Genomic DNA, 429,179 nt, shown 5'->3' with positions numbered 1-429,179 from the left:
GTATTTAAGAGGCTGCCATGCTGTGTCTGTGCTGGAGGCTCCCCCAAAAGAGCTGGGTGCTGTGATGGGATGAACAGGGTCCCCCAGAAGATCTGTCTAGATACTAACTATGCCTACGTTACACCTGGGAATGGGTCCTTATTTGGAAATATAATCAAGTTACGGATTGGGGTGGCCCTAAATCCAGTGACAAAGGGTCCTTTTAAGAGAAACTAGAGGAAGGATGAGAGCTGGTGAGTAGACCAGGGAGGACAGAGATGGAGACAGTGAGGTGGCCAAAAGGAAGGACCCTGGGGTGGTCACAACATCAGAAACTAGGAGGCAGGCAGACCCCTGGGAGGGAACATCCCCACCAAGACCTGGATTTTAGATTCCTTTCTCCAGGGTAGTGACAGAATAAGATTCTGCTCCCAGTTTGTGGCACATAGTTGTGGCAGCCCAGGAAACGAACACAGGTGCAGGAATGTGAGGAAATCAGGAATACTCATGTGGGATTTAAACCAAGGATTGGTGTAAAGAGGCCATGTTCATAGTCGCAACTGGATTTCCAGTTAAATGAGGCCAGAAGTCTGGTGGGAGGCAGAGGGCAGCAGTGCAGAGCTGAGGGACTCCATGGGAAATCTCAGAAGGGGTGACCCTAAGTGTGCTTCTTCAGGGGTCCAGGCTCCCATCCCATGGAACAATTGGCACTTCTCCATTCCAGAATGCAGGGACCTGGCAGAGAAAAGCAGAGGGGCAGGAGGGACATGTTGGTGAGAGATTTTAACAATCTTGGAGAACAGAGGGAGGTAGAGGAGGCATTTGGCAAATCCCTGCATGCCCAGGAGAGCCTCTCAGAACCTGAAAAAGTACCCAGAAAAAAAGGCAAGCACACAGCCAGGATTGAGGCAAGAGGCAGAAGCAGGTGGAGTCTTAAGTCCTGAGGGTATGTTCACTGAGAACGTGGTGCTTCATGCAGCCAGCCCAGGAGCTGTGGGCTGTGCTTCTGAATGAGGCTCTATCCACTCAGGAAGCCTGAGGGAAAGAGGGACAGTGGCTATCCTGGCTAGGTAGGGAGGCGCCATGGCACAGGATTTCTCTTGGAGGCTGATGAAGTATTCAGAAACTAGCTAGTGGTGATGGTCATATTTGTGAACGGATGAAACCCAGCAGAGTGTCCCTGGACAAGAGTGAATTTCATGGTGACTCACCTATAGAGGCTGAGTAGTTGGGTGGAAGGGGCTCCCTGCAAAAATCTTTTCCTCACTTCTGTATCTTTGACAAAACATCGGGGGTGTGGGGACTGAGTAAGGAACACGGGTTCAGCCAGTTATCTGTAGGTCTAGACACCTATTTTGTTTCCAGGCCCTTGAGGTTCCCCGCTGGGGTTGCCTGCTCTGTGGTACCAGGCTGGGCTCAGGCAAAACCGACTGGCTGTCTGAGCATCAAGGAATCTAAGAACAGAAATTGGGTTTGTTAAAACATCATTGAAAACTCAGAATGGGCTGGAAGCAGAACCCCCAGGAACCACACCAAAACCATACTGCCCAGCCAGCTTGGGGAGGGGCTGCCACCAGTCAGGGTATGAGCAAGTGCACGTGCATATGTGTGTGTAAGAAAGTGTGTGTAGCATGTGTATGAATGTGTGTGCATGTGTATGTGAGTTGCAGCTGGAACAGATCTTCCTGCTCAGCCATGCCTTGGCCGTGTAGCCACAAGCCACCTCCTCCCACCAGGGGTTCCAAAGGACAGCAACCACACCCACTTGCCAGCAGCCACATCGAAGTACCATGCCTCAGTCAACCCTCAAACTTCATGGCTTGGTGGACCCTAATTCTTTGAAGACCTACATGTAGAGGAGCCTGGAAAGCAAGATTTTTACCCTTCTCCTGTTCAGGTCAAAGAGCATCCCTGGCTGGCTGATCCAAAGCTATCACAAGAAACTGTTGAATACCTGTCTCTTTTTTGGGTTTTTTTTGGCGGGGGCGGGGGGGGGGTTGGTACTGGGGATCGAACTCCGGTCCTTGGGCTTGCGCAGCAGGCGGCGAAACCACTGAGGTAACTCCCCGGCCCACCTGTCTCTTTATATATTCTGGACACTACATTGTATCCTCCCATCTGCAGTTTATCCCCCACAGAGTCTTCATCATTTAGTTTTAGATTTAAGTGTGGTCAAAACATCAATCCTTATTGTATACTGTAGGAAACAGGGAAAGGGGACGTTACTAGAACCTCTGCAGTTAAGTCCTATTCTCCTGCGAGCCACGGCAGCACAAGGAGAATTACAGGAAAGGTAGAAAAATGAGACTTTGAGAAGAAGCTGAGCTTTGGGACTGGTCAGTACTGCTCTGAGCAGCAAAGATGAAAGCCCCCAGTTTACCTTACATCGGGAGAAACAAATGTAACAAATGACTTGCAGGGAGTTCAGTACATCCGCGTAAACAAGATGTAGCAATCCAAGAACACTGAGGAACTGAGTAGATGTTTGTTCCTCCCAGGATGTTTTCAGCTGGTGTAATCTTGTCCTGGAGAATCACAGCATCACCGGATCATTGAGGTCTCAGTTGTGACCGGAGGCCAAAAGGGAATTATGTCTCAGAATTCCATAGGGGGGCTGTAGTCAGGAGAACTAAGCTAACCAAATGATTTTTCCCTAAAATAATGTAGCATTGCTCCCGACAGTATACCTAAAATGTACCAGTAAAATTAATCAATTTTTTAAAAACACCAGTCTTTTCCTTTATCACTTTTGGAGTTTACGTACTTAAGAATACAATCTTGGACTGGGAGTACAACTCAGTGGTAGAGTGCTTATCTAGCATACATGAGGCCCTGGTTCTATTCACAGACCAGAAAAAAAATCTTGCCTACTTTAGGACTTGGAGGTGTTTCATAATTTTCTCCTATAACTGTGGCCAAGTTTTTCTTTCTCATGGTAATGTAGCTAGAATATAGACAGAATTTATGGATTTGTGAGGTTTGTGATCCATTATTGCTTTTTCATTCAGCTACCCACCCATCCAGATCTCTCCTATTTATAACGTCCACTCAGAGATGGAACACATTTTCATGCAGACCTGCAATTGCCCCCGAGGCCCCTCCTAAGACATTGGGGTATTTTCCAGTCCCTGAACTAAGAACACAATGACCCACACTTCTGAAGGGCGAGGCTCCCTTCCTGGGTATTTTTCCTCCAGATAATCTTACTGGCCCTTTGCCCTCAGAGAACATGATACTTTGCACTGTGTTTTTCACTTAAATCAGACAGAATTGCTACTTCCATTCCACAACTGGCATGAAAGAGAAAGCAGGCCAGTGACTCCAGGGAGAGATGATTTCCCTGCTGCAGAGGTTGGAACACTCCATCCCTGAGGAGAAAAGGTTAATTTTCATAAATCAGAGAATAAATTTCATTTCTGATGACAAATATTGTTTATATCTCTGAGTGAACAAAAGTAATTTTCTTTGACAAATATTGGAACAAACACAGTTTTGGGCAGCATTTTAATAAGATTCACATAGACCTGCGATTAGACCTGATAACCTCTGTAGTTAGAATGTACAGGCCAGATGACCCCTGCTCTCAGTTCCTAACACAAAAGAAGACTTATTTTTATAAGCAACTGTGCACATATAAACTTTGAAAGAATTTTATTCTTTAGCTCATGACCAAAACATCTTTTTGTCTATAAAGCACCCCCAGTTTTTTTTCATCTGAAAGTCAAGGGCTACAAAGAAAGCACTTTGAGAGCCAAGCATGGTGGCACACACACCTGTAATCCCAGCTATTTGGGAGGCTGAGGTAGGAGAATCACAAGTTCAAGCCCAGCCTGGACAACTTAGTGACTTCACACATCCCTGTCTCAAAATAAAAAATAAGGCTAGGCGAGGTGACACAATCCTGTAATCCCAGCAATTGGGAGGCTGAGACAGGAGGATCACTGTGAGGTCAAGGCCAACCTGGGCTACCTAATGAGCTCAAGGCCAGGCTGAACTACAGTACATAGCAAGACCCTATCTCAAAATAAATAAATAAATAAATAAATAAGTAAATAGGGCTGGGGAAGTAGCTCAGTGGTGGAACACTTGCCTAGTGTGTGTAAGGCCCCAGTTCAATCCCAATTGGAAAAAAAAGAAGAAAACATGTTGAGAATAAACAAAAACAAGCAAAAAGAAATACTGAACAGGAGCAGTCTAGCACTTTGAATTCACAAAGTTTTGGGCCAACAAACTATATTTTCTCCAGGGGTTTTCTTGTCAAATACCACTGTATCTTGTAACATAGGATTTACTCTCTTTTGATCCATAGTTTAATGGTAACTTTCCATCTCCACAAATGTATGGTAAAAACCTAAACACTACGTTGTGCTTCAAGAAAACTCTTGCCAGTATTCAGCTGAGGTTGCTGTGCACCTGTGCAAGAATCTCGTCTCTCCTTTCTAACTCTCATGCTCTTTATTTTCCACCTGGTCTGCTGTCAGGGTGGCCTGCTCTAAGTGGGCAGAGAGTGGTGGTCCCACCAGTCCCTCATTCCAGTGGGTTTCCAGGCTCCAGCGTTCTGCTAATTAAATGTTAAGCAGGACACTTGCTGTGGCTTTTGGTGAGATTCCCCCACATTTCCCAAGAGTTTTGTCATGACTGGTGGTTAAATTTATCAACCAAAAGAATCAGGTTATTTTTCTTATCTATTGAGATCATCCTGTGGTTGTTTGCCTCTACTCTGTTGACATAGTAAATTATACTACAATTTTCCCAGTATTACACCTCCTGGTTTAGACTCTAGTAGATGTTATTGTAATTTATAAAAAATAAACAGAGTCAATGTACTATGTTTTCAAATTTTGTTCCCCCTCCCCCCACCCAGTGCTTGGGATTAAACTTGTGCTAGGCAAGAGCTCTCCCACTGAACTAAATCCCAGCTTTTTTTTTTTTTTACTTTGAGACAGGGTCTTGCTAAATTGCCCCAGCTGACCTTGAATTTGCAGTCTTCCTGCCTCGGCCTCCCAAGTAACTGGGATTATGGGTAGGTATGCACCCTGTTTACGGGACACCCAGCTCTTTTTCCATCTTGAGACTTCTTGATTTTGTGAGTTCTACTTTCCGAAAAATTGCCCATTTCAGCCAGGTGTGGTAGCACACACCTGGAATCCCAACAGTTGAGAGGCTGAGCCAGGAGGATTCTGAATTTGAAGCCTGCCTGGACTACACAGTGAAAATTTATCTCAAAAGAAAAAGTCCATTTCATCCGATGGCAGATTTGTTGAAGACGATTGTTTATAGTGATCAGCACCATTCTTAAGTCTATTCTTCTGCCCCCTCTTTGGCTGCTGACATGATTTGTGCACCTCATCCCCTGCTTGATCTGTGGAGCTTTCCTGAGATTAGTAGAGTCAAGGACCAGCATTTGTCTGGTGACCTTTTCGATACTTTTGTTTTATTCCTTTTCTGTCTTAGGGTTTCTTCTGGTGTTATTTTCTCATTTCTGGACTTGAACTTTGAGTTCATTAATTCCTGTCATCCTCTATTTTTAAGAAACCCTCTAAGGCCTGGCTCTTTCCCTGAGGAAAGGCACTTGTTAGTTCTAAACATCTTTTATTTCTCTCCTATTTCTTTGATCTAAGAATTTTTTAGAAGTCTGGTGTGTGTGTGTGTGTGTGTTACTAGGCATTTAACCCTGGCTGGCCTTCACACTGAGCTACATCCCCAGCCCTTTAAAAAAATTTTTTTTCAGTACCAGGAGTCGCACTCAGGACCTTGCCCTTGCCAGGCAAGCCCAGCACCACTGAACTAAATCCCCGGTCCTTAATTTTTTATTTTGACCAGTCTCTCATTAATTCGCTAAATTGCCCAGGCTATACTGGAACTTGCAATCCTCCTGCCTCAGCCTCTCAGAGTGCTAAGATTACAAGTGTGCACCACTGTGCCAACAGAATTGTATGTTTTAATTGTCAAATAAAGGAAGGCTTGTACCTAAATTTAAAGTGTGAGTCAATTAAAAATAAGTTTCACCTGTCCTTTTATTATTATTTACACATATTAATTGTTCGAATTAATCCGCTTCATTTTGATTTTTCATGTATGTGTATTTCGTGTGGTGATAATATGTCCATCCATGCTCCTTTTACTCTCCCCTACTCAGCCCTCTTCCCAGTCCCTAATAGTTCCTCTTCTACTTTCAAGTAATTTTTTTTAGTTTCCACATGTGAAAACATTCCTACTTTTCTTTCTGTGTCTGGTTTATTTTGCTTAACATGATGCCTTCCAGGTCCACCCATTTTTCCGTAAATGACAAGATTTCATTCTTCTATATGGCTGAATATTTCTGTACTCCATTGTGATTGTGGGCTGTGTTTTCTTTATCCACTCATCCATTGACAGACACCTGGGCTGGTTCCGTATCCTGGCCATTATGGTGAACAGTAAACATGGGCATCCAGGTGTCTCTTTTGTGTGCTGACTTCATTTCCCCTGGTTGCACACCCTGGAGTGGCATGGTTGAATGGTTGTTCTAGACTATTTTTGTTTTTTACTATAAGCAACTAGAAATGAACTCAGATGGCAGAAGACCAGGCTCAATATCTGCTGGGGGAGGGGCTGGGGGTTTTTGTTTTGTTTTTTGTGGAACTGGGGATTGAACCCTGGTCCTTGCTCTTGCAAGACAGGCGGCAGAACCACTGAGCTAATCCCCAGCCTAGGGGCTGTTAATGGAGGTGGTAAAATCAAATACTTCATAGCTGCAACTACAAATGTATTCACAGGACCCTCATTGTAAATTTAAACAATTTGGTGAAAATTTTGCATATTGTATGATATTTAGTTGTGATTGGCCCCATTCATGTATGTTACATGTGATATTTATTTCATCTTTATTGCCTATGTTGGGATTGGTTCATTCCATGCAACTGAATGACTACATGCATGCATGTGTGCACATAGCACATAGACATGCATGCACACACATGCATGTTCATCCTCACACTCTTTTGCACTCATGTACACAGGCACACTGCACAGATATATGCACATGTATATACACAGGCACATGTGCACAGCTGTAGAAGGGGACACATACTCATGCAAACTTGCACAGATGCACATATGTGCGTGCTCAGGCTGTATAGGTGGACACACGTGTGCATCCAGAGGACAGCACTTGGAGGCTGCCTGTGCATATTCATGCACACACACATGCATACACACATACACAAGCATGGCTGTGTAAAGGCACACATACACACACGTGCACACCCATGCACACTCAGACTGTATAGATACACACACATACACATGCACCCAGAAGACAGCACTCAGAGGCTGCTCTACAGGGAGGCCTGGAACTAGAAATAGAACTGAGATGTACATCTGTGGGGGGCCACCCCCTTCTCATCCTTGTCCCTGGAGTTTGATGAAGGTACCTGAGAGTCTAATGAAATAAGGCCCAGAATGTAATCACAGTGGAAATGTGGATTAGGCAGGTCCCTAAGGGACCCAGCAGATCCCTGAGCAGAACATAGTGGCCATGCCAGAACCCTTGCCTGCTGTGGTGGAGTAAGGCTCTACCCGGGAGCAGGCTAGAGGTCACTTCGGAAGAGGGGTGTGTGTGTGAGTGTGGTGTGTGTGTGTGTGTGTTTCTGAGGATTGAACCCAGGACCTTCACACTGAGCTACAGCCCCTGCCCTTTTTAATTTTTTATTTTGAGACAGGTCTTACTATGTTCCCCAGGCTGGGTTTAAAATTGCAATCTTTGCACTTTAGGGAGCCCGCGCCCAGCGAAGAGCAGAGCGGCTCCGGAATCTCCCCTGCGCGTCAGTGGCCCTCGGCTCCCGGGGCAGTTGATGGGATGCAGCGCCGCCAGGCGGGAGGCGACGATCTTCGGGGCACGCGTGCGGCTCCGCAGCCCGCAGCTGGGCTCAGCCATGGCAGGCCGCAGGACCTGAGACTGTCCACGCGGAGTGGCCAGAGACCGGCCATGGGGACGGACCGAGCCAGGCAGTCGCCGCGCCCAGTCCTGAGCGCCGCCTCGGTCTCTCCGAAGCTCCGGGCCGCTGGAGAACACGGCCCTGAAGCGGCTGGGCGCGGTTCTCAAAGTTTTGTTAATAACGGTACTTGTCGTGGAAGAGATTGCTGTGACCCAAAAGACTTAAAATGGACAAAATATTGGAACCGAGCACGTTCCTGCAACTCAGTGTGGCATTTGGGCTTGAACCGGCAATGGATGTCATTTTGCTTCACCAAATTGTCCTGATTCATATCCACCAAACAAAATATGTGTCTACATTTTGGAAGCTGCTCCACCTCAAAGAATAGAATTGCCTTTTGATGAACATTATTATATGGAACCATCATTTGAATGTCCATTTGATCACTTGGAAGTTTGAGATGGGCCATTTGGTTTTTCTCCTCTTATAGATCGCTACTGTGGCCTGAAAAGCCCTCCGTTAAGTAGGCCAACAGGGAGATTCATGTGGATTAAGTTTAGTTCTGTTGAAGAACTCAAAGGACTGGAATTTTTGCAAAAAATATTCCAGGTAAAGAATAAGTTATCTTTTCAGTGGTTGAGCATCTCACTCTGATTTTAGAATCTTAAGGATAAATTAGAGAAAATTTGGCAAAGTTAATCAACTCAAGACATTAAAGAAGCTGGGCATGCTGGTGCATGCCTGCAATACCACCACTCAGGAGGCAGGAGGATTTCCATGAGTTCGAGGACAGCCTGAACTACATAGCAAGACCCTGTCTCAAAAAAAAAAAAGATCTCAAATTATCAAGATCAAAAAGAAATCAGTGTATGAACAAATAAAAAATAAAAATTGGAAATAGAACTATATCACTTAAATTTTGAGCACATTCTATGATACCATGTTTTCTCAGTTTAAAAAAATGTTTAACAGCACATACTTAAGGCCAACAACATCAAAATAAATTTTTTTTTTGGTACCGGGGATCGAACTTGGGACCTTGCACTTGCAAGGCAGGCAATGGAACCACTGAGCTAAATCCCTGGGGTTTTTATTTTTTAAATTGCAATTTTCCTACCTCCACCTCCTGAGTGCTGGGATTACAGGTCTGTGCCCCATGCCCAGCTTTTGGGGTATGTTCTAATGTGTGCAGGAGGGGGCAAAGCAAGTAATATTTCTGTCTGACTGTCCTATGGTTCTCTGTGTCCCTGCAGCTTGTTCAAATGTGGGAATGACCAAGGTGCAACCAGTGACACGGACAAAGGCCTCCATGAGGTGTCTTTGGCTCTGGCCTAGAACCTCTGTTGTGCCCCCCACCCCCATTCCTTCTGTTTCGATGAACTGGCCCTCAGAGGGCCGGCAGACCAAGGAAGAGAGCAGCACTCAGAGAACTGAAGGGAAAGGCAGGTTTATCTGATAGCTAGAGGGCCCAGCAGAAGTCACTTTCCAGAGTCTGAGCCCCATTTCTCCGTTTGTTCTCATATTTATCTGTTCTTTAGCCAGGGTAGGAGAGCAAGCAGAATTTTACAGAAGCAGAATTTAGCAAAAAGTAGGGAGGTGGAGGTAAATGTTGCTTTTGCAGTTTGTCTTTAGTATATAGGGAGGTAGGGCCAGGGATTTAGCTCAGTGGTTGTGCCACCTGCCTGGAAAGCACAAGGACCCGAGTGGGATCCCCTGTACCAAAAAAAAAAAAAAATATATATATATATATATATATATATATATATGGAGGTAGGCAGCTGTGTTTCAGCAGTTCATCTTCCAGGAACAGTGACCTTGTTTAGCAGGAGGGGCAAGCCTTGAGACAGGAGAGGCAAGCCTTGAGACCTATCAGCCTTGAGACTGTCAGTCTCTGTCAAGTTTTGAGACTGTTAGCCTCTGCTTTGTCCTTTATTCTTTTCCATTTCAGTGACACATGGGGACCCTGAGGACACTCTCAAGCTTCTGACCACCAAGGTATCTCCACCCAGCACCCACCTGGGTCCAGCCTCAGCTACAATGTTGCAAGACATCTTTAGGTACCTGTCCCTATGCTGTCACCACCCTGTGTCACAGATTCAAGAATCCTCCTTGGCCCTCTCCCAGTGGGAGTCCGGACTCCCTCAGCCCAGCCTAGGCTGAGTGCACCCTGATCCTTGGCCCCTTCCCATCTCTACTCCTATGGCTCTGGTACACAGGCCCCTGACTCTATATGATTCTAGGCATCCAGGATTCTCTCTGGATGTGGGCAAGAGAAGCCCCTGCATCACTCCAGGGTGAGAAGTGACGTGGGACCTGACCCTAAAGCTCACTCCAGATGGGTACTGGTGGCCACTCTGACAGCTCAGCTCAGGTGACACAGCCATGCGACTTGGCCAAAAAAGTTGGGAGAGGCAGCAGCAGATGGAATACATACCCTGACCCTGTGTATGGCCCCTAGAAGCCTCCCTTCCACCCAGGCCTGGAGCTGGGAAGTTGCCTAGAACTTCAGAACTACTTGAAGGTGTGTGTGTGGGGGGGTGATGAAGAGGACTGGTCTGGAAGCCCTTTTACCCCTGGGGGCCAGTGGGACAGCTGTGGCATGAGTGGGGCAGCCATCCAGGGGCAGAAACAGTTGAAGCTGAGAGGTTCTGGGGTTTCACCTCATCTCTGCTCAGCTCTGGAAGGGGAGACAGACCGTGTAACGGTGGCATGAGCCCCCACAGCCAGGCAAGAGGAGGAGTATCTACAGCCCCATGTCCCAAGCTGGACTTGTGCAGCATAGAACCCAGGTCTCCTGCCCAACCCAAGACACTGTCCTTCTGCACAGCTGCTTCTGCTTGCTCCTCACCTTCACACTTCCCACCAGGGGGTACCCAGCACCCACAGGGTAGACACAAGGTCCCAAGTTTGTGTTCCCTCTGGTCATGTTCTTTGTTGAAGGCCCTTAGAGCAACCTGCCAGGGTCCCCATTCTAAGTTAGAAAGCCCCACCTGCCAAGACACCAAAGAGGGGGGAGTCCTAAGCCCAACCTAAGTGCTCCCTCCAAGTGATCCTGCTGCAGACCCTGCCTCCAATGGCAGGACCCTATGAAAATCCCATGGGCAGCCATGCTCAGGGGGTACCTAGGAGGCCCAGGCTATGTGTATACAGATGGCTGGGAAACTTCTTTAAGAACTTATGTCTGGGCTGGGGATTTAGCTCAGTGGTTCTGCCGCCTGCCTTGAAAGCGCAAGGTCCAAGTTTGATCCCGGTACCAAAAAAAAAAAAAGAACTTTTTTCTGGTTTTGCAGCTTCAAAAGACTCAAGGAAATGAAAGCTGTGAGCTTTTTTTTTTCAAGTTTATTTGTTTGTAGTTTTTTTTTTACCAGCTTTATTGAGATGTGATTCATATACTAGACAGTTCCCCAACTTGGAGTATAATTCAGTGATTCCAGCACATTGACAGGGTTGTGCAGACCTCGGTTGTGCACCGAGGTCAATTACATGTCATTTTCCTCATCCTGAAGAGACACCTGTGCCTTCAGCCTGCATTAGCTCCCCTCATCCCCTCCCAGCCCCAGCAACCACCAGCCTGCTTTCTGTCTCTGTGGATTTCCTGTTCTGGGGACCTCACACCATGTGACCCTTCCTAACTACCTTCACTTTCCTACTTGATGGGGAACTATGAGCTCCTTCCTCCATGTCCCCTCCCCATCCCGGGCAGTGTCACCCCAACTTGAGTATCTACCTGAGGATACTTGCCCTGGAGGGAGGGTTGCTCGGCACCTGTTGGGGGTGGTAGTGCAGTCACCTGGGGCTGCTCCAACCTAGTCCCTGGACTTGGTGGCTTACAAACACCAGAAGCCTGTTTCCAAAGGTCTGGAGGCTGGAAGCTGGGTCAAGGTGCCCATGGCCAGATTCTGGTGCAGGCCCCTTCCTGGTCTACAATCAGCACCTTCTCCCTGTATCCTCAAGGGCTGGGTAGACAAGCAAGCTCTCTGGGGTCCCTGTGATAAGAGCACTAATCCCCTAATTATGTCATAATGCTGGCACAGTGGGGCTTAGAGCTTCAAAATTGATATGAATTTGGACGGACTCAGCCTCCAATAACAGGAAGAAGGAGGTTCTCCCAGATTCCGGGAACTGCATCTGTGGGTCCCTCAAGGACTAGCCTCCTCCCACTGCATCCAGCAGGGGTGGGAATGGGGAAGATTAGTGGCAGGGAGGACACCCTAGGCTGATTCTGGGAAGATTTCAATTATCATGAGGCAGAAATTAACACTGGAGCCTAAGAATTGAATGGCCACGTGGGCTCAGAAATGATCATCTTGGCACCATTGAGTGGGGACAGAAATACTGTGATGAGACCCCCTAAAGCTGAGCTCTGCTTGGGACCTGAACAGGCCAGTGGGGTCAGCCACAGAAAATCCATGCTGTGTGTCTGATCCTTTTTGATGGCCACAATGTAGAGTGATAGATGTTCGTAAAGCACTGACCAGGGATGCCCCTACTCCTCCAGCCCAACCTCCCAGACACTTTTGAGCTCTGAGTTCAAACAGAGATCAATTAGACAATCCACCGTTTAAAAGGAAACATATCGCATGCCTGCCCCACTCCCAGAGACACTGCCTCACGGCCCTTCCTCCTAGAGTTCAGAGAGGCCCAGGGAACTCGGGGTAGGAGGGTAAGGGCACCCACTGCATTGGAGGATGAGGAGGTTGGGGGGATGAGGCTGGAATCGGGAGGAACAGAGTGTGCCAAAAAGAAGACTGGGGGTCTCCTCCTCCACCAGGCAGATCCCATCCCTGCCCTATCTAGGGCCCAGGGAACTGGGGAACGTAGTGATGGATCCAGGACACATAGCTCATCACACGGGCATACACCCCAGGGAAGTCACGATGTTCACAGTCATTACCCCAGCTCACCACACCTACCTGCACCCAGGTGCAGTTCCATGTGCAGACCAGGGGACCCCCAGAGTCTCCCTAAGGAGAAACAAGACTCGGTGTTCCTTCCAGTGCCCTCCCCACACACACACTTGAGCCCATGGGGCTTTGCTGGGAGGGACAGCAGGGCTCACCTGGCAGGCATCATGGCCCTTTCACATAGCACACAGCGTATCATCCTTGATGACCCTGCCAGCACTGTCCAAGAAGTTCTGGTACCGCTGGTCACAGGCCTCGTTCTCCACAATAGGAACTGCCACGGCCTGTAGGTGGTAGGGTGGGGGCAGCGACTCTGTGGGGAGGGGCCAAGTGAGAATTGTGAGCTGGGGGGTCCCACTTGTTCCCAACAGTGAACACAGAATGGCCATGAAGTCTCCTCAATACCCACCAAACTCCCAGATGTTACCCCAGCCAGTCACCCAGCAGGTCTTTCCCTGGGAGACCCTCAAGGAGGCCTCTGGGAGGAAGACAGGGTGGATGCGCTCTGACAGTGCTACAGGGGCCTCCAGTCTCAGCAGGTCGATGTCTTCTCCCCCTTGGGCAGACAGGCTCTCATTGTACTTGGGATGGTGGATGATCTGAGCCACCTTCACCAGCCGGTCATCCTCATAGAGCCTCAGCTGCCCAACCTGGACCCTGAAGGTGCAGGCCTCCAGCTCCTGCCTGTGGGGGGGACACCAGGATCTCCTCAGGGAGGCCTGCAGGCCAGGAAGGTTGAGCTCAGCGCAGTTGCAGGGATTGGGTCAGACACTTGGGCCAAGGCTGCCCCTGTAGCCTGAGGAGGACCCAGAAATTCTGCCTCCCTCCTGATGGCCCTGCACCCACCCAAAGGCATAGATGTCCCCACTCACGGCTCAACACAGTGGGCAGCGGTCAGCACCCACTGTGGGTGGATGAGCAAGCCCCCGCAGATGTGCTCCCACCAGTGGCTGCTCATGCTGTAGAACTGCAGGCTGACCTGCCATAGGAACCTCCAGGCTGAGACAGCGCAGCCCCCGATGATGCCTGCCAGCTCCCGTCCTGGGCGGGGATCTGAGGAAGTGGGATAGGGGGATTCAGAGGATGGATGGAGGTGCTCAGGACTCAGAGTCAGAGAGGCCTCTGGCAGGTGGACAGCCCCAGGACTGGTCCTGTGAGCCCTGGGGGCAGGGATGGGTTCAGGGAAGCTAGGGCATGGGGTCAGGACTCACCAGGGGTCATGGGGATGGAGCCCCCCAGGCAGGGCAAGGTCAAGAGCAGCAACCACAGCATCTGTGGACAAGGGCAGGGCCTGGCTGAGGGTCCAGAGGCTGGACCTTAGGGTCTAGGCAGAGGCTCTGAGTGCCTCTCACCTCTGGTCCCTCTGCCCTCTCCTCCTGGCAGCTCCTGGCAGCTCTGTGAGCCCCCTTATCTCTCAGATAGAGGAAGTGGGTGGTTAGGGAGCAACCTACCTCCTGGGGTCTTCTGCAAGAGAGCTTCTGGATGGAGACCAGTGGGGTGAATGTTAGCAGAGGGACCCAAGGTATTGGGGTCCTGGTGGGACCAAGCCTTGGCCTAGAAACCCAGTAAGTGAGCCCAGGGCCTATGCAGCAGCACAGGGGACTGAGGGTGAAGAGGAATTTTAAGAACTATGACATAGTGAGGAGCCCAGGAGGGACCGCTGGGAGAATGTGGTTAAAAAGTCCCTTTCTGGTTCCCAGGCCAGGCCTCCTCCCATCTTCATCCACTGTGTTATACTTGAAACTGATGGGTTCGATTCATGGACCCCAGAGCATGCGTCTCCTCTTTGACCCAACCCCTCCACTGCTCAAAAAATAACCCAGTGTGTCCTCAATCTGTGAGGGACTAAGGCTAGGAACAAGGCCAGGAGACAGGCTGTCAGCAACCGGGGGACAGTGGGAGACAAACTCAGGGAGAGGTGGGCAGCAGAAGGCACCATGTCCCCTCTCCGGGACCTTTCCCTGGGAGCTGGGGTGCAGACAATAAAAATTATTCAGCCTGAACTTGTCAGCAGCTCCCAGCAAAGAGGGCTCCAAGTCCAAGATCATGTTTCAAGGTAGTGTATGTGCTCACCACAAGGGACGATCCGGGGTGCCCAGTGGCCCTTCTCCTTGCACAGGGTCCCCAAAGTGTCCCAATGCCACTGTAGGTGATGTCATCATGGAGACCTACGCTCAGTAGCCATCAGCCCATCCTATTCCCTCCTTGGCCCTGCTGGACACAGTGTTGCAAACAGATTAGACAGCAGGCCACCACGGCATTATTCAACCTGAGTCCCAGCCCCAGGCCCCCAGCCCAGCCCGTATCACAAAACAGCAGGGCGAGGAGCCCACAGCCCGAGGGAGGTACTAGGGGGCCCAGGTAGCCTGAGATAGGGCCAGGTTAAGATGAAGAATTTGAGGTCAGTTAGAGACCAGATTCTGGAATCTGCAATCTGGAACCTGGAACCTGGAACCCTCCTGACCCCCTCTCTAACCCCAACACAACCACCTCAGCCAGCCGGCTGGCCTAGCCCTCTGGGTTCCAGAACCACAGTGATGTCCTCAAGGCCCATCAACCATGAATGATCAGCAAGACATGTTCTTCTGTTCAATGACCACGACCCAAGTAATGTTTTGTTTTGTTTTGGGGGGGGGCGCTATTTTTTGGTTCTTTTTGGTACCAGGGATCAAACTCGGGACCTTGCGCTTGCAAGGCAGGCGGTGGAACCACTGAGCTAAATCCCCTGCCCTCAAGTAATGTTTTTTAAAGATGGGATCTTGCTATATAACCCAGGCTAGCCTGAAATTCATGATCCTCCTGCCTCAGCTTCCCAAGTGCTGGGATTACAGGTGTCACTATGCCTAGCTTCCAGGTGAATTAATTTTCTACCTGGAATCTTTCTTCCTCTAGAGCCCCAGGTCAGTGCTGCTCAGAACACTTGGTTGGATGTCCCCATTAAAAGCCTAGGGACAGCTTTCCTGTTTGAATTTGCAAATGAGAAAGACGCACCTCCAAGAGGTGGGGCAGAGGGCAGGGAGCCAGTGAGCACCCTGGGCTCCCCACAGCCTGGTATGGGGTTAGGCAAGCCCTTCTCTGACCCTCAGGCACATATAAAGTGTCAAGAGAGTGGTGGGTGCTGGGGAGCTAACACTCACAACCTCCCACATCCACACACATAGTGGGCTCAGCTCACAGAAACCAATAGTTCATTTTCAGGAACTTTTTTTTTTTTTTTGAGACAAGATCTCACTATGTAGTTCAGGCTGACCTTGAACTCACAATATAGCCCAGGCTGGCCTCAAACTCACAGAGATCCTCCTGCCTCTGTCTCCTAAGTGCTGGGATTACAGGTGTGCACCACCATGCCCAGCTCATTTTCAGGAACTTATAACTGAATCATTAAAGATAGCTATTAATAAAAATTAAGCCATATCAATTTATAATTTAAAACAATGGGTTTAAAAAGATGAAAGACGGGAGTGGTGGTGCCTGCCTTTAATCCTCGCACTTGGGAGGGTGAGGCAGGATTGCAAATTGAAGCCCAGTTTGGGCAATTTAGTGACTTAGCAAGGCCCTGTCTCAAAATAAAAAGGCTAGGGCCAGGGATTTAGTTCAGTGGTTCTGCTGCCTGCCTCGCAAGCACAAGGACCCAAGTTCGATCCCTGGTAGAAAAAAACCCCAAAAAACAGCTCAAAATAAAAAGGGCTGAGGATATAGCTCAATGCAAAGGCCCTGGTTTCAACCCCTAGCACCAAAAAGAAAAAAGAATGAAAATACAAAAGCTGATGTTTTGAAGTCCTGGAATAGACTTAACAATAGAATGAATTTGGCAAAGGAGAGATCAGCACAAAGGAAGACAGGTCAATAGGGAGTGTCCAATCTGAGGAAATACAGAAAAATGAACAGGTCCTCCTGCTCTTTTTTGTATTCTTTATTTCTCTGGAGACAGAGGCTGCAAGTAGGAAAGGCTCTCTCCCTGGGAAAACACAGGAAACTAAATCTACAGCCCTGTGTGGCCACCATAGAGACCCAGCGGAGCCCTGTCAGGTCCCTCCACCGTCCAGCCTACTCTCGCTGGGAGACCTGGTGTCATGGTCTGTTCTGGTTACACAAATAGCCCAGGCCAGGTGGCTGCCTTTGTCCATGGCCTCACAATGATAGGGGACATCAAGAGACATATGAAAGCAGTCTCCCCTCATAATCAATGTCATTGTCCCTGCTAGGATGGCAGCCTTCTTCCTACCTACTAGTCTGTGGCACGGGACACTGAAAGTGCCTGGGATCCACCATCTGTCCCTTTGAAGAAGCAGTGCCTCCAACACCAGAGAGTCCAGATTTGTGGGAACAGGAAGCCCATATAACATAATACTTTCCCAGGACTGGGACGTGGATCTTTCTTCGGGGAGCCACCATTCTCCCCATGACAGTGGGGTAGGTACAGCCATCTGGAAGTAAATGAAACCACACTTGGTGAAATTAGGTGCACCTCTGCCCAGTCCCTGATGCTTCCCCTCCTGGGAGGGTGGCACAGGGACAATCCTCACAGAGAATGAGGATGAGCTCACAGTAAGCAGGCAGGAGAGTAACCTGGGTAGGCATCCATGTGTTCCATGTTCCCAGGGCAGCATGGCCAGATCCCAAGGAACCTGTGCACTGAGAGGAGCCATTTCCTGGTCCAGAATCCTCACCTGCAGCTCCGAGTCAAGGGACTTGACAAGGACCCAGGGCTCACACGTGGGGAACAGTGTCACCTGAACCAGAGTCCCCCAGGAACATGGCGGGTGGCTGATGTGGGTAGACTTAGGCCATCTGGGAATGTGAGCTAAAAGTGCTAACCCTCAGCGCAGGGTGCAGGCCCCTTGTACTTTTCGTCTGGGTCCAGGGCAGGGGGATTTACAGATATGAGACTCACCCTCTCCTCCGGTGGTTCTTCTGTGTGTCCCTGCCCCTCTCCCACAGTACAGCAGCTGCCATGGCTCCTGCTTCCTGCCGCCCGGTCAGCCCCCCTCCTGTCTCCTGGGAGAGGGTGACAGATATCGGACTGCTGGAGGCCAAGTGCACAGATGTGACTGGTGGCATGTGTCACTACTCAATTGTCTACAAGGACCATGGATGCAAAGATGGAGCGTCATCTTCTAACTGAAACCACTCTTCCTCTCAAGCTCCACATTGGACTGACTTCACCAGCTCAGTCTACATCGGCTCCGTCACTGCTCAGTGGGACCCTGTTCACTCATTCACTCCACAGGTAACTCCTGAGACCCTGCCACATGTCCTAGGAGTGTGCAAATCTCACTGTTCGCTGGCCATAGTGGCACACGCCTATCATCTCAACACTGTGAAGCTGAGGCAGGAGGATCCCAAGTTCAAGCCAAGCCCGGGCAACTTAGAGACAGCAACACTGTTTCAAAATAGAAAAACTTTAAAAGTGCTGGGATGTAGCTCAGTGTAAAGGCCTTGGATTCAAGTCCCAGTAATACACACACACACACACACACACACACACACACACACACGTAGGCCACTTCTGCAGACCCTAAAGCCGCTTCGGTTTAGGCGGCCTGGTGGTCGGTAGCTCCTGCCAATCAGGGGCCCAGTGCTACCTGCGCCACAGTTAGGTGCGGGCACCTGGTTAGAGCTGTACCCCCGCCCCTCCCCCAGAATGTGGGCCGGAGCCCTCTTGTGGCCAAGCCGAGTGCCTGCAGGTCGTGGGCGCTTACCGGACATCTGCACAAATCGGCACCCCGCTCGTCCTCTGCGTAACAACGACTCAGCCCCCTGAAAGAGCGCTCTGGGCTCAGGCCCTGGTGTCCGTGAAGGGGGTCCCCACTAGCTTGGCACCGAGGCCAGCTCCGCCCGGCCTTCCCCTGCGGCCCCGCCCTGGTCGTTTTTTCCCCAAAGCACCAGTATCCCCGGTACTGCCACGAGGGGGCAGCAGGGGGCCCAAACCGCTCCCCGTGTGCAGACTCAGCGTCCTACGATGCCCCACTGTACGTCACCTGTTCATAGCTTGGCGTCCCAGAAGCCCTCGCCCCGCTGGCCTCTTAGTTCTACTGGACACTGCCTGGGGTGGCTCCCTGGGTTAAAGTTAGGGTTAGTGTCCACTCCTTTGAAGGGTCCTCGCACTGTCCCTAAGTCCTGTGCCCTTTCTCCCTGGCTGGCCTCCCACATCAGGGACATCTGCAAAGTGAGGACGCCCAGGTCTGTGCTCCAGGCAGTGTCCACGAAACCACCATGCCCCAACCGAATTCCTCCCCGTCCTCCAGTGGAGTCACCAGCTGCCTGCCACCCAGGTGCTGGGACTTAGAGGAAGTGGCAGGAGCTACCAGGCTGCCTTGAGTGGGGGGCATTCATGCGAAGGAGATCATTGCTCAGGAGGAGGAAGAAGACAAGTGTGTAGAAAACTTGGGGCTGGGTGCCAGCCAAGGCTTAAATGGAGCCCAGGGCTCTGGGGGTGAGATGAGCATCTGCCTAACAAGGTGGCACCACAGCCTTCTCAATCTGTGCAGTTCTCTCCTGCTCTCTTGAAGGGGCCCATAGCACCAAATGTGCTCTCCTAAAATAAACACAAACCCGTGGTTGGAAGGAGCTCAATACACAAGAGTGTATTGTCCCCCAGGTGGGGAAAGATGGAAGGTCACAACCCATGAATCCTGGTCTGTGAGCTCTTCTGCCCATCTGGGAGCTTAGGGCCAAAGGCTGCCAGCCTGCTGTATGCCAGACTCTCAATTAGTGCCCTGGCCCTTTCTGCAGGGAGTGGGGGACGTCAACTCCACCAAGCAGTCTCTTGTTCTCTGCAGCCCCTGTGCTGGTCAGCTGCTTCTGCTTCCAATCTTCCAGCTCTCTACTGGCCAGAGCAGAGCTGGAGACTCAGTCCTCATAGTCCTTACATCCTGGCAGTGTGGTGGAGACACAAAGCTGCAGGTACATTCCTGGTCTTTCTCTTTGATGACAGTGGGAATTTGGTGGTTGGCAGTGGTCACCCTTGGGGGCCACAGAAAAGCAAAGTCCAAGTCAGTGTGCAAATAGAGACAGTTCTGGACTTTGTGCCTGATCCCAGACCATCACCTGGACCCAGCCCAGCAAGCCTAGTACCTGCTTGACCAAGTCACTTGCCTCCACATGGAGGGAAAGGGCCATTACACCTTCAGGCTCACAGGTGGGATGGGCACTTGGGCTGCTAGAAAGCAAGACAGGATGTATTAGGCCCGAACAGAAGCAGAGGCCCCAGATCAGGTATTGGAGATGCTGGCCCTCAGGGGTTAGAGGACTCCCTCCAAGAGCCTGGCAGGGGAGGAGGCCCCAGGAGGACCAGGCCCCAGCCACTTAGTGTGTCTCCTGAAGTTCCCACTGGGCTAGGCAGGGCTGTTGTCCAGGGGAGGCCCTCAGGGTCAGGGGTGTGGCCTCCAGGGAATGAGAGACAGAGGGTTCTGAACCTGAGGTCAGACAGTGGAGGCTTTTGTTGAGTTATAGGAATTCTTTATATCTTCTGGGTATTAATACCTTATCAGATATAAGCAAATTTGCAAATGCTTTCTCCTGTTCTGTGAGTTGCCTTTCCATTATTTCAACGTCTTTGATGTACGATTCCAATTTATCTAATTTTGCTCGTCTATACTTTTTGTATCATGTCCAAGAAATCACTGACAAATCCAGTGTTTTGAGCTAGTTTTTTGGGTTTTTTTGTGTGTTTTTTTTTTTTTTTTTCTTTTGGTTCCAGGGATCGAACTCTGGTCCTTGTGCTTTCGAAGCAGGTGGTGAAACCACTGAGCTAAATCCCCGGCCGTGAGCTAGTTTTTATACACGGAGTGATGTAAGGATCCAACTTCATTCTCTGGCATGTGGATCTTCTTCCTTTATAGAAATCCACCCAGGAGCAGTGGTGCTTGCTTGCAACGCTGTGTGTGGAGTCTGGCCCCCAGCAGGCCAGGAATAGACACGGAGCAGGGGTTGACCCACGCTCCCAACAGGGTGGGGCCAAGGGCAGACACATCAGCCAGAATCATCCCCCGGATTTTATATTGATTGATTCTGCACCAACTCCTCACCTTTATAACCTTAGTTGTCCCCCTGCCCCCACCCCGGACCCAGGGAAATGGCTCCAGTCAAGTCTCCTGTCCTCCAAAAATGTGTGCTGGGATGCAAGCTGCTCAGAGATGGCTTCTAGGCTGAAGACCCCAGATCTGAATTGGCCTCCTGGCCCATCCTCTGGCCTCCTCCTTCCCACTAGGCCCCACATCCCTCAAACATGAAGGCTTTGACCTTTGTACCACTGTCCATCAGGATGGAAGTTCTCTATGCTGGGTGGAACTTAGCAACCCAGCTACAGGCAGTGTCTCTTCATCATCCCCTCAACATGGTGCACAGGCGTTTGTCTTGTTTCTCTTCCTCCACAGTCTTTACTTTCTCCCAGAAAACTCCACAGCCATGAGCTCAGGCTTAGCTGTAGCACTTATCAGAAATGCAGATTCCCAGGACTGCTCAGAGCTGAGGGCCCAGTGAACAAGTGCTGCTAATGATCACAGCTCAAGGGTACAGTCCCAGGCCAAGCCCAAGCTGGGTCACTGTGTAGGGGCCTAGGAGTGATAGCCCCTTGGAGTTCAGTCTGGAAGAGACTTATAGAATGCTCACTTTCCCTTCTGTTTCAGAGACCAGGCCCTCTAGGGCCCTGTTGTTGTGTCTACTTCCACTTTGCTCACCAAATCAAAGGAGACCATTTATGTGCAAAGAACTTGAGCCTATGGACCGAAGTGACCAGTCACAGTAGCACTAGAGCCAAGCCTCTTCCTGGCCCCTGCTGACAAGGACCCTTTCTAGCCCAGCAGACACTCAGATCTTGGCAGGATTTGCACCCTTCTGATTTTACCCCTCCTGCTAACAGGGCAGTTGGGCGAACGGGGAATCTACACACTGCACACCCACTGAGCACAGGACCAGATGTAGACTAGGGGCTGAGGGACCCGTGGTTCTTGCCTGGAGGAACCAGCAGCCTCAGACAGGAAAGCTGAAGAACCCAGAGAAGGAAGAAGAAAGAGGGACCGGTGGGGGTAAAAGAAAAGAAGGAAGAGAAGAAGAAGGAAAAGAGAGAAAGGAAAAAGGGAAAGAGAGAATGAGTGGATGCATGGATGGATGACAGCAGGTCACCTCGCTATCCCCCCAGCACACTTCCTTGGCAGACAACCCCCCCTCCCTCATCGTCCAGTCCTCCAGGACCAAGGTACCCTAGAGCTGTCCCCAGCAGGGCTCGGATATCGGTCCGCCCGACCGGTAGGTGCCCGGGGACCGCTGACCGTCCGGGCTGTGAACGGGAAGCGGCTCCCCAGAGCCAGGGACGGACGGGGCACCATGGGTCCCCGGAGCGCCCCTCCCCCATCAGCCCATACACTTCCCCAGTGGACCTCCCCTCCCCCTACGGCGCTGGTCTCACTCCCCTCCCCCACCCAGAGCCAACCCGTGGGTTAGGGAGCATCCACACATTCCTACCCGTCTGTGTGCGCTCGTCTGGCCCTTTGTATAGGCTCAGCTCATTGGACGGATTCGAGGGAAACCCCGCCCAGAGCCCCGAACTGGCCAATGGCAGAGGGTGTCACAAGGCTTTGTGGTCCGGGGATCGTCACCGTCCTGCGACGATTCGGGGACCCTTAGGCCTCAGTGGTGGTTGCCCCCTGGACCCAGACCCTGACCGCAAGGAGACCTCCGGGTCCTGTGCCGGAGGAGGTGCCCGCCGGCCATCCAAGGAGCCCTTGAGGGTCTTGGCCTCCTTACCCCCGCACAGCTCGCCGCCTTGTCCTCGAGTTGGGGCGCACAACCCGAAGGGGAGTTTGCAGACGCTCCCTCGCTCCGGGGACGCGGCTCCTTTAAGGGTGCGGGCATCCGAAGCACCGCCTGCCTGGAGAGGCGCCCCGAGCCCAAGCTTCCCGGGAAGACCTGAGCGGCAAGTGCGCGGCGGCGGGGCGCAGGGAGCGAGGCGAGCGCGGCGACGCGGACGATACGGGGCGCGGGGTGGCGGCGGCGGCTAGGGGGTCAGGCGCACGGCGGACAGTCCGGCTCAGGCCCCGCCCCGCCCGCTGGGGTCCTGCGCTCGGGGCTGCGCGCGGCGGGCGCGGAGGGAAGTCCCGAGACAAAGGGAGTGCCGTTGCCTCTGCCGCCGCGACGCGTCGGGCCGCGGCCGTCAGGTGAGCCGTCGCTGCCTGGGCCCGCGCTCCACTCCCTGCCCCGCCCTCAGGTAGGGCCCCCGGGGCCGCCCGGGTGTGTCTGGGCCCAGGCTCTCGGCCTCCCGCCTCCCTCCCGCAGCCGCCTCCCGCCCGCCCGAGGGCTCCGCTGCCTTCCTGCCCGCGGCCCTCGCCTGTTGCCGCCTCCGTAACGGCCTCTTCACTCCCTGCCCACAGCCTTCTGCTCTCCCGCCTGCAGCCCTCGGAGCGACCTAGCCCCAGTCATGGTTCTTTGGCCAGGCCAGGTGCGGAGCTGGGTCTCGGCCCGCCTCCGATGGCTCGGCATCAGATGAGTTTCCCCACGCACCGGGAGGCGCCGCCGCAGGTGCTGCTTCGCCTCGCGGTATTGCTGGACGGTGATGGGTGCTGGCGGCCGGGAGGCCGGTGAGGCCGCCGTGTCGCGGTCAGCGGAGATGCTCTCCCTGACTTTGGGTTTTGCCGGTCTCCCTGCATGGACTCTGGTCTGCCAGTTTCTTACTCTTAAGGAAATGTTGGCCTCGTGGGTAGGTGCTCTACCTACGGTTTAGAAAATGGATGTGGAGCCGAAGTTTGTACTCGTTTGCTTACAGAAAGGTCCTCTCCTTGGGCTTTTGGAATGGTTGCTGTTGGGCCCACGTCTTCAGGCTTTGAGCTTTGGGATCTTGCTTCAGAAACGTCTAGGGAGCCAGAGACAGCCTGTGCTGCCGGGTCTTCGGAGTTAGGGGTGCTTGGGGTATGTAGAAGAACATCTGGGTGGAGAGGTGTTACTAAGGGTTTTTGCAGGTGTGTCATAAAGTCAAGGTTGGGGGAAATAAGTACTTGCAGCTGCTTAAGTAGCATTGAAGTCTTTACTACTATCTGTGTCAAGTGCAGCCCACTGTTCCAGCCGAAGAGAGAGGTGAGGTCCATACTTGGGTTTCTTCCCTGCATAGTGTTTGTTCCTTGCCTGTCTCTGATAGTTTAATTTTTGTCTTTCCTGTGCTGAGGCATCCAGTAACGCATTAAAAGTGGCTCTCTGTTAACTTGGAAAGTCAGATTTGATTTTATAGGGATTTGGAGTGAGCGATTCTGTATTGTGACCAGTTGCCTGCTTCTGGACAACAGGAGCTGGAGCACCTGTCTTGGGGTGCAGGTGCGCTCTGGGGGCTCTTTCCCTGTTGGTGTGGGTCTCCAGTGGGCCGACTCTAATTTGGGATGCTGTGAGACAGAAGGCATATCAGGAGCAATCAGGCCTTGGGAAGAAGCATTGGCAGACATGGTCTTTTAGAACCACTCCCTCAGTGTTGTTCACACCTGAGGTGGCTACAGTTGTCCCTAGGACAGGGACCTCTGTAGACAGCTGTGCCCTGTCCTTGAGTGAGAGAGGTAGCCTGTGTTTCTCCCTAGGTTTGTCAGGTACCCATGGCTTCTCAGTGTCCACAGTGCTGGCCTGGAGATTCCGGAAGTTTGGATGCCTGGTCCTGCCCAGACTTGTTAGGGACCTCCTGCTACTCAAGTGGCCCGTCTAACCTGAATGTGACAGCCTGCTTGGCCACTTGCTTCTACTGGCTGCTCTTGCTGGAAGGAAATAGGGTCACTGTAGTGACCACTCTGTTTGACCAGTGCTCAGGAAGCCCAACCTCAATTGGAGAGCTACAAGATACCTTCAAGATGGAGGAATTTCTGAGGGCCTTCAGGATGGAGTTGGGCCAGTCCTTTGAGAAGAACAGGCTGAATGAAAGATTTGAGAAACTAGTTTGTGAGAATGAAGCTGTGGCATCTGCTCTCTGCTCCAATCCCTGAGACCCTCAGGCCCTCGTGCCCTCTGACTGGGCAGCTCTGCACTGGCTCTTCCCTGCCTAGAGCACTTCTCTGCATCTTTTTCATGGCTTTGTTTAGTGTTCCCTGATCTACTCCATAGGATGCACCTGAATTGAGGGTAGGCTCCCTAAGCACAGATCACAGAGTGGCCGCTATAAAGGCCGCGTTCCCTACCAGTGACAGCAGCCAGCAAAAACAGCCAGCCAAGCCAGGCATGGTGATGCACACCTATAATCCCAGCACTCGGAAGGCTGAGGCAAGGAGGATAGCCACAAGTTCAAGGCTAGTCTGAACTACAAAGCAAGACCCTGTCTCAAAAAAAATAAATAAATAAAAGCAGACTGTCATCCTATGTTTGGTGGCGTCTGGTTCTTCCTCAACTGTAAGCCACCAGGGGCAGTGACCTGTATCTTCCCCTATGCTTGGAAGAATTCTGCCCTGGTCCTAGCTTCCAGAAAGGGTAAGTATTCTAGGCAAGTGTCTTGGTGGGGCCTTAGCGGCCATACTTGTCCTGGGTCAGTGATGGCGAACCTTTTATAGAGCTTTCAGTGATAACAAATACCCTGCTGTGGCACTCATACCAAACTAAAGATTTTCCACCACTGTCCTACCTAGTACAGACTACCTAGGTAGTCTTGTCTCACTATTTAGGGAGGTGTAGGCACACCAGGGTTCTGGACTCCTGTGGTGGTGAAGAACAGTTCTGCTTTAGGTCTAAAGCCAATGTGTCTATTTGGGGCTTATTCTTGAAGCTAGGTAAGGTAGTGGCCATCAACCCCTGCGCTCCAGGCTCAGGTGCTGGAGCTAGCACCCTGTGTGTGCTCTTTTGTCACGATCTTGTCCTGACAGCCCATGCTGTTGACTAGAGGACTTACCTTCTCTTTCTTACTGGGACTTGAATACACATTACTGCTGAAAAAGCCTGTGGCCGTGTGGTAGTTTATAGTGGCCTCTGATGCCAATCCCATCTCCCCCTTCCACTTTGGTTACTTGGTCAAAGATTTGTCAAAAGCCACCTGAGACCCCGGTGTAGGGCTCCACCCAAGTTCTTGATGTAGTGGGATGGAGTTCCACCTTGTGGAGCACCCTGAAAGCAGCTGTGCTCCAGGATAAAGAGGAGCACCTGGCTTGTACTAAGACTGGGGAGTGAAGTTTATGGATGGTACTTTTTGATTGCAGAGGTAGGAAAGTCAGTGGGGTTTGTGAACGGCGTGGTTTGGTCGATAAGGCAGTTATGATCACAGGAGGGGAAGGGGGCCAGCAGACCAGTCAAATTGGGGCCAGCCCAGAGGCTTCAGCAAGAACAGCCATCCCTTCCAGAGTCAGAGAGCTGGATTTTAGTTGAGACTCTGCCTCAGGGTGAGGACTCTTAACCTTTCTTGCCTGGGAGTGCACCATCCCAAGGAAGAAGGAAGATTCTAGGGCAGGGCCCCATGCCTGTGTTGAAGCTGGACCAGTGGTCAGGACACAGCTTTGAGCTGGAGAGCAAGGTTGGGCTGGAGCTGGTCTTGGTGAAAGACTGCTGCCAGACTCAGCACAGCCCCCATGTGTACATCGATGAGCACATTAGGTTCGGGTCCAGTGTGGGACCTTTCCTGGTGAGAGACATGTCACCTACAACCCTCAACGTGAGCCACCTCAGAGAAATGCCCCTTTTTTTTTTTTTTCTTTTTTCTTTTGGTACCAGGGATTGAACTCGGGACCTTGCGCTTGTGAGGCAGGCGGCGGAACCACTGAACTAAATCCCCGGCCCCAGAAATGCCCCTCTTAATGTGAGAGGCTAGCTTGATGTTTAGGTACTTGTCTGGGATGTCTCCAGGGCCTCTAGACTATTCCAATAAGCTTCGTGGCCTGAGTACTGTTTCACATGGTGAAGGAAGTAACTGGCAGCCAGTGGGTTACAGACAGGGTAGCATCGAGCTCTAGGCCCTGCCCACCAGGTCTTCCACAATGCTGGCACCATGGCCCTGAGAAGAAGTCCTTCTTTACCCATGGTAACACAGGTCTTGAGGATCTCATCCAGATTCTGCTGAGATGGTCCTGACCAGAAGTTTGAGCCACCTACAGGGTTACAGGGCAGACTTGGACCAGAGCTGGCAGACTCATGGTGGGCTGATGGCAAGAAAGGCTGGCCTGTTGGGGTGGCTTATCCACTATGAGCTTTACCCATTCTCTGCTTTTTTCTTTATTGTCCTCAAGAATAATTGTCTTCCTGGCTAGGCACAAATCTAAATTCTGAGCCCAGATTCTGAGGGGTGAAGGAAGAGTGCTGCTGCCTATACGCATACATACCAGGTGCACCAGGAAAGGCATAACCCATCCTTGTACCCCAGGTCTCAGGCTAGGCCCTGGACATCACTGCCACCCCATCTTTCCTGAGAATCTGAGGGTAGAATGGCGTCCCTGTCACTCTGCCCCACTACATTTCTCAGCAGCTTAGCCTGGCTTCCACAGTCTGTCTCCTTACTGTGGAATGCAGGGCACAGTCTACTGGATTGACTGAACCTGGCTTACCTGCTTTTTGGAAATGCCTGCATGCCCTAGCCATCATGTGCAGGGCAGCACAACAGAACAGAGCTTTGCCTTTTTTAACCTGCACTCTGCTCCTCTCTGTTCCAGGGACTTTGAATATGTCGGGGATCGCCCTCAGCAGACTCGCCCAGGAGAGAAAAGCTTGGAGGAAAGACCACCCATTTGTAAGGAGAGATCTGTTTCTTTGCCACTGAGGGGTTGACTCTCAACCGGGCCCATGGTCCCTGTTGTGTTGGCCTGTGGCCACTGGCCAGAGGTTTGCAGACCTATTTTCTGAGCTTCTGAACAGGCCCACAGCACTGATATGCTTCTGTGGCTGTTTTCTCTCAGGGCTTTGTGGCTGTCCCTACCAAGAACCCCGACGGCACAATGAACCTGATGAACTGGGAGTGCGCCATCCCAGGGAAGAAGGGGGTAAGCCTGCTGTACTGCACCTGTGAGGCACTCCAACAGGAAGAGGCTCAGGTTTAGATGTCTGTGGGGTCTGTAATCACACCATCAGGCTTACAGTTCTGCCAGGTCACATCCCAAGCTCAGATCAGAAGGGAGTGGCAGCAGCTAGACTAGGACTGAGCTGTGGCAGGTGGCAAAGGCTGCATTCTCGTGGGTTTTGGGCATCGGGTGGGAGAATAGGACTGCGGTCCTAGCAAGGAGTTTCTGGTGTTCTCACTGGGTGCTGGGGCTCTGGCCTGTACTTCTGGGTGTGGTAAGGTGTGGGTACCCCAGTAACACAGTGAGCCAGCTGCAGTGCTTCTGGAAAGCCAGGGCCATGTGTGAAGCCTCAGTACTTCCATTCTAGCCCACCTGAGTCCTGAGCCAGTTGTGTGCCCTTATTGCCCAACACACAGGGACCATCCAAGTGAGGGGCCCCAGAGATTCTGAGGTGTCTGGACTGTGCCTGGACACTGTGCTTTGTTGCCTCCATTTCCTCCCACCTTCAGGGTAATGAGCTCAGCCTAGGTGGTTCTTCTCTTCTCTCATCATCTTAATAGGCCTTGACCTTGGCTGGGCAGATGGGAGGTTGGGTTTGTGTGTATGGGGCTCTGTTGAGGACAGGATGGATTCCCCAACCCTTACTGAGACCATCCCTTGCGCCTTACTTTAGCTGGGACAGGTGCCCTCTGAGGGGTAGGGTGGGATGGGTAGGTGTCAGGGCATGTAATAGCAGCACCAGTCCCTGTCCAGGTGGGCTCTGAGGCAGGGTAGAGTTAAACAGTATTCTGTATCTGAGCCACAGGCCATGGATCCTGACCTTTGGGAGCCTGGGGGCCCCACATGTTTTCTCCAAAGCCCAGCTCCTGCCTCTGCTCCTTTCCAAGGAGTGCTCTTTCCAACTCCCCCATGGATACAACAGAACACATGGTGTTAGTACAGGTTTGAGGGCAACATCTTCATGGTGTCAGTACAGGTTTGAGGGCAGTTTTGGAGCCTATATCTGTTGAGTCTCTGGCCCCAGGGGCTGGCTCGTACTCCTGGGTATTATGGGGACCAGCAAGCCACACCTAACCACAGTTCACCTCCCTGCAGACTCCGTGGGAAGGAGGCTTGTTCAAGCTGCGGATGCTTTTCAAAGATGATTATCCATCCTCACCACCAAAATGTAAGTTCCTACAGGGACCCGCAGTATTCTTCAAAGAGTTCCAGAGCCCTGGCTGGGACAGTGGTATTGGTGTGGTTGCTCTGGTTGAATGTGGCTTTGATCTGTGTGCAAGCTGTAGATAGGAGTCTGTTTCCACCCCTGGGTTTGGGAAGGGAGTATATTGGCTTAGACTCTGGTCCTAGTTAATGCTGGGAAGCTCTTGGGCCCAGAGCACCTAAACCTTTCGTGACTAACTTTGAGGACCTACATCTGGTGCTTATGAGTGTCCCAGCCCTAGTGGGGACAGGCTTACAGAAGAACCAGACTCATATTCTCTTCCTGAAGGTTGTGTATGGCTTCATGGTAGAGCAAGTAGAGGTTCAATCCCAAAAAAGAAAGAAAAGAATCTCACTGTGATCCAGCCTGCAGCTACGCACTTGTTGTCTCTTATAGTTCAAACCCAGCTGTGGCTGTGCCTGCAGCTGGAGGGATGGACATTTAACCTACAGCTCAGGGAAAGATTGAGCCATGTTTAAAAATGGGCTATGGCAAAATTATCTCAGTGCAGTGTAGCGAAACTCAGGAGCAGAGGGTCCCTCAGTTACCTCACCCCATGGCTGGAAACCAACACAGTGTTCTCAATCAGTCACAAGATCATGTCCACCATACTGAGAAGAGCGTTACACAGTGGGTGGTAAATTCTGGGTATGAACTTTCACTGTGTTGATCTGTAATTCAAATAGTATTTTCCATTTTAATGGTTCCATCAGAACTTAAAATTAAGTATTAACAGGAACCCCAAGCAGAGACTTGTTCCGTTGTGAGTTGTTGGGCTGTCTGAAACCTTTTTGAGGTGCCAGTTAGTCCTTAGTGATCTCTCTCTCTATATTTTTTTTAAGAGAAATATCTTAAGAACAAACTAGACATAACTTTTAATCACTTCTGTTTAGCATTGTGACAGAATGCCAGGCAGATCCAGTCATGCAGGAAAAAGAAGTCACCTAGGTAGCCAGACATGGTTGCACACACCTGTAATCCCAGCACTCTGGGAAGCTGAGGCAGGAGGATTGCACATTTGAGCCTAGCCTGGGCAACTTAGCAAAACTCTGTCTCAGAATAAAAAATAGAAAGAGCTGGGGAATGTAACTATATGAAGGCTCTGGGTTCAGTCTCCAGTACCGCAAAAAAGAAAGAGGAAGAAGAAAAGAAAAAGAAGTCATGTAAGACTAAAAGGAGGACCAAAACCTCTGACTGCTTGTAAAGGTCACTGTAGGAAAGGTTAATGTGCAGAGTATGTTTCCATAGAATGCAACAAATGAAGCTTTAAAATTAAACCGTTTACTTATTTGGATTTGTTTTTTGTGTGGGTTTGTTTGGGTGTTTTGTTTTGTTTTTTGAGACAAGGTCTTGCTATGTAGTCTAGGCTGGCCTTGAAATCAGCAGTGATCCTCCTGCTTCAGCCCTCCAAGTGCTAGGATTACAGGCCTGAGCCTCCATGTCTGACTTTTGGGATTTTTACTGTATTTTTTTATCTATTTGTACCGGTGATCAAACTCAGGACCTTGCACTTGGGAGGCTGGTGCGGCACCACTAAGCTAAATACCCGGCCTCTGGGATTTTAAGACAAGGTCTTGCTGTATATTTGAGATTGGCCTTGAACTCACTATGTAGCTAAGGCTGGCCTTGAACTGGTAGGATTCCTCTTGCCACAGCCTGGGTGGTGGGATTATAGGCTTGTGCTACAATGCCTGGCTTTAATTAAACCATTTAAACCAGTATCAGATACATGGAAATGAGCCCCACAAAAGATAGGGCAGGACCTCTACACTGGGAGCTAGCATTTGTTTCTGAGGGAGACCAGGACAACACACACAGTTGGCAGACCAGAGGGCATCGTGTGGGGAAGAAGTCCATCCTCTTTAAAGTGCTCTGTACCTGTCATTGGCTCCCAGTCAGAGTCCACCAGACTCTAAAATGCATGTAGATAGGCAAAGGGCAAAAATATTTGGCACTCTTGGAGCTCTTGAGGGTTTTAACACAGGCTGAGGCTCAATGCAAGGAATGCCCAAGTCCATTGGTAGTGTGGCTCAGTGTCACATATAAGATATCAAGACCTAGGGCCAGGGATTTAGCTCAGTGGTTCCGCCGCTTGCCCTGCAAGCGCAAGGTCCCGAGTTCAATCCCTGGTACCAAAAAAAAAAAGATATCAAGACCTGTCCTGGGGCACAGAGGCTGAGATGCTATGGGATTGGCATGGAGATGGTAGAGTAGACCCACAGAGCAGATTGGACAGCCCAGAAAGATCACATGCACATGAGCTTGGTGTGTGGCAGGGCTGGCCCAGAGGGATGGCCAGTGGAAGGAGGGGTTGCTGCGCTTCACCATGGACAAGCCTACAGGTGCACATGAAGCCCATTGGGAGGAGAGATGTAGGGCCACTAGAGAAAGGGCCTAGAGGCTATCTTCTTGACTTGGAGTAAACACGGACCTTGCCAGGGAAGCAGAGGAAGTACTGACCATGTAGGAACTGTCCACTGGATCCCTTGAAATTAAGGCTGTCCTTATTAGAAGACACCATTGCAGATGGAGTGAGCCATGGAGACAAGAGGAGTATATACCTCTTGCCACTTGTAATACATCAAGAGCTCCTCTGTGTCACAAAGAAACAAGCAAACAACCATGTGATTGAGTAGACTCTCACAAAAGGGGCTGTCCTTTCACTAGCCCACATCAGGAAGGACGCCTGGCTTTATCACGAATAGAGGATGCACCTCTATGGGGTGGATGCCAGTGTCCTCAGCAGGGCAGATGTGGCCCAAGTGCCAGACAACAGGAGTGCTGAGCCACACATTGGAGAGAGTGTAAGTCTTGGACACTTGCCTTTGGAAGACTGCCCTGACTAAGGAAGCTCAGCTGCCACTGTTCCACTCTAGAAAACATCCAGATGAAGTGTGCATATGCATGTGTTTACAAAGGTGGGGACAAGAAAACAATGGCAGGCCCATTTGTAATGCCCAAAAACTGGAGGTGGTACAGATATGCATTAATAATAGTACAGGGGGGCTGGGGATTTAGCTCAGTGGTTCGAGCACCTGCCTCGCAAGCTCAAGGTCCCGAGTTCAATCCCCAGTACCAAAAAAAATAAAATAATAGTACAGGGTAAGGCTGCAGTGATTACAAAGGATCTGCAAGGATAGCACACGAGTGAATCTCCCATGTGTGACCCTGAGAGCACAGGCCACAGGAGGATACAGATGCCCTTTGTGGTGTTCTTGTGCAGTTTAGCAACAGGTTGTACTGAGGAGTGAGGTCAGAGGTCAGGCAGCAACTGTTGCATTTAAAGGGAAGCCAGCAAATCACCCAAAGCAGGTTGGCATCTGTGGTGTGCATTTTTTTATGTGCAAACTATTCTTACTGGCTAAAGAAACAAGGTTGGTGGATCAGATTAAAGCTAAGTACTTGTATTCAGCAAAAGGTACTAAAAAGCAACCCCAGGGTGGGAGAAGATGTATGCCAGATATAACTAAGAAGGACTTCTAGCCAGAAGATATGAAGAGCTCTTACTAGTCACAAAAGATGTGAACAGGAATGAATGGCAGTGGAGGAAGGGACTGTCCACCTTGGTGATCCCCAGAGATGCAAATGAGGACCCAAGAAACCTGGTTCAGTGGAGTGTGGGGCACCATGAGGAGCACAGCCACATCTTCTGGGACTTATGTGATGCCCTCAGCCCATCATGTGCACGCACATGAGTTCATATCTAGGAGCCCTTACTGCCGCCCTGCCTAGAATTATGCCAGGGACCTCATGCAGAACAAGCTCTGTTGCAGACCATCCCAGAAGTCAGCTCTGAGTGTCAGAGGTTAGGATGGTGGGCCGTGTCAGGAGGGGGTTTTCTCTGAAGCTGTTGACACTAATGGTGTGTTCACTTCCTGATACTGTATCAAGCTGTGCTACACTTGCACTTTTCCAAGAATTTCAGTAACATTTAGAGATAAAGAGGGCTGGGGATTTAGCTCAGTGGTGCCACCTTCCTCGAAGGGGGGGGGGGGGGGATACGGAGATAAAGAGAAGAAGTTGCTCAGGTAAAAGATGAGACATACCGTAAAGTACCATCTGGGGAAATACCTGAGTGGGACTGTTATTCCAGATTTGGGGCGGGGGGGTTACCAGGGATCAAACTCAGGACCTTGCACTTTCGAGGCAGGTGGCGGCACCACTGAACTAAATCCCCAGCCTTCTTTGCTCTTTTATAAAGAAGGAACATGGGTCTCTGGAAGCCCTTGTTTTTACGAAACAGAAAAATCAGGCAGTGAAAACCTCAGGTTGTGAAGACCTTCAAGACAGACCCTGGTCTGTTCCTTTGGGCTGTCCTACTGCACTGTGGCTCCTCCCTTGCATCTTCCTTGAGTCCAGCCAGCTAGGGAAGGCCATAGGCTAAGTTGACCTAGCCCCACCCTGTGGTCTATCTTGGCCACCCAGAGGCTCCACCTGGGCACTATCCTGGGAAAGATACTGTTTTGTCCCTGGTCTGCTGTGTCCCTTGGAAGGAGAGGTGTGTGCCTGCTCTCCTCCTGTTCCCTCCTGGGCATAGTTGCTTTTCCTGAAGACACCTTGCTATGAGGAGGAGGCAGAGTAGTACTGGGAAATGGGACACAGTGGCCTCCGAGTGCATCCTTCCTTTCTGGTCCTCCAGGTAAATTTGAGCCGCCACTCTTCCACCCGAATGTGTACCCCTCAGGCACAGTGTGCCTGTCCATCCTGGAGGAGGACAAAGACTGGAGGCCAGCCATCACGATCAAACAGGTAGGAGGGGCTGGCCCCTGCCCGTGGCCTATGCCCTACCCTGGCCTCTCCACAGGGCTGAGGCTGTGCAGCTAGCCACTGAGCCCCACATGTGTTGTGCTGTGTTTCTGTTTTTTTGTGCAGATCTTATTAGGAATACAGGAACTTCTAAATGAACCAAATATCCAAGACCCAGCGCAAGCAGAGGCTTACACGATCTACTGGTTAGTACTGACTCTGGCCTGCTGGTCACAGTCCTTTCCCTAGAAGTGCAGATAAGCACCTCTCAGTGGGTACCTGGGGTACAGTAACCTAGGAGGGAGGCCGTAAGTCAAACAGCAGGAGAAGATCTGGGGAAGCCCATGTGAGGTGGCTGGAGAGGCATGGAGGACAGCATCATGTCTGGGGCAGACCCTGTGGGCAGCAGAGCTGTATGCAAAGGACCTGTGGTGAGCAAGAATGGGTGGCAGGAGATGGAGATCAATTGACCTGGCTCTCCTGGCCTACTTTCCCCATCCCAGATGCTGCCAAGGGTGGCCTCACTCAGCCGGTTCAGTCACACGACCCCTCGAGTGTGGCTTCCATTCACTTTGCTGTCATGTGGCTGCAGGAGCTCAGCCTGACCCAGCATCTCATGCAGTATGCTAGGGTGTTTTCACCAAGTTGCCACGCCTGTGGCTTGCACAGTGAGGGCAGAGCTACCGTGCCGCACAGGCTGAGTAGCCTTGAGGCAGATGTGCCTCATGCAGCCTTTGGGCCTTGTCACCATGTGGATGCAGAATATTTGTTCAGGGCCAGGGATTTAGCTCAGTGGTTCTGCTGCCTGCCTTGCAAGCGCAAGGACCCGAATTCGATCCCCGGTACCCCAAAAAACAAAAACAAAAACAAAAAGGTATTTGTTCACTGTGTCAAGCTCATGTGATAGGTTTGGTCCACCAAAGCCTGTGGTTCTCGGCCCAGACTTGGCATTCCCACATCGCCTGGGCTGCCACTGCCTTGCTTAACTTTTGTTTGCTCTTTGGGGTTTTTTGTGGGGTGTGTTTTTTTGATTGGTTTGGGTTTTTTGTTTGGGGGAGGGGTTGTTTTTGCCAGTAGTAATTGAACTCAGTGCCTTTACACTGAGCTACATTCCCGGCATCGTCGTCCCCCCCCACCCCCCATTTTTTAGGCAGGGTCTCACTGAGTTGCCCAGGTTAGGCTCAAATTTGCAGTCCTCCTGCCTGAGACACCCAGAGTGCAGGGATTACAGCCATACACCACCACACCTGACTTGTGCACATTTTTTTCCCTGAGCAGTCATTGTTTCTCTGACAAACATCCATTTCAGAAACACCTTTTGTGAAGTATGTTTGGAAGTCTCGGGTCCCTTTCTCATGAATTTCAGGCGTGTCCTGGTCCTGGCAGGTTCCTTGTCCTGAGGACCCTCACTTGGTAAACGGGGGAGGGTCCGGTGAGCTGGATAGGGCCTGGGTTGATACTGCCCATGCATATCAGCACATTCAGCCTTGGGTGCTATGCACTAGGCCCTGCCAACTTGGCCTTGACAGCAGAGCCATCATCTGCATAGTGGCCCCTTTTTTCCCCAGCCCTGGGAGCTTCTGCAAACCCCAGGGCCTGAGCAGCCTGTGGTCTGGTGAGCAAGCACAGAGAACAGGGCTTGGAGAGCCTGTCTCTCAGCGCAGTGCAAGCTCACAGACAAACTACAGCTGGCACGGCACAGCATCAGCTTGCCTAGAAGATCTCTAGGACCTCTGCCCCAAGGAGTACAGTCTGTAAACATCATCGTATTCCCATAGTCCTCCAGGCTATGCTGCCCCCTGGTGACAGTCTGTTGTTCCCAGATGCAGCATTGGCTGGCCATTGTCACCTGAGTCTGACCAGTGCAGGCTGAGTTCTCAGGCCCAGCTTCCTGGCTCCCCCCCACCCAGGTCCCACCAGAAGTTCATGTGTTTGTGGAAATGGGGAGCAAAAACTAATGCCGAAGTTGGGCACGGTGGTAGACAGCTATAACCCCAGCACTTGAGAGACTGAGGCAGGAAGACTGCAGGTAACCCAGGATGAGTTGGGCCGGGGATTTACCTTAGTGGTTTCGCTGCCTGCTGCGCAAGCACAAGGACCTGCGTTCGATCCCTGGTACCAAAAAAACAAAAAACAAAAAACCCCAGGATGAGCAATATAGCAACACGCAATCAAAAAATTAAAATTGCAGAGAGCGAACTGCTTGGCACTTGGTTTTTCTTGGTTTTGAGGGGGTGGGGATAATATTTGTTTGAGGTTTGAGACAAGGTCCTGCTATACAGCCCAGACTGGCATCAAAATTGGAGTCTTCCTGCCTCAGCCTCAAGGTATGAGGAGTATAGGTTTCTGCACAACTTTTAACACTGCCCGAATCTTTGTTTAAGCCTGGACCCACTGGATTGTCCCAGCACTCAGGAGGCCAAGGCAGGGGGATTACTTGAGCCTAGGAGTTCAAGGCTATGCCAGTCCAGCATCTGTATTAAGCTGGAGCTGGGGACCATCACACTGCACGTGTGGTCAGTAGTGGGATCACTCCTGTGAATAGCCACTGCAGTTCAGCCTGGGCAGCAAGCTAGATCCCATTTCCTTCATGAAGAAAAAGACTAAAAATGGACTCTGCATTGATGACTGCTTTGGGCAGCCTGGGCCCACCCCAGTTCCAGCCCTACTCATTGCCTATAGAGCTACTCTGTGTCATGCACAAGTTGTTAGGGTGGCCATAAAACCTCTCCTCTCCTGTCCCAACGCCCAGCCTGGGCTTCCAGCACATGCCTTCCTGCCTTTGGCCTTCTGGCTCCGCCTGTAGGAAGGCTGTGCCCTGCACCTGCCTGGACCTCCCACCTCTCTCCCCCAGGTGGCTCTCTGGGCACAGGCCTCTCCAGGCAGCCACCACAGATCCCCACAGACCTTTCTAACCTCTTTTTTTCTTTTGACCTCCTCAGCCAAAACAGAGTGGAATATGAGAAAAGGGTTCGAGCACAAGCCAAGAAGTTTGCGCCCTCGTAAGCAGTGGCCCTGTGTCTCTGCAGAAAGGAAGGGATTGGTTTGGCAAGAACTCGTTTACACCTTTTGCAAATCTAGTCGCTCGTATGGTCACTAGTCGCCTGGGAGGGCTGGGCGGGTGCCATCTCCATTCCCGCCACTGGCATACAGTTTTCATCCGCTGAATCACCCCGTTTTCATACAGGGTCTCTTCCTTCAGTCTTTTGTATTTTTGATTGTTATGTAAAACTTGCTTTTATTTTAATATTGATGTCAGTATTTCAACTGCTGTAAAATTATAAACTTTTATACTTGGGTAAGTCCCCTAGGAGCTAGTCCTCTGCTCTCAGAGGCAGGCATGATTCCCACCGCTCAGAGCTGCCCGTAGCCTCTAGCTGGCTGTACGAGAAGAAAATCACTTGCCCCTCCCACCCCTCATCTGGTCTCCTCAGAACCTGGGCTGTGTTGCTTATGAGCCTCAGATCCAAAGTCAGCTAGTGTCTCGATTCTGCATCACTTCCTTTGTGTTTATATGGCGTTTTGTCTGTGTTGCTGTTTAGAGTAAATAAACTGTTTATATAAAGGTTTTTGTTGCATTATCATCATTAAAGTGTGAGGAGAGGTGCCTCAGTGAGCCCAGCTTTTCTGCTGGGCCACAGCCCAGGGTCCAGGACCAGTGGCTCTGAGCTCTTCTCGAAGCCTCTGCTCTGGGATGCACACTGGTCCCATGTGGCCCTAGCTTGTGCTGGTTCTTTGTAAATAGGACTGTGTACAGAAGTGTGTGTTCAGGGTGTTGCTCTCCTACCCCTGGATCCCTGGGATGTAGGGGACTAGGCAGACTGCAAACCTGAGTCACAGTGAGACTGCAGACCATAAAGCATGCAGGTCAGAAGCCACAGCCTGAGACCCACTGCCACCAGAGAGAACACAGCAACTTAAGTCCTGACCAGGGCTGAGGCCAAGGGAGATCCGCAGACACAGCAGCTGGTGTCTCACCTCCTTCCAGGTGACTGCACTATGGACTCTACAGAACTTCCAGTGGCTTGCCAGGGATTGACTTCAGCCCTCTGCGTGCCCCACCTGTGCACCAAGCCTTGCTGCCACCCTGGCAAAAGGCAGGTGCCTCCAGCTGCCAAACTGCATGGCAGCTGTTGGACAGGCCCAGACAACTTGAGGGCCTCTTGACCTGGGTGGTGGTGTGACACAGATGCCTTGAGGCACCACTGTCCATGCACTTCTTACCACCCTGTGTTGCTGGGCCTTTCCACTTAGCAGCCTTGCCATGAGCCTATGGAGGCCAGCTAGGTGGCCATCCCCTCTGGGCTTGCCAGGGTGTAAGAGGGTACACTGGGCTGAGTGTTCCCTGTCCCCCATCCCTGTGAGCATAGTCTCCACCAGTCTTATTCCTGAGACCCAGTTCCTGCTGTGGGAATTGGTCATTTGTGGCTCTAGTGCTCAGACCCAGGAGTGAGAGCTGGTGCAGCAGGGGACCCAGAGGAGGGTCAGAGGATTCTCCTCTGGCAGGTTGGGGCCATACACCTAGTGGCAGCAATGGGGAGAGCTTTGTTCACACTTAACTCTTCATCCTGGCAGGGGCTGGACTTTTGTATGCACAGTTACAGTTTGTTTATCCACAGAGGGGCCTTCCCTGAGGAATTCAGCCAGGTGGTATATTTGTAGCCTGCTCCCAGAATGTCTTATTTTGTAATGATTGACTACATTTAGTAATAGTTACACATGTATATGGTTACTATATGGAAATTCAATATATTTTATAGTTAAAATATTCTAAAGTAATTGATGTTTCTAGCAAATTGTAGTGGCTACTCATCAGCTATGAACTCTTCGTTTTGTACCACAGTCCTGGGCTTAACAAAGATGTGAACCTTGTAACCTGAGACATGAAATGTGATCATCTTGTGTTTAACCTGAGGGAGGAGGGTGCTCCCAGCATGAGGCCTCATACTAGTAAGGAATTGTGGGCAACAGATTAACCACTGTATCTAAGAATCCTCAAATTAAAACATTTCCACAAATGGCGGCCCTTGGATTGTGTCCTTTCCTGCCCTATCCCCTCCCTTTTTCCCGTGCTATAGAGTAGGGAGCCCTTTCACTCAATACCAAGGATCTCTCACCCTCTGGCCTACCCTACGGCTCTGTTCTGAACCTATTGCTCTTGCCCAAGGGATCCCCCACAGCACCTAGCTTCAAGCATGAGACCCTTAGTGGCCAGTGGGGATGTCTCTGCCAGCCGAAGGGGGATCCCCAGTCTCCAGGCCCTAGCACCCAGGATTTGGGACTGCACTCACTACTGCCTGGGGCAGCAGGGTACACAAGAGGTACTCAGTTCAAATCCTGATGGGGCCAAGGGCTGATTGTGCCTGGCTGCCCACAGGCCATCATGTAGTGCCAAGAGCCAGCCTGGGAGAATCTGATTAAGGGCAGTATGGAAGTGGGCCTGTGCTTGGGCCTTGGTGGCCAACCTGGTTTTCCATCTCCCTGGCCACCTGGGTCTTGGGGTTAACCAGACCATGGAAAGCAAGGAGACAGCCACACCACAGGGCTGTTGCCTGAGGCCTGGCTGTTGAGCCCTCTGTTGGTCCCCCTCACCTTCCTGGACTAAGCAAAGGCCTTGCTCATTTCCCTTGTCAGTCCCCTACAGAGACCAACCCAGGCTACCTGAGCACCCTCGTCAGCCTCCTCACAGCTAGATCTGCTAATAGTCTCTGGGCATGAGGTTGCCATGGTGATGAGTTGCTGGATTGGAGGGCTCTCCACTGACTTGGACGTGCTAGAGCCAGTCTGAGCCAGTTCCAGCAGGGGGCCCAATGAGTGCTGGGTTTGGGGACAGCTCCCCTAATACCAACCCTACTGACCCGATAATAAATTAGGCCTGGGGGCTTTCCGCTTTGCCAGTGCATGAGATTCCTGGAGGCCTCAGACATTTCCCACCTCTCCAGGGAAACCACAGGTTCCTGGCTTGGGCCAGTGGGGTATAACCATCCATCCTGCCTGTTCCCTGGCCTGGCGCAAAGACTCCCAGATTTGTCCTGAGGCCACCATGTCTGAGCTAAGGTGGGCAGTGAGGGAAGGGGATAAGCAAACAGCACAAGAAAAACTTGGGGTACACAGGGCTGGGCTTGTCTTCACTGGGCCTCAGCAGTTTCAAGCCAGACCTGGGTCCTTCCTCCAGGTCATTTCCTCCAAAAGAAGACAAATTCCCACTGCAAGGGAATCCTGCCACTGAGGAAGGAGTCAGGCCCCAGATCCAGGACAAGGGCACCTCCATCCCCAGGATCTGCACAGAATGGTGGGCACAGAGGAGCTGGGTACATAAGCCATGTCCAGCTCTGTCTCCCGCTGGAGCCCTTGTCCTCTTACCCCACTGACCCCTGACAAAGAGGTGAGCAGAGGAGTGGGCCTTTCCAGGAAGCGAGCCTGGCACAACCACTTAGCAAAGCTGATGGAAAGGCTGGAGGCCAGGGATCTGTGCACTCACAGGGGTCCTCTGCTTCCCCAAACACCTAGATGGGCTTTGTCCCACCAGTGGCCTCTCTTTTGTCCTTCACAGGGCCCTCTCCTGGGTCTCCTATGCCCACCCATACCTAAGCCTCCTCAGAAACCAACAACAGACTAACAGTGGCACCAAGATTGAGCTGATTCACCCATCAGTGTGTGGCGAGAGGCTACCTAAGCTGCAGGTGGGGACTCAGGTGACCACAACCCAAGAGGCAGTGTTTCAAGCAGGAAGACAGTCCTGGGACAGATCCTCTTGAAACCACCTCCTGCTAGCAGAGGTACAGGTTCTTGTAATCCTCAAGGTCCTCTAGCCTCGGAACAGGTAGGCTCCTGGCCAGAGTCCTCACTGGCAGCAGAGAGGAGCTTGCCCCTGGAGGCAGTCACCAGAGGGCATGGTACTTTGCACTGTCAACTGCCATGGAGCTTGGCATCCAGAGCCTGATGCTTCTAGGCCCTAAGGAGGAAGAGTCACTCTCCACACCTGCCAGACCCTTTCCAGCTTGGAGTCCTGAGTATGCACACAGCTGGGCCTGAAAAGTGTGGCTTTTCTTCACTTGCACAATCGGTCCTGGTCTTCCTGTGGTCCCTGTGTGCTGACTCCATCCAAGAAGGTTGCCCAGATGCCTGCTACAGATCCCTGCTGAGAGATGTCCTGCCCCTGTGCTGGCCTTGACAGCAGCTGTCCACTGGTTCAGGGCAGTAGAGTCAATGACTTCCTCAGAGCAAGGTCTGGGACCCAGGCACCAGGAGGGAGTAGCCTGCCTTTTCTGCCCACTGCCAGGGTCACAAACAAGGATAGACTTCCACCCCTACCCATACATACAGCAGGGAACTAAGTCTTGGAGAGACCAGCAGTCCACCCCACTGATGGGGAGGATTCTAGTGGACACTGACTTGCTACAAACTGAGACTGGCCCACTGAGGCACCCCAATAGCCCCAGGGATGCAGCTATTATCCTCCCTTTACAGACAAGGGGAAAGGAGGCATCAGGCACCCGACATGATATGCAGGGCAGGGATGAACGGGGCTAGGCTCTGACCCAGGTCAGTCTGACTTCAGTCTCAGAAAAGGTGGGCAGAGAATGTAGGAAGGGGTCAGCAACCTCCCCCCGCCAAACATCTGTTAGGGGAAGACCCCTGTGAATTATCCTATCCTAGGGAAACCGAGGCACAAAGCTGGCTTTGTGTTCTAGCCTGTTGTGTGGCCTCGACAAATCAACTCTCAAGTTGGATCGATTTACCTACCTGTTAAAGAGCAGTGAGTCTCCAAGAGCCTAACCAGCCTGGAAGTCTAAAGGTTAGCCTTATGGGCTGGAGCCCCTCCTGAGAGACTGGCAGCTGCCCCGCCCCCAGCTTCCTGTTTACAAGCAGCTGCAGACTCATCCCTTCACCCCAAAGCCAATATGATCACCATGGCAACCAGACCGTGTTTGTTTCAACAGGTTGTCAGAACCGGAGGTAAGACTGCTAGGTCGGAGGCTCAGCTCACATCCTGGGAGGGAGGTCAGCTGCCCACGTCCCAACTCCCATTGTCTTCAGAGGGACAGCTGGGAACCCACGGTCCAGCCCCATTCTCCTGCTTACTTGGACATCCCTGTCCCAAGCAGGATACATTTCCTGAGCTCTCCCTCCAACACTCCATTTTCCTGGCTAGATTGGATCAGGATGGAGATGGGAAAGGAGGACACATCCCATGGTCCTGTCTCCCTCACCCTGCCATCCTGTGCTGTCTCCTATCCCCTGCAGACAGGTGTGGGGCTGGGGATAGATGTGAGGTAGAATCTAGAACTCTAGACAGGGGGCAATGTCACTCAGTCCCAGGGCAAGGGGAAAAGCCACCTGGAAAAGTGTCCTGAGCTGGGGAACAGTGCCCAGGCTGTAACCTTCTGAGCTCCCTCTCCAGTGCCCAGTAATGAGGACAGGGGGACAGCTAGGACAAGGAGTATTGTACACAGTGATCTGCAGACAGGCCTCTGCCAGACCTCTGTTTTGGAAGTTGGTGCCAGCCTTTTCAGCTGTGCTGAGAAGGTGCCTGGCCTGCCTCTGCCTGTTTGCTCTTCACAGGGCTGAGGTCGCACTGCTAAGGACCCACCCTCTGGAGAAAAACTTTCCCCACATCTTAAATTGCAGTACCCAGCAGAGGCAGAGCTGGGCCTAGGGGGTTACTGTGCCTCTCCAACAACCCCAGGTGCCCCGGCAGCCCCAGGACAGCCTGTAGCTCTCCAGGCCCATGGGGGGCAGCTTGTTAGAGACTAGCAGACCAACAGGTGTGTTTAACAAGCCTTCAAAATTGCCCAAGATGGTGGCAAACACCTATATGTAATCCCAGCACTTGGGAGGCTGAGGCAGGAGGATCGCAAAAATTGAGCCCCAGCTTGAGCAATTTAGCCAGACCTTGTCTCACAAAAAGCCCTGGGGATTAGCTCAGTGGTTAGTTCAATCCCCGGTACCAAAAAAAAAAAAGGGGGCCTGGGAATGTAGTTCAGTGTGAAGGCCCTGAGTTCAACCCCAGCACCGCAAAAACAAAAACAAAAAAAGCCTTCCAGGCGACCGTGGTGGGGCTGATTTGAGCAGCTGGGATGGAGGCTGGAGGGGATGGGGATGGGGAGGGGGAGCCGGGGTCCAACTGGCTATGACCTGGCAAGGGACAGTGGCCAATTTGGGCCTCCCACTGGGCTGTCTTGGGGCGCCCCGATTTGGTTCTGCGAGCCCCGCTCTCTCCGCGGCGGAGACCCCCTCCGACAGCCCCCCAGCCCCGCCCACCCCGGGACCTCTCCCTCCGCCCCGCGTTGGTCCGGTCCCGAGCCGCGAAGAGGCCCCGCCCCTTCCCCAAGTTCGTCCGCCCACCGCCCGAACGCGGGGCTGTCTCCAGCGAGCACTGCTGAGAGCGGTCGCGGGGCCTCGCAGTCCCCAGCCCCAGCGACAGCCGCGCCCGCAGGAGCCCCCTGGTCCCAGCGCCCTCGGTGAGTGCCGCAGGCTTCAACCCTGTGCCGTCGGGGCCCGGCCTGGCGCCCACCCGGACGGACCGACGGACGGACAAACGTAGACCCAGGTTCGAACACTGGCGTCTGCGCTCTGCTCGCTGCGGGCCGGGGGTGGCGGACAGGTCGCAAAGACGCGCCCGCGACCCTGGGGAAACTGAGGCTGGCGTGCTCGGAGAGGCGGGGCCGCGGTCGTGATTTCTCCTGTTTTTGCTCGCCTCCCCTCGGAGCGCGCAGTTCGCAGTTCGGGCGCGGCGGCAGGGTCTGCACTGCAGGGCGCGGGGGAGGGGAGCAGAGCCGCACCTGCGAGCCTGGATTGGGGACCAAAGGGACCACCGGCCCCCGACCCCTCCAGAGGGAGCTGCAAATAGAGGAGGAGCAAGGACACCGGAGACGCTCCGCGGGGCTTCCCTGCGACCTTCTGGCGGGACCCCCTTAACCTTTGGCCGATGAGCCCGCCCCACCCCCACCCCGCGCTCCCCGGGAAATTTCCCTCCCCTAGCTGGGGGTGAAACAGTGCACGCCAGACCAGTCCCAAATACCCGTGGACCTACCCCTTCCAGGGGGAGCAAGACCCTGGGGAACTGAGGGCCAGGGGAGGGAGGGGCATCTCGGCAGAGCCAGGTGAGAAAGGTAAGAGGGGCCTCTGTGGAAGCACCCCGAGCCTCATCCTGCGGGTGGTCCTGAGAGGCCCAGGTCCACCTGTGAGCAGCACCCCCCCCCACACACACCGTAAACTGGACCTCCCTTCAGCAAAGCCAGGTAAGATGCACTTGGGCACTGCCCTGCCTCTGCAGGGGACACTGAGGCCAGGGGGACACCTGGAAATCCAGACCCCGTGAGAGCAGGCGGGAAAAGGGAGAAACACACCACAAAAAAAAGACCATGGGTAGGGAGTTCGGGAGAGCCAGTGGGGCAGGCAGACATCCTGTCCCACCAGGGCGCACCCTTGTCCAGTCTCAGGAATCCAAATGCACGAAGAAGGGAGCCCCCCAACCTCAGGGCTCTGGAGATGTTTATAATGGACTGGGAATCAAGAAGGCCTTCCAGGCTCTCCTCAGCTGCCCCCAAATCCACCTGCATCGGTGCCCCATCCGTCAAATGGCCTAACGGGACAGCTTGGCTTGCCAGCCCTAGGTTCAAATCTTGGCTCTGGAGAAGGTGCCCAGACTGGGTTGTGACATGAACCAGGGGTACGGTACCACTTTTTGCCCAGTGGCCAAGGGTGGGCCATTAGGTTTGGCTCAGCCTCAGAGTTGGATGGCAAAACCTATCTGGTCAGCCCTTACCTCACTCATTGGACAAAAGCAGTGGATTTTGGCCCTGGTACCAGTAGTCACACGCACGGATGTGAGCATGTTCTGCTCTGTGCTGCTGTGTGGAGATTCTGAGGGTGATATGGGGGACAGAGTCACATCTAAGCCCACAAACAGATGGGATCCCCTATGCTTGACTACTGGGAACAAGGTCTCTGCCTGGGGCACAGTCAGAGCATCCTTGACAGGTAGCTCCCAGGACCCTGCTTGTTGGGTCAACAAGGTTAACTGCTGCTCAGGCAGCCCCAGGGTTTCCTGAGGGCCAGGCACAGCATGGCAGTTTTGGGTACCAGGATGAGCCATCTCTTGTGGACACTAGTGCTGAGATGCTGCTGTTGGCTCCATCCTAGAAATGGGCTGAGGGGTGGGGAGCAGCTGGATTTAATCCTCAGGCTGTCCCAGTTTAATGCTGGGACACCGGAACCTCAGTCCCAGGCTGCCATCTGCTGGCTGTGTGGCCTAGGGCAGGTTCATCTGAACACCCCGGGGGGGGCGGGGGGGTCCATCTGAGCAGCATTCCTATCTCAGATTGGCCACAGGTGTTAACAGGTGAGATGCTGAGTAAAAAATGCAGATGGGGCATCTGGCTCCCTTTTGCCTAGATAATTTGTTCTCATTGAGACACCTAGCCCAGCAGCTCAGGCTGCTGAGCTCCTGCGTCATATTTGTCTCTGGTATCCAGAGCTCCCGTGGCCCTTCACACTCAGATGTGCTGGTGGTTGCCCTGGCAACAGCTCACACAGAGGCTGCTCTGCAGGCTTAGGGGACAGGGGGTACAGCCTCTCTGCTGTCAGTTCAGCTACGGAGAAGAGGGGCCTATGACTCCCAGCCCCCAGGCACCTCAGGACTGGTTATGGGGCAACAGCTTTGTGTGTGTGTGTGTGTGTGTGTGTGTGTGTGTGTGTGTGTGTGTGTGTGTGTGTGATAGGGTTTGTTTTTGTTTTGTTTGTTTTTTGATACTGGGGATTGAACACAGGGCCTTCACCATACAGCCCTTATTATTTTGTATCGCCAGTCATTATTTTGTTGTTATGTGGGGTTTTTTTGGTACCGGGATAGCAGAACCACTGAGCTAAATCCCCAGCTTTTTTTTTTTTTTGGTGCTGGGGATCAAACTTGGGACCTTGAGCTTTTGAGGCAGTCGAGGGAACCACTGAGCTAAATCCCTGGTGAGGCAACAGTTTTTAAAACACTACGCCCATGGGCCAGGGATTTAGCTCAGTGGTTCTGTTGCTTGCCTTGCAAGTGCAAGGAACCAAGTTCGATCCCTGGTACCAAAAAAACCCCCACTATGCCCAGCCCATTGCCCACCCCCCCAGGTTTGGGAGGAGGATGGTGGAGAGCACATAGAGGTTTAAAGGCAGCAAGGGCCGGGGATTTAGCTCAGTGGTTCTGGCACCTGCTTCGCAAGTGCAAGGTCCTGAGTCCCATCCCCAGTACCCAAAAAAAAAGCAGCAAGGCTTTATTTTTGGCCCCTGAGTGCTGCCCCCTCAAGGGTGAAGATCTGCCTAACCAGCTTCTTCCTTGTTCTCTACTCTTGAGACTGGCCAGACAACAGCCTTGAGTCAAGTACCTTGCTGGGCTCACCAGGACCCTGGCTAGAGTGTAGGGAACAGTATGAGGTGTTGCAGAGGGGTGCTGAGTTAGTGCGGGGCACAGACTGGGGTAGGGACCCTCCCCGCATGCCAGCTGCAGCAGGCAGCTTGCTCAGCATCTGTCTGCAGCCACCAGCTGCCAGATGTGCCCAGCTGGGATGTTTTGGCTGATCTCATTGCTAAGGTGGAGACAGCAGTAGGTGGTGAACAGGGCCAGCCTGGCTTGGGCCTCAGAGCCATCTAGCATGGCTCTCCCTCTCTTAACTGCTCCTGAGCTCTTGGGCAAGGAGCGGAATCTGCTGAGTTTATTTGCTTTTGTAAAACGGAAGTAACTGTCCCCCTTTACAAGGGCTGATGTGCGTGGGTAGATGAGTAAGCATCAGTGAGGGAGGGACACCCAGACAAAAGTTCAAAGGCCTTGTGGCATGGGTGGTGGTCTGGGGGTAGAGTGCATCCTATAGACCAGAGGATGGTGAGGTGGGGCAGGGAAGCCAAGGGGTGGGCCCGTGTGACAGAGGTGGCCAGCGCTGTGTGGGCACAGGGCCAGAGGGTTTTGCACGGCCCAGGGCAGAGGTAGGTGTCTGGGGGGAGTGGTGTCGTAGAAGATGGGGACTCAGGAGGTCCCGGTCCCCGGCTGTCATCCTTCCCTTCAACTTGGGGCCTTCAGGGGAAACTCAGGTTCCACTGAAGAGGGGACATTGAGTTGAGCTTCCCTCCAGGATACGGGTGGGCTAGGCTTGAGGGCCCAGAAAGAAATGTGAGCGGCAGGACTTCTCGGGGGATCCTGGGCCTGCCACCTGGAAAGGGAAAGTGTCATCTTCGGCATTCATGGCCAAGACTGCTGCTTTGTCCCATGCTGTCTCAGCCCCCACCACCCAGACCTGCTCATTCTGAGCCCTGTTTCTGCCCAGGTTCATAGCAGAGTGACAGGGAGTAGGCTGAACAGGCTCCACTCCAGGCAAAGGACTGCTCTCTGTCCCAGCAGCTGTGACATAGGGGTAGCTCCTGCTGCTACAAGTGGGATGTACCAGGCTGGCTCAGTTCCCACTGCAACAGGAGAGTAATTGACAGGATGGACTGGGGGAGAAGGGCTGGCCTTTCTCAGCTGGGTCACACACTTGGGTTTCATTGGCACCAACTATGGAGAGCAAGCTCTGCTTTAGGGGGTGGTGCCCTCCTAGTTTTTCTTTTCTTTTTTGAACCAGGGTCTTGCTATATAGTTCAGGCTGACCTTGAACTCACTATGTAGCCCAGGCTGGCCTCAAAATTGCAGCAATCCTCCTGCCTCAGCCAGAGCTGAGGATTACATGCTTGCAGTACCATTTGTGGCTCCACTCCATCCCCAACCATTTTTTCTGACCAGCCCCTGGGGCAAGGAGGTTTGCTTACTGGGTGAAGATCCCGAAAAGCCTCCTCCTAAGCATCCTGGCCATGTGAGTGGCTGCTCATTGGCCCAGGACATGGTTCCCCATGTGGTGGTTTGGCCTCCTGCAGAAAGGGCCCAAGTGGTTGTGGGGCCGTGGGAGTTGGGCACTGCTCCCCAGTATCCTGGCCCTCTTGGTGAGGTCTCAGAGGCACAGATGTTTCCTGTCATGCTGTCATAGGTACCATGGGCACTTTTGGAGCCCCAGTCCTGAACTAGGGGTGACAGAACAGTCCCTACCTGGTAAGATCTCAGCAGCTCCACATGGAACTCTGCCCCCGAGATGGAAACCGCCACCATTTTGATGGCATTTGCCACCACATCCCCAATCCCATTCTGCAGGAGGAATGGAGGGCCAATAGATCACCTGGCAGGTGTGGTGGCTGGAGTCCTTGAAGCCCCCAGGGGGACCCAGCACACTGTCTTTCCTCTTGGTCTCCAGCCTGCTACCCCCCTACTGTGGGCTTAGTGATGCCTGGCCCAAAGTCATGGGCACACTCTGCTGCAGGTTCCCACCATGTCCACTTTGCTGGAGATCAAGAGCAGCGTGCTCCGGCAGGTGCAAGTGTGCCCATCCTTCCGCCGCAAGACAGAGCCAGAGCCCGGGAGCACCAGTGCTGACCTGCCAGAACCTGCCACCGGTGCCTGGTGGGTACTTGCTCTGGGTGGAAGTGGGGCTGTGAGGGTCTGTGCTCAAGGCCATGAGCATGCTGGGCATCACATCACACTGCTCCTGTCCTGTGCGTGACCTCCTGCATCCTGTGGCTCAAGTGCTGACTGGCCTCTTTCCAGGAAACCTGGGGATGGCATGGAGTTCTTTGCCCACATGCGCCTCATCCTGAAGAAGGAGGAAGGCAGACAAGGCCTGCCCTGTCCAGAGGTGAGACCACCCCTACAGGGTCTGGGGCTGCAACCCACCACCTGGATCATCCACTTCAACCTCTACCCACCTTCCTTTCCTTTCTCCGTGGAGCAGCCCTGTCTGTATAACCATAGAGTTGCAGCGGGGCAGCTACAGGACAAACCCCCCCCCCCCGCAAGACCCTCACCGCAGCACCTCTCACAGGTCCTCTTACGGAGCAGCTCTCCAGCCCCTGCTGAACCTGTGGACTCCAACCGTGGCCTGAGAGCCCTGACCCAGGAGGAAGTAAGGGTTGGGGAGGGCCTATGGCCTGACCTCTGTTCCTGAGATTGTGGGACCTGGGGTCCGGTGACAGGTGGACAGCAAAGGTGGGCATGGTGGTTGAGTGGAGATAGCAGCTGTGGAGGCACTGGGAAGGGACTTTGCTCCACTAGGGAGGCACTGCTTGGGGCTGGGCATGCAGCCTGTGGCCAGCAGGGGCCTGAGACCCACCCCGCTGCAGCTGGCCAGGGACTCAGAACCTGGCCCCCACAGGTGGAGATGCTCTATGAGGAGGCCTTGTATACAGTCCTCCACCGGGCTGGCACCATGGGCCCCGACCAGGTGGATGATGAGGAGATCCTTCTGGGCTACATCCAGCAGGTGAGCTGGCAGCCTCACCCACCCCACCCCACTCTGGTGAGGACTGAAACTCCTTTACACTGGTGTCACTGTCACCTCAGCAACACAACACACAATGTGTGCATAGACAAACACCTGCACAGACACGTATGTGCACAGATGGACACACAGGCTGACACATCTGGAAGGATGGAGAGATGGTTAGATATGTGGACATACATGCAGAGGACATGAGGCAGATGGACACAGAAAAGGTTGTAGAGGACAGGCAGATGCCCAGAGGGGGTGGACAGACACTTTCCACCCTATATGTGTGCTTTAAACTCCTGGTCCTGGCCAGCACTCCACAACTGTTTTTGCATGTGCCCTCGCCTGCTGACACCGCACCTGGCATCGCAAGTGTATGTCCATGCCTTGCCTGCACCCTGCTCCAAACCTTCCTAGGACAGATAGAGGGTGGGCCCCACTCCCTTACGTTGCCGTCTTCTAAGGCAACATACTTGGTCATTCCCTTCCCGCCTAGAGTGCCCAGGGTCCCCAGAAAGCGACCAGCTTCTCTCTGGGGCTCACCTGGGCCCTGGATACCACCCATCTCCACAGGTGTTTGGCACCAGCCCTGAGGAACACATTGAGGCCATCGAGCGTGTAAAGAAAGCCAAAGTAAGGTCACTGCCTGTGCAGCTGGGGACTAGGGGAGGGCAAGGGATGGGTGGCCATGCTCACGCAGACACCACACAGTGCCGCAAGTTCACTGGTGCTCCTCCGTCTACAGGCCCCCACTTATACCCTGAAAGTCTCCGTTATGCGTGCCAAGAACCTTCTGGCCAAAGACCCCAATGGTGAGTGGGGCCCCAGAAGACCCTGGTTGTGCCCAGGCCTGGCAGCTGTGGAGGACAGAGGGCAAGGGTCAGGCTGAGGCACCTGCCCTGTCTCAGGCTTCAGCGACCCGTACTGCATGCTGGGCATCCTGCCAGGCTCAGGCACCCCTCGGGAGCAGAGTGGGCAAAAAGAAAAGCGCTTCAGTTTCCGCAAGGGCAGCAAGCACAGCAGTCCGCTGCCGGCCAAGTGCATCCAGGTCACAGAGGTCAAGAGCAGCACCCTGAACCCTGTTTGGAAGGAGCACTTCCTATTGTAAGGCCCCCCAACCCCACTGGTGGCTGAGTGTCTCAAGGGTGATGCTCACAGGTTCCCAGTCTCTGCTGCCCCAGGAACTCTGAGGGGGGATGGTCATATGCCTAGTTAGGAAACTGAGGCCCAGAAAATGTCTTGCCCCTGAGGCCATACAATTGGCAATAGGTGGCAGAGCCAGGATTTGGAACTTTAAGCCTGTCTGGATATCTGGAATTTATGCCCACTCCCTGCTCCCCCTACCCTAGCCCCTGCCCCAGGCAGAGGCTTGCCCAGGCCCCTCATGGCATCTCTGTGTTCCTTATAGTGAGATCGAAGATGTCAGCACAGACCAGCTGCACCTGGACATCTGGTACAGGACCCTGAGCCCTGCAGGGCAGGGGAGTGGGTACCTTTGATCTGGGAAGTGAGGGGGGAATCTAAGCTGGTAGGAGCTACAGACAAGCCGCCTCCTTTCCAGGGATCATGATGATGATGTGTCCCTGGCAGAAGCATGCAGGAAGTTGAATGAGGTCATCGGCCTCAAGGGGATGAGCAGGTATAGCGAGTAGGATCCTTGTGGCCCACCCTTCTGGCCCAAGCCTTCTGCTTGACCACAGGTACTCGGGGGGGGGGGGGGGCTCCCCAGTGACCCCCAGCATGATGCCACCCTGCTGTGCCCAGGTACTTCAAACAGATTGTCAAGTCAGCTCGTGCAAATGGAACACCAGGGCCCACAGAGGACCATACTGATGACTTCCTGGGGTGTCTCAATATCCCTGTCCGGGTATGTGAGCGCAAGATGGGGTAGTTACATTCTGGGAGCAGTGGTTGTGTCCTGGGTTCCCCCAAGCCTCCTACCTTCCCTGAGCTGCAGGGAAAGGGGCCACCCTCAGCCACCTCTTGCACTTGGGCCCCATGAATGTTCCCTACATCTTTCCCAAGGCCCCCTGGAGTCTCTGTGGGAGGGGAGGTAGGGAGTCCCCTAGGTCAGACTTTTCTCCACTTGCCTCTCTCAGGAGGTGCCAGTGGCCGGTACTGACCGTTGGTTCAAGCTGGAACCACGCTCTAGCGCCTCACGTGTTCAGGGAGACTGCCACCTAGTCCTCAAGCTTATCACCACACAGGTGGGGAGTCATGGGGAGCCTGCCCTGAGTCCTGAGCCCCAGGCCCCAGGCAGAGCAGTGACCACAGGCCCTATATTCCAGAGGGACACCGTCATGAGCCAGCGTGGCCGCTCTGGCTTCCTCTCCTACCTGCTCCTCCTGAGCCGAATAATGCAGTTTGAGCACCGAGCAGAGGAGGTAGCAGGCACCCTGGGAAGTGGGACAGCTGGGTAGAAGCTTGAGGGCAGATGGAGGGATCTCCCATCTCTATCCACCCTGGCCTCCTCTCCTAGTCAAATTCAAGCAGCTGGCATGGCGAATTCAGCGCGCCTGGGTCCACAGTCCTCTGCCTGCATGGAGCCCAGAGTAACCTGTCACCCTTGCAGCTGGCCGTGCTGTGAGTAGGCAGGATGATGATATGGACTGGGTTCCATGGTATGGCAGGACCAGGTGCTGCCTGACCTTGGGCTGGGCCCCTACAGGCACTGGCAGGTCAGCAGCCGCCACCATCAGACCTGTACGCTGGACTATGGCTACCTGCTGGGGCTGCTGGAAGACATGCAGGCACATTGGGAAGAGGCAGCCTCACTGCCCCAGGAGCAGGTGGGTGCTTGCACTGTCATGGGCTTGCCTGCTATTGGTGAAGAGTGTGCTGGGGTCACCCCTGCTCTGTGTGGGCAGGAGGGGCAGAATCCTGCTCTCAGGTTGAAAACAAACAATCGGAGAGAGCACACGTGCCATGCTGTAAGGAGAGGGGTCTGTGTTGGAGTAACCTGGGGAAGGAGGCCATGGATATCAGCACTGAGGTGGTGAGGGTCTGAGCAGTAGGAGGGAGTAGATGATGGGAGGATGGGCAGGAGAACAGTAGGTGCAAAGTCCCTGAGGGAGGACTTGGTGAGGGCAGGGCAGGGGGAGTCTTGGAAGTCAAGATGGAATCACATTAACAGGGGGGCCACCCGGGAGGGATCAGTGGAGGGGCTTTAGCAGAACAGAGCCAGGCAGGCCTGGGATGGCCATGTGGTGGGGTGGGGACTGCTGCAGGAGGGGCAGAGGTGTTTCTCAGCATCTGTGAGCAGGGCTGGCAGGTAGCTCCTGCATCTTTAGCTCTGAAGGGCCCTGTCCCTACCCCTAGGAGGAGATTCTGGCTGACAGCTTCTCTGCCTTCTCTGAGTATGGGCTGAAGTTGCTCCGCCAGCTCAGAGATTACTTCCCTGCCACCAACAGCACAGCCGTCTACCGTCTGGAGCTGCTGCTAAAGTGGGTGTTGCATGACTGTGGGGTGGTGAGAGGGTTGGCCAGAGCAGATCCTGGAGGAGGACCTTCAGGGGGCCTGAACCATGACCGTACACCTGACCTCCAGGTGCCTGGACAAGCTGCAGTTCTTCCAGCCCTCCTTTGAGATGTGTCCCTTTGAGACGGAGCTGAATATGGACATTGCTGCTGCCCTGAAGGTGTGTTTGGATCCCTCTGGCCCTGCCCAACCTATGTTCTGTGACTCCTCCCCTGTCTGTCCCTCTTCCCTGTCTCTCTACCCTACCATGCTGCCTGGTGGCTTCCTCTGCAGAGAGGCAACCGTGAGTGGTACGACAGGCTTCTGAACACTAAGAGTCCCCGAGAGCAGGTGCGGGTTAGCAGGGCTTGGCCACGGTGGGTGCAGGGGCCTGAGCAGTGAATACAAGCCAAGCCTCCTTACAGCCAGGGCCCCAGCGCCTCACCGGGCTTGTGGAGCTAGCGGACATCATCTATGAGGACCTACAAGCTTGCTATGGCATCTACGCCAGCCTCTTTCATGGGTAGGTCCTGCTGCTCAGCACCCATATGGAGCAGGTGGGGCTGACAGGGCCAGCAGGGCGGTAGGTGGCTGAGGCATGTCCTTTGCAGTATCCTCAAGGTGGACTTCTTCACCCTTACCTTCTGGCAACTAGAGCATCTGGTGAGGAGGGTCCCGACTGGGGGTGCCTGCTGGGCATGGGGGAGCAAGGAGAGCCCTCCAGCTAAGAGGGGCCTTGGTTCTTTTGGTGGTGGTCTGACACTCCTCCCAAATCTGGGCAGTTGGCTGAGGAGGCATGGGTGCTAACTGAGGAACTGAGCCCCAAGATGACTCTCCAGGTGGCCTCAGGGCTCATTGAGCTGTATCTGACCCTGGCTGATACCCAACGCTTTTGGAGTTGCATCCCTGGCCGGTAGGCAGCTCCTGATCCCCTGCTTCTCCAGATAAGCTCTGGGATTGAAGCCCCAGGGCCCTGTGCTGGAGGCTGCCCTGGGTGTCTGAGGAGGGACATGCTCTGACCACGTTCCCACGACAGGGATGGCCGCTCCCTGGCCCTGGCTGGCATCCATACCCCATTCCTGCCTGCTGTGAAGATCTGGCTACAAGTGCTGAGAGATCAAGTCAAATGGCGCCTCCAGGGAGCAGTAGATGTGGACACGGTGAGTCAGCATTTGGGTGTAAGGACACTGGGGCTTGTCCTGTGCCATCTATGATGCAGACTGCCGCCTACCTTCCAGCTGGAACCTGTGGATACCTCCTCCAAGCACAGCAGCTCTGCAGCCACTGCCAGCCTCTGCTTCAGCCACATCCAGGAGCTCTGGGTCCGCCTTGCATGGCCTGACCCTGCCCAGGCTCAGGAGCTTGGGACTCAGCTCAGCCAGGTGTGGCATCTGGGGGATGGGGAAGCAGGTTGGGAGGACTGTGAGGCCTAGGAGGAGCCCCAGGTCCCACCCTCCACCCCCAACTCACCCCAGGACATGTGTGAGGCAGCCCTCTTCTACTCGGAGCTGCTGCGGAAGAAAGTGGACACCCAGCCTGGGGCTGTTGGCGAGGCAGTGAGCGAGCCGGTGGGTGGCTGGCTGGGCAGGTGAGGCTGCAGGTGGCTGGGTGGGGCTGCCCCTGACTGCACCCACCTACCTCTGCCCCCCCTCCCCAGCTTTGCGTGGTGCTCAACAACGTGGAGCTGGTGCGCAGGGCTTCAGGGCAGGCACTGCGGGGTCTGGCCTGGCCTGAGGGTGCTGGGGGAGTGGAGGCTATGCTTCCCCGCACCCTGCTCAGCTGCACACAGGCCCTGGAAGAGGACCTGCAGCGGGAGGCCCACACTGTGACTGCACATCTGACCTCCAAGGTGGGCAGTGGGCCACAGCCTGGTGTGGGGGCTGTCCCTGGTGTCCCCCACCTAGTGCTGAGGATCATCCCTGCAGATGGTAGCTGACATCAGGAAGTATGTGCAGCATATCAGCCTCTCTCCTGACTCCATTCAGAATGATGAGGTGTGTGGGGGGGGGGCGGGCGGTGAGCAGAAGTGTGGATGTGTGTATATACCAGGGGCAGCTGGGTTCTAGGTTCTGGCTAGCCCTGAGGATGCCTGCCCACAGGCTGTAGCTCCACTCATGAAGTACCTGGATGAGAAGCTGGCCCTGCTGAATGCCTCCTTGGTAAAGGAGAACCTGGGCAGGTATGGGTTAGGCAGGTATGGGCTGTGCAGGTGGGGAGTGTGTGGGCTGGTGGTCACCCATGCTGTGTCCTTGCAGGGTGCTAGAGGCCCTCTGGGAGCTGCTCCTCCGGGCTATTTTGCGGGCGCTGGGTGCAAACAGTGACGTCTCTGCAGACTTCTACGGGCGCTTCCACTTCACACTGGAGGTAAGCCACGTAGAGCTCAAGGGACCTCCCCTGTCCCCTGCCAGGATATCCAGCCTCTGCCAGCTCCTCCAGGGCTCAACAGGCAGCACTTCTTCCCCATAGCCCAGCTGCACCTGGGCCACCTGGGATGACAGCTTTGGGGCCTCAGGGGCTGTCACCTTCTCAGGCTTCCTGGGACCTGATGCATCCAGGTGTGAGAAATGGTTTGCTGTAATTCCCTAGACCCACAGCTGCTCAGCTTCCTGACATCTCCTTTTTTTCCCTGAACCAGGCTCTAGTTAGTTTTTTCCATGCTGAGGGCCAGGGACTGCCCCTAGAGAGCCTCAAGGATGGAAGCTACAAGGTAAGGCCTGGCCCTTTAGGGGCCCAGCTGCACCAGCTGCCTTGCAGCAGACCAGGCAGCCTAGGCAGGGTAGATGCTACCTCACAGACAACCTGGCTGCCTGTGGCCAGTGCTGACTACTTATCATTGGGTCCCTTTCCCTGCAGAGGCTGGAGGAGGAGCTCCGGCTGCACAAATGCTCCACACGTGAGTGCATTGAGCAGTTTTACCTGGATAAGCTCAAGCAGGTAAGATGGGCACTGTCTGCTGTCCATGCCAGCTGTACCCCAGAGCCCCAGCTCTGCTCACTCAGGTTTCCCACAGAGGGCCCTGGAGCAGAACCGGTTTGGTCGCCTGAGCATCCGCTGCTATTATGAGGCAGCTGAGCAGAGGCTGACAGTGGAGGTGCTGCATGCTGCAGACCTGCTCCCCCTGGACACCAATGGTAGGGCATGGTGGTGGCAGGTTGGGGGGCCTGGTGGGAATGACTTGCTCATGGCCACATACTCCCTAGGCTTGAGTGACCCTTTTGTGATTGTGGAGCTGGGCCCCCCACATCTCTTCCCACTGGTCCGAAGCCAGAGGACCCAGGTCAAGTCCCGGACGCTGCACCCTGTATATGACGAGCTCTTCCACTTGTGAGTGCCCCTACCTACCTTAACCTATCCCACAAGGCTATAGGTGGTTCCTGACTGTCCCCTAACTGCCCTATAAGCAGCTCTGTGTCCGCCGAGGCATGCCGCCGCCGTGGGGCCTGCGTGTTATTCACTGTCATGGACCATGACTGGCTATCCACCAATGACTTTGCTGGGGAGGCAGCCCTCGGACTAAGTGGGGTCAGCGGCATCTCAAGGCCCCAAGTAGGTGGGGGAATGAGGGCAGGGCAGCCCATCACCCTGCATCTTCGCCGGCCCAGAGCCCAGGGTAAGTGAGTGTGAGGAGGTGGTGAGGTCAAGGGAGGGGAGGCACGACCCCACACACCTGCCCATCTGCCTGCAGTGAGGTCAACACTGAGGATGCTGGAGGGCCGCACCAACAAAGAAGCACAGGAATTTGTCAAGAAGCTCAAGGAGCTGGAGAAGTCCATGGAGGCGGATCCCTGAGTGCGTGCATGTGCACACACGCACACACATATACACACCCACCCTGCCAGCTGCCCAGTTTTGTGCTGCCTTTATCTGCTCCTCTATCTGAACCCTGTGGCACCATTACCCTCGCTGTGTCCCTTTGGTGTGTGCTATGGACCTCTTGCACCTCAGCATGCCCCACCCCAAGTAGGGGGGGCAGCTTGGAAGGAGCTGGCCAACAGTGGCCCCTGGACACAGCAGGACAGAATGGACCTAGTCAGGTGATGCCCTTCCTTTGGGCTCACAGACAGTGGAACAATGGGCAGATGGTTTTAGTGGTCTCTTGTTCCCTAGGGGCCATTAGGCAATGTCTGGAGACTGTGGTCACACTGGATGTGAAGGTGTACTAATTCCAGAGGGTGGTGGCCAGAGCTGCAGCTCAGTGTCCTGCATTGCTTCAGTCAGCCCCCAAAGAATGGTCCATCCCCACTATGAGCAGTGCCTCCGTGGAAAGCCCCTCTTGGAGAAAACCATGCAGTCTCCTTGGTTAGAAAAAGGCCCCCAGTAGTAGTCAAGAGGTAGGAAGAAGGCTGGGGGTCAGGTGTGGAGGACCCAAGAACTGGAGGGAAGCAATGACCAGAGCCCCAGGTGGAGGGCATGGACAAGAAAGTCCGCTGTGCTCACTATCCTTCTCCTGGGTCTGGACCCCACCCATAGTGGGCTGAACAGGGGAGGCTTGCTGAGGATCACAGCTCCCAGCTAGGTTCCTGGGCCTGGGAGAGGTTCCCTGAGGGTCACAGGTGGGGGACGTCACCCACAGCTCTGCCAGCCATCCATCCTTTCACGCACATGTGTAACCCCACAGCCCAACCCCCAACCCCCAGGCCAAGTGCACACACAGACTGGGGGCTCCTCAGTCCATGGCTTCATTGAGAGAGCATCAAAGCAGGACCCTGACACAGTAAGCCTATGCTTGTATTGCAACAAGCCCCACTCCGTCCACAACTGCCAGAGCTACTACTGCCAGTCCACTCCTGTGTCTCATTGCTGTCTCGAGTCCTTATTACCCCACTTCAACAATGTGTCTACACCCTTCAAACTGCCGTTTCTTGATTCCTTTCTAAATCTCAGTTGAGGCCCTGGCCTCATCCCCTTGTGCCAGAGTCTGCTCCTGGGAGCAGCTGTTTTCTTCTCCATCCTTGTCTTCAGGCCTTTGTTCTTCAGACTCGTCACTATCTGTGTCCATTGGCAGCCTGGAGGGAGAAGGATATGTTCCTTCATGGTGTCATACCTGGTCAGTCCAAGGCAGACCCCCTATGTCCTCACCCACAAGGACCCCAAGCCAAAGACCCCTCTCTGCCTGCTTAACCAAACCCTCACTGGTGCATGCGTCCTTTACATGCTCCAGTCACACCACTCCAGTGTCACTTAGGACACTCCTATGTGCAGGAAGAGCTAAGGCCAGGGGGTGAAGGGAAGCCAAGACTTACCGGATAGTAGCCACAGGCCTGTTGAGATTTGCAAACTCTCGCCCTGAATCCACGTCAAATGGGTCTGAAGAAAGGAAAGTGAGCTCTGTAAGTGAGCCCAAGGCAGATTAAACCCTACCCCAGCCTTTTCAGGAGGTGCACCCCTGGAGATGTTCCCATTCATACAGGCCTCACCAATTTCCTCCTCCTCATGGCTCTCCTTAGCACTGGCCAGGAACTCCTGCTCTGCTTGTAGCACCTCCTCAGGTCCACTGCAGGCTGCATACTTGTCCAGGAGCTGGCGGTTCAGGTGCATGAAACCTTTGCCCCACTTAAATTTCCGCAGCAGAATGACAGCAAGATCTGAAAAGCCTAATGGCACAGAAAACCTGAAGATCTCAATCTCTCTAGAGTAGTAGTGGGAAGCCTATGGTGTGTGTGCTGCAGTGGGCTATTTGTATCATGGCTCTAGAGAGTGTGTCCTTGTAACCCTGACTGCTGGGCAGTGTTACTGTGTCAGAGGGCTGAGGGCCCTCACCAGGCAACTTAAAAGAGTCGTAACAGACCATGCCTGCCCTCCAGCTTCTGCCTCTCTTGCTACAACCCCCATCTCTGCCATCCCTCTTTTAGTGAGAAACACAAGAGTCCCACCAAGCCTGTCTTCACATTTCATGGGCCTCCATTTAGGCCTTAAATTCCACAGATTCTCAGGGCAGTGCTGCCTTGACGAGAGACCCCCCCTGCCCACCTGGCAGGCAGCTGTCTCAGCCTCCACTCCCAAGTCTACAAAGCCAAGGCTCTAAGTAGGAGTTGGGATTGAAGGGCTGTCCTGATATCTGGGGTCTGCTGAGAAACCAATCCCAGGAGCACAGTCAGACCACCAGACCAGAACGCCAGGTTGGGCTAATGGCAGGCCTGAAACTCACCCACAATGCAGAAAGCAGCAGCAAACGCTTCCACACAGGAAAGTCTGCAAGGCCGGCCATAGTTTACAGGGTTCGCAGCCACCAGGTAGGGTAACAGTCTCAAGTGGTTCCCTCGAATCTTCCCAAAGGGCGTCTCATCCAGTCTGGCCCAGGAGCAATCTATGACAGCAACCCCAGCCTGAGCCACGAGCTGTCTGCCAAAGACAGCAAAACATAAGTTCTGGGGGCCAGCAGCACTTAGATGATGGCCTGAAGTGACATAGGCTCTGGAGACACTTCACTAGGGATACAGGACATTTCCTTATTCCTAAATACCTACAAAAGGCACTTGTAGGTAAACTCTTTGCTCTTTTTGTTTTTGGTACCGGGGATCGAACTCAGGTCCTTGCGCTTGCGAGGCAGGCGGCAAAACCACTGAGCTAAATCTCCGGCCCGTAGGTAAACTTTTGAAGCAGTTGCTGGTGGCACCTGAAGAATGCTTATTCACTCACTAAACGTTTATCCTAGGTCCTCCTACATACTAGGCAAGGAGGCAAATTAAGACATTCCCCTGCTTATGTAGAAGGTATGCATGAATAGGACACAATAAATATGTGAACCCTAAAGGGGACGACGTGCTGGAGACAGGGTGCTTTACAAAGACCGGAGAATCGGGGCAGGTACTCTCTCCCCCAATAACCCAGCCCTCACCCCCCGTCCTCGTACCTGTCTGCCGGGGACACATACTGGGAGCCCATGGGGCTGAGCACCAGCCCGCCGAACCTGTGGCCGAGGCGCAGGCAGCGCACCAGGCCCAGGCGGGCCAGCTTGCGGCCCGTGCAGCGCCGAGGGTCGCAGTGGCCCAGATCCCACATGGCCAGCACGTAGGGCAGCGTCGCTGGGCCCGAGCCACCCTCGTCCTCGGCGGTCTCTGACTCCATGGACGCTGTACCGGGAGAGAGAAGAGTCCCCGCCTCAGCGCGGGATCCTAGGCACGACCCCGATCCGCCCTCCTAATCACTCTCCACTCACCGCGCAACGCGGTGCCCACCTCTCCGGCGAAAGTCTCCAGGGAGCGGCCCTGACGGCGAGCGCGGTTGCCCTCTGCCCCTGGCCCGCGCGCCGCCCGCCGGCGGCCCATCGTGGGAAGCACAGATCCCCAGGGCCCAGAACACTCTTCAGCCACTGATTGGCCGCCTGGGTACCAAGACGCCACTTCTGGTTCGCGTCGCTCGGGTGACGCCACTTCCGGCTCTCACGTGACCCAGTTGGTACTCACGTGACCGCGCGACGGCGCGATGGCTGCGCATCCGGTGGTGTTCCTGCTACAGCTCTGGTTTGCCTTGTGTGGTTAGTGTCACCAACACCGCCCCCTGGTCCAATTCCCCCACTCCCCGCCCTCCCGTCCCCGAGCTTCCCAGCGCGCCTCCTCACCGCCTACCTACCTGTAGGGCCCGCTCCGACAGGTGCTGCGAAGATGAAGGTCGTGGAGGAGCCCAACGCGTTTGGGTGAGCGCCTCACGGGTTGGCGTTTCCGGCCAGGGGGCCTCCGAGGCAGTCTCCTGACTTGTGTTCCCTAGGCTGAACAACCCGTTCCTGCCTCAGACTAGTCGCCTGCAGCCCAAAAGAGATCCTTCGCCCTTGACAGGTGAGTCTGGAGCCCATCCGCCAGCGAGCGGGCAGCTGGCTTGGATGCCGACCGAAGTAGACCGGGTCTCCCATCTCCAGCAGGGAGAGCCCTCTGTCGGGAGGGAAGGGTGGCCTTTGATGAAAGACCCCGAGTTACTGCCTGGAGGCTCATGTGTTCGTTTATTAACCTTTGAATGTTTAAGTGTGGGAGAATATATTAGAAAGTTCTTGTACCGAGTTAGGTTGGCCCCAGACCTAGTCCTTAATTCGGTCTTCTAGTTAGGCGCCCTTAAGTTTGGTGTTTCTTCCGGAGGGGTTTCTGTGCTTCGGTGTGCATAAGTGTGTAAACAGAAAACGTTGTAATTTTTTTTTCCTTTTTTGAGACAGGGTTTTGCTATGTAGTTCAGGCTGGCCTTTTAACTATGTAGCCCAGGATGGCCTCAAGCTTGCTTTGATTCTCCCACCTCAGCCTCCTGAGTACTGGAATTATAGGCATGCACTACTGTCCCCGGTGCTTTTTTTTTTCTTTTCCCAGATCAGTGGTACTATGTAGGTTACTAGCTAATTTGTCTTTGTAATTACTCTGTCATTTATCACTCACTGTATGTCTAGGAGCTCTTCATGGTCCTGTATATAGGTCATCATTCTTTATGCTTCGTATTCTGCAGGACGACTTTATATTCCTTTTTTAGCTAGTATTTAGGTGGTTTACATTTTTGGGCTATTAGAAATAAATGCCATGGGCCAGGGATTTAGCTCAGTGGTTTCACTACCTGCTGCGCAAGCACAAGGACCCGAGCTCGATCCCAGGTACAAAAACAAAAAGGAAGAAAGAAAGAATGCCATGAAGAACAGCCTTGTAGATGACTGTCTACCCTTGTGCAAGTGGCTTTCTAATGCGGAGTCCCAGAGGTGGAAGCCTGGGTCATAGAATGTGCATTTTGTTTTGTTTGTTGGTGTTTTGGGGTTTTGTTTTGTTTTTTTTCCAGTACTGAGGATCAAACTGCAAGGCAGGCAAAGCACCACTGAGCTAAATCCCCAGCCCTGGTTTGGTTTTTTGAAACCGAGTCTTGCTATGCAGTCCAGGCTGGCCTCAAACTTGTGATCTTCCTGCCTCAGCTTCCCTAGTGCTGAGATTTCAGATATGTGGCTACATGCCTGGCTGAGTGTATGCATTTTAAACATTAAGTGTAAGACACAGAAATCCGAAAGTTTTCTTATTGAATACCTTTATGTGTTAGCTCTATGCTGGATTTGAAGAAGTAAAACATCCTGGGACAGAGGTCACAGGCAGTGCTGGATCAGACTATTTCCACTCACAGAGGAGGATCTTTTAAGTTTGGTATACTGCCTATTTCTCCAACACCATGGCATTTTATGCCCCAGAACTGTGGGTCTCCTTAGCAGCATGTGTGGGTCCCTGTCACCAGAAGCAGCAGCTGTGCTCTACTCTGCCCTTCCTTCATGGGCTAGTAGCTTCAGGGGTCTTCCTCACCTTTGTTCCTTCAGCTTTTGCTTTTTTTTTTTTTTTGGTACCAGGGATCAAACTCAGGTCCTTGCGCTTTCGAGGCAGGTGGCAGAACCACTAAGCTAAATCCCCAGCCCTACAAATTTTGCAATGATTTTTTTTTTTCCTTTGGTACCAGGAATTAAACTTGGGACCTTCCACTTGTGTGGCACCACTGAGCTAAACCCCAGGCCCTTTTTGTTACATTTAATCCCAGCACTAGAGAAGCTGAGACAGGAGAATCGCTGTGAGTTTGAGGCCAGCCTGAACTACACAGTGAGATCCTATCTCACAACCCCCTCCTCAAAAAAACAAAAACAAAAATACGGGCCAGGGATTTAGCTCAGTGGTTCCAGAGCCTGCTCACAAGCACAAGGTCCTGAGTTCGATCCTCAGTACTAAAAAGCACCAAAAATAAATCCTAGGGCTGGAGGTGTGGCTCAGTGCAGAGCATTTGTCTAGCCTGCAAGAGGCCCTGGTTCCATCCCCAGCATCAGAAAAACAAAAATCTAAAAGATCCAATTTGCCATTTAACCACCTTAAAGTGTGCAGTTCTGTGGCACAAGTTTTCACCATCCCAGGCTAAAACTCTGCCCCATTAAACAGTTCCTAGCTTATCTCCCCAGCCGTAACTCCCACAGTCCTACTTTGACTACTCTGTGAATCTTAAAGTGAATTAGAGGGGGCTTTGCACAGTGGCAGTATCATAGCCAATGAAGTTTATCCAAGGCACGATTATTGCTAATTGAAAAGTGAATTAGAGGGGGGAAAAAAAGTGAATTAGAGGGGCTGGGGATTTAGCTCAGCAACACAGCACCTGCCTGGCAAGCTTGAGGTCCTGAATTCGATCCCTGGTACCCAAAAAAAAGTGAATTAGAGGATATTTGTCCTTAAGTGTGTAGTGTATTTTGGTCAGCATATTGTGTCTTCAAAGTCTGTCCACACTGTTGCAGGTATCAGAGCATCACATTTTTTTTGGTACCGGGGATTGAACTCAAGACCTTGGGCTTGTGAGGCAGGTGTGGTGCCACTGAGCTAAATCCCCAGCGCAATTGAGTATCACTCTTTTCATGGCTAAGTAACATCCCACTAAGTGACCAGAGCACATGGTATATCCATTTGTCTGCTGTTTCCACCTCTTGTCTGCTGTGACTAATCACAGCTGTGAATGTGGTGTTCCACTATGTGTTCCAATCCCTACTTCCAGTTCCCAGGAGTAAGATGGGCTCAATCATGTGTTAACTGAGTGTCCTAGATACTTTCCTCATGGCTATGAAACAATACCCGACACCCATGACTTGAAAGAAGAGAGGTTTATTTTGGCTCACCATTACAGTCCAAGGTCATCTGGCTCCAAAGTAGAATGGCATGGCAGAGGAGCATTAACAGAGAAAGAGCTGCTCACATGGTGTCCAAGGAGATACCATACCTTCCTGGTTATACCCCCACAGTGACCTCTTCTGACCAGGCCCCACCTAACAGCAAGACAGCTACAATGCCCCTATATTCCAATCACATTTCAAAGATCTTGCCTATAGGGACATGAGGCTTTAGGGGGACATCTAGATATAAACCATAACACTGAGGAACTGCCAGACTGCAACTATACCATTTTATGTACCTACCAGCAGTGCATAAGGGTTGTCTTTTATTTTTTTTTGGTACTGGGTATCGAACTCAGGACCTTGCACTTGCAAGGCAGGGGGCGGCACCACTGAGCTAAACCCCTGGCAAGGGTTGTCTTTTGATGCACAAAAATTTTCATTTTGGTAGCCTGTAAGCTCAGCAGTTGGGAGGCTGAAGTAGAAGTGTTATCATGAGTTTGAGGCCAGTCTGGGCAACATAGTGAGTTCAAGGGCAGCCTGAACTATATAGCGAGACCTTGTCTCAAAAAAAAAAAAAAGAGTTTTGCTCTATTGCCCTGGCTAGCCTCAAACTCCTGGGCACGTGATCCTCTTGCCTTAGCCTCCTGAGTAGCTGAGATGAAGGGAGCCACCATCATGCCGAGCTAGTTTGCTGGTGTTTTGTTGAGGACTTTAGCATCAGTGATCAGGATGTTGGGCTGCAGTTTCCCTATGGTGTCTCTTTCTGGCCTTGGTATCAGAGTAATGTTGGCCACATAGAATGAGTAAATGTTCTTCTCAATTGTCTGAGAGATTGAGGATTGTTGTTCGTTCTTTAAAATATGTGGTAGTGGACCCGGGGATTTAGCTCAGTGGTTTCGCTACCTGCTGTCCAAGTGCAGGGACCCAAGTTCAATCCGTGGTACCAAAAAAAAATTAAAAAAAAATAAAATGTGGTAGAAATTACTGGTGAGCTATCTGCTCAGGCTCTTCTTTATCTGGGATAATTTCTGCGTATTTGGAAATTCCCATGTATTGATTTCTAGTTGCATTACTTTGTGATCAGAAAAAATGTTCTGCATGATCTCAGTCTTTTAAAGTTCAGTAACTAGTTTTGTGAGGTAACATGGTTTGTCCTTGAAAAATGTGTATTCTGCTGTTGGATGGAGTGTTTGTACATGGCTGTTAGGTCCAGTTGCTTTATAGTGTTGCTCACATCCTTATTTTCCTCCTGAACTTCCCTGTGGTGGTTCTGTATTATTAAAGGTGGAATGTTGATGTCTCCAAGTGTTACAGAAGAACTATTTTCTCTCTTAATCTATCACTATTTGCTTCATATATTCTGGAGCTCTTCTGTACATACAGTTGTTGTACCTTGGTGAACTGACCCTTTTATCAATACAATGTTCTTTATTTCCCTCTTTTTTTCATTTTTTGTTTTGAGACAGGGTCTTGCTATGTAGTTCAAGCTGGCCTTTGAACTGTGTAACCCAGACTGAGGTGATCCTCCTGCCTCAGTCTCCTGAGTGCTGGGATTACAGGCACGCACCACCATGCCTGGCTAACAGTGTTCTTTCTTGACTCTTGTAACAGTTTATTGCAGTGTATTTTGTCTGAGGTTAGTACGCCCATTTCTGCTCTGTTGTGACTGCATGGCCTTGTCTTTTCGGTCTTGAAGTGAAGTGATTCTCTTAGGGGCAGCATCTAGGTGAGTCTTTTATTCTTATTTTTTAAACTTTTGACAGTCTGAGCCTTTTGAATGCAGAGTTTAATCCACTTAAGGATTTAGAGAAAGTGGGCCAGGGATTTAGCTCAGTGGTGCCATCCTTGCCTGGCAAGCACACACAAAAGAAGAACTTAGAGAAAGCAAATAATAAGATGTCTTACAGTAGTGTTTTGTTTTGAGACAAGGTCTCAGTAGATAGTTCAGGCTGGCCTTGAACTCACTGTGTAACCCAGGGTGGTCTTGAACTTGTGGTGCTCCTGCTGCCTCAGACTGCCACGTGCTGGTGGTTACAGGTCTGCACCACTGTTGGTTTTTTTAGTGGCTTTTTTTCCCCTTTTCCCAGACAGGGTCTGGCTCACTGTGTTGCCCAGCCTGGCCTCTAATCCCTGGGGTCAGGTGATCTCTGGCTCAGCCTCCAGCTGCATACCTGTGACCACAGGCACTCACCTCGGTGCCTGGCTTATAGTGGCATATTTGATTACTTTTCATACATATTTTATCATTTTCTTTGTTGCTACCATGGGAATTACATATAACATTTAAAAATTACAGAACTCTAGAGACGGGGATTTAGCTCAGTGGTTCTGCTGCCTGCCTCGAAAGCACAAGGTCCAGAGTTTGATCCCTGGTACCAGAAAAAAAAAAAAATTATAGAACTCTAAATTTACACCAACTTCAATTGCATGCAAAAATTACTTATATAGCTTCATCTGCCCTATTTTTGTAATTTATGTCACAAGTCTCAGTATGTGACTGTTAAGATTTATAATTAGTTTTTCTGCATTAGTTTAATCAGATGTATAAACCAGAAATGACAGTCTGGGTTTTCTCATTTGCCCACATGTCTGTCTACAATGGAGAGCTTGCCGTCTTCACCCAGTTGTTTCTGCTTGTCTTTCCCCATCCAGGCTCCATCTGGCATTTCTGCTAAGGCAGCTCTACCTATAATCAGATAAGCCAATTTCTCAAGTTTTGTTGCCTAGGAACATTCCTGCCCTTTTTTTTTAGGGAGGGGCTTGGTGGGGATTGAACCTAGAACCCTGAGCATTTATTTTGGAGCTTTGATGTCCTTTTTTTTTGCTTTTTTAAGATAGAATCTGCTCTAGTTCAGGTTGGCCTTGAACTCATTATGTAGCCCACACTGGTCTCCAACTCACAGAGCTCCTCCTGCTGAGGGCTGACCTTAGCCATCATGCCCAGCTATCTCTGATGTCTTATAGCTGCTCTTAAGAGACTCACTTGAGGGCCAGGGATTTGGCTCAGTGGCACGTCTGCTTCCCAAGCGCAAGGTCCTGAGTTCAATTTCAGTTCCAAAGATAAACAGGTTGAAAATAAAGGGATGGAAAAAACATGCTAAAACAAGTGGGGTAGCTGTACTAATATCAAAGTAAGGTCGGCGTGGTGGCACACGTGTAATCCCTGCATGTGGGAGGATGAGCCAGGAGGATTGCCATGAGTTTGAGGCCAGTCTGGGCTACATAGTGAGTTCAAGGCCAGTCTAAACTACACAGAAAGACCCTGCCTCAAAAACAAAAAAACCCAAAATACACAAGTCAGAAACCACCTATAAGAGTCAAAAAAGGACACTAAGTTTGTAACATTCAGTTCAGCACAATGTAACAAATACATGTACAGAACTCCAAAATACCTAAGCATGCTGTCCACTGAGCTACATAGCCCCTCATTCTTGGAGAACATTTTCCTGGATACAGAATAAGTTTCCATTGGATTGCCATTTTTTTCTCCTTTGAACAAACACTTTTTTAATGTGTTCTTATGGTTTTGTTGAAAACTGGTCTTGCAAAAACAACTCTGTCAATCTCTGCATGCTGGGTACACGCTCCAAGGTTGCCATGAGCCCATCTGAGCCCACTCTTGCACATGGTGGCCTTTGTCTTAATGTCCCAGCCTTACTCCACATCTGGGGTTCACTGTCTGCTGTGCCCCTGCAAAGAGCTAAGTCAGGCAAGGCCTGTGCTTGAGGTGGCCCCAGACAGACTGCGACAACAGAGGGCTTGTGTGCCTTCGCAGGGATGGGTACAGAGCACAGGACTGGTCCTTCCAGCTTAAAGGCAGAGTGGTACTTCAGTTCACCAACTTAATTTGTTCTACAATTTTGGAAAAGCTACGTTTGTGCTTATGTGGGAAAGATGGCCATGGTCATGTCTGTCACCTGATGCAGTTTCCAAATAAAAACAAAACTTTGCCAAATGCTTCTGCTTGTGAAACAAACTGCAAACAAAAGCATTCATGAACCGAGGTACCACTGTAGCTCTTTTGTTGACTGGAAACTTTGGCCTGTGTCTTAGCTCCCTAAGGTTAGTTCCACTAGTGTCTGGTGGTTCCTTGAGTCCTGGGGAAATGAGCTTCGCACTGCCTGGTCAGGCTTTCCCGCCCACCTTGGCTTCTCTGTAACCAGCCCTTGGGTTTATAGGGCCTGGGGTTTCTGCTGGCATAGCCCCACTGTGCAGGGGACTAACCTGGGCACTTTGCTGTCCTCTTCCAGGGCCAGCACATCTCTTCAGACTCTCTGGCAAGTGCTTCAGCCTGGTGGAGTCCACGTGAGTGTGGGTGGGGTGGGCAGCAGGTGGGGTCTGGGGCCCACCTGACAGCCCTGTACCCCCAGGTACAAGTATGAGTTCTGCCCATTCCACAATGTGACCCAGCATGAGCAGACCTTTCGCTGGAATGCCTACAGTGGGGTCCTTGGGTGAGTGTGGGCAGGCCCTTGGGTGACAGGGTGGCCCATTCTCCAGTCCAGCTTTATATGTTGGTGCCTCTCCAGCATCTGGCATGAGTGGGAGATCACCAACAACACCTTCATGGGCATGTGGATGAGGGATGGCGACTCCTGCCGTGCCCGAAGCCGGCAGAGCAAGGTGAGGCCTGGGCCTGGGGCTAGAGGCAGGCCTAGGCTTTACCCATCACCCACCATGCTGCCCTTCCCAGGTGGAGCTTACCTGTGGGAAGAACAACCGACTGGCCCACGTGTCTGAGCCAAGCACCTGTGTCTATGCACTGACATTCGAGACCCCCCTTGTCTGCCACCCCCACTCTTTGTTAGGTAGGACTGAGGGTTGGGGACTCTGTTGCCAAGGGCTCTGCTGAGTCTGGCTCCCTGTGGATTCTTAGTGTACCCAACCCTGCCGGAGGCCCTGCAGCAGCGGTGGGACCAAATGGAGCAGGAGCTAGCCGATGAGCTCATCACCCCCCAGGTGAGTACTGGGAGGGCTACACATCTAGCCTATGCCCCCTCCATTAACCCCCTGGTATCCTCTTGACTTCCTCTACCCTCAGGGTTATGAGAAGCTGCTGAGGGAGCTTTTTGAAGACGCTGGCTATTTAAAGGCCCCAGGAGAAAATGAACCTACCCAGCAGGAAGGAGCAACTAGGGGTCTGGGTACTGAGACTTTGGAAAATTGCAACAAGGTAAGTGCAGGGGGTCCCTGGTCATGAACTCTCCACTCCCTCCAGTGGCCTGACCTGTCATCTGCACTCTTGCTGTGTAGGCACGTTCAGAGCTGTCAGAGGAGATACAGAGGCTCACCAGTCTGCTGAACCAGCATGGCATCCCATATGGGAGGCCCACAGGTGGGTTGGCCAGGCCTGGGTGGAACCTGCTACCCCAGAGACCAGGACCTGACCTGCTGCCTGGTGTCTCAGCAGAAACCTCCCACTCTGAGCACTTAGCCCAACAGTCCCCCATAGATGTGACTTCAGAGCAGCTTCGAGGGGATCCAGGACTGCGTGGGACCATCTTGTGACTGGAGGTAGACATAAGAGGTGAAGAACATCTGTCCAGACCCACATGCATTTGGTGGCAGGAGGGCAGCAAGCAGCTAAGACACCCTGGGGCTGAGAACACTACTTCTGCTGGACGTGCAGAGCCAGCGGGGGGACTCTGGCCTGACTTTATTGTACTCAGAGACACAGAGAAAATAAAGATTCAAAGTTTTAATTAATTCCCATACTGATAAAAATAATTCCATGAATTTTGTAAACCATTGCATAAATGCTATAGTGTAAAAAAATTTAAACAAGTGTTAACAATTTTAAACAATTCACTACAAATAAATGATTATGCATTATAAATATGACCTTCTGGGTTAAGAAAATTCCATTCACATAACATTCTGATCTAAATGCTCAAAATAAAAACACATGGGGCTTCCATAAATTAATCCACATGAAGTGTCCATACTGGGTGCATGAACGTGGCAACACTATCATTTACTAATATTTCACACAAGTCAAAAGACAACAGGCAGTAAGAACAGCATTGCTGGTTACCCCACAATTTCAGCTCCCACACTGAGTCCCCACCTCCATCAACTACATCTGAGGTGGGAGCCTGCCCATCCCCAGCTGGGGTCCTGGGTCATGCAGGATGACTTCCAGAGGCCACAGGCAGGGTGGGGAAGGACCCACAGTGAGCAGCCCCCCATGGTCTTGCCACACTATTGGCTCACTCCTGGGTAGTTCTTTGGTCTCCCTGCATACCTGTCCTCAGGCTGTCGTGATCCGAGGAGAGTGGGTGCTCAGGGCCAGGCACCTCACTATGGGACGCAGTTGGCAGTTCCCAGCCATTGCTCCCACCCTAGAACATTGGGCCTGGAGGGGAGCTCCAGAGCACTGGCCATATTCCACAGGAAAAACTGACCAGAGTAGCTCATAGATAGATCTAAAGCTTAATGGTTCTTATTTGTTTACAATTTGAAAATGTCTAGGCTACATACCAATAATAAATGTCCCGTTATCCCAAAGACCAAAGGCCTGAAATGGGAAACAAGTGCATAAATATTAATAAAAATAAACAATCTTAAACAGTGATAACAGTAGCACAAAATATACGTAATTTCTAGGTACTGAGCTAATAAATCATCACTATAATTAGAAAGAAATTCACTAAAACCAAGTCAACAGTTAACCATTAGTGTACTAGCTGCGGAATGTCATGGATCCACTGCCTTTAAAATGACAGAACCTTTATCAGTTTGTCTTATATTAAAAAATGCTTTTTAAATCTCCTGTATTAAATACATTCTAATTTGGTCACTGATAAAAATGTTTACCTAGTCACTCTGCACTTTAAAAAAATGCTATTAAAAGTCTTTGGCAAAGCCACAGGGGAGGAGAGACAAGATGGCCCTTCCAGCCAGGGGCAAAGCCCACCCCCTCCAGCTGCTTGCCAGCTGAGGGGCAAGATCTCTGTGGACAACACAGCTCTTCTCCCCAGATTTCTGAGGACAGGCCCAGTCCTGACCAGAGAGGACTCCTATCATCACGCTGGGTACATTCTCAGCAACATTCCTGTCACAAGTCTGAGGCTAGCCATGAGGGACCTGCAGTCACCCAGGAGCTGATGGGCAGAGGAGGATGCTGCACAACCAGGGTCCCAGGCCATGGAGGCACCTCACTTGTCACAAGGATGAACTCCGATTAGGGATGCACAGGTCAAGTGAAGGTGTGGCTAACGCTGTCACCCAGGGCTCCACATGGCTGCTGTGGCATCTCTTGAGGCAGAAGTTGCAGGCAGCGACAGATGCGGGAGAGGGAAAGCTCCTAATTCACAGCCCACACACTCAGCAAAGCCAGGCTGCCCCAAACATCTCAGGTTTCAAAGCACCATTGCCCATGACAGATCTAAGTTGCCAGAACACGGCTTCTTCCAAAGTGAACTTCAAAATCCATTAGTACCTGGTCCCTTAGGTCGCATTTCTCATTAGCATCAAATTCTCTTTTACAGTTTCAAGTGAAAAAACAAAACAAAACGGACCATTTCCTTCACTTTGGCAAGGCATAGGCACTTAGAAAAAGTGGCCATGGATCACTTAAGTACAGGGTAGAGCTCTCGGTATCATCTCACAATGCTGGAATAGAAAACTCCAATGACATGTGCACGTTCACATGTTTAGGAAAATTAGTTCCTCATAAAATTCAAAACAACTAAATGTATCTTTTAATAATCACCCTCCTTATAAATACTATTTGTTTGCACTTGATTTGAAAATGTAAAAATGCTAGGTATTCCTCACTAGATAAACACTCATTTCTTAAGTAGTTTCAGAATACGAAATCTATCTGCTAGACTATGCATTAACAGTAAACGAATAGGAAACTTCAAGTTCACAGCACACGTATAAAGCTTCATGTTATCGGATATTAAAAAACACAGACCTAGAAAGCAGCTTATACAATTCATAACATCTAAATCCCTTGGTTGACAAAGTGCTTTGATGAGACACCCCCCACCCCACCCCCACCCCCATGGCCTGGCCACCGCAGCATCAGGACCCTGGCCCCTACCACACTCCACCTGTCCAGCCCCTGGAGGCATAGAGCCCCTTGGGGATGGGCAAGTGGGTTCTTGGTGTTGTTAAGGTTTTTAAGAATACCTTGAAACCACTGGAGGACCACAGTAGGTAAGAAAAATACAAAAGGCTGTCGGGTGAATAGGGCGTGAACTCACATCCTGACATAGTGGCACCAGGAATGATGACACTGCTGTGGAAGGTGAGGGCTGGCTCTGGTCACCACGGGAGGGGCTGGCCCTTGCAGTAGGGGCACTCAGGTGCACTGGCTGCACATGGCTCACACAGGACACGGTGCTGGCAGGGCTGCAGGGTGGTGTCACAGGCCTGCTCCCGGCAGGCCACACATTGCTTGGCATGGAGCTGGAAGATCACCTGTGGAGAAGATGCTATTGATGGAGCCAGCAGGCACCTAGGCCTTCCCAGCAGCCAGAGGACAGCATTCTAGGATGATGGGCCACCACACAAGGGAGAGTGGCTGAGTGTGGGGGGACACTTGCCCTTTGAAGCCTCAGGGGCAGAGAGCTATCTCCTAGGGCCAGAGCCACCTCAGCCTTAAGAAGAGAGGCCATCGAGACAAGACAAGAACCATGGGAGCTGGATACCTAGGACATGAGGCAGGTGGGATCCTCCAGGAGACTGCACCTTGGAGGTGAACCCAGGGAGGTGCACACAGCAGCTGCCCTGGTCACAGGACCTTCCAGGGCTCAGAATGGAAAGTGTCCAGCCACCAGCACAGTAGGTTTTGTGCTACACCAAACTCAGGATTCTGAGAGGCACCAGTGATCCCAGTGGCCAACTCTAAATAAAGTGCCCCAAACTCAGGAAGAGTAGTGCCAGCGCCGGGGATTTAGCTCAGTAGTTTCGCTGACTGCTGTGCAAGCACAAGGACCCGAGTTCAATCCCAGGTACCAAAAAACAAACAAACAAACTAAAAAACAACCACTTAAGAGTAGGGCCATTCTGCATGGAAGGCACAGCTACATGCTCATTAGAAAGGGCAGGACAAGAGGAGGTGCTCAGTGGGCAGAGCCTGTGGCCATACTGTAGGCTGGTATGGGGAAGAGAAGGTCATACAGAGCAGTCTCAACCCTCTCCTGCCCTAAAGGGGCAGACCCCAAGCCACCACTGCATACCAGGACATACCTCATCAACAGCCTCGAGGTCCAGGCGCAGCTGGCTTTGTAGAGAGTGCAGCTTGGGGAGTGGGATAGAGCCGATGTCACCGCAGCTCCGTAGCCCAGGCAATGAGGACAACAAGCCCAGGCCCTCGAGCTCCTCCTGCAACTGCTTTACCTGAGCCTCAACCTCCTCCTTTCTCTGCAGGGCCAGCTGCCGGTCACTGTCTGCCATTCGGGCCCGCTCCTTGGCCTCCTGAGCCTCTCGCTGCCATGCATCACAGGCCTGAAACCCAGGAGATAATGCAGGAGCAGCCAGAGCCAGCCTCCTCCTACACCACCTGTCCTACCCATCCCATCCCACCCATGCATCCAGGGCCCTCCCCACATGCTCACCTGCTTCACCTGCTGCCAAGACTCTTCCCACTGCCTAATCTTCCTCTTGGCCTCATCCAGCTGCCGCCTGACCCGGGCCAGCTCAGCACCATTTGGACTTGACACTGGGGGGCCAGTGTTTAGGATGGGAGAAGGGCTGGGAGAGAAGCTGCCAGAAACAAAGTCCCAAATGCTCCCAGGGACACCATTCAAACCTAGTGTGAGGAGTAGATAAGATGGAGATGACAGGGGCCACACTGTGCCCACAGCCTGCCCCTCCTGGCCACCTCTCCCAATGGACCTGTGATTCCCTTGCCCATGATCACAGGAGCCCTAACTCTTGGTCAGCTCCCACAGGCGAGGCCACGAGATGCCAGCACAGGCTGACAGCGATGCCACTCAGATCTTTCTAACACACCTCTCTCCCAACCACTTGGGGAATTTAAGCTAAAAAGGAAATTGAATCCAAAGTCCCTATGGCTGCACATGGAGAACAGGGCTTCTCAGGCTTTAAGTACAGATCCTAGAGGCCTCAAGCTTCTGCTTCCCTGGGTTATGCCTGCTGCCATGCATGCAGCATTAGAGATCAGCACAAGCATTCTTTAAAAATGTAATGGATCACGTAAGATTAAAAAAAAGAACAACTTTCGATCCCCGGTACCAAAAAAAAAAAAAGAACAACAACAACAGGAGGCACTAGTGCTATTTCTGGTCACTATCATTTACACTCCTGCATGGGAGCTTCGGACCAACAGCCTGTACCTCTGCACAGCACCATGAAGCCACCTGGGCTATGAGAGCATGGCAGTCCTACAATAGGATGGCAAGGAAGGAACGAGTGCCATGATGGCAGGGGTTCCCATGCTGTTGGGGACCAGCCATGATATGCATAGATTAGTAAGGGGCCAGATTACAGGCACCACAGGCCCAGGTCAGAGTTAACGTGCCTCTGCAACAGAAAAGTATGACTCCCTGGCTGTGTGGAAAGCCATAAACATAGCACTCCTGAGACAAGATAACTCCTACTGAGGGCAACAGATTATGCAGACATGTGGGGAAAGACCCTAACTTCTCCCTTTAAGATGCTAAACTCGGTCCCTATCTTGCTATTCTAATCTTACTACACTTGGTGTTCCTGGGATCTTACACTACACCCTCCGCCTGCATTTCTTGGTGAATAGTAAAAGCGGGGCCACCGTGGAATTGAGTTCATAGAAGCCTATCCACTAGAGACAGTTTCCTCCCTCCTGGTCCCCCATTGTAAATTGAATACTGTGTCTGCGTCCCTTTCTTTTATTTCCCATCATTTTCCCTCCAGGTATGTGGGGGTCTGAAGAGCTGCCGATACCACTTTGGTGACCACCAGCAACACAGCCCTAGCAGGCCAGTGCTCTGGACCTGTTGACTAGGCTATGCAACAGGGGTCTAGCGGCAGGGTCCCCTCAGCCAGGGCCAAGGAGGTGAGTGCTTGTGCAAGGCCAAGCCAGGACTCACCTAAGGAGCTGTAGGATGAGGCTGTGGAGCCTAGGGCGGCAGGCTCTGACCTGAGGGGTGGCGGCTGCTGGGGGGGCGTCATGGCTGAGGCGGTGAGTGGCCCCGACAGGGACTGGGACAGCGAGCTGAGCGGGGACGTGGACAGAGAGGAGGACGAGTGCAGGGACGGTGAGCGGGGCAAGGAGCCCGGGATGGCGACAGGGGCCGAGCCTGCCAGCGACCGGGGGCCTGGACGGAGGAGGAACTGAGTGAGTAAGGTGGCCACAGGGACACCTGGCCATAAGCACATGGGAGTCTGCAGCTGAAGCAGGTGGATGCTGGGGACAAAGGACAGGGGACCAGAAGCCAAAGGGGACTTGAGCAAGAGGGCATCTCAGCAAGGGTCCCCAGCCTAGGCCAGACACCCACCAGCATGGTGTGTCCAGGACTTGCAGGGCCCCTAAGACGGTTTCTTTTAAAATTGGCAGACAATACACTTTCAAAATGAAAAACATGACTTATTATATAACACTAACACTTTCACCTTTACAGGCCGCAGTGGTTAAGATGTAATTTTTCCTGTTTCCTGAGGAAGGGCTCTACCTGCCCCTGCAGGGGCCACTTGGCTAAGATGGAAGTAAACTGAGGAAGCAGCAGGAAACTAACCCACACAGGTGGCAGAGGTGGGAAGGAGATGTGGAGACTGGGGTGCAACCAGGGCCTCCCACCCATGAAGGCCAGTTCAGCACATGGTACTCAAGGACTAGCTGACTCAGCACTCACCTGTCAGCCCGAGGTCACGGGCATCACTGTCTTCCAGGTCTTTATCCAGGGATGCGATGTTTATGTCACTGAGACGAAGGTCCAAGGCAGAACCTGTGAGATCAAACCTCAGCTTACCTACAGGGCCTCTGCTGAGGGAATCCTGAACCCTAATACCTTGCCCAGTTAGAAGTGAGACCTACAGCCCAAGGACATCTGGCTGCTAGGGTCTGAGAACAAGCATCCCTGTCACCCTGGCTGGGTCCTGAGGTGCCTATGCAGCTAGCCAGGTTCCTGTCTCTTGTAAAGCAAGGGTATTTTCTCCCTGCAGCCTTCTTGCAGGCCCAGCAACATAACCCCATTCTACAGAGGGTTCTGCTGCTTCTTTAGCTTCCAGTTATTTGTTAAAACACGGGCTGGGAGGGCTGGGGATTTAGCTCAGTGGCATTGCTCGCGCCTGCTTTGCAAGGGCAAGGTCCTGAGTTCAATCCCCAGTACAAAAAGGGGGGTGGTGGTGTAGGTCAAAGGTATAGTGGTTACCTAGTATGCACAAGGGCTGAGTTCAATCCCTAGTGCCGTCTACACCAAACTAAAACTACTTCACCAAGTAAACATGTCCAGCTAGTAAAAACTTCTCAGGCATGGGATTTCCATTAGCAAGTGGCTGCAAAGTCTGACACTGCTGGCTGGACAGGACCTAGGACCTCCTTGCACAGCAAACGTGGAGCCAACTCCACCAAAGGGTAGAGACATATCTTGTCCTCTTTCAGGAGCCCCCAAACAAGGATGCTACCACACCGTGGGGGAATCCCTGGTGCTTATAAGCCCACCTGTTAAATGGACAGAGGCACTGAATGATGCCAGACCCCCTCCAGGATCTGGAGGGGCCTCTCATTTCCCAAAGTTGTTATGGATCCTGCCCTCAGAACACAAGTGGCTGCCTTCCAGCAGGGTTGCTGACCCAAGGTGTCCTCACCTGACATCCTCTTTGAGAACCCTGACCCTCCAAAGCTACCTGCCCTGCACCAGAGCACAGGCTCTGCCCTCCCAGCAGCAAGCAAGGACTCTGAGGCCTCCTCCTGGGATCAAGAAGCTCCCAGGAGGCTGAGAACAGCTAGCTGTTGGTGCTCTTCTGAAACACCCACAGCCACAGCATGATATGCAGCTCAGGGAAGGTACAACCAGAAGCAGTGGGCCTCAAGTGTGAAAAGGCACACTACCACATGAGGAGGACCACAGACAGGACCAGTCACCTTCCCAGCACTTCTGGCCAAATCTGTGGGCACCTTCCCTGGCCCACCCCAGGGTCCTAGTTTCTCACTGTGTGTCCCATGTGGTCCCTGTCATCTCCTGTTGGCTGGGTCCCCTCCGTCCCCACCAATGCTGAATCTCACACCAAGAAGCCACAAGCTCCCTTGCCTATCCCCCAACTGTGCTTCCTCTCACCCTTGCCTAGGAAAGATGTGGTCCATGGCACAGTGATGAACCCCAGAGACCCTGGTCACCTAGCTGTGCAAGTCAACACATGGCTCCTGTCCACCTTTCCTGCTGCCTAGCAGTGTCAAGTCTTTGGGCCAGTGTAACAGTGATAACACATGCCAAAGCTCTGACATTCAAAGTAAGCTCACTCAGAGGAGGGAAGGAGGCAGCCACTGCCACCCACCCCTATGAGTCTCACCCTGGCCCAGTGTACAGCAAGACAAATCCAAAATGTGGCTAAGGCTCCCCATGAAGCATATCCACCCATGAAGACCCAGCGGCACATCAGGTGATGCCTCTTCATGGCACAGGGTCATGCCAAGTGACAGTATAAAGGTGAGGATTTAGCAGTGGACTGTGGACTGGATCAGTCAGGCCTGGGACCATCACAAAGGCTGGAGTCAACATGGCCAGGTAGAGGGCCAGGTGTGGTGGCACACACCTGTAATCCCAGCACTCAGGAGGCTGAGGCAGGAGGATCACTGCAAGTTCGAGGCTTCAGCTACATAGTGAGTTCAAGGTCAGCCTGAACTGCATAGCAAGAACCTGTCTCAAAAAAAAAAAAAAAAAATACAGCCAGGTAGAGCCAGATGCAATGGCCCCCACCTGTAATGCCAGCTCCTCAGGAAGCTAAGGTGGGAAGACAGGGCTGTCTCTCCCCTATATCACCACATGGCTTAGAATCAGAGCTATGCCTGCTGCAAAGGCCTCTTGCCTCTGGAAATCCCAGGTCAGTGGGCACAGAGACAGTGCAGGAAAGCCTGCCTCCCCATGAGAAAGGCATGGTAGCTACCCAACCCATGATCCCACCAGTCCCAGCCTCCATCTTGCTGCCTTAAGGGCAGACAGCCAGGATAGGATTGCTGTGTCTGGACAATGGCCACCATGATCACCAAAGCTTTGTGGATGGAGGCTGGGTAAGAAACACAGAGTGGCCCTGGCCACAGACCCACACTGTTCTTGGGCCCTCTCTGCTCACTCAATGTAGGGTGGGGAACATAAAAGGAGATATCAAGGAAGGATAGTGGTGTCCCAAGTATAGTCTCAGCTGCCCTCAAGGACCTGCTACCGTAATCCACCTGATGTCCTTGTGCCACAGCAAAGGACAGGTAACAACATGACAGCTGTCAGAAGAAATAGGTATGGTGAAAGGAGACAGAGCCACCTCCCTTGGGGAGACCCAGACACTGGGCACCAAATGTAGAGGACATGGCTGCCACGTACCGCTGACTGAAGGCCGCTCCAGGTGATCAAAATCCTGCTGACATAGCTCATGCCCCTAGGTGTCTCCCTATGGTGGGCAGTCCTCTCCACTGTGTTCCTGGGTTTTCCCCACAACAAATGCTTCCTGCTCTTTAGCTGCCTCATCACAGGGCTACAGTGTTCCAAACCTACAGCTAAGAACACTGCACACTGGGTGGCTTCAGACCATAGAAACTTAGCCTCCTGCACGCTGAAGACCTCAAGTACAACACTAAGGTGTATGCAAGGGAGTGCTACCTCCAGAATCTCCAGGAGAGGGTCCTGGAGCTCCCGGACTTGGCCAGATCACTCTAGTCTCTGCTTCCATTGTCACAGTCCTGTCCTATGTCTATGTTCACTTTTTTTTTGTTGTTTTTTTAAAAATACAGTACTAGGGAATGAACCCAGGGCCTTTGCACTGAGCCACATCCCCAGAACTTTTGTTTTTGGTACTGGGGATCGAACTCAGGACCTTATACTTTTGAGGCAGGCGGCGGAACCACTGAGCTAAATCCCTGGCCCTTCCCCAGCACTTTTTTTTTTAATTCTTTTTAAAAATTTATATATTAATTGGTACATTTTAGGTACACAATACATTTACATTTATCATTGGGTGTTTGCACCCGAACATGATGTATCTTAGTTCTTATTTTTTTCCCCATTACCTATGTGCCCTTCACCCCCACCACCCTTCCCTATTTACATATTTTGTTTCCATTTTTTTTTCTTTCTCATAATTTTTCCTTTCCTTTCTTCCCTTTCCCCTTCCCCTCCCACCACCCCTCCAACTTTGGACCTTTTCCTATTTCAAATTATCAATTATTCATTTTAATCATTTTCATCCTTATTTACACTTTCAGTTTCTCACACTAGAGATACTATTCGGTATTTACACATGTGTGTCCTATTTATTTCACTTAAGAGTATGGCCTTCCCCAGCACTTTTTGAGACACATCTCACCAAGTTGCTAAACTGCCCAGGCTGTGTTTAAACTTGAAATCCTCCTGCCCCAGTCTCCCAAAGTGCTGGGATTACAGGTGTGTGCCACCATGTCCAGCTACATTTCTCCTTATCACTGACTCCAGGCTCACTCTACTGACCTCATCATAATTTAATGGCATTCACAAAGCCCCTATTTCCAAATAAGGCCTTGTTCACAGGGACTGGGACTCAGATGTATCTTTTAGGGGACTGTAATTCAACCCCTCTACATGGGGTCCACCTGGAGACACTCCTCCACATCCTTTTCCACAGACTGTAGGGCTCAGGCCTCACAGGCTTCTCTCCACCTACAATCTGTCCTTCTGTGAGCCAGTGCCAGGACTGATCCCCCTATACCCCAATTCCCTTACTGCCCCTCCTCAGCTGGACCCCCATCTTCTCTTAAGCATCTCTGCCCCTCATTTCTGCCCAGCCTTCCACTCCCATCCTTGCAGCTGCAGCTTCTTCTCTGGCCTACTCTGGTATCATCTTTTTGTTGTCGCTGTTTTGTTTTTTTTGAGACCGGCTCTCATTATACAGCCCAAGCTGGTCTCAAACTCATGATTCTCCTGCCTCAACCTTCTCATTGCTGGGATTATAGGCCTGACACTGTGGCTGGCTTGGGCTCATTCTCTACACTTCTACCTAGGCTTTCCCACCAATCCTGCCTCTGGGCCCTCTCTGTATGCCTACCCTGCCCTCCTCAGAGCCTGGCAGCTTCTCCTGAGACTCAATCCATGCCTGATACAGTGGCTTCTACAGCCCTGGATGATGCTGTGGAAGTCCCCCAGCAGGAGCCACATCCCTCCCTCCTATTAGGGAGAGGCTGAAGTATAGTGCTGGCACGACCTAAGCAACTCTTCCCTTAACCCACATAGCTAAGGCCCAAGCCAGCCTTTGTAGCATCTGATCATCCTTTGGCCAGCTGTGCAGCTACCCCGGACCCTACAGCTGGCAGGAGTGACTTTTCTGTGACGACAACAACCAGTTACATTCAGAGTCCCCACTTCACAGAAAAACAGGGTTATGATGCTGGTCAGGTCAGGCTACCTGGTGGCCGCCCTCCTCTGCTCCAGACACCTTCCACCCAGCACTGCTGAGGGAAGCATCTCACACAGCTCCCTCTCCCCAAGACTGTCTCATAATCCTTGGCCTGTTCAGCTTCCTAGACCCTGTGGGTCAGCCTATAGGATACAAGTGTACCTGGACAGTGCCAGCTAAAGTGGGCTGGCTGAGGCTAAGCCCCGACATATTTCCTGTACCTTAGGTCTGGCCTTGAGCATCTGAGTTCCCATTCTGGCCATGCTGCTCTGCCAGACTTTCACCCTGGACTTAGCCTGCCACACCCATTGCTCATGGTGCCCTAACCCTGGTGAAGGCCCAGAAACACCTTCTGAAGAACTGAAGCACAAAGGAATGAACAGGGGTAAGCTTTCTTCTGGCAAGTGCTTTAATCCGGCCAGGCTCTGACTCAGCAGAGTTGCTGCTCACAGGTGCAAAGGGCCCCGCCCCGTCCCCAGCACATTCAGCTGGCAACAGACCAGCCAGACCTGGTCCAGCCACAGTGCAACCAGCTTCACCTGTAGCAGAACTTGGAATGAGTCATCCCACTCCCAGCCTGACCTCGGAGCCTCAAGCATGGGAAAGGCAAGAAGGTGAACTAGGGACTTCATGGGGTACCTTCCCCATACCAGTTCTGGCCTGGCCCTGCTCTTCTCTTCCCATCCACAGTCTCCTCTCCTCCCACCTTACACCACTGCTCCCAAGATCAAATCCAGATCTTCTGAAATGTGCTTGGAGTAAGAAGCCACTGTTTGGGCTGGGGATTTAGCTCAGTGTTTTCACCACCTGCTGTGCAAGCTCAGGGACCCGAGTTCGATCCCTGGTACGAAAAAAAAGAAAGAAAAGAAAGAAGCCACTGCTAACAAGAAGCTGGAAATCTAGGTTAATGTCCTTAGGTAAACTGTATGTGATGCTGTATCAATCTCCCTGACCCAGAACCTGGCTACACTACCAGGAGCAGCCTAGATGTCACAGAACAGGCCTGGCCCAGCCAGCTCCAGGAGTGACACAGCACATTCACAAGGCACTGCACCCTGGGGTCAGAGAGACACAGGGACAAGCTGCATGAATTCTCTGGATTTAGCCCTTATACACAGGACAGGGAACCTCTCAGGGGCCAGGCTGCTCTCCCTGGTTAAGAGAAGGTGGCATTTTTCCTTGGCCACAGGAGGAGGAACACTCAGCACCCACTTACCAGCTCAGCTTCGCAGTGGAGCCAGGAGCAGGACAAGTGCACAGGGGAGAGATGAGGCTGGGCAGGGCCACCGTGAGGATTCAGGGCCCTGCAGAACTATCCCTTACTGGCGCACCCCAATAGAGTCAGGTTCTTAGAAGAGGATCCACGAAGTCACCTCATTCTGCAGACCAGGAGAAACCTGGTACTGACCTCTGCTCACACCTGGCTCAGGGACATGGACTCTAAGAGGTACATCTAGGGGCAGATGTACCTAAGAAGCCAGAGCACTGGGAGAGTGGCGGCTCCAAAGCATGGAATAACAACGGTGCTGGTTCAGGGTTTAGGAGGCCCAGGGCGTCACCAACGCTGACTTGGTGCTGACTCACGGTGAAGGTTGCAGTCGCAGTTGCAGCCGCTGCCTCAGCCAATTCAAAGCAGGCCACGGCCCCACACACTGGGCCAGACCCCGCCTACCCCGTGACACAGCCGCCAGCCCCGCCCCGGGGAGCCTGAAAAGCAGAAGCACGCAGGCCTCTCAGGACGATTTCCTCAGAGACCCGCCCCACCCCTGTTAGGGGCGGAGCCCCCTTTCTGAGGGACGTTCACACCGCTACGACGTATGGGCAGGCCTCTGTCCACTTGCTCCTGCTCAGTGGAGGCAAAAGGGATAAGCCAAATCGGTCAAATGGCTGAAAGAGGTCTGCTGACCACTGAAATACTGAACCAGTGTGAACAGCCTGTTGCTCCAAAATTGGCTCATCTTTCATCATGTAGCCAATCACTGTGCACAAGAAAATACATAACAAGCCCACACTGCCTTAGCCCCAAACCCTCTGAAACAGCTAATAAAACGTGAACAGCCAAGCATGGTGGTACAGCCTGTAATTCCAGCACACAGGGAGGCTGAGACAGGATAACTGTCTCAAAACTTAAAAAAACAAACAAAAAACTGAGGATGTGGCTCAGTACAAAGGCCTTGGGTTCAATCCACTATGCAGAAAAACAAAACAAAACAAAAATTGAGCACAGTAATCAGAGTCACAGGGAAGGTCTGGGGTGGAGGCACAAGGGTTGTGGGCAGCAACCACCAAAACACTGCCTGCAAGCAAAGGCAATGCTGACCCTGAAAAAGCAACCTGCATCTCCTTACCTATAGGTAGCTGGTTCAGGAAATACTTTTGCCAATGGAAGAATGCACTACAAAACAGCTGGGGCCAGGTGTGGTGGTACATGCTTATAATCCCAGCACTAAAAACTAAAATAAATAAATAAATATATATCTCATTACATGAAACTAGAACTGCAGCCAGGCCTGTTTAGAGTAATTTCAGGTCCTACCACCTGCTATATGGTGCCTCAGGGTTGTGAAGGGCCACCTTTGTCACTGGACCCCACAACAGGAAGGTGGTGGTCACCTTAGAGACATATACTGCCCCATGGCCTTGTGAGGCTGAGAGGAGCCCCGAATTATAAAGGATTCTCTAGTAGATGGGACAGAACAACAGTGGAGACCACATAAGAAGACCAGGGCTGAGGAGGAGACTTGAAGCCACAGGAGGGCCTGGTGATTTGGAAAAGTGACCTTTGCAAGGGTGGGAAGGATGAGAACCTACCCAAATAAATACAGGGCAGAAGCTGGACATATAGCTCAGAGCTCAAGTGCTTACCCGGCATGGGTGAGGTCCTGGATTCAATTCTCAATACCACAAAAATAAATGAATAAACTTTTTAAAAATGTAGGGCATGGGGTCGGGGATTTAGCTCAGTGGTTCTGCTACCTGCCTCCACAAGCACAAGGTCCTGAGTTTGATCCCCAGCACCAAAAAAAAAAAATGTAGGGCAGAAGACCCAGCCACATCAAGCTTGCCAAAGGCTATAGCTATTCCAAGAGACAGCGAGACAACAGTAATGTGTGCAGAGCCATGAGGACCTGAGGACTTCGAGGCTATTGGAGCCTCAGCAGTACACCTTGCCAGCTCCTGACTTCCCTCATGTGCATGACAGGAAACTCTTATGTCCTTCTGAGTACAAAGCTTGTGTACTTGAGTGGTACTTGGGAAGACTAAGGGCAGCACATCTAACTTGCATCCCAGTGGGGCTGTTGAGAGGCCTGTGAGGCCTGTGAGGCTGTATTTACAGTAATCTTGTAAGACAGTAAATGTTACACCTGTTCCCTCACAGGGCTGGCCACTTGACTGGTTCATGCATCCACATGGGTCACTGACACCAGCACACACACCCTGTACTCATTTTGCTCCCAAATGGCATATGCTACACTATGCTCCAGGCCCCATATCCCCAGCCCCACACTGAGTCACTCTCTGAACCTGCAGGACTGGATGTGAGAAGGGAAGGGTATGTTCCAGGACCCAACAGGCCAGGACCATGCCAGAGCTGACCAACAACAAAGGACTCTGGAGGTCACCACAATACCAGCCTTTTCTGTGTCCCTCCTTGTCAGAGCAAAGAATATGCTGGAGTCAGCTGGGTGCTGATCACCATGAATATAGGATCTCAAAGTGTCCTCACCTATCACTCATGAAAGCCTTCCTTGTGGTCTTGTGATCCCAGCTACTCAGAAGGCTAAAGCAGGATGACTGCAAGTTCAAGGCCAGTTTAGGCAACTTAGTGTGACTTTGTCAGAAAATTTAAAAAGTGCTGGGGGTGTAGCCTAGCTTGTGCAAGCCCCGGGATTCCAATCTCAGTGCTGCAAAGAAAAAGAAAAGGCCTCCCCAGGTGGGCCATTTGTCTATCCACCCATACCTGGCTTCTGCACACCCACTCTGCCACCTGACTTTCACAAGGCTCCTGCACAGCCCAGCTCCCATCATGTCTCACCCATCACCCCCTCCCCACCCCCAAAATCCTTAGTGACTCTGGGCAGCCAAAGAACACTGAAGCCAACAGCCAAGGGTGCTGACAGTTGTGTCTGATGGCTCCAGGGCTCACCCTGCCCCCACTCCCTTTGATTTTCATTCTCATTAGCTCCCCCATTCTGCAATGGCTACTGGGCAGAAAAGTACCACCCTCTGTGATTCTAGGGTAGCCAAGGCAGCTGAGATCCTTGTTCCCCTGTGCCCATCATACCTAAGGCCATAGGATGACACAATCAGAGTAACAAGAGGGCCACCAAAACCACACATCTGGCTTTTCAACAGAAACAAGCATTCCCTAACACTCCCACATAGGTGCAGGTTCAGAGGTGGCCAGCAGGAGAGAAGAGAAAGGCGGGACTTACCTAGGACAGCCTCCACGGTGTTGCCAGCTGGGTCCAGCATGGGGCCACGGGTGGGGAGGGCAGGCAGAGCAGTGGGGGAGGAGCTACCTGAGCCAGCACTGGACGCCAGGCTGGACGCCACACTGGAGCTTACGCTGGGGGCCAGTGGATGAACCACTGTGAACACAGCGAGATGGTTCTGTTCAAAAACATACAAACAACATGAGCAAGTGCTCTGCTCTGAGGACAGCAGCATCACATTAGCACAGCCTTCTGGAACTGCAAGGCGACATGAACTGTGCACTGAAGCATGCTGACCATGATGGACCGTCCTCGCCACCTTGCTTCAGGCAAGAGAATGGCATCTGGACAATGTCTACTGAGTTTCTCTGCAGGAAATGAGCCTCAAATCAACCTGGCAGGGGCAGAAATGGGTCAGGCTGAATACCAGCTATCCTTCTGAGCCTGTCCAGGTTTCCTGGGGGCATAAGCGGAAGGCCATGAGGAAGGCACGTCCTACGCTTCCTTTTTTATTTTTATTTATTTATGGTACCAGGGATCAAATTCGGGACCTCGCACTTGCGAGGCAGGTGGCAGAACCACTGAGCGAAATCCCCAGCCTATTTTGTTTCTTTGAGACAGGATCTCGTTATGGAGATCAGGCTGGCCTCCAACTCTTGGCGATCCTCCTGCCTCAACCTCCCGAGTGCTGGAATTACGGGCATGTGCCACCACCCCTGACCCATCCTATGCTTCCTTACCCATCAAAGAAAGTGGAAAATGGACCGATTCTTATCATCTCTATTTCATATATAACAAACAAAAATCAGCGATACAATACTAAGTACTAGTAACGTGGAAGTCACAGTGCAAGAGAAAAAGAACAGAAATGAACCACAAAGTGGTGGAAAGCCACATTCCCCATGGCAGCTGAGCTAGGAAAGGCCAACTGCAAGGGCCCATCAAATCTCGAGTCAAAGCCATGTTAGAGTGAGTTTCACATGGACATCTTTGCAGTTGCAATGGTCTGATGTTCAACTTTGCTTCAAAATGTAGAAAGTACCCTCAGGCAGTAGGTGGAGGTATGCAACAAAGTGGATCACAAAGTGGGTGGCTTCACTAGTTTGAGTTTAAAAATAACTGTCCGTAATATAAAAAACTCAACATATATTTAACAAGGGACAGAGTCTAGCACAGAGTAACTTCCCTCAGATATTTCCTTGGGTGAAGGCTTCCAACCCAGAGCACAGAACCGTGGAGATGGGTGCTGAGAGCAATCAGCTCAAACTGCACACCTGGGGTTGAGGGGTGCCACTGGGCACTCCCAGAAAGATTTGGGATGGGGCCTAGCTACTCCACCACTTGCTGCTAAGCCAGGGAACCACTTTCTTCCCAAGGCCCTGGGTGAAGCCATCACAAAATGTCTTGTTCTTCCCCTACCCCCAAGCAGAACCTCCCCAGAAGCTGGTTCACCGACGCCAAGGAATCCTGCATTGGCCTCAGGGGCATCTGGGGATGCTCAGCTGAGCACTATAGACACCCATATCACACCTATGATCTCAGCCTGGTGAGGGGCTGCTAGAAATCTCATGTTCTACAGAAAGAAAAACAATGTGGGCCCCACCAGGCCCCTATCAGGGACTCCTCGGGGCAGGATGCAGGCTGCCCTCCTACGGGAATGGCCCCACAAAGGTCCCCGTGATCCCACAGCACAAGGAACACAGACACCTGGATCAGAGAGCAAACAGACATTTTCTTCTTTTTTTTTTGTACCAGGGATTGAACTCGGGACCTTGTACTTTTGAGGCAGGCGCCGGAACCACTGAGCTAAATCCCCGGCCTGTAAACAGACGTTTTCTTCCAGCAGCAACCACAGTAACAGACTGGATCACAGCATCATGGGCTGGGATGCCCCCGGTGTCTGGTCTCCTCTCAGACCTCTCCTTGAAAGTGAACCCCGCCAAGTTCCACAGGTCACAGAAATGAACCAAACGCACTCATGTGGGCTCAAATCCACCCAGGAAAGCTAGAACCTCACGTCCTACCAACTGAGAGGCTACCATCCTGGGTTATGATCACGTTCGAGGATGCTCTGCACCCCTCAACCTGCCACTTGAAATCTCAGCCTTCTCCTGAATCCAATTCTGGAGCCTCCCTAGGGGCCTGGGCCCTTCTTCCCAAATGAGAGAGAAAGTGTCTCCCTCAAAGGGCTGGACAGTTTACTCAGCAGAAGTTGTTAGTCCCTATTCTCAGCTAAAAGCATGGCTGCTGCCTGTGATTGAAGAGGGAGCCTGTGCGCTGTCATCTCGTGACTTCAGACCATAATCCAAGAGCACAGAGGGTATGGAAATCAGGGTGTGATGCTCCTGCCAGCCAAGTCCAGCCCCAAAGCAGCTCTAGTGGGAAGACCACTGGGGCACAGGCTGAGTCAGGTGCCGCTCACAGACGGTAAGCTCAGGTCTCATGAGGTACATACAGCAGCCTGAGAAGCTGTGGTGCCAAGTAGGCCCCAGTGTCCTGGGGCATGCCCCCACTCCCACCTGGAGACACTAAGGGCTCCCCTTAAACAACTGAAGCCCACTCCTCAGGATTCTGTGGCCCCAATACACTGTAGCCCTACCTCGACAGAGTGTGCAGGGGGATGCTCCATGCTAAGCCCTCCCTATCAGCCACTTGGGACTACAACCTAAGAGGACCCAGGAGGGAGGCTCAGCCCTGACCGATCCCCAAACCCCAAGGTGACCCTGCCTCAGAACAGGAGGGAGGAGGCACACAGTGACTTCTCTGCTCAAAAAAAATCACACCAGGGGAGGACGCCTCCAAGGAGATCAAGCTACTTTACTCTCAAAATCACTAACAATATCTACATTGGCCCTTTTCCCCCAGGCCACAAGGACCACAGATGTGCTGCTACAATGAGTCCAGAGTAAGAGTTCCTATCAATGGGAGATTCAGACACACTGGGCTGGGGCCAGAGAGTAGCCATGGAGGGCACCATGCCTCCACCCAACACCAGCTGTCTGCCTGTCTGTTTTCACTTGTTGTTTCCATGGTTAAATATATATAGGATAAAATTTACCTTAACTACTTTTTTTTTTTTTTGGTACTGGAGATCAAACTCAGGACCTTGTGCTTGCGAGGCAGGCTGTGGCACCACTGAGCTAAATCCCTGGCCCCCATCTTAACTACTTTTAAATGTGCACTTCAGCTCCAGAATTCTTCCCATCTTCCCCAATAAAACTTTGTGCCCATTAAACATTATCTCCTCATTCTCTTTTGTCTCTATGAGTGTGACTACACTAGGCACCTCATATAAGTGGGTAGAACTCTGAAGTATTTGTCTTTTTGTGACTGGCTTATATCACTTGACATGACATCTGTGTCTCGGACTGAACTGTTTCCCCTCTCTAGATTCATATATTGAAGTCCTACCCTTAAGGGGAGATAAGCCTGTGGGAGGGAATTGAGGTGAACCAAAGTCATGAGGGTGGGCACATGACAGTCACCCTCATGAAAAGAGGAAGAGACCAGAAACGTGTGTACCAAGGGATGGCCTATGAGGAGCTAGGCATGGTGGTGCACACCTGTGATCCCAGCACCTAGGAGGGTGAGGCAGGAAGATCGCCCCAAGTTCGAGACCAGCATGGGCTACATAGCAAGACCCTGTCTCAAAAAACAAAATCCTGCCCTGATCATCCCCAAGGCTCACAGCATGCAGGGCCTATGCCAGGTTGTCTCTCATGAAGCCATCGCCAGCACCATAACCATCACCACAGCACAGAGAGTGAGGCTGTGCACACTCTGCTGGGAGTGCAGGTGGGCGGGTCAATGGCCTGATTCTCCACCTCAGAACTTCAGTCTCCGATGCGCTCAGGAGTCACAGACAACAGGGCCAGGGGAGGCTAGAGTCAGAGACTGCAAGGCTGAGGGTCAGGAAGCCCAACAGGAGGCCAGACACACACAGAGGACTAGGGGATGGCACTTGTGATTCCTAGATTTCTAGTGCTGTCCCAGCTTGCCATCTTGAAGCCACCAGCCCAGCTGGCAGGGTATCTACCCCTGCCCATGTCTGCTCCAGCTGGCTCACTGCCACAGGATGCCCATCAGACCACCACATCCCTCGTGGGGGGGGCAGTACCAAGTACACCCTGAGCCTGGCACGACCCTCCCCACAAGACAGCCCAGCAGCTCAGCCGATCCCTATGATGTGGACCTGGGGAGACGGGGCCATTATCTGGGGCTGGCTTCACAGCAACACTTGCCACCCAACAGGCCTGAGACTGTGCTCAGAGAGCAGCTGGCACTGTGCATGGTAATACACATGGGATCCCAGCAGTCTAGGAGCCTGAGGCAGGAGGATCATAGGTTTTCGGATAGTCTGAGCTATTCAGTGACTTAGTATGGTTCTGTCTGAAAACAAAACATTTTTAAAAGGGAGAAAACACCAAACAACACAAACAAAAAAACCAAAAAAACAAAAAAGATGACCTGTTGAGGGAATGGGGAAAGATGCCATCTGTGAGTCCATATGAAGTTCAGAAGAAGCAAGCCTGCTGAAATCCTCAGCTGGGGCTTCAGTCTCCAGAATCATAAGGAAATGCATATCTAGGCTGGGGATTTAGCTCAGTGGTTCCAGCGCCTGCCTCGAAAGTGCAAGGTCCCGAGTTCGATCCCCAGTACCAAAAACAAACAAACAAACAACAACAACAACAACAACAAAAACTGAAGGAAATGCACATGTGTTGTTTAGGCTGCCTAGTCTGTGGTATTAAAAGACAGCCCAAGCTGACTAGTACACATACCCTAGCAAGTGTCAGAATGTCCTTCATTTTGAAAGCTAAGTAACAGTCCACTGTCTGGTTGGACCACATTTTCTTTATCCATTTATCTACCAATGGACACTAGAGTTGTTTGCACATTTTAGTTGTAATGAATAGCGCTGCTGTGAATGAGTCCTCACTTTCAATTCTTCACTATGTTTTTTTTTTTCCCCCGGTACCAGGGATCAAACTCAAGACCTTGCACTTGCAAGGCAGATGTAGTGCCACTGAACTAAATCCCCGGCCCTCTCACTTTCAATTCTTTTGGGGACAGACCCTTAAGTAAAATTTCTGGCTCATACAGTGATCCTCTCTGTAACTATGAGGAACCTCCAGAGTATTGTCAAAGGGCTGCAGCATCTTACACTACTCCCACCAACAGTGCACACAAGTTCCAGTCTTTCCACATCTTCACCAGCATTTGTCAATATGTCTTGAACTCACTGCTATGTAGCTAAGGCTGGCCTTGAACTTGTGGCCATCCTCCAGTCTCAGCCTCCTAAGTGCTGGGGATTGCAGGTGTGTACCACCATGCCTGGCTGTGTTTTTGTTTTTTTGAGACAAGGTTTCATTATATAGTCCAGGCTGGCACTGAACTCTCAATTGTCCCTGCCTCAGCCTACCAAATACTGAGATTTGATTTCAGGTATATGTCACCACACTAGGCTTTCTGCCGCTAATCATTAAAAGGTGCTTCAGGGCCAGGGATTTAGCTCAGTGGTTTGGCCGCCTGCTGTGCAAGTGCAAGGACCTGAGTTGGATCCCCAGTACAAAAAAAAAAAAAAAAAAAGGTGCTTCAGAAGCTCTTAGTACTAAGTAAACACAGGAGACCTCGGAGACACTCAGGACTTGATTCCAGAATACCACACACTAAAGTGGATATCACAATATAAAGTGAGTAACATCAATTTTTGTTTTCCCAATGGACATAAATGTTGTATTTACACTGTTATCATCTAGTAAGTGTACAATAACTTAAAAAACAAAGTACCTTCATTAAAAAATACTTGACTACTAAAAACTGTGAAGGGTCACCTGAACTGTTGGAAAATGGCAGAAGATGGCAAGAGGCAGGGTGCTGGGGAGTTTAAGTATGGGAAAGCAGAGGCTGCAGGGGCAGCAAGGCACCTGAGCTCACTTCGCACTATGGCTGCTCTGGAGGAGCTCCTTAGCAAGATGCCCTTGGGTGAGGCCGCAAGAACATGAAGAAGAGGCGGGAAAACAGTTAAACGCAAAGATCTCAGGCAGGAGAGGAAGTGACAGTGTATGTCTCCACCTCAATGCTAGGCCAAGCCTGCCCTGGGATCTCCAGAAGCCTTCCAAGCACTCACTACTCTTTCAGAGGAAAAACAAAACGAAACAAAACACCTTCCCTTGAGTGCTCTGGGCAATGTTGTCAAGAAAAAACCTGTTTCTCAAAACAGGCAACTAGAGGGCTGGGGATTTAGCTCAGTGGTTCTGCCGCCTGCCTTGCAAGCACAAGAACCCGAGTTGAATCCCCAGTACCAAAAAAAACCAGAACAAAACAAAAAAACAGGCAACTTGATTTGTACCGACACATGGAAGTTAGTGGGGAGAAGCCTCAGGCTGAGGGTGTGCAAAGCCTGTGCTGCACACCTGAGGAGGGGAAATGGAACCTCAAGGCACAACAAACAACAGGCACCACAGATAGAAAACTCCTGGGGGAGGGACACATCCAGCTGGGAGACCAAGCCAGACTCATGAGGGCAGAAGACAAGGGTGAATGGTGTCCTAGCCTCCAGGATCTAAGAGTATGACCTTATCTGTCAACAGTCTTTACAGACATAATTAGGGGGGATTCTAATTCAATCAGGCTTGTGTCCCTAAGAGGTTAGGGCTGGGCATGATGGTGCATGCCTGTAATTTCAGCACTGAGGCTGTGGGAAGGAAGGCTGGGCCAAGAAGATCGCTTAAACCAGCCTGGGGCTACATAGTGAATTCAAGCCCAGCCTGGGCTAAAATAGTGAGTTCAAGGCCAGCCCAGATGACATAGTGAGAACATGTTTCAAACAAAACAAAAATAATAATAATAAATTTAAAAATAAAGAAGAGGTCAGGACACACACACACACAGACAAGACACACACACACACAACCATGTGAAGATACAGCAAGAAGACAGTGTCTGTGAGCCCAGGAGAGAGGTGCCAGGAGAAACCAGCCCTCATCTCACCTTGATCTCAGACTTCCAACCCCCAGAACTGTGAGAAATGGTCCATTATTTGAGCCATCCTCTCAGTGGGGCTTTGTTATAGCAGCTGTAGCTGACTAATACATCAGGCTTAGAAGAGCATCCTACATTTCCTCACACAGTGTTGTGTATTTTCCAAGTTATGACACAAATATGTTTTTAAAATATGCCACCTGCCTCACAAGTGCAAGGACCGGAGTTCGATCCCCAGTACCAAAAAACAAAACAAAATAAAACAAAGTATTGTAGACAGCTAAGTTAATTAGATATATTACAGGCAGTCAGGCAAGGCCAGGCCCTTGAGAAAGTTAGCACAGAAGACAATTGTGGCCAGAGGCACATTCACTGAAGGCCAGGCTTCAAGAAAAAGAGGAACAATTACACCCACATACTTCTCCTAGGGATGAACAGCAGTGATTGATATTCTATATAGGCATTGATGCGGGACCAAAACCTCCCTAGCCCATTCCTGCTTGGAAAATCCTTGCTGGGTCCATCCTGACTTGCTTCCTCATTTGATCCCCATAAGTATTACCTGAGTGACTATTCTTGTGTAATCTTATTGTTTGACCATAGTTTTGTCCCACCTCATATCCACCTTGCGATTCTCCTTTGGATCAATATTACCTAAACCACTAGTAATCTTATCAGTTAACTATAGTTTTGTCCCACCTTGTACCTGCCTTACCTTGTAGTTTTGGTCCATAAAAATCCCGAGGGGCCGGGGATTTAGCTCAGTGGTTTTGCCACTGCTGCACAAGCAAAAGGACCCGAGTTCGATCTCCGGTACCAAAAAAAAAAAAAAATCCCCTGAGAAGTGGGGTCCCCAGCCACCCATTCAGGACCCCTTTTGTCTCTCTTAGACAGAAGCTATCTTTCTCTCAATAAATTCTCCCTACTCTGAACCTCTGTTGTTCCTAGAATTCATTCTTCAATTTTAGAGAACACAAACTTGGCATGTCAGACATCTAGCAAGTTGGGAGTAATAGTTCCCTTATCTCATACGTCCTATATCAAAAGGACACATGAAAAAAAAAGGACACATGGAAACAAAAGATAATTATCCAATAGACATCATCCACGTGCGTCAAGAGTGAGTAGGAGCAACTACATAGTAAAGTCCTTACCAGGGGCCAGGCATATAGCCAGGAAGGTTCCCAGAAGCCCATCCTTAGGACCTTACCTGTTTGCCCTCAGGGTCACTGGCTTTCTGGCTGCCATCTGCAGGTGAGTCTCTTCGCTTTGCCTGAAACAGAAAATCCACTCATGCTGGGAAAAGCAGGGAGGAAATACCAACTGAAAACAGACATGGACCTAAGCTTTGCTCATAATTTAGAAAATGCAAATTCTTCAAGGCTTACGAAGCAGAAGAGGCATTTAAGTCGCATCCTCTCTGCCAGTTCTTGAGATCCCATCTCATGCCTGGGCATGGGTCTCTGACCACTAGGCACATGATCCACACGCCCTGAATGCCCATGTTGGCCCACCCCAAGTGAGGCTATGTCCATGGTGAAGGCTAAGGCTGAAACTGTTAAGGAGCACAGGCTGCAGGTCAGAGCACACTACCCTCAGTGCAGCAGGCTGCATGGGGATTTCTGTGAGTCAAGGCAGTGGTGAACAGCAGAGGCAGGGAAAGCTCCAGCTCTCCCCTGCTGCCCTGAGGCAGTATGCACCATCCTTTTGCGAAGGTGACCCCCTTCCAACCCTGGGGGAAAAGGGACTCAACACTAGATACTGACACTGAGTCTGCATAACAAACCTTATTAAAATGATCCTTCTCTTCCAGTTTTCCAGTTTGTTGTTCTAGACACCCAAACTCTTTTTCCTAGGTCTCCTCTGCTTGTTTTGTTTTGTTGTTTTTTGAGATTGGGTCTTGGCTATGCAGTGCAGCCTGGCCTTAAATTCACTATGGACCCGAGGCTGGCCTCAAACTCATGACAATCCTTCTCCTCAGCCTCCCAAGTGCTGGGAATACAGCCATGCACCACCATGCCCGGTAATTCTTCCTACTCTTAACCTTCCTTGTTCCTAGAATTCATTCCTTCATTTTAGAGAACACGAACTTGGAAGTTCTAGTCCCCCTACATCACTGGAAGTACAGGTATGTGCCACCATGCCCAGCTTGTCTCCTTAGCTTCTCTCCTCCGCTTTTCTATAACTTACTGTTCTTTGTTAAAATGGTCTAAGCCCCAGGTCGTTAGGCTTTCACATTCTTTCTATGAAGGTCCAATAGAAATATAATTGTATCGGCCGGAGATTTAGCTCAGTGGTTTCGTCACCTGCTGCGCAAGCACAAGGACCCGAGATCGATCCCCAGTACCAAAAAAACCAACAACAAAAAAAAACAAAAAAAGAAATATAATTGTATAACAAGCTTTTCCTCCTTATATTCCTTTCGTGTTTTCTTTTTGGTATTACTAAAGATTGAACTGAGGGCCTCATGCATACTAGCCAAGCGCTCTACCCCCGTGCTACATTCCCAGCCCCATTTATTTTTTTTACTTTGAGACAGGGTCTTCCTAAAGCTGGCCTTAAACTTGCAATTCTCCTGCCTGAGCCTCAAGTAGCTGGGATTACAGGCATGTGCTACCATGCCTGGCTCCAACAAAGGTTGTGGTCAGAGCTCAAGCCCCTCAAACCAAAACTTAAACATAGGAACTGCCTCAGGCCTGAGGAGTCTTTGATTTTTCTGTTTTATGACAGGTGAATTTGCAACAGTGGCTCAGGCCACCCTATCCTTCCTTTCTTCCGTGGTTTGTAGTAGGGCCAGAGGGATCACCAAGGCACCCTGTCAGGAAAGCACAGATGTCCATGCTGACACTAATCAGACAAGGCAAGGCCTGATGGCTCATCCTGTGCTTCTTCCCACCTGATACAGGCTGCAGAAAGACATCTGCCCCAGCCCTGGGTCCTTCCTGCTTCCCCCATGGGATTTGGGTAGAGGCCTCCAAGTTATCAGAATACCTAGCTAGCACTAGGCAGGGTACATCCTGGCCCTCCCTGCTGTCCCCCATTGTACCCCGCGAGGATGGGCGGCCATGGGCTGTTGGCTTTCACCAACAGTGTCTCCATCCTCACTTCCCTCCCACCCCCTACCTAGAACTTCTGGGGTGCCGCTGGGCCCAAGGCACAGGTACCATGTTCTCTATTACATACAGGTCTGGAGTCAGAGGTGGAGACTCAAACAGAGCACAGGCAGTGGCCCTCAGTGCCATTCCCTTGCCTCCATTTTCAATGGAAACTTCTAGTTTCAGACAGAGAGAGCTATACTGAGATCTTTGTGTTATAGGGTCTGACGTTTTCTAAAGATTTTATAGGATCAAAATCCAATCCCAACAACCCCAGCAGTCCTGCTAGTGCAGCTCAGCTTCCTGCTCTTTTGGTTCTGTCTCAGGGAGGTTAGCCCAGCCCTACTGCTGCTCCAGCAGAGGAGCCAAGAGTGAAGTGGGAGCCACTGAACTGCTCATTTTATTTGACTGGTTGACTGACTGACAGGCTCTTGCTATGTAGTTCAGCCTGGGTTTGAACTCACTACATAGCCTAGGCTGGTTTTAAACTTGCAGTGATCCTCCTGCTTCAGCCTTTTAAATTCTGGGATTACAGGTGTGTGCTACCACGGCCAGCTGACTCACTCATTTTAAAAGGGTGAAGTCTGGGTTGAAAACTGTGGATCCCTGAGGTGGCCAAACTCAAGGGCAGCTCGGCCTATGTCACTTGAGCTGGAGCTCAAGAACCCTCCGTGCTTGCCTGGTCCAAATGGGACACGGACACAGACTCTGTACCCAACTGTCACAGAAGGCAATGTCACAGAGAGTGACTCTCAGGCAGTGGAGAAAGCAGCAGTGTATGAGAAGCCCATCTGTGCAACAGAGACTTGGGACCTGGACCCCAGGGATGGGTGGAGAGACTTCCAGAGACTCAGGGATCTGTTCACCAGCCCCAGAGTTCCTCCAACACAACTGGACTCAACTGTCCTCAGCTGAGAGCATCACATCTACAAGTGCACAGGCCAAGAGTTCAGGAGTATTTGGACATCACTGGTACAGGCCTTAAAGCAAGTATCAGGGCTGGGGATGTGGTCAGTGAAGGTACTGGGTTTAATCCCCATACCCAACACACATACACACACAGCCAGGTGTGGTGGAGTGTGTTTCTATAACCCAAGCACTCTGGGAGGCTGAGGAAGGACTAGCGTGAGTTCAAGCCCAGGCTGGACAACTGAGCAAGACCTTGTCTCAAAAATAGGGTGGGGCCGGGGATTTAGCTCAGTGGTTCCGGCGCCTGCCTCGAAAGCGCAAGGTGCCGAGTCCAATCCCCAGTATAAAAAAAAAAAAAGAAAAAAAAAGTGGGGTGGGGGTACTTGCAACAGATATAGCTCAGTGTAGAGACCTTAGGTTCAATCCCAAGTACAAAAAATTTTTAAAAAGCAAATATTAGTTTCTGCTGTTTTTACAAACTGGCTGAAGTCCTATGCTGTGGCTAGTCACCACTGCAGAGCCCATTGCAGCACAGCATGTGAAGACCTTCTAAGTAGCACAGTAAAAACCAGCCTTGTCTGTCATCCTTTGTAATGCCCATTGGATAGATAATCCTTATTCCAAAATTTGACATGTTGGGATGACAAGGGCTGGGGACTCCATACCAGATTATACTGTTTGCTAATCACCTCCACCATTCCAGAGCCCTGAAAGCACCCATAGGGGGCTCTGCAAAGATGAGCACAGAGAGAGCATCTGCATTTGCCAAGGAAGGTCCAACGGCCAGCATACCAGCAGCTTGCCCTGCTCCAGCCTAGGCAAGAATATGCCCAGGATATTTCTAGCTCCTTCTACAAGGAACTGCCACCTCCAGCTGCAAAGTGCCTTCAACTACATCATCCAGACACTACACCCAACTCTGTCCCCAGCAGTGACATCCACCCTCCTCCCCGTGCTGTCCACTTACATTTCCAGGCTGGCTACAATGGGCCGCAGTGCTGCTGGCAGAGCTGAGATCGTGGCAGCCCCAGTCACTTGCTGTCCCAAGGGTCTCTGCCAAGAAAGGTGGGCAGCAGGCACTGAGGGGCCGCTGGTGAAATAACATATGCCTGGGGCCTTCAAAACCTCTGGAGCTAGGGACTGACAGCATGCACAGTCTCCTAACAACAACCCTTCTCCAGGGCTAGCAGAGGACAGCTAAGACTGAGGATCAGGGCGCCATGGGAGCCTATGCAGTCTGTAGAATCAAGTCTTGGTGTCTAAACTGTGAATGAGAATAGCAGCCTTTCCCACTAAAACAGAAAGTAAACTTTAAGTTTCCAACTATATTCACAAAACCTGGATGGCAAACTCAGAAGCTGGGAGGAACCCTTGGGATGTGGGCCAAGAGGGTCCCTGCAAGGGCTCCTGTGGGTCTCCCTCCTTCTCAAGAGGCTGTTGGGACCATAGGCCCAAGGAGAACACAGGTTCTGAGGCTGGCAACTGCACCTATTCAAGAATCTCTGGTGTCCCTTGTCTCCACATGGACAGTGCCGTTTAGTCTCCAACGGGATGGCAGGCCTGGCAGGTTTGGGTAAGCAGGTCCACCGCAGAAGCCAGATCCCCAGGAGGGGAGGAGATGATCCAGCCAGACATGTTGGAGCTAGGCCCTGGGGTCAGGGCCCCAGAAGGCCTGGAGGCAGGGGTCCCTCTGAATTCTGTATGCCCAGGCCTGAGGTAGGAGCAGAAGGCAGGGGGCTCTAACCTAGTGAGCCCAGCCTAATATGGCACTGACCCCTCTCACCCTGGAAGCCTAAATGGGCACTTCAGATCTCTCATCCTTGGGACCTTCATGTGAGCTCCCACTCACTTTCTCCCTTCCACTCCAGATAACCTGAAACTCTAGCCAGAATCTGTAATCACTGAAGGCAATAGTCCCGAGAGCAGCCATACAGGGTCTACTCACTTTCAACGTGTGCGAAGGCGCAGAAAGGACCCCGAGGGCAGTAGCCAGTTTGGCGCATGTCATTGCATTTTGTAGATTTGTAGATCTAGGAAGTAAAAATAAAGTATCAAGCCTTTCTATGAGAAGACCAAAGCTGGCTTTATCATATTGCTGAGAAGAAAGCTCCAAATCGTGAGCTGGACATGTTGCTGCAAGCCTTTAATCCCAGTACTTGGGAGGCTGAGGCAGGAGGACTGACATGAGTTCAAGGTCAGCCTGGGCTACATAGTTGAGTTCAAGGCTAGCCCTGAAACTACCTAAGGGAAACCCTATCTCCGAACAAACAAATCATAAGCCACCTGAAAAGAGAGTGTAGACAGCGTATACTACTGTGAGCATCTGTGATGCTCCCCAAAGGCCCATGTGCAGGGCCCTGGTACATAGCTAGGTGCTACAGGGAGGTGGTGCAACCTTTCAGGGGTTGGGCCAGTAGGACGTCCTAGGTCACTGAGGGCATGTCCTCAGAGGGAACTGTAGGAACCTGGTCCCTCCTCTTCCTCCCTTTCCTTCCTGGCATAAGGTAAGAGATTCTGCCCTGCCACAGATCCAGTCACAGTGTGCTGCCTTGCCACAACCTGAAAGAAATAGGGTCAACTGACTAGATTGGAACCTCCAAAACTGGGCTAAATAAATCTTTTCTTTTTAGTTAAGGGAAGTTGACCAACACACTGCTCCTCCACTGTGTGTGTCACCAGTCCTGAAATCTCTCTTCTCTATAGAACTTGTTGACCAGCTAGGGAGCAAACAGGGGTGATGGGGCTGTCCCCATGATAATGTCAAATGACAGGCAAAGTCACTCCCCCATTTTACACCTTCTAAAAGGGGCAACTAAATCAGTGTCAGGTATACAGCAGGTGCTCAAGAAATGTCTGTTAAATGTACACATGCATCCATTCCATGACCAGCTGCACTGCCATGACACTTACGGTGACAGGTATTCATCTCCCAGGGTGCCCCTCCCCATCTCTTTCTGCAGTCTTGGAGCCTTGCAGGGAGCCCCACACTTCCACATTTCAACAGCAAAGAACTCAGCAAGCAGGCCAGAAGTACTTTCCTAAGGACACACAAACAGCTCCTGCCTACCTCCTGGGAAGCTTCCAAGCCCAGAACATTCTGCCCAGAAATGATCTCTGGGATGGGGGCTAGGAGTGGCCAGACAGCTCATCTTGCCATAGTAACTGGTAAGGCTATGGGCCACAAGATGTTGCTGGACCTCTATATAGTTTCACCTTTTTTTTTTTTTTTTCTTTTTGGTACCAGGGATCGAACTCAGGATCTTGCACTTGCAAGGCAGGCACCAGAACCACTGAGCTAAATAAATCCCCAGCCCTTGGACCTGTGTAGATACTGGAGATAGCCACTGGGTAGTCAGCCAGCCTGGGAGACCACACCCAATAAAAGCCCTGGACGCCAAGGCTGAGAGAACATTCCTGCTGGTAACATGCTCTGTGCTCTGGTATATCACTTGGGAGAAGGAGATGCTTTTCTCCACTCCAGCAGGAGGGCCACCCATGCCTCCTACCTGGCCAACTCTGACCTGCTTTCAGTGTGAATTAAGGACCTGAGTCCCAGGACCCCTTCCAGCGAGTTAGTGAGTTGAGGGTGGCCTTGGGGACCTCAGACACCGCAAAGAATTGTCACCTGGCCAGCCCTGCCCAGTGCTTACCTCAGGATGGAACTGCTGCTCCGTGCGGGAATGGCAGTACTGGCAGCTGTCCCCACTGTCACACCTTGAAGGTTCACCCCACTCGTCACCATGCTTCACGCTGGGGCAGGGGGTGGATCTGGGGACAAGGAGAGTCACCAGGGGATGCTCAAGGACATATCCCTCTGCGTACCCTGGGCTTTCCACATGTGGCCATTGCACTGAAGGCAAAGCACCTCTGACATGACCATTTCCCTCCTGAGGGGGACAGAAGAGAGCAGAGGGTACACCCAACTGGAGCAAGGATGGAAGTAGAAGTCTAGTGTCCCTTATTCACAGAGCTTCACAGACCTGAGTCAGAGCCACCCAAAGTGACACTGAAAGCACCAAGGGCTGGGTGGGCACCAGGGGGTTTGTTCTGGATGCTCTTGTGAAGTACAGAATCTGAGACTTGACCCCACAATTCAAACATCTTACCCAAATCTTCTGAGTTACCCGTATCTTTACTCATCATGTACTTTCTAACAGCTTCATTGTTACTTTAGATTTACAGAAAATCTTCTTGCCTATGAGACCTTTTTTAAAAACACAATTTTCCATTCCTTCCCCAAGTGGGTTCCTCAGAAAGACTGGCAATGGCTAGGGCCAAATCTCCCCACCTCTGCCTCCAAGTGCAGTAAACCAAAAGGGAGCTAGGCAAGCAAAAAAGAGAAGAGCAGCTGGACAGAGAAGAAACTGGCTTTGGAAAAGAACAGACCACATGGTGCACAAGTCCAAGTTGGGTATAAACCCAGATCAGGCCTCAGCCTCAAGAACCCAGCACCCTGGCCACCGGCCATCCTAGGAAAACCCAGAGGTACCCTAACTGTGGGCGCAAGAGAGATGGCCAAACAGTCTTTCAGCTTGTTATCATCGGATTGTTATCGTGACCAGGGGTACCAGTAGAAGCACACAGGGGACCACAACAGTCTTGGGGGGCCCCCAACGCTTTACAGAGGGCTCCCGATTAGAGGACATGTGGGAGCCACTGTGTAGAGGGTGGAGGGTAGCAGGCCTGGGCCTCACCACTGATCCCCATCTGTCCCTGGGACAGATGTTTGGGTCTTCATCTTGCCTCCAAAAAGCTCTGTCCTTTAGAACAGGGCGACAGTGTCAACAGGGAGTCCTCACTACAAGAAACCCAGGAGTGGGTAGCACTAGGACAACAGGCTTAGAATGGCACCCTACCCCTCAACACATGTGCATAGGTCATAGGAGGGATTTGGAGGCAAACCCATACACCCCAAATCTGACCAAAGCAGAGGCAGGCACTGGCCTGGAAGCAGCAAGACCACAGACTATAATACACACTCAGTGAACACGAACCAAGGGGAACTGTCCCACAGCCCAGGTTCCAGCTCACCTGTATGGGAATTTCCTGGGGTCCCGCCGGCGGTCCCTGCCATTGTGGTAGTGTGGGCATGCATAGCCCTGGCGGCACAGACGTGGAGGCTTTGGGCATGGTTCTGTCTTGTAGCTGCCCAGCACAAAGTTGGTGTCTGAAAAGCAGGTTCACAGGCACTGATGACAAAGTGCACAATAGCCAGAGGTCAAAAGCCTTCTTGTTGACCCATAGATGAGTATGTAAACCAAAATGGTCCACCAAAATGGTCGCCCCACAGGTGTGGGTCAGGGGTGACACCTGCTACCACGTGGATGCACCCCAAGAACACCAACATGCAGTGGAAGAGGCCAATCCATAAGGAGACACATGTGACTCCATGCATATGGACACACAGAACAGAGAAACTCAGAGACAGAAAAATGGAGCAGAGGTACCAGGGGCCAAAGGACAGGATCTCCTTTTAGAATGACAAAAATATTGAAGGTAGACAGAAATTATCACTGAACAACTCTGCAAATATAGTAAAACCCACTGAATAGCTGGATGCATCCCTGCACACCTATAATCTCAGCAATGAGGGAGTCTGAGGCAGGAGGATCAAAAATTCAAGTCCTTGCCTGCTGTGCAAGCACAAGAACCGGAATTCAATCCCCAGTACCAAAAAAAAAAATTCAAATCCTAGGGCCAGGGATTTAGCTCAGTGGTGCCACCACTTGCCTCAAAAGTGCAAGGTCCCGAGCTCGAGCCCCAGTACCAAAAAAAAAAAAAATTCAAGTCCTACCTGGGCAACTTAATGAAACCCTATCTCAAAATAAAAAGAGCTAGGGATGTAGCTCAGTGGTAAAGCGCCCTGGGTTCAATTTCCATTGCCACAAAATAAATACCCACTAAAGTGTATATTTTTAAATGGCTGTTTTTAACTCTAACATAAAATAATGACAGGCCATGCCGATACCCTGACTGTAGTAATGTCTCATTCTGTGGCAGGATGCCAACGATGCAGAGGCTGGGCAGAGCACATAGGTCTTCTGCAGAGTTTTGCTGTAACCTAAAACTGCTCTAAAAAACTAGTATTTCTTTCTTTTTCTTTCCTTCTCATTTTTTTTTGGGGGGGGTTCTGGGGACTAAATCCAGGAACTTAACAGTTGTCTGCATCCCTGGCCTTTTAATTCCTTTTATTTTTTTGTGGGCTTTTTTGGTGCTGGGGATCAAACTCAGGTCCTTGTGCTTTCGAGGCAGGTGGTGGAACCACTGAGCTAAATCCCCAACTCCTAATTTCTTTTATTTTGAGACAAGGTCTTGCCAAGTTGCCTAGGTTGGCCTCCAATTTGCAATCCTCCTGCCTCAGCTTCCTGAGTAGCTGGAATTAGTCATGTACTACTGCCCCCAGAATAATACCTACTTAAAAAAAAAGGCAGGGCTGGGGATTTAGCTCAGTGGCACCGTGCCTGCCTCGAAAGCACAAGGTCCTGAGTTCAATCCCTGGTACCAAAAAAAAAAAAAAGCAGGGACCATTTCAAAGCAGTCATGGGTAGGCGAAGATTCCTAAAAGCCTCATCCTTTCTTTCCTTCCTCCTGCTCAGTTGATCTCTCCCAGTGGCACTGAGCCCTCAAAACAATGGCATGAGGACTGCCCCCTCCCCTGGCACTAGACCGGGCACTTGTCTGGAGGCGGAGGCTGACACTAGAACACAAGAATGTTGAAGCCAGCAGCACTGAGTGTGGGTGGCACAAAGTTGCCATCCCACAGCCTGTCCCAAGAGCTCAGTCCTTGTCCACCTCACTGGCCAGGGGACAGGCCTGTGTAGGTTCCCATTTGGGATGGGGGGGGGGTCCCTGGCAGGTAGTGCCCATGCCCCTTGCCCAAAACCTACAGTGTGACCAGAGGCCACAACTTGCCAGCACTGCCTGGTGCTGGGGCTGGGAAGAGGGTTGGCCTGAGTCTCAAAGGGGGGGGGCGGTCTTGAGTACCAGCCCAGGGTAGTAAAAGGTGGGACACAGCCAGGAAGGAGGTGGAGGTGGGAGAGGAATGAGGAAAAACTCTGTCATGTTTATTAACCCATCCTTGGACCACAGACTTCAGACCCTTCACTCTGGTGAGGGAGGAAAACACACACAGGAAGAGAACCCACTGCCACAAGACACCTACGGTTTAAAGCACTGTTTACCTGCGGGAAAGCCCTCAGCAGAGAAAGCTGGAGGAGACACAGCATGACTTAGTTTTTCTTAAAACTTTGCTGCCCACATTATGTGTGGGACAGGCAAATGCGCAGACAGGCGCAGGCAGGAGGTGCAGGGCTGGGGGTGCGGGACATCAACCATTCATGGTATGAGTTTTCCATCTGGGTAATGAGAACATTCTGGAACTAGACTGAGGTGGCAGTTCCACAACACTGTGAATGCATTAAATGCCTCTGAATGGCTTTTTGTTTTTTGGGGGTTTTTTGGGTACTGGGGATTGAGCTTGGGACCTTGCGCTTGTGAGACAGGCACCAGAACCACTGAGCTAAATCCCTGGCCCTGAATGGCTCACTTTAAAGTGGTAAATTTTGTGTTATTTTACCACCATTAAAAAAGAAAAGGGGGGGCGGCGGGGCGCGGGGATTTAGCTCAATGGCACCACGCCTGCCTCGAAAGCGCTAGGTCCTGAGTTTGATGCCTGGTACCAAAAAAAAAAAAAAAAAAACCCGAGGGACAGGGATTTAGCTCAGTGGTACCACGCCTGCCTCCAGAACCTCCTGACATGAGGGGCCAGGTACATATAGTGAACACCAGCAACCACTGAACAGGATGCCTGCAGCTGCTATAGGCCGGATCTGCACCCGCAGCCCAGAAGGCAGTCAAAACTGACCTCAATGAGACACTTGGGCAAACTGGTATAAGACACGAGCTTGCTGGGTGTGGTGGCACACACCTGTAATCCCAGCACTTGGAAGGCTGAGGCAGAAAGACCACAACAAATTCAAGCCAGTCTGGACTACATAGTGAGACCCTGTCTCATAAAAAAAAAAAAAAAAAAAGAACACCTGGGCTCAAATCCTGCTTGGCTACCTGCTATCCAAGGGGCCAGGTTTAGTATTGGGCTGAGGAGCCTCGATTTCCCCATCCGATCTGGGTCATGTTTAGGACAGAAATGACTCAAGCAGTTCTCATGTGAAAGGCTACAACTCTGTCACGTACCATGACTCCCTCCAGCCTCAGGGAAAGCAGAGGGCTTACCTTGCCACCTGGGGTCCTCACCCAGGATCTTCTCGATCATGGCCTGGCTGGCCAAGACCCCAGGCTGTAGATCGGGCACACCATCCCCACCACCAAGCTGGCCATTCTGCAAGGCTTCCTGGGCCTGCAGCTCCCTGAGACCAAGAGCACAGCATTAGGGTCCCAAGGGTCCCACAGGGTCCCAAGCCTTCTGGAGGTGAGAAGTCAGTGGGATCCAGGGTCCAGAACCACTTGGTTTGGTCAGTTAACAGTACACTGGCTGGTGGGTTCAAGGTGGGGTCTCCACAGCAATGGGCACAGCCCTGGTCTGGAATGATAATCCCAACCCAAGTCCCAGCAATGTAAGAGCTAAGTTTTGATTAGGAAGGATTCACATTCCTACATCACTGGGCCGATACTGGGTTCATCGGCCTTTAAGGGATCACTCCATTACCTCACTGTGAGTGGCCACAGAATAGGACACAGGAAGGAAACACTCAATTAGGACAGATGAGAAGTTTCCTTGTTAGAAATAAAGTTGGGGCTCAAAGAGAGGCTTTGGACCAGTGAAAGCATTAGGGAGGTGAGCTGGTCCCTGTGCAGACACCCTCCTCACCTAATGTCACAAACAGGCGGCCGCAGGTCCAGGGGGCCATGTGCAAAGGCACAGTGTAGCCCATTCTTTACACAGTGGCCCCGAGCGTCTGTCTCGTGGATGCACGTGCCTGTCTTGTAGTAGCGCAGATGATACTTGCGCTCTGTGTCTCCAGTCGTTCGGTGCAGGTAGGGACACCTGGGGAGCAGAGGAACAAACACGCTCCACCTGATTCTTGAGTACCTGCAGTTCATCCCAAGCTTCACCTGTGCACCCTTGAGCACCTGGGGAGCAGATGATTCTACTTCACACTGACTCAGTCTGACTAGAAGGATGAACATTAATAAAGGAGCACCCATCTCCTAATTTGGGACCCTCCCCAAAGAACAGAGACCACAGTGCACCACTCAGTTACACAAAGCAGAAAAGCACACATCTCCATGAAAATCATCCTTCCTGGTTTGTTGAATAAAATTTTTAAACTTGTCTCTGTTCCCTGCATGCAGCCTGTGTTGTTTTCCTGACAAGACATTACCAGAGAAGGGGTAGGTGGCCTCTCCATCCAGCATCCTGGTGTTTTCTGTGTGTGTGGAGAAATAGGCTTGGACATACTAGGGGAGGAGCATGGAAAAGCAGGACCAGAAGGCAGGTGGCACAGATGGGGCACCATCACAGCACATAGCAGTACCAGGGCTTTGTGCTCCCAGGGTGAGAGCTGCAGTAGAGATGATGTGGAAGGTTCCACCATTCCTGGGGCATGGAGACTGAGGTGCTTCTGGGTGGCATCAAAAACCCAGAAGGGGGGAGGGTATATGCAAAAGACTCCAGGCTGGTGACAATCACCTTGAGAGGCCTAAGGGACAAGGCAGAGAAAGGGGGAGGGGTCCTCAAATTCTCAAATCTAAAGACATGGAGTTATTACCATTTCAGCTATGCCTTCCGACCCCCCTGCCATGGGCAGGGGCTGGGGCCCTGTTTGTAAGCACTTGGTAGGGATGGCCAGGCTCACAAAAAATTCACCAATCACTTAGTCTCGACCCCCATCCTGTAAGGTGTAGAGACAGAGACCTGAGTTCAGAGAACAGTGCAGTACTCTGAACTACTAACAAGTGTATCTTCTTGACCATTAACAACCCAACTCTCTCTTTTTATTTTTTAGGTACCAAGGATCGAACTCAGGTCCTTGGGCTTGCGCAGCAGGCGGTGAAACCAATGAGCTAAATCCCCGGCCCCAACTCTCTCTTTTTAAAAATTGTTTTATTTTGGTTTTTGAGACAGGGTCGCTCTATGTAGTTCCCACTGCTCTCACTACATAGTCTAAGCTGGCCTTGAACTGCCAGTTATCCTCCTCCCAAGTGCTGGAAATACAGGTGTGTGCCACCATGCCTGGCCCTCTTTTTTGTTTTTTTTTTTTTTGAGACAGGGTCTAAGTCACTATGTTGCTCAGATTGGGTTCAGACTTGAGACACACTTGCCTCACTCACTTCCAGAGTAGACCCCCAAAAAAACCTTTTTTTTTGGCACCAGGGATTGAACTCGGGACCTTGTGCTTGGCAAGGCAGGCATTGGAACCACTGAGCTAAATCCCCGGGCCAAAAAAAACTTTTTTTAAGGTAGGGTCTTACTAAGTCATTAAGTTGCCCAGGCTAGGCTCAAACTTGTGATCCTCTCGTGTCTGTCTACCAGTGGACAGGCCCTCTTAAATGTCACTCCAATGGTGGGGCTTCACCTGGCTCCCCCTGACCTTGGCTTACACAGCCACAGAGTTGTCACCCTGCAGGGGCCAGAGTGCTTACCCCATCTTAGTTCCTGCATCTATTCACATTAAGTGTTGGAAAAGGTCTCTTCGAGGAGATAACAGATGCCAGACTTGTATGATGGAGTCACAACCACAAGGTGTCCTTAGAAATGAGAACCCAGCAGGGAAGCCCAGTTTCTCAGAGCCACAGCCCACCTGACAAGGGGCTGCACAGTGCCCGAGCAGGGAACTGCCCGGGCTCCACAGGGCAAGCAGGAAGAGGAGGTGTGCCCTTCAACACGAGGAACCCTAAAAAAAGCAAGGAAAACCTACGTGACAGCTGGTAAAATTACACTGCATTAGGGGAGTGAGCCCATTTTTTATTGTAAACAAGAAAGCAAGGGTGGTCTGGAGGGCCACACCCCTAGGGGGCAGCGCCTTCGACAGGAGGGTTAAAGCGAGGATGGTTACTTTGTGTACTGCAGAGATGTGGCTATTAGATTTTTCCCAAGAAAACCCAGAAACCTCTGCAAAGGGGTGAATTTTTCCTTCAAGTCCGAGAAACAGCACGCAGGCAGGCGAAACACCGACCACTGGCAGCCAGGAACTAACACCAGTTGGGCTAGCGCCTAGGGGCCAGTTCCCACTAAGAGTGGGGGGTGGGGGTTTCAGGCACATGTGACTCGGGCAGGCCAACCGTGGCCCAAGCTGAGTAAGGGGCATGTCCACCAGAACAAAAGCATTTCACTACAGAGGAAGAGAGGAGGCAGAGGGGAGCGATGGCACAAGCAAGAGGATGACTGGCCATTCAGAAAAGGGGGTAACAGTGGGGTGCCCATGGGGGTTGTGGAGGGTTGATGGGCTACCCATGAGGGGCAAGTGGGACACTGGGGATACCATACGAGAGATAAAAGCTAGGGGGTGGAAGAGGGTGACCACTGAAGAAAGGGAGTGCCTACAGGGGTCCCCACAGGAGGCGGATGACAGCAAGGGGGCAACTGAGAAGTGGCAGCAGGGGTACCCATCAAGAGGTGACAGCCCTGATGTCAACCTTCCCTGGGTCCCCACCGGGACCAAGAACAAGGCTGGATCCTTACTTTGCAACACTGGTTGAAAGAGTCTTTGCTCTTTGATACATACTCATAAAGTAACAGGGCAGAGCCAGGCCAGGTGGCATACGTCTATAAACCCAGGACTCAGGGAGGCTGAGGCAGAGGAACTGCAAGTTCAAATCCTGCCTGAACAACCTGCCAACACCCTGTCTCAAAATGGGGGATGTAGCTACAGTACACCAATAATAGTAATAATGACAATAATAGGTTGGTAGTGGATATCCCCAAATTAGAAGTTTCAAGAACTAGGGAACTGATAGTATCGTATTTACAATTTCCATGGCAACCAGGCATGAACCAGAGTATGTAACTTGGTAGGGCACACTCTGGATACTCCATGTTTGCACGGATGGGAAAGTCCCTCTTCTAGGAAAGGTGCAGAAATAGCCAAGAAGAGATTCCTGGGGAGGCAGTGTGTCAAATATTTCATGAAGAGCTGAATCAAGCCCTTTCATGCGCTCAATAAACATTACAAACAAAATCTTTAAAGAGGGCCAGGGATTTAGCTCAGTGGTTCCAGTGACTGCCTCGCAAGTGCAAGGTCCCGAGTTCAATTCCCAGTACCAAAAAACAACCAAAAAAACTTTAAAGAGACATATGTAATTTTTCACTAGGTATAGATGTACATAGGATGCATTCAAATAAAAAACATCAAACAAGCATCCTAGTCCTGCTTGTTTCTCAGTGATAAGCTGTAAGCCATGTAGGCTGCATGTTAACATGTCTGTAATAACTACACATTATCTAATTACTTCTTGAGCATAGCTAAAGAGGACTATCTACAGGTAGGTGTTCACTGCCACACTGTCCACTGAAGTAAGATCTGGAAACCACCTAATGCACAGCAATGGGCTGAATCAATACCATGACATCCAAGCTCTGGAATCTAAAACACCTTTTGAAAGAGCTGGGATGCTGATGCACACCTGTAGTCCCAGCTATCAGGGAGGCTGAAGTGGGAGGATGATTTAAAAGCCTAGAAGTTCAAGACCTGCCTGGGCAACATAGTGAGACCTTGTCTCAAGAAATACAGAAAAAGAGAAAAAAAAAAGAAAGAAAAGAAAGCTTCTAGGCATGCTGGCACACACCCGTAATCTCATTACTTAAGAGAGGCTGAGGGAGGAGAATCATGAGTTTGAGGCCAACCAGCCTGGGGCTACATAGTGAATTCAAGGTCAGCCTGAACTACATAGTGAGAGCCTATCTCAAAAAAAAAAAAAAAAAGAAAGAAAGAAACCCAAAAACAAACAAACAAGCAAAACATAAAAACAGGCAAGGTGATGCCTGTCTGTAACCCCAGCATTTTGGGAAGCTGAAGATCAATCACAAGTTCAAGTCCAACCTGGGCAATTTAGCAACTTAGCAAGACTGTGTCTCAAATTTTTTTAAAAAGGGATGTCTGGGGATGTAGCTCAGTGTGAAGGCCCTGAATTCAATCCTTAGTACCAAACAAAAACAAAAATAAAAAAAGGAAGAGGAACAGAAAACAAAAAAAACAAAGAAGAGCCAGGCATAGTGTCACATGCCTGTAATCCCAGCACTTGGGAGGCTGAGGCAGGAGGATCACAGAAAGCTCCAGACCAGCCTGGGCTACACAGTGAATTCAAGGTCAGTCTTAACTATACATAGCTAGACACTGTCTAAAAGCAAAAAATAAAGAACAAAAAAAGAGAGAAACTTTCTGTATTAAAAGTATCACCAGAGGGACCAGGGATTTAGCTCAGTGGTTCTGCCACCTGCTTTGCAAGCGCAAGGACCAGAGTTCTATCTCTGGCACCGAAAAAAAAAAAGTATCACCAGAGAATACTGCCAAAGAGTCCTCATGCTCAACTTGGATGGGGTCAGATAAGCAAGGTACTGGTCTTCCCATTCCCATGAATCCCTATTCCAGGCTTAGGCAGCAGCAGTCTCAAGATGACCAAGACACAACAGGAAATTGGGGACTGTGATCAGGCCTCAGCTAGACAGTCACTTGTCTTTAAAGAAGTGTTTTCAGAAAGCAGTAGTTCAACCCAAGTATGGTGGCACATGCCTATAATCCCAGCACTCAGAAGGATAAGGTAGGATTGCCATGAGTTCAAGGCTAGCTTGGGCTACATAGTGAATTCAAGGCCACCCTGCACTACATAATGAGACCCTATTCCGGGCCAGGGATTTAGCTCAGTGGTTTCGCTGCCTGCCTTACAAGTGCAAGGACCTGAGTTCAATCCCCCGTACCAAAAAAAAAGGACCCTATCCCAAAAACAAACACACACACACAACCAAAAAAGGAGACAGTAGCTCAAAAAGCAATTTAAAAGCACAGTTTTAACAGAATACCATCTTAACCAAAATGGAGCTAGCTACTTTTTTTGTAGCATTGGGGATTAAACCCAGGTCTTCACACCGAGGTACATCGCCAATCCTCTTTTTTTAAATTTAAAAATAGAGTCTTGCTGGGCTGGGGATGTAGCTCAGTGGTGCTGCGCCTGACTGGCAAGCACAAGTTCCTAAGTTCGATCCCTGGTCGTCCCCCCCGCCCCCCAAATAGGGTCTTGCTAAATCATTAAATTGCCCAGGGGAGACCTGAACTCTTGATCCTCCTGCCTTCCAGAGTACTGGATTACAAGTGCGCACCACCATGCCTGGCTTGGCTACATTATTTTTGAGTTTAGGCCTCAAGGTGTGCTAACAGCAACTATATAACCATTGGTGTCCACTAAAAACCTTGCCAGGGAGTGTAGAGTTTTTAAGATGACTACCATCTGACCATCAAAAATTTACTCCCTGGTCTAAGTTGTTGTTTTTGTTGTTTTAAATAACAGAAAAAAGACTGTACACTGGGTTTTCACGTGCAGCAGGATGACAAATGTCTTCAAAAGGGAGAACACTGGAGCCACGCATGGTGGCACACACCTGTACTCTCAGCTATACAGGAGGCTGAGACAGAAGCAAGTGCAAGTTCAAAGCCAGTCTGGGCAACTTAGTTGCCTTAAAATGAAAAAATGAAATAGGCTGGTATTGTAGCTCAGTGGTCTAATCACTAGTGCTGTTAAAAAAACAACAACAACAAAAAAAACCGGGAGAGCACTAGAAAATCAGATTCTTTCTAGGAGTGACTACCACCTCACTTCTACGCAGGATTGAGCCACCTGTCCCCTTCTCAAATAGCCCACAGGAAGAAGATAAAACCTCCTGATAGCATGTTCTACCATTCTGTGAACACAGTCTGACTTGGATTTTCCCTTTGTTTGTATTTCAAAATAAAGACATCTGTTGATAACACCATTAGGAAACTTGTTAAAAAAAATTGATTTTTTAAACTCTGAAAGTGTTATGTAAATGAGTCTACAAATAAGATAACTTTCCTACCAATTTTCTTAAAAATTAAAATACAAAAACAGCAAGAAAGGAAACACTAAAGACCACTTCTATAGTATGAGCACATGCTCTGACCACTGCAAACCAATCCTAGACCTCAGAGCTGCATCTCCTAAGGGGTGATTCTAAGGAAGGAAATGTGGAGGACTGAGTGGAAATCGAGAGTGGGAAATGAAGTCAAATCGGCTTTAACCATACAAGAATTATCCCTACAACACACAAGACCCTCCCAAACTGGTCTATGCTAGGTGTAGTGGCACATGCCTGTAATCCTAGCATTCAAGAGGCTGAGGGAGGAAAACTGCTGGGAGTTAAGAGATCAGTCTGGGCTACATACAGTAGTGAGTGCAAGGCCACCCTGAACTACATACTGAGGCCCCGTCTCAAAAAACTAAAAACAAAACAAAATATAAAACCCAAACTGGCCTAAAAATGGGTAACTGACTCCCCCCATCACTGGAGAAGGAATTGTAAATACATTCCTTCCAGAGCTGCCAGATAAGCCCCTGGCTCTGAGGGTCAAGACCCCATCCAGCGAGAGGCACCCTCTGGTGGCCCATAAGAGCCCCACTTACTCATCGCCGCCGGGACACAGGCCGGTGGCCTCGTCGTACTTGGAGCAGTACACGTCGGGGCTGTAGTTGAAGGTGCCATCGCGCCTACGGAGCGGTCTGCGGCGGCGCTGGTTTAGGAAATGCCAATGGAAACAGGTAAATGGCCTGTGCTGGCTGCACTTGTGCTGCACAAACAGGGGGCACTGCTCTGTCCTAAACTCCTTTAGATACCTAAAACGACAAACAGCGTTGCGGGTCGCCTCCGCCGTCGGGCGGCCCCGAGACTCGTGGGCTGGGCAGGGTCCCCAGGCGCGACACCACCCTTTCGGAGCCCAGCCATAACAGCCATAACCACCCCCAGCCCGACTCGTTCCCCGGAAGGCAGACACGGTCTCCTACCCCAGGCGCGACCCCCGAAACCCCAGACACGATCCCCTAATCCGGGGAGCGACCTCTCAGACCCCAGACACGACCCCCCCCACCCCACCCCAGACACGACCTCCCGGACCCCAGACACCATCCTCCTACTCCAGGCGCAATTTCCCAGACCCAGACGCGGTTCCCGGATCACAGATGCAGCCCTCTATCCAGACACAACGCGCCCCACTCAAAGCTCAGATGACTCCAGAGGCCGACCCCACTGGGACGAGTTCCCCAGATCCTGGGCACTGTTCCCGCGCCCCATGTGCTACATTCCAGATTCCAGGCGAGGTTCCTCGACCCCAGGCGCGAACCCCCACTCCCATTCCAGAAGGACCCCAGCCGCAGCTCCCTTCCCCACAGCAGGCGCGACCCTCAATGTCAGGCGCGGCCCCGCGACCCAGGGGCGAAAACGCCAGCCCCGAGCCTCGGGTCCCCAGCCCCGAAGCCACCCCAAACTCTGGGCTCTGCCTCCTGGTTTCAAGCGGCGGCAGCCTTAGTCACAGGATCGCATGCCTATCCCAAGACCAGGTGCTACCCATATCCCTAAACCCAGGGCCCGTTTCCTCATCCCAGCCAGAAGCGCGCCGACTCTTGCGCCTAGGCGCGCCCCCAGCTCCCGAGCCCGGGTCCATCTCGCAAGCCGGGCCCGGCCTCTCGCGTCCCAACGGCGTGGCCCACCGAGGCCGAGACCCGGAACCCGGCCAGACGGGGGCCGAGGTCGGGAGGGGCGCACCTTCTGCCTCAACACCCTAGGCCCGGTCCGGGCGCGCGCGGGCCGCTCCCCGGCTACTGGGCGGCGTGGGCGGCAGGCCGGGCACTGACCTGTAGTGGGTCGGCTTCTCGGTCTGCGGGGGGGACCCGCTCAGCGCCGCCGCGGCTTTCGAAACCGACGGCATTTTCAGTCAAAACAATGCAGCGCGCATGCGCAGCGCTGGCGCCGCCCCCCCCCCGCCTCCGGATCCCCCCCCGCCTCCGGATCCCCCCCCGCCTCCGGATCCCCCCCCCGTCGCCGCCGCCGCGCGCTGAGCCCCCCCCCCCGTGCGCGCCCCAGCCGCGCCAGCCACTCCCCGTTCCGCCACGCCCCCGCCGGCGCCGCTGGGACCCTACAGCGCGCGGCGCGCACCTGATGCAGGCGTGGGCGTGGACACGCCAGTTGGTGCGGGTTCCCAGCTCTGGAATGGGTACGAGTGGGACTGCTCCCTGACAACTTTGCTGTTAGCACGAAAAGGCCTAAAACCTGATGGTAGGGATGGCCACTTAAACATTTTTAAATTGTGTGCTTTAAGTAGATGAATTCTATTTCAACAGAGCTGCTTTTTATAACAGCGAAGTGGGCGGGGATGCACAGCGTCCCGACTCAGCCGGGGTGTGTCCAGGAGGGAGAACCCAGGGCTAGAGTGTGTTAATTCGTAAATATGTGGCATGAAACATTTTAGATGCAAAATCTACGCCATACCCACAGAATTCGCAGGTGTTTTGAGGGTTTCCTCTCCTGAGCTGCAACCTGTAATACCTGCCAGAGATGTCCTGAAAGAAGTATGGCTGGAGGACAAGGTCCTGACTTTTATGGAAAATAATTTGTTCCGTTGCTAGGAACACCGACCTGAAGAATATCAGACTCAATGATTTATGTTCAAAGATCATTCGGTCCAAGCATGTGTTGTTTTAAATACAGTAAAATAAAAAATTACCACTTGCTGGTAGGATGAGTATGGTCACATTTTCTCAATGGATTATCACCTCTACAAACATTACATTTAAATATTGAAAATAAAATGATAAAAAATCAAGAACATGGTATTTTCAAAGTAAATCAAGCAGGAAAATGAAACACAGAAGGGCCAGTGAGTCCTTCAGAGGATATCTCAAAAAGCATGGTCTAGGTGCAGGGAATGAAAAAAAATCTGGAACAGAGGAACATGGTGGTATAATTCCAGCTATAATTATAATATAATATATTCCGTCTATAATTCCAGCTACTACGGTTTGTAATAATTAAATCTTGGAAACAGCCCCATGCCCATCAACTGACAAGTGGATAAAGATGTGTTGTTTTTTTTTAATACAATTAAGTAGTACTCTGCCATAGAGGATGAACTTCAGACATTTATAGCTAAATGGGTTGGACCTTGAGACCATACTTTTTTTTTTTTTTTGTACCGGGGATTGAACTCGAGTCCTTCCACTTGCAAGGCAGGTGCTGGAACCATTGAGCTAAATCCTCGGCCCGAGACCATAATCTTAAGTGAACTAAATCAGACACACGTTTAAATACCTCTTTGTTTCTCTGGTGAGAAATTGAAAGTGAAAATACGGACTGAAATGTATAATGGATATTGGGAAATGGGAAGTGTTCAAATGGGAACAAGGGAGAAAGGAAAGGATAAGAAAAATGAAAACAGAAGAAAAAAATGGAAACAAAGCTTTTGTACATATGGAGGGGAAGGGGCTTGAGGGGGGGGGGATGGAATAAAATAAAATTTATTGTAATTCCAGCTACTGAAGAGGAACACAACCCAGCCAGGGCAATTTAGCCAGATCAGGTCTCAAAGGGGGTGGGGGGTGATATTAGTTCAGTGGTAGAGCACTCCTTGGTTCAATCCCCAAGTTATGTGTGTGTGCAGGCACAAGGCCCTGGATTCAATACACAGCACCACAAAAAATTTTCTAAATTTAAAAAAATTCCCCCATGTTCTTGAAAAATGGTATATACATGAAAACAATTTGGAAAGGTAAATGACATGGTATTCACAGTGGTTACCCCGGGGTGGTGAGATTATTGGTGTTTCTAATCCTCTTCTTAGTGTCTTAACTTTTCCAGAAAACAAACAGATATGTTGTTTTTGTCATAAGAAAATTACTTTTAGCACTGAAGGTTCAGTGGTAAAGTGCTTACTTAGCATCCACAAGTCTCTGGGTTCAATCCCCAGCACCACAAAAGAGAAAAGAAAAAGATTGTTTTCAATTAACAGTTCTCTTAGTTCTGACTTTTCCCCCACACCCCTTCCACGCAAGACCTACTAAGAATAAAAAGTAGAAGTCTGGGTTTCAGTAACTTCAAACAAAATAGTTCACAACCAAACAGGTCACAACCATACCAGACCAAAAAGGAAACATCTTAGTTCTTTGTTCCCACTGGGACCACGTGACCTGAGCTAAGGTTAATCTTTCAAAATCTGTCTCACCTTTTAAAAAATTGAACATGCCTGGTTTGCTTCTTGTGGGGCAATATGGCTAGTGGCTCCCACTCAGCCAGCCTGAGGGTCTTGGTCTTCATAGGGACCCGTTTCAGCCTTCCCAGTGTGGCCAAGTGTTGTTTACACTGCTGTGATCCATTACCACCTAAAGATGCATCATGATTTATCCCCACACTTGTGGAAGAATGCAACATCTTGATTAACTTAAGGAATGTCACAAAAATCTAAGAGTTCAGGTCGGGCACGGTACCACATGCCTGTGATCCCTGCACTTGGGAGGCTGAGGCAGGAGGATCACCATGAGTTCTAGGCCAGTCTGGGCTACACAGCGCGACCTTGTCTCAAAAAAAACCCCAAAAACAAAACTAAGAGTCCAGAAAAATAACCATGAAGCACAAATAAATGAAACTGAGGTACTCACTGATGTTTGTATTCAACCTAGTTATCTCATAACTTACAAAGGTGCCAATCCATTAGAGCACTTTGTGTGGAGTCTCTTGTGAAAGGATAGTGAGTAGACAAAATCCTTTTCTTCAAATATCTCCATCAGAGAAATTCATTACCTTCAGCACCACAAACACATTAAAAAAAAGAACTTCCCCTAGAACCTTAATAAAGGTTTCCTTTCATACATTTTACATTTAATTCAGAATTAGATGCAAGGTTTTTTCATTAATGCTTGAGAAAAGACATTACTTAGGCTAACCCCAAATAGTGCCTTTAGGAGAGGGGTGCTGGAGATTCAACCCAGGAACTGCAACCACTCTGGGTTTTTTTAAAGACAGTCTCTGAAGTTGCATAGGCTGGTAGCCTCAAACTTGCCATCCCTCTTGCCTTCTTCCAGAGTAGCTGGGATTACAGGTGTGCATCATCACACCTCACACCTGGCTCCAAACTAGTGCCCTGAAAAATACCTATCAGTATATTTTACTTAGCAAATTGTTGCCTTGCTAAGGCTTTGCAGAAAGCTGAGTAAGTTCCTTCTTTCTGGTACCATTTGATTGTGTACCACAATTTACATTTAGGTTTCCTAAATTCTCATTTGGGAGGAGGGAGAGGGAGGAAAACAGAGTTGAGGCTGCTAGCCTACTACAATACTTTTTTTTGGTACCACGGATTGAACTTGGGACCTTGCCCTTTCAAGACAAGTGGCGGCACCACTTTTTTAAAGTTTTTTAACAAAATGGAAAAAGAAAATAATCACCCTAGTTCAACCTTATCAAAATATATTTTCAGTTAGTGTGCAACACTAACATCAATTGTTATTTATACTCAACACAGTACATTATAAAGTTTAACACTTCTGCCAGTTATTCCATCTCGAAAACATCAACTGTTATTTATCCCGAACGTGGTAATTATAAAGTTTAACACTTCTACCAGTTATTGTCTTGGAAAGCAAATGATCTGCAAATTAACACTGGATTACAAGTGTCACCAGAACTGCGTTGGAAACATGATTAGGCTGTACAAAGACATCAGAAATTCAGTAACATCCAGTGCAACCAAAGTCACTTATGTGGCTCTGAAAAGTCTTTTGGACACTGGTGTCAGACAAGGGGCAGATTACAAATTGCTGACATTCTGCTCTGCCTTCACGCTTGTCAGCGCTAAGGGCACGAACTGAGTCCTTTTGGGCCGAAGACACACGCAGAGCCAGGACAGAAACCGTCAAAAGCAACATCAAATAATTTCAAAGGGCGGCTGGTTGTTTCCTTCTTGCTAGCCCCAGCACGCACCCTATTAAGTTCTCGCCCCGTAGACAGCCGGAGTTTCAGGCGCCTCAGGACGATCACTGGGCTCCGGTTCTTCTTCCAACACTTGTCTCAACCACCGGTCCGCTTCGCTCTCCTCTCTGAGATAGCACCAGACGATCAGAGCCATAATGGAGAAGCTGAGGGGCAGCACTTTCCACCAAGGCCGCTGCTGCCCCTTTCCAAAGGAGTCCTTCACCGTCCAGCGAGACGGGTTGGCTTTGCTTGAGGAAAACTGAATGGGACGGCTGGGGTCTTCTTCCTGCTCGGCGGGAGGCTGGCCCCGAGCCGGGTCACTGGGAGGTAGATGTAAATTTCGCAAAGCCCAGCCCACAAGCCTCAGCGCCCGGGAAGACCTAAAAGAGGGAATGTAGGGACAGTTCCTCCCGCCTGCTTTCTCCCACCCGCATTTTGCCGCCTGCTGTCTCCCACCCTTGGCCAGCCCAGATCTCACGTGGCTCACCCGGCAACCGAAACACACAACACACGACTCATCTCGCCCTCTGCTCTTAGCTCGACGTGCCGTAACACGTCACTTCCGTCCCACGGAACCGGAAGTCGGACGCCATACTAGAGCTCGGCTCACGACTACAGAACGTGAGCTCAGTCGCGCAACGGAAATTACGAAGGCTCTTCCGTCGTAGGCCCCGCCCCGGCGCCAACAAGAGCATGCCGGAAAGTGTAGTTTTCCGTCCCGCCTTGGCGAATCGAGCCGCGCGGCTAACAGTGGCAGGTAAGGTGTATTCCGGTTCTCGGACTAGGTCGGCCCGGAGCGGCCCGCACAGGCCTAAGGGACTCCAGGATGAGGATTTGACGCCTGCCCTCTCGTGACCTTGCAAATACATGGCCTTCTGGGTACTCTTCCCAGAACCGTCGGCCTCTGCGGGACCTCGTCGGGGTCCCCAAGGAGCGTGACTCTTCCACTTAACCGACGCTCGGTCTCCGCACGTGGCCTCCTGCCTAGCCCGTGTTTTAGTAATCCCAACTGCCCCACAGGTCGAGCCAGGCGTCGCCGAGCCTTCGAACCGTCCATTCTAGGCCAAGGCCGCTGCTAGCTAAAAGGATTTCGCGTCCACGTGCGCTGTCTCGGGTCCCCAGAAGCGGTATGCACTTGGGGCGGATAGGCGGGCACTGATCACAGACCGCTTGGGGTGTTCAGATATGTGACAGCCTCCGGGAGGTGCACCACCGAGGTGTGTGGGCTTGGCGGTTCTGTTCTGAAGGGCAGCTGTGATTTGGGGACATTTCTTTTTTTTTTTTTTTTTGGTACGAGGGATCGAACTCGGGTCCTTACGCTTACACAGCAGGCGGCGAAACCACTGAGCTAAATCCCCGGCCCCAGGGACTTTTCATCTTTAGAATCAGCCGTACTGAGTATGATCTTATTGTAGTGGCCACCTATCGGCAATGAAATGGATTAAAACCCTTAATGGCTGAACTGCAGTTAAAACCCTTAACAAAGGAATTCCAGTTAAAGAACTTAGGCTGTCAGTAGGCAGTCATAAAACAGCAACAGACCTTTTGATATAGGACCCATTCATTCCTCCCAGAGTCCCAACCCATCTTCTTTAAAAGATAGGTTCAGGGCCAGGGATTTAGCTCAGTGGCACCGCGCCTGCCTTGCAAGCGAAAGGTCCTGAGTTTGATGCCCAGTACAAAAAAAAAAAAAAAGATAGGTATAGCCGAGCTTGATGGCACACACTTGTAATCCTAGCGCTCAGGAGGCTGAGGCAGGAGGATTGCCAAGAGTTGGAGGCCAGCCTGAACTATATAGTGAGACCCTGTCTCAAAAAACAAAACAAAACAGAAAAGATAAGTATAGACCTCCTCATCAGCTTATCTAAAGCAAAGGCATAAGGAAACAGTCTTGTCAAAATTACAACTGTGAACAACTCAATAATGTGCGTCAGTAAGCATGCTCCCTGAAGATTTGTAAGGTGCTAAATGACCCAGGAGAAGGCATTCTTTAGATAATCACACTTGCTGTCTAGACCCTTTTAAAAAATATATATATATTCTTGGGCCGGGGATTTAGCTCAGTGGTTTCGCCGCCTCCTACGCAAGCGCAAGGACCCAAGTTCGATCCCCGGTAGCAAAAAACAAAATAAAACAAGAGATGAACTGTGTAATCAGGGTGAGAGATTAGGGTTTGAGGATATATTTTTACTTCTATTTTTTTAAATTTTTTTTTTGGTACCAGGGATCTAACTTGGGACTTTGCGCTTGCGAGGCAGGTGACATCACCACTGAGCTAAATCCCCGGCCCCAGTTCATCTCTTGAAAAATTGAAACTCCTCCTCATCTCCCTTGGTAGCATGCCTTGATCTAAATAAACTTTCCTCTTTTCTACATGCCTTGTCTATTGGTAAATTATTTTACAAGCTGTTCCTCTGAATGCCATCTCACATGGCACTTATGTGTACCTATACCACATAAAAACTACAGTTGATCAGGGCCGGGGGTTTAGCTCAGTGGTTCCGGCCCCTCCCTCACAAGTGCAATGTCCCCAGTTCGATCCCCAGCACAAAAAACCCCCCAAAAAACTACAGTTCATCATGTCATACACAAACCAGGCACACCTGGACTTACCACAGACAGTGCTTTAGACCAATTACAAAAAGTAAAAATGCCTCTATTACCAGGGTTCTGGAATGCTATGGACTCTTAGAGATGCTTTCTAGGTTCTTATCATCCTGAATAAGAATTGGCTGGTTAAGACAACTGCAAAAAGTACTGAAGTGAGGTTTTACATTTATTAAATGTATTAAAGATAGGAAAAGAAGTACATTCTGCAGGGTGAGAGTTCACCACTGGAGAAGTGAGAGAACAGTGGCCCAGAGCTTAAAGGCCACCTCTCTTGTATCCCCTACTCCACACGGCTGCCCACAGATTTAGGCCGCCTATCAGAAACCTGCTTGATTTCTGGGAGAATAATTCAAGATAGCACTCTCTGGTCCCATGGGCAGGTCTTGGAACTATTTTTCTGCCTAAGTCCTGAATCTCAGTGATTGATGGGTAACACCCACTTTCTCAGCCAGTTTGCCACACCCAAATATTCCTCACCCCTTCTCCGTCACATGGGGCAGTCAGCTATAGAACCCAGAAACCTCGGACTCCTTTGTCCCCAAATGAAATCCGGTGCTTTTCTTTGTTTTCTAAAAAGTAAGGAATGGTGCCTAAGAGCCCCAGAGAATGGGAAAAGTCTAGACTACAAGGTGACCCTGTGGGGGTAACTGGTGGCGATGTACGTATTTCTGCTCACAGCAGAGACCCTGCCTCACACAGAACCCCAATGGGGCAATCTGGGGTGTGCCAGAACACTCAGAGCTAGGTGTGCTGTCACCAAGCCACAGAATGGGACACAGCCCCTCACACTGCAACAACAGATCCCCTAAAGACATGGAGCTCACGTTCACTAACACAGGCATTTGGTGGCCTCTAGGGGAGCCAGAAAGCCCTCTGCAGCAAAATGGAACTTGAATTTTTCCATATGCTGGGAAATAGGAACTTGTGGAAAATTTAAATTGATTTAGAAAATAAAATGTAATTTTTTTCAACAAATTTCTATTTTTATTGGTACATTTTAGATATACATAATGATAACATTCATTATAGGGAATTTGTACTTGCATGTGATATATCTTGCTTCTTTTTTCCCCATTCCCCTCCTCTCCGTCCAACCTTTCTTCCCCTCCTTATTTATAAAAGCTTTGTTTCCATTTTTTCCTTCTATTCCTTTTTTCTTGTCCCTTCTTTCCTTTTCCCCTTCCCCCTCCCTTGTTCCCCTTCTCATTTAAACATTTTCTCCCTGTTTCTCAATATCTATTATACATTTTGGTCCCTATTTCCACTTTTGGTTTCTCACACCAGAGAAACAATGAGGTATTTAAACATGTGGGTTTGATTTATCTCACTGAAGAGTATGGTCTCAATGTGCATCCATTTAGCTAGAAATGTCCCAAGCTTATCCTTCTTTTTTTTTGGTACAGGGGATCAAACTTGGGACCTTGCGCTTGCGAGGCAGGCACTGGCACCACTGAGCTAAATCCCCGGCCCCTATCTTTCCATTTTCTGATATTGTCTTCGATCTCCTTTTTTCAGAGTACTATAGTATTCAATGTAAAGGTCTTTTACTCCCTTCATTAGATTGAATCCTAGGTATTTCATTTTTTTGGATGTTATTGTGAAAAGTGTTTTTTCCCTAATTTCTCTCAATGAGTTTGTTATTTGTGTACAGGAATGCTATTGATTGGTTGAGTACTGACTTTGTACCCCGCTATGCTACTGAATTTGGTTATTAAAATTCGAAGTCTTTTGGTGGAGTTTTTGGAGTCTTCTATGTAGAGTATCATGTCATCTGCAAATAATTATAATTTAACTTTTTCCCTTCCTATCCTTATTGCTTTTTTTTCTTTTTCTAATTGCTCTGGCTAATATTTCCAGAATTATATTGAATAAGAGTGGCTATAGTGCACATCCTTGTCTTGTTCCTGATTTTAGAGTGAAAGCTTTCAGTTTTTGTCCATTTAGTATGATGTTGGCTGTTGCTTTGTCATAGATGGCTTTTATCAGGATTGAGATAAAGACCATCTATTCCAATTTTCTGTGGGGTTTTTAAAAGTCATGAATGGGTATTGGACTTTGTCAAATGCTTTTTCTGGATCTATTGAGATGCATCTATTGAGATGATCATATGGTTTTTGTCCTTGGCTTTGTTAATATGATGTATTACCTTTATTGATTTGTGTATGTTGAATCATCATCCCTGCATCCCTGGGATGACTCCTACTTGGTCATGGTATATCTTCTTCTTTTTTTTTTTTGGTACCAGGGATCGAATTCAGGTCCTTGTGCTTGCGCAGCAGGCGACAAAACCACTGAGCTAAATCCCCGGCCCCGATGGTATATCTTCTTGATGATTTGCTGCCTTCTGTTTGCCAGTACCTTATTGAGGATTTTCATCATAGGGAGATTGGGCTATGGCTCTCTTTTTTGGTTGGATCCTTCTCTGGTTTGGGTATCAGGGTTATGCTTGCTTCTGGGAGTAAATTTGGGAGTATTTCTTCCCTTTTAATTTCATTAAAGAGTTTGAGAAGTAGCAGCATTAGGTCTTCTCTAAATATCCTATAGAAGTCAGCAGTGAATTCATCAGAGCCTGGGCTTTTCTTTGTTGGTAGGTTTTTAATTACATCTTCAATTTCATTGTCTGATATTGGCTTATTTAGAATTTTTATATCTTCTTGATTCAGCTTTGGTAATTCATATGTATCTAGGAATCTGTCATTTCTTCTGTGTTTTCCATCTTATTAGAATACAGGTTCTCAAAGTAGGTATTGATGGTCTTATAGATTTCCACAGGATCTATTGTGATTTTGCCCTTTTCATTCCTAATTGCATGGATTTGAGTTTTTCCTTTTTTTTTCTTTTTAGTACCAGAGATCAAACTCAGGACCTGCACCTGCCTTGCAGGCACAGTGTCACTGAGCCAAATCCCTGGCCCCAAAGTCTTTCCTTTTTTTGATAAGGTTGACTAAAGGTTTGTCAGTTTATTGATTGATTGATAAACCAAATTAATTTAAACCAAATCACATGCATTTTTATTACAATTACTTTCTGGGAATGTTGAGGGATTTGGTTCCTTACTCAAGATTGGAAGTATCATTTTTTTTTTTTTATACCAGGGATCTAACTCAGGACCTTGCACTTGTGAGGCAGGCGCCGGAACCACTGAGCTGAATTGAATCCCTGGGAAATATCATCTTTAATACTAGTGTCTTTCCTTGTCAATTTTATTTAATCTTTCAAAGAACCAACTCATTGATTCATTGATTCTTTTTATTGTTTTCTTAGTCTCCACTGCATTAATTTCTGCTCTGATCTTTATAGTTTCCTCCTTTGTACAAGCTTTGGGATTGACTTGCTCTTCATTTTCTAGCTTGCTCTGTTTTGCTGATATGGGAATTCGCCCCTATAAATTTCCCTCGTTGGACTGCTTTCATTGTGTCCCATAAGTTCTGGCGTATTGTAGTGGCATTATTGTTTAATTGTAGAAACTATCTAATTTCTTATTTAATTTCATCCATGACCTATTGGTTGTTCAGAAGGGTGTTATTTTTATGAAGCTTTTGTGGTTTCTTTTGGCACTGATTTCTAATTTCATTGCACTATGGTCTGATAATATGCATGGGATAATATAAATTCCTTTGCATTTACTGACGCATTTTCTATGAGCTAGTATGTGATCTATTTTGGAGAATGTCTCATATGCAGCTGAGAAGAATGTGTATTCTAATGTGGGGTGGAATACTCTGTAGACATCTACTAAGTCCATTTGTTGGAAAGTTTGGTTCAATTCTGCTATTTCTTTGTTGATTTTTTTGTCTAGTGATCTATTTGTGACAGTGCGGTATTGAGTCCCCCATTACAACTGTATTAGTGCTTATTTGATTTTTCATGTCTGTTAATATTTGTTTTATATAGTTGGGTGTGCTGGCATTTGGTGCATATATATTTATGATTGTTATCTCTTCCTTTTGGAGTGTTCCCTTTACAAGGATGCAGTGACCTTCTTTGTCTCTCTTAATCAGACTTGGCTTGAAATCCACTTTGTCTATAAATAGAATAACTGGGCTGGGGATTTAGCTCAGTGGTTCAGGCACCTGCCTTGTGAGTGCAAGGTCCTGAGTTCGATCCCCGGTACCAAAAACAAAATAATAATAATAATATAAATAGAATAGCTACCCCTGCTTTTTTCCTGGTTCCTGACTAGCATGGAGTATTGTGTTCCATCCTTTGGCTTTCAGTCTATGAATTTTTTTTAATTAAATATGTTTCTTGTATGCAGGATATTGTTGGATCTTGCTTCTTGATGCATTCTGTCAGTCTGTTTCTTTTGATTGGTGAATTGAGACCATTTATGTTGATGGCTATAACTGATATGTATTGACTTATCCTTGTCATGTTATTTTTCTGTTGTTGATTCCCTTTTTTCCCCTCCTCTGTTTAATTGCTTGCTTTGCCTGGTGGATTCATTCTGTTGGTATTCATGGAGTTGTAGTCTTGGTTATCTCTTTCTAGAATGTCTTTCAGAACATTTTGGAGTGTTGGTTTCATGGTCATGAATTTCTTCAGGTGTTCTTTGTCATGGAAATATCTTATTTCTCCATCAATTTTGAAAGATAGTTTTGTGGGGTACATCAGTCTGGGCTAGAAGTTTTTTTCTTTTAGGGCTTGAAATACTTCACTTCAAGCTCTCCTTTACGTGAGGGTTTGTGTTGAGAAGTCTACTGTGATTCTGATGCGCTTTCCTTTATAGGTGATTTGTTTCTTTTCTCTTACAAGCTTTCAATATTTTGTTCTTGTGTTGAATTTCTGGAATCTTGACTATTATATGCTTTGATGTTGATTTTTTTAAACTCATAGCTAATTAGAGTTCTATATGTCTCACTTATCTGTATGTCAAGTTTTTTCCATTCTTGGGCAGTTTTCTGCCATTCTGTGAACAGGTTCTTTATGTTGTTTGTGCTATCTCTTGCTTTTTCATTGACTCTGATCAATCTTTTTTTTTTTTTTTGGTACTGAGGATCAAACTCGAGTCCTTGTGCTTGCTCAACAGGCGGTGAAACCACTGAGTTAAATCCCCAGCCTGCTGTGATCAACCTTATGTTATTCTTCTTTGCATCACCTAGAACCTTCTGCATTGATATTTTGTGGTCCCTTGCTATATTTAAGAAACCTATTTTTTCTGATCACTAACCACAATACTGTGTTCTCGATGTGATGATATTCTGTTCTCACATTGGCTCATTCTGCTGCATTTATTTTCAATGGAATTTTTAATCTCTTAGATATCTGTTTGAATCTGTTTCATGGATTCCATTTCTTTCCTATGTTGGCCATTCATGGTTTCCATTATTTTTCTAAGCTTCTCTTTTTTTTTTTTTTTAACCTGTATCTGCACTAGAGTCACTAATCATATCTTTCATTATGTTCATCATTGTAATTTCTTTGTTGTTTGTTTGTTTGTTTGAGAACAAGTGAATTCAATCCCTAGTACCAAAAAACAAAACAAAACAAAAAATCACAACCCACCTGTGACCTGAAGCCTGTTCTCATCTGTGCCCACTTCCTGGTAGGAAAAGCCCCAGACTCATCATGATCCTCACCCCCAGTCACTTTCAGGGCACCAGGCAGAACAGCATAAACTGGAGGTGTCTGAGTTCAGGATACTTCGGAGTCTGGAAGCCCAGCCCTGGAGGACATTCATAGCTGCTGTATCAACAAAAGCATTTGTTTGCCCAGGTCCTTCTCTCCAGGCCCCAGCCCAACTGTTCTACCATAGAACACATCATTGCCACACCAACCTCCCCTGCAGGGACATGGGATCCCCATTGTGCCTGGGAGGAGGGGACTCAAGTGGGGGTGGTGTACATCCCAGAAGGCTTTCCTAGAGGAGATGGTTGAGGCCCTGTGACCAACCTGTAGGGGCTGCTGACTGATGCTGGGACAGCTGCCTGGTTGGATGCTTTAGGATAGCTAAGCACAATCTGCCTGGGAAAGCCATATAGGTCCAGAGTGAGGAGGTGGAGCAGAGGCTGGAGCTTCACCCTGGAGCAGGTCTGTGTGGCCATCTCAGTCTCCATTAATGTTCTGGATCAAGTACAGAAATAGACACCTCAGAGAGTGATTTGACCCCTCAAGCTTCAGCTTCCTCAGATAAGGTGGGCATCATAGTCTGCTCAGACTGCTATGAGGCCTGGAAGATGCTGGACTGTGGTGAGCAGTGTTTGCAACCCCAAAACAAACATGACCTTATTTGGAAACAGGGTCTTTGCAGATGTCCTTAGTTAAGCTGAGGTCACCCTGGATTAGGGTTGGCTGTAAGTCCAATCCCAGGAGAAACAAGGACACACAGAAGAGAGTCACCTGACAACAGAAGCTGGAGTGATACCTCTGCCAGCCAAGAAACATGGGAACTGCAGTTGAGAAACGGTTAAGGAGGTCTGTGGCCATCTCAGCCAGCACCTTGACTTTGGACTTCTGGCCCCGAGAACCAGGAGGCAATATGTCCATTTTAAGTATCTCACTTTGTGATGCTTGGTTTTGGCAGCCTCAGGAGGGTAAACCCAGTGCCTCACCATGGCAATGCCTGGTTCCTGACAGCAGCCAGTCCAGACAAGATCCTGCTTCCTTGGGCCCCTCAGCACAGAATGATGCCAAGTTCTGTAGTCCTTCCTGACACCCTTCCACTGATGTCCCCTGCTCCTATATCTGTTTTCAGGTGCCTGGCTGAGAAGCTGTATGCTGAGCCAGCCATGTCACCTCCCTGCCCAACCTTGGGATATACACAGACACCTCAGGCTTCATTATCTCAAAGCACACAGAGAAATTTCATGGGAGGCCTAATGTCTCACTAATGGGAGTTGGAAGCTGCAACCCTGTGTGCTTAATGGTAAGGTAATTTATTGTAGCGCCACTTGAGAGCTGACATATTGGAGCTATTGATTTTCCTAGAAAGATCAATATGGGGTTCCTGGGGACAGGGAGGGCTACGCTTCTGGAAGGACAGAGCCTTCTTCCAGGACCTGAGGCCTGAAGATTCATGCTGATGGGGGCAGAAGCTAGGCAGCTCTGTTGAGCCCAACACTGCCCACAGACAGTGGGACATATGCTTGGGCCCCAGTCCCCTAAAGATTCCAAATGGGCAGCATGGGGCACGCCTTCCTCAGGAAGGAAGCAGTCCCAGGGAAATGGCTGTCTCTTGCCCTCACCCCACAGGAGCCTCATCAATGGCCTCACACATTGTCTGTCTCTCCAGCTCTTCACTGACAGGCAAGCAGAGGGTCAGATATTCAAGGCCTCACCTGGGATGTGGGCTCAGGTTCTCCCCGTGGCAGGGGAAAATATCCTAATTTCACAGCCAGCTACTCTGTCCCCTTCTGAGTTTCCTGCTGTGGTTTCCTGTGCTGAAACTAATGGCTACATTGAGTGGTTTAAATTGATATTCAGTGCTGTGAAAGTCAGGGGGTCCCAAGTGGGTTTCACTGGCCTAAAATTGAGGTGTCAGTAGATTACACTCCACTGGAGTGGAGATTTCTGCTTCCTTGTGTTTTCTAGCTCCTGGAAGCTCCCTCCACCTTCAAAGCCAGCAGCCATCCTCCAGTCTTTCTCTGACTCTGACCTCCTTCCTGCTTTGCCTTGGAACAACTTTGGCCACTTGGAAACCCCAGAGTTTCCAACTCCATGGCATCATCTGGGGTCCTTTCAGATTCTTCCCCTCTGTAGGAACACACTGCCTTCTTGGAGCTGGCTTCCACACTGAGTCCCCAAAGTCCCTCCTCTGGTCACACAGGCAGGATCTCCTTGGGGGCAGGACTATGTTTCATTTCCTAACCCTCCAGTGCCCAGCCCAGGGTTGCATAGACCAGGGCTGGATGGAGTAAGCTGGTGGCTGTGGGTGCCCACCGCATGTCACATCTTTCCTCTCTGATCCTTCAGTTTGGGATCCTATGGCCATGGCCCACATTCCCTGCTGGGTCCTCCACTTGGTTCCCAAGGCACCCAGCTGTTCCCCTCCATGTCTGCCCAATAGATGGAGGCAGGCAGCATGCAGACCCAGGCACATGGCCAGAGTTACGCTGGACTTCTTTCTAGTCCCTTCCCTGGGCTGGCCTTCCTTCCCATGTCCAGCAGCAGAGGGCGATATGGCTTTGGCCAAGAGAGCTTGTGGCCCCACCCGTCTTGGGTCCAGCTCTAGGGTCTTGGGCAGATCAAGATGGGAGCAGCTAGGGGCCCAAGCTTGAATTCCCTTGAGCTGGCAGAAGGGTGGGGTAGCACATGGCCAGAGAGGGGATATAGTGCTCCAGCAGCCTAAGCAGCTGCCAAGAATACCAACTCTGGGCCCCTAGAGGTCTGAGCTAACAGTTGGGCTGGGCTGTGCCAGAGGGGAGATCACTAAGGCTGAGCCAGGGCTACCCCATAGCCAGTGCTGCACAAGTGTCTTTGGATGCTAGAGCCTTGGACTTGGTCAAGCCTATGCTGAGTCTGTGGGGTCGAGGTCTCCAGGCAGACAAGAGAGTCAGAACTGAGCCTGGCCAGATGCACCTTATCCCAGGACAATGGCTCACCTAGGGCACAGGGTCACCTGGGATGTGGCCTCACCTGGGGCACAGCCTGGGCTTCCCGCCTGGGAAGAGGTAGTAACAAGGTCTAGGTGATGGACCATGACAATGCTGTCACCTTCCCCCTGCCCTGCAGCCTTCCCCAGAGACCTGAAGTTGACCTGCCCTTCCCACCACTCCCCAGGGTCAAGCACCAAGCACACGACCTCATACTGAGATGTGGGCAACCGATCAGACGTGGTATTTGGAGGTTCTCATCCTTGGGGCCAGGCCCCTGACCAGCTCCCACATACTGAGTGGCTGCGGGGTCCCTAAAAACTGCCTTCCAGGTGCCAGGAAATGACTGCAGCCATCAGCAAGGGCCAGACCTCACTGCATTGGAATGTTACAGGGTAGGAGGTGGCTGTCGCCCACCTGAAGGGGATGGCACTGGAGACAAGGGGCAAGGACCCAAGAAGGGGTGGGGTGGTGCCCACAACCCTTCCAGCCCCCTGGACAGGTGAAGATCCAGGAGCTGGAAATGGGACAGCAAGGGTCATGAGGCTCTTGGGCATAAGTCAAGCTGGGAAGGAGCTTCTATCCTTGGAATGAAGCCCAGCAGCAATGGGGGTTACAGCAGGCAGTGTCTGAGTCTGAGTCCTCCTGGCCAATGGCAGTAGGGTTGCTGCAGGGAGCAAAGTGCCCTGTGGGACCACATGTGATGAATGATGGGGTAGGAGCCATGACCCATATGGAAGGTAGCTGTACTGAAAATGCATGTCTACTTGGAAACCTCTGAAAGTGACCTTTTTTCGAAACAGGGTCTTTGCAAATGTTATCAGTTAAGCTGAAGTCATGGTGAGTTAATGTGGGCCCTATACCCAATGATGGGAATACTTAGAAAAGGAGACAAAACACACATGAACAGGCTGTGTAAAGATAAGGGCAGAAACTGGAGTAAAGTGGCCACCATCGGGAACACCGAGGTTGCCAGGAACCCCAGGAGTAGAGAGGCCCAGACAGGTTCCCCCTGGAACCTCTGGAAGGAACCATCCTTGGTGACACCTTGATTTGGGCTCTGGTGTCCAGAATTATGTCCTAGACCACTTTGAGACCATTGATTACAGTGGCCCTAGAAGCTAACACCCCACATGGCAGAAAGCCTGAGAGGCCCCAGAGGATTTGAGGGAGTCAGCAAGAGCTGGAGTCCCCCAGCTTCACCCTGGGAGGCAATAGCCAGAGGAAAGGTTGGGATTAGGGAAGGGAGGTTCCACCTCCACCCAGTCCCTGGGAAGCCTAGAGGAGCAGTAGGTTCAATCAGGTAGACTGAAAACTCCCCTGCAGCCGTCAAGCAGGGTCTCCATCACAGTCCTGTATGGGCTGGTTGAGACTGACCACAGCTTCCCAGAAGGGCCTCCTGTGGCTGGACGGGCTCCAGGGTCCACCTGCATCAGTCCATCCTCAGGCCCCTGTTAGAGATCCCATGGCTTCTGTCCCTTCCCTTTCTTCAGGGTATGGTTGCTGGTGGAAGCCGGTATACATAGTACACATGGAGGCAGGATGTCCTCTAGAGAGGCCTACTCCAGAACTCAAAATAGCATGAAATTTAATTTTCCGCCTATTTGACAAGGCTTGGATCAGGCCCCAATCAGCAGCAGAGATAAGGGTCCTCCGGTTCAGGGTGTGGGCCAGCTGGGCCCGAGGCAAACACTCCACGGTCCCCCAGCAGACTGTGTGCAGGTGAGGCTGGTGTGCGGCACTCCCCCTGCAAGGCCCTGGTTGCTGGGTGCTAAAGCAAACGGGCTGTGTTTGCCCAGTCTGTGATGACAATGCCGTCGCCAAATATTTGCCAGCCTGGGGTGGCTGCAGAGCCCAGATATAAATGCTTGAGCCCAGGTGGAAGTCACCCTGCCGAACGAAGAGCTACACTCTGGCCAGGTAGGAGCAGGGCCTGGGGTGGGCTGGGAGCACCACACACTGGGAGTTGGGGGGTGACAGGTCTTTGCCCAGAGGGTCTCCTCCTCCTGTGTCCCCATTGGACACTTCCTATGGCAGGACTCCCAGCTCAGCATGGGAGGTCAGATCAGAATGGTCAGCCATGTGGGGAGGCTCCAAGTGGCTCCCCTCCTCATCACCACTTAGCAACCTCAGGAAAGAGGAATGGCAGGTGCCTGAATCTCCTGACCCTGAGGTCTGTCCCAAGGTCTCACCCACTCATTCCCAGGCCCCCTTCATGAGCTTAGCACCTTTATTCCCTTATACTAGGGGCTATCCATCTGCTTCTGTGTTGTGGAGGGGCCTGGTGGCATCTGTCCTTGGGGTGAAGCTCCAGGATCCAGAACCTACGTCACCTAAATGGTAGGAGAGCCATATCTGCCCCCTCAGTCACCTCCCAGCCCCCCACCTACTTTCCTTGGGTCCACTCCTTCCCCCATGAAGATGCCTTGATGCCTTCTCAAATTGTGTTAAATTAAAACCTAAGTGCCTTGCAAGCACAAGGTCCCAAGTTCAATCCCCAGTACCAAAAAAAAAAAAAAAATTAAAACCTAGGGTCATGCCTGGGGCTAGATGAGATGGGCTGAGTCAGGAAAGCTTCATAGTCTCCAATGCTCCCAACAGCAGCCACAAGGGCTCTAGGCAAGGTCAAGGTGGTTGGCAGGCTGGTGCTTTTGACATCACAGCAACCTCAGGCTAGGAGGAGCCCAGCCCCCTTCTGCTTCTCTGGGCAGCCCTGCCTGGGGAAAGCCAGGCCCCCGCAGTGTCTCTCTCCCCTTTACTATGTCTGGACTGAGTGACCATAATTTTAATGATTCTAGTGGCAAAATCCCTTCCCACCCTACAAGACAGGGTCTGGCTGCCCCTGTAAGAGACCAGACGCATTCCTGAAACCCACACCTGTGCCTTGCATGCCCCCTCAAATGCACACACTATTGGCCACTTGCCTACCCTCAGCATCTGCCTACCTCTCCTCCCTGAACTCAGCAGCATCCTCAGGAGAGTGGAGGAAGCCTTCTTGAGTTCACTGAAGTGCTGCCAGCCCTAACTGCTAACCTGCTCCTCTACCTCCCTCAGCTTGTGTTTGCTACCCCAGAGTCCCCAGGAGTTCAGGGGCGCCAAGGAGATGGCCACTGGAGTGATCCAGCCACTCTGTGACTTCCGGCTGCCCCTGCAGTCCCATCAGCCCTTCCTCCCCTCTGAACCAGAGCCCCCAGAAACTTCGGAGGAGGAGGAGGAGGAGGAGGAAGAAGAAGAGGAGGAGTTAGAGCAGGAGCTGGAGGCTGAAGGGCCAAGCAGTTGCATCCCAGCTCTGCAGAGCCCAGAAGTCCCCCCTGAAGGCCCTGACATCCCTGAGACCCCCCTGCAGCTGCTCCGCTTTTCACAGCTCATCAGTGGTGACATCCAGCGGTACTTTGGCCCTAAGGACAAGGGGCAGGACCCAGACTCCTGTGATATCTATGCTGACAGCTGCCCAGCCAGCTTCTCTGCCCGGGAGCTATACTATGCTGACCTGCTGCGCCTGGCCCAGGGTGGGCCTTCGGAGGACAAGGAGGCCACTGAGACTGGGGTCTGCTCATCTTGGGGGTTAGATGGGCCAGCATGCAGGCCTGCAGATGGGGTGCCACCGCTGGGACCCCTGGCTGAGCTCTTTGACTATGGGCTACGGCAGTTCCCAGGGCCTAGTACATCTGCCGGACTCAGGCTGAGACTAGAACGGAAATATGGCCACATCACACCTATGACCCAAAGGAAGCTACCCCCATCCTTCTGGAGGGAGCCAGCACCCAGTGCCCTGGGCTTGCTCCACCCAGGTACACCAGACTTCAGCGACCTGCTAGCCAGCTGGTCAGCTGAGGTTGGCCCTGAGCTGCAAGGTGGAGGCACCCAGCCCCTGGAGGGGCCACAGCTGGCTGAGGCCTAGCAAATGGGCAAGGGTCAGGAGAGCACTGGGAGCTTCAAGGGTTGCCAAGACTCTCCTTCCTGTTCCCTAAGACCCTCTCCCTCCAGGCAGCCTCAGAGATGGCTTCCCAGCTCAAGCGAGGCCTCTCTAGGCCCAGGGGCAGGGCCTGGGCTTTTGCTGCGGTCAGGAGCTGCAACCACCAGGGCCCAGCAAGAAGCCAGGAACAGTGGGGTCATCCAGACCCAGGCCTCAGCCCTTGGCCCCAGATCCTCCCACTGTACAAGGTCCTGAGTTGTGCCCACAGGAACAGGGGACACAGGCAGAAAGTGAAGCTCCCTGAGGCCATGGGCCTACATACTTGTACCCCCTTTCAAAGAGGCTTATACCCTGCCAGGCCAGTCCACCCTAAGATTTACATCACTGGCAAGGGGCTACCAGGAAGGGGCCCGTACCAGGCCAGTCTTCGCCATTGCCCCACACACCATGGGGCCCAAGCCCGAGGTCCCTGGGCAAGTGGCAGGGCCACAGACTGTGGGATAAACTAGGCTTTCCTGGAGAGGCAGGAAGAGGAGGCATTGCCTGATTATGTGAGTAAACATAGCTGTTTACCCCCCAGGTTAGTGCCAAGAAGCGGCTTCTACTGGCACTGCATCAGGTGATGGCTGCTAGGCTGGGGACCAACCTAAGGGGCCCTGGCCTCAGGCATGCACCTTCTAGGTGTCCTTCCTCCCCATATCCCTGCCAGTGGCTTAGGTGCATCCTGGCAGGGGCAGGCCCAGGTCTTCTGTGACAAGTCAGATGAAGCCCCTTCTTCCTGGGGCAATGGGGCACCCAGACCACCATGGAAAGTGATGGGGCCAGGTGCTGGGCTACAAAGGACAGGAAGGAGCCTGGACTATGAGGGACTAAGCCTTTTGGCCTTGTTCCCTCCCACTGCTCCTTCCCAGTCAGTCCCACAGGCTCCTGGAGAGGATATCATCAGCAGGCACCAGGGGACTATGGCTCCCACAGATACAAGAACTATCACATTTATTTCTGGGGAAGGCACACAGGTGTGAGCTGAGCTAGAGGATCCCCATGGAAGGTCTCTGACACTGCTTCTGGCCTCTGCTGAGCCATGCGATTCAAGAGGATGGCCTTCCACTGAAGCCACATGCCAGAGACACCACTCAGGGCTAAGGCCCCCTTCCACCAACCTCCCTGTGGCTGGCCACTGCCCTCCGGAAACCCCTCTCCTGGGAAGAGGCTGTCAAGTTCTTGCCACCCACTTCACAGCTTGATAGACGCCCCAACATTTCATGGGAACTTGCTCGCCAGGGGCCACATCCTTGATGAAAAACTGCTGCCTCACCAGGGACATGAACACCCGCTTGCTGCCCAGTGTTAGTGGCCATGGGCCCTCCTCACTCCACAGGTGCAGCACGCTCTCCCGCAGGGTGGCTATCTCCTCCGAACGCTGCAGGATGTACACAGGGGTGCCAGGCGGAGATGGGACGGCTGCTGGAACGTGGGAGTTGACCACAGGGCAGGGTGGGGGAGAGAAGATGGCAAACAGGGGCTTATCTCATCCTTATCTTCAGGGAACAGCCAGACACAGACAATCAGCTTGTAGGCTCCTCTGGACTCCCTGGGAAACTGTAGAGCTGGAGACTTAGCTAGGCTGGGGCAGGATAGGGTCAGGGCTGTGGGTTCCATCTCACCAGCTTGGTCTCTGTATTAAACTTCAGGTTCTGGATGGTCTTGTTGGCCTGGATGTTGTTTTCTAACTTTATCATTTGCTTCTGAAACTAAATATAGTCCCATTTACAACATAGATTGGGGCTGCCTGCTAGTTTCCAGCTGCCTTGAGGAGTCCCCAACCCAGTATCACTGAGCAACTCAGAACTCAGGGAGGTGGTAGGCACAGCAGTTTCCCTGGGCCCAAGGGTACCGTGGCCAGCTTTCCCTGGATCTCTGCAATCTTCCGCCCGGGGTTGTCCTGCTTGAGCAGTTGCACAGATGACAGCACAGTGGCCAGCTCCTGCTGCACAGCTCTGACCTCTAATTCTCTGTGGGCATGGAAAGTTGGCAATGGTACTGGGCAAGGCCAACAGGGAGGAGGCTCGGGCCACAGTGAGGTCCTCAGTGAGTGGCAGAAGGGGAGTTTGAGGGACCATGCAGGCTGCACCACAGGGAGCCCAGAGTGGGGCTGATGACCTAGGGAGGGGATGGAGCTGCCACAGCACCCAGGGACTTGGGGAGCACTGTAGGGACCAGTGCAGCCCAGGGATAGTCAGTGGAGCTCCTGACTTTCTCTCAGGAGCTCTGGGGGCCAGCTGATACCCTTACCTGGCCTTGCCCTCTGCCAAGATCTTCAGGTCTGCATCATTCTTGTGAAGGACGCACTTATCTTAGACACCTTCCATCTGAAATGTGGAGTACAGCCAGCTGGCAGAGCTCCAGGCCAGTTCAGGGCCAGCAAAGGCAGCACTGGGAGAGAAGAGAGGGAAGATCTCTATCTTTGAGGTTAGTTGCACCCACCCAAAGCCCCTGCCTCCAGCCTTCACCCACCTGCTGGGGGAGGCAGTCTACCTTGTCTCGCACCTCCTGCAAGTGGGCTGCAATCTCCTTCTGACATCGGGCCAAGTCCTCGAAGGACTTCCGCTCTACACCTTCCCACTCAGTCTTTGCCTGGGATTTAGACATCCGGTGAAGTAGGAGCCCAGAAGAGGAGGATAGACAGACAGATGGATGAGGCTAACTAGAGCCCAGCCACAAGAAGGCAATGAGAGGTGGGGTGGTGTGTTACCTGAGGGCAGTACTCCATGTCCACCTCTGATTTTGAGCACATTGGTGCACAGACCCACACAGCCCAGGATGGCCTGGTCAGGGATCTTGGGGAATAGACACATCAGACAGGGGCAAGACAGCCTTGGATTCTCCCACACAGGGCCACCAGGCTGAGCATAGCCACACCCCAAGAAGGCCAGCTGTTGCCAACCAAGAGCTGACAGGGACAGGGACAGAAGGAGGGCTGCAGAAGAAGCACAGAGACTAGGGTCAAGGGCCCCACTGGAAGGTGTTCTGATCACACTTATGCTCTGAAGGGCGGCAGGGGTGGCCAGGGATCCAGTCTCCAGACCAAAGGGTGACACTTGATCATGACAGCACTAGTCACAATAGCTAAAAAAGAGAAACAGCCTCTCTGTCTATCAACAAACAAGTGGGTAACAAAATGTGGCCTATCCATATGAGGGAATGTTGTACAGCCATCAAGGAAATGAGACAGGGTTCCATGCTGTAGCAGGGGGACCATATGGACATCATGCCCTGTGAGAGAGGCCAAAAACCAAAGGTCATACATGGCATTACTGCATTGATGTGATATGTCCCAGAACAGGGAACACAAAGAGACACAAAGTGGGTTAGGGGTCAACGGGCTAGCTGCACTGTGCATGACTATACTAAAACCACTGAGCCTCTCCCTTGGGGGTAAGCTGCCAGGGTTGATCTGCCTGCAGTGTGAATTGCATCTCAATAAAGCTGTGCCAAAAGACAAGGGAAGGGCCAGGGATTTAGTTCAGTGGTTCCGGCACCTGCCTTGCAAGCACAAGGTTCCGAGTTCAATACCCGGTACCAAAAAAAAAAAGACAAGGGAAACAGTGCCTGGGCAGAGGCTACTTCACTGTCCCCTGCATGCCCCCCACCTCCAGGGTTATCTGAAGGCCACGGGCAGTGGCTGTAGGCTCTCAGAGGCCTCTGCAGCTGGAGCTGGGTAGAGGCATGGCAGGAGCCACCCTTGTTAGAATAGGAGGCCCCAGACTGGGGCCATCTGGGCCTGAAGACAGTCACTGAGGTGAAAGCCCAGGACTGGCTGGGGTCACTTGGCCTGGGGACAGCAGCCCAGTGGCCCAGGACTGGCTGGGCCTCCACCTCAGGCCATCCTTCCAGAGTGCTCGCCCGTCCAGGCTGTCCCAGCGCTCACCTCAGAAAGCCTCAAGCCCAGTGTCTGCTCCTGCGGGTCTAGCCTCCAGCTCAGGGCCAGGCACTGGTTACCCAGGTCCTTCAACTGCTGGGCCAGTTTGGCCACTGATCTTTCCAGGACCTGGCTCTTTTCTTGGAGCTGCAGGGGGACCAAAAAGGAGTCAGGGAGGCCCTGGCTGGGTGTCTGTGCCCCATGCATGGGGGTCCCTATGACCTCCGCCCTGCCTAGCCCCCTTACCAGCTCCATTGCACCCTGTGTCTCCTGCTGGGCCAGCTTTCTTGCCAGCTGCACGGCCTCCAGGTTCTCCTGCATGTAGGAGGCCAACTCCCCAGCCTGACTCTCTTCCAAGCCCACCTTGAAGACCCTGGGGTTGGTGTCACAGAGACTTTCTCAGCAGAGGCTGGTCAATCCCTCAGTGCTGGGCCCTGGAAGGGGAGCCCAGGTATTAGCTTTAGAACCTTCCAGAAAGTCCACAAATCAGAGGACATTGGTATTGTCACTGGTGCCACTGAGAGAGCTAGAGGGACAGGAGTCCCCTGCCAGAGGGGGCACAACTCTGCCTTGATGTGTCCAGCCTAGCACTCTACTTGGGGCTGCTGGGGCTGGGGGGAGGAAGGATCATTCACTGCTGAGGGGGGCCCCTGTGGTCAGTACCTAGATGAGAGATTGCATATTCCACCCAGCCCATAGCTCCCTAAGGCCTTAGGATACATACCGGGCCTTTTGCTCCATCAGCAGGATATAGGTCAGTGACATCTGGTTCTGCCGCACAAACTTGGTGAGCCGAACCATAGCCGCATCCAGACCCCAGCACTGTTCCCGCAGGCAGCCCTCTTCCTCTTGCTGCTGGGAGCCAGCCTTGAGCCTCCCTGCCCACCCTGGCTCCACCTTCCCACCCAGCACCCACGGCCTACCTCACGCTGTGCCCACAGGGCCCACACACGCTCCTCAGTCAGCTCCTGCAGCCTCTGCCAATGGTCCTCCAGCTCCTCCCGCAGGCTGCTCTCTGTCTCCAGCCGTGTGCCTTCCAAGGCCTTCATTCTCTGTGGGGACATGGCCATTGGTTTTGAGTCTGCACTCTGCCCAGCTGTACCAGTGCCACAAACAGCAAGATTGAGCATGCTATGGGCCCCACCTGCTCCAGGGCCAGGAAGCTCTTCTGTAGGAAGCTGCATAACTTGGCCTCCCTCTTCAGGAAGCGGAGGCTCATCTCCTCCCCAAGCTTGATCAGCTGGGCCTGGTGAAGGGTCACACAGTCACTGCCAGCCTGCCCATTAGAAACCTTGCCTGCCCCTCTTGGTGTCCTTGAGGTTGAGTCATGTCTCCTCTATGGTCTCTTAGCTCAGCTAAGTTGGGCTCACCTCACTCTGGGCAGGAAGGTAGGCAGAGTGGACTGGAGCTGCTGTCCCCCGAAGGACCAGACTCATGGGTCATGAAGGGTCTGAAGGCCAAGCTTACATGGGTCCAGACATGCTCAGTACCATCAAGACCCTGAGGTGCAGCCAGGGGGCTGCAGTGACCACCACATCCAACCCAGGTTGGAGACTCAGGCAGGGAAGTGGATGTGAATTTGTTTACACCCTCACTTACATGAATAAGAACACCCCTGTGCACATGCCCTATTGTGGGCAGCCCTGGTTCCTCCCATGCGTGTTCTCTTGCTACTCTATAAGTCTGAAGGTGCTAAGAGAGGAACCAGAGGGGACAGCCAGCTCTCAGTCTATCTGTTTCACAGGGCCTAGGTGTCTGACACCTAGCACAGGGCTCTTCTCCCATCAGCCCCAATTACACAGGCCCTAGCTGGGGCTGGCAGACCTGCCACAGCCTACAGCAGATGGCCATGGACAGTCCTCACTCTGCTCAAGAGCAGGCAAAGTGCTCACATGGTGCAGCTTCCCCAGTACCCAGGATGTTGGGAACCTTCAGCCCAATGACTCTGCCCTCCCCACAGAGCCAATTCATTAACTTTCCACCTGGCAGTGAAAGAGGAGCTGGTCAACTCCAAGCTGCAGAACAATGGGGGCAGCTGGGCCCCCACCACCCTGCACCTTGCCCTGTGAGGAGCCTGGATGTGCAACAGAATGTCAGACTGTTTACAGAGCTGAGGAGCTGAGTCATGGGGATATATGGTGGTTCTGTCTCCCACCCCACTCCATAGAAAGGTCACTGTTGAAGGAAAACTAGGCCCTGGGAATTTGCAATTCTCACTTCCTGCAGATGGAAACATTGAGGCTGAGAATGGCCACGGGAAGAGGTCTAGTGCTCTACCACTCTCTCTCCTGAACTTGTACCCAGGAGAGAAAGAGCCAGCAGCCTGGCCACAGCCTTCTGTGATGAAGAACCGCTTCCAAAAACCATGTGGCCACCAGCCATGTTGCTGCTGAGCACTGAAATGTGGATAATGTAGCCAAGAGTTATAAATTATCTAAAATTGTAGGTAATGTCAATGGGCAGTGCCACTATGGTGAGAGGCCACCACACTGAATAGGGAAAGACCAAGATCCTCCCCATTTCCCACCCATAGGCAAATCCAGCTGCAGAGACCAGCACTTATGGCAAAGGCACGGGCCGGAGACATGGGGGTCTCCTCACATACTCTGTTGGTGACCCCTGCCTGAGTTGGCCCTGTCTGTCAAGTGGTACCTGTATCTTGGCCATCTCATGGTCCACCTTCTGGCTGGTGTCCTCCTGGCTCTTCTGCAAGGTGCTGCAGGCTGCCTCCTGGGTCTGTTCTTCCTGCCTCAACCACCCGGTCAGCTTCGCCAGCCTAAGGGCAGCGGTGGGGTGACACCAGCTCAGCTGCCTGGAAACCGAAGCTAGGTAGCCACAGGGAGACTGGCCAGGCCATGGGACACAGTCCTCTTCAGGGTAAACTACTGCCCAGGAGGAGCAGAGACAGACCATGGAGTCAAGAGGGACTGTAGCAGGTCTGAGGCCCCCCAGCAGCCAGCAGCTCAACACTGAGGGTAGGGAATACCCTGTTCGTATTGCTGCAGCACAGGGTTGTGACCCCTGGGAACCTGCAGGTGGGTGCAGAGCCAACCCACCTGAGGTTGGCCTCTTGCTCAGAGCCTTTCCGCTCTGTATCCTGCAGTGCCTGTCTCCTCCTGATCTGAGCCAAGGCTTCTCGAACCTCCACCAGCCTGGTACACAAAAACTGCTGTTCTAGCTAGGGCAGGATAGGTGGCCTCTGGGGCTGTGTGTGGGGGCCTACAGCCTTGCAGCCAGTCCTCTGCCACCTCCCAGAGTCAGACTCAGCCTTCTGCAATTGGACCAGAAACCAGAGACCAGTGTCTAGGCAACAGCATGGTCCCACTCCCTTTCCTTTCTCTGAAGTCTATGCCCATGGTGTGTGGGGAGGTGCCTTTTGTCCAGGATCTGCATCAGGTTCTGGTTCTGGGCTCCAGGTAACTGTAAGGAGGAGGGTGTGGGGCTGGGCAGGCTGCATCTGCCACCTACCCCGCATCTCTCCAGCACAGACAGGGGCATGGGAGGCAGGATGAGGGTCCAGAAGGCAGTGGCCCCAACTCCCAGGGAAGGAAGTCTGTTCTGTGGGTTGAGGGCTCACCACCTTCACTTCCTTCTCAGGGACCTGAGCCACATGCTGCATCTCTTGCCCCAGCTGCCAGAGCTCTGAGGACTGTAGCTGCATGTGCCCACGAACCTGTAGCAGCTCCTTCAGCAGGCTCAGAGAAGCCTGCTCACAGTGTACCTTGTGTCCCCGCAGGGACGCCACCTCAGCCTGCAACTTGGCCATCCTGGTCAGGACCAGAGTAAGCCATTCAGGCTGGGCCCACTCAAGAGGGGATGTGGCCTCCACAGCCCTCCTGCTCTGTACCCTTCAGGCTTACCACTCCTTCAAGTGCTTGGAATTATCCTGCTGGGGGGCAGGGGAGCTGGATGCCAAAGGGCTGGACTCATTCCTCTCTGAGTTCTCTTCCTGACTCGAGGGCTTAGGGCTGGCCAAACCTTCTACCAGGAGCAGTTCTAGGTCCTCCAGGGTGACAGTGCTGGGTTGTGAAGGAGGCGACATCCCTGACAAGGGGCTGTCAGCCAGCTCTGGAAGAATGCCTTGGGAGCTCAGCCCTCAAGGCAGTGGCTCCAGCTGAGGCTTGTAATAAGGACCCAAATCATGGCAGTGACACTTGTCAACCACCCTGAGTCATAAACCATTGTCCTGGTAGGGTCTTGGATCAGAGAGGTCCAGGGCCCTGCCTGAGGACATACAGCACTGGGCAGCAGAAAACAGGACAGTACTTTCATCTAGCTAGCTTCAGCAGGGGCTTATGGGGGTCAATTAGCATTTGTCTCCTGTGGCTCTCCCCTGTAGCTCCAGCCCCGTGGGCTTCTAGCTCACCTGACATGGCTTCACCAGCAGCCCTCATCTGTGGCTTTAGCCTGGTCCCAGTGCCCCAGTAGCCAAAGCTGAACACCAGGCCAGGGCAACTGGGGGTCGTGCTGGAAAGTGGTGAGGAAATTGGGTTGGAAGGCTGTGGGGTCTGGGAGTGTGAGTGAGGTGATGAGTTCCTGCTCTCACATCGTTTCTTTCCCTGGGAGGTAGGCACAGTTGAGCAGTACGGCTATTCTGGAACCTTCCTTTCCTCACCAGAACCTTGTGACTTCACAGCCCAACTGCCAGTGAAACCTGAGCCCTCACCTACCCTGAACAACTTCCCCAACTGCCATTCCTGGAAGGTTCTGTGGTACAGAGCAATGCCTCCTGCAAAGATCTTCCTTCAGGGGAGGGGACTGGCTCAGGTAAGCACAGGAGGACAAGAGCCTGAGACAGAACAACCACACCTGGCCCTGCACCCCAGAGCAGGCCCCAGGGGGCTAAGGGCAGCAGCCATCTGAAAACAGATGCTGCAAGAGGACTCCCCATTCTAGGCAGCCATCCATACTCACAGAGTCAGAGGGATGGGAAGTGAATTCTGATTGTTTTATTTAGTCTAATAGATCCAAAATATCCTTTCAATATGTAATCAATACAAAACAACTGTGAAACAGGGATTGTACATGCTTTTTTGGTACTGTGTCTTTGAGGTCTGGTAGTTTTTCATGCCCTTTGGTCCAACCTGACACAAGCCTGCCCCACCAGAGCACCTAGGAAAACAGCAGTAAGATAATCGAGATCTGGTCATATACAAGGGGAACCTGCACTTAACCAGGGCTGCTCCAAGCGGACACAGGCTTCACCCATCCCTCATCCCAGCACACCCCATGAATACCAGGTCAGGCTGTGAGGAACCATCAGTCCCGACAACTGACTGCACCAGCAGGAGAGCAGCCTCTCCTCAGGATGTTATCTGTTAACAACCAATCTGTTGGGGGTGGTCAGTGGAGACTAGAAAATAGAAAACTAGAAAGAGGGGCCAGGTGGAAGAGCAGAGCCATGATGGGCAGTGACAGGGAAGGGAAGCCAGACAGGTGGGTGAGTCAGGTATGAGATGGGGTCATGCAGAGCCTGGACAGACAAAGCCCGGCATCTTGGGATGCCTAGGCTTGGGGACATGTGATCTAGAGACCAGAGGCAGCAGACACTGGGAAGCAGTGAAGCTATGGAGAGAGGGATTGGGATGGGGACAGGGTTGGGGGTCAGGTGAGGGTATCAGACCTGCCCTGAACTTCCCTCCTGCAGGGCCTGTGGATGGCATGGCTGTTTGGGGGTACTGCCACCAAGAGCAGCAACTGTTCACAGAAGGCCCAATCCTATACAGCCACTACCATCCAATCAGCCCCCAAGTCTCAGACCCGCATCCAAGGCTGGGTGGAACCAGGAGACTGCACTGGTTGGCTGTGCTCAAGTCCTTTATTTCTTATACCCAGGATCCAGTGCACTCAGGCCTACATCCCCATGGCAGCAGAGCAGGGGCAGTGTCCTAGGAGGTGGGATTGTTGGTCACATCTGCCAGCCTCCACAGGAGGTCCTGTGTGGCTGTGTGACAGCAGTGTCCCACAATGAGTCCCATAAGAAGGGGCCTGTGGTGACCAAGGTACACCAGATCTAGCCTGGCCCAGCCAGGAGGAGCTCTGACAAGCTGTGTGGTGGGCAGGTGGGGATTCCTGGGTCCCGTGCTCACTAGGCTGTCCAGAGCTACCCAGATCTGGACCCAGGCATCCTGTGAGGCCAACAGAGAGAGTACCTCCAGTGAAGTTTGCATTTTGTGGTTACTATAGTCAGAAGGGAAGTCACAGCTTCTCAGGTATGGAGAACCCCACTTTCCCAACTGCTGTTCATAGGAATAGTGAGCCCAGCTCCAGAAGGCCCAAGGTGTGGCAGAATCGGATGTTAGGTACTCAGGTGATCCTCAGCTCTTGAGACCTTGGCAGAGAGCACATTTCACATATCCTCTGGGCACAGTCTTGCCCATGTGGGGCTCCATGGAGTCAGCTGCAGGCCCTGACTGCTGGGGTCCAGCTGAAGCCATAGCTCAGGCCCAGGAAGCTCAGGCTGTTGATGCCCAGAGGAAGATGAGACAGGGCCTGTGGCTGAGAAGGAACAGCTAGTGGTGCAGGCAAGTGTGGCCTAGAAGGGCAGGTACCTATGGGAAACCACACAGAAGTAGGCACAGCTCACCTGTCACATACACTGGGCCCTCTTGCTCTGAAGTAATGAGCATCAGAGGGTGGGGGTTGTGTCTGCACACATATTTGATCAAATCCCTAAAGGGGAGTGGTGAGGCCTTAGGGCCAGAGGGGAGTACAGAGGATGCAAACCAACTGTCCATGATGAGAGTCAAGTCCACGCCACCAGGCCCACTCTGGAGGACATTTGTTCCAGCCACCACGCTGTCCAGGGAGCAAGCCTTTGGCTGAGACCAGGAAGCCCAGGGGGAGGCGCAAAGGGACCAGGGGTGCCACTGCCCACCAAGGAAAGGGCTGCACCTCACGTCTGGGCCAGTGAGAGCTCCTCCAGGCCTCCTTTCCCCAGGCGGTACCTGGCCAGGTCCTTCCTGGTCACCAGCCCCACCACCTGCAGGACAACATTGTGTCAGAGCCTCCACAGGGTCAGTGTCCCATCTGCCTATGGGAGCGCCTCACCCCCACCTTGCTGGGGAAAAGGGGGCCCTTAGGAGGTCTGGTACAGGGTTCCCCATGAATGACACAGATTACTGGCCTCACCTGATTGCAGTTGTCCACTACCATCAGATGCCGCAGGCCCAGAGCCCGGAACAGTTTGAACACTCGAGGGAGGGAGGCCTCCTGCAAAGTGGGCACACCCTCAGCCACTACCCAGGGACCAGACACCAGACTCTGGCACATTTCCTGGCTTCAGGATATTAGTACGTATCCTGAGCTGTCCCTTCCCCTCCATGCCTATCCACCCCTGCCTGACTGGGCCCCAGTGTGCTGTTGCAGAGCTTCAATGGCTGTCAATACCTAGCCCATTGGATAGCCCCCTCCCAGGCTACCCACTCACTTTCTGACCACATGGCCCTGCCCACACACCTGGGGCACAGTGTAGGGGGAGGGGTTCATAAACTCGGAGAGGTCCATGGTGCACTCGCGCTCATCCTGTGACACATGGATGGACTGGATTGGGGGGAAGCGTGGGTAGGCATCACGAAAGTCCTTTAGCCGCAGCCGCCGTTGCACCAGGCCCATGTTGGATCTCTCCACAAACACCTGCAGGGGACAGGCCGGGGATTTAACTCAGTGGTTCTGACGCCTGCCTCGAAAGTGCAAGGACCTGAGTTCGATCCCCAGTACCCAAAAAAAAAAAAAACAAACCAAACAAACACCTGCAGGGGCCAATGGTTAGGCTCCATGGAGCTCCCCCTGCTCTCCCCTGTTTCTCCACCCCCTGCCAGTTGGCTGTGTACCTTGTGCTTCAAGAGCACGATGATCTGGGAGCGCAGAATCAAACCCTGGAGCCGGGCTGGCTGTAAGAGAAGTAGGGGTCAGAGCCAGCCTTTGGGCAGCAGCCCCAGACCATGGCTGCCCTTCTGGCTACATCCAGCCCCAGCCATGGTCACCTTCGAGTGCTGACCTTGCTATGGATACCTGAAGTGCATAACTCATTAACCTCTGGAGGACCTGAGCAGGGACAGCGTGGTGCCAAGATGGGGCACCTGCTGGTGATAAGACACAGCCCTGGGTATAGCCCCCAAATCAACCCAAACCACCGGTGATAACATCTAATGGTCCCAGCAGGATGGGACCCAGGTGAGGGGACACAGTGGTAGCTGGGCTTATGTTCTACCAGCATCTGCTGATAGAGGTCACAGCCACAAAGGAGACAGCTGCTGATTATGAGCCTGATTATGAGTACAGGATGTATATAGTGCATGGCAGCTCTGCCATGGCCAGTATGGAGGCACAGCTGTGGGCACAGCTGTTTCACTAGTGGGATTTCACTCTGCACCTAAATGTGGGGCTGCCACATTCACACAAACTGCACAACATGCTTCCCAACCACAGACCACAGAGGAAGGGACCTCAGGTCTGCAGGGAGGGCCACTGGTACCTGGGTGTCATCTGAGTCCTCCACCACAGGGAAGCCATTGTGGTTGGATGCTGTGTTGCTGAGGACATCCACAATGACACCAACCTTCTCTCTTCTCCTTAGGCATGTCACCGGAGTGCTCATCACCTCCCTGAGGAGATACCAGTACACAGTCACCAACACAGACAGTTGTTCACCAGGCACAGCAAGGCTCTTCCTCAATACCCCATTCCTGTACCACATTGACATTCAACAGGCACAAAGCTGCTGGACTAGGAAACTGGGAACTAAGGACCCTCTATACCAGTAGCCAGCTGTGGATTGGCCATGGGAGCCTGACAGCCTGGCAGTAAACCCCTCCCTATATCTTACCACTTACCCCCCACCCAGTGGGGCAGGAGGCAGGGTGGCCATACCTGGCAGTGAGCGAGTGTGAGGTGACGGGGGCCTCCCAGTGCAGGAAGGGCACACTCTGTAGCTGGATGTGCATGTCATACAGACCCTGGGGGGAGGCACCAAGAGGCACAGTGCCACCCAGGGTTCCCCCTAGGGATCCGTAAGGGACAGCCCAAGATACACTGTACCTGCCCCACCCAAGGAGGTCATTTAGTGTTGACTTTGCAGGGACTCCCTCCCCTCTGCAGCTGCTGCAGGCCCCACAACCCAGTGTCAGGATCCAAGGCCAGGACGTGGGGTGGGGTGGGGAGGGTAAGCAGGCCTCCCACTCTGTGTACCTCAATGAAGGCATCGCCCACGATCTTGGCAGTCATCAGCACCAGCATGATGGGGAAGCCATAGGTCACATTGCTTGTGGCTTCCATCATGATGACTGTCAGGCTCAGGGTCATCCTCACAATGCCACCTGTGGGAGTGGTCGTGAGCCCTGTCCCTTCCATGTAGTGTGTCCACATTCTCTATGCAGCACCATGGCTGCCTACTTGCCCCTTCAGGCACCAGCTGTGGGGACAGTGACTCCCTGTCCTGACTGATGTCATGTGGCCATTCCATCGGGGATGAGGACCATATCTATCTTAGGCCCACTGTCTGTGCAGCACTGGGAATTGAACCCTGGGCCTTGGCACTGACCTATGTCCTTAGTTCTTTTTTTTCCAATTTTGAGACAAGGTCTTGCTAAGTTGCTAAGTTCCCCGGGATAGGCTCAAACTTGGAATATTCCCTGCCTCAGCCTCCCAGAGTGCTGGATCAGAGGAGTACACCACTATGCTTGGTTCCATGTTGCTCATTTAAATGAACTGACTCTCCCATTCAAGGCCGGCCTTGGCTGCGTCCACCACTGGGGTGACAAGATAGTTCTCTTCCTGACTTGCAAAGCCCACTCACCACCAAGGCCAGAGCTAGGACTCACCGAGCTGGGCAGCAGCTCCCATCAGGGCATATTTGCCAGGGTCTGCCCAGATCTGCAGGGGGCAACATGGGGAACGTCAGTAAGGTGGCAGACCCCTGCCAAACCCACCAAGATACACCAGGTAGGACGGTCAGGTCCAGGCCAAGCAATCCCACACACAGGCCTGAATCCCCTGACTTATGTACAAAAGATCCTAAATTTTACCATGTGCTACAACCAAGGTATGGAAACAATGTAGGTGTGCCTTACTTGGAGAGTAAATGAACCATGCCCCACTGTATACACCAAAGAACTCAGAATACGAGGCTGTGCTCTCTGCATCAAGGAGGTACTGTGAAAAGTGCATGCTGTGAGGAAAGCTAAGCACAAGTGTACACAGAGCACACTATCTGTGTGGACACACTCAGACCGCCGACTGTGAGGAGATTCCAACACATGCCAGGACAGGGATAAGCCTTGCAAACAGTCTTGGGAAAATCTAGAGAGAACATGCAGACCAGCAGAGGGCAAAACAAAATGGGGAGGAGGGCAATGGGGAGACTGCTAATGGGTACATGGGTCCTTTCTGGATCAATACTGTGTCTGGGGCCGGGGATTTAGCTCAATGGTTCTGCTGCCTGCTTTGAAAGCCCAAGGACCTGAGTTCGAGCCCGGGTACCAAAAAAAAAAAAAAACTGTGTCTGGACACACACCACGCAGGGCGCGGTGGGGTGGGGGTGCTTCCTGATATGCCTCTTTTCCTGGTTTTGCTAGGGATGAACCTAGGGCCTCAGGCACACCAGGTGAGTACTCTTCCACTGAGCCACATCCCTAGCCCCTGTGCTCCTTTCATAATTTTTCAGTCCTGTTTGATGACAGAAGTGAAAAAAGGAAAATAGACAAAATAAAAACAAGTCCTCACAGAGGCCAGAGAGAGGAGGGAAGGCTGGAGAAGCTGCCATCCTGGGTAGGCCTGGTGTTGTGGGCAGCCCTCATGCTGGTAGTATAGGTGTCAAGGCAGGAGTGGTCCAGGCCCAACGCCAGGGCATGGGCCCCTGGACAGCAGGTCCTGGCCAAGTCTAAATGGCCCAAAGTGCTTCTCACATTTTTAAAAATTATATTATCTTACTAATAACACCAGTGCCCACCCCCCATGTCTTTGACACCCTGCTCCCATGAGCATGGCCACTGGATGGGGGATCATGGTGACCGGTCAAACCATGGGGCTCCAGCCTCCTCCCTCCAGCTCCCCACTTACTGCTGCTCCTGTGAGGTAGGACAGGGAGATGCCAAAAAGCCGGCCCCAGGCGGCCCCGATGAGTAGGGATGGGATGAAAACACCAGCAGACACAGTGAGCCCGTAGGTCCAACAGGCCAGGAAGAAGTAAACCAGGGTGAATAGGCCCAGGGTCATGGGGTTGTAGGAGCCTAGGGGAAAGCAAAGCTACTGGTGTGCCTGCTAGACTCATGCCCATGCAGGGCTGTCCCATTTGGCCTCAGAGGTCACATCTTAGGAATCAGGTCACCTGAGCCCTGATCTACCAATGGCTCCATAGCCTCAGCCTCCTCAGGGAAAGGAAGGGGAAGCTGTGCAGAGGGCAGCCTCATGCTGGCAGTGCAGGTGTCAAGGGTGGGGGTGGTCTAGGGCCAATGCTAGTGACACATCTAAACTCATTAGAAGGTCCCTGTTCACCTTAACTGTCAACTTGACTGGATTGAGACTCCTGGAGAGGTGACTGGATTATTGGGTCACCATACTCCTCAGTGGAGCTATTAGAAGATGGGGAGCAACTGGAAGAGGTGGGTCACTGGGGTATCTAACACTTTTCCACTCTCCTCTGCTTCCCACCACCATGGATTGCACAGCTTTGCTCCCCTACACCATGCCACCATGGTGTTCTGCCTCACCTCTGACTCACAAAAATGAAACCAGGGCAAAGGATGTAGCTCAGTGGTGCTGCGCCTGCCTGGCAAGCGCAAGGTCCTGAATTTGAACCCCAGTTCCAAAAAAAAAGAAATGAAAACAGCTAACCATGGGCTGAAACCTCTAAAACCACGAGCCAAATGAATTTTTTCCTCCTTTAAATTGTTTATATCAGGCATTTCATTCCAGCAGTTGGACAGCTGTTCAATTCAGGTACCACTACCTTAGAGCCTTGCCTGGAATTCCACCTGGGAATTGGGGTGCATACCCCTGGAGGCAGGAGCCAAGCTCTTAGCTCTGTAGGACTTGATAGCCCAGCCTCAGGTCAACCAATTGAATGGGGATAGGCCTTCCCTCAAGCTGGAGCTTCCCAGGTTGGTTCCCATGGTCCGAGGTGGTTAGTAACCCATGGAAAATGCCCTCTTGTGGAGGTGGGCAACTGAGACTTGTCCGGTTGGGCTGAGGTCGCAGGACATGGAGAGGACACATCTGGGAAAGGTGCAGGACCCAGGAGACCTGCTCCTGGCCACCATGAGTTCTCCAGCCAAGCTCCAAGACCTGGGGGTTTGTTCTTCCCAGACCTCTGCTGAGAGGTTGGATTGTGAACTGAGGCCATGTGGAGAGTGGAAGTCCATGGTGGCCAGAGTGTGGAAGCCGGCAACAGGTATTGGTTTGTGTACTGAGATCACCATGGCATAGATTTCAGGGTCAGGAAGGGGAGAAGTCACATACAGAAGGCCACCCACTCATCACATGCTAAGTGACTGCAGCCAGGAGACATGTCCAGAGGTAGAAGCTGCCTACACATGCAGGGTACTGGGGCCTGCCAAGCATCAGTCACTTCAGACAGGATTCAGGCCACCTCACCTCACCCTTAAAATGGTTTCAGTTAAATCTCATGAACCAACCCCTCTCACAGACATAGAGCTAAGGACATGGAAGTCCTTAACACCCTCATGACAGGAAACAAATACAATAGTCAAGGTGGGTTTGGTGACTGGAAGGCCAAAGCGGGAGGATCACAAGTTTGAGCCCAGCCTGGGCAACTTAGTGAGACCCTGTCTCAAAATAAAAAATAAAGAGAAGGGGATGGAGCATAGCGGTGTGCATGCCTGTAATCCCAGCCTTCAGTAGGCTGAGGCAAGAGGATCACTGTGAGTTTGAGGCCAGCCTGAGTTCCATAGTGAATTCAAGGCCAGCCAGAACTATAATAGTGAGACCCTATCTCAAAAAAAAAAAAAAAACAAAAAACAGAGAAAGAAAGAAAAAAGGGGGGCCAGGAATTTAGCTCGATGGCGCTACACCTGCCTGGCAAGTGCAAGGTTCTGAGTTTGATTCCCAGTACAAAAAAAAAAAAAAAGAAAGAAAAAGAAAAAAAAATAAAGGGAAAGGAAAGAGAAGCGTAGAGAAGAAAAAAGAAAGTCCCCAGGTGAACAAGAGCTCCAGAGCCAATCTGACTGCATGGAATGAGGGCTGGGGGCTTTATAGTCAGCCACATACCCTTTTTATGTCAAAGGTATGGTTGGAAGAGGCTGTAGCATTGAGTCATCAGGCTGGGTTTTCTGACAATGTAACCTCCACTGGAAGGTGAGATGGAGGCAGCCCCAGAAAGGAAGGCGGCGGTGGTAGTATGGGGAACCTGGCCAGCTTTGCTCTAGGCACGTGGTCCCCATTTGCATGCAGGACCATAGCATTCCTGCAGTGCCCCTCAGCCGACACTGGGACAGCTGGCCTCTTGTGTTCCAGGGATACCCCTCCAGCCTGGGGCAGCAACCTCTGGACCAAGAAGCTTCCCCAGCATCACCACATGGGCCAGCAGTGATGCCCCGTACACACCTGGTGGGTCATGGAAGAGGCTCACTACACTCTTCTCTGGGGTATTGAAAAATGCTGCAGCCATAGAGTTGTACTCGCCATCTGCACAGAAGAGCTGCAAGGTTGGGAAAAAGGACATATTAGAGAGAAGATGGCCCACGGGTTATGAACATAGACCTGGTGTTGCCATCAAGGAGAGCTAACACTATCATCTAGGCCAGGAAAGCACCAGGCCAGAGGATACATGCCAGGACGTGGGGGAGGGGAGGGAAGGGACACAAAGCCCAGGCCCAGGTCCAGACAGGGGTGCAGAGGTATGTCCATCCCTGCTGGGGGCAGGCCAATAGGACCCTGGGCTAGACAACCCACCTGTCCTTGCTGTCTGGAACAAACAGCTATTTCATGAGCAAACCCCTAGAACCAATGTCAGATGCCAATCCCTGTGAGCCAGTAGGTCCAGCCCTCTTGGACATAGGCAGTGTTGGGGCCTCAGCAGGGCTGGACCAGAGCAAAGCTGGCCTCATCAACCACAGCCCTACTAGCCAATCCCCGGTACTGATGAGCCCTAACAATCTGTTCATACCTGTCCCTATCAGCCCTCACTCCCTACTTTGCACTCCCAGTTCTGGCCACTACTCATTGCTTCCTGTCTCCACAGATGCCTGCTCTGGACATCCCACCACTGGAATCATGGATAACACCATCCTTTGTGACTGGTTTCTCTCACTGGGTGTCATGCTTCTAAGGCCCACTCATGATTTGCTAAGGTCACTGCTTCTGTCCTTACTATGACTGAATGCCATCCTCTACATGAGTGCAGCCAAGGGCAGTTCCCAGATTGGGCAACTATCATTGACCTGCGACAAATACCAAGTAAGGTTTTGTGTGGGCACAAGTCTGTGCTTCAGAAGTCCATACCCATGAGCACCCTTCTGGGAAGACGGTAATCCCTGCCCTCCTGAGCCCCAGGCCTACCTGAAGAGGGTAAGACATGGAGTTCCCCTGCAGGGGCTGGCAGTCTCGAGAGGAGTAAATCAACACAAAGGCAACAGTGGCTGTCACAGCGGCCACCAGCATGGCCTCGATCACCTGCAGGCAGGGCCGGTGGATGTACCTAGAGCCAAAGCAAGGACAGACCTTGCTATAGGGATGGAAGAGCAGACTCCCTGGCTGCTCCTGAGGCAGTTGCCATAACAACCTGAATCACAGGATACTGTGTGGAATGACACAGCACATGTTTAATGATCAACCCGCCCAGACTACAGGATGTGCTGGGGTTATCTTCCCTGGGTGAAAAAGATTTCCCAGCAGCAAACATCTCCCTGGCTATTCTGCTATGAGACAAGATTCCTGCTGCATCCTACGCTACCTGCCCATAGTAACCCACACAGTGGTGCAAGATCAAGAAGTACTTCTGCAACCCAGGATCCTTGCCCAGGTCCAGGACACTTCAGAAGATGGGTCTAACAAAGAAAAAGCCCCGTAAAAGTAGACAATGGTGCTTCCTGGTAGCTCCTAGTAGAGGCTAAGCCAGGCCAATCCTGTACCCACCCAGTCCCTGGCTCTCCTGCCCAGGGCACTGTCCCTCAGGTGTGGAGTCCTCACATTCTCTCTGAAGGGTCCTCCAGCCTAGGGATTGCCTGTCCTCCTTCCCAGGTGCCGCAGGCCCTGCCTCCTCTGCTCTGAGTAGCTCAGTCAGATATACAGATATAAACCATCAGGGAAGGACCAGTCAACACAAAGCCTCCTCCTCTGGCCAGGGTGTGGAACATGAAGCACAGCATCCATTTCAGAGGTCCTGTGTGGTCACACTTGTCAACATGGAACACTAAACAGAGGCCTTTCTTCACCTGATTCGAAACATCGTCAGCCAGTAATTCAAGGCGTTAAACACAGCTCCAAGAATGCCACCTATGACCATGAAGCAAACTCGTATCAGTTACACGGGAGAGGCAGAAGCCCCAACTCTGCAGGCTTCCCAGAAGCAAGTAGTCTCAGCACAGGGCCCTGCTGAAACACTTCTTCTGCCTCTCTCACTCTGGTGGCACCGTCTTCCTTTTAGGGAAAAGGGTTTTTACAGAGTAACACAGATTGTGCATTCCTAACCAGACAATACAAAACCTGAACCTCTGAGTACCAACAGAACCCACAAGTGGAAAATTTTACACCTGACCTCATGGTGACAGGTCAAAGTGCAATAATCTCATTTCGGGCTGGGGATTTAGCTCAGTGGTTCCTCCACCTGCCTTGAAAGTGCAAGGTTGTGAGTTTGATCCCTGGTACCAAAAAAAAAAAAAAAAAGAGCAAAATGCAAGTGCACTAAAAACATCATACAAAATTATGGTCAGGCGTGGTGGTATGTGCCGGTAATTCTAGCTGGAGGCTGAAGCAGAAGGATCATAAGTTTGAACCTAGTCAGGGTAATTAAGAAGATCCTGCTTCTGCCAGGGGTGGTGGTGCACTGAGGAGGCTGAGGCAGGAGAATTGCTGCGAGTTTGAGGCCAGCCTAGGCTACATAGTGAGTTCAAGGCCAGCCTGAACTACATAGTGAGACCCTGTTTCAAAAAAACGAACCAACCAAACAAATCAAAAAACAAAAACAAAAAACCAAGACCTTGCCTCAAAGACCAAAAACTTTCAGGCTAGATGTAAATGATACGTATGAATTTTGTGGCTAGATGTCCCCCAAATATTTAACTATGTACATGCAATTATTCCAAAATATAGAAAAATCCAAAACACTGAACCACTTCTAACCCTGAGCATTTCAGATCAGGGACCCTTACCCGATAGAAGCTGTGGCCTGCTCTACCTCCCAGGAACCCACCTATCTGCACCCCAGGTTCTGCCAGAGGAGAAGTAATGACACAGCACAAAGCCTGTGGCAGTGGAAGAGCTCTAAGGGGTAGTGTGCATGTCCTCCCCAACCCAGGTTTGCAATCCAGTCCATCCTGAAGAGAGGGCCCTTACCCACCACACCCATGGCGATGAAGACGGGAATCTCATGGATGGTGTAGGCCATTTTCTGTGTAGAGGGGAGAAAGTGAAGGCTGTAAGTGACTGTGTCCACGGGTCCCCATGACCTGATTTGTCCACAAAGAGCCCTCCAGCACTTTCACCCAGGGCTGTAGAGGTCCCAAGGGTAGGGAAAATGGGCATCTTGAGCAGCCCTCAGCCTACTCTCAGCATGGTTGGTTTCAGAAACAGCTCACATAGCTCAGATGGCACTCAGCCTGTGGCCATGCTTGCACAACAACTATGGGTCACCCTGGCCCCAAGAGGCAGGTCCCTATGTATTCCTGGAGTACTACAGGGGCCTGGAGCTTATAAGCAAGAGCTAGATTCCACAGCCAAGAGCTGGAATTTTCCCAAGACCAAGTTCAAGTCTGACTTAAGTAGAAAAGGGTCCTGTCCTGGCACCAGAAGGGGCAAGGTGGGACAGGAGGGCTGGTTACCTCTGAGTCAAATCTTCCAAAGTTGATGAGGCCTGGACTGGACAAGTCCCACATATTTCCATGGTAAATGCTCAGAACAAAATTCAGAGTGAAAGTAGAAATCATGGAAGCAAAGAACTGCAGCAGAGAGAGAGAGAGACAGAGAGAGAGAGAGAGAGAGAGATAGAGAGAGAGAGAGAGAGAGAGATATTGGTCAGTATCTCAGATAGAAGCTATGTGTGAGGCCACCCAGGAGCTGTAATGGAGCCTGCCCACCTACTGGTCCAAATCCAGGCCTGGAGCTGCTGTCACTGAGGAAGCTAAGTCTAGACACCTCACCCAAGGAGGGAGGGGGCTGGAGCAAAGCAGACTGGGCCCCTGCATGGCTAGGGAAAGATGGCGTCATGGCCCTATGGATAGCTATGGGTCTGGGGTCCCCAAAAGCTACCCAAAGCTGACAAGGACACTCAAGACAGAGTGAAGAGCTAAGGGGCCCATGAGGGACATGGCTCTACAACACGAACAGGTGGGCTGAATTCAAGGTGTCCACTGTGACTAGGAGATGGCTGTCAGTGCTGCCTGATCTCAGGGATGGGGATGTAGGAGCCCTGGCTGGGGGGTGTAGGCAGGCACTTACGATCCTCCACGTCAGGAACTGGTTCCAGAAGGAGGCACCCTCCTCCAGGCTGAAAAGCACTCCACCTGGAAGGTATCGGGAGGCCTGGAGTGCCAATCCAGCCACAGGGCATCTGCACCTACTGCCCCCTCCTACCCTAGACCCCAGAGACCAAGACTGTGGCTCAAGGAGCCACTGGGATGGGACCTAGCCACAAGGAGAAAGGCCTCTCGGGAGTTTGAGGGCCAGGCCCAGGTATGCTAACCAATCCTGCTGGCCCACCCGGACAGGCACTTAGTCTGCAAACTGCAAGTCTCCCTGGCATGAAGCTCTCAAAGGCAAAGCCCAGCCCAGGTGAGTTGGCCCCTCCTTACCCACAGGGGCTCCAAATGCAGCAGACACTCCAGCTGCAGCTCCTGCTGAGACAAAGTCCCGCTTCTCTGTGTCCCTGCGGAAGTACTCAAAGATCTGAAACAGGATGAAACAGAGACTATTTGGAGGCGCTCCTCACAGGAAAAGATGTCAAAGACATGGCCAGGGATTTAGCTCAGTGGCACCATGCCTGCCTCGAAAGCGCAAGGTCCTGAGTTTGATCCACAGTACCAAAAAACAAAAACAAACAAAAAAAGAGAAGTCAAAGGCAGGCCAGCCAAGGAACAGAAGGGCTAGGGATGTGCTCCCTTTGCCAAAACATATACTAAAATAGGAGGGCTCTTCTCTATGATTACATCATTGGCTATAGATGTGTGGAACTTGTCCAGTCCAGGTCTCATGAAGAGGATCCTACAGGTGGCTACAGCAGGTCATAGGCTGAGAACATGAGTGCCCATGGCCAAGAAAATAATCAGAAGATTTTATTCACCAGAGCCACTCAACTTCACAGGTCACAGAGACCTGAAGAAAACCAAGTAACTAAAAAATCTACATTTGTTCTTTTTTTCTTTTTCTTTTCTGTTTTTTTTTTTCAACACAGGGTCTGGCTCTGCAGTTCAGACTGGCCTGGAACTCATGATGATTCCTCCTGCCTCAGCCTTCCGAGTGCTCGGATTATAGGCATGCAACACACCCAGCTTTCTATACTTGCTCTTGATTTTGAAAAAGTACTGTCTACTGTAGAAGTGTTAATCACCTCCAAATTCAAGCAAAAATTCATCAAAACACTGGTGACTTTGTGAAGAAACAAGATAAAAGTATCTCAAGTGTATCTGGAAAATCAGTGTCAGTGTCCACCCACAGTTCCAACCTTCTTCGGGTGAATGTCCTCTGAGGAGCTGGTCAGAGCCACAGACCCTCTGACAGATAACACATATGACACCAGAATCAAGGGACAGGCCATGGAGAGGCCATGTCATGTTGAAGCAAAGGACCCACGCCCATGGGTCAGGGGGCAGGCTAGGCTGCCGCTGGGTACAGAAGGTGATGGGCTCACCCTGGCCTAGCCTAGAGGTGTGGAGTGAGGCCCACGGGTCCTGCTGAGGGTTGTGCACGGGGCAGGAACCCAGATCCAGGGGATGCTCATGTCCACAGACGACTAGTCCACCTCTACCTGGGGAAGACTCACCTTGAAATCTCGCTTCAGTGATGTTGATCTTCCCTGGGAGATCCCAGCAGCAATCACTGATCCGGAGTGGATCATTGGTCCTTCCTGAAAGCATAGAGTGACCAGCACTAAGAGACCATGGATGGGGACTCAGACTGGGACAGCGTCACAGGCATTTTGTTACCTTTCCAACTGCCAGTCCTCCTACCACAGACAGAATCACACCAGATACCTTGATCACTAGCGTCTAGAACAGAAAGGAAAAGGTGAATGAAGACCAGATGTTCTCTGTGCATTCAAGTGACTAAACCATATACAGTGACATGACTCAAGGCCACATGAACCAGAGCTTGAAGGCCAGTGCCACACTGGTATCCTTGGCAGAGGCTTCCAGCTGGCTCTCTCCCATACCCTAACATCAAGACAGCAGCCATAGCACCCACACACACTCAGGGCATGTCCTTGGTGGGCCCTGGTGAGTGCAGATCTCCTTCCCCACAGAAGGATGAGCTGTGCCCTGTCCCACAGCCTGTGTCTCTGCCTTTTTCCCCCAGCTGAGACTGGTACATGGGCCCCACTCCCTCAGCAAAAGGAGTGCTACCACCTGGGGTCCTGCCCTATACATCCCATGGGTACACTGCCCTGCTACATCCTCTCTGTGTCCCCATCTGAGCATGTATGTTCAGCATCAGCACCCCTGCACCAGGCCGGTAGCTGAAAAGGTGAGGGCTGGGGGACTGCAACTTCCCTCACCTGCTGGGGGCTCATGACACTTGTAGGCAGAAAGCTGACTCTGTCACTGGGCCTAGCAAGGGTGGGAAACCCATGCAACACACATCCCCCACCTCCCCTCCCGTGGAGCACACAAACCCTGAACAATCAAGGGTGGCACTGGGAAACAGAACTTCATGCTCAATTAAGACACTAAGGGAAGCCTTCCAAACCCAGCCAGCCAAGCAGTCACCAAAAAGTACTTAGCAAAACTTTCTAGAATGTGCTAGCTTGCCTACATGGTATGTAGGTAACAGGTCAGATGTCATTCCCAGCAGCACTAACTAGGTCAACCCTATTCAAACGTAGGGCCAAAGCACAGGCTCTGCTCCATGTCGTCATACACACTTGTAATCCCAGCATTCTGGTAGGCTAAGGCAGGCAGATGGAAAGTTGAGCCCAACTTCAACTTAGTGAGATTCTATCTCAAAATAAATTTTTTAAAAAGCTGGAGATGCCAGGGATTTAGTTCAGTGGTGCCACCGCCTGCCTCGCAAGCGTAAGGTCCCGAGTTGGATCCCCAGTGTCAAAAAAAAAAAAAAAAAAAAAAGCTGGAGATGTAGCTCAGTGTAAAGGCCTTGGGTTCAATCCCCTGTACCACACCCCCACCAACCACCAAAAAGAGCAAGCACAGGGTTCTCTAGCTGCCCAGAGTATGACCAACTGCTCCTTCTTGGCCATGGAACATTGGGCCTAGAAACACCCAGGGGACAAAGCAGAGCACCAAGCCTGGGAGCATTCAGGAGGCTGCAGCCTACCCATCCTCTGAGATAGGGAGAAGCAGCAGCTTCTGCCACTCTGGTTCAGAAGACAGAAATGGCTGTGAGCAGACTATGTCACAATTTCCCAGTCCCCATGAAATTAAGGTGCCACCAATGACATTAAGTATAATGAGTATTAAAGAAAATTTTGAAAATAGGGCAAAGCAGGACATGGTAGCACATCCCTGTAATCAATCTCAGCACTCTGGGAGGCTGAGGCAGGACGATTCCAAGTTCAAGCCCAGCCTGGGTAAATGAGATTTTGTTTCAAAATAAAAAAGGGCTGGGGAGATAGTTCAATGCAAAGGCCCTGGGCTCCAGGCAAAAAAAAAAAGTTTACTCCTATATAAAAGTTTGCACCACTGCCAGCATACCAGGGACTGAGGACAGAAGTGGAGGAGCCAATGGGCAAAAGATGTGCCCTAGAAACAGCAGATACCCAGAAGAGCACCACGTGTCCCATCTAGGGTTGCTCTGCACCTCACCTTGAGCCGCACCACATGAGGGATCTTCACCCCGTTGAGGAAGCACTTGATCTGGGGGATCCCACTGCCGGCAGCAACTGGCTAGAAGGACAGGGAGGGCCACTGAGCAGACAGACCCCCCACATCCCTAGAAAGACCTGGAGAGTCTGGCCTGGGTATGAGGGCTTGGTGTCTGGGAGACATTCTCATGTCCCCCACCCAAGATACAGAACCCCCTCTGAGGGTTAATCGTGAGGGATGTGGTCAAGGCATATGACATATGACAAGGTAAAGACATATGCCCCCTAGGCAACTGGGGGGATATTCCAGGATGGGATAGGGCACTCATCATATACCAGCAAGAAGAACCAGAACTTCCTGTGCATGGAGCCCTGCTCTATACTCAACAGAAGGTTCTGAATTCTGCCTCTCCTTTCTTCTATCTTCCCATGACAAGGGCAGAGAACAAAGAGAGGCCTATGGAAGGGGTGACTCCTGGGAAAAACTCCAGGATGCAAAGTGCCCTACAGCGTCAGCCCCCCTCTCCCGTGGGGGTACAGGATCCCACTGCGGAAGCGGTAGTCCTGATCCTCTGCTTGAGTGAGTCAGCCCCACTCCTGGAACCCCGCAGACAGTGTCAGTGTCTAGGGTATATACTGCTACATGTGAGCATAAAAGCAGGCAGTGTGCCTGTTTGACATGGGGGGAAGGGTAGGGGTGGGCACAGGCTTGTATGGCTGGATGGGAGTGGCACATGAGAGGTCTGGAGGAAAGAGGCCCTAGTATGTTTGTGATTCTCATGGTCACCAGCCCAGGACACTTGTGGAGATGAGCTGGAAGAGTCCCCATCTATTTGCTGAGACCCCTGCTGTACCTCTATAAAGGCCACAATCATGGAGCCAAGGAGCACGAAGGCAGAGTTCAGCGTGGCCCACAAGAGGAGGGAAAAGGACAGTCCACCCTTCTCTGTAAACTTGTCGATATCTGCAGGCTTGTCAAGGACAGGCATGGTACCACCTGGGCCCAGGCCCTCACCACCCCACCGCACCTCTGCAGCAGCTGACCCAGCACAGACCAGTATTGACCCAGCTGCCCAACACAGCACAGCATTACCTGATAGCTCAGAAACATCTCAACCACTTATGACAGAGACACAGCCCTCCACTGGATTACTACTGTGCCAGGCTCAGGGAGCAGGACATCTCACAGCAGGACTGGGCCTGCACACAATGGCAGACACTTGGGATCTCCTGCAGGCCCCCATTTCCCAACCACCAGGCTGGGAAGCTGTAAAGGACACTGTCCTTGATGAGCCCGTACTTCAGGCCGGCCAAGTTCTCTACCACAATGTCAATGAAGCAGGCCACAAGACCTGTGAGGATCCCGATGAGAGCACATATGACCCAGCGTTTAATCTCCACTGTTCGGAAGGCCTGTGGGAAGAGGCATAATTAGCAAATGCCCTGCTGTAGGCCACTGTGGGACCAGCCTGAGTGGCTCCTGGGATTCCCAAGACTGCCACCACATATAGTGCTCTCCAGTAGGGACCCAAGTCCTGCCAGTTGCAGCCAATGGCCAGCATCTCAGACCCCAGCCAATGTCTCAAGGACCATGGAGCACCTTGGGGCCCAGTGGGCAATTCAGAGTGAGGTGGATGACTTTCCCAACAAATTCACAATCAGTTGTTGGTATTTTGGATATGCCTGACATCTGCAAGAATAGTCTTTAACCACAATGTCCGTGATCATGACAGAATCTCCCAATGTTTCTGGTATCTGGGGCCAATGTCACATGCTTAGGGCCCCACAGACAACCTGAGGAACCAAAAGTACCTCTAGAAGCCAGAGGTTTGGGGACAGGTAAGGAGAGAGATGGAGAGAACAGGACAAAGGCCCAGGCCACTAAGCCCCCAAGGGCCCAGCTCACCGTGTGGTTGATCCGTCGTTCTTCCTCTAAGAATAGCTGGTTTTCACTGTTGTCATAATCCAAGCTCTGTGGACAAGGAAGGCAGAGACCACAATTAGTGGTGCTGGGGGCGGGGGGGTGGAGGAAAGGGCAGGGCCTGGATCCAGGGGCAGGAAGATGGTGGCCTACCTCATACTTGAGGGACAGGAGCTTCTCGTTGTGAGGGATCTCCTTGGGGAAGGGATGGGGAGGGCCCACTTCCTGTGGAAGGAAAAGACAGAGCCCACACTTTACAAATGAGGTACAAGGGGGAGAGGAAGGGGCCACTTCCCACCTCATCCTAGAGGCCAGCATTATCCTGATACCAAAGGTAGACCAGGATGTCACAAGAAAGCTGCAGAATAACGCCTCCCATGAATATAGACATAAAAATCCACCACAAGAGCTGAGCAAAGGGGATACAACAATATCACAACCAAGGTGGACTCTAGGAATGCTAGGTTAGTTTATACTCCAAACTCAACTGGCTTAACATATCACACCAACAAAATAAAGGACAAAACACACAGGATTGTTCAGGCAGACACACATCAAGATGTGACAAAATCCAACATCTCTTTATAATAAAAACACTCAACACAATAGAACAGAAAAGAGTTTCCTCCCTGGGCACAATGGTGCTTCCCTGTAATCTCAGCTACTAAGGAGGCTGAAGTGAGAGGATTGCAAATTTGAGCCCAGCCTGGACAACTTAGAGACCCTGTCTTAAAATAAAAAATAAAAAGGGCTGGGGTAAAGCATTTGCCTACCATGCCTGGCCCTGAGTTCCATCCTTAGTACCAATACATGGATACATGGATGGATGGATGAAGAAGACAGCTTCCTCAATGTGACAGAGGCACCTATGAAAACCCACAGGAAACATCATGCTCAACAGCAAGCAACTAGAAGCTTTCCCCATAAGATCAGGACGAGGATGCTCACTTCTGGCTAAGATCAGGATGAGGACACTCACTTCCGCCATTTGTACTCAACATTATTCCAAAAGATCCAGCCAGGGCAATGAGGAAGGAGTAGGGAAAGAAAGGCATTCAGGATGGAAAGGAGGAAGTGAGACTATCTCTACATGCAGATGTCATGATCTTGTGCACAGAAAACCTTAACAAACACACCAAAAAACTACTAGAATAAACACACTTAGGAAGACTACAGGATACAAAAACCAACTGTAAGGGGCCAGGGATTTAGCTCAGTGGTTTCGCTGCCGGCCTTGCAAGTGCAAGGTCCCAAGTTCAATCCCCAGTTCCAAAAAAAAAAAACAAACCAAAAACCAACTGTACTTCTATGAACTTGCAACGAGCAAACTGAAAATAAAAATAAGAAAAATTATATTTATAATAGCGTAAAAATAAAATATAAGCAGAGTGCAATGGTCCATACCGCTAAACTCAAGCAGGAGGACCACAAGTTCAAGGCGAATCTGGGCACTTAGCAAGACCCTGTCTCAAAAATTAAAAAAAAAAAAAAAAAGAGGACATAGCGGTACATACCTGTAATCCCAGCACTCTGGGAGGTTGAGACAGGTTCACTACAAATTCAAACCCAGCCTGGGAAACTCAGCAACTTAGACACTGTCTCAAAATTTTAAAAAACAAATAAAACGGGATTGCTGAAATATTCCTCAGGGCAAAGGCTGTGGGTTCAATCCCCAGTAATAAAATATATACAATAAAATTTATTCCCAAAATAAATTTAACAAAAAAGTGTAATTCTTGTACAATGAAAACTACTGAACACTGTTGAAAAAAGTTGAAGACCTAAATAAACGAGATGTCCTGTGTCCAATGACCAGAAGAATTACCACTGGTAAGATTTAAAGCCGGGCATGGTGATGCAGCCTGTAATCCCACCACTCTGCAGGCTGAGGCAGGAGGATTGGTACAAGTTCAAGGCCAGCCTAGGGTATATGGTGAGTTCAGGGCCAGCCTGAACTACAAAGCAAGATGAACCTGCCTCAAAAAAAAAAAAAGAAGGATTCAATACAATCTCTATCTAAATTTTCACTGGCTTTTTGGGAAGAAACTAACAAGCTGATCCTAAAATTTATTGAAACAGAAGAAACCTTAAACAGCCAAACAGTCTTGAAAAAGAACAACAAGTGGGCTGGGGATTGAGCTCAGTGGTTCCGGCGCCTGCCTTGTAAGCACAAGGTCCCAAGTTCAATCCCTGGTACCAAAAAGAAAAAAGGAAAAAACAAAGTTGGAAGACTCATATTTCCCAGTTTCAAAATTCACTACATAGGTAAGTAACCAAGAGAGTAAGGTGCCAGAACAAAGAGGGACTTTTGGATGAATGGAATAACTGAGTTCAGAAATAAATCCCAAATAATTATGGGTAATTGATTTTTTTTTTCTTTTTGCTTGTGAGGCAGGTGCAGCACCACTAAGCTAAATCCCTGGCCCAGTGGGTAATTGCTTTTTTTTATATACCGGGGATCGAACTCGGGTCCTTGTGCTTGCAAGGCACGTGGCAGAACCACTGAGCTAAATCCCTGGCCCAGTAATTGATTTTTGACAATAGTATCTGGACAATTAAATAAGGAAAACGTCTTCCCAACAAATGGTGTCAGTAGAATGACATCTACATGGAAGGGAACGAACTTGGACTCTTACCTCACACTATATGAAAAAATTAATATGAAATGGATCAAAGATCTAAAACTACTGAACTCTTAGAAAAAAAATGGGTAAATTATGATGAGCCTGGATTAGGCAGTAGCTTCTTAATTATGATACCAAAAGTGAAAGCAAAACAACAAAAGTAAAATAGGACTTAACGAAATAAAAAATGTTTCCAGGTGTGGTGGTGGACACCTGTAATTCCAGCACTTGGAAGGCTGAGACAGGAAGATCACAAATTTGAGGACAGCCTGGGCTACCTAGTGAGTTTAAATGCAGCCTGAACTATATAGCAAGACCCTGTTTTAAAAAACAAAACAAAAGGTGTACATCAAAGGAGAATACCACTAAAAAGCAAAAAGAAAATCCACTGAGTAGGAGAAAAGTTTTTGTAAATCATGTATCTGACAAAGTACTGGTGTAAAGAATATATAAAGGGGCCGGGGATTTAGCTCAGTGGTTCTGGCGCCTGCTGCACAAGTGCAAGGTCCTGAGTTCAATCCCCGGTACCAAAAACAAAAAAACAAAGAATATATGAAGAATTCCTGCAACTCACGTACTATAAAACAATCTGGTGGTACATGTGGTAAATCTCTGTAATCACAGCATTCTAGGAGGTTGAGGCAAGAGGATCGAAATATCCAGCCCAGTCTTAGCAACTTTGAGACTTAGTGAGACCCTGCCTCAAAGTAAAAAATAAAAATGGGCTAGGGATGTAGCCCAGTGGTGGAACACTTGCCTAGAATGTGCTAGGCTCTCGGTTTAATCCCTAGCTCTGCAAAAAAAGGGGAGGGGAATGCAAGGACCTGAACAGGCAGTTCTCCAAAGACAATGTATGAATGGCCAACAGCACAGGACACTGTCTCACTGCCATTAGGAATAAATCAGAATCAAACCAGATGCCACTAAGGAGGAACAAAATGCTGTTTGGGGGCCGGGGATTCAGCTCAGTGGTTTCGCTGCCTGCTGTGCAAGCGCAAGGACCCAAGTTCAATCCCCGGTACCAAAAATAAATAAATAAATAAATAAACCAAAATGCTGTTTGGGGAAAGGGCCCAGAAAATGTTCCCACAGCAACTGCTGGACAGAGGGCCCACTCACCATAGGGACTAAAAGAGTCATCTTCTGGGAGACACCAGAGTCCATCCTGGGGCCAGAAGACATGGCCACCCTTCATACTCTCTGAGGATTCCTCACTTGGCAGATCCCACCCTCATCTGCCCCAGACCCTCCCCCAGGCCCCTCATATCACACTTACTCCTGTTTGTGGCCTCTGTGCTACAGTTCTCCACCCAACAGAACTTCTGTTCATCTCTGCTCATCTGGGTGCTGCTCACCTACCTAGCCTTAGGGGCCATGACCCCTTGGAGCAGGTTCCTTGTGTTTTCAGTCTCTGGGGTCCTGCTGTCTACTGGCCATACCAACTGGACCACCTGGCCTGCACTTCCCATTCCTACTGTCCTCTGGCTCGGTGTTCACTATCTAAACTCTTTGAGGACACAGCTCCATGGGAGCAGGCACAGGAGCAGGGGATACACTGCCACTCACCAGGTCCAGGAGCTCCTCATCCACCTCCACACCACTCATCTGACCGATTTGGGAAGATTCGGAATGAGGTGACTAAAAGCAGAAGAGAGGTCATGATGGCACCTAGATGTAGGAATGGAGTGTGCTGCCCATTCTCATTTCCCCACCCCATGCTGGCCTTCCTGAATGCCAGAACCCAGGCCTGACCTTGGGCCCCCACAACCATCATTGATCAACCATCACTGACAGAAGGCCCAGGCTTTCTATCCTCCTGTTCAAATACCACATACAAGAAAAAGAGCTGGAGAATGCCCAAACTAGCCAGGGTTCCCTGACACTGAGCTCAGCCTGTCCCCATCCACCACTGGTTCTCTACAAGGTAATATCCAGTGCAGCCCTTCTGTGCCTCCCCTGGCTTCAAGTGTGCTGACCCAGCCTTCCCAATAGGACAGTCAGCCCCAGGGTACACAACAGCTAGCACTCACACCCTTTGCTGTGATACTCCTCTGACTTTGTGAGCCCCCACCCCACTCAGGAGCCCCTCCTAACTAGACTCACACCTGTAAGGAGAGGAGCAACGCAAGGGGATGGGGACTTCTGTGCAGAGTGTTCTCTTATGCAAAGAGATCATCTTATTAGTTCTACTCCAACTATAACTACTTTGAGTCTTTGCAAAAATGCTGTCTGGGGCAGGGCAGAGAAGGGCCAGCTTCTGCAGGCAACTTGTGGTCTGTGTTAGAAACCAAGCAGTTCCCATGAGGGAAACAAAGCACCCAGAAATGAGCACTCAGTGGCCATGCCCAGCAGTCAGCAGATCATCCCCACAGCCATCTCCCCCACCCCATCCTGGCCACTGACATTTCCACTGTCTAGTCTCCCATATCCTTACTGCTCCCAGGACTAGCCTTCCCTTACAAAGGTTCATCCAGGGTCCTCCATGCTTCTTGGTGACACAAAACCCAGCAGACACACCAGGGTCAGAAGGCTGCGATGGGGAAAGAGAGAAGACCAAGGTCTCCCAGCAGTCCAGAGCACAAATTGTTTTCAACCCTCCCGTGGGTAGTGATCTTGACACAGCCAACAGGTAAGGGAACCAGGGCGGCAGGAGAGACTTCTGAACCTGAGGTCTCTTCAAGGCCTGGGGGAGCAGGATGTTTCCTGCCTCCTCTGGAGAGTTTGCCCCTTAAACTACATCCCAATGAGCTTGAGACCTTGACCTTCCCAGCCCACTGCCCTCCAGGGGCTACACTTGCCCTACCAAACTCCATGGGCTTCCAACCCCTGGCCCCCAGGACCCACACAGGCACAATGACTGGTATTGTACACAGGTGGTTGACTTCCACAGCTGCTATCTCCAGACCATGGTGAGACAGTACTGGGGACTGTCCATCTGCACATGAACAGAAGGCAGGGTGAGAGCTTCCAGGTGCCTTTTCAGCCTCCACAGCCTCATGCACATGGGTGCCAAATGCCACATGCCAGGACTCCTTCCAGTGCCCTGTCTGACTGCGTTTATCCTATAGTTAATAGTAAGGGGTAAGGAGACATGAGAGCCAGGGCACGGTGCTCAGGGTGCTCAGCCAGCTGCCCTTCCTCTTCTTGTGCACACGTGTGCAGGTTCACACTCATGTAAATGTCTAGTGCACAGAGGAAGTATCGCCAACTTCACCAGAACATAGGTTTGTGGACTGGGCTGTAGCTTCTACCCCAAGTCCCAGGTTAAGGACAACCAATAAAGGCAGCAGAACCAATGTAAGCCATTTCACAGGGGAGGAGGGTCACCTGGCCAGGCACACCCTAGCCTTCCCATACATTCCTCCACTCTGGACTTTCTGCCACAGAGCCATTGTAAGGCCTCTGGGCGGGCCAGACTGTTCCCTGCCAGACTGTCTTTTGTTTCATCTCCAGGATCCATTCGCCCACACAAAGCCTTGAACTTACAAGGTTCAGCTGCTAGTCTAGGCAGGCAGGATCATCTGAGAGTACTCATGCTCAGGTGGACAAATCCTAAGCCCCAGGCCTGGGAGGACACAAGGTGTGCAATAGTCCCCACCTGTGAACTCTGTCTGGGAGCAGTGGGGAGACTCAGAAATATACCATCAGGCAAAAGCTGATGGGTGTGTAATAGTATGACAACCCAAGAGGCCACACCTACCCCAACTGCTGCCACTTTCTCAGCAGACTCAGGGGTGTAGGTGTTCTCCCTCCTTAGCAATGGGCTACAGTGGGCTTAGGATCACAAGGGTCATCTCCAGGGGGACAGACCTGTTAAGGAGGGCTTACAGGGAGCTGCAAGCCCAGTACCACACGACTGGCAAGCTCCTGGATCAGCATTGAGCTGCAATTATGCAAAATGCAACTGCTGGAGGAAACTGGGTGAGGGGTATACAGGCCTGCTCTGTACTAGCTTTGCAACTTCCTGCAATCCGTAATTATTTGAAAGTTACATCAAACAAAAACTCCTGTACATCAAAGGAAATATTAATTTCTGAAACAGAAGATACTTGCAAATCACAGTATCTGATGAAGGACTAACAGAATATATAAAGAACTCCTGACTCAATCAAAAACCAAACCTCCTGATTAAAACAAGAGCAAAGGACTGAAACAGGTTTGTATCAAAAAAGGACATACAGGGCTGGGGATTTAGCTCAGTGGTTCCGCCACCTGTCTCCCAAGCAGAAGGACCTGAGTTCGATCCCTGGTACCAAAAAAAAAAAAAAAAAAAAAAAGGACATAAATGGGTGGGGGTTTAGGTCAGTGAAGCTGTGCCTGCCTGGCAATTGCAAAGTCCTGAGTTTGATTCCTAGTACCAAAATTTAAAAAAATTTTTTTTTAAGAAGGACACACAAATGACCAATACACACAAAAAGAGACCCTTAAGACCACCTCACTTTCATTGGAATGGGTACAAGAAAAAAAAAGTTCTGGTGAGGAAGCAAAAAAACTAGAACACTGAATACTGCTGGTGAGAATTAAAAATGGTACAGCTACTATGGAAAACAGTCTGGTGGTTCTTCTAAAACATTAAATACAGAATTTAGCTCAGTGGTTCTGCCGCCTGCCTTGCAAGCACAAGGACCCGAGTTTGATCCCCAGTACCAAAAAAAAAAAAAAGAGATCAAGCAGTTCCACATCTGGGTACATATCCAAAAGAATTGAAAGCAAAATCTGAAAAGGATGTTCATACCCATGTTCACACCAACATTATTTATAATGCCTAAAATGTGGAAGAAAGCAGGGTATCCAACCATGGATGGATAAACAAAATGTGGTTTGGGCCAGGGATTTAGCTCAGTGATGCCACCGCCTGCCTCGCAAGCACAAGGTCCCAAGTTCGATCCCTGGTACCAAAAACAAAACAAAACAAAAACAAACAAACAAAAACCAAAATGTGGTTTATCAACACAACAGATTTTATTCATATTTTATTTATGAAGCACCAACACTTGCTACAACATGGATAGACATGTAAACATTTCACTAAGTGAAATAAGGCTCCCACAAAAAGACAAGTACTTCATAATGGTTTCTCTTGTTTGAGAAACATACACACACATGTAAATAAAAAGCAAAACAGAAAATAGCTAAATAGCAAGTAGGGAGATCTTTTTCAAATGAATGGTAGAATAAGAGATGGAGGGAGAAGAAAGTGAGGGAAGGGAAAGAGGTTGGAAAAAAAAGAATTGTAGGGAAAAAATAATGAAAATTGGAAGGAGTAGGGAGGGAGGAAAGGAGTAGGGGGAAAAAAGAATTAGGATGTGTTATGTACATGTACCAATTCCCCATGATAAATGTAATCATTATGTACTGCAAACATGGACTAATAAAGAAATTAAAAACAAAAATAAAAAGACAAATACTGTAGCTGGGAATTTAGCTCAGTGGCACCATACCTGCCTCGCAAGCACAAGGTCCTGAGTTGAATCCCCGGGGGCGGGGGGGGGGGGGAAGCAAATACTGAATGCTTCCACTTACATGAGATAGGTAGTATAGACCTATAAAGACAGAAAATAGAGTGGCAGTTGCCAGGGACTTGGGGATAGAGAAGTGAGGAGTTATTTAGTAGGTACAGAGTTTCAGTTTTGCAAGATGAAAAAGTTCTGGAGATTGCACAATAATAATATATTTATTTTTTTCACACTGAGAATTGGACCATGAGCCTTATCACTGAGCTGTATCTCCAGCCTCCTCCTCCTTCTATTTTGAGATAGGGTCCAGGTTGGGCTTGAATTTATGATACTCCTGCCTCAGTCTCCCAAGTATTTGGGATTAAAAGCATATACTACCACACACAGCTCAATAAGAATATACTTCACATTACTGAAGTATGCACATAAAAACGGTTAAGATGGTAATGTTTGTATTATGTGATTTTTTGACACTTTGGTTTTTTTTGATGCAGTACTGAGGATTGAACTCAGAGGTGCTCTACTACTGAGCTACATCTTCAGACCTTTTTATTTTTTTATTTTTTTTGGTACCGGGGATCGAATTCGGGTCCTTGAGCTTGCACAGCAGGCAGCGAAACCACTGAGCTAAATCCCTGGCCCAGACCTTTTTATTTTTTGAGACAGGGTCTCACTAAATTGCCCAGGTGGGAGTAAAACTCTCAATCTCCCTGCCTTAACCTCCCTCAGTCCTGGGATTACAGACATGGATCACCACTCCTGGCTCTTATGATTTTTAAAATGCTTTTTGAAAACTGTAAAGACTGTCGCTGTTTCATGCTACCTGCTCTGCATTCCAACATTCACAGAGCAACTGCCAATATAAGAGGTTCCACACTAAGCACTGAGGAAGAACAGGCTGCCCCACTAGGGGTTTATAGTCAAAGGAAACAAGGTCACATACAAAAAGTAAGCACAGACTCTGACAAAGGCAACAGAGAACAAAAGGGAGTGGCCACAGCATTTGGGCCAAGAAGGGGTGAGATCCTGCAATGAGCAGAGTAGCCGAGAGTGGGGCCGGGGGCAGTGGAACGGGAGAGGGGGGCGGGGGTAGGTGGCAGTGGAGCAGTCCTGGGTATGGAACAGACAGTGCATGTCACCTAATTCTGTGCGCTATGGCCCCTGCTGAGGAGACCTCCCAGGATCTTCTGACCAGATCTAGCCCCAGCTGTTTCCCTCAGCATTCTGTACCCTGTTGGGAGGAAGGACACAGCTGTATCTTTGGCTGGCCCTATCTCATGCTTTGGGCGAAGGGATGCTGACCGTGGCGGTTGGGGACTAGAAGAACACTTCCTGGAAGAAAGCAGGATTCAAGGACCTCTGGGGATGACTAGAGGTCCCTCCCTGCAGCTTCACTGCACCCTCAGGTCTTCACACTCAATAACACCCTCAAGCTGTGGTCAGTGACTACAAGTTACCCAGGGAAGGACACAGTCAGACATCAACCTGAGATCCCTCCTCTGCTGGAAGCATACGATGGTGCTTCCCAAAGTGAGCACAGCAATGTTCTGTACTTAAGAGTATTGCAAATATACACTGCCCACTACCCCACCCAGCCATCTGTTCCTAGCACTGACAGATTTCTCTTGGAAATTCTTGAAAGGCTCTACACTGCCTGAACACATGAACATGACTTGTCAGCTGAGTTCACCTTTTCCCTGTCTCATTGTCACCCCACGCTTGGCCCAGGGACCTGAGAATAGGAATGAGATCCACAGGGGGCTCTAAAGAGCCTGAGCTATGAACAGGTTACTGCCCAATCTGGTGCTACCACAAGGTGCTCAGCCAGCTCTGTCCTTGCTGAAGTGGCCCTAATGCTGCTGTTCAAGCCTGGAAATTCTGCAACAACCCCCAAAGGGTCAGGAGGCAGCCAGAACAAGCTGTCACACTCAGTTAACCAGAATGCTCCCACAGTGACTGTGGGTTAGTGTTTTAATTCAAATGGGCTCTGATCCCAGAGCAGCTTACAAAAGCACTGTCTACTGCAGCACGAGGAAGCCCTGAACCCAACTGAGCTGGCCTGCCACCAGAGGAGACCCTCCCCCAAGAAAAGCAGAACCAAGAAATTTAGTCAGCTTCTAAAGGAGTCATGCATAAATATAAATGGAAAGACATCACCAGGCATGGTGGCACACACTTGTAATCCCAGCACTTCGGAAGCTGAGACAGAAGAATAACCACAAATTCGATGCCAGCCTGGGCTACATAGTGAGTCCAAGGCCAACATGAACTACAAAGCCCTGTTTCAAGGGAAAAAAAACCCCATATATATATATATATACACACACACACACATATATATAAAGATATATGCACAAACATAAGTCATTTATGGGTTATCGGGAACACTAATATTTGACAGCCTTTTTTTGACAGGCCCCATGCTCAGGGCTCTTCAGGCATTAATTCTTCTGCAGAGAAACTGAGGCACATGCAGGCTGTAGATCTTGCCCAAGACCCTTAGCTGATCCAGAGCTTCTGTGCAAAGACCTCTAAAGATCCTCATTTTCAGACTGTCCTGTCCAATCTGCTGATGCAGGCTTAGGCTCTCTTAGTACTGGAGTCCCCACTTCTATTGGGCTAGCCCAGAGCTGGGCCAAACTCAAAGCCAGCTCATATGTTCGCACTCCAGACTGCCTTCCAAACTATTGAAGAATCCCAAACACACACACACACACACACACACACACACACACACACTCCTAGTGTCTTCTGCTGTCACTCCACCTGCTTGAGGATCCTGCACTTTCCAAACTGCATATCAATGTGACTTCTCATGCCCTTGGGGCCCCTCACACAGTCCTCAAAGGGTGCTGTTTCTGTTTCTAATGGGAAAAAGGCTGCTATGTACATCTCAGAGTCCTGGGAAAACTACATGGAGCTAACCACAGGGCAGTTACACAAGTAATTATTTTGATTTTTTGGTTTTTTTTTTTTTGAGAAAGGGTCTTGTTGGGTAGTTCAGGCTGGCCTTGAACTCATGACCATCATTCTGCCTCTCAAGCACTGGGATCACAGGCCAGTGCCACCACACCCAGCCTCAATCATTTTTTAAAAGAAGCTAACCAATTATTAACTGGAAACAAACAAATAAGGCTGTAACACTATTTAAAGGAATAAATCAACACACTCTTGGGTTGGGGATTTAGCTCAGTGGCTCTGGCGCCTGCCTTCCAAGTGCAAGGTCCCAAGTTCGATCCTTGGTACCAAAAACAAAACAAAACAAAACAAATAAATCAACACATTCTTAAAAAAAAAAAAGCCAGCTTCTGTATCTATTTCCAAAGGAAAGTAGGAAACTCCATGCCCATTTTCCTCCTGAGATAAACTCAATCTGTCAAAATTTGCAGTCTCTTTGTCAGCTCTTAAAACCAATTTTCTTCTGTCTTATGAACTTTAGATTTCTTTTAGAACAGGGGGAAAAAACCCCAGAAACATTCCAAGAAGAAAAGATCTAACCACACAGACCCACCACTCTAAATTACCCACTTCAGACCACTTCTGCAGATCATGAGATGCAAGCAGATGTCACTTCAGAAGGAGCTGAGCTGCTTCCTACCAGCAAAGAGCAGACATTCTCAAATGCATCTTTTAGGGAATGGAAAAATCTTAAATTATAAAAAAAAGAAAAGAAAAATCTTAAATTATAAAGTTCTACAGACATAGTCTGATGGAGGCGGGTACTGGGGATAGAACCTAGGGCCTTTGCATTGAGCAACATCCTAACTCTTTTTTAAAATTTGAGACAGGGACTTACTAAATTGCTAAACTGCCAAGGTTGGGCTGGAACTTCTGCTCCTCCTGCTTCAGCCTCCCAGAGTACTGATATTACAGGCATGTACCAGCACACCCAGCTAGAAAACAGCCTCATTTTTATGTCCTTCCTAACCTTTAAACACTGTAGGGCTTAATACACAAGTATAAAACAGAAAGAGAAAACTTAAAGGATAGTACAAGGTAAATCAACACCAATCAACCTGAATAATTCACTGATTCAAAATCAAGAGTATGGCCAGGTGTGGTGGTGCACGCCTGTAATCCCAGCACTCAGGAAACTGAGGCAGGAGAATTGCCTCGAGTTCGTGGCCAGCCTGGGCTCCATAGTGAGTTCAAGGACAGCCTGGACTGCTTAGCAAGACCCTGTCTCAAAAAATAAAAGTATAGGGGGAAAGAAATCAAACTGTAATTTCTTCTCTGAATCTTAATGCATTTAAAGACCCAAACTGCATTTTTTTTTGGCACCAGGAATCGAACTCGGGTCCTTCTGCATGCGAGGCAGGTGGTGGCACAACTGAGCTAAATCCCCGGCCCCCAAACTGCATATTGTCAGCTGAGCACGTTCCAACATGTCTTCTTTTTTTCAGTACCGGAAATCGAACTCAGGACCTTGTGCTTGTCAGGCAGGCGCACCACACGTTCCAATCTATCTGATTTGTTAATAGTGTTGGCTGCACATTTCAAATTCAAGTAAGTGCTAAAAGAAACGTAATACCGACACTTGTCATTGCTACCATTGCTCTCAGTGTCAGACTGATCCCCACAGAGGAAGGTGATGCATGGACATCTTCAGTGACCTCACTGAAAGAGCAACGGAAAGAGTAACTCTGCAAACAAAACTATAATTTAAAACATTCCAGGATTCAAAACACAAAAACAGTTGTTGGTGCGTTTATTACAATTTAAAAAGAGCTTCAGAAGATCATTGGCTTCCACTTTGAAGTCATTCTTGAGAATACCGCAAGGAAATATACTGGGGTCAAGGCTGTCCAAGGCAGGGCTCGGCTCACGCCCTCCTCAGACCCTGAGGGCCTCCTAGCCTCAGCGGCCTAGCCAACTGCCCTCCAAAAGCCCGGGTTCTCAGCATGTCTGGACGGTCCCAAGCCCCTCAGTAGCCTCACCTGGGGCCCGGTGGGCCCGGCCCCGTTCAGCACCGGCGTCCCGTCTCCCGGCTGCACTGTCCTCCACAGCAGCGGAGCCGCTTCCTCGTCATCGTGGTCGCGGCCGGACCACGACACTTTCTTGGAGACGTTCGCCATGACCCGCAGCGGTCGCGGAAACCGACCACCGCCCCCCCCCGGCCCCCACCAGTGCGTTTCCGAGAACCGCGCCCGTGATCACATGACGTGGCACCAGGCGGGCACGTGACTAGAGATGGCACTCACGTGACGGGCGACTGTGGCCGCCGAGGGCCATACACGTGGGGCCTCCTGGGAGTTGTGGTTCGGGCAGCTAAGTCTGGGCAAGTGGGGCAGACGTGGCCAAGGGCCAGGTTCTTACACGATTGCGGAGTCGACCTCGGCCTCTGGGTCAGGTAAGGACGAGCAGAGACTAACCTGATAGGAATAGTTGACAGGGCTGCATGCACCCCAACCCCTGAAGTCCCCAGAAGGACTTCTCATGATGAAGAGGAAACTTGTGAGAAATCTGGTGGACTCCACCTGAACCACAGGACGAGCTGACCTCATGTCCCTCCCTCCTGGTGCACGAGCTAAGAAGGTCCCAACATCACTCTGCCATCCCACAAATATACTTAGTTGAGTCCCACCCTAAGGGTAAAGTCAGATAAGCTCAAATCCAAGCGGTCCTCTTTCCTAAGGCCAGTGTCCTCAAGGACAAAGAAAGGCTCAATTAAAGGAGAAAGACAGCTAGCCTATAACCCAGACACTTAGGGAGGTTGAAGTAAGAGGATGGCAAGTTCAACCTCAGCCTGGGCCATTTAGTGAGACCCTGTCTCAAAATAAAAAATATTTTTAAAGGCTGGGGATGAACCAGGTGTGGTGCCACACATCTGTAATCCCCAGCACTGGGGAGACTATAGCTATGGCAGGAGGATTGCTTTGAGTTTGAGGCCAGCTTGGGGCTACGTGGTGAGTCCAAGAGAAACCTGAACTACAGTAAGACTCTGGCTCAAAAAAGTGGGGATGTGGGCCAGGAGTTTAGCTCAGTGGTGCCACCACCTGGCTCCAAAGCACAAGGTCCTAAATTCCATCTCTGGTACAAAAAAAAAAGTGGGGGGGTGGATGTAGCATAGTGCAAAGGTCCTGGGTTCAGTCTCTGGAACCATATGGGACTGATAGATATAGATATAGATTTAACATTTGATTACTCTAGGATATACATACATACATATATCCAACTATTTGTCCAACTTATGTCTTACAACCTTTTTTAGGTTTCAAATTTTTCTAAATCAAAAGATTTTAGAAGTTCTTCTGAGGGCCTAAGGCTGAGGCAGGGCTTGCTGGATGAACAGGGTTTGGGAGAAATTGCTTGGTGGGCAGAAGAGCTAAGTAGTATAGGTGGCATGGGACATAGCAGGGCATGTGGGAAGGAACATGAAAAGAGTCCTTGGAGTGAAGTGTTGTGCTTGGATCCATGGATGATCTCTGTGGCCAAACAGGGTTTAGAAACATTTCCCAAAGGCAATCCCTGACACAATAGGGAATTCAACTAACTTGTCCTCTTTTTTGTGCGCAGTCCTGGGAATGGACCCAAGGACCTTACACATGTTAGCCAAGTGCCACTGAGCTACCTCTCCAATTGTATGTTATGTATGTATTCTTAAATTTTGAGACAGGGACTCACTAAGTTCCTAAAGTTGCCCGAGTTAGACTCAAACTTGCAATTTTCCTGCCCCACCCTCTGAGTCCTGAGGATTATAGGCATGTGCTACTGCACCTGGCTTCAACTTGTCCTTTTAAGGAACAGTGTCTGTGTCTAAAGATGAGTGGGCTGGGGTGGATAGTTGCAGAAAGAGAAACCAGCCTATGGCTCCTTGCCAGGACTCTTTCCCTTGAGGGTCAGAGTTATTGTGTTTTCCTTAACCAGGGAATATAGGAGACTTGAGTTAAAGGAAGAATTTGGTGGCATTAGAGGGGCATATGGTTCATGCTTCAAATTGGACACGTGACTTTGTTGCTGACTGCAGTGGGAATGTTGATTCATGTCTGATACACGTTTAGACTGGCTGGCTCCAAAACTAGACAAGCTTCCCATGTCTGCCTGTCCCAAATCCCCACTGCTCCCTGGGCTCCTCTCATACCATCTGGGCACTGCCCCTTGATACTGCTAATTTACCACAACTCTAAACCCTTGCTCTAGTGTCTGCTTATGTGGATACCCTCCCCTCAACCCATGAAACTTCCTGAATGCAGCTGCCCACAGGAATGCCTGCCTCTACCAAGATCCTAAAGCTTTTTAGTATGGGGACACTAGGGCAAATACTGGTGTAACTACCATGATATCATAGCCCCTGGGCTTTATAAGCACCCTAAAGCTGGGAGAGCTGGAAACAACTTCTTGTGGTCTTTTCCCAGCCATGTGGAGGGTAGAAGGGCCCAACTGTCACCTTTATCTCAAAGCTGAGTCTGAGAGCAAGAGTTTTGAATTTTTTAAAAAAGTTTTTTGAACTGTCAGTTGTCTATCTCATGCCTGCTCAAGACAACTGTGCCGGGGGCCTAGCTGTCCCTCTGGGAGTATTTACTAAGCAGGTCACCAGTCTTTCCAAAAAAAGATGCCAGATGGCTCCTTCCTCAAATGCAAAATGAGGATGGGCATGGTGGCGCATGCCTGTAATCCCAGCACTTTGGAGGCTGGGAAGGCTGAGGCAAGAGGACCACTGGAAGTTCAAGGCCAGCCTGTGGTACATAATGAGTTAAAGGCCAGTTTGAACTACATAGTGAGACCCTGTCTCCAAAAAAAAGCCAAATGAAATGGAGCACGAGAGTTCTAGAAAACATCAGACAGAGAAGATGAGAAAGGCTCTGAGCCAGGTGCAGTGAGACAGACTTGTGGTCCAAGGGTCTTAGGAGGCTGAGGCAGGTGCATCACTTAAGTCCAGAAGTTTCAGGGCAGCCTCAGCCAGAGGAAGGAACCATCTCAAAAGAGAGTGAAAAAAAAGCTGGATGTGGTGTGTACACCTGTAATCTAGGCACTTTGGAAGACTGAGGCAGGAGGATAGCAAGTTTGCGTCCAACCTGTGCAACCCAGTGAGACCTTGTCTCAAAAAATAAAAAAGGGCTGGAGATATAGCTCAGTGCAAAGGCACATGGTTCAATACACAGTGCCTTGAAAAAAATGTGGAAGAGGGCCCTCTAACAAGTTAGACGGTTCTGGGGAAGCAGAAGCCAGTGATTCAAGTATGCTTCACATGGTGCTCACAGGGCTTTCCAGTTCTAAAATTCATTCCCAACCTTGACTCATCAACTAAGGGACTTTCCTCCCCACTAAATTGCAAAAACGTTGCAAACTCCCAGGCTGCTTCTTACCTTTTGTGCGCGTGGTCCCAGCAACGAAGTGTTGTTGCGGTTGAGACTGTGGAGCAGTTGGCCGCTCCAAGAGGTACGCTCCCCCGTTTTTGAAAAAGAAGTATCCCACACTCCCTGACAGCTCTGGTGGGCAGTTCCCTGGGCTAGCTTTGTCCCTCAGCCCTGCAAACCGCGCCCCCCACTGGGGGGGGCAGGAACTTGCCCCTGGGGCTCATCTCCTGGACCCCTCACCACGCCTGGCAAGAACCCTGGGTGAGTGCATCCCTCTTAGCCACCTTTGCTCCTGGATCCGCTTCTAGACGTCCCACAGCATTCTGGGCTTCACATCAGCTTTGGGGAAAGAGGATTCCGAACAAGTCCTGTTCCTGGCAGACCCTTGTCTGCCTCAACCAGCAGGCTGTCTTCAGAGAAAGCTAGTGCTCTCTGCAGGCGGTTTTCAGATACCCTGTAGCTCATCCCCCAGTACGGAGGAGCAGACCGGCTCTTTGGCTCATGGAGCAACAGGCTCAGCCCAGGAGGGGCATCTATGGTCCTGGGAAGCTACCATCTGCATTCAGGCCCATTGAAGGCCAGCAAGGTGTTATTCCTTTTGCTCCAAGGCCTGGGCCTCTATCTAGCAACCTCTGCAGGCAGCCCTCCAGAGATAAACCTGACCCTTGCTCCCAGCCCTTCTGTGTGAGCCCATTGATTTGGCAAAATGCCATCAGCAGCTCCTACAGCTCCACTGGAGGGTAACCAGGACTGCAAAGGAGGGCTCCAGCCACAATTCACACTAGGCCACTTCTGGGGCCCTCCAAAGATCCGAGGGAGAATGGCTTCCAGTATTCATGTTCAGGCCCAGAAGCTCCCCTGAACACTGGAAACAAAGTGGCAGACCTGACATTGAACCAGGCAGAAACAGGGAGGAATTGTGTGGCCACAGTGGAGGGTTCTGGGTGAGGAAAACACAAGACTCCCCTTCTGAGGCCTAGGCAAGGGGTCCCTCTGACCCTGTCACCACCTCCCAAACTAAGCTATGAGGTAACCCCTGAAGACATAGCTCAGGAGAAGGAGGCCGCATGGAGGCTCACAAACAAAATTCTGATGGGGGAATCGCAGGCCAAGGTCAGCAAGACCACACAGCCTTCCAGCCCTCCTCCCTTGCCTGCCCCAGGGACTGCTCCACCTTCTGTCCCTGCAGTGCCCAACAGGAATGGAGGGGAGAATAAGAATAGAAAGAAGCAGGACTCAAGGTGTCAGGGGGCCCCCTGGCACCTGCTGCTGTGGCCACCTCAGTGCAGCCGGGGTCTAGGAGGAACCACACTTCAGCTGCTCCCCTCTTGAGCTCACAGCCCCTTCCAGTCCCCTCCTCACATGCCACAGACGCTGCCCCTAGCTCCTCAGTACCTGTCCCATCTCCTGCTGCTGGCAAGGACAGCATAAGGAGAGGCAAGACTCCTGCTTTACCTGGGCCTTCAGTAGGGGAGCGCTTTCCTCACAGGAAGGAAAAGAGGAAACTCACCCAGGGGCCCACTGAGAATGGGGAGGACCCGGGCCCTTTGAATCCAAGGGTCGCTAAGAGCACAGCAGCCGGTGCCACATCTCTCACAGCACCTCCTGGGGCCCTGCTCTCGTCCTCCTAAGCCCAAGGCTCTGCTCCCCAGTTAGGGGTCACCCCTATGGGTACATCCGGGCCTGATGACGGGGTCACCCCTATGGATACCACACCCGCACCCTGAGCCTCTCCTCCTGGGGCCTCCCACTGGCTCCAGTGGGAACTCCTTCCCCTCTGCACAGGCTATTGTGACTTGCCCAGTGGCAGCACAGCCACAGCCTCCACCCTGCCCACACCGAACCCCAGCCATACAAGGGAACCATTAAACCAGGCCACACAAGGGAAACATCGCATTAACTCTGCCTCTAGCAAGCCACCCACACCGGGGGCCATTGATAGGCACAGGCAGCAGCATGGAGCAGCCACCTAGCCTAGTGGCCTCCATTTTAAAGCCCTGGCAGCTCCAGCTCCAGGACTGGCCCCAGCCTCTACTCCAGCCTCGAGCAGCACAACACAGCCAGCCCTCGGGGGTTCCTTATTCACAAAGAGGGGCCCAGGGAACCATGACAGCTCCCAGGTGGTCTCTAATGTCACCCAGGCTCTTTTCCCTCCTGGGACTTCCATTGCCGCTGCCTCTGCCACAGCCACATACCCACATACCCAGGGCTATGACTCAAATCCAGCACAACGGACAGCACTTCTCAAAGGTGCCTGACCAAAGCTCAGGCTCAGCGATGTTGGCAGCTTGAGCTACACCAGAGGGCTGTGGGAGGAAACAGATGCCCCACGTTGTAACTGCCTTTGAGGCACTGAGCAGATCTTTAATGGGAAGAGGGAGCCCCAAGCACCACAGCGCACGCTGGGGGATCCGGGATCATGACAAGCGAGGTTGCCTCAAACCACACGCGCAAGCTGGCCTCTAACCCTGGCCTCCTTGCCTCTCATGAGGCCAGAGTTAGGGAGAAGCTGGCCTTTTAGGGTCACCTCATCCTCTGTCTAGGCTTCTCACACACAGCTGCTAAATGAGCCACCAAATCATCCTCCAGCAGCTCAGGACCTGCTCCTGTGGAGTTTAAGAGGCCAAAGCTGCCCTAAGAGAATAGCCACTTCCTCCTAGAGGCTACCTGTGAGCCTTGTATACATGTCAACCACAAATCCTGTGCTGACCTCAGTGATCCTGGGGCACACTGGAGGTTCAGAAGAGCATCATCTGCCTCATTCCAGCTGTCTTCCCGGCTCCTTTGCCCTCAAAGCTGGCTGGGATTGCAGGTGTGTCCTACCATTCCACCACCATCTCCTCCTCCTCCTCCCTCCCTCCCCCCTCCCCCCCCTCCCCTCCTCCTCCTCCCCTCTGCCTCCTCCCCTCCTCCTCCCTCCCTCCTCCCTCCCCCTCCCCTCCTCCTCCTCCCCTCTGCCTCCTCCCCTCCTCCTCCTCTCCTCCTCCTGCATTTTGCTAGCACGAGTCTGTGACAGGAGCCTGACTCGCCACCCACCCATCCAGCCAGAGTCTAGTGGGTGGAAGGAGACGCCCCTGCTATAGCTTCACTCCAGGACAGGGGCCAGGCCCTGGAGCCCAGAGCCTGGAGCCTCAAACGGGTGGGGGATTGCTTGTCAGCGGAAAAAGTGACTTTCTGAAGTAGGGCCTCTTCCCTCCTCCCTATGTAGAAGGGGGCAGCTGTTTACGTTCTTTTTTTAGAAAAAAAAAATTCCTCCTGCTCTTCCCGCTTTCACATGCTAACTTGTTTCTGTTGGCTGCGGTGGGAGCTGCAGAAGGTGGCGGGTGAGCGGCGCCCTGCTTGAGTTTCTTTCTAGGGGCTGCCCAGGCGCCCATTTTATGGTGAACTCGGAGCCGCGTAGCCCCAATATTTCCTCCACCCTGGTGCGCCCGAGAGCCCTATGGGGATGTGTGGAGGCCCAGCTGAGAATCACTTCTGGTGGGCCTGCGGGGGTGTGTGTACTCACAGGGGGCTGCAGGCTCGTGAGTAGGAGGAGGAGCAAGAGGGCCAGCGATGTCTGGTGGAGGAGGAGGAGGCGGAGGCGGAGGAGGCGGAGGAGGAGGAGGAGAAGTTACTTTATATGACTTCTGGCTTTCACAATTTTCTGAGCCTGAGCCTAACCTGTGGGTCTGACTGAGAGAATGTTTTATATAAAATTGAGGAAAATCCATATTTTTTGGCTCCTGAGTGGTGCACATTAGATATCTCTGAGGTCTAATTGCTTTAGAGTTTTATTCCAGTTCTTTATTTTCTTATTGCTCTTCTTTCTGGTTAAAATATTCATTCTGAATTTTCAGTATAGAATTCTCCTACTATAATTGTTTAATTGTGTCTTCTTCAATAATGTCAAGTTTTTCTTCATGTAATTAGAAGCTCTATGGTTGGATGCAGATTTGCTTATGATCGTTATATCTCTTGATGAGTTCTCCCTACACACATGCACTTTATCTGTGGTATTGGGACTGAAGTCACGGCCTTTGGACTGCTAGGTAAGTGCTGTATTCTATTGTTATAACTTAGGATCCTCCTGCCTTCACCCCCTAAAGTGGCTGGTATTGCAGGTGTGTACTACCATGCCTGGCAGATAGCCCCCCTTTTAAATATGATATCCTTTTTTGTCTCTTGTAGCAGTTTTTGGCTTAAAATTCTTGCTATCTATCTCTGGGTACTGGTTGTGTGGAGTATGCCTTCCGTTCTTTCACTTTCAACTTATTTGTGTTTAAGGCTCTAAACAGCATGCCCTGCTGACAGTATAGAGTCAGATCATGTTACTATTCTCCAATCCAGCCTTTGAATTGGAAATTTTATTCCATTGATATTTATTTACACTGACCTTTGTCTCTCACGTTTTATGTCTTTATTGTTTTTCCTCATTTCTTCCGTTATTGTTTCGTGTTTTTTATTTTGCTTTGGTATATCAGTTTGGTTCCCTCCTCAATTCCTTTTCTGAATATTTTTAGAAATGTGTATTGGTTAACATATTAGCTTTCTTCTAATATAGCAAATGTGTAAGATGATCGTGTTATAAAGAGAAATGACATACATCAGTTCATAGTTTACAAGGTTCCAGTCCAGGGTTGATTACCCCACGTTGTCCTTACTGCTTTGTGCCTTTGGCAAGTGGCACATCATGGTGAGTGTATGTGGCAGAGAAAAACCACTTGCCTCATGGAGACAAGTCAAAGTGGAAGAGAAAGGGGAAGTGGCAGCACACTCCAGGTCCGGTTCCGGTTGGGGGGTTCGCCTGTGTGACCAAAGTACCCCTCACTAGGCCACACCTCTTAAAGGTTCCAGCCCCTCCCAGGGGCACCACTCTGGGGGTGGCCTTTAGCACATGAGCCTTTGTGGGGCCTCCAACATGCAAACTTTAGCACCTAATCTGGAGGTGCCCATTAAATCTGAACTATGCAACAATTTAGTTTAAATTAATACAAAATAACACCTGATCCTTGGCATAGGAAATTTGAATCTGAGTGTTTTGTTTTGGTTGCCAGCTTGGGGCGGGGGTGAGCTATGGCCTACTTCTGTGATGCATCTTTGCAACATGTGAGCAAGAAATGCCCAAGCACAGGAAATGAAACGAGCAGGCTCAGGTACATAGCAGAAGCATTGGCTTCTGGTGAGTGGCTTGGGCATTATTTGCCCTGTGGCCGTGTCACCGCTGCTTCTGGCTTCTTGTGGTCTTTTCCTCTGTGTTGCACCACCTGTAACCTCTTCTAAGCATCTTTACTGCTGGGTTTGGGGCTCACTTGGGTGACCCTGGATCTCATCGTGAGATTAACTGAATTATACCAGCAAAGACCCTTTTTCCAAATCAGTTATATTCACGAGCTCTGGCAGTTAGGATATGGACATAATATGTGGGGCATCACTGAACTCACCATTGGGAGTCAGAGAGAATGAATTCTGTAGCTTTCACCAAGTGGATACACTTGGCCTTAGAAGTTCAGGAGTACTACCGGAACCTACAGAATCTGTAGGACATTCCAGATACACCTGCCTGGAGTGAGATTTTCCCTTTTGTGTCATTATAGCACTTTAAATCTAGAAAGAACCTCAGAGAGGAGCATCATATACTACTTAAGATGTAATGGTAGTCATAGTAACCACAGCAGGAGGAGCCAGCATGTACTTAGCACTGATTGGACACCTGGCCATGTTCATATATATTTCATATATATTCACTCATGAAGTCCACCCAGCAATGCCAACAGGTGGGTGTTATCGTTACCATATTTTATAGAAAAGAAAATGGGCACAGAAAGGTTGGATGACTTGTTCAAGGTTGCACAGCAAGGCTGCACAGCAAGGTTGCACAGCAAGGCTGGGATCAGAACCTCATCCATCTAGCTCCAGAATCTGTGCTCTAACAGCTGCACAGGCAGCAGAAAGGAGACTTCTGGGTTTTCCCAGAATACATCTCAGCACAGCCCCTTTCCCCAGGCACAGAAGTGAGACTCCCTTCATCCTGAGCATGTGGACTGGCCAGACTAGAGGGATTCCCCCAAACCTTCTCCACTCTAGGGTTACTGATTTTCATGGCAGGGAGGAAAGGCAGGAGCTTGTCTTCCAAATTCATAAAGGACCTTGAAGATAGCAGGACCAGGGTGGAAGCATCTGATTGGCCCATGTTGGGCCAGTCATGCTGAGATGAATCAGCATTGACTTTGTGCCTAGTTCTGTGCTGGACAGAAGGTGGGAAAGGAGAGGCGGTGAGGATACTGTCCCCCTTGAGAGTTTGCCATCTTGGGAGAGATGAGATTTCTGAACTTGAAATTATCAGCTGTTTGTGTTCACTAGTGGCAGTTGAGGCTATACTGCTATATAGCACAGTGCAGGCAGGCATGGAAATTCCAATGCGGCCTGGACATTTTAGCTTGGGGATTTGTGAAAGGAAGCAACCCCATTTAACAGATGGGAATACTGAGGCCAGAAGGCCTAGGTGCCTGAACTGCAGGGTGTGGGCTCCCAGATCTGGGTTCAAACCAAACTTCGCTGAGCTTCTGTGTCCTTTTCCTGTGGGTTACAAGGAGGGAGTGATGTGAGCACTGAGTGAAATAAAGACAAGGAAGGTGATTATTTCGGCTGGGCTCCCCAGAAGCAGGCTCCAGATGAAAACCTGGGGATGTGTACTTTATTTGGGAGAGGCCCTCAGTGGGCCTGGGAAGAGGTTGGGGAGCCAGGCGGGATGCCTGGGACCTGCTTTCCAGTGTCCATGCTCACCCTTGCAGCCTCTTTGCAAGTCCGCACAGCAGAGACAATGGGAGCCCCCTGGCCTGGCAGTCTGTCACCAGAGAAGGAAAGGAACGCGGGGTAATTCCTTTCTCTCCCGGGACGAGGTTGGGGGGCATCCCCTCTGATGTGGGCTCAGGACTTGCCTTATCTTGTGTCCTTGTCCTACAAGCCTATGATGATAAAAGGGAAAGTCACATTTATGAATATTTTATTAACACATGATTATGGCAATAATTTCTACCCCTTCCCCCTCCTAAGTTATTTTAAGAAGAGCAGCTGTTGGTCTGCCTGGAGGCCCTGCCCAATGATCTATCCACTATATATTCTGCTTTGGAAGGTTTCGTGATAGGTTGTTCCAAAGTCAGCTATTAAGAATTTCACAGTCATGGCCGGGGACTTAGCTCAGTGGTTTCGCCACCTGCTGTGCAAGCACAAAGACCCAAGTTCGATCCCCGGTACCAAAAAAATAAAAAATAAAAATAAAATAAAAAACAAGAATTTCACAGTCATGTATAAATCTCTTTGCTTTCTGTCCTAATGGATCATTTTGAATTATATTAAGAATCATCTTCATTAATCCAGACTTTTTTTTTTCATTAAGATAATATCTCTTCGCAGTGTGCCTGGGTTCCTTAACTGAGTTTGAAAGCCCTGGTCCTATTCTACAAAACCGTTATCATCCCTGTGGGGAGATGTGGGGCCATATAATCACACTCAGGTTATATGGTTTTTGAACCCATAAAGGAATAACAGCCACTGCTAGTGTGGGTTTAGTGTTTGATGGTTTCAGAAGACTTACACCTCAGTGATGTCTGTGATCCAGTCAGACTAAGGCAATAATCCAGTGAGAAAAACTGCCTCCCACTAGCTGGGGGCAGGTCTGAGCCTGTTTCCTCCTCTGCACAATGGGGCTCCTGCTAGTGTGATGGCCAACCCGACTCCATCTTGTGCCTCAATGCCATTTTGTACCTGTGCTTGAACAAAGTGATTGCATGTGAACAAAGCACCCAAACCCCCCACATCCTGCTTGGCAGTAAACTTCCTACAGTTGCAGGATGTTTTGTAGCTCACCTAGTGTGTGTGAAACTTCCTTGAACCCCCCACTAACCTGGCACAATTCTGCTTCTCTAAGATTCTGCTTGCTCTCCCCTGAGCCCTCCCCAACTGAAAGCATGATTTAAAAGGTGAAATCAAACTGCTTCCCATTGCCAAGGAAACTTTCTGGGCGCTACCCCCTGCAGCCGCTGGCTATAATGAATGGGTTTGAATCTGGCACAGTGTGTGTGTGTGTGTGCGTGTGTGTGTGCAGGTCAAATGACTGCATAGTCATGCACAAAACATCACTAAGAAAAAAGACACAGATTACAAAACATCAAGGTCCTTTCTACTTTTTGGCTATTATAAATATTACTGCTATGGACATTCACATGCAAGATTCTGTGAGGACACAGATCTTCGAGTCTTGTAGAAATGATGTGTCCTATGGTAACCCTAGGTGTAATTGTCTGAGAAATCTCCAGACTGTTTTCCAAGGAGTGGGCCATTTTACATCCCCATCAGCTGTGTATGAGGTTACCAATTTCTCTACATCCTCACTAACACTTGATATTGTCTCTTTTTACTTATTTATTTGTGGTACTGGGATTGAACTCAGAGAGTACTGAGCTACATCCCCAGCCTAAGTCACCCAGGCTGGCCTTGAACTTGAAATCTTCCTCACCAATACCTATTCCCTCCAACCTGGGATTACAGGGGTGAACTGCTATTTTTAAAGAGCATTTTCAAGATCATCACAGGTCATATTCTACTCACCACAGTACCCCTAGTGCCGAGGAACCAAAACACTTGGCATCAATAGATTTTCAAAGAAAATGTACTGAATAAATGAATGAAAAGCAGAATGCGTAAGAATGTGTAAAAGAAAATTCTGTTACGGTTCATATTTCAGTGATATGGCACCTCATTTGTTGCAACTACATTGTAAGTTAATCAACAGGGTCACTTACGTGATTCAGAAAACACTGCACAATTATCTCATGGCCAGCAGCAGCAGCTTCCATCAAAGGAGTAAATCCATATACAGGCTCCCTGCAAGACAGGCCGGTCAGGTGATTGGCAGAGACAAGTCCTGTCATGTGACAGCTCCCCTGCTGAAGACAAACCACACCAAGACCCCTAAGCGTAGAGTGTAGTGTATGCTCACTCTCCCTCTGGGCCCATCCCCAGTGCTGGCCTCCTGTCCTAAAGACGGAGAGGGCCTCCTCCCCTCCTTCAAGGCTGTTTGCACCTGCTTCTCCTAAATCCCCACTTTAATCATGCTCAAAAGCAGCTACTACTCTTCATTTCTCACAGAAAGCTAATGTGTCCTACTTCTCTACACAAATTCCATCTTTTGAGTTTGACATTCTTGTGGAGAGTGTTTGGCAAAATTTTGCTTTTCTTTGCAAACTCTACATCAGGTGACAAACACAAATGTGGCCAACTTTTCCAAAATTGTGGAACAAATTAAGTTCATGAGGTACCACTGTAATTCTCTTTTTTCTTTTTGTAGTACTGAGGATTGAAGCCAGGGTCTTCACACCAGCCTCTTTAAAAAATTATTTTAAGACAGGGTCTCACTTTGTTGCTAAGTTGTCCACGTTGGGCTCGAATTTGTGATCCTCCTGCCTTAGCCTCCGAGAGAGCTGGGACTACAGGTGTGCGCCACCACACCTGGCTGTAACATGTGATTCTTCCAACAACACTCTGACACAGGACTTGCTATCCCATTTTCAGATAAAGAAAATGAAGCTCAGAGCCCTAGGAAGATGCAGTGGATGTCCTGACAGGAAGGCAGACAGTTCACACCTGGGTGGGCCCGTCCATTCCACCCCTTCATCTTCACCTCTCATACCAAGGTGGGGTGGTGCTGACCTCTGGCTAGTGGCTTCTATAGCCATCCTCCCTAGGTCAGACAAGACCTAGCCCACTCCCGTGGCAATCACCTCACACTGGCATTCGCCCCACTGTCCAGAAGGAATTTGACCATCTGCTGGTGCCCGGCACTGGTGCAGTGGAAGAGTGCAGTCTAGCCTTGAATGTCTTTCATCTCAAGCTCCGCACCTTGCTTCAAGAAAACAAAGAGCACAGGTTAAAGCCCAACTCTCTGATATGAGCAGATGGGCAGGCAGCGCCCTCCAGGCCCTCAGCTGAAAGAATTGGAAGTGATGATGTGCTCACGCACACACCCTGGCCTGCAGCGCCTCATGTCCTGTCAGGGCAGCCAGGGAGCCCCTTGGGTTGCTGGGCCTTTGCCCCCTCATAGCTCACCTGGAGGAGAAAGTAGGCGATGCTCTCATTGCCACAGCTGGAGGCCAGCATTAGTGGAGTCTGCCCTTCCGGGGTTGGCACATTCACACTCACCCCTGCCTCGAGCAGCAGGTGCACGATGGTATCGTGTCCAATGTAGGAGGCATACATCAGCGGGGTCCAGCCACCACCATTCTTCTTATTCAAATCTAACTCTCTCCTAAACAAATGCAAGATACACTAGACGCGCCCCACTGTCTCTTGTGGGGTTCACCAGAGCTGTCGGCAAGGCCAGGCCAGGCCAGGCTGGAGGAGCTGCCATTCCAAATGTCCCCAGGGTCGTGGTAAGGCAGGTAGGGAAATGTTTCCACTTGCTTAGACACCCACCTTTAAAAAGTCCTTGTCTCCCTTCTCTAATGTCATATTCTCGGCTGCCCCTCCTCCTAGCCTGGACCATTGATTCCTTTCTTTCGTACTATCAGTGAGATACATGTTGCTCAACCAGGGGACATTCAGCAAGGTTTGGGGTCATTTTTGGTTATCATGACTGGGCAAGGAGCCACTGGCATGATGCAGGTGGAGGGGAAAGGATGTGAACATGCAGTATACAAGATGCACCTTGGCAAAGACTGAGCTGGCCTGGTTTGTCAGCAGAGCAGAGGCTGAGACACCCTGACCACCTACCACTGGATAAGTGTCTGGTGTGTTAATGCAGAGCTGGCTGTAGAGGGTCAACAATGAAGGAGAAAGGGACATCAAGGGTGGAGAAAGGGACTCAGACCTCGCACAAGAACCACTGCCACTGACTTTGTTACCACACTATAGAAACATTCTTGAAAAATCTGTGACCAGAGAATCCTATTTTTTCTCACTGATTTCCATTACAATTCTGGAAATGCATTTTCCAACAGGAAAAAAATGCAGGTTTCCTGGCTCAGACTTTGAAACTGGGGTATGGGAGTCATAGTTTAAGATAACACCCACTCCCAGGAGCAGTTGCACGGTGAAGGCCCCGCCAACCTTTCCCCTTCCACAATTTGGGCTTCCAGTGGCAGGAACAACAATCTGTCCACATGTCTTGTGCCTCTCTTAGGATCCACATGCTAAGCTACACCGGGCAATTACTCGCCATTCACTAGCATCTTGCACACCCTGGGATGCACACCCAGGCAGCCATCCTGAAAGGTCCTGATCACAGGAATACAGTGGCAGCCCTGCCAAGAGCATACAGAGGGGGCTCTGCAGATGGCTTCAATGACCCCATTCATCATCCTTGCACTTCTATCCTTTATGAGCAGCAATTCCACAAGGACAGGGAGGAGCCTGCACCTGGGCAAAACACTTATGTTTGTCAAGCCTCGTTTCCGCCCAGAGAAGCCTCCTTCTCAGCTAATGTTGAATCCCAGGCAGAGCACAAACCCCGCTCCTCTTCTCTGTGGAGCCATTCTGGGCTACATTTTTCACAGGCCACTCGAAGACCTCAGAGCCTGAGATTTCCAGAAGAGAATTATACTGGGGGTCTTGGTGACCCTTCAAGGAGACATGGGACTGCATACCAAGCTGGCTATCCCTAAGCCTCCTGGTAAAGGAGTACTACAGACTGCCCTGGACCAGACACTGGTACTGCCTTGGCTAGGGATTTATGAGTGATGGCAACAACTTGGGAACTGGAGACCTGGTGCTTCAACGAGGCTTTGCTCTGGCTCACCAGGAACTAGAGAAGGCATCAGAGATGTAGACAAACATCATGTCACCAAGTTACCAAATGAGAAATGGCAAGCAGTATGAGTGTAAAGTATGGTGAAACACACAAGGGGCTGGACACAAATTCTTCTCCCCAAGTTACTGTAAGAATTATACTATACTATGAGTAAAACATAGCCCTGGGCCCTGCCATGGCTTTTTATGGTACTGGGACTAAATACTGCTATGTAGACTAGTAACACTGGCAGGTGGACCATGAGGGCAGGAGGCCACTCTCTAAGGAGAGCCAAAAACCTAGCCTCTCTTTTCTGCATAGAAGGTAAGAGAGGAGAGGAGGCCCCCAGGGGATAAAAATGAACTCTCTGGGCAAAGAAGGCCAATGGGTACTGCTTTCTATCTTCATTTTTGTTTTCTTCTTTTTTTGGGGGGGGGGTTGCAGTCAGTGAATCCCTAAAGCTATACTAGTAAAAGTATAGATTAATGTTTATAAGCCTATGATCAAAGAGAGTCTATGATAAAGTTTAAATTATCTTGGGTCTGAAGATGTAACTCAGTGGTACACTTCTGGTCTACCATGTGTGAGGCCCTGGGTACCATTCCCGGAACTGAGGAGGAAAAGGTTAAGCCATCTTTTTCTGTCTTGGAATCAAAGTTTCTCTCTCTCTCTCTTTCTTTTTTTTTTTGACCATAGATTGTACTCAGGACTTTTCACATGCTAGGCAAGTGCTGTAATTGAGTGACATCCCCAGCCTTTTTACTGTTGACATGAGGTCTCACCATGTAGCTCATGTGGGCTGGAACCTGTGATCCTCCTGCCTCAGTCTCCAGAGTAGCTGGGATTACACACATGCACCACCACACCCAGCAAAACTGTCTTCTTTGTTACTGCCAACATAAGTCATCACTGATAATGGGCCCAACCAGCAGGGCTTGCCCATCCATGGGTATCAGATGTCTACAACTATATGCAAGGTCCATCTCATGGGCTCTGAAGCCACTGAGATGTTATTAAAATTGTGAGGCAAAGGGATGCTCCCCAGGACCTCTTACCACTGCACACATTCCTTCACCACCTCATACTGGCCAATGGAAGCCGCTGTGTGAAGATCCAGGGGCACATCCAGCTCCTCCCGGCTGACCTGAGTCCCCAGCCTGTGCCACATGGACAAACTGCTGTTCAGGAGCTCTGGCTCACTGGCTTCATCGCTGAGCTCAGACATGGCTGCAGAGGAAGGCCCAGGGGTTAGGTCTTTCTTCCTGGCTGTTCCAGGGAATGAAACAGCTGATCCTACTCCTACGGATCTCAGATCTATTATGCTAAATGAAAGAAGCCTCTCCTGCCTGTTGTATAATTCATTTAGAGGACATTCTGGGAAAGACAAAACTGAAGGTAGAGGCCACATCAGTAGTGGCAGGAGGTCCCAAAGCAGGAGCAAGAGAGAATATGAGGGGCAGTGGATCTATTCTGTACCTTAACTATATGACTTTATGTTTTTGTCTTTTTTTTTTGTATCGGGGATCGAACTCGGGACCTTGTGCTTTTGAGGCAGATGGCGGAACCACTGAGCTAAATCCCTGGCTTGTATTTGTCAAAACTCATAGTCCTGGGCCTGGGATTTGGCTCAGTGGTTCCAGTGCCTGCCAGGAAAGCGCAAGGTCCCGAGTTTGATCCCCGCTACCAAAAAAAAAATAACCAAAACTGACAGACTTGAACCCCAAAATGAATTTAACTGTTCAGTAAATATTAAATATAAATTATTTTTCTTGCCAGGGATGTATCTCAGGGGGCCCATGCCTCCCTGGCAAGCACAAGGTCCTGAGTTCAATTCTCTGTACCAGAAAAAAAAATTTTTTTCTAAAAAAATGGAAGGAAAGCTCCTAGCACAGACACTAGGATGCAATCTGTAATGCTCAGAAAATATTAATTAAGCAAGAATCTACCTATGCATCCCCTGAAAGTGAAAGAGATGTAAGGGGAAATGTGACAGGCTGGTACACTGGTGGGTAGAAAGGATCCTCAAGATGTGACACCAGTAAGGACACACCCAGATGATAAGTCTGTGATTCTAAGTGCTTTTTCCTGGGACTTACACCTGACCCAAGGCCAGCTCATTAGCTTCTTAGTAGAATCTTGAGTTTGGGAGTGACAGGAAACAAGTGTCAAAGAGGGAGAAAAGAAGAAAGATCCATATCATGTTCAGATGGCCTGAACAAACAATGACAGTTCTTGGAGCCCCCTTGGACCTCAGTTTCTACTACAGAATACTTCCAAGTGCTGGTGACAGCCAAGATGGCCAAACAAACCAGCCACCAACCTGAGACTTTGCAGCTGTTTGTGAGATAGGGCAGGTGTGACAAGGCAGTAAGTAACAAGCCCTGGAACCACCTGTTAGTGCTTCCTGCTGGTTCTCTTCATACCTGCCAGTCTGAGATCAAGCAGCACCCTCACTTTGCAGGTGAGAATCACTACCCTGAACAGTCCTGGGCAACAGAGCCCAGATAAGAATCCAGATAAGCTTCCAACAGCTCCTCCAGTCTTCTTCTAAGTATTTTTTTCCACTTCAAACGCCTTCTCTCTCCATTTATTGAACATTCACATCTGACAACCCTAAAGTATTGAACACTGACTGACAATCAGAAGCAGAACCAGCCTCCAGAAAACTATAAGGAGAGAATCCACATGCCACGAAACCACAAATCTACTACAATTTATCTCCGTGGCATATGACGAACGTTCCCCAGCAATACAGAAAACATTCGTGCGCTTATTTGTACACGCCCAGAAAGTGTCATTTGCACCTCTTCCAGAACTTCAGGAAGTAGCACTAGAGAATGGGACCTTTTAATTTTTTCCCCCGGTGCTGAGAATGGAATCCAGGGCCCCGCGCACGCTAGGCAAACGCTCTGTCACTAAGCCATATCCCCAGCCCGGGATGTTTTAATTTTCACTCTCCCTTTCAGTCCTGTGCATTTCATAAAAATGCTAAGCATCTGTTACTTTTAAAGTAGAAACGTGTAACTGAACAAAAATAATAGCCGGGGATTTAGCTCAGTGGTGCCGCCGCCTGCCTCGCAAGTGGAAGGTCCCGAGTTCGATCCCCGGTACCAAATAATAATAATAATGATGATGATGATGATAATGATGATGATGACGACGACGATGGTGGCGGCGGTCGCGTCCACGAGTGGAGCGCCGGCAAGTCCAGGGCTGCCCCTGCAACTTCCCGGGTAGCACCCTAGAGCAGCCTGCAGTCCTGCGCCTCACAGTCCCCACCCCGCCAGGGCTGCACCGCAGAGGCAGCAGGTGCCGACACTAGGCAGGGCCTGCACGCCTCGGGCCTACCTGCTCTGGCCTCAGCCTTGGGCCGCCCTCCAGCTGCCGCTGTCGCCGCCCACCACCTTTGCAGACCTCGGCCCTCCCCGGAAGTAAGCTGCAGGAGCGCGCGGAGCACACCGGGATGCTACGAACGCGATGGAACTGGACCGTCGGGAGCCCGAGTCTTCCAGTCAGTTCGCCCAGCTGGCGGCTGACACCTACGGGAACCAATGAGCGGGCAGCTCGCCCAGATACGCCCTCCATGGGCGGGGAAGCCAATCCTGATGCAGATAGGCGCCCACGCCCATCTCGGAAGACGCTGGGGAGAGCGTTGAAGGATGGGTCCCAGGGAGTAAAGAGACCGCGGGACTCTTTGGAGTCTGTCAACCGGGTCAAGACCCAGGGAGGGAAGGTGGAGGCGGACGGTGACCCAGGCGAGTGGCGGTGGGCCTGCACGACCGCGGAGATGGACTTGAGGAGCAGGAACGGGTCTAGGGATAACATTCCTCTTTTCTCGCGTTGGAATTCAAAGGCTGGACCGGAAGTCCGGCGGCGTCCAGTTGCCTTGGCAACCGGCGGTGTGGGCGGGGTTAACGGGCTACGGGATAGAGGGTGCCTGGGTGGGACTCAGAGGGGAAGCGGAGCGTGTGCTTCTGCCAGATATGAACAGTTTCCGCAGTTTCCTCGAACATTTTGGGCATTACCCACTCCTGAGCTACAGCGCATGCTCGTTTTGCCGGTTATGTCTTTCCCTCCCCTCAGTCTCTGGCGCCCCCCCCAACCTCGGTGATTTAGTTGCCCCGAGATATACAATGCTGTGCCCTGAATTTGCAAAGCAGAGCCCCCGGCTCCAATACACTCCCTGAGTCGTGTACCAGAAGTGTCCCCACCCTGCTGCTCCCCTTTCGGGACGCACTAAGCAACAGCTCAAGCTCAAAGAAGCATAGAAGAGGCAAGAAAGCCCCGCTCATGTCACCTGCCGCGGCCCCGATGAGGGCACGGACTGCCATCCTTCTCGGACACAGTGACCTCTTAGCCACAGGGTTCTCCAGACCTCTGCCCCACAATCCTAAAGCCCTCTTGCTCTGTCTCCCAGGGCCCAGCGTTCTTTTTAGACTGTGGGTTACAAGAGGTTGGGGACTGATCTGAGTGGCAACTCCATACAAAATCTCTTGGAGACCCCAAAATTGCTTTAGTCTATCGCTTGCTGTGAGGCTTGGGATGGGAGTATAGCCCAGCGGTAGATGAGTGAGGCCCTGGGTTCCACCTCAAGTACCATTAAAAAAAAAAAAAAAAGTAATAGGGCTTCAAATTCCCAGTTTGATTCAAATTCTTTTCATCGTTTATAAGCCTCTCCAAGTCTGTAAAATGGACATAATAGTGATACAGGGTGTATGATATAGGACCTCCAAATAATCCAAATTATGTAAGGGAAATATAACTCCCAACCTTCTAGGTGTCCAAAACACCGAGTTCATGTTCTCTGAAATCGAAGAACTCTAGGAAAACAGAGGTTAAAAGTAGGAAGAATTTATTGAGGGGAAGACAGCTCCTGCCTGAGAGACAGGAGGGGGCACCCAGAAAGTGGATTGCCTAGGACCAGCGTTTTAAGAGTTTTTTATGGAGCAAAGCCTGAGGTGAGGCGGGTACAAAGTGGGACAAAACTATAGTCAACTAATAAGATCCAATGGAAAATCAGAAGGTGGGTATGAGGTAGGACAAAACTATGATCAACCAGTAAGATTACAAGTACAGTTGCTTAGGAAATATTGATTAAATGGGGATCAAATAGGGAAACAAGTCACATAGCAAGCATGTATGGAAGGAACAAGAATTTCCAGAAAGGGAGGGGTAAGGTCTTGGGCCCCCAGCCGGGTGAGCAATACCTATTCAGAATGTCAGTTACCGCTGTTCAGCCCTAGGGGAAGTATGTAGATGCAGTTGTTCCTCTTGGATCCTGGTCTTGAGTAAATGGGCCTGGATTTTCTTCTGTATTGACTCCCTCAAGGGCCTGGCCCTGTGTGACTGCCTACAACATATGTAATTAACTTAGTTCTCTATAATAATAGTATCTATGTTATATAGGACACATGATATATACCTACATGCCATTATATATCACATATATCAATTGTGTATCACACATATATCAATCTGCATATCAAGCACATATATCTATACAACATGTGCATATTCTGTATTTTCATACACAGATGATGTTTCTTCAGGCTCAACACTAGTACACATAGGTGCACAAACACGCATGTGCACATCTCACACACACACACACACACACACACACACACACACACACAGTCCTGGCACCAGTAACAGCAGCTTGCAGAACCTGAAGGAAACAGGTGGGAGGTGGTGGTCTTTGAGTCAGTTTTCGTATCCTACAGTGGTTGAGGCTTTGGAAGGGCAGCCCCCGATCTGTTGATTTTGGCTGCCTGGCCCTTCTACCTCACTCTGTGTGCTCTGCAGGGCTCCTCAGATGATTGTGCACAAAGAGAGCATCCCATGAGCCTGGGCTCCCATGGCATCCAAAGACAAAGACATAGTGCCCTCACTGGGCTCTCCCTGGGACGCCATCCTCCCGGCTGCCAAAGACCAGCTCCCATCCCTGGACTCCGACTCCTCCTTGGTGAGCAAGAGCTTTCTCCTAAGCATCATGTGACCTTCCCATGATGTGCATGACACCGGCCAAGGACAGCTTTGGAGCACTTCTCTCTGAAGACCTCCCTCCACTCTATGGGATTTGTTTTCCTTTTCCTTTCACTCTTCTGGCCTTAAAGGTGTTTTCTAGTACCCACTTCCTTCTTTATCTTTCCTTCTGCATTTGTCAGTATCTCTGAATACATGTATTGGTCCTCAGCATCCACCATTTCAGTGGTGGTTCTGGGCTCCACCTGTAAGCCAGGTGAGCTCTGCTGCTAAGTTCTTGAATTTTTGTGTGTGTCTGTCTACCACAGAACTACACCCCTAGCCTTGCTGTGCTGTTCTTGACAAGACAAGGCCAGCCCCACCACTTGGAGTGGTGACCATACCAGTGCATTGTGATAAGCCCCTGGAGGGTTTCTGCAGTTGTGGTTTGGGTCACCTGAGGTGGCCCTTGAGGATCCTTGACACCAGTAACCATATGTTCACATGTCTATGGGCAGTGATACCTCACCTTATGTGACAGTGCACTGGCAGGGGTTCTCAGCACACAGGCTGGCACTGGGCATTTACAGCAAAGGCAAGGGTTTTAGAAGAGGCCAGGTTGGTGTTATACCTGGGCAAATATGAATGTGCCAAGAGCTTCTGGGTGCTCAGGGCTTAACTAGGCACAGTGAGATCAAGCAATGGGTAAGGCAATCCCAGTGCCTCAGTGTACAGAGCACTTCATGTCTTATGATGTCCCTGTAAGATGGAGGGCACATATAAGGCTCCCTTCTTTAGCAATAGCACACCAAGGCTTTATATCATATCACATCATTAGGTGGTGGCTCAAGGTAGGGAGGCAGCTAGGCTGTGCTCTTAGCCACCACCCCCTGCTACTCCCTCAACAGCACCCCCACTCCTAAATGCTGTTATTCAGCACCAGGCATTAATGCAGCACTTGCTGTATGTGAGGTCTGGGGGGTGGCGGGCACTTATAGAACAGAGAACCGTGGATCTCACCCCCACAAGGTGGAATTGCCAAGCTCTTGTCTGGATCAGTGGCAGGAAGCAGCAGAAGGCAGGGATCTCTCTTGATGCCCCTGGGTAGCAGGGGTGGGGGGCACAGGTGCTGCCATGTCACCCAAAGCCCCCTTGTCTGCCCACAGTCAGACTTTGATGAAGAGGAACCATTCATCTTCCAGCGAAACCAACCTGTCCTGATTCCAGACCTGGCTGAGGAGCTGGCTGAAGACCCTGCTGGTAGAGACAAATCTGGGACCTGGGTCCCTGGAGCTAAAAAACCTCCACCTGAGGTCTGTGGGACGCAGGCTAAGGGAACCCATGATGTCTGGCACCTTGCTGGCAGAAGGGAGTATGTGTCTGTCCACAGCTCTCGGGACTCTAAACATCAGTATGGGTCCACAGTGCCTAAAACTGCTGGTCTAGCATGTGGTACACTCAGTCCTTCCACCTTCAGGGACAAACCAAAGTATTCAGGGGCCCAACTGCTAAGCATGTGCATCTCTTTGCCCTAAGACGCCCAGCACACTTCTCTGTCTGATTTTGCCCTCTGCTCTCCCTCTAGTCCCCTCCTTTCCTGTTTTCTCCCAAGACACACCACACTGTCTGTCCATTGTCACAGCTGCCTGTCATAAATGTCTCTCTATAACCTGCCTGGCTCCACAGCTACCTGGCACGGAGCCTGGCAAGTAAGCAGAAGCTTCCTAAACATTTGTTTAACTGTGAAAGGCTCCAGAGGGCAGAAGGTCCTCCATTAATCCCTCAGCAGACATGCAAGCTGCTACTCAGGACACAATTAGGGAAGGCCATAGCACCCTCTCAAGCCTCTTAGTCACAGTAATTGCCAACATCAGATCCAGTGTCTATCTCTGTCTCCCCACGTCCCAGGACCCCAGGTAAGACCAAGAACTCTATCTAAACTTAATGACTTGGTGCTGAAAATGAACTGTTTCCTTTATAAATAGAACCCATCCAACAGCTATCATCCCTGGGCAGCCCCAGTCAGTCAGCTATGATGTGGTTGTGGTTAAATGTCCTGTTTCCAATGAAAACACTGTAAATGCCCTTGCTTCCATAATGAGGCGGGGCAGGGGAATGAGGGTGGGAAGCTTCAGGAGCACCAGGCTCTGGGTTGACCCTCAGCTCAGTTCTGCCCAGCATCATTAACCAGGTGAATGGGGTGCACGATAGCTTAACCAAATCAAATGACAGCCATGCCTAGGACCAGGTCTGAAATAACCCCAAGCGAGACATTTCCAGGGCTGCTAGGACCCTGGGTTAGTTCAGGTGACAGTTTTCATGTTTTGAGTCTTTTTCATTTCTAGAGTTACTTTGGCAACTCTTCTGGGCATTTTTTTTTTTAATTTGGGCAGAAGGAGTACTGCTGATGGATACAGGGTTTCTGTTTGGGGAAACGGAAGAGTTTTGGAAATAGTAGGAACAGCCATGAAACTATATTTAAAGTGGTTAAAATGGGAAGTTGTATGTTGTATACATATTTTGCCATGAAAGAACAATTCCTTGAGTATTTTTTTTTTCTGGTACAGGGGTTGAACTCAGGACCTTGCACTTGCAAGGCAGGTGTAGTACCTCTGAGCTAAATCTGCAGCCCTGAGGTGTGTTTTTCTAGATGCTAGCAGAGGACATATGTTTTCTCAGCAGCCAGTTGCGGTGCCTCTGGGACTCAGTGGAGAACCCGGGAGTGAACAGAATGAAAGGATGAAGGATTGGGCCCCTTGGGAAGGAAGGAACCCTGGCCAGCCGATCAGGAGCTGTGCTGAGAGCCACACTCTTCCTGGGATAGCCAAGGAGACCCCTGCATGGCGGGAAGGTGACCTTGGGACCCTGTCCTTCAACACCAAAGGATTCCAGAATCTTCCCTGGGGTCTGCAGGGAGAAGCTGCTTTTGCCCCGAGGGACAGCCGAAGACAGAGCCCCCGGGCTCTGCCTGGCAAGACTGTGCCAACCGCAGAGCCCTCCACCAGGAGAGGAGAAGGATGATAGAGAAGGATGTGCTCCAGAAAGTAACCTGGGGTGCCTGGGACCCAGCCTGTGGTGACCAAGCCCAGGCTGCGGAGTCAGGTCCCAGGCTAGCGACACACTTGAAGGGGCCTTGGGAAGACCGGCTGGTACTCTCGCTCCAGGTGGGTGTCTCCACTGCCCAGCCCTCCCTCAGACCTATCCCCCCCAGCATAGCCTCCCTCCCAGCCTACTGAGGCTAGAACCAGCTGGCTCACCTCAGGGCGGCTTGAGAGTCCTGAGTCCACCAACCGAGGGCAGCCTGCTCATCTCAGAGAGTGGGTGATCTGGGCCAGGAGCAAGCAGACTCCAGCCTTCTTTAGAGAGAAAACAAAAAGTATGCTGATCCCAAGTGTATATTTTTAAATGCCTACAGCCACACGTAAAGAGCCAGATGCTATCAAAGCGAAATTCTCCAGATGGGGAAGCCCTCATTCTCATGCAGCAGAAGCACTTGTTCAAGTTGGAGTCAGCAGGCAAATGAGGGAACCAGCAAGGTGACAAAGTCAGTTTAGAGGAATTAGGAAACTAGATGTGGTGGTGCATACGTGTAATCCCAGCACTCTGGGAGGCTGAGGTGAGATTGTAAATTAGAGGCCACCTGAGGCAGTTTACCTTTAGTGAGACCTTGTCTCAAAATTTAAAAAGAGGCTGGAAATGTAGTTCAGTGGAAGGGCCCTAGGTTCAATCTGCAGTACCAAAAAGGGGAGGCAGGCTAGGAGAGATGGATTTTGTGAAATAAAACAAAAAGGAAATGCAAAGAGATGATTGCTGCACCCTGTGCAGAGTAGGGGGCCACAGGGTTATAAACTAGGTACAAACCGGTTCACCTTCCTTGCACAGGTGGGCCTGCAGGAAGAGGCTCCAACATGGCATGCGTCCATTAGAGCATTTTGCTTTTCCTATTAGTTTTAATTTTTTACTTTGATTTTTTTTCTTTTATTTTCTTTTTCCAGTACCAGGGATTGAACTCAGGACCTTGTGCTTTTGAGGCAGGTGCAGTGCCACTGAGCTAAATCCCCAGCCCTAATTTTTCACTTTGAGACAGGGCCTTGCTTAGTTGGCCAGGGTGGGTTTGAACTTGTATTCCTCCTGCCTCAGCCTCCCAGAGTGCTGGGATTACAGGCGTGACTCAGATAATTTTTCTTAACATAGAGAAAACTAGTACCAGGGATTACATTCTTTTCATTACTATTTACGTAAGCCATCCTTTCCTTTCTGTTCACCCCCGACAACTTTTATTTTTCCTCATCTATAGAGCTGCAAGAAGTAAGGTCCTGTATAATAAACTTTCATTTTGGCTACATGTATAGCTCATTGGTAGAACGCTTGCCTAGTATACATGAGGCCCTGGGTCTCATTCCCAGTACCCCAAAAGAAGAATCATTCTCAGCTTTCTCCCTCCTTTTATAGCATTCTGTCTTCAAAGCCCTCCTGGCCCAGTTCTCCACTTGGATATGTTTCTTAAAAGAGCCAAACTTGTTAAAGCTCCAGACATCCCATACTTGTATGAACCTGAACAGTTATAAAACAACACAGGGTTTCTTCCAGTTCAAACAACATCTTTGTGCCCCAAAACAAAAAGCAGTGACGTAAAACAGGCATGAGAAGGAAGCCTCAAGACATGCAGGTTCTGCCTTGCAGGAGGGGTTTGGCTGCAATCATCACAAGGAAGGATGTGTGCATTTGTGGGATGCATTTGATCCCCAATTTCTACCCTACAACACCCATGACACGCGCCCCTGGTTGCAGCAGCTATAAAAGCAGATGCCCCTGCCTCTGGGACCCTGGGGCAGCCTCATAATCACCAGCTTCATTGTTACAGCAACTTGAAGAGTGGGATTTGGATTACATCCTTCAGAGTCTGCCAGAGCGAGAAGACAACCAGGGAAATTGTGCACCCAGAACCGCGTGGTGGGCGGCTGACTCCTGCCGAGGCGAAGGTCTGACTCTGAACACCGCAGCCCAAGTGAACCCAAGCAGCTCCTTCTAAGGGCTCAGTGACGGAGGGCTGTGGTCTAGACACGATCAGCCCCGTGGTCATGTTTTCTTTCTGCTTGCTCAGCCCCTTGCTGCCCTAAGCCTTGTGTTGCCTGTCCTTGCAAGACTCCATGCATTCACTCAACATACATATGGTTTCCTGCCATGTGCCAGGTGTGTCCTGGCCTCAGGACCTTTTCCTCCCCTCCCCTCCTAGAGCTTCCTCCCTTTCTTCCTGGGGAAGGTTACTCAGAGGAAGGCCACTCCTAGCGCTTTCAGTCCTTCGGCCAGCTCTTTTGCACAGTCCTGCTCCCCTGGCTCACAGGAGGGCTAAGGATGGCCTCTCTGTCACAACACTTGTGGTCTGGCTCTGGGCAGTTGTTCGGACAACGTGAAATCCCCCCACCCCTCCCCACTCACTGGGGCCCACAACAGCAGGCCAGGGCTGTGGCCAAGGAGCAAGGCAGGTGCCAGGGTTCCAGCTCCAGTTCCACAGCAAAATCCCACAGCGCCTGGGATGTTTTCTGCATAGTTTTGTAGGTAATTCACACCCCTCTTGCAGGATGTAGAGAGATAGATCCTCCTCTATGGTGGGCAGATGTAGGTATAATAGGCACACTCTTTCTGAAGAATGGTGTGGCAGAGTCTCGTTCCTTATTTATTTATTTACTTATTTATTTGAAGCATGGTCTCACTATGTAGTTCAGGCTGGCCTTAGATTCACTATATAGCCCAAGCTGGGCTTGAACTTGCAGCAATCTTTCTGCCTCAGTCTCTTGAGTGCTAGAATTACACATGTGTGCCACCATGTTCGGCACTAGTCCCTACTTTAAAGGCATGTAACCCTTTAATTAAGCTGTTTTATTTTGTATCATGTTCTGTTTGTTTGGTTTTGGTTTTTTTTGAGACAATACAGCTCAGCCTGGTCATAAACTCATTATGTAGCCCAGGTTGGCTTTGAACTTACAATCTTTCTGCCTCAGTTTCCTGAATGCTAGGACTACAGGTGTGTGTCACACCCAGGTCATGCTATTCCATTTTGAAACATCTCTCCTAAACATATACCCTAGTGGGTAAGGGTGTGTATTCAAGGATGCTGGTTGCAGTGTTCTTTAAAATTAAGAAAACTGGGGCCGGGGATTTAGCTCAGTAGTTCCGGCGCCTGCCTCTAAAGCGCAAGGTGCTGAGTTTGATCCCCTGTACCAAAAAAAAAAAAAAAATTAAGAAAACCAGGAAGCTGGGCATGGTGGTGAAACATAGCGAGACTCTGTTTCAAAACAAAACAGTAAGGCATCCCTACTTCACGGAGCTCAATCCCTACTCGTAGACACTGCTCCCCTTGGGCAGAGGAGCCTTGTAAAAGGCTGGGGTGGGACAGATATGGTTAAGCCTGAGATACATGCACTGCAGGAGGAGATTCGGCTCCTGAGGCTCAAGCTGCTATAAATCAAGATGGGCTGAGTCCCTACTAAGCAGCCTCCTCTCCTCTGCAACCCCAGACCACACTGTGCCACGATCCCAGGACAGACTTCTGGAGCAGCTGGTCCTTCTGTGTCCCACGCAGCACAGAGCCTCCACCTCTGCCCAGAAGGTGCCTGCCCAGATGCCCAAAGACACCAAGGAAAAGGAGGCCGGAAGCAGGTGAGACTTGGTGCCAGCCATGGCCTGTTGTCTGAAGACTGGTCCACATCAGGCAGCACTGATTGGGCCTACTATGTGTGAGGCACTTAATGTGCCACTTTCTCATTTAATCTCAAGAATTGGATCAAGGGCCAGGGATTTAGCTCAGTGGTTCCATCGCCTGACTCACAAGTCCAAGGTCCCGAGTTCAATCCCCAGTACCAAACTCCCCCCTTGGAAAAAAAAGAATTGGATCAGGCACGCAGCCCTAAATCTGAGGCCAAGAGAAGTTGCCTTTCTTAGGCTATAAATGGCATAGCTGAGAATTGCTTCCCCAAAGCACCTGCCCCAAACCTATAGGAACCTCCTTCCACTGTCCATCCATTTGGTCTCCTGGGAAGCAGCACCTTCCCCTCACACCACACCAATGGGTCCGGCCCTGGGGATGTGTCCCCAGCCAGGTCAGTCAGAGCTTTCCCTGGGATTTGATGACCTGTGTGTCCCTGTGAAGGGCTAAAGGGCTGTTGGCAGCCACCTGAGGTTCCACATGGAGAAAGGCAGGCTGCAGTGATGGAGTGGAGATGGGGGAAGCAGAAGTAGAGAAAGAGCCCTGGGGTCTCTGGAGACCTAGGTGTACTTCTCCCATCCTACACTTTGGTTGTTCCACCCCTTTGGGAACCTCAGAGCCAATGCATCCATCTCCTCTCCTGACCCAGTGGTTTTGCCTTTGATGTGCCCAATGAGCAAAAGTATCTAACAGACATAGCCGCATGTGTCCCATCCAATATGGTAGCCACCCTATCTCAAGAAATGGGGTTGGAGCTGAGCATGGTGGCACACGCCTGTAATCCCAGTACTTGGGAGGCTGAGGCAGGAGGATCACCATGAGTTTGAGGCCAGCCCGGGCTACATAGCAAGTTCAAGACTAGTCTAAACTATGTAGCAAGACCTCATTTTAAAATACCAAAACCAGGGCTGGGGATTTAGCTCAGTGCCACTGCGCCTGCCTTGCAAGCACAAGGTCCTGAGTTCAATTCCCAATACATAAAAAACAAACCCAGGTGGGTTTGAAGTGCCTACCAATACATGGTGGGTAACCATTCAGGGCCACCATGAGCACTGTGGTTGGTCAAGCCCAGCAGGTCCTTGTCACAGAGGAAGTAATGGCCCACCCTGCTTTTTTCATCTCAGATGTGCTTCTATAAAGCTGGGCTTTCAGGCTGCACAGGGCCAGAAGCTTGCTGGGGGCGTGAGGCCGAAGACAGAGCCTCCTACCATCTTCATTGACCTGCGGCGGACAGAGCCACTGGAGCCACAAGACCAGTCCCCAGAAAGGTACAGAGCAGAGTCCGCCTGCAGCTCTCTGCTTGATAGAGGTCACCCACTGGCCCCACGAGGCCTTGGCAGTTCCAACAGGGAGCAGCAGGAACTTGGAAAGAGTTGGAATATCACTTATTTGACAAGCGCATTAAGCTAGGAACTGAGCAAGGCCAGTCCCACTTGGTCCCCTGCAGAGGGAAGGAGAGGGGAAGAGGGCAAACCTCATCTCGGCTGGAGTCCACCTATACCCTCCCTCCATCACTCAGCAGGAAGTCCAGTGGCCCAGTGGTTTTGGCTGTTGCACTTTAGCTGGCTGCCTGACCCCCCAGGCCTTAGATCCCCCTTGGTGCACTGGGATACATGCAAAGAACCCATTTCCTCTCCTCCCCAGCTCCAGCCACAGCTCCTCTGACAGTGGAGAGGAGGAGGATGAAGATGAATATGAGGAAGAGGACACAGCAGCTCTAGGAGACCATCAGGGCCCAGCACAGCAGGCATCTCTTTCCTCCTGGGGCCTAAGGTAACCACAGGCCCGCCACCTGCCTCTGCTGCCCTGGCATCCTGGCCCTCTGGGCTCTTAACCCTGTCCTGCACCCTAAGGACCTGCCTGTGAGGGTGGGTGGGGCCTGGGACCTGTGGGAGCCCCATTGGGCCTAGCTCTGTCCCAACCTGGCCTGCTGGGCCTTGGGCATCATTGAGGACACCCCAGCACCTCTTGAGGATGGCTTAGTACATTCTCTTTCCAAAAACCAGCTCCCCATGTGCTCTTGCTCCCTGTCCCAGTGGCAGTGGAAGCGAAGAGGAAGTGTGGCAATGGAATGAAGTGGTGGTTGTTAGCCAAGAATGAAAGGCTTGGGTGAATTAAAGTGTCAGGTTCAGGGAAGTGAGGAGGCTCCACTGTGACCTAGAGGTGAATGAAAATCACTGACTGTGGCAGTGACTAGCACTGGAATGTCCGGCCTCATGTGGCCTTACCCCCATGCACTGTGCGATTGATTAGGCATCGCAGAAAAAAAAAAGCAGGAAGAAAACAGGTGCAGCAGTAAACAGGTCCCCTGCCAGAAGCCGGTGACATAATCAATATGCAGCAAAACCACAGGGCAGGAGCTGCAGCCTCCCGCTGTGCATGCTGAGACCCAAGGACACACTTGGAGCTCACCCTCGCTTTTCCTGGAGGTATCTCTCCTCCCCTCGCCAGTGGCCCTGCACAAGGCCATGCTTCCTCGGCAAGGGTCAGTGTCTGGGCAAAGGTCTGCATGCTCCTGCTGGTCTCACTGCACAGCCCCTGAACTGAGCATCTCCTTCCTGGTCTGCAGTTCTGAGTCAGGTGATCCACGCCTATGCCCAGGCTGCTTCTTCAGCAAATGGCTTCACATCACCAAACCTCCTGGTCTTCATCCGGGACTGGGAGAAGGTTTTCATTCCCACTTGAAGGATTCCGGAGTCGGCACCTAGAAAGTACTGTTAGTCCCTGTGATCTTGTTGGCCCAGGCTTGAGACATCAAGTGTTTCCTCCAGCGCTGACTGGGGAAGGAGCCCTGCTCCCCTGGAAGCTCTTCCCATAAGAATGCCCATGGTCTGCATGTTCTTTCTAGACTTACCTCTCAGTTGGGTTTAACCAGCTAAAACCTAAACTTGGAGATGGAACTCAGGGCAGATGGTAACGTTTTTCTAATTGGGAGGCCCTTGTGGCCAGGAGAGAAACACCCCACCTCTGTGTGGCAAAGTCTTGCTGCACCCTCCCTGGAGGAGATGCCACAGCACCTGTCATCCCACTGCTGCCAGACTGGATCCCTGCAGTTGTCAGAGATCATTGAAGCCCTGCCTGGTTCCACTGCCGAGTTGGGAGGCTGGGCCTCTGTGGGGTTTGGACTGAGGTTGGTTTCACTGCATTTCAGGGGCTGCACTGGGAAGAGTCAGCTTCTCCAGCAGCTGAGGGCATTTCGGAAGGGAACAGCTCTGCCCCAGCCTCCTGCCAGTGAGGGCAGCTGTGGCCAGAGAGCGCCGGTCACTGAGGATGCGGCCAGATCCAGAAGTGAGAGCAAGGAAGATGTGAAACTCTGCACAGAAGGGCCGAATGCCCAGCCCAGACTCTCAGAGGGGCATTCCAGGCCCCTGGAGCCAAGGTCAGCCAGGGAGGCCCTGGTGCCTCCTCTGGGCCTGCTGTAGGGTCCTCAGGTAAGGAGATCTGACAGCAAGCTAGAGCGGCCTCACTTTCCATCCACACAGGCCTTGGTTTGGTCCTCAAACCCCAGCTCCTAGGAAGATCACAAGATTAAGCACAGGCTGAGTAATTTAGTGGGGTCTCAAAATAAAAAACAGTAAAGGGCTGGGGATGTAGCTCAGTGCAAAGACCCTATGTTCAATCCCCAGTACCACAAAAGAAAGAAAGAATTTGGTCACCTCATTTTCATTCACCCATAGCAAAGAGCAAACACAAATTTGTACATAAAACATGCCAATAAGCTAGGCATGGTGGTGTACACCTATATTCCCAGGACTCGAAGGCTGAGGCAGGAGGATTGCAAGTTCAAGCCCAGCTTTGGCAACTCAGCGAATTAATGAGACCTTGTCTCCAAAAACAAAAGCAAACAAAATACCATGATAACAACTCTGGGAAACAGAGTGGCCCCAGTCCTCTGAAGAGGCTGGATGGAAGCATGGGGACACAGTGTCATTCGTTTTCACAGTGGGACAATGAGACACCTTCATCTTTTTCCATTTCTACATATTTTTTTCTTTAATAAATATTGTTTCCATTATACCAGGTATTTTTAAAAACTAGTGGTGTGCAGGGCCAGGGATTTAGCTCAGTGGTTCTGCTGCCTACCTCGCAAGCATAAGGTCCCAAGTTCGATCCCTGGTACCAAAAAAGAAAACAAAACTAGTGGGGTGTGTGTGTGTGTGTGTGTGTGTGTGTGCGTTTATGACTCCAGATTGAACCTAGGGACTTTGCACTGATCTACATCCTTAGCCCACTTTAAATTTTTTATTTTGAGACAAGGTCTTGCTACATTGCCCAGGCTAGACTCAAACTTGCGATCCTTCTGCCTCAGCCTCTCAGAGTGCTGGGATTACAGGTCTGTGCCACCACATCCAGCCAAATTTCAAGACTGAAGGAGACTTCAGCCTGATTTTCTAGGTCCCTGGGTATTTGCTATTTTGTGCATTAAATTAACATATGTACATACATCCCCACACACATGCACTTTTGAAAAGGGGCTATCAACTGAAATTTGCTTTTTCCTTTTTTTCTTTACCTAAAATATAAAGGTGCACACAGTTTCTGGGGGGCTTCTAGACTGAAGGAGGTGTTGGCGTTTGCAGATTAGCCGCTCTAACACTGAAAACTGTCCCATACAAGATGAAGGCGCCCACCCTCAGGCACCAGTGAGACCAGCCCTGCCTGGACAGGAGATGCCTGTCCCCCTCCACCCTGTTACCAAAAGCCTTACCCCTCACCCCCACCTTAACAGAGTCCTTCTGTCCCTGCCTTGTCAGTCCTGATCAGTGGCACTTTTGATCTCTTGCTAACTGGTCTCCAGGATGCTGCCCCAGTCTGCCTCATGGAATAGCAGAAAAATCACTGTCATCTGGATGCCTCCATGCCACAGGCTCAGGGGGCACTGCAGGTTTTAGCTGCCACAATGCTGAGGGTACCCAGGGATTCCTCGGTAGCAAGTGTTAAGCCGACAAAAGGCACTCTGCCCAACTGTGCCCAGCCTGAGCCAGTAGCAATATCTCATAAACACCAGCCACAGGCAGCCAAAATCAGGGCCTCAGACTCCAGCTCTGCAGACCCCACCACCAGCCCTACTCCCAGCCACAAGTGGCGTCTCCATTGGCTTCCACAAAGGCCTGCAGGAAGCTGCTTCGCAGGCCTGGGCCAGGCCGGCTCTCCTTGCCCCCCACCCTACTGCAGCTGTTTAACTGTCATTTTCTCCCATCTCCACACCTCTTCCTGGAAGTAAGTTCATTTAGAATGTTTCACAGTAATAAAAAAAACTTTGTTCCACATTCAGCTCTGACTGTGAACTACTGTCAAGGGAAGTTGGAGGAAAGAGGCAGTGGGAGTTCAGACCTGGGTTCAAAGCCAGCTGGGCAAGGTGTTTACTGCTCTCCATGCCACGGCTTCCCCTCCCACAAAAGGAGTCATGGAAACCCTGTCTCATAGCACGGGTGTCCAGAACTCGAACCCTTTCATTTGGATCATCAGAGGGTGACACTGGTCAGAGAGTAAGCAGCAGCAGCCAAGTCCGGAACAGCAGAAGGGGGAGCCCCTGCAGTGGATGGACAGGAGGCCTCTGAGATGGGCAATGGCTCTGTGGCCAGCCTCCTGCAGCACCACCCAGACACGAGAAAAATGAGCCCAGGCCCTGGTGAGACAGGAGAGGACTGCCTGATGCTTTCTAAATACCTTGCAGCCAGCCCAGCTGCATCAGGGAGGTTTTTGTTTTTTGCAAGATTGAGAATTCAACCCAGGGCCTTTCAACTAAACTATTTCCCCACCCCAGCTCCCTCCCTTTTTTTTTTTTTTTTTTTTTTTTTGAGATAAGGTCATGCTAAGTTGCCCAGCTGGGCTCAAACTTACAGTCTTCCTCCCTCAGCCTCCCAGGGTCCTGGGACTACAGATGTGCACCACCACGGCCAGCTTCTGGGGAGATATTTGCTTTGGCTGTATCAGACTTCAGTTGCAGACTTATCACAGATGATTGTTGTTTTGGGGTTTTTTTGTATCAGGGATCAAACTCAGGACCTTGTGCTTGTGAGGCAGGCAGCAGCACCACTAAGCTAAATCCCTGGTTCTATCACAGATTATTTTACCTCTGTACAGCCCTCTTTGAGTAGGTCTGCAAGGGGCCCTCTCCTACCCTATGACCAAACAGTCTGAGACTACACATGTACAAGCTCAGCTTTTCTCCTTTTTAAATACCCTCTCCATACCGTTAGGGGTTCAGCCCATGCACTGTTCCCCCTTACGCTGTAGCCTAAGTCTAATAAAACTTCTGGATGGTGATTTCTGTCTCAAGAAGGGGATGTTGTGGGCCTAACACTGCAAACAGCTAACAGCAGAGAGTAACACGGCAACAAAGAAGTGCTGGAACCACTTGGTAGCAGGAAGGATTCTCCAGGCCTGCTGGGAGCTGCTTGCTGAGCAGCAAGGGGGCCACTAACTCTAAGAGTTGGTAGCTGCTGGCATTCAAGCCCACAGCTTTTAACACTAGGAGTTACACTTTGCCAATTTGTGGTTTCTACACGAATTAAGCAAGACCTCCAGGTGACTGGTAACATCTTTTTTTTTTTTTTTTCAAGCAATTCATTTTATTTTATTTTTTTGGTACCGGGGATCTAACTTGGGTCCTTGCGCTTGCACCGCAGGCAGCAAAACCACTGAGCTAAATCCCTGGCCCTGGTAACATCTTGGAAGCTGATTTAGGGACTCTGCTTTTCAGAAGGCAAACAACAGTGATGGTTATCACAGGCTGGAGAACTGGTCCACATCTCATCTCCATCTTTTGAGTGGCTAAGAACTCATGTTGGCCTGGTGACAGGAGAAAGGCAGACTGAACAGGGAAGTGGGAGAGCAGCCATGCTGGGTTCTGCGAGCTTGTGGGAGGGAGATGGCTGCTTCTGGCTTGTTCCATGTGTCCTCTGATATCACCAATGCTGGTCTAGAAGGAGAGAACCATCCTGAAAACAGGCAGCTACATTGTGCAGAGGGCACACGGGCAGCGCACACAGGGGTTGAGACAAGACAGAGGTGATTTATTAAAGGAATGAAGAAAGAGCAGGTTATGATCCCAGGAACCTGAGTCATGTTGAAAGGCAAAAATGTAGCCAGGTAGAGTGGCACACACCTGGAATCCCAGCACTTGGGGGGCTGAGGCAGGATGATTGCTTCAAGTTCAAGGCCAACCTGGGCTACATAGTGAGTTTAAGACCAAACTGAATTATATAGCAACAAACAAACACAGAGCAAAAGTGTGAAAATATACCTAACAAATGGCAGCAGAACAGAATGGAGCGTCACAGGCTGGTAGGAAGGCTAAGGCCACCTAGCTCCAAGGAATGGCCACATGGCCTGAATGAAACATTCCAGAACCAGCAGTTTCAATAGCTGCCCCACAACTTCCATGATGACTGAACCCACCAAGGACTCTACTGCTGCCGTTGGTCACTCATCAACATGCGTGTGGATGGATGCAAGAGGGTCACTTGCCTCATGGGCTCTTAAGTCTGAAGGCCGAGGTTTCCTGCTTTAGAAGGATGAAGCAGGACCACAAGGCAGCTATGTCCTGGGAAAGACGCATGGGGCTGGGAACAGAGGCAACCCTGGGCCCGCCCTGGGGACAGGTGCCAGGCCAAATACCAGCAGGTCAGGAAGATGGCATCTCAGAAAAGTGTTCTACCAGGCATTTTCATCCCACACAGCAGACATGAATCTGCAAAGGTGACCTCAAACTCACCCGAGTTCCCCACTGAAATCCTGGACAGGTACACAAGGTGCTGGGAAGTCTTGCAGGATGGAGGGAAGGCTGGAGAGCAGCCCGGAAAGGCTGAGCCAGGCACCACAGTGAACACTTGCAGTCATGTGGCTGCCCCAGGTAGGCTGAGAACATCACCCATGTTCCTGCCCACCCAGAGCCTCAGCCTGAGACCTTATTAGAAAGAAGTCTTTGCAGCTGTAATCAGTTAAAATGAGGCCACAGTGGAGGGAGGGTAGTCCAAAGGCTGGGGTCCTATAAAAAGAGGAGAGGTCACAGAGAGGAACACAATTACAGAGGTGCAGAAGGGAGAAGGCAGTGTGATGACAGAAGCCTCATCCAAGGAGCACTGGCAGACTCCTGCAGCTGGATTCTCTGCCAGACCCTTCAGAGGGAGCCACCTCTACTGATACTCTGACTTGTGGCTCTTGAACATGAGAGACAGTTTCTGTTGCAGAGGCTGCCAGGCTCACATTGCCTGCTCTGGCCCCCGGGACACACATGCAGCTCAGCACCTGCTCCCCTCCATGCCCAGTGCCCGACTTCCTCCCTCCGTCTGGGCACCCCAAGGGTCCTGCCACCATGTCTTCATGTTGGCCATGGGCAGAATTGGCCTGAAGATCCCTTCAGATCAAGATGGCTGCTTCAGGAGCAGAACCACCTCTAGCAGTGTCATGGGTCCTGGGACAGGGAACTTCTGAAGAGGTTCCTGGCAGAACAGAGCTCCATGTGCAGGGCTCGGGATCTCAAACTCATGCCTCATAGCCCTGCTGCTGTCTGGTGGGGAGCTGTAGCTCGGGTGGATGGAGGTCAGTGCATCCTGCAGTGGGTAAGAGGCTGGAGCTCTGGCGGAAGTGCCTCCTGCACCCAGAACATGGGTAGGGTACCCCTGCACATCCTGTGGGGAGCACTAAGGCTGGAGCAGTGGCTGAGCCCTTCCCACAGGCTGGACACATGTAGGGCACTCGAGGTCGTGCGGACACCAGTGACTGGACAGGTGGGGCGCTATACTGAAGCCCTTGCACAGGTGGGGTATGTGTGCAGCTTGCCAGCCTTATGGCCCCCTTTTTTCTTTCAGAGCCACTCAGGCCCAGCCAAGGCTGTTGAGGACCAGCCCCCAGCAATGTGGAGCACCAGGTACCACTTGGTCCTCAGCAGTGCATCTCCCCTGCTATGGCCATCACTCTCTGGCTAGATCTCAAGACCTGGGACACAGAAAGCAGCCCTGACGGACTGCAGGAAGAGAGAGCATGGTCTGCTGGAAAGTAGCAAGGGCTACTCGGCTCCTTGGACACCTTTTACAACACTGAGTAGGGACATGTTAAAACAGAACTGGCACAAGACATCAGAATCTGGATCGGTCCTTTCTGAACACACAGGAACTCGTTCACTACCTCCAGCGTCCCTGGTACTGGTGCTGCTCGCTCCTCACACTACAGAGCCGGGGGAGGTTAAGGAACTTAACCTGGAGTCTTCGGGCTGCAAGGTGCAGGGCCTGCTGTGGCTCTGAATCAGCTACAACCAGTGGACCAGGGGTTCCCACCCAGGGCAACCCAGGGAGACACTTCTGCCAGTACTGGGACGGGCTGGCATGGCCTCCAGTGGGTACAGGCCAGGCGCAGAGGGAAACTTCTTCTGGTGCACAAAATGCCCACGACTGAGGATGGCTCATTCCCAAATGGCAACAGGGCCAGGAGAGGGGAGAAACCCTGATCTAGGCTTTGCTGGGGGTGGGGGCAGGACAGGAGGCTTGGGGTCCCAGCTGTCAGCCCTTCTTCCTATATACTCAGGAGCACCCTTGAGGAGTCTTTGCAGATCCAAGTTCAAAAGCTCTGTGACATGAACAGGGTGAAAGGACCCGACTGACACAGCTCTGTCCCTTTCAGGCTCTGTGACTCTGGCCAAATGACTTGTCTGCTTGTCTGTACACTAGGCTAACCGTGCCTGAGGACCTTGTGCCCCAAAGCACACTGGGGCACCTGGTGCCTGGGAGAGCAAATGCCACCAAGGCAGGACCTCTGAGTAGCTCTGTGCACACAGCCGGCACACCCTGACTGCTGGGGCGGGGCAGAGCCTTCCACTGCCCCGGAAATGTCCACATTACAGCCCTGTCCAGCCCCTGCCTCCCCTCCTGTTCCCAACCCACCCTTCCGAAAGCCAATGAGTGTGGCACTGACTGAGCCTCAATCCCTGGGTCATAAAATGGGGAAAAGGATGAAACATGGGCCTGTTGCTAAAATTCTGTAAAACTGGGAGGGAGGGGAGAGGAAGGGGATTAAAAAAAAAGAATTGAGATGTGTTATGCACATGTACCAACTCTTCATGAAGAATGTGATCATTGTGTACTGCAGACATGTACTAATAAAAATTTTTTAATTAAAAAAACTTTAAAAAATAAAATAAACTTTAAAATTCTGTAAAAAGGAATCAAATTTAGTAATTCCTCAGAAACTAAGAGTATTATGACCCAGCAATGCCGCTCACAGGTATGTAGCTGGCCCTTGGAAGATGTAGTGTGCCGGCCACTCACACAATCTAAAACCCACGTATAACTTCCTTTTCCCCTCTTATTACTGGGAATGGAGCCCAGGGCCTCAGGTGTGCTGAGCAAGTACTCCATCACTGAGCTACATCCCCAGCCCTTTTCTATTTTGAGACAGGCTCTTGCTCAGTTGTCCAGGCTGGGCTGGAATTTGCAATCTTTCTGGTTAGCCCCCACGGTGCTGGGAGTACAGATGTGTGCTCCACACCCAGCTTATTTTTTTATTTTGAGACAGAGTCTCACTGAATGGCTAGCCAGGCTGGCCTCAAACTCACAATCCTCCTGCCTCAGCCTCCTGAGTAGCTGGGATCAGAGGAGAGTGCCACCACGCCTGCCTGTTAACATTTCTGTTGACTGAGAACAATGACATGTATGGTCTTTAAGTATTTATATGTATATGTTTTGATAAAGTCTAACTTTTCATAATTCATTTGTGTAGTTAAATAATAAAATACATGACTATCTGCATATATTTTATGCATTCATGACATAGCTGACTTTTTTTTTAGTTTTTCCAATATTTCGAGACTGCAGTTTGCTAATTTTTTCAAAATGTCGTAAATCTAAAAAAATGAAAAACAAAAACTCTCCACATTAAGTGCTACCTCTAGACAAACCCTGGGTTTTATTTTGGTGATGGAGGTTACAGGAGGTTTAGAACTGGGGTCTGTTTAGTTGTCAGCAGCAAGACCCAGCAAACTAGGAGTCAGGTGGCCTTGGATTTGGAAAGGTTGGCCCTGTTTCCAGAGGTATGGGGACAATACAACTGTTTGTTCCTTTGGCTCAGGGGAGGAAAGGTCTTTTGTATTCATTTAATTTTTGGTACTGGAGATCGAACTCTGGACCTTGTGCTTGCGAGGCAGGCGGCGGAACCACTGAGCTAAATCCCCAGCCCTGGATGGCTACATTTTAATTAAGGCTGGCTGCCAGTAGACCTCCAAGTGGCCTTGAATAGCATCCTTATCTTAGCCCGAGCAGCAAGCAGCACCAAGCAAGTTAACCTGGTAATTGTAGTCTGAGATTCATCTCAAAGCCAATTCATTTATAAAAAATATTTTAGACACATTAATCAGACAAAAATATCAACTCGAACCACAGAATTTGAAATAAACTTAATCAGTTAAGATGTTTTTAAATGGCCCCTCATTATCTTTTATGGATATTCAGGAAGGCTGTTTTGTCTTTTGGCATTCTGAGATAGGAGTCAATCTTAGCTTATTATGTGCCAGGTCTCAGCGTAGGCTGTGTGTAACCCAAGAGCCATTTTTTTAAACCTGATATTTGGCCTGTACTTTGACTTATTTTTTATACCAACGAGTTTGAACTCAGTCTGGAGGTTTAGACTCTTTTAAAAATCTTTATCTTGGGGCTGGGGATTTAGCTCAGTGGTTCTGCCATCTGCCTCCCAAGCACAAGGACCCAAGTTCGATTCCCGGTACCAAAAAAAAAATCTTTACTTTAGCAGTGGAGGGAGTCCTATCTGACAGTCCCCCATATCTAAGGTTGATTATTATAAACACAGATTAACAGGCAGACAAAGGAGACACGATACATAAAATAAGATTTATTAAAGAAAACAAAACAAAAATAAGATACATAAAACAATTATTTCCCTTAGGCATCACAGTACTTTTTAAGTGAATCATAAGAGATCACTTATAATATTTTTGTTGTTTTAACAGTATAGAGTTACACGAACAAGAGTTAGAAGGCAGAAAGAGCATCAAATTATGGAGGATTTTTAGGTTTTTTTAAGGAGACAGACAGGGTGGGCATGGTGACACACAGCACATCTATAATCCTAGCACTCAGGAGGTTGAGGCAGGAGGATCACTGTGAGTTTGAGGCCAGCCTGGGCTACATAGCTCAAGGCCAGCCCAAACTACACAGTGAGACCCGGTCTCAACAAAAAAAAAAAAAAAAAGGAAATAGACAAAGGCAAGGCAAGTCGGAGGGCCAGACTGGAACTATCCATAGTGGAGTGGGTGAGGTCTGTCTGTAGGCAAACAAGAGAACAGGGGTCACCAGCATGAGACCAGTGTTTTCTGAGGGCCCAGGTCACAGGGACAGTTCCCAAAGCTGGGGAGATCGACCAAGACCAAGGATGAGTAAGAGAATGGCGGCCACTAGCAGGAGACTAGTGCTCCTGAGGGACCATGTCCAGGGGACAGTTCCCCAGGCCAGGAAGGATCACGAATGGTCTGAAGGAGATCTAGAAGCTTACCTGACTTTTGGGAGATGACCGTCTGGACCAGAACGGATGGCGGGTGTGTGGAAGGACAGCAATGGCAAAGGCACCCCGTGCCTTGTTATGGCTTGTGTCTAGATGTCCTCCCAAAGCCTCATTCAGTCATAGGTAGGGGGGCTTTTCAGAGGTGGCTGGAGGGTCGGGGATTTAGCTCAGTGGTTCCGGCGCCTGCCTTGCAAGCGCAAGGTCTCAAGTTCGATCCCTGGTACCAAAAACAAAAAAAAAAGCAGAGGTGGCTGGATCTAGAGTGTGTGATGCTGGGATTAAGGGTGTGTGATTACTAAATCAGTCCACTGATTGCTTTGGCATAGTTCTGTGTGTGGATAGTGGGAAGGCCCAGCCTCGGTGTGAGTGCTACCCGCCCTAAGGGTGTGTAGCCTGGATACAAGGGACAGAAAGAGGGCTGCTGTGGCCACTTGCTTCTTCCTTCCTTACTACTTCCTCGCTGCTTTGCTCCCTTCCTGCCTTCTGTCCACGATGAACCATTTCTCCTCTGCAATGCCCTTCTGCCACGCCACCTTACGTCGGAGCCAGCCAACTATGAACTGAAACCTGTACAAACTGAGCTATATAAGCCTTTCCTCCCTTAACTTATGAGTGTTGGGTATTTTGTCTCAGCAACAAGAAAAGTAACTAAGACATGCCTCGCTTGTCATCTGTGCTGCTGCCCTCCATGTCCTTTCTCCTTTTTCTGGTAACAGGGTGTTAGTGAAAATGGTCTAGTGAGAAGAGGTGGTATGTAGGCCAGGATGAACAGAGAGGGACAGGAACAAAGTATAAAAAGGAACATAAGGAACCTTTTTCATTTTCCAGAGCAGTGAAGGAGGTTATTGAGGTGGGTTAGGCACTCCTGAGGGGTCCGGTTTCAGGGAGGACAGAGGAGAGCCCAAGTCTGGGAGAAGATGGGGGAAGCACCTTCCGCTTCTGTGGCTGTACCACTCGGCTCTTCTCCAGGAGCATGGTCTGTGGGGTGGATGGCACTGTCTGCTGCCAGCCCTCAGCCCTGCACCCCACCCCAGCCCACAAGCCGAGGACTCAGGTGAGACTCAGACTCAACCCACCTGCCACCCAGGAAGTCTGTTAATACCACAGACTGGTCCCAACTTGGGTACCATAGGACAACAGTGATCAGACAGGGCCACCCTCTCACATGTCCTGTGATGAAAGCTCTTTGAACCTCCACCCAAGTGGTGCTTCCCAGCAGGCTGCCAGGCCAGGACAGCAAAGGGACTGAGCGGCCCCCAGAGAGTTTTCCAGGAGCCTGGCTGCCACCCCAGCTCTACCCACAAACATGCGCCTCACACCCTGTCCTACTGTCTGTTCTAACAGAATGTGTGCAAGGAGGGGAGGGCTGCGGTGAGTTTGGGATGGGGTCAGCGGGCCATGTGTTCGTCACGTGGGGAAACTGCAGAGGGCTGCTGAGTATCTATTTATTTTCAGCTTGTGCTTGTAAGACCTGGCTAATGAACAGCTAAATGATGTTCTCTGCAACAGGCCATGGCACAGACAAGCAGGGCTGGTGGCGCAGGGACAGGAGACTGCAGGGACCAAGTGAGTGGTGTGTGGAGCAAGGGCTAGGGGAGTGATGACCATCTGAGACACATCCCAGGTCCCAGTTGGAAGTGTGGGGGAGAAGCAGCCCCGAGGGCCCTGTGCATCCTCCAGAGTCTCACCTGGAGTTGCACAGCCATCACTTGGCTGGTGGCGTTGAGGTCCAGTGACACCACCATGGCCAGCCGCGTGCCACTGCGGCTGTGGCCCATGCACAGGAAGCCAGAGTCCCAGAGGATGGGGAAGGTGGCCTGGGTCTTCTCCACTGGGGGAACGGGGTGGGTGTCACTCATAGATCACACGGGACCTCCTTCCCCTCTAGCCCCAGTTCTGGCCCGGCCCAGCCTGTCCTCTGCTCCACTTGGGCTCCCTGTCTCTAACTCTGCTCTAAACCACAGCCACTTTGCTGAGCACCAGTTGCTGGTTTCACCCTGCACCACAACCAGGGCACTGGTCTTGGTGCAGCAAGACTTGGTCCAGCAAGACTTGGTCCAGAAGGAGAAAGCCCCAACACCGGTGCAGGTGGCCCAGTGACAGGGCTGCCCTAGGAGCCTAGGAGGGTGAATGCTAACACCGCAGAGCTGCCTTCAGGACCCCAGGCCTAGCAGCAGGCCAGAATAACCCCATAGCCTCTCCTCAGGATTCACTGGGTGCCCACTGTACACCACACACGGTACTGGGGCTCTAGATACAGCCCACCCTGACTCCCACCTTCAAACACACTGCAGAAGCAAGTTCTGGGAGGGCAGAGACTGGCACCTCTCCCACTGTATCCCAGCTCCTAACTTGGGCCAGGCTCAGAGCAGGGGCTCGGGAAAGCACTAGAAGAACCCAGCAGGGAGGCAGAGTATGCAGCGTCTAGGAGAGATTCAGTGCAGGTTCTGCCCTTCACTAGTCACCTCATTTGGGGACCATTCATTAATCTTCCTGTGCTTCGGGTGGCCCAGTGCTAACAGGAGGACGATGAAAGTACCTCCCTCGCCTGGCTGTCATGAGCACGAAATGATTCAATAATGTAAAGCGCTTAGAAAGTGCTCCGAAGGTATAGTGCATTCATTAGGATCAGAAATGCAATCCTGCAGGAGGAGAGGTTGTTTTCAGTGGGTGGCACTGCGGCCATACAGGGCAATGCCAGTTCTTGGAGACATTAAAAATGATAGTTTTTAATGCGCAGAGCACAGAGAGATATATATACACACTACACACGCGGATCTGTGGTTTATCTACGGTATTAATATCTCATGGTGGGGGGGATGATTGGGGGAAAATCTCAACAAAGGTTCCTTAGGGGGCAACCATAAAGAAACAGGTGAGACCAGTGGCCCAGTAGTTACGCTCGAGAGCCAGACTGCCTGGGTGTAAAATCTCAGATCTTGGGTGGATTTGCTGTGTGATCTTGAGCAAGTTAATCTCTCTGTTCTCAATGCCCTCATCTGTAAAACTCAAGTAATAATATCTACCTTTTAGGCCTCTTTGAAATAATAAATAAGTTCATATGCTAGGAATGGGGCCAGGCCCATAAGTCTTCTGCAAGTATTTACTCTCATGGTTATTAATATTGTAATTATTATTACCATTATTAATTGGTGCTCTTTCACTAATTCAAATCGTAGCTCCTGCTGGGGATGTAGCTCAGTGGTGCAGCAGCTGCCTTCGCAAGCACGAGGCCCTGAGTTTGATTCCTGGTAGCAAAAAGAGAAAAAAGAAAAACTAAATCATAGCTCCTGCATGCCTCCTGGGCCTCCTCTCTAACCAGCTGTGCCACCACTTGTTTGTTTGTTTAGACAGGGTCTCACTAGGTAGTTCGGACTGGCCTCGAACTCACTAGGTAGGCCTGGCTGGCCTTGAACCCATGGAGATGCTCCTGCCTCAGCCTCCTGAGAGCTGGGATTACAGATGTGCACTACCATGCCCAGCTCATGTGCCAGCACTTTCTGAAGAACATTTGACTATGTACATATGTATAGCTTACTCTCCCCTCTGCTGGGCTGGCTGTGTGTCATTATGTGCTGGGTCCCCTGTACAGTTCAGCAGGCTGTGCACTGCACATAGACACCAAATCCAACAGGTGCACTTGGTCACATCATAGTGTCACAGAATTGGACACTTTTTAGGGCGGTTCCCCAGCAGGTGGCAGTCAAGCATCTGGTCCTGAAAATGCCAGCAAAATGGATAAAGGAAACCTCTGCCAACCACAAGGAGATACCCTCCTACATCTATAACAATGGCTTAAAAACTGCCAGTCGCTCTCAGGTCCTGGAGAGGATGTGGAGCAACAGGAATTCACAGACGATGCTGGCGGGCCTGCAAGACTCTCCACGCAGCCTGGCAGCTTCTTACTCAACCCCCAGAACCGCTCCAGGGACTTAACCAAGAGAAATCGAAATCTGGGCTCTGTTATAAAATCTGGTTATAAAGAGTAAATAAATATACAAAACCAAATGTACAAAACTGGAAACAACCTGAATGTCCTTCAACTGGTGAACCAAGGAAACCAACCATCTGCGTTCTGCACTGCAAGTGCCAGGCCTCAGAGACCATCTCAATCCTGGGCAAAGCGGGACAACTGTCACCCTACGAACAAACACACAAACAAGGGCACCCTATAGGAAAATAAAGGAAGAAACTGCCCAAAAATGCAACGAGATGTACAAATCTTCAGATGCACAGTAGTGAACAGGACAGGTGGATTCAAAAGGTTACATACACTACAATTGCATTCATGTGACTTTTTAGAAGAGACAAAACTGCAGGGACACCAAACAGATGAGTGGCTGGCAGGTGTGGGACTTGGGGTTGGGGCTGACCACAGAGGGGCCCAGACACCTTTCAGAGCTGCTAGCAACTGTCCTGTAATTGATTATGGAGGTGGTGACACAGCTGGACACTTTTGTCAAAAACTCACCGAACTGAGTGCTAAAAAGGTGAACTAAACTCTATACAAATTATTCTTCAATAAACCTGACTTTAAAAAGGCCCTGTCTCTGAGCAGCTTGCTTTTTGGTGGGAAGAGAAAGATGATAAATGATTCAATGTTATCTAAGCGTGGTCATTTGAAAGCCTTGAGCCTGGGTGAGTACCGGTCTTTTTTTTTTTGGTACCAGGAATTGAACTCAGGGTCTCGCACTTGCCAGGCAGGTGCTGTGCCACTGAGCTACACCCCCACCCCAAGCCTGGGTGAGATACCAAGGCAGTGGGTGGGCAAACAGGAGCAAGGAATGTGGGGCCTGGGGCACCTGAGCACTAAGAAGTCAGAGAGACCCCCATGGAGGCAGAGGGAGATTCAGGAGGAAAACCGGTAGAGCAGAGTCCCAGAGCGGGGGAAGGGAAGGAGCACTTGCAGGACAGGGAGGGGCCTCACTCCTCAGCACACTGAGCCTCAAGCAAGAGAAGACTGGAAGGTGAAACTGGCATTGACAGCAGAGAGCTCAGCAGTGACCCTGACGAGCATCTGCTTAGCTGGCTTCAGGGAGAAGTGAAGAGGAGGCTGTGAAGTCAGGGAGAGCAGGGAAGAGAGCAGGGACGGCCCCTGCTGGAGGAGGATGTGCAGAGCCCAGGATGATAAGAGGTGACCACAGGGCCAAGGGAGGCCCCATCTACCTCAATCCAGGCAAAGCCCAGAACGGTGGCCCTCCCCCTGGCTGGGCCTCAACCCCCTGCTGGCTTTTCCTGCTCCCAGACCCCACAAAGAGCAACAAGTCCCCATCCTACTTTAAAGCACACAACTCAGCAGGATCCTGCAGCAGGCAAAGGTGGGACAAGCCCCACACAGCCTGGGCACAGCCTCAGGGCACAGGGCAGATGCAGGTCCTGGGATCCGAGCCCTGGGGCCACCTCTACCCTGGAAAACCCCAAGTTCTAGGAACGAGCTGTGCTGTTGATTGTCCTCTCAGGTCCGCTGCCTGCAGAAGAGCAGGGACTCTCGCAGACCCAAGCCCCTGTGAGAACACACAGGTGTGCATGTGCACAAGCCTTGCACCTGCACACAAGTACACACATGTACAGGTGTGTACAGGGGGGCTCGTAGGCACAGCACCCAGCGGCTGCACTCAGAGAAGTGCTCACCTGCACCCTCCAGTCACACACCTGTTCACACCCATGAAGACTCCAATACCCTTGGTTCCTAGCTGAAAACTGCACAGAAACTGGGTACACTCTAACATGGCTAAGATCAGAGAGGGGGATCTGGGCCCACTGTTACACTCCCAACCTCCCTGAACCCCACTCAGCTGTGATGAACACAGCTAGCCTTCCCAAAGATTCCCTAGTTCTAGCCCTGCCATTTTTCCCAGACATGAAACAGCTGTCCATCAATCAGCTCATGTCAGCTACTGCCTCAATGAATCACCTCCATGACAGTGGCTGCTGTCCTGGAGCACCACACAAGCTTGGACCAATCAGAGGTCTATACTTGGTCCAATCAGCAGGCCTGAATTTGAACTAATTATAGACCTGAAATTGAACCAATCACAGGCCTGCAGCTGCTGTATAAGTAGCATTCCCCTCACAATTCTTGGGCTAGTCGAAAAGGGTTCCCTCCAGTGTAATGATTCCTTTTTCTTCTTCACTGGTTTTCAAACCTAGGGCCTGTGCATGCTAGGCACACGATCTACCACTGAAGTAGGCCTGACTGCCTCTTCCTGCTTCTTTCTGATAATAATGGCCATCAATTCTTGGGCAACAGAAAATATGTATTTGTACTTTGTTTGTTCCCAATTTAGGGTTTTTGTTGTTGTTTGTATTGGGAATTGAACTCAGGACCTTGCACTTTCCAGGCAGGCGCAGTGCCACTAAGCTAAATCCCCAGCCCTGTTCCCAATTTAGTAGTAACAGATGTACCCTGATTATCTCTTTTACAGGTTAAAAAAATAAAGAAAAGGGCTGGGGATTTAGCTCAGTGGTTCCACCACCTGCCTCACAAGGGCAAGGACCGAGTTCAATCCCTGGTATCACACCCCCGCCCAACAACAAAAAAAACCTCTCCTCACTGGGCCAGGGATTTAGCTCAGTGGTTCTGCTGCCTGCCTCGAAAGCACAAGGTCCTGAGTTCAATCCCTGGTACCCCCCCCCCCAACAAAACAAAACAAAACAAAAAAAACAACAACCTTCCTCAGCCCAGGGAGGGTCACAGAGTTACGAAGTTCAGAAAAGGGATTGGAACCCAAACCTTTGGTTCACAACCTCAGCAAGTAACTACTTGGTTTCTATTTAGCCCCAGATTCTAACCCAGACATTTTAAGACCTGACTCAATGTCCTTACTTGACTGCCTGCTTTGCCCCTTTGGTATGTACTGTACTGACTTGGGATTTGCTTGTTGTTACTTAACATGTGTACATGCATGAAACCATTTGTGTTGTTATTCCCTGATAGTTACAATTCAAACTTAAGATTTTCCCAAATTTCTTTTTTTTGGTACAAAAAGAAAAAAAAAGAGAAAAGTCCAGGTCCTGATGGCTTCACTGCTGAATCCTAGAAGACATTGAAAGAAGAACTATTGCCACTACTGTTTAAACTCTTCAATGAAGTTGAAAGGGAAGCAATACTCCCAAATTAATTCCTGGAAGCAAGCATCACCTTGATCCCCAAAGCAGAGAAAGATCCAACCGAAAAGGAGAACTACAGGCCAATCTCACTAATGAACATAGATGCAAAAATCCTTACTAAGATACTGGCGAACAAAATCCAGAAGATCATCAGGAAGATCATACACCTTGACCAAGTGGGATTCATCCCAGGGATGCAGGGATGGTTCAACATATGCAAATCTATAAATGTACTACACAATATTAATACAGCCAATGGCAAAAACCATGTGATCATCTCAATAGACACAGAAAAAGCATTTGGCAAAATCCAACACATATTCATGATAAAAACCCTACAGAAAATTGGAATCGACAGTCTCTACCTCAAACTGATAAGAGCCATCCATGAAAAACCAACAGTCAGTATCATACTAAATGGTCAAAAGCTGAAATCCTTCACACTAAAATCAGGAACAAGACAAGGAGGCCCACTATCACCACTCCTGTTCAATATAGTATTGGAAACATTAGCCACAGCAATTAGAAGAGAGACAAAAAGAAAAGGAATAAAGATAGGAAACGAAGAAAAATTGTCATTATTTGCAGATGACATGATACTCTATATAGAAGACCCCAAGAACTCCACCAAAAGTCTTCTAGACTTAATAACCAAATTCAGTCAACCAATAATAAATGCTGCTGGGGCTGTGGGGAAAGAGGAATGCTGCTCCACTGCTGGTGGGAGTGTAGACTGGTGCAACCACTGTGGAAATCAGTATGGAGATACCTCAAAGAACTAGGACTGGAAGTTCCATTTGACCCCGCTATTCCCCTGCTGGGGATCTTCCCCAAAGAATTAAAAGAATCATACCACAGTGATATATGTGCACTCATGTTCATAGGAGCGGTTTGTGATAGCTAAAATTTGGAAACTGCCCAAATGCCCATCAACTGGAGACTGGATAAAGAAAATGTGTTTTTGTTTTAAAATAAAATGGAGTACTACTCAGCGGTAAAAAATGAGAAATTAGAGACATTTATAGCTAAATGAATGCACATTGAGGTGATACTCTTAATTGAAATAAATAGGACACACGTGTAAATACCGAATAGTTTCTCTAGTATGAGAAACTGAAAGGGTAAATAAGGACTAACAGATATAATAGATAGTGTGAAATAGGAAGAAAAGAGGCAAAGGGGAAGAGGAAGTGGGAGGGGTAGGGGAAAGGAAAGAAGGGAATGGAATTAATATGAGAAAATGTAAAAATGGAAACAAAGTTTTTGTAAATAGGGAGGGATGGGGGAGGTTGAAGGGAGGGGAGGGGAAGGGGGAAAAAAAAAAAGAACCAAGAGAGATTATGTAAAGGAGCAAATTCCCAATGATAAATGTCATTATATTGTATACCTGAACTGTATCAATAAAATTAAATTCAAAAAAATTAAATTAAAAGACCATTAGCATGAAAAAAAACCCAAAAACCAAATTCAGTAGAGTAGCTGGATACAAGGTCAACACACAAAAATCAGTACTTTGGTGCTGGGACACAGCATTGGAGCGCTAGGGGGAAGAACCAGCACGGGCAAGACGGGTAAAAAACAGCATGGGTGTTTGCATTGGAGCGTGAGAAAGAAGAACCCGCAGGCGCACAAACGGTAAGAAGCAGCGTGGGTGTTTGCAAAGTTTTTTGCAATTTACTGAGGAGGAAAGTCCCTTTTTTTTTTTTTTTGGTACCGGGGATCCAACGCTGGTCCTTGTGCTTGCGCAACAGGCGGCGAAACCACTGAGCTAACACCCTCCCACCCCCGCTGCTTTTTACCGTTTGGGCGCGCGGTCCTCCACAGTCTCAAGCGAAATGTTACTTTGTTGTGAAGGACCCTTGTTAGCAAGACAGACGCCATGTTGCTGCTTGACCCACCTCCCTGCCCTTTAGATGAACTCGGAAGGAGGAAGCTTAGAAACCTCCTCCCCTTAGAGAGTCTCTTAGAAACAACAATTAATCAACTATTGTTTTACAAATGTTCCAACAGCAGGACGTTCTGCTTCTGTACCTTTTGCTTGCTTTACTAGTTCTATCCCATAGGGGGGCCTAGAAACTTTTGGCCTCAAAGGTGTATAAAACATGTTTGTCAACCCCCAGCCGAGGCTCGAGTCCGATGCTCGGCTAGGTCCCGGCCGGTAATAAACTCCTGTGTGGATTTACTATCTGTCTCTGGTTGGTTCTCTCTCGCTGGGTGTAACAGTTGCTGTCCGCAAGAGGTGCTTTTTACCGTTTGTGCGCGTGCAGGTTCTTCCTTCTCGAGCTCCAATCCCAACACCCACGCTGCTTCTTACCATTTGTGCGCGCGGTCCCAGCAACAACGTATCATTGCGGTGGAGACTGTGGAGCAGTTAGCCGCTCCAAGAGGTACGCTCCCCCGGTTTTTGAAAAAGAAGTATCCCACACTCCCCGACAGCTCTGGTGGGCAGTTCCCTGGGCTAGCTTTGCCCCTCAGCCCTGCAACGCCCCCCCCATGGGGGGGGGCAGGAACTTGCTCCTGGGGCTCATTTCCCGGACCCCTCACCACACCTGCCCAAGAACCCTAGGTGAGTGTATCCCGCTTAGCCACCTTTTCTGGTGGATCCACTTCTAGACGTCCCACAGCATTCTGGGCTTCAGATCAGCTTTGGGAAAAGAGGATTCCAAACATGTCCTGTTCCTGGAAGACCCTTGTCTGCCGCATCCGGCAGGCTGTCTTCAGAGGAAGCTGGCGCTTTCTGCAGACGGTTTTCAGATACCCTGTAGCTCATCCCCGAGTACGGAGCAGACTGGCTCTTTGGCTCATGGAGCAACAGGCTCAGCCCAGGAGGGGCATCTATGGTCCTGGGAAGCTACGGTCTGCATTCAGGCCCGTTGAAGGCCAGCAAGGTGTTATTCCTTTTGTCCCAAGGCCTGGGCCTCTACCTAGCAACCTCTGCAGGCAGCCCTCCAGAGATAAAGCTGACCCTTGCTCCCAGCCCTCCAGTGTGAGCTCGTTGATTCGGCGAAATGCCATCAGCAGCTCCTACAGCTCCACTGGAGGGTTACCAGGGCTGCGAAGGAGGGGTCCAGCCTCAATTCACACCAGGGCACAGCACAGGAGGGGCACTTACGGTCCTGGGAAGCTACGGTCTGCATTCAGGCCCGTTGAAGGCCAGCAAGGTGTTACTCCTTTTGTCCCAAGGCCTGGGCCTCTACCTAGCAACCTCTGCAGGCAGCCCTCCAGAGATAAAGCTGACCCTTGCTCCCAGCCCTCCAGTGTGAGCTCGTTGATTCGGCGAAATGCCATCAGCAGCTCCTACAGCTCCACTGGAGGGTTACCAGGGCTGCGAAGGAGGGGTCCAGCCTCAATTCACACCAGGGCACAGCACAGGAGGGGCACTTACGGTCCTGGGAAGCTACGGTCTGCATTCAGGCCCGTTGAAGGCCAGCAAGGTGTTATTCCTTTTGTCCCAAGGCCTGGGCCTCTACCTAGCAACCTCTGCAGGCAGCCCTCCAGAGATAAAGCTGACCCTTGCTCCCAGCCCTCCAGTGTGAGCTCGTTGATTCGGCGAAATGCCATCAGCAGCTCCTACAGCTCCACTGGAGGGTTACCAGGGCTGCGAAGGAGGGGTCCAGCCTCAATTCACACCAGGGCACAGCACAGGAGGGGCACTTACGGTCCTGGGAAGCTACGGTCTGCATTCAGGCCCGTTGAAGGCCAGCAAGGTGTTATTCCTTTTGTCCCAAGGCCTGGGCCTCTACCTAGCAACCTCTGCAGGCAGCCCTCCAGAGATAAAGCTGACCCTTGCTCCCAGCCCTCCAGTGTGAGCTCGTTGACTCGGCGAAATGCCATCAGCAGCTCCTACAGCTCCACTGGAGGGTTACCAGGGCTGCGAAGGAGGGGTCCAGCCTCAATTCGCACTAGGCCACTTCTGGGGCCCTCCAAAGATCCAAGGGAGAAAGGCTTCCATTATTCATGTTCAGGCCCACAAGTTCCCCCGAACGCTGGGAACAAAGTGGCAGACGTGACATCGAGGCAGGCAGAAACAAGGAGGAATCGTGTGGCCACAGTGGAGGGTTCTGGGCGAGGTAAATGCAAGACTCCCCTTCTGAGGCCTAGGCAAGGGGTCCCTCTGCCCCTGCCACCATCTCTCAAACTATGCCATGAGGTAACCCCTGAAGACATAGCTCGGGAGAAGGAGGCCTCATGGAGGCTCATGAACAATATTCTGATGGGGAAGTCACAGGCCAAGGTCAGCAAGACCACCCCAGGGACTGCTCCTCCTGCTTTGCCTGGGCCTTCAGTAGGGGAGCGCTTTCCTCACAGGAAGGAAAAGAGGAAACTCACCCAGGGGCCCACTGAGAACGGGGAGGACCCGGGCCCTTTGAATCCAAGGGCCGCTAAGAGCACAGCAGCTGGTGCCACATCTCTCACAGCACCTCCTGGGGCCCTGCTCTCGTCCTCCTAAGCCCAAGGCTCTGCTCCCCAGTTAGGGGTCACCCCTACAGGTACATCCGGGCCTGATGACGGGGTCACCCCTATGGATACCACACCCGCACCCTGAGCCTCTCCTCCTGGGGCCTCCCACTGGCTCCAGTGGGAACTCCTTCCCCTCTGCACAGGCTATTGTGACTTGCCCAGTGGCAGCACAGCCACAGCCTCCACCCTGCCCACACTGAACCCCAGCCATACGAGGGAACCATTAAACCAGGCCACACAAGGGAAACATCGCATTAACTCTGCCTCTAGCAAGCCACCCACACCAGGGGCCATTGATAGGCACAGGCAGCAGCATGGAGCAGCCACCTAGCCTAGTGGCCTCCATTTCAAAGCCCTGGCAGCTCCAGCTCCAGGACTGGCCCCAGCCTCTACTCCAGCCTCGAGCAGCACAACACAGCCAGCCCTCGGGGGTTCCTTATTCACAAATAGGAGCCCAGGGAACCATGACAGCTCCCAGGCGGTCTCTAATGTCACCCAGGCTCTTTTCCCTCCTGGGACTTCCATTGCCGCTGCCTCTGCCACAGCCACATACACACATACCCAGGGCTATGACTCAAATCCAGCACAATGGACAGCACTTCTCAAAGGTGCCTGACCAAAGCTCAGGCTCAGCGATGTTGGCAGCTTGAGCTACACAAGAGGGCTGTGGGAGGAAACAGATGCCCCACGTTGTAACTGCCTTTGAGGCACTGAGCAGATCTTTAATGGGAAGAGGGAGCCCCAAGCACCACAGTGCACGCTGGGGGATCTGGGATCATGACAAGCAAGGTTGCCTCAAACCACACGCGCAAGCTGGCCTCTAACCCTGGCCTCCTTGCCTCTCATGAGGCCAGAGTTAGGGGGAAGCTGGCCTTTTAGGGTCACCTCATCCTCTGTCTAGGCTTCTCACACACAGCTGCTAAATGAGCCACCAAATCATCCTCCAGCAGCTCAGGACCTGCTCCTGTGGAGTTTAAGAGGCCAAAGCTGCCCTAAGAGAATAGCCACTTCCTCCTAGAGGCTACCTGTGAGCCTTGTATACATGTCAACCACAAATCCTGTGCTGACCTCAGTGATCCTGGGGCACACTGGAGGTTCAGAAGAGCGTCATCTGCCTCATTCCAGCTGTCTTCCCGGCTCCTTTGCCCTCAAAGCTGGCTGGGATTGCAGGTGTGTCCTACCATTCCACCACCATCTCCTCCTCCTCCCTCCTCCCCCCACCCCCTCCCTCCTCCCCCCCCCCTCCTCCTCCCCTCCCCCTCCCCCCCCCCCCTCCCCCCCTCCCTCCTCCCCCCTCCCCTCCTCCTCCCCCCCCCCTCCCCCCCCTCCCCCCTCCCCTCCCCCCTCCCCCCCCCCCCCCCCTCCCTCCCCTCCTCCCTCCCCCTCCCCCCCCCCCCTCCCCTCCCCCTCCCCTCCCCCCCCCCTCCTCCCCCTCCTCCCCTCCTCCCCCCCCTCCTCCCCCCCCCCCTCCTCCTCCGCCCCTCCTCCCCTCCCCTCCCCCCCCTCCTCCTCCCCCCCCCCCTCCTCCTCCCCCCTCTCCCTCCTCCCCCGCCCCTCCTCCTCCCCTCCTCCTCCCCTCCTCCTCCTCCCCCTCCAGACATCACTGGTCTTCCTCCTCCTCCTCTACCAGACATTTCTGACCTTCCTCCTCCTCCGCTTCCTCCTCTACCAGACAACACTGCCTCTCCTCCTCCTCCTCCTCCTCCTCCTCCTCCTCTATCAGACATCACTGGCCCTCCTCCTCCTCCTCCTCCTCTACCAGACATATCTGGCCCTCCTCCTCCTCCTCCTCCTCCTCTACCAGACATTGCTGGCCCTTTTCCTCCTCCTCCTCCTCCTCCTCTATCAGACATCACTGGACCTCCTCCTCCTTCTCCTTTACCAGACATCACTGGCCCTCCTCCTCCTCCTTCTCCTTTACCAGACATCACTGACCCTCCTCCTCCTCCTAAACCAGACATAGCTGGCCCTCCTCCTCCTCCTCCTCCTCCTCCTCCTCCTCCTCTACCAGACATTGCTGGCCCTCCTCCTTCTCCTTTACCAGACATTGCTGGACTTCCTCCTCCTCCTCCACTACCAGGCATCACTGGCCCTCGTCCAACTCCTCCTCCTCCTCCTCCTCCTCCTCCTCTTCCTCTACCAGACATTGCTGGCCTTCCTCCTCCTCCTCCTCCACCAGACATTGCTGGCCTTCCTCCTCTTCTTCGTCTACCAGACATTGCTGCCTCTCCTCCTCCTCCTCCTTCTCTACCAGACATCACTGGCCCTCCTCCTCCTCTTCCTCCCCTACCAGCCATTGAGGGCCCTCCTCCTCCTCCTCCTCCTCTTCCAGACATTGCTGGCCCTCCTCCTCCTCCTCCTCCTCCACCAGACATCGCTGGCCCTCCTCCTCCTCCTCCTCCACCAGACATCGCTGGCCCTCCTTCTCCTTTACCAGACATTGCTGGCCCTCCTCCTCCTCCTCCTCCTCCTCTACCAGACATCGCTGGCCGCCCTCCTCCTCCTCCTCCTCCACCAGACATCGCTGGCCCTCCTCCTTCTCCTTTACCAGACATTGCTGGCCCTCCTCCTCCTCCTCCTCCTCTACCAGACATCGCTGGCCGCCCTCCTCCTCCTCCTCCTCCTCCTCTACCAGACATCACTGGCCCTCCTCCTCCTCCTCCTGAACCAGACATAGCTGGCCCTCCTCCTCCTCCTCCTCCTCTACCAGACATTGCTGGCCCTCCTCCTTCTCCTTTACCAGACATTGCTGGACTTCCTCCTCCTCCTCCACTAACAGGCATCACTGGCCCTCGTCCAACTCCTCCTCCTCCTCCTCTTCCTCCTCTACCAGACATTGCTGGCCTTCCTCCTCCTCCTCCTCCACCAGACATTACTGGCCTTCCTCCTCTTCTTTGTCTACCAGACATCGCTGCCTCTCCTCCTCCTCCTCCTTCTCTACCAGACATCACTGGCCCTCCTCCTCCTCTTCCTCCCCTACCAGCCATTGAGGGCCCTCCTCCTCCTCCTCCTCCTCCTCTTCCAGACATTGCTGGCCCTCCTCCTCCTCCTCCTCCACCAGACATCACTGACCCTCCTTCTCCTCCTCCTCCACCAGACATCACTGACCCTCCTTCTCCTCCTCCTCCACCAGACATCGCTGGCCCTCCTCCTCCTCCTCCTCCTCCTCCTCCTCCTCCTCCTCGTCCTCCTCCTCCTCTACCAGACATCGCTGGCCGCCCTCCTCCTCCTCCTCTACCAGACATCGCTGGCCGCCCTCCTCCTCCTCCTCCTCCTCCACCAGACATCACTGACCCTCCTCCTCCTCCTCCTCCACCAGACATCGCTGGCCCTCCTCCTCCTCCTCCTCCTCCTCCTCCTCCACCAGACATCGCTGGCCCTCCTCCTCCTCTTCCTCCTCTACCACACATCACTGCCTCTCCTCCTCCTCCATTTTGCTAGCGCCAGTCTGTGACTGGAGCCCTACTCGCCGCCCACCCGTCTGAGCCGGAGTCTTGTCGGTGAAAGGAGACGCAGTTGCCTTAGCTTCGCTCCGGGATAGGGGCTGCGATCTGGAGCTCAGAGCCCGGAGCTGCGAACCGGCGGGGGCAGTTTGTCAGCGGGAAAAGGCGACTTCCCGAAGTAGGGGCGCTTCCCTCCTCCCTATGGAGAAGGGGGCGGGTGTTTCCTTCCTTTTTTAAGAAAAAAATATACTTTCTTCCTGCTCCTCCCGCTCTCACCCGCTAACGTTTTTATCTTGGCTGCGGTGGGAGCTGCAGAGGGTGGCGGGTGAGCGGCGCCCTGCTTGAGTTTCTTTCTAGGGGCTGCCCAGGCGCCCATTTTAGGGTGAACTCCGAGCCGCGTCGCCCCAATATTTCCTCCACCCTGGTGCGCCTAAGCGCGCTATGGGGATGTGTGAAGGCCCCGCTGAGCATCACTTCTGCCGGGCCTGCAGGGGTGTGTGTACACTCAGGGGGCCGGAGGCTCGCGGGGGGGGGGGGGGGAAGGGCCAGCAATGTCTGGTGGAGGAGGAGGAGGAGGAGGAGGAGGAGGAGGAGGAGGGCCAGGAATATCTGGTGGAGGAGGAGGAGGAATAGGAAGGCCAGTGATGTCTGGTAGAGGAGGAGGAGGAGGAGAAGGGCCAGCGATGTCTGGTGGAGGAGGAGGAGGAGGAGGGCCAGCGATGTCTGGTGGAGGAGGAGGAGGAGGAGGAGGAGGAGGAGGAGGAGGAAGGCCACCAATGTCTGGTGGAGGAGGAGGAGGAAGGCCACCAATGTCTGGTAGAGGAGGAGGAGGAGGAGGAGGAGGAGGAGGGCCAGCGATGTCTGGTAGAGGAGGAGGAGGAGGAAAGCCAGCAATGTCTGGTAGAGGAGGATGAGCAGGAGGAGGAGGAGGAGGAGGAGGGCCAGCGATGTCTGGTAGAGGAGGAAGAGGAGGAGGAGAAGGGCCATCAGTCTGGCAGAGGAGGAGGAGCAGGAGGAGGACAAGAGAGGCAGGGATGTCTGGTGGAGGAGGAGGGGCAGGAATGTCTGGTAGAGGAGGAAGAGGAAGAGGAGGAGGAGGAGGAGGGCCAGCGATGTCTGGTAGAGGAGGAAGAGGAGGAGGAGGAGAAGGGCCATCAGTCTGGCAGAGGAGGAGGAGCAGGAGGAGGACAAGAGAGGCAGGGATGTCTGGTGGAGGAGGAGTAGAAGGTGGAGGAGGAGGGGCAGGAATGTCTGGTAGATGAGGAAGAGGAAGAGGAGGAGGAAGAGGAGAAGAGCCAGTGATGTCTCATAGAGAAGGAGGAGGAGGAGAAGGAGGAGAAGGAGGAGGAGGAGCAGGAAGGCTAGCAATGTCTGGTAGAGGAAGAGGAGGAGGAGGAGGGCCAGCAATGTCTGTTAGAGGAGGAAGAGGAGGAGGAGGAGGAGGAGGAGGAGGAGGACAAGAGAGGCAGGGATGTCTGGTGGAGGAGGAGTAGAAGGAGGAGGAGGAGGAAGAGAGGCAGGCATGTCTGGTAGAGGAGGAGGAGGATCAGGAGGAGGAGGAGGAGCAAGAGGAGGAGGAGAGCCAGCGATGTCTGGTAGAGGAGGAGTAGAAGGTGGAGGAGGAGGAGGAGGAAGAGAGGCAGGCATGTCTGTTAGAGGAGGAGGAGCAGGAGGAGGAGAAGTTACTTTATATGACTTCTGGCTTTCACAATTTTCTGAGCCTGAGCCTAACCTGTGGGTCTGACTGAGAGAATGTTTTATATAAAATTGAGGAAAATCCATATTTTTTGGCTCCTGAGTGGTGCACATTAGATATCTCTGAGGTCTAATTGCTTTAGAGTTTTATTCCAGTTCTTTATTTTCTTATTGCTCTTCTTTCTGGTTAAAATATTCATTCTGAATTTTCAGTATAGAGTTCTCCTATTATAATTGTTTAATTGTGTCTTCTTCAATAATGTCAAGTTTTTCTTCATGTAATTAGAAGCTCTATGGTTGGATGCAGATTTGCTTATGATTGTTATATCTCTTGATGAGTTCTCCCTACACACATGCACTTTATCTGTGGTATTGGGACTGAAGTCACGGCCTTTGGACTGCCAGGTAAGTGCTGTATTCTATTATTATAACTTAGGGTCCTCCTGCCTTCACCCCCTAAAGTGGCTGGGGTTGCAGGTGTGTACTACCATGCCTGGCAGATAGCCCCCCTTTTAAATATGATATCCTTTTTTGTCTCTTGTAGCAGTTTTTGGCTTAAAGTTCTTGCCATCTATCTCTGGGTACTGGTTGTGTGGAGTATGCCTTCCGTCCTTTCACTTGCAACCTATTTGTGTTTTAGGCTCTAAACGGCATGCCTTGCTGTCAGTATAGAGTCAGATCATGTTACTCTTCGCCAGTCTCAGCCTTTGAATTGGAAATTTTATTCCATTGATATTTATTTACACTGACCTTTGTCTCTCACGTTTTATGTCTTTATTGTTTTTCCTCATTTCTTCCATTATTGTTTCGTGTTTTTTATTTTGCTTTGGTAGTGTATCAGTTTGGTTCCCTCCTCAATTCCTTTTCTGAGTATCTTTAGAAATGTGTATTGGTTAACACATTAGCTTTCTTCTAATATAGCAAATGTGTAAGATGATCGTGTTATAAAGAGAAATGACATACATCAGTTCATAGTTTACAAGGTTCCAGTCCAGGGTTGATTACCCCATGTTGTCCTCACTGCTTTATGCCTTTGGCAAGTGGCACATCATGGTGAGTGTATGTGGCAGAGCAAAACCACTTGCCTCATGGAAACAAGTCAAAGTGGAAGAGAAACAGGAAGTGGCAGCACACTCCAGGTCTGGTTCCGGTTCCGGGGTTTGCCTCTGTGACCAAAGTACCCCTCACTAGGCCACACCTCTTAAAGGTTCCAGCCCTTCCCAGGGGCACCACTCTGGGGGTGGCCTTTAGCACATGGGCCTTTGTGGGGCCTCCAACATGCAAACTTTAGCACCTAATCTGGAGGTGCCCATTAAATCTGAACTATGCAACAATTTAGTTTAAATTAATACAAAATAACCTCTGATCCTTGGCATAGAAAATTTGAATCTGAGTGTTTTGTTTTGGTTGCCAGCTGGGGGGGTGGGGTGGGGGGGGCGGGGGTGAGCTATGGCCTACTTCTGTGATGGATCTTTGTAACATGTGAGCAAGAAATGCCCAAGCACAGGAAACAAGAGCAGGCCCAGGCATGTAGAGGAAGCATTGGCTTCTGGTGAGTGGCTTTGGGCATTATTTGCCCTGTGGCCATGTCACCGCTGCTTCTGGCTTCTTGTGGTCTTTTCCTCTGTGTTGCACCACCTGTAACCTCTTCTAAGCATCCTTACTGCTGGGTTTGGGGCTCACTTGGGTAATCCTGGATCTCATCATGAGATTCTTAACTGAATTATACCTGCAAAGACCCCTTTTCCAAATCAGTTATATTCATGAGCTCTGGCAGTTAGGATGTGTACATAATGTGTGGCCCACCACTGAACTCACAATGGGGAGTCAGACAGAATGGATTCTGTAGTTTTCACTAAGTGGATACACTTGGCCTTAGAAGTTCAGGAACTACCAGAACCTACGGAATCTGGAGGACATTCCAGATACACCTGCCTGGAGTGAGATTTTCCCTTTTGCGTCATTATAGCACTTTAAATCTAGAAAGGACCTCATAGAGAAGCATCACATACTACTTAAGATGTAATGGTAGTCATAGTAACCACAGCAGGAGGAGCCAGCATATACTTAGCACTGATTGGACACCTGGCCATGTTCATATATATTTCATATATATTCACTCATGACGTCCACCCAGCAAAGCCAACAGGTGGGTGTTATCATTACCATATTTTATAGAAAAGAAAACTGGGGCACAGAAAGGTTGGATGACTTGTTCAAAGTTGCACAGCAAGGGAGTGGCAAGGCTGGGATCAGAACCTCATCCATCTAGCTCCAGAATCTGTGCTCCTAACAGCTGCACAGGCAGCAGAAAGGAGCCTTCTGGGTTTTCCCAAAATACATCTCAGCACAGCCCCTTTCCCCAGGCCCAGAAGTGAGACTCCCTTCATCCTGAGCATGTGGACTGGCCAGACTAGAGGGATTCCCCCAAACCTTCTCCACTCTAGGGTTACTGATTTTCATGGCAGGGAGGAAAGGCAGGAGCTTGTCTTCCAAACTCATAAAGGACCTTGAAGATACTAGGACCAGGGTGGAAGCATCTGATTGGCCCATGTTGGGTCAGTCATGCTGAGATGAATCAGCATTGACTTTGTGCCTAGTTCTGTGCTGGACAGAAGGTGGGAAAGGAGAGGCAGTTGAGGATACTGTCCCCCTTGAGAGCTTGCCATCTTGGGAGAGATGAGATTTCTGAACTTGAAATTATCAGCTGTTTGTGTTCACTAGTGGCAGTTGAGGCTATAGTGCTATATAGCACAGTGCAGGCAGGCATGGAAATTCCAATGGGGCCTGGACATTTTAGCTTGGGGATTTGTGAAAGGAAGCAACCCCATTTAACAGATGGGAATACTGAGGCCAGAAGGCCTAGGTGCCTGAACTGCAGGGTGTGGGCTCCCAGATCTGGGTTCAAACCAAACTTCGCTGAGCTTCTGTGTCCTCTTCCTGTGGGTTACAAGGAGGGAGTGATGTGAGCACTGAGTGAAATAAAGACAAGGAAGGTGATTATTTCGGCTGGGCTCCCCAGAAGCAGGCTCCAGATGAAAACCTGGGGATGTGTACTTTATTTGTGAGAGGCCCTCAGTGGGCCTGGGAAGAGGTTGGGGAGCCAGGCGGGATGCCTGGGACCTGCTTTCCAGTGTCCATGCTCACCCTTGCAGCCTCTTTGCAAGTCCGCACAGCAGAGACAATGGGAGCCCCCTGGCCTGGCAGTCTGTCACCAGAGAAGGAAAGGAACGCGGGGTAATTCCTTTCTCTCCCGGGACGAGGTTGGGGGGCATCCCCTCTGATGTGGGCTCAGGACTTGCCCTGTTCTATGTCCTTGTCCTACAAGCCTATAATGATAAAAGGGAAAGTCACATTGTAGGACTGCATAACTCTGTAATCATAAAACTCCCCTAGCCCCAACTGTGATTGAATGTGAGTAGATAGACAAAGATGCTTCTTAGTTCCAGGACACTAGGTAAGATCTGCAGCAGCCATAATTATCCAACTCTTTGTTCCGGACACCACTATCTATAGAACAATCTACAAAGCATCTGCTGACTAACAGTACATGTCAGGCTAATTAACATACAAATGTAAGACCACTAACCTTTGTTCCTTCTTCTGTAAATTTCGACTGTTAACTTCCCTGCAACCCCCTATAAAAAGAGCCTCGGACTCTGGGCTGATCGCTTCTCTAAGCTACTTTGCTTTGGGAGTGCTGTCTGGCCAGACTAAGGTCTGTTTCACTTTCCAACTTGTCTGGTGTGTTCCTTCCCGAGTGTTCTTCGCTGCAGTCAGCTCCTTGGAGCATTTGGTAAGGCCCTTGGTCTTACATTCTGGAGGCACCACTGGGATCCCCGGGTGTGCCCCACTTCAGCTCCTTGGAGCATTTGGTAAGGCCCTTGGCCTTACATTCTGGAGGCACCGCTGGGATCCCCGGGTGTGCTCCACTTCAGCTCCTTGGAGCATTTGGTAAGGCCCTTGGTCTTACATTCTGGAGGCACCACTGGGATCCCCGGGTGTTCTCCACTTCAGCTCCTTGGAGCATTTGGTAAGGCCCTTGGCCTTACATTCTGGAGGCATCGCTGGGATCCCTGGGTGTGCTTCACTATAGTCAGCTCCTCGGAGTGTTTGGTAAGGCCCTTGGTCTTACATTTGGAGGCCCCAGCGAGATCCCCGGGTAAGGAACCCCGGTTCAGCTGAGACTCTGTGGCAGGATCCAGCAGGAGACTCTCAGGCACAGACCTCAGAAAACCTCCGGAGGTAAGTTTTTTGGCTGGTTGCAACCGTTTGTTGTCAGGAGTGAGGTGGCTGATGGGCCAGTAAGCCTCCCCTGACCCCAGGTTCCTGATGAGGAACAAGGGAAGATTTAGTTTTGTTTTTGTTGTGGCACCTGTTCGTCTTGTCATTTATGCGTTAGTCTCCTATCTGTTGTGTGTTTAATTTTGAATTTCTTTCCAAACCATCAAGGACAGAGATGGGAGGATCCTGCTCCAAGACTACCCCGTTGGACTGTTTCCTCACTAATTTTAAATTGGCTTTTTCCCCCAAGCAGGAGGACGAATATGGGGTTAAATTTTCTCTCGGAAAACTTTGCTCCCTGTGTCAATCGAAATGGCCGGCCTTTGGAGTTGGATGGCCAGCCAAGGGCTCCTTTGAGCCGAGCCTCTGCCGGGCGGTATGGGAAAGGGTAACCGGGCACCCTAGCCATCCTGATCAGTTTCCATATATAAATATCTGGGTTCAGGCTTGTCAAGAGCCTCCAGCTTGGTTGCAGCATTGTTCCTTGCAAACAACTCTCGCATTTTGTTTATGGCCCCAAGGGAACCCCGAGAGGTCAAAGCCCGGGCTCCCAAGCCAGTGCTCTCACAAGATCCTGATCCCTTAGACCCCTTTGTAAGACCTCCACCCTGTGTGGAGCCATCCTCCTCCTCTGATAGAACTGGCCCCAGATCTCGAAACCCTTTCTACCCTCCTCTTCCTGATGAAGAAAAATCTCCAGACTCTGTAACCTCTCCCTCCCACACATGAACAGGGGCCACTTATGGTCCCAGCGGGGCTCCCACTGAAGGGACTAGTTCAGTTCCTCTTCTGCCTCTTAGGGAAATAGAACAGGGTCATTATGTCTATGTCCCTTTCTGTACCAGTGATTTGTATAATTGGAAACATCAAAATCCCCCTTTTTCAGAAAAACCCCAGGCTTTGATCTCCCTCCTAGAATCTGTTTTATATACCCATGACCCAACCTGGGATGATTGTCAACAACTGCTCCAAGCCCTTTTTACCTCAGAGGAAAGAGAAAGGATCTGAGGGCAAGCCATAAAGTCGGTGTTAGGAGGAACGGAGGACCCACTCGATGAACAACAGTGGGCCCTTATTGAGGCACAACTTCCGTCCACCCATCCCCCGTGGCAAGCTAATTCCTCGGGCTGGAGAGAGGCTCTCCACAACTACCGTCAGCATCTCCTAGCCGGCTTGAGGGGAGCCGCTCGAAAGCCCACCAATTTGAGCAAGGTAAGCGAGGTCCTTCAAGGACCTGAGGAATCCCCTTCTGCCTTTCTGGAGCGTCTGTTGGAATCATACCGTACGTATACTCCAATTGACCCAGATGCCCCTGCAAATCGACAGGCGATTAATTTGGGTTTTGTTACTCACTCAGCCCCAGATATTAGGAAGAAATTACAGCGGATGGAGGGGTTTGAGGGAGAAAACAGGGAAAAGTTGATGAGTGTGGCAATGAAGGTGCTTAACAACAGAAATCCTTTTGAGGATAGAATGGCTATATTCTTGAAAAGGGAAAGAGAAGGCTGGTAGAATCGAGAGTATCCACAATTCTCTAGATTCTGAAGCCAGGCTCAAAGAAACAGGTGCGAGAGTTCCTAGGGGCTGTTGTCTATTGCAGGATTTGGATTCCTGGCTTTGCTGAGATTGCCAAACCCCTGCATGAGGCCACTGTGGGAGGAAATACACCCCTCGAATGGACTGAGGCTCGCCAGCAGGCATTTCAATTGCTTAAGACTGCACTTGCATCAGCACCAGCCCTGGCATTCCCAGACTTAAACAAGCCCTTTACCCTGTATGTGGCAGAGAAAAATGGGGTAGCTAAGGGAGTGATTACTCAGCTTTTGGGCCACGGAAGCGGCCTGTGGCATACCTCTCAAAAAAAAAAAAAAGCTCAACCCAGTGGCCTGAGGGTGGCCTACTTGTTTGAGGACAGTAGTAGCAGCAGCTGTTTTAACCCGAGAGGCTGACAAATTGACCTTTGGACAGGATTTGACTTTGAAAAATAAGACTGAGATATTGGCATTGCTACAAGCAATCTGGTTGCCTCGAGAGGTTGCCATCATCCATTGCTGCGCGCACCAGAAGGGGCTTAGCCCCGAGATGATTGGTAATAATGCTGCTGACCAGGCAGCAAAACAAGCTGCCCAAAAATCAGTGGGGAAGCAAATGGTTCTGCTTCCCATGCCGGTACTCCCAGAAAAACCTGAATACACAGATAAAGAAGTAGCAGAAATGAACAGAACATGCTGAACTCGAGGAAAACATGGATGGTGGATGACTAAGGATGGAAAGGTGGTGCTCCCAGCTGCTGTAGCAGATATGTTGCTGCGAGAACTACATGAGTCCACCCACCTCGGTGAGAAAAGGATGATGGCTGACCTGCAACCTCATTTCCGCACTGAGGGATTAGCCCAAAAGGCCCAGAACATGGTGAGACGATGCCCCACCTGCCTCAAGGTAAATGCAAATCTGGTAACTGGGCCCCCTGGGGTCCGACACAGAGGACTAACTCCAGGAGAACATTGGGAATTGGACTTTACTGAAATGAAGTCTGGCATGTATGGGTACAAATACCTGCTAGTTTTTGTGGATACATTTTCAGGATGGGTAGAAGCATACCCCACTAAGAGGGAGACAGGTGAAGTAACAGTTAAAAAGCTCCTGACAGAAATAGTTCCCCATTTTGGTTTGCCCTTAGCTCTGGGGTCTGACAATGGTCCAGCCTTTATGGCTAAGATATCTAAATTAATTAGTAATATTCTTGGAATAAAGTGGAACCTACACTGTGCCTATAGGCCTCAAAGTTCAGGACAGGTAGAAAGAACAAATCGAACTTTAAAGGAGATTCTGACTAAATTATGCTTGGAGACTGAATTAGGTTGGGTAGAACTTCTCCCTTTTGCCCTCCTCTGAACAAGGTGCACTCCCAAGCCTCCCCTCAATGTATCCCCCTTCCAGATTGTTCATGGGTGATCTCCCCCAATCATTCCATTAATAGATGTAGAATTAAAGAAAAGTTTTCCCACCTTCAACTCCTTAAATCCTTAAAAGCAGTTCATCAGCTTCAGTCAGAGCTACATGAGACATTATGAAAGAAAATGACTAGTCCAAATGAAAGACCTCTACAACCTTTACCCTATAGGCCGGGAGATTTGGTTTTTATTCGCAGGTTTGATTCCAAGACCCTGGAACTTCGTTAGAAGGGACCGGTTCCTGTTGTCCTGTCAACTCCCTTGGCGGTGAAGGTGGCTGGACATTCTGCCTGGATACATCAAAACCATCTGAAAGCAGGACCCCCTGGGGCGGTCAAAAAGGACAAATGGAAGATTATCAGCCAATCAGGCGACCAAAAGCTAAGATTGGAGTGGGTTGGAGATGTTTCGCCTTCATGATAATATTATCTGGGACACTGGCATTATTGCCCCCAAGAGGACTAGATCAAAAAAAAAAAAGTATGGATTCAATTGGCAAACTTGCTTAATTTGTCTGAATTCTATCTAAATGTTGATGTAAATTTCCATCATGTATTGGGGACGTGCCCCATGTTGTAAACCTAAAAATGCTGTCAAATTATATACACCCAAGGTAATTATGTCAAATAATACCCCATGTGCTATGTATGAAAATTGTACAACTAAATGTCTGAGGATAAAACAGTTGGAAGGGATGTCCTGCCATATAAAACAATTGGAAGACTTGGCTCAAAGGGTACATAATGAAGATGGCTGGGATTTGAGCCAATGGCTAACTAAACGGTTGCCCAACCTACAATGGTTAAAACAACTTTTTCTGGTCATTACAGTTGTGTGTATATGCTTACTACTGTCATGCTGTTGTATACAAGGGATGCCTACGTTTATAAGATTACTTAAGTTGTAAAATCAGTGGGGAATGTAGGACTGCATAACTCTGTAATCATAAAACTCCCCTAGCCCCAACTGTGATTGAATGTGAGTAAATAGACAAAGATGCTTCTTAGTTCCAGGACACTAGGTAAGATCTGTAGCAGCCATAATTATCCAACTCTTTGTTCCGGACACCACTACCTATAGAACAATCTACAAAGCATCTGCTGACTATCAGTACATGTCAGGCTAATTAACACACAAATGTAAGACCACTAACCTTTGTTCCTTCTTCTGTAAATTTCGACTGTTAACTTCCCTGCAACCCCCTATAAAAAGAGCCTCGGACTCTGGGCTGATCGCCTCTCTAAGCTACTTTGCTTTGGGAGTGCTGTCTGGCCAGACTAAGGTCTGTTTCACTTTCCAACTTGTCTGGTGTGTTCCTTCCCGAGTGTTCTTTGCTGCAGTCAGCTCCTTGGAGCATTTGGTAAGGCCCTTGGTCTTACATTCTGGAGGCACCACTGGGATCCCCGGGTGTGCCCCACTTCAGCTCCTTGGAGCATTTGGTAAGGCCCTTGGTCTTACATTCTGGAGGCACCACTGGGATCCCCGGGTGTGCTCCACTTCAGCTCCTTGGAGCATTTGGTAAGGCCCTTGGTCTTACATTCTGGAGGCACCACTGGGATCCCCGGGTGTTCTCCACTTCAGCTCCTTGGAGCATTTGGTAAGGCCCTTGGTCTTACATTCTGGAGGCACAGCTGGGATCCCCGGGTGTGCTCCACTTCAGCTCCTTGGAGCATTTGGTAAGGCCCTTGGCCTTACATTCTGGAGGCACTGCTGGGATCCCCGGGTGTGCTCCACTTCAGCTCCTTGGAGCATTTGGTAAGGCCCTTGGCCTTACATTCTGGAGGCACTGCTGGGATCCCTGGGTGTGCTTCACTATAATCAGCTCCTTGGAGCATTTGGTAAGGACAGCAGTCTTACAACATTTATGAATATTTTATTAACACATGATTATGGCAGTAATTTCTCCCCCTTCCTCTCCTAAGTTATTTTAAGAAGAGCAGCTGTTGGTCTGCCTGGAGCCCCTGCCCAATGATCTATCCACTATATATTCTGCTTTGGAAGGTTTCATGATAGATTGTTCCAAAGTCAGCTATTAAGAATTTCACAATCACATAGAAATCTCTTTGCTTTGTGTCATAATGGATCATTTTAAATTATATTAAGAATCATTTTCATTAATCAAGGCTTTTTTTTCCCATTAAGATAGTACTCTCTTCCCAGTGTGCCTGGCTCCCTTAACTGAGTTTGAAAGCCCTGGTCCTATTCTACAAAACCGTTATCATCCCTGTGGGGAGATGTGGGGCCATATAACCACACTCAGGGTTTTTGAACCCATAAAGGAATAACAGCCACTGCTAGTGTGGGTTTAGTGTTTGATGGTTTCAGAAGCACTTACACCTCAGTGATGTCTGTGATCCGATCAGACTCAGGCAATAATCCAGTGAGAAAAACTGCCTCCCACTAGCTGGGGGCAAGTCTGAGCCTGTTTCCTCCTCTGCACAATGGGGCTCCTGCTAGTGTGATGGCCAACCCGACTTCATCTTGTGCCTCAATGCCATTTTGTACCTGTGTTTGAACAAAGTGACTGCACATGAACAAAGCACCCAAAACCCCCACATCCTGCTTGGCAGTAAACTTGTTGCAGTTGCAGGATGTTTTGTAGCTCACCTAGTGTGTGTGAAAGTTCCTTGAACTCCCCACTAACCTGGCATGATTCTGCTTCTGTAAGATTCCGTTTGCTCTCCCCTGAGCCCTCCCCAACTGAAAGCATGATTTAAAAGGTGAAATCAAACTGCCTTCCATGGCCAAGGAAAGTTTCTGGGTGCTAGCCCCCTGCAGCTGCTGGCTATAATAAATGGGCTTGAATCTGGCACAGAGTGTGGCACATCTCTATCGTCCGAACTCACTCAACCACAACAGCTGGAGGCCCCAGTGAGATGGCCACAGTGGGTGGACTGGCCTCGGTGTGATCCCTCCCATCTGTGGCAGCAAACCATAGGCGAGGTGCCCCCTGAGATGTTCCAGGGCCCCGTAGTCTCACTGCTGACACTAAAGGGACTGCAGGCACCTGAGACCCCCCCCCCCGATTTTCTGGAGCTCATCTGGTCTGGTAAGGAGCCTTCTGGTTCTGGTGGGGAGCAGTAGTCCTTGAGGAAGGCATTCCCTGGGCCCCTCCATAAGGTCAGGATGCTGACTGAGGTGGCCCCCTGGTCTGGTCATAAGCCAGCCAATCTAGTGAATCCCTGGGAATAGGGTTGGAATGTCTTTACCCTCTGAATGATTGCTGTATGAGTGAATGAATGAATGACTGGCAACAGGCAGTGCAAACAATGGACTGTTCCATCCGTGTCCCACAGCAAAGTGGGGGATTCCCCCCTCAGAGTTACGGGACTTGTTTGGGGTCATACTGTGGTTCTGTGGACGTGTCTAAGAAAGGCCAAGTGGGTGCTCTTGCAATGAGATAAATACACCCTACAGCCTGGGCGGTCCTTAAAGCGGCTGAGAGGCCCTCAGCCAGTCCACCAACTGAGGGGTTCCTCCCACAGAGGAACACCCCCTCCCTTGTCTGTCACAACATCATTCAAGGGTGCACCACATAAACACTAAGGCCTCTTTATGTCTGGACGCCCCCACTGTCCCCAAACCCTTGGACCTGTCTTCTTTCTCTGAATTTCGACTGACCTCTTGGAGCCGGGACTCCCCTGACTGCTCTCCCACCTGTCTTATTCTCCCCAGCACTGTCCCTTCTGGGCCTCACACATCATATTTTGGGACAGACCTCATGGGCTCCCACAGGGCCAAATTCTCTATCTTCTGGCCCAATGTCCTCGGCATTCTTCCCTTGACCCCAGGCCGACTGATTGACATAACGATGGTGCCTTTCAGTTTTGGGATCAGCTCAACTTTGAGTCTCATCTTCTGGTCCATCTCTTTTGTCACCTTTCTGTCTTCCTTGTGTCCTGCCCACAGCTGAGCATAGGGGGAAGGAGGGAGGGGGGAGGGTTTTGAGGGATCACAGTGGCTCTAAACTCAACAGCTCAGTTTGAGGTAGAACTATCACGCTGCCCTCTCTCTACTCGGGGAAACTTTGGGTAAGGGTAGTCGGATAATTTCATTTATTTCTGCACAAACCTTTAGCTCCAGGAAGTTGCAGGAGTCAGCCTATACCTGTCCCGGGCACTGTCCGAGGGCAGCAGCTTCAGACGCCACCGAACACCTTCCTGAACACACTCTTGGGCTTCAGCCCACCTTTGCATATACACCCTAGGCCCTAGCCCACATTCCCGCGCACACCTGTCCCAGGCAGTTCTGGACCCTCCCTACCTCTTCGAGCACACTTGCCCGGGACACCAGCCCGAGGCAGCGCCAAAGCACTCCATTCCGAGGACGTCAAAAGTATGGTTTTAGGAGCCGGGATTTAGCTCAATGGTTCCGGCGCCTGCCTCACAAGCGCAAGGTCCCTAGTTCGATCCCCCGTACCAAAAAAAAAAAAAAAAAAAAAATACAGTTGCGCGCGGCACTACTTTTTGAGGACCCTCGGGCCAGGCGGAGGGATCCCTTTCGCGCGCTCGCGCGGAGGGGCGCGGTATTTGGAGACCCGAGGCAGTGCGCCTGCGCTTTCCCCTTTGCCGCTTCTCGTCAGCCAGCGCCAGGGGAACCCCTACTACTTCGGTCTCGCACCCACTAAGGCGCAGATTCTCCCCATCCGCTTCCAAGAGCATTTCCAGGTGAGGCCAGGCTCGGGCGCCAAATTCCGCCGGACCTCGGAGAGGCGAGTCGCGCGACCCGTTCTGTCAGCCGTGCCCCCAGCCCCGCCGAGCCGCTGCTGGACGGCTGCGGGGACCTGCGACCTTCAACCTCGAGTGGAGAGCTTCAGGGCGTGGGCGCCTTGGCCGCACGTGCAGACCCACTCAGGGCGCTGTCGCCGACGTCTGTTTCCCGCAGGGCGGCTGGGCAGGGTCTTAGGTATCTGGACAGGCAAGAGCTCCCGAAATGGGAGCCTGACAACTCCCTGCGTGCCTCTCGTTAGTGCCTGGGGAAAGCTTTCAAGTGTTGTCATTCTAGGTTTCTGAACTCTTAAGATCCGCGACCAGTCCTCAGTTTTCCACTTTGCACTTGCAATCCTTTGCACTTGCGTCTGTGCGTTGTTTGGACTCCAAGGTGGCTTCGGGGTGGAGGATTGTCGAAATGTATGGCTCAGGAGGAAAATTAGATACCGCTTGGTTTAATGAGACCCTTTGGATGAGCTAACACTCCCAAAGTTTGGCTTTTTAATGAAGTTTCAGTTTGTTTTTCATTTTTGGTATTTTTTGTTTGGTTTTGTTTTTGGTACCGGCGATTGAACTCAGGACCTTGCCCTCGCGAGGCAGGCGGTGGAACCACTGAGGTAAATCCCTGGCTCCAATTTGTTTTAATAAATTTGTGCTTGGGGAAAATAAGGACTGGCCATGTGTGTGTGAACAGGATTCAAATAGGGCACTGAGTGGAGCCCTTCACTCCCAAAGTCCTGGGAAGGGAGAGAGGTCTCACAGATTACAGGAGAGGGGATGAGACTAGAGAAGTAAAAACCAGTGGCTCCATCCTAAGAGCTTTTATGTTAAATCGTTACAATCCGGTAAGTTAGGTCTTTTTCACTGTTTTATAGATGAGAAAACCGAGTCAGAGAAGTTAAATACCTCTTTAAGAAGAACAGGATTTAGACTCAAATCTAGTCGACAACAGAGCTGTACAGCAATGAATGTGGTCAATTGAAAGGCCATATTTTCAAGTTCAGAACGCTGTTGGCTCTGTATCCAAATGACAAAGGTCTTGGGAGTTTTATAATGACCAGTCCAGTCCCCTTATTCTACAGATTGAAAACTTGGTATCTAGAGTGTCCTCCCTAGGTCATTTGGTTGGTGCTACGGTTGAGGTTGTGTCCTAACATTTGTCTCCTCTGTGGACTTAATTCTAACTCTAAGGTGAGCCAGTGCCAGTAATGTGAGGTAGCAAATATTGCTGCTGCTAATAGTAATAAATAATGTCATAGTTAAGATTTACTGAGCTGTTTATTTTGGTTTCTCTTGCCACATATACACTAGGCCTTTTTTGTTTTTTAATGGATCTTGTTTAATCTTCATGAAAATTCAGACAGTGACAACCCCTTTTAACCACAGGTTACTGAGAATCATTAACTCAGATAAAATTACACTGCTGGTAAATGACAAAGCTGGATTCCAACTCAGTTCTGATTCCAAAGCCTGGTTTTTGTTGTTGTTGTTGTTTGGAAATAGGGTCTCCCTATGTAATCCAGGCTGGCCTTGAAGTCAGGCCAGTCCTCTTGCCTCTACCTCCTGAGTGCTGGGATCACAGGTGTGCACCACCGTGCCCTGTTCAAAGCCTGTTCTTAAGCAAAAAAGCATAGATTTTAAGTTTCTATTAAAGTTTATAATGGCTTGAGGATATATTTTCATTGTCTGGAAAATACTTTTGGCTTGTGGCATGCAGGCCATATGAATGAAACTTTGTGGTTTGTGGTCTCCAACTTTTAAGTGGTGTTTGACCATGCTCTGCATTCTGCATTCTGCATTGTTTCTGTTGCCAGCACAACACTCTGCCTTCACTGCAGACATTTTGAACTTCTACCTGTTCCTTTTTTTTTTTTTTTAACCTGTTCCTTAAATGCCTGTTCCTGCCACTCCCATTTTGCTGCCAGTGGATGACTCAGGGAAAATGGAAACCATACATTGCAATGTGGTCACCTCTGTGTTTGCACCTTGTCTGCAGCCGCGCTTCCCTGCCTTCCTGTGGTTGTTTCAGAAGGGGTATTTGTAGCGTTGCCTGTGTTCCCATTCTGAACCTTCCCTCTAGTGGGGGCCTTGCCCAGTAGCAGCTCCTCTTTCCTGGAGTTTCATCAGTTCTTTCAGTGGCTTCTTCCTGTTTGTGTTTAACAGTGCTCACAAGCCCCTTCCCTTGTTCCCTTGAAGTTCTTCTCTCAAAGCCAGACATGGTCAAAAATCACTTTATCTCTCCGTTACTCCTTTGTGTTCTTCACTAACCTGGAATTTAGTTTTCATCTCCCCATTTCCCTGAATTAGTTCTTGCCAAGGCCACACGTGATCCTGGAGACATTTTTTAATAAAGGACCAGATAATATGTTTTGAGAGGCACATTGTGTCTCTGTGTAGTACTCTTCCCCTTTCCCACATCTTCCATGACTTTCCAGCTACACTTGACACTATACTTGTTTTCTTCCTTAGGAACCTCCTCTGCTGCTTTTGGGGATGCCACAATCTCCTAGAGTTTCTCCTACCTCTCTGCCACACCCATTTCTCTTGTGGGCTTCTCTTGTGCGTGAGCTTGGAATCTATTTGAGTCCCTTTATCTTTTCATTTATTGTGCTCTGCCAGGGAATTTTTATGTATTCCTATGTGATCAGTGTTCCCAAGATATCTGTGTATTTTTGACAAGCTTCAGTACTGTATTTATGAGAGGCAATAGCAGGCCTTGGTTAAGAGCTTAGAATGAGCCAGGCATGGTGCCACATGCCTGTAATCCCAGCACTCTGGGGAGCTGAGATAGGAGAATCACAAGTTTAAGCCCAGGCTGGGCAACTTAGCAAGACCCTATCTCAAAATAAAAACTTAAAAAGGGCTGAGGATGTAGCTCAGTGTGAAGTCCCTGGGTTTAGTCCCCAGTATGATGAGGGAATTGGGGGGTGGCAATTCAGATTTAGTCTAGACTGAAGGCATGAATCTGGACTAATATATTGGTTTTGTGATTTTGGGCATTGCATGTAACCTTTTTTGTTAATTTTTGTATGTAGCCTTTTTGTGCATCCATGTTTTTATCTATGAAATAGAATTCTGGCTGTTAATCTGTATGTATAATAATTAACTTTATAAAGATTTATGAATCATATGTTTATTGCTTTTACTTCTTTGAGAAATGTCTGTTCATTTCAGATGCCCATTTTTGAATTGGGTCTTTAAATTTGGGGGGTCTGATTTTTTAAAATTCTTTATATATTCTGGATAGTAGTCCTTTGTCTGAGGTACAGCTGCTAAAAATTGTTTCCCACATTGTAGGTTTTGTCTTAGCTCTGTTGGTGATTTCTCTTGCAGTGCAGAAGCTTTTTAATAAGATGAGATCCCAGTTGTTGATTCTTTGTGCTAGTTCCCATGCTACTGAGGTTTTGTTCATAAAGTCTTTTCCTATGCCAATGTCTTTCAAGAGTTCTACTTAACTTATCTTCCAGCAAGTTTAGTGTTTCTGTTTTAATCTTTAATCCACTTCAATCTTAGTTTAGTGCATGGTGATATATATGGGTCTAGTTTTAATCTTTGGCAGATTAAAATCAGTTTTTCCAACACCATTTATTAAATAGGCCATCTTTCCATGTTTATAGTGGCATAGTTTGTAATAGCTAAAGCTTGGAAACAGCCTAAGTGCCCATCAACTGGAAACTGGATAAAAAAGATGTGGTTTTTTTTATAAAATGGAGTACTACTCAGCCATAAAGAATGAGAAACTAGAGACGTTTATAGCTAAATGGATGCATATTGAGGCCATACTCTTAAGTGAAATAGATAGGACACACATGTGTAAATACTGAATAGTTTCTCTAGTGTGAGAAACTGAAAGTATAAATAAGGATTAAAATTATTAAAATGAATAATTGGTAATTTGAAATAGGAAGAAAAGGTCCAAAGGTGTAGGGGAGGTGGGAGGGGAAGGGGAAAGGAAAGAAGGGAAAGGAAAAATTATAAGAAAAGGAAAAAATGGAAACAAAGTCTTTGTAAATAGGGAAGGGTGGAGGGGGTGAAGGGAGCACAGGTAATGGGGAAAAATAAGAACCAAGATACATCATGTACCAGTACAAGTACCCAATGATAAATGTAAATGTATTGTATACCTGAAATGTAGCAATAAAAAGAATTTAATAAAAAGAATTTAATAAATAAATAAAAATAAAAAGAATTTTTTATAATAAAATAATTTATATTTAATAAAATAATATATTTTATATATTTTATAAATTATATATAATATAATTTATATTTAATAAAATAAAAAGAATTTAATAAAAAGAATTTAACCAAAAAAAAAAAAAAGATTTATGAATCAATCTGATGCTGGCAAAAAAAGAGGGGTAGAGGGGAAGGGGGAAGAAAAAGAACCGAGATATGCTATGTGGATGTACCAATTCTGTACAGTAAATGTAATCATTTTATATTGCAAACATGTACTAATAAAAATAAACTTTTAAAAATAGGGATAAAAAATGGTATTAATCCATTTCCTGTCACTATAATGAAATACTGGAGATTAGGTAATTTTATAAAGAAAAGGATTTTACTTACCTCACAACTCTGGAGATTCAAGGGCATGGTGCTTGGCTCTGGGGAGTACTTCATGGTGGATGGGACCATAGACGGGATCCCACCCAAGGGCAAGAGTGTGTCAGAGAACAAGAGACCACATGGTGAGATGGGAGCCAGAGTGAGGGGCTGGATTTGTTCTTTTTATAACGTCCTCTCACAGAAACTAATTTAGGGTCCCACAAGAACTACCTTAATATCTTTAAAAGCCAGGACCCCCAGTGACTTCCCGTAGGCTCCATCTCTTAAATGCCCTGTCACCTTACTTTGCCACACTGAGAACCAAGCCTCTAACATATGAACCTTTGGAGGATGTCCTAAAATCATGTCCAAACTGTATCAAATATAATTATTACCTCATAGAGTAAGTTTTAAATGAATAAAGCTCTGAACACCTGATACATACTAAAGTGTTGTCACTGAACAGGTCTGATACGTACTGAAGTGTTGTGACTTGTTTGCCCTTCCTGCCATTGTGACAGCTGCCTACTGGAGAAGAGGTGACAGGTTCCTCAAACAAATTATGTTCAGAAAGGTAGTTCCCCCTTTTTGACAAATGTATATTTTCTCTAGTTTCTAGCTGGGACTCTTCCCATGCCATACCTTCTTCCCATCCCATTGACTCTTTGTAGTGCTTTTGTTGTTTTCTTGGTACCAGGGATCGAACTCGGGACCTTGCGCTTGCGAGGCAGGCAGTGGAACCACTGAGCTAAATCCCCGACCCTCCATTGACTCTTTTATCTGCTTATTTTTGGCACGTTCTGCCTCTGTCATCATGACTGCTCTAGACAGTGCCCTAGACTGTTCCTCACCTTGGTGGTCACACTAACTTTGTCCTTACCTCTCCAGCCTTACCGTCCTTGGTCCATTCTCTAACACATAGCCACCCACAGTGACCTTAGAATGTGAGCATCTATCTAATGTTCTTCAGGGAGGTACCTGTTTCCTCTGGGATGAAAATGCAGACTCACAAATGCCCTTTCAAGCTCTGCCCAGCAAAGTCAGCACCTGCTTAACTCTCTTACTGCTGCCTTTGCATACTTTCCAAAACACATTCTTCCCTTTACTCTCATTACCCAGCTCATTGCCTATTGATTCTTCTGGTGTCTGCTTAAATGACATTCTCTCCAGAAACTCTCTCTGACTTGTAACTTAGGAGTCATTCTTCTGTGCAGGAGCCTTTGGGGCTTCCCTTATAATCTCATGGTGTTATCATTGTTTATTTTCCCTACCAGATTGTGAGTTTAAGGAGATACTATTTTTTTGTTTTTGTTTTTGTTCTTATTGCCTTTTTTTTTTTGGTACTGGGGATTGAACTCGGGTCCTTGCAAGTGCAGGCAGTGGAACTTACTGCTTTTTTTTGAGACAGGGTCTCACCATGCAGTTCAGGCTGATCTTGAATTCACTATGTAGCCTAGGCTGGCCTTGAACTCACTGCAGTCCTCCTGCCTTACTCTCTCCCGTTCTGGGGTTACAGGTGTGTGCCACTATGCCTGGCTTAGGTACTATTTTAAATTTTCTTTTAATGTTTAAATATCTGAGTTGGAAGGTTGTTGTCTGTGATATCTGAGCATGGAAAGAACTGAAGGGCTGATTCACACTTTGATTCAGAAAAAGGAACAGCTGAATGATTTGTCGCGCAGAAATTGTTTTGTGAACCCGAAGTAGTTTTCTCCTAGGTGTATCAGAAAAGCAGCTGCAAGTTTGTAAGCTATGAAGTGCAGCACAGCTCAATACACAGAAAACAGAAAAGTGTTCCCTCAAAGTTTTAATTGTATGTAGTGATCCTATGCTGTAGTGATACTCAAAACAGGTATAGAGTTTGAGTTATATAAATTATAGGAAAGCAGTGGGCACAGGTCTTAATCAATGCTGCTGAACCCAAGCTGCATGTGAGAATGGCCAGGAGCTTTAAAATTATCTTCTGCATGCCATTCAGTCAGAACCTCTGTGGGGTAGAGCTTTGATATTTTTTCCCAGGTGGGGCTCACAGGCATCCAGGTAAACCAATCTCCTGAAATAGTAGTCATTGTAAATAATTAAGAGGCTGATATTTGAAGCTTCTTACATGTAAGGGGAAAGGCAGAACTATATGAAGGAGTAGATTGAGCTTGAACTGAAAATGGAACCCAGTACATACCTATGTCTGTCTAGAGGGTTCTGAGCTGTCATTCCATAAGGAGACACTGTAACAGTAGCCCATGTTTGATTTGTGTTGCCATGGTGCTGCTGAACTGCATCCCAGCCTTTTAAAATTTTGAGTTAGGTTCTTGCAGAGTTGCCCAGACTGGCTCCAAACTTACAGTCCTTGTGTCTCAGCCTCCCAAGTATGTAGTTCAGGCTGGCCTTGAATTCCTAATGTAATCCAGGCTGGCCTCAAAGTCATAACAATCCTCCTGCCTCAGCCTCCCAAGTGCTGAGATTATAGGCATGTGACACCATGCCTGGCACAATCTCATTTTTTTTTTTTTTCTTTTTTTTTTTGGTACCGGGGATTGAACTCAGGACCTTGCGCTTGCAAAGCAGGCAGCGGAACCACTGAGCTAAATCCCCAGCCTTTTTTTAAATTTTATTTTTAAAAATGTGGTTTATGTTATGATTCCATTTGGTTCATTGTGTCCTAAAAATGTTTGCACATCCATGTAAAACTTTTTTAAGGTATAGTGTAAGCTAATAAATTTTGCCTGCCAGTGGACTGCAGTTCCTCATATTGGAAATACAGTACATATTGGCCAGTCACTTACCTTATGACTTTCTTATTTACAAAGCAAGGAGAGTAAGCATCTGTCTGATCCCAGATGTCTGGAGGGTTTGTTTTGTGAAAGCGCCCACCACAACAGCATCACAAGTGACCAAATAGTAAGTGAATTTAAACCAGGCCTCTTTGGGGAAAAAAATCATCACTGTGTAACACATGTAAATATTCTGTTTGTTTGGGTTTTTTTTTTTTTTTGCTACCGGGGATCGAACTCAGGACCTTGCACTTGTGAGGCAGGCGCTGGAACCACTGAGCTAAATCCTTGGCCCATGTAAATATTCTGAATTCCTAAACTGCACAAGAGTCCTAGTACATTTTGAGTCTTATCGAGTTAAAAGAGTTACTAAGTCCTAGGAGGATCTTTAGAGGTTTTCTCATCCAGGTATTTCAGCATTGTGCAGCAGAGGGCAAAGTCTGCCTGGAACAAACTTTAAAGTAATATACAAGGGAAGAAAAACTCCAGATAGAAAGTACAAGTAGAAATTAAAGACTTTCTGTTTAACCTCCACTTCTCACCAGAGAAAATCACTATTAAGGAAACCACTATTCCTTTTCAAAAATGATTAAATGAATCCTGCTGTGTAAATATTCTCTTGCCCTTTGTTTTTATAACATAATACAGCATAAGATCTTTTCTTATGATCACATACAGATCACAGCATGTATTTGATGGTGTTGTTTTGTAATATATTCCATGGGCAGTAGCTCTTGGCCCCGTTAGCATCCTTTATACCTCTTTGCTTGTTCCTGCTTTTCCTGATTTTTCCTTCCCTGCTTAAGTGACCCTGCTGCTTTCAGTTTCTTCTGCATTTTTTTCTTCTCCTGCTCAAGAATTTCTGATGCCTACATGCCAGGGAGATTACCATCACTGTTGGTTGGCTGAAAAAGGATGCCACAAAGCCAGGATAGCAAAGTTCAGTGACAAAATTAGAATCCAAACTGATCTTGACAGGCTAGAATCCAACCTGTTGACATTTAACAGGGATAAATATAGAGCCTTATGAATTAGTTTAAAATACAGAAAACCTGCTCATTGAATGCGCCGGCAGCTTTGGAGGCTTTTGTGTGATTTCTCTGCCAGTAGAACCAGGCCTACACTCCAGCAACCATGTCGAAGGGACCCGCAGTTGGCATTGATCTTGGCACCACCTACTCCTGTGTGGGTGTCTTCCAGCATGGGAAGGTGGAGATAATCGCCAATGATCAGGGAAACTGAAACACCTCAAGTTACGTTGCTTTCACCGATACCGAATGACTGGAGATGCTGCAAAAAATCAAGTTGTAATGAACCCCACCAACACAGTTTTTGAGGCCAAGTGTCTGATTGGACAAAGATTTGATGATGCTGTAGTCCGGTCTGATATGAAGCATTGGCCCTTCATGGTGTTGAATGATGCAGGCAGACCCAAGGTTCAGATTGAATACAAACAAGAAACAAAGCGCTTCTATCCAGAAGAAGTATCTTATATGGTGCTGACAAAGATGAAGGAAATTGCCGAAGCTTATCTTGGAAAGACTGTTACCAATGCTGTGGTCGGGCTGGGGATTTAGCTCAGTGGTTCCAGCTCTTGCTGCACAAGCGCACGGCCCTGAGTTCGATCCCTGGTACCAAAAAACCCCCCAAAAACAAAAAAACCCAAACCAATGCTGTGGTTACTGTGCCAGCTTACTTTAATGATTCTCAGCATCAAGCAACCAAAGATGTTGGAACTATTGCTGGTTTTAATGTACTTAGAATTATCAGTGAGCCAACAGCTGCTGCTATTGCTTATGGCTTAGACAAAAAGGCTGGAGCTGAAAGAAATGTGCTGATTTTTGATTTAGGAGGTGGCACTTTTGATGTGTCAATCCTCACTATTGAAGATGTAATCTTTGAGGTGAAATCTACAGCTGGAGACACCCACTTAGGTCGAGAAGACTTTGACAACCGAATGAATGGTCAACCATTTTATTGCTGTGTTCAAGCACAAGCATAAGAAAGGTATCAGTGAGAACAAGAGAGCTGTCCACCATCTCCGTACTGTATGTGAACGAGCTAAGAGAACCCTCTCTTCCAGCACCCGAGACAGTATTGAGATTGATTTCCTCCGTGAAAGAATCAACTTCTATACCTCCATTACTTGTGCTCGATTTGAAGAGTTGAATGCTGACTTGTTCCGTGGCACTCTGGACCCTGTAGAGAAGGCTCTTCGAGATGCCAAACTGGACAAGTCACAAATCCATGACATTGTCCTGGTGGGTGGTTCCACCTGTATCCCTAAGATCCAGAAGCTTCTACAAGATTTCTTGAATGGAAAAGAATTGAATAAGAGCATCAATCCTGTTGAGGCTGTTGCTTACGGTGCAGCTGTTCAGGCAGCCATTCTGCCTGGAGACAAATCTGAAAATGTTCAAGATTTGCTGCTCTTGGATGTCACTCCTCTTTCCCTTGGTGTTGAAACTGCTGGTGGAGTCATGACAGTCCTTATCAAAAGCAGTACTACCATTCCTACCAAGCAGACAGACCTTCACTACCCACTCTGACAACCTGCCTGGTGTGCTTATTCAGGTATATGAAGGTGAGCATGCCATGACTAAGAATAACAACCTGCTTGGCGAGTTTGAACTCACAGGCATACCTCCTGCACCCCATGGTGTTTCTCAGATTGAGGTCACCTTTGATATTGATGCCAGTGGCATCCTCAATGTCTCTGCTGTGGACAGGAGTACAGGGAAAGAGAACAAGATTACCATCACTAATGACAAGGGCTGTTTGAGCAAGGAGGACATAGACCGTGTGGTCCAGGAAGCTGAGAAGTACAAAGCTGAAGATGAAAAGCAGAGGGATAAGGTGTCCTCCAAGAATTCCCTGGAATCCTATGCTTTCAATATGAAAGCCACTGTTGAAGATGAGAAACTTCAGGGCAAGATCGATGATGAAGATAAACAAGATTCTTGATAAGTGTAATGAAATCGTCAACTGGCTGGATAAGAATTAGACTGCAGAGAAGGAAGAATTTGAACATCAGCAGAAGGAGCTGGAGAAAGTCTGCAATCCCATCATTACCAAGCTGTACCAGAGTGCAGGTGGCATGCCTGGAGGAATGCCTGGCGTCTTCCCTGGTGTGGGAGCTCCTCCTTCTGGTGGTGCTTCCTCGGGGCCTACCACTGAAGAGGTTGATTAAGCCAACCCTAAGTATAGATTTAGCATTGTCCCACACAATAAAACATTGAAGGACCTAAATTTGTAACAAATTCTGTGGCAGTTAAAGTTTAACTGCTGCAATAAAGTACTGGGCATTTTCAATTCTTGAATATGGAACATGTGCATAGGGAAAAGATAACATTGCACTTTATAAGCATTGTATTATAAGTGGAAATGCAGTGTCTTCAATAAACGTATTTAAAATTGGCACCATAAAAAAAAATACAGAAAACCTGAAGGGATGTACTTGAGAGAGGTTCCGTGAGGCACTGTAAAATGTCATTATTTAACTGTCTCTTAACTAAACGAATTGTAGTTTAAGTCCCCCTTTGAGCCAGGAAAAGGTATTGGTAAGTTTGGAATATAAAATATATTCTCTTAAGCTATGAATGAACTAAATCTGATCGTCTAGAACCATAATTTCTGTATTTAACATCCATGTGTTAGGCAGGATAAGGGAGGGGATGAGGGTGGCAAGGAAACAGGTACAGAGGGAAGAAGGACTCGCCTCTGCAGAGTAAGAACTTGGGCATGTTCAGGGCAGTGTGTTTCAGTATGTCCCCATTCACTACCAGATTATTTTAAGATTATTTCTAGACCTTATGTTCTGTTTTTAAGTACTTGAAGATGTATCTATCTCTAGATGAGAACACTTTAATTTTTCCAAAAATACATGTAACATAAAATTTATCATCTTAACCTTAGTTTTTAATTTATTTTATTTTGGTTTGTTTTTGTACTTTTGGGGATTGAACCTAGGGCCTCATGCCTGATAGGCATGTGCTGTACCACCGAGCTGAATTCCTAGCCCAGGCTTAACTATTTTTAAGCGTACATATTAGGTCAGTGATGTAAGTACAAATTTTTTTTTTTTGGTACCGGGGATTGAACTTGGCACCTAGGGCTTGTGAGGCAGCCGGCAGAACCACTGAGTTAAATCCCTGGCCCAATACAAATTGTTACACAAGGCATCACCACCATCCAACTCCAGAACTCTTTTTACCTTGCAAAACTGCAACTGTCCCCTTTAAACAATGACTCCTCCACCCCAACCCCTGGCAACCACCATTCTACTTTTTGTCTATAAATTTGACAACTCTAGTACCCCATATAAGTGGAATCATATATAATTATCTTTTTATGGTGGCTTATTCCATTCAGCATAATGATGTCAAAGTTCATTCAAGATGTAGCAAGTGTCAGAATTTCCTTCCTTTTAAGGCTGAATAATACAGTAATCTTGTTATGTATATCTACTTCATTTTATTCATATCTAACTACATTGTTAATACTGTTGATAGAAAATAAAAACTTTTAGAAAACAGTCTAATAGGGCCGGGGATTTAGCTCAGTGGTTTCACTGCCTACTGTGCAAGTGCAAGTTCGATCCCCGGTACCAAAAAAAAAATTCTAATAAGATCATACCTTAAAAATCAGCTTTTCCTCAATATCATTTAATATCGGGGAAAGGAGGAAGAGGGAGGCAGGCAGGCTGGCGGGCGCGGAGGTCGGGGACTGAAGCAGCAGAGGCAGGCGAGAATCTGGAGGGGCGGCCGCTCAGCCAGCTGAGGGGAAGCGGCACCGGCGGCGCTGGCGCTGTTGCCTGGGGCCCGGGGACCGGAGCGGCGAGAAGGGGGTCGCTACAGAGCGTCCTCCCCGCCGCGCTCTCCGCACCCCTCTCCGGCCCGGTGGGCTCCTCCCGGCGTTTCCCTCACCTCCGGCCCCCCCCCCCCCCCCCCGCGGTATGTCTTGATCCCGAGCAGCGGGTTTCATGGGGCTCCTTAGGATTATGATGCCGCCCAAGTTGCAGCTGCTGGTAGTGGTGGCTTTCGCGATGGCGATGCTCTTGCTGCTGAACCAGGTCCAGAAGCTGGAGGAGTCCCTGTCGAAGCTGGGAGAAAGTTCTGAACTACAAAAACTAGAAGTTCTGAATTAGAAGATAGAAATTTGGGAGTCACAGCGAAAAGTTATCAGCTGATGTCAGAAAGTGAATGAGTTCAGAAAGGTAATCCCTCTAACTTTAAACAATTGTTGTAAGAATCCAAAGAATTTACATACATTTGACTGTCTACCGTTATTCCTGGCCTATGGTAAAGCCTGAGCAAAAACTGGCCTTAGGAAACTAAATTGAGGTCGTCGTCAGAGTCGGCGTCAGCGTCGGCGTCCGGGTCCCCATCCCCGTCCCAGCCTGCTCTCCCGAGTCTGTGGCGGCTGTGCGTGACCGGATCTCCTACGCCTTCAGGCCATCCACGACAACCAGATCCTCATCGCCATTGGCGAGACCGGGTCCGGGAAGACCGCGCAGATCACCCAGTACCTGGCCGAGGCTGGGTACACATCCTGGGGCAAGATCGGCTGCACCCAGCCCTGGCGCGTGGCCGCCATGTCCATGGCCAAGCGGGTGTCCGAGGAGTTTGGCTGCTGCCTGGGGCAGGAGGTGGGCTCCACCATCCGTTTCGAGGACTGTACCAGCCCCGAGACCGTCATCAAGTACATGATGGATGGCATGCTGCTGTGCGAGTGCCTGATCGACCCCGACCTGACACAGTATGCCATCATCATGCTGGATGAGGTGCACGAATGGACGATCCACACCGACGTGCTCTTCAGGCTGCTGAAGAAGGTGACATCCTGGTCTTCCTGACCGGGCAGGAAGAGATCAACATGGCCTGCGAGATCCTGTATGAGAGGATGAAGTTGCTGGGCCCCAACGTCCCCGAGCTGATCATCCTGCCCGTGTACTCCGCCCTGCCCAGCGAGATGCAGACCCGCATCTTTGACCTGACCCCGCCGGCCATCTGGAAGGTCGTGGTTGTCACCAACATCACGGAGACCTCGCTGACCATTGACGGCATCTACTACGTGGCGGACCCCGGCTTCGTGAAGCAGAAGGTCTACAACTCCAAGACGGGCATCGACCAGCTGGTGGTGACGCCTGTCTCCCAGGGCCAATGGCGTCGGTTATGAAGAGGAAGGTGGCCCAGAAGCTTGCTGCTCAGAAGGCTTTGACAGGCGCAGTCCCGAAAGTGTGCATCATGGCTCTGGGGTGGAACTCAGGACTTTGTGTTTGTGAGGCAGGTGCAGCACAACTGAGCTACATGGCCAGCCTTGCAGTGCTTTCTCTGAAGCTTTGCTCATTGTATCCCAGGGCATTGTGGTTCTTGGAGAATAAAAGCTGCCCCTGCCTTCTGATCTGAAGTATCTACTGGTCCCATGGTCTCCGTCCCGGGTTCGAACTCCCTTTGAAACTGTGAAGTCATCACAGTGGGGATGTCTATGAAGCCCAAATCTGATGGAGAGGAGTGAGTTCTGAAACATGGAACCCTTACCGAGTTCAGAGCAAATGGCAACACTGTGGAAGAAATCGCCTTCAGATGTGCTCTCCTGCCTCCACCCCACCTGGTCTTGATTTTGCTTGGAAGCAGTGCAGCCAAGGGGAGGAAGACTCACTCTGGGTTTCAGGTGGAGGGGGAAGAGCTCCAGTTGCCAGGGCTGGACTACTTCTGATAGAGCAGTGCTAAACAGTAAGACAGGCCCTGGCCTTGCCTCCATTTTTTTTTTCCACAGAATGTTTTGTTTTGGAAATGTAAGTTTATGTGGCTGGGCTCCTGCCCAGTGTATCAAAGTGGTGTGTGGCTGTTTGAATTGTGTGACCTTTCAGGAATGTTTTGTTAAGCCCTGCCCTCTCACAAGAAGGTTCTGTTAAGCTCTGGACCCTGTCAGAAATGTTCTGTAACACCCCCCCACACCCGCTTCAATGAGCATGCTCACCTACCCTGTGGCTCCCTATATAAGGAGGCTCTCATTTCTGGTAGAGTGCTCAGACTCCTCTACTAAAAGGCTTATCTCTACCTCTTCAACTGACCATCAGATTCTCAAGTCTTCAAAGAATGAGAGCTGTGACCCGGAGTTGCGACACTGAGCAATAAAGCTCAGCTGTGCCTCAGAGCTATGTTTCAGAGCCACCACACTGAGTTGTAACACTTGGCTATAGGACAGAGCTGCTCCTCTCTGCTGCAACACTTCTGAGCATCCCAAGACCAAGCCCTAACTTCCATGGGAAGCTCTTCCCCACCCCACCCAATGGCTGGTGCAGGCCCAAGACCACACGTTGGCACTGCTATGGAGAAGAGGCCCTGCGAAAAGCCACTGTCACCTTTTAAGGGAAAGAGAGTCAGGCCTGGGCACTGATGGGCAGCCCTGAGAAAGGTTTCCTCCACTATGATGTCATACAGAAAGGGTGGGGTGTGGCAGAATGTGGGTGAGCACTGTTACCAAGGCACTTGCCACACAGGTGGCTGCCAGAAAGGTTCTAGCAGACTAGGGTCAGCACCCTACTGGCCTAGATCTGTGCGACTGACCCTTGCCCTGTCATGTTTTCGCTTTATTTCTGGGCTACACTGTTGCTGCACTGGCAACAGATGTGTCTGCCCATCCTGGCTGTCCCACAGCCAGGCTGGACCCCATACTGAGTTCACCTGAACTCTGCGCCCCTAGCAGCTAATAAGCCCTCTTCCCTTGATTCTGATCTCTTGCTTGAATCACTCACTGTTCTTACTCCCCCAGAAGAGCCTGGGGGCTTTGTTTACCCGGATTCCTCGGTGCCCACCAAGATGTTGCCTCCACCTCAGAGGTTTGTGGGACAGCTGTCCCCATAACTGGAAAAGGTTGCCGCCCCCCCTCAAGGTCTGCGTGCCAAGCTACCTTGGCGAGAGAGGCTCCGAAAACTGCTTCTGAGGTCTGCAGCTGTTCACGCAAGGCCTGCCGAGGTGACACTTCCACCACCAAACCTGATTCTGGGCACAGTTGGACCTTTGGACCCACAGCTTACCAGAACTCCACCATGGACTGCAGAAGCTAGAGTTCCTCCAGCTGTGCAGAAGCCCTCCTCCCAGCCTGCAGACCCAGCTGAGTCTGTCACTCAACCTCCAGTGCCTCCGGAGACGGGAGCTCCAAATCCTGGTCAGGAGCCCACTCAACATCGCCCATCAAGCCTGGTCGCAGGCCCACCTTCCCACGTGGATCCCAGCAGCACTGCCGTGCCCTTCACAGGGGCTGCACACTCTCCGTCCCTGCAGAAATCTACAGCTCCTGTAACACAGACTGGGGTGACGCTGCCACGCCCAGACCAGGTTCAGACTCAGCATCCAATCCTGACTGAAGTCACCACTCAACCAGCGGAGGTGAAGGCTCTAACTGTGCTAAGTGCACAGAGCAGCACGACACACAAGGACATATGCGAGCTCTGTTCCCGCCAGGAGGAGACCCTGTCTTGCACTGACCTTGGCCCCACGCGCAGGCTGCACGAGGTGCCTGCCCTCGAGCCCAGTGCCCACAACAGGACCTTCACCATTTTAAATTTCCAAGGAAATTCTATTTCTTCCCTTGATAAGAATGTTTGGAGAACATACCAGTGGGTTGCGAAACTAAATCTCAGTGGAAACTCCCTGACTGAATTACGAAAAGACTCCTTTGCAGGCCTGCTGTCCCCGCAGTACTTAGATTTATCCTGCAATAAAATACATTCAATTGAAAGAGGGACATTTGACTCACTACCCTTTTTGCAATTTGTAAATCTTCGTTGCAATTTTGTTTCTCAGATCAGCTACGGAACATTTCATGCATGGCACGGGATGCAGTTTTTACATCAAGTAGTCCTCAACAATAACCCTCTGACAACTATTGAAGATCCGTCTTTTTTTAAATTACCAGCATTAAAACACCTAGACTTGGGAGCAACACACGTGCCCCCTGCAGTGCTGGAGAACATCCTCACCATGACTCCGGAGTTGCAAAAACTGATCTTGCCGAGCCACATGGCCTGCTGCCTCTGCCAAATTAAGAGTGATATTGAGGTTGTGTGCCCGACAGTCAAGCTGGACTGTGACAGCACCTGTCTGTCCAACACCATGCAGTGCCTTGAGGCAGCAGCCATGGGGATTGTGGATGGGAGGCTCATAAAGGCGCTACGGGCCCGGAACAACAGCACCAGCGCCCAGCTGAGCATCAAGCCTGAGACGTCATTTTCGCAGCAAAGTGTGGCCCCCCCCCCGTCGGGCATCATGAGCGACCAGCTCAAGTTTGGTGACCCAAGTGACGTGATCAACGCCCTCAGCTACGTGGTGCCCTATCTCTCAGAGGGAAACCCAGAGGATGTGCAGTCAGCTCTACTGCCACTCATTGCAAGGCTTTTTCCAAATGCATTTCATGGAGATAACACGGATTCTTTAAAAAAGGATATAAAGAACTCCTCCTTTATCCATGAATCCAACAAAAATAAATTGGAAGAGCTGAATTTGCTCAGAAATCGGTCAAATGTAGAAATTCAGAAAAAAATGGAGGAGGTTAAGAAGGAAGAAGACACTGTCAGGCGTATACAGCCCAGCATTTTGGGTCCCACCTTGGAGCCCCAAATATCTAGAACACTGGGAAGGGCTCCAACACAGGAAAACAGCATGGCAGAGAACCTGAGAGGAAGAAGGCTGCACACAGTGGACAGGGGCCTCAGGGGCCTGAAGGGCACAGATAAAAGGCTGCTGCAGGACAGGAGGAAGCAGCAGGTCAGGGACAGGCAGGTCACCTGGCCCCTTGCCCAAGCAGCCTCGGGGACCCCAGTGCCACGGAGCTGGAGCAGCGTCATGGGGGCCCCCAGCCCCAGGAACCTGGAGAGATTCTCCATCCTCACAGAAGGACAGAGGGTAGCCACCCCTTCCTCCCTGCCAGCTCCCTGGCTGGGCAGGTCCCCCACCTCCACCCCTGCCAGAGCCCAGCCTGTGGTAAGAAGCAGAGTGAAAGACTTCACCCACAGCATACGGTTTCTAAACCACAGGCAGGACAGAGTGCTAAGAATGAAGGCAACTCCATCTGCCTGGCAGTCACAAAAGAGTCGTCGCTTGGCTGAAACTCTCTTCCCTGTGTCCCTCAAAACAGCCCAGGCCAACCCGAGGGCACAGCTCACCAAGGGAAATGCATGCACCGGCCTGAGCCCAGCAAAGAGGCCTGGGTTCTAGGCAGTGAGGAGCTTCATGGACTCCCCTCCAGGAGGCTTCCTGTCAGCACCAGGGGACCTGCGTGTGTCTGCTGCAGACTCTGCCTTGGGCTCGGCCTTGGCCCCCACACACATCACCTCCCCAGGGCTGCCGTCCCTGGGGGTCGGGATAGAAACACAGCTGAATCACTTGCTGCAGCCGCTCGTCCCTGACGACAGCGTGAGATGGCTCATCGCCCAGCTCATCAGCATTTTGAAAATGGACTGCACTGAGCCCCCCGCGCCCCCCCGCCTGTGCCAAGCTCATCTCCAAGTCTCGCCACCTGCTGATGCTTTTGACTGAGCAGCGGGAGGCCACGGTGTCCCAGGCCCAGTGGGAGCAGCAGCAGCTGTATTCTGACCCCATGGTCATGGAGGGGACAAAAGCCTATGGCAAGTAGAAGGGACAGCAGACGCCTCGGATGTCCAGAGAACATGTTCTTGAAGACGTGTATATATACAACTGGATCATCGGGGTATTAGCAGCCCTGGTTATGGATACTGATACCTGTCATCATCGCCCTCTGCGTCAGGCACAGAAGAGCCAGAGTGGAAGATCCAGAGCCCGGGTGGAACCCCAGCAAAGAGGCCAAGCCTGCAGAATCAGCCAGTTATAGGGAGAGTGATGATGAGCTAGTGGAGGTGCTCACCTACTGACCTCGTCCTGCAAGTGACCAGCAAAGCTTATTTTTCCCTTGTCAATAAAGACGTTCTCATCTCCTATTAAAAACAAAAAGAAACTGGAAAAAAAAAATTTAATATCTTCTCACTGTTAAGTTTCTCTTATCTAGGCCCGGGAATTAGTTCAGTGGTGCCACCGCCTGCCAAAAAAAAAAAAAAGAGTACAAGTTTCTCTTATCTAAAATGTTTTATACATTTGGTTTATTAGAATTAGTATCCAAAGAAGGCCCACATGTTATATTTGGTTGACGTTTTGTCTTAGAGCTGCTTTTTGAGGAAAACCTTGCTTTTTTGGGGGGAAAGGGTGACACTGGGGATTGAACCTACCACTGAGCTATATTCCCAGTTTGCTTGCTCAATCTGATTTTTTTTGTAGTACTAGAGGTTGAACTACTACTGAGCTACATCCCTTGCCCTTTTGTATTTTCTTTCAATACAGGGTCTCACTAGATTGTCCAAACAGTTCTCAGACTTGTAATCCTCTTGCCTCATCCTCCTGAGTTGCTGGGATTACAGACATGTACCACTGTGCCCAGTTTATTTTTTTGGCATTTAATGTAGTATTTTGAGTTTATGTACATTTATCTTTTTTATTACACAGGCCTTTGAAACCTGTTAAGAGTTGGGCATGGTGGTGCACACCTATCAGCCCAGCACTTGGGAGGCTGAGGCAGGAGGGAGGATTGCCATGAATTAATTAATCATGAGTTCGAGGGCAGCCTGGGTTACATAGTAAGTTCAAGGCCAGCCTGAACTGCAGAGCAAGACCCTGTCTCAAAAACAAAACAAAACAAAACAAAAAGCAAACAATAAACAGAAAATGAAACCTGTTAAGAGTCTTGTTAGTTTAATATGTTGACAATCTCAAAACAGGTCTTTTAGTGGATAATAAAACTATCTCTGGGTGTGACTTTGACTAGAGTAATTAATTGGTCAAAATATTGACTAACAGATGATAAGCTAAGAGCCCTGGGGCCCAACATCAGACAGATAATGATACATATGACACATACAACCAGCACCCTCGGATCAGGTTCGGCTGTGCACCTGGTTGTATACAAGTTCATTTTCTCCCTCTCCCCCTCATTCCAAGAATCTTTTTTATGTTGTTTAAACTTTTATATTTGAAATGTTTTGATAGATTAAAAATGATGAGACCCTGACTGTGAATCTGAAAAGAAACAGGACAAAGTCATTAAGAATGCCACAGATAAGAGACGAGGTGGGAGTTTACTACCCATGGAAGTTACTGCCTCAGTTGAGCTAAGCCAGATTCCTTGCTGAAATGAACATTTACTCTACTTCTTCTTTTTTTTTTTTTTTTTTTTTGTAGCTGGCATCAAACTCAGGACCTTGCGCTTGCAAGGCAGCCGGCAGCACCACTGAGCTAAATCCCCAGCCCTCATTTTCTTTTTTCTTTCTTTCTTTTTTTTTTTCCTCTCATTTTCTTGATTTTAATAAAATGAGATTGATTTGGTGTGGCTTCTTAGCCTATTTTTATTGCAAATTTTCATAATTTTTTTTTCAGAGGGCTCACAAATCATCTGATGGACAAGGCTAAGGTTGTAGAATTTTGCGGTGGTTCTTCCACTATAGCAGTTGTCTTATAGAATCCCACTGTCCTGGTTGTGAAAATTGCCATATGCTGGACATTGATATCATTCCATTGTCCAGAACTTTTTTTGTTTTTTGGTACTTGGGATTGAAATCGGGACCTTGAGCTTGCTTAGCAGGCAGCAGATTCACTGAGCTAAATTCCCGGCTGTCCAGATCTTTTTAATCAATTGCAGACAGAGTAACACTAACCTGTTATATATCCTGCAGAAATTTATGATCCTTAGGTGTTGTTTTACAAAGCAGCAGGGGCCTAAGCTAGGAGAGGACGATGGAATATGAACACAGCTTATACATGAGAAAGGTGGTTAGACTGGGAGGTTTTCTTGTGATACTGTAGGGTTTTCTGAGTTATGTTCCATCTTCATGAGCTGATCCCCTAAGACTATGCTCTGGGTTCACTGGCCCATCCTTCTTACTTTTCACTGTCTCAGTGATTTTATCCAGCCTCATGGCTTTACCTACTTACACAAAGATGTATGAGTACACCTACACATAGAAGATACCTATATTTTTCTTTTGGGGCTTGAAATTTCCTTTTAGATTCAACAAAATGTGTAGCAATATAAAAATATCTAAGCAGATTCTGAAAGTACCAAGTGCGGAGGACAAAACCTGCCAGACGTTGAAAAACAGTGTGAAACTTCAATAAATTAAGCAGCATGATGCTGATATGTTTCAGGTAAAAGGGCCGAAAACCAAGACCAGACCAGGCCACAATAAGCCTTTATTAGGGGAATAGATCTGCTGAGCTGTCTCTCAACAAAGGAGAGACAAGCAGTATGGCCGGGGCAGGGAGTGTCTTTTATAGAGACTGGGATGGGGCTTGTAGGGGCTGAGGCGGGGTTGAGTGAGGTAGTGATTAGGGAATGGAGGAGCCAGTGATGTCTCTAGGTGGTAGGAGGTGAGCAAGTAATTAGGTTACTTTCTAGGCAGGAACAGGGGCATGCTGGGAGGAAGGGTTTATTCTTTGGTGGGAGCAACCATCTTGGCATGACGTCACACGGGAGGGGGCAAGGCACTATACATAATAGCTGCTGAGGTAGTGGGAGACCTATCAGTAATAAATACAAATTAAAAATACTTATGGCTGGTAGAGGTGTAGAAAATAGATATATCTGTTTGGTGTTGATGTTGTAAAATTGTCCTTTGTCTCATGGAATTTACTTCTAGAAATTTATTTTACAGAACATTCTAGAACATGTGCCAATTTCAGTATGTGTGCATAAGGTGATATATTGCAGTGTTTAATGGTAATAGCCCAACACTGGAATAAGTCAACTATTACTAGGAATTGGATTAAATTATGGCACACTAAGCATTAATACAGTGAAATAATGAGTGGAAAAAGCAAGGTGTAGAGCATTGTATTTAGTTGACTGTTAGTAGGGGAGCCTACATAATATTAGATAAATTCAAAATAGATTTGGGTAAAAGATTATTTTCGACTTTGTGAGCTATAGGGATCCTGCAAAATCCTACATCTTTTTTGTTTTGGTACCGGGGATCCAGCTCAGGACCTTGCGCTTGCAAGGCAGGCGACAGCACCACTGAACTAAATAAATCCCTGGCCCCTTAATTTTTGTTTTTAAACCAGTTGTGTAGTAGACCTTTTCCTATTGTTACGGAAATCTTGGAAAGAAATACACAGAGACACAGAATTGGGATAAAATAATAAAATTTCTTCTCGCGAGTGGGCAGGAATGCCAGAAACCAGTCTGGTCAGTATCCATGCCCTTAGTTCAGCGTTTCCCTTTTCATATCCTTTTTAGCCATTATCTCATCCCTAATGGTCTTTGATGTGTAAATACAATTCCAGTTCCTATTTACAAGTCACAGACACAAGATAGGCACATGTACATTGTAAATTCACCCTGGGCTGGTAACTTTGTTAGGTTAACGAAGTTACTGGTTAGAGTCAGATTGTCACCTTAAACAAGGCTTTACGGGAAAAGCAAATCTTAAAAGAGCACATTATTTATTTTGCTTCTACAACTACCTTAATATTCAATGTATTAACTTATCTAAAACTTTTCCATATCATTATAACTACATATAAATTGGATTTACTGTTTTTGTTAGTTGCAGAGTATTGTAGTTATTGGTAAACCTGCAGACTATTCTTGCCGTAATCCATTATCTGCTAGAAAATGAGATGTCACTTTACTCATGCTAATATTTATTTTTCAGGATATATTCACATGTTAAATTGCTGGGTATTCATATAAAGTTTATACTATTGTAGCTTGTGAAATATTTATCCTCTTCAACTCTTTGAATATCCATTTTTCTACACTCTTGCCAGCATTAGACGTTAGCAATTTTTATTCATTTTTTTCTTTTTATTTATTTATTTATTTTCATTTTTTTCCTATTTGATGAGAGAAAAATGCCATCTCATTTTGTGAGGCATTTCATTAGTGAAAGTGTCTTGTGTGGCTTGTTTCTTTTCTTCTTTGTGGTACTGCGGATTCAGTCCAGGGCCTTTGTAACTGGGCTACATGTCTAGCCCTTTTTTAATGTTTAATTTTGAGACAAGGTCTCAGTAAATTGCCCAGGCTGGGTTCAAACTTGTGATTCTCCTGCCTCAGCCTCTAGGAGTTCTGGGGTTACAGGTGGGCCACCACCCCTCACTTCTGTTGTCTTTTCTTCATCTGTAGTGTTTCCTATATAACAAAGCTGAGGTAAATGGCAATATGACTTGGCAAAGTTGAGTGTTGGATGCTTAAGTGTTAGGATGCTCTCTACTTTTACTACATGCCTATAATGTTTCATAATAAAAAAGAAGACCCTGCTAGCTGGGCATGATGGCACATACCTGTAAACAGGCTGGGAATTCTAAGGTCAAAGTGCTGGCATTTGGTGAGGGCCTTGTTGTGCCATCCTGGATTGGAAAGCAGGAAAATGAGAGTGCTTTCCTCACATGCAGGAGGCCCTGGGTTCTATCCCTAGCACTGAAAACAAAAACCAAAAATCCTCATGTGTTTAAAAAAAAAAAAAAAAGTCCTGTGGTTGAATGGGTTATCTTTTATGTGTATGCTTGATTTTATAGTAACCAAGATATGATCCATGTTTTTAAAAATCTTCCCTTAACACACGATGGGGCAGTAATTCATATGTCTTGCTGTCTAGCAGTTAGGAACTATCACCGGTCTCCAGAGCTTTTTTATCCCAAACTGCAACTCCAGACACATTAAACAAGAATTCATGTGCACATGTACTAGTTTAAAAAAAAAGAGAGGGGGGCCGGGAATTTAGCTCAGTGGTTCTGCAGCCTGTCTTGAAAGTGCAAGGTTCTGAGTTTGATCCCTGGTGCCAAAAAAAAAAGAGAGGGGGCTGGGGATATGGTTCTGCCGCCTGCTTCGCAAGTGCAAGGTCTGGAGTTCAATCCCCAGTACCAAAAAAAAAAAAAAAAAAAAAAAAAGACAGAATTTTTTATCTTTCCCTTAATCAAAAATTTTAACTTTTTCATTAGTTAGTTTGTTTGTTTTTGAGTCAGGGTTTCAGTATGTAGTTTAGGCTGGCCTTGAACTCACTATGTAGCCCAGCCAGGCTTTGAACTCCTGGCAATCCTCCTGCCTAGGTCTCCAAAGTGCTGGTATTACAACTGTGCACCACCACACCTGGCCTTAACTTTTTCGTTAGTAAGTAGCTGACTTCACTGAAAGAATATGTTTGTATATGTCTTCACACAAATTACAAGAGAATGATAAGAGAAATGTATGTGTGTTCAAACAATATAAATGTGAAAAGTGAGGAGGTTCCTACACCCTAGAGCTAACCAATGATAAGATTAGTCTTTTAAACTTTAAAGACTATCTTCTTCAGAGTAGCGAATGTAAGATGACAACTTCAATGCAACTGAAAAGGTTCCCAAAGCACTGGGGGAGGTCATGTTCTTTCCCTGATCTTTCCTTTCATTAAGATCAGTATGGGGCCGGAGATTTAGCTCAGTGGTTTCGTCTCCTGCTCTCTAAGCGCAACTACCTGAGTTCGATCCCCGGTATCCAAAAAAAAAAAAAAAAAAAATCAATACATGTTCTGTTTTTTACTTCCTTGAGGAAAAAGGTCCTTATAGCTGGTTATTACCCCTTGATCTAGGGTACAGTTAATGTAAATTCATTATGGAATATGGTTGGGTGGATATTCTTCAGAAGTACTGAGATTTCTTTTTCCTTTTCTTTTTTTTCTTTTTTTTTGAGATTTTTTTTTTACTTCATTTCAGCCCAAACATTTTTTTCTGGAATAGTTCTGTTCTGTGTCAAGGGTAGTTTATTTCATTTTACTGAATATTCTAGGCTTAAAGCTGTCTATGGCATGTCCCTGATACAATTCCTTACATACAGAGACCCTAGATTGCTCCTCCATGCCCAGGGACACTGATATCTGTGCAACCCTGTGCCATTGTGATTTACAAAAAGATATATATACATATCTATGTACTTAGTGTACATGCCAGTTTATAGAACCCTTGAGTCTGTAAAGTGGTTGTCTTTGTATAGCAGAGCAATGACTCATGGCTAGGGGGTCCTAGATAGCCTGAGGATAGGAGTTGGTTGCCAGGGGAATGGCCAGTGGTGCTCTCAGTCATATTTACATAATGAAGTCTCTATAAAAACCCAGATGGACTGGGTTTGGGAACTTTCATGTAGCTGCATACATATGGGTGTCTGAAAGATACAGGTATCTGAAAGATGGTGTGGCTGTAGAGGATATGAAAATTCTACATCCCTGCCCACATGCTTTGCCCTTTCCATGTCTGCCATCTGGCAATTCATCTGTATGTTCTATAATGGCCTTTGTAATAAATGGATGAGTGTAAGTAAAGTATTTCCTTGAATTCTGTGAGTTCCTTAAGCAAAAGGGGGGCGTGTCATGTGAACCTTGATCTATAGTCTGTAGGTCAGAATCACAGGTCACAACCTGGGGCTTATGATTGGCATCTGAAGTGGAGTTAGTCTGTGGGACCAACCACTCAACTTGTGCAGTCTGACTCTGTCTCCAGGGAAGTAGTGCTAGAATTGAGTGGTATTACAGGACACCCAGTTGGTAGGCACTGGAGAATTGCTTGGTGTTGGGCAGAAGCCCCACATTTGATGTCAGAAATATGTCATATGACATGTAACAGTAGGAGAACACTGGGGTTTTTTCCTATCCCTAATAGCCCTGTGAGCTGTGGGTGTAGCTCAGTGGTAAAGTGCTTGCCTAGCTTCCAAGAGGCCCTGGATTGCATCCCTAGTACTGAGGAAGGAGTACAAAAAGCCCCTGTGAGCAGTGCCCATATTACATTTTCTTTGCAGTAGCCCTAGGTTAGAATATAGAGTATTTTTCTTTTAAGTAATCCCAATACCAATGCGTCGTTTCTTAATCTGCCTGCCTGCCTCCCTGCTTTCCTTGCGGTGCTGAGGATCAAACCCAGGGCCACCTTGTGGTAGGCATGTACTCTACCTCTGAGCTATATCTCCAGCAGAAGCATGTTCTATTTTTTAAAAAAATCTGTTTCATTATTATGAAGTAATGTGTGGTCTTTACTATTATATTTGTCTTTGGGTGGACTCCCTTGAGAGCATAATCACCATTTAGCTCATACTTTCTGTGCAAGAATGAAATATAAATTTTAAAAAACTCAATATTACGTGTCAAAACACAGGTTTTATTATACCTGTGCCCATCATTGATCAGCTTTATGACTTTGGAACAATCTCTTTAACTCAAAGACTTGTTTTTTCACCAGCATAGATTGTATGTAGCACTCTTGCCTTATGGGTTAATGGGACGATCAGATGAGCTTATCTTTTGTCTGCAGCCTGCTCCATTCAGCAGCTGGAATACCCAATATGTGCCAGACCATGCTGCATATGACAGAGACAAAGCAAGATGCAGTCTTTGCTTTTGAGGAGTTCATGTCAAAGGAAAAAGTGATAGAATAAAGGATTATACTAGGAGTATGAGCAGTTTCCTTTACACTCCTCCCAAAGGGTGATTAGTTTTTTAAAAATTTATGTATGTATGTATGTATTTTTTTCTGGTACCAGTGATCAAACTCAGGACCTTGTGCTTTCGAGGTAGGTGAGGTATCACTGAGCTAAATCCCTGGCCCCTAGTTTTTCTTACTTGTTTTTTTTTGGGGGGGTGGTACCAGGGATTGAACCAGGGACTTTGCGCTTGCCAGGCAGGTGTTGGTACCACTGAGCTAAATCCCCAGCCCCTGGTTTTTCTTAAATTTAATTTTGTTTTTTAGTACTGGAGATTGAACACAGGACCTTTTTATATTTTATTTTGAGACAGTGTCTCACTAAGTTGCTAAGGTGCCCAGACTTGGCTGGAATTTGGAATCCTTCTGCTTTTTAGTGTTTCGGAGTGCTGGGATTACAAGTGTGTACCACTACAACCAGCTTCTAAACTCTTGTTTTACTTTTCTTCATCCTCCTTTTATTTTTATTTATTTATTTATTTATTTATTTATTTATTTATTTATTTTTGGAGGGAGGATGAACAGCAGTTTAATTCCTCTGGTACTATTCGACCTCTTCATCCTCCTTTTAGACTTGCTAACTACTAGACTAGAACTCATCTATTTCAGAGGAAAGCTTTGCTTTAATCAAATGCTTCCTTTCTATTTAGCTCCAAAACCTTGGAATTAATCTAGCAAACATTGGATTCAGCACTCTGACCATGGAATCTGACAAGTTCATTTGTGTTTGAGAGAAAAATCGGAGAGCAGTCACAGGTGGTAATTATTGACATGAGCAACCCAGTGGCACCCATCAGACGTCCTATCTCTGCAGAGAGTACCATCATGAACCCAGCCTCTAAGGTGATAGCTCTAAAAGGTAAGCCTGAGGGATCTTAGAAAGAATGTTATCTTTTTTTATAAAAAGGCTTTTATTGGGCTGGGGATTTAGCTCAGTGGTTTCACTCCCTGCTGCGCAAGCACAAGGACCCGAGTTCAGTCCCTGGTATTTATTTATAAAATGTGGATTAATCACACCTACAATGTGCTAAGATGGTTTTTGGGGTTTTTTTTGTCTTTTGAGACAGGGGCTCACAATGTAGCCCAGGCTGGCCTTGAACTTGAGGGAGTCCTCCTGCCTCAGCCTCCTGAGTGCTGGGATCACAGGCGAGTGCCACCATGCCTGGTCACTAAGTTGGTTTTGGAATTGATCCTGCAACACAGCAATCAAAGGATGAGCAGTCAGGGCTCCCAATCCTGGGCACCAAAATGTTAGTCCTCTGGCAACTCAATCTACAGAGTTTTTCTTCAGTTGCTTTTTGTGATTTCCTGTGGGTCGTGCTGTAGTGCTCTGTATTTCTTTTGGTTTTTTGTGGGTTTTTTCTTTTTTTTGGTACCAGGGATTGAACTTGGGACCTTTCGAGGCAGGTGGCAGAACCAGTGAGCTAAATCCCCGGCCCTGTAATGCTCTGTATGACAGACAGGTCCAACTTTGAGGAAGAGTGACAACCCACATCCTCTGCTTTTATGGCTTGGCTTGGTGACTACCTTAGGGGTGGTGAGCTTTTGGAAGGCACTCTGGGTGTTCCACGAAGACCCATGGGGCCTGGATGGTCCTTTCAAATTGCTGATGGTGAATAAATGGATATGGAAGCACCTGTACGTGATGAGCTGCTGGATGGATGTTGCACCTCTCACTGATAATCACATTTGACAAATTCTTGTCTTTTCTTGGAGGACCTTCAGGGGCTTTAATGAGAAACCAACATCTTTTCTTGGTACTGGGCTTCAGGCCTACACCACCCCACTTCCCCCAGCCAGGCAGCGTCAGGTCCACATCTTTTGGGTTATTTGCCTCCATAGCCTCCCTCTTCTCCTTCAAAAGATCTCTAATGGCACCATCTCTAGCAAAAGCTTCCTTTATCATCTGCTTTAGGTTTCTTTCCACTTCATCTTCCAATTCCTCTTTTGCTGTGGGAATGGCAAAAGAGTTCATGGAAGGAGATTTTGTAGTTAGGAAGTTCTGGAGATCAATCATTTGCTTCTTTTTCTGCCTCTTAGGGAAATCAGTCTGGTTATTTGTTTTTCTTTTCATTTGTTCCCATTTTGTTGTTGTTGTTGTTGTTGTTTTGATACTGGGGATCAAACTTGGGACCTTGTGCTTGCAAGGCAGGCACCGGAATCACTTAGCTAAATCCCCAGCCCCATTTTTTTTTTAATAGAATCGAATATTTAATTTTCCCCCACAGTAAGCAAAGCAAACATCATTATTCTTGGTATATCAAATTGAATTCTCGGAATGTAATAAAGTCTACCTTGGAAATATTACATAGAAAAAGACTGAATTAACAAACAGTGCATTGTTTAGTTTTTTCTCATAACTATACATTGACATCTACTTATCTGATAGCAGCTCTGTGGGTTTTGAGTTTTTTGAGTTTTTTTCCTCCTTTTTCTAGAGGGAATGCAGAATGGCAATATTATCTTTGGAACGAATAAGACAGAAAATAACAAAAGAATAACTTCACGTATATTCTTAAAGGGACAAATAGATAATCTATTTCTGGAAAAAATATATCTCAGATGTGCTTTACTCAAGGTATACTGTGTTTTTTGTTTGTTTGTTTGTTTGTTTTTTCTCACCACTGGTACCAGGAATTAAACTCAGGACCTTGCACTTGCTGGGCAGGCACAGCGCCACTGCATTTGCTCCCATTTTAACAAAGGTCTGGGAAGCTCCTTATTTTGAAAATCCCCTTCTTTGTCCACATCTTCTAGTTCTTCCAGAATTTGTACTCTCTCTGGCCTCTGAAGCAGCAGAGATTCCTCTTCTTCTGGTGCACATTCTTCTCCCTGGACCCGGAGAACAGTCCTTGCCTGACCCACTGTTTGATTCCTGGAGTCTTGGCTTTCCTTGTTGAGTTTCTGATTCATTGCCCTCAATTTGGATAATATGTCCTGGCCGTTAGAATCTTTTGTTTCTTGGTTGCCTACTGGCTCAGTATCCTGTTTGAGCTCAAATCTTTTTCTAAGGGATCATCTTTCCTCAAATTTTTCCAACAAAATTTCTTCCTCTGCTGCAGGTCTTTCTGCTGCAGGTCTTTCATCTTCCTCACTTTTAGAAAACTTCTGGACAACAGGCTCAGGGAGTTGTTCAGGGTCTGTCTGGATTTCACTTTCTTTTGCATTATTGTTACAGTTCCTAAGCATCTAAGAATTTGGTGTATCTGCACATAATCTGTACTTCACTACATCAGGGACAAGAGGGTCTTCCTCTTTGGCACCCTTCTCCTCGTCCTCACTCTCTGAGATTACCTGGAGTTTCTCTGTCAGTTCTTTTTTCTTAGACAGTTGTTGCACAGCTTGGTGAGCCTCCAGGTCATATCTGGCCATATTTGTCTTTGACTTGGCCCATTTCCCACTGTTCTGGTGCTTAAGGTTCATTCACTCCATCATTCTGGCCTTTTTACTTTTTTCCAGTTCACCCAGTGCAGCAGTAGAATTCACTTTCCACAGCTGATCAAAGTCTTTTAGGGGTTTCTTGGCCTTTTCTTTCTTTACAAATCTGTGAAACTTTTTACTTTTGATTTTCCTCTCTTTTTGTGCCCTGGATTCATAGTAGGACTGCAAAGCCCAAGCCCTCTGAAGCTTTGAGAGGCCTTTTCCATGGGAGCCAATAAAGGGTCTGTCACTGGGTACTTGTTCTTATGAAGCAGATTAAAAACTTCTTACTCCAGAGGGGTTCTTGCCTTACAGTCACTGAAGACAAGTTCAGTGTGAACAAAGGCTGACTGCTCCTTCTCCAGGGGAAACACCAGCTGCTCTTCTTGCTGGTTCTTGAGAATAATAGGATCCCATTTGGAGAGGGTTTGTGATGCTTTATTGAATGCTACTTCTCTGTGGATCTGTTCAACTTCTTTTTTGTTATGGGATAATTCCACAGTCTTCTTGGATTTAACTCTATTCAGTTCCTTTTTTCATAGCTGCCAATGAAGATGAAGTTCTAACAAGCTCAAGAAGATCTGAAAGGACCAGCTTTTCTCCTTACCCTTCAGGACTCATAATGAATTCTGATCCCTTCAAACTAGCTTCAGATCTCTCCGCCAGTTTCTACCTATTCTTTTCATCAAGAGAACCAATTGCTTTTAGAAGTTTTTGATACTTTCTCCACCACTGTCCCCCTCATCTTCACTAGCACTGAAAGGGTAGTTGTTTGGTAATCCACAAGTTCTTCCTGCTGATATAAAGTCAGGAGGCCCTCCATAGCCTGGATTGCATTCATTTTGGTAGCTTGCATCAACCATATGGGTTAAGAGTGGAAGCGAAAAGCTTTTTTTATTTTTGAGAAAGCAGATTTTTATTTCATGGATTTTCTCCGTTTTTCTGTTTTCAATTTCACTAATTTTCACTTTTGATCTTGTATTAGTCCATTTTCTATTCCTTGACTTACATCTTTGCTCCCTTGGGAAGCTGGTGTTGAACTGACCCTCTGGCTGTGGACAAAACCCACCTTCCTGGGTACCAAGGAGTCCAAGTAGGGTGGCAGTGGCATCTCATTTGGTGGCACCCACTCTGACCGGCGACACACAGTGTGTGTTCAGTTGCCAGCCTGTGGCAGCTACTTCACCACAAATTGCAACTCTTGTCAAACAAGTGCCACGAGGGGCCTCTGCCACGCAGCGAAAGAATGTTATCTTACTGAAGCTGCTTTGTAACCTTAAATATTAGGCAAATGTCAGTAAACTCACAGACAAGTGTCATCAGTAATATTCAACTTGATACCAAAAGTTTTAGTAAAAGTTGCATGTAGTGCTAATAAGAGCACTGAGTCTAACACTGTTGGTGAGATTGTAAAATAGTACAGCCAGTATAGACACTATAGAAATCAGTATATAGGTTCCTCAAAAAACTAAAAATAGGACTGCCATGTGACCAACCTGTAACACTCCTGGGTACATACCCAAAGGAATCAAAACATACTATGGAGATACCTGCACACCTGTGTTTATTGTAGCACAATTCACAATTGCCAAAATATGGAGCTGAGGTGCTATCAATAGATGGATAAAGGGCCGGGGATTTAGCTCAGTGGTTCTCGCGCCTGCCTTCAAGCGCAAGGTCCCGAGTTCGATCCCCGGTACCAAAAAAAAAAAAATAGATGGATAAAGAAAATATGGCATATATACATAATGGAATGTTTATTATTCAGCTGTAAAGAACAAAATCATGTTATTTGTAGGAATATGGATAGTACTGAAGATTGTCGCTTTAGTGAAATAAACTAGACTCAGAAGGATAAATATCACATGCTTTCTCTTATGTGAAATCTAGCAGATAAAAGATGACATAAAAGTAGAAGGGAGACTTGAAAAAGGGACAGGGGATCCGCAAGGTGGAGGGGAAAATAATGAGGAAGTAGATATCAGAATAGTATACATGCATGAATGACAATGCTATTATGAAACCCATTATTTTGTCTAATTAATATGCACTAATAAAAGAAAAATACTCATGAGCATCAAAGCTTCTTTGTAATGTCACCCAAAGCTCTGGACATACTGAGAAGGAGTACATGCTCAGGACCTGTCCTTTTGGGTCTGGAAACTCAGGGTAGTACCCTGTGTGTTCAGGGCCCGCTGTGGGTCTGGTCCAGACATCTGGGGATACAAGCCCAAAGACCTCTCTCTGGTGAAATACAATAAGGACAGGAGAGCTGACCATTAATAGAATTTCACTTCCCTGAACTCAGGGAACCTTGAGTATGTGAAACTTTCTAGGTAACTTGAGAAATACAGTATCTTTCTGTATTGCCTTGATATGGAAAAAAAAAAAGGATTATGTATATAGTGGAGTCACTACTTTTCTCTTATATTTAAAAAAAAAATTAATTCAAAAAGATCTTTGTTGGGGCTGGGGATTTAGTACAGTGGCACCACGCCTGCCTTGAAAGTGCAAGGTCTTGAGTTTGATTCCTGGTACTGGGAAAAAAAAAAGGTCTTTGTGGGCCAGGGATCTAGCTCAGCAGTGCAATGCCTGCGTGGCAAGTGCGAGGTTCTGAGTTTGATTCCCAGTACCAAAAAAATTTTTTAAAGATTTTTTTGTTGTTTTGTTTTTTCACATTTCAAAAAATATGGAACGCTTCATGAATTTGCGTGTCATCCTTGCACAGGGGCCATGCTAATCTTCTCTGTATCATTCCAATTTTAGTATATGTGCTGCTGAAGAGAGCACTTTAAAAGATCTTCATTACTTTACCAACTCTGTCTTTTCCTTGCAATCTGTCACTTTTTTTTGTTTTTTGCTTTGTACTGGGGATCGAACTTGCAACCTTGCGCTTGCAAGGCAGGCGCTGGAACCACTGAGCTAAATCCCCAGGCCTTGTTTTTTTTTTTTTGTTGTTGTTGTTGTTGTTTTTTGGGGGTTTTTGGTACTGGGGCTCGAACTCGGGTCCTTGCACTTGCGAGGCAGGTGGCGGAACCACTGAGCTAAATCCCCAGCCCCAGGAAAAACTAAGAATCTATAAATTCTAATAATTTTTTCAATTAAAATTAAAAATTTACACTGCTTACACGTGTTCAAAAATATGTGACAAGGCCGGGGATTTAGCTCAGTGATTCTGACGTCTGCCTCGCAAGCGGAAGGACCCTGTTTGATCCCCCGGTACCAAAAAAAAAAAAGCAACTTAGTTTCTCCTGCTTTGCCACTGATTCCTTGTCTGTTTTTGATGGTATTTTCTCTCTTTTTTTTCCCCTGCATTTTTATTGTACTTTTGAGAGACCTGACTGAGTATATTGTTTGCAAAATAGTATTCTCAGCAAGTTTCAGAAGTGACCTGCTCTTTTAACACTTCTTGGTTCACTGGCATTTTTCTTTGAAAATTAGCAGTGTGGATCTTCTGTGTGTGGGGGGGGGTAGGAGAGCAGAAAAAACACAGGTTTTTTTTTATATACTTTTTTTTTTATTGGTTTCAGGGGATTGAACTCGGGACCTGCGCTTGCAAGGCAGGGGGCAGAACCACTGAGCTAAATCCCCGGCCCCCTAGAACATGTTTTTTGATAATATCATTTCCACTCCAGCCAAAGACCACCAGGAACACATCTACAATTGAACAAGCTGAATTTATTACTAGTTGGAGTGACAGAAAACACACACCATGGAAATGTGAGGGATGTCTTTGTAAGGGAGTATTAGAACCTTTTATAGAATTTGGGCTTTAGTTTTAGATTTGGAAGATGGTCTGAGGAAGCAAGGATTTGCTGTAGATTGGATGTTGTCAGAAAGTGAGGATAATTATATAATCAGGCATCTCAAGAAATCTTATGAGAGAAGGAAGACTAGAGTGAGGATGAACCTGTGAGTGGTAAAAGAAGCAGCATTCTGGCTATGAGAGAGGAGTGTTAGTTTGTGAGTTGCACAGTAGTAGCCCTGTTTTTGTCTGTGCTTGGACAAAATTCAGAAGGAGCCTTATTTTATCTTATTTTATCCTTATCTCAGAGGGCCCTTGTCTGAGGTTGGCATTCTATGAGACAGTTTCTGTCTCATAGAGCAGCATGGCCCATCTGTCAGGCCAGGCTCCAGGTGTCAGGGTTCTCTCCTTCCTCCTTCCCTCTTTTCCCTCCACCCTCCCTCCTTTCATGTTCATACAAATTGCTTCACTATAAAAATGTTGAGCACTGTTTTCTTTTGGGTAGGCAAGTGTGAAATTCCTAGAGATATAATTTTGAGTCTTTATTCTGTTTTTTGGCTTTTTTTGTATGTGGTTTTTTTTTTTGGTACTGGGGATCGAACTTGGGACCTTGCGCTTGTGAGACAGGCAGCGGAACCACTGAGCTAAATCCCTGACCCTGTCTTTATTCTGTTTTTTATGCAGTCCTGTGGACATAAAAATAACCTGATCTGCCAGGGTTGTAGCTCAGTGGTTTCGCTGCCTGCTGTACAAGTGCAAGGACCAGAGTTCGATCCCCGTTACCAAAAAAAAAACCAAAAACCTGATCTTTGTAATAAGTTTCAGCAAGGGGAGGATGTACAGTGTGTCTAGCTTCTAAACCAAAATGAGCAAAACTGCCTTTAAAAAGAAGGTATTTGTACAATAATTAAATTACAGAGATCATTGAATTACAAATGAACTTTGCAGAATGCTTCTATCATTTCATATGAGGTAACTGGTTCCAAAAGTGCCACTGTGAAAGCAGGGACTGAGGATATGAAAGGGCCTCATCTTGTATGTTACAAACCCCCTATTTTGGCTGATGAGGTCTTATAATTGAAAAATGGCTCTTCATGAGGTAGAACTCCTGATTTATTTTTAAAATTATTATTATTATTATTATTATTATCATCATTATTTTAGAACTTCTGTTTTAAAAAGGTCCGCCTTCAGCCAGGTGTGGTGGCACCTTGTAATTTTGACATTGTGGATGGCTAAAGCAGAAGGATTGAAACTTTGAGCCCAGCCCAGGAAATTTAGTAAGGCCCTGTCTCAAAGTAAAAAGTAAAGAAAGCAGCTGCGCACATAGCTCAGTGTAAAGGCTCTCGATTGAATCCCTAGCACCCACCCACACCTGAAAAATCTATCTCTTGTACCTGGACATTGGCCCATGTGGTTGCCAGGCCTTCTGGAGAAGCCTGAGCAGATTCACTAACCCCAGACTTCCTTGGCTTATAGATTCCTGGTGAACAACTAGAGATACATTTTTGTTCTTGACCCAAAGATTGTGAAGTGGTGGTAGAATTTCTCACACACTGCTCACCATGTAGTGGAATATTAATATCTTAACTGAGGGATCCACAAATTGCCTGCTTTTTATGCAGCCTAAACCTAAAATAACATTAATGCATTCATGGAGAGCCTTCATGACCTAAACACTTCCCAACAGGCCCCACCTCCCAAATACTATTGCATTGGGTATTAAGTTTCAGCGTGAATTTATTTATTTATTTATTCGTTCATTCATTCATTTATTTATTTTTTCCAGTATGAATTTTAGAGGGGACAAAATTTTCAAACTATACCATATCTTTGAAAGGCAAAAATTTTTATTTGTAATGAAGCTCAACTTACCCATTTCTTTTCTTTATTTCTTTTTTTTTTTTTTTTTTTTCTTTTGGTACCGGGGATCTAACTCGGGTCCTTGCGCTTGTGAGGCAGGCGGCAGAACCACTGAGCTAAATACCCAGCCCACCCATTTATTTTCTTTAATGGGTCATGCTTTCACTTGATCTTAGCCAAAAGGCCAAGAAGCAATGGATCGATCATGGTTTCAGAGTCATGTCTAAGAGGACTTAGTCTAACCCAAGGTCATGAGAATCTTCTGTTTGTTCTCCTGGTGGTTTTGTGGTTGTAATTGTTACTTTTAGGTGTATGGTTCTTTTTGATTTCTTTTTATTTTTTTGGTACTGGGGATTGAACTTGGGTCCTTGCGCTTGCACAGCAGGCAGCAGAACCACTGAGCTAAATCCCCAGCCCTGTATGGTTCTTTTTGAGTTAATTTTGTACATGGAGTGAGATATAAAAGGTATGGGTGTAAGTTCCTTTTTTTTTTTTAAAGTGGTGACAACAGAGAAACTGAGACATTTCTATGCAGTTGTCCCAGCATCATTTGTTGAAAATACTGTCCTTCCATATTGAATTTTCTTGGTACCTTTGGTAAAAATTGACCATAAATATAAAGAGGATTTCTCTTCTCTTTTCTTCTCTTTCTCTTTCTTTCCCTTTCTTTTAAAATTTCCAATTCTGTTCCATGTATTTGTTCTTGATTACTTGATTTTGGAGCTTAATAGTAACTTGAAGTCAGTATTGGTACTTCAACTTTGTATTTTTCTTCTTTTTTTGGTACCGGGGATCGAACTCGGGTCCTTGCGGCTTGCACAGCAGGTGACAAAACCACTGAGCTAAATCCCCAGCCCACTGTATTTTTTGAAAACAGAGCCTTCAAATTTTCACATAAATGTCAACTAGTCAATTTTTACGAAAAACCTACTGAAATTTTGATAGGGATTGCATTGGATTTATTAATTTGGCAGGAGTTACTGTCTTGGCAGTATTGAATCTTCTAGACATTCAGTGTTTCTATTTAGTTCTAATTTTCTTGTTGTTTTTCACATCAGTGTGTAAATCCTAACTTATTTTATTAAATATACTGTAGTCAGAGAACAGTCAGCAAGGGAATAGATTTAATACAGGATGCATAAATTTATAGGATTATCTTGTAATATTCACCCAAAAAGTCAAATGCAGAAGAGCACAAGAGATTCGTCCACACTAGAGACCCAAAGAATCCAGCCGAGGGCCTGGATCCCATGACAATGTCTCATGCAAGTCCACATCAAGGGTTGCACCAGAAAGACCCAAAGGCCAGTGGTGAAAGTTAGAAAGTCCGTGCTGGCGGGGTGAAGAATCTGTGCCAGAAGCTGGGAAGTGATGCTCAAGACAAAGGCAAAAAAGACCAGAGCTCCCCCAAAGGAAGCAGCAGCCATCCCCATAACCGGGAGAACCTGAGCTCCTCCGATGAAAAAAACTGAGTTTGTGTCAGGAAAACCAGCGGCAACAAAGCTTCTCCTGGGAAATCAGCAGCATGCAATCTTCCCCTCCTGTTCTCCTTTAATGCCTTTCTGGTAACAATCCTCAGGTGTGTCTTCCATGCCCAGAACCACACTCACTCAGATGGACTTTCCCACTCAAATTGACCATTAATCCACCACAATAATTCTTTTTGTTTTCACCACTATATTTCTAAGTCATTTGTTTTGTATATTACAGAGAGAATTATTTTCTTAACTTTTGGATTGTTAGTATATATATAGAAATACTAATTTTTTTTTTTGGTACCAGGGATCGAACTCAGTTGGGACCTTGCACTTGTAAAGCAGGTGCTGGAACCACTGAGCTAAATCCCTGGCATAGAAATACTAATTTTGTATATTAATCTTCTGTGCACTTGTTAAATTTATTAGTTCTTATAGTTTTTAATGTATCCCTTGGTATTTTCTTTTTCCAGTCGTAATTTTTTTATGGTATCTGTTTACAGTACATAATGATTGTATTCCTCATAAGGACTTGGTACCTATACACAACACATCTTAATTTTTTTCTCATCCCCTTCTCCCTTCCCTCGCCCTCACATCCATTTCTTAGTCCCCTTTCCTTTTGCAAAAGATGTATCTCTCTGTTTCTTATTATCTGTCTTATATTGCTCTTTATTTGTATTTTGGGTTTCTATTGGTTTTTGTTTTGGGTCTGATTTATCCTTATTTATAGCAGAGCAGTACTCCATTGTATATAAATAGAGTCAACTAAATATCTAAAGATTAATAAAGCTTAATAGACTACTAGTAAATATGAAGGAGGGGGAGAGGAAAATGAGAAATAGAAAAAGAAGATGAAGAGAGAAGTAAGATAAAGGGTTCTGTTGAAAACTAATAAAGTTAGATAAAACTAACAGAAAAGAATAATTAAGAATTTGAAAAAAAAAAACCAGCAAAAGGGGGGGAACCCACCCTCCAAAAAAACAATAAAAAGAGAAATGAATCCAAAAAATTCTTCCATGTTTTTTAATGAATTCTTTCTTTCTAGGGTTTGGAGTATTGGAGTCCACCAGATTTGGGAGAGACTGAGTCACTACTAAGTCCTCTTTTGTTTCCACACTCAAATTTTACTGTGTGAAGGCTAAATAACCCTTCTGGGTGTGGTTAGTCAATGGCGTCTGCCCTAAGGCTATATTCCCTCCAGCTACTCCCAATTTCTGTGTCCCTCAGTGTGGCCCACATCCTGGCTTTCTTTGCTTAGCCTTAAGTTCTGTGAGTTTGTGAGGTGCTGTCCCTCCTCCAGAGGGCCTTCTGTCCATATACTCCAGGCTGAGGCAACTGTCCAAGCTGAGGTGTATATCTGATCATGTTGGCAGATGGGGTAAGGGTAGAACAAACAGACGACTGAGATCTGTACTGGATGTAGACAGTGGGGCAGGGGTTCAAGCAGTCTGCTGGACTTAATGCCAGTACTTTGAGACCCAGCCTTATCCAAAAACCACATGGCTGGGGTCCTTACCCACCTGAGCTTAAACTTATAGGGGGTCTGTGTCTACCCTGTGCTCTCTCTATGACTGTCCCTTATGATCATCTCCTACCCAGTCACTGTGCTAGGGTGATTCCAGAAACTCTGTAGATGTTTTGTGGTTGTTCTATAGCTCAGTCTGAACATTTAACCCTTTCCCAAAATGGCTCCTGATTAAACATTCTCAAATATGTGGATTCTGCACTAGATTTCTTCTCCAATTTAGCTTGCTATGGGGAAAGCAGTTCCTTTCAGAATAGAACTCTACACTGTTTTTGCAGTTTACAATAATCATCAACTTTCCTTGGAGCTACCGCTGCTGGCCTAGTCTGTTGTTTCTCTCTAGAGCTGCCCACCCTCCCCAGGTTTACCTTGTATTAGCAGAGGCAGGTTCTCCTCTCTAGGAGCTGGTTAGCTGTCCAGACTGCTTCATTCTTTTCTCTGTGTTGTGTTCCATTTCTTCAGCTTCTCTGTAGGTTCTAATTTTCCTGTTTTTGCTCTCCTGATTCCCAGAGATCTACTTCTTTTATTCTTTTTTTTTTTTTTTTTTTGGTACCAGGTACTTCTTTTATTCTTAACCAGTTCGTTGTTTTCTGGGTATTTTGATTCCAGGTCCCAGAGAGGCTGTATTTTCTGCTGGTCTTTACTTCACCAATTTTTTCTTTTTTCTTTTCTTTTTTTTTTGTTACCAGGAATCGAACTCGGAACCTTGCACGTTTGAGGGAGGTGGCCGCACCACTGAGCTAAATCCCCAGCCCCTTTACTCCATCAATTTTAGTCCTTTTCTACCACTGCTTATTTTTAAAAACTTACTGCATTTTACTTTTCTTTTTTCGTGGCTATTATATCTAGTATAATATCAAAAGAAGTAGCCAGAGAAATATTCTCCACCGTGTCTTGATTTAGGGGGACTATTTATTTATTTATTTATTTTGGCAGAACTGGGGATCGAACCTGGGACCTTGTGCTTTCTAGGCAGGTGCTAGCACGACTGAGCTAAACCTCTGGCCCACAATATATTTTTTTAAAATACAGAAATTTGGGGCCAGGGATTTAGCTTAGTGGTTCCACTGCCTGCCTCGCAGAAAAACAAAAAACAAAATAAAAATACAGAAATTTGCAAGTTGTGCTAATTTCCTCTGTGTCATTTCAATTTTAGTATATGTGCCACTGGAGCAAGCACAGGCCAAAGTAGTATTTCATATTAGCTCTAAGTTTTGTATTAAAGTTAAAATTAAAACTCAGTTCCTGAAATGTGTATTGATACATACATTTCAAATATGTATAATGTCCACTGTGGTAGTGTAGATATGGAATTTTCCAATATTGTAGGAAATTTTATTTCACAATGCTGGTCTAGCTGGGTGTGGTGGTGTATGCCTGTAATCCCAGTACTTGGGAGGCTGAGGAAAGAGGATTGATATGAGCTTGAGGCCAGCCTTGGCTACATAGTGAGTTTAAGGCCAACCCGAGCTACATAGTGAGACCCTGTCTCAGCAAACCAAAAAAACAAACAGTGCTGGTCTAGAATTTTAAAGTATCTCTGTTATATGGAAAAGTTGGTTTAACTTGAAGGGATAATTGTGTTTTTTCCTGAAAGTTTGAGACAGCAAAGAAGGATGTGCTGGAGTATTGCTCAGTGCTTGCCTACCCTGCACAATGCCCTGGATTCGATCTCCAGCATCAGCAAAAAAGGAATGTCTTATATATTTCAGTAACTTATAGTGATTTTGTTTTGTTTTGTTTTTTACGACCAGAGATTGAAGCTTGGGCCGCTTCACATATTGAGCATGCCCTCTACCACTGAGCAACTTCTCCACCCCTAGAAAATTATTTGAAACTAGAAGGAACCAAAGTCAGATGTAGTATATTCTGATAATCTCAGCTACTTGGGAGGTGGAGGCAGGAAGATCACAAGTTCGAGGCCTGCCTTGGCAAGTTCTTCTCTCAAAAATATAAAGTAGTTGGGCTGGGGATTTAGCTCAGTGGTTCCGGTGCCTGCCTTGTGCAAGGTCCCAAGTTTGAACCCTGGTACCAAAAAAATAAACAAACAAAAAAATATAAAGTAGCCAGGCGTTGTGGCGCACACCTATAATCCCAGCACTCAGGAGGCTGAGACAGGAGGATCACTGTGTGTTCCAGGCCAGCATGGGCTACATATTAAGATTAGGGCCAGCCTGAACTACAAAGGTAGACCCTGCCTCAACTGCACCCCCGCCAAAATATCTATCTATCTATCTATCTATCTATCTATCTATCTATAGTAAAGGGCCAGGATGTAGCTCAGTAATGCTGAGCCTGCCTCATAAGCACAAAGTCCTGAGTTGGATCCTCAGTTAAAAAAAAAAAAAAAAAAAAAAAATATATATATATATATATAGAGAGAGAGAGAGAGAGAGAGAGAGAGAGAGAGAGAGGGTTAGACATACTTCTTGGTGTGAAGGCCTTGTGTTCAATTCCCAATACCACAGAATAAAACAGAATCTAAAAGAAATAAGTCTAAAACTGTCTCTCAAGACTTGTTTGAGTAGAACTGATTTTTTTTGGTACCAGGGATCGAACTTGGGCCCTTGTGCTTGTGCAGCAGGTGGCAAAACCACTGAGCTAAATCCCCGGCCCTAGAACTGATTTCTGATTGTTACTCATGTAATCTATAAATATTTGTGTACTTTTCATTCTTCTAAAGAACTGACACATGGAAGGTTCTTACTATTTAAACATCAGAGTATAGTTAATTAGTACTCAGACAGCCTTTTTTTCCTTGTTAATCAGATTGGCTTTAAACAGTACAACTTGTGGTGGTATATGCCTGAAATCCCAGCACTTGAAGGCTGAGGCAGGAGGATCTCCTCAAGTTTGAGGCCAGCCTGGGTCACATAGTGAGCAACCTAAACTACATAATGAGACCTTGCCTTATCTCAAAAAAACAATCAATCAAAAAGCTCTAAATAAATATTATTAATAGGATTCAGAATTAAGAGTGTAAGAATTTGTTTTTCAAATTTTTATCTGTTTTTCTCTAATGTTCATCTCATCAAATACTAGCTGAGAAGACACTTCAAATCTTTAATATTGAGATGAAGAGTAAAATGAAGGCTTATACTATGGCAGAAGAGGTGATTTTCTGGAAGTGGATCTCTGTGGACATTGTTGCCTTGGTGACGGATACCACAGGCTACCACTGGAGCATGGAAGGTGACTCCCAGCCCATAAAGATGTTTGATAGACATGCCAGTCTGGCTGGTTATCAGATGATCCACTACCGAACTGATGCGTACCAGAAGTGGCTGCTTCTAATTGGCATCTCTGCTCAGGTAGGCTTCAGGAGCTGATCTGGTATAACTCTTAAGCCCTAATGCTAGAATGGAATGAATGGTTCAGTTGTTTAAAGTTTCTAAAGACAGAAGTAGGTGTGACTAAAAGGAATAGACATTACAAAGTAATCTAAACTCTAGATCTAGTTACTTTAATTCAGCTTTGGCCCTTTATGTAATTCCATCAGGTTACGGATGTTCATTTTATAAACTTCCTGGCAGAGTTTTCAGAAATAAATTGTTGAGGAAATTTTCTAGAACAATTTAGAACTTATGGATTTACAAAAAGTATTTTCTAGGCTCTATTTTAAGGACTCAAAGGGATATTACTAATTCATGTCCATTTCTAATAAAAGTAGTATTTTTCAATCTTCCTTTTTTTATTCCTCAGGCCAGGTATTTAGCTCAGTGGTTCTGCTGTCTTCCTCACAAGCACAAGGTCCCAAGTTTGATCCCTGGTACCAAAAATAAAATCTTTTTATTCCTCGTGGCCAATAAGTCACTAGATACTTGAGGCCTACATGGATGTTTTATAATAGGGATATAGATTTTTTTTTTTTTTTTTTTTTTTTAGGGATATAGATCTTTATTGGCCAGTCCTGGCCATTGAATCATCTGTAAATGGAAGATACGTCTTTCAGAATTCTTTTTTTTTTTTTTTTTCACTGTCGGAAGTAAAAAATATCATTTTAATGTCAATATAAAAACTGAAAAATATGGAACGCTTCATGAATTTGTGTGTCATCCTTGCGCAGGGGCCATGCTAATCTCTGTATTGTTCCAATTTTAGTATATGTGCTGCCGAAGCAAGTACCAGAATTCTTTTACTTAGAGAACTTTCAAAGGTTGGGATAGAAAGTTATGGGAGCCGTGAGAGAACATCTTGGGTCAGGAAGAGCTCACACAGAAGGGTACATCTTGCCTGCTATATAAGTGTACTTTAGAAGGAAACAGTATGTGCAAAGGCATGGAAATGAAAGAGAATGGCTTTTTCTAGGAGTCTTGGGTCATCTGCTATTTTTTTTTTTTTGGTTCCAGGGATCAAACACAGGACCTTGTGCTTGTGAGGGAGGCACTGGAACCACTGAGCTAAATCCCCAGCTCATCTACTATTTTTGATACCTGTAGGGTCCATAAATGGCAGCTAGAGAAGAACTGCTGGAGAGATGGGTCAGTCCTAGAGTGAGGTACATGCTCTATTTTTCAGGCAATAGGAATTCTGTAGCTGATTTTAATTGAGTGTTGTAATTAATTAACCCTCTTGGCAGTGTTATCAAATGAAAATATGGCCATCAGTGATGCTGAGGATGAACTGGAGGCTGGGTGAGTAGTTGGCAGGCAGATATAAGAATATAGCTATGTAGTTTATGCTGGAGTAGAGATATGTATGAGAAAGGTAGATAACCAGCAAAGAGGGAAGAGTACTTCTCTCCACTCTGAGAGTTTCTTCTCTGCAAACACCACCCCCAGCCCCCAGCCCCACCCCCCACACCTTCCCCAAGAGAAGAGATACTTAGATGGAGACAGGGACATTGGAGATGTACAAGAGAGGTAAGACTTGAGGATTTGCAGGTGAAATGGCTCAGACTTGGTCATACACTGAGTGTGTTTTGGAGGAGGAGAGTTGGCTAATGGCCTGGCATTTGACTCAGTAAGCATAGGTAAGAGAAAGTTGGAGTATCTCTAATCTGTCAAATTTTATAATGTACTGATGTTATGGCTTATATCTAGATGTCCCCCCCAAAGCCTCATGCAGTCACATGGGGGGCTTTTTAGAGGTGGCTGGATCTAGGATGTGTGCTGCTGGGATCAAGAATGTGATGTTGGGGCTGGGGATTTAGCTCAGTGGTTCTACTGCCTGCCTCACAAGTGCAAGGTCCCAAATTTGAACCCTGGTACCAAAAAAAAAAAAAAAAAGAGAATGTGATGTTGGGATTGATTCATGGTAGGATACTAGGATTAAGGCTGTCCTACCCTGAGTGTGAGTGCTACCTCCCCTAAGGGTGAGTAGCCTGGATAAGATATAAGGGACAGAAAGCAGGTCATCTCTTGTCACTTCCTGTTGCTTTGCTACTTTGCTGCTTTTTCTACCTTCTGCCTGCCATGAACTGTTTTTCTCCTCTGCGATTCCCCTTCTGCCATGCTATCCTGCCAACTATGAACCGAAACCTCTATGAACTACGAGCAACAATAAACCTTTTTTCTTTTAACTTTGGGTATCAGGTATTTTGTCTCAGCAATGAAAAAAGTAACTAAGACAACTAACAGTTTGTCTTCCTGTTTGACCTGTTGAGATTTTTTGATATAATTTGAAGGATTTGCTTAAGAGTCACCCAGCTCTTCAATGACTGGCCCATGGCTTCTATTTCACCTCAGTTATTTCTCGTTGTCAGGGCTGATGGTAAAGCTAGAGTGACAGTAGGTTTAGCTGTAGGAAACCCTACATCAAATCTGGGGTAGTGGACATTCCCATTGGACCTAAACATGAAATAACATTTATAATGCTGTCACCTGTAACAGAGCTTGTTTGAGTCTGAGTCCTAAAACTTTCCAAAGGATTACTTTTATGCCCAGAAAATTTTCTGTGTTGTATCATCTGTTAGCCGTAATTCCTCTTTGGAGTTACTCTAACCCCTGTTAGATGGTCTTCATGGAGCTCTTCTCATGTAGAAACACTACATTTAGTTTTCCATTGAAAGGATTTGGACAGTGCTGGCCATTATGGTAGGCAAAAGTAGCAAGTGGTTCAGGTATTGCTGATAGAAATACTGATGAGGCATGTTTGTGATGTGGGGGTTGAAGAGGATTGCATTGCCTGGAGTATACCTTAAAGAGAGCCTAAGAATACTAAGATGAGTACTGAGAAAGCCATAACCACAAGTGAAATCTGTGCAACAGATGCTGTTATGGTAAATTTCAATGCAACATGGGCATGGAAAAACCAAATTGACTCACTTTACCTTTTTTGAGGCCAAGAGAAGAACTAGGAGAATGACTCACAGCCCTTTTATGCTGTTCAAAAGTCATTTGAGGTCTCGAGCTGTAGCTCAGTGGTAGAGTACTTGCCTAGCATGCCGGAGGCCCTGGGTTTTATACTCATCACCAATAGAAGAAAAAAAGTCACTGAGAAAGCGTTTAGCCTTTATATTGGTTTCAGAAAGAGCCCCCTGAAGTTATGGGGCTCTCAACTGAGATAGAATGTTACCTACACCTTATCACTTTTTTCTTATTTGCCTAACATACTTTTTACTTTTGAACTCCCTATTTATTCTATGAAACTGGATCTTTATACTGAATCTGGTTTAGATATGTTTGTTCTTCCAGAAATGGTGATGTCTGTGGGGCTTTGAGCTGAAAGTTATAAAACTAGACAGTAGTTCTGAGTCTGGTATTAATACATGTAACCTTGACCAAGTCATTTGAAAATTCACTCTCAACACTTATTATCTGCCCCTAATAATTTATTTATAAGCCTTTTGTTCTGGTTTTACCAGAGTACTTAACTTGTATTTTTATTTTTCTGAACCACAGTGTATCAGTCAGTGCTCACTAGAGAAACAGATTTTGTTTTTTTGTTTTTTGTCTTTTTTGGTACCGGGGATTGAACTCGGGTCCCTGTGCTTACACAGCAGGTGGCGAAACCACTGAGCGAAATCCCTGGCCCTAGAGAAACATTTAATATAAGATATAAATGGATTTACAAGGTAGACTTCCAATGGCCACCTGCAGCGTCAGGTGTGGAAGAGTGCAACAGGGCTGTCTGCACTGAAGGATCCAGTCAAAAGTTGAAGACCTGGAGCTTACCATAGAGTCCTGTGCTATCAGGACGCCAAAGGGTCTGCAATGGAAGGCTGAAGAGTCTGTGCTAGAAGCCAGGAGACTGACATCCAAGGCAAAGGCAAAGACTGGAGCTCCTCCGAAGAGACAGAAGCAAGCCTTCCTTCTTTCTCTTTTTTATTCCTGTTTTTCATTCATTCAGGCAACAAGACTATGGTTGGTGCCACTCACACCCAGGATTGATCTTCCATCTTCAGTAAATCCATTCACTCAACCCTAGAGCTATGTTTAGCCAATCAGTTGGGCACTGCTTACTCGAGTTGACACAACAGTTAACTACCACAATTCCCCACTTGTCAACTTGACAGTGAAACACATTTCCTTAAACCATACTTAGTCTCCACGTACAAAGAAAAGTTCTCAGTTATGCCTAACATGGTGCACCTATCCTGTGTACAAATGGATATGCACTAATTTCCTCCCCAGAGTAGAAGGCAAGTTTCTGTTGGATGATGCTTAATCTGACATTTCATAACTTGAACCTTTTAACCTTATTGGTTATAAGAAACAATATAGAGGGGCCGGGGATTTAGCCCAGTGGTTCCATCGCCTGCCTCGCAAGCTCAAGGACCTGAGTTCGATCCCCAGTACCAAAAAAAAAAAAGAATATAGAGGGCCGGGGATTTAGCTCAGTGGTTCTGCCACCTGCCTCACAAGCGCAAGGGCCCAAGTTCAATCCCCAGTACCCCCCCCAAAAAGAAACAATATAGAACCAATGTCTATAAAAAATATGTTTCATAGGAAGCATATTAAGAGAGAACAATTATAATTACAATCCTCATTTCTGTAACTGATCACAGGGTTGTAGCTGGCATTTATAACTACCATCTTTTACTACCCATTGTGTATTCCCTTTGCCTTCAGCAAGCACCTCAACAGGTCTTGGTCTTTTCCTTAGTGGGATGACCCATACCTTAATTCTTGAAGGTTGTGGGCCATTTTGTCATCCTGCCTGTATTGGGTTGTTGTAGTTTCCCATTGACTTTAATAATAGGGTATGGTAATACTAAGATCCCTAAGGGATCTGTACTCCAAGTACATTCTTCCTTTGCTCCAATGTGGAGTAATAGTTCAATATTCCCTTGTAACTCTCTTTTTAGTTTGTTTACTCAGAGGCATAAGGAGCCCAAAATGACCAGGGGGAAGTCTTAGCTTCCAGTTTAATGGAATCATTGTTGTGATTCCCAGTACAAGCCTTCCCTGCTCTGGAACTAATTCTTCTAGGCCAGTAGAACATAAGATCATGGGAATAGAAGCAAAAAAAAATTTTTTTTGGTACTGGGGATCGAACTTGGGTCCTTGCTCTTGCACAGCAGGCGGTGAAATCACTGAGCTAAATCCTTGGTCTGGAAGCAAAAACTTTGCTAGTGGATCACTAGGAGTAATAGTGAGTGGTACCATTCTTGCTTCCACCTCTTGATTCCTGGGCTTGTAAATCCTAGCTATAAGAGACACAGTACCATATAGTGGATGCTGATTCAAAGCATATACAGCCTTTTGACAAACCTTGCCCCAGGCATGCAAGATATTGCCACCTACTGGTTGCCATAACTGCATCTTCAAAAGGCCAATCCACCTTTCTGTCAAATTCCATGGTCATGGGCCCATTGCCTGCCTTTTTTTTTCTGCCTTCCTTCTTTGGCCGTAAAATATGTTCCTTGGTCAGAAGCAATGCTGTGATGGTGGGTGAAGGATTCTGTAAGTGCATGGATGGTAGTTTTGCCAGAAGCATTACGTACAGAGAAGGCAAATCCTTACCCAGAATAAGTGCCTATGCCAGTAAGGACAAAGTGCTGCCCTTTCCATGATGGAAGCAGTCCAATATAGTCAACCTGCCACCAGGTCACAGGCTAATCACCCCATATTGGAGTAGCATACTGGGGATTCAGCATTGGTCTCTGCTGCTGGCATATTGGGCATTCAGTAGGGATATAGCCAAATCAACCTTGATGAATGGGAGTCCATGTTACTGAGCCTATGCATAAACTCCATCCTTGCCACCATGGCCACTTTGTTCATGACCTCATTGGGCAATGAGGGCTGAAGAAAAATACTGGCTATCTCTAGAATAGATCTTCCTCTCCACTTGATTATTAAAGTCCTCTTCTGCTGAGGTCACTTTTTGGTGAGTGTTTATATATGGGTTACAAATAACCCTGCATCGTTTTCCTGTATGGAGAGGTCTATCCACATATCTCTTCCCCAAATATCATCACCAATTTTCCAGTCATATTCCTTCCAAGTCCCTGATCGTCTGACCAGACCATTGGCTACAGCCCATGAATCAGTACATGGCTGCACATCTGGCCATTTTTTCTTTCAGGCAAAATGTACTACCTGGTACACTGCCTGAAGTTCTGCCCACTGAAGATTCCCTTCAGGGAGTACTGGAAAGGGGTTTTAATGCTACACCTGTCCCCCTGTGTCCACTTGCCTGCATAATGTGTGGAACCATCTGTAAACTAGCCTCTGGCTTTCTCCTTCTCTGTCAGCTGATCATATGGTACATTTCATGAGCCCATAGCTGCATGCTGGGAGATAGAAGACAATATAGCAGGAGTGGGAGTCGTGGGCATCTGGGCAACTTCTTTATGTAACTTATTTGTGCCCTCTGGACCTGCTCTGGCTCGATCATATATGTATTACTTTCTTTTTTTTAGAAGAAGAAGAAAGGTTTATTTAGTTTACAGTTTGTAGACATTTCAGTCCATAGTTGGATGGCTCCAAGACAGAGTGGCACATGCCAGAGGGGCAGCTCAGAGGAGAACAACAGTTCATGGTACCCACAAGCTAGCAAAAAGCAACAAGAGAACCTTAACAGTGTCTTTCTGTCCCTTTTATTTTATATAGACTACTGGGATTAGGGCAGTGCCAAACCAACCAGTGTGCTGGTTTAGTGATCACACACCCATAATTCCAGCATCACATACTCTAGATTCAGCCACCTCTGAAAAAGCCATCTATGACCACATGAGGCTTTTGGGGGACATCTAGACCCAAATCATAACATTCTGCCCCTGCCCCCCCCAAAGACTCATGTACATTTCTTTATGCGTAAGGCATTTAGTTCATCTCTAAGAGTTGCCAGAGTCCTGACAGTTTCAGCATTGCTGAAAAGTCCAAGTTCAAAGTCTCTGAGATTTAAGGCAAATTCTTAGCTGCAAGCCCCCATATAAATGAAAAGAAAGTTAAACAATTACAACATTCAATGGCATAAAACAGATGTTTCCGTTCCAAAGGTTACAAACAGGGATAGCAAGGAATAGGAACAGAGCAAGACCACAATCCAGGAGAGCAAACATTAAAGCCCACAGTTCCATTTTCAGTATCCTGGGCAATCTATAGCAAGTAGTGAACTCCAAAGGGCTTGGGTGGTCAACTCCATGGGGCTCTGGCCCCATGCCACTTCTGGTGCTTGTAACTCCTATGGCTTCTCTCTTGGGCTGGCTCTGCTTGCTCCTTTCAGTTTTCCTCAGACAATCCATGTTCCTGGCTTCTCCAAACTTCTGGGGTCTCCACTGCACCTTTGGCTTCACATACTGCCCTCTCATGGGCACACTGCCTAGCCTCCCAGGCCTTTTCCTGAAATCTGGGTGGAGGCCTTCCTGACCCCACAACTCTTGCATTCTGCATGCACCCAAAATCAGTACCATGTGGATGAGGCCAAGGTCTTCTGACAGCTGGAACAGTAGCCAGGCTTCTTCTCTCTTGGCTGGAGGGGTCGAGTGCCTATGAACCAAATCCCGAGGAACAACTTCCCTATGGCACCACCATTCTGGAACACGGTGCTCTGGGGCTCTCTTCTCAAAGTAAACTATTTCACTTTTGCAGTTTTGATGCTGCAAAGGATGGAGTCCTGCTGCTTCTTGTGATGCCTTCAGGTCATCTTTTCTATTCTGTTCCTTCTCAGCAATCAAGATCTCCTCTGCTCTATTTTTGCAGGCCGAAACTTTACTGGAGTTTCCTTTCTGGCCAAACTCAAAATGTTTTAAGTTATTCTGCTGGGCTCTCTGCTCTTGATTCTCAACATAAATCTGGCTAAAAGCCCCCAACAGTAGCCATGCCACCACCTCAAACACTAGACTTCCTTGAAATTTCTTCTGCTAGATTAATTAGTCCACCACCCTTAATCTCAGTCTCAGGCAAAGTCTCTGGACACAAGCAAAATGCAGACAAACTTTCTGCCAATGCATAACACGTGGATGCCTATGAATCATCTGGAGTCCAGCCAGGGCAGTCCCTCTTCCCAGCAGAAACTTCCTGAACCTTGTCTTTTTTTTTTTTTTTGGTACCAGGGATCTAACTTGGATCCTTGTGCTTGCACAGCAGGCAGTGAAACCATTGAGCTAAATCCCCAGCCCCCTGAACCTTGTCTTTACTGGCTTTCTGGTCTTCTGAGCTCTGAGTGGAATCTCCCATAAGTGCAGCATAAGGCAGTCCAGCTGTACTTTGTCAGCTAACATCTCCAAATCTTTCTTAACGCTTGCCCTTCCCACAAGCCAGTTCCAAAGGCTCTTGAGTCACATGGCCAGGTAATGTCACAGCAACAACCCCACTTCTCTGGTACCAAATTCTGTATTAGTTACTTTTCTCTCCTTGTTGAGACAAGATACCTGACATCCAAAGTTAAAAGGAGAAAAGTTTAGCTTACAGATCATAGAGGTTTCAGATCATACTTAGCTGGCTCCAAGGTAGGGTGACGTGGTAGAGGGCAACAGTTCATGGCAGACTGAAGGAAGCAAAACAACAAAGAAATATATGTATTACCTTCATTAAATGGTGGACTGTTATTGTGCATGTCCAACTTTATTATTTGGTGGATCAGATAATACCCAGCTCATGATGGGCAATTCAGGGTTGCATGATAACCTGGTGTCCCATGGTCAAACATTCAGTTTCCACCAAGGCCCAGTAGCAGGCCAGGAGCTATTTTTTTCAAAGGGAGAGTAATTATCTACAGATGATGGCAGAGCCTTGCTCCAAAATCCGAAAGGCCACCACTGCAGTTCATCTATGTGGGCCTACCAGTGACTCTAAACAGAATCTCTACCTGCCATTGACCTTTCAGGTACCATTGAATCTGCTGGATCATATTCAATCTGCTGGATCATATTCAGTGACAAAACAGACTGCACAGCAGCCTGGACCTGTTGCAGAACCTTCTCTTATTCTGTGCCCCACTCAAAACTAGCAGCTTTTCAAGTCACTTATAAATAGGCCAGAGTGAAACACCTAAGTGACAAATGTGTAGCCTCCAAAATCCAAATAGACCCACTAGGTGTTGTGCCTCCTTTTTGATTGTAGGGGGAGCCAGGTGCTATAACTTAGGGATATCTCTCTGCATGCCCCACACTACTGGACTCCTAGAAATTTCACTGAAATAGAGGGACCTTGAATTTTAGTTGGATATATTTTCCATCCTCTAGCTCACAAATGCTTTATTCACAAGTCTAGAGTGGTTGCAATCTCTTGCTCACGTCCAGTCAGCATAATATCAGCAGTATAATGGACCAGAGAAAGGTAATCAAGATCCCTGTGAACTAAGTTGTGACACAGGGCTGGAGAGTTAGTATAACCCTGAGGAAGGACAATGAAATGTAAAGCAGCTGAAAGCAAATTGTTTTTGTTGGTCCTTATGGATAGGTATGGAGAAGAAAGCATTCACCATATCAGTAGCTGCATGCCATATACCAAGAGACATGTTGATTTGCTCAAGGAAGGAAACCACATCTGGTACAGCAGTTGCAATTGGAGTCACCACTTGATTCAGTTTACAGTAATCCACCATCATTCACCAAGACCCATCCATCTTCTGCACAGGCCATATAGGAAAATTAAATGGGGATGTGGATGTGGTAGGAACCACCACCCCTACTTTTTTTTTTTTTGTACCAGGGATCGAATTCAGGACCTTGCATTTGCAAGGCAGGTGCAGTGCCACTGAGCTAAATCCCCAGCCCTGTCACCCCTACATCTTTCAAGTCCTTGATAGTGTCACTAATGTCTATAATCCCTCCAGGGATGAGATACTGTTTTTGGTTTACTGTTTTAAATTTGGCCTTTCCAACCATAATAGCCCTCGCGTTACAGATTAGGGAACTAATGTGAGGATTCTGCCAAGTACAAATTAGATCTATTTGAATTATGCATTCTGGAACGGGGGAATGGCTACCTGATAGATTTGAGGACCTACTAGACCTACTGTGAGTCAGACCTTTGCTAAAACTCCATTGATCCCTGACTGCCATAGGGCCCCTACTCTTACTAGAGGGCCACAGTGACTTTTTGGATACCCTAGAATCAGCATTAGTTAAGAAGCAGTGTCCAGTAGTCCCCAAAATATCTGATCATTTCTCTTCCCCTAATGTGTAGTTATCCTGGTAAAAGACCTTAAATCCCTTTGGGTAAGGATGGGAGAAAGATTGACTGTATAAAGTTTTGGTGGTACATCAGTATCCTCAAAGGGACCCAACCGCCCCTTCATTCAAAGGGATTCTGGGTCTGTAAACTGGCTCAAATCTGAGAACTGGTTGAGGGGCCATGATTTTCTGTTGCTAAGATTTGAGGTAGGTTTCTGTTTAATTACCCTTATTTATTTATTTGTTTCTGGTACCAGGGATCAAATTCAGGACCTTGTGCTTGCTAAGCAGATAGCGCCACTGAGCTAAATCCCCGGCCCTCAATTTTTTAAAAAAATTCTATAAATCTAGTAAAAATTTAGTAGGCTTCCCATCTATTTCACTTTTGGGAACACAGTGTCTAATCAGCCAACGCCACAGGTCTACATGTGTCAGACCATTCTGATCATTAGTCTGCTTCTGCTGTCCTTCACAGTAAGTATTTGTACCTTATTTTTGGAGGTTGGGTGCTGCCACTTGACCCCTACCACTCTGAGATCCAGTTAAATCCATTGCCTTAAGTTTCCCAATTGAGTAACTGCAGTCCCCATTGTAAAATCTAGCATACAGAGAAGAACAATGACAGGGCCCTTCAGGGATGCTGGTACTCACATCACAGATCTTTTTCTCAAAGAGTTAGTGAAGGGTGATTTTTTGGATTATCCTCATGTGGAGGATTAGGTTTATACATGAAAAATCCGCTTCAGCATTCCCATTTCCCTGAGCCTTCGAATCTCCTCAACAGTTAACCAAGGAATATTAGGCATCTCTAACTTATTCACAGTGGGCCATCTTTTGATACATACTTTTACCAACCAGCCAAACTTTTAATACCTTTTTAACTCCATGAGCTGCAACATTAAACTCAGAATCTCTTCGTAACAGGTCCATATTGAAAAAGTCACCCTCAACCAGGTGTATTTTTTTTTTACCATTATCCCACACTCTTAAAATCCATTCCCACAATTGCTTATCGGGCCTCTGTTAGAAAACTCAAGAAGGGCCAGGGATTTAGCTCAGTGGTGCCATTCCTGCCTTATAAGTGCAAGGTCCTCAGTTCAATCCCTGGTACCACACACACACAAAACACTAAAGAAAACTCAAGAAGTTCTTTGGGAGACTAGCAGATCTCATGGGTCATGGGTTTAGGAGCTTTCTGTGATTTCAGCCTGGTTATAGGCCTAGAGGTAAAAGTGGATGGTGATAAAATTAAAAAAAAAAAAAAGTGGATGGTAAGGGTGGGTCCTGAGGAGTGTCAGCATTGTCATGCTTCCTCAACACAGGATTAGTTTCCTCAAGTATAGAAGCAGAGGCCAACACCACAGGGAGTATTGCGGGGAATTCTCTTCCTTTCCAAAAATCTCATTAGAGTCTCAACAGTGATGTTGAACCTGTTGGAGTGCTCAGTGATCACAACCAGCCTTATATCTTATGTCCCCAACCCCCACCCCATTCTCCAGGCCACTATGCCTGTGTTCCTTCACTGGTCTGGGAGTTTAATATCCCCATACTCATCAGGATCCTAATTTTCGGGATCCTATTCTTTTCTAGTCAGTGTCCTCACCTTTACTTCAGGTACCCTTTGAGATTGAACATTAAACTTGCACTACATTTCAGCCAGTCATATTATGAAGGACTTTGTTTGGGTTTCTACAGTCTTAGCCCTGTGGCTAAGGAGAGAAGAGTCTATTTGAGGACACACTTAGAAACTTGTAGATTTTTTAGGTACGTCTGGACCTTTAGATTATGTATATCTGGAGCTGAGTATTTGAATTTTTGAGCTCCTTATTTTCCTTTATTAATTTGTTGTCACAGAAGACTAGCAAAATTTTTTAAAGACCGCAAAGAGCCCCCCCAAGAAAATACTGAAGGAAGTAGCAAGAAAATTGAAATGGTACTCTAGAAGATATCTGTTTAACAAAAAGGTGGTAATGAAGAAATAAATGAAAATTACATAAAGACACTAGAAAACAACATACCAGGGCCAGGGATTTACCTCAGTGGTTCTGGCCCCTGCCTTGCAAGCACAAGGTCCTGAGTTCATTCCCCAGTACCAAAAAAAAAAACCAGAACAGCAGAATTTAGCTGGGTATGGTGAATCACACCTCTTAATCCCAGCTCTCTGGGAAGCTAATGCAGGAGGATTTGCAAATCTGAGCCTTCCCTGGGCAACTCAGTGATATAGTGAGACCCTGTCTCAAAATTTTTTTTTTTTTTTTTTTGGTACTGGAGATCGAACTCGGGTCCTTGCCCTTGTGCAGCAGGCAGTGAAACCACTGAGCTAAATCCCTGGCCTGATAAATGTAAATGTACTGTATACCTAAAATATACCAATAAATATATAAATTAAAAAAAAATTGGGCCAGGGATTTAGCTCTGTAGTTTCGCCGCCTGCTGCACAAGCGCAAGGACCCGAGTTCAATCCCTGGTACCAAAAAAAAAAAAATTTACATTTATCATTGGGTTCTTGTACCTGAACATGATGTATCTTAATTCTTACTTTTTCCATTACCTGTGCGCACTTCATCCCCTCCACCCTTCCCTATTTACATAGACTTTGTTTCCTTTTTTTTTTTTCTTCCTTTCCCTTCTTCCCTTTCCCCTTCCCCTCCTGCCACTGTCTCAAAATTTTAAAATAGGGGGAGGCTGGAGATGTAGCTCAATGTGAAGACCCTGGTTTCAATCCCTAATACCCCCCCCAAATCAGTAGGAATAAATCTTACCTTATCAGTAATTATCTGAAATGGGTTAAATGCGCCAATAAAAAGGTAGTGATTGGCAGTGGGTGGCATATATCTCCAACTGTATACTGTCTACAGGAGACATTGTAGGTTCAAAGATAAAATAGTGGAAAGATACGAATGGTGTAATATGCAAACTAAACCCTAAAAAGTGGATTGGCTATACCAGATAAAGTAGACTTGAAGCTAAAAATTTGTTACTCTAGACATACAAGAATGCATGTCAACATGATTTATAATAGTGGACAAGTGGAAACAATCTAAATGTCTAGCTGAAGATAGATAAAATGGTATCTCTGTACAGTGAGATATTTGGTAATAAAATAAAAAATGAAACTGATACATGAATGAGCCTTGGGAATATTTAAATGAAAGTCATAAAAGACCATATATTGTTTGATTTGATTTATGAGAAATGATCAGAATAATCAAATCTGAACAGCAGAAAGTTGCATAGAACTTGTGGAGTATGAGAAGTGGGAATGGAGATTGCTAGTGAAGCTCATTTTAAAGAATTAAGGTATTCTAAAATTACATTGTAGCAATGGTTTCACAACTGAATATACTAAAAGAATTGAATGGTATGTTTAAATGAATGAGTTATTTGGTATGTGAATTATAGATGAATAAAGCTGTCTGAAATACCCTTTGGAGTCATGCCTGTCTACAAGGAAATCATATTTGAAAAATAAAAATGACTGTAAATCACAAAACTGCTTACGTATGCTTTATGAACAAACTAAAAACTAAGAGATAAAATTCTACTCATTTGACAACAAGAATTCCCTTCCATATAAAGATAGACATGTAGACTAATAGAAAAGAATTAGTCTAGGAATGAACCCATGTATATGTTGGCAGTTGATTTTTTTTTTTTTTGCTTTGGTTTTGAATGTTCCTTTGGTTTGGTTTGGTTTGGTTTGATATACTTTTATTTGCTTTTGTTTCTTTTATCTTTTTTATAGCAAATCATTTATTGGTACATTTTAGGCATAATAATGATAACATTCATCTAGGGAATTTGCACCTTGACAGTTGATTTTTGACAAGATATGCCCTTCAAAGCCACACCTCCATGACCTGCTACTTCTACATCCTAATGTCCATTCTGCTGGAAACTCATCAATGGATCAGTCTGTTGATGAGGTTAGTGCCCTCATGATCCAGTCACCTCTCTAAGTGCCAACTCTAACATTGATGTGGTGGACATCAAGTCTCCAAACCATTATACTAGTCATTAGGGAAATGCACATCAAAACCACAGTGGGATGTCATTTCACACCAACTAGGATGGCTGTAATAATAAAGGAAGGTCACAAGGGTTGGCAGGAATGTGGAGAAATTGGAACCCTTGTAGCCCTTGTACAGTAGTGTTATGAATTAAAATGGCTCAGCCACTGTGGGAAGCACTTTGGTGGATCCTCAGAAAGTTAGAACTACTATAATACACACTGCTCTGTATCTAACCAAGGGAAATTAAAATGTGTTCAAACAACTTTTTTTTTTTTTTGGTACCAGGGATCGAACTGGGACCTTGTTCTTGTGAAGGCAGGCGCCGGAACCACTGAGCTAAATCCCCAGCCCAAAAACGTATACCTAATGTTTATAGCAGGGCTATTCATGATAGCCAAATGTTGGAAATATGTACCCAAATGTTGAATAATGGATGAATGAACGAATAAAATGTGGTTTATACATACACTCCTAGAAAGGAATGAAGTCCTGACACATGCTACAACATGGAGAAACTTAAGCGAAAGAAATGAGACACAAATGACTATTTAATGATTTCATATATATGAAATATTTAAAATAGATAGATCTGTAGAGACAACAAATTTGTGGTTGGCAGCAACTATGAAAACTGTTTATTGGGCACAGGAATGTCATTTGGGTGATGAAAATGTGTTAGAACTATGTAAAGGTGTTAGCTACACAATATTGTACTAAGTGCTAGTGAATTGATGCTGGTAAATGGTTAATTTTATTATGTGAATTTCACCTCAGCATAAATAAGGAGATGGGGCCAGGGATTTAGCTCAGTGGTGCCACCACCTGTCTCATAAGCACAAGGTCCTGAGTTCAATTCCCGGTACCCAAAAAAAAAAAAGATGGGAACTTTAGACCATAGTTTGCCAGTCCTTCTCTAACCTTGTTTTGGTTTTTTTTTTAGTACAGATTTATAGCATATGCAGTTTACAGTCACCTTGGGGACTGTGTACATGTACATAACACAGCTTGTTTCTTTTTCTAATCACCTTCCCCTTCTTTCCCTCCTCCTTTAATAAGCTTCTGATTTGTTTTGTTTTGGTACCAGGGATTGTACTCAGGACCTTGTGCTTGCGAGCCAGGCATGGCACTCTGAGCTAAATCCCTGGCCCAATAAGCTTCTGTTTTAAATAGCCTCTTTTGGAGCCAGCATTTAGTTCAGTGGCACCATGCCTGTCTCGAAAGTTAAAGGTCCTGAGTTTGATCCCCACTACCAGGAAAAAAAAAAATCTTCTTTGCCTGTCACCTGTTTAGCTCGTGCTCCAGGATAGGTGTCACTCACTTTAGCAGGGCCTCCCTTGCACACCTTTCTGTGTAGGGTAGCAGTCCCCTGTCCTAGCTGTCCATCAGTGTACTGTTTTGCAGTTGTTTGCCTACTTACCAGAAACTCATCATCTGTCCTGGAGGGAAGGACCTGTTTTGTATCATTTCATTTATCCTCAGCTCCAGGTGCAGTGCCTAGCTAACCAAAAGATGAGCGCATTTGAAGCCTTACTTGCTGCAGTCCTCGACATGTCTTTACCCAACTTTGGTACCTTTGACTGTCAGCAGCCCCATGAGGTGGGCTTCACAGAAACTGAAGCCTTAGAAGCAGATCATTGGGCTGAGGCCATTCTTATGGCCTCTGAGGCAAGAGTACCAGTCAACAGAAGAGTCAGGTCTCCAGCCTTGCCTCTAGGTGTTCACCCTGCTCTTCCTCTTCTCTTGGCTTCGGTTCAGCAAATGTTACTGAAAAATTTCCCATAGTCTTCATGGGAGCACAAGTTCTGTCCTGTCCTTTTGAATTCATTTTTAAATATCCTTGTTCGCTGGGCGTGGTGCCACACAACTATAATCCCAGCACTTGAGAAGCTGAGGCAGAACTATCACTGCATCTTCAAGGCCAGCCTGGGCTACATAGTGAATTGAAGGCTAGCCTGAACTACGTAGAGAGACCCTGTCTCAAAAAAAAGCTAAAATAAAATATTCTTGTTTATTTTGTTACAGTATGTAGCATTTACCTGCAAGTTACTCATTTTTCCCTAATCTTAGTACCCTTTGGCAACCACTGATCTTTCTCACCTACAGATTTCCCTATTTGGGGAAATCATAGGTGGAATCAGACAATATGTGGTCTTTTGTGATTGATTTCTTTCCTGTGCATAATGACTTTTAATGTATTCATAAGTCTATGTAGTAGGGAAGTACTGTACAGTAGAAGTTTTGCTTTTGTTTTGGTGGACCTGGGAATTGAACCCAGGGCCTGACTTGGTCTACATTTTAGTTTTTTGAGACAGGGTCTCTCTGTGTAGTCTAAACTACCCTCAGACTCTGTCAACCAGACTGGCCTCCAATTTATGATTCTTCTACCTCAGCCTCCCAAGTACTGGGATTATAAAAAATATTTTTTTAAGGAAAGATGTTGAAATCTTGTTTTACCACTTTAAGGAAATATGAGTAGACTGAGGATATGCATTTTACCCACAGACTCCATGGGGGCCTCTTTGTCAGAGGTAAGGTTTGAATGTTGAATTACGGGAGCTTGACTGTGATGTTTTCATGTTCTATTTACTCCATAGTTTGAGCATTTTACATTGAGTATAAATATACTGGGATTCTTAGCTAGAAAATGTAAATTCTGAATTTTATAAAAGATGTTAGCCTGTTTTTTTATTAAATTGAATTTTTGCTATTTATACATTGAAGACAAGCAGGTTTTGAAAGTATCCTATAACTCATTTTCCTAATTGAATTACTATTGACATTTGGAATCTTTGGAGATTATATTTAACAGATTAGGATCATGTATCTTATGTTGTAGGCGTGTTTGTTTATTTGTAGCCATATTTCCATATCAAACTCAGTTATGCTTAAGAATTGTTTCTTTTCTCTTCCATTAATCACAAAATATTTTTTCTTAGCAAAACCATGTGGTTGGGGCAATGCAGCTCTACTCTGTGGAGAGGAAAGTCTCATAGCCCATAGAGGGCCATGCTGCTGCTTTTGCAGAGTTCAAGATCGAGGGGAATCATCAGCCGTCCACCCTTTTCTGCTTTGCTGTCCGCAGTCCTACAGGAGGCAAGGTATAATCCACTCCACTTTTTCTTCAAGAAATATTAGGAGAATTCAGTGTCATGAGTGCATCTGGGGATGCAGCATGGCCTTCAGGTGCCTGTGAATCAAGAGCTCATGCAGGATTTTGTATTCACCCTTTGTACATGCCAGTGGTTTGATAGCAAGCTAAAATCAGCTACTCATCAGTTGAACCCTTTCCCCTACAAATCCTCTTAGACCATGCTGAGATGGGCCATGAAGGAAAATGAGGCACAGTTTCTGCTCTCAGGCATCAGCCTCATGGAGGACGTGGCTCTGATAGCATGATGTGGTGCCCTCTTTGCTCTAAGGCATGGCTTCTATGCCACCCAAGGCATATTCTGCCCTGGTGGTGGTGGTAGGGTGGGAGCAAGGTGTGTCTCAGGAAAGCTGCAGAAAAGACAAGAGAGCTAGTTGACTCTTACTAGGCTCGGGGCATGGACAGGCCCCCTCCCCTTTTTTTTTGTACCAGGGATCGAACTTGGGACCTTGCACTTGCACTCCAGGCGCTGGAACCACTGAGCTAAATCCCCAGCCCATCAGCCCCTTTTTGACAGAACTGCCGTGGACAGTGGTGTGGAGTTATAAGAACTTCTACTGTTGGAGAGTCATAGGATTCTGCTGGGATTTCATCAGACACTTGGGATGATGCTTCCAGAGTCCTTTTCCTGGAACACTTGTCAAAAGCACTTCCTAGGGCCGGGGATTTAGCTCTTTGGTTCCGGTGCCTGCCTCCCAAGCGCAAGGTCCCGAGTTCGATCCCTGGTACAAAAAAAAAAAGCGCGCTTCCTGAAATAGTGTTTTGGGTTGTTTATTAGCTCTGAAGTACTCACCAAAAAGGAGTTCAGAGTTAGTATGTAGCTCCCAAACATCTTCATCTGAAACATGCTTCTTTGGATATTTTGGTCACTTATGGAATAGCACACTTAATGCCTCCTTATTTGAGAACAGTAGGAAAGTAGAAGTCAGGCCAGATGTTGGCCTTGCTGCCAGTAAAGCTGATTAAAGACACTAGTCTTAGCTTTGTGGCACCAAGAGCTGGTTACCCTATCACCTCAGATTGGGGTGTACCACTTCACAAATACAACTGGGGAATGATGGTCTTCCTTTTTAGTAGCAAAACCAGGAGCTCTCCAAAATAAGCCCTCTAGAAGCTAGGTGTGCTCAGCTTTCTCCCACATTCAGCTACCAGATGAACTGCACTCCCCTGGGGGAGCAAATGAGGGTAGAGAGGGGCCAGGAGTGGTGTTCTGAGGTGGCCTGAGAAACATGGTTCCCCTCAAAATAACTGTCTCAAATCTTGTGGCTAAGTCTGCCCTCCATTGCCGTAGTGAAGAGAGTGGGGTCCTTCTCATCTGCATTCCTTCACATGCTTTCCTTCTGAGATCAGCTGACTTTGCAGGAATAGCTCAGCAGTCTCCACATGTGGATTGGAGTTTGGTGGATCCATTCCTTATTGCTGACCTTTACACAAACAAACACCTATTCAAAGTCCTGCCCTTCTACTGCTTTCCAAGATCCATAGCTTCCATTCTCATACTTCAGGCCGGATATGTAGCGTAGTGGCACAGCACCTGCCTGGCAAGCATGAAGCCTTGAGTTCAATTCCTGGTACAAACAAAACAAAACAAAACAAAACAAAACATTCCCATACCTCCACTTTTGTTGATAGTGTCATTGTCCTTAACTGGAAGCAAGAAATCTTGAGCTTTCTTCTTTTCTGTTGTCACGGTCTGACCTTTAGCAACTCTATGTGTCTCTAAGCCTTTTGTGACTGAGCTCTTAGAGAATGGCCTGATTTTCCAGTGAGTATGTAGATATGAATGTGCTGCCCTCTAAATATCTTCCTGTTCTGAAATATCCTTTCAGGAAAAAAAAAAAAAAAGCCAAGCATAGTGGTGGTACATGCCTGGTCTGTAATCCCAGCACTCAGGAGGCTGAGGCAAGAGAATTGCCACAAGTTGAAGGCTAACCTGGGCTACAAGTCAGTTCAAGGCCAGTCTGAACTATATAGCGAGACTCTGTCTCAAAAAACCCAAAAAATAAAAATAAAATATCCATTCAGGCACCTTTTTAGGGACGGAAAACTGCGACCTACAGTTGCATCACTGATTCCCTCTACCCAAGATGTGTGATTCATTCAAACCCATTTCGAGGTCTGGGACTTTGTGTAAGATTATGTCCTCAGGCCTTCTCCACCCTTTCTTATGAAGAGGCCTCACCAGTTTTCCAGAACTACCTTTTATTTTAAAGCAGTGATGGTGAACCTTTTAGAGACCAAGTGGCCAAACTACAGGCCAAAACTCACTTGTTTAATCACATAGTGCCAGCACTGCAATTAAACCTGAGGACTGAGGTTATAGTTTAGAAACATTAAATACATTAAATACATTAAATTGCTTGTCTTAAAGGAAAAACAATAATAACTTTCAGTGATACAAACAGCTTTTTATCGAAAAGTAAAAGTTTGCAATTAGCATGTTTAGGTGCACTATTTTCCAATGCTCAGCTACTGGGGCCATGCTGAGGCAACTTGTGCCGACAGGGAGAGCTCTGCACACCCGCTGTGGCATGAGTACCATAGATTCACCACTACTGTCTTAAAGTGTCCATGTGTAAGAAGTTTACATTTCCCATGTGACCCAGAGTAGCCCCAGCATGATGCCACGTCAGCCTCCTCTTCTAGCACATCAGGGTTCTACAGAAATTCTTACCTCCCCCAGCAGAACCTTGAAGAGCTCAGGACTATGTCATGGCCAGTCATACTATCTTATGAGTTTGGCATTCAGTAAGGAGTCTTGTTGACTGAGTGGTTTGTGTTAGCCTGAGCTGTGTCTGGGAGAGGAGAGAACAGAGTTGGAATAGGTCCCAGGCCAGTTGATAACCTTTGTTTCCCAAGAATCAGTGTCAGAGTCTAGACAATGGAGACATGATTCAGCCAGCCTCCTGGTGCTGAATGTTCTCAGGTTTCCTGCCATTGGTTCTTTTTGTTGTACCTGGTGGTATGGAGCAGTTTGGTGAATAATCACAAGCATCTCAGAAAAGGGATTGTCTTATTTTGCTGGTGATGTGTGTGTGTGTGTCTGAGACAGGGCTTGCTCTGTAGTCCAGGGCAGCCTTATACTCCCTAGATTGTCTGGGCTGACCTGGAACTCAGGATCCTCCTGCCTCAGCCTCCCAAGTGCTGAGATTACAGGTGTGAGTCAACATTCCCAGTTTATTTTATTTGAATGTAAGTTTTAGTGTTTTTCATTCAGAGCTTAGAACTGAGGCTTCTGCACTTAACCACCATGCCTTGGTTAGCACCTGTCTGCCACCAGAACGTTATCTTGGATTGGTCTAAAACCTGTCCTCTGGTTGCACATAATCAAAGTTGAACAGCCTGCAGCAGGAAACCAGCCTTTTGTAAAGAAAGCTGTGGATGTGTTTTTCCCTCCACAGTCACAGACTGATTTTCCAGTGGCTATGCAGGTATGGATGTACTGCTCTTTGATTACCTTCGTGTTCTGCAATATGTATTCTGGCACCTTCTTAGGTACAGGAAGCTGCCACCTAGAGTTTGCCTCCCTGTCTTCCTCCATCCGAGATCTGTGATTCACACAAACCCATTTAGAGGCCTGGGACTTCGTGCAAGATTAGGAAAAGTCCTGCTCATAGAAGGGATTGTGCTTTGTCAGGTGGGTTAGGGCAGCATGAGACTCTTCCAACTCATACACCAAAGTCCTAGACTTTTCTCCTTTTATTATAAAAAGTTCCATGATCTGTGTGGTACAAGAATATATAAAGAAGAAAATAGTCTTCTGTAGCTGACCAGTTTAGTACATAATACATCAAAGTGCTTACTATTTGTTATATGAAAATTTAGATATAAATTTTTAAATCAAAATTAGGATCATACTATATAAGATTATATGATTGACACACACCTGTAATCCCAGCACTCAGGAGGCTGAGGCAGGAGAATCGCTTCGAGTTTGAGGCCAGCTTGGGCTACTAGTGAATTCAAGACCAGCCTGAACTACATTGTGAGACCTTGTCTCTAAATAACAAAAACAAAACAAAAGATGATATGAAATACTCTCTCTTTCACTGTTATGCTCAGTAGATTGTAGGAATTTCCATAAGGTATTTTATTCTTGTGAACATTATGGGAAATAAGCAGGTTTTTTCTTTAAAAGGTACATCATAATTGGAGGATGTTTTAGCTATTTCCTTTTTTTGTTGTTTTCAAATATCTGACATATTTACAATAATTCCTGTAATCTAGATTTCTGGCAGTAGTTACCTGGTCAAAGGATGTAATTTTTTTCCCAAGGTGAAAGTAGCTTTTTGCTATCTTATAAAGTGAAATGTTGTAAGTTGGATGTGGTGGTACACGCCTGTAATCCCAGCAGTCGGGAGGCTGAGGCAGGAGGATCACTGTGAGTTCAAGGCCAGCCTGGGTTATATAGTGAGTTCAGGGCCAGCCTGAACTACAAAAGGAGACCCTGCCTCAAAAAAGAAAAAAAAAAAAACGTGAAATGTTGTATATCAATTTCCAACATTATCAATAAATTTAGCAGCCGAGTTAAATATCTATTAAAATCCTACCATGACTGGTGATTGTCACCACCACTTTGAAAATAACTTCTTATGCACATATTTACACAGATATATACAAATAGACTCCTATAAAAATGGCTGTACACTATCTTTGGTGCTTTATGACTATCAACTATATCAAAGCCAGTTTAGGTCAATAAAATAACATTTATTTTATTGTCTGCATCATGTGTTTTGTGGATGTGCTATAACTCAAACAGTCCCATTAATGGACCTTTAGGTTTACAGTAAACACTTCAAGGAACACTGTGGTCCATGCATTTTTGTGCATTAACCCAAAAGTACAAAAATAAATTTCTGGATAGGAGACTGTGGGTCAGGGACATGTGTATGTCACTGACTCTCATGACCATACTTCTCAGTTCCCCTGCCCTTGATAGCTGGACAGTGGTCAGTGATTTTTTTCTTCCTTCTTTTCTTGTGAGAAAGAATGGGTTTACCATATGCAACTTGCTAATTGCCTTTTTCTGATCTTTGCATTTTTTTCAGCAGATCTTTATCTTTCTTTGAGTGCTTTGTAGTTGTGGAATGCTATCTGATATGTTTCTAGTATTTTTCCTAGTCATAACAAAGGTTTATTCGTGTTATATTCCATCATGTAGGATTTTTATTTTTCAGTACTAGGAATTTAACCCAGGTCCTTCACACTGAGCTATGTCCCCAGCACTTTTTTTTTTTGTACCGGGCATCAAACTCTGGTCCTTGTGCTTATGAGGCAAGCAGCGGAACCACTGAGCTAAATCCCCGGCCTTGCAGCATATTTTTTTTGAGACAAGGTCTCACTAAGTCACTAAGATGCTCAGGGTGGGCTTGAACTTGTGTTCCTCCTGGCGCAACCTCCCAGAGTGCTAGGATTATTGGCTTGTGCCACCCCACAAGGCTGAAGTTTTGCATTTTTTTGTTTATTTGTTTTTTGAGGCAGAGTCTCATTAGGCAGTTCAGGCTGTTCTTAACTCACTATATGTAGCCCAGGCTGGCCTCGAGCTCACAGTGGTCCTCCTGCCTTAGCCTTACCCTTCCGGAGTACAGCACCACCCTGCCCGGCTGAAGTTTTGCATTTTTATGTCTCTTTGGTATCATGTTTTGAAAATAATTCTGGGGCTGGGGATTTAGCTCAGTGGTTCTGCTGCTTGCCTCGCAAGTGCAAGGTCCTGAGTTCGATCCCCGGTACCAAAAAAAAAAAAAGAAAAGAATTCTGTACCCCTAAGATGATCACAATAGTCACCCATATTTTTTTATTGCTCTCTTAATTATGTTTGCTATTTAAAACCTTTGGCCATGGGCCAGGGATTTAGCTCAGTGGTTCCAGTGCCTGCCTCGCAAGCGCAAGGTCCCAAGTTTGATCCCCAGTACCAAAAAAGAAAAAATAAAAAAAACAACCTTTGGCCTGGTGGTGGGAGGAGATGGGGAAAGGAAAGAATGGAAAGGAAAAATTGTGAGAAAAGAAAAAAATAATGGAAACAAAATATGTAAATAGGGAAGGGTGGAGGGGTGAAGGGTGCACAGGTAATGGGGAAAAAAGAAGAACCAAGATACATCATGTACAGGTACAAGCACCCAATGATAAATGTAAATGTATTGTATACCTAAAATGTACCAATAAAAGAATTTAAGCAAAAAAAATTAAAAAAAAATAAAATCTTTGGTCTATCTGGAATTTACTTGAGTAAAATCAGGATACAGTTCTTTCCTCTCCATCCCAGATACATGTATTGGTTGTTTTGTTTTGTTTTTGGTTTTTTTGGTACCAGGGATCGAACTCCGGTCCTTGCATTTGTGAGGCAGGCAGCAGAACCACTGAGCTAAATCCCCAGCCCTACCATGTATTGATTAAAGTGTCTATAGTCCACTGATGGATTATCTACTCATTCGCAATAAATTGATTCCATTTTTTTTTTTTTTTTAAACTTTAAATTTTGAAACAGTCTTGGTAAGTAGTGCAGGCTGGACTTGAATTTGTGATCTTCCTGCTTCACTCTCCCAGAGTGCTGGAATTACACCCATGCCTGGCCTGATTGGTTCTTTTTCAGGATTCTCAATTAAGTTTGCTTTCTCTATGACTCTTCCTATGCTAACACCATATTTTTAACATAACTATAGGTTGGGCTGGGGATTTAGCTCAGTGGTTCCGCCACCTGCCCCGCAAGCACAAGGACCCAAGTTCAATCCCCGGTACCAAAAAAAAAAAACAACAAATAAAATAACTATAGGTTTAATAAAAATCTAATTGTCGAATTAATCTGTTTCCAACCCCTTCAAATTTTCCTGTGTGTTAAATAGTTTTTGTAAGAATTGATGGCACTTGGCAAAGGTTAATAAAGTGTGGAGGGTAGAATGGAAAGTGAAATCAGTATTTGCGGTCTTTATCTAGAACTTTCCCTTTCTTTTATGAACTTGCAGTTTGCTTATAGGAGTTTGGTGAGAAACTAGGGAAAAGTCAGGATGGTAGTGCATGCCTGTAATCCCAGCATTTGGAAGGCTGAAGTAGGAGAATTGCCACTAGTTTGAGGCCAGCTGATCTATATAGTAAGTTCAAAGCCAGCATGTGAGACCCTGTCTGAGAAAGAAAGCCACTAGGAAAAGGATGTCCCTACTTGAAAGATGTTTTAAATAGGCCAATTTTCTTGGACCTTTGCCAGTGATTGGGCAGAATATTTGCTTCAACACTAGATCAAGGTGTGGGGTAGGACTTAGAGTCCATATATTAGGGAAGCATTGCTCCCCACCAGTAATCTTGGCCTGAGGGACTCAAAAATCCTTTTCATCATTTGTGAGCTCTTTTGCCCAACTTGGCTTCTCTTTATTTTTTCTATCCTGTTATACTCTGTCTTACAGATTGAAGTTAAACTTGGTGTTATCTACTTGATCACAAAGTATGGCTACCTTCATATATATGACCTAGAGTCTGGCATGTGCATCTACATGAACCGTATCAGTGCTGACACAATCTTTGTATCTGCTCCCCATGAACCTACCTCTGGGATTATTGTTGTCAACAAAAAAGAACAGGTATGTAACTCTGAGATTTCATTTCCTACCATTTCTATTCACTGAGGACTACAGCTTAGACTTTCCTCCTCCTCCAGGAAAGTGACCAGGAAGAGTTAGCTCCTGCTATTAAAATTATATCTGTGTCTCCCTTCTTCATACCATCATTTCCCCTCTTCACCCAGCACTCTGAGAAGGGAGCAAGCAGCTCCTTCCTACATGAAGTGTCTACTAGTGGAACCACAGTTCTAACACACAGTGAATATCTTCATGCCATGCATCCACTGATTGGAGAAAGTAGGAAAAATAGATACTATGTTACCAAAGTTACCTTTCTCAAAGTTAAAAAGAGAAGAAAATATATACATTAATTTAAAAAATAATGAGAAGAGCTAGGTATGGTAGTGCATGCCTGTAATCCCAGCACTTGGGAGGCTGAGACAGGAGAATTGCCGCATATTTGAGGCCATCCTGGACTACATAGTGAGTTCAAGGCCAGCTTGGATTACATAAAGATATCCTATCTCAAAAAAAAAAAAAAAAGAAAGAAAGAAAAGAAAAGACAAGAAAGTTTGGCAGTTAAAACTGGGCAAATCATTTTAGTATCTTCAACAACATATCACTGTACGGGCCGGGGATTTAGCTCAGTGGTTCCACTGCCTGCCTCGAAAGCACAAGGTCCGGAATTCGATCCCTGGTACCAAAAAACAAACAAACAAAAAAAGCCATATATCACTGTATACACAAATCAATAAATAATATACTATATTAACAGAGCCAAGGACAAAAACCATATGATCATCTCAATAGATGCAGAAAAAGTGTTCGACAAAATCCAACATATCACGGTGATCAATGCCCACATGACTTTACATTTCTCTCACTTGATGTTTTCTTAAAATAAATTTTATTTTACCCTATTCTCCCTTCAGTCCCCCTTCATTTGATGTTTTTACAGTCTATTAAACAACTATATAGAATCTAGTGATGTCGCTATATGAAGCAGTTCTATTTAGGCACCTAGCTCCTATGTATCCTTTCACACACAGGGCCTACATCACTGGCATGTTCCACACAAGCCCGGGACCTCTGCTCAGACTGCAGTGCTATGAGGGGAGGTGGAAGAGCATGTGTGCGTGTGAGAGAAGCCCGTCTCACTTGGTGGGTCCTTACAGGTGCTGTCAGTTTGTGTTGAAGAAGAGAATATTGTGAACTATGCAACCAGTGTGCTTCAGAATCTAGACCTGGGTTTGCGCTTGGCTGTTTGTGGTAACCTGCCTGGGGCAGAGGAATTGTTTGTGAGGAAATTCAGTACTCTGTTTGCACAGGGCAGCTATGCTGAAGCTGCTAAAGCAGCAGCATCTGCACCAAAGGTAACGAAATTTGAACAGTGTATGCCATTCTGGAGATGTATGAACAAATCTAGACAGTGAAATAAATCATAAAAGCATTTCACTACTGATGTTGGAGTAATTAGTATTAATTATATTAGTGTGCTTTTTTTTAGTATATGTGCTGCTGAAGCGAGCACTAGTGTGCTTTTTTAAAATAGCAAAACACTTACTGGTACATTTTAGACATACATAATGGTAACACTCATCAGAGGGAATTTGCACCTGTACACTATACCTCCTGCCTTTTTCCCATTCCCCTCCTCCGGTCAGTGCCCCCTGTCCTCCCTATGTGCAAAAGCTTTGTTTACATTTTTCCTTCTATTTTCACTTTTTTTCTTGTCCTTTCCTTCCTTTCTCCCTCCCCCCTTCCTTGTTCCTCTTCCTATTTGAATATTTTCTTCCCATTTCCTAATATTCATTATATATTTTAGTCCTTCCTTCTACTTTCAGCTTCTCACACTAGAGAAACAATGCAGAATTTAAACATGTGTGTCTGATTTATTTCACTTAAAAGTATGGTCTCAAGATGCATCCATTTAGCTATAAATGTCTCAAGCTCACCTTTCTTTATGGCAGAGTAGTACCCATGGTGTAAAAAATTATCTTTATCAGTTCATCAGTTAATGGGCATTTGGGCTGCTTCCGAGATTTAGCCATTACAAACTGTGCTGTTATAAATATGGGTGTGCATATATTGCTGTGGTATGATACTTTTAATTCTTTTTTTTGGATTTCTTATTCTTTCTTTCTTTCTTTATTTATTTGGTACCGGGGATCAAACTCGGGTCCTTGTGCTTGCACAGCAGGCGGTGAAACCACTGAGCTAAATCCCTGGCCCGATGCTTTTAATTCTTTTGGGAAAATACTTTTTTTTTTTGGTACCGGGGATTGAACTCGGGACCTTGCACTTGCAAGGTAGGCGCCAGAACCACTAAGCTAAATCCCCGGGCCTATTTCGGGAAAATACCAAGAAGGAGAATACCTGGCTCAAATGGAACCTCTAGTTTTACTCTTTTGAGAATCTCCACACTGATTTCTACAGTGGTTGCACCGGTCTACACTACCACCAACAGTGGAGAAGTTTTCCTTTTTTTCCACAACCCCTGTAGCATTTGTTATTGGTTGATTTTTTTTTTTTGGTACTGGAGGTCAAACTCAGGACTTTGCACTTGTGAGGCAGGTGCGGTGCCACTGAGCTAAATCCCTGCGCCTATTATTGGTTGATTTGTGATAACAGCAGTTCTTTCTGGAGTGAGATGGAATCTCAGAGTTGTTTAAATTTGCATCTCTCGAGTGACCAATGATGTTGAACATTTTTTTCATATATTTATTTACTGTTTCCACTCTTCATCTGAGAAGTGTCTTTTCATTTCATATACCCATTTTTGTATTGGGTCTTTAAATTTGGGGGGGTCTGATTTTTTTTTTTAATTCTTTATATATTCTAGATAGTTGCCCTTTGTCTGAGGAAGAGCTGGTAAAAATTTTTTCTCACACTGTGGGCTGTCTCTTCACTCTGTTGGTGGTTTCTCTTGCTGTGCAAGAGCCTTTTAATAAGATGAGGTCCCAGTTGTTGATTCTTTGTAGTAGTTCCCATTTGGTCTGGGTTTTGTTCATTTAGTCTTTTCCTACTCCTATGTCCTCAAGTGTTCTACCTATTCTCTCTTTCAGCAGATTTAGTGTTTCTATCTTAGTATTTAGATCTTTATCCATTTTAATTTTAGGTTAGTGCATGGTGAAATATGGATATGGTTTCAATCTTTGGCATGTGGAAAGCCATTTTTCCCAGCACCATTTATTAAAGAGGCTATCTTTCTTCCAGTGAAGGTGTTTGGCTCCTTTGTCAAAGATAAGGTGGCTGAGTATGTCTGGAGTTGTTTCTGCATCTTCTAATCTGTTCCCTTGATCCTCCGGTCTGTTCTTTTGCCAGTACCAGGCTGTTTTTATCACAGTAGCTGTGTAGTATAATTTCAGGTCAGGGATTGTGATGCCCCCTACCTTGCCTTCGTTGCCCAGAATTGCCTTTGCTATTCTAGGTCTCTTCTGATTCCAAATGAATTTTAAGATTGTTTCTTCTAATTCTGGGAGATATGCTGTTGGAATTTTGATTGGATTGCATTGAATCTGTATTAACAATTTTGGAAGTATGGCCCTTTTGACTATATTATAGGTTCTTCCTATCCAAGAACAAAGGATGTCTTTCCATTTTCTGATATCCTCTTCAATCTCCTTTTTCAGAGTACTGTAGTTTTCTTTTTTGGGGGGAGGAGTTTATAAAAGCCCTTTTATAAAGCCATTTTTAAACAAAACAAAAAAGTTTACAAAAGAAAAAAAAGATACAGAAAAAGAATAACTTGCTTCAAATATCCCCAAAGAGAAAAATAAAGGGGACAATGCCAACATGCTTAATGATAAGGGGTTCTTTTTCTTTTTCTTTTTTTATAAGGTAACCTTCAGGTTAGGAGATGATTTTATTTATTTTTATTTATTTATTATTGTTATTATTTTTTGGTACCAGGGATCAAAGTCGGGTCCATGCGCTTGCGCAGCAGGCGGCGAAACCGCTGAGCTAAATTCCCGGCCCCATTTCTTTTTTTTTTTTTAATACAAAATACAAGCAAAGGATATGCAAACTTAAAACAAAGCTCAGGAGCTGACACGCAGTCCTGGAAACCTTGTAGTTTTCAATGTAGAGGTCTTTTACTTCTTTCATTAGATTGATTACTAGGTATTTCTTTTTGGGGGGCGGATGCTATTGTGAAAGGTGTTGTTTCTCTAATTTCTCTCTCAGTGAGTTTGCTATCCGTGTACAGGAAGGCTGTTTATTTTTCAGTGTTGACTTTTTATCCAGCTGTGCTGCTGAATGTGGTTATCAAATCTACCAGTCTTTTGGAGGAGCTTTTGGGGTCTTTTATGTAGACTCTTAGGTCATCTGCAAATAATGATGATTTAATTTCTTCCTTTCCTATCCTTTTATTTCTTTGTCTTGTCTAATTGCTCTGGCTAATGTTTCCAGAACTATATTGAACAGGAGTGATGACAGTGGACGTCCTTGTCTTGTTCCTGATTTTCTCTCCCAACCCACCCCACCCCTGTACCAGGAATCAAACTCAGGACCTTGCACTTGGAAGGCAGGCACGGCACCACTGAGCTAAATCCCCAGCTGTTGTTGATTTTAGAGTAAAAGCTTTTAATTTTTGTCCTTTAGTATGATATTGGCTGTTGGTTTGTTGTAAATGACTTTTATCAGATTGAGATAAAGACCATCTATACCAATTTTCTGTAGTGTTTTTATCATGAATAGGTGTTTGACCTTGTCATATGCTTTTTCTGCATCTGTTGAGAGGATCATACAGTTTTTGTCCTTGGATCTGTTAATATATTGCATTAGTTATTGATTTGCATATGTTGAACCACCTCTGCATCCCTGGGATGAATTCTACTTGGTCATGGTGTGTAACCTTCTTGATGATTTGCTGCACTCTGTTTGCCATTATCTTATTGAGAATTTTTGCATCTATGTTCATTAGGGAGATTGGCTTGTAGTTCTCTTTTTTGTTGGATCCTTCTCTGGTTTTGTTACTGGGGTAATGCTTGCTTCCAGGAATGAATTTGGGAGTATTGCTTCCATTTCAATTTCATTAAAAACATTTGAGAAGTAGTGGCATTAGATCTTCTCTAAATTTCTTGTAGAATTTAGTCATGAATCCATCAGGGCCTGGGCTTTTCTTTGTTGGTAGATTTTTAATTACATCTTCAAATTTCATTGGCTGATATTGGTTTATTTAGAATTTTTATATTGTTTTGATTCAGCTTTGGTAATTCATGTGAATCTGTCCATTTCTTCTGTATTTTCCATCTTATTAGAATATAGGTTCTTGAAGTAGGTATTGATGATCTGGATTTCTGCAGGGTCTGTTGTGATTTCACCTTTTTCATTCCTAATTTCATGGATTTGAGTCTTTCCTGTTTTTGATAAACTTGGCTAAACATTTTTCCATTTTATTTAATCTTTCAAAGAACCAACTCTTCGATTCATTGATTCCTTTATTTTTGCGGTACTGGGGATGGAACTTGGGACCTTGTGTTTGTGAGGCAGGTGCAGCACCACTGAGCTAAATCCCTGGCCCTTCATTGATTGTTTATATTGTTTTTTCAGTCTCCATTGCATTAATTTCTGCTCTGATCTTCATAATTTCCTCTCTAGTGCAAGCTTTGGGCTTGACTTGCTCTTCTTTATCTAGAATCTTGATGTTCAACATTAGGTTGTTTATGTGAGCCCGCTGTTTTCCTGGTATAGCTATTTACCGCTGTAAATTTCCCTCATAGGACTGGTTTCATTGCGTCCCACCTTGGCTAAAGTAGTGTAATCAACAGTAGTCACCTTGTGTCTGCAGGGTTGACCTGGTGTTCCCATGCCGTGAGACTGGACTCTGGGAGAGAGCGCTGCTTGCCACCTCCCTCCTCTTCATTGACGTCTCTTTCTACGCTCACCCCATGGACTTCAATTTTCACTTCAGATTCTTCTTGGGTCCAGGGGACCTACCTCCCTCCTTCTCCCCCTCACACCACTATATTCCAGTGTCAGAACACTAAATCTCATAGAAGCTCTTTCTCTCCTGCTCACCACTCTGCCTTCTTTCTGGAAGTCTGTATTAGTGTGCTTTTTTTCTTCAGTTCAAATTTTTGTACCAATGCATAACCATAATGGAAAGAAACAAACAAAAAACACAACCTTGCTGCACTAATATTCTCTTCTTCCATGTATTTGTGTTCTTATCTGTGTAAGTGCATATTTTGGTTTTTGGTACCGGGGATTGAACTTGGGTCCTTGTGCTTGTGCAGCAGGTGGCGAAACCACTGAGCTAAGCTCCCAGCCCCTGTACGTGCATATTTTTTACCTAGCATCTTATGTACAGTTTCTCCTTTGGGTGACTCAGATTTTCCACTGTTGCTGCCTAATTGTTTTCGGGGATTGAACTCGGGTCCTTGTGCTTGCGCAGCAGGTGGCAAAACCACTGAGCTAAATCTTCGGCCCGCTGCCTAATTGTTATATCTATAACTATAACATATCAGATGGTTGTATCTACTCTTTTTAGCAACAGTCCTAGAGTAGACTTTTTACCTCCGGGGTTTTCTTTGGTTTATTTCATTAGGATAAATTGATCTACTCCTGAGTAAAGACTTTTAAATTCCCTCTGTGTTTTTTTTTTCATCATTTTAGTTCATTAGTACATGAGTATAGTACATTTTCCTTGAGGGAAGTTGGTACATGTACATAACACTCTTAATTCCTTTTTTCATCCCTTTTCCCTTCCCTCTCTCCTGTCTCCGCTCATCGCTTCATCCTCTTCCTATTTTTTTTTTGGTACGTTTGCAGTATATATGTTTGCATTCCTTGTGTGGAGTTGGTACATGTACATCATACATCTCAATTCCTTTTTTCATCCCTACCTCCTTCCTCTCTTCCCTACCCCTCCGTCTCTTGATCCCCTTCCCCTTTGAGAATGATCAGTCTCCCTCCTGAGTTTCTCATTTAAGAGAAACAATGTGATAGTTAAGTTAGTGTGTCTGATTTATTTCACTTAGCGTTATGGTTCAAGTTGCTTCTCTTTGAAAGAATTGTTTCTATCTTTCAATTAATGGTTTTGAATAAACCTTTTTTCTCTCTCTCTCCTCCCCCCCCCCTTTTCTTTTCTTTTCTTTCGACAGGGCCTTGCTATATAATTCAGGCTGACCTTGAACTCATTGTATATCCCTGGCTAGCTTCAAACTTGTGGGAATTCTCTTGCCTCAGCCTCTTGAGTCCTGAGTGCTGGGGTTACAGGCATGCACCATCACACCTGGCTCTAAACAAACTATTTCTAATGTTCATCTGGGACTCTTAATACTTTGTTGGGGCCCAGGTACAGCTAAGATTTTTTTTCCAGTACTGGGGATCAAACTCAGGACCTTGGCGCTTGCCAGGCAGGCGTAGCGCCACTGAGCTACATTCCTGGCCTTTGAATACTTTGAATTAAAACATAATGGTGTTTGGGTTGGGGATTTAGCTCAGTGGTTTTGCCACCTGCTGCGCAAGTGTAAGTACCCGAGTTCGATCCCCGGTACCAAAAAAAACCCCATAATGGTGTTAGAATTTCACTACTACAAAACGAAGTTAGAGAACTAATTCTCACAGAAGCATGCTAGTGGAGAAGTAAGAGGTGAAGTCACCCTGGGAGATAGATTTTCTATTACAATTATTGATGGATTTGAAAGCACTTGGTTTGGTAGAGGACTTTTTGTCCCTTCAAGTCAATGTAGAAGTCCATTGGCAGATTCTTTTAAAATGTAAGCAAGTTAAGTATTAGGATGCCCTGTGATTACAGCAGAAAATACGTGCATTTCCATTTATTTTCAGGGAATTCTGCGTACCAGTGACACGATCCAGCAGTTCCAGAGTATACCTGCCCAATCAGGCCAAGCCTCTCCTTTGATCCTGTACTTTGGAATCCTGCTTGACCAGGGTCAGCTTAATAAACTTGAATTCTTAGAGCTTTGCCGGCCTGTTCTTCAGCAGGGACGAAAGCAACTCTTAGAAAAATGGTTGAAAGAAGATAAGGTATGAGGCAAGAGGATTGTTTTGAGTTTGAGGCCAGCCTGGGCTACAATAGTGAGTTCAAGGCCAGCCTGAACTATGTAGTGAGATCCTGTCTCAAAAAATCAAACCAAGAGCTGGGAATTTAGCTCAGTGGCACCACGTCTGCTTCACAAGCACAAGGTCTGAGTTCAATCCCTGGTATCACACACACACACACACAAAAAATCAAACCAATGGCCAGGTGTGGTGGCACACACTTGTAATCCCAGCAACCAAGGAGGCTGAGGCAGGAGGATCACTGCAAGTTCAAGGCTAGTCTGGGCTACATAGTGAGTTCAAGGCTGGCCTGAACTGCATAGCAAGACTGTCTCAAAAAAGCAAAACAGGGCCAGGGATTTAGCTCAGTGGTTCTGCTGCTGGCCTTGCAAGTTCAAGGTCCTGAGTTGGATCCCCGGTACCAAAAAAAAAAAGACTGAAGACAAGGTCACAGGAACATTACTCCTTAGGTCCTAATTGTGCCTTTTCCTTTGCCATACACAGCTGCAGTGTTCAGAGGAGCTGGGAGATTTGGTCAAAACTTCTGACCCTACACTCGCTCTGAGTGTGTACCTTCGAGCAGATGTGCCAAGCAAAGTTATCCAGTGTTTTGCAGAAACTGGCCAATTCCAGAAAATTGTGCTCTATGCCACAAAGGTAATGGCTGTCTAAGCATTGATGTTGGATTGTGGGTGAATGGTTGTTGTATATGGAGTTTATAAAATACTTTCTATATGAATATTTTGGTGTGCAAGAATTGTCAGTACTGGGCCGAGGATATAGCTCAATGGCACTGCGCCTGCCTGGCAAGCACAGGGTGCTGAGTTCAATCTCCGGTACCGGGGCCGGGAATTTAGCTCAGTGGTTCCAGCGCCTGCCTCAAGCGCAAGGTCCAGAATTTGATCCCCGGTACCAAAAAAAAAAAAGAATTGTCAGTGCTAGCTGGGCATGGTGACGCACTCCTGTAATCCCAGCACTCCAGAGGCTGAGGCCAGAGGATCGCCACAAGTTTGAGGCCAGCCTGGTCTACATAGTGAATTCAGGGCCAGCCTGAATTACAAAGCGAGACCCTGTCTCAAAAAAAAAGAATTGTCAGTGCTGACGACCAGGCACCGGTTGGGTAAGAAAAGGTCTACTACTACTTCCTTGTCAGGCAGGAAGGTTGCCTTCTTAGATTTGGGAGACAGCCTTGGGTCTGCTTGGCGGATGTCCAACTAGTTGGAGATTGAGTCATGTTTGTAGCTGGGGTTATATGGGACTAGTACTAAACTGAAACCCTGGAGTTGAGAGACGAAAAAATACAAGTGGCTAATAAATACATTAAAAAATGTTCAACATTGCTGGCCATTTGGGAAGTACAAATTAAAACAACATTAAGATTCTATTTCACCCCAGAAAGAATAGCTACTATCAATAAATCAACCAATAACAAATAAATGCTGGCAAGGCTATGGAACACTTCTTCATTGTAGGTTGGAGTGTAAACTGATAGAACCACTATGGAAATCAGTATGGTAATTCCTCAGAAAACTAAACATAGAAATTCCATTTGACCCAGGTATACCCCTTGTATGTATTTTCCCAAAAGAGTTAAAAACATCATACCACTGCCAGGCATGGTGGTACACACCTGTAATCCCAGCACTCAGGAGGCTGAGGCAGGAGAATTACTGTGAGTTCGGGACCAGTCTGGGCTACATAGTAAGTTCAGGACCAGCCTGAACTACAAAGTGAGACCCTGGCAAAAAAAAAAAAAAAAAAAATCAATCATACCACAGTGATGTACATATATCCATGTTTATTTATTTATTTATTTTGGTACTGGGGATCGAACTTGGGACCTTGGACTTGCGAGGCAGGCTGCGGCACCACTGAGGTAAATCCTTAGCCTTATACCCATGTTTTATAGCAGCACAATCCATAATACTTAAATCTTAGGAACAACCTATATGCCTATCAACAGATGAATGGATAAAGAAAATGTGATGGTACTGGAGTACTACTCTGCTATAAAGAAAGATGAACTTGAAGCATTTGTAGAAAATTGGATGCACCTTGAGACTATAATGTTAAGTGAAGTAAATCAGACACATAAGCTTAAATATCACATGGTTTCTTTTGTATGAAAAAGTTAATATATAAATAAGGTATGAAAAGACAGATAATAGGAAGAGAGAGAAAAAAATAATTGTATTCTGAATACATGTATTTCTGCTATGGGTTTCTAGTTTCACTCCACTGTGGTATGAGAGCTCACATTGCAGGATTTCCATTTCTTTGGCTATGTTAAGGTCTCTATTGTTGCTATGAACATGGTCTATTTTTGAGTTACTTTTTCTGATTGGTGTTTCCTCACTTCCAGGTTGGTTATACCCCAGACTGGATATTTTTGCTGAGAAGTGTGATGAGGATCAGTCCCAAACAGGGTCTGCAGTTTTCCCAAATGCTGGTGCAGGATGAGGAACCATTGGCCAGCATAAATCAGGTAAGCACAACCTGGTGGGTCAATATTTTGTGCCTTTTTAGAGCCATCAAGAGGCGATCCCCCCCGCCCCCCGCTTTTCATCCCTCCCTTTCGCTCCTTCTCCCTCTCCCTCTTTCTGTGTTTCATGGTACCAGGGATTAGACCCAAGGTCTTCACACTGAGCTACAGGTCTTGCTGAGTTGCCCTGGCTGGGCTCCAACTCTCAATCCTTAGCCTCCAGAGTCCTGGAATTATAGGTATGCGCCACCATGCCTAGTTTACCTTTGTTCTGAAATATGTTGAAGGATTTGTGTGTCTAGTTTAAAGGCTTTGTTTTTTGAAATAGTGATTGTTATTAGGGTATGAGGATGTCATTTGAGCATGGTAGCCCATTCTTCACATCATCCATTACCACCTTACTATCTCTTTATGACACACAGCCTGAACTCTGCCTGAGCACTAACGCAGATGCTGTCAATTTACTCAGATTTGCCTCTTGTAGGTGTCTGCCTGCCTTGGATTTATGTAGAGACCAATCTGTTTAGTGTAACTTATTTAATATTTAGGTGTAAACACATAGCAAGTAACTTCAGTGAACTTTTAAGGAACTTCTGGGTAATAATGTAGTTAGGCAGCAAAGCTTGAAACAGGGCAACAAAACTAACAACTTGCCTAGAAATAATAAGTGCAATTATATTGGGTTTGTACGTTTGTAAATTTGCAGATATTTACTGATTGTGGATAAGAATTTTGAGCCAAATTTACTTAGCTCTCAATGGGAAAGAAGACTTCATTTTAAATCTTTTTTTTTTTAATAGAAAATCATCTCCAAAAAAAAAAGAAAATCATCATTTTACGCATAAGGAGATCAAGAGTACATACACAAACTCAATGATAAGGTTATGTTTACAGCTCATTTCCTCTCTTGAATTGCAGAATTTCAACAGTATATAATAACTACTGTTAGAGCAACACATGAGAACTTTAGCTAAAGTTGCAAGGACAAAAACCCTGTACAAGTACCCAAACTTCAGTTAAGACTACAGAAAAATAAAGCATTTTTCCTTCCAAAAAAGGTATCTAAAGACAATAGTTCAGGTACCCCATGTATATTAGTCACATGTCACATGAATCAAGCTTTTCTGTATTCCTTAAATAAAATTTTATAATCAGTTGATGAAAAAACAAGTTTCATATTCAAAAACACTTTCAGAATGCATCTATAATTAACTTACAGTAGTCCTTCTTTAGTTTTTATTTTAGTGGTGTCCAAAATAGTATATGGAAAACTCTAGGAAGAAATAATTCCGAAGTTTAAGTTGTATGTCATTCTGAGTAGTCCAGTGAAATCTTATACTCTTCTGCTCAAAACATAAATTACACCTTTGTCCATGGTATCCACACTAGTATTTAAGTAGCTGTCTCAGTTATTGGAGTGGCTGTCAAGGAACCGCAGGGTTCAGCACTATCTTTGGTTTCAGATATCCACTGTGGGTCATGGAATATATCCCTGGTAGATATGGGGCAACTACTTTATTCATAAAAGAGGCCTATTTTTAAAAGTTATTGAATTGAAGTCTTTAAGTATAGGACATTTTGTTATTTTTGTTACATCTTCTTACGCATTTCTTCAAGAGCTGCTTCTTTCTCTCTCAGCACCTGTTTAAGTCTTCTTATTTTTTCATCTCGGATGGTTTCTTCCAGTTCTGGTAGTATCACTGGGAAAATATCTTCAGTATAACTTTTATTAAAGAAATGACTTTGGAGCCAGGGATTTAACTCACTGGTTCCAATGCCTGCCTTGCAAGCACAAGGTCCTGAGTTCAATCCCCGGTACCCCACCCCCCCAAAAAAAGAAATGACTTTGGTCAAAAATTAAATTTGAGTTCAGTGCACCTTTCTGCTACTTCTCTTGGGAACAGTGTTTTATATCAGTTCTCTTTTCTTCTCTGGTTTTGCTGTGACTTGGGAGAATGTTATATTGTGGTATATCTGAAGTTGGCAAAATACTGCTAAGGGGTTCAGAAGTGGTGACATTTGTTTCCCCATTAGTGACTGTGTTAAAAGCCCTCTCAGTTTTTCTCTTCTTTGTGTGATCCATCTTCTTAATGGTTTTTACTTTTCTTTTCTTTTACCAAAATTCTGTTTGTTTTCCTCTTCCTTCACTACAAACTCTGTCTCTTTGTATGTACCACTCTTCACCAAACTGCTAAAGTAATCACAATCTTTTCCAGAGTCCAAATGGTCAGGAATTTGAGTAAGGCAAACTCTCAAATCTTTAGTGAGACCAAATATCTTTTTAAATTCAGCATCACTCTTCAAATATGATGATGTCTTATTAATGCTTTCTTGAGAATCTTTCTCCTCCTTGCTTCCTTGAATACAGTTTTCTAATGTTGATGCCATTTCATTCTGAATCAATGCGAGGCATTGCCTGAATTTTCCTCAGCAGATTTCAGGAAGACCCTCTGTAGGTTATTGGACATTTTAGATGGGTGGAGGACAATACATCTAGGACCGTGGGTAGTATAGTGCCAGTGTTCTCATACAGGAGAGAACCAGAGTGAGAGAATATTGTGCTGCAGTTGCCAGCAACTATAGAGAGTGCCAGAATTCATTTTAAATCTTGATTGCATTTCAAAAAGTTTTTTAAACTTCTCTCATGTACTTTAAGTATGGAAACAATTACATAGGTGCTAAATTTATTACTTATATTTCTCTTACTATTAAAGTTTAGTTATTTCTTAAGTTAGCATCCATTTAACTTTTAATAATTGATGCCTGAGTAAATGTTGCATTTTTCCATTTGTGCCTGAATAATGATGATATATGAGCCAGCCACCACCAAGTATTGGCTCTCTTTAGGTTTGATTAATTGTTGTTTGATTGTTTGGATCACTTCAGAGGATTCTGGTTGCTCATGTTATAAAGTTTCTCTTTTTGTGTGTGTGCCGGGGATCAAACTCAGGTCCTTGCGCTTGCAAGGCAGGCGGCGGAACCACTGAGCTAAATCCCCGGCCTAAAAAGTTTCTCTTTAATCCACGACACTATTTTGTCCTGTTGATGAGTATCACATCAGAGATGTGATTTAACAAAATTACCTTTTTTTTTGGTACTGGGGATCAAACTCAGGACCTCATGCTTGCCAGGCAGGCGCTGTGCCACTTAGCTACATCCTGGCCCTCAAAATTACTTTTTAATAAATAATGACTGTGAATTTCTTGAAATTTGAATATATAAGAAAATGCAAAGGAGGGAACTAATTACTGAATTTCTAACTGAGATTCTATTTCAGGAACTATTTCAATAGGAAAATAAAACACTGATTCCTTTGAATGAAAACATGGCTTGGATCTTTGCAGATTGTGGACATTTTCATGGAAAACAGTTTAATTCAGCAATGTACTTCCTTCTTGTTGGATGTCTTGAAGAATAATCACCCAGCTGAGGGGCATCTCCAGACTCGGCTGTTAGAGATGAATCTGATCCATGCACCCCAGGCAAGTGACAGCTCCAGGCTAACACCAAGGAGCAGAACACCTGCCACCCCTCTGTGTGGGCCGTGTGTAGCTGAGTACAGGGGTTGACTGGCTGTGCTTTCACCAACGCTTCATCTTGGTACTTTTCAGTGGACATTCTCTGTGACTTTCTGACCAGCTTCTCCAGAAGTCATGGTACAAGATTTTCATGGAAACAGTTACAATCGGGAATCTTTTCTTGTTTTTTTCCATTTTTCTTTGTGAGAAATATGTATAACAGAGCTTACCATTCTCACCATTTTTAAATTAGTAGGGATTTTGTTTTGTTTTGTTGGTATCAGGAATCAAACTCAGGGCCTCATGCTTGCCAGGCAGGTGCTGTACCACTGAGCTACATCCCTGGCTCCACATTCACAGTTTTTGTTTTTTGTTTTTTTGGTACCGGAGATCGAACTCGGGCCCTTGCACTTGCGCAGCAGGTGGCAAAACCACTGAGCTAAATCCCCGGCCCCATATTTACAGTTTTTAAATGTATAATGAAGTATCATTAAAAACACAACCGGGTCGGGGATTTAGCTCAGTGGTTCTGCTGCCTGCCTTGCAAGTGAAAGGTCCTGAGTTCGATTCCTGGTACCAAAACAAAAAAAAAAACAACAACACACACACACAACCATCACCACCATGTATTTCCAGAACTTTTTTTTTTTTTGGTACTGGGGATTGAATCCAGGGCTTCATCCATGGTAAGAAAACACACTACCAACAAGGCAGATCTTTAGTCTTTTTTAAATTTTATTTTGAGACAGAGTTTCAAGTTGCCCAGGCTGGCCTCGAACTTGGTAGTCCTTCTGTCTCAGCTTCCCAAGTAGTTGGGGTAACAGGCATGCACCACCCAGCTATTTCTATAATTTTTCATCATCCCAGAAAAGAATGATGTAACTACTACCTGTAACTCGCTATTCTCTCCTGTCCCCAGTATTCTGCCAACCAGCATTCTACTCTCTGTTTCTATAAAAATGGCTATTCTAGTTAGTTCATATAAATGAAATCTTAAAATATTTGTGGTTTTGTTTGGCTTTTGTTTTTACTTAGCATGTTATTTTCAAGGTTTACCCATATTATTGGAATTTTTTTTTCTTTTTTTTGAGACGAGGTCTTACTATGTAGTCCAGACTGGCCTCAAATTCACAGTTTTCCTGCTTTGACCTCCTGAGTGCTGATATTACAAGCATGTGCCACCACACCCAATAAAAATTCCAACTTTTTTTTTTTTTGGTACCGGGGATCGAACTCAGGTTCTTACGCTTGTGCAGCAAGCGGCGAAACCACTGAGCTAAATCCCCCATCAAAAATTCCAACTTTTTAAATTAAAAAAAAATTTTTTTGTCTTTTTGAGACAGGGTCTCACTATGTAGTTCATGCTCACCTTGATTGAATTCACTGTATAGCCCAAGAGAAACTCAACAGTCTGACCCCAAGGAGCACCCACATCCCAGGGGGTATGCAAGCATTTGGGCATGGTGAGGGCACAGTGCGCAAAATAGTGAGGCAGTCTTCTCTGGATGACAGCCACTGGGTGATACTTCTGTCTTTGCTCATCTGTGCCGTCTAAATTCTCTAAAACAAATCACTGTAGTGATGCAAACCTATAATCCCAGCCCTTGGGACACTGAGGCAGGAGGCTTACAAGTTCAAGGCCAGCCTGGACCATGTAGTAAGACACTGTCCCTAAAATAAACACAAAAGCAAAACTCTCTAGAACACATTGTTACTCTGATAAAGGGACGATATTAAAAAGAAGATAGTAAGGAAAGATCAGAAGCAAAGAAAGGACAGAGGAAGCAGTTAAGTGGCAGGTGCTCTGAAGCTTAGGAATTGGGTTTATCATTAATTCCATGGGGAACCATATGGGTAGTGCTGGAGCAATGTGGTAACAGCTGTGTGTCCAGTCCCATACTTGGTCAGTGTTTTGCTTTCTAGAAAGGGTAGGAAAGTATGCTGGCTGCAGGTGAAGGCATCCACGAATGTATCTTGTCAGAAGTAGCTACTAGGGCCGGGGATTTAGCTCAGTGGTTCCGCTGCCTGCCTTGCAAGTTCAAGGACCCGAGTTCAATCCCCGGTACCAAAAAAACAAAACAAAGAAGTAGCTACTAGTTAGAGATAAACAGTGAGATCACTCTGCAAGGCTTCAGGGTTGGTATGTTGACTGATCCATTCTTTTTTTTTTTTTGGTACTGGGGATTGAACTCAGGACCTTGCACTGCTGGCAAGGCAGGTGGCAGCACTCCTGAGCTAACTCCCCAGCCCTGACAAATGCATTCTTAGCCCACAAAGCTTTTTGGTTTTTAGTTTTTTGGTTTTTTGGTTTTTTTTAGGGGGGAGACAGGGTCTCGCTATGCAGTTCAGACTGGCCTTGAACTCACTATGTAGCCCAAGCTGGCCTCCTGCCTCGATTCCCAAGTGCTGGGATTATAGGAATGCACCACCATGTCTACTCCCACAGGGTTTTAAAAGATATGGTCAGCACCCCATAAGGAGTGGTTCCTGAGCCGCACCCTACCATAGGGGACATGGTTGAGCAGCTGTTCTTAAAAAGTTATTATCACTGGGCCAGGGATTTAGCTCAGTGGTTTCGCTGCCGGCTGCGCAAGCGCAAGGACCCGAGTTCGACCCCTGGTACCAAAAAACAAAAACAAAACAAACAAACAAAAAAAGTTATTATCACCATCAGGCTTTCTTACTGGAGTTGCTGTTTCACAGGTTGCAGATGCCATCTTTGGAAATCAGATGTTTACACATTATGATCAGGCCCACATTGCCCAGCTCTGTGAGAAGGCGGGTCTCCTACAGCGGGCATTGGAGCACTACCCTGACCTCTATGACATCAAGAGGGCTATGGTCCATACTCACCTCCTCAATCCTGAGGTATAATATACCACTGGGATGTTTCCCTTGCGGCTAGTGTGTGTAGTCCTTTGTGTCACTTGCTCTCAGTATCTGTTTGGGATTTGGGGATCAGGTGTGAGCCTGCTATGCTTTTCTGCCAAGAGCATAGCTATCTATGCGTAGCAGTGTGTCTAGGCCCCATGTCACTTTTTTCCCAAATTCCTGCCTCTGACTTAGTCTAATAGGAGGAATAAAGATAATCTTTTAACACTGACAACCTTTAGTACTTCTGAAACCATTAACAAAACTAAATTAGCTCATGTTTCCATTTACCAAATAGTTTTTGATATCAACTGTGAACTATTCCAGGATGAATAATTCTGTTTTGTTTTTGGTACTGGGGATCAAACTCAGGACCTTGAGCTTGTGAAGCAGGTGCGACGCCACTGAGCTAAATCCCCAGCCTAAGAATGAATAGTTTAAGTTCTTATCTTATTCAGTTTTCTCCTTGTTCCCACTTTTCACCATGATAGATGGTTGCTTTTCAGTCCTGTTAAGTAGAAATTCTGTACACTTGTGATACTTCGGATGGAGCAAGACCTGATGACCTAATTATGTCCCTAGTGTTATCGGCATTTACAGTAGTCCACAGCTCCACAGCTGCATACAGACTCCTTCTTTGTTCCCAGTGGCTTGTCAACTTCTTTGGCTCCTTGTCAGTGGAGGACTCTCTGGAATGTTTGCGTGCCGTGCTGTCTGCTAACATCAGACAGAATCTTCAGCTGTGTGTGTAAGTGGCCTCCAAGTACCATGAGCAGCTGGGCACAGGGTCCCTAGTGGAGCTCTTTGAATCTTTCAAGAGTTATGAAGGTAAATTGTACAGCTCTCCCACCTTGCTACTGCACCTGCTTTCCTAGATGCTGCTAGCTGCTCAGTCAAGGGAAAAATATTACTACTATCTCATGTATATTACTACTATCTCATGTATATTACTAAATTTCAGTAACCTTTCAGGTGTTTCCACAGAAAGAAATCAGATTGGTTTGAATTGGGGTGGAGAGACTTAGAATCCCCCTTGCATTCCTAAAGTCTGTGAAGCCCTGTGTCTCTGTGAAGCACAGTCTAGCACAGAATTTATCTCACATCCTGTACTGTTTGTCCAGGGTACTAGTGGAAGGGCCTGGTATCTGATCTAAGCAGACCTGAAAGGGTAGCTCCTTTGTTCTCTCCTGAGTGACATCACACAGTGGAGGGGCTACCATTTTGTGGTGTGTGTGAAGCAGTTACCTTCCTTTCCCTTCTGTGGGTGTCACACCCACAGGTAGAATGACTTTGTTGGGAACAAGTTAGGTCTTTTTTGGGGAGCCAGGGCAGAACTTCATGTGGATGAAGAGGTTTGAGTGGGCCATGGGTACTGGGATGTGGAGAAAGGTCTTTGCAGTCTCAGCCATCAGGAAAAGGTAGACAGCAATCATGGAGAAGGCAGGTAAATGTTAGGAGGAAAAACATGGAGGAGTCTCTTTTCATAGGCCTCTTCTACTTCCTGGGCTCAATTGTGAACTTCAGCCAAGACCCAGATGTGCATCTGAAGTACATTCAGGCTGCCTACAAGATAGGACAAATCAAAGAGGTGGAGGGGATATGTCGTGAGAGCAGCTGCTATATCCCAGAACGGGTGAAGAACTTCCTGAAGGTGTGTCCAGTAACACCTCCCTACACAAGCTGCTCTCCCAGGTAGCAGAGGCGGCCATACTCATAGCCAACTGTCGTAAAAGGCAAAAAGCTGGGTTTGTCCAGACTGTGTTTCCATAGTCTCCAATGCAGATCTCTACCTTAAAGTCTAAGGTTCTTAGAAGAAAAAAAAAAAACATTGTGGAAAGAAGCACCAAGCTGTCTATACTCTTGTTATCCAGCACACGAGTGGAGGGAGTTGCCGTGTTCCTGAATTGTATTTCAGCAGTGTCCCTACTGTGTCCCTGTTGATTAGACTCAGGAAGGTGGAGTAATAAAGAGACCACTCAGTGCTAGAGCCATGAAGAACAAGTCTGCTTGTTCCTCATGCAGCAGTCCTGGTTGTCAGTTGGAGTGAATGGGACAGCTTTTGTTGCCACCATCCTTAAAACACTAGGCACATGGCTGCTTGACCATCTTGTGCAGTGTGTCTTAAATGGTGACTTCTTGGCAACTGAAAGAAGAGAAAAGTACTGAATAATAGAGCAAGTGGTTTTCTTTCCTTCTTTCTTTTTTTGAGCAGGTGGTTTTCATAGCTGAGCCCTGCAGGTGGCAAGTGACACTTTGATTCATGTTCCCTTGGAGAAAATAAGGTCATGTATTTCTAGGGAGCATGAAAAATATAATCTATGTATGAGTCCAAACGGAGGGGCGCGCGTGATTGTGGTGGCCTGCTGGCTCTTCTGACAAGGTGCCATTATGATCTGGGAACTGAGCTTGTATGGAGGGCACCCTCTGCCATCCCACCCTGTGGCTGCTCTCTGGAAGGGCAGCCCTTACTCCAGGCTTTCTGGGGGATTTTTTGGTACAGGGATTGAACTCAGGACCTTGCACTTGCAAGGCAGGTGTGGTGCCACTGAGCTAAATCCCCAGTCCTCCAGGCTTTCTGTTCTTGAGGGCTGCCTGGTCTGTGCTGAGCATGTACATAGTGTCTGCCAGTGATGGGGAACCTTTTAGAGCTTTCAGTGATACAGCCTATTGCAGCATGCATGCCACAGGTTCACCACCACTGTCTTAACCCAAATGATATTTGGATTTGTACAAATTTGGAAAGTTACTGTCAAATTTAGCAGAGTTCTCTTTTCTTTAACCAAATACTATTACCTTACCCCCACTTGTGTCCCAAAGCAAACACTGTATCCCCCAAAGTCCATGCCTTAGCCGTCAGTCTTATCCCCCACAGGATCCCTGTTGCACAGACAGTGCTGTCCTATGTTGGGATATTATCCCGAGGCTAGGCTGGCTCTAGGGGGTCCTTGCTTCCTCACCTGTTCTGTTTCTTCAACCCTCAGGAGGTCAAGCTCACAGACCAGCTGCCCCTCATCATTGTGTGTGATCGCTTTAACTTTGTCCATGGTCTTGTCCTCTATTTATACTGCAACAACCTGCAAAAGTACATTGAGATTTATGTTCAGAAGGTACTGATGGGCTACTGTGGGCTCCCAGGGTGGCACCTAACAGACTGCTCCTTCCCTCTGACTGTTTCAGAGACTGTCACTTTGAAGGGTGGTATATTGATCTTCTCAGGCTTCAAGACTGAAATGCCACAGACTGTGTGGCTTAAAGGACAGAAATTTATTTCTCTCAGTTTTATAGGCCAGAAGTCCAGGAATAAGTTGCTGGCAGGTTTGGCTTCTGGCCGGGATTGCAGGACTTGTGAACGGCCACCTTGGCACTATGTTCTCAGATGGCCTTTCCTCTGTGTGCATGTGCTCTGTTGTCTCTTCTTATAGGGACACTAGGCCTATGGGATTATGGCCCCACCCTCAGCATTAGTTACATCTTTAACAACCCTGTCTCTAAATATTGTCTTGTTGGGGATTAGGGCTTTGACATATGAAGTTTGGTGAAACACAATTCAGTTCGAAACAGACTTTCACCCACAACATCCAAGTCTTAAGGGCTTCTACCAATGTCCTACATCTGCAGCACTGAAATTGCCACCTTGACTGTTCTAGGTTAACCCTAGCCGGCTCCCAGCTGTGGTTGGAGGGCTGCTTGACGTGGATTGTCCTGAAGAAGTAATTAAAAGCCTAATCATTATGGTAAGAGGACAGTTCTCTACTGACGAGCTGGTGGCTGAAGTAGAAAAAAGAAACAGGTAAGGTATCCTTATTTGATGTCTTCTCTTGCCTCTGGATTCTGGTGTTTATTGTCTGTGTTTCTCCAAGATGCTGTCAGCTGGGTCTTCAGGCCCTAGCACTGTTTCTTGGCTGGTCTTTCATGTACACATCTTAGATCAAAGAATGAGTTGGTGCTAATGACCCTAGAGAAAAACTTAACAATTGAAATCAATTTGGAAGTCATGACTCTCTTGATCCCTGGAGCAATTGAAAGTTGATGGAGTGATATTTTGTTTTGTTTCATTTCATTTTGTTTTGCTTTAAGAACCCCCTCACAAGCTGAGTATAGAGTCATACACCTATAATTCCACCTACTTAAGAGGCTGAGGTGGGAGGATCATAAGTTTGAGGCCACACTGGCCAACTCATCAAGACACTGTCTCAAAATTAAATTTTATTTTATTTATTTTTTAAAATTTTTATTTTATCCTATTCTCCCCTCAAGCCTCCTCCCCTCCCTATGTACAAAAGCTTTATTTCTATTTTTTCCTTCTATTTTCACTTTTTTTCTTGTCCCTTCCTTCCTTTCTCCCTCCCTCCTCCCTTGTTCCCCTTCCCATTGGAACACTTTCTTTCAGAATTAAATTTTTAGAAAAGGGTATAACACTTGGTTACCATGTGGGGAGCTCTGAGTTTAATCCATAGTAATGCCAAAAGAAAAAAAAAATCAACCCTCAGAACCTAGGGGTTACCCTGGAGTTTCCAATGGTAGCCTTTAGACTTTTATATTATTTGCCTTCTTTCAAAGGCTGAAGTTGTTACTTCCCTGGTTGGAGTCCCGAATTCATGAAGGCTGTGAGGAGCCTGCCGCTCACAATGCATTGGCCAAAATCTACATCGATAGCAACAACAGCCCTGAGCTCTTCTTGAGGGAGAACGTCTACTATGACAGCAGCATAGTGGGCCAGTACTGTGAGAAGCGGGACCCACATCTGGCGTGTGTTACCTATGAGCGGGGGAAGTGTGACCTTGAGCTCATTAAGGTGGGCACCAGATATGGTTGTATGCTTGACTGCCCATGTTGCTCTGAACTCGTGCCCAAGGGGGCTGATCAGGGCTTTCTGTGTACCCAAGGGGCCAGGATATAAGGTACATTTCCATGCATTCAGTTGCTTTGTAATTCTGACACTTTTTTGTGACCTGCTTATGCCATGTTTGTATATATTATGTCTGTGGGCCTTCTTGGTCCTGAATCTGATCCATCACCTCTCTGCTTAGTGTCCTCAGCGTTACCTGGTCACTTGAGAGTGACCAAAATTAAACTCTTTAGCCTGACCCGGAACCTCCTCTGTGGACTCTCCTTCCCCACATTGATTCAGTTAGCCTCCCTTCTTGCTAACCCACCTAGAGTGATCTGCATTCCCCCACTGCCCCTTGTCCCAAGGGCCCCTTAGAAGACAACTCCTCACATGCCCTCCCAATCTCTTCCCAATCCTTTAGCTATTGCTGGCCTTGAAACATTTGCCTAGTCTCCTGCCAACATTTCCCAGGCTGGATCTGCATGTACATAATTATCTGTATAGGTTGAGCCATATGAACTATTGGTGCTTAACCATTGGAGGTAAAAATCCACAAATCTCATGTGGTTGAATCTAATATTTGTTAAACTGTAAGCTCCTTGTAGGTATTTGGCCTGTTTGTCCCTAGCACCTCAGAGCCCTTGGTAAACACTCAGCAGCCAGGGATTGTACGTGTTAGGTATGCATGCAGAGAATGGAAGATGGAGAACAGTTACCAGCTTTTCCTTCTTCCCTAGTTTTTAGATAAAGTGACAGGAGGGCTGAGTGGACATAGCCTCTTACCTGGCAGTCTCTGAGGAACTGGGTTTTATAAAGTTGGGACTTTCCTTAGTTTGATACCACAAAGTCACTTTTTGCCTTAAATTGCCACCTTTTTGTTAAAGCAGTTTAATGACCTCTTTGAGCCATGTTTTTGTTTTGTTTCGTTTTGTTTTGTTGGTACTGGGGATGGAACTCGAGACCTTGTGCTTGCAAGGCAGGCGTCGAAACCACTGAGCTAAATCCCCGGCCCTGAAATGACCTCTTTGAGATCTTAGTACTCATCTGTGCTATGAGGCAGTATGTTCTTTTGGTAAGACCAAGTTTAAATGGGCAAGAGGTGTTCATTCAGGTCTTGTCTGTCCAAGAGAAGGCTGTGATGTGCAGTAGGTGCTATGCTACCCTGCTCTGTACACAGAGGCAGCCCATGTTACCTTTGGAGACACACAAATCACTCAACACTGTATCTGGTACTGAATGGATATGATTCTTACCAAGACTTAGCAAATGCCTCACACATTGAAATATCCCAGTGGATAGCTGATGGTTTAAAGATGTAATACTCAGAGAAGGATCTCAAGATCAGTTAGTGAAAGCACATTTTAAGTTTCATAGGCCTTGAAACATTGCAGTGTGTGTGCTGTTTTATACCTGTCCTGGGCTATTCTGATAACACTTTAGAGACTGTTTGGAGCTAGTTACATGTGAGTACTTAAAATTTAAAATTTTAGTTCCCAACAACACCATATTTCAAATTCTCAGGAGCTTCCTGCGGCTAGTCATGGTGACTCAGACAGTGCAAGATGCAGAGTATGTCCATCATTACAGAAGGATGATGACAGTGATCCTACTAACTTAGAAAGGGGCATTTTGAGATACTTTGTCTCTGAGGAATGCAGCAGTGGTAACAGTGTGGGATGGTGTTCGTCACTTGTCAAAGCACAACATCTCACTTGGGCTCCAGCTATCCATACAAGCAGCAGGGAGAGGCAACTCACTGAGGTATGCCAACCAAGTAGCTCCCATTGTCTGCTTAGAGTTACATACCAGTGTGCTTATTTCAGATTTGCAATGAGAACTCTCTGTTCAAAAGTGAGGCCCGCTACCTGGTACACAGGAAGGATCCTGAGCTCTGGGCCTGTGTCCTTGAGGAGATCAACCCATCTAGGAGACAGCTGATTGACCAGGTGAGGCACAGAAGGGGAGGTATGCATGCTTGCATTGTGCCTGCTATTCCTCTTACGGCTCAAGTGACTGATTTATTGTTACTCTTTTTTTTTTTTTTTTTTTTTTTTTTGAGAAAGGGTTTCGCTTTGTAGTTCAGCTGGCTCTGAATTCACTGTGTAGCCCAGGCTGGCCTGAACTCAAGGCAATCCTCCTGCCTCAATCTCCTGAGTGCTGGGATTACAGGTGTGTCCCACCACGCCTGGCGTATTGTTATATTTAAATATTTTACAGCTATTACAGACCTTCCCTGCAGAAATAGCTTGCCTAGAAATGGCTCAGTTGCCAAATGTGAGCTGACTTGGAGTTGTTATTGATTTAAGGAAAGACTTGGCTCTTATATCTAAAGCAGGGTTGGGCCCCATAAAAGAATACTTGATGGCATGCCTGCGTGCTGGGTTCTTAAGTGTTTTTCTAGCTTAGCCTCCTGTGACCGAAGTGGCTCTTAACATGTCTCAGCTGACTTCCCTTATCTAGTCACCTCTTGTGACTGTACAGAACCTTGTTAGAACTGAGTGTAGTGCTGGGACCAGGGTCATTGTTAGATATGGCCGCACAGGTACGAATCTGCTCAGCCTCTTGGCAGGCTTCCTTCAGCTCTGGAAGAGGCCTACCCTCTGTCACAGCCTCATAGACATTAGCAGACAGTGCCTCTGTTGTTTTCAGCTATTCCCAAGACTACTGAACATACTGTTTAAGGGTAGCCAAGATTACTGTGGAAATAAAACCTTGGTCCAACAAGTGGCTTCAGCACTGAGCATATGATCAATTAAAGTTCCCACCTTCCCTATGTGCTTTGCCAACCTGCTGGGCAAATGCTTTAAACCCAAGCGCTGGGTTTCACCTTTATTTTTACTGAATTTTACCTTCTTGTTTTTTGTCTACTTTTTCCTCAATCTAATGCCATTATTTTTTAATAAACTTTTTGTTTTGAAATACTTTTTTTTTGGTACTGGGGATCGAACTCAGGACCTTGCGCTTTCGAGGCAGGTGGTGGCACCACTGAGCTAAATCCCCAGCCCTGTTTTGAAATACTTTTAAATTTATAGAAGTCCATATTATTTTCCATCTTTATTATATCAACTTCAGACTTACAGACATCTTGAGGATTGGCTTGAAGGTTTAATAACCTTCACCCAAATCTAAAAACATTGGACAGGGCCAAGGATTTAGCTCAGTGGTTTCACTGCCTGCTGTGCAAGCACAAGGACCCGAGTTCAATTCCTGGTACCAAAAATAAATAAATAAATAAATAATAAAAACATTGAACAAAGGGCCAGGGACAGAGTCTGCTTAGATTCTCTCAGAATCTACCTCCAGGGCCGGGGATTTAGCTCAGTGGCGCCGCGCCTGCCTCACAAGCGCAAGGCCCTGAGTTCAATCTCTGGTACTGGTAAAAAAAAAAAAAAATCCAGCCCCAAGTTCACAGATATCAGACATGTCCAGGTGTAGTCCAGCCACCAGATACACCATGTAACTGACCTTGTATTGGCCCTTGGGGAGGGCAGCTTTAACCCTGCACTGAAGTGCAGCCAGTGGGGCTTCTTGTCTCATTTCTGTGTGGAGCTGCTGAGTTGGTCATTAAGTCTGCTCTAAAAAAAAAAAAAGTGTGCTCTAATTGATCATCTATAGCTACCTCCAGTGGGATACTCTATTGCAGGATCCCTCTGAATGGGAACACACAACAGGGGCATCTAGACTGCTTTCAGTGTCTGGAGTAGATCCTTATCATACAAAGTTTACTTAGAGAAAGCAGTGTCCTGAGGTAACCTTAGGTTGAGCATTCTGTGTTGACTTAAACAGAAGGTAGAAATTTAGTTATGTCCTTAAAACAACCTATGGTATGCATTATGATTTTTTTTCTTTTGAGACAGGGTCTCACTGTGTAGTTCAGACTGGCCTTGAGCTCACGATGTAGCCCAGGTTGGCCTTAAACAAAGGGTGATCCTCCTGCCTCAGCCTACCAAGTGCTGGGATTACAGGTGCACACCACCATGCCTGGCTGGGTTTTTTTGTTTTTGGTACCAGGGATTGAACTCGGGACCTTCTGCTTGTGAGACAGGTAGTGTCACCACTGAGCTAAATGCCTGGTCCACCTGGCTGTTTTTTCAGACAGGGTCTCACTGTGTTGCATAAGCTGGACTCAAATTCTTGGATTCAGGTCCAGCCTGGGATATTTAGCAAGACTCTGTCTCAAAACAAAAAGTCAAAATCAAATTCCCAGGCTCAAGAAATCTCCTGTCCCAGATTCCCAAGTAGCTGTGACCACAGGCACATGCCACCACAACTGGCTATATATGTATTTGTTTAAACTGCTCTATAAAAAAAGTAATAAATAAATTGCTCTAGCCGGGGATTTAGCTCAGTGGTTCCACCGTCTGCCTCGCAAGCACAAGGACCTGAGTTTGATCTCCAGTACCAAAAAAAAAAAAGAAAAGAAAAAAATAAACTGCTCTAAGGCTTTTCCTTTAGTGTTTTTGTTTTTTTTTTTAGTTGTTGGTTTTTTGTTTTGTTTTTTGCTTTTGTTTATTTGGTTGGTTGATTTATTTATTTACTTATTCTGTACCAGGGATTAAACTCAGGACCTTGCGCTTGCCAGGCAAGCAGTGGCACCACTGAGCTAAATCCCTGGCCCTGATATTTTTTTTTTTTTTTTGAGACAGTGTTACTATGTAGTTCAGGCTGGCCTTGAGCTCACAGTGATTCTCCTGCCTCAGCCTCCCAAGAGCTAGGATTACAGGGGTGTGCCGCCATGCCTGGCTCTAAGGTTTTTAAAAACTGATAGATTTTACTGTTGGGTTGCCAGAAAGCACATCTCCTCCTGTGGATAGACCTGAAGTGCTGTGCCGTGGCACCCCTTTCTCCATTTACTCTCTTTGGTTGGTTAGCTGCTGTGGTGGTTCCTTTCTCTAACTCCTTGGCATGCTGTCTTGATTATTATAAGCCACACTGAGGTGGAGCTTTTGCCACTCATCATGCCATTGAATGCACAGAGGCCACCTGAAGGGTAGATCAGAATGTTTTGATCCTGGACCTCTTTTAGCCCCCTCAAGATCCAAGGTGAAAGCCAGCTGCAATAGTATATGCCTGTATTCCCAGCACTCAGGAGGTTGAGGCAGGAGGATCACAAGTTCAAGCCCAGCCTGGGCTCTATAGCAAGACCCTATCTCAAAATATAAAAGATTCAAGGTGAAAATTCATGGTCAGAAGTATATGTCAGCTGTAAGATGTCCTCAGCTATCTCTCCTTCCTCATTAATATACTGCCATCATATGCCTCTGAGGAACCCAGTAATGACACCAGTGGTAGACACCCCCCCAGAGCCACTGAAGGCTTTCAGTGAGCACAAGAACAGTGCTGGTCTTCTAAAATGCTGTTTCTGGGGTATCTCCTCCTTGAAAAACTGTCATTTCACCCTATTTATGAGGTTTTTGGTAGGTGAGTTACCTATAATTGGGTGGGTGGGTGAGAGAGCATGGCTAGTCTTTGTTGGTGTTTCCTTTTAGGGGTGGTTCTCAGTGTTGTCTGGTAGAAAATCTCTGGTTGCACTTGACCTCCCCACTGGAAGTGGTCTATGCCAAAGCAGGGACAGTGCCCTCTGCTGGCAAGATGCTGCTGGAAGGCCATGTGTGCTATGTATGTGACTTGACAGAACAAGGTAACAGTAAACTAGAATTTCACATCCCTGTTTAGTGTACCATATTATTTGTTTTAAAGTACATTTAGATAGTATGATCATTGGAACAGATATTAGGGTCTATAGCTCTTTTGTTTTGTTTTGTTTTGTTTTAGACAGGATCTCGTTATGTAGCTCAGGCTTGCCTCAAGCTCACAATGACACCACCCAGCTTGTAGCCCTTTGGATGTGAAAGGAAAAACTGATTATCAAAGTAGAGAAAACAGAATTCCCTGAGGTTGACTCTAAGTTGCCCTTTCCTTTCTACCTTGAGGAAATCTCCCATGTTCTCTTCTTTATCTGTTCCAGAATACCCTGGAGGAATCAACCCCTTCTGTTTAGCTTCAAAGATACTGTCCTTTTTCTTTTCTTTTTTGGCAGTACTGGGGATCAAACTCAGGACTTTGTACATGCTAGGCAACCATTCTATCACTGAACTTTACCCCTAGCTCCAAAGATACAGTCTTTAGTCAACTTTAATCAGGTTCTTTTATTTTTTTTTATTAAATTCTTTTATTGGTACATTGTAGGTATACAACACAATTACATTTCTCATTGGGATTTGTACCTTTACATAATGCATCTTGGTTCTTATTTTTTCCCCATTCCTAGCCCTCCCTTCACCCCCTCCACCCTTCCCTATTTACAAAGACTTTATTTCCATTTTTTCCATTTCTCATCATTTTTCCTTTCCCTTCTTTCCTTTCCCCTGCCCCTCCCACTACCCCTACCCCTTTGGACCTTTTCTTCCTATTTTACATTATCGATTATTCATTCTAATCATTGGTACATTTTAGGTATACAATATAATGACATTCATCATTGGAAATTTGCACCTTTACATATTCTCTCTTGGTTCTTATTTTTTCACCCTTGCCCAGCCCTCGCTTCAACCCCTCCAGTCCTCCCTATTTACAAAGATTTTGTTCCTATTTTTCCATTTTCTCATATTAATCCCATTCCCTTCTATCCTTTCCCCTAGCCCTCCCACTTCCTTCCCCTTTGCCCCTTTTCTTCCTATTTCACATTACCTATTATACATTTAGTCCTTATTTACACTTTCAGTTTCTCACACCAGAGAAACTATTCGGTATTTACACGTGTGTCCTATTTATTTCACTTAAGAGTATTGCCTCAATGTTCATCCACTTAGCTATAAATGTCTCTAATTTCTCATTTTTTATGACTGAGTAGTACTCCATTTTATAAAAAAACCACATTTTCTTGATCCAGTCTCCAGTTGATGGGCATTTGGGCTGTTTCCAAGTTTTAGCTATTACAAACAGTGCTGCTACGAGCATGGGTGCACATATATCACTGTGATATGATTCTTTTAATTCTTTGGGGAAGATCCCCAGCAGTGGAATAGTGGGGTCAATGGGACTTCCAGCCCTAGTTCTTTGAGGTATCTCCATACTGATTTCCACAGTGGTTGCACCAGTCTACACTCGCACCAGCAGTGGAGCAGGTTTCCTCTTTCCCCACAGCCCCGCCAGCATTGGTTATTGGTTGATTTCATGATAGCAGCCATTCTTTCTGGAGTGAAGTGGAATCTCAGAGTTGTTTTCATTTGCATCTCTCGAATGACCAGTGATGTTGAGCATTTTTTCATGTATTTATTTGCTATTTCTACTTCTTTGTCTGAGAAATGTCTGTTCATTTCAGATGCCCATTTTTGGATTGGGTCTTTAAATTTGGGAGGTCTGATCTTTTTAAGTTCATTATAGATTTGAGATAGTAGACCTTTGTCTGAGGAAGAGCAGGTGAAGATTTTTTCCCACATTGTGGGTTGTCTCTTCACACTGCTGGTGGTTTCTCTTGCTGTGCAGAAGCTTTTTAATAAGAAGAGATCCCATTTGTTGATTTTTTGTGCTAGTTCACGGGCAACTGAGGTTTTGTTCATAAAATCTTTTCCTACACCAATGTCTTCAAGGGTTCTACCTAACCGCTGTTCCAACTGGTTCAGAGTTTCTATTTTAATATTTAGATCTTTAATCCATTTTGATTTTAGTTTAGTGCATGGTGAGAGATATAGGTCTAGTTTTAATCTTTGGCAAGTTGAAGCCCAATTTTTCCAGCACCATTTATTAAAGAGGCTATCTTTCCTCCAGTGAGGGTGTTTGGCTCCTTTGTCAAAGATGAGATGGCTGAGTGTGTCTGGCATTGTTTCTGCATCTTCTAATCTGTTCCACTGGTCCTCAAGTCTGTTTCTTTGCCAGTACCATGCTGTTTTTATCACAGTAGCTTTGTAGTATAGTTGCAGGTTGGGGATTGTGATACCCCTGCCATGTCTCTGTTACCTAGAATTGCTTTTGCTATTCTGGGTCCCTTCTTGCTCCAAATGAATTTTTGGATTGTTTTCTCGAGGTCTATGAAGTATGCTGCTGGGATCTCAATTGGAATTGCATTAAATCTATATAGCAGTTTTGGAAGTGTGGCCATTTTCTCTATATTAACCCTTCCTACCCAGGAGCAGGGGATGTCTGTCCATTTTCTGATATCATCTTCAATCTCTCTTTTCAGAGTGCCATGGTTTTCAGAGAAGAGGTCTTTGATTTCTTTCATTAGGATGATTCCTAGGTATTTCAGTTTTTTGGATGCTATTGTGAAAGGAATTATTTGCCCTGTTTCTCTCTCAGTGAGTCTGTCATTGGTGTAGAGGAATGCTATTGATTTTTGTGTGTTAACCTTGTAACCAGCTACTTGACTGAATTTGGTTATTAAGTCTAGAAGACTTTTGGTGGAGTTCTTGGGGTCTTCTATATAGAGTTTCATGTCATCTGCAAATAATGACAATTTGACTTCTTCATTTCCTATCTTTATTCCTTTTATTTCTTTCTCTTGTCTAATTGCCGTGGCTAATGTTTCCAGAACTATATTGAACAAGAGTGGTGATAGTGGACATCCTTGTCTTGTTCCTGATTTTAGTGTGAAGAATTTCAGTTTTTGACCACTTAGTATGATATTGGCTGTTGGTTTTTCATAGATGGCTTCTATCAGTTTGAGGTAGAGACCATCTATTCCAATTTTTTGTAGGGTTTTTATCATAAATGCATGTTGGATTTTGTCAAATGCTTTTTCTGCGTCTATGGAGATAATCATATGGTTTTTGTCCTGGCTCTTTTGATATAGTGTATTACATTAATTGATTTTCATATATTGAACCATCCCTGCATTCCTGGGATGAATCCCACTTGATCAGGGTGTATGATCTTCTTGATGATCTTCTGCATTCTGTTTGCCAGTATCTTATTAAGGATTTTTGCATCTATGTTCATTAGTGAGATTGGCCTATAGTTCTCTTTTTCAGTTGGGTCTTTCTCTGCTTTGGGGATCAAGGTGATGCTTGCTTCCAGGAATGAATTTGGGAGTATTGCTTCCCTTTCAATTTCATTGAAGAGTTTAAACAGTAGTGGCAGCAGTTCCTCTCTAAATGTCTTCTAGAATTCAGCAGTGAAGCCCTCAGGGCCCGGGCTTTTCTTAGTTGATAAGTTTTTAATTACATTTTCAATTTCATTGGTTGATATTGGGTTGTTCAGAATTTTTAGGTCTTCTTCATTCAACTTTCTTAATTCATATGTATCTAGGAATCTGTCCATTTCTTCTGTGTTGTCCATCTTATTGGCATATAGGTTCTGGAAGTAGGTATTGATGATCCTCTGGATTTCTGCTGGGTCTGTTGTAATTTCACCCTTTTCATTCCTAATTGCCTGGATTTGGGCCTTTTCTTTCCTTTTTCTGACAAGGTTGGCTAAAGGTTTGTCAATTTTGTTGATTCTTTCAAAGAACCAACTCTTGGCTTCATTGATTTTTTTGTATCATTCTCTTAGTCTCCATTGCATTGATTTCTCCTCTGATCTTTATAATTTCCTCCCTTGTATGAGCTTTGGGGTTGTCCTGCTCTTCTTTTTCTAGAAGCTTGAGATTCAGCATCAGGTTGTTTAATTGGGATTGTTCTGTTTTCCTAATATGTGTATTCACTGCTATACATTTCCCTTGTAAGACAGCTTTCATTGTGTCCCATAGATTTTGATATGTTATATTGTCATTGTCATTTAATTGAAGGAACTGTCTGATTTCTTCTTTAATTTCCTCTGTGACCCATTGATTATTCAGAAGTGTGTTGTTCATTTTCCACATGTTTATGAAATTTTTTGAGTTTCTTTTGCTATGGAATTTCCAATTTCATTGCACTATGGTCTGATAATGTGCAGGGGATAACTTCAGTTCCTTTGCACTTACTTAAACATGTTCTGTGTGTGAGTATGTGGTCTATTTTGGAGAATGACCCATGTGCAGCTGAGAAGAATGTGTATTCTGATTTTGTGGGGTGGAAGACTCTGTAAACATCTGTTCATTTGTTCAAGAGTTTGATTGAGTTCTAGTATTTCATTACTTATTTTGAGTCTAGTTGATCTATCTATTTGTGGCAGTGGGGTGTTGAGGTCCCCCACTACAATTGTATTAGTGCATATATGACTTTTCATGTCCGTTAGTATTTGTTTTATATAGTTGGGTGCACTAGTGTTTGGTGCATAGATATTTATGACTGTCATCTCTTCCTCTTGGATTCTTCCCTTTACGAGGATGTAGTGTCCTTCTTTGTCTCTCTTAATCAGTGTTGGTTTGAAATCTACTTGATCTGCAAAGAGGATAGCTACTCCTGCTTTTTTTCGGGTTCCCATCGCATGGAGTATTGTTTTCCACCCTTTAACTTTCAGTCTATGAGTTTCCTTTTGAATGAAGTGTGTTTCTTGTATGCAGCATATTGTTGGATTTTGCTTCTTGACCCATTCTACCAGTCTATTTCTTTTGATTGGTGGGTGAATTGAGACCATTAACGTTGATGGTTATAACTGAAACGTATTGACTTGTCATTGCCATGACTTTTTCTTTTTGTTGGGTTCTCCCCCTTTACATTTAATTTCTTGTCATGCCAGATGGGTTCATTCTGCTTTACTTCCTGGGGTTGTGATCCTTAATGTCTGTTCCTAGGATATTGTGTAAAATTCTTTGGAGTGCTGGTTTGGTATTCATGAAGTTCCTAAGGTGCTCTTTGTCATGAAAGTATCTTATTTCTCCATCCATTTTGAAAGATAGTTTTGCAGGGTACATCAATCTGGGTTGGAGGCTGTTTTCTTTTAGGGCTTGGAGTATGTCACTCCAAGCTCTTCTTGCCTTGATGGTTTGTGTTGAGAAGTCTCCTGTGATTCTGATGGGCTTTCCTTTGTATGTGATTTGTTTCTTTTCTCTGACTGCTTGTAGAACTTTGTTCTTCTGTTGTGTTTCTGGAATCTTAACGATTCTATGCCTATGTGTAGATTTTTTTTGATCAGGGCTATTTGGAGTCCTATATGCCTCACTTATCTGTATGTCAAGCTCTTTTCCCCTGCTTGGGAAGTTTTCTGCCATTATTTCTGTGAAGAGGTTTTTTATGTCATCTCCACTCTCTCCTGTTTCTTCATTGAGCCCAATCAGTCTTATGTTATTCTTTTTTGCATCATCTAGCAGCTGCTGGATTGATTTCTCATGTTCCCTTATAATTTTGAAGCAATTTTTCTTTTCCTGGTCACTAATTGCAATCTTATCTTCTATATCTGAAATTCTGTCCTCACATTGGCTCATTCTGCTGTGTAGACTTTCAGTGGAGTTTTTCATGTCCTGTTTGCATCTGTTTTATGGATTCCATTTGTTTCTTATGTTGGGATTCCATCATGTTCCTGAGCTCTGCTTTAGATTTATTAATCATGTCTTGCACTAGGGGCACAATTTCTCCTGTTATCTGAGAAATTATTTCTGCTTTCCTTTTTTCCAGATCCCCTTCTGTTTCCAGTTCAGTGGGTCCAGGTGGTTGAGTATCAGAGTGTTCCATCTCATTTCCCTTTGGGGTTGCTGTAGGTGATCTGGAAGTCTGGTTTTGAGACTTATTTACGTGTTTTCTCATTTTGACTAGGGCGGGGGCTGTTAGCGCCTGCACGGATTACCTCCTCTGAGCTGGGTGAGCTGGGACAGGGGCCGGGAGCAGCAGTAGGGATGGTGACCCAAAAGCCCTTTCCTGTGGGCTGGGAGCAGCCAGAGGGATGGTGGTCGGGAAGCCCCTTCCTCTGGACCAGGAGCAGTGGGATGGTGGCTCAGAAGCCCCTTCCTCTGGGCCGGGAGCAGCAGGACAGAAGGTGGCCCAAAAGCCCTTTCCTCTGGGCTGGGAGCAGCGGGAGGGATGGTGACCGTGAAGCCCCTTCCTCTGGACCAGGAGCAGTGGGACAATGGCTCAGAAGCCCCTACCTCTGGGCCGGGAACAGTGGGACTCAGTACCTTGGTCTGGTGGTCTGGTGTCCTCTGTGTCTTTGTATTGTGGAATCAGGTGGCTGCCTGTCTGCAGCGGGGTAATTCGGTGTCTTCCGCAGGACTCAGGACCTCGGTAGGGCCTCCACAGACCTGCCTGTCTGCAGCGGGCTGATTCGGCGTGTGTTCCGTGCGACTGGGGACCTTGGTAGGGTGTGGGCAGACCTGCCTGTCTGCAGCGCGACTCAGGACCTCGGTAGGGCCAATCAGGTTCTTTTAAATGCTTCTTAAAACCAGGTGGTGCAGACATCATTGTCAGAAACACAGGATCCTGAAGAGGTCTCAGTCACTGTCAAGGCCTTTATGAAAGCCAACCTGCCTAATGAACTAATTGAGCTGCTAGAGAAGATTGTTCTGGATAACTCTGCCTTCAGTGAGCACAGGAGAGGGTGTACTGGGGTAGTGGTGGCTGTGGTTAGATTCAGACAGCTGCTTGATATTCATACTTCAGGATATCTTGTCTTCCCTCACCCATCTGGCCTCACCGTCAACTGTGCCCCAGGCTTCTTACTGTCTTTTATGTCTTCAGTCCAACCTTCCCTTCTCTTATTTAAATCCTGCTGTCTCTTAGAGCACAGCAAAATTTTGCTTTTCCCAAAAGCCTTCATTCCTCAAATTACTCTGGCCTACGCTACTCTGGAACCACAAGGCTCAGAGAAGGAGAGCTATTTGGTAAAGGTCCACTGTATTCCAAGTATGTGTTAAAGGCTTGAAATCATAGTAAACCAAGAAAGCTTGGAAAAAAGTAGCAGGAGATCTAGAGCTGGGTACGTAAATAAGAGAGACTTGCTGGAAACTGGACATAGAATCCAAATGTGTGGGAACTATGCTGGCAGAAGCAGCAGCAGGACAAATGTCTCGGGGTCAGAGAGTATGTTTCACCATGGTGTTAGCCAACATGTTGCCACTTCAGAATTCAATATCAGAGTACTGGGCATGGTGGTGCATGCCTGTAATCCCAGCACTCAGGAGGCTGAAGAAGGAGGATTACCCCGAGTTCAAGGCCAGGCTGGGCTACATAGTAAGTTCAAGACCAGCCTGAACTACATAGTGAGACCTTGTTTCAAAAAATAAAATGAAATAAAATAAAATAAAAACAAATTCATCATCAGAGAGGCTGTTCCAGGTTATATAGTATGTTATCATTAATCCTACTGTAAAGATTTAATTGTAAGATTTATTTTGTAGGCCGAAAGGCTTTTGAGGGCTGTGGTACTGCAGGAAGGAGTATGTGTATGTGTGTGGGGTGTTTTTAAATTTGGAAACGGTGGAGAGGGATTTAGCTCAGTGGCGCTGCACCTGCCTGGCAAGCTCAAGGTTCTGAGTTCAATCCCTGCTTAAAAAAAAAAAATTGGAAATGCTGCATGGTAAATTATGGAATGTGTGGTTACTATGTATTTTAGTAGACTCATAAGCTGACTACTGATAGGGTGCCTGAGGTGGCTAGGGTATTCTGCTTTGCTATCTGACCTATCTCCTTTGATAGACATTAGCTTGTGGGTACCTCTGGTCACTTACAGGCTCTGACTCTGCTACGGTTTTTTTTTTTTTTGACTGGGCATCGAACTCAGAACCTTGTGCTTGCGAGGCAGGTATTTTGGGTTTTTTTTTTACTCTGCTACCTCTTAAACACTGCTGCTTCTTACATATGCAGGAGGTCTTTGGAGTTCTTGCTCTTTTCTTCAGTGACTTTCACCAGACATAGTTTCATGCGTAAGTAAAAATGACCTGAGCTGACAGTATGACAGACCAGGTACCTGGAGACCCGGATAGATCCTATCACTGGAAAAATTCAAATTTTGAGTAAGTTATAAATTATCTTTTAAAATGAAGCAGTGAACTAGCAATTAAATACAGAAGTCTGAGAATAGAAAATAATAATAGAAAATGATAGAACAGTCTTGACTATTGCCAGATTCCATTGAACCCAGGCTGTGGTTCTCCTATAAAGGTCAAGGAAACAAACCTCGAGGGCCTACAGAAAGTGCAACAGCTAGTAAGAAACTCCTCTTCATATGGCAGCAGTTACATTAGATGTAAATGGATCTTGCTTTCCAGTTAAAAGATTATGAGATCTGAATGGGATAGAGAAACAAAACCATGAATATGACTTTAATAAAACACATCTAAATGCCACCGCCATTCCACGCTCCTAGGGGAGAGGTGAGAAGGTGCCAGAAGCACACACCCCCCCCTCGTGGAAATGAGAAGACACGTAAACAAACCTCAAAAACAGACTTCCAGGGGCCGGGGATTTAGCTCGGTGGTTCTGCCGCCTGCCTCGCAAGCGCAAAGTCACAAGTTCGATCCCCGGTACAAAAAACAAAACAGACTTCCAGATCACCTACAGCAACCCCAAAGGGAAGCGAGATGGAACACCCTTGACACTCAACCACCTGGACTCCCTGAACAAAAGAGGATCTCGAAAAAATGAAATCAGATAATTTCTCAGATAACAGCAGAGATTGTGCCCATAGTGCAAGACATGATTAATAAATCTAGAGAGGACACATAAAAAAATAGAGGAGCTGAGAAACAGGATGGAATCCCAACATAGCAAACAAATGGAATCCATAAAACAGATGCAAACAGATTTCCAGGAGATTAAAAACTCCATCGAAAGTCTATGCAGCGGAATAAATCATTGTGAGAACAGAATTTGAGATATAGAAGATAAGATTGCAATTAGTGACCAGGAAAAGAAAAATTGCTTTAAAACTGTAAGGGACCACGAGAAATCAATCCAGCAGCTGTTAGACGATGCAAAGAAGAATAACATAAGACTGATTGGAGTCAATGAAGAAACAGGAGAGACTGCAGATGACATAAAGAAGCTGTTCACAGAAGTGATGGGAGAAAACTTCCCAAGCAGGGGAAAAGAATTTGATGTACAGATAAGTGAGACATATAGGACTCCAGCTAGCCTTGATCAAAAAAACTCTACACATAGATAGGCATATAATAGTTAGGATTCCAGAAACCCAACAGAAGAACAAAATTCTATAAGGAGTGAGAGAAAAGAAACAAATCACATACAAAGGAAAGCCCATCAGAATTACAGCAGACTTCTCAATGTAAACCCTCAAGGCAAGAAGAGCTGGGAGTGATGTACTTCAAGCCCTAAAGGAAAACAACCTCCAACCCAGACTGATGTACCCTGCAAAACTATCTTTCAAAATTGGTAGAGAAATAAGATACTTTCATGATAAAGAGCACCTTAGGAACTTCGTGAATACCAAACCAGCACTCCAAAAATTTTTAGACAGTATCCTAGGAAAAGACAATGAGGATCACAACCCGAGGAAGCCCAGCAGAATGAATCCGCTGGGAGTGACAAATTAAACGCAAAGGGGGAGAATCTAACAAAAACAAAAAAGTCATGACAAGGCTTTTAAAACTTTTAACTTCATCTCCCTAATGAGTATATAATTCAATCTTGTTACTGTTCATGATTAGTATTTTTCTGATTCTAGTGTTACACACCTTTCCTTGTGCTGTACTGGCTGTTTATCATGTTCTTGTGTCTACTTTTTAATTGGGTTGTCTGTTAATGAGCTGTAAGAGTTCTTTACATATTCTGGTCATAGGTTATATGCATTGTAAATATGGTCTCTTTAAGGACTACTTTTCATTTTAGAATCATCTTTTTTTTTTTTTTTTTTTGGTACCGGGGATTGAACTCGGGACCTTGTGCTTGTGAGGCAGGTGCCAGAACCACTGAGCTAAATCCTTGGCCCTACTTTTCATTTTAATGATGTCATTTAAAGTTCTAAATTTTGATGGAATCTCATTTATCAATTTTTTTCTTTTATACATCATGTTTTTTGTATCCTAGGAAGTTCTTGCTTACCCTAAATTCATAAATATTATCCCTTATAATTTCTTCTTTTTTTTGGTACCAGGGATTGAACTCAGGTCCTTGCGCTTGCGCAGCAGGTGGCAAAACCACTGAGCTAAATCCCCGGCCCTATAATTTCTTCTTAATTTTAAACTTTTAGGCGTTCATATTTAGGTTCATAGATCCTTTCAAGTTATTTCTGTGTATGGAAATAAAGGATTGAGATTCAGTTTTTATATACGGATACCAGGTGTTCTAGTGCCATTTGCTGAAAACACTATCTTTTCCTCGGCTCTTGAATTGAGTTTATATTCTGTAAAATGTTAATGTTAAATAATCTTTCAAAACTCAGTGGACCATATATGTGTGGTTCTGTTTCTAGATTCTCTGTATTCCAATAATCTATATGTCTTTCCTTACACCAAAACTGCCTTCACTACTGTAGCTTTAGAAGAAGTCTTAAAATTAGGTACTAAACGTCTTCCAACACTTTTTTTTTTAACTTTTCTAGGTCCTTTGTACTCCCACATAACTTTAAATTTCAATGTCCAGTTTTTCATTTATAGCAAGTATAGATAGACCTGAATTTTTATATATACTTTGTGTTTTCTAATCCTGCTAAATTCCCAATACAAGTTCTTGGGGCTCCTAGAGATTTCTTAGTATTTTCTCTGTAGATGACCATTTCATCTACATACAAAGATCTTACTTCTACCTTGCCAATCCTATCCTAATTGTGTCATTTTATTGCCAGACTATTTTGCTTTGGGCCTATGTTTCAAAGTTTAATGGATAGATGAAGAGTAAGCATATCTGCCCTTGTTCCCCACCTTAAGGAGAAAGCATTCTGTGTTCTCCATTCATATAAGGGATTTTTGCTGGAAGTATGGAGTACATGTCTTTAATCTGTTGAGAAGGTTCTGTTCTACTTCTAGTCTCCTGATAGCTTTTACCAGGAATAGCTGTACAATTTAGTCCAATACTTTTTCTCCAACTAGTGACAGGATCAAATGGCTTTTTCCTTTCCTCTGTTAAAATGATGACTTTTGGGGGTGGATCTTCCAATGCTGAACCAACAATGCTATCCCTACAATAAAACCACTTTCTATATACTGCCAGATCTGACTTCTAATAGTTTGTTTTGTTAAACAAATTTCTATCTATGTTCGTACTTTTTTCTTCTATTACCTTTATCCAGTTTTAGGATTAGCACAATGTTGATTTCCTAAAATGAGGGGAGAAGTGTTCCTTTTTTTTTTCTGCTTTAAATGTTTGATATAATTCAGCAGTTAAAATGTATATGAGCCTGTTGTTGTCATATGAGTAGATTTTCAAGCTAGGAATATACTTTTTTCAAATTTTATATTTCCTCCAGAGTTAGTTTCATTAATTTGTCTTCCAAGGTACTTCTTAGTTGTTAAATTTATTTCAAAACAGATTTTTGAAATATGCTTTCTATATCCTTTTAAATTCTGTAAAATCTGTGGTAATGTCTCCTAGGTCTTGATATTTAATTTTAAAAATGTATAATTGAAAAAAAAAAACATGAAAAACTGTCATTTAGGGCTGAGGATTTAGCTCAGTGGTTTCGCTGCCTGCTGTGTAAGCGCAGGGACCCGAGTTCAGTCCCCGGTGCAAAAAAACCCCAAAAAACATGAAAATGTAGAATTGAGAGAACTAGCGATCGGCCCAGAGCGGCGCGGGGATGTGGTTCAGCAGGCTGGGCCTGGCTGGAGGCCTTGGGACTTGGCTGTGGCGTGCTCCCTGAGCGTCGGCGTGCTCCACGGGCAGCAGCCAGGGCCGCGATGACAGACTACAGCAAGGAGAAGCGAAATGAACTGGAGGCTCTGGAGTCTATCTGCCCCGACTCCTTCACAGTGTGATTACACATTGAGCCATCCCTCTTAAGAACTAATCTTCCACAATGTAAGTGGACTTACCTGATACTACATTCTTCAGTAGTTCTTCACTTGACAAGGTTCTGCAAAGAAACTCTGGAGTTGCGGCCAGTGCTTTTCAGTATTATCAGAAAATCCACCCAGCTTCACCATCACTGTGACATCTGAGGCTGGAGAAAATGATGAAACTGTCCAGACTACCCTCAAGTTTGCATACAGTGAAAAATACCCAGATGAAGCTCCTCTTTATGAAATATTTTCCCAGGAAGAAGATAGATAATGATGAAGATAATGATGTCATAGACATTTTAAAATTATTAGCATAACAGGCTGAGGAAAATCTTGGTGTGGTCATGATCTTTACTCTAGTGACAGCAGTGCAATTAAAATTAAATGAAATAGTAGATCAGATAAAAACGGGAAGAGAGGAAGAAAAGAAACTAAAAGAAAAAGAAGCAGAAGAAGCAGAGAAGCAATTATTCCATGGCACCCCTGTTACAATTGAGAATTTCTTATGTTGGAAAGCCAAGTTTGATGCAGAACTCTTGGAAATTAAAAAGAAATGGATAAAAGAAGAAGAGCAAGCACGAAAAAAAAATTAAGTGGGAAACAGCTGTTTGAAACCGATCATAATCTTGACACATCTGATATCCAGTTCTTGGAGGATGCTGGAAATAATGTGGAAGTAGATGAGTCTGTTCCAGGAACTGGATGACTTGGAGCTGGAGGATGTTGAGGACGACCCAGACTACAGCCCTCCTGGACCAGGGAGTGACTCAGAGGACTGATGCACCATCTCCGGAGAGCTCCACAGCCACAGCATCTGTGGCTGTGCTGAGAGTTTTTTAATTTTCCTTTTTTTTCTAAGAAAAAAATAACTCAGGAGAATATTCTTCTGATAACTTTCACCATTGAACTTATAAACTGACCATAAAACTTCAAAAAAAATGTATAATTGATACTGTGTAATAGGATGTAAAGGTCTAAAGGAGTAGGGGAAGTGGGAGAGGTAGGGGAAAGGAAAGAAGGGAAAAGAAAAAATATGAGAAAAGGAAAAAAATGGAAACAAAATCTTTGCAAATAGGGAAGGGTGGAGCGGGTGAAGGGAGGGCAGGGGAAGGGGAAAAAAATAAGAACCAAGATACTCATGTAATGGTACAAGAGTCCAATGATGTATGTAAATGTATTTTATACCTAAAATGTACCAATAAACTTAATGGAGGGGACACATCTGAAGCATAATGTTTATGAGAAGTTGAAAATAAAAGAATTGCCAGGGATGTATACAGCTCAGTTGTGCCACACCTGCCTGGCAAGTGCAAGGTCCTGAGTTTGGTCTCTGCTACTGAGAAAAAAAAGAAAAAGAAAATAAAAGAACCTAAAAAACAAATGCCATACCTAAAAATACTGATGTGGGCTGGGGATTTAGCTCAGTGTCTCTGGCGCCTGCCTTGCAAGCACAAGGTCCCGAGTTCAATCGCTGGTACCAAAAATAAATAAATAAAAGTTAAAATACTGATGTACTTACATGAATATCAGAAAATAGACTTTAAGATAAAAAGCATTATTGAGTAGAAGACCAAGTGCCTGATGAGAAGTTCCATTGTCAAGGAGATAACTCTGAACTTACATGTTTCTAATAATATACCCTCAAAACATATAAAGAAAGGGCCAGGGATTTAGCTCAGTGGTGCCATCTCAAGCCTCACAAGCACAGGGTCCCAAGTTTGATCCCTGGTACTAAAAAAAGACATATAAAGAAAAAGTTAATCACAAGGAGACTGGCAAATTATTATATTAAGCAATTTTAGCACACCTCTCCAAGTAATTGATAGAACAGTTAATTTTTTTAAAAGGCAGTAAATGTATTTAAAAATTTATATTAAAAAGACAGAGGGCCGGGGATTTAGTTCAGTGGTTCTGTCACCTGCCTCGCAAGCACAAGGACCCGAGTTTGATCTCCGGTACCAAAAAAAAAAAAAAGTATGGGGCTGGGGATTTAGCTCAGTGGTTTTGCCGCCTGCTGTGCAAGTGCAAGGACCTGAGTTCAATCCCCGGTACCAATAAAAAAAATAAAAAAAAAAAAGACAGTATGGGATCCTGGGATTTAGCTCAGTGGTGCCACCGCCTGCCTCGCAAGCACAAGGTCCCAAGTTTGATCCCTGGTACCAAAAATAAAATAAAATAAAAAGACAGTAATAAAGATATTTTTAAAGGAAGCATAATTGTTGACAGTTAATTGCATTGTAAGCTTGCTTTAATGAATTTGCATGCCATGTATTCAGTAAGTATGTATGAATTTTTTTTTTCCAGTACTAGGGATTGAACCCAGGGCAAGCACTCTGCCACTGAGCTGTATCCCCAGCCTTTTTACAATTTTGAGAAAGAGTCTTACTGAGTTGCCCAGGTTGGCTTCAAACTTGCCATCCTTCTGCTTCAAGCTCTCAAGTACGTGAAATTACTAGCATGTGCCAGCATACCCAGTTTAGATATGATTATTAAAGGAAAAAAAAAACAGAAGACAAGATCAAAGGGACCTTCTGTAGTCCTGCCCACTCAGCCATGGTTAACAGCTTTTTAATTCATGAATGATCAGAAGATCCTGATAAAAAGTGAAATTCACATCCAGTGAAATGCCATTAACAATCCTTATTTATCTACTTATGAAACTAGACAGAGATTTTAAAACAGAGATAAAAGGCCAAAAGTAGTCAAGATGCTACTAAAACGAATACTAAATTGCTCAAGAGGTTGAAATGGATGTTTGGGTGGACAATACTTACTCTAATGTAGAATTACTATAAAACGAAAATAGCACATGACAGTTTTAGCAGAATAAAGATCCCTGTATACTGTACATGTTAAAAAAATTTATAACAGTGACTTTTCAGTAAATTGAACAATTGACTGTTATAAATTGGGCATCTCTCTTACACAATGAAAAGATTTAAGGGTAAATGCCAAAATTATATTACTATATTTTATATTTAGAAGAATATAACTGACCTAATAAGTTCTTTAGCCAGTCAAATAAATAAACCTTAAGTAAAAAACCAATAATACTAAGCTGGGCATGGTGGCGCACACCCGTAAACCTGTAATCTCAGCACTCAGGAGACTGAGGCAGGAGGATTGCAATGAGACCAAGGCCAGCCTGAAATACATAGTGGGACCCTGTCTCAAAAAAACCAATAATAGGGCCAGGGATTTAGCTCAGTGGTTCCACTGCCTGCCTCGCAAGCACAAGGTCCTGAGTTCAATCCCCAGTACCCTCCCAAAAAAACCCCAGTAATATTATGTTAAACTTAAGAACTTGGAAAAGCTACAATGGGGGAAGATATTTGCAAAGACTGGTATGGAAAAGATGTATGTAATAAAAGAAAAACATAATCTAGTTTTTAAAAAAAAAAAAAACAGTACTAGAACAGGCCTTTTGGTGAGAGGAAAGACAGCTTATGAATCTAAGGCAAGAATTCACCCTCATCAGGCATACAGGAAGTGCACAGGGGACCACCACGTGCTTGCTCCCTAGTCCCTTTGCTCTTGCAGAACAGCAGGAATCTCTCAGTGAGTGCTGCTGAGGATGTGGAGCAACTGGGCCTGTTAGGTGCCTCTGCTGGGAGTGCTCATTATACCTTGAAAACAGTTTGGTGCCAGAAAACACAGTTCTTTTCCTGATTATGAACCCTAGAGGAGCTAAGCTCATGCATATTAGAGGACATGCAAAATGCTCAAAGTTATGTGATTTCCAGTAGCAAAAATCTAAGAATAATCTAGGTAGCCATCAATAAATAGACAGTAATATAGTCTTACTGTAGAATACCAGACAATATTGGAAATAATTTTTTTTTCCTTTTTCCTTTTTTTTTTTTACCCCCAGACAGGGTCACTATGTACCTCAGACTGACCTCGGACTCAACATCCTCCTACCTCAACATCCCAAGTCTATCTGTCCATTTGTCCATCCTTCCATCCTTCCTTCCTTCCTTCCCCAGCTTTTTCTAATTTTTTTTATTTTGAGACAGGTTCTCACTAAGTGCTCAGGTTGCCATGCACCATCACACCTGGCTTTTTTTTTCTTTAAAAATTATCACATAGGGCCAGGGATTTAGCTCTGTGGCACCGTGCCTGCCTTGCAAGAGCAAGGTCCTGAGTTTGATCCCTGTACCTCAAAAAAATAAAAAGAAAAATCTATCACATAGTAAAATTGACCTTGAGCAAATGCTTGTATAGATTTGTATTACCATCACAATCAGGGTAGAGAATGGTTTTATTACCCTGTAACACTCCCTTTTGCTAGCAACCAATACTTCCTGCCAGCCCCTAACACCTGGCACCCACCCTTCCAGTCTAGTTTTACCTTTTCTAGAACATCATGTTAATGGAATTATACGATGTGTACTCTTAAGACTGGCTTCTTTCACTCAGCATGATGCCTTTGAGATTCATCCAAGTCATTGTGTGCATCAGTAGTTCATTCTTTTTTATTGCTGAATGGTATTCTTTGTATAAATATATTACATTTGTTTATTCACCATTTGAAGGACATTTGGAAAGAAAGCAAGGAAGGAAGATCTGGGCATGGTGGTGCATGCCTGTAATCCCAGCACTCAGGAGGCTGAGGCAGGAGGATAACCTTGAGTTCCAGGCCAGTTTGGACTACACAATGAGTTCAAGGCCAGTTGGAACTACAAATCAAGACCCTATCTCAAAAATGAAGGAAGGGGGCTGGGGATTTAGCTCAGTGGCACCGCGCCTGCCTCACAAGCACAAGGTCCTGAGGTCGATCCCTGGTACTGTAAAAAAAAGGGAGGGAGGACAGACATTTGGAATGGGTTATTTTCAGTTTAGGGTAAATATGAATACAGATGCTATAAACATTTTCTTCCAGGTTTTTGTTTGAACAAACCCAGCAGTTGTCAGATCATATGATATGTGTATGTCAGACTATTTAAGAAACTGCCAAGTTGTTGTTTTCCAAAATGGATATATCATTTTGCATTCCCACCAACAGTATGTGAGAGTTCCAGTTATTCTGCATCTTCATCTGCACTTGGTATTATCAGTATTTTTTATTTTAGCCATCCCAATAAGTATGTCGTGATTTTTAACTTACATTTCCCTAGTGGCTAGGGATATTGAACAATTTTTACGTGCTTATTTGCTATCCATATGTCTTCCTTGATGAAGTGTCATTTCAAATCTTTTGCTTGGTTTTTTTTTTGGTACCGGGGATCGAACCCAGGTCCTAGCTCTTATGCAGCAGGTGGCAAAACCACTGAGCTAAATCCCCGGCCCTTTTGCTTGTTTTTTAATTGGGTTTTTTTATTGTTGTTGAGTTTTGAGACTTCTAAGTCCTTTGTTGGAATTGTGATTTGCATATAGTTTTCTCATTCTGTAGATGCTCTTTATTCTCTTAGTGTCATTCATAAAACAAAAGTTTTACTATTTGTTTTATAGTCCAGATAGACCTTAAACTCATAGTGCTCCTGCCTTAGTCTTCCAAGTGCTGGGATTATAGGTGTGGGCCACCATGGGTAGTTTAACTTAGATAAAGTCTATTTCATAAATTTTCTTTTAAGAGGGCTGGGGATTTAGCTCAGTGGTTTCGCCACCTGCCTCGCAAGTGCAAGGACCTGAGTTCGATCCCCGGTACCAAAAAAAAAATTGCATATATTTTCTTTTATGAAGTGTGCTTTGGTGTTGAGAACTCTGCCAAATCCTAGGGCACAAAGATTTCTTCCTATGTTTCATTCAAAAGTTTCATAGTTTCTAATTTAGATCTATGATCCTGTGTTCATTAAGGTGTGAAGTTTAGGGTGAAGTTCATCTTTTTTTCACCTGGTATTATTTGTTAAGAATACTTTCTCCACATTATAAAATGTAGTTAAAATGACTTGTTAATGCTTTTTAAATTTTGTACTTCATATTTCAAAATTGTAACATTTTGATGCTTTGAGTTTTGGGGAGACTGATAGATCATATCTTCTGACTGATAGGGTTTATTGTATATGAGAGATAACCACTAGTCATTGTATATATTATGTTCTTAAAAACGGTGGGACGTATTTTTATGTAGTAAATATGCTTATGTAAATTTGAATTTTTCAGCTGCATTGGAATTATTTGTTGATTACAATCACCACTGAAAACTGTATGAGTAAATTTCCTCTTAATTGGAGTAAGTGCTTCAGTGTTGAAATCAAAGTTCCCCATTTCCCAAAACTGTGACCATTAGATAACAATATGTGCTAATAATTGGTAATGTAATATAAGTGGTTTTTCTTTTTTCTTTTTTTTTTTTTTTTGGTACCAGGGATCCAGGGATCGAACTTGGGTACTTGCACTTGCGGAGCAGGCAGCAGAACCACTGACCTAAATCTCTGGCCCCTAAGTGGTTTTTCTTAATGTTAATCTTTCTCATCTTTATACATCGTACTGTTGAGCCATCTCATCTTTGTATAACATTACTGTTCCTTTGTGTTAATTTGGTTATGTTTCTTTCACTTCGTTTTGTAGTAGTGTAAGAGTCTGTTCCTAATTCCTAAGAGATGATGGATGATTCAGTAGGTAAAGATTTTTTTCATGCATTGCCATTGTGAAAATACTTGATGTTTCTTATTTACTTTGTTGTTTTATTTTTTGGTTATGTTTTGAAATACAGTCATGTTTTGTTTTAAAAAAAAAAAAAAAGTACTTTTTCCATTGAATTGTTTTTGCATTTTTATCAAAAATCAGTTGGCCAGGTAGTATGATTCTTCCAACTTTATTATTTTTCAAAAAAATTTTAGCAGTTCTAGTTCCTTTGCTTTTCATATAAATTTTAGAAATAGCTTATCTGTCCTACAAGAAAATTTGCTAAGATTTTTTATTGGAATTACCTGAACTCTACAGACCACTGTAGGGAGAATTGATATCTTTTGCTATGTAAAGTCTATAAAGGTAATATGTCTCTCCATTTACTGGTTAATTGATTTCTTTCAGTAATTTATAGTTGCTGTTATATAAATCATGTACATATTTATTAGATTTGTGCTAAGTACCTAACATTTTTGCAAGTAGTTGTATTTTTTAAATTTACAGTTGTACATTGCTAAACATTACTTGTATATAGAAATATAGTTGATTTTATATCTTTACCTTGTATTCTGTAACCTTGCTAAACTTATTTATTAGTTCTAGGATTTTTTTTTTTTAGTAGATTGAGTTGTTTTTTTTTTTGGCACTGGGGATTGGGGATTGAACTCGGGACCTTGTGCTTGCAAGTCAGGCGCCAGAACCACTGAGCTTAAATCCCAGGCCCGAGATTTTTTTTTTTTCCTTTGAGGTTTCTTGTTTGTTTTGTTTTGAGATGTTCCCCTGAGCTCCTGATCCTGAATCCTGGGCTCACACAGTCCTCCTGCCTCAGCCTTCTGAGTAGCTGGGACTATAGATGTGCCCCATGGTGTTTAGCTTTGTGAGATTTTCCCCCCAATCATGTTGCCTGCAAATTTGGTGAGAATGGACATCCTTGTATCATCCGTGATCATAGTAGAAAGTATCTGGCCTCCCACCATTACTTATGATGTTAGCTCTATGTGTATGTGTGTGTGGGTGTGCCTGTGCATGTGTGCGTGCACGGTGACCAGGACCTTCATACTGAACTATATTCCCACCCTACCCTGCTTTTTGAGGCAAGTTCTCACTAAATCACTAAATTACCAGGCAAGGTTTAAACTTGCTATCCTGCCTCTACCTCCCAGAGTGCTGAGATTATTACAGGCATGGACCACGCCCAGCCAGCTGTGGGATTTTTTTGTTTTAATTAATTTTATTGGTACATTTTAGGTATATAATATAATGACATTCATCATTGCAGATTTTTACCTTTATATAATCTATCTTGGTAATGTGGGTTTTTATAGATGTACTTCATCAGATTCAAGAAGTTCCCTTCTATTGCTAGTTGATAGTTTTAATCATTAATAGGTATTGGATCATCATATGCTTTTTCTTTATCACTTGGTAATGATCATGTGATATTTCTTTTTTGGGGTTCTTAATATATCGTGCATTAACTTTATGTATGTGATACTGGAGATTGAACCCAGAGCTTTTGTAATGAGCCACAGCCACAGTTGTTTTTATATTTTTAATTTTGAGACAGGGTCTCACTAAGTTGCCCAAGCTGGGTTTCAGCTTGTGATCCTCCTGCCTTATCTTTCAGGAGTGCTGGAATTATAGGCATACACCATCACACCTGCCTAATTTTCTTTTCCTCTTTTTTTTTGGTACCAGGGATCAAACTCAGGACCTTGTGCTTTCGAGGCAGGCACAGTGCCACTGAGCTAAATCCCTGGCCCTTCCGTTTTTTAATAAAGTAAAAGTTTTACAATAATACAGTCTAGTATGATTAAAGAAAAGGAGAGTTAAAAAACATGTAAAACTACCTGTATTCCTTGGGAGTGTAGTTTATGTGGCAAAACTATAAAGACTCACAAAGAGGTAGTAGAGGCAAGGTAGAAAAATTAGTACCTTTGGGTTGGGCTACGGGGCTACTGGGAAGCCAGAGCAGGCTTCCCAATAATTGGCCATGTTTTGATTCTCCTAGCAGTACTTTCTCAAGACTTTGCCATATTGTTTCTCTTTAAGATCCATATGCATTACAAATACTCTGTTGTATCTACTTATCAGTCATGTATGTGTTATGTATGGGAGACTGAGGCAGGAGGACTCAGTTTGAACCTAGGCTAGGCAATTTGGTGACTTAACAAGACCTTGTCTCAATAAATAAAAAGGGCAGGGAATGTAACTCAGTTTGAAGGCTCTAGGTTCAATCCCCAGTATCTCAAAAAAAAGTTCTTTGTCTTGGGCTGCCTGACCTTCTGAAGAATGCTGTGTGCGGCATTCATTCCTAGACACCATACTGACCGCCCCATCTTCACAGGAATCTCCAAAATCTGCTGATCCTGACCGCCATCAAGGCAGATCACACATGGGTCATGGAGTACATCAGTCGCCTGGACAACTATGATGCCCCTGACATTGCAGGCATCGCCATCAGCAGTGCACTGTATGAGGAGGCCTTTGCTATCTTCCACAAGTTTGATGTCAATGCCTCAGCGATCCAGGTGGGTGCTGCAAGCAGTCTTGTTAGGCCCTAGCATCCTGTGCTGCTCTGCACATGCCTCCTGATGAATTGTGACCACTGTGTGAGATTCTCAGACAGACCATCAGACACATAGTTGGAACATAAAGTGGCTTTATTAGCCAGTGGCTCAGCAAGGGATTCAAATCACCTCAAGAGCACCAAACAGAAGTTTACTCCCATTTTTATATCTCTATGTTTCTATGGGTAGGGGAAACAGCAGCTGTGGATGCTGAGGAAACATCCAGACCAAGCAGAGGGGCAGTGAAGGGGGAGCAGGGAGGTTTGTCAGGGCTTTCCAATATCATCTTGCTTTAGTGAGTTTACATTAGAGTAGTGGTCATAGTTACAATATATCTCCCACAACGGAGAAATTTCAGTTTCCTCTCTCATTCCTCCCTTTGAGGCTCTTACTGAAGAGCTTCACTTTCCATACCAACTCGTATTATCAAAGTCTTATCTGTATGAGATCTTCCACAGACTGATATCCTTTAGTACATAAAACCCTGGAGGTTGTTTTCCGGTCTATTTGTGGTTTCTATAACGGGGTTTAGAGCCTGCATTGCTGTGGGTAACAGGCAAGGGATAAGTAGGCAGATTCCCATAATAGCAAAAAAACCTCCTGTCATTGTCTTAAAACCTCCTAGAGCTGAGAACCATCCATCCTTTCTAGGTCTGGACTGGTACATGGGCTAACTTTTTTTTTTCCCAGTACCGGGGTTCGAACTCAGGACCTTGTGCTTTCAAGGGAGGCATGGTGCCACTGAGCTAAATCCCCAGCCCTAGGGCTAACTCTTGAATTTTTTTGATGATCTCTTTTATTACTTGCCTCTGATCATGTATCTGGAGGCAACAATTAGATTGAACTTTCCACAAACTCACCCTTCTTTGACTAACAGGTAATCTATGGCCAGTCTGTTTTGATATACTGCATTTCAGATCTTTGTTGTTTAGCAAGCAGGTTCAGTGGTTATAATTTCCAGCACAGGTTGTAGCTGAATTATTTTGTTTAGCATATAAATGGGGGTTCTGTATCCCCACAGTCCATCCTCAGACCATGTGGCTGGCCCATAGTACTGAACTATTCTCTCTGGAGGCCACTCATCATCTAATTGCTTAGTACTATGTTTCTCTTCGCACAGGAGGAAATATGCAGGAGGCATCCTGGTAGTTCTCCTTGGTGGAGGGGCAGAAGGAAGAAGGAGGTCTTAACAGTCCCCAAGATACAGCTTCCTGCCCAGTTGATTGGAAGTTGGGCATACGCCCTCTTCCCACATATTCAGTATAACCCTTTGGGTGCAGACCAGTGGATGGAGGCAGTTATGTTTTTCCATTCTGGGCTCAGATTAGGAAATTGAGCTAAGGAATTAATCTCGGTTTCATTTCCCCATCATTCTGTGCTCTTTTTAGCCTCATTATAGAACCTTTGTCAGAAGCAAGTCAGTTCTCCATCTTGGACCTGGAATTCTTTTCCCTTTCAAGTATGATGCTAGTCTTAAGTATCCACAGGTTGCTTCCTTGTAAAGAAGGTTTTATATTCCTATCCTTTTTGTCTTCTTCCAATGCTAGAGTTTTGTTTTCAGCAGGGTCCCATTCCCTAGCCTCCCATGGCCACTGATTCCCCTACCAGAGTTCCCCCGCAGACATAGCATGATGTAACATTCAGCAAATGTACTATGCTTTCTGCTAATCCCATGAAGAAGTTTCAGGTTATGGAGGGGATCTGTGGCAGAGGTCAAGTCATTTCCTCATAAAAGGAATGAAAGACCCAGAAGCTGGAGGTGGCTGGGGAATACGTGAGCCTTATAATAAGGAAGAATGTTCCCAGGTCATCACCTCTCCCATCTGTCCAAAGCCAAAAGGTTTTTCCTTTTTTCCATTCTGGATTTTGAGGGTCTAAGATGTTTAAAGTGGCTGGGTTACATGTTCCGAGTTTTCGAGGAGTTGGAGCTGGCCATTTCTTTAAGGGAGACCCCATCTGCCAGGTGGCCTACCTCACATAGCCCCACCAGGGACACCCAAAGTCATCTACATGTTCATACCTACCTCACTTCCACCACAGGTGATTGCTCCAGGTGCACATGTATTTGTTATTTGTGCTATACTCTCTTTTCCATCCTAGGCCCCCACATGCCAGATGATAGATATCCTTCTTTGTGGTGGTTGAACTGATGGCCATGCAAGCATCAAAATAGGAAGTTACTAGCTCTCCAGGCCTTGATCTCATGGTTTTGTTTATCAAGGGTCCTATTTTAGGGTCATTTAGACTAACTAGCTGAAAAAATAATGTTTCCCTTGGGATATCTAGCATAGAGCTCAAACTCCCAACTAGTTTCTATCACTGGGTTAAAGCAAATGGGTGGGGCACCACCCTTAGGCTTCTAGATCTTATATGTAGTCAACCTGTGGGCACAGGTTCTGGTAATTTCTCCTTCATAAACATAGTAGGTATAGAAAAGCAGAACAGTGGGTCAGGAATTTAGCTCAGTGGTGCCACCACCTGCCTTGCAAGCGCAAGGACCCGAATTTAATCCCCAGTACCAAAAAAAGAAAAAGAAAAAGGTGAGGCTGCCAAACACCTCTCACCACATTTCCAATCAGCTGGGGCAGTCTCAGCAAGGGCAATAGCAAAAAGCAGAGAGACAGACTCTAAAGTAATTAAAAGCAAGGGATGACAGTTCATTGCAGATAGTCACAAAGGTATGTAGTCCTGCTATCAGCGGTGTCCTCAGGCTTCTGCATTGTGTAGACTAATCAGCTCCCGGAGTGACTAGAGCAGAGCTGATGTCTTCTGTCAATTATGGCGTGGTTCCCCTCTGGGTCAAGATGACCTTGGTGTCGTGATGAGGGTCTCTGGAACACCTCCACTCTGGAGTCACGGCCATTTTCACCCAACTATGGTTGACAACTCCCTTTATTTTTCATTTGGGCTTAAGGCTGTCTTGTCACCAGTCTTTTACCCAAACTGAATCTCTTGGAAAGAGAAGGGGTAGAGTTGACTAGAATGATAACAGGGGCCCTTTCTAAGGCCCAAGAGGCTATCTTTTGGTAAACCTTTCCTAGTTCAATCAGTTATCTTTTTAAGGTTGTTTCTTCTAATGTCCTTATAGGCTATTCTGGTCCTCTCAGGACAGGGTGTGGCCTGGCAAACAGAAGCTTATAGGGTGAATAGCCTGTTCTCTTGTGGGGAGTGCAACATGTCCAGAGAAGCACAGGGCCGGGGATTTAGCTCAGTGGTTTTGCTGCCTGCTGCATAAGCGCAAGGACCCGAGTTTGATCCCCGGTACCAAAAAAAAAAAATCTCAAAACAGAGAAGCACAATGGGCAAGGCCTGGACCCAAGTGAGTCCAGCCTCTTCGCAGAGTTTTCCCAGCCATGCTTTTAGGGTTCTATACATCTTCACTACCTTTCCTGAGCTCTGGGACTGGTAGGCTGCATGTAAATTCCAGTTAATTCCCAAGGCCTTCACCACCCCTTGGACCACTGTTGCCACAAAGGCTGGACTGTTGTCTGATCCTATTCTTCATGGAAGCCCATAGCAGGGAATGATTTCTTATAGCAATTTCCATGTCACTTGTTTGGCTTTCTCTGTCTGACAAGGGAAGGCTTCTACCCAGTTGAATTAAGTGCAGACCATAACCACTTGATAGTTCTGTAAAGTCAACCTGGATATCTTCAAAAGGTGCTGCCCCAATCCTTTGGACCTCCACCAGGACACCTGGTGTTGTCTTTGGATTGTGTTGCACACGTTACACCCAACTGAAGTTTTTTTGATCAGAGCTGTCAATCGGGATATAAAAGTAACAGCCAAAAGCCTCTAATTTTTCTCTTTGTAGGTAGGGGTATTTTCATACGTGGCTTATACTAATTGAGGCCTCACATAGAATATGGTACCACAGTTCAGCCATCTGGAAACCAGATCCTTTGATTTCTCCTTCTTTCTTTTGAAATCCTTTTGATTTCTCCTTCCTGTGAAACCCATTAAATCTCCTCTGAAGTGTATTATTGTTTTTCATATCCTTCTCAAGGTATCAAGGGAAGGAGTATGATGTCTGGCCTTAAACTTGCAGCCTTGACTTCTTGGTTGACCATGTTATTACCTAGCTTAGGTTTTCCCTTTTGATGTCCACTGCCATGGACATCTGCAACTTCTTTTGGAGCCAAGACCACTTCTAGGAGTTGAAGTATGTCCTGGCAATACTTAATTTCTTTTCCCCCTGGTGTAAGTAACCCTCTTTCTCACTAGAGGGCACCATGTACGTGCAAAGTTAGGAATGTGTAGCAAGTCTGTGTAAACATTCAGTCTCTTTCCTTTTCCTAATTCTAATGCATGAGTTAGGGCAGTGTGTTTAGCCCTCTTAGCAGAAGTTCCTTGGGTTAGTGGTTGGGACTCTACAACCTCTTCTAGAGTCACAACCTGGTAACTGGCCTTCTGTTTCCCAGCCTTGTCTATGTGGCCATCCACAAAGAACTCCAAGAGAGGTTTGGTCTCACAGATCTAGCCAGCTGGAATAAACTGGTTCTGTGGTCTCTTCATAATCATGTATGGGGCCTTCTGGCTGGGGAAGGAGGGTAGCTGGGTTTAGGTTGTTAAGAGACTTCCACCCTAATTCAAAGGTTCCCACAGAGCAAACTTTGGTACTGGGTCAGGTGCAAATTGGTGAGCCAGTAGTGACCTTTAACGTTCATAAGGGTGACCATAGCATGTGGGACTCGCACCATAGGTCCTGGCCTAAAATCAGTTTGTTAGCCTCTTTGTTCAAGAGAGCAATTGTGGCCAGGGCCTTTGCACAGGGAGGCCACTCTTGTGCAATTCCATCTAGTTTCTTGAATAAGTAGGCCACCGGTCTTTCCCAGCAACCAAGGATCTGTACTAGCACTCCTACTGTGGTTTTCTTTCATGCAGTCACTTAGAGTGAAAGGCTTACTCTGATTGGGGAGGTGCAAAGCTGGTGCTTCCTGGAGCTTTTCCTTTACGGTCTTGAAAGCAGTCTGTTCTTCTTTGTCCCAGGTCAGGGAATCTTTTTCTCCCTACTTTGTGACTTCATAGGAAGGTTTAGCTAGGATGGCAGAGTTAGGGATCCATATCCTACAGAGCCCTGCAGCTCCCAAAAACACTCGCAGTTGCCTCTGAGTCGTGGGTTCGGGCATATTTTGTATCATCGTCTTCTGGGCTCCCCCAGTTTTCTTTCCCTCTTGTGCAAGTAGAATCCCAGATACTTCACCTCTGTACAGCATAGTTGCGCCTTTTTTCAGAACACTTTATATCCATTTCAGCACAAGTGTCCAAGCAGCTCTTCGGTGCCCTTTCTACAACCTTCAGGGGTCTCATGCCCTAGGAAAAGGTCATCAACATACTGTAGCAAGGTGTACCCCAAGTCCTGTTCTGGGAACAGTTGAAGGTCTCGGGCCAACACCTCCCTGAAGACAGTTGAGGAGTTCTTGAATCCCTGCAGCAGCCTTATCCAAGTAAGCTGGTCATTGGCCGAGGATTTAGCTCAGTGGCACTGCACCTGCCTCGCATCCACAAGGTCCTGAGTTTGATCCCCGGTACCCAAAACAAAATAAAACAAAAAACCAAAATCCAAAACAAAGTCTTTAGCAAGTAAGCTAGTCATGTTGCCCAGTGCTAGTTGATCTCCATTGGAAGGCAAAAACGGGTTGGCTCTCCAGGGCTAGCTGGATGCAGAAGAAGGCATCTTTCAGATCCAAGCAAGTAAACCATCCCACTGAAGCTGGCAACAGTCCCAGGAGAGTGTAGGGATTCAGGATGGTGGGATGCAGGGTCACCGTAGCCTCATTTATTACCTGCAGGTCCTGGACAGGATGGTAGTCTCCAGAGTTTCCTTTCTTGGCTGAGAGGAAGGGTATGTTCCAGGGTGACTGGAAGGGAATGGGGATTCCATAATTTAGAAGTCTTTCAAGGTGTAATTGGATCCCCTGTTGGGCCTCTCAGGGAAAGGGATTCTGTCACTGGGCAATGGGCATGGCTCTGGGCTTAATTAAGTTTTACTTTGACTAGAGGTTGGTCTGTTGCCAATTCTGGCAGATTGTCTTCTGCCCATACCTGAGGCCCCCTTTGAGCCAAGTCTGGGTTTTTCTCAGGGGCCTTCAGGGTTGGTTGGTTGTGGAGTCTCCACTCTTCTTCCTGGGGGACAGTCAAGGCCAAGATCATCTGCGGAGGTGGCAGTTCAAAGTACATTTCTCTGTCCCTAAAATCAATTTTGGCCCTTAACTTGGCCAACAAATCTCTCCCTAAGAGGGAACCTGGACAGTCAGGCATGTACAAGAACTGATGGACCACCTTGTGGCCCCCTATTTCACAAGTCCATGGCTGCCAGAAGGCTTGTGCCTTAGTTTGTCCTGTGGCCCCTTTGATGTCAATTGTGTTACTACTAAAAGACCTGGTGGAGACTGTCACAGAGTGGTCAGCTCCAGTGTCAATCAGGAATCCTACTGGTTTTTCCCTCACTTTCATGCCGACAATGGGCCCAAGGGGGCTTGGGAGCCTTTTCCCCCTCAGTCTTCACACAGGGAATTCTTTCCCACAGCAAAGACAGAGGAAGTGTCTTCTCATTCTTCAGGGTTTTCAGCCATCTTTTTCTTCAACTTTGGAAACTCCCACTTGTAGTCCCTTCTCTCTCTGCAATAGGTGCATTGATCTTTCTCCAGAGGCAGACATGAGTTGTGAGGGGATCCCTTCCCCTTCCTTCAGTCTCCTTGATTGGTCTCTTGTGAATGGTCTGCTCAGGGCCACCACAAAGAGATCAACTTTTCTTTTCATTTGCCAGTTGGCTTCTCTCTTGTCCTCTAAATCTCAGTTCACGAACACTTTCTTGGTGAGCTCTAACAGCTGGGCCATGTTCACCGCTGCAAAGCCCTCTGTCTTTTGGAGTTTCTGATGGAGGTTGCTGGCTCTCAGGCTCACAAAGGTGGTGTTGACCATCTGCTGGTTTATAGCAGCTTCTGGGTCAGAGGGGGTGTAGGTGCTATAAGTCTCAAAGTCATTCTAGAAAGATACTCTTATCTGGCTTCTGTAGCACCTCATTTCCCTTGGCAATATGGGTCACTGTTTGACCTCCTTGCTTTAGTCCCTGCAGCAAGGCATTGTGATAGTCAATTAGTGGGGCCGTCTTGTTGGGGTTGTTGGAGTTCCAATTCGGGTCCTCAGTGGGGAGCTGCTCTTTCACAGCTCTGAGACTGCAATTGGCATGGAGGCCATCATGAAGCTAGAAGGACCAGCCTCTGTTGGGGCCAAGGGTCTTGAAGCTAATGGACCTGGAGGTGAAGCTGGTGTCGGTTGCCCATAGAAGGAAGGTTGAGGGCTGGGGATTTAGCTCAGTGGTTCCACCGCCTGCTGTGCAAGCGCAAGGACCCAAGTTCGATCCCCGGTACCAAAAAAAAAAAAAAAAAAGAAGAAGGAAGGTTGGTCTAGGAGTGGAAGGTTTATGGGGAGGGAGGGGGCTCATCATATTTAATCGCAAATTGTCCAAGTTACCCTCAAAAATAGGTGAGGTTTTTGGGAGACTTCTGCCAGTTTAGATGGGCCGTTGTGGCAAGCAGAACTCAGAAAAGGGGCTCCCTCAACCAAGGTGGTGGACAGAGAACTAAGGGTAGCCAGGTATCTATATGGAAATTGGTCTGGGTGCCCAGGAGTTCCTACAGCTTGCCATACTGTCATGATTAAAATTTCCTCAAATGAGCCCTCCGAGGGCCATCCAACCTGAAAGGTTGGCCAGTCTATTTCACAAAGGGTTCTAAGCTTTCCTGGAGTGAACTTCTGACCATAGTCCCCAGTAAATCAGATCTTGAAGTTTCTGATCATGATCTCAAATGGGGTGTTCTTACTTTGGCCCCAACCCATGGTTTTACCTTCCACAAAAATAGACAACAAACAAGACTCCAATTGCTTTGTCCATCACCTACCAGTCTCCTCGTAAAGATATTTCAGGCTCCTCTTAGCATTGGCAAGCCAATGATCCTCACTGTTACCTTAGTGCTGCCCAAAGCTGTATAAGGTAGCCCCGGAACCACAGCTCGGGACTCTGCACTCACTTCAGCCCTGTACACCCCAGCAGTAGTTAGGAATGTGATGTCCATCTCATTCACACACAAGCACTCACAGAACCAAGCCAGCAAATATCACTCCCACCTGCCAATAGCAGCCTAAAGTGCTCTGGTTTAACTGCACTGTGGCAGCTAGTCGGGAATACTGAGGGTGATCAGCCCTCTCTGGAGATCCCTCCTTGGATCTCTTCCCTGAATTGGGGCCCTTCAACCTTACTGTGATTCAGACATCTGCCAAAAGCATGTGAGTGTCTCCATGTGAGCCTGCCTCAGGCAGTCAGCTGGGGTGCCCCAGCCAGTCATACAGGGAGACCTCCCACATGACAGGAAACAATCTGTGGTCACACACTCAGCAGGAGCTTGTCATCCAGCGGGCTGAACTCCCCTGCTTCACCCATGGGAGAGGCAGTCAGCCACTGGTGACTGTGCCAGACCCCAAACCTTCCTGATTGTCTTGCCAAATGAAGCATAACCATTGTGTGAGATTCCTGGATAGACCACCTGACATGGAGTAGGAGCAAAAAGCGGCTTTTATTAGCCGGTGGCTTAGCAAGGGATTCACATCACCTCAAGAGCACCAAACAGAAATTTACTCCCGTTTTTATATCTCTATGTTTCTTTAGGAAGGGGAAACAGTAGCCATGGTTACTAAGGAAACAGCCAGACACAAGCAGAGGGCAATGAAGGGGGAGCAGAGAGGTTTGGCAGGGCCTTCCAAGATTGTCTTGCTCTTGTGAGTTTGCATTACAGCTGTGCTCATACTTACATCTTCCACAACAGGAGGAGTTTTCATTTCCTTTCTCACTGGAGGCCTTTGTCATCACTAGAGATGTCTTATACTTCAGTCATCCAGTGCATCTTCTCTTGGATGCTTTGCTCCTCTCTGCTCCTCCAAATTGGTTGCCTACTTGCCTTTACCTTCTCTGCTAATGTCCCTTCCACTCCGCAGCACCCTCCTCGACTTTGGTACCTGACACCAGGTTCATGTTCAGCTCTTTCTTTATGCTTTTGTTAGTTTATCTCTTCTCTGTCTGGGACCCCCACCACAACCACCTTCCCTCTACAATGTCTCTTGTCTCTGTCAATTCATTCATCTAAGAAATACTTAGTGCCCAGTTTCTTTGCACTGAATTAAATTATCTTGCAACTTACACAGAATAAGCAACCAAACAAAACATTTGGTCCTAAGGGGCCAGGGATATAGCTCAGTGGTTCCGCTGCCTGCCTTGCAAGCGCAAGGTCCCAAGTTCGATCCACGGTACCAAACAAACAAAAACAATTGCTCCTTGGAGCTGACAAGGTGTTGTGACCAATGCCAGTACTTCTATGACCCCAGGTCCTGATGGAGCACATTGGAAACCTAGACCAAGCGTATGAGTTTGCTGAGAGATGTAATGAGCCTGCTGTGTGGAGTCAGCTGGCCCAAGCCCAACTCAAAAAGGACTTGGTGAAGGAAGCCATCAACTCCTACATCAGGGCAGATGACCCTGTCTCTTACCTAGAGGTGGTTCAGGCAGCCAACAAGAGCAGTAAGTGAATACCCTCTCCAGGGCCCTGCTTCTCACTGGTGTGATGCATGGCCAAGGCAAGATGTTGGAGAGATTCCCAGGAATCTCAGTGTATTTTGCATCCAGAGAAATCACAGAACATAGTAAGTAAAAGTTTTCCAAAAGAGTCTGAGATAAATATTACTCTGTTAGTGGTACTAGCTCTGCAGTCCAGTTGACTGTTGTCCTTTTTTATAAGATTAGGCAGTTTAGACATAATCAGTAACTACAGTTGTAATAATTCTAAGGTCAGTGACTCATCCTCAGTTTCTTGGGGATATTCTTCTGGTGTATCTAGTTGATTGTGGCATTAACCTCTCCAGGGACTAGAGTAAGCATCCCAGTGCCTAGTGAAGTCTTTGCTTGGGGACAAGGAGACTCCTATCCCAAGGAGTAACTCACCTGTAGCCCTACCACTTCCCTTTCTCCCTCCTTGGATAGGGCTTTATTTACTGGGAAAAGCCAAGACTTTGTAGACTTAACCTGATGCCTGAGCTATCACGAGACATGACCAGAAGGATAAACATGTCTGGCTGAGGACAAAACAGGAGAAACTGAGCCTTGGTTTAAAATGATTATCTCTGGGCTAATTTGTCTTTTTTTCTGCACTTAGACAACTGGGAAGATCTAGTGTAATTCCTACAAATGGCCCAGAAGAAGAACCATGAGTCCTGTATAGAAACTGAATTTATTTTTGCATTGGCTAAAACTGCCCGTCTATCTGAGCTAGAAGATTGCATTAATGGCCCCAACAATGCCAACATCCAGCAGGTAAGTTGGGCCCCCTTGGGACAGGAACTACCACAGCCATACTTTGGCTAGGAATCCTCCTTAGAGTTATACAAATTCATGATGATGGGAAACAAGCCACACACAGAAGTACATAACTTCTTGCTGTGATTGATGGAAATTAGACCCTGTGGAATTTGACTTGCCATGGCTGTGCACATGAGAATGGCCCTCCTTGCCAGGTGTGGTGGTGCATGCTTGTAATCCTAGCACTGGGGAGGCTGAGGCAGGAGAATTGCTGTGAGCTCAGGGCCAGCCTGAGCTACATAGTGAGATTCTGTCTCCAAAAAAAAAGGAAAAAAAAGAAAAAGAAAAACGGCTCTCTTAGAGGAGAAGATGTTAGGATGTTAGGACTTAACATGCAGGTGTTCTGTTTACCATAAGAAAACAAAACGAACTACCTAACTCACATTTAATAATCCGGATACCTGGAAGATATATATTGAAAATTAGCAACTTTCCCATATGCCCACAATGACCAGATAAAATAATGAAGAAAAATGCAAAAAGCCATCCCACCCCCCTTTTTTTCTAGACAAGGTCTCACTATGTGGTTCAGGCTGGCCTCAAACTCAAGACAATCCTCCTGCCTCAACCTCTCAAGTGCTGGGATTTCAGGTGTGTGCCACCATGCCCAGCAGACATTCCTTTTTAAAAGGAAATAAAACCAAAATGTTTAAATAAACCCTAACTGAAAATAATACTAAATAAAAGAAAGATCTAATTAATAATAAAGTCTGCCATGCAAGTAAAATACTATCCCCTGGAAAAAGTGATAAAGAGAGGCAAAGGGATAATGAAAATTATTCTAACTCTACAGTAGTACAAATGAAAGAGGACACATAGTTTGTTGAAATAAATAACACAAAAGTGTTTTGAATTTTTATTTCAAAATAAGTTCTAATTGTTGAAAACTAGGTTAACATTTTGAAAGGGATGAAAAGTTCATCATATAATTCTTTAAATAAAATTCCAGATAAAATAATTAAAAGTAAAAACTGAGTGTATTTCTTTAATAAAATTTATTTGAAATAGTATTTGAATCTTTGGATAACAAAGGAGTTTTTAAGCATATAGAGAAAGTACAAAGGAAAATATCAGTTCATTTACACCACCTTGAACCACTGGTGATACATGCATGACCATCCCATCAGATCTAATCACTTTTATCAGTCTTTTTATTAATAAAATTTATAAAGAGTCTATAAATGGATGGAATCTAGTTAGTTGCTTGAATTTAAATAATTACTACCCAAATATAAATATCAGTACTATTCATGCCAATTAAAAATTACTACAGGAGGGCCAGGGATTTAGCTTAGTGGTTCTGCTGCCTGCCTTACAAGTGCAAGGTCCTGAGTTTAATCCCCCGTACCCCCCCAAAATAATAAATAAATAAAATGAAAATTACTACAATAATCAACAAATTAATTTCATTAAATTTATTTATATTTGTGAATTTCTTTAAAATGTTTTATTCATAGGGCCAGGGATTTAGTTCAGTGGTTTTACCACCTGCTGCGCAAGCACAAGGACCCGAGTTCGATCCCTGGTACCAAAAAAAAAAAAAAAAAGTTTTATTCATAAAGGCAGCTGATTTATGCAGAGAATATAAAACATTATAATGTGTTTGGCTTTTTTATGGCCACAGGAGCACCCATTTTTTCAGATAATTTTTGATAACATTCTCTACATTGCTTGTGTGCGTTTCTCTGATTCTAAATAAGCTTTATAAAGTGAATGTTATTTCTGAGTAATTTGTACCCATGGCATTTCTTCATGGGTTAATAGATTATCAATAATTAATTCTCTAAATTTTAACATGGAAATCTTACAAGTACCGCATTGCTGGTGTATATAATATGCATGTCCAACTGCTATACCACAAATTAGCTGTAATACAATTTTTATTCCTTTTAATGTTTTCCTTAAGGAATGTAATATGATGGCATCTGGTCTGCTAAGTTAATGCCTTTCTTTGCATTATTTTCTTTTTTTCTACTTTTTTTTAGGGGCGTGGTACAGGGGATCGAACTCAGGACCTTGCACTTGCAAGGCAGGCGCAGTGCCACTGAGCTAAATCCCCGGCCCTTCTTTGCATTATTTTCATCAAAGACCTCCCTGAGAAAGGGGTACAAGCTGCCTGATGGTACAGTCATACATGTAACACCAGTGGTTCAAGTTGCCTAATGGGATAGTCAATTCAAATCAGAGCTGCCTAGCAGAGAGACATACAAATTATGGCCCCATTGTGAACATGTTTAAACATCACACCATGATTTATACTAATAAAAATTGACCACATCACTGTTCATTCGAGAGACGCAGATGAAAACAACACTGAGATTCCACCTCACCCCAGAAAGAATGGCTGCTATTAAGAAATCAACCAGTAACAAATGCTGGTGGGGTTGTGGGGAGAAAGGAACCCTTCTCCATTGCTGGTGGGAGTGCAGATTGGTGCAACCACTGTGGAAATCAGTATGGAGATACCTCAAAGAACTAGGGCTAGAAGTCCCATTTGACCCAGCTATTCCCCTGCTGGGGATCTTCCCCAAAGAATTAAAAGAATCATACCACAGCAATATATGTGCATCCATGTTTATAGCGGCACAGTTTTTAATAACTGAAGCTTGGAAACAGCCCACATGCCCATCACCTGGAAACTGGATAAAAAAGATATGGTTTTTTAATAAAATGGAGTACTACTCAGCCGTAAAGAATGAGAAACTAGAGACATTTATAGCTGAATGGATGCATATTGAGGCCATACTCTTAAGTGAAATAAATAGGACACACGTGTAAATCCGAATAGTTTCTCTAATGTGAGAAACTGAAAGTGTAAATAAGGATTAAAATGAATAATTGATAATTTGAAATAGGAAAAGGTCCAAAGGTGTAGGGGTGGTGGGAGGGGAAGGGGAAAGGAAAGAAGGAAAAAGAAAAATTATGAGAAAAGAAAAAAAATGGAAGCGAAATCTATGTAAATGGGGAAGGGTGGAGGGGGTGAAGGGTGCACAGGTAATGGGGAAAAAAATAAGAACCAAGATACATCATGTACAGGTACAAGCACCCAAAGATGAATGTAAACATATTGTATACCTAAAATGTACCAATAAAAGAATTTTTTTTTAAATGACCAGTATCTAACAAAAGGAAGTAATTAACAACATCCACTGGTGGAATATAGTACAACCTTTCAAACTATCTAGAATCCAGTTGATAAACAGAAGCCTTTCAAATCAAGTTCAAGCAGGGTGAAAATGGCACATATGATACAATAAACATATATGACTGGAAAAATGCCCACAGTGGGAACTCGGAACAACTCAGGGATATGGAATTGGCAGTATCTTATTATTTTTCTTTTACTTGCTTATATTTACAAGTTTTTTTTCCAGTCAGTGATCACATAATTCCAAAAATTGACTTCATAGGCACAAAATTAATAAAATGTTATATAATAAAATTGTGCCCAAACTCCCACTTTGAATTAATACCAGGTCCTCCTGAGTGTGAAGCACTCCCAAGTAGAGTGGGAGATTTGTCCCACATGGCTGCTGGGCTACAGAGGAGGGGATCTCTGCCTCTGTGGTCACTTTGGCCCAAGGCCTGGCAAGCCTGCCTTCTGTGTCCATCAGCCTGGAGGCCAAGTCCAGCCTATCACCCATTTGCATGTATTTCCCAGTTTGATATCTGTCAACTCCATCTTTATTATATCATTCTATTCATTTTCCATGTGCCCTGAGTCTTTTTTTTTATAGTAAAAAACAAATTTATTAGAAAATTTAACTCAGTGGTGCTGCCACCTGCCTTGCAAGCGCCAGGTCCTGAGTTCAATCCCCAGTACCAAAAAAAACAATAACACCATGTTATTTTCCTGTTTTAATATCTTTCTCTCTCTCTTTTGTGGTACCTGGGGATAGAACTCATGACTTTCACACTGAGCTACATCCTCAGCCCCTTTTCTGATTTTTTATTTTGAGATGAAGTCTCACTTAAATCACTAAGTTCCCCGGGCTGGGCTGAAACTTACGATCCTCCTGCCTCAGCCTCCCAGATTGCTGGAATCACAGGCCTGCCTGCACCACTGCACCTGGCTCAATACCTCTCTCTTGACCCCCAAATCCTCTCTTCTCTTTGCCTCCATTTCTCTGCCTTTAGAGCAAAATCCATTGGGACAGTTGTCTATCTCCCTCTCTTCAATTTGTCGCCCCTCTAATCAGCCCCGTGCTCCCATCAGGTTCTGAAACTGCTCTTGTCCAGGTCTCGGGTGGTTTCTATATTGCTAAATCTGAGGGTCAAGTCTGGGTGTGTCCTGAGTCTTCAATGATCAGAGCTTAATATAATACTTCATTTATTTATTCAACGAACTGTTACTGAGCTTCTGTGAGCTAGACTGTGAAGCTCTAGATGCAGGAGTGAAAATAGAAGTCAAATCTATGCCCACATAAAAGACATAATGGAGGGCTGGGAATTTAGCTCAGTGGTTCCGCCGCCTGCCTTGCAAGTGCAAGGACCTGAGTTTGATCCCCAGCACCAAAAAAAAGACATAATGGAATATTAAATGTTTAAGTGTGAAGAGGGAAAGGCAGGGAGCTGGGGGTGGGCAGGTGGGCATTCCAATGTTAAATTGGGCTTCTATGTAAGGACTGAGTCCTCATCCCTCTGCAGGGAGCTCTTAAGAGCAGACAGAATGATGAGAATGCAGAGATCTTATGGAGTGTGCAGGAACCAAGTGGAGAGGGTCAAGGTGGCTGGAGCCTTTGAGCCCAAGTGGAAAAGGCAGTAGACGGAAAGGAGTTATTAGCCTCCACGAGTCAGGGCTCATTGTCAAGACTCTGACTCTCCTCTGGGTTTCCAGCAGAAGAATCATGTGATCTGCTCTACATGAGGGGGGGAGCAAGTGAGGAGCGTAGGAACACATTGATGATTACTGAACACAGAAAGTAGTCAAGATGAGTGGCAAAGCACAGTCACCTGTGGACATGGCTGAGGCACAACTGACAGGTTTGCTAATGATGTCGTTATAAGAACAGAGAGGCGGGGCCGGGGATTTAGCTCAGTGGTTTCACCACCTGCTGCTCAAGCACAAGGACCCAAGTTCAATCCCCAGTACCAAAAAAGAACAGAGAGACAAGGCTGAGTCCATGTTTTGGGGTTGTACCTGGGGAGGTAGAAACAGAATAAGGATTATCTAGGCTGTCAGGGCTGACCTCAGCCAGATGTCCAGTGGTTGTGTGCAGCCAGCTGGAGGAGTTAGGTTTCAGAGAAGTCCAGACAACAGATACGCACATAGCAGCCTGCAGTGCACAGGCAAAGCTCACTGCCATTCCCCCTTCCCAAGATCTCCCACACAGTGGATATAGCAGTAGGGGTATGAGTTGAGGTGGCATGGCCCATAGACAGAGGTTGGGCACCCACAACCTGGCAGCAGGGAGAAGTAGAAGTGGGAAGTAGCCCAAGGGTGCAGAAGCACACAGAAGTGTCTTAGACACTGCATTGGCATCTGGAGAGGGAAAGACCTGTCACAGAGTCAGGGGCAAGAGCCTAATTGAAGAGAACACATGGAAGGAAGATGGAAAGGTAAGGCTAGAAGGAGCTGTGTTTTTTAATGTTTTGTTTCAAGCTGGGAAGAGGACAGTAGTTCCATAAGGTTGCAGGAGTGGTCTTGTACAGAGGGTGATACTGATAAAGGCTGGGATCCTGAAATGGAGCAGAATAAATTGGGGGTCAGGTGCACCAGTGCAGTTGGCATTGGTCATGTGGGCAAGTGGACAGCCAGTCTGATGCTGTGGAACTGCTCTGATGGTGTCTATTTTCTCAAATAGAAAGCCAGGTACTTACCTTGAGAAACGGAGATTTGAGGAGAGAAGAGACAAGGGTGCTGTCCAGGAGAGGACATGGGTTAAGGAAGAAAGATTGGTAGTATGGCAAGGTTGTCTGAGGTTCATGATCATGAATTCAGTGACCTGTCAGCACTTTGGGCTTCTGCTGTCTATGTGTAGCTCTATAGGCCCAGCTAGGGAATACAGAATTAGCTCTGACAGGACTGAAAGCAACCAAGACAGTTGAGGGTGAATGCCAAGAGCTGCACAGCTTGAGTGTAGCTCCCAGCTGGGTAACTCGTGTAAGCTGCCACAGACAGTGGTAGGGGTAGTCGGGAATCAGTGGAGTCACTCAGTTGGTGGAGTTGAGGTGTTTGGGACAATGACAGTGAGCTGGACTGGAGTAGGGGCTGGGCAGAAAGTAGGTAACTGGTAGAAGGCCCTGAGTTAGCAGCACTCTGACAAGGTTTAAGGTATGGCTATGGCTGTGACTGGTTACTGTCATGAGGAAGACAAGGTCTTTTGAGCAGAGCAAGTCAAAGAGATTGTCAGGGAATGAGGAATATCTGTAAGTGGCAGCATGGTGATGCCTGACCCAAGATTCACAGTCAGCAGTTTATAGTGGGGAGAAAAGGTAACAGCCAGAAGCAGCAAGGAGCACACCTCCTCAGCCTGGCCAGAGGGGTTCAGGTGTGGAAGGTGACATCCAGGGCCTGAGAGGTGCTGGAATGCAGAGACTACCCAGAGTAGGGGGAGGGGAGGGTGTCCATGGATGGGAGACCTGCTTCACCTTCTGAGGACTCTGATTAGAAAAATGTTTCTTCTGAGGGCTGTGAATGTAGCTTAGTGATAGAAAGCTTGTGTAGCATGCATGAAGCCCCAAGTTCCATCCCCAGCATCATAATAAAAAGAAAAAAAAATGCTTCTCAGCAAACAGAAAAATACCAAGTCTAGAGAAATCCTCACATGTAAGTATCTCACTAGAGCCCCCAATTGTCCATAGGTTGGAGACTGCTGTTATGAAGAGGGCATGTATGAGGCTGCCAAGCTGCTGTATAGCAGTGTTTCTAACTTTGCCCACCTGGCTTCCACCTTGGTCCACCTTGGTGAGTATCAGGCAGCAATGGACAGCAGCCACAAGGCCAACAGCACCTGGACCTGGAAGGAGGTAAGCTGTAGAAAGCCTACTAGGGAGCACTTTCTGACAGGCATTCTCTCCTGTCCTTCCTGTTGTACCCTCCATTCTTCTGCCAAACAACATGAGTACAGGTGCAGACCTCTGGTTCAAGCAGGGATCTCAGTCCTCTGGGATGACTCAGAGAGCCTCATATGCTAATATGGGTGATGGGAGCGGAACCACTGAGCTAAATCCCCGGCCCTAATATGGGTGATGGGAGGCAAAGGCCTTGGACAACTGCATGTCAGACCAGCTCTCAAAGCTATCTTAATAACATGGAATTTTCAGCATTGTAAGTCTTACCACACCACTCCCTAAATATGTCTGCCTAATAGCATAGTTACTAGACATTGGCATTCTTGGTCTTTTGTGGCAAATTGGTAGAGTAGCTCTCATAAATCAGAATTGTCTGTAAGTGCACAAGATTTTGTAAAGAGATGAACCTCTGAAGCATCGACAAAAGATTCAAATAGTTTAAATGTTAAATATTAAGGCCTTGGTTATGTAATTTCGTACATGTGGACTCCGTTCCACTTTTCAAAATGAATCGACAGGGCCGGGGATTTAGCTCAGTGGTTCCGCTGCCTGCCTTCCAACTGCAAGGTCCCAAGTTCGATCTCCGGTTGCAAAAAAATAAAAGAAAGAAAAAATGACTCGGCTGTCAGCCAGGTGCATACCTGTAATCCCAGCACTTGGGAGCCTGAGACAGGAGGATCACCTCAAATTTGAGGCCTTCCTGGGCTACATAGTGAGTTCAAGGCCATCCTGACCTACATAGTGAGACCTTGTCTTAAAAAACAAAAACAACGAATAGGCAGTCACAAGAAAAGATGTTTCCAGTAACATGGGAGAAATGTTTTGTCAAGCAGTGTATAATAAAATCCATGATGTGTATGAGAGTTGGAAGGGTGTTAGTGTATATTTCACACTTGAAAATAATAGGCCAGAGATTGTCTCAAGTTAATGACAACTGGGTTATGTGATTATTTTGTTTATCTGCATGTTCTGCTTTATCCATTTTGAGAACATGGGCTGTCTATAGAGGGTGAGGAAAGTAGGGAGGCTGCAGCAAGCTCAGCTCTGGTTTTGGCCCAGTGTGGTCCAGTTAGCCCTTGTAAGAATCTCAGTTCCAAGGCTCCTCTGTACAGGGACCTGCTTCACTTCTTCACTCCTGTTATAATGTGGAACATATATAGTACAGTGCAGACAACGAAAGTACCATTTGGCATGCTCCTCCTATGTAAACTACCCTCAGATACAGCATGTTCTGATGATAGTTATTTTTGAGCTGTCTTAAACCCTTTTGAAACCCCAAATCTCAAATTCCAACATGACTCTTTGGTCACCTAAACCAACCTCCACATCTCAGGGCTTGGGAAGCAATACTTATGCTTTCTTCCATGGTCTCAAACACTTCCTTGGCCTGCAGATGATTAATGTAATTTTTCTTCTAGTCTTGGGCAGCTTACAGTAATGTACTTGTTCAGAACCCCTTGTTTGCTTATAAAGTCTCTTTCTCTGGTATTTCTGCTTTTCCAGTTACATGCACTGCTGTGGAGCTGAGTCCTGTCTTAGGTACACTCACTCCGACCCCCTTCCCTAGGTATCTTTTGCCTGCGTAGATGGGCAGGAGTTCTGCCTTGCACAGCTGTGTGGCCTTCACATTGTCATTCATGCAGATGAGCTGGAGGAGCTGATAAATTATTACCAGGTGAGGAGTTCTGCCAGGAATGCAGATGATGAGTGATATCAACACTCCAAATAAAGGGAGAGTTGCTACCTTAGTACATGACAATCACCAACAACATTCCATTTAGAGAAGAGGTGTGCATCCTTCACAAAGCATCGTGTCTGTAGGAAAGATCCCTTCCATGTGCAGTCAACTAATTTATAAGTTAAATTCACAGTGTCTTTTTAGCTTCTCTGGGCCTCACGTTGGCTGGTATTGGGCTTTTACAAAATGTTCTCTCTCCTCTTGTATCTGGACCTTCAGAAGCTAAGTGGCTTACATAACAGGGACATTCCATAGAAAACTTGCTGGCAATACTGGGCAAGTCAGGACAGAGCCACTGTGTGCAGCCCATAGTATGTGTGAGGATAAGATGCCCTAAGGACAAGCACACACAAGAGGGGGTCCCAGGAGCATACGATTGGCAGGCAGGGCACTGTTCACATTTTAAATGGGCTCTACAGTAGAGTGGCTACTACACATCGTCCGTGTGTTGAGAGTCCCAGGCTATCTAGTCCTACTTCCCTGAGTGAAAAGTAGCATGGAGGGGGCTTGAGCCAGCTCAGGAGAGACAACAGGGTAAGAGTTGAGGGGGTACTAGAGAAAGCCAGGAGCAACATAGGAACACATCTTTTGGGGGATAATTTTTCTACAGAGAGGAGTAGAAAAGTGGTATGGTAGTTGGGAAGTGACAAGGGGTCAAGATAAGAGGGTTCTAGGCAGGAAAATCAGAGAATAAGGCCAGGGATTTAGCTCAGTGGTTCTGCCACTTGCCTCACAAGCTCAAGGTCCTGAGTTCAATCCCTGGCACCAAAGAAAGAAAATCAGAATGTTTTCTGAAGGCCGTCTGTGGAGAAAGAAGTCACTAGAATATTGGCCTTGGTAGATGACTGGTGGAGTGTAGAGCCATAACTAGTGGGTGCTAGGCAAGAGCACAGGCAGAGTGCCTGAGAGTGTGCAAATGTTCCAGGCAAGGGTATAAGAATGGAGGCGTGGAAGGTGTCTGGGGGTGGAGGAAAAGTGTGAGGTGGTCCCTGCAGTGGGCCCTCTCCAGGTCTTTGGTCATAATGTACAGGGACATAGTGCAAGTGGTTGGTGTTTCTCCAGGACTCCGGCATGGTTTTCAGTCTGTGACCAAGACTTGACTTATCCAAGGAGCATGGCTGAGAGGACTGGGGCTGAATGCAAACAGCTGGCCATCACAACTGGGGACATAGTCACATGACAAGAGGGGACAATGGTTGCATTCTGAGTGGAGTTAGCTTATTGAAGTCGGGGTTCCAAAAGGAGTGCACTGTGAAGACAGAGATTAAAACAAATCATACTCAGACCCTTTTACACTCATTTTCTGTTTTATATTTTTCACATTTCTTGTCATAAAAATGGCAACACTAAGCTGGGCATGGTGTCTGCACACCTGTAACTCCAGCATTCAGAAGGCTGAGGCAAGAGGATTAGGAGTTTGAGGTCAGCCTAGGCTACACAGCAAGACCCTGTCTCCAAAAAAAATTTTTTTTAAAGCAATACTAATTTATACTTAAACTTGAGAATTGCAGTGTTATGAGCCATTTCCCAACAGCTGACCCAATGTGATCCAACTAGTTACTAAGTGAAATGGTGTAATTGGCATTTCTTTGTATCTCCTCACGATCATTCACAGTCACTGCACTTGGCGTGTGCTTGCCCTGTCTTTGGTATGGGTCTGACTGCAGGGAGGTGCACAGTTCATTTGGCCTATATGTGGGTGTTGGTCTGCCAGGATCGTGGCTACTTTGAGGAGGTCATCTCCCTCCTGGAGGCAGCCCTGGGCCTGGAACAGGCCCACATGGGCATGTTCATGGAGCTGGTCATCCTGTACTCCAAGTTCAAGCCGCAAAAGATGCCAGAGCACCTGGAACTCTTCTGGTCTTGGGTCAACATCCCAAAGGTACCTGTGCCCTCCTCAAGGTTCTGGCTCCCAAGTCTTCAAGTAACACATGCCAGTTCTCACCTGTGCCCTCCCTATTCAGGTTCAGAGGGCCGCAGAGCAGGTACACCTCTGGATAGAGCTGGTGTTTCTCTATGACAAACGTGAGGAGTACGATAATGCCATCCTTACAATGATGAGTCACCCCACTGAGGCCTGGAAAGAAAATCAGTTCAAAGATATCATTGCCAAGGTAAGCAATGCAGAGCACCAGTGCCTGCCTGCCACTGCCAGGCTGTGTTCTGGGTGTGGGGGACACAAAACTGCCAGCTCTAGAGGAAGAGTACTCCTTTAGTCTCTTTGGGCTAACCAGGACCCTGAACGCTATTAGGTGCCACAACTGTCAGGCGGTGTCAAGTTTGGGTGGCAGCATCAAGCAAGCCATTGCTACTGTATGTTTCTGGTCTGAGAGTGTGCAGCCTCAGGACCTGTCCTCTCCTCAACTCTGCATGCAAATTAGGAGGAGGGAATGAAATTCTGTCATCAGTTCCCAGGTGTCTTTATTTTGTTCCCAGTGTCTTGGGGTAAATAATTGGCCTACCAGCCTCTCCCCTTTGCTATCTCCCAGTGAAAAGGAAGCATCCTGACTTCATCTGGTGCCACCACTCTCCAGTCAGGGGCAGGGCTTTCTGGCAATTATTGCCTTCCTCGGGGATCTTCTCTTCCATGTGCAGCTAGTGCAGTGAGTGTGGGTGGTGGCTAGGGTGCCAAGGGAGGTCTTTGGCCCCTGTGTCTCCTGGGAACTATCTGAAAGAGTCATCCTTCAGGTCAAGCACCACATTTACAAGGTTCTTGGTCATGGCTATCCATGTTACCTGACATGGGTAGTGTGGAAGTTGGAAGCCTCTGATGGGGCAGCTCACCTTGTGGAGGATCTGCAGGTTTCTGGTAGAACATAGGCAGGTAACACACTGCTGTGGCCCATTCCAGGTAGCTGCACAATCCATACCTAATCTATTCTATGGGTACTTTTTCTGTCTAACCCCTCAGATATTTAAAATGACATGCCACAGTTGAAGTGGCAATGCTTCTTTCTTAGTGTACATAACATAACAGGACATATAAAGCCAGTCATGTAAAGAGCAATATCTCACATCTGCCATCCATGGGTCTCAAACAAAAAAGTCCCTTTTTTGTATGATACACAAAGCTTCTTCCACACTCTGCTGTGTGGGAGACATGTCATATCAGCTCATAATGTGAAGGACAAACAATATAAAAATGACATTCCCAGTCAAATAAGACACTAGCCTGTGTGGGGGACCAGTCAGGGGTGACATTCAGTCTGTGTTACAGACACAGAAGCCAAGATGCTATGCAGTCTACCCAATACCTGGCTAGGCAGTGACAGGCCAAGCAGGGGTCTTGCTGATAAAGATGGGGTTGGCATTCTGGCTATATCACTCACCATCTGTATCACTGTGGCCCAGGAACATCATCACTGTAGACTTCAGTTATACCATCAGTGAAACGGACACAGTGGTTCCTCCCTACCAAGTGGTCAGTGGCAGGGGCCTCAATACAGGGGCTACTTTTCATACATAGTAAGATGCTGTCATTAGGAGCACACCAGGTGATCACCCTGGAGCTCATTACAAAATCTCCAAATCTTAATTTTCTACAAAACTGAAAAGTAGTCCTACCCTCTGAGCTTTTGGGGCACAGTGGACATGATGTGCTTGATGCCCTCAGCACAGCTCTACTGGGCACAGCCACTGTGGTGTTCCTGATCCTTTGCGTGGCCAGCAACCTCACCTAGGATGTGTTCCAGCATGGCTCCAGGGAATAGCACTGCACAAATGGCAGTGCTCCCTAGGCAGAACAGCAGGTGTGCCAGATGGTCCATAGAACCCACAGAACTCTGGAGTGATAGAGGGTTCCAGATCCTTGCACCTTAGCACCAGTGACTTCAGTGGGAGTGTGGCTAATTGTACCACCCAGAGGGTCATACGACAGCCTCGTATGCATGTGGACTTGTTTAACAGGGCTGAGAATGTCCATCATCCCAGGTGCCTGTGGGGGGAAAGGCAGGGCTAGTGGTACCTGGTTTCAGTGACCACCACCGTTAATTCTACCAGCCCACATGACCTGTTGTGAGAGCCTTAGAGAGACATGTGTGTTCCTGTACACCATTCTCTTGTCCCACAGTTATCCTGAAGCACTGTTTGGTTGGCACACAAGGCCAATGGGACTTAAGACAAGGTGAATTGTCAGGAAAGGTGAACTTGAAATCTACCGGCACACCTCATCCTGTGGGACATCCTCACTGCTCCTTCTGCTTGTTAGATGACTTGGTAAAAGGACTAGCCTGAAAGGATGACAAGTCCCTGAAATCTAATGTTACCATATCCACAGCATCCAGGGAACCAAGGCGGGGGGGAGGCCTTTGCACAGGGGGAGCATTGTAACACTCCCACTGCTCTACTCTGTGCCCATGGGGCTAGTGCTAGAGACCTTGTCAGAATCTCTGGTGACAGCAAGTGCTCCAGCATAAGAGGGAAAGCATAGCCAGGTGCTGTAATCCCAGCACTCTGGGCAACTAAAGCAGGGGATCTAAGTTCATCCTGAACAATTTAGACCTGTCTCAAAATAAAAAATAAGCTGGGCATGATACCACAGGCCTGTAATCCTAGCACTCAGGAGGCTAAAGCAGGAGGATCACTGCAAGTTCGAGGTCAGCCTGGACTACATAGTGAGTTCAAAGCCAGCCTGAGCTACATAGTGAGACCCTGCCTCAAAAAACCAAAAGAGGCCTGGGGATTTAGCTGAGTGGCACCGTGGAGTGGACCTGTAAGGTCCTGAGTTTGATCCCCAGTACCAAAACAAAACAAAAGAAAAAAAAGTATCAAAAGGGCTGGGGATTTAGCTTAGTGTGAAGGCCCTAGGTTTAATTCCAAATACTAAAAGGGAAAGGAAAAACAAAAATGAAAGCATAAAGTGAGAGAGGCTAAAGTGGTTGGTAAACCATAGAGGGCCACAATGGCACTCCTCTCCAACCTTCTGGTCTGCATACCTCACCAGACCCCACACAACTGCTGGATCACTAAATCCAGCATTGGAGGTTCCCATGGTACCCATCCTTCGCCCCTGGCATGGCTGTAGCACTGGTCATGTCCCATACACACTCCAGTACCCCTGCTTGCTCATGTGGACATACATCATGCTGTCCTGGGTCATTCCCTTCCAGAGGCCAAGAACTACCTTGCTCCCTGAACAGCAGAGCTCTGTGGAGTCCTTGGGCATCATGCTGCAGTCAGCAAGAGAATGGCAGCAAGTCAAAGGAGAAAGAGATATGTAGTCTTGTCCACCCAGAATGACTAGTCCTCTCCTGTGGGTGCCCGTTGGCCTTTGGCTACTGTTGGGTTCATTAGGGTCAGAGTGTCACAGTGTTTGGGTTAAAAGCACTGGAGATGTAATAGGATGCATTGCCAACATGCTTGCAGAACAGGGAGGGCTGGAGGGAGGCATCTCCTTGAATAAAACATTGTGTTTCTTCGTTTTGATGTTTGGGTTTATTCTGGCTTAGTATATTTCATTTACTCAACAGCTGGAGCATCTGCTACTGATTGAGCGTCAGTCTTGTACCATATATTGGTGTAGCTGCTTGGATGAGGCAGACAAGAAACAGGAATCCACAGGGTATCATATTTCTGTTGAGAAAAATACCAAGAAAAATGGGAGGGAATATGTCTGGGTCTTCAGTTATGTGGGGTGTCAAGATAGGTCTCACTGCTAAAGTGCCGTTTGAACAAAAGCCAGAAGGTGGCGCAGTGGAGCTGGGGTATCTGGAGGCAGGACAGAGACTGATCCTCAGCTTTGCCCCCTTCCAGGTGGCCAATGTGGAGCTCTATTACAAAGCCCTGCAGTTCTACTTGGATTACAAGCCACTGCTCATAAATGACCTACTGCTGGTGCTGTCATCTTGGCTAGACCACACCAGGACAGTCAGCTTCTTTTCAAAGCTGAGTTGCCCAGAACCCCATGTCTGAAGAGAAGAGGTGTCAGGCAAGCTCTGCTGAGGCCACTTGGAAGGTAGCACCTTCTTAAACAGGTTTTGAAATTTCCATGTTCAGTTTATCAGGCTGCTTTAGGCTTCAGGTACAAGTTTGTATTCCCATCCCTATCCACAAATGAAATAGTGTTGACTGAGTGGTCCAAACCGTCCTTTTTGTATCATTGTGTGTAGGCCTGTTGGTCCTAGTTGTCTGGAATGTGCCCTGTGGCTCCTAGACTAACCTATGCCTACCTACCCCTCTCGTTGGTGTGTTCTGGGCACCCCCTACCCAGACCAAGAGCCTTGACCATTTTCCCAACTAGTCAGGCAGGCCAGTTGCCTCTAGTGAAGCCTTACTTGCGGTCAGTCCAGAGCCACAACAAGAAGAGTGTGAATGAGGCACTAAACCACCTGCTGACAGAGGAAGAAGATTATCAGGTGGATGTGAATAAGGCAGCTCAGATGCTGTTGGGCCCCTCTTTATACCTGCCAGTCCATTCCGACAGCAGGCTGTGCTCCGTAGGAGGGCTTGTGGGCACCAGTAGGCAGGTGGGCAGGGGTCTTTCTGTAATTCCGGGTGCCTGCTCACAATGCAGGCAAGCTGTCTCACCATGATTCCTACCTCACAGAAAGCCTGTCTTCCTAGGGCTTGAGGAGGGTATCTGTTGATGCCTATGACAACTTCGACAACATCAACCTGGCTCAGCAGCTGGAGAAGCACCAGCTGATGGAATTCAGGCGCATTGCAGCCTATCTGTATAAAGGCAACAACCAGTGGACTCAGAGCGTGGAACTCTGCAAGAAGGACCATCTCTACAAGGTTGGTGGCCCCACAGCCTTTTTCCTTTTGGCCCAGCCACTTTGCTATGTTTCCTGATGCCTTGAGGGAGGTGCAATAGGGAAGCTCACACCCTTTCCATCTCCCTAAGACCTAGCTCTGAGTTTTACCAGGAGATCCTTGAGGTGGGTTAGAAAGTTGATGTTAAGGGAGGATTGTTTTTAGAACATTAATTGAAAGCTGGGAGAGATCTCAGGCACCTTAGAAATGATTTGGGTTGAACAGCTCTTAGAGTCATGGAGTTGATTCTTCTCCAGCAGGTACATGAGTTTTACTCTTCCTAAACAGTGTGGCAGTTTTGTTTTGTTTTGTGTTTGAGACAGGGGTCACTGTGTAGTTAAGGTGGCCTTGAACTCACTGTGTAGCCCAGCCTGGTCTCCGACTCACTGCAGTACTCCTGCCTTAGCTTTCTGAGTGCTGGGATTATAGGTGTACGACCACACCCAGTTTAAGATCCACTGCTAGTTACCCACTTTAATTTTCCTATCAAGATCATAGACTTTAAAGAACTAAATTAAAATTATGTTCAAACCAATTGTTTCTGCCAGTGAGAGGGGTTCAGCAGCACTGTGAGATTTAAATCCGGGAATCTGCTGGTCAGGTTGGGCTGCCTAGAGGAATTGTTAAGACTCTTAAGGCATTGCCAACCTCTGCTTGGTTGATCCCCCACTGGGACAAAGTGGAATTGTGCACAAGGGCCCTTGTGGTAACATATATGTGGCTCCAACTACTAGGGCTCCAAGTACTAGGAAACCCTAGAAGCTCCCCCAGCAGGTAGTGATCGTGACCTGACGATGTTACTCCTCTGAGTTGTCCGGGCATCACTTGCCTAGCACAGGAACCTCACTCTCCCAGCACCTGAGCTGTGGCTTAAGCCTTTGACCCTTGATGTCAGAATTATATCAAGCTTCACCCCAGATTGTCACCTCCAGTGTTTTGGATTGTTCCATGACCTCTAGCCCTTAGTGACAGTACTTGTGGTTCTTCCTGAGAGCCAATAAAGCACCTGCAGAAGGATCCCAGAAGAAATGCTGTTGAGACTCTGAGACCACACAGAAAGTACCAGAAGCTGGCTGCTGGGAGGCAACAGTAGAATCAGACACATCTTGGCCCTCCAGTCACAGCCACTCAGTCCTGTCCCCATGCTACCTGTCAGGGGCATAAATGCACAGCCTCCTCACCAGCAGACAGTGATGAGCAAGTAGTGTTGTACATACTGTCAGTAGTGTTGTACATACTGCCTCCTGCAGCCAGTGAGCCCCTAAGCATGTGAAACAAGACAGTCCAGAAGACAAAACCACAGGTAGAAAGTGGCTGAGCATGCTACCCCTAGAGTAGTGACTGGCCCCTAGGGAATACATATTTGTCACAACTATGAACATGGTGCTCCACATAGGTAATAGATGGCAGTGATGGTGCTCAAGAGTCCCTGGTGTTCAAGTGACCCCCTTACAAATGTCAGCACAGCCATGGTGAACAATCTTGCCCTGAAGCAGGGTTAGAACCTCGTAAAAATCCTTTTGGAGGAGGGCAATCATGTCACAGTGCGCTCAATTAGGGTTGGAGGATAGTAGGAAAAAGTATGTCTAGATGGCAGAAGAAGAGTTAGATAAAGGCAGAATGGACAGTGGCAGCCTGAAGATTGGGGTACAATCAGATTGGCTACAATGAGGTACCATGTAGGTGAGACAGGCCAGGCAAGAGGCAAGTAAGGGCCGGGACCCCATAACACCTGTGGGTAAAGAACTAGAGCCACAAGCAGTGAAGTTGTAAGTATCTGGAGAGGGTGCAGCCACAGCAATAGTCTGGGAGAAGAGGTAGACACAGACAGACAAGAATCCAGAGCAACCCTGGGAGTGGTGCAGGCCAGCTGGTGATGAAAAGGGACAAGGTCTGGGGGTTCCAGACAACAGGAGAAGGGCACTGGATGAGAACTTTTGTGGGGCTCCTAGAGCTTTTGGGTCCTCTAGAAAGTCACTTGAGGCAGCTGAACTCAGTCTGGATCACAGGGTCTGGAAAGGCCCAAGGCCCACAGGGGAGAAACCATAGAGAGATGTCCACTTTAGGCAAAGGTTGAAGACAGACCAGCCAAGCGTGGCCTAGCCAGACACCTATGATCACATTGCATCAGAAGTCCTAAGAGGAGCACCTGAAGGCCTCCTGGAGCTTTCACTTAGTCTTGGCAAACTTTGTACCAACATTGTGGGGGCTGAGGCAGGACCGAGCAAGCAGGTGGGAATTTGTTCAGGAGGAAGGACGGGAGGGGCCACCCCAGGCTGGCTCAACAAGGCTTATTCAAGTATCTCCTAATGGAGCTCAGGCTCATGTTGGAGCCCACAGTGGGTATGTGCTCACAGGCCTCTCCACAAGTTGTGCCGAGATCACACACAATCAGTGAGTAACTAGGTAGGGTTGAATGACCATGGACAAGTGACTTCACCTCAGGGTCTCAATCTCCTAGACTTTGAAAAGGGCCGGTGAGACCTGCCACAATGAGATATGCCAAAGTTGAGGCAAGCTGACTCATGTAGCTAGAAATAGCCACTAGAGGAGCACTTACTAGTTTCCTACTTAACAGTGTGGGTAGCTTTTTGTAAATGATGTTTTAGACAAAGGCATTTGCAAGTTTGGAAACAGCAATTAGAGGTTTTTGAGGGATTTAAAGAAAAAGCAGATTGTTATTTCATAAGGAGGAGTCATACCATTGTAGCTAGCTGCTCCCTCCACACTGGGTCAGATTCCTGAGGGAAGCGGTCTGTAGGCCTGAGCACATTCGCCACCCCCAAAGCTCTCTAGAGCCTCCTTGCACACTCCCTGTCCTCTGCTCCCGGGTCACTGTCCCTGAGGTGGAGCCCCTTTCTCCTGGAGTACCACACCTGTGTGTGCAATTTTGGGGCAGATCAGGGACTGAGAGGACCATACTTGGTCCCCTCTAGAGATCCTGGAGATGGCACTTCCATCTTACTAGAGGGCAGCAGGTACATCGAGCAGATCAAGTGTGTCCACACTTGCTCTGCACAAAAGGAGGGCCTTCATGGAACCTGGTGCTGCCACACTGCCTAACCACGTGCAGGCTCTCGAGGCCTCTGCTGTGCAGGATGGCCCATGCTGTGTATTTGCCTTGGCCACAGGATGCCATGCAGCATGCTGCAGAATCACGTGATCCTGAGCTTTCCAAGAAGTTACTCCAGTGGTTCCTGGAGAAAGGCAAACATGAGTGCTTTGCAGCCTCTCTCTTCACCTACTATGACCTGCTTCACCCAGATGAGGTACTTGACCTGGCCTGGAGACACAACCTCATCGACTTTGCCATGCCCTACTTCATCCAGGTGATGAGGGAGTACCTTAGCAAAGTAAGTCCTGGACCCTGTGTGGCACAGCCCATCCCTGGCAGTGACCCTGGCTCTGATCCTGCTGGGCCCAGGAGATGGGCCTGCTTGATGCCAGCCCAGGTTGCCCAACAAGTCCTGGCCTTCCTTCAGGAATGGCCTCTTCCATCCATGCTCAAGTGGTTTTCTGTACAATATTATCCACTAGAAAATTATGGCAGGGGCATTGAGTAGAACTGAGCACTTGCTGCTCAAAGCAGGTCTCCTGTGTCTTGCCTGGGTAGAAGCAGTGCACACTGCTAGGGAGCAGAACAGGCCTGCTTGGTGACAGCCCTGACTGGTGGTGCCAGCACTCCTTGGAGCTTCCAGCACACAGCCCATCGGGCTCCATGTGGGCCAGGCTATCTGCCCTTGGAGTGTCCAGGAGAGTCAGTCTCAAGGTGCAGCGGTTAGCAACCCTTTTGGTGGTGACGCCCTTTTGCCTGTCACTTGATAGAAGTGTTAGCACACTGCTGGCTCTTTGCAATAGCTGTAGAGAGGATGACTTTACGTTCCTCATTGAGGAGACGGTGTCTGGGTATCAAAGTCCTAGGAAAAATAAGAACCAAGATACATTATGTAAAGGTACAGCTGGGGATTTAGCTCAGTGGTTTCGCCACCTGCTGTGCAAGCGCAAGGACCAGAGTTCAATCCCCAGTACCAAGAAAAAACCCCCTCATTATGTAAAGGTACAGATTTCTAATGATGAATGTCATTATAGTGTATACCTAAAATGTACCAATAAAATTAATTTTAAAATAAAGTCCTAAGAGTCCCTGTCTGGGATCCAACTTCAGTCACTGCCCAGAGTTCTGTGTCATTTGGCCCAGTTTGTTGTTTGTAGCACTGATGAAAAGCTATCTGTTAACAGCACCTTCTTGCCCTTCCACCTACACACCAAGCCTCCTACAAACCAGCCTTCTACAAGCCACTAAGCCTTCTACAAGCCACTAAGCCTTCTACAAGCCTCCTGCTGAGGCTTCTTGCTATGGTTCGAGGAGAGAGGGCCTGGGTCAGTGTGACTAGGACAGAAACAGCAACATGGTGCCTCAGGGCTGCCTGCTGTCTGAAGAGCCATGAGGAACTGCCTGGCCCTTGATGAGAGCCACCTGAAAGACCAGTCAGGGCCATCACCCCACTACAGGAGAGTGTGACCCAATCCCATCACACAGCATGTCTGGGTGTGAGGCTCCCTGATGACTTTCCTGGCTGAAGGGAAGCACAGTCTTGACTCCATGGCCTGAGTTCCAGGAGACACAAACTGGTTAGAAGCCTCTTTGCTTCCCCCACCACAATGGACAGTAATAGCTCCCTGTAGAAGGCATGTGTTGTGTGGAGCTTGCTACAGGAACTGCACATTCCCAAAGTGAGCTGCCTCTCCTTTCCTTGCAGTGTGATGACCTGTAAGTGGCTGATTTTTTGGAGGTTCCGCCTGAGGACAAGTTGGCTTGAAACTCTCTGTGGCAGTAGCACCCCATGGGTTAACATGAGAGGAATGCAGGCCCACCCAGACCTCAGAGATGACACTGTGTAGGGGGTTGGACCTCCAGGAAACACCCCCTACAGATTTTGGGGCTCATGTACTGTTTGTTGTGGTTGATGGTGTTTATAGCCATTGTTACCTTGGACAGCACTGCAGTCACACAGCTAACCCAGGGTTGGCCAAGGGTTCTCAGATACTAGCTCTGAGGCTAGCTGCCCCTGCTACCCACCCCCTACCCCCAAAACGGTTCCTGGCAGAACCAGATAAGACACCTGTCATGATGGGTGTTGTGTTGTGTCCCTGTGTCCAGAGGAAGACTAGGCTTGCTACAGTACACCTGGAGGCTGTAGGCCCACCAAGAAGCCTGTGAGCTGGAACTGAAGCTAGGGCTTCACTAGGGATCTGCCAGTTCTTCCATCTTAGCCCAAATCCCCAGCTGTCACCTCACTGTGGCCTCCCTGCACTGGAGTGGAATGGAGTATAGAGTAGGCCACTGAGACTGCTCTTGTCCACATCCTGAACTCTGAACTGTCCTAGATGCCCATGCGTTCAAGCCTCCTGCTCCATGTCCACCTAGAGCCTGGGCTTTTTTTCTGTCACGTAGATGCTCACCTGCTCCCACTTCTTACAGGTTAACAAACTGGATGCCTTAGAGAACCTTTGCAAGTAAGAGGAACATGTTGGGGATCCCACACTCCTCATGTTTGGTAGGTGGCACCCTGAGGTGGGAAAGGCTAGAGAGATTCACTCTCTGGCTGGTCTTCAGACAGAAAAAGGCTGGGTGTGGTGGCACATGCCTGTGATCCCAGTACTTGAGAGATTGAGGCAGGAGGATTGCTGAGAGTTCAAGGACAGCCTCGGTAACATAGCGAGTTCAAGGTCAGCCTGAACTACACAGCAAGACTGGTTTAAAAAAAAAAGATGGAGATAGAGATGGAAATGGATGGGTGGAGCAGAACCCCAGTGGCTCCCAGGTATAGAGGTCAGTGTGTCCAGGAGCACAGGCATCCCCAGCATCCTCCATGTTCTGAGAGCTTGTGCCTCCTGATAGGGGTAGTTCCTGCCTGCCCTGCTTCTGTATCTTGCCCTGACTGGCCCTGGGCAGCATGGCTGTTGCTTGCTTTTGCTGGAAGGTCTTTGCACTTAAGAGCCTGCCTGGAATGGCCTGCTGTGAAGCAGACTGGAGAGGCTGTTGAGTTCTGAGCACACACTGCAGGTCTAACACAGGCCTGATGGGGTGGTATGAGCATGCAGCACAACTGGGCTTCAGTGTGTCCTACCCAGGGTTGGGCTACCCATTTGCCATTAATGTCAGTCTGGTTTTTTTAGATTTTTTTTTTTTTTTTTTGGTACCGGGGATCGAACTCGGGTCTTTGCGCTTGCGTAGCAGGCGGCGAAACCACTGGGCTAAATCCCCGGCCCTGGTTTTTTTAGATTTTGATGGGCATGAATGAGACTCAGCTGATTGAGCTAAGTAAGTGTCCCATTTGGGGACCAGCTTGTGCTCTGGCCAGCCCCACAGCAATATACCCACCCCACCCCCACCTTTCTCCCAGATACCTACTCTCCCTGTGCCTCAGGCTGGTCCTAGCAACCCTGCTTCTTTGGCCCCCAGCTACTCTGCTCAGGAGCAGCCAAGAGAGGAGCACCATCCTGGGGAGCAGGATCTCTGCTCACTGTGGACTTCTCCCAGAGGCCAGCAGCTGATGGTGACAGTGGGTCCTGCTGCAGGCCCAGCCCCTGCCGGCTTCCCCCAGGGAAACTCAGCCGCTCCTGCCTTCACCCAGTCTCCTGTGTATGGCTTCAGTGTGTAGTGGGTGGTACCTTCTACCAAGGTATTAGCCTTTCCAAGAAACATGGCACTCCGAAAGCATAGAGGACCCCACTTGGGAGGCAGGACACCTGGATATTACTTATTTTTGCTGAAGCCTATTGATGCCACCTCTGAGCCATTGCAGAGCCTGGGGAGGCCAAGGTAGACAGTGACTGCCCAAGAAGACCAACACCAGCTGCTAGCAGGGAGGTGGATCTCTGCCTGAAGGGCCTCTGGCTGGAGCCAGGCATGACTAGCGACACTCTTGTCTGCAAGGATCCCCTGGAGTTTAGGAGGGGCGCTCTCCACTCCAGATTGGCTAGAGCTCCCCTTCCAGACCACTTTGTGGACACTATAGGAACACCTCATTAATGGGACTCAGACTCCTGCTGATCATGAATATTAAAATCGGTTTCTCAAGGCAAAGCTTCTCTGCTTGGTGCTGGTTTGGGTAGGAGGGATGGGGGCTGATTCACTAGGCCCTGCGACCTACTAAAGACAGCCTAGGACCTCTTGGGATCCAGAGGACCAGGGTGTGCCCAGAAAAATTGCATGGGACAATGCAACTGGGTTGGATTTAGGTCTTTTCCTGAACACATTTGCTGCACGGAGTTCTAAATCCGGGAGTGGAGCAGGGTAATAATCACAGTGCTTGGGGTGTCCCAAGGCCAAGCTCAAACCACAGGGAGGGGACTGTCTGCAAGTGTCTTGGGGGAGGGTCTGCTAAGGATCTCCAAGATCCTGTCGTTATGGCAGACTCCGAGGTTCTCCCCTTCTCGAGAGCGTTTCTGCCCCAGGCGTTATGAATACTGCACCTTGACCCGCAGCGCCACCTCAGAAGACACCGCTGTCGGTGTTCCAGGGGCCCGACATCTGCCATTGGTTGCCCTTGGGCTCCGCCCCGACGCGTGCCTCGCGCGCCCCGCCCCGGCCTCAGTTTCCCGACCCGCACGGGGCGGGCCGGGGGCGGGGCCGGCCTCAGGCCACGCTAGGCGGAGCGCTGGAGCAGACACCGCCCCGCCCTCGGGACCATAACCCGCTACCGCCGGCCCCCTCTGCCGCGGACCGATCGCCCAGTGCTGGAGGCTGGGACCCGGGCGCCCCGCCTCCCCGCCATGGCCGCGCCCCGCGCCCCCTGTTCTCTGGCAGCCGCTGCGCCCGCGACCGGGAAGGCCAAGCTGACGCACCCCGGGAAGGCAATCCTGGCAGGTGGGCCCCTACGGAACGCCGACCCCTGTCCTGCCTACTCCGCCACGTTTCCGGGAGGTCCGGGGACGCCGAGTTCCCGCCCCGCTTCCGGGTCGGCCTGGGGATTTGGGGTAACTGGGGTGCAGCCCTGGATTCCAGCCGGCGCCGCGATCCAGCCACGAGAATCTTCCAGCACTCCCCATCCGGACCATGAGGTGGGGCCGTGGGACCCGGCCCAGCCTCCTAGCGGTGAAGGCTTTCTGTGCCGAGGGGTGAAGTCCGGGGCGGGGGAGGGGCCCGAGCTGCAGCAGGCGCCCTGGGCCTCCGGGCGGGGCCGTCTCAGAACCCCGATGCCTGTTCCCGCAGGTGGCCTGGCGGGCGGCATCGAGATCTGCATCACGTTCCCGACCGAGTATGTGAAAACTCAATTGCAGCTGGACGAGCGCTCAAATCCGCCGCGATATCGGGGCATCGGTGAGGAGGGGATGACAACGGGGCTGCAGGTGGGGGGGCGCTGTGGGGAGCGGGCTGCTGGGTTCTGACCGTCGCCTCCTGCAGGGGACTGCGTGCGGCAAACGGTCCGAAGCCATGGTGTCCTGGGCCTGTACCGTGGCCTCAGCTCCCTGCTCTATGGCTCCATCCCCAAGGCGGCTGTCAGGTGAGGCCTCACTGGGCCCTGGGCTGTGGAAGGCCAGGGTGGCTGTGGCAGTAGCCTTTCTCACGCATCTGTCACCCCCAGGTTTGGAATGTTTGAGTTCCTCAGCAACCACATGCGGGATGCCCAGGGACGGCTGGATAGCACTCGAGGGCTGCTGTGCGGCCTGGGTGCAGGTGTCGCTGAGGCTGTGGTGGTCGTGTGCCCCATGGAGACTATCAAGGTAGGCATGGTCCTGGCACAGAAACTAGACTTTCCCCAGGGGCTGTGATATGCCCAAGGTGATAGTGGCCTTGTGCCCTATGGAAATTGTCAAGGCAGGAAGTTCCCATCAACGGGGGGGGGGGGCTGGGTTGGGAGGGGCCTGTGTCCTACAGAAGATTATTAAAGTGGAGAGGATTTGGGGGGATTTAGCTCAGTGGTTTCGCTGCGTGCTTTGCAAGCGCAAGGACCCGAGTTTGATCCCCGGTACCAAAAAAAAAAGTGGAGAGGATCTCCCAAGAAGGAGGTTAAGGTCACAGGGGACTGCTGATGAGGTGGCCACAGGAGGCAGGGCAGGAAGGATGTCCTGTGGAGATTGTCTGTCCTGAAAACAAAACCATTATTAAGGCCAGGCAAGGTGTTAGGTATGTGACTGTCATCCCAGCATTCAGGAGGCAGAGGCAGAAGTAGAAGGATCTCAGCAAGTTCAAGACCAGTCTGGACTACAGAGAAAAATCTTGTTTCAAAAACAAAACAAGGGGCTGGGGATTTAGCTCAGTGGCACCGCACCTGCCTCTAAAGTGTGAGGTCCAGGGTTCGATCTCTGGTACCAAAAAATAAAAGTTTTTTTACACCTTAAAGACTTTCTATAAATAGAAAACATAAGTGCAGAGACTCCTTCACTAGAAGGTCCCTCTTGTGTCCTGGGGCCTTTGTGGTAGTGGCCCAGGATAGCCTAGGGAGGTACTGCTTTCAAGTGGAGAGTCTTATCTTGATCTGGGTGGGCTCTAGGCCTGCTACCAAAAGGGCAGGTGTGCCCTTCAGGTGGTGGCCAGGAGCTAGCTCCTGTGCTTTCCTCTCTCTCAGGTGAAGTTCATCCATGACCAGACCTCCCCCAACCCCAAGTACAGAGGATTCTTCCACGGGGTTAGGGAGATTGTACGGGAGCAAGGTGAGCCATTCAGGAGGGTCAGAGGGCTCAGTCAGGCCCAAAGGGACTACCCTTCCATTTGCCATTTTGGCACTGCATGTGACACCCCTCCCCAATCCCCAGCTGGGGCCTGGGAGGTCCCAAGGTGACTCTATGCTGCCTGCTCTCAGGACTGAAGGGGACATACCAGGGCCTCACAGCCACTGTACTAAAGCAGGGCTCAAACCAAGCCATCCGCTTCTTCGTCATGACCTCCCTGCGCAACTGGTACCGAGGTATGTCTGTGCCCCAGGATCCCACCTATACGTTCTCTGAGCGTCACTTCTCTTTTAGGAAACTTTTTGTGTACAAGGGATCAAACTCAGGGCCTCGCAGTTGCCAAGCATTCGCCATGCTGCTGAGCTACATCCCCGACCCTTCATTTCTCCTTTTTTTAAAATTTTTTTTGGTGGTACCAGGGATCAAACTCAGGACCTTGCGCTTGCAAGGCAGTCCCAGGTGCCACTGAGCTAAATCCCCAGCACCTACTTCTCCTTTTGGGCTATCTCTAGGAGGGCTCTTTCATAGACCCTGCTCCAGGCTCCTTCCCAGCCTTCAAAGCCTAGCCCCCCTTTACCTCCCAACACCCTCTGACTACAACCCTTAACCCATATCCAGGGGACAACCCCAACAAGCCCATGAATCCGCTAATCACTGGGGTCTTTGGAGCTATTGCGGGCGCAGCCAGTGTCTTTGGGAACACACCTCTGGACGTTATCAAGACCCGGATGCAGGTTGGGGCAGGGGAAGCTGAGGAAGTGGGGAGGTGTACTTGGGACAGGACCTGGCTACTGAGCACTCCGGCCCATTGATGTCCTTCAGGGCCTAGAGGCACACAAATACCGGAACACATGGGACTGTGGCTTGCAGATCCTGAGGAATGAGGGGCTCAGGGCGTGAGTACAGGAAGGGCAGGGCTGTTGTACCCATCCCATATCCTCCCTGGTCTTGTACCCTCCTGCCCTGGGGTAACCCCTTCCTGTACCTGAGTGAGATCCTCTCCAGAGACTGTCCTCTGCCTCCTTCACCTCCTATCCTCCTCCTCACAGATTCTACAAAGGCACAGTCCCCCGCCTGGGCCGGGTCTGTCTGGATGTGGCCATCGTGTTTGTCATCTATGATGAGGTGGTGAAGCTGCTCAACAAAGTGTGGAAGACAGACTAAGTCCAGAGGGTGTGCATGGGGGCTGCTCTGATGCAGCTTCCACCACCTGCACCTCACATGATTCCAGTGCAGTCGTGCCAAAAGGCACCCCTTCAAGTTCTGTGGCCATGGTAGCCATCCTTTTCCATAGTGCTGTCTCTCCCTGTGGTCTGTATGTGATACTGCCATTGTGTCTATGTGTCCAGCCTGGCCACGGTTGTGTATCACTCTGGCCTGTGAATCTGTGCCCACTAATCCATGTGCTTACTCATGAGAAGTGTACCTGTGTTTCATGTTCTGTGTTATATATCCCTGCACCTGCTTCCCAGGGTGCCTGTGTGGCCCGGTCCCAGTCCAGTGCCTTCCACCCTGGGTAGCAGGGTCACCCTGCCGTGGCCTACCACAGCTGCCTCTAGGCCTCGGCCTGGAATCACTGCATTCCAGGGGCTCTATCCCCCCCCCCCCCCCCCCGCTTCTCCCGCCACTGGCCTTAACTGGCCCTCGGGCCCTCCCTCCGCCCAAGACAGGGTGGCACCCGACACTCTCAGGACCACCCTGCCAAGGCAGAATAAACCAGATCCTGTTGCAGCCTCCTGGTCCTGCGTTCATTCATCTATGCGCCCATGTTCTGGGTGGGGGGCAGTGATGACTGAGCTCCAGGGACCAGCCCACTGCTCCCCAGAAGACACTGCAGTAGGCAGGGTGGTGGGCAAGCCCACTGTGCACCCTAAGCAGACCAGCTACAGCCAGTGTCAGCTCTCCTAGAGGCCATCTCCTGGCCAAGCTCCTGGCTTCTTCCACCCTTCCTGTGACCAGTGAGTGAGGTCCCAAGGTCACCTCACAGGTATATCCACAAGGCCCTGATATGGCTTGGCAGACACCACAAGTGGTCAGAGTGGTGGGACAGGCCAGAGCTAGTGCTCCCAAGATTCTGCTGCACCTCATGGGAAGAAGTGGCCAGGTGAGACTTAGGTTTCAGGGCTCCCCTGCCCCTCAGCCTGTGGCACAGCCCACCTAACCTATGAGTTTATGAAATGAACTGCGTGCTGATAGGGGAGGACAGAAACCTGTTTGAGGCTCTGAACCTTGAGGTAGAGGAATCTACCCTGTGCTTCTCTGAGGCTGTAAGCAGGGGGCCTTTCTTCAGGGTGGTAGGCAGCTGCCTTGGAGAAGGAAGGGGGAAGCCAGCTATCTGGCAGGAACCTCACCGCATACCCCTGAATGAACCTCAAGGGAGGGTATCTAGCTAGAGTCCCCTTACCAGAGCTCTGAGTGTAGGGTCCCTATGGCTCTGTCCCTCCTTCCAGTCACCTTGGCAAAAGACTCCTATGGACAGGACAGGATCAACCAGTGCTCCCAGCTGTACAAGGGGCAGAAGGTATCTTCCTGTCCGAGTGCCTTAGTAGGGGAAAAGTCACTGGCATTTGACAAACCAGGAATAGGCCCCACCCCTGGAACCTTTGAAGAAAGCAAGCCTGGCTCCTTCCTATGGCCTCATAACAGGTAGCCCTGAGTCCCCAGGGTCAAAGCCATGTTTGTGGCAGGGTGCAGAGGGTCCCAGGGCAGAGCTGAAGGCCAAGTGAGGGCTTGAGCTTCGGAAAGAACGCAAGCCTTGGAGAGTCTCAGGCAGGTTGCCACTCAGCCTGCACTGTGGGACTTGGGCTGTCCATGTGCTCCCAATGGTCATGGATTTTCCAATCTGCTGGAACAGAATGGGCCCAAGCAGCAAAGCCTGCTGCCACCCAGTAGCTGTCCCCACCTCCCACACAGACACCAGAGCATGCAGGCACCAGGGCTGGAGTCCCACACAAAGGAGCTCCCTGTGTCTGGAGTCCAAGGAACCTGCTCTGCGCCTCAGCAGCTTGACTATGGGGGTGGAGGCAGTTTTGTTCTGGCACTGGGGTGTCCTGGAGACTGCTCCCAGACTACAGCATCTGGGAAGTAAGAGGTGGTGGATGGCACAGGATCAGATGTACACTCAGGCCCCACCATTTGCTTTTGACCTTGAAGAAGTCACCTTAATTACCTACTCTGAGAAATGAGGTTACGAGAGAACCCACCTTGGATTACAAGACTGAAATGACATCATCCCTATAGTGCTTGACTCAATACCTAGTTGAGAGTAAGTCCTCACCTGGGACAGATTTCTTTCTAGAGTTTCAGGAGTTTGTTGGCTGTCTTCCCACATTCCAGGTAGTTCCTGGAGCAGGCAAAGCCCAGTCACTGCCCAAAGCAGACTCCATGCCCCCACATGCTGAGCCCAGAGATGCCAGCCACTCCTTGATCGTACACCTGCATGGTCCTGTTCCTGTGCCTCTTCCAGGAAGGAAGGGACTGAGGCTATACAGCTAGAGGCATAGTACAAGATAGCCTGGGTCTACATACTCCCTAGGACCATCCCTAGGATGCCTGGTGCTCACCCTCTCCCCCTGCAATCCCCAGAATCCCCTTGATTATGCCACAATGCACATAGGGGACACTGGCCCCAAAGCTGGATATGCCTTGAAGCCAGAAAGGTTGACTGAACTGGTCTGAGTCCCTCAGGGCCATGAGCATGGATGATCCAGCTGCTCTGGAGGAACCCACTCTGTAGGCTGCATCACACATCACCTGAAGGATGAAGCCTCAATTCTAGACCTGAGACCTAAGAAGGCTATCTATGTGCAGGAAAGAGCTGCAGACACCTCTGGGCTTGAGAGAAGTGAGCAAGTGAAAGCAACTGGAGAGGCCAGCAGAGATCTGGAGAGACCCAACTGCATTTAACAACAACCTCAAAGGCTAGAGAGGAGGCCAGTGGCAGACCAGGGCTAGAACCACTGCCTGCCCTTGCAGCCATAGGACCAAAGGGGCAGAAAGATATGGGCAGATTTTCCAGCTAATCTGGAGGCAGAGCAGGCTCCACTCTTAGCTTGGAGCTCCACCTGCCCACACCAACCAGCAGGCAAGGCCAAAGTTGCAGAGAACCCCAGGATGGGGTGCACTTGAGGTGTGTAGAGGAAAATTAAAGTCACTCAGTCCAGCCCACAACCAGAGCCTCAGAGACCAGCTGGAAGTCATACTCAGCCTCTATCAGCCTCAGGAGGTTTCCACAAGCTGGAGACTGACCTCATAGACTGTTCTTAGCCCAAGACAAGGGACAGAAAGAGGAGATGATGACCACACCTGGGGCAGAGCTTGGCCAGCCTCCAGCCAGTCCTTACCGCTGTGGAGCTAAGGACAAGTGTCCTGCTCCCTCCAGGCTGAGGCTTCAACCTCCGTTCACTTCCACTCCCACCCCTCAAATTCCTTGAAGCTTCTGTTACTGCTGCAGGAACCCACTGGGATTTTTCCACATCCCTATATAGGTGAATGGCAGTCAGAATGTTTACGGGGCCATGGGCACAGTTTCCACGAGGTAACTCGGCTAGGGCTGCCAAGGCTCTCTGGCCCTTGCGCATAAGACTATGACGGCCCTAACACACAAGCTGGCCCCCTGTCAATCCCCACCCCCACCCCACCCCCGCCGCCGGTGACCCCGGCGAGTCTCTCTTCCTTTCGGTGCCCGGGAGATTTCCCCGGAGCTGTAATGCGGTAAAGTAATAAAAATTCCCGCGATCGTGATCCGGCGATTTAAATCTGCTGGGCGGACCAGTGCACAAGGGAAGAACTGTGCCCGCCAGGGCCTAAAGGACGGTCGCCTATGGTGAGGGGAGTGGGGCATGGCCGCGGACCACCGGGGACTTCTTCCGCACCCGGACACCGAAGTTCGCAGACGAAGGCAGCACCGTGAGGCTATCTTGCGCCCATTTCTGAAGGAGAAATAAGATTTTTGGCTTCGGGGACAGACGAGGCACAGAGCCCAGCTACCGAATCCAGTCGGGTTCCCGGAGAGGCGCCTCCAGGACAGGAAGACTGGACGGCGCGTCACTATGGCGTCACGAGGACGCGCCAGCCCGCTCGGGGCCGCGCACGCGCTCCTGGTAGACGCTGAACGTGGAGCCGCGCTACCTGTGGCCTGGCTGCCTTTCCCGGTCCAAGGTACCCGGAGTCTCCTCATGTTCACTGTCACCACTCCTGCCCTTGAGTATCATTGCAAGCCTCTCCCTTCGCCTGCAGCTCCCCAGCACGACCAGTTTAGCCACCAATGTCCACCCTCCCGAGTCTCTGATGGCGCCTCCCGGGACGACCAGCTCCTCACACCGAAAGCTTCCAAGGGCCTTCTGCGACTCCAGCTTGAGGGAACACACCTCAGCCGCTTGGCCTACCACGCCCTGCCTGGAGATAGTTCCATGTTCTCATTGCCTTTCCGACCCTGCGTGACCCATGTGCATATGCGGGGAGTAGAGGGAGGAAACGTCCTGTTCCTCTTAACTGAACTGCCCCCTCAGCTTTGTCCTCAGATCCAGGCCCCCAGATGGCAAAGACTGGAGCTACTTCCCTGTGTCCCTTCCACCCGTCCTGAGCTGGAGTCCCTGATTACTGCTAAGTGAAGGAAGAAGGTATTTACCCTGCCCCCCCCCCCGCCCCGCCATATCTTTTTGCTTCAATGTCCCTGATCTCAGACATCAGGAGAGGAGATGGGGGCTAGGGGATGGGAACCAAGAGGCTCCACAACCTCTCCAGGGTTACCCTCCACATCCTGCCTACCTGGCCAGCTCCAGACCCACCACCTGCTGCCACCTATAGGCTGATGTAAGACAGTGGCCTTGCCACATCTCCATGGAACAGGAAGTCAGATGTAGGTACACTTCTCTCTGAGTCTCCTACCCTGGGGCTTTGATAGTAGCAGGACGGGGAGAGGGATGGAATTTTGTCCCTGTAGAAGGCAGCAGTGAGTGTAGGCCACACCACTGGTCATCGGCTCATTCTGGCTCTGTCCTCCTCTCGGCCAACCTCATTACTCACATGAGAAAACCAAGGCAGAGACAAAGGAGCTGAGACCTATAAAGTCCCTGGCCAGCACAGCCCCACCTTGCCCCACCTAGGAAGAGGGGGCTGAAGATAAGAGGTGGTGAGGTAGCAGGTGGTATCAAGTGAGCCCTGTCAACAAATGCCCCTTGGGGTTCATACCCTGGAAAGGGATCTCAAGGGAAAGAAGGCCAGGCAACAAATGTCAGGCAGCTCCTTGCTTATATCTGATAGCACTACCCAGTCTACAGTCTGTTTTCTGGCCATACACAATGGGAAAATGTATGTACCTTCCTGAGGAACCAGAGCCACTAGGGACAATCAGAGCCCAGATGTGGAATGAGTGAGTCAGTAGAGGGGCTGGAATGACCTTACTTTGGCATGGGACAGGAAAGGCAGGCTATGTTCCCTGATGGCCCAGGAAGGCTGGCAGTGGCAATGGACCAAGGGAGTGGCAATGCTCCACTCCCTCCAGCTAGGCGGTTAGCTTCGATTTAGGACCTACCTATGAAGGTTCGAATCCCTGCTTTTTGGCCTGAGGGCCCACCCTGGCTGAGTTACAGCTGGGGAAACTGAGACTTGAGGGCTAACCAGGCCTGAGGTCCCTCCAATCCAGGCGTTTTCTGCCTCGGCGCATTTGCTGCAGACAATTGAGCGACCAAAGCAGATTAACCCAGGTGTTAATCCCCCCTAATGGTTTCAGAATCCCCGGCGTGAGGAGCTAAGCCTGCCTTTCTCCGCGGCTTCGGCCGGCCCTCCCGGCGGCTTCAGCGCCGCAGCCGCGCCGATGCTATCTCTACCGGCCTCGCCGGGACCCGCGCTAATCCTCGGCGCTCGTTTTCTTCCACGGCCCCGCCGAGATCGGGCCGATTGGCGTTTGATTATGGCCGCTATCGAGGGCCCCTTTGTGCGATCGGTCCTAAATCCCCTAATTCCGTGATAAAGGAGGCATTAACGGGCGTTTGCTGCAGAGAGAGGCACCGGCATGAAAGAAAGCAATCAGGGGAATCCTGATGGCCTCGCCTGCGTGGCCAACACAGGGACAGGGAAAGGAGCGGGGAGCGGAAAGACCAGGAAAAAGGAGGGGCACGCTCCAGCTGAGGGCAAACGACCCCGCTTCCCTTCAGCCCCAATGGGCCTTTTACCTCCGCCATTTGGCTGCTGTAGCCCGCTGGACGCAGATGCAGACAGCCCACTCCACCTCCCTCCTCCAGCCTCATCTTCACACCGTTAGTTCCGCCCTCCTTAAAACCTTGCCCTCTAGGCCTCTGGCTGTCCGAAGCCAAGAGTCTGTCAGTGTCCACCCAAAGACCTATTCCTCTGTGACCCCTGATCCTCCCTAGTCACTCCCACCCTCTTGCAGGAGGGGTTCCCTTTATCTGCCCCCTCATTTTTGGCACTGACCGCTTTGACCAGTCCAGGAAACAGGCATGGCTCTCTTGTGTCTGGGAAAAAAAGTGGTGGCAGCCAGGAGTCCCTGGGATTGTTCTCAAAGACAATGCAGGGAAGCAGGCGGGCAGCAAGAGGGCTCACCTGGAAGCTTCCTCTGCAAAAGTAGCCAGAGTCCCAGAATTTTGCTTCAAAGAGCCAGGCAGAATGCAAACTCAGCACTGGAGCAGCTGATCCCTGGCTTGGGTGGCTGGAAGTAGGATGATGAGGCTGGTGGAAGGAAGGTGGCAGAGTCCCTGGGGATAACTGATCCTGTGTACCTGAAGCCAGGAAGCACAGGGACTGGGTTTGTGTTTGTAGGGATCAGTCTCCTCTGGAGAGGCTCACCTTGGGGAAAAGGGCAGGAGAGAAAAGTGGCTGAAAGTGGGAGAGAAAGCCATCATGGGAGCCCAGATAGTGGAGACACCTTCCATGGGCACTAAGACAAAACAGAGGGATGGCCAGGGGCCATGCCAAGTGGAGATGGAGGGAAACGCGGTGAGATGAAAGATAGGAAGGTGAGGGGTGTCAAGCTTGGCCCATAGGTGTGTGTGTCTTGCCCCTCTCGGGTAGTAGAGGAGCCTTTTCCAAGACGTACACGCAGGTGAGTGGGCCATGGACATGGTGAACAGGAGTCTAGGTGTTCATTTGCCAAGATGGGTGGAGGAAGGATGGGCCATTTACCAAGCTGGACAAGTGGATGGGGTGCGCAAGTGTTCTGTTCTCCTTTGACAGCCTCCCACCCCCAGCCACTGAGAGGTGGCTGCTGGCAGCTCACAGCTGCCCCCATTTTAAGTATTGCACTGAGTAAAGGGAGCCATCCACACAATGGCCCTCCAACCCTGGGAGAGATCTCTGACTGACTGCTCCAGTGTGAAGCTCAAAAAGCCAGCCTGGCTTTTGCCTCTGGGTGATTCACACGTATGAGGTTCTCTATATCTGCCCCAGGGCTTCTAGGTGGAGTTACTTGGAAAAAGGCCTCTATTGGCCTCTGCTTCCTGCTTAGCTTTCTCCATCCCCCTACCTGGTCATTCTACTTCTGCTTCCAGAGTGACCAGTTGTCTCAGTTTTCCTGGGATAAAGAACTTTCCCAAGAGGCAAGATTTCAGTGCTAAACCTGAGAGAATTCGAGGCAAACCTGGAACCTCTGGAGCCTGTGAATGTAAACTTACTTGGAAATAAGGTCTTTGCAGATGTAATGAAGATATAAATGAAGATAAGGCCCTACTGGAATAGGATGGGTCCTTGTAAAGAGAGACAGAGAGTGGGGAATGCTGTTTCAGGACACGGATACTCTGGGAGACTACCATGGAATAAGAGGTTGAGATTAGAGTGATGCATCCACAAGCCAAGAACACCAAGAATGACTGGGAAAACCAACAGCTAAGAGAAAGGCATGGAGCCAGGTGTGGTGATGCCCAGCACTCTGGGAGGCTGAGGCAAGAGGATTGCAAGTTCAAGCTCAGCCTGGGCAATTTAGCGACTTAGCAAGTCTGTCTCAAAATAAAAAATAAAATAAACGATCCCCGGTACCAAAAATAAAAATAAAAAAAAGAGGCTGGGGATGTAGCTTATTGTGAAGGCACTGGGTTAAATCCCCAATATTGCTAAAAGAAGGAAAGAAAGAAAGAAAGAAAGAGAGACACAGAGAAAGAGAGGGGAAGGAAGGGAACAAATTCTTCTTAGTTACTTCAGAGAGAACAGAGCCCTGTTGACACCTGATTTGGGTACTTGGTACTTGGTTAAGGCAGATCCAGGAAACTGACACCAGTTTCTTCACTCATCTCCTAAGAGCACCTCCTGACAAACAAATCATTTGAACAAGAACTCCCTTCTTGGAACCTCGAGCCTGGCAGTTTGTACTAGGAGTGCATCATCTTGGGAAGCTGGCTCTAAGGATGGATTCAGGATCACAAGCCAACTGGGGGGCAACGAGGAGGCCATCACTGCTGTCAGGGGGAGGACTAGCATAACCTAGCATGGGTGACAATGAAGAATGTCATCTGGGAGAAGTGACTTGGGAGGTGGGTAGAAGAGTGGTCAGTAACTGGTGCACTTGAGAAATAGGAGGACACAGGAAGCATAAGAGCTGTGGGATCGAGTGGCTGGGCTAAGGACCATTAATTCCTTGAGGACGGGACAGGGCAGGTTCTGATATAATAATCAGCAGCATAAACCTGAGTGTGGATGTCAGGGCCCACCTGGCCCACTTCAGAGATGCTGCAAGTGAAGAGCAGACATGAAGAAAAAGGAGGCACTGCACTTAGCAGAACATGGACAAGCTCCAGCAGGCAGGACCTCAACCTACTCAAGTTCTTGCATCAAAGTCAGGGCTCCAATGTGCCAGTTATCCTGATGATCATTTCACCTTATATATTGAAATGCCACACTGTACCCACAATTATGTACAATTATTATCTGTCAATTAAGTATATATAAACATAAAAATTAATTTTTAAAATGTCAGGGGCCAGATACTTTTTTTTTTGGTACTAGGGATCAAACTTGGGTCCTTACACTTGCGCAGCAGGCGGCAAAACCACTGAGCTAAATCCCCGGCCCAGATGCTCTTAAGTGAAATAAATCAGACACACATGTGTAAATATTGGATTGTTTCTCTGATGAAACCAAAAGCATAAATAAGGACCAAAATGTATAATAGATATTGTGAAATAGGAAGAAAATATTTAAATGGGAAGGGGAGCTAGGGAGAGGGGAGCGGGAAAGGAAGAAAGGGAAAAGAAAAACAAGGAAAAATGGAAGCAAAGCTTTTGTAAATAAGGTGGAGAAGAGGGGTTGAAGGGAGAGGAGGGGAACGGAGAAAAAGAAGACTCAAGATATATCATGTACAGGTACAAACTCCCTATGATGAATGTCATCATAGTGTATATGGAAAATGTACCAATAAACTTAATTTTAAAAATGTCCCGCAGAAGTCACAAAAAAAAAAAAAAAAAAGTCAAGGGCCAGGCATGGTGGTACCTGCCTGTAATCCTAGCACTCTGGGGCTAGGGTAGGAGGATCACAAGTTCAAGGCCAGCCTGGGCAATTTAATGAGACACTATCAAAAATTTTTAAAGGGCTGGGGATATGGGTAGTGGTAAAGCTCTTGCCTAGCATGCCCAAGGGCCTGGGTTTAATCCCCAGTCTGGGGGAGGAGAAAAAGTCAGGTCCCTAATGATGGAGTGGGAACCTGACATCTGGGGTGGGGATGTGTAGGTGTATGCCTTTGAGCATAGCTTTTCATCACTGTATTGAAATGGTTGAATTTTTTTAGATGATTCAAAACATTGTAACCATGGCAACATGTTTAATCCATTTAACTTTTTTTCCAGTACTGGGGATTTGAACCCGCTTCTTTGTGTATGTTAAGCAAGTGCTCTACCTCTCAAAGATAATATCCCCAGCCCTTTATTTTTACTTTACTTTGAAACAAGGTCTCACTAAATTGCCTAGGCTGATCTCAAATGTGAGATTCTCCTTAGTATCTGGGATTATAGATATGCACCACCACACCCAGATTGATCCACTTACATTTAGCATTGATGCAGCTGAATTTAGGTCTACCATTTTGCTAGTTTTTCTCTTTCTCCTATTTATGTATTTATTCCTCAATTCCTCTCTTCCTGCCTTCTCCAAATTTCCTTCAATGTATTAAGTCCATTTTAGTCTTTCTTTCTCTTTTCTTTTCCTTCCTTTCATCTCTTTCTTTCTTTTTGCAATACTGGGGATTGAGCCCAGAGCCTTCTCACTGAGCTGTCTTGCCAGCCCTTTCTTTTTTTTTTTTTTTTTTTGGTACTGGGGATCAAACTCAGGACCTTGTACCTGTCAGGTAGGCCCCGAGCCACTGAGCTTAATCCCTGGCCCTCCCTTTCCTTTTTTATTTTTTGAGACAGAGTCTTGCTAAATTGTCTAGGCCTCTAGACACTAAAAAAGGCAAAAGACTAGATTATTTCACAGAGCCTTCAAGAAAAAAATATAGCCACTTAGCTGGACACAATGGCACACATCTGTAATCCCAGCTACTCAGGAGGCTGAGGCAAGAATGTCAAAAATTTCGAGCCCAGCCTGGGTGTTATGGCTTCTATCAAGATGTCCCCCAAGCTGCATATGGTCATAGGTGGAGCTTTTCAGAGGTGGCTGGATCTAGGGTATGTGATGCTGGGATTAAGTGTGTGATGCTGGGACCAAGGTGTGTGATTCCTAAATCAGTCCACTGATTGGTTTGGCATAGTTCTGGTAATGGGAAGGCCCACCTTAGGTGTGAGTGCTACCTGCCCTAAGGGTGTGTAGCCTGGATAGAATATAAGGGACAGAAAGAAGGCTGCTATGATTCATTTGCTGCTTTGCTGCCTTCTGCCTACAAGAACTATTTCTCTTCTGTGATGCCCCTTTGCCATGCCACCCTGCCTTGGAGCCAGTCGATTATGGACTGAAACCACTACAAACTGTGAGCTGAAATAAACTCTTTTTCTTTAACTTTGGGTGCTGGATATTTTGTCTCAGAAATGAGAAAAGTAAGTAAGACACTGGGCAGTTTAGCAAGACCCTATATCAAAATTTTAAAAACAGAACAAAAAAAAAAAGAACTGGAGGTATAGCTCAATGGTAAAGTGCTTGCGTAACATAAGAGAGGCCCTGAGTCCAATACTTACCATCACAGGGGCTGGGGATTTAGCTCAGTGGTTTCGCCGCCTGCTGCACAAGCACAAGGACCTGAGTTTGATCCCCAGTACCAAAAAAAAAAAAAAAAAGTGGTTTATATTGTGCTCGCTTCGGCAGCACATATACCAATACTTACCATCACAGGTAGGAGGGAAAGAAAGAAGAAAGGAAGGAAGGAAGGAAGGAAGGAAGGAAGGAAGGAAGGAAGGAAGAGGGGAGGGGAGGGGAAGGAGAAAGACCAGGCATGGTGACACACACCTGTAATTGCAGCACTTGGGAGACTGAGGCAGGAGGATCACCTTGACTTAAAGGCCAGGCTGGACTACAGGGAAGGACATAGAGGCTGGGCATGGTGGGACATACCTATAATCCCAGCTACTACAGACTGCTGCAGACCTCTTTCCTGCCCTTGGCTCTACCCAAAAATCCCTTGTAGCATGATTCCCAAGTTTTCTGATGCCTCCAAAGCACAAAGACACCTCTTGAATTGCATTCTTTCTTAGTAGCAGGCAGACAGGGTACAGTAAATTGCCCTTTACTTTGGAGAGGATAGCCCAGCGTGCCCCAGACCTCTGGGCTCTTAGAATCTTGGTTTATGTTTCTTTTATTATTGTTATTCAGTACTAGGATTGAACCGGGGGAGCACTGAGCTACATCCCCAACCTTTCTTTACATTTGTAATCTGAGCTAGGGTCTCAATGAGTTGTCCAGGCTGGCCTTGAACTTGTTATTCTTTTGCTATAGTTTTCCAGAGTGCTTGAACTACAGGTGTGTCCCACCATGCCAGGCCACTTTCTACCATCTCTGAGATGGGGATCTCCTTAGCTAGTCCTGAATCTTTTTAATTGAATTTTCTGATTTTATTTATTTATTTAGTTTGTACTGGAGATAGAATCTACAGACTTGCACATGTTAAACATGAGCTCTACTGCTCAGCTACATCCCCAGCCCAATTTTCTCATTTTAATTGTAAACTAACATACAGTAAATTTGAATTTTTTTGGTGTATGATTCCATGTGCTTTTTGTTTTATGTTTTGTACCGGGGATTGAACTCGGGTCCCTGCACTTGCAAGGCAGGTGGCGGAACCACTGAGCTAAATCCCCGGCCCCATGTGTTTTAATAATGTATAGATTTATAAAACCCCACCATCATCAGGACAGAGAACACTTTCCTCACCCCCAAAAAGGTGCCTGATGCTCTTCCCTCACCCCAATCACTGATTTGTTATTGGTGGTTACCACTGCCTTTGTAAAATTGTTATATAAATACAATCACATAGCATGTGTAACCTTTTGTAACTGAATTTTTTTTTTTGAGACAGGGTCTCACTATGCAGTTCAAGCTGGTCTTGAACTCACTATGTAGCCCAGGCTGGCCTCAAACTTGCAGTGATCCTCCTGCCTCAGCCTTCTGAATGAAGTGCTGGGATTACAGGCATGCACCACCACTCTGGTTTTGAACTCAGTATGTATCTCAGGCTAGCCTCAAACTCATGGCAATCCTCCTGCCTCACCTCCCAGTTGCTGGGATTACAGGCGTGTGCCATCATTCCCGGCTTGTGACTAACGTCTTTCACACAGGGTGGTATCTTTGAGATTCACCCATGTTGTTCCATATATTCCTGTTGGTGTCAGATCCTAGTGAATCTCAGGGGTGTATACTAGACTCCATTGTTATTCTCCCCTCCCCCTAGCTTCGGACCAGGAATCGAACTCAGGACTTTGTGCTTGCCAGACAGGTGCAGCACCACTGAGCTGAGTTACATCCTCTGTCCTACCCTTGTGATTCTTGTGATGGATGGATGTCTCTCGGGGAAAGCAGGAGGCCAGACCTCGGACGGGGTGGGAAGCTTTCCCTGACCCAAGAGAGAAGGCAGAGAATTGGGGGCAAGGAACAGCCACAGCTCCCTTCCTTCAGAATGGCTGAGACTAAGACGTAGGCTCCAAAGTGGGTGAGGAGTTTGGGGCCAAGTTCGGTGGGATCACCGGGTTGCCCAGGGTACTGGGCCCCATGTGAGGCTTGAGACCAGGAATTTGGAGGTCAGGAGCCTGCGTGGCTTGCGTGGGTTTCTCCAGAAGTGCTCACTTGTCACGAAAGGGGCTCAAAAAGGTCAAGGCGTCAGTCCTGGCCTGGAGAAGCACAGCAGGGGCAGGGTCTAGGGCCGCCGCCACGCTTTGGGGGACTGCCGGGCCAAGTGTCTGCCGGGCGACTGGCTACAGAAAGGGGAAGCGACCTTCCACGCCTTCCCCCTGGGGTCGCCCTGCACGCTCGTAAGCCGAGCCTGAGTGGACGGGAGGACCTCGAGGGGGCGCAGGGCTCTTCCCCCACAGGCGGCCGCCCCCGGGCGCCCGGGCGGAGCAAGCTTTTCCGCGCCGCCGCCGCCAAAGTCGAGGATTAGCGCGCTCCGGCCGGCACGACGGGATTAGCCCGCGTGGACTCGGCGCCCGGCCCGGGGATTACCGCGCACTCCCCCCGACGTATATATTCCTGCCGCGCGGCGGTCCCCAGCCCGGCCGGGCATGGCGGCGGCGAGGGGCGCGGCCAGCCGCAGGGGCCCGGGGCGGCCCTGCCCCTTCTCCATCGAGCACATTCTCTCCAGCCTGCCCGAGCGAAGCCCCCGGGGCCGAGCCGCCCGGCCCCCGCTGCCCGCCGGTCGCCAGAGCCCCGCAGAATCTGCGGAGCCCGGGGTGCAAGAGGCTGTGCCCTGCGCCTGCTGTTGCTGCTTCGTCCCGCCCGCGACGCCCCGCAGGTCCCCGGAGGCGGCCACCGGGCTGGGTGAGTGGGCGCGGAGCGGGCGCAGCGCTAGGGGTACGCCTCACCGCGGGCGAGGCATCGGTGCGGAGCTCCGCTCCCTCCTGTGTCTCATTGCGCCCTCGCCCCGCAGGCGCGCGGCTGCCGTGGCCGCTGAGGCTGGGGCCCGGGGCGCCCTCGCCCTTGGCCGCGCAGACCGGAGGCTCGGGGGCGCTCCCCAGCGCGGGCGGCCCGGGCCCGCAGAGACGCACGCGTCGCCACCGCACCATTTTCAGCGAGGAGCAGCTGCAGGCGCTGGAGGCGCTCTTCGTGCAGAACCAGTACCCCGACGTGGGCACGCGTGAGCGCCTGGCCGGCCGCATCCGCCTGCGCGAGGAACGAGTGGAGGTGGGTGCCCGGCCCGGCGCCCGGGGAGTCGGGGGCGCAGAGGGTACGCGCCTCTCGCTGCTCCCTCCGTTATCAAAGACCGCGGGGTCTTGAGCACCGCCCCGGGACGGTGGGACCCAGCGCCTTGGAGGAAGGGGACCCGGGCAAAGCAGCAGCGCGCAGTGTCAGTCCCGGGGCGGAGACCGAGCGGGAGGAGGTGTGTGTGGGAAAATTGTCACTGGAACTGGAGGGGAGGTAAGGATAGTTTTCTTTGCCTTTATTTTAACCCTGCCCCTTTTCCTGATGATAAAGCAGGCATTTATTCATGTTGCAGATTTTGGAAGGTTCGGAAATGCTCAGAGCTTCTGCAGAAGGGGCATCATGGTCGCCGCTGGGCGGAGGCTGGGGGGCGTCCCTCTGTCTGCAGCAGAAGAGGGAAAGAAGGTCCCTTTTAGAAGGCCCTGCCAGGCCACCTGTGGGCCCTTCAGGAATTGGGGGTGGAGCGGGCCGAGGTCCTGGAGGTCTGAGAAGTCCGTTTCCCTTCCTCCTCCTCCCGACTAGTCCTTCTCTGCTTCCTCCTCCTCCCCTTCCTCTTCCCCCCCCCCCCAGGTCTGGTTCAAGAACCGAAGGGCCAAGTGGAGACACCAGAAGCGTGCCTCAGCCTCTGCAAGGCTCCTGGCAGGGCCCAAGAAACCTCCCAAGGAGCGCAGCTGATGATGCTGGGAGCTACTCCTGGCCTTGGCGTTGACCTTTGGGGCCTGCACAGAGAGAGGACAGACCTGCAGGAACAGAAGCTAAGGGGGCGCTGCAGCCTTTTCCATCACTCTCCACAGTTTCTTGCCACCTGGAACTGGTGCTGGGTGCGTGTGTGTGTGTGTGTGTGTGTGTGTGTGTGTGTGTCCCGGCACCACTGGCCTCTGAAAGGAGGGAACACCACACACTCAGTGTCCTGTTCTCCCTGGGGCAGTCAGGCAGGAACCACTGTGATTGCCTTGCTGGGGGAATGGGACAGAGACCAGGTCAGCCGTAACTCCATCCAGGACAGGGACCACCACTGGAAAACACAGGGTCCCAGAATCCTTCTCAGTGGTGTCACCCTCCTCACCCAAGGGCATGCTGGGCTCCCTCCTCCCTCATATGGACACAGGCCCCTTGACCTGTCTTCCATCCTCCCAGGGCAGGGTAGCAGGCTTGCTGTCACCTCAGAGATCCTGTGCTGCTGGTCTTGGTATCTGAACGTTCAGAATAAGGTTGGATGAGGTAATTTCCACAAGCCCCTTCACCTGCTCCTTAAGCTTTGAGCTTTGTGCTGATACCAAGAACAAGAACTGCAAGTACCACAGAAACAGTACAGAGTCCCAAGTCTGCCTTAGCTCCATTTCCACACCCAGCAGGGAGCTGCCCCTTTTTCCTCCTTCCCAGTGAGGAGGAGTTAGGGAGTCTTTGGGAGCATACCCCAGGAGTCTGAAGTCTCTGTACTAGGTGCCCTCAGCCAAGCACACTAGCCCTGGGAAGGTGTCTGGGCCTCTGGGGGACTGCTCTGGTCTCTAGGCACTGCTAACCTTCTTCATGGATAGGAATCCTTGACATCCTTCCTCTGGGGATTTCTGTCCAGTGGAATCTGCCTCTCTTGCAGCCATCAACCTGTCACCCAAGTTGGGAGCAAAATGTGGTTGGATTGGTGTACCCCTTGAGTCTCATGCCTTGGACCACTCAGCCATCCTGACACCCATGATGTAGTTGGATTGGGAAGAACACACTCCCACTACCTTGGAAAATGTCTGTCCTCCCCTCTACCACCCTGGCCCCAATGTGAAGGATAGCATGAAAAACAAGCTTCTGTTTCCTATGATGACCCATTCAATGTGCCCAACACTCCCACCGCCCCCCTCATCGGCTTGAGTACCCTGTTCTGTTTCCTCAGTGTCCTGAGTGTATTAGGAAGTGGTATCTACAAGAGACACAGCTCATCCATAGAACCCAGACTCCAGAAGCCAGGGCTCCTGGGCTCTCTAAGGCTAGCAAGTTCAAGTAACACCATGCAGACATGGTGTCCCACAGCTAGAGCTGCTCCAACACTGCACAGGTACTCACTTCCATTCTCCAGGACACACTTCTGGCTGTCACAAAATGTTCCCCTGAATCCTGGCCTTGCCCTTGAAGCCTCCATTGTCTACCTGTGGACCTGACTGTGTCCTGGACAGCTTCCCTGCAGGCTGAGACACTCATTTTACTGCGTTCCAGGCTCCTTGTCCTCCTGGGCTGAATGGCTGTTTGTTGTTTAGGACAACCATGATGAGAGCTCACCCGAGCTCCAACTTCCAGGCACCACTGCTCCCCTGACTTGTCTCCTTCCTCCAGCTGCTCCTTAGAAAGCTGACCATTAATACAACTCAGTCTACAGTACTCCCCCCATCTCCATTCTTATTTTGGTTCATCTTTTCCACTGTCTATCTCCAGTTCTCATCTTTCCACCATATTTATATCTCCAGTCCAGGCTTCTCCCCTAACTGCATACTATGTCAAACTGTCCCCCTCAGTGCTCCACCTGGAAGCCCACAGGCTCCTCAGGTTTACCTTCTCCACAGTGAGCTCTTCCCCCATGCAGACCAGGTGAGTGAACAGAGCTAGTGATCACCCGACTGCTCCTTAACTCTCACACACCTTACCCAGCCCAACAGCAGTAATTCATACATTATTGATAAATCCCAGAATTTACTTTCTAACTCCAGATGCTTGGCCATTGTAGCTCTCTCCATCTTGTCTGGCTGTACCTCCTCTGGTCTCCCTTTAATTCAGAATAAAGACAAAACTCTCCTCTCCAGGACCTACAATGTCTGGAGCAGTCTGGCTTTGCCTCCTTAGCATCATCTCACACCTCACCATGCTCTGTGTATGTCCAAAAGTCTGCTTTGGAATCTCCCTTGCTCCCTGACACCACTAGGACTTGGCATATTTTCCTCCCAGCCACCTGAGCAATGCCTGTCCATTCACCTTTTGGATCTTTGACCACTTTCTGCTTGGAGAATCTTCCACTGAATTTCCCCACTAGGTCAAGACTCTCAAGAACAAACTCATCAATGCTGCAATTTTACACTTCTTTTGTAGGGTGATGTAACTAGTGTCTGTCTGCTCCACTGGACTGTCGGCTCTCTGAAGGCAGGAACGTCACCGTGGATGTCATGTAGTCCCCTGAGGATCCCAATGGATGAAGGAATAACTGCATATTGTAAAAGCAAAATTGTACTGGGGCAGGATTTGTTTGTTTGACATAGTTTGCAACCTCTTTTGGGGAAGAAATTCCTGAAAAATGCTTAGACAGTGTTCTGTCCCATTTCAGTGAGAATTGGCTCTATTCTGTGAAGTTCAGTCTGGCATTTAGGAGCCTAATAATCTCTAATTAGACATTTCTTTATTAAACTACTATCTTGTTCTTTTCAATTATCTTTTGTTAGATAACTGTCAAGAATTGTCTTAGGATTCTCTTCTTGCATAAAGTTTGGTACGTGTATATAAACAGATTTTTGGAGTGTTTTTTTAAATAATTTAAGCACATGTTGTGATTATTTCGGAGAAATTGAAATTTCAAGGCCTTTAGATTTTCCCCAGTGCTGAAACTTGACATTACCTTGACACGTCAAACAGCTTCCAACACAGCGTCCCCTTGTGTTCACAGACCAAACAACCGTGAACAATGCAGGACGGGAGAAAGACTACAACTCCCTTGAACAAGCGCGCCTAGTGGCGTCATTACGGAGCGCCGGCTGTCGTTGAAAAGTACTGCTTTCTCATTGGCTGGCTGGCTATTGGAAGCCCTGGCATAATTGGTCCCCAAAGCCCTGTGGCGCTTTTGTGCCGCGCTAGCCCTTCTGGGATAGGGATGGGGACTCCCGGACCTTCGGGCCGGCCTCTGTTGCTCCCGAGCGCGTCAGGGCCCCCAGAGAAGCGCACGGCTAGGGAGGCTGGGGCTGCGAAGAGTAAGCAGCGAGTTCTAGATGAGGAAGAGTATATCGAGGTACACCTCAGTGGGAACACCGGAGACTTCCGGGTCAATCCCCCTATGCGCGCCTCTCTCGGGTCCTTTCTCTCCAGTCTTGAGCATCGGGTCCGCTCGTGGAAGTGGAACAGCCGCGTCCCAGCCCTTGGGATGTGGACTGTTCCAAGAGCTAACTAAACAGTGCAGGGGGAGGTGTCTTGATTGGGGCACTAGCAATGTTTCCAGGGTAGAAAAGGGGCGGTATGTGATGAGGGTGAGAGAAATAAGTTTCTGTCTTAAAGTATGAATAGAATTTTTGACACATTTGAAGAATACTGACAAAGGGGACTTTCTCGACGACGGTAACAGACAGTATAAGGGCTGGGGATTCTGGAAATAGGCGGCGATTGTGGCAGCATCTTTGAGTGGGCTTCGGATACTCCTGAAGTAAGGGTTGGTCCTGCCGCAGACATACAGAAGGAGCTGGTACAGAGAGTGGGGGAACCCGTTTTGTTTGAGATCGGTTAAATCTGGGACATTCTGAGATACGCGGATGGGTGGCATTAGTGCATAGCTAGGTGCACAGATTTGCAGCTCCATAGCAAGGTCTGGCGGGAGTGCAGGGAGGGTTGGTGCGGGTGTGTGGATTCCAGCCGCTAATGGTAGAGATGGTGACTAGCTGAAATCACTCAGGCGAGAGGTTCAGATTGGAAACAAACTCCTGGGTGGAATTAGAATGGCAACACCCCATGGTCTGGCTGGTGTGGGGGTGGAGCCAGCAAAGGACAATGAGAATGACCAGTCAGTAAAAGGAGAGAGGAGGGTCTCATGGACATGAAAGAAGTATTTAGTAATGTTAGACCATATCGGATGTTCACCCTCACCAGAACGTGCTCCTAAGCTCTCTCAAGCAAGCCCCAATTATTGGGGCAGACAGAAGTGAAAGGAGGTGCTGCAAGGGACTTAGCATGTATAATAGTGGACTGTAAGGTGGAGAATCCAGGTGGCAGCTCTCATTTTTCTTCTGGTCTCTCCTGACAGGGCCTCCAGACAGTCATCCAGAGGGATTTCTTTCCTGATATAGAGAAGCTACAGGCACAGAAGGAGTATCTAGAGGCTGAGGAGAATGGAGACTTGGAACGAATGCGCCAGATTGCCATCAAATTTGGCTCTGCCCTGGGCAAGATGTCTCGAGAGCCTCCACCACCTTGTAAGAGGACCTTGTGGGTAGCAAAGGGGAAAGCCCATCAAATGTCACGTACGCTTTCTCTGACTTGTAACCTCCTTCCCTTAGATGTGACTCCAGCCACATTTGAAACCCCTGAGGTACACACAGGTACTGGAGTGGTAGGCAACAAGCCCAGGCCCAGAGCCGGAGGTCTGGAGGATGGTGAGTGCTCCCTGTTGGTTGCATGGTCACAATTATCTGGGAGTTTTATTCTGCCAGGCCCAGGGGTTGCGGGTCACATCTTGTCTCTGAGGGATCTCCTAAATATGTACCTGTGAGGCTAGAGAGAATTGTTCTAGGATGCAAAAGATCTGGGTCTAACTCCAGGTTTTTTTGAGATGGGTCTTACAGTGTTGTAAGTCTTACTGATGAGTCTTACTGATTGCTAGCTTTTTTTTTTTCATTGTAGGATATAATATTTTAAAAGGGATTTTGGTTTATTGCTTCTCACCCTTATTAGCATTCGCTCCATGAGAGCAGTTGCTTCCCATGTGAAACAGCACGTGGTGTGTTGTGGGCCTTCAACAGATATAAGTAGAACAGATGGATGGTTGTCTTAAAGTATGTACTGGAACATGAGACACACGGGTGTATAGGACACACCCTGACTTTAGAAGGAAGTCTTTTTAGGAAAGAGCATTTTAAGCTATGTTGAATATAAGAGTACTTTAAATTGCAGAACTTCTTGCTCATTTGTTGTTTTTCTTCAGCAGTAGAATATTAGTGTAGGCAGAGGTGGACAAGATACTTTTCTTCAACCAAGTTCTAATGTATTATATGGTATGCTAACACAGAAGTCCACTGTGTTCAAATGAACATTATATTTTCTGTTTCATAGCCTGGCTCTTCCTGTTATCAGTACATTGTCATTGTCATTCTTGGAGCTTGGGTCTTTATTAAAATGTAACATGAGCTTCAGGGTAATTTGAAGATCCTTTTTCTTTTTTCTTTTGGGTATAGGAGTTGAATCCAGGGCCTTTTTACTGAGCTATATTCCCAACTTCTTAAAAGTTATCCCCAAATAACTTTTTTATTTTTTATTTTGAGACAGGGTCTCATTAAGTTGTCCAAGCTGGGCTCACATTTGTTATCCTCCTCCCAGAGTACTGTAATTATAGGTGTGCACTACCATGCCCAGCTGATTCTTTTCTTTTTATATAGAAACACCTTACATGTCAGTCAGTGTGGGAGTTCTTTTCATAACTTAGGTGATAGAAACCTGCCATTCATGTTTACAGATGAGGAAACTGAGGCTGCAAAAGGCAACAGTTTCTCTCTCAGAGATGGTTAGTGGTTAAGGCTTGAGTTTTCACCTTTTTGATCCTAGTCTTGGGTTTTCACCTTTTTGATTACTAGCTTTTTGGACAGTCTAGCATGTACCAGGTGGTCAAGATTGTCACTAGAGGCCAGGTGTGGTAGTACACACCTCTAATTCCAGCACTCAGGAGGCTAAGGCAGGAGGATCACTGGGAGTTCAGCGCCATCCTGGGCTACATAGTGAGTTCAGGGCCAGCCTGAACTACACAGTGAGACCCTGTTTCCAAAAAAAGAAAAAGCTCCCCTTCAGGTTGGATCTGGTGGTGCCAGCTATAGTCCCAGCTAATTGGGAGGCTGAGGTGGGAAGATCACTTGAGCCCAGGTGTTCAAGATGTATCTGGGCACTGTAGCAAAACTCTGTCTCAAAAAAAAAATCTCTTTCAATTGGCCTCACTGAAGGGGGGCCGGGGATGTAGCTCAGTGGTGCCGCTGCCTGCCTCACAAGCACAAGGTCCCGAGTTCCATCCCTGGTACCAAAAAAAAAAAAAAATGTCCTCACTGAAATTGGTAGCAGCACCAGGGTGCTACCTCAACAGGAATGCCACTTTCTTTTTTTTTTGGTACCGGGGATCAAACTCGGTCCCTTGTGCTTGCAAGGCAGGCGGTGAAACCACTGAGCTAAATCCCCGGCCTAGGAATGCCAGTTTCCATGGTGGCAGAGGAGGCATTGGTGTGGTCCAGTACCTCCGAGCCGCCATTTGGACCCCTAGGTCACATGAGGTTCCTGCCACAAGGACTAGCTGGCAGGTCTAGATGCTTAAGTGGCAACCACCCACTTGTAGTCCAAATACCAGGGAAAAAAAGGGTGATGTGAGAAAATCCCAGGAAGGAGGGAGCATTCTGGGGATTTGGCTGTAGGCCCTATAGAATTAGTACAATTTTGTTTGTTTGTTTTTTGGGGTTTTTTTGGTACTGGGGATTGAACTCAGGACCTTCTGCTTGCGAGGCAGGCAGTGGAACCACTGAGCTAAATCCCTGGCCCCTAGAATTAGTACAATTTTGGCAGAAAAGAAACTGCCAAACTCCTGCTTTAATTCCTGAGTCACCCTTACCCCACCTAATCAAGCAGATCACATGCTTCTCTTGGCATCTGGCAGATGAACAGAGGCAGCTGCAGGGTGCCCTGGGAAGTTGAAGTGTCTTGATTCCACCCCCATGGGGAGCTCACTAATGGGGTGAGGATTCCAGTGCTTGTAGGGTGGTGTGATTCCCAGAACTTGGTGTACTGATCTCTCCTGACTGCAAAGTGGGATTTACGCCATTTGTGTTACTGTCTTCTCCCCACCTGCAACCCCTGTGCAGGAGAGGCTGGAGAGGAGGAGGAAAAGGAGCCACTGCCCAGCCTGGATGTTTTCCTGAGCCGCTACACAAGCGAAGATAATGCCTCCTTCCAGGAGATCATGGAGGTGGCCAAAGAGAAAAGTCGGGCTCGCCATGCCTGGCTTTACCAGGCTGAGGAGGAGTTTGAGAAGGTAGCTCTGGAGCTAGGGGACATTGGCCTCCTCTATTGGGGTGGGGGAGTCTCAGGGCCACAGGCATAGTCCCTGGAAGTCCCTCTGACCCTCACTTTTCCCCATGTGATTGTAGAGGCAGAAAGATAATCTTGAACTCCCATCAGCAGAGTACCAGGCCATCGAGAACAGCCAGGCCGGCGTGGAGACCTGGAAGTACAAGGCCAAGAATTCCCTCATGTACTATCCAGAGGGTGAGTGGACAGGCTGGGTGGCAGGATGGGGACACAAGGGATACAGTTGCATGTGTCTAGCTCTTTTGGCCTTCAGACAGTGGGCCTTGGGGGATTCCTCATGTGTACTGGTGTGAAGTGTGAGCTAGACTGCATGTGTCTGTTCAGATGGGAGTGACTTGACTGAGAGGAAGAGTGTGGTCTTGTCCCTTAGGCTGCAGGGCTGCTGTGGCTGAGGTGTGGCCTATCTGCCACTCTGACACCAGTGCCATCTCTGCTTTGTTTGCCAGGTGTCCCTGATGAAGAACAGCTGTTTAAGAAACCCCGGCAAGTGGTGCATAAGAACACTCACTTCCTGAGGGATCCCTTCAGCCAGGCTCTGAGCAGATCCCAGCTGCAGCAAGCAGCTGCCCTCAATGCCCAGGTAATGCTGTGGGGGCAGCAGATGCACAGGGTCAGAGGTGGCTGAGGGCAGGTATGGCCTCTGCCATCATGGGTGCCTCCTTAAAGTTAGGACCATCCTTAAGCTTGGTGAATCTCAGTGGGGAGAAGGATTGGGGTCCCTGTGTGGCAGGGGAGTCTTTGGTCAGCTTGGATAGGCTTCTACTGGGACACTGTCTTGGTCAGATTTGTTCTGGAAACCCAGATCTGAGCCAGTTCTCCTGATGGCATACACCTCAGAGAAAAGAGGGCATTGGGAGCCAGCCTTATCTGGGTACACACGTCCCCACACCAGGCAGGGCTGTGGGTAAAGTCAGGTGAGCAGCCAGGGGAACCAGTAAGTATCAGAAAAGAGCTTGGCCCCAGAGAGTGGCCTGCAGTGCCACAGGGCTTGGGGAGGCAGCAAAGAGATTCTGAGTTTGGGAGCAAGAAAAGTGTGTGCCCTCCAGTGGTGATTGTGGTAATCACAGGGTTAAAGGGTGGAGGCAGGAGAGAGGGAAGCTTGCAGTGCCTCAAGGGAAAGGGACAAAGCACAAGCTCCCTCATGTTTCCCTGGATGGGAAGAAGGGAAATACTCCTTGCTTTGGTACCCACTCTGACAGACCTCAAGGTCTTTGTCGGGGTGGAGGTCCTTCGTCCCTCTCTTCTCAAGAGGGCTGCCTGCACAGAAGTCCCAGCTTTGCCCCAAGGAAAGAAGTGTTTGCAGTGTGTTCCTGTCCACCTGGCTGTTGGCCCGCTGGGGAGAGGGCCCCCTGACACTAGCCTCTTTGCTCATTCCAGCACAAACAGGGCAAGGTGGGCCCTGATGGCAAGGAGCTCATTCCCCAGGAGTCCCCCCGAGTGGGCGGATTTGGATTTGTTGCCACCCCTTCTCCGGCCCCTGGTGAGCAATGGGGTTTGTGCTAAAGCTGGTGTTGGCTGTGGGTGGGCTGGACTCTCAGGCAGGCTGGACCTGAGATGCCCTGGGAACTGGTTCCTCTTCTGGTCCTCTCCTCGGTGTCAGCAGAAGGGGTGCTATGGGCAGTGCTCACAGCTCTAAATCCAGAGGACACCGTAGGGTGGCAAGGCTCTGGGAATCAGGCCTGAAGTTCCCTCGCATAGGCGGATGACACTTGGGTTGGTCCCTCAGTGCCCATGATGTCCCCCTGCCCTCTTCACATTAGCCTCTGTGTTCTCAGGCACTGGTTGCTTGATGTAGACCAGGCCATGTAGAGTCCATAGGGGTGCCCTGAATCCTGGGAGATTGGGGAGCCTTGGGAACCCTGTGTGTATCCTCTCTTGGGATAAGGATGACCTCCAGGAGGGCCCTGGCCCTGTAATAGAATGGGACCTAGCTGATTAACTTTCTCGGGCCAAGTGCCTCTGTCCTGCCATGGACCCACAATGATCTTGGCATTACCTGCTCAGAGAATGGAGGTAACGTGGTTTCTGAGTCTAACGGAAGGAGAAAGGGCTAGTTGCTGGCCTTGGTGTTAGCTGGGATGGACACAGGGGTAACGCTATGGTTGGGGGGAAGGCCTGGTGTTGTGACCCCAGCCAGGTCCCCTGGCCTGAGGTGACTGTGGTCTTTCCATCTGCAGGTGTGAACGAGTCCCCGCTGATGACCTGGGGGGAGGTAGAGAACACACCACTGAGAGTTGAAGGGTCAGAGACCCCCTACGTGGACAGGACACCAGGGCCAGCCTTCAAGGTGGGTTGTGGTGAGGGGAGGAAGGGTGGGACTCAGTGTGGATGCCTGAGGAATCCTGAATTCTTGTGGCTCAAGACTGAGCTGCTATTGATCAAAGCATGCTCAATTGATGGGGCCAAGCACTGGCACTTCTGAATGCCAAGCTCTTAAGGCCGGGGTGAGTGGATGAGTGAGTATCAAGGAGGGATCTGGAAGAGTATGGCCAAGGCACCACCAAGGCAGGGAGTAACCTGTGCCCTTCTTGGGCCTAGAGACCATAGCTGCTGACAGATGAGGTAGGATGGTCACAGAGTTAGACCAGGAGCTCCAGCTGCTCTGCAGGCCTCAGTACCCTGGAAGTTAGTTTGTGTCCTCAGAAGAGCTATGTGCTGCCAGAGCAGGGCTCCTGGTTACAGTAAGCAATGAAGGATGCCCCTGAGATGGGGTGGAAAGCGGAGGACAGACAGCCTATAGAAATTGGTGGCCCAGGATAGCACAGATGAGTAGGTGAGCAAGTGTGAGCCATGGGGAAGGCATGATGCCCTGGTCTGCAGGGAGTCTGTGGGGAAACTGACTGGAGTAGTTTGAAAAGAGAAGGAAGAAAGACCCCTGAGACATGTGTGTCCCTCTGTTCAGGCTCCTACCTGTGCGGACTCTGGGGTGTCCCAAGGTCACAAGAGGGAGGCAGAGGTTTGTGTGGTTGCAGAGGCCAAGAGTGTGGATTATATCATCTGCTTTGGAAACCCAAAGAGAATCAGGTATAGAGTTAAGAATGAATATTTGGATCTGATTCAGTGACTGGGTCAGAAGAGATCATCTTAGGGCCGGGGGTTTAGCTCAGTGGCAGCGTGCCTGCCTGACAAGCTCAAGGTCCTGAGTTCGATCCCCAGCACCAGGGGGAAAGGGAGCCAGGGATTTAGCTCAGTGGCACCATGCCTGCCCTGCAAGCACAGGTCCTGAGTTCAATCCCTGGTACCAAAAGAAAAAAGAAAAAACAACAAGAGATCATCTTGAGCCAGTTACATTCAGCAGTGGTCATACTGAAATATGATAGAGAAAGAGATCACTTAGGTACCAATAGAAACAGAACAACTACATGGCTTTTGTAAGGAAAACCGTAGAGTCATACCGCAGTCCTGAGGAGAACATTTACCTCATGACCAACCTAAGGGCACTGTGCTTTCCCTGACCCAGGCCAGGTGGGCCTTCTAGATGTACTGTACATCCAGACAAAATGTGGGCAGAGGTTTTGGGTGCTTTGGTTCTAGAATTTGTGTGGGATGCATGGATAACCAAAACAAACTTAAGAGAGGAGTAGCCAAGAAAGACCTGTGCTGTCAAACATTAAAGCATATCCTCAGGGTGTAGGTGCATCAGCAGTGTGCCATTGTGCCTAGAGCCTGTGTTACAATAGCAAAGGACAGGTTCTAAAAGCAAACTGTGGCCCAAGTAAGAATTGAGGGTATGATAAAGATGACATTCAAATTTTGCAGAATAGCAGAGTATTTGGAATTAAAATAATCTAGGTCTTTGATATGTAGAACAGAATAAATTCTAGAAAGTTGAAAGGATTAAATGTAAGAACAGTAACCATAGGACAGAAGAAAACGATGGAGGAATATTTATCTGATATTTTTCTTGCCATACTGGAGATGAAACCTAGTCCTTGTGCGTGCTAGTCAAGTGTTCCACTGCTGAGTTATAGCCCAAGCCTTTACTTAGGTATGAAGAACTTTCTAAACATAAAAGGAAAGGAAAAGAAAATTAAAGTAGTAGGTACAGCAGTCCTCCCTTATCCAAGGTTTTAGGTTTTAGTTACTCAAAGTCAACTCCAGTCTGAAAATGTTTAATAGGGATTTATATAAATAAATTTATAAGGCTTACGTCACTTTTATGATAGCATACTATTATAATTGTTTCATCTTATTATTAGTTTTTAATTTCTTCTGTGGCTAATTTGTGTGTGTGGGGGGGGTGTTGTTGTTTTTTCCAGTACCAGGGATTGAACTCAGGACCTTCGGCATGTGAGGCAGTCATGCATGGCGCCACTGAGCTAAATCCCTGGCCCTTGTTCTTTTTCTTTCTTTTTTTTTTGGTACGGGGGATTGAACTCAGGACCTTGTGCTTGCGAGGCAGGCGCTGGAACCACTGAGCTAAATCCCTGGCCCTGTTCTTTTTCTTTTGTGGTGGTGCTAGGGATCAAACTCAGGATCTTATATATGCTAAGCATATTCTCTACCACTGAGTTACATCCCCAGCCCCTAATTTGTAAATTAAACTTTATCATAGGTATTAGTAGAAAAAAACATAGCATACATAGGGTTTGGTACTGTTTCAGCTTTCAGGTGTCCTCTGGGGACTCTTGAAACATATCCTGTGAGGATAAGTGGGGACTACTGTATATGAAAATGATGAACTTTTGTGCAGCCAAAAATGTCATGAAGAAAACAAAACCAAGTAACTGAAAACCAATTGTATGGGATGGCTTATTTCTTTTTATTTATTATTATTATTGTATTCATTTTTGAGACAGGGTCTTGTTATATAGTGTAGGCTGGTCTTGAATTCACCATGTAACCCAGGCTCATGGCAGTCCCCCTGCTTCAGCCTCTCAAGTACTGTGATTACAGGCATGTGCCACCATGCCTGGTTATGATTTAATTTAATTGATAGATAAAGCTCCTGTAAGGAACAAAACAAGATAAGCACCTCTGTAGAAAAAGAGGCCTCATTCACATCTGGAGGGTTTTGAAAGAATTGCAGAAGGCCAATAAAAGCAGAAAGATGTTCACTGTGATAATCAGAGGGTGTGAAATGAAAGCAAGACCCACTTTTTTCCCTAAAAGCTTGTCAGAGATTCATGGCTTGGTGGTCCTGGCCATGAGAGGCCATTGAGGATAGGTGAGGAGGGCAGGTCTGGAGGGCTGAGTGAGGCTTTTGAGAAGCTTTCAGGGGGAGGTGATGGTGGGTTTCTGGGATTGTACCCACCAAAGGGGAGAGGTTGGCACCCACAGCACCTGCTCCTTTGGGTGAGAGATGCCTGGCTTGCTGACAGGACGAATACAGACCACTCATATGCCTTTTTTTTCACATGCCTTTTCCTTGTAGATCTTGGAGCCTGGCCGCAGGGAGCGGCTAGGCCTGAAGATGGCCAATGAGGCAGCTGCCAAGAACCGGGCCAAGAAGCAGGAAGCCCTGCGGAGAGTGACAGAGAACTTGGCCAGGTGAGGGTCCACCAGGCCTTCAGGTGAAGGGGGTGAGGGGGTGGGGAAGGAAGATGAGGATGAGCTGTTGTCCCTATCTTGCCCCTGCTTTGCCTGTATCCAGCTACGTGGGTGCATGAGCTACAGGGCTGAGCCCAAGCAGTCCACAGGGTTCTGCCATGGCTGCCCTGGCTGCAACTCTGCTTCAGAGCATAGCTGCTTGTGATCCACACTGCAGGCTCCTCTCCACCTGTTTTCCTCACATCCTCTTTGATCTGTCCCTAAGAAGCACCTTTAGGACCGTTGTCCCACTGTGATCACCTGTCAGCCCTATGGAGACAATGTCATCATTTCCCTTGGAGAGGGGTGAGGACTTTAATTCTCAGAGGTCTGGAGTCTGCCACAGGCCCACAGCCAAAGGCAGCACTGCCGCTTGACCTCATGCTTGGCCACACTCCTGGGTGTCAGGCTGCCAAATGTTGTCCTCCCCAGGTCAGAATAACCGTGCATCTGAGGGTCTGAGGGAGACCCTGCTCCTAGCAGCACCTAGCCCTCCTAACCTCACCTTTCTCACCCATCCTTCCACACCAGCCTCACACCCAAAGGCCTAAGTCCAGCCATGTCCCCAGCTCTACAGCGGCTTGTGAGCAGGACAGCCAGCAAGTATACAGATCGTGCTTTGCGGGCCAGCTACACACCATCCCCAGCACGTTCGACTCACCTTAAGACCCCGGCTGGTGGCCCTCAGACTCCCACGAGCACACCAGCTCCAGGCTCTGCCCCACGCACACCTCTCACACAAGACCCAGCCTCCATCACGGACAACCTACTGCAGCTCCCTGTCCGCCACAAAGCCTCGGACTTCTTTTAGAGCCAGTCTGGACTGGGCCCACAGATGCTTCATGGAGCCTGAAATACAGAGGACTCCAGCTGCTGAGGACCAAGGCTGGGCCCAGAGGTGGTTGATCACAGGAACCACAGATGACGAGTGCTGTGCAGCAGCCAGGCTGGCACAAGATATACACTACTCCCTTTGGGGCGCAGCACCAATGCTGCCTCCTAGGGCCTTGGTGGAACTGTTTTCTATTTAACCCCTACCTGAACTGTCATTAAAGAATAACTGGTACAGCTGCTTTTCCATCCCTTGCCCTGAACCTGGGCCCCAGGGCCAACCTGGGACCTCCATTGAAGTCTGAGGAGGTGAGGGCCCCTGGAAAGGGCCCCTTGGTGGGGAAGCTGTGGGTGGCTCCCAGAACTGCCTTCTGAGCTGAGCTTGCACATCCCTCCTTTTCCCCCAAGAGAAAATGTCACTGGACAGGGTCTAAGGAGGTTTGCAAAGCTGAACTGAGGAACCTTACCCACATAGTGTTTGCCGGTTCACTAATTCCTGTTGCAGAAAAAGAATTTGCAGGACTAGTCAAGAAGAGGTACAGAGAGAGTCTATTAGGCAGAGATTTTAGTACACACTCAAGAGTGGAGTACAGACATTCAAAGAAATGAAATGAATTGTTTCCTAAACTGGGAACATTATGCTTTCTTGGAGTTGAAACCCTGGGAAAAGGTGGCTCACCCCCCAGAAGGGTACCCATTTTTTAAAAAAAGTGGATAATTTAAACATTCTTTGGATTATCTCTCCCTGTTCCTTTATCTTTAGATCTTTCTCAAATCAATTTATAGACTTTCAGAATTTCTGAGGAATTTTGGGTCTGGTAGAGAAGGTGCCTAAATAGGAATGCTGATAATGGATTGCCTTGGGTAACTTTGGCTGGGCCCTGGAAGTTACAGTCTTGGTTTTTTTGTTGTTATTTTTTGAGGCAGGGTCTCACTATGTAGTTCAGGCTGACCTCAAGCTTATAGTGATCTTCCTGCCTCAGTCTCCCAAGTCCTGGGATGACAGGCATGTGCCACCATGCCTAGCTGTTGCATTCTTCTTAAAACTTCAATTTTTAGGGCCAGGGATTTAGCTCAGTGGTTTCGCCACCTGCTGCGCAAGTGCACGGACCTGAGTTCAATCCCCGGTACCAGAAAAAACAAACAAAAAAATTTTAGTTGTGATTTCTTTGTTTCCTTTCTATTTTTTATTTATTTCTTTATATTTGGTTATTTTATTTTATTTTTGTCAGACAGGGTCTCTCTATGTGGTTCAGCCTGGCCTTGAACTCACTATGTAGCCCAGGCTGGCCTCAAACTTGAGGCAATCCTCCTGCTTCCTGAGTGCTGGGATTATAGGAGTGCACCACCATGCCCGGCTCTTTTTTAGTATATGTGCTGCCAAAGCAAGCACCTGGCTCTTTTTATTTCTTTCTATTTTACCTCATTTCTCTGTTCCTCTGAGTGAGGAATGGAGCCCTTGGAATTGTGTTCTTCAGAGTCACCTGGTATTCTAGGCATGGCAGGCCAGACCTAGCCTGCTTGATTTGCTGGCTTCAGGGCTATCAGGCCCCACCCAGCATGAGTCAGTTTCCTGGTGGCCTTAGCTGTTACCTCTCGGCACTTGGCTTCTAGCTCAGGTGGGGCTAGGTCCTCATCATTGTGTGGTTTGCTCTCCTTAACTGCTTTTGGCCCTGCCCACTGGGTCTCCTGAGGCTGCAGTGTGAGACAAGATAGAGCTGTAGAGAGCCGCAGGTCCTGTGTGCATGGGCCAGCATTTGCCTGTGGGCTGAGGACACGGAGACCTGGTCCTCACTTGGTGGCAGCCAGCTGTACCTATAACCCTGCTATCTGTGGAGCCGAGGGGTCTTGCTCTCTAGGCCTAGCTGGGTCCAAAACCAATGTCTGGTTCCCATGCTAGTGTGTTTAGGCCTCAGATGGGAATCACAGAATGTACACTGGCCATATGGCTAAGGGTGCACAAGGAGCTCTGCTCAGAATCATGTTTTGAAATCTGAATGAGCTGTTTGCTCCAGTTTTCCTACATGGATTCTCTCACCCCCGAAGTGCTGATGTTCTTTGGAGACAGTCCGGGGCCTGGCACCTGCCTGGAGTCTTTGCCAACTTGTGCTCCCATACAGTGCATTCCTACAAGCTCCTGGGTGGCTGCCCTGAGACCCTTCAGGGCTGGATCTGGAGCCTGGGGCTGGAATTCTTAGGGACCAGGATGGTGGGGCTCTGGGTGCTTTTGGTTCGAAGGAAAGGTTCAATTTTAACCCAAGGGAGCCCCTGGAGGTGGAAGGCAGAGACCTGGGGTCAAGTGCTGACCAAGTCAGGCCCTTAGTGTGCGGAGAGCATGCTCTGGGGAGGGATGGTGGCCAAACCACAAGCGACTGGGCCACACACCAAGGGCTGCTGTGTGGGGCTTGCTGATGCACAGGGTGGGGTGGGTGCCAGGGAATGGTCTCCGCTGGGCTTCCCTAGGGAGACTGCCCACCAAGGTCATCAATCTCAAATGGCCCTTAGGGTTTGAGGACATTGGGGAAGGATCTGTATGAGAGAGCAGAATGGGGTCAGCATGGGCTGAATTACTTGAAGCAAGGGAGAGGCATGGAGCTGCCTTGCTTTGGGGATAAGGACAGGTCAGAGGCAAATAAGTCCTCTCCTTGCCACAAACCTCACTATGAGTCTGCCCATGCCTAAGCACTGTCCCTGGACCCCACCCCAGTGACCCTTCTTGGCACTCTTGTATATATTTCCTGGTTTATTTGGTGGTCAGTTATTAAGCTCTTTGTTATCAAGTGGAAGAAGGCTAATAGAACAAGATCAAAGTGGTTTAATTAATGGTTTTACTTGTCCCTTCCACCTGTGCCTCTTTCATCTACCTGCCTCCTTAGTTTATTTGAGCACAACCCTCACACGCTTTCCCATCCCCAGTGCTAGGCGCTCGCCTCACGGTCAGCCTGTCTTCATTCTTGGGTACATCCTGCAGCTGATGCTGGGTTTTTGCCCCCAGCTTGTGGACAGGCCAATGCTCAGGCCTTGAGCCTGGCCTGGTATTACATTTGCACCAGGCCCAGTACTTTCCCTCTCCCTTCCTCTTAAGAGAATCAGAAGAGGATGTGAGGGGGATCTGGCTGCAACATCTGTCACCCCACTGATCGCCAGGGTTGATTTGGCTGATCTGGCTGGCTAGGCGGGTGTCCCCCTCCTCCCTCACTGCTCCATGTGGGTCCCTCCCGAAGAGGACGACCACCCCCGATAGAGGAGGACCATTTCCTCAGTCAAGGGTATACGAGTAGCTGCGCTCCCCTGCTAGAACCTCCAAACAAGCTCTCAAGAGAATCAGAAAAGGCCCGGGGATTTAGCTCAGTGGTTCCACCGCCTGCCTCACAAGAGGAAGGACCAGAGTTCGATCCCCAGTACCAAAAAAAAAAAAAAATGAATCAGAAGACATGAGTTTGAGTTTGAGGGGCTGCAACCATGAGTAACAGGCTTTCACTGTGCTGCTGCCAGTTGACATCTGCCAGTTGACATCTGTGTTGCTGAGGACAATGTGCTGGGTCCCATCCTGCAGGCAGCACTTGGATCAGCCAGTTGGACAGCTTGGTGTTAAAGTCCTTGTCAAAGAGAAAGTTCTTGCACTTGAGGTCTCTGTGGATGATGTCCAGATCATGGGAGTATGTGAAGGCCAAGGAGAGCTAGCAGAACTTGAGAAGGTTGCCTGGGTCCTGAGCTCCATGACATTGTCAATATGTACATTAGAAGTTTCAGAAATCTCATAGATCTTGATGATAGTGCAGTGGTTGATGGTTTCCAGGATGTGCATCTACTGTGGAAGGAATTGCCACAAAGTTGTGAGTATGTTCTCTTTTTTTTGGTACTGGGGATTGAACTCGGGTCCTTGCGCTTGCACAGCAAGCAGTGCAACCACTGAGCTAAATCCCCAGCCCTGTGAGTATTTTCTTGCAGTGAATGATCTTGACCACCATAATGAACTTCAGGTGCTCTGAGTAGGCAGACTTGACTTTTGCATAGAAGCACTTGTCTGGATTGATTCTCTTTCTTTCTTTTTTGGTACCAGGGATTGAACTCAGGACCTTGCACTTGTGAGGCAGGCACCGGAACCAATGAGCTAAATCCCCGGCATGGATTGATTCTCATGATGAAACCCTTCTTCCTTAGGACTGCAGCATTGACCATGGTGACAGGAGTAGCTGGCATCACTGCTCTATATTCCCTCCCCACAAGAGCCAGCAGATGTTGTCACTGTTTCAACTGTGTGAGTCCTCTGGCTGTCCTGGACCTGGACTTGAGGGGTGGAATGCCCAGCCTCTTCCCCAGGTGACTTGAGTGAATAAAATCATAAAGCCAGGCTTCTAGAAGTAGGAACTTGGCTAGTGTGAACAGTGCCCCTGGAAGCCAGTCTGGCCTAGAAGGAGCACACCCTTTCCTGCCGTCATCAAAGACTAGTGATGCTTCCTGCTCTTTCTTTCTTTCTTTCTTTCTTTCTTTCTTTCTTTCTTAGGTTTTTGGGTTTCCTTGAGAGAGGTCTTACTATGTAGTCCAGGCTGGCTTTGAACTCACTATGCACCCCAGCCTGGTCTCGAACTTGTTATCCTTCTGCCTTAGCCTCCTGCGTGCTGTGATTACAGGTGTGTACCACCATGCCCAGATGCTCCTCTTTCCTGCTGAGCCTTCCTTGCTGGAGTCAGGCCTGGGGGCAGGCAGCCTAGGCTCAGTAGTGTGCCACTCCCATGCCTCTTTCCTCACCTGGCCATGGGACCTGGCCCTACATTGACATTGACTGGTCCTTATCCCACTAGGGCCCATTTCCTCAAACCTCCTTGGGGTGGTGTCCTTGGTGTCTGCTCAGGTCCAGTCAAGCCAGTGGTGGTTTCAAGCCTGGTGGATGAAGGCAGTTCTGTGTATTCTTGGGCTAGAGTCAGGCAAATGAGCTTTTGCTGCTCTGGTGAGTAGGGGCATGTGTGGAAGTGGGAGGACAGGCAGAACTGAGGAAGCTCCAAGGTCCCCTACTGGTGCCCAACTAGGTCCCCACCTAGTGCTCAACTAGGTGGCCTAGGATGTACTGAGTACTAGCTCGATGTACTGAGGGATGGGGCAAGCATGGAGGATGGGTAGGGGTGTTGCCAGATGGAAAGGTAGAAAGAGCTTCTCAGAATGACTAATGCAAGTCATTTTTTTAAAAAAATTCTTTTATTGGCCAGGGATTTACCTCAGTGGTTCCGCTGCCTGCCTTGCAACCACAAGGACCCGAATTCGATCCCTGGTACCAAAAAAAAAAAAAAAAAAAGTAAAAAAATTCTTTTATTGGTACATTTTAGGTATACAATACATTTACATTTATCATTGGGTGCTTGTACCTGTATATGATGTATTTTGGTTCTTATTTTTTCCCCATTACCTGTGCACCCTTCACCCCCTCCACCCTTCCCTAGTTACATAGATTTTGTTTTCTTTTTTTTTTTCCTTTCTCTTAATTTTTCCTTTCCCTTCTTCCCTTTCCCCTTCCCCTCCCACCACCCCTACACCTTTGGACCTTTTCCTATTTCAGATTATCAATTATTCATTTTAATCATTTTAATCCTTATTTACACTTTCAGTTTCTCACACTAGAGAAACTATTTGGTATTTACACATGTGTGTCCTATTTATTTCACTTAAGAGTATTGCCTCAATATGCATCCATTTAGCTATAAATGTCTCTAGTTTCTCGTTCTTTATGGCTGAGTAATACTCCATTTTATTAAAAAACCACATCTTCTTTATCCAGTTTCCATTTGATGGGCACTTGGGCTGTTTCCAAGCTTTAGCTATTACAAACTGTGCCGCTATAAATATGGGTGTGCATATATCACTGTGGTATGATTCTTTTAGTTCTTTGGGGAGGGGCCAGGGATTTAGCTCAGTGGTTTCACCGCCTGCTGTGCAAGTACAAGGACCCGAGTTCAATCTCTGGTACCAAAAAAAAAAAAATCTTTGGGGAAGATACCCAGCAGGGGAATAGCTGGGTCAAATGGGACCTCTAGTCCTAATTCTTTGAGTTATCTCCATACTGATTTCCACAGTGGTTGCACCAGTCTGCACTCCTACCAACAATGGAGAAGGGTTCCTTTCTCTCTACACCCCCACCAGCATTTGTTATTGGTTGATTTCTTGATAGCAGCCATTCTTCCTGGGGTGAGGTGGAATCTCAGTGTTGTTTTCATCTGTATCTCTCGAATGACTGGTGATGTTGAACATTTTTTCATATATTTATTTGCTGCTTTTACTTCTTTGTCTGAGAAATGTCCATTCATTTCAGATGCCTATTTTTGAATTGGGTCTTTGAATTTCTGATTTTTTTTAGTTCTTTATATATTCTCGATAGTAGACCTTTGTCTGAGGTACAGCTGCTAAAAATTTTTTCCCACATTGTAGGTTGTCTCTTAGCTCTGTTGGTGGTTTCTCACAGTGCAGAAGCTTTTTAAAAAGATGAGATCCAAGTTGTTGATTCTTTGTGCTAGTTCCCGTGCTACTGAGGTTTTGTTCATAAAGTCTTTTCCTATACCAATGTCTTCAAGAGTTCTACCTAACTTATCTTCCAGGAAGTTTAGTGTTTCTGTCTTAATATTTAGATCTATAATCCACTTTGATCTTAGTTTAGTGCATGGTGATAGGTATGGGTCCAGTTTTTGTTTTTTTTTTTTTGTTACTGGGGATCGAACTTGGGACCTTATGCTTTCGAAGCAGGTGGTGGAACCACTGAGCTAAATCCCCAGCCCTCTAGTTTTAATCTTTGGCAGGTTGAAATCCAGTTTTTCCAACACCATTTTTTTTTTTTGGTACAGGAGATCGAACTCGGGTCCTTGCACTTGTCCAGCAGGCGGCGAAACCACTGAGCAAAATCCCCGGCCCCAACACCATTTATTAAATAGGCGATCTTTCCTCCAATAAGGGTGGTTGGCTCCTTTGTCAAAGATGAGGTGGCTGAGTATGTCTGGAGTTGTTTCTGCATCTTCTAATCTATTCCACTGATCCTTGCGTCTGTTTTTTTGCCAGTACCATGCTGATTTTATCACAGTAGCTTTGTAGTATAGTTTCAAGTTGGGGATTGTGATACCCTCAGCCATGTCTCTGTTGCCTAGAATTGCTTTTGCTATTCTAGGTTTCTTTTGATTCCAAAGAATTTTTGGATTGTTTTCTCTAGTTCTGTGAAGTGTAATGTTGGAATTTCAATCAGCATTACATTAAATCTATATAGTAGTTTTGGAAGTATGGCCATTTTCACTATATTGGTTCTTCCTACCTAGGAACAAAGGATATCTTTCCATTTTCTTATATCCTCTTCGATCTCCTTTTTCAGAGTGCTGTAATTTTCAGTGTAGAGGTCTTTTGCTTCCTTTGTTAGGTTGATTCCTAGATATTTCATTTTTTTAGATGCTATTATAAAAGGAATTATTCAAGTCATTTTTCTAAAAAAATAGGTTATCAGAGGCCGATTTCCTCAGACTACCTAGATGGGGGAGGGCTAGGGGCAAAGAAAAAAAAGACAATAGAGACTTGCATAATTTCAAAGTATTTGGGGGATGCGGAGGTCAGTGCCTCAGAGAGGCACTTCTCATGCTGATGAAGGCAGAAAGGAGAGCATTCCCCCTCAGCAGATGGGATGAGGAGGGCTGAGAAGGAATGCCTTCCTCCTCAGGTGAAACCTTTCTCTTGTATTACTACTTACTGGGTTCTCAAGCAACCAGGATGTCTTCAGCTGATGCTATCTTGCCTTTGAGCACCACAGAATCACAGACCATTGAGGCCTCAGCTGTGATTGGAGTTATGTTTTCACATACCATAGCAGGCTCTTGAGCAAGGCAACACTGGGCCTTAGACAGATACAGTTATACTTTAATTATGAAATGATTTTTCTCCAAAATTTACATAGAAATGCTTCTGACACTAGGTGACAGGCAGCCATTGTATAATCCAAGTCCCATTTTAAGGTGGCTACTGGCAAAAGGAGGATCATTGACTTGAGGTGAGTGCAAAGGCCAGTGCCCTGGGCTTGGAGGAGCCTGGGCCAGGGCAGGCCTCTGGAGCAGAGAGGGAACCAGAGAAAGGCCAGCCTGGATCTGGTCAGTGACTGGGCAGACCCTGTGGGAAGGCCTTGGCGTGTGTGTATGGAGAGAAGCTGGGGGCTGGAAGCACTCTGAGCATTGCCCACGAAGAACAAGCTTCTGGGTGGGGAGAGGGTGCCAGAATCCTGCTACTTTGGATATTTGCAAGGAGCGGGCAGGAGTTGCCTGTTGGATCCTGACATGTACATCATTTGCATCTCAACTACTTTTTGTACCTGGTACATGGATTTTTGCTTGGAAAATGGCATTGTGTGTGAATCTCCTTAGCTACTTTGAAATCCCTGATGTTCATTTTTGGTCTGTCACGGGAGTCCTGTGCCCATAGGAAGCTGCCTAGATTGGTGGCCCCAAGGTGCTGTGTTCAGAGGGAGATTGAGGAAGACCTGTTTCTATCTGGGGGTGGGGTGCAAGGTGTGACAGGTAACTTGTCAACTTGACTTGAGAGATGCCTAGATTAGAAAACCACACTCCTGGGTGATTCCTGTGTGGTTATGGGGGAGTGACCTTGGGGACAGTATCTGGTCACTGAACTCTTTCTCCGTGGTTCCCTTTCCTTATGCTCAGCTTCCTGGCTGCCATGAAGTGAGCAGCTTTGCTCCACCACGCCCTTCTGCCATGATGTTCCTTCTTTGGAGCCTGCTGGCCATGGACAAAAATCTCTGAAGTAATGAGCCAAAAATAAACTTCTCCTCCTTTAACTTATGGGTGTCAGGTGTTCTGTTGCAGCAACAGGAAAACTAGTATGTACAGGCTTCAAAGAGGAAGTGATTCAGGAGTCCAGGTGGAAAGTGTTAGCGGAGGTCTACCAGGTGGACAAGAGCCATGCATGTTAGGCAGACCTGACATCTTGACCAGGAAAATGGCTGTGTGGACACACTTGGAGTAGGTAGGGTGTGGTCTGTGACTGGCAGCCAGAGTCAGGCCGAAAGGCTGAAAGACAAGATGGGCAGGATGGACAGATGGGCCCATGGTGACTGCCTCCTAGCAGCACCAGCTTTGTGAGTTCCACCCTATCTGTGTAGAGGACTGCTGGTTAATAGCTTTAGCTCAGTGTATTCCTTTCTCCTGGAGACTTGTTTTGGCTGAAGTGACCAGAACTTCCCTTCTTTGTATCCCAGAAGAGGCTAAGATTTTGCAGGTCAGGACCCAGGAGCATGACATTTTCATCCTCTCCCAATCCCTTGCACCCCAAAATGCTCTAT

At 48.1% G+C, this 429,179-nt stretch overlaps 16 protein-coding genes, 2 long non-coding RNA genes, 2 other non-coding genes and 5 pseudogenes across 83 annotated transcripts; 13 read left to right on the top strand and 12 right to left on the bottom strand.

Annotated features, from left to right (window-relative positions):
• Window positions 1-11,095: 11,095 nt before the first annotated feature.
• LOC101726289 (mastin-like) lies at window positions 11,096-22,657 on the bottom strand. The gene is given in 6 exon segments (XM_087202904.1): window positions 11,096-12,862; window positions 12,958-13,115; window positions 13,212-13,486; window positions 13,675-13,855; window positions 14,014-14,074; window positions 22,550-22,657. Coding segments are annotated over 6 exon segments (954 nt in total). The 3' UTR covers window positions 11,096-12,691.
• Ube2i (ubiquitin conjugating enzyme E2 I) lies at window positions 21,621-37,257 on the top strand. 4 transcript variants are annotated; one of them, XM_087202911.1, is made up of 7 exons: window positions 21,621-22,001; window positions 27,394-27,470; window positions 27,637-27,720; window positions 28,834-28,906; window positions 33,582-33,691; window positions 33,815-33,894; window positions 36,631-37,257. In XM_087202911.1, the coding sequence occupies exons 1-7, from the start codon at window positions 21,902-21,904 to the stop codon at window positions 36,692-36,694; spliced, it is 588 nt and encodes a 195-aa protein (XP_087059037.1). In that variant the 5' UTR covers window positions 21,621-21,901; the 3' UTR covers window positions 36,695-37,257. The 4 variants fall into 4 exon arrangements, with proteins under 4 accessions (XP_087059037.1, XP_021106942.1, XP_004873906.1 ...); XM_021251283.2 differs by lacking the exon at window positions 21,621-22,001 and adding an exon at window positions 22,535-22,718; XM_004873849.4 differs by lacking the exon at window positions 21,621-22,001 and adding an exon at window positions 22,827-22,959.
• Window positions 37,258-41,575: 4,318 nt separating this feature from the next.
• On the top strand, window positions 41,576-57,322 carry Baiap3 (BAI1 associated protein 3). Of its 9 annotated transcripts, none has more exons than XM_087202901.1 (34): window positions 41,576-41,647; window positions 48,013-48,152; window positions 48,297-48,384; window positions 48,481-48,651; window positions 48,901-49,008; window positions 49,588-49,647; window positions 49,760-49,826; window positions 49,923-50,118; window positions 50,423-50,467; window positions 50,576-50,653; window positions 50,779-50,881; window positions 51,114-51,221; window positions 51,303-51,398; window positions 51,494-51,597; window positions 51,683-51,803; window positions 52,333-52,457; window positions 52,561-52,651; window positions 52,765-52,821; window positions 52,896-52,993; window positions 53,082-53,133; window positions 53,253-53,383; window positions 53,507-53,630; window positions 53,709-53,852; window positions 53,946-54,038; window positions 54,128-54,319; window positions 54,396-54,464; window positions 54,570-54,649; window positions 54,726-54,834; window positions 55,106-55,177; window positions 55,324-55,404; window positions 55,481-55,601; window positions 55,671-55,794; window positions 55,872-56,080; window positions 56,156-57,322. In XM_087202901.1, exons 2-34 carry the CDS (start codon window positions 48,022-48,024, stop codon window positions 56,257-56,259), a joined length of 3,552 nt encoding a protein of 1,183 aa, XP_087059027.1. In that variant the 5' UTR covers window positions 41,576-41,647; window positions 48,013-48,021; the 3' UTR covers window positions 56,260-57,322. The 9 variants fall into 9 exon arrangements, with proteins under 9 accessions (XP_087059027.1, XP_012924335.1, XP_012924334.1 ...); XM_013068881.3 differs by lacking the exon at window positions 41,576-41,647 and adding an exon at window positions 43,005-43,152 and having other exon boundaries at window positions 48,571-48,651; window positions 55,875-56,080; XM_013068880.3 differs by lacking the exon at window positions 41,576-41,647 and adding an exon at window positions 43,005-43,152 and having other exon boundaries at window positions 48,571-48,651.
• Window positions 57,134-59,813, bottom strand: Tsr3 (TSR3 ribosome maturation factor). Of its 3 annotated transcripts, none has more exons than XM_013068888.3 (6): window positions 59,649-59,813; window positions 59,324-59,543; window positions 58,619-58,777; window positions 57,888-58,064; window positions 57,714-57,777; window positions 57,134-57,476 (listed from the first exon to the last, which is right to left on the bottom strand). In XM_013068888.3, exons 1-6 carry the CDS (start codon window positions 59,736-59,738, stop codon window positions 57,344-57,346), a joined length of 843 nt encoding a protein of 280 aa, XP_012924342.1. In that variant the 5' UTR covers window positions 59,739-59,813; the 3' UTR covers window positions 57,134-57,343. The 3 variants fall into 3 exon arrangements, with proteins under 3 accessions (XP_012924342.1, XP_004873914.2, XP_087059034.1); XM_004873857.4 differs by having other exon boundaries at window positions 58,619-58,812; window positions 59,630-59,812; XM_087202908.1 differs by having other exon boundaries at window positions 58,619-58,812; window positions 59,649-59,781.
• A 57-nt stretch (window positions 59,814-59,870) lies between these two features.
• On the top strand, window positions 59,871-68,899 carry Gnptg (N-acetylglucosamine-1-phosphate transferase subunit gamma). Of its 8 annotated transcripts, none has more exons than XM_087202906.1 (11): window positions 59,871-59,947; window positions 60,049-60,106; window positions 60,178-60,245; window positions 67,309-67,363; window positions 67,429-67,512; window positions 67,588-67,681; window positions 67,752-67,866; window positions 67,935-68,017; window positions 68,100-68,231; window positions 68,312-68,393; window positions 68,511-68,899. In XM_087202906.1, exons 1-11 carry the CDS (start codon window positions 59,896-59,898, stop codon window positions 68,564-68,566), a joined length of 879 nt encoding a protein of 292 aa, XP_087059032.1. In that variant the 5' UTR covers window positions 59,871-59,895; the 3' UTR covers window positions 68,567-68,899. The 8 variants fall into 8 exon arrangements, with proteins under 8 accessions (XP_087059032.1, XP_004873911.1, XP_004873910.1 ...); XM_004873854.4 differs by having other exon boundaries at window positions 68,469-68,899; XM_004873853.4 differs by having other exon boundaries at window positions 68,466-68,899.
• Window positions 62,418-62,496, top strand: LOC147820927 (U4 spliceosomal RNA; annotated as a pseudogene).
• On the bottom strand, window positions 68,742-111,945 carry Unkl (unk like zinc finger). Of its 5 annotated transcripts, none has more exons than XM_004873851.4 (15): window positions 111,825-111,945; window positions 110,601-110,810; window positions 103,837-104,013; window positions 103,242-103,375; window positions 100,041-100,176; window positions 98,660-98,777; window positions 96,955-97,039; window positions 95,977-96,062; window positions 92,216-92,278; window positions 84,022-84,199; window positions 74,863-74,955; window positions 74,101-74,328; window positions 72,628-72,821; window positions 72,260-72,517; window positions 68,742-71,488 (listed from the first exon to the last, which is right to left on the bottom strand). In XM_004873851.4, exons 1-15 carry the CDS (start codon window positions 111,896-111,898, stop codon window positions 71,333-71,335), a joined length of 2,190 nt encoding a protein of 729 aa, XP_004873908.2. In that variant the 5' UTR covers window positions 111,899-111,945; the 3' UTR covers window positions 68,742-71,332. The 5 variants fall into 5 exon arrangements, with proteins under 5 accessions (XP_004873908.2, XP_021107030.1, XP_021107028.2 ...); XM_021251371.2 differs by having other exon boundaries at window positions 110,601-110,707; window positions 111,825-111,932; XM_021251369.2 differs by lacking the exon at window positions 74,101-74,328.
• Window positions 111,946-115,408: 3,463 nt separating this feature from the next.
• Uqcc4 (ubiquinol-cytochrome c reductase complex assembly factor 4) lies at window positions 115,409-116,558 on the bottom strand. The gene is made up of 2 exons (XM_004873865.4): window positions 116,417-116,558; window positions 115,409-116,309 (listed from the first exon to the last, which is right to left on the bottom strand). Exons 1-2 carry the CDS (start codon window positions 116,446-116,448, stop codon window positions 115,943-115,945), a joined length of 399 nt encoding a protein of 132 aa, XP_004873922.1. The 5' UTR covers window positions 116,449-116,558; the 3' UTR covers window positions 115,409-115,942.
• A 12,295-nt stretch (window positions 116,559-128,853) lies between these two features.
• Window positions 128,854-132,685, top strand: Percc1 (proline and glutamate rich with coiled coil 1). 3 transcript variants are annotated; one of them, XM_087202895.1, is made up of 3 exons: window positions 128,854-128,990; window positions 129,318-129,410; window positions 130,125-132,685. In XM_087202895.1, the coding sequence occupies exons 1-3, from the start codon at window positions 128,935-128,937 to the stop codon at window positions 130,969-130,971; spliced, it is 996 nt and encodes a 331-aa protein (XP_087059021.1). In that variant the 5' UTR covers window positions 128,854-128,934; the 3' UTR covers window positions 130,972-132,685. The 3 variants fall into 3 exon arrangements, with proteins under 3 accessions (XP_087059021.1, XP_087059023.1, XP_087059020.1); XM_087202897.1 differs by lacking the exon at window positions 129,318-129,410 and having other exon boundaries at window positions 128,935-128,990; XM_087202894.1 differs by lacking the exon at window positions 128,854-128,990 and having other exon boundaries at window positions 129,151-129,410.
• On the bottom strand, window positions 131,963-139,001 carry Ccdc154 (coiled-coil domain containing 154; the record flags this gene model as incomplete). The annotated part of the gene is given in 16 exon segments (XM_087202898.1): window positions 131,963-132,118; window positions 132,219-132,406; window positions 132,651-132,737; window positions 132,881-132,998; window positions 133,279-133,355; window positions 133,501-133,620; window positions 134,915-135,052; window positions 135,152-135,278; window positions 135,630-135,757; window positions 135,829-135,957; window positions 136,050-136,151; window positions 137,558-137,681; window positions 137,962-138,057; window positions 138,279-138,325; window positions 138,483-138,672; window positions 138,766-139,001. Coding segments are annotated over 16 exon segments (2,046 nt in total), but the record flags the coding sequence as incomplete, so codon positions are not given.
• On the bottom strand, window positions 137,558-189,615 carry Clcn7 (Cl-/H+ antiporter 7). 27 transcript variants are annotated; one of them, XM_087202885.1, is made up of 29 exons: window positions 184,107-189,444; window positions 183,129-183,272; window positions 182,935-182,998; window positions 181,922-182,091; window positions 177,854-181,292; window positions 162,162-162,233; window positions 158,125-158,196; window positions 157,957-158,022; window positions 157,331-157,463; window positions 156,905-157,014; window positions 156,052-156,132; window positions 154,219-154,281; window positions 154,056-154,139; window positions 152,869-152,962; window positions 152,516-152,580; window positions 151,900-152,016; window positions 151,415-151,469; window positions 150,295-150,355; window positions 149,420-149,558; window positions 148,466-148,559; window positions 145,964-146,133; window positions 144,727-144,778; window positions 144,095-144,222; window positions 143,777-143,862; window positions 143,382-143,511; window positions 142,738-142,797; window positions 142,364-142,540; window positions 142,037-142,117; window positions 139,840-141,887 (listed from the first exon to the last, which is right to left on the bottom strand). In XM_087202885.1, exons 6-29 carry the CDS (start codon window positions 162,198-162,200, stop codon window positions 141,801-141,803), a joined length of 2,244 nt encoding a protein of 747 aa, XP_087059011.1. In that variant the 5' UTR covers window positions 162,201-162,233; window positions 177,854-181,292; window positions 181,922-182,091; window positions 182,935-182,998; window positions 183,129-183,272; window positions 184,107-189,444; the 3' UTR covers window positions 139,840-141,800. The 27 variants fall into 27 exon arrangements, with proteins under 27 accessions (XP_021107011.1, XP_087059011.1, XP_087059013.1 ...); XM_087202887.1 differs by having other exon boundaries at window positions 177,854-181,171; window positions 181,266-181,292; window positions 181,922-183,272; XM_087202882.1 differs by lacking the exon at window positions 182,935-182,998.
• Window positions 189,616-189,704: 89 nt separating this feature from the next.
• On the top strand, window positions 189,705-203,806 carry LOC147820925 (dynein axonemal assembly factor 8-like). 2 transcript variants are annotated; one of them, XM_087202892.1, is made up of 10 exons: window positions 189,705-189,864; window positions 191,915-192,074; window positions 193,240-193,333; window positions 194,987-195,237; window positions 196,938-197,055; window positions 198,592-198,733; window positions 199,904-200,047; window positions 200,424-200,552; window positions 201,931-202,210; window positions 203,306-203,806. In XM_087202892.1, the coding sequence occupies exons 2-9, from the start codon at window positions 191,967-191,969 to the stop codon at window positions 202,199-202,201; spliced, it is 1,257 nt and encodes a 418-aa protein (XP_087059018.1). In that variant the 5' UTR covers window positions 189,705-189,864; window positions 191,915-191,966; the 3' UTR covers window positions 202,202-202,210; window positions 203,306-203,806. The 2 variants fall into 2 exon arrangements, with proteins under 2 accessions (XP_087059018.1, XP_087059019.1); XM_087202893.1 differs by lacking the exon at window positions 194,987-195,237 and having other exon boundaries at window positions 193,240-193,386.
• A 1,595-nt stretch (window positions 203,807-205,401) lies between these two features.
• On the bottom strand, window positions 205,402-226,833 carry LOC147820924 (uncharacterized). 10 transcript variants are annotated; one of them, XR_015447954.1, is made up of 6 exons: window positions 223,932-224,071; window positions 214,433-214,540; window positions 212,981-213,123; window positions 211,284-211,509; window positions 206,500-206,772; window positions 205,402-205,704 (listed from the first exon to the last, which is right to left on the bottom strand). It is a non-coding gene; the product is annotated as an uncharacterized LOC147820924 (long non-coding RNA). The 10 variants fall into 10 exon arrangements; XR_015447955.1 differs by lacking the exons at window positions 205,402-205,704; window positions 206,500-206,772 and adding an exon at window positions 212,105-212,270 and having other exon boundaries at window positions 210,604-211,509; XR_015447949.1 differs by lacking the exons at window positions 205,402-205,704; window positions 206,500-206,772 and adding an exon at window positions 210,604-211,055.
• Window positions 226,834-226,887: 54 nt separating this feature from the next.
• On the top strand, window positions 226,888-238,051 carry LOC147820923 (uncharacterized). Its single transcript, XR_015447956.1, has 2 exons — window positions 226,888-233,497; window positions 233,886-238,051. It is a non-coding gene; the product is annotated as an uncharacterized LOC147820923 (long non-coding RNA).
• A 9,352-nt stretch (window positions 238,052-247,403) lies between these two features.
• Window positions 247,404-253,672, top strand: LOC106008653 (heat shock cognate 71 kDa protein-like; annotated as a pseudogene).
• Window positions 253,673-255,138: 1,466 nt separating this feature from the next.
• LOC147820922 (leucine-rich repeat-containing protein 37A2-like) lies at window positions 255,139-258,064 on the top strand (the record flags this gene model as incomplete). Its single annotated transcript, XM_087202783.1, has 1 exon — window positions 255,139-258,064. A coding segment is annotated over one exon (2,352 nt), but the record flags the coding sequence as incomplete, so codon positions are not given.
• Window positions 257,506-387,914, top strand: Cltcl1 (clathrin heavy chain like 1). Its single transcript, XM_087202782.1, is given in 35 exon segments — window positions 257,506-257,688; window positions 257,771-257,904; window positions 258,041-258,149; window positions 266,427-266,510; window positions 266,512-266,635; window positions 280,850-281,118; window positions 298,264-298,424; window positions 301,792-301,906; window positions 305,873-306,046; window positions 307,201-307,398; window positions 313,820-314,020; window positions 314,540-314,692; window positions 316,398-316,520; window positions 319,862-319,999; window positions 322,739-322,903; window positions 323,554-323,734; window positions 324,394-324,557; window positions 325,888-326,013; window positions 326,554-326,696; window positions 327,467-327,701; window positions 329,561-329,683; window positions 339,976-340,127; window positions 354,401-354,584; window positions 364,005-364,197; window positions 364,829-364,986; window positions 371,836-372,000; window positions 373,613-373,720; window positions 375,498-375,665; window positions 375,748-375,897; window positions 379,535-379,670; window positions 380,030-380,136; window positions 380,345-380,518; window positions 383,668-383,889; window positions 386,019-386,094; window positions 387,083-387,914. Coding segments are annotated over 35 exon segments (5,415 nt in total). The 3' UTR covers window positions 387,202-387,914.
• LOC110347484 (U3 small nucleolar RNA-associated protein 14 homolog C-like) lies at window positions 267,201-267,850 on the bottom strand (annotated as a pseudogene).
• LOC147820921 (U3 small nucleolar RNA-associated protein 14 homolog A-like) lies at window positions 268,328-270,019 on the bottom strand (annotated as a pseudogene).
• LOC147820920 (U6 spliceosomal RNA) lies at window positions 271,880-271,986 on the bottom strand. The gene has a single exon (XR_015448018.1). It is a non-coding gene; the product is annotated as a U6 spliceosomal RNA (small nuclear RNA).
• LOC147820919 (U6 spliceosomal RNA) lies at window positions 281,829-281,932 on the bottom strand. Its single transcript, XR_015448019.1, has one exon. It is a non-coding gene; the product is annotated as a U6 spliceosomal RNA (small nuclear RNA).
• Window positions 318,099-319,027, bottom strand: LOC101723278 (ligand-dependent nuclear receptor-interacting factor 1-like; annotated as a pseudogene).
• Window positions 387,915-388,272: 358 nt separating the features above from the next.
• On the top strand, window positions 388,273-391,945 carry Slc25a1 (solute carrier family 25 member 1). Of its 2 annotated transcripts, none has more exons than XM_004874864.3 (9): window positions 388,273-388,409; window positions 388,755-388,862; window positions 388,947-389,046; window positions 389,128-389,266; window positions 390,112-390,196; window positions 390,346-390,450; window positions 390,833-390,948; window positions 391,037-391,110; window positions 391,264-391,945. In XM_004874864.3, the coding sequence occupies exons 1-9, from the start codon at window positions 388,316-388,318 to the stop codon at window positions 391,376-391,378; spliced, it is 936 nt and encodes a 311-aa protein (XP_004874921.1). In that variant the 5' UTR covers window positions 388,273-388,315; the 3' UTR covers window positions 391,379-391,945. The 2 variants fall into 2 exon arrangements, with proteins under 2 accessions (XP_004874921.1, XP_012924764.1); XM_013069310.3 differs by lacking the exon at window positions 388,273-388,409 and adding an exon at window positions 388,437-388,603 and having other exon boundaries at window positions 388,732-388,862.
• Window positions 391,946-404,772: 12,827 nt separating this feature from the next.
• Gsc2 (goosecoid homeobox 2) lies at window positions 404,773-409,125 on the top strand. Its single transcript, XM_013069311.3, has 4 exons — window positions 404,773-405,115; window positions 405,225-405,478; window positions 406,067-406,317; window positions 408,566-409,125. The coding sequence occupies exons 1-3, from the start codon at window positions 404,860-404,862 to the stop codon at window positions 406,169-406,171; spliced, it is 615 nt and encodes a 204-aa protein (XP_012924765.1). The 5' UTR covers window positions 404,773-404,859; the 3' UTR covers window positions 406,172-406,317; window positions 408,566-409,125.
• Window positions 409,126-409,291: 166 nt separating this feature from the next.
• On the top strand, window positions 409,292-420,101 carry Ess2 (ess-2 spliceosome associated protein). Its single transcript, XM_004874865.3, has 10 exons — window positions 409,292-409,472; window positions 410,475-410,643; window positions 410,728-410,823; window positions 413,281-413,450; window positions 413,566-413,683; window positions 413,953-414,086; window positions 414,884-414,986; window positions 415,684-415,793; window positions 418,881-418,996; window positions 419,567-420,101. Exons 1-10 carry the CDS (start codon window positions 409,338-409,340, stop codon window positions 419,844-419,846), a joined length of 1,431 nt encoding a protein of 476 aa, XP_004874922.1. The 5' UTR covers window positions 409,292-409,337; the 3' UTR covers window positions 419,847-420,101.
• Window positions 420,102-429,179: the final 9,078 nt, after the last annotated feature.

The sequence above is a fragment of the Heterocephalus glaber genome, unplaced genomic scaffold, assembly GCF_053883595.1.
Source record: "Heterocephalus glaber isolate CG9 unplaced genomic scaffold, H.glaber_assembly_v1.0 deba00001781, whole genome shotgun sequence".
NCBI lineage: Eukaryota > Metazoa > Chordata > Mammalia > Rodentia > Bathyergidae > Heterocephalus > Heterocephalus glaber.
This window is presented reverse-complemented; position numbering and strand designations above follow the sequence as displayed.

What these genes read in the sequence shown, in the direction of transcription:
- Ube2i (XM_087202911.1), top strand. Translation starts at nt 21,902, where the DNA reads ATGCATGGATGGATGACAGCAGGTCACCTCGCTATCCCCCCAGCACAC. An exon ending in TCCAGTCCTCCAGGACCAAG is followed by an intron (nt 22,002 to 27,393) that starts GTACCCTAGAGC and finishes TCTCTGTTCCAG; the next exon opens with GGACTTTGAATATGTCGGGG. An exon ending in CAGCCATCACGATCAAACAG is followed by an intron (nt 33,692 to 33,814) that starts GTAGGAGGGGCT and finishes TTTTTTGTGCAG; the next exon opens with ATCTTATTAGGAATACAGGA.
- Baiap3 (XM_087202901.1), top strand. Translation starts at nt 48,022, where the DNA reads ATGTCCACTTTGCTGGAGATCAAGAGCAGCGTGCTCCGGCAGGTGCAA. An exon ending in GAGCCCTGACCCAGGAGGAA is followed by an intron (nt 48,652 to 48,900) that starts GTAAGGGTTGGG and finishes TGGCCCCCACAG; the next exon opens with GTGGAGATGCTCTATGAGGA. An exon ending in CCTCACTGCCCCAGGAGCAG is followed by an intron (nt 51,804 to 52,332) that starts GTGGGTGCTTGC and finishes CCCTACCCCTAG; the next exon opens with GAGGAGATTCTGGCTGACAG.
- Percc1 (XM_087202894.1), top strand. Translation starts at nt 129,151, where the DNA reads ATGTGGGGAGGCTCCAAGTGGCTCCCCTCCTCATCACCACTTAGCAAC. An exon ending in GAACCTACGTCACCTAAATG is followed by an intron (nt 129,411 to 130,124) that starts GTAGGAGAGCCA and finishes TACCTCCCTCAG; the next exon opens with CTTGTGTTTGCTACCCCAGA.
- Gsc2 (XM_013069311.3), top strand. Translation starts at nt 404,860, where the DNA reads ATGGCGGCGGCGAGGGGCGCGGCCAGCCGCAGGGGCCCGGGGCGGCCC. An exon ending in GGAGGCGGCCACCGGGCTGG is followed by an intron (nt 405,116 to 405,224) that starts GTGAGTGGGCGC and finishes CTCGCCCCGCAG; the next exon opens with GCGCGCGGCTGCCGTGGCCG. An exon ending in TGCGCGAGGAACGAGTGGAG is followed by an intron (nt 405,479 to 406,066) that starts GTGGGTGCCCGG and finishes CCCCCCCCCCAG; the next exon opens with GTCTGGTTCAAGAACCGAAG.
- Ess2 (XM_004874865.3), top strand. Translation starts at nt 409,338, where the DNA reads ATGGGGACTCCCGGACCTTCGGGCCGGCCTCTGTTGCTCCCGAGCGCG. An exon ending in TCGAGAGCCTCCACCACCTT is followed by an intron (nt 410,644 to 410,727) that starts GTAAGAGGACCT and finishes TCCTTCCCTTAG; the next exon opens with ATGTGACTCCAGCCACATTT. An exon ending in CCTCATGTACTATCCAGAGG is followed by an intron (nt 413,684 to 413,952) that starts GTGAGTGGACAG and finishes TTTGTTTGCCAG; the next exon opens with GTGTCCCTGATGAAGAACAG.
- Gnptg (XM_021251373.2), top strand. Translation starts at nt 59,896, where the DNA reads ATGGCTGCGCATCCGGTGGTGTTCCTGCTACAGCTCTGGTTTGCCTTG. An exon ending in AGATCCTTCGCCCTTGACAG is followed by an intron (nt 60,246 to 67,308) that starts GTGAGTCTGGAG and finishes GTCCTCTTCCAG; the next exon opens with GGCCAGCACATCTCTTCAGA. An exon ending in TTCAGCCTGGTGGAGTCCAC is followed by an intron (nt 67,364 to 67,428) that starts GTGAGTGTGGGT and finishes CTGTACCCCCAG; the next exon opens with GTACAAGTATGAGTTCTGCC.
- Tsr3 (XM_004873857.4), bottom strand. Translation starts at nt 59,738, where the DNA reads ATGGGCCGCCGGCGGGCGGCGCGCGGGCCAGGGGCAGAGGGCAACCGC. An exon ending in CCATGAGGAGGAGGAAATTG is followed by an intron (nt 57,778 to 57,887) that starts GTGAGGCCTGTA and finishes TCCTTTCTTCAG; the next exon opens with ACCCATTTGACGTGGATTCA. An exon ending in AGGCCTGTGGCTACTATCCG is followed by an intron (nt 57,477 to 57,713) that starts GTAAGTCTTGGC and finishes TTCTCCCTCCAG; the next exon opens with GCTGCCAATGGACACAGATA.
- LOC147820925 (XM_087202892.1), top strand. Translation starts at nt 191,967, where the DNA reads ATGGCATCCAAAGACAAAGACATAGTGCCCTCACTGGGCTCTCCCTGG. An exon ending in TGGACTCCGACTCCTCCTTG is followed by an intron (nt 192,075 to 193,239) that starts GTGAGCAAGAGC and finishes GTCTGCCCACAG; the next exon opens with TCAGACTTTGATGAAGAGGA. An exon ending in CTTTCCTCCTGGGGCCTAAG is followed by an intron (nt 200,553 to 201,930) that starts GTAACCACAGGC and finishes ACTGCATTTCAG; the next exon opens with GGGCTGCACTGGGAAGAGTC.
- Slc25a1 (XM_004874864.3), top strand. Translation starts at nt 388,316, where the DNA reads ATGGCCGCGCCCCGCGCCCCCTGTTCTCTGGCAGCCGCTGCGCCCGCG. An exon ending in ATCCCCAAGGCGGCTGTCAG is followed by an intron (nt 389,047 to 389,127) that starts GTGAGGCCTCAC and finishes TGTCACCCCCAG; the next exon opens with GTTTGGAATGTTTGAGTTCC. An exon ending in GCCCCATGGAGACTATCAAG is followed by an intron (nt 389,267 to 390,111) that starts GTAGGCATGGTC and finishes CCTCTCTCTCAG; the next exon opens with GTGAAGTTCATCCATGACCA.
- Uqcc4 (XM_004873865.4), bottom strand. Translation starts at nt 116,448, where the DNA reads ATGAGTCGTGTGTTGTGTGTTTCGGTTGCCGG. An exon ending in TTGTGTGTTTCGGTTGCCGG is followed by an intron (nt 116,310 to 116,416) that starts GTGAGCCACGTG and finishes TCCCTCTTTTAG; the next exon opens with GTCTTCCCGGGCGCTGAGGC.
- Unkl (XM_004873851.4), bottom strand. Translation starts at nt 111,898, where the DNA reads ATGCCGTCGGTTTCGAAAGCCGCGGCGGCGCTGAGCGGGTCCCCCCCG. An exon ending in CCGCCTGTTTGTGACATTAG is followed by an intron (nt 103,376 to 103,836) that starts GTGAGGAGGGTG and finishes TCTTGGTCTCAG; the next exon opens with GGAGCTGCAGGCCCAGGAAG. An exon ending in ATTGTAGCCAGCCTGGAAAT is followed by an intron (nt 92,279 to 95,976) that starts GTAAGTGGACAG and finishes TTTCTGTTTCAG; the next exon opens with GCAAAGCGAAGAGACTCACC.
- Clcn7 (XM_021251352.2), bottom strand. Translation starts at nt 171,126, where the DNA reads ATGGCGAACGTCTCCAAGAAAGTGTCGTGGTCCGGCCGCGACCACGAT. An exon ending in TGATTGTGGCCTTTATAGAG is followed by an intron (nt 156,133 to 156,904) that starts GTACAGCAGGGG and finishes CTGTCCTTCTAG; the next exon opens with CCAGTTGCTGCCGGCAGTGG. An exon ending in TCACACTCGCTCACTGCCAG is followed by an intron (nt 143,512 to 143,776) that starts GTATGGCCACCC and finishes GTATCTCCTCAG; the next exon opens with GGAGGTGATGAGCACTCCGG.